Source organism: Apus apus, chromosome 12, assembly GCF_020740795.1.
Source record: "Apus apus isolate bApuApu2 chromosome 12, bApuApu2.pri.cur, whole genome shotgun sequence".
NCBI classification, from domain to species: domain Eukaryota; kingdom Metazoa; phylum Chordata; class Aves; order Apodiformes; family Apodidae; genus Apus; species Apus apus.
Window position 1 is genome coordinate 13,200,145 of NC_067293.1, and position 490,739 is coordinate 13,690,883.

Below are 490,739 nucleotides of genomic sequence, written 5' to 3' on the forward strand. Positions count from 1 at the left end.
TGAAGTTAGAGGCCCATGGGGGTGAGGAGGGAAGCCCATCATATTCCTCACACCTCATGATCCACTTAAGAAGTAAGATTTGCTTATAGAACAGCTATGTGTTTGAAGCTGCTCTATCTGGGAACATTTCTAGACATGAAAAAGACAAAGTGTAGTCTCAGACTGTGTAAGAATGTTTTTCAAGGCAGAAATAATAATAATTTATAATGCATACAGCTGTGTAAGCCTCAGCAGAATCAATTATGGAACACTTTTTGTGGATCACCTGAGAATAGCTTATCTCCCTGAAGCTTGCAGAGAAGAGATACAAGAAGTCTGGGAAATGTTTCCAAGTAAGGACATTTCCAATAGCAAATTATAAACCAATGATGTCAGCCAAAGACAGGAAATCAACATTCTGGCTCTTGTATCCTCCATGGCTCTGCCTCTTTCCTGTATGTGGGAGTGTATATGTATGTGGAGCCATATAAATAATTACAGGCCAACGTGTTTCATCTGGTGTAGAGGCTGCTTTACAGTGACTGGCTTCTTGGATGTGTAGGTTCTCAGCAAAAACTCTTGTGTGTTCTTAGAAAAGCTGAAGAACCTGTTCTTAATGGCATCCTATGGAATGATCCTGAGATCCAAGCTGTTCCATGTGCTGCAGTAGGGTAGAGGAAGTAGCACCATTTAAAAAATAACATTTTTGTTGAATTTACTATGTAGTATGTGGGCTTATTAATCTCTTTGTCAGGTGTTTCACATGACTTCTGTTGCAGCAGCCCAAGGATTTAGATTTTTGTCTTTATTATTATTGGCCTGGTTTCTGCTTTAACAAATTCACAGCTTGTGAGCTGTTGCTGAAAGATTCAAGCATGCAAAACAGTAAGGAAGCACTAAGCACAGGCATCATCTTAATTTGTGCTCTATCTTCACTACTAATAGTGTGTTATGTCTGACTACAGGAATGCCTAGAGCACCAGCTCCTGTAGAGCCCTGTTGTGGTGGGTGTCATGTGTGGGAGAGGGAATGCCTTCCAGGGTCTTGAGTGGGAATTAAATGAGATGGGGGCTGAGGGAAATCACCACAGTGGGGGAAAAAGAGGAAGAGACTTGGTCACATAGCAGATCAGTGGCAGAACATGGACTAGAATTAGGTCTCTGCTAGGGTATTTAGTCACATCTAAACTAATTTTTCATGGTGCCTTGAGGCAGACTAGGTGACTTCTTATAGTACTTTTTTTTGCCCCCTTTTATTATAGTCCATGGATGAATTAGCTGGTACCTGCTAATTACTGAATGCATACAAGGATGAGGCTGGCTCGGGCTCACCTCAGCTTGCCTGGGTTAGACCCAATGCTGACCATGACTCTTCTGTGTTTCCACTGACCAGTTAGATGCTGTGCCAATCTTGATTAACTAGATAATTTAAAAAACTGAATTAAATTAATTTCATCATTGAGACAAGTCCTCTGGCTATACAAGTTTGCAGGGGGAGGCACAGAAAACAGGCTTGGATCACAACTTGCATTTCTCTGTTGTTGAAATAATACCCATTAATTCATAACCTAAAATTACAAATATAAAGCTCTTAGTTATAGCCAAAGAAATTACACTACTGTGTTTTATAGAATGCCATGATAGGTAAGCCATGCTTTAGGTGGAAATGCTGAGTTCTTAATATGAAAGAGAGAGCCTCTTCTACAGATCCAACACGCTAGTAATGATAAATGGATCTTCCAATGGGTATTGATTTAAGAAAAATAAGATGGGTTAATAGAGGCATTCATCTTCACTGTCAGTTTAATAACAAGATAATTTTATTTGAAAGTTCAGTATAGTAAACTCGTCTTTTCCTTAATACATATTTGGGAAAAGTAGGCAATATTGTAGTACAGTAATTAGCCATATTTGCCTTTACTATGTGTGAATAAGATTAATATAGGAGTGTTCAACCTAATTGATCTATTATGTGATAGGGACTCACAACCAGACTGCAAATTACAGTTTAACCCCCCAAAGGGCTAGACTTGTTTAGAAAATGTGGAGTCTTTAAGAGATAAAATTAATAGAACTGGCGTTGACCTAAATATTCAGTGTTATTAATTGTATCCGTGGATTGTGCTGCTTTTATGTGCAACTAGGAAGGCAGTGTGTTTAGAAAGGAGCAGGTCTGTGGCAGCAGTGGGAAGGGTGGCTAACAGAAAACACGACAATTATTGCAAACCAGGTTTCCTGGTTAAAAAAAGTGATTGTCAAAGGCCTTTAAAATTGCTATTCCATGTGGTTGTGATTAAACAAATCATCTGTGCAGTGCGTTTGGAACATAATGGCTCTGTGGGAAAAAATGTAAATCAGGTTTTTGTATTAATGAAAACAGTTTAATATGGTTTTAATGACCCATTTTTCAGTCTTCACCAGAAAGTAATTACCAGTTAGATAGTTAGTGCTCTGGGCTTTGTTCTGGCTCTCAGAACTCCTTCAGCTGGTCACCCAGGGGAGTCCTGCCATGCTTCATGGGCAGCCATGGGCTAGTGACACAGCAGCAACGGGGGTCTTCTCTGCTACAGCTCCCTGCCCTCTACTTTATGGTGCGTGAGGGACAAGTGGGTCTGTGCCTCCAAGTTCCCAGTTTATTGCCAATAAGGTCAAGGGTAAACCCATAAGGACAGACAGCAGCTGCCCTTGAGAACAAAACTGGGGGGAGCTGACTGTGCATGATTAATAACTTACTTCTGGAAGGGACTGGCAGCTGCAAGAGTGGACACCTGGGTATGATGGCAGGATGGGGAGCAGTGCATAGACCTGACTGCAGGCAGCTTGGCTCCTGAGAGAGGGTGCAGCCCAAAGGTGTGCTAATAAGAGGGGCAGTCAGCAGGTTCAAATGGCCATGACTTGTTCATCTCCAGCAGAAATGAGAGGTCTTAGACCAGGACCAATGACCCATACATTTCTGTCCACCTGCCAACCCAGTAAACCCCTCTCTACCCTTGTGTACAAAAGCAAAGATCTGACTGTTAAATGATGGAAGTTTTAGCATGTTTTTAGTGCTTCTAAAGGGCTACTAGGCAGTGGTTATTTATGCAGAATGGGGGATTACTGAGTTAGATTCTGCTGAAATGTTGACCGATGATCATCTACAGTGGGCTCAGGGCAGGTAAGGCACCAGTGGGCACCTTTGAATCAAGCAAACACTTGTTAGATGCCCATGGTTTGCACCATACATGGAAACAGATATTTCATACTAGAGGGTTCTTCAATCTTGTGAAGCAAGGCTTAATGCAGTCCAATTCAAGACATGAATATGCAGGGTCAAAAGGGTACATCTTTAATGTTAGAAGTGCTTAACATTGGGACCCCTTGCTGAGGAATATGGTGAATTCTTTGTCACTGGAAATTTTAATGCATTTAGAAACCTGCGGATGTTCAGAATATGTACATTCAGTTGCTATTGGATTTGGAGCAAGAGGGGTTTGGAGGAGTCTTGTACGGCATAGAGTGGAGGCTGGGCTATCATGATGGTCTGTGTTCAGCACTCATCTTTCTGAGCCTTCTGATGGAGAGAAGGCAATGCTACATCATACTCATATGGACACAATATATGAATAATGAAGAGTAAGGTCCAGGTTAAATCTAGAAGCTGCAAAGTTTCTGATTTTTGGATGTTGGGCTTGCTGGACTAGGTTAGTGGATTTGTGTATACTTGCTGAAGCTTAAATGCATCTGAAATGTTTCTTGTTTGGGAGCAAAGGCAGGAATTTTGTAGGTACCATCTGTCACTCCCACTGAGAAATGGTAGGTTTGTCTGTTTAGTGTGTAGTACTGTACGTGAGGTAGTTCAGGCTGTTGAAGAGCTGAATGTGTGGGCTTATGCAAAGCTCTGTGTGACAGTAGCTGCTTTGCCTAGAGATTAGTGTGGTGAGACCTTGCAGAATGCGGTGGGGGAGCACCTGCAGAAGCTGTGCAAGTTGTTACTGGAGGTGGCTGGGCAGGAGGGATCAGATCTGCCCTTTTAGCTTGTAAGTCAGACATTAATACTGGGCCCTCTTAAACACTTGGGGGAAAGATACATTTTATCCTGATGTTCCTAGCACTTCCTTTGACTGGGAAACATCACAATATGTGTGTGAGACCAGTCAATATAGAGGGATGAGACTGTATTAAATGTTTCTGATACTAGTGAGAAATAAAGTAGATTGAAAGCAGCAAGTGAGAACAGAAGGAGATTTTAGAGGAAGGGGAGGATCCTTCAGACTTTATTTATCTGTTGTAAAGAAACATATGAAAGTAAACAGAAATCAATTTTCTAAAAACCCCTCTCAGGTCACCTGTAAGGGAAATAATGTGACACAGCTCAATGCCATGCACTGCAGACTTTGTCAAGAGCATAAAGAAACCTAACGCTTTATTTTTGTTTTTGATGTGGAAGTGGTTCACAAGGTATACCAGGGAGATGATTCTGTGCCTTACAGTTGTGACATGTTAGAGCCTCATAAGCTCAAAGATGACTGTCTTTATTGTGTTTTCCTTTTAATCTTCCAAAGTTTGAGCCCTTATGTTCTTATCATTTTCCATTTCCAATGTGAAATAAGGAGCATATTCTAAACAATGGTGCTCTTTTGATACATGCCATAATAAAGAAAACACTGACTTGGAGAGCAGCAGATCATAGCTGTCCACAAAGAAGTACAGAGAGGTGCTAATCCTTTTGGCATGGCACTGTGGCAGTTACTCCTGCTGCCTGATGGAAAGCCAACAATTATTTTTCTTTTCTAACATAACAAGGACAAAAGAGCTTCCCTTAGCAGCCCATCTCTGCCCTAATTTATGTTGCAGCTTTTTAGGGAAGGGAGCAAAAGTCATTTTAGGAGCTATTGAAGGATGTCTTCCTCTTTTATAGCTCCTGTATGTTTGGCAAGTGAAGTAGAATACATTTGTTGGGCGCATCAATGGCAGCAGTCTGCAAAGGGTTCAGGAAAGGCCTAATCAGCTCCTCAGTGGTGGCACAGCTGCTCTGAGATCCTGCCAAACAGGGAACATAGGAAGCACCTCAGGGACACAAGGGCCAAGTGTTCTGTGGATGGGACCACAGGGCTGTCCTCTGCATAAAGGGAGGTCACAGGGCTAGGTTAGGAAGCCAGAGCTCTGGGCTTTTGGGGCTGTGTTGGATTGTGCTTTGTGGTAGACTCTTCTGGAAACAACTCTGTTCTCTGCTGCTACAGTGACCTTGGGGGATAACACCATGGGGAGCTGGTTACAATGTTGCTGAGGAAGGTACTGGGAACTATCACTCTTGCTCCTACAAACAGGTAACTGTGGCTTCTGTGTGCTGTCTCACTGCTGGGAGATGTTGCACAAGCTGTCCTTGGAAGTGCTTGCCCCGAACAGGTTGGCTTTTGCTGTCCTGTTGAGCACTGAGTGGGATGGCAGCTCCCTGCTGAATGCTGTGCTGTGATGGGGGCCTGAAGATGTGTTAAGACATATGAAGCAGAAGCTATTAAAAAGTTTTGTGGGAAACTTTCTCATGGTTAGTAAGACCACATGGTCAGATCCAAGCTGACTGACCTTGACTGGACATCAGTACTGCCAGGTACTGGATGATTCCACAAGGAACAGAAAATTCACCGAAGTAGACGATCCACTTACTTTCTCCTGTGTATGACTCAGGGTGAAGCAAGGACATGCCTACAAATGGCCCTTGGTGGGCCATTCCCCTTGATAGGGTGAATGAAGATTGTGTCCAGGCAGGTTTTGTGTGTCTCCAGAAGAGACACCATAACCTCTCTGGGCAGCCTGGTCCAGTGCTCTGTCACCCTCAAAGTAAACAAGCTTTTCCTCACATTCAGATGGAACTTCCTGTGTTCCAGTTTATGCCTGTTGCCCCTTGTCCTGTCACTGGGCACCACTGAAGAGTCTGTCCCTATCCTCTTAACACCTGCCTTTTAGATGTTTATAAGCACTGATAGCACCCCCTCTCAGTTTGAACACTTAAAGGGTAAAGGAATCCTGTCAGTGCCCAACTACATTATATTGCTTAACACTGGACCTGGAATGCCTATTCTGATCAGGACAAAATAGTTAAGATCTGGCTCCAGTGTATTACAATTTGCTCTGCCTGTGTATTTTAACCATGAAATCATCTTGTCTCCTCCTGTTGTCCCCAAGGTATCCCTGGCCTTCCAGAAAGATTTTGTGACACTCTGTTACTATGTCTCATCTTAGAGATGCAAAGGCTCGGGTCAGGGGCTGTCTATTCCTATATGCGTGTAACAGTATTTAGTGCATAGTGGCTCCAATTTCTGATGGAAACCTTGTCAGGTTTTACTGCATCATGAGTAAAAAGTAATGAGATTGGCCAGAAATAAAAAAGCCCCTGGAATTTTGATTTTTCTACCAGACTGAACTGCATAAACTCCTATCCCTTGAAGACTCGTGTGGGTAGGAGTGTTTCCACAGCCAGTGGGGTGGCTGAGTAGGAAGGACATAGTGAGGACATTTGCAGAATAAAGCTTTAACTCTTCTGTGACCTGCCAGCTAATGCTGTATTTGGCACTTGAACAAACTGACCCCTGCTGTAACAAGTGCACTGTTTCAGTCACATTAAACCAAATGTGACACTGCTTTCTCAGGCTCAGTTCCTCCTGCTGACAGTGCTGTGCCCATGACCCCTTGATATGCCTATTGTTCACACTGCTGGGACTACTAGATTTTGTCAAAGGAACCTAAAATGAATGTGCAAAAGCCTGTGGATGTTTGGTGGTTATTGGTATTTGTGAGCTCCTAGTTTGAAAATCCCCCTCCTCTTTTTCAAGCCTTTCTCCTTCCAATCACAGTGATGCTTTCTTCTCAGGAGCCTGCATTTGTCCTTTTATTTGTCCTGTTAAATGCTGCTTTGTCACTCTCTGGCATCTATTGCCCTGTTACACTGTTTCTGTCTTGTCTCTGATGGCCAGATGGTTGGGATAAGCCCTGTATCTGGAAGATGCTTGGGCACACCAAAAAAATAGGATTCTTAATTTTTGGTTGGACAATACTTGATTTATCTTCTTGTCACTGCAATTTTATCTGGTTTTAATCTCTGCTTTCTTAAAAAATGTTGGGAGAGAGTCAGGTTGTCAGTTCGATCCCAGTGCTGTGACACTACAGGACTCTACAGATTCCTGAGCTGAGTGCCACATGGAGTGCCTCCTGGAGTCCTTTGCTGTGCCTCAGATGCTGAGCCATGCTTATGTAGCTCTGCAGTCTTGCCTGTGCCAGGTCTGCTTTTCCTTGACTGTGGTGTGGGAAAAGCGGGAAGAAGAGAGTTGCAGTGTCGGTGATTTGCAGAGCCTGGGGGAAAGGGTAAGCTCACAGGGGGTGTCTGTTCTTAATCTCAAGATTTTTTACAAATCAGCTTTCTGAAGTTGGAAGATGGTCTGGGGAGGTGGGGATCTCCTGCAGGCAAAGCCCTGTGTCTTCCCAAGGAGGCCTGCTTGGCTGCTGTCTTAGAGGAGCTCAGGGAGTTTCAGAGCAGCTGTGTGGGAGGAGAAGAGGGAATTGTGGTTGAGCTTCTGGGAATTAAAAATGGTTGAAATCTTGCCAGCCCAAAATGAGATCGCTTTAAAACTAGGGAGAAATTCAGGCACCCCTCTGGTCAGTGGCAGTTTTGTTCTGGACTTCAGCAACATCAAGATGTTGTCCCAGCTGTCAGGAGAAAGACTTGGAATTATGTCCACTGCAGTGTTTGCTACGGGAGCTCTATAGAACAGACACCTTTACAGAAAATAAATGTCATGTTTGCAGTGCCAGAGCACTCAAACTTACACGTTTGTGTTCAGACAATGGAAGAAAAACCTGTGGGGGTGTTTGTAGGGTTAAACTGCCTACACTCTGTTTTATAGTCAAAAAAGTGTGCTCCAGCATGGACCATTCCCTGACTTTAAATGTGGCTTTTCCTCTGGAGGGAAGAATCTGTTTCATCTCCCCAGGATCAGTGTGACCTGCTTGGTATGTCGGTGCAGTGAATGATATTATAAATACTTATCACCCATACAGGGAAATCAAATAACAATGAAAAAGAACCAACTAAAAAGGCATACATTAATTCTATTAGAATAACAAGCACTTGCAGAAATATCTGTCTAGGGTTGATATGTGAGCATGCACACATACACACAAAAGCAACTTGATTGATTTGCCTTTTTTTTCTGTAATGTATAATTTTTAATTGATACTTTGGTCAGGAGATGGTGCTGTAAATATGTCCAGTTTTCTTTTACACTTCTCTAAACATCCCTAGCTCTGAGAAGAGGAATGAATTACATGGTTGAGGAGCAGTCAAGCAGTTTTTGTACCTCAGATGTGGTCTCCTGGTGATTTGCTATAATCCAATTTTCCCCAGCAATGTGGGTTTGTCCTGTCTTTTGCCCTTGCACTTCCCCACATCCCCCCTTCCCAAAGGTGTGCTATTTTGGCCGAATCCAGGCAACTGTTATCAAGTCTCACCAAGCTATTGTACTGCTTGAAACAGTGCTAGAGCTTAGCTGCTTTTAGTGATGTGAATTTTTGCTGACCTTAGCAGTAGTATCTTACATCTTGCATGCTTGAGGTGGCTTGGATAAGAATCCAGCAGGGAAAGCTGTCTGTAGACATGTCTTCACAAAGCTTTTTGTCTCAAACCTGCGACCCAAATGCAGAATCTCATAGGATCTGGTGTGTCCACTAATTATTCCTGGGCGATTGCTAGAGATATAACAAAACATTAAGGGGCTGCTCTTAATTGTTTCTGATTTTTGCAGTCTTCACTTAATAGATATCTTTATGAATGTGCTTAACAGTAACAAAAAGTTATGTAGTTGATATGTCTGCAGAGAAAAATAGGCTCCAAATGAATCTGCAGCTAAATGGCAATGCATATGTGATGGTAGATAAAATATGTAAGGTAGTAGACCACTGCCAGGCCACATGGTATTTCTGCCTTGTAATGCAAATAAACAGATAATGGCTTTGAGGTAAAATGTTCTGTTTCTGTTTTTTTTTCTGGTTGCTAAAGCTGAGCACGGCCAGGCTCTGACTCTTGCTGTCTCACTATACAATGCTAACTGCATTGATTAAATTGGCTTAGTGTTATAGCTGGCAGCCCAATGACTGGGAAACCTCTCCTTGCTTGGCTGTCTGACCAACCTACAGCATGAAAGTGCTTCTTGTGTGGTATATGGACTGCACGGTGGCTGTGGAGTGTGATCCCTCTGAACACAAACTGATTCTTGTTGGCTTGGGACAACAAGCTGGTAGTGGTCTGCCCACTAACAGCAGTGCTAGAGCTCAAAGTTTGGTGGCATGTTTAAAAGCATTGCTGCCTGGGGTGCCTGCTGTAGAAGGGATCACTTTGCTTGACAGTTCTGGTGGTGCCTTTTTGCAAATAAGGAGTTAATGACTAGAGTGGAAAACACTTTAAATTCTTTTTGATAACTTAAAAAATGTTTTCGGTAGCAGCTGAGTTGTCAGAAAATATTTACATAAGTGCATCTGTGAACCTCGCTACAGTATCTTAAGATCTGCAGTGGCTTTGTCACTTCCTTACAAATAGCTGTGAGCGATCTATTATGTAAAAAGCTTCAGTTTAATTTACAGGAAGCCTTACATTTTTCTCCAAGTACTATGTTTAGTTTATTTTTTTTTTTTTAAATACTGTGGCTTTTTTTAATGCTTATTAGGCTGGCTGATCTGGGGAAGGAGGAGAGAAGTGAGCAATCCTTGTGTGAGTTGTCTCATAGCTGCCCTCAGCACTCCTGGCCCAACACCAAGGTGATGCTGGCAGTTGTTTAATTCAATGTTAAAACTTATGATGAGTTCTGATGTGATACTTGCCTGGGTGCAGTCCTGTGTAATGTGCTCCAGATGATCCTGCTTCAGTGGGAGAATTGGACTAGATGATCTCTAGAGGTCCCTTCCAACTCTGACAATTTTGTCATTGTGTGATTCTGTGATCAGCATCAGCAACACCCAGAATACCCTACTGTGTAGCTGGGTGAGAGCCTTTGGGGCTAGCAATAACTGCTCCAGGCTGTTCTGATGGAAAGAGCAACATTGTGGCAAATTCCTACTAACTTCAGTGCAACATTTGGAGGTTTATTTTGTCCAAACAGCTTTAGGTTTTGTGCAGTAATTTTTAAAAAACTAACATGCTGTATGTTTGTTCAAAGGCCTGATGTTCATGCCAGTTTAACGCTGTTTTCTAAAACTGCTGTTACAGCTTGAAGTCTGTGAGTTGTTTTGATTCTGAAACAAATGGCTAATGTTAATGTAAATTGGCTATTTACATTTAGCTAAGCTGACTTTTAATCTCTCCCCTCTTCTTTTAACTTGAAAGATAAAGCTGTCCCTTGGTTGAACTGCTCCGAAACAACAAAATTGTCTTAAACTTGCACCTCACATTGTTCTGAATGCAGGTTTTATATAGATCCAAACCTTTTGATATCTTTAATTGCGTTATGTAAATTTGACCTACCCAAGTTGCAAAACTTCCCTGAACAACTAGAGGCTTGTTGGCATATGTCCTTAATCAGCTGAAAACAATCAAGGACACTTCCTGAGGTTGCTTTGTTCTTCTCCACTGTAATGTGTATTGTGTGTGGTCACGTTCTCTAAGTGTGTGAAGACTTGCTCACACTGTGGGAATTTCTTCTCTATCTGCATTGCTGATTGTAACCAGCTATTCAGACATTTCTCCCTTAAGTGTGAAGCTGGAGACAATGATGATAATGGGACCAATTATTTTTTCCTCGTGTAGTGTCCCAGATCTGACTTTTCCTGAGAGAATACAATGTTTCTCTAATTTTATTTTTTTTCCCCAAACATTCAATGATAAATGACCATGGAAAAGATTGAGAAATGAATGATCTTTCTCTCAGACATAGTAATATTGAAAGAATTACATGTTGCTATCCAGATAACTGAAATGATACAGCAATGAAGGCAGACTTTGAGCTGGTGTACCATTCCTGAGAGAAAGGGAATGTATTGGCAGAAATTTATATTAAAATTCCCGTATACCTTCATTCAGTGAAGGATTAAGATCACTATATGGGGATGCTGATACTGGGTAGAAGTTTACTTAAGGAGAATGAGATTTTCAGAAATGCTCTCTAGTATTACTTGAAATTTCTCTTTTTTTTTTTTTGCTGGTCTTTAAAGCCATTTGACAAGAAAAAATTTTATTCTTTGAGGAGGAGAAAAAAAACCTATCTTAGTTTTATTTTTAATCTTAAAGGCCTGTCCCAAGTAACTCTGTAGAGTTAATTTTCTCGAGTAGTGTTTGAAAATACTTATTTTAGAGTTTCTTGCTGAAAAGCCAGAGAGCTGTCAGAACTGACCAAGTTGAAATGTCAGACATCAACAAGGAAATGTTCTTGCATAGCTTCAGTACTCCAGCCTAGTTTTACTCTTCCCAATTTGCTAAATACAATGTCTAGTACCATTATGTAGATGCCTAATAACCTACCTAATTTTTTTTCTCACTAAAGTTGGGGAAATGAATGTACTCTTCCAAAACAGGAGTCCATAGGAGTAAACAGATGTCAGTGATTTAAAACTTGGTGGTTGCAACTGGGCTAGGAGAATGGCTTAATGCCACCAGTGAAAAGAGAAGTCCACTTGTGCTCACTTTCAAAATGTTCAGTCTGATTTTAGTTTCTGGTGTTGATTTATTTGGCTCTTACTCCACTAGGTCCCAAAAGCTGCAGTGGGAGACACTTCCCAGTCTGCTCCAGAGGGATTAATAAATATAAGTTCCCTAGAGTTGAATCCAGAGTTTTCTCAAAAATGGTTAGTTTTTCGCTCTGATCACTATGACCTCTGGTTTAATGCAGTAGCAGTCGTGTCTACTGGGAGAAGCCTATTCCCTCCTCCTGAACTTCTGACCTTTTACGACTAGTTCTCTTAAAACATAGCCAAAACCAAACCTCTGATTGCATATTGAGAACAAATCAAACTTGATTGCTGTCTCATGAAGGTACGTTAAAGCCCATTGGATGGGAGTAGAATTCAGTCTGTAAGTATTTTCTTTTAAATTACTGGAAGAACTTGCTGCAATTCAGGCAACTCTTGGATTGTGAGAGAGGCTGTTTTCCAGCCTAGTAGAGCCATCCAGTTTGGCTAGACTGTATTGCTCTCCTCCCATCCTAAAATGTCTGAACTTCATTATGAATTTTCATTTTCTTTGTCCTGCACAAACTTCACGGCTCCCCAGGGTTCAGCTTCCTGTCTAGCCTTGCTGCTGTGCAAATGTCTTTTTTCACCTCAGCTTTTCTATTAGGCCCAGGGTTAACTTTTCTAAAGGTCACAGTTTCATAATGTACGTCTACATATCTTCAGCTGCTCTACATCAGTGAGTTTGCTCTCACATTTTTAGGTGTAGAAATTCTAATATAATTTTGTGCACCTCTAAAGAGCTTGTATCTGTCTTCGCTTTAGGTTTTATAGTATTTTTTGCCTCTAATTTCCCAAGAGAATAAAACATTTTCAGGATTCTTGAAATATTGATTTGGATATTAAATGGACAAATGTTTAGGTAGCTTAAGTGTGTGATTTCACAACTTATTTCATCCTGTGAAATCAAGGAGGAATTTGAAGCTGCTGGCTGGGATAGAGGTTTTTGTTTTAGGTACCTGTAGCTCCACAGGTACCCAACTTATATTGCCTTGATTTTTCAGAAAATTTTGAGCAACTCAGTTCTTACTGTCATGCTCCTGAGCAACATAATAGTTGCTCCTATTCTGTTTCCAATGGTTATATTTTTCCTAAGTTGTCAAGTATAATAGTGCTGCTGTGAGCACTTGCATGTAATGTTTTTTTAAAGTGCTTGTTTAAAATTAAGTGTCAGTATACTTTGAATCTGAGTATCTAAATTTGCTTTTAGTAGGCCAGCCCTTTGACTCATCCCTCTCTTTAGCAAAGCCTCCTTTTTTGGGCAGTCTCATCTCTTGGTGCACTAAGTCCTGTGTAGTCCCAGTTCTGTGTGCACAGAATTTGTGCTTGTATTTAGCAGCGAGATTGTTTTTGAGCTCTGCTGCCTTAAGCAATCTTTCAAACAGGAACACAGAAGCAGAAGCCTTTGTATTCCCTCATCCCTAAGTTTTTAATCTGTGATTTTATTTTTTTTTTGAGCCCTCTCCCCTCTTCTGAGTGCCACCAGCTAGGAGCTCTTGCAGTGTCTTATAACCATGTCCAATGTTCAGGAACAGCATAAATCTGTTAAAATTAATCTTTTGTGCTGGCCTACAAAATTAAATACAAAGGTGGGGCTAAAGTGTTCCACTTATGAACAGACTCTGTGTGTAGGAACTGTCTGTAAAGTGAGGTGATCTGTGATTTGTGGAGAAGGACCTTGGAGTCCTGGTAGAAAACAAGCTATCCATGGGATAACAATGTGCCCTTCTGGCCAAGAAGGCCAGCGGTATCTTGGGGTGCATTAAGAGGAGTGTCTCCAGCAGATCAAGGGAGGTTCTCTTCCCCCTCTACTTGGCCCTGGTGAGACCTGACTTGGAGTATTGTGTCCAGTTATGGGCTCCCCAGTTCAAGAAGGACAGGGATCTGCTTGAATCCAATGGAGGACTACAAAGATCACTGAGGGACTGGAACTCCTGCCTTATGAGGGAAAACTAAGAGACCTGGGGCTTTTCAGTCTAGAGAGGAGAAGACTGAGGGAGGATCTAATTAATGTCTATAAATACATGAGGGCTGGGCTTCAAGAAGGCAGGGACAAGCTCTTTTCACTTGTGCCCTGTGATAGGACAAGGGGCAATGAACTCAAACTTGAGCACAGGGAGTTCCACCTCAACATGAGGAAGAACTTCTTTACTGTGAGGGTTACAGAGCACTGGAACAGGCTCCCCAGAGTGAGTACAGATTATATCTTTGTGGTAAATGAACAATAGATAAGTATTTTGCTTTCTCATTAAATAAGTAGAAATAATCCTGGGTACCAATTTGAAGCTTAGATGTTGCTGCTTAAGTGATTTTGAGTGTGGTTTAAATAATGGCATAGAGACTTGAATCTGGGTTCAATTCTCAAATCTTCCATTTCATTGAGTAACTTGTTCAAGTTACTGAATCTTCTGGTGTCCCACTTCCCCTTTATAAAAAGGGGACAATACTGCTTTTATCTTGGGTTATGAGGCCTCTGGGGCATGAACTGCCTGTTACTTTGAGTGCGTGTAGTATTTAGCACAACGGGGTCCTCCTCTTGGAGATAATAACAACAACATGTGCACCATTCACATAACATGAGTTATCTTTCATCTTCCGAGGCACTGAAGTTCCCAGATTGCTATAGCATTTTCTTTTTTAGATGTGATATTTTTTTTGTCTTCTAAGAATGCAGACTTGCTTTTTGTGTGTCTATTCTCTTACCATGTGAGAGGAGTGAGCTGTGTGGAATAAAGATGGTGGTATAAGGTACATTTTTCTGAAGGGTTTCCTTGAGGAGGTTGTCAAGATGACCTACCAGTTTCAAAAAATCCATCCCAGTAAGACAGTACTTGTGATATACAGGGATAAATGTTTCTGCAGTTCATGCCTTATGATGTACCACATGCTGAAGAGCAAGGCAGAAAGACTATCTTGAGTGTTTCTGCACTCCAAGGTAAACTACTCAGGTTAGAAGTGTCTTGGTTGTTTTGTTGTTTGTTTTGGTTTTTTTTCCCAGTATTAGGGACAGCCTCAAAAAATGAAAGGCTTTACAACAGGAGGGAAGAAATAATTGTCAAAAATCAGTCAAACACATGGAAATGGTATCTACAGAGTAATGTGGCTGTGCAGAGGTGCAATGGGGGGAAGCACCTATTTACAAGAAAATGCCATTGTGTGGAATGTCAAGAAGAATTATTTTCTTAAAGCATTGAATGGCAAAAAGCTGTTCTATCTGTGCACAAGAAGTGGGAAGCTTCTTGTGGCATAGCTGACTTAAAAAAATTCTTAGTTTGTCAGTATCTCAAAGTAGGAAGCAGAACTGAGCTAGAAGGTTGATACCATTAAAGACTGGGAAATCCAGCTGATCCTTAGATGTACAACTTCTTTTCACACTCAAATAATGGACCATCATGCCTAAAGGGTACATCTGGGCAAAGGTCCCTTTCAGCAGGTCTGCTCCTTGTGCTGTAGAGACTTGTGCTTTGAAATTAAACTCAGAACTATGAAAACATTCATTTTTTTTGTTCTGCATCTCTACAGGATGATGTAAAATCATTAGCTCCCTGTTGAAGCTAAAAAGCTTCTCTGAGCCTAAGCAACTGAAGCTTTGTAAGCTCCATGTTTTGAACTATTTTAGCAACTTATTCCAATTAGTATTAACACAAGACACTTGAATTCTTTTGAGTCAGAGAGGTTGATCAAAAGTCATAGGATGACTTCAAATAAGGAAAATGCCAATTGTGTCAAGGAAAGATCTTTCATAGGGGATCAAATAGGGAATGTTTAATTACTGTGCTAGACCAGTTTTAAGTTGCTGCTACACAAATGCTTTGTTTCTAGCACTGTCCATTGCAAAATGCTTCTGAATCAGACAGGAGACCCCTCTGAAAAATGTCCCTATTTGAGAGTCTTCTGTGTTGTGAGTAATGACAGGCTAGTATGAACTTAGGAACATGAGACTTAACAGTTTTTTTCAGAAGACTCGATTACATATGGGTAGAAATACTTAACTGCTTGGTATGTACCGGAGATCCAGAAGTCACCATTCTGTAGAATGAGATAATGTTTTTGAATAAACTCCACAGAGGAATTTCTCAGATACAATGCACAAATGAGCAAATTTTTTTTAACTTCTCTGTTCTCAGAACTTTGGCTAAACTTATTATCTGTTCTTAACCTACCCTCTAATTTTGTACCCTGGCTGCTCACAGGCAAAGCTGCTGTACAGTTAACCTCTGGATCAGTGTGTACAAATGGAGATGCTGTGCATGCATCCTCGTTGAAAACGTAGCTGGCAGCTGTATGATTTCAGCCCATGATGAACAATGTGCCACTGTTGAGGTACAACTGCCCTAAGAGATTAGCCATTATGCAATATTACTGGAAATGGCTGCTGCAAATGCAGGCTATGGTAATGCACCATGGCAAAGCAGTGTGGTGTTTTCATGAAGAAAGACAGATTCCACCACTGTCCCAGGCCACAGTCAGCAAGCATTAGTGTCTTGCTGTTGGGTAGAGTCGTTCTAGCCAAGATACAAGATTTAGCAGATGCTTGGCAAAAGGTTCCATTCTTCTTGCCACAGACACATGTGGAGCTGTCAAGAGTCTAGTAAAGATTTTAAAAGTTTTATAAGTCATAGTTTATTGAGCTTGGGAAAGAAATTAATATGGCTTCATGATATTGGAAGCTACTTTTTTCTGAAATAATATATTTTAAATTTTTTTAAAGGCAAGCTCTGCTTTTGTAATAACTAGTAGAAGAAGTTAAGCAGATTATTTTTTTTAAACATTGCATGTCTTCCTCTTTGGAGTGTCCTCCTGTAATGTCATTTCAGGTTACACAACTATTTTCCCCTCAGTGATAAACTACCAGCCAGCTGAATCAGCACTTGGAAACATCTTAGATCTGGTTTAACACTGCTGTGGAGAAAGTTCTTTATCAAGTCTCATAATGGCTATGAAATGGTACAAATAAAGGAACACAATTTTATCAACCACTTATAGCCATCAAAATGTTTCGTAAACACGCAATGTTTCATAAGGAGTTACCACAGCCATAAGTGATGAGAAATTCTGGCATCAGGAATGACACTTCAGTGGTTGAATCCTCCTTCATTTGGGGTCTGCCTTTGTTACATTTCTGTTGTTTCCTCAGACAAGGAATGATTAATACAGAGATCTTAAAGATCTACTGTCCATCCTGTACATGTGAGTAGCTCTCATTAATGTTAATGGGAGTTGTCTGTGCTCAAAAAGTGAGGACTCCCTTGTGATGCCTTGAGAAGGAAGACTGTTATCTAAATAATGTGTAATTATTTGTGCCAATGGCATAATAGGTGATGTCTTTGTTAGGTCATAGTTGTTAAGACGATTGTCCAAATACCATTTTCCTGTAGAAAAATAACACAGAGAAAGTAAGATACTGTATTAATTTCTGCTTTGTTTTACTTAAACTCTGTGCTCCTTTTCTGTGTCCTAAAAAAAATTAGTGGCCCTGTAGTTTCCCTCCCCCAGCAAAGTATCTTTGACAATTAATGTTTATTAGAGTGAAGAGTGTATGTCCTCAACTATTCAGGGGGTGATTAATGACATTGGGAGCTGTATCTGAGCATAGACTTTAAAGGACATGATTATACTTTTTCTGACCTGAGCACTGTGAGCAAACACTAAAGTCAGTGGGGGCTGGAGAGTTTCAGGATCATGATTTTTACCTGTTTCACCTGATGCCAAGGCACTAAGAAGCACCTTCTTTTTAATCCACCATGTTAGTGGTTGGAGAAGCCAAAGCAAGAGGGGAGGGTCTCTTCTTTGTGTTGCTTGGCACAGTGGTGGTCTACACGTAGCCTATGGCATGGTAGGCTTTGTGAGAGAAGGAATGATAAATAATTCTGGGTAACATCTCTATACACTGGAAAAACAACCTTTGGACATTGCATCTTGTGAAAGTACCAACGGAGGGATGGAGAATCTTACACAGAAGAGGCAATTTGGTTTTATTGTACATAAAATTTTAGAAATGTCTGAAGCAAAGGCATGAACAGAAGTTCATCTTGGAACATCTGGTTTTCTGGGCTTTGAACCAAAATACATTTGTTTTATGAAGTGCATTCTCTGGAAGCCACTCTTGAAGCTGGGCATCTCACTGAAGTTTTGGTAGTTGCTGGTACTGATGGTAGCAAGGTTGGCTCTGGTTAAACATGAGGCTTGTGAGAGAAGGGACTCTAGCTCTTGAAGAAGTAACATGGTAACACACTGGTGATCAGAATTAGCTCCTGGTATAAAACTGAGGAAATGAGTGCTGTTCTGCATAGCTGAACATGCAGAGAAAGCCCTTAGCTCGTTGAACAGAAGAAGCTCAGCAGCTTGGCAGCTCTCAGAGCATTTGCTTACCTTATTGGGGCTGTATCAAAGACAGTCCTCAACGTTAATCCAAGTATTAGGATCACATCGAGTCAATCACTGAAGTTTGCCAGGGCAACTGTCAGTGAGTCCCTTTGTGTTGATGAGCAAGGCTCATGTGCCAGGTTTCTTTATCTGATGTGCAGCAGTGCTATGCATGGCCTGTGTAAGCACAGTATACCATGCAAAGCCTGGGCTGCAGACAGTTATGAATTTTTTCTTTTTAAATGCTTCTGGTTTGTAAACACTTTTTGCAAATATAAATCTTCATGACAACACTGAGCTCAGAGGGTGACACATGCATCATAGAGAAACTAAGGAGTGGAGATGGCATTAACTGATGGGGATCTCCAATTTGGAGAGTATGCATGACTGCAGAGTCATACCAAATCATACTCTTGGTATGCCCAGAGCAGAGCCCTCGCTGGTCTTGCTTGCCTTTCAGGGTACCTAGCACTTCTGCAGATCATGTGTCTCAGATGGGGTACATATTCTGGGAGCCTCAAAATATTCTTCGTTTCCACCTCTTTTGCTTCAGCTATCTTAAAATAAGGTAAACACCTGCTGGAGGAAGGGAACTGCCCTGACTAAAACTGCTGCTGCATGAGGAGTAGCTCCAATATTTTTTTAAAAAATACAACTAACAATGTTTTGTTAAAGGGCAACTTTGTGGGCAAAATGGTTCTTTTGCCTGGAGAAAGGGTTTGCTTGGCAGTGTAGGACTAGACTGCAGAGAGCTATATGTTTAAACAGTTTTGCATTAAAATTGTCACATAGCTAAAGATAATATTGATTGGTGTTCTGGACTATTCTGTTGCCTTCTTCTGGTTGTTGTAAAATGGGTGCTTATGCACCAGAACACTGAAAATCTCTGACATCTCAAAAGCTCTCAGCCTTGACTCTGTTACTTGCTCTGTACTTGAATGGAGTTGAATTAGTGAAGATTTAGTCTGCACAGCTAACAGCCACTCCAGAAAGGAACAACTCTTAATGTAGCCAGGTTAAACAGTGATGTTAAAAGTATCACAGGTGAAAGATTACTAATGAGAAACAAAGATTTTTGTTAAAGAATAAAATTGCCCCTTTTTGGCTATGACACTTCTGATTCTGCATTAAGCTTATCTTTGCTTATCTTTAACTCAGTGTGTGCTCTGACTGCTTAGGCTGCTGTGAGGCATGTTCCATTTAGCTGAAGCACAAGATGTGATCAGAGGATACAGCACACTCGGAGAGGAACTTCTAGGTTGCAGCGCAGTGGATTGACGATAGAACAGAAAGCACGTAGAGTGTGGAAGGGTTACAGATCCTCATCCTTGAGGATATAAGCAAAAATCTCAGTAAGAATTGTAGGGTGGAAACTTGCTCGGCAGTGCGGGTCCTGGCACCTGCACATTCAATCCTGATTCATTTCCGAGATGGGATGCTGAGTAAACCTATTATGGGAGATGGCAAATCCTATACTCTCTGCCAAAACAGGCAGGGCGAATGAAGCTGTCATGTTTTGTTTTTTCTTCCCCCGCCGCCGCGAAGCAGACAGGTATTCAGGAGAGCGGTCTTCCCTTTCCGCAGTGGTTTCATCTGGCTCGTGTTGTTAAACTTACAGCTGATGCCCCTTGGCCAATCATGCATTGCTGATCACCATTCAAGGTAAGAGACAAAAGAGAGAGCTTAGCAGTCAAGGGGATACTGATGAGAGGGGAAATTGCTTATTTGAAAAGCTTTTTAAGCCCTCTTCTCTTTCTTGACAACAACAGAGTTTATCGCTCTCCTTTTATCCTTCCATGTGGAGTCAGACACTGTCCTTTATGAAGAGTTCTTAAGAAGCCCTACTCTCCTCTTTGTTAATCTTTTTCTCTTCTGGTTTGTATGTGTCAAGGAGAGACGACTGGGGCATCTGCATGGGCCCTGTATTCGGCAGAGAAGTGAATGGTGGCCAGCACAGACCTTGTCCCTGGAAATGTCTGTGGGTTTTAAATTTTAATAAAATGGGAGATGAGGGAAAAGGAAGGAGAAGAAATACCAAAGAAAATACATCACTGTGTTTTGAAATATGTTGACTGCTTATAATACTGGCTTTCTCTTATTACATAAACCAGCCTGGACTCTTCAGTTTTACAGCTGCACAGTTAGCTGGAAAATCACAGCATTTCTTGGAAAGTAACTCAATTGTTCTCTCTCCACTTTTGGCTGCCTATTGGTGAAGTTTACTGCCTGCAGTTAACATTGCTTGCATGCCATTTGTCTGATACCAATGGCAAAGTTTAGGCTTAAGGTAATGCAGCTGCTTTCATACTTGTTCTCCCTTCCAAGGGTTACACAGGCTTTCAGTTCTTCTATACACAACTTATATTTGTTACCCTATACGCACCACAACCTCAATGTGAGGCCTTATCTGCAGTTTTTACCCCAAAGAGCTTGCAGTTGCGTAGACAGGTGGGCAGGGTGTAGGATAGGGATAAAATTGCTTCTATTATACAGATGGGGATTTGAGGCATAGGGAAACTTAACTGTAAGGAGCTGAAAAGGAACACTGGGGCCAGTTCTTTAGAAACAGGTCTTTGTGGAAGACTTGCAGCTGCATAATGTTATCTACTGGCTACTTTCTGCAGGGATGAAGTTTCAAAGTTTCAGATGGTGTCACTTCCACCTGACTGCTTTGTGACCAGCCCATCTTGATGTACAGCTGTTCTAATTTCTAGTCTTCTATGAGCATCCATGGGTTACCTATATAATTTTTTTTTTTTGCTATCATGGAATCAGATTGCAGAAGGTCTAGTTTAGGTTAACTGCCAATTCTTGGTTTTGAATACTTTTGTGTTCACTTCCCCACAGTGCCAGTAACTCTTATTCTGAAAAGCCATGACCCAGTAGAGTCATTGTACTTCATTTTTAAACACTTTTCTAAGTCAACCTAAAATGTTTCCAGGCAGCTCAGCTGTTATGTGCTGCTTCATCCCCCCTGCGTTACTCCACAGGGACATGAATTGGGAGATAGCTGTCCTTGTTCTTCATGTGTGGTGGGGCCCTGGGCCAGACCATCCCCCCTGGAGCACTAGAGATCAGTTGGTGGGTGTGTGATTACACAAAGTCTGGCCAAGGGCAAGAACAGGGCCTAGGTTTACCTACATTTTTTTGAATTACAGTATTGAGACTGATAGGAGAAATGCACTTCAGTCTATGCACCTTGCAATTTCCAAACACCACCTTTTTTAGTGATCTCCTATAGAAACTGCATTTCTCATTGGAAAATATTCTCTGTACTTCTGCACAGTCCCTACAGGGTTACAGAGGGTTGCCTCTCGAAGAAGTAAAGGTTCTTCCCCTTTTGAAAGGAGAATAGTAAATGTCATAATTGAAATCCTAGTATTGATATGTTAAGTACAAAAATGTCTTGGGTCAATAAGTGTGGGTTCAGAACTGTAACACTCCCAAACTGCTCCTTGCTGTGCACGGAAAGGATATGAAATGGCATTTTTATCAGTCAGTGAAAGCTTAGTTTAATTGGCTCCAGTCAAGTTTCTGTATTGTTCTGTGTAATCTGAATTAAACATTGGTTTGACTACATATGTGGCTTTATCTTCCTTGAAGACATAGGGTGCTCAGACAGTAGCATCAGCTTTGAAGTTAAGTTATTCATAGCTCAAGGACTGATTCTGACATTAACACTGTTTCCTTACACTTTTCCTTGAAAATGCATCCCACCACCCCATTCTTTCAGTTCCTGATTTAGTATTAATTCTAAATCTCCGCAATTTCATAGTAAAAAAGCTTCCCTTCCACTCTAAAAATACATGATTGGAAAAAATAAATAGAGGATTAACAGGGAATGTTACTTTGGACAGAATAACTTCTTGCTCATCAGATGCTTTAATGTTGTTGGGTTGTTTTGCCATTTCTGGCTGTGAACAGGTTCTGTCACCTCACCACAGAGCTGAGGCAGAAATGCACGCAGCAGATGTACTGAGGCTTAGCCAGACCGAAACAAGTATTTTCCTTGGACCTTGCAAACCCATTCTTATTAGTGACATACGGGCCTAATAGCTTAGAGTCACTCACTTATATAGCATTCGCTTTTAGGTGGCAGGTACAATTGAGTTAAGTGACATTTCCTCCTCTCCTTTTTTTTTGTTCTTAAAGGGACATGTGGGGGAGGAAGCATGACTTTATTCTGAACTTTCTTTTTTTCTTTAAGGAAATTTTTGTGTGAGAAAGACTTGATGTCAGTGCACAAAAAATGACTTAAGATTTGCATTCATTTGCCACAGGAATAAATGAACAAAGTTTGCAACTGAAAAGGCATTTTTACACCTTTTGTTGTTTAGGAACATAGAAATCCCATTATGCTTCATGCATAGCCCTAAGGAATGTGCAAACAAGTATTAGATCAATGGCATGTCTCTGCAGCTTCTTTTATCATGAGTATTTAAAACTGAATATTCAAACATTCATTCATATTTCAAACATCTGTCTCAAATAATGCATTTGTGTTGGAGTATGTTTTATTGCCAATAGATAGGTTAGCTGTAAAGCTTTTAAATGTTTTATAACTTGCAGATGCTTAGCTATGGTCTGTAACAGTGTTTGCAGGGGTTTTTTGATGCAACAGAGTGGAAAATCAGCAATAAGCTTTAAAAGGTAGCCAGGCCACAAGAAAAAACAAACCAAAAAGCTACCCATGTGAAAGAAGGTTTGTAAAGAGGTTGGTGTGGAATTCAGAGAACCCAGCTCACTTTTAGTAAATAATAGTGGAATCTGCATAAATGATGCACATTCTGTTAAACCATCTTTCTTCCCCAGGTAGCCCACACAAGGATCATGCTCCCACTTGGATTAATTGCCCTCCACAATTTGACAACAGCCTTATCAGTGCTAAGGTTGCTCAAGATGGATAACAAAAGTCTGATACTATATGAGCTCATCCTTCCCAACACATCATTTCTAGTTGGTCTGGGGGAAGAGTTTAGGGAGAGGCTTGGTGGCCCAGCAGTGCAGTGGTGTGAAGTTTGTCCTCTTGTGTGTATGCCCCCATCACTGCTGTGCCTGCCTTCAGCACCAGTGGCTGTGGACCTTGTATGGAGCTGTCTTTCCCATTTCAGCATATTGCTTTCTTTTGACCCTGCTTTAAAAGCCCTTTGGAAGGGACACAGAGGCCAAATGTGCTTTGCCCAGTCTTGTGCAGAACATATTTATAAATGTCACGTTAGAGGGAGGTAGGGAAAAGCAGTTGTTTCACGGTCCAAATGAATCAAATTCAACCTTTTTTATTTGTGTGTGTGTTTAAAAATCACATCTGAGTTTTGAGCTTTACCTGGACTGATAAAATCATGATCATGAAGAGCTCCTGCTGCAAATATGCTGCACTGCTGTAAGATGACTGTTGCTTTCATGGTGTTTCCCCAGTGCTTGAGCAGATGGGGTCACTGTGTGAACAATGCATCAGTGCTAAGGGCTCACTCTGAGGGCAGCATCCCCACGTTGAAGAGATGTTCAATGTTATAATTTAAAATACATTACTATTAGTGGTGAAAATATTTTCCAATTAAAGAAAAGCTTTTGTTTACTATTAAAACATACCTGGTTTGGGTGAGATTTTTTGTCTGGTGTGTAAACTGTAGCAGAGAAATACAGGAAGACTCAAGTCCTTTAAAGACTTTTTAATGTGTTTGTTATGAATTTGGACTTTTGGACATAAACTTTTGTGGACTTAGACTTTAAAAATAAATTAATATTCAAACAAACCAAATAAAAGCCAAAAATAATACATTCCTTTAAAAAAAGGAGCCTAATTTTTGTTGAGCACAGTATATCTGGAATTATTATATGGAATATATTATAGTTTATTTTGCAAAATTAACAATGTGTTTAACAAGGCTTTTCTTCTGGTATTTTTTGTCAGGACACTAATAACTGGTATTGCACCTCCTTATGTTGTCTGCATCTTTTTTGCAGTTTGGGAGCTCACTTCCATTTTTTTTTTTGTGGTTACAAGTACCTCAGCTTCTGAACATCTGGCCTTCCTTACTTTACTGAAGTAGGCTGGCAAAAACAGCCTTGCTTGTGGATTGCCTATGTGTGTAATTTCACTTAAATCAAAAGACAGTGTGGAATGGTCCAGCAGAGATCTTAAATTTAACCTGTTCTGAATCTGTTTAAGATAGGCTTGAACAAGACTTTCTTTAAACAAAACCATTGTTTAGCCTTTGCTTTTGTTGCCTGAACAAAGATTGCATGTTTTGTTAAACCTGTTAAAACCATGTGTATAACCAAGCCATGCTTGTGAAACCATGCATGGTCCTCATTGTCCTGTCCACTTGTATGACCAGTTGTTCCATCTAGCAGTAGATGCAGCCTAGGCTGGTGTATGGAAGTTTGTTGGTGGAGCTCTTGGTCAACAGAGCTGGATGGAAGCAAACCCTGTTAAGATCTTGGTATTGAATGAAACACCTAGATGAATTTAAAAAATCAATTGTTTTTTGTATGAAAGTGAAAAAATGTCAGTGTTGGAGTTGTCTGTGTAATACTGGTAATCACTAGTATTATTACTAGTGTAATAATAGTTATCAAGTCTCCAGTGTCCTGGCAAATTTTGAGTTTCCTGTAATGGAGATATAACAAATAGAAAAACATGCAACTGCACTCATGTGAAACGGCTGAGGAGGACTGAAACCTTCTGTGACTAACATATACATTTCTTGATGGAAGCAGCTCTGATTCCATTTCAGTCCTTGCAGTGAAGTGGTCTCAATGAATGCCCTGTCTCTTTGACCATGGCTGCTTCTCCCTGAGTTTTTCCAGTTCTTCCCTGTGACAGCCCCATCCCACACTTTCTATAGTTTTTACATCAGTACCAAGCTCTGCACTTGCTGCTTCTGTCCCTGTCCTCATTCACTTTCAGGGACTTCATGTCATGGTGGCTCTTACAGCCACTGCCTCCTTGCTTCTCTTACGAGTGCCATGTCTGAGTCCTCCTCATGCTCCTGTGTTCTAGTGCCAGCACTGGTCCCTCATCTGCAGTTATCAGCTTCCAATTCCTCCCGCTCAGTGTTTCTTTCTGGTTTGTTTGCTCCCAGATGCAGTTCTTGCTGCCCATATTTTCTGCAGCCTGCTCATGTGCTGGTAGCAGAAGCAGCAGGATCTTGGGAGTGGTGGTATTCTGAGCCTTGGTTTTTCTGCCTGCTGCTTTGGGGAAGCAGGGGGAAAGAAAATCCAGCTCAGCCCCTGTTGAGTCAGGCCAGAAAATGCTCTGCATATGGTGTTTTAAGAGAACTCTGCTGAGTGTCTCTTTCACAAAGATTTACAACCTGGCCAAATATGATTTTTTTTTTTTTTAGCAAAAGGCACAACAAAATCCCTGCCACCAGCAAAATCCCTGTCACCAGCAAAATCCCACCACTGAGGCATGAGACAGCTTTGCTGGGACGCTATCTCTGCCTTGACATGGTCAGCAAGAATTTGCTTATGGAACAGCATGTATTCCTCAAGCCACTTTCTTAAAAATACCTTAATATCTCTTTCAGAAATCATCAAAAGAGATTACAAAAAATTTAGTCCAAGAAAGGTACCTAGTCTGAAAGTTTCATTCTAGAGTTTTGCCAAACTATAATTAACTGAAAACAGGGCCTTGTAAAGTATGTAATTGCTAGCTTTTTCTTTAATAATAGTTAATGAAAACAGAAACTGTTACAATGTTTTTGGAAAGATACTCAACCTTCTGCTTCAGGTTTTAAGGGATTAGGAAGACACCCGTGGTGGGAGGCAGATTTTCACATCTGTCTAATTCAAGGCTTCTTGTATCTTTGAAACATCTGGTACAGGCTGTTGGCAGAACAAGAACATAAACTAATTTATATGTGCATGTGCTTTTTGTACTTTGTTAGCCTGGGCTGGTACTTTTTGGTGAATTTTTGGTAATCAGTAAATATTTTTAAAATAAATTGAAACTAATGCCTTGTTGCAGCCCAGAACACTTAAGTACATTCTTAACTTAAAGGTCTGTCCAAGTAACTGATTTTATTTTTTCCTGTGGCAGTTACTTGTATCAGATGCCAAACAGTATCTTTAAGATGACCTAAACCAAGAACAATTTGTCACAGCAAGAAGTTGCAAGTGAAAGAAAGTTGTTTTTTTTCTGAGACAAAAGGGTTTAATTTAGCTTTTGAACATATTTCATAAGCGTGAAAATTATAACAGAAGGAAACTTTAAGAAATGTATTATATTGATTCTGAGCTGTGGCGGCGGTGGTGGAAAAGCTAATAGTTAGATGAAGTTAATTGTACTAGCACTTGGATTTCTCTGAAAACCTCTCAGCTCTAATTTTGAATGCTCCATGACTTTAAGCAGTGACTATTACAGATGTACCTCTGCTGGATGGTGATAAACCCCAAACCCTTTTTTTTTTGTTATGCTGAAGTGGAACCCACCATCTTCTAAATGAAGAGTCTTGAAGGTGCCCCTTCTGTCTTACCCGATTAGAGACAGATGCTGGGCAGGGTCCAGTTATGCGGTTCAGTGCCAGAAATGCATGGAAAAAAAATACTGCTAATAGGAGTCACTGAAGCCAGTGTTGGAGCTGCCTCTTGAGATTCAGAATTGCTGTCCCTGAGGCCAGTGGAACCAAATGGCAGCTCTGTAGAAGTTGAGGAAAACAATCAGCTAAAGGCGGAGTTCTCACCTGAAGAGTATTGTTGCAGGGAGTAGTGAAAGCACCGTAAAGGCAGTACTGTGTGGTCTTGAAAACCTGGCCCTCGATGCAGACTGCATTCTAGTGAATGTAGTAGCCTTGTTGGTTCAGAGACTTTGAACACTGGTCCTCCTTTTCTCAAGTAGGGGGAAAACACCTGGGCAAGGCCTCAAACTTCTGAATATCTTTAAATATCTTCTCTGATAGGCACCATTACTATGACCAAATGTACAAATCAAATGTAACAAAGTTAATTAGCTACTCTTCCTTTGTGCAGAGAAGTGGTAAAGATAAATGTGAAAATACAATCTAAAGTCCATGAATTTGATAGCAAGATATATATATTTTAAAGATCTGCTCACAATAGTTTTCCTTCTTCAAGCTTTAGTCTCCTATCTGAAAGGCCAACCTCTATCTGGATGGGGAATCAAACTATTTGTTAATGAAAATGGATGAGCTGAAATTGAAAGCAATTGAGGAAAGGGATGGAACATCTAAAGGCTACATTGTCATTAGTTCTATTTTAGTTAAAATAATTGTACATGTTTAGTTTAAAATAGAGGGGAAAAAGTACTTTGAAATATAATTGCATTTAACAGTCTTGTAGCTTTGTACTTTGTGCTATAAATGCATTCCCAGCTGTTTTTCATCTCCTGTAATTTAAATAAGTAAACCTTTTGTTCTTAAACTCACTTAGTTCCTTCTAATTCTGTTGATGGACATCCATTTCTACTGCTTTATTTTATGTTAATATTTAACAATGGCATGCAGTTACCCCCCTGCTGGCCACAGCTCCACCTCCTTTGTTTCTGGAAGGCCTCTTTTGCCTTGGTCTTTAGTTTTATAGAAGAATCCAAACTTCCTGTCCCTGCATCTAACAGGAGTAAAGTTTCTGCATAAACTGACACAAAATCCCTCGGAAGGGTGCTAGCCCCCAAGTGGGGAAGGTGGTGCTGGGCTGTCAGTCTCTTTTGTTCCTTGTTCAGATGGAAGTATGAAGTGGTGATGCTTTGTGGGCTAGAGCAAAGCTGTGCCAAGGGAATGCAAATCCTCTAGGTGTGCCCAGGTAATTTAAAATGCTCATGCTGGCAGCTTTTCTGCATGAGTAAAGCTCTTTAATTAATGCGTTTTCTGCACTTTCTTTTCTTGACAAGTTGGTTTGGAATCAAAACCATGTGTAACAAGCTTGTCATGTGTCTTGGGGACAAATAAACCCTCTCCTGGAGGTGGTAAATAAGTCTGTGCATTTTGTATTTCTGACCAGAATGGTTGGTGGCAGGTATGGCAGACTGACTGACAGTGTTGGTTAGACTGCAGCACCCACTTACGGCTCAGACTTCACACAGGTGTCTAGAAAGTCAGGTGCATGACTTCAGGCAGGAGAACTGTCATCTGTTGTGTTTTTTCTGCTTCCCCTACTTTTACACAAGGAACTTGAGAGTAGCGTGAATGTAGAGGGCACTGTGTGTAGGCTCAGGCAGTACTTCTCCTGCTTCCCCCTTCCTGCACCCCTCCAGAGAAAGCTTGATTTTAATTTGCTCAGCCTTGAGGTTTGACAAGTGCAACATGGAGGAGACCTGACTCCAGGATCAACAAAGGCAGCACTGGGCATTTCAGCCACTGCCTTTGAAATAGGCCTTGACAATAATGGAGTTGGGAAGCCCCACTGTTCAGCCTTCTTTATAGTGTTAATATACTGTCCAGAAATAAGAGAAGCAAGAAATTGCTCAGATTTCATCTCTGAGATTTCATCTCGCGTCTAGAGTGCCGCAACAAATCGCATTGAAATGGGCCCCTTCGTGGATTCTGCACTGGGATGCTGAGCTGCCCTGGGCCCCTTCTTCCCCCACTTTGCTGAAGGTTATAATGCTTGAGTGAGTGCTTGAAGCTGGCTGGGGGCAAACACGTGCTTCTGAACTGTATAAGTGTGCTGTTGAAAGATGGACTCTGCTCTGAAACAAATTAGTTTATACTGTTTCAAGTTGGAGGCTGAGGCACGTAGCAGGCACCTGCTGGTACAGAGTGAGGTCAGAAGACATCATGTCTACTCTCTGTGGCACTTAACCTGGCTGTCCCTAGGACCCATCTGACTTTCCTTGAACATACAGGGGCAGTTCTTTCTGAAGGATCAATGTGAAAATGAGATGCAGGCTTGAGGGTGGCGGAGTCTGTGGCTGGCCACCTCTCCTAGCCCAGGGTTTGGGAGAAGAGGGCCCTGCCAGTGGCAACAATATTTGGTCTGCTGCTCGCAAGAAAATATTGCTTACTGTTAAACAAGTGCAAACTCTTCAACACCACTAACAAATAATGTTCTTTTTTAACGCTTTGTAATACTAGTGGTGTTTGGAGTTGTATGGCTCAAGGATGCATTGGGAAGAGTGCTTCAAGTGTAGGAGGGCAAACACAGGTATTGTGTATTGAGTTGTACTTTAATAGCTAGTAGGAATTTTAAAAGTATTTCACTTTTAGATAAAAACACCACAACAAGTAAAATTCTCAAAGGACCTCATCCATTTGAACTGGAACAAGGATTATCAGAAGCTGCAGATTTTCATGTTCATCCTTCTCAGATCTACACAGCAGAGAAATTCTGGCACCTGTATTAACTTAAAGGCTACTTGAACTAGTAATCTTCACTATCAATACCTTGAAGCAACTGGACTGCATTGCCATGTTGCAGTAGGCAGTGTATGGTCCTCAGCAATATCCTTATTATCTTTCATAACTAGCAAATCAAATTTTTGTCTTTAATCCTTTTGCATCCAGGGATATTTTGTGCTCAGAAGGTTGGGAAGCAGTGTTAGTAGATTGTCTTGCCTGTTGGAATTCCCCGGGCCAGTAGGAGAATTGCTGAGGGACGGGCTTCTGGCTCCAGGTCTCTCACTGGTTTTGCTGATTAAGTATCTGGAGTTCCAGTGTTACAGCATCCTTTCCTAAGGAGTGCAGCATGGTGAAGAGGGAACATGTGCTAGTGCATTCACATCTGGCATTAACATATAAAATTTGAGGCATATAAAGTTTCTTCCCGTACAACTAAATTAAAAACCTGTGGCATAAGGTAAACTGACAACTGCAAAACTTCTTGGGTGGGAAATTTTAAATGGTTACAAATGTCTCCTGAAAACCGCTTCTGGAAGAATGTTACTGAGCATGGCCATCTCCACGCATGTTGCCTAGCAGTGTCAGGGAGAAAGATCTTGTTGTGATTGGTATCATTTTTTGGAGGAAATGTCCTGTTCTGGTCACTAAGACAATGCTGCTGCACAGAATGGAGCAGAGTGCAGGCTGCAGACCTGGGCCATACCATGTAAATAAGCATACTGTGGCTCTCCTTGGAGGAGAGGACTGGACAGCCACAGTTCACTGCTGCTCTGCCAGGAAAAGTGGTGCATGCTGATAGCTATTGCCTTGCAGACACATTATCTGTGTTAGGCAATACGTTCCTCATTTGAATTTGTAGCTCATGCAATGTCTCAGCTTGGGTAATACACTAGACCCTCCTTTCTGGCAACCTTGTTTGTGACTTAATTTGATGTACTTATTAATATTTCTACTGGAACAGGGCCTGGTCTAAATAACATATGCTCTTTCTGCATGATGCTGAAGCAGGTCCACAGTATTGCTGCTGGTCATCTGAGCTGCTGTGCTGTCTGTCCTTAGATTGTTTGGGACAATGAGCTCTTATGTTTTTGGTCATATAGACTGTGGAGGAGCACGGAAAAAAGGCAAGAAGAAGCTTGGGTCTCAAGGTGCTACCTGCTAACAACATCCCTTCAAAGCAATAGGAGCTGGAGTGCACAGCACTTCTGCAACAGCAAGTCACCCACGACACAAGGTGTAAACACCTTGCTTGCTCCAGACTTGTGGGGGACACCAACCCTGTTTGCTAATGTAGAAAAACAAAAGTGTGTGCAGGATATTGTCAACTACAGATAATCTTGAAGTCAAGCTGAATGAGACCATTCTGGTCTCTTCAGCACTGATACTTCTCTACTCAGGGAGGGAAAAGTTTGGCTGGTATGTGTCCGGGCTTGATTTCCTGTTTAGACTGAAATTTGGTTGCAAATTAATTTGTGTTTAAAGGAAAATGCAACTTCTGTTATAATGACCATACTTGTTCCCTCTTGATGCTGGCCTCTATTGGCCCTTGTCCATGCTGTGTTACTATGCAAGTGTTACATCTGTTAATATCTTTGATTGCATTAGCAACCCTGCCATTTATAATACTTATGTTGCAAATACAGGCCTAAAAGAAGGCACTTGGGAAGATTATATTATTGCTGTAGAGAACCAAGTGATCAATAGCTCTTAGATTACTGTGTCAATAAACAGCAAGCTGAGATATGGAAAGGCACTGTTACTTTAGGGATGAGAGATTTTTAGAAAATTAATCAATAGTGAATACAGGCTGATTGGTTTCCAGTTCAAATAATTTCAAGAAACATGGAGCCCAGGGGAAGCCATGCCATTTATACTTTGAAATAAACAACACACACTTGCTTTCACTTATGTATTTGGGTCAGTACTCTTAAAAATGGAGAGGGAGTCACTGGGCAGGGTATTAGAATGGAAATGAGAAACCTGGGTTCTGCTTTGAGTGCTCCCAGACACCCTTTCTCCATATCTTCTCCATGTTCCCTTTGGTGCTACAGCCACTGCTCTAGCTCTACACACAAAACCTTCAGCACACAGGGACTGGCTGGTGTGAGTCCTGGTTGAAGCCCTTTTGTGGCTAACAGAAATGTAAGCAACAACAAACATTCAGGAAGGTGATTTTTGCATTCAAATGCTTGCCTTTTCAGTGCTGAACTGGCCATAGGCTAAATGATGATTAGTGTTGTCAGGTGCAGTAGTGTGCTGGTTGGTGGATTGGGACTGAGGCTGAGGTTGCCAGCATCATGGGTGGCCCAGATTAGAAAGGCATGGAGGGACCAATGTAGGTGCAGTGCAGTGCTCCACTTGACACATTTTATTCAGATCCAGTGTCCCTGGAGCTGTAGTCTTTGTGCATCTCTGAAGCCTAATCCTAACTGCCTTAACTTCCCTGAAGCTGCCCGGGAAGTATATACTGCCGTCTCTCCAGGAAGCTGCTGTGATGTCTTGCACATGCAGGTGTGTTTACATGGTGTGGCCTGGCTATGTTGGTGTGCCGGAGTCCTTGGAGCAAACAGTTTCCTGTGGTACTACTGCTCCTCCCTGCTGCCTGGCCCCATCCTGGCACGCATCACTGGAGACATGGGGTGAGACTGTCAGTGAGTGGAGGAGCATGCCTGTCCCTTGGGAGTGGGGACTATGCAAAGGGAGTTTTCTGGAGGCCTTCCAGCACTTCAGGGATTTTGCAGTCTCCACTCACAGGGGATGTTCCTGTGTGAGCTTGAGGCACCTCCAGTTACTCCTTATTCTAGTCTAGGACTTGTCTCCTACTCTGCACTGAATCCTCCCAAAAAAGTCTTTTGTGAGTGTGCTTCAAGGACAATTTGGTGACAATGTACTGTTACCTGCTACCTCTGGGACACTGTGCTCAGTGAACGAAAGCCCCTACTGGAGTTCTGGTTTTATATCTACAGCTCTATTAGAGCACTGCTTTTATCTTGGGATGGGCTGCCAAGATGAGAAGTCCTGGAAAGCTGCCACTGGAGATATAAAAGTTGTGCAGGACATTTCCTCGAACTGTAGCACAGTTAAGCAGCCAAGAGCTGACTCCAGTTCATGTATCAGTGGCTGAGGAAGGCCAGTGACATGCTACCTGAGAACAGTCGGAAAAACTTACTTGAAGTAAGAAGTGAGAAATATTTGAATGTTGTCTTCACACGTGGTTTTCTTCCCCCTTGTCCAAGCAGGAGAAGGAATCTGGTTGCTCTAATCTGACTTCTGTGTTTCCACTTAGGACAGGTGGTTTCATGATGGTGATAAGGTAAGGGATAGTACTCTGGTCTCCCCTGCTTGGGAGACCTGGATTTAAGTCCCTTTCCTGGCCTGGATCTGTGTGTGATGCACAGCTGTGTCACCTGGCCTGGCTGTACTCTGTATGCAAAGCAGAGCAAACAGTATTCCCTGCCTCAAAAGCATGAAGGATGGTTATTTTGAGGCATGGAGATAAGGGAAGCTGTATAAGCATCTAAGACAAATAGATTCGCTCCCACTCAATTCAGTGGCAGAACTTTTAATGGGAGCAAGATATGGGCCCCATCTGATAAAGAATTTCATCTGGATTGCATATGGGGGCAAGCATTAAAGGACCCATCTAAGGATCTCCCCTCTGGAGTGCATCTATAAAAGACCCTCTGTAGTTGTGTTCAAAGCTCACAGTAATGCTAGTCTCCTCAGGACAATTCACTTAGATCATTCAGAAACTCTTTCTTGTCTAAGCCCTGATGCTCTCCCTCAGTGGAAGAATGTGGTTGAAACTCCCATGCAGGGAAGACTGGAGATTTGTTTTTTGTTTGAACCCAAAACATTAACAAATTGGACACACGTGCTTTGAGACTAGAGCCCGCTCTTATTTAAGCCAAAGCAAAACTCTCCTTGATCCCAGCAGGATCAAGTCTTGAATGTTGCTAGTACCTTTTTAGAATATCTGCCTCTAAATGAACCAGACAGTGACAAACTCACTCTGGATTTATCTTCCTTGACTGATTTGTAGTCAACGAGGTTTGCAGATCCTCCCTCTTGGGACTTCACAGTCTAATTGCTGAATGAAAGACTGAGGGCAGGTATCACTATGCCTCCTCTTGCAGCACATTGTTTAGCATGTGAAAGTCAATGCCATGTGTCAGCATTTTTTTAGTATTTAAACATCTTTAATGCTCTTGTGAGACCATTGCTACAGCCAGTGTAGTGTGTCTATATAGTGCTCATGTATGTGGGATTTTCTTCCTCTTCACGTTAACGTACTGACAGGTGAGTATTATATGTGAAGGAAGCTATTCAGCTGAAACATATGCCTTGAATATGTTAAAATTCCTTGTAAGTCACTTGATCAATGTGCGGTACTTGTGCCTCCTCTGTAACTTTGCCCTAAATTTATATTCATCAACAGAGGTTGCTTGGTACTTAATGGGACACTCAGGCATTGAGTGAAGGGAAGGGACAATAAGCAAACAGGGTGAAGAATGAGGACAAATGTAGATGAACTTCCTCAAACAGGCACAAAATGCTCATTCCTGAATAAAAAATGTGAAAAGGTCAAGTGCCCCCAGAGGTTTCTATTGTGACAGGCACTTAACCCCTTCACTCCTGGTTATCTGCTTCAGCTGCTGGGCCACTTGGTGCACAAGTGCCATTAGCATCAGTGGAATGTGGGCCGGGGAGGATACGGCTCGGTGAGACCCATCTCCCTTCCAAGCAGTGGATACTGGGTTACCAGGAAATCATCCTCATGGACACTGACCCTGGCAGTAGCTGTGTCTAGAGAGAATTATTTTCTAACATGTAACATTTTCGTGGTCAATTTCTCCAGTAAATTAGACAGAAATGTGACTTCCCTCTGTCTTCAGACACAAAAGTTCTTGTCCTTCCTGCTCTAAGGGTGTAACTTAGCAAGTGCACAAGTGACCCAGTGCTCTCTGACAAAGATTGTTTCTATTTTGCTTAAACAAAAAGGAGATGCTACTCTTCTTTGCATTTGAACAGAAAGGATATGAGGGATGTGTCCACTTCCATGCTTTTTGGCAGACAGGCATTTTCCTTTAAGAATCTAATAGTAATCAGGCAACTGTCAGTGTTTAGTGATCTGCTCCATAAGATTTATTGCTTGTTGCCTGACTTTGGTTTACCTTTTCCTAGCTTGTGATGCTTCAGTGTATGCCCTTTAACACATCACCAAGGCATCTGAAGAGGGAAGATCAGCAGAGTATGTCAGTACAGCCACTCTGGGGGCATCAGGTTTGATATCTTCAGGAACATCAAAATGAGCAGCCAGGGGTGGAAGACAGTTGTCTTGCATGACCCCCTGAGTGCAGCCTGCTCCTGCCTGAAGTGCACCCCACAAAGGCAACTTTGGTGGCTGGGACTGACATGAAGAGAATGAGGGAGGACACTGTTCTTCCCTGACCCCAAATACTCTTTTAGCTTCTCTGTGTTACAATCTGTTCTGAAGAAACTTGGGCACACGGCTCAGAATCCTTGTGTTTGAGACAGTCCTTTTTGGGAATGACATCAGAAAATCTACTCATCTAATTCCTTGGGGACAGCTTATGTGGACTGTGCTGAGCAAAACAATGAGACAAACCCAGTGAGTGCTGCTGAGCATGATTCATAGCCAATATTTTTTACAACCTGCTTCTTGTTTTGTAACAGTATCTAATTGGTTTTAAAAAATACAAAACTGGGTCAATTTGCCATTGGGCCTTGTAAGACTCTTTAGCTAAATCTCTAGACTTTATCTGGAAGTTAATTTGAGCCAGACTGAGGAAAAATATGTATTAATATATATCCCCAGTCTCACATGAGAAACTTGTAGGCAACGATTTGGGAGTCAGAGCTATACTTGTATTCCTAAGACTAAATTCAAAGCCATCATCTAAAAGCAAGTTTGCACACGTGTATGTCCTGATCTTTAATTAGGCAAAACTCCCACTGACATCAATAGGAGTTTGACTTGAATAAGAACTGCAGGATCAGGTCCATAATTTGGTACGTGGGATTTGATTAAGCAGCTAAATTACTAGAACAGTTTCCCCATGAGTATAATTGCCTAATTAATTTTTAAAATAGCGAAGTTCGGCACTGAATGTGGTGTACCTCTTGCCACGTGAAATGTACACTTTTTAATCCAAGTTGATGAGTTATTTGCAAGAGCCTGTAGAGTTTATTTTACAGTAAAGAAGTAGTGTTTATTTAAAGTCCAAAAATAGCCACCATTGTGTTCAAATATCATGTTTCAGAGAGAGGTTCTTGTAATAGGCTTCACTTGTAGTCTAGTTTGGCTGTTAACATTTCAAATGTATTTCAAAGAGTAGTGCTTTAGTGTGCCCTAGTTCTCGAGTTCTGGCTACTGTGGTTCATTTTTCAGGTGGGAAAACACTCTAGAGGCTAGTGAAGAACTTATTTTCTAAAAGGATTTTGAAGCTTAGTACTTTGTAAAGTTTTTCTTTTTTGTCTTTTCGATGATCTTACTTCTTCTTTCTGGTGCTCCAACATGATGCCTGTGGTAATTATATATATTAAAATAAGCATATATTGTTTGTTTTTTGCTGGAATTTCAGTCTAATACTGCAGGCTGTAGATGATACATTTGCTGCAGAAAACTTGCTTTCATAACTGAAAGATGGTTCTTTTGTTTAGCTTGTTTCTTTTTAAATAGAGATCCTATGATCTAAAAGGGGCAGAGGAGATAATACATAGGTTTCCTAAGTGTAAAAAAGCTGCAGAAGGAATCACAATGCCAGAAAGTAGCTCTTCTGCCTAAATATATACATGTATGTTTGTATGTGTGTCTGTGTATATAGACATAAATAATTAGACCTGTAGTTGGCATAATGCATAATGCCTACTCATGCTGTTGACAGTTAGTTAATAATGCACATTCTCTCTTTCTTCCCAGCTGAATTCTTTAGGCATTACCATGGGAATTTTCCCTTTCTGGTGATTGTAACAGAGCTCTAGGACTAGCTGTTTTTGTGATGTGCTTCTTGACTGGCTGGAGTGGCCCTTATTCAGGAACTCCATCCAAGCATCTCCTGCAGAGAATGAAACCATCAGCTGTCCTCAAAGACGTGCTCCACACTGCAGCAGTGCACAACGGTGAGTCTTGCATCTTTGGTGTGTCTTTCAGGGTGATGTGATCTTGGATTTTAACATGTTCAAAGCATGGCCAGGGGTTTAAATTCCATATCACCTTATGAAATGAGACAGTCAAATGTACTCTTCAGAATTAGGTTTGAAGCTTTTAAAAAACGTTCTCCTTTTTAAGGCTCTAAGAACAGTCAATAGGTAAACATGATGTGACTCTGAAACTGCAGCCACAGTCTGAAATTGGCTGAGGTCTGCAGTCTTTTATCTTTTAAAAATTTAGCTTTTTTTCTGTTCTACCAATGTCAGAGCCCAGCCCACAAAATAAGCAGTCCCATACCCTTGAAGCACACCCTTTTATTTTGCATTCAGCTCATGTTTTGAAGATTTTCCGTGAGGATAATGGAAAGGAATAGAAAATTTCAGCTTTTGCTAAAAGGAAAATAAGCAGCTGTCTGTCTTGCAGCCTCTTGATTTCTGTGTTATGATTTCTTATCACTAGTGATTACTATTATGTAGAAGTGATGACTACTGGTTTGGGTTCCTCTGGGTTTTAAATAAAATCTGAAGAAGTCTTGGGTGTCCCTTCCCATTTCCCCTTTAACTAGTACTAAATTTCAATAAAATAGAGGACACTCCTCTATTATGAAAACATAAAAGAAGAGGGTGCAAAGTCTATTTGTTATAATGTAGGATGCAATTTGTATCCTGAACTTTTGGGAAGCATCAGACCCCTTCTCTCTGTGGCACTCTGACCTCCTCTAGCGGTGGCTGGGACACAGAACCTCACAGTTGCCTGGCAGGGGTGAGTCTTCGGTCTGGGGTGACATGGCTCTGCGTCTTGGACCTGGTGCTCTAGAGTGGCATCTCTGCTGTCAGGCATCTGCTGGTGTGGGAGGTTTCAAATGCCCTCAGATTCAGTTGAGTTTTCACTTTCTGCCTTGATTTTTACTTTGGATACTGCCAGGAGCTCCTTGTCAATGTGTGTCACTCAGAGGAGCCAGTGAGACGCTTTTTTAGTCTGGGTTTCTAAAATATGAAACCAGGAAATAACAAATACTAGGAGTTTTTACTTTCTGTCTCCTCCTTTTTCTTTTTTTTTTTTTAAATGCAAATGTGGAGAATGGAGCCAATTTCAATTTCTCCTCAAATTACAGTTGCCTTTCTGTAACTGCGGGTGCTTGAAAAATCAAAAATAATGTCACAAAGGGGAGATTTCTGCATATCTCTTTCCTCATTGCCTTGGCTTCTTTGACCCTGTTGGGAATGTGCCCTTTCATTGTATGCTGCTCTTGGGCCCGTGAGGGCAAACAAAGGCAAAGGAGCTCTGTGGTTTGATCAGGGACCAGCTCATTTAGCTGGACCAGCTGGACTCAGTGTGGCTGTGTCAAGATGTATCTCCAATATGCCAGGGTACTCCATTTGCCTTGAGCCAGGAGCACTGCTTGCCTTCAGTTTGAGTGTTGTGTGGAGGGTGCAGCTGGTGGTGGGGATTCCTTCCTCTCAGTGACTGAGGGTTGGGTACAGCGTTGCTTGTCTTAAGGGGAGAGAAAACTGAGCTAAAACTTTGGAGCTACTATAACAGGAGAGCAAGACATCGTTTCTCCTGTGGTCCCTTTCACTGAGCAGAAAGCAAAAAGATGTAGTCTAGTGGTCCTCGCCACAAGCTCTGGTGTGTCTTGTTTTCTCTGGTTTACACTTAAGGAAGTAGAGGTAGATTTAATCAAAATTGTGCAGAGCAGAAATAGCATGACTGGATCCAGGAGGATCTGCTTCCAAGTGCACTGGTGTCTTACTTTCAAGATTAATAATAAAGGACCAACTCTAATAGGGTGGCACACAGTATATTTCTCTGTTAAATCCCTAATACTCTTCCAGTTGCTGCCTTGGAGTAGTTTATTTGTCAAAGTTCTCCTCTCAAGCTGGTAGTCCCTTCTCCTGCCATCAGTGAAGGCATCGTTATTTTAACAGCATAAATGTCTCCTGAGGCTTAAGCAACTGTGGTTTGTTGTTTTCTTTTGTTTTTATTCCCTGAACTTTTTTGGCTGAGCCTAGGTGAAATGCTTGGTGTATTATATTTTTAAAAGGGTAGCTGAGGGATTTTACTACTGTTTCCTTCTACCTCAGGTGATTATTTATACTGCAGAAATGCTGGTAATAAGAAGGATGCAACAGATTTCAGCTATATATATGACTGTGGGGAGAACAGTTAATTATGTTGCATGAAAAAAGGGCCTCATTCTACTTTTGCTTCTTTAACATTACAACTAGGGAAAAGATTTAATACAAGAACAGAGGTGAGGTAAAGACCTTGAAAGACTCATGGTGTGTTTAAGGCCTGCCCTAAAAGTGATCTTGGTGAGCATGGTGGTGGTACTTGGATAAAGTGCTATGCTACCAGCTGAACTCATCCCAACCAGTTCAGCCAATGCAGGTGGGGGAGGCTGGTTGGGTTTATTATTTCTGTGATGCACAGCTTTAGTGGCCTTACAAAAATTAAAACCCAACCAACTGATTCCAACAAAACAAAAAACCCAAACCCCTTCCCCGTCAACCCCAAAACAGAGTGAAGGTCTGGAGCCAGAATACAGATAGTTGCATTTTTCAGAAAATTCATGGTGGGTTTGGGTGTGTGAGATTTGGTCACACTGTAAAATGATTTCATATCTTACAACTACACTCTTCTTTACTTTCATAATTTTTGATAGCTGAGAGCTGATACCTTTGAGCTGCTGCAGCCAGTATCAAGTAGGCCAAAACTGTCTGACTTAATCAGGTTTCCAAACTACCCCATCATCTTGTGTGGATGTCTGGGGACTCTGGCTTTGCTGTATTAGTCTCTGAGGAGAGCAAAAGGGAAGATTAATTCTCCTAGGAAAATATTCCTCTGCTTTGCATCTATACTAACTTCAGTAAATTCATATATATATATCCTTTTTCTTGGGAGAGTGAAGGGGGTGTTTAAACTGAAGACTTCTGGAGCATAGCAGTGTTGAACAGTTTCCTAAGCCCTAGGCAAAACTTAAGTATCAGTATATCTCAGTCTGCCTGGAATATTTTAGGAACTTCATTTTTATCTAAATGCAGTTTAAGACCCTAGAGGGAAATACAAATATTATCTTTCTCCTATGAAATAAACAGGAGAAAATCTGTATTGTTGCTGCATTCAAGTACTTTAACATCCTTTACCCCACTATTAAATACTAGTATTTTTTCAGTTTGATTAATTCCTGGAGTACAGAGAAATTTGCATTTAATTCTACTGTGATTGCCCTGTCTGTTCATGCTTGCAAACAGGCAATAGGACTCTCCTGAAATGAATGAATTTGTTTGAATGAGGATGCTTTTCTCAATTTGCTTTATCTTCATTGAAAAACTGTAGTGAGGAATCAGCATTGCTGTCTCCTGTGGGTGAATTGCTTACTTCCAGCCTCGTCAGACTGTTTAACTTCAGCTTCTGTTAGGCCTTTGCTAAACTGGGAAACTGTTATCACAGTTTGGTTCCCGTGTAGGTGTGTATGAATCTGTGCTTTGATAAGCTAATTAGTCAGAAGTCTCTCACTAAAATGCATCTCCCATCCTTTAATCAGCTGTGTGACTCAGCTCTCATCTGCTGCGAATTTAAAGGGGTGTTTTCTGTAAAGGGGTGTTTTCTGTTACTACCCCTCTGCCAGTTCCCTCTCCCTTGCTGTGCTCTGTGGTTTGCGTTTAATTATCTTTTTGGGTGGGACCGTCTGCATGTTTGTACATTACTGCAGACCTGGGAGGGCCTCTGGGTACTGCCTTAGTGCCTTAGTAAATATGCTTGATAATAAAGCCCAGAAGAGATGCTGCTTTAATAGTATTTAGGTGTACCAGTAAAGAAGTAGCAGGTCCTGTTAGTCTCTCCCCTTGCTTAGCCACCTGGGGGCATGGGAGATGCTTTAAAGACCCACTGTAGCAAAATCATCATGATATTTCCTTTATAAATACATTGATGGTTAGAATCTTTGGCCCTTCAATGTTATGTGTTTTTCCCTGAAAAATGCTGCTGCCTTCTTCTTGAAAGCTGCAAGAGATCCCCAAAGCTTGCCAGGCAGAAAAGCTTAGGGAGCTCTCAAAGGATGTTGCTTCTTTTCCCTCTAACCTGGTTCAGTCCCTACCTTTTCTCTGTTCTTTTCTTCCTTTACCAGCAAGGCACTGTGTGCAGTCTTCTGTGAACCTTTGTGGGCTAGATTTCTCCCAGGTGCCTTTTTTCCTCCTCAGTAGCTACAGAAGAGGCAGTGGATCTGAAGGCTAGATGTGTTTTATGATTTATGACATTTTAAAAAGTGCATTTCACAGCAGGATTGACAAAGACACAGACTGAAGTCCATCCAAGACCAGGGATGCCCAGGCAATAGGGGATGGACCTGCCCCATGTGACTATCACTCCCTTGGAGTCAGATGTGGAGTGACTGGGGACACCTCCGCCTGCTCAGTCCTTGCTTCCCTGCTCAAACTGTCTGCAGCAAGAGGTGTGTGTGGTGGGGTTGGTGTTAGTGCCAGGTGAGCACATGACTTGTTTCTGCTGAAAGCTGTTTTGAATGTAGCAGTGCATTTTACATCACTTATCTCTCCAGAAGCCATGGGAGGGCTTGTGTGTCACTGGGCTCCATAATCCAGCTGTTGATCTAAAGCCAGGCTTATTTTGACAACCCAACCTCCTCCTGTATAGGCTGCCTCCTGATGCCAGGGGTGTCAGCACAGTTTCCCAGTGTGAGGGAGCTGGGCTTTATTCTGCATTCCCTTAGCACTCGTGTGCTCTGTTAGACACTTCAAACGGGGCTCTTTCCCACGGTTCTCCCACGCTGGTCTCTGCCCCTTTCTTGGCTGTAGCCTCAGGGCTGCAGCTCTCCAGCCATCTATTTATATGACCCTCATTTGTCTTAGTCTCTTTGGCACTTATATGACTCCCATTGGCCCAGGACCTGAATGCCTCCCAATCTTCAATATATTTATCTTCACACATGCAGACACACACACATACCTGTGAGGTCAGGAAGCACCATTGCTCCTATTGTACAGATGGAGAACATTAAATGGTAATTGAACTGGGAGCAGGTGGTGATGGTGATGGAGGAAGGCTGCTTACACATAGTACAGAAAATGACATCACAAAAAACTGTTCATCAGACCACAGTGCAGTGATGGGATGCAGGTCTCCCCTCCCTTATCTGCTTGTTTTAGAAAGTGGGCTATGAGGTCCTAGTCATACCCTGTTCTGGTCTCTTCAATCTTGAATCCTCTATTAAAACACTTTTGTCTCTGTACTACAATTTTGTAGGTAAAAGCTTCTGTTGAATTGCCCAGTCAGGATGGAGATGGAGGTTGGAGTCCTCTTAGTCTGACAATAGAAGCAAAGTATCTTTTAACAGCAGGATCTTTCCCTCTTGCTCACTGGGTTTGCTGTTCTTGGAGGGGGTTTGACCCCCTGTTTTCACTGGCTCCAAGGTAGGGGTGGACCCAGCAGTCTAAAATGCAGCCATTGGCTCAGGATTTGCTTTGTTTTGCTAGAGCACTCTGAACAGACTGTCAGGGTAAGAATATTTGGCAGCTCATATACAGCAACACTACTCCTTGGAAGTAGCTTTCTGTTAGCATTTCCCAAAGATGGCAATGCTGCCAAGCACATCTCCGAGTGCTCTGTGAACTTGAACAATTAGCAGTGCCTTCAGTATAAGAGATGATGCTTGTTGCATTTCAGGAGCTAAATCAAAACATGTTGTAGGGCAGTGGTAATACTATCCTTTTGAAGTCAGTGGTGTCTTCATCTGTGCTTAAAGTTGAGGCAGTGCAAAGTGTCTTGTTGAGCATGAGCTGAAGCCATGTGCCTGGAGCCACTGTGTGTGAACTGTGAGGGGAGAAATCAGGTGGCTGGTTCCTGGGCCCATGCCTGGCCAGTAGACCACACTGCTTAATTAGTGTGGCAGCTGCTCTGTTAGCAATGCTTTCCTTAGGCACCTGCACTAATGTTCTAGATAGCAGCTAAGGAGAAAAAGAAGGAGGAAATTGCATCTATATTTAATTATTACTGCATTCATATTTTATTGCAGAGAGCCCTTAGGTGCAGGAAGATCTCAGTGAGAGAGATTGCTTTTGAGTGCTGGAGTCATTGTATGATGCTGAGGAGGTGAACTTTGATTTTAAAAACAAACCCAAATTCCTTCCAGGGTAACCTGGGAAAGCCCAGAAACCCTTTGCCACTCACCTCCTAGCTTCAGGCTGAAAAACAAGTGGCAAATTTGCTGATAATTCATATTTGATTAGCTTTAATATATTCTAATATTGTGAGAGATACTTGGTGGGCTGCAGACAAACATTGCACTGATTATTTTTTCCTTTTGATAAGCTGCCAGGCTTGGAGAGATTTCCTTTTAGAGTCTGTGAGCTTATTCCCCTCTTCTAGCTGCATGCTGTGCTCCTTCCCTTCTGACTGAACCCAGCAAGGGGACGCAGTGTGTCATTAAAATGGCTGTCACATTCCTGTCCTGCACGATTGGATTGCTGTGGCTGATGATGGGTCTGAGGCAGCCCATGAGGCTGGCAGGGTTGGCCTTGGCAGCTGGTAGAGCTGAGAGCGTGTGAGAGATGGCTGTTTGCTGGAGTGGCCTTGGCCACTTTTGAGGCCACCTCAAAGCCTCACTTTCTGGGCACCTGGGTGCAATGTTGCACTGAGGAAAACTGAGGAAGCTGGTCTGTGTTTTGAGGTTAGCCTGAGCGTGGTTGAGCAGGAGGTGCAGCAGCAAAGCCAGCATGTGCCCTTCTCGCTGGAGGCCCCAGTCCTGCATGTGGACCCGTCACTGCTGCTGTCTCCTGTTGCAGCAGCAAGGCAAAGGCAGAGCAGGCTCACTGATCTGTTGTCAGCGCTCACCCCTCTGTCCTCATTAAGAGCAGACTTGGGCCAGGAAGGAGACATTTTATAGTCCAGTCAGAGAAACGTAAAAAATAGCCTTTGAAAGGCTGTGTTGTAATAGCCCAAGCCTCTTAAAAAATTATGTACACACCCTTCATGCACCATTAAGCATCATTGTTTCATTTAGTTAGCATGTGGTATAGTTCTGCTTCTACTTTGCAAGACACATTACATCTCATTCTCCAAAATGTTGCTACAGTCTGTGGTTTTCATTATGAATTCAAATATGCAAACAGTTGTTATCCAAACAAAACTAAATATGATTCAATTTTTGAATCCTCCTCCTCCTTTCACCGATTTCCCAGTTTTTCCTTGGCAGTGTCCAAAATTCAGAGAAAGAAAGCTGAAGTCAGAAGTGTTTACAGAAAGGAGCATTTCTGCCTTCCAACAACTACAAAAGAAACATTTGTTGCCTCAGATAACTCCTAAGCAAACTGCTGTCAAAACAATTAGTGTTATTTTTCTATTATCCTTCTATTTGAGAGTAAATAGCCATTTCATGAATATGTTAATTACCTGGTAGGTGCAGAAGATAAGCCGGTGGTGTATCTCCACAAATGATGACAGAGTTTCTATTGAATACAAAAATTTCCAACAATGATTTTTTTATAAGTACTTGGGGCCAGGCCATCAACTGGGCTTACTCCATATAAAGATTTAACAAAAGTAACAGCATTGTGGAAATGAAGATTTTTGCCTCTTTTTTTCTTTTCCTTTTTTTTTTTTTTTAAAAGAAAAAACAGGCAGTTGAGCAGTCAGAACTGAGTCCCTGCAATAGCTGAACATCTAAGTTCTGTTGTTTCTGTATTAAGTTTTAAAGACTAACAGGTTCTGAAAAAAATAGTTATGGAAGTACTTCGGGGTAGTATGTTTGTGTACTATTCAATACATGGTGTTTTTAAATGTAAAGTAACACTGGCTTATTTCATTTAAATTGGACTGTCTGTGGTGCAGAAATCATTTGTGAATTTATCTGTCAGTAGGAATTGCAGGTTACTAGATAGATATGTTTGTTTATTTTTTAAATCATCCAAATATTTCTTTTAGTGAGTGTGCTTATTTAGGCTCTGGAGAAGCAGAAAAGTGCTGGTTTTCCTTTTGGAGATGTGTACATTTAGGAAAAAAATTCAATATTCTGCAAAGTTGAATGCACTATTGTGCTAGATAATTAAAATGTAAATTTAAGTATCTATGCCTGCTTTGTGATTTTTTTAATACTTTTAAGTTAGTTGTCTTTTAAAACATGTGGTCAGCTGTTGTATTCACATATGGTCAAATGATCAAAGTCTGAACTCCTCTCTAATTGTCCCCTGCTGCTTGTCTGCTCTGTCCATGATCAAGGCCTCAGCAGGTGATAAGAAAGGCATGAGAACAGGCTGGAAGGAGAATGAACTACTGAGGGGCCCAAGCTGAAAGAAATAAAGACTTCCAGTACATCACCCTGACAGTAAAGAACCAAGAAAAAGTGAAGTCTGGTTAGTTCTTATTTTTTTTTCTTTCTTGCCTTTTTTTCCCCTCTTGCTAACCAATCTGCATATATTTTCTTAAAGGCAAAATGCAAATGGGATAGTGTCTGTGTATTCTCAGCTCATATAAAAGACAGAACCAAACAGCCTACTGCAGACATGTTTATTTACTTGCTAGGAGGAGGAAGCTGCTAAGTCACACAGTTTATAGTATTTCACATGTTTGTGGAAATCATTGCAATTCTTTTCACTTCTGCTTGTCATTGTTTGCCTGGAGTTCACTTTGCCAGATGGTTCTTTATTGTCACTGGTGTCCACACCTCGCTCTTGCATCACTTCAAGACCAAATGGTGTGAAGAGCTTTAATACTTAGAGGATTTAGTAAAAGTAAATCCACACTTTGTGGAAGGTTCATTCTCAGCTATTCAAGCAGGTCTAGCACTGATTCAGAGAGGAGTTAGCTGACCCAAGGAATGAAGAAAGGGTGAAATAAATGGATTGTCTTTGCTATCCGTGTCTGTCCCTGCTCTCTTACAGTCAAAATGCCAATGGAAAATTAAGGATCAATATTAGATTTAGAATGAAGAGTTAACAGTTAAAGAAAGGAAGATGCATTGTCACATCCCCCCTCCCCAGTCAGTATAGGAAACAGTTGGCTGCATTTCTTAAGCTAAATTTCTTGGGCTTGCAATAATGTATTTGTATGCATCATGTTTCTGGAAACACGTGAGGATTAATTTTTTACATGGATTTGCATGCAAATAGAGTACTCCCTTTTGGCTTCTGTGGAGTCGTTTCTTGATGTTTGCAAACACTGTCACTCAGATGCAAGAAGTGCGATTGCCACACTTTACAGATGAGGAGGCAGTGGCTGAGAAAGAAGTGAGTAATCTGCAGGCTGTCACTCAAATACAGAGGGTTGTGGGGCAATTTTATTCTGTTGTTAGAAACAGGTTTGAGTGCCGATATCTCTAACTGTGCAGGTAGCTGAATACTGTTTGTGCAAATGACTACAGCAATAAGAGTGGACTGTGTGTGTGCCTGTGTGGACAGGGAGTGCTTTAGAAGAAGGCAGGTGTGAGAGGATTTAGAGGTTACTATAGAAGAATCCTTGTGGTGATCAGACTATTATATGGCTGCTGTAAAATAGGCAAACAGGTTAATGGGGTATATCCACAGAGAAAAGAGCACACAGCATAACTCTGCTGCAGTCCTTACAAGGAAGGAGATCTGTATTCAGTGTCAGAAGTTTTTTTCTGGGGACAGTATGGCCAGCTCCAAAGGATTGCCCTTGTGGACTGTGTGGGTTTTAGGTAGGACATCTCTCAGAGCAGGTTCATGGTAGAACAGGAGAGAGACCTCATAACTTTGATGCACAAAGAAGGTTGTGGAGAAAGAGGAATATGATCATGTCTCTGCACGGGGCAAAGGATGAGAGAAGCTTAAAACAAAGGGTTTGCAGCATTTTGACCGTGAAGATTTGTGGAAGGGAGGGCCCCAGTCCTGCCAGGAGCTCTGCTGGAGAGTGTCTGTCTCAGCAGTGACGCACAGAAGTAAAGTGCCCCATGGAAACCTTGGCGCTTTCCTTCCCTCCCTCCTGTATTCCCTTCTGGGGTGTGAGCTGGTTCCACTTGGTCATGCTCAAGTGACTTCCTGAGCTGAGGTCGGTGGAAGTGCATCGTTGAGGAGGTGAAGCATCCACCATAAGCTGCATTTAACATGAGAATCAGGGGAGCTGTTTGCTTCTGAGTGCAGTAAACAGAAAAGCTGCCAAGTGAGGGCAGTGAAGCAGGGTGTATAAATGAGCTTAAGAGGCAGCTGGAGGTTTTATGAGGGTGAGGAGGTAGAAGGATGTGGTGACAGAAGAGAGAGGAGGGGATAAACAGAGCAGGCAGGCTTGTTAGGCAGAGTGGTCTTTCTACTGCTAATTCTTCACAGGAAAGCTGTGGCACAGCAAATGCAGGAATGTGTACTCCTTGTGCTTCACTTGCAGGTTCATATTCATACAATGGGTGATGTTGGACTGTCAGCCTATCCAAGTTCCTCTTGCTTATCCCACCCATGCTCAATGCAAATGGAACCAGAAAGGATAATGCTGTGTTTCTTGCTATTTACTTTGCAGCACACAGTGACTGGAGAATAGGGTGTGGAAGGAGCCCAGACCTGACTGCTACAGCTTTTCCCACTCCACCTTGATGATTGCTGAGTAATTGCAGCTTCTGATCTGCAGTGCAAATGATAAAAGCTTTTATTTTTGAGGGGAATTGTTGTTTTCCTCTGCTGTTCTCCAGCATTCCTACCCCATACATTCAGCTCCTTGTCTAGATACCCCTGCCCAGTGAAGGGTGCATGATACTGTTCGGTCTATGAGCTGTTTTCTGAGATGAGGTGGGGTTTGTCAGCTGGAACAGTTGGTTCCTGCCTGTTTGGGCTTTTTTTCTCAACGTGGGTTCAACTCTAGCTGCTTCTGTCTTGTGCCTTTTGAGCACCATCTCAGCAGAGGTGGTATTGGCACTCAGTTCCCTTGCCTTTGTCCTGGTATCTAAGACAGTCTGTGTGGTAGGTGTGAGTTAACAGAGCTGAGTATCAGGAATTTCACCCTGGCCTTCTTAGGGTATCTCAAGCATCCCATGTACTACTAGACCTCTGTGGGTTGCTGCTGGCTGAAGGATGATGTATAAACCTTCTGTCACAATTTGCCATACCCTAGTGTCCTTTCTGTAAATATTTATTGTCCAGAACTTCTAGAAGTAAGAAAGATGATTTACCATGATGGGGGGCACACAATGGGAACAGAGGTAGCCAAATTTAATCATGTTCCAAACTTTATCTTCTGCCATTTGGTCCTCTTTTTCCTTGGGAATAAAACTGACAGTGTCCAAAGAAAGCTATTGAGAGTCTCCTTTTCTTTTGGGGCTTTCTAAGCTGGTGTGACCTGTCTACCTTCAACACAGGTGAGAGGTTTATTTTTCATAGAGAAAACATGGCCTTGGTTGTAGACACTAGAGAGGGCAGAAATGGCTTCTGATTCGCAACGGTAGTTGTTTTCTTTTTTCTTTTTTTTGTTTGTTTGTAGAACACACTGATTTGTTACATATGCAACAGTAACATACAGCAGTACATTGAAAATCCCAAAATTGTAGTGAGACGGTTGATAAGCAATGGATGGAAGTATTTCATAAGTAATACTGCATTAGCCTTGCAAACTTACATGGTTTGGTGCAGAGCTGCTGGTTACAGTAACAGTAAATAAGCTCACATACTCTTGTTTTTGTATTGGCTCAGGTAGGTTTACTGGCAAAAGCTAGTCTTTCTACCAGCCTATGGAAAGTTCCTGGGCAAAGAGCTCTCCACATCTGCTGCTGCTGGTAGTATCATGCTGTGTTCTTGGAAAATGTGTTTGGATGCTATTTTCTAGAATAAACAAGTGAAAGTGGTCAACAAATAAAATAGATTCCTCCCACTTCTCTCCTTTGCCCATGTGTTTAAGTGGCTGAGGAAAAAAACAGGTGGTTACGTCTCACTCCTGCAAATGGTGAAGAAAATTACAGAGCCAACAAAATCAATTTCCAGATTTAGTAGTCCACAAGCCTAAGAAATTCTGCACAGCACTCCTGGGTGTCCGCAGGGTCCAAGTAGGCTTTTAATCTCTGAAGCTCTGTACAGAGGAGGTGTGCTGAAAAGAAGGAATTTTTGGAGGAGTCACATGCTTCAGGAGGTTTGGGATCAACAGGAGATGTACAGTTTGTTTTCTCTTGTAGTGGTTTTGGGTGGGAGCTGGGAGGAGGAGAGGTGCCAGGCTCTCCTTCACACCTCCTGCTGCACTGTACCTCCTGTGATGTGGTGGCCTGTGATGCAGCCATCCTGCTGCCACCTCCCAGTCCCAGCACCCACTTGGAAGGCAGATGTTCCTGAGGCTGATTTTATGCTGCTTTATGGGTGACTGAAGAGGGCTGGTCCCTGCCTCACTTCCATAGCACCCTTGTGTAGGAAAAGGAGTTTGGTTTATTACTTTGCCAGTCTCCCAAGGACTGTAGTGAGAACTCTTGCAGTAATAGATGATTGAGGGAGCACTCTTGGGCTAAGCGGGACAGGTCCTCTGTGCTGTGGGACTTGTTCCTTGTAGGACCTGACCCTGTAGGATGTTCCTCCTGGCTGGACTTGGATGGGAAACAGCGGGAGCCCACCCTGACCGTGCATGGGACCTCCAACTGGCCAAAATAAAGGGGTGAAGAGAGTGGTCAGTGCTCTGGTGTGGATCATGAGGCAAAGGGAAGCAGGAGACTTGAGCAGGGGCTCCTTGGGAGCGTTTTGGCTGTCAGAGGGAGGAAGATGCTTTCTCTGTGCTGTAGGTCAAGTAGTAGGATGTTGAAGAGAGTAGCCCTAATGTGCATGAATGCTGCCTGACAAAAATGGCTTTCTCTTCTGCAAATCTATTTAAAAATAATTGCCCATGTGCTACCCTGAAACGTATCTAGCAATTAAGTGATAAGGTTAATACATTGCATGCATGGAGGCCAGGAAATTTGGAGACAGCATTGTCATAGCAACTGTAACTCTGCCCTCCTGGGCATAGGCATTCCTGTGAGGTCGGTCAGGGCACAGTTGTGGGGGTGGGAAATGCCTCCAGCATGGTAGCAGAGGGGTGGGAAAAGTAATAAAAATGTAAAAATAAACCCAACTCTTTCATCTCATTTAGTGGTGTCAGTGGAAGAGCAGTAAAAGGTGAAGCTTGTCTCCATTATGTGTGTTAGAGGGAGCGCTGCAGTGCTCGCTGTCAGGATGTGTCAGAGACCCTGTGCTTTTGGGAGGGCAGAGTTAACTTTGCTGATTTTAGCCTCAGTAGATTTCAGATGCCCTCAGCTCCCCAAGGGTGTTGTATTAAGTGAGGAAAGGGTGATTTCAACACCATAGTGGTATCCTTCTTTGGCTTCTACAGCTAAAATCCTAGTCCATAAAGGAGATGTCTGCTGCAAAGAATTATGCTTCTGAAAATGCTGCTCAGGTCTGCACCACTGAGGAGAACATACTTTCAAATATACTCAAAATAATATTGTACCACTAAGAGCAAGACTTTGGCTCCCAAAGGGTTCACCTGTTCTTCCACAAACTTTGAAGCTACCTGTTTTTTTTTCTGAGAATTACAGAATGTTTGCTCTGGTGTACATGCATGTTTGTGAGGGGGATGTGTTGGTGCAAAGTGTCTGCTTGTTCTTGGTGTTGGAGCTTTGCCTCCACCTCTGGGCATGTTTATCCTGTGACTAGAAGTGGTAGGGTGCCATCACTCCTTGTCATGAAGAGTTCCCCTTCCTCGTGTCTGTGGTAGTATTGCCTGTGACTCTACCACTTCCAGGTGGTGTTAGGGCAGATGGTTTTAGGCTAACAGAAACCCCAGTTGTGAATGATGTGGCTTCTCTTGCCTACAAAATATAAAAGGAAATCTGTGAGGAAATCAGAAATGATGGCTTGGCTTTCTCTGCTTTAACGAACTGAGCACTTAAACTTCAGTAGTTTTGCAGAGATGATGACTCTTGTTTCAGAATCCAGACCTCGCTCCTCAATTATCTGACTCTATTGTTTTGCCTTTGTGGAATGGTATGGTTTTCTCTTGCAATCTTCTCAGAATAGATCTGTGCTTAGGTATCACTGCAAAAAAACAGGTAATTTTTTAAAATGAAAAAATGTCAGCTGTTTGCTGGCAGATACTTCTCATCTGGAAAAGACTCTTGGCTCATATGCTGGTTATCCCTGCTGAGATAAAGCAAGCAACTGGAGCAAATGAAGCACTTGTGAAGTGTGCTACAGTTTTTCCCTGTAGTATGCAAACAAACTGCAAATCATCTGTGTTCCTGCAGGAAGTCCTTTATGAAAAGCAATGGGATGGAGAAGGAAATGGAGAGTCTGGACATTGGCAAGGTTATTTTTAGTGGAGGGCAACTCTGTGGAATGCTGTGGCTCTCAGAGGCATGAGATGAAAGACATAGAATGATAAAGTGGTACATCTCAGGGTATTTTATTTTATATTAAAATGTCATTTTTTTTGGTAGCAAATGCATACCAAATGTGAGAGACACTATTGTGTTACCAGACTTTAAAATTAAAACATGCACAGATATAATGAAATTGTTTTTATTGTACTGAGCCATCATCCTAATATCACTTTGGTTTATTTGAATAAATTACGTGTACTGGGCAATCGTGTAGTAGGAATTTGACACGAGAAAGTGAGCAAAGGTACATGATAATACCATGAAAGGCAATGTTTGTGGAGAAGATATTTTCTATATACCATTGTTCAGTGTTGAAACATGTTTCTTCAATTTACATTCCTTTTTTTTAAGGGTGCATAATAACTTAGTGTAGTGTTGGGAACTTGGGACAGATAGAACTTTAGCAGATTTATCTAACAGTATCACACAGTACTTTGTTGTTCAACACAAGCAGCTGCTATAGCAACTGCAAGATCACAAACTGTTACAATACCTCTGAGAAAACATGTCTTTTAAAAGCAACACAAATGTGTGCATTTGCATGTCAACTTTATTCCACAGTAGCCATGACTTTTGGGGATAAAAGATATTCCCAAGTGCACACTTCGGTCCCTGTAGGATCTTTGTGGTTTATTTAGATGATCATACTTTTTCACTTTGTCATAATTTTTTTCACTACTTTTTTTTTTCTGAGCTGAAGATATAGAATGGATTTTAAACTGCTTATTGTTATTTCTATATAGCATGTCAGTATCTAATGATCCTTATAAACTTGAGATCTTCCTGCCTTCGGTTAAACAGAGAGAGAAGCAATACCTGTCCCAAATAATTTAGGACTGAAAAAGATGGAAATGGAACTGCTGGCACAGAGAAACAAAATTATTTGTCCCAGCCACACAGTGGGTTGGTGGCAGAGCTGGCAGAGAGCCTGCTGAGAACAGGCATAGCTGTCCTGTCACATACATCACTGGGGCTGCTAACTGGCCATCAGGGAGACAGTGGTATGGGCTTGTTTCAGATGTCCAGTGTGTCACTTCCTGAGTGCAACTAAATATGCTACTTTGCTAGATCAGACAGAACTAAGAACAAAAAAATTGAGGGTCAGTGACAGTTCCCCTTCCCCCTCTGTTGTTAACAAATAATATATCCCAATTGGAGGTGAACTTACCCTCCTAACAGCCATGGGTGAGTTATGGTTGCTGCTTCACAGGTGGATGATCTGCTCCACTGAAAGACTTCACAGATTCCCATGAGACCTAAGATGAATCAATTGAGGGACAGGCATAGGTCTTATGATTAGGAAAATAGTGCTGTAAGTTTCTGCAAGCAAAATTTTCCATTATAGGTGACAAAACATGGAGTATTTTGCAGCTATGTCCTAGTCTTACAGACAAACCAGCATCAAAGACCAGCTGTACCAGTGGTAGCTCACTTCTGTATAGCACTTGACCAATTAGTTCCCTACATGGTTTAAAATTGTGACTCCAGATTTGTTGTATTCTGTTTGTTTTGAAAAGGTCGTGGTGATACGTTCCAAGTCATGTTCTGTATCAGTTGGGGAACTACCCTGTGTCTGTGAAAATAAGAGCAAATCAAGAGAGTTTCCCAGTTTTATTAATAACACATTCAGAGACTCTACAGACATTCATAGATCACTCTTAATGGGTGTGTTTTCTTAGAATTTTTTACTTGCTTTGTAAGACTGAGTCTTAGTCATGGTCTGGCATGTCAGGGAATGCATTGAAAAAAACCAAAATGGTCCTATCCTCAAACCATTTCCAAAGTAAGCCCAAAACAAGAAGTAACAAATAGTCAGATGGGGGTGTGCAAGGAGTGGGTGAAGACATGGGTCTGTGGATCTCTCTCAGGAAAACAGCTATTTGAGTGACGACAAGCTGTTTGTTTGCATGACAGGTTGGGAGACTTTGAAGGCTGGTTTGAAGGCAAACAATGAAGTCACTTTGTAGATGGTTGGGAGCTCTACCTAGCGGGGGGGCAGCTGGGGAAAGGAACACAAAAGGAATTTTGTTTGAAAACATAAGATATAGGCTACAGATATGCTGGGCAGTGTGAGCCAGTGTTAGATTCATCACATGATGTGTAAAACTGTTATCAACTGCTCCTCTGACTTATCAGACTTGTGATGAGGAGTTTATGGGTCTCTTCTAGAGGACTGCATTTTTAAATTGTCAGAAATGTGGTATAGCTGACTTTGGTTGGGTTTTCCAGCCTTTCTCCCTGGTAAACCCCTGCCATCTTACATGAATGGTCAGCTCCTTTCCTTCTCCAGAAAGAGAACTGTGATGCATGTTATGGAGAACTGCCATAACTTGCTGGGGATACATCAACCCTGTACTAGGGCCTACAACAAAACCAAGCAGCACTTGACAAGTTGGGATGAGCTGTGGAAAGACATGCAGAAAACCAGCCTTTTTCTCATTGGAGTTTAAGGCCTACGTGCTGTGCCTCTTTACAAGGGATTTGTACTTTTTTGCCAGCTTTAAGTGTTCAAAATTCATGAGTTTTACTTCAGAAAATTGACAAGTAGAGGTTTTTTGCTTTTTTTAAATTGTTGGATGTATTGTCGTGTTAATGAGCTCTTTAGGTCAGTATGTATTGCTTATTTCAAGGTTTTCTTTGCAACTGAGAAGAAGAAATTTATTTTTACGGTGCATGGTCTTTTTTTATACAGAACCTAGATTTGGGTGAGTCACATGATGGCAGGTTCTGAGGCTTCCTAAAAAGCACCAGATGTTGCTGCAGGGCTTGGGATGAAACTGCAAGAGTGTGCACAGCTGCTGATATAATGAGGCCTTTTTATAGAGCATCCTTTTTGGATTCCTTGGATATAAAGTGTGGTTGCATTATTATATTCCCCCTTGTATTTGGGCTGGGTGGGAGGCTGATTTCTAATAGGTTTTAATATGGTGCTTGATAACATGATTTTCTCTGAGCTTTCACATGTAATCTGCCCATATTATTGCAAGGTTTTTATTCCCCTTGTGGTTGCAGCAGATACAGCACAAAAATATCCAGGATAGGCTTAATATTTATGGTGGAAAACGGGCTGTTTGCAAACTAGTAACACACTATAATAATTACTTTGCTTTCCACTTGAAACACTAATCTGAAGCTCTGACTGCCACAAAATTCCTCTGTAAAGCCACATGGATCTTTAACTGCATTTATTGGATCTATTTAGATCCCTGTTTGGTTTCTAAAAGTGGGGATAAAGTCTGTGAACATCTCTAGCTATTTCCTCCCACACACTCCCTGGTGCGAGCTACTGTCTGCTTGGGTATCTATATACAGCAAAATCGTAGGTGTGACTTTCTGTGGTTTGACCAATTTCCATAATTTAAAGTTGCTAAGGGCTGCCTGCAATTTAATATGAAATGCTGTAAAGAAATGCTGAGCTAGCAGTGAATTTTCTAGAAAGATCTGCAAAAAAAGTATTGGACATTTGAACATTCAGGGGGTAAGTATATATTTTGAGGGCTTGAAGCCACGAGAGAAAAAACAATTTGTAAACTGGTACTGATCTTTGTCAGTGTTGTAGAAATACAAGTTAAATCATGAACACAAACTTTGTGGTAAAGTGAAAACTCCTAATGGACAAATTTTGAAGTGGTTTGGCATCTAATTGGGGACCTTCTAATTTTCTTGGTTTTGTTTCAGTTACTCTACAGAAATTATACCTTTATTTCTCAATGTTGGATAATGTTTTAACAGAGTTGAAAGGTTGTTTCAGTGGTTTTGAAGTGCACTCTTGATTTTTCAGGCTTTCAGAAAGATTTGTGGACAAAGAAGTGTAATTAACTTAATGTGTACAATCAAAGACAGCACGGTATAGGTATTTGGGTAGCAGAAGGCAGTGGTGGGGGCAGGGGCTTGGATCAGGTCTAAAGCAGATGGACAGTTCTTTTCCTCTGTGCGGCACTAGCAACTGAGTCACTGGGCATTAAATGCAGCATTTGTCAAAATGTCTTCAGGTAATAGGGAGGGTACAACCATCTTCCCTTCCTGTTCCACCCTGTCCACTGTAAGTCCAAACCTCCGTTTGACTCTTCTTTCTCATAGACTATCCCTGGTGTCGCTTTCAGAAAGCAAAAGCAACTGGAAGACCTCAGGTCCCACTCTGTCTCAAAGCATTTCCAAAGATTTTCTTGTCCTCTGATCTCAAAACACAATAGCAATGCAAACAGACTTTTCAGGCATACTTCTCAAATCAGCCCTTTTCTATGAGGTGGAGGAAATGCAAGTGAAACATAAGGAGTTGTCTTCTCCAGGAGCATTTAGGACATGCTGGTTACGTGGCTCTCTCCTGACCCTGACTTGCAGTTGGTGACTGGCTTGTCTTTGCTTACTGCTAATTCCTTTGAAAAATTTGAGTTGATTTTCTTTTGACTTTTTCTCTAATAGACAACCATTAAAATAGCCCTTTTATTGTTTTTTGGACTCTGCCACTTAGATGGAACTGGTGGAAAAGACATAACTTGGATTTCTGTTGGGAGAAAGGAGGTGCCAGCAAGGGAGCAAAAGGAGAATGCTCAAGAACAAAGCCATATCATCCTGTAAGCTCCTTTCTCCTTGGCTGAGGTTAAGCAAGTTGCTCACACAAATATTGCTATGCCAGGGATTTTCACCCCTCCCTCTGTATTTAGTATCTGCTAGCAGGAGAAACAGTTGACAGGATGGAGATTCTCATCTCCTGTGAGCCAGTACAAAGGAGCCATGGGGGTGGGGATGCTCTGGTATCAGTTACTGCTGGAGTCAACCTGGGAGGAAAGCAAACAGTGGGAATAAAGGTCACGGAGGAAAGCAAGGATACCATCTTAAAGAAATCCTCTGCTGCACAGGATTGCCATGTGCAGTGCTGCTGAGCATCTTGAAAAGCAAACCAATAGCATTAGGGTGGGAATTCCCACTGCATCCCCCTTCTCTAGCCCCCTCACCTCTGTCTCAAGATCAAAAAGGCAGCAGCACTGCAGCCTTCTGCCTGTGTGAGGGCAGAGCTGGCGGAAGGAAGTTGCTACATGGGAAAGCTGCTCTCTGAAGATGCTTGAAAAATAAACAATGGAACATCAGCACAGTGTGAGGCAGCTACCTGGCACTTCCAGAGTAGGAGGAAAAGATAAATCATTTGTGATTGGGACAGGCAAGAGCCTGCCTTCCTCTCTCTGTTGGATGGTGCAGTCTTCATTTCCATGTAGTTACCGTACACAGGGTGTTGTTTACAGGGAAGGCAGTTTGGTAGAGGTACGTGCTGCAGGCAATAGAGAGCTTGGGGGGATACACTTTGTCAGATTGCCAGAAGCCCTGGCACAAACCATCTTGCACTTTGCACTGGGGAGCAGGACATAATGGAATGTGCCAGCCATCTTCCCTTATCTTGAACAAATTTTGAAAGAGATTGGAAGAACTCAGTGTTTTTTCTGTCCCAAAATTCTTGGTGTTAACCTGATCTCTTGCTGAACCTGACAAAATCTTTTCCCCTGGTATGGTTTTAATGTAATAAGGTGGTACTTAAGGAGAAGGCCAAAGTGGTGAACCATTCTGAAAGATGCACACGTTGGGTACCTGTAAGGATATGCATGGGGCTGTTTTTTCCTCTTTCTCCATCTAGGTTTCCCATTTTGCTGCACGTCTGGTGTTGCTGACCCACCACATGGGAAGCCTTGAGTAATCCCACACAGCACTGAGCATGTTTGAGAAGTTTTGTATGACAAGATCGCTAAGTGCCCTGCCCTTTGCTCTGCCCCCTCTCGTGTTTGTCACATCTAATAATGGGCAGAAATGTGGTGTGTGCCACTGAGCATGGGGAATTTGTTTGTGTTCTGTGTTTGCCATAGCCTTTTAATTTGAAGAGGGAGCGTGGGAGCAGAGAATGGCTAAAAACACTTCTCTGGTACCACTATCTGGTACCACTAAGGATGTGAACTTCAGCTGAAGCTTTAGGCTTTAGAGTGGCAGTCATGTCTCAAGGGGCAGTCTGAAGTGCTGCAAAATGCTGTATCTATTTCAGTCCGTGGCAAAGGATGTATAAGATACACTGCTACCTGTGTTCCGTTGTCTGCAGTGGAGATGTGGGACACTGTTATTTCCAATGCAGATGTTGTAAGGGAACTGCTGTAGAAAGACCAGGATGGCTGTCTCCAGCCCTCATCCTGTGAGGGGTGCTCATACAGGTTTTGTGTTTTGTACTTGTGTTGCTGCCAGGTACAGGACTGTACTGCTGCAGTCAAAGGGGGCTTCTGTCTTTAATCTGAACATGGGTATGCCTGGAGCCTGTTCCTTGGAGAAAGTCCATCTAGTCAAATACTAATAAGGTGTAATGGCTTGTGAATTCCTGATGATTTTTCCCCTCTTACATATTTTACTGGTTGTCAAATGTGTGTATCCGAGAAAAGATCCAGCCCAAGAGCCTTCCTAGACTGTGATGCACTTTCTCTCTGTTTCTGGGTGTAGCAGGTTCACTTGTTACTGCAGTACCTCTCACCTTTTCTTCCTCCTTGCATGTTCAAAATGCGGTAAATAAATGCAGCACAGCAAATCTTCTGGGAATGTGAATTTTTGATTGCTCTTTCCTCAAGATGTGTGCAACAAAAATGAAAATTTCCCTTAAACTAATTCTGAAGTCAGAGGGAAGTTGATAAAAGTGTTGGTGGGGTTTTGAGGAGAAGGAGGGGAGAAATTAAGACCTACTTGAAAAGGATGGAAAAGGTATGGCAGGAGAATTTGTGGCCAGCTTCAAAATTAGTCATTTTCGGAGGATAAGAGCAAGATTAGCTTGAAAGATTCAACTGTCTTTACTGCCTAGCCCAAAGTAAAATGGGGCTGGTTTAGCTGGGATGTTGGCAGGAAAGGAAGACATATGTAAGAAATTATTTCTCATATGAGGTCTTCATTCACTCCTTAGTTGGTATAGATGGGGACAAGGTCTACTTTTGGATACTTTTGTCTACTTTTGGATACCTATGCGTATTCAGCAGTCAGCAGGAAAGTTTCACAAGGTGAATAAAGTCCCTGACAAATCAGAAAGGCATCTGTCTTGTTCTGTAGACTATGTAAGAAGTGTGGGATCTTAAATGAGATGTGGAAATTAGGTAGATTGTGCCAGTAGGAGAAAATTTTTGAGAGGCATCTGGTTCAGGATTGCACAATGTCTAGCGTGGGTGCTTTCTGGGACAATTCCCCATCCAAGGCTCAATTCCACTTACTTTGTCTCACCCCTTCCAGGAGCATATTACAGAGTTTTCTGAAATGATGGTAATCAGCTAAGAGTGGGATTCTGGAGTTTGAGTGCTTTGTCAGAGTGATATTGCAGCCAAGTGGGGAGCCCTGCTGACAAGATAATATCACTGCTGCTGGGACCTGGCTGGCATTTCCAGAGGAAGTTTTGTGTGGGTACTGGCTCTATGCACAGGAAGAAAATCCTCTGAGATGGCTGAAGGGAGGAGATATGCCAGGATTATTGCTGCTCTTGGGTAAAATCCGATGGTTGCCCATTATCCAGAATATTTTAATAATGTCTTTAGGGTATTTCCTCTGAGGCAGATTTTTTGATGACTGTTCTTATCTTTATTTATGTTTCCTAAGCAGTCTCAATATCTTTTTTGCTTCCAGTTGTGAAATCTAAATACAACGTTCTTTTATGTTATTATTATTTTGCCAATGACTTCTGATAGCAAGCAATTTGATTGCAAAAATACAGAAACAGGAAAACACCAGACAAAACCACCAAAAACATACAACAAAACCATTTTTTCTGTGCCTATGAATACATGATAATGTAGCAAGGACAGCATTTGCCAAATGGGTGGGAAAATTGATAGGAAAAGAAATGACATTTCATGGTCCAAGCTAGGTATTACAATTTTAGCTTTATACCTTTCATCATCAGAGCTGTTAGGCTTCACTTATTATGAGCTTCTGCAGTGGGATGGCCTTACCCATGAATAAACTGGTTTCATATCAAACTGAGATTCTCTCTTTTTTTTTTTCTTCCCCTCCCTCCCCTCCTGGATGATACAGGTATTTTTTCTTTCCTTCATAAAGTGGATCATTATTTTGGAATTTAAGGCCTTTCAATAAAGGAGGGGAGTGAAAGCTTAAAAGCCATGAAATGCTTCATAAACTTAAGTAAATCAATCTTGACACATGGGCATAAAGCATCAGTACCCTCTGCTAGGCCCTGGGAAGAGGTTTTGTTCTGAACTGGCAGTATTCTGCATGATGGACCAAATCCCCAAAGTCAGCTGCATCCTCTGAAATTAGGAGTTCTGCTGGCACCCACCTGCTGAGAGTCTGGCTTATTGAGCTCTTGTTCTAGCAGAGTAATGAAGACAAGGTGAGTAGACAGCAGCAACGCTGCACCAGTGCATTTAGATTGGAGGGGAAAAAAAAAGCTTTTAGCCCAAAATGTATCAAAATGCATTTTGCTCAGGTATTAGAAGATTTGAACAGCAGCTTTCTGCTGGAGGGGTAGTGTGCTGTGACTCAAAGGCAGCCTCTACAGAGCTGAGCCCTGTGTTATGCAGGTCAGTTGAAGGGCTGTCAAGTCTGCTGTCTGGTTTTGAGTTGTATGTTGTCCAATTCTTATAGTAATATTTGATAACACTCCTTGGATTTGATATTATCAACAAAATATCAGGCATTTCGTGCAAAATAACTTTGTGGCAAGATGATGTTAGCTTGACAAAATCTGTGAGAAGTTTTTTGAACTGTGCTCTTTCTGTTGGATGTCTCTGTATCCTGTGGATGCACATGGATTATATTCTATAAAATTATGCTAATGTTCAGTAGAATATGAATGAAATGAGGAAAGGAAAACTTTGAAGCAATGTGTTTTAAGCTCATCAAAAGCTTGAAGCCGGATAAAGTTCTAAATTTTCAAAAATAGGATAAACACTAGATATTCTATTCAAATATTTGAATTTCCCATGGCAGCTGGAAAATCTTGTTGACCAAAGAAAATGGCCTAATATGGCATTGATATTCTGGTAGAAAATAAAAAGTGAATCACCATTAGATCTAAATCGTTGATTGCACTGGTGATTGGGGTGCAAGAACTGGAAGGCCTTTCCCAGAGAGCTGTGTAAGAGATCTCAGTGCATCATGACATCTTTTTTATAGTGCACTTCACCTTTTTGAAAAGTAATTCTATTTCTAGAGAGAAAATATGGATTTTTGGTTTGCATTCTGTAACTTGTCTTCTCTTCCAAAGGAGAACTTGGCACTCTGAAATTGCTAACTGCAGCAGACATCCTACACATGTTTTTGAAAAGGTGATTGTTCTGTCACTGGGGCAGGTGTCTCTTCCTGTGAAGATTTCTGCTGCTGTTAAGGAGTGATGTCCTAAAGGGGTTTGTATTTTTAACAGCTGTGATTTATGTCCTGTGGGCTCTGTCTTTAAACCATGCCTCAAAGAGGGATATAACCTGACAGAGAAGCCCATAAAGTAATATATGCTTCTGATGTGACTGAATTTAAAATTGTGCATTAATTCTTGAGAACTGAGGTCAGCCTGTCTGTGCTGAGATCTGCACAATGGATCTCCATGCTGTGGCTTGTTTCATGCTGATGGGAGAAGCAGGAAGTAATATTTACCATATAAGGATACTTAGTGTTATTCATAACTAATTAATACTAATGCAGTGCATTTGAAAAACTATTCTTTTTATCCTTAAGTCTCAAAATACTTAATAGGACTTTTTCCAGATTATAGAAATAGTAATGGGAATGCTAATGAAAATTCAGGTTTTGTAGGAGTTATCAGACCCTGGTACAGATGCAAACCCTTGCTTGCAGCTTAGTGGAAAGCTGCTGTATTGCTTTGGAGATCTTGCTTTTGACCTGGAAATATACTTGCTCGGCTGGTCTAGAGACACCTTCTCCACTGGGTGGGGAACCATCTGGACTTTGCTCCCCTCCCCTGCTTCTGCAGGGAGTAATGCAGATTACACTGAGAACAGAGAGAAGGTAGCCTATCTTTGACTCTAGTTAGGAAATGGTGTTGGTTTAGAGAGAACTTCAGTCTGGGGTGCCTTTCAGTGCAAGCTGAAATCTTCATAAAAGTTCTTGCTAATGTTCTAACCCAAGTGCTTTGGGTTTGGCAGTGCAATGAGAACCCCTCATATTCCCTTCTCTCTTGAATTTAGAGGAGTTTTGTACACCTCCTGTCTAAGGTCTCATCATAAAAAAAGCAGAAGCCAGAAACATTCAGAAGAGTTAAAGATGATGATAAGTGTAGGAAAATGTTTTCTTTGGTTGGTGTTGGGCTTTAAATAAATATATAAGTCAATTACCTTCTCATGGACAAACACCAGGAGCAGAAAATGTTACTTTGTCCATTTCACACGTGGAGTGGGAATTCTCCTTGGGAAGTCAGTCTCTCCCCCATGGTGGATGAAGTAGAAATTAGGACTACAACAAGAGCAAATACACTTTTAATCTCAATACCTTTAAGCCCCTAAATAATCTTATGCATAAAACAATCAGTTTGAGAAAGAGATATTACTATTGTTGATATTGGTTACACCATTGTAATATTTCCTCTGCTCCTAACTGCTTCATTCAGTTAGTCATAATTTGCTGCTCTTCATTGTCTGAACAGGACATGAACCAACTTGTGTTGTGAAGTTAAGCTGTAGATGCCAAAAGCACAGTGCTGTGTACTTTTCAATGGCATTACACTGATTATAGTTATGATTCAGCAATTAGAATTTGGTTCATGATGAGCTTAAGAAAACTGTGATGTATCTCTGCTGTGTGAGACACAGGGAGGAATATAAGAAGGCTGGGTTTTTTTCATGGGGAACTATGGAGGCATGCTTTGATATCAGAATTGCTTTAAAATGAAATTGTAAGAAGTGTTTAAATGTCAAGTATCCTTTGTCTTGTTCATTCAAACACAGAATATTTATGAGGATACTGTTAATAAAGCATCTTTGCTTCTCTGGTGGAGACTGGACTTAGGCAGCGTTTAACAACGGAAAGGACGAAAAAAGTGAGAAAAGGATGTTTTCAATGAATTGCTTTGAATTTCTCTTGCATGCCCTTTTCTTTTAAGGGTTTGGTGAATTGCTGCAGCAATTTGCTAGGTATTAAAGGGAACAAATGAACAGGGACCTCTTTTTTTGGAAGACAAAGAAACAAACGTTTTAAGATTTTCAGATTGCTTTAAAAATAGCTTGATGAAGATGGACACTATAACAAATGAAATATTTAACTAGAGTGACCCTCACTGAGGTGATGTCAAGGGTAATAAGTAATACAATTGTTACATTGTATGTAATCACTCCTTTGTAAACTACTGGGGGACAATTATTTTAAGTAAATTGAAATGTCTAATAGGGACAATGTCGTTTTTCTTTTAGCTAAAAATGATATATCAAATACTTAATCTTTTAAACATTGCAGATGTTTAACATCAAGGATGGATAATTTCACTCTTTTGATATTATTCTTTCTAGCTAATATCTTTGCTCTGAAGCTTTCTTATGATACAAGTATTTACCAGTTTCAGCTCAAATGACAAAGAGTAGTTATCCACTTAAGTTGATTTTCCTACTGAAAAGATTAAAGAGATTTCATGTTTTGAATGGCACTCTTGAGACTTGCCTGAAGTGCTTGTGATTTGGAGTAGCTACAAAATGGTTACAAGAAATGGGATTCAAGAAAAAGCTTCTTGAGAATTACCCAGGAAGCAGCTTTGAGTCCTGAGTTGCTTCTGCAGCAGCAAATATTGCACCTCTTGTCCTGGGGTGGCAGCATGGTCTTCTACATGGCCCATGGGTTCCCTTGCCATCTTCAGTGATATGTCAGGAAAAGGTCAAACAGACATCACATGAGCCTTCAGTGCAGTCAGAGCTTGCTGTGAGAGTCACTGAGATAACGCAAGTGTTACCATCTCCCTCTGCTTCTCTTTTTGTAGGCTGTGCTATCTGCAGGCTCTTTAGATGGGATTTGCAGGAGCTGAGCATAAATGCCTCTTCTCTGAGAACTCTGGCCTTTTCTTTTATGAGTGGCCTCCGAAATCCTTCATCTTTAGTCCCCTTATCTGATGTTCCACTGGATTGTCGTGTTTCTGCTTTTAGAAAATTTTGTTCTTTTTATCAAACATGCACAAAAATATTTGAGAAAGTGCCATGCAGCGTCAAGGTGCTTCTAACTCATTGCCAGGGGTGCAACACAGAACTGTTTTAGATGTATCAAGGAAGATTCCCAGTTATTAGTTAATTTTCTCCTTAAATGATTGGAGTGGAATCCTCTTGTATTCTCTCAGAGCAATTTAAAAAATATTGTTCTCAATTATAAACAAAGTTTGAGAATAATTAATGAAGCTGTTGATATCCTTTTGAATTAAATTATTCAGAAGTAACATATTTAGCACATGTTCTGGAGGGAAACTGGTGTCATTGTTTTCAAGATACCTGAGGAAGTGACTAGCAGCCACTCCTGCCACCCAGCCCTGTAGGTCAGGCACTGACCCATGTTTTGCTGTTGGTCTAGTGCCCAGTGTCAATGACTGTGAAATTGTCTGAAAACTCTTACCATAAATCTCCTGAATATAACCACAGTGAGTTGGAAAGCAATGCTGTCTCACAGATGAATTTACCATGGACTAACTCAGCATACTGCCCTGACCCTTTTGGCAGCAGGGATCAGAACTTTGACCCTTGTAAAAGAAAGCAACATCACTGCCTGAGCTTGGAAAAAAAATAATAATAAAAAATCTTAGCAACAATATTTATAGCACTAGAGTTTCTTTTCTCAGAGCCCCATCACCAGCAGAGAGGTGCAGTACCAGTCTGCAGAGCAAGCTCTATTAGCACAGAAGTGTACCTTGATGTCATTCTGGGGACTCCATCTAAAGGAAGGCCAGTAGCTGTTACAGCTGCTAAATAGAAGATTTCCCTTATAGAATCATGGGGAATGTGTGGACCAGCAGCTATCCCTGAACTTTGTCTTTCTCTTGTTCATAGTTCAAGAGGACCTTTTGTACTTCCTGTCTTCAGGTTAGCAGGAAACATGTCCTGAAATCACTGCACATCAGTTGAAAAGCCTGCTCCCTGATGAGTACTGAGCTGACAGCTTCTGAGCTTCCAGTATCAGAAGCAAAGCTGGTGCTGAATGGCCAAACCTGGAGTGTGTCCTCTAGTGGTGTCTCCACTGCCTTTGAAAGCCCACACAGAAATCCAGTTAGGTCTGAGCTTAACATACCCAGATCCTCTGATATCTTAGTGTGACCCTGAGTCAGCAGGGCCCTTCTAAGCCCTGTCGGCCTGAGCCTTGCAATTCCTAACTAATCAGATTAATCGGAAAACATGAATCTTGTTCTTTCCTCCCAGGTAAAGACCCTTTTTCCTGAGAGAGATTATTTCCGAATACTCAATTATGAGCATGAGTTGAATAACTAAAAAACATTAATATTGTCATCAGACACAGAGATGGGACTATTAAGATGCAAACTGTTAGATAGTATACTTTGAAGGGCAGTATATGCTGCTAGGCTCTGAGTTTTTCCAAAGAAGCTGAGAACATATCAGATCTCAGCCTGGGTCCTTACTTGTCCAGATGGAAGTTTCGGCCCCATGTTCCCAAAGGTTTTGCAAGCTTTTCTTACAAGCATATTAAACCCTAGTGTTGCCATATTTCATATGGCAATAATTATGTCCTTTGCCTCTCTTCTGGGTAATGTTTAGCTTTATTATCATCATTATTACTTGCTACTGTTCTGCTGGGAGCACTAGTTTGCATTTAATTATGGATCACTTGCAAATAACCTCTATGGCCTTCATTCAGCAAACATTTCTAGCAGATGTGTAATTTTAAAACAAGTGAATGAGCCCATTTAAGTCCATGTAGCTCAGATCCTCAGTTATATTTCATGCCTAGCATCCACTGATTTCATGAACCCTAGATCTGAAAAATGCCTGCATGCAGGTTGGAACTGTGCATATTGTTCTGGCTCCACGGCTGACTTTGTAGGTGTGACCCTGAGACCCAAAATTGCCAAGCATTTCCTAGCTTAAGTCAGCACCTGAAATGAGAACTGAAGCTGCACCTGGCAATCCATTAGCATCATTTAGGAATCTAGAATTTTGTGATGTCTTAGAAGGAACAACTATGCTTTATGTCAGCTTAACACAAAGTAGGACCCCCTATCTTGCATGCTTTCTTTGGCTCAATATAAATTTTAATAAGAAGCATCTATACCAGAAGTAAACTTGGCTAAATTACATACCATGGAGCAGAATATGCCAGGCACATCCAGAATATAGTAATTTAATTGGCTGGTTGGAAATGCATAATAGAATGCAGGGTGGTTGAGTTATTAGTTAGCTGCCTATGTAATTACTTCTGTTTAATATTTAATTGTGTTGATCTTTGTCTTGTCTTTGTTCCACAGAGAAAATAGATCCCTATTTTGTCTATTCACAGGCATTGGGCTACTGGGTAGCAGGTTTTGCAGCTAATCTTTCTGATTGTTCAAATGTCACCATAAAATATTTAGCATCTTGATAACTCTAAAGCTATCACAACAGATTGGATGGTAACAATTAAAATTATGCTAACATCACTAAAACAGATATAACGGAGTGATGCTTGTTAAGCACTTAATGATCCCTTTCTCCAAGGAATTCCATTTCAATTTCTTTATGCTGCCTGATTGCTTTACTGCATCCTGCAGGTTTTTGTGCACTATCACTCTGCATAATACATATTCAAACCCTTCTCTGCAGCTCTCATCATGCCAATCAAGGATGCAAATGGAAGGAAGACTGTATGTGTGTGATCAGAATTTCTTGCTTGTTTGCAAGCCTGTAAGGATCTGATGTGTTAACAGTATAAAAGTAATCAGACCTTGTATCTAGCTTCCTGTAAACATCAGTATGGCCCTGATCCAGCTGCTACTGTGATCAATGGGAAGCATTTATTGACTTTAATGGGAGTTAAGCCTTGTCTGTGGTTTGGAAATTCAGCTGCAGATATGGGGGCTGATCCTTGGCTGGTGTAACCTGGCTTTGTGCTCCTGGCAATCAGACAGCAGTTCTGACTTTCTCTGCTGAGGATGTGGCAACCACCACACCACCCTGAACTCCTGCTTGAGTCCCACACACACTTCAGCAGTGCTTTCTACTCAGGGAGGAGCTCTGGGTTTTTCTTCATTCACCTATTTGCTTAGGAGCTTAAATTGGTCTGTGAACAGTGTTTAAAAGATATAGTTACCTTTGGAAAAAGCATTTCACTTGAAAGGGATTCTAATAATAATTTTGAACTTTGGTAGCTGGACATTTCATTGTTTATAAAAGAACAATATCTTTTCCTTCTGCTTTATTTTGGCTGCAAGGGAAAACCAAACCTAATTAGCAGAAATAAAATAAACTAGGTTGATAGAAAAAGCACTTATTACAGATTTGCAAACCTTTTCCCACAAATATAGATATAAAAAACTGTAAAGGTTTTATGAAGTGTCCTTGTATTTGGGTTTTGTTGGGATGAGTGGGTAGAGAAGACAGTAACTTCATATGGATGAAAAGCTTTTTGAACGTAATTTTGTGGATCATCTATATTATGACCCACTTAGAGCTGTGATATCCTTCCTATTTCTTAAGTACTACAATGAGTATAAAAGACTCTGTAAAATTCTTTGAGCTGAGATTTATTTTGGCTTCTTTGCTTTGAAAGGATATAGAAAATACATCCTTTGGGAAGTCCTCTGGCCAGCTGAGCTCTGCAAGGACAGGCTTGAAAGCATGCTGGGTTGATATTCTGGAGCAGCTCCAAGAATGCTTGGCCAGCGTGTGATGGCAACTGTACTTACCCAGAAAATCAGGAAAGCAAATTGTACCTACTTCTAAGCTGTGTGTGTTTATAGACTTATCCCACAACAGTGAAAATATCATAGTGCTGTTTCCTTCGACACAGTGATGCTGATTTATGCCAGCTGAAAATCTGTGTCTTCACCTCCTTATTTCCAATAAGGACAGTGGAAACAAGTTTTATGCAGCTATTTCAGTGGTAAATCTGTCCTGCATGTATGTGGGGAAGTACTTGGCTGTGTTGGGAAGCAGGATGCAATGACCTTGTCATCTCTCAGTGGAATGGGTAGTGGCAGTACTGTGGCTCAGCTCTCAGCGAGTGGGTCTCTTGCTCAGCCTGGGAATTAGCTGGGGCAAGTGCTTGGCCAGTGAGAGTCTGCCCACAGGGCATCTGTCCCAGCGTGCTCTGGAACCCCCAAATCTCTTCTGCACCCTGCTAGCTTTTTCCCCATTCTCAAGTGGCCTGTTTGCCTCTACATGAACAATTGATGAAGTTAGGGTGCATTTATGGGTCCTGCTGTGCTTTTGGCAGTTCTTGTTTAGAAATTCTCCTTTCAAAAGGTCTAAAAGTGCTTCAGAGATTGAAGATTCATGTGAAACTTCCCTTCTATCTGGCCACTGAATATTGCTATAAATAAATGTTCTGCTGCTCCAGTTTTCAGAAGGAAGGCTTGTTTGCCTGGTACTATCAGACTTAACTCTGCTTTTCAGACCTAAGTTGGGAAAAAAAAGAGGTTCTTCTGGGCTTTACAGGAAACTTTAATTTCTCTTTTCTGTAAAATCATGTATTTGGGGGCAAGTTTAGCCTGGAGAAAAGGAGACTGAGACCTTCTCAATCTCTACAACTACCTGAAGATTGTAGTGAGTTGGGGGTTGGTGTCTTCTCCCTAGTAAGCAACAGGACAAGAGGAAACAGCCACAAGTTGTGCCAGGGGAAGTGTAGATTAGATATTAGAAGAAACTTCTTCACTGAAAGGGTAGTTAAACACTGCCCAGAGGGGTGGTTGAGTCCCCATCCCTGAAGGGTGTTTAAGAGATGTGGTGGTGACTTTGGAACTGCACCTTTTATGCTTAAGGATTTAGGTTCATGCTAGTATTGGTTGAGTCTAAGCCAAACTCAGCCAAAACACAGAGGAGGATTGAAGAAGCCCAGAGAGCAGTCATCAAAGAGGGTATAGCCTGACAAGTTTGCAGTGCAAGGAAGGCGGTGGAGGTATGAGACTTTATTTCAGCTAAACCTCTTTGCATTCTGTTACTATGCTGGTGAGTAGAAGCAATTTAACTTTTCATGTAGAAATTTGATACAGGTGGAGGCTTCTCTGTGCCAGGGAAAATGTGAACAGAATTTAAATGATGATGTTGATTTTGAAGTCCTGAAGTGTGGAAGCCTAGAGAGCAACCCATTGCTCCTCATTTTCCACATTATTTTTTTTACCAGCCAGGTATTTTATTGGCTCCTGTCTAGCTCCTATAGGCAGGAGTTCAGTCTCTTTCCCATCAGCTCTTCATGTCTGTTGGTCTTTCATCTCCTTGTGCATCTCTGTTTAGTACCTCTCCATGACCCAGTCTGTTTGGTCTTACTCTGTCACTGTTAAAAGTTCAGGCCACAGAGACTTTGCCCTTGTTGTCTTCCTGTGCAATTAGCACAGGCTGCCAGACAGTCAGTGTAAATCCTGCTGCTGCTGAGGGCACTGGGAGCCTGGCCATTGGGTTCAGTGGGGTTAGGGCTTGGGCACATGAAAGCCTAGTGCAGCATAGCTTACAAGCAATTTAGAATATTAAATGGAATCATACTGATAATTATTATTAGCAAACATGTCATGTTTAAGTCCTTAGGAGTCTTTAAGAAGCTGTTTTTACACAACCATTCCTGGTGTGTTGAGATTAAATGTCCTGTCAAGCTGGACATGTGTACACTTCCAGGCATGAGCTGACCTCTCCAGTAGCTGTAATTAGAAGCAATTTTCAGATTTATATGAGTGTTGTTTTTTGGTGTGCACATGCACACAATCCACCCAGAGAAGAAAAAATACCCTGTTCTCCACAACTGTCTCTCCAGCTTGTCTTCAGAATACTCTGAGGTGTCTCTAAGAGCCATAAAGTAACTGTAAGCTTATAAATTCACTTTTTTTCAGTGAAGTGTGCTTTACTCATTCCAGCCTGTTGCTGTGGAGATAGGTACAATATAGGAACCTTGGCAGAATGACAGGCAATTAAAATACCAAGATGTTTAGCCATGTATGAGTATTTTCACACAGTGAGACCTCTAAGCTTAGCCTGCTACTGACATTGTTAGTTATTGAATCAATTGCATGAGATGAGGTTGACAGGTGTAATTATATATTTCTATGGTGATTATGTATGGCCTGTCATAGAGACCAACATGCCTGTAACTTTGTGCTCATTTAGTAATCATTTATTGAGTGAAGTATTGAAGTTGGCATGCCATTTACAAGGGAAGGAAATGTAAAACAAAACAGAAGTCCATTTTGAAATATAATTGATTCATTAAAGCATTGACCATTACTTGCTTTTAGTACACTGAGATATGTCTTTCCATATTTCCTACAGATCTCTCAGTTATTTGAGCATGTTCTTGCACCCTGACTTTAACAAAAGAGTAAAATTCATGCAATGAGTTGACAGGAACCTGGGTCAGGTCTATAGCTACCTTATACTGGGGGAAGTTATGGAGCTGGCTGGACCAGGCTGAATATATGAGGCCATTTTTAAACTATCTGGCTTACTTGCTACAGCAGCTTCTATTATGTCAATTTAAACAATAAACATACATATATACACTTCTGTACTCTCTTCTGCTTTCTAAAAGATGTTCTTAAAATGGTATAAGTGTTTTTTGGAATGCATTGAGGTGAGGCATGGGCTGTTGGTGAAATTCCTCTTTCACTTTTCCAGATGGAAATTTCTTCATAGTGACATCACCCCAAATTTTTGTGTTATTTCTCATATAATTCTCCCTGGCCTTTTGTGCCACCCTGGTGATATGAATGCAGTCTGTTTCTCACAATGGGAGGAACAGAGAAAAAGTAAAAATTAGTCTCATCTTATTAGGAGGTCCTTTCACTTGGCTGAAATCAAGCACCAATTTGACTCTTTTTCCTTAGCCATATCTCTCTGCAATACAGCTATTACCTTATTCATGGCAGTTCTGGTGTCTTAGATATCTAAGATGTGGTGGGTGGTTGTTTTTTTTTTTGGTGGCTTGTTATTTTTGTTTTTTTGTTTAAGTAAAGGAGGAGCTGTTTTCAGTGACTGGTTTAACAAGAAAAGCTTATTGTGTCTTTTGTAAAAAGCCAGGATCCATGTTTTCCCTGGTTACCCAGGACAAGCTGAAAAATGTAATAGGACTTGGTGGAAATAATAAAAAAAAAAGGTTACCCCATCATTTTACTGGATGTGAAAAGAACCTTTTCCCTATGGTTTATAATGAAATTTCCATTATGTCCATTATGTAGCAACATTATAATTTAATACTTTTTTTTACTGGAAACCCATCTTTCAGTAAGTGTGTGCAGTATTTCTTGGGGAAAATCAGAAAACTTTTAGGAAACACTTTGAATGTTTCAAAAATTTTTTACAAGTAATTTTATGAAGAACATTTTGTGTATTTTTTTAGCTCAAAGTTTATTTTAAGTAAAATTCCACACTTATATGCAAAAAAGAGAATTATTTTGTGCTCTTTTTTTTTCAAGTCACAGGGCAAGTCCTGAAGAGCTAGTCATCAATCTACAACAGTTAGAAAAATATCAAGCATTGCACATAAATCTGTTTTCATATCTGAAAATAAAAGGAAATTTAAGTTTTATTACTGGGAAGAAAAAAAGTGGGTTTGTGTAACTGAAGTTCTCACTTGATTTGAGTAGCATTTCTTGGTGGTTCTTCAGCCATCCATCTGATGAAAAGGACAGAGGGTCATGCTGGAAGGCAGCTTCCAGAAAGGGATTTTTTTTTTTTTTTTGATAGCTAAGCAGTTCCAAAGGCTTTAAATCCTATATGGAAGGAACAGAGATTGACTTGCCAGTCAGGGGTAAGCCAGGTGAGACATGGGGAAAAGGCTGAGGTTATTCTTGTGCTAATGGTCTGAAAGTTGGAAAGAACACTGTGTGAAAGAACACTGGCACTCTAAAAGAAAAAAAGTAATTTTCATTTTAAACTGAAAATCACTTGACCAACTGTAAAAAAAAAAGTCATCATAAATTCAGGAATTTATTTGTATAAAAGCCCACCACTATACCTTTCCTTTTCAGAGTTATGACTTGTGAGGGTGATTTTTGTCCTTTCTTTACTTTCTTTCTATTTGGTGGTGTTTTCCCTTGCTGCCATCTTGGCCAAGCTCACATCTTGGAATCTGGTCCAGTAGTAATACATTTGGGTTACTACCATATTTTGCCTCATTTTAAAGACCAGAATGCCAGCATTTTTTTATAATAACAGTAGCTATGGGAATAGCTGCTGCTTCAAGCCGAGTCTCACTTTTTAAATTCTCATTGTTGGTTACTGGTGAGGATTTAGCCAAAGGATGAATATTCAGAAAACCATCCCTTGGAATCGGGAGCTAAACTAGGTTGAAGCTCAAAAAAATTGGCTGCAAATCTAAACTTGGAAGTTTTCATCCCAAAGTTCAGAAAAATGTGTTTTCTGCAGCCTCATCTGCCTAGCACACGTTAGCAATAAATTCTACAACAGGAAGCACTTGGGTTAATATCTGGCTTTCTAATCATGTGCTTGGAAGGACAGCTTTTGTTGCTGTTCCAGAAAACTTCCCAAGCATGCTGTAAAGTGCATGAGGTTCCAAAAAAATATCCTGAATAAAGTGATGTCTGGTGAATTGCTTTTTATTTTATATAGCTAAGCTTGAATTTGAGGGCTGCTTTTTTCTGTCTTGCAACTGGAAGCATATTCAAGTAGCATATAAAAATCACAGTTATTTGATATTGGAAGAGCTCTCTGGAGATCATCTAGTCCAACCCTCATGGCTGTAAGGAGGGTAATTTAGAGCAGGTTGCTTAGGGCCATATTCAATTGAGGGTTTGAATTATCTCCAAGGCTAGGGAGGGTCCACAACTTTTCTAGGTATCCTATTCCAGTGTTCAATCACTTACAAAGGTGTCTTATGTTTAAATGAAATATCTTGTATTTCTACTTGTGCCCATTGCCTCTCTTCTTTTCACTGGACATCTCTCAGGAGAGTCTTCACTTCCCCCTCTGTTTATACATACGGATAAGATCCACACTTGAGCCTTTGCTTCTCCAGGTTGAACAATCCCAGCTCTCTCAGCTTCTTGTATGTCAGATGTTCCCTTAAGCACCTTCTGAGAAGCCCAGAGCTCCACCCAGCACTCCAAATGTGGCCTCACCAGTACTGATCAGAGGGGTAAGGATCACCTGCTTCTACCTGCTGGAAAAGTTCTTCCTTATCCAACTCAGGAGGCTGTGGGCCTCTTTGTCACAAAGGGTATGTTGCAGCTCATGTGCAACTTGATGTCCACCAGCATAATATGTGCTGTTCTTAGTACCTGTTCAGCAGTGGAACAGTCTTGTACATCAGTCCTTACCTTTCTATCAGAATTTCCCTTCTGGTTTGGAGCTTGGGAAAAGATGCTTCTAAAAAATCTCTCTTGGCTTGATAAATACCCTGTATGACCAGATCAATGGCACAAACTTCCCTTGATTTCAGAGTGGCTTTCTACTAGTCTTCATTCTTCTTTGCACACTTTGGGACCTCAGGTAAACACCACCCGTAACTTTGTCTGATTCAGTGATTTTTGTATTGATCTTGATTCCATTGCAGTGCTGCATAGATGACCTTGATCTGTCTTGAAGCTGATCTCCTTGTTAGGTGGACTTTGCTGCATTTATTTTTTCCTGCTATTTTTAAGTGACAGATGTTTGTTTTAATGTAATTAAAGGTATGTAGCACTTCTGCTGAGGCTCTGTAGAAGAAAAAAATACCCATTTGCTTTGTGATTGAGAGCTCTCCTGATACTCAGTTAAGACATTGCAGCTCTGTACAAGACTCCATCATGTCGAGGAGTCTTTCCTTGGAGTGTCAATAGGGAGGTCTGGTTGCATCAGTGGGATTCTACGAACAATTAGGAATTAAAAACCAGCTGATGGTGATGCTGGGTCAGAGCACAGCTCCAGTGGCTTAGTTCCCAGCCCATGTGCATTTGCAAATCTTAGAATGCTTTGTCTCCCCAGTTTCACTGTGTAGCACTCATGCACCAACTGATCTCAGCTGTACAGCAGAGGATTTCTGTGCTGCTCTTTTCCTTTCAGATCTTGCCACACTGCTAGAAGCTCTTCTAAACAATGGGGAAAAACAGGATTGCTCGGAGGAATTTGTGTTTCACAGACTGCAAGCAGCCTGTGTGTTTCTTCTCATTGTCTTATCCTCCTGGCCACACTGGCAGCCTGGTAGTTTGTTTTGGTTTTCTTAAGGCTTGTTGCCCCTGAAGCTGATGTTTCCCTTCCCAGTGTTGTTTCAACACTGCAATCACCAGGTGTCCTAATGTCCTTGCCTTCGGTTAGCTGATGTCACAAATGGCACAGTATATATTTTGGATCAGTATAAAGACAACAAAATGGTTGGTTTCTTGGACAACAATTGCAGGAGGAGACTTACAATGTATGGAAGCAATTGTCATGAGCTCTCCTTTGCATGGTTACTAGTTCTGTTTTTTTTTTTTTTTTCCCCTATCTTTGCCCTTCTCTGCCTCATCTTAACCCTCTTATGTTTTAATAATGTGATTTCTCTTTTCAGATTATGTTCTCACTAAACTCATCCCTCATTAAATTAAATAAATTTATACCAGGGCTGAATATAGTCTAATGTATGGTGCTACTCTTCACAGAAGATCTTCAGCAACAGTAATTTGCAAACCTGGTAGAAAAGATTATTTTGTAGTCAGTCTGTTTTTTGTCTTCTACCCACAGGATTGGCTTGCAAGAACCACTACTATTTCCCAGTTGGACATCAAGCTACCCTGTGGGTCTTTCATGCATTGTTTTAAAAGATTATGTTCAGCAGATAGGAATTGCAAACTTGGGATATTTTCTTCAAGAAAAAACAAGAACAGCTGATTCTTTCATCTTGCTTGTAAGTATGACATCAGTGAAAGAAAGGGACAGACTCAATAATCAGATTTAGCAAAGGCAGTGTGATGAGGAGTAGTGCAACAGCTGCTGTTTGGAATTGTCAAATCATAGCTGTGGCAAACTGAATTTAGGGTCAAGCCATGCTCAGTGATGGGTGACTGAATCCTCATCTTTAGGTTATGTTAGGGAGAAGGGAGTGGTAAAGACCTGAGGATGGGAGCAGGCACCACGGAGGTAAGGAAAGGGAAATGGGGTTGTGAACCCAGGTAGGCTCAGTGGTAGGTATTTTGAGTTCAGGTTGCACCAATAACCAAGTAGGACATCGTTTTCTATATCAATGTGGTGCTCATTTGTTCCCCCATTCCCCCCAGTTATGTTCCTATAGTGCTTACGAAAAAAAAATATCACTTGGAAGGAGAGAGCCTTTGTAAAAGTGGGGGACCTCCTGATGGGTTTCAGGAGATCCCTTTTGAGGCAGTCTATGCTTAAAAACTGCAAGCAAGCTGTTGACAGGTGGGAATCAGTAATCTATTGAACAGAGATGAGTGCAGCTCAGGGACTGATGATCACCAATGCCCAAAGGCAGATCTGAAGAGAAGAATTGAAATGGACATGGGGAGAAAGGCATCTAACAGAGCTTCTTGACAACACTTCTTGTCCTGCTTATTTATTTTGCTCCAGCAGTGTTCTTCCCTTGTGTTATGGCAAACCTCTTCTCATGAGCAGCTTGGGTGCCTCCTCCCAGATGGACTGCACACCTCATTACCAAAGAGGGGGTGATGTATTTTCCTAATCTGCAGCTTTAATGCCCCCTGGACAGTCCTAAACCAAATCAAGCTGTATACAGAGACAGGAAATAGAGCAAAAGCTTTCACAAGCCCATCAGAACTGCACATCCACTTACTGTCATTGTGATAGGGCCAGCTTGGAAGCAGCACTGAAGTGTAGTTGGGGTAGGCTATGAGGGTTGGGAGAATTTGCTTTTCCCATGTACACTCACTTTTTCTTCTAGTATAGAATTTATTTCTAACTTTAAAGCAATTTCTAGTTTTTTTTGTTCCAATCTTGACCACTCGGCTCCAACAGCTCCCATAAACTCCTGTTGCTCCTGTTCTAACATGATGTAGCCATAAACAGGATCTTTTTTTCTGTTAATATATCCTTTCTAATTGGTCTAAAGGCTAACCTTTGGAATGCCATTGCTCATTTGCACACTGAACTTGACGGTAGAAAGCAAGTTTGCTTATTTAATATTTGCTTTGATTTGGTGATTAGTCATTGCTTTTAATTATTTTTTACCATTTCCACATGAGTGATCAGGAAATGAATGCCTGTCTCACACTTCTAGCAAGTTAAAAAGGGCCTAACTATGGTATTTCCTTATTGACTTTTTACTTGCCCCTGTGCAGAATGTTTTAAGATGTTGCTTCTCTTGAGTCACCCACCTCACAGCTTGAGTAATGCCACAGCTTTTAAAAATGTTTCCCTTCTGACTGGCTGAGGTGATGGAGACAAGTCAAGTCATCCAGCATAAAAGGTTTACATGCACAAAATATGAATTGAAGGTGCAGGTCAAGTTACAAGCCAAACAAGAAAAATATTAGAACCAGTTTTGGAGACTGAGGAGATGAGTCCTGTGCTATGCATCTGCAATGATAAATAATACCATCCTGGCATCCTGTTTATACACTGATAGTAAATCCTCTTAAAAAAGTAATATATATACATATATATGAAAAAGGCCTTACTGTGCCCCTTTTCCTGCTGATGTTTTTCTTTCCTGTTTTAATTCCTTTCAAATCAGTAGTGATTGTAAATTGCTCTTTGCCACAGAAAGTGCTGCTTTCAAAGAGCAATTATTTGATTCTTGTAATCTTATTTATTAGCTTTATTCAATAAATGCCCAACTTACACTCTAAATGCCTTTCAAAAATACACTAATAAACAGACCTTGATTGCTCTTTGATTGAATTGCAGATAACCCACTGACAATATAAATATCATTAAATTAATCATCCTTCCTACAGAAGTGCTTCCAGCCCAGACACCAAGCTCCATAATGTGTCTGTCTTCTTCCAGACACTAGAGAAGATGGTGAGCTGGATGGTGTCCTTCTCTGTCCTTGTGCAATCTTGGGCTTGCTGGCTTCACTGCAATTATTTGACAAATATGAGAGTGTTGCGAAGGAGATTTATTTGTGCAAATAGTAAGATTTGCCAGAGTTGGACCAGAAATTACTAGGGCTGGTTTAATTTGTGGTGCCAAGCAGAAAATATTCTTTGAAGTCACAGGCATTTTGTCCTTAAGGACTAAGATTTGGGCTCTACAAAGCTGAATTGGAGTAATTGCTTTATACAACCTGGCTGATTCTGCAGCAACTAGATTTGCACCTCAGTTTTGGGGGGTTTGAGGAGAAGTTACTATCTAACTGAATGTAACTATGGTACTCCTGCCAGGGCTAGGAAAATGCCTGAGGGATAGTGAAGCTAGCTGTGGAGTGACACGGCTAGAGAGGGAGGATGCAGGAATTCCTCTGCATTGTACCAGAATGTTTTAAAAGGCTCCTGGGCAAGGCACAAGACAGTATTTTCTATTTGGCTGACACAATACCCACGGACTTCTCCAGAAAGTGACATCTTTTGACCCACACTGGAGGTCAAAGCGAATGTAACACAGGCAGACCACATTCCACAAAGGTGATAATTGCCGGTTTTCGCTGCATGGGGTAAGCTAATAGGAAAACAACTGCAGTGCTGTGTGGCTTTCTAAATCTTACAGCTCTTGAAAGATTACATCAGCTCTAAAGGAGAAGAAATTAAGTACCTTGCAAATGTTGCTGCAGGCAGATTGTCTCTTAACAGCCAAACTTGGATGATTTCTGGCGTTTATTGTATTCTTTAAGTCAGTGTATTAATAGCATGATGTTGCTTATAAAAACTGCTCCTAGTTAGATTGTCTTAGTCTAAGCGAGAATTTAAAGTAACTTAAAATCAAAGGCAATCCTTATTTAAAAGGCAAACAGCAGAAAGACGAGCTCTTAACATCACCCTGCTACATCCCAACTTGAAGTGGAAAGGAAGCTTACAAGCTGCAAGAGCTTGTGTCTGAGATCTGAGCAGACTGGTGCTGTAGCTGTGGTCCACTGATAATACCTGTGAATCTGTCTTTTGAACTGAGCCTTTTTGGGTGATGCATCAAACCCTGTGAAATCCTGTAAGTGACATAGTAGTATTCTTGCAATTTGTGCTCTTCAGCAAAGGTGGCCCCCAGGTAAGCCCAAACTTCTTAGTTTTAAGGCTGAAGTTTTAGCTGCATTTCTGACTTGCTGAAAACTGGAAGTGCTGCCTTCCTGCTTGTGATTTAAGGGCTGTTGACTTCGACTTCAGATGGTTTGGATGTGGTAGCAAAAGGGTAATACATTCTTACAGCCACCTTGTCTTGCTGCCAAGCTGGGATGTAATTGGACTAGTTTTGGAGTGGTTCAGATGTCAGCTGGGTGTGGGCTAAGTTCACTGCTACAGTTTAGTTCAAAGGCTTTCAGAGCTAGGCTTCTAGGCCTTATTTAGGTATTGAAGTCAGTGCTGTGATTTTTTTTTTTCCCCCAGTATACCATTCCTGCTGCATTCACAGTTGATTCAAAGTTCCAAGAACTGCTGAAAGATGTGTGACCTCTGAAGTCTTAATTCTGTGTACCCCATGTAGCAGAGCTGGAAGGATTTGCTCTAATGGTTAGGAAGAGTATTCCTCGGGGCCAAGATAGTGCTCCTCTTGGCTTCTTACTAGTTGAAAATTAGGAACTCTGGGCACTTCCATTTCTACTTTGTTTTATCTTCATTTGACTTGAAAACATTACTGTGGATGTGCTGCTCTTTTTAAAATTTGTTGTTATAATTTTTTTTCCCCTAAAGGAAATGAGAGCTTTTAATGTGCTCTCAGGTGGGTCTGATTTACACTAGAGTTTGCAAATTGAGACTGGCATGATTCTAATATACTGCAGTGCCTCTCCACAGGTGTAGCATGGGAAGATACAGTGCCTCTTTCTGCTTGAGGAAAGCAGTGAATGGCAGCAGAGGTGTTTGTGGTCTGCTAGCAGACCAAGAAAGGTTTGACCATTCTTATTCAGAAGAAGCCTTTACTATCATCATAATTACAGAATACTGTTTTTAGGGGAGAAATAAATGTCCAAAAGACTGATAAAATAGTCTAATAAAAAAACCAATAATTAATCTTATTTCTGTTTTATATCTGTCCGTTGAAAATTGTACTCACTAATTTTAGAAACAGAGAAATCAATATGCCAAGCAAGGTATAATCCAAGATGCACCAGACTCTGGGGCTCCTCCTGGTGGTTACACTCTCCAGCTCTTTGAAGCCTGGAACCGTATGCCGTGGCTTCTCCAGGATTAACAGAACTGGGATTTACTGTTACCAATCTGTAAACGCTGCAGTTGGCAAACCAACATCTAAAACTTCAGAGACTTCTATAAGTGTTCTGTAAATAGAAATGAAATATTTTTCTGAGTACTGGTTTTAACTGGTACAGTAAGAAGTGCTTCCAAAATCAGAAGACAGAATTTAACACACAACATAGGTTTTGGTTTTTTAATTTCTTTTTCTAAAAATACCTCAATAGTTGTAGGGAATGGCTGAAAGAATCCAGGTGAATGGAAACTATGCTCCATTTGGGATTACCTTCCTGTGATGAAACTGCCTCTTGTGCCACTCAGGTGACTGATGGCAGGCATCCTGGGGTAAGGAAAGAAAAGCTTCTGTCAGTGTAGCTAATGTCCTCTCTTCCCTCACCCATTCCTTATGTTAACCCAGGGGCTCAGATCCTCTGGTTTGGCCTTGTCCTAATCCTGACTTAACCAAAATGTTCTTGGTAACAGCAGCAGAGCAATCAGCAAGGTAAGAACTGTGTTATCTAGTAGCTCGGATGCCGTCCTTGATGCAGTTGGAGCAGTGAAAGCCGAGGTCTGTGACTTGTGTAAGGTGTTGGGCTGCTTTGATTTGATAATTTTTTTTTTTTTTTCCTCTCCTGAGGAGAGATAATTTCCTTGGAAATGCTGGAGTTTTCAGGATACTGAATTACAGCACTGTCTCTGTGTGATCAGCAGCCACAATAGCTTTGGGATCAAGTTCTGATGAAAAACAGATCCCGTTGCAACTGATCTACTACTGCAAATATGAATCATATCTCTTGCTACCAGTGGTTTTTCATACCCTTCCTGGCTCTTCACAGTATTATCTTGTTTGACAAATACCCTGATATTGTATAAAATGAGTGCTTTATGGAATTTGTGGTGCAGCTCTTAGGAAATAAAAAGCATATTTATGAAGTTTCCTTTTGCACATGAGAAATACGTGCCTAGATATGGACGGACGAGCATGTAACATTTGCACGTGTTTTAAATATGCACATGAAACTTGATTAAAAATTAATTATCTACACTGAGTGTGGTGCAGGGGTGTGTTTACACTGCTCAGTGTGGTGGAGTCTGTAAGGAAGGTGCTGCTACTGAGTCTGAAGTTACCTCTGGTCTCCTCATTGCTCTGGAAATATGTCTATATTGATTGCGGTCCTACCAGCATGCTGGTAGCAGCCAAGTGCTGCTTATTCTCTGCTTCTTTCCACCCATTTCTGGTCTCTGGATGAAGACTGGTGCTTTCGTTTGCTTCTCTGGTGTAATATGGGCAGATAATACAAATTTATGGATGAGGTTTGTGCATGGTCATGCACTAAGAAACCCAGTGATTTGTTTGTTTTGTTTTTTTTTTTTTTTCACGTTGAGGGGTGTTCTGGTGCTTCCCTAGCTGTGTTGCAACACAGTACCAGTATCTACAACCTTAACTGCAGACAGGATCACCCTAGGTCTGTCTGCTCCTGTACTACAAGTGCAAGTTGAAACATAGATAATTTTGTCAATCAAATGAGAAAACAGTTTGGAGAATTTAATCCAACTAATCCATTTATCTTATTGTATATTGTTTTTATGGCAAAGGTTTTTTTTGGTATGTATTATCATCCATGCTTGAAGAGCTTAAATGTAGTCTTTAACTTCAAGGTGTAGTGGATGCAAAATTTTAAATATGTGAGTAAGCTTGTCTGGTTTTCAGTGGTTTGTAATCAAACAGAAGTCTAGGAGATCTTTGGGGAATACTGTAGTTTATCCAGACTACACCTCGCTGAAAACAAAGGTTAAAATATCTGTGTTTTTCAACTTTGTTTATTTTATATTATTTATTTTTATTTATTCTCTGAATGCAGCTGACTTGACATATCTCAGTTACAAGAATCAATGTTTCTGGGAGATTGTTTCTGTTCTAAAAAGAGCAGTATTTTTAAATACCTCTGAGCCAAAGGTCTTACTTGACTTTGTGACCTGGGTGCAATTTAAAGTGAATTATGATATTCTGCAGCTTTTCAGATTTTGGCTCATAGTCTTTTAGATGCTTTCATTCCTGCACCTGTCATCCATTAGGAGACCTCCTTCTGTGATCTTTCGTCATTCAGAATATATGATGATTTTCTTAAACACTTCAGCTAATTGGGATTGACTCTTGCTTTAAAATATATGGCAGTATTTGTAAATACCAGACATTGGGCAAGCTTTAAATAAATACTTGCGATTTGACAGGAATTGCTGAAAAATGTAAAGCCACTATAAATTTAAATGGCTAACAGAAGGTTCCTCTTGTATACAGGACAGGCAAAGCACACTGTGCTCCTCACATAGGCTTGCTGGTACAAAGTGTTGAATGCTCTTCATTACAAGAGAGAGATCTGTTTCTGTCAGTCCTTTTCCTTCAACATGCTACCTGTCTTTACGCTTTAATGGCAAAGTCTACTGATTATAGTGTTCGACAGTTTAGTAAAAAGAGCACTATTTTAACTTAATATCAACAAATCCCTCCTAATGTGAGATCCCAGTTATTGTGTGTACTGCTCTACTTAGCAACATGAAGAGATGGAAATGGGTTTGTATCCTTTAAAATCATGAAATTTTGAGAACACGAGTCCCACAGATGTGTTTATGAATTGAAATAGCTGCTCTCTCCTTGTCTTGTCAGATGCCAAGCTCAGTACTTGTTGTTTGCACACTTTCTAATAATCTGTCTTGAACTTCCATCACAAGAGAGTGTGTTCAGAACCATGAATAGCTGGCTGAAAACCCAGAAATTCAAGACTTTTTGGTTAGAGAAGTGATACCTTGCACAGTGTGAACTCACCCACTGTTTAAAAAAACATCACAAAGTGGCCAGTCATAACATCTGCCATACCTAGGTAGAAAATCCTGAATCAAGCATTGACATGTATCCTTAAAACTTAGGTAGGCTTAGACCAGAGTTTAAATGGGCTGTATCGATTTGTAGGTGTGACCTTTTTCAAATACTACAGGACACCAGGATAGATAAGAATGTTGTAATTCCATAGTGGATTTTCCTTAAAGATTTTTATTGTTAGCTTTAGGAAAATAAATCTCACTTAAACTTTTTGAAAGTTCAGGCCAATCTAAAATAGAATTGTAAAGAGGATTATGTAGCTGCTAACAGTTACACTAGAAGTTATTCTCTCCACTAGACACAAATGTAGCATATATTTGGAAGGTGATTTTGGCCCAATAACTGTTACAGTCTTGCTAGTGAAAGAGTATTTAGGTACTCTTAAATGCTTGTGTTATCTGGCTACTGTATATACAAACTGATTATGCTGGCTAAAAAAGTCCTTCCTTGAATTTTCTTTCTGGTTAAATGTGCTGTTCCTCAGTCAGATACCCTTACAGCCCCCATGTGCATAGAGTTCCCTTTAAGAAGTCACAAAAAAATTTATCATTTCTGGATTTTCATGGGAAAAGACATTAACTTGGATTACTAATGAGGCCAACACATGAAAAACTTTAAGAATTGGTTAATTCAATAATAAAAGATTCACAAATTACTAACTTGGTTCTAGCTCAGATAAAAAAAAAAAAAAGAAGACAAAAAACATGGGGCAAAAATAATTTTATTGGAAAAAATAGCAGATACTGCAAAAGACCTGATTGGAAAAAATTGCTCAAGTGGTGATTTATTGAAGGTGAAGTGTATGGAATTAGGAAGTAAAGTTGGCAAAAGTGAAAAAGCTTTTAAAAACTGATGAGATCCCAAAGGTATTTGTTGCACTGTAGCTGATGACCAGAAGGTTTATCTCCTCTGATTCCAGATAAAGAAAAAGTTCTTCAGTGAAACACATGGTGCTTTCTACCAGCAAAGGAGTAAATCCATTTTGTGGGCTGACAGTAATGAAGTCTAGTGATGACCCTGTAACAGAAAAAGACTAAAAACCTTGAGGGATAAACAGCGATAAATGTTTTGAACAGATGTGTGTGTTCAATGTGTCTTACTGGGGGGCTGGCTCGGGCAGTCCCTTGGCAGTGTAGGTGGCTATATATGCCACAAACAAGGTGGTGTTCGGGGGAATGTACCATCCCAGACCAAAATCCAAACCATAACAGCATCCTGGAGGCTCCTCAGGACAATCCAGTCATTTCAGGCCTGCTCAGCAAAGTCTGAGGTTCCTATGAATACAGCTGGGATGGCTTGAGGGTTCTTCCTGTTTACAAGGTAGTAACCTTGGTCTTTGCTAAATAAACACTTCAGTGTTTCAGTTTATGTAGCCTGTGTTACAGTTGTTAACAAGAGGCACCCTTGAGCTATATAGTGGCTTTACACCAAGATTTCCCATGATCGATCTTTTACTGTTGTTTACAGAGCTACACAGAGAAGTGAGATGGCTCATTTGTAAGGAGCATGGATCTGAGCGCAGATATCCCTGTGCTACAACGGAGCCCTCAAACTACTTGTGCCTAAATAGCTGAAGGCATTTTGGTACCTGATTTTTTTAAGGAGCTAAATGCAGTCATGCTCTCTTCTGGTATTTCTGTGCTGCAGCTTTGCGTGGTGAGAGGGAATGTGAAGAGGGAAGAAGCATATTGCTGCTTGCAAGGGCTGCAAGAAGATAAGCTAAAAAATTAGAGGATATCTCGGCTTCAGTTGGCACACCTGAGGTATCTGCATAGCTAGATTTATTGTATTGTGAGCTCTGACAAATTTACTGGAAGACAGTGTAATTCAAAATGTAGCATGAAGTCATTTAAGAGGTGCCAGAGGCAAGAGTTGATGTAGTTCATTCTGGGTGCATCTCCTGTCTGGTTCTTGCTCAGGTCAGCACGTGATTCAAGCTTTGTATGAACTTGCAGCAAAGACCATGCCTATGTGCACGAAGCTTCAGAAAGCTGTGTGAGCTCAGAGAACCAAAATTTAAGTCTGTTTTCAAAATGTGGTAATTTATATTTATTTTGAGACCAACATTTGTGTTCTTACAGGAGTTGCTTGGCCTCCAGAAGACAAAAAGGGGAAAAGGTAGGAGGACTGGAATAGTACGTGGACATAGAAGAGCCAAACAGCTGCACGGAGCTGGTGTAGCCGTTTCTAAAGGCCGATTCTGCAGTCAGGGGAAATGGAGGTGCCAGATCTGTAACCTTTTATGTCATTAAGATGAACTGTAGTGAGTCAACTCACTTTTGTACCAGGGCAAACTGAGCAGCTCTGTCTTTGGCATCTGGCCACTTCTGGATAGGAAAGCTTTTAAGGCAGCAGCTGACAAATCATGCTAGTATTGCAGTGGGGTAGTAGGAAAGACTCTACTGGGTTTGAAGCTCAAGTGACTCATATCTGAAACACTACCTGCATAGCTGAAACCTCTCCTCAGAGCTGTGACATTGAGTCACTTCGAGCTTGGTACTGTGCAAGAAAAACAGCTGCTCTTCAGTCTGTTGATATTACTTTGGCATGTGTTTGGGACAGCTCTCAGCAAGTGTTGTACCTGGCTTTCTTTGCACTACTTTACTTGTCACTATCTGCTTCTTTCATGTCCTGTGTGCTGAAGAGTTTTAAAACAAGGCCTGAAAATGAGACATCATCCCCTTTTGCCTGGACATTACTTTTCTAGCAGGATGCTGGCCAAATACTTTTCATTCTGAAACATGCTGGGAGCTGCATGAGGTGATAGGCATTAGGGCTTGAGACACCAGGGAAATGGCAAGGCTTTGACTGTCTAGAAAATAATTAGCTTCCTTCTTCAGAGGAGCACAGTTACATCAGTAATTGTTGTGCTCTGAGTCTAAAGTGCTTCTCTTTCTCTCTCTCTGTCCCCTCTTGCCCTCCTTGCACACTTAAACTATTAGCAATTACTTTTTTTTTTTCTTTTAAAAAACAGGTTTTTTTGCCAAAAATTTTAAGAGCTGCAAACAGACTTACTGGCAGGTTTTCAGATCACTTATGGCAATCAAAAGCAGCTGATGCATGTTTTGAAATCTATTTTCAGGCTGCCAGAACTTAGGACTCAATTAATAAAACAAATGTGCCTATGAGCTGCAGCATAACCCTTTTGACCTTAATAAAGTCCTAAATCTTTAGTGAATCTCTTTCAAGATTTCAGATCTACACACAGCTAATATTTGCACATACTTGCATCATGGTTTATTGCCTTGCCACACTCCTAATACCCTTTGCTAAACTTATGACCCTCGCATGCACATGCCCTTTCCAGATGACTGGCAATTTGGAAAGCCTGGTCAGACAAAAGGTTACATTTCTGTGCCCTGTTACTTGATATAACTTCTGTCTGACTAATTGCCACTTAGGACAGAGCAAGCTGCTTCTACTCCTTGCACAGTGCAAACACTGGTGACATAGAAGGTTTTACCATCTCTGTGTTGCCCTGTGTGCAAGACCAGCTTCCTCCTCATTCAGGTGCTGTGCAGAAGAGAGCACATCATCCCCTCTCCAGTCTCTTGCAGGTTGGCAGAGTGGCAGGAGACATCTGTCACTCTCAATGTTGGTATGTGTGATCCCCAGCTTTTGAGGTTATTCCAGAGCAGGGTGACTCCAGTATTTCAAGGCACTGTGGGATTCCTTGCCAACTGTGTGATGTTGCTGTCTGAAACCCAGTCTCCAAACAGTTACTCTTGCTAGTGGAGAGTTGAGCATCTAACTCTGAAGTTAGACTGATGCTGGCTTGCATCTCTGTGTGGATACAGCCATCAGTTTTTTGTCTGCACTGAGGTGCACGTTGCAGACTTTCAGGAAGGGTTTATTGTCATTTTAAACAGGTATAGCAGTGATGCTGTTTGGAAAGACATCTCCAAGGTTTTGAGCCTTTAGTGTGTGTGTGTGTTTTGTTTTTTTTTTTTTCCTAAAAAGAGATAACAGGTTTAGAGGAAGGTACAGCTTTTGTGAGGGATCTTGCCAGTATCCTTTTCTCTTTAAGATCTCATTTTAGCTGTGAGTGTGAGGCAGAAGAAACTTTTCTTCCTTGGTTATTGCTCATTCCCCATGGCCAGAGACAGCGAGGAGTGAACTCAAGAACTGCTCAGTCTAAGGACTGACCAAGGGCAGAGATTGTTTGAGGGCAGCCAGGACAGCTTCCAAAAAGGACTTCTCTGGCATGCAGTCAGGGAAAGTCAATGAAGGGCAGATCCACTCCTCATCCTCCTTACCTAAGCATCTAAGGGTGTAACTGCTTCTGGGAGAGAAATGGAGGCATCCACACTGGCAAGCAATCCATGTGAAGACCCCACAGGGGATTTGTCTCTGGCTGTGCAGGGTTTTCTCACATCATTGTTTAATCCTAAATTGTAAAAACTGTGTAAGCAGCAGTGGTGGGCTCAGCACCCCAAAAGGCCAAGGGAATAGGCAGCAGTCTCAGAGTCTGTAAAAGCTTTATTGCTCTCTGAACAAAATGGGGCCAAGTGGAAAACTAGAAGTTTCTGAAACATTAAAGTTCTGTTTTGATAATTTTAATTTTACTGAAAGAGCAGTCTGACTTGGAGACAGGAAGAGAGGATTTAGGAGGCCAAACATGGAGACATACTCAATCTTTTAGCATGTTTCCTAGGGAAATGAGATGTGGTTATCCAGTACATATATAAAAATCAAATTATAATTCAGGTCAGACAGGACCTCATATGTGTGTACAAACCTCACTCTTCCTCTGTTCTCCTCAGTACATTTTAAATGAGAGACAACCAAATTCAGATGCATTTTGACAAGACTGGGGTGTTTCAAAGACATCAGGTTTCTGTATGTTTATGTAAAAGAGGTGACATTTTATTACTTTTTTTTTTACTTAAACAATAAAACATTCCAAAACCAAATAAAAAAACGCCAAATCAACAAACAACTTGAGCTGAAGTTAATTTCCACGCAAGTTTTGAACAAAATATTTCTGCCACGTCCCTGAGGGACCTCCCTGGGTATAAGGGACACTTAGGTGCCACCTCCCCCTGCAAGAGGCAGCTACCGTATGCAAATAGACGGGTGCCATGAGCAATGCTGCCCTCTCGTGCTGACATTAAAAGGAGCCCATCACAGTGCCAGGCCTGCAACGGTAACTGTTCCTGGCACTGCTTACTGTAGGGAATGGTGTCCGTGTGGATAAGCCCTGCCGATGGGATTGCAATCTCCATGTGAGGCAGCTAATTGCACTATTATTTTAAATAAAGGCAGAAGTGGCCGGAGCAGGATGCTGAATGCTCCTTGTAAGTTGTTAGAGTTCAGTCCATCTGCATATCAGATCATTCTTGCTTGAGGGGAATCTTAGCTGTAAAATAGGGACAATGTAATTTTCTTATCTCCATTAGTTCCTTAGCTGCTTTGGCTGTAAGTACTTGTGATCTCATCAGTAGATGTGCAGTACCAAACACAGTGCATGGCAGTTCTGACTGAAGACTCCTAATGATGTAGTAATTAAAATATAAATATTTGCAGCGCAACGAGTTGATTGTATTGTCTTAAGCAGTTAAAAACTTGGTAGCTTAAAAGAAGGACTGAAGTATAAAATGAGAGGGCTATTTTTCAGTTACAGTAAGTTCAGTGAATCCTGCCAGGTGTCTACTTCAAAACCTGAGCAACTCGCTGCATTATTTTTACAAGTTGTAGCTTCTAATGATCCTGAACTCTTCTTAAAAGCAGCCTTGCAATAATTTATGTCCACGGGGCTGATAATTCTAAAAGTAAAAATCTATTTTACAAACTAACCTACTACTTCAAGAATCCCCTGAACTCTCTCTCTCTATATATATATATTAAAAAAAGGGAAAAAGTAAAAACTCAAACTTGATCCATAAGCTGACAACAGTAAGGAAATTCAGACATGAGCAGGGAAGTGTTCCATATGTTCTCCAATACCTAGGCACAACTGGGTGCCTCTTTAATGATGAGCTGAATGCTCCCTGTTGTTCCCAGGTACTGCAGAACATATGGTGCGTTTTCCCCCTTAACCGTGAATTTCCTTGCTTTTGTCAGTAGGTGTCTTAACCCTATTGTATTTTAATATAGTGCTTGTGCCTCTGAGCATTGTCCAAATCTGATCTTAAGAAAATAGGAGGGTAGATACAGGTGTTGATTATCTCATAGTCTTCTTGAAAAGACTGTATTTTGATACATAATCTATATCTATATAGACACACTTTGTAATTGTTAATAAGGGATCTCTGAGAGTTTAAAAATCGTTTCACTGTGCTGCAAACTTAGCATGGATGATAAATGACCATTTAGTTGCCAATATAGCACAATATTTCAATTTCCTGCCTTCACAGAGGTATTCCAAAGGTTGAATGGAGTTCATACTCACAGTATGTGTCGTCTAGAACTCTATGATCTCTTGCTGGCAAACTTTAACCAAAACCTTTTCAATTAACTGAACGCATTCCTTGTGGAAGTCAGCCAGCCTAGTGCTGGACAAATAGAGTTTCAGCAGCATTTTGCAATAACCTCCCCCTGCTCCTGGCTTTGGGTAAATGTAGCCAGAGTGAGTTTATTAGTTGATGTGTAAACTTTGTGATTGATAAAAAGATTACTGTAACTTTGAACTAATTTTTTCTCTATGACGGTGATATCACTCCAGGGTAGTTTCCTTCAGTTCTGCTGGAATCCTGATTTACATGGTGTAGCCGTGAATATAGTTTAGCTTACAATCAGCAGAGCAGGGATCATGCTATCAAAAGCACAGGACACTGAAGTATTAACTTCAAACAGGGCTGATCAGAGTCTGAGGCTTGGTTCTGGTCATATTTGGTGATATGTTTTAGTAGCTATGCTGTTGATTGCTGGAACTATGGGCAGTAACTACTCTTGTGTAGCACATCTGTTGTTGACTGCTGTTGGAGACTAGTAACTAGGCTGGAGGGACCTTTTGTCTGGACTAGTGTAGCTGCTTTTGTGCTCAACATTTGAAGCAGTGGTAACCAGGCATATTTGTGAAACGCAGCTTGTCCTAGAGATGCAGGCAGAACTCCAAATTTTCTTCACGTAAGTCCTTATTAAATTCATTTGCATCAATATTAAAATGTCAGTGCAAACAGCTCCTTATTCAGACAGTGCCTCTGTCTGAATATTTATTAGTGGAAGAAGACATGAGGATATTAAATTGCAGGTACTGATGGAGGATGTGCCTCTGTTTCCCAAGTAAACTTCTCATTGCTCCTGTTGTCTTTTAGTGTTGTAACCGGGACGTACCATGGCTTATGGACTCAGTCAAATGGTTGATCTAACTGGAGCTGGACAGGCATTACCAGGTAGTCAGGTTTGCTGTCCTCAATACAAAGTTGTCTTTGTGCCTTTATCTGAAGGCATGTTGTCATTATCCATGAATATGCAGAGTTGTTTCCTGTCCTTGAGTCCACATGCATGTACACAGACAGAAACAGTTGTTCATGGAAGGCAACCATTTGGGGCATGAAACATGGCAACTCTTTAATCACATGTAGCAAAGCTGCAATCTCTTGTATAATTATCCCCCATCTCCACTGATTAACCACGTCCTGACTAACAGTTAGCTCAAATGGAATTTTCTCCAGCTGTGTAGCATCCAATTGCAAAACACTGGAGGGGGCTGTTTTGCAGCTCGTTTCCACTTTCCATATATGCCTGTTTCCTTCTGTCTTTCCTTGATACCACTGGATGCTTCTGGTTTATCCCTCCCAACCACAATCATTCTTCTACATCTGTGGGCTGAGAATGTTATCTCTGCTGGTTGCTACAGAACTCAAAATGCTTCTGTGTGTGCTGCCATCATCTTCCCAGACTGCAAACACCACAGGGTCCTCTCAGCTAGTGGCCACTGTATTCTACTGCCTTCTTTTTTTTTCTTTTAGGGCACATGCCTTTTGAAAGGCAGAAATCACCACAGAAATTAGCCTTAGGCTGCAGCTGGACACACCATGAGTCAGTCCTTTAGTGTGTGCAGAAATCAATGTGTGACACACACAAAAATGGCCCTTGTTTTGCCCATGGAATGATAATTTCCCTATTTTTATCTGGAGTCTGTATGAGACACTCTAATGAGCTATGGCCAACTCCAATTTTGTGACTGGGTCAGCAACTGTATTGCTTAAAAGAGCGCTACCTAGAACTGACTGGGGTTTTACTGCAGTAACATCATTCTTGGTTTTGTTTTAAAAATAACCTTCTTGTGTAGTTAAAAAATGGGAGAGATAAGATAAATATTTGTTCCTTGCTTTGCAACAGGGCAGCTGGCTCTCAAACCAGTGAGCTGTCTTTAAAGGAGTAACCCAGTAGATACTGTGCTCTCATTGAATAATGCAATGGATACTTACTTAAAAGACCACACAAATGACTAAAGCTCACACGAGTGTGTTCTGTGCTGCAGGTTGGATGCAGCTGGGGATTGGGTGCTTTGCTGGAGACCAACCAAAGTAAAGTGATGAAGGCTCTACTTCACCTAGCTCCTTTAGAAGCGGTGCATCATGCTGTTCATGGGCTGGAAGGGTTATGAGGCATTCCCAGGGACGTCAGGTCTCCTCATATTTTCAGAGGTCACCCTGGGCTGCATGAGGTGATCAAAAGGCTTTTGGTGCAGCATGTAAAAGATAGGAAAGAGTGTTTAAGTGCAGCAGTTTTGCCACTTGCCATATGGGCTCACAGTAAAATCATAACTTGCAATCCGAGCCCAGCTACACCATTGCAGGGAGCAGCTGCCTATTCCATGTGGCTCCAGGGATCTCTTGGGCTTTAATTTATTTATTTTTTCTACTTCTTGGTTTTATCCCTTCTATTTCTCCTAGATTGCGTCACCCCAGGCAACTTGTGTATATCCCCTGTGTCCTTCATGCTTATGAGAAATAACTTATTTACTCTGCACTCGCCTTATTCACTGTTTATTACACCCTGAAGTCTTCTGGGTATCCATTTTTCCAGTTATTCACTTTTTCTTTCCATAGCTATTTTTTGCTAAACCCCACCCTAGCCTAGCTCATTTTTCAGTCACCACAACTTTTGAAACATGTCTGTGTGATAGGGAGAACCTTCCATAGAGTTGTGTTCCTTCCCATTGTCCTCCCTCAAGGTTGGTTTTCACTTCTTTTTGAATGTTACCTGTTTGGCTTAAATAACTCCTTGAACCTTGCTGTTTTCCCATGCTAATTTTATTTTTCTTGCCTTCTGTGTTTCTTTGAAAAGCTGTGCATTCCTTCTGGGACTCTATTATGGTTGCTTAAGTAGCCTCCATGCTGAGTTGAAGGATTTTAATTTCCTTACTTCTGACTTCAGGGCCTTTTTGACTAGCTTCCTCTTCTTATTTTTTCTTTCCTTTTTTTTTCCTTTTTTTTTTTTTTTTAAATTCCCTTTCTAAAGCTTCATGTCACAGCTCTAGGTTTTGTTGAATTCCCTCCCACAAGGACACTGAACTTAATTACATGATGCCCCTTCATACTTAGAGTTTCAGCTATAGTTAGTTCTTCAACTCACTTTTTCATGTCATTTTCACTACTAAAGAAGTACCTTGTTGAGTGGTTGTTTTTTTTTAAGTAAGAAAGGTAACTTTCAACAGTTATCTTAGTTTACAATCCAAATGGGACATTTCTACCAAGAGCCTTATCGCTCAATGAATGTTGTCTACATCTAAGCTCTTCTCTAAAACTACACAACCTTGTCATGACCAGGGCTGTGGAAGGACAGCTGGTATTGCAGGTAGAATGTTTGGAGGTTTGGTAGAGAAGACCAAGGACTAGAATGACTATGGAGAAGACACTCTCTTCCCTAGTTCTGTATCTTAGCAGTACACACAGGATTGGTGCAGATCATTCTCATGGGTCTCTTCACTCCTGGAGATAGGACATCTCCTTTTGTTCTATGGGCTTCTTGGAGTTTAAAGCTGTTCCCATGATTTGAAGGAGAAAGTCTGATATTACGGTGATGCCTGCCTGGCACACAGTGTGAATGTGAGACTTATGTGACTAACTCCTCACTTTAAGTCCTATATAGCCAGTCCTGTTACCTTCTCTTCTGTGTGCCCCTGTGACAGATTGAGAGATGGGCAGAGACCCTAAGGGAATGGTTCTTGAATACTTAGCCTGCACATCTTTGAAATGTCAGAAAAATCTCCAGGCACATGACTTCAGGTATTGGTGACAAATTACTTGAAAGGCTGGTACATGGCTCATCCACTGCTGTCCTTCCAACCCATCTCACCAGTCTGTTTTACTGAGTCCCTAGACTATTGACCAGGCTTTTCTATTTTAGCTACCCTTCCCCCTGTGCCCTCAGCAAAGTGGCCTCTTTGTTCTTATTTGGGGTGTCCAATCCCTCCTGGAGTTCAGCTCAACGACAGTGTAAGGAAGAGCAATTGCTGGCATTTGTTTGACCCCCTCAGCATGAAGGAGTTGCAGATAGAGAACTTAGATGATTTTAGTGAACAGTCCTGAGAAAGGTTGGCCAGCCACCTCATTGCAATCCAATGACATCCCATCCTTGGTTTAGGTTGATTTGCAAAGCTCATTTTGTCCCTTCATTTGAATGGTCCAATTAATTTAATGGAATTTTGGTGCTTATTCAGGTTTGAAACTAGGCAGTTACCTCACACATCAGAGGAATGAAAGCCAGAAGCAGAAGTGTCATTGTGTAAGCCAACTCAAAGATCCTATCACAGGTACTTTGGAAGCAGTCTCAGGCTGTGAATTACTTCACTACAACAATTTTCTACAATTGATAATTAGCATGAAGGAAATTACTTTAGCATGTCTTTGTGACATTTTTAAGATTTGCCTTCTGGGTTGTGGACTGTGGTCAAAGTAACCAGATTGTAATTTCATCTTCATTTTGAAGAATCTCCTGCCAAAAAGATATTTTTTGTAGACTTGTAAGTGTAGAAAATATGAATTTAGGGGATAAGTGGTAGGAACAAAAATTTTTGTCTTGTATGCCAATTTTGCAGACCATACTTTTGGTAACACCTTACATTTGCAAGGTAATAATTGTAATAATTTGGTATGTGGAAGGGAAGAAAGCTTTAAAAAGTGTAAGATGAATGTGGCTTAAAATCATATTCTGACCCCATTTTCATGCCGCTTGGCTCCCAGAGTGTTCAGGATAGCAGCAAATATTTCCAGAATAGTTCAACACACTAAACATGACCTGCTTTTGGAAGGGGAAAAAAAATAAATGCACTTAGCAGAGGCAAACCTTTATTTAATTAGCCACAGTGTAAAGGTTTCTTGTATTCCTTTGCAGTTACACGGCCATGAGAGACTGTGGAGTACCTGAAGGGTAACTCCTACTGGGACTAATTCAGTCCAGACAGCTCCAAGTATGTTCATTAAGCTCTGGCTGGGTTTCACACAGGTGGGGAAGGTTAGAAGGCAACAGATAGAGAATGGTACTGATTGTGTTAAGCATAAAACACCATCTGTTTCACAAGCAAGAAGGGAACAAAATCAGCACGTCTTGAGGGATACTATCCCGCTGCTCGAAGTCAGCTCTCCTGTTTTATTTATTTTTTATTTTCTTGCTACATTTTCAAGCTGCAGTGTAAAACAGCTAGAATGTAGAAGCTGTAAGCTCATTAATCAGGGGGCTGCTGAAAAGATGCTGAAGTTTAAACTACCATGGGGACTTTCAGATCCATAATACGTCAGGAAAAGAGGGAATTTTAAATAAGTGTTATGGTTGGCATGAGAGAAGGAGAGAATAGAATGAAGTTTAATTCTAGAGGTTTTAAAATAGAGCAGTATAGGCTTAAAAATCACTTGATGTAACAGTAAAAATGCTCTTCTTTGACTACTTCTTTCTCTTCTCGTCTCTTTCTAGTGACCAATTAAAAAAATAATTTGTGTTTGGAATGGCACAGTAAATATGTCAACATATTAACTACTTCATTGTTGAATTAGAAAACTTTCTAGACAGTTGTTAATTAAGAAGAAACATAGAGAGGAGATGAAAGTGGTTGAATGCAGATATGTCTGAGCACTGCAGAGCCTTGTGGACACTGAGCTTCGACTGTGGCCATATGGGGAAAGAGGCAATTTTCCTTCTTTCTCTGCTTGTAGGAAATTCTGCATGGGAGAAGTTTTGTGGTGGAGCAGGGAGCCGCAGGGCTGCAAACTTTTGATGCCGTGGAACATCAAAATGCAAGACAAGACTTCTGCAGATCCTCAGGGTGATAGTGTGCTCACCCCTTCAGAAGTCACCAGCCCACATGAAGGGCTTCATTGTGAATCCAAAGACTGAACTTGTAAGTCCCTTTTAAAAAAAATTTTGGATCACTATATAGTATAATCCCTGAACTCTGCAATAGTGGGAGTCAAAGTGCAAGTAGTCAAATAAATTGTAAATCTGGACTGTTGCAGCTGTATCAAAAGTTTAGTGGTATTTGTTATTTTTGTTAAAACCTCAGGTCTTGAAATCTTACAGAACTGGTAGCCTCTCCTTTCTCTTTTTCTGCCTGTCTCCCCCTCTTTATTATTTTTATTTCAGTTTCTGTGGTTTTAATATAGTTTCATTACTTGAACAGGACTAGTTTCCTGACCCATTAGATTAATAATGGTTTTACTAGTTCTTTAGCTGTTAAATACTGACTTAGTCTTGACTTGTTCCAACAAATTGTTCACATCAGAAGCAGGATTTCCAGGATGTGAGCCAGAGCATTTACAGGACAGAGTAAGATGGGTGGGGACACATTTCCTGTGCCCAGCAGAGTGTTTGTGGAGGTGGAAGCAACTGACATCTAGGCTGGTATGTGTCCCTCTACTCAGGTAATGTGCAGCAGTAGAGAAAAATCCCTAAGCAAATGTTTATTGGTTGCTTCAGCTCTACTGCTCTGAGGAGAAACAGCATTGATACTCATTTCACAACCTTTAAAGAAGACTGTGCTCTTTACCTTTCAATGTTTGTCTTGCAAGATTAACAGTTTCAAAGGGTTTATTTTTTATATTTAGAAAGTATTTTTCTAGACAGTTGAGATTGCATCCAGTGCTGATGACACCCAGAGAAGCTTGTAATTGTGTCAGTCTACCTGGTGTGTGGTTTTTGGTTGGTTTTCTGTAGAACCAGAGATTTTGTTTTATTGCATTTATTTCTCATTTTATATTGTAATATTCAAATAAAAAAGTGCAGTGGAAAAGTCAAACACATGGCAGTGGCTGTTGCTTTTGGACACAGCGCTGTCTCCTCTTCAGATTTATTAATGTCAACTTCTATACTCTTAATCACCTCTTATTTTCCACCCCAGATGTGCCTATGTACTGGGTAGTAGAGGTGAATCTTGACACTTGAGTGTCTTCACCAAAGTGGCACGAAGCTTTGGTCATATTTGAGGTGTGGTTAGAAGTCATCTTTTACAGTGCTCCCAGATCTGCAGTCATCTTTACTGAGCCACTCACTGTTCAGCTGTGGGCTGAGAGGAGGTGGCCCCAGGCTGTTGACATAGACACTGTCACATAAGTGGGTAAACGTCAAGCAGACCCAGAAGCCTGGACTATGCCACAAGAAGTTGCAGTCAGCTTTGTGGCAGCTTTAGCTTGTAAAAATCCTATTGAATTGCCCAGGTGAGCAATCACCCTGTGACCTAACCCCAAGAGTTTATCGCATAAAATACGAGATACTAAGTTCTTTACCCACTGTAAGAATTTTAATCAAACATTAATTAGCAGCACTTAAAAGATATTCAGTAGCCTAAAATACCAAGTCCATCAGTGTTTAACATCCAGTCGTGGAACATATGTGTGTGTAATAGTATCAGTATTGAAAGCCCCTACTGTGACGAGCCTTAGCAAAGCATTTTTAGTCGACATACTTCTGGGATCACTAATGATTAATTAGTGCGTATCATAATGTAAAGCAAATGTCACCCCTGCTACCTGGGGCTGCTGTCATTTGAGAAGAGAAACTCTTTCCAGTTGGCTGGAAGATGCAAAGAGCATCGCAGCCTGCCATCTCGTGGGCAGAGCCCCGCAGCTCCCACAGGGAGAGGAGCGCGCCGGGCTGTGCAGCCGCTCTTGGCACCGCTCGGAAATGGCCATGCAAAATGATTTAAAAGGAGAAAAATCTGCCAGAACAAGTGTTTTGTTCTCCATCGCTCTCTAGAGAGCAGCTGCCTGAAAGGGAACGGCCTCAGAGAGTTGCTAATAACTAGATGGAGATTTCTGATGGTTGCAAGGCAAGAGTTGTATAAATAAAAAGTAAGGATTAGGTGCCTAGGAACCATGTTATTTCCTGATGATTTCTCCCATAATTAACTGTAGCCACGTAGCAGAGGTTTTGCCCTTTGTTGAGGGAAGTCCAAGAATTTTCTCTCCATGTATGAAAATCGCACTGTAGTACATTTGTGTTAATTCAGAGCATTATGTTTTATCCCACCTCCTTTTTTATTCCTCAAGAGCTACACATTTTCAATATGAACAACACTATTTCATAAATATTTGCTGCTCCTTTTTTAAAAGTAGCTCTCTGGGAAATAGTTACTAATTGACAGGAAACACTGCAGGTTTTGTCCTGCAAATGATCAAATATGAGATCTATAAAAAGAGATTCTTGTGTTTGCAGTTGGCCCCTTTTCATCAAACGAGGCTTCATGCAGGTCCAGGGAGCTGGCAGGGTGTATCTCATTGCAGGCTCAGCCTAAAAGTATTTGCTTGCTGATTTTTACTGGAAACATTCAGACATCCAGAAGGGGTGCCACAACTGAACTAATAAATTACTTTCTTATCCAACGCTATTCTAAGCAAAAAGCTAACTCGATGCACTCAACTAGTGCATCTGTCTTCAAAACTGCAACATTACATTTTATAATCCTACTGCCATGTGATTAAAAAAAAGGCAATACAACATTATAGTTGTGTGGATCCCTAAATACTGCAATCAGATATCAGTAATCTGGATAATTTGTGTGAAGATAATAGATTTGTAGTTTAACTTCAGTTTAAAAAGGGCAAGAACTATTTGGTTTACCACATTTTTTGGTGCGTGCAAGTTGAAAAGCATGCTTGACTTCCACTATAAATTGTAGCCATGCCTCATCACTCCGTATTTTTAGTTATGCTGACATCCTAGGCACAGTAGGATCTACACTTGACATTTTAAAGGAGCTTTTATAATTTATGTGGATGTTTGATACAACATATTTTTTCAATCTGTAATGTGGGCGAGTTACAATTTAAAAGTGAATTTGAACTTCCATTTAAAAGACATTCTAGGAGCAGCTAATTAAAAAATGTAAACTGTATAACATGCACATATTTTATAACTCTCTACCTAAACGATATAATGATAATTTATTATGTAAATTAAAAATATTTTGTAAGTAACAATAACTGTAGTGAGCAGATCCTAGTTAAGTGATAACTAATATCCAGCATGAGTTTGATTTGGTTTAGGTTTTTTGCTACTTACTTAACAGATTAAATAACTTCTTGTTTCATGTTGTTATTTTTTAGCAAATAAAATTATTGGAAATACTCTATTACATATCAAAAAATACTGTGGTTGCCTGGTAAATAGTGCTTACAGTGCCAGGTTTGTTACTGAGAAATCCATGGAAAATAACAAGGGCAGGGGATGCAAATTAGTGCAGCCAAATCATAACCAAACTCTTCTATGATGATCTTGACCATAAACAATGGAATTATAAGAAGTTGTAGGTAGACTGTTTTTGTGACCTGGGAAGATTTTATTGTCGTTTTTTGGTGGTCTTTGCTGACTTGTACCAAATGGTGTCTCTGCCTGAGTCTGTGGGGCAAAGGGCTAAGTCTTTTAGCTTCCTGAGGAACAATCTTCACAGCTGAGCAGCACCTGGGGAGACTTATTGCCCCATGGGGTGTGGCGGGGAGATGTGATGCTGCAGGGATGGCCCTGGGAGGCAAAACTCCCTTGCTGGGCACCCAGCAGGACTGACTGTCTCTGCACACACCCATGCCTGCAGCATGGAAACAGCATGAGAGCTGGAAAAAAGACTTTTCCACTTAGTTATCTATTTCAGTTTATTAACCTGTCCAATGTGAAAAGCAACTTACTGAAACATTGCTATTTTTTTCTGATTTTTTTTTTTTTTAAAATTCAAAATTCTATTTGTGTTCTGCTTTTACGTTCTTATTTTAGCAAGAACTTGGCAACCTAGAAACTGGAAAATCTAAAGAATTCATCTTTTTCCCCTGTATCTTTTAATCTCTTTATGGAAGGAGAATATGTGGCTTGTCTAGGGTGTTGTTCCACACAGTAGATTTCTTTTTCTCCTTAAAAAGGTCTATCTCTTGTATCACTCAGAAAGAATGCAAAGAAAAGCTTAGAGAAATTCATAACTGTTATGGACTTTACAGTTATTCTAACTCTACACTCTTGGCTCTGTCTGCTTTGTAATTTGAGGCAGAATGTTCACAATGAGACTCCTGGGTTCAGAAGTGCTTTTGAAATCACAGCACTAGGACATTAAACTGTTTCCTGATTCTTCTCTGGAATGACCTGGATAGTGCTGGGACATGCTTTTGTGTTACTTACATCAGGGATCTGGGGTCCCCAGTGGATCTCAGGGCATTGAAGTCTGTGGGAGCTGAGCTGTGATGTCCTGTCCAGGCACCCTGGGCCACTGGTGGGAGAGAGGCACAGGAGGTGGCAGAGGAAGCTGCTCTGACTGGGGATTGCTGGGCTGGTGATCCAGAGCCAGAACTGGGTCTAGTTACACACACATTTTGGTGGGAATATTAACTGTCAGAGTTACACATGTGCTCTAGTACTTTGCTGAGTTGTGGCCTAGAGGATACAAGTTTTGGAGAGAAAAAGATAAGTATCTGATAGTACAATCCCAGTTCAGCTCTAGGGATGGTGCACAGGAGGGCAGGGGTGGGACAGCATGGCAGTTTCTTCCTCTGGAGTCCACAGCATGTTTCCTCTTGCAGTGGCCTCATCTGCCTTGAGCCCATATATGTGGGCTGATGTGTGGAGATGCAGATCTGTGTGTTCTGCCTCTGTGTTTGCAACAGAATGTGATGTGTGTCCTGTGGGAATAAAACCTAAATATTGCTTATGTACACGGACACAGCCTGTGCAATGTATCTGTTCAGAGTTACCCAGCATAATCTTCTAATATTTAAGGTATAATTATATTCTTAATGAAATACATCAAGAGATTGCAGTGTTAACTTGTGTTATCTGGAGTGTTCTCCTTTTGTGCATTCAGTCAATCATCCTTGGACCTGCCATATTCTGCACACGAAACAATAGGGATTTCTCGAAAGGCCAGCCTTGCAGAGACTGTGTATGTTTAATAAAGTGCATTCACTGATTTTGTGAAGATACTACACAAGGGTGAATGCTGAGTTTCATGGACATATAGTGCTAAAATTGCCTTGCCTATTATAAAGATAAAAATATCTTTTTGTTCAAATGTTCTGCTTGCTTCTTTACAAATGAAAGAGTTAAATACTGAAAGGCAGGTGGATGCTGTAACTACTTTAGAAAAAGATGAATAGGGCTGATGGCTAAAGCTACAGGGAATCTATTGAAGGTCCAGATGCAGACATGGCTCTTACTCCACACACAGTTCAAAGTGGGGTGAAGCTGCCTGGGTAATTGGCTATGAAATAACTAACCTCTGGGAGAAAATTGCCCTTGTACTTAATTGCTTGTGTTCAGGGTAACATGTAGCCACCTGGCTGATTAGTGTCCTTACCTATATTTACACCACCCGAGTTTAAATGCAAGGACTATTGTTGGTCTGGCTGTGTGCATTCAGCGAGTGGCCCTAGTGGATTAAAGAAAGTATGACCACCAAGGTCAGGTTTTCTTTTCATTCTTCTTTTATCTCCTTCTGAATCCCCCACTTTTCACAGAAGAAGAACAAATTCAATCCTAAAGTAAATCCACTGGCTCTAACAGAACAGTATGAATTTGGTTCCAGTTGTTTAATTTGGTCATATTAAATACTGGAAGTGTTTAAGTAAAATCTATCAGCCTAATGTAAGTCAGAAAGCAAGGCAGGTGAATTAGTGGAAGGAAAGTGAACTGCTGAAACAGAGAGGAGGTTGTGGTGTTTTTGTCATGAAAAATCTTTGGGAACAGGTTGGATAAACACCTCTCAAAGATGACATTGAGCTTTCTTGAGGTGGAGAGATGGAGAGGAGGGTTTTCTGGAGTCCTCACTATATAGTAGCATTTATCTTCAACTTTTCAGCCACTTAAAATGTAACAACACTATGTAAAGGTGCTCGAAGACTGGAACAGGTCATGCAGAAGAGTTATGGAGCTTCTATCTTTGTAGATATTCAAAACCTGACTGGACACAGTCCTGGGAAACCTGCTTTAGCTGAACTTGAGTTGAGCAGAGAGGTTGGAATGGAGAATCCACAGAGGTTACTCCAACTGCTTCTTTCTGTGCTTCTGTAATTCTGTGTCAGAATATCAGCTAAATATTTGTCATTATCTTACAGTTTTACATTAATCTTTGTTTTCTCTGTTTGGCAAGTTGTTAATCAGCGTTGTTTCCTTCTTTGGTATTTAGCATTAATATTTTTAAGCTCAGATTCCAGGTGTTTGATTATTTTAGGTAATGATAATGCTTTGCCCGCAGTCAAACTGAAGTGGCTTTATGAAGCTCTTGCATCAGCCAGTGCTAAGATTGTTCCAGCACTGCTCTGCATGGCTCCTGTTTCAGTCTGGAGTGCATTAATCACTGCGGTTGCTTCAGAAGTGTATTAGTACAGCAGGGATTAGAAGCTGGTTTGGGGTTGGTTTTGCTACAGCTGATACACAACATGCATCAGCTCTCTGATCAGGAGTATGTTGCCAGAGAAATCTGGGTCTAGAATTCTGAGAGAAAGCATGGTGTAGGCATCAGCAGCCACTTTGTATAACTAATACCTACAGATTTTTGAAGCAAACAGAGATAACTGGCAAAGGCAAGAGATGCTGCCTTTCTCAGAAAAGAAATGCCTGTGTTTTCCAGAATTAGTCTTGGCTTTTGTCAGTTACCGTTAGATGTATCTAAGACTACACTTAGATTATTTTTTTTTTCTTTTTTTTCTTTTTTTTTTTTTTTAATATGGGCATGCTGTAGGTGTAGCTCAGGGTCTATAATTAATTATTACTGAGAAAGGATCCCAGAGCAGGACACATTTCAACCTATTCTAAATTCAGGGAAATAACATGAAGGCTTTCCAGTGGCCATAGAAATATGGGAACATTACTGCACCATCCCTGTAATTTCCATGCATCTTGACTCCTGGAGTCATGCTATTTGAGGATCACCAGAAAAAGTAAACAAGTTGCATGTGGAACTGTGTGATGCTATTTTGACCATTGGTATTTAGTAGTGCTTCTGGGGGAAGCTGGGCAGGGTTTTCTCTGAGACCTGGACCTCTCTTAAGCAGTTGTGCTAAGGACTTTCAGTGCCTATTGACTTCGGTGTTGGCTGACTAGCATCTCTTGAAGTCTGATCCTCTGCTGATAAGATGTTCAATTTGCAGGAAGAGGAAGAAGTTATGGCAGGAAGGTGTCAAAAGATAGTTTCTTCAGACACCACTTTCCCTGTCAATGCTTTGACAGCCGTATTTTTACTGTAGCCTTGTTAGTGTTTTCACGTCCTGTCTGTCATAAAAATGCTGATGTTTTCCTACTTTTAGAGCAGAAAAGCTGCAATTCACCATCTTTACTGAGATGTGATACCTTGGCAACTTTGAGTTCAGGAGACAACCTGAGCAGGAATGTTACATGAACCTGAACTGAGAGATTTCTGTGTGGCTATACGGTTGCTAACTGTGTGGAGTTCAAGGCAGTTCCATTGTTCTCAAGAGGTACCTGATTTATTGAGAAATAGCTGGATGTTACACATGTCAAACAGGTGGCCACATGGAAGAAGTGATGGAGTTGTTGATGGAAGCAAACCCAAGGGATAAAGGCTTTTTCTGGTTTGTTTAGCCAGCTTAGAGTCTGTCACTCTAATCTTGTCACCCAGGGTCTTTCAACTTTTGGCTCTCTACTTCTAGAGAGAAATTCATCCCACCTGCTACAGGTGAGTGTCCTGTTGTCTGTCTCCATTAAGTATGGAGAAAGCATGGTCAAATAGCTTAGCTCAGATATCTGTTTTAACAGCCCGGAACTCAGTGAGATTAACTCATCCTAAATAATTCATTTGCCCTACAAATTTCTTACTGGTAGGGGCATCTTCTTTTCTGTGTGATACAGAATATCTGATAGTCCTGGTTCAATTAATAGTTTCTAAACAGTCTGGCTTTATTTTTGGAGAGATCAGAAGGCTTAGATGAGTGTTTCTACCTTGTGGAATCTAAATCTCTTATGCTCTAAATCCTGTGAACAAACTTCAGTTTAAATTATGGTTCTTTTTAATACTTCTCTGTTTTCTTTCTATGTGAGTTATTTTAGTCCTTTGTTTACATAGCTGAGATAAAGAGAAATGTAGACTTTCTTTTATTGATATAGATCATGGTACATTTGAAGATACTGGGAAGCTACATGGAATGCTTATGACAAAAAAATGCAACAGGTCTGAAAGAACTGCACCAAGAGAGAAGGATTAACACCTCACAATTCTGAGTGATAAGGGCTTGACCAGGGTAATTTTCTTTACAAGTTTGTAAAAGGATATATATTCACAGAACTTGAACTTGAGAGAAGACACAGACATAAAAATATACATAAAAATGGTGTGACAGGAAAAGATTATGTTAACAACTATTTCCTGGTCTGTAAAATATGGGGAAAGTGCATAAATTCATGGGCTGGAATGAGAAATTGTCTCCCTTAACTCTATTGTGTTATAATGAGGACCTTCCACTTGTATTAAAAATGGAGTCTTTAGAACCTAGCAACAAAAAGGGTTCATTTGTATTAAAGGTTTGTTTAAGGATGGACGTTTTAAATCGTTTGACCAATTTGTAGAATATTTTAATATTCCTGGAGCTCAGTTTTCCCATTTCCTTCAGATAAGACATGCTGTTCTTTGTGAATTAAAAGAGGTATAGAAATGCAAATGTCACAGATTGAAAAATTGTTTTACAAAGAGACTGTCTCACTAAATTGATTTCAAGGCTATATAGGACATTGTTAGTATCCTTAGACAAAGGCAAATTGGAAGTTAAATAGAAAAAGGAGAGAGATTGAGGTAAAGAACTTAATATATAAGAATGGAAACAGCTAAAATGGTTTTATATGAAAATAAAATATCAGGTTGTTCAATTTAATTATGTCCTAGTCAGAGAACATATTTATGTAGTCTTAAATTGCAGAACTATATAAAGAGAGGGTTACTATACTCTAATGACAGCAAGATACTGCATGGGGGGTAACATATGCATGTGCTTTGGTATTATATGGAGATCGAACCTTTTCAAAAAAAGGTTTCAGAAATTGTGCTAGCAAAATGAGATCTTTAAGTGTGTTTATACTCAATTTTAAAGACTTGTTGATTACACCAATGGGGGAGAGATACTTCTTGATGTGTATCAAGTGTTTTTAACACTTTCTTCCTATGTTTAAATAGGAAGACATTGGAAGACCAGAAGAGGAAGTCTGTGTTATCTGAGGTAGAGTATTTAATTTGTCCTATGCCTCAGCATTTTATTATTAAATATTCTACAAGGGTAGTGGGTCAGAAGAAAATACATTGAAGCTGGGATATGGCCAAGACATAGCATTTACTGTATGAAAAGAAATTTAAACCTCATGGTACTGCAATGCTATTATTGTGAAATTCTCAGGGGTTTAGCTCAGTAAAGTACTAAATAAGCACTGAGATAATCACTAAAATGGCCTACAGAGTTTTGAAACTTTTTCCTGAGGGATGACTTCAGAATATCTTGACTTGGGAGCTGGTGCTATGATTGCTACAGAATTATTCCCCTTTGTGAGAGCTGGAAAGGAGTTTGTATCACAGATGGGTATCTGGCTCACAAGGATGGAAGAGATCCTTCCTCCATTGATGGCTGTGTAGGGAAGATCAGTAGAGGTTTCTGCTGGGCATTCTGCCTGCAACAAAGTGTCAGAGTCCCAGAAAGTTTAATGCCGTGGTACATTCCCTCTACAGCTGTTCCCTTGCATGTCAGCTATTGCTACCTCTGCTTCAGGCTCTTCTGGGTCGTCTTACCTTTTTCTGAGTGGTGACGGAAGATTGATTAAACTCTGCAAAGTAAGACTTTGCCTTGTTTCATTTTTTTAATTGAGTAAAAATACTACCTTGGCTGTACTAGTGAGATGAAAAGGGTCTTGTTAAGGAGGGCAAATGGGCAGGTTTTGCAGCCTGGTAAAGGGGTGTCATATTTGTCTTCAACGGATATGGTAGTTGGAGGTGGTGAGCACACATGCAGCTCCCCCCTTCTACTTGCTTTGTGCCAAAAACCTTATCTCTTAGCTCTGAAACTGTAAATTGCACGTTCCACACATTGAGTGGGATTTTTGTGGCTGAGAATTTGGGTGACTGATGCCTGCAGTGTGTGTAAACAGCAGCAATGTGCCACAGGAACTGTAAACAGTTTGGCTCCTTGGCAGGAGACAGGTAGAGCTTCACCAACCAGTCTCTTGGTTCAAAATTAGGAACGTTGTTTTGGAGTTTTCGATGCAATTCTGAGATCTGTTGGGTGGAAAGCTAAGATTTGCTTTGATATTTGCTGCTCCTAATTTTCTTCCAGTGAAATCACAATCTTCACCCACCTGGCTCAGCAGATGATAATACTACTTCATAAGCTTTTGTGAAATGAAAGGGGATATTTTTAATGTTCTATAAAGTTTGCTATTGTTCAGCCAGAGTTGGCTTATTCTTTTCAGTCCTAAATAAATGTGTTTTCTTCCTGCTGGCAAACACACAAATAAATGGAAGACCAGCAGTTTAGAGAAAGAAACTAAAGGGAGGACTTCAAATGTAGTCTCACTAATGAGTTAATCAGTGTGTTTGAATGCTAATAAGCACAAGTTGGTAACTGGATCATCTCCTTTCTGTAGTCCACTGGGAAGCTACATTTAGGAAATTATTCAAAATTTGTGTTTAACTCACTTTTCTTATGAATTAATGTGCACATTTAAATCTACCATGCAACAGTATCCATTTGCATCTGCTTTTTTCCTGCTTCCTTCCCCTATTAATGATTACTACTTTCTAATAAAAAGTAGAGGATGGAGAAAATAATACTAATCATGAGTTCTAGCACTGTTATGCAAAGATTGTCATTAGAGCCTGCAATCACATGTTCTTGTTTAAATAAATGCCTGTAATTCTTGCCTTTGCATCTGGAGTATCTGTTTTCCCTCTGTGACATCAGTAAAGTCTTTTCCGACTGACTCTTGTGTCTTTTGCAGAAGGATTGGCCTTCATTTCTGAGGAGGATCAGTGTTGCTGGGCTAACGCAAGAAAGGGGAACCCAGCTGCTGTCAGCTGTCAGGTATGTTCACTGCTTTTGGAAAGGTGAGGCTAGTCATTTCAATTGCTTGCATTTACAGGAATGGTAGAAAAATGTTTGATTGCTGTTTCTTCAAGTCTGCTGCCCAGGTTTGCTCAGGAGGCTGTGGAGAACTCAGCAGAGCTGTCACGGACAATGGCCTTGGAGAGCTGGAGGCTGCACATCTACATGGCTTTTTCCAGCCCTTGTGTTTCCTGCTATGAGACTCTGGGATGCTCTTGTCAGCTGCGTGGAAAAGGGTGAGTAGAATAAGAGACTGAGAAACAGCTCGTGCAGCACAGATAAGGAAGGTACCTCAGTGCAAGGAATGAAGCAGAGGGAAATGCTCAGTGCACAAACAGAATAGATTGACTTGCTGAGTGATCCTGCTTAAGTGTAGGGCAGCTGAACATGAAACCTCCTGACGTGTCTTCTGGCTTGTTTTGCAATAGAAAACAATTTGGCTTTTCCTATTAATTTTTGTAGTTACCATTAAAGGCAGTACCACAACTACCGTTATATCAGGACCAATTACACTAGTGCACTGCATCTATTTTTTTTTTTTTTCTTTCATGCTGTGGCATTTCCTTTCCCTTGAAAACACTCTTTCACTCAGTCTAGCAATTAACTGCTTGAACAGTATAATAAGGAAGCAATTAAGAGGTGACAGAGAAAAATTAACACTCCATTTCACATTAAAGGCCAAGTGAGTATCCTGGCCATTGTGAGTTAAATGTGTCTTTGAAAATCCGTAGTTTGGATGTATTTTCCTTTTGAATAAGAAGCCAGCTCCATGTTTTTTTGTCTAGAGTCCCAATCTGAAAATGGATGATAACTAATTGGGTGCTGTCTGCTTAAACAGGCTGTATTAATTGCAGTTTGTTCTCCTGTAAGTGTCAAGGAAAACAAAATCTTTGTAATGTGTAGGCACAATGTACACAGCCTTAATTTGAATATGCATGTACCAGAGCAAATAAAGCAAGCTACTGCATGCAATGTTGCCATGGCAGACAGTATTTGCATAATAAATAACAGCTATCATGAGACTTTCTTTATAAAGTTCTCTGCTGTGTTGTCAGCCATAAGAGCCTGAAATAAAGGAGCCAATATTGAGAAAGTAAGAGTGTGTTTTGCTTGCAAATGCAACACCCCGACCACAGTAGTTGCTGAGCATACTTGGTTCTGGTGTTGCTGTCAAAACATAGGTGGTTGCATTGCTTTGCACACACGAGCTTGTGAACTATGGACAGAATCGACCCTCAAAAGGTGTCTTGTGTGAGGCCAGATTTTCTGAGATGTGGAGGCTGCAGGTTTGGCATTAAGCCATCAGCGGGGCTTGCCACCTAGCATTGACCCAAGGCCCTCCTTTGCGACAACCTAACAGGTGGGACGCAGTGGAGAGGGTGCTGCTTTACATTTTATAAGCAGCCTAACACTCCAGCCTTTTGTGGAAGTTTTGATCAGGTTGTCAATATGACCAAGATGTACTGGCAGAGCTCTAGGACTGGGATGCCACAGTGAAATCATGTGCATGTTGCTACTAATTCCAGAGCAACCAGAGTTGGTCTCCAGAGTTGAGTGTCTGTGCTGTCTTGCAGAGCTCTGGCTTCAGAGCCTGTGGTTTCTGCTCTGTGTCTCCAACATGTGTGCCTCCTTCCAGGTCTCCTCTGCCAGAAAAGGAGATGAGGACAACCTGCAGCTATTTGCCTCAGTTCTGTGCCAGGGGAACTCTGTCCTCCTTTGGATCAAGGCCTTTTTGAGGCTCTTGATGCTGTTCTGAAGTCACTACCTGGAATAGAGACCCTTCAAGTAGAGCTGGTTAAATGTATATTTTTTTTAATGCCATCTTCAGCTGAAGGGTTTCAAACCCTGGAGCGTGGCAAAACTTTCATGATCAAATCATAAAGCTTTGTGAGGCTCCTTTGCTTTGGGGGTTCATTACAAGTTGTAAGGGCTGGTTCACTGGGGAGTCACTGCATATTGATGGTAAGCTTGGGTCTGATTTCAAGTGAAAGTGTTGTGGAGTTTGATATTGAAATCTGTGACTTTGATGCAATAACAGCTGAAAGGGAGAGATTTCAGCTAGTTTTTACTTGGAGCTTTTTTTGTTTTCCTTTTGTTGAAATGAAGAAGAAAAGCAGATGAAGGCAATCACTGCTTCCAAAATATTAGGGAGAACAAAAGGAAGGTCTGAGGCAATACTGGTCTGGAGTGTGGAGTGCCAGAGTCAGAGTTATTGCTGATAACTCCTTGAATTTTCTATAACTTACTGAAAAAATAAAACAATGCTGAACCTTATAAGAGGCTTTTCAGAGTGTGCCACCAGTTACTAATGTAAAGCAAAAGTTACTGTGTCCCTGATTTAGTTTGACTTCTGGCATCTGCATGGTTTTAAATTTTATAATATTAGTTTTATTTACTTACAGATGTAGTTTCTTTTAATTTTTATATTTATTATATTATGTTTAATAAACAATAAGGAATAAGCTGACTATCCATGGGTATGTTAGAAGCCAGCAATCATTTTCAGATTTTCTTTTGGTCTGAATATCAGAAATTATACCTTTATCTGGATGTATTTTTTAGCTAATGGATGAATCATGTGCTATCTATAGTAGGCAATATCTTCTCCCAAATAAAAAGAAAAAAAAATCTCTTTAAACAAGCAACCCTAGATTTCATATAACAGCACAGCATGTGTCAATTCACACTGTGTCATGTGACATGAAACTACTTAATGCAACCTGACTCGGAGTGACATTTGTGTTGCCCATATCATAGAATAAAAAAATAGCACTTACGTTCACAAGTGAGTAATTATCTTTTCCAGTTGATGGTATTTTACTGTTTTCAGGTCAAAATGAAAAACAGGTGAGGGTTAGGAGCTACCTTGAAAAGAAATATTATAGTAGGGAAGAGATTTGATAAGGCCCTAACCATGCTGGCAATAAGAGTAAAAGAAATGGTTCTGTTAATGAAAGGATAGCTCTGCCTTTAGATGTGATTTGAACTAAAGCAGGGGAAAATCCAGAGAGGAAATATCAGCTTTTGAACAACAGGCTTGTGAGCTAATTAAGGCCAAAGGACAATTTTAAGGAAGGAAAAGGAGACACTGTATTGTTGTCAAAGACTGAGTGTGCGTTTGTGTTCTCCGTTTAATCCCACACATCACACCACAGTAGATTGGTAATGTACAGACACCCCAAAGACATGGAGATCATTGAACAAAAGGGCCCAATGCTGGATGCTCTCCTTCCTATCTCACCATTGTGCCCATGTTGCTTGGTGAGAGGATAGTTCTCAGGTGTGTTCTTATGGTGAAGACATTAAAATTTGTGGTTTATTGGTAAAGATACTAGTTTGATCCACAGTTAAGAGCGGTGAGATGTATGAATGCTGGATAAGGAAGTAGCTCAGAAGTAGTGAGACACATCCAGAGCCTAAGGTACTTTCTCTGCTCACAAGACAATTCCCACTCCTAGAAGTTTTTCTAGGTAGACTGCATCTTCCTCATACCCACAGGAGATCCTTTGCAGTAGCATCTCCTGATGACATGCAGTTGTCCCCAGTTCATCATGTTCCCTTTGCTTATAAAGCATCTCTCCATTGTTAGTTCCTAAAAACATCTGTAAGGCAGATGTTTGCCAGCCTGCAGACCTCACCCATCAATCTCCATCTGCACGTGATGCTGTAGGACACTTTGCATGAGCCCTTTCCCGTAGCCCAGGAACTGCAAGTGGATGTTATCTTCCAAAAATGGCTGTGGAAACAGCTGGTAATTGGGAAGACAGATGGCAAAACTATCCTGCCATGGGCAGTTTCCCTGCAAGGATTTGTGTGGAGAGCAGTAAATGGCTCAACTTTGCACAACACTGGGTGACTTGTGCCAGCTGCCTGGGTGACAATGTTTCTTGGAGGAATCCTCCTCCTCTCAGAGCATCTTAAGCCCTGAAAGGCAAGAAATACACATTAGCACCGTGATCTGCAAGATCCTTTTGGCCATAACCTTTTAACCTTGTTGGTTTTTACAAAGTTGCACAGCTCAGGGCAAAACTGCACTTTCCCTAATGTGCTGGTACTCAGTGTGTTTCTTTGACTCCTAAGTACTGAGACATTGGAAATATTCATTGTAAATTTATTTCAGCTGTTTTCACAGATTTTTTTATGAAGCTACAAAAATAAGCTTGCAGTGAATATTTCTTGTTCTCCTGCCATGGCCCCATGCTGCCACTGCCATGGCAACCATGAAATCTCTTTCCTTATCAGGTCTTGTCTGTTCTGCTGCAGAGCCTCTGCCCAGAGATGCCACAGTCATGGCAGTGCCTCTCCAGTACCAGGGCCACTTCTTCCTATTTCCTAACTGTCCACTGTAGGACCCTCCCTACAGTAACTGGAGATGGGAGCATGTCTCCCCTCTTTTCTCCACCTCAGTTTAGTCTAGGAGTGTAGTTACATTTATGCTGTGTGAAATTAGTGGAAGGGAAGAATGACACAGTAGTTAAAGCCTCCCACTAGTTAGGTCTTCTCCCAGCAATGCTTGGGATGGTCTGGATGACACTTGGTGGACGTGTTTACATGTGTGATTGTTACACATTTTTTTCTCATTGAAAATGGACAGTTTCAATGACTTTTTAATCAAGTTTTTAATGTATTAAAAAATTTATATATATTTTATATCTTGGATATGTCTTCTTTACAAAGGGAGGGAAGGACACACCAAGTTTTAGAAATGAGCATAATATGATGCTTTTGTGAACCACCATGAAATATGGATTTATTAGTTTGTTGATCTCCCCTGGGGACCTGAGTGTAGTAACAGCAGGAATTGTGCTGACTTGGGTGGAAGTGAGAAACACGTTCAACTTGAAGGCAAATGGTTTTGCTTCACAATCCAGGGATACAGGCTGGATGAGCTCAGCTGTCACTCAGTTTGTTAATCCCTCAAATCTTTAGCGCTTGAGGATTAATTTCTCTAAATATTGTGCCAAATATAATAGTCTCTCTATCTCTCACACTATTACACGTGTATGAACTACAAGGAGCCTTTTGTCTCCCTAATAGGATTCAGCCTTAATTCTGAAGTCATAAATCAGGAGTTTAAAATATAGTAATTTAAACACCAATTTCCTCTACCCCTCAAAAAGAAAACATTTTCCACAGGTAGAAAGGTAACAGCTGAACAATTGTAAATTCCTAATCCTGGGCTCTGTTCCTGCCCTTTAGAGCAGTCCTACAGCAGAAACAGGCCAGGTAACAGTTGCCCTTGCTTACTTCTGCTTTATCCTGGTGCAGAAAATTTCCATGGTGATGAAGAATTAACAGTGAAGCAGTGCCCTTGCAATGCCATATCTTGATCTGGGGTGCTGGGAAATGGTGGTGTTGGAATGGAAGGGACACCTGGATGGGAGGCATCCAGGTGTAATTACAATGCTGAGTAACTGTGCATGTGTGAGAACAATTTCTGGGGAGACTCATAATTACATGACAGAGTGACCACTGGTCCAAGTAAGAGAATTCTGAATATTTTACCAAAATAGCAATGCTTCCAGATGAGATTTGATGTGTCCAGTTCTATTAGGGCTTTCTCTTCTCTTGGGGACAGCCTGTGGAGTTTTGTTGGAGCCTGGATCCCTTCTATTACACTTCCTCACTGTACTAGCTTCAGCCACACATGGTAGGTTGTAGAGGATCCTGATCTTAGGACTTGGGCTCACAGAGCTGCAGGATTGATTGTTGGTTGCTATATACTTTCCTGCTGTGGTCCTGCTGTCCTGGCTGGGAAGTCAGAAACCACTGGTGGGAGTGAATAACATTGTAATTTCTCACTTCAGAATTGTCTCACTTGGCATTAATGTCTTTATGAAGGAACTGTTGCTATTTTCTCTTCCTCTCCTGTATCCTTAAGAACACCTGCAGATAACAAACTGTAACCAGTTACACTATTATTTTAATGTAGGCTGTATTGATTAACTGGACTGAGCTCTGGGTAGGTCTGAGATATCTTGCTTTAAACCGTTCTTTTCTCTTGGCACCAAGAATCAGTGCATGGTGCATTGAAATGAACTCGAATTAGAGCAGACAGCAGGTGATGTGCTGAGTGACAAGCCACTGCTTGCTAGGAGGACAGCAAAATTTGCAGCACACTGGGAGAGGATGTAGGGGCATATGCCAGCAGCCTTCCACTGAAACTCCCTGCCAGAGACCTCCCTCTGAGCCCTTGGAAAAAATCCTCCTCATGCAGCTGTGCACCGAGCCTCAGCCCATGCTGAGTGCTCAAGCATGTGAGTCACTGTGTCCCACAGTCACAGCCCCCTGGGAAAAGCCCCTTGGCTCCCAGGTACTTTCTACCTGCAAGTAGGTTCATATGTCAACATAGTAAATTGGTTCCCCCGCTCCCCTTTTTTTTTTTTCTTTTTTATTTATTTATTTATTTTTTCCTACAGATAGTTTTCTGCTGGGCTGTTTTATTTCCCTTCTGATATTCCCCCTATCCATGTTTTTCTACAGCTCATTGATAATACACGGTAAGATGTTGGGCTAGGAGCTGGTCCCTGTGGGACTCTTGGAAAACCTTTGCTCATTGATAACATCCTGCTCTAGCTGTGGTTTCAAATGTGCATTTTTGTCACTTCAGTATCCTTTTGTGCTAACTTCTGCTAGGCTGCCTTAGTGTATTCTTAAATATAATTGTATTTTAATTGTTTTTCTAAACTAGAAAACTGTCCTATGATACCAAGTCAAATAGCTGATTAAATACTTTCTGTAAGAAAAAGCTAGTTCACCAAACTAAATGATGTTCACAAGAACAAGTAGATTTCAAATAACCTGATCAATCTAAAAATAAACTAGGAAAAAAATCTGAAATAGTAGCAATGTACAGGTTTCATTTTTCACTGCTAAAGGACTCCCTTTTTCTTTCTTTTTTTTTCTTTTTTTTTTGTTTGTTTTAATATTAGCTCATTTATACTTCCTAAGAAGTAAAACTTGAGATAAAACATGCTGCTTTCATGATTCAAAAAAAATTCAAGGTTAGTGAGTACTCTTCTCATTACAGAAAATTCTTCTTCCAGTTTTGGATGGCAAGCAATGTACAATTCTAAAAAAAGAATAAAATAACTGGGATATTGACAAATCACTACTTGGTCAGAAGTTTTTACATCCAGAATATTCACATTTTCATTATAGCAATCAAAGCTGCAATTTTACCTCAAACGGTAATTAATTAGCTTTGAAGGTGAAAAGTGATATAAAAATCTTTAAATTCAGAGTCAGATTAGATTTTCACACTTTTGCTTTTAGGTGAAAGTGAATACAGAAGTACAAGAATTCTGGATGCAAATGCTTTCACTGTTGTAGTTCCTGGCAATCCAAGAATAAATGGGTCTCTTTCTATAAAACTGATCTATTGAGATTTTGGAGTAAAAAGGTTATCTTTACTGGATATTAATTAGATCCTTGAAAAAAATGGGAAGCTAAATTTTTTGGTCTGTCAGCACTTCAGTAAAGAGAGAAAATCTGCTTTCTCTCTGTTAAACATGTAACAAGATCATGTAACTGGCAATGGAAGAAGTCAGGGAAAATTAGGAAGAAAGCAGGCTGGTTTTTAAGTGAGATTAATTAACCATTGAAAGAGCTTCCCAAGGGGCACGATACCTTTTCTACCACTGAAAGGCCTTTTCCAAGAAGACTCTGCAACAGTGCAAATTGTTAAAATAAATCCAGGAGTCACAGGGTGAAATGCTGTGTTATGCAGGAGTTCAGATTAGAGAGGATTATAATGTTCTCTTTTGGCATCAGCATCTCTGGGTTCAGGCTTCATGAAACAGGTAAGAGTCAGGTCTGCAAGGTGAAATGTGGCTGCTCTGGGAAGCAGAAGCTTTGAATGATGTGGGGTACAGATGTGCAGTGTACAGATGAGCAGCTCTGTGCAGGTGTGGAACACAATGGTCCATCGTGAGCAAAACACATCCAGGGAGGTTGCAGGACAGAGCAGGCTTTGCCCAGTGCTTTGCACTTGCCTAATTTTCCTTATCCCCTCCTGTCGCTCCCACATGTTTGAGCAACTGCTACTTGCAAACCTGCAGTTTGGACCTGTATTAACCTGAAGGCATTAGAGAAATTGGTTGGAAAGCTCAAAACATTCTTGGAGGTCAGGAAAAAGAGTTTTATGAATGGCAAAGAAAACAGGAGTCGATGAGACACAATGGCAGAGGAAAAACATTCTCTCAAAACCATCCTGTAACTGAAGAAATTCCCCAGAGGAAGGAGAATAAGATGCTTCCTACATGACAGTGAATGACAGCTTTTTCATGTACTGTGGCTTGACAGTTATGTTTTTACCCCTGAGAAGCAAGTGAGAAAGAAGAAACTAACTCTCTTTTCTGAACGTTAATGCTCTCTCACATCCCAGCTCTTCTCCATTTCAAATCCAGATCTACCTCTGCTTCCATTGAATTATTTTTGTTGAACAAGAATATTTTAATGAGTCAGAGACCAGTGAAAAGAGGCATGGGCCAACCTCCTGCTTCCTGCCATAAAGGCAAGCACTTCCAGCTCCCTCCATGTCACCCACAGCTACAGCCTTTGGATGATGGATCATCGACAGTGGGAAATGCAATTCCCAGTGACACCAGCAGCTTCAGCATGGAGACACAACCATGCACCATGCTGAAACCAAGAGGTGCCTGGTGCATTTGCTATTTCATAGGATTATGGACTATGGGGGTCCATGAGAGCTCCTGGACAGAGGACAAGGGATGATATAACCCAAGGCAGATCATAGGGTGCTTGGTGAGGAATGAAGTCCCAGATGCCCCATGGAGTCACTGCCCCTTCTCAGACTCCTGTGGCTAGCTCTGGTTTTCCAGTGGTGACCCTGCTTGAGGATCTCCTCCTGGTCTTCTCACCCAATGCAAGACAGATGAAGCTGCCCTGAGCAGAAGAACAGCACAGACTCTCCACTATCGTCACCCAGAGACATGAAACAGTGATGTGCTACAGCCACAACAGTTCCTTGTCCTTTTCTTTCATGCACAACGCACTGAAAATGGAGGAGAACTGAAGCATCTGATCCTGGAAACTTGGACTTGCTCTGCATGAACTTACAGATTTTCAGGTCTTTGTATTGTCTGCATCCAGTTCTGCCTGTCCTATTTTCTGTCACTGTCCCATTCTACTATCGGATTTATGCTAATATCTGCCAAAGTATTTAAATGTTTCCTTCTGATGTCTAAGGATGAAAAAAGTTTCTAAAAGGAGACCACATGGATTGCAGGATGCTGAGTACAATATGCAATTTTTTTTGAAAGCATATGAAGCCCCTTAGGCATCAGTTATGCGAAAGGCAAGGTTTGGTTGGTGAAATAGCTCATGTTGGTTTCTTGTGGGTTACGGCTTCTTAGCAGAGAAATCCCCAGGTGCACTGCCTCTTTCCCCTGACTGCCTAGTTTAACATCTTGTTTGCTTTTGTCTTGTCGTCTTTCTTTTTTTATCTGTGAGCCTTTCAGCCTTTCCTGGTGGTTTTGATGCCTGAGTCATGACTTACAGCTTGTGGAGTGCTGCAAGGGGGAGGCTGGTGTCAGTCCATCTCTTGTTTTTCTGATTTTGTTCTCCAAATTCAGCTTCATGGGGTAACAGATAAAAACTGCAAGCCTTCCCAGTGGGGTCTCTTGAAGGCCTCCATCTCTGTGTTTTTCCAGCTCCAGCCCCATAAATGTTTGCAGCTACCCTTGCAGCTGCATCCTGCTAGGCTCTCCCACACAGGTCAGTCTCATTTTGAGTTTTGATTGTTACAGTTGAAAGACAGAATTTCCCTTTCTTGCTTCAGAAGCATTCAAATGCTAATTAGATCCCTTAAATGTCTAGGAAGTTTACACATATATGGTTTATTAACTTATGCTCATTTCAAACCTTTCCTTTGATGTAGGTTGATGGAATTATTCTTTTAAAATCACTTTAAAAGGTGACTTCTCTTTCTTGCTGGATGGTGTTTCTCTGAAGCACGTTTGGGACTGTTTGCCTTTGGAAAAAATACCTGCTTTTCCATGGGCTGATGCTGAGCACTCTGGGACAGGTATGCAACAGATAAACTGTTGCTTTCTATTTGCAACTCACTTTTTTGAGCTCACAGTTTTACTTTTTGCTGAAAAAAATACTTATTTTGCCTGCCTTTCCAAAGCTGCCTGGCTAATAAGATGGAGCAGTCCAGGTTTGTAAAAATGCATCTGCCTGGAGCATATGGTCATGTGAGCCAGTATTTGCTTCCAGCTGTTTTCTTGTCATTAGCTTTTAATTTCAACAACTACCTGCTTGTGCCTCTCCTCTTTTTTCCCCACCTCAGGTATTTTGTGCTGTTATTGTGATTGTCAGTTCTGTTCTGCTTGAAAGGTTTCAGTGTATGTTGCCATGGTTACAGGTGCCAGAATTGGAAAGAAATGAAAGGGGTATCAAGGCACCGTTGTGACTCCGATGGAGGCTTAGCACTAAGATGTTAGCTATTACTTTTCTGGATTCCATGCTGTTTGATGACAGATCCATTTTAATAGAATATTTAAATGCTTGTGTGAATATAGATTGCACTAAAATGGAATTATGTGGAACAGGATTTAAAGTAAATTAATTTTTTTAACTGTTTTTTAATGAGTGCATTGCCTTTGGGACAGTCTGCAAGTGAACAGTGTCTAGAACATCCCCTACTGCATGAAGGTGTGGACATGTTTGATTATAACTACCACTGGAGAATGGATGCATATTGAGTACACTTCTTCATAAAAGTTCAGAGAAGAAAAAACTTTATCTTAAGATGTAGAAATCTGCTTCAGAATGGTTTCCTGTACCTGAATGAGGAAGGCACTTGGAAATTGGGTACTCACTGTCTCTGGTTTGTAGCCTGTGTTGTAGCAGCAATTGTTTCTAAAGGCTTGAGGGAAGCGGGTGATGGAGATGGTGTGTTTCTGAAACAACAGAATTCCTTCTTCCATTTCTCATTTTAAAGGTTTGAGACTTTATCTAAGGCCCAGTAAAGTCAGTGGTGAAATTCCTAACGACAACAGTGACATTTGAATTGAGTCTTAGGTCAGTTTTTTAGCAGCTTTTTTCCCCAGTAACATGATGTTAATCTGGTTTAAGTCCTTTTTTTTTTTTTTTTCTATCAGATTGTCTCAGCCGTTCCCTCTCAGTGTGCATCCGTGGTCAATGTATTTCATGTGTTGATTAATCAGGGGAATAGGCAAAGTGTGGAGGCACTGCTAAATGTTTAAAATGGGTGGTAATGTGTCACACTTGTCCCTGGGAAAGTTCCTGCTTTCCATTCCCAGAGAAGAGATGGATTTTCCTTCATTGGTGATGTCTGTCCCACTGAAGTAAGCTGAAAAGCTCCTGCCAATGTCAAAGTAAATTGTGTGTGTGAATATACACACATGTAATTATGTATACATAATTAATATCCTCATATTTTTGAAGTATTTTTAAAATTAAGCTGAGGCTTTCTCTTTTCTGAAATGGTATTTGGAAGCCAATAGAAAAAAGGCAAAGAGTATGGCATCATTATAGAGTTGGTTAGTGATTATAATTGGAGGGTAGTAGTAAAACAAGATTTTATTAAAGGCTGAGGTTTTTACAGTAACTCCATTTATCATCTGCAAAATTCAAGAAACTGGAACAAGTGAAGGCAGTGACTGTATTCATCTTGTCCCCTAATTTTAATGTTAATTTCTTATTTACCCTTCCTGTAGCGACATTACTCAATGACAGTATTCTACCTCTAGCCTTTGTGGAACAGCTTTGGTAACATTCTTGTGAATGTGGAACTTAGAAAATAAATCCTACACAAAAGGCAGAACTTGCGTATACCCTCATCAGAGGGTTGCATTTATTCTCCAAAGCTGTCACACTTCAGAGGTGGTTTGGAAACAGTACTGGATGTTAACTCCAGTGGGGTAGGTAGTAAGCATCTGTGATCTGGTACTTCAGCTGGACAGTGTGAGGTGCCTTTCACAAAATCACAGAATCTTAGGGGTTGGAAGGGACCTTGAAAGATCATCTAGTCCAACCCCCCAGATGCCTTTGGTGGCTTTTTGGTGACTTCGTCCCAGCTGAGCATAAGACAGGTAGATGTGACTGTCTGGAGAAGGAGGATTTAGGCTGTGGAGTGAATCAGTGAAAGGGAGGAAAGAAGCTTGGGGAATGAAAGATGAAATTAATGTAGATCCCCAAAGGGAACTGACATCTAAACCCTCCAAAATCACAGGGCCCTAAAAGAGTAAAGACAGAGTTTAACCACGTAAGACTGTTTCAGACCCATGGAAACTATGTCTACTAGCCAGAGCTTCTCACAGTCTGTAGGTACTGAGATTTTCACCAGTGCATTCAGGCACGTAAAGTTCAACTTACTAATTCTGGATGTGGTCACCTTTTGTACACCTTATGACATTTACGGAAGGGCCAGTGTCTGTGCTGTTTCCACTGCCTGCACCACTCCTGTGGAGTAGCTGGGGTAACTCCGTGCAGCATTGAAATATGCTTTGCAGCCCCCACCTCAGTGTCCTACTCATATTTGTGATTCTGGTCCACCAGCTGAATACTTGAAAGGCTGTGTCCCTTTGTTAAGCTGAGCCTAAATTTTAAACTCTGCTCACTGCAGAGACTTTGCTGGAGGAAGCTAGGGAAAGCAGTATCTGCTTTGTTTGAACACTTGCTTTTTATACGCACTCAGCAAACACCTGAAACTTCCACAAAACAGGGTATCCTATTTTCCTGTGATTTTGCAATTGCCTGTGGTTAGGTTGGGGGACATACGTGTGCACAGGATGAAAGGAGCTGCATCAAACCCAGTGTTTACAAGAACTCCGTAAACAAGACAGCACCTGCTTAGCTAGCTGCAGTGTTTCCGATTCATTGCGATGCCTAATTGTTGGCAAACTGTTGTGTTTCCCTTGACACTGAATATAATTTAAGGGAATAGGTAAGTGTAACACCCCTTCATCTGTTGATGAGTGAGCAGACCTGCCATTTTATGATTTACTTTAAAATTTTGGCTATGTTTTGTACCTGATGTAAACAAGCTCGTGGAAATCACTTGGCGGTATTCCCTCTCTGCCAAGTCGGGGAATATTGCTGCACGGGACAACAACGACCACTAGTGGCTGAAGGTATTTTTTCCAAAATTGCTAAAACTGGAAGGGAAAAGCAAGGGATTCAGTAAGTTAAGTCAAAGCAAAATTGGACGGATTTCGTGCTAAGACATAAAAGCATGGGGGTGTTTTTGTAAGGTGCATATATTCTGTTTACAGCTGTGATTTGTCTCCTTTTGCCAGGACTTCTTCAAGGTATCATCCCTGGAAGTATTTAAGTCCTATAGACATAGTACTTGTGGGTATGGTTTAGTTAAGGACTTGTCAGTTTTAGGTTGATGGTTGGACTCAATGATATTTAAGGTATTTTCCAACCAAGGTAATTCTGTGATTCTGTATTCTGCAGCTGGCTGCTGCCCTCTAGTCAGTGTTAATGAAGACTGCTCCAAGAACACTTCTCCCTCCAAATCACTTAGGTTTGCCTTTATTCTATTGATTTTCAGTTCTGCTCCTATATTCATGCAAGTTGCAAGCACAACACGAGGTCTTTGGCAGCAAACAGCAGAGTGGCTGCCAGCTGTTGCCCTGATGAGGAGAATCTGGGCCTTAACCCCCCCATTTAGGTACACTGCATTGGCCCTTGATCCTGCAGTTGTTGCTTCTCCTATTGGTTAGCAACTCTGTCACTTGTCTTCCATGCACTTTTTAATTGGTTAATTGCTTTATCCATATGCTAAACTAAACACCCACTAGAGCTCCAGTAATTAGCAATATCGCATCTATCCATCTTTAGATGTTATATTTAGGCATTTCCCAGTCTGCACATTTTCCTTGTAGGATACCACTGGTGTGTTGTGTAGGCCTTTTGTTAGCTCTTTAATGGGCTGTAGGCATCTTGCCTGCCAGTCTATTACCTTGCTGCTCATCATTCATGCTCACAGGCTCCCCATGACTTCACTTGTACAGCTACAATAATGATACCTCATTTTTTCCTGGCTAAGGAAATGCTGTGCAAGTCTGTGGTGTTCCATGGACAGATGATGCAGGCTGCAAAATGTTACAAAGAATGTGTCTCCCCAGACCAGGAGCTGTTTTACCCTCTGCCTGTTTTTCATTACTAATGATATTTGCAGTGAAACTGAGCCCATGGCAGCATGAAGTCAGCTCTGTTGAAGTGAAGGAGCATCTGGTCCCTTTTGGCTTTCCCTAAGTGACTTTAGGCAGCACAGGGAAATGGGAATCAGGTTGTATCCATCCCTACCTCAAAATGTCATTCCTGCTGCTCCTTCACCCACCCCTGCAAAAGTCATTGCTCTCTCTTGCAGTAGTTGTTGCAGCACCAAACGGCAGAGGAAGGTGGCACAGGAGGAAGAGGAATTTGAGACATGTTAATGAGTAAAGCTGCCCCAGTTCAGTTTGGGCACCGCTCCTCCTGTCCTGCCATTGATCCCAGTGTAAAACTTAGTCAAAACAGAATAAAGTGGCACCATGCAAGTGTAAAACACAAACGGCAGAATAAAATATAGCAGTGCACACAGAACCTGAGCCTTCTCTCTTTTTTTCCCCCCTCTGAGTTTTCATGCAAGTCTTTTGCGTTTCCTTCTCTTAATTCAAACACCAGTCTACTAACTGAGTTTTCCACTGGTCCAGCTGGTGTGCTGGGAGGCTTCAGCAAGGACAGGAAAGTCATTTGATCCATAGTGGAGCTAATTTCCCCTATCCATGCAAATGTGTGTAAGTCACATTATTGTTAATGGGCTGCAGGCAGGATTGGAGGGGGAATGTGCTCCCCAGCTCACTGTACCAGACAGTGTGTAGTTATTGTTCTGAATGGTCTCTGCAATGTGTAGTTGAAACCAAGCCAGGGGCATAGTGCCAAAAGAAAGGGGGAAATCCTTAAGGCAGACAGTTTGCCAGTAGCTTAGCAGCTGTCAGCTAGTTGTTTCAGGAAGATATAAATATTTAAGATTAATGATACCTGGCTCTAACTCTCTTTTTGTGTCTATAATACATGACAGTGTGTGTGTTGCTATACAATGCATGTGTTGTAAAGAGGTGTAATTATTTGTTTAAACAGCTCAACAGTGTGAGTGAAAAGATGATCAGCTGAACAGCAAATGCAAAAGCTTCATCCTGTGTTTACAAGCAAATGTATTTTTCCTGGTTGGCCATAATTAAAGGTAAGTGTGGTTCTCTGGTCAGGGTATCTGTTTAGGCTCTGGACCTCTGCACTGAATTCTTCTGGGCAGGAAGCCCCTTTGCAGGAAGTCCCAGATCTCCTTTTTTGCAGAAATGCTTACTCTTAGACCCAAAGAATGGCTGTGTTAATGCTTAACTAGGTACTTAATTTCTACTGAGAGGGAATTAAGGGAATTTATTCCTCCTTAAGGGCACTATTAGGGTACAGGGTAAAGAGTATTATCTACCAGCAGGGAATCATATCCATGACTAAGAGAAAACTTTGGGAGTTTCTCTTACCTTTCTTTGATTTACATTGAAATACGAATTTTAAACACCTTCCACTAGCTGGTCAGAAAACAGAAAAGTCACAAAGACCTGATGGAATTGTCTTTCCATCTTTATTTTTGGAGAACAGGGAGAATACAGGAGCAGTTTGCCCCAAAGCCTAATCTCCATCCTCTGATTTATGGGTTGATTGTTCTTGGACCTTTCTGGCTTACTGAAATGGGAAAAAGCTTTCTTTCTCCCTGTGGAAACTCTCCAAAATCTTGAAATGGACACTGATTTCTGTTCCTTTGTTGGATTATGGTCACATTCAAGCAGTCTCTGGGATGGATCTGATGGGGTTAACTGGCTCCCCGAGTGTCCCACCTATACTGGAAAAAAGTTGGTCATTGATTCTGGGCTCAAAAAAACCCACAAGTTTTCGGAACAGCTGATGTGGCCTTTATAGCTCCACAGCCTCAGGAGCTCCTTCTCTCATCCTCTTCTTCTACCTGCTGATTGGTGGAGAGAGTCCAGCTCCTGGAGCTGTGACTACAGCATCCCTCTGGGTGGTGCAGGCAAGTGTGAGAAAGCCATGCCCTTGTGCAGGCTGGCTGGTGGAAGTAGCCTCTGCTGAAGGACACACTTAGGTACATTAGATAAGTTATATTAACACATGGGGCACAAGCAAATACAACCTTAGTAGAGAGAATTCAGCTCAGGTTTATTCTTCTGCTAAAGGACCCAAAACCAGCTAGAGCTTTTTTAAAATTAACATCTTGTTATCACTTATTAGAAAACTTTTCTCTTGAAAGATTTGTTAGGAAAACATTTCACCCTTTCTGTTGTTTGCCCTCAATCACCTGGCAGCTTGGACATGCATGTATTTAGCCTTTGAATGAAGCAAGCTAGCTTGTTTCTGTACTGAAAACGGCCCTCACTTTCTGAATTAAAATGCTTTTACATCTCCTCTCCTACAGCACTGGTTTAATTGATTCCCAGTTGCTAGTCCTACTTAGAGGGATCTTTGGAGAGCCTGTGTTAATCTGCTCTTAGAAATTTGTAGACATTCATCTGAAAATCGGCCTAATTGCAGTGGTTCATTGCCCATCATTCCTGTGCCCATGTGTATTAAATCACTGTGTCAAATAAAATGTACTTGGGATTAATTAATGTGAAAGTTAGCCTTTTATCTGATTATCTACATTTTCCTCTGTAGGGACTATTCCTGGTGGTCTTTCCAATCACCCAGGCAAAAGCAGCTTGCAGGGATAGTGCTTACACCTTCAGGTAAGGGGATGTGTATCAGTGACACTTGTGTTTGCTTTGCCAGAGCATCTAAGCAAATAGATTTACTGGTTACTCATCACACCTGAGGCTGCAGGCAGGGCTGGGGTCCTTGTTACAGCAGTAAAATTTTTCTACTTCCTCCTTCCTCATGCTCTGGGCATGAACAAGACTGCAGGATTTATCACAGCTGAAGATAAGCAGTTTAAATAACACATTCACTGGAGTGCAGGTATTTCTGCCAAAGTGCCAAACCATTTCAGATGGTCTCTTCCAGGAAACCATGGTGTGCTTGTGGACATTTCATATATGGAAAGAAAATTTAACATTAATTAATCCATAATCAATTGAGTCTGAGTTGTGTGCTGGGATCTATTGATTTCACCAAGGAAAGACGCCTGCACCCTGGGGAAGCAGTGTGACCAGCCTTCTGACCATCACATCCAGAAGGAGGAAACTGGTTTTTTATTTGAAACACTTTTACAAGTGCAATTGTTGTGGTTTTTTTCCTGCTTCTGTTCTCATTTTCTGTCTGAAAGCTCAGCACAATTTTGGTCATTTCAGCTGTGAGTTAGTAGGTGGCAGTCTTGATCAAGTTTTGAAACATGCTGAAATTTCTCTTTTTTCTTCATAGGTAGGCCCTGTAAAATGGTGCACAACTTCTCCCACTAAAGATGGGCTACCTGTGTATGGAAGAAGCCATGGTCTCACTTCCCTGTAGTGATGTACCTGTACAGCACTGGCAGCAAACCTTGCGTGAGGATGTTTTCATTTGTGGGCTCATTTCCACCTGGAATGTGAGTTTTAACCATAGCTGTGTAAACTTGTGTAATTAAGCAAGGTGATCAGCTTGTTTCAGATGTTAATGCTCTTCTGCAGTAAGAAAGCCCGTGGTGCAGTTGGGATGGTGTAATTACCCTCACAGCCTGGCCTCACACCCACAGGGGCCATTGGCACCTGTGGGCACCTGTATTAGAGTTCTGCCTGGAGAGCTCATTAAGCGACTGTCCAGACTGAACAGGAAAGGGGGAATGTGGGGCTGGGGTAGAGCCCAGCTTTTCTGGGGTCTTGCCAGCTGTGCCACTGGCTTACAGCCAGAAAGGTGTGATTTTACTGCAGTTATTTCCAGAAGTAAAGTGTTACTTTTGTGAAATCAGTATCAGCCTTTGAGACACAACCTGCTCTGTGGCCTCAGCTTCAATGCTTTGTAGGATAATCCTGGGTTAGTCTGCAATGAAACTGTGGACTCAGCCCTTGGGCTGCTCTGAAAACTGAGCACACTGGTGTGAGAGCAACTCTCCCTTGGAAAGAGATTTTGTGGCAGTGAAAGACTCATCTGGGGGAGCAAAAATCCAGTCCTTGAATTAGAAAGAGGAAATGTTTAGCAAGGACTAAAATATTCATGTGGAGAGGTGTGAAACCTCCTGAAGTATTTTTGGAGTTGATGCTGCCTGGGGGTCTCCAGGGAGAGGAGATATTCACATACATATAGGTGTGCCTGGTCGCCAGGTGTCTGAAGCATACCCTGGCTTCTCCTGGGTAATTTAGAGATATATTTCCCTCAGAGAGGCAGAGCTAAAAAGCTGTGAGTACATGAATCAGCAGGAAGAGCAGATGTGTGGTCTGGCAGGGATGCCACAAGGTATAAAACCTGCACTGTTGCCCTTGGCCATGGAAGGGAGAAGGAGGAACAGTGCCTATGTCTGCCTGTGCCTCCGTGCAGGAGCCTTCAGACACTTGTAGAGCAATTTAGCTCTTTTCTTGCCCCCTTGGAGACACTCACCTGACTAAGTTCTCAAGTCTGGCCTGTCTGCTTTGACTTCCATCTCCAGAGAAAAGAAATGGGGGGGCTTACTGATATGGGTTGAAAGCCCTTCTGTGTTTCCTCTTGGATTTTTTTTCCCAGTCCGATTTTTCTTTATCTATAGACAGGTCACCTTTCAAAGTTGATGGCTTTATGTTTTTCATTGCAATAAGTCTCAAAATTTAGCCAAGAGAGATGACTTGCACACGAGTCTACAAAACAAAGACATTTTTTAAGTAATCATCTTCATTACAGATGAATGGAGTAGAAAGTGGTTGATGGATCATACATTTCTTTCTGAGAAACTTCATATAACTGGAATATCACTCCATTAAACTGGACTGAATGTTATAATAGTCATCTAGTGAATTGGAGAGAAGCACTATTTTCAGCCTAGCATTAATCTAAATGGACACTTCCCCCACATTTTCAATTATTTATTCCTTTGCTATCTTGCAAGTTCAAGATCACCATGGTTTTAAGAACAGCTCTAATCCACTGCATGCAGGAAAGGTTTAGTATGGAGAAATCAGTGGCATAACAGCAGCACAGCAGAGAAAGCCAGTCCTGCTCTGGAGGGAGGGTGAACCACAGAGCTGATTTGTTAAGTGTGTGGTTCACGTGGTGTGCTTGGGGGAAGGAGGCTGGAAGTCTGTGGAGACCTTATTTTCATTCCTCTTAGTTGAGTCTGTTGTTTGAAGCTCTATCAGAAAAATGGATTGAATTGTATCTCTCCACACTCAGGCAATTGCCACAGGGCTGCTAATAAATACTTCAAGCCATGAGTGATACCTGGCCTGGCCCTTCCTCCTTGTCCAGCGTGAGGATAGGACTCTTGACCTACTCCTAAATTTCCCTCTCTTCAACTGCAGCAGCTACTTTTTGGGTTTTGACCTTTACCATCTCCTAGGGAGTTTTATGCCATCCTCCGGCTGCTAGAAGAAATGTAGTGAGGAGGCCATAGGGTAAAATAATAGTGAGCAAATGAGCAAAAGAGAAAGGGTATGAATTCCTTTTTGTTGGAGAAACATACATTCAGTTGCCATATTGTTCGTGTGTAGTCTCACCTAGCATAGCACTGTGAAACTCTTCTCATTCTGTGAGGTTGCTGGAAGCCACTGGATCTTGGGAGGAGGCAGATTTCAGAAGTCTTCTGAGAAGGGGCCTTCTGCTTCTGGAAAATAAGCAAAAGATATGAGAGGAGTAAGGCCTCCTTTGTTAGTTTCTGCTTTACTGTCCTTGTTTTGGGAAAGAGTTATAAGAAAGGTTTCCACCAGAAGGATTTTAATTGGAGTAACTTTTGGCTCTTCTCAACCAGCAGCAGATTATTATTTATTTTTTTTTCCCCCTGTGTAGGATGACCGTTGGTAACTTTGAAAAGTGTTGAAAACTAATTTCGGGTGTTTCTTCTCCTAGCCTTGAGAATTTTATGACAGTGTGTGGTCCCCTTGGCAAAGCCAGGGGGTCATTGGTCTGGCACCAGTGAGCTACCAGCAACTTTCTCAGCAGCAGTGCACCTTGCCCCAGGGCACCAGTGGTCTGGTGTTACTGTTTCACTGAGTGTTGTGTCACAGACTTAAAATTATGTGACGTAGAGAGGAGCGGAAGGACCACTTATGGAATGAGAGCTTATTTTGGGGAGCAATGCAGGGGGAGAAACTGACTTCTTGGTGGAGGGACTGACAAACCACTCATACAGCCCTGGAATGTGATACTGGCTCTATGTAACCCTGGGAGTGTGAAGAGTCCCAGTTGCACACCAGCAGTTGTGCACAGCTTTGCAGTCAGTGCACAGTTTGTGCCATCTGAGATAAAACAGAATTTAGAGCTGTGATGCAAGAACTGGGTGGTAAAAGTTTTATGGACTTCTTGTGGGAGCCAGAATAATAGGGCAACTGTAAATCTTGAAGGCCATGCCTGTAGTCTTCTAAAGGCAGAACATATCTGTGATTTCAGTGAGGTGATTTCTTTAAACTCCAGTAACTGTGCCTACAGCATGAAAATCCTCCTGTGTCTGACTGACTCCTATATTCTGTCTGTGGTCTTGACGTGCTACACCCTGTACAGAGCCTGTGGATCCACAAGATGGCACTTGGTCCTCGTGTTACTCTGAATTTGCTTTTTCCTCTTCTTTGTTAGATGCTATAAATGGGGCTGTCTGGATGTCCGGGTGCTACACTTTTTGTTCTGGGTTAATCTTTGCCTTTTTTAACTTGCTGTTAATTTGGAAATATGCTACTGCCAAAATGCTCTGAAAGCAGCTAGCAGAATAGATTCAGCTGGGACCCACACCTAGTGTTAGTTATTTTTGGGAGAGCCCTTTGAAAAAACTTGCACCCAACATCTAAATATTTTAATGACATCTAATTGGATTTAGGAAAAAAAACACCTTCCAAGCATTTTTATGTTCTGCTTTAGTATTCAGTCTTATAAAATGTGTGTAATTACGACAATGTGTAAATCCAGAGTGACAGGGAATTATTGCAAGCTGCTGAAAGCTCCACCAGGAAAACCTCAGCAGAGAGTTGCTCCTGACTGCATTACAGAGAGCACCCTGTGGTGGCAAGGACTGTCCTTTGTGGTGTGAACCCTAAAACTGAATCCTAGCAGATAGAAGGAACTGATAAAAATCAATGGGAAAAAGTCATGCTAGTCAGAGCAATAAAGACACGGAAGCACACTCATCTGATACAGACATGGAAACAGAAATGCTACAGCAAAATGACACTGTGTAGAAGAGACAAGGGACTCTGAACCTATTTTAATTAGCTAATCTACATAAAACTACCTCTAAATTTTGGAGTTTCTTCTGTTTGATTCCCCCTCATGGCTGCTTGCTCTGCTTTGGAGAAACAGAGGCTGAAGGTACATGTTTGCAGCTGAAACTTCAAATCTGTTTTCTTCACATTCACAGGGAGTTAGGGGAAAAGCAGTTTATTTTCTTGGCAGTCCTAACCTCTCCCAAGCCAGCTGATAGCCCAACATCTGGCTCCTGGCCCCTAATGCAATATACTAGTGACATTTCCTTGCTGTTCAGTCCGACTCTTTGGCAGCTGCTGCATCTTGCTGACAGACAGATGTAACAGAGTCAATCCTTGCCTTGCTGTTGCTTTGGACTGTTCCAGATTTACACAGCAAGTTCATTCATTGGTAACTTCTCACTGCTCTGGTTGTCACACAGAAGTTTATTCTCTTATTCCTTGAATTCGTTTGGCTTTTGATGCAGTCCTTTGTCATTTCAGGATTTCTTTTTAGGAATTTTCAGTATGATGCTACTGGGAAAATGGACTGGAGGACTTCTGTGGGAAAAGAAATGGTGCTTAAACTTGGTAGATGTTTCTGGAGACATCTGTCTTCACTTTTCCAAATGTCTTAATCGATACTGGTACAGTTCTATTCCCCTTCCTGCCAGTCCTCCAGCAGGAGTATTAGAGTCTGCTCGTGTGTTTCCCCATCTGATTAATTTCTCAGTTGTTAATGACTCTGTTGGCTGTGGGAGATGGTGGTCCACCTCCTGCTCCAGGTAATGTCTGTGTCTGTTAGAGGCAATGAGATAGATCTAGATAGAAATTGAAGCTGTCCTATACAGTAGTGTTTTTATTGAAACTGTACATCTGAAAAATGTTTTGGAGTTGCCAAAATGTCTTGTGCTGTTTGTTATTTCAACTCAGACCAACAAACCTAAAAGCCAGTTCTGAATGAATTATGAATTTTTAACTTCTAACCCTTTCCTTTCACTTTATTTGGGAAATTCCATTCTATACCTTTAAAAAGCCCTTGTTTCATTTGAAATATCATGAGTTTTCTGAAAAAAAACCCCAAACAAACCCAGCACTTCACTTTTCCAGAACAGGCTTTTTCCTCCTTGTAAACTTCATTTGCCCTTCTCTGTATCAAATTTCTGAAAAAAAAAATTGTACTCCTGCCTGGAATTAGGGTGCTGTTTTGATCACAGCTCCAAAGTCCACTCATGCTCCTTGTTCTCCTCAAGATCAGCAAGAGCCAAGGCAGGATTTTGCCATTTTACACCCGTGAGGTGTCCTATGCAGACAGGCTTGTTTGTTTAGCAGAGCATTCACACTAAATGGTACCAACAATGTTAAGTAACAAACTTTGCTAATACATTTTGATGTATTTCAAAGACCAATTAAACCAAGAAGAGCACAAAGTAGTGTTGTATAAATATTTAATGTAAACTTATGGATTACATTGTTCTGGAGACTGCTATCTGAGGCACTTTGAAACCACATGTGGCTTGTGATATCTAGAGAGAGCCAATTTCAGCCAGAGATGAGTTCAGACTGCTCTAATAAACACCCCTCCAGGGAACACTTTGGAGTGGTAAAATTTTATGAGTAGCTAAAAAATCAGAGTTCTACAGTCAACAATAAGCATCATTGTATTTCCCCTCTGCCCTAATGAAAAGGACAGTATGTATTTTCAGTACCCTTCCCCAAAAATGAAGGAAAGAGAACACTGTGTTGAGACAAAAATGACAAATGAGGCAAAGTGTTCATGGGGAAAGGGAGCCTTCGTAGCTGGCATTGGTCTCCAGATGCTCTGAGCAATGGCTTTGGAAGGAAGCTCTTTGTACCAGATGCTCTTGGTGACGTGTGCCTGGGCTGGAGCAGCCGCTGCTCAGCTCCATGTTACACAAATGAATCAATCCCCATGTGCGCTGCAAGTACTGGAGGGAACAGCATGTTCTGCCCTTGGTTTTATGAGCGGGTGCTGCTGGCACAGCCATGGAGCCCCCACCTGCTGCTGAGTGCAGTAAGTGCCTGCTCCTCTTTGCTCTTCCTCCCTGACTCTCTGCTTATCTCTCCCCTGTTTGGCAATCGGATGCAATGTGAGCTCCAGGGGTAACCTCAGTGTCTGTGCAAGGTGAGAACCACAGAGGTGATCTGTGAGCAGGAATTTCCCACAAACTAAGGATAGGCTGGTGGAAGGCTACACCTGGCAGCATTTCGTGGGGGAAAGGAGAGGCTGAAGAAGCTATATACTTATTGAAATACAATTTGAGTAGCCCATCCACTTAACTAAAACCAGTGGTGGAGACTGTTTCTAGCACTCAGCACTTCATCAGAGCTTTTCACCCGGTGATGATGGACCCCTTGAGCTATGCCTGCTTTGCAGGTGGAGATGCGGAGGCAGAAACGGCGGTGGCACCATAGAAGCCAGGAGTACAGCTCTGCCTGCTGTCTCCTGTTGCATTCTCCTATATCAGCCAGGGAACACAGCCAAGAGCAGAAGGTTTCCTGTATGGAAGTCAGGGTTATGTCTAATGTGGCTCCCTAATTGAATCTGGATTTATGTAATCAGTCAGGAGCACTTGGGGATAACGTTTCTGCATCTAGTTAGTCCTCTGTCAATAAAAAAAGAACTCTTACCTACTTAGGGTTCCAGATCCCTCTCTCTGTCGGGATCCACCCTAAGCCAACCTATATCACAGGTCTCCAACATTCCAAGCAGGTTAGCCTCACCAGTTCATGACTGGCATGACTCAGCCTGCTGAATGCATGCCATGCACCTTGAACAAACCTTTTTTTAGGGGAAAAATTAAAAGTATCAGTTTACAGTTAAGAGTCTCAAGCAATTGTAACAATGGCAACTTAGAATCTCCATTTCCAGAAAGTTTTGCAAAGCTGCAGACATCTGTGTTTTGCACTGTACTGGGTTTTATTTTCAATCATTTTTCTCATTAAAAAAATGTGTGTATCTCATTATGTCTTCATATCTGAGCCAGCATTTAATTCTCTGATTGCATATGGTCGGTACAGCATGTGCCATTACACCCACCAAAATAATGAAATGACAGTTCCTTTTGCAAAGTAGAAGACTAGAAATAACTTTCTGCTGAGAGATGCTATTAATTTTTCTCTTTTTTTCCCCCCAGTCGAAGTGAATAGCTAAGTGGCCGTGATTCAGATACCAGAAAGTGTTTTCTAACTAGTCTGTGACTTATCATAGAAGGGCTGCACTGCAGCTTTGATATTTATGGTATATTATAACCATGTAAGAGTTATTTTAAAAGGTTAAAAGAAAGATCTGTGTGTTGTTTTATGTATCATTTATCGGCCTCTTATTCTTCCCTTTATGCCACAGAATTTTTTTTATCTTTCCTCTTGATATTACAAAATAATAGGCCTAATAACAGAGTTCATGTTGGGAAGATGTTCCCACACTTCCCTGTGCAGGCAGCTGGGATCTGAGTGGTCTGTGCCTGGCTGGTCCCTGCCACCAGCCCGGGCTCCGGAATGGAGGTGGCTGTGGTGCTGCAGAGCTCCATGAGCAGCAGTTGACTCTGTCAGCTCTTCCTCTGGAAATCATGGCTTTAGTAGAGCACCTGGATTTTTCCCAGTCTTTTTTCAAACTTTGTAACTGCTGTTCATCTTCTGTTAATTCTGTCCTATCCGTATTCTGCACCCTCCATCAACGTTCCCCCCCCCCACTATTTCTTTCACCTTAGGAAAGCTGCTCTTTTCCTCACCCAGAAAATGTTTCATGATTTGTGAAAAGGGCTTAAAATCAATAGGAGAGCAGTGAAAGGCACCAGCAGGGTTCTTCCCTGGCTGGACAAGAGAGTGTGAAACGAATACTTCTGGTGCAGCAGCATCAGCTATGAGGGCTGAAAGAGCTCCCAGTAGCCCAGGACAACAAATACCCATCTGTTAAACACATGTGCAGCAAGCTCCTGGTTATACCAGTGTGCTGCAGTCCCAGTTATCAAGGAGGTGGTTTGTGGGTGGCCAGTCTCCACTTAGGACTGAGGAGGATTATAAAAATAGAAATACAGTAATCATTTTTTGAAAATTTGAGTCTCTAATTTCTTTCTTTTACTTGTTAATTATATTTCCTGGCGTGCACTTGTAGGAGAAACCAGTCTGTTAGCTCTTGCATCAGCTGCCTTGTGCTCAAGTTCATGGAAGATAATACTGTTGCTCATCTTAAATATGACACAGCTCCTTTGGGGAAAAAGATGGTGCCTTGAGTTCCAGCACTACTGTTTTGTTCTGGGGCCTGGGGTGGGAAAATGGAGCACAGGGGCCCACTTCTCCATGTCCCTTTGTTCCCTGCTCTTACAGATCAAGCAGTGTATTCTGTCAAAACTGAAGTGACCTGTTTGGTTGCCTTTATCTCCCTGCTGCAGTCTAAGCATTGGATGTGGCTCCTCGAGATAATAAAGCAGCAGCTGTACATTCACCCCAGAGGTACCAGTTACAATTTAATAATATTTTTCCCTTATTGCATTTCCCCCCCTTTCTGTATGAACTCTGATGACACTCCTTTGAGCAGCTGTTTCCTCCCATCACCATTTTATCAGGTTCCCTGTTGCTTTAGAGCGATTAATTTGTGATATTGTGAGGATTATCGTGGGCCTTCCTGTAATCTGCCTTATTGCTCTGCAGTTTGGGCAGGCCTTGGACTATCTTTTCCAAGGAGAAGGCTCAGTTGCATAAAAATGACACATGCCAACCAGCCCGAAAGTCATGGCAAGCCTCATCTTGCCAGCTTTGTTTATCCTGATATACTTTGGTGAGGTGGATCTCAAAAAGTAAGACAACCTCAGGAAACGGGTGGGTGTTTGTTCAAAGGAAAGTAGAAGCCAAATGTACTTTTTAACAGGGTTCACCTTTCAGGGTGTCAGTTGTTGTGATCTATTTTCTAGAGTGTCCCTGCTCTTTGAAGCTACAATACTGTGTTTTCTTTCCCTGATGTCAACAATGTGCCTGGGAACATGGCCCCTAATCTGTCACTTACCACATTTGTTACAGTCTGCAGTGACACATCCTTTTCACTTTTTCTAGCAGGTATTTTTTAAATAAAAGAAAAGGCAGACTTCTTAGCAGCAGCTTGGTTATTCATCAATATTATTAGATTCTCCCTTCCCTCTCCTGAAGCTAGGAATAGAAACCTATAAAATTACTGTGGAGGATGTGCTCTTAAAACAAAGCACCAAGTAAGGAGGATGTGAAAAACATGAAACATGCACAGCTGAAATACAGAAAGAGATTTTATGTGCCAGTGTAGGGGGAATATTACATTCAATACCAGATGTATGAGCTGACAGGGTCCTGGCAGGGGAGAAGCGTGAGCAGCAGAGATGGTACACCATGGCCTTGCCTCACTGCCAATGTCAGGGCTCTCACCTGCATGAGGTTGGTCAGGTGGGAGGTCAGTAGGACGTAACAGGTGCTTTTGGGAAATATATTGGATTTTCTCCTTGCTTCCAAAGCTGAAGCATACACAAATCTAGAGAAAAAGCTTCCTTGGAAATCTTTTGTTGCACTGCAGGTGCACAGACACCTTGCAGCAACATGGCTCTGCTGCTGCTGGTTTGTCAAGAATGAGCCACAGAGTGGAGGCAGCCATAGAAATCACTGCCCTGGCACCAGCACCACACCCAGGCTGGAGGTGGCATGGAACACCCTTCCCACTTTGATCCTAGAGGGTATTTGCCTGCTGGCCCAGCCTGGGGAAAAGAGCTTTTCCCTGGGGAAGTGCTTTTAGTGTTTTTGACTAGTCCCTCACAGTCAGTTTCACCTTTGGCAACACAATTTCAATGGGTGACTTGAGGAAACAAAATTTGCAAGTGGAGGATGTACCCAAACTGCTGGGAGTTTGAGTGAGAGCAGATTGAAAAAAAAATATCACAACCAGTCATGGCAACAGGTAGCTTTCTAATAGGGCTTGTGACTCTGTCTCTTTGGGAAGTGCTTGTTAGCCTTGTCCTAGCTAAGCACAAGTCTGGGAAACTTCTAGTTGTGCAACACCTTGTCTCTCATTTAAAAAACAGTGAAATAAAAATGCAGCCCTCACTCCAAGCCCATCAAAAGACACACAGATGCAAGGAGATAGCAAGACAGTACAGTAGGTGTTAAAGCTCCTGTTATTCCACCTGTGCTGTAATTACAAACTGACAGATTTTAGACATGAAGGAGAAACTGGAAAAACTGCAAGAGGCAAGTGCCATATGCAGCAGAGGGCTGGTTACTACAGCCAGCACAGGGGGAGCAGCTTCCATCCTTCAGCTGTGGCTGCTTTGCTTTTTCACAGTCTATGACATGGTGCAAACACAGCTGCTGTCGTGTTTCTGCTGCAAACACATAGCTTGCAGATGTGGTACTGCCTAGAAAAGTCCTGGGTTTCCCAGGAAGTTATTGTGCTGGTTTTCTCCCACCTTTCTGGCATGGGTCAGTAAGGCCACAGGGTGCAGGAAAAGAAAACATGAAGCTTTTCTCTTTGTGGTTTTCACAAGTGCAAGGTTCACCTGTGTTTCAGTGTTGAACTAAAATTAAGGCTGACAGCTTTTCCCTATAAATTAAATTAATGAGATGTTTGAAGTACTGCTAAATTGTTTGTGTAGATCTTTACTGCTTGATATTGTTTCTGTGCTCCCTTCCCACGGGCACCCTCCACAGCCAGGCTCGCTCCCCTGCCCATGCTGGGATTAAAGGAGTGGTCATTACTGGGGCTGTGTGTGTCTGGAGAGAGGGGACCACACAGAAACAACCTGCTCCATGCAGAGCCATTCCTATGCAGAGGAAAAAAAAAAAAAGTTTACTTACTAATAAAAATAATTGAAAAATTCCTGCCTTTCTCATTCGGTTGGCTGCTTTTGCTGGTTCTAGCCTAAGGGCACTGTGCAGCAGCAGTGCTGCCTTATGCTGCTCCTGCTCTGGATAGTTCTCTCTACTTGGCCTATTTCTACAGACTTTTCACTTAGACCTTCTTAACTCATCCTCTTCCAGTCCCCTATCACTCACAGCTGTCTCCCTACAGCTGCTCTCATACTCTGCACCTGTTTTAGTTGTAAAAGACTTGCCAAGCAGCACTGCTAAGAACACCACCACTAAACAAGGTCCCTGAGTGCCACATCTACCTGTCTTTTAAATACCTTCAGAGATGATGACTGCACCACTGCCCTGGGCAGCCTGTTTCAATGCTTGTAAACCCTTTCAGTTAAGACATTTTTTCCTAATATTCAATCTAAACCTCCCCTAGCACATCCTGAGACCGTTTCCTCTCGTTCTACTGCTTGTCATCATTTTCCATCCTTTCCAGTGAAAATGGGCTGGATTAGCAGAGGCTCCTCGTCAATCACAGAATGCCAGATTGGAAGGGACCTCAAGGATCATCTGGTCTAACCTTTCTAGGTGATACTACAGGTTATAGGAGATGGCTCAGCACCCTGTCAAGCTGAGACTTAAAACTGTCCAATGTGGGAGAAGCCACTACTTCTATTGGGAGACTCACCTCACGGTGAAAAATTTACCTCTTGTACCCAGTTGGAATTTCTCCAGGAGCAACTTGTGCTTTCCTATGTGACTTGTCTTTTCCATGTGACTCCCTGTAAATACGAAGTCTTCATCTTCTTGGTAGGCACCCTATAAGTGCTGGAACATTGCAGTAAAGTGTCCCTGAAGCTTTCATTGCTTAAGGCTGAATAGGCCCACTTTTCTCAGCCTCTCCTCAAATGGCAGGTCCCCCAATCCTCTGATCATCCTCATGGCCCTTCTCTGGACCTGCTCTAGCCTGTCCACATCCTTTTTGTAGAGCAGGGACCAGAACTGAATGCAATACTCCAGGTGTGGCCTGACAAGCACCATGTAGAGCAGGATGATGACTTCTTTATCTCTGTTGGTGATGCCCTTGTTGATGCAGCTCAGCATGTTGGTTTTCTTTGCCCTGCAGCTCATTGTTCACTCATGTTGAGCCTATTATCCACCAACACCCCCAGGTCCCTTTCCACAGGGCTGCTCTTCAGCTAGGTGGATCCCAGTGTGAATTGACCTCCTGGGTTATGTGTTCCCACATGCAAGACCTTACACTTCTCCCCATTGAACTTCATAAGGTTAAGCTAATGAGCTCATTTAGGCTAAAATAAGATAAGGAATATATGTAGCCAGAAGTAGGAGCCTTTCCCCTGGTAGGGCAGCAGTAAGTGGGGTCTGTTTGCCTGCACCACCATCTGCAGGAGCTCAGTAGTCCCATCCAGTCTGGGGACAGCTTAGAGAGGTATCAGGACATTGAGGATTATGGGACACTTACCCGGAATAAGCCTGTTTCTTGAGGAGTTCTTGAGAGGGTTGGTGAGATGGGTAACAGGTATGGGTGGTATATCTTAAAGAAATGCAGTGCTGGGAGGAGAAAATCTACCCTGGGGAGCAAGCAGAGCAAGTTATTTAATTAAGAGAAACCTTGTAGAAGTCAAGCTTTTTAAGAGCAGCAATTTTGATTTGGTAAAGCTCCCTAAGCACTTTCTTTGCTGTGCCTTTGCGGAGAAAGACTGTTCTTCATTATAGCACAATTCCCTGCAGCAGAGGAGAGAGGCAGTTGTGACCTGGGAGCTGTGGTTGCCCAGCTGGGGAGAAGGAAGAGCACATTAGCTCTTTGTTGCTTGAAAATTAATCTGAGCAAATATCACAGTCAAAGGAGCTCTAAAACAGCTAAAAAAGCAAAAGGCAGGTAATCAGGCAATCTTATGTGTGCATCTTCAGATATTTTTAGCTGTGGTCTCAAGGAGCCAGGCACTTCAGTGCTGTTTGTGGCCAAGATCTGTGGTTTAGAGTAAAAACTGTGCTTGTTTTAAAGTATTTTAAATTTCTTTTTGTCTGCTCATCTTCCTTCGTGTTCACACTGCATCTCCATTGCAGTTCAGGATGGATGCAGAAAGTGTTGTTAAGAGTCTAGCCTCTTTTTCTATAAGCCTGGAGTGCAGACAGAGTGAGCATCAGTTTGAAAATGCCTGTGAATTAAACCTGATTACTAGATTCTATTCCAGTAAAGATAAAACTCCTCTAAGAGGAAAAAGCTATGACTGTTGCTTAAACAAATACAGAATCTCTTGGGCCACTGGTAGCATTGCCAAAGCTGTGCCAAACAGGAATAAAATACGACCAAATCTGGTCACTCGTTTGATGGAAGGGAGCAGCTTTATGGCAGAATGATTTAGCATCCAGGATTTTCCAGCTCCAAGGGGCTGTAATTGGACAATGTGGGGTTGTGTGTATTTAGAGGTCTCTCTGCCACTGACATTCCCATCAGACCAGTGTTTTCATAGGGAATCCAGATGCTTTTTTATACTGGGAGCATTTCATGTTCTTTGGGAAAACTTAGACCTCTTCTTCTTTTTCAAGTAATCAAATGAATAGTTTAGCCATTGAGTTGGTTTAAAAACAGCATCAGTTTTCCTCTCTCTGGTACCATATTCTGTTTAATAAATGCAAACACAATACAGGGAGCGTTGGAGGAAGCTGTTATGAGCTGATGCTAGAGGGCAATTAGAGATCAATCTAGGGCAAAATATCCCTGATGCAGGGAGCAACTAGTGCAGAAGACAAGCAAGTGTATCATACCAATGGCCTACAAACCTTGCAGTTTGCTCTTGGTTAGATTCAGAGTGGCTGAGAAGGGAGGATATGGATAAGATGACAGGGATAAGAGAGAGGCGAAGGCAGCATGTGTGGATGAAGCTTAAATACAGTGCAATGATTTGGATAACTGTGAGTTGTCTCTATCTGGGATGTCTAGTTTGAATAGCACTCCAGAATTACAGGCTGTCTGGCTGCTGTTTAATTATTGGCATAAGGATACTTCAGGTAGACTTTGGTAATCTCAGACTTTTGAGCTGATGCAGTGTTTCTCCAGGATTACCAATGATTTTTGTGTCCTTTCCTGTTTGCATTTTCATCTAAGATTTACAGCAAACAGCAATGAGAGATGCCAGGGGGCAACTTTTCAATTCTTAGCAAAATAAAAATATGTGCCAGGATTCATGCATATATTCATGTGGACACCTGTGTTATTGAAACACATTTCCTTTGCTGTTTGTGATGTATTTACTTGAGCCATTCTGAAATTCACGTAATGCATAATACTGAAAAATCTCCTGTGGAGCTTTGTAGGAAACAAGAAACTTTATTTTGTACTCGGAAGAGCTGCACTATATATTACTTACTCTTCCCTTCAAGTACTTCCAGAACGGAGCCTTATTCTTGGCTGCAACCAGTTCAGACCCTAGAGGCTCTCAACAGACTCTGACCAGAGCAAAGCCTTAGGGTTCAATACTTGTTTACAAACCATATGTCTGGGCAATTCATTTTTCTGCTTTTAGTGCTGAATTTAACTTAAAGTCCTGTCTGGTTACTTTATATGCTCTCTCATCTCCTAAACATTTGCACCTTTGGTTAACATATTTATTTTATAGATTAGATCTCCCCCCATTCTCTGGTATCTTAATTTTGTTGAGTGGAGGAGCTTGTGCTCCTCTCAGGCTCATGTTGCAAGGGGCTAGCTCTTCCAGGGAGGTATTAGTCCTCTAAGAATCTTCCCCCTGACTTAGAGGAGGTGATGCTTTACTGTTGTGAGGAGCTGACAGACTGTTAATATGGAGAAGCAGAGTGAGGAGGAACAGGACCTTTATTATGGTGTGAAGCTTAGTGGGAAGTGTGGTGAGGTCCTGATTCACTGCTCAGACACCCTCCTGTTCATCTCTCCATATTTAACATATGTCTGAAATGTAGCTCTAAGCACATGAGCAGAACTTATTGCTGGAACAAATCTTGTCAGCCTGAACATTTAAGATGAACAACAGGAACAGAGCCCTCCAAGCCAGAGCCAGGGAAGAATACCAGAGAAGATTAATAACCCATGTCTAGTTGTATCTATGCTATGTTATCACATTGGCGCCTGTGTCCTGCTGGTGCAGGACCCTGGCATGGGGGCTTTGCTCCAAGACCACGTTGCTATGAGGAGCTTGTGACACAGCCTGATTTCATGCCATTCAGAACTAAGGAAGATAATTGAGAGTTCCAATTCCATGAAATTGCAGAGCACCAGGCTCTTCCCATGGATGTGATTTAAGCCTATGAAAACTGGCCTTGTTTGCTACTAGGAGGCTGAGGCAATGGCACTCACTTGATGTCTTCCAGCCAAGCCTGGGTTCAAGGTCTCTTACCTGTGAAAAATCAATAAATCAAAATATTAGAAGATGCCATGCTGATAACTGATTCTTCCAAGAATATTTTCCCCAAAGCTTAAACTATTTCCAACAGCAAGGAGCTAGAATGAAGTCTAAGTGTATTTATGAAGTGAAATCATTAACAATGGATTAGCCAGTGGAATCCAATTTCCTGTTCCATCAGTGATGCTAACACAGACTGAAATTCCATTGATGTATTGGGCATCATTGTCATCCTCTTCACTGAGAGAAAAATCATATTTGCCATTCTCCACTGCCTGCACTTTGCAAGCAAAACTGCATCTTATATAAAGGATCAAGCCAGAATCTTAATGGAAAAAGTATTTACTAGAAAATAAATGTGCACATAAATATTTCACAGGCATCTCATATGTGCTTTGTGTTTCATCATATTTAATGTATGAAGGTAACTATTTTGCTTGTGTGGATTTTCTCGTCTTAAGCGATGTCTTAAGGAGCTTAAGGTAGAAAAATAAGTTTGTGTGAGTGTCTGTAGGGCTTTATAACATAATATATGGAAGTGGTAGAGAAAAACCTTCTCCTAGGAGTTTGTTTTCTTAAAGAACAGAACTGAAGAAACTAATTTACCACTTTGCAATTATTAAGTACTAAAATCCAGGTATTTGAAGCTTGTTTCTCTGCTTTTATGCTACACACTGTCAGCCTGGATGTGGCTTTCCCTCCCTCCTGAGATGGGTGGCCCAAGCTTCCACGCAGCTCATGGAGATGGGCTTCACAAGAAGTAGCAGAGAAGTGGTTGCAGTTTTGGGTAGCCAGTTTTACTCCAGTGGACTAAACCACCTCAAGCAGAGCAGAAACCAGGTCTAAGCTGAACAGCAGTGTCACCTGCAGGTGCTGCTGTCTTGCTACTCATTGCTCTCTTCTCCCAGCTCCTCAGGAAATACACTAGGCAGCAGATGATCTTGGAGGGAACCTTGAGGCTTCTCTCTCTGGGGAGAACTGACAGTTTGATTCTGCTCCTTGCTTTCTGAATGCTTTCCATCCTTCCACCCCCAGGATCATAATTTAGCATCTTAAGTAGCCTTTGGTAGAGCACTGTGCTGAACTGCAGCAGGGATGTCTGTGTGATGTGTATGGTGGTGACTGAGACAAGATGTTCACCTTGTGCATAGTAAAGTTGCATCTTTAGCCTTCTTAGTGCAGAATAAACCCAAGCTGCTGCTTGTTGAGCCCTGTGTGGGGCTGTTGGCAGCTCAGTGTGGAGCACTGTCATTGCCAGGTCACTGGCTTATAATACCATGCCTCAGGGTGTTATATAGGTCTGCAAACAGTGTGCTTATCTGCATATGCTGGTGGCTGAGTTTTCCCTCACTATATTGTTCTCTGCCAGAATAATATGATTTGGGAAAAGCTGATGCTGGTGACCAGGAACATCAGCTGCTTTGTACTTGGGGGTAGGGGTGGTGTTACTCCCTGTGTAGCCAGGCACTGTACCTCCCAAGCAGGGGCAGCAGGGCTCTTTTTGGTAGAAAAAGCCTTTCTCCAGACCACTATCTTAAACCAGAAAGTAAATACTAGATTCTGATCCCAGTGGTATAACAAGGCAGTGATGGATACAACGCAAAAAAACAACCCAATGCTGTATTTGGGGAAAAGTAATTTTAAAAATGTTATTTAAAAAAAATAAATACACAGAAATTTAAACTTTAAATACAAAACCAAAGTGGCTTTGCTGTAGGCTTTTAATGAAACCTGTGACAAATAAAAATCCCTAGACCAATCCACTTCCAACCCAGCTCAAGGTGGCCGTAAGGTAATTCAAACAGAATATAAGATGCATTTGGACTTGTCTTGAGTTTTAATAGATACAATCATTATATTTGCTCATCATTTAAACTCTAGAGAGAGGAAAAATATATATTTTTTAATGCCAGTGCTAAAATTCTCTGCTAGCTATAAACATTTCTCTTATGATAGTTGCAGTGTTACCTCCCACAGCCACCTCTCCCACTGACACAGAACCTGGGGAACCATGTGGCTGTGTTCTTGGTGCACCAGATCAGTTCAAACTGCACATGAAGGAGGCTTTGCTTTCATAAGCTACAGAGTTTGTCTCTGTCCCCCCCTCCAGGAGTGAGCCGACCTCACCAGAGGGCTGCAGAAGGTGGTGTTCAGAGGAAAGGTTCACTAGAGGAGGTCTGTTGCAGTCCTTAGTGCTTCTGCCTTTTAACAGAGTGACTAAATACAAACCAGTGCTCTACCTCAGGTGAAGCAGCCAACAGGGGCTTTAATCCCATGCCCTCACTTACTATGCAATGTAATCAGCATGTGATGCCAGGGAACTTCACTGCTTCCTCAGAAGAGCACTCAGGTTTTCTTTTGAAAAGGTCTTCACTGCACTGATAGTCAGGACTTAGTTTTAAGTTGAAATAGCTACTCAAATGCAGTGTCTACAGGGTTTGGGTCTTCCAGTGCCCCTGTGGTGCTGAAGGACACAAATGCAGCACTGCTGGGGAAGACATGAAACTGCTGTGCTAACAGCCTGGGCTGGGTTAACGTCTTCAGTGGTTGAGTCATCACATATATATTATATGAGATCACTGTTCTCTTCTCCAGTGTGATGCCACAGAGGCCAAAGCAGGCAGGAGGGCCATCCATCAAGCACTCCAGCCTACTGCTCTGGAAGCTTTCATGGACAACATCCTTCTGGGCTGGCCGGGGAGCTGCGGCTGGGCTGGGCTGCAGGTGGCGATGCTCGGCAGGGAATGTTTGGCTCCGTCCCTGGAAAGGAGGCTGGATGTGGAGCCTCGGTGCTCAGACCTGGGCTAGAAATGTGCAGTCTGGGTCCTCCCTACTCAGAGGGTTGTGGGATGGGGAGGTGAGCACCGTGGAGGGGACAGTGGTGTGGCATAGCTAAAATAAAAAGAATGAAAGAGAAAACTGAGGAAGAAGGAGCTAATGAAAGGGAAAGAGGTTGTCAGTGCGGGGGCAGGAATGTATGAGGAGGTTCCAGAGAACAGTGTGTTTTCCCATCCAGGAGGACTGAGGGCTGGCAAAGAGGGAGGGATCCTTCTGAGGTAGGTTGCATGGGCTGGCACCAGTCTGCAAAACCAAACTGTGCTGGGTTTGCTCAGAAGAACAGCTGTGAGCTTGGAGCAGCCTCTTTCCTGTGCTTAACGCCATGCTTTGGGCATTGGGTGTCCTGGATGTGATTCCTTTCCCCTTCTGAGGTTCTCCAAAGGGAGCATGGTGGCCCTAGGTGAAAATAAATTGTCTTGAAACATCCATCCTGTAACAGGTAAATAAAACTACTCCTTGTCATTAAGGTATTCAAATCAGAATGTACCATATGCAGCACTTCCCCATGGGATACAGCCAGAAGATGCATTGGCAGGTCCTGCAGCCCATGTTGGGCAAAACAAATGCTCACCAGCCCAACAACAACCACTCTTTGAAATGTGGGCCAGTTTTGCCTCTGCCTGTGTAACCAATGAGGCTCTGGGACGTGCCTGAGAGGAGACAGGAAATCTGCAGAGCAGGGATTTTAATTTATATCTCTGCATCGTATGATGTGGACTGTCCTGGAATAAGAGCAGTGAAGGAGAGTGATATGTAAATGAATGCTCCATTGAGGAGGCAGACTAGAAGTTGAATGTATGTGATTAGGCACCAAGTTTTAGAAGAGGGTCTGTGGCTGAAGGATGGGATGAAGGGGGCAGGTAATTGGATTTGTGTTTTTCAGTCACCTACAGAATGTCAGAAGGTCACAGGTAGGGGGAATTCTTTATGCTGAGAGTCTACTCTTAATGTCATGGTTGCATTTTGCACGTCAACATCAAATACTATGTGGAAAAATTATTCTGTTTGGAAAAGCATTCAAAAACTATCTTCAAAGAATAATGCATCAATACCATGTACATGCTCTACCATTTTTGAGGTTGCCTTTCATACTCACTAGACTTTAATGATCTGATAAGTGACTTTTTGTCTATCAAAAATTGCAGAGACTTCTAACTGTCGTAGCACCTTGCGCATCAGTAGCGTCTGGTTTTGTTAGTCCTATTGCACTACATTTTGCTTATGTGCTTTAAGCTTTTATTACACAAAAAGAGGACTTCTAGTTTTGCTGGGCAAACTCTATACAAATTCTGGAGGCTTTGTCCATTTACAAATCAAATGGACCAATTAAATTGGATTGGAACAATAAACATCCAAGGGATTGTAGGAGATAACATCTTCTGAAGCAGAGCCTTACTCTGGCTTAGCAGCACAGACACACTGTAACAAATCAGCTCTGTTTGCTAGAGTGCTCCTGGTGCTTGCTGTTCTGCATCCCTAAATGTCCTTGCTGTAAAGCATGTAACTTCCTGCAGGCCCACTAGTCTCAGACTTCAGTTGTTTTTAGAGGAGAAAGCAGATTTTTGACTGGGGCAGTTGCTTCTTTTTAAATCAGGAAACTGTCTTCAAAAGTAGATCTTTGATGTGAAATAATAAATGGAAATGAAGAGCAGGACAAACTGATCCTCTCCCCTGCTTCCCTGCAGCACCAAACTGAGTAAGGAGATGTTACCAGGCCTTTGCTTTTTCTCTTTGTATGCTCCTGCTCAGTACATAAAGTGTTTTGGCTGTATTGGAAGTACCCTACAGATTTGTGCTGGCATCTCCTCCCAGAATGTCACAGTGCCCCTGTGCTTGCACAAGAACCAGTTGTGTTTGAGGGCCATGAAAGCAAAAGCTGGGTTTCACAGGCTGGCTCCCAAAGAGGCAAAACCAACTCATCCTTGAGACTGCTGGAGAGCCCTCAGCAACCTGGGGACTCTGAAGTCTGGTTGGAGTGAGTAGAAATCCTGCCTCTCTGTTTTCTGGCATCTGCATTCAGGAAAAGGTCTTTTCTAGAGCTCTGACATTAAGCTTTTCTGTCATACAGTGCTTGCATACAGTAGATAGAGGATGCAAGTTATTGGTTTCCAGGGAATATTGTACATTGTGGTGGTGTTGTTGTTGTTGTTATTATTATTATTATTATTATTATTATTATTATTATTATTATTATTATTATTATTATTTTACAATCAGATGTCTCCATTACTCTGACAGCAGGGAGAGTGAGCAAGTCCCACAGTTCTTGGTGACAGCCAACTTTTCCCTCTCTCCTGCATACAGGGACAAGGGACACCAACAAAGTTTCTCCTTGTAGTATGGCTGGGTGCTGACTCTGCCTGTACAGCTATCCCTGCTGCTCCCAGCTGGTGGTGGCACTTCTGCAGGTAGTGAGGGAGACACCAAGGGAAAAGCTTTCCAGGTTTTCTGGTTGAGGTCACTGAACCTGTTCTTTGTACCACTCAGTCCTCTGCTACCTCTTCCTTATAGTTCAATGGGATATTTTGCAAGTTCTGATTTTAAAGTCAACCTTGTGTAAACCTGTTGCCCTGGGCTTCTGCCAGGAAAGTTTTAGTTATCCCAGTGGACCTTGTAGTGGTAGGAAATGAATGCAGCATTGGCATCTGAATCAGAGCTGAGAGGCAGCACATCTCCAGATAACATCCTCCTCTTCCCTAGTGAGACATGGTGCACAGAGGTACTGGTAGGTGGGAACAGCTGCAGCACTCACTCTGGGAAAAAATGAGTACAGTTTAAAATGGATTATGTGTTTGAGATAAACTACCTCCTGCAAGTATGTTGCCTCAGAAGGGTCTATATCTTGTATTTAAGAGGACTGACAAGGTGTTCAGACTTCTGCAAAATAGGGAGAGATTTAAACTTGTGAAAGAACTATAAGTTCTCATCTTTCTTGGAGGTCTGGGTTTCTCTAATCCGTGTCAATGTTTGCTTACATTTAATTAGAGACAGGCCCTGAGATGATTTAGTGGGCTGTGTGCATGCTGAATCCACAGCAGAGACAAGTTCAGTATTCAAGTGTAATTCTTGAGCACAACCAGCCCCCTTGCTCTAAAACACTGGTGTGCAGGATCTCCAGCAGGCTGGGCAGGTCATGGGAGGATGGAACTGGGCTCTGCTTGTACAGGCTCTTCTGTCTGCCTTTCAGGGTGGCAGAGGGGCTGGTCTTGCTTGTAATGCAGCTAGGGTGGTTAGTGCTTTGCACTCATAACTTTCTTTTGTCATTCTGGAAGTATCAGCTCCATCTCCTCTGCATTACAATAAGCATCAGAGTGGTCCAAAACCCTTCTCAGCATGTTCTGCACTGACTTTGAAAACACAATCCTTGAAAAATCTATTGGTTATGAGATCATGTTGGAAGGAATTGACAGGTTAACACCTGCTTTGGGAAAATGTGTTTGTTGTAAAGTCGTGTTTATCAATGAAACCAAGCTGGAATTGAACACTGGAATTACTGTAGTAAATATGCTGGTGAATTGATAGGGGATTAACTGACAGAGCTGTGGTAATATGGCATTTATATATTGTGGTTTCCTTAGATACACGTGTGTCAGTGTTTTGCAAACACTCAACACCACCTGAAATTTATTTCTGCTACTTCAGGAATAATAATTACACTTAAATGCATTCTGCACAAAAACACTCCTTAAGCGTTTGTTGAATCATGAAAACTAAACAGGTTTTCAAAGGTCATTGCAGCATTCTCAGCTCTAATCTGAAATGTTTCCCAAACTAGAGGTGGATGAAAAGGGAGGCAGAGAAAGCCCAAGGTCTGTCCATGTAATTTTGTGATATGATCCAGAGAGTGCAGTTCAGCCTGGGGCAAGAGACTGGGGTGTCTGCTTGCCCCACCAGCAGAGTGGCTGGTTGTACTCATGGTGGAAGCCATGAGTGGTACCATGGTGGGTAGACTGAGAGAATGGCTGGGGAGATGCAGCTTTGAAAGAATACTGAAAGAGGAAGGTTCAGGAGAGAGCAAATGAGATGAGCTAACAGATCCATTCACATCAAGCAGAGTGTCTGAAGGTGACAGACACATGGGATTGGAGGATGGTTCCCTTCAGCACATGAAGGTAACCCTAATAAGAAGTCTCAAAGAAAGGGACACTCAACACCAGCTCTTTGCTGATGGGAAGTTTTCCTTTTCCAGAGACACAATTCCTAAGTGAGGCAAATGGTTTGAAAGGGTCTGGCTCCACCCTTGGGATCAAAGCAAGACAGGGGTCTGCACCCATTCTGTGCTAGGAATGAGGGCCAGATCTCTGGAATGCTTCAGCCCTGCAGAGCACACCGAGTCCTGGCCTCAGCTCAGATCCGGTGCTGACTGTGGAGGCTGAGCCCTCACAGAAATCTGGCTCATCTTGTGTAGGAATAATTGAAACAGTCAGAATGATTATTCTTCCTCCCCAGTTCTTCTTCATATCAAATATGCATTTTCCCCCCTCTATGCTCTAATTAAAAACTAAAGGAGAGGGTGAGAGGAGGAGGAAACTAATAATGCCAATTACACATTTGGCTTACAAATAAGAAAAGAAAAAGCACACTTGAATGCATTTGTGGACAAGTAAGTAGGAAATGATTCACACTTAATAAACCCCGTTGCTGTTAATCTCCTTTAACCTGTGGGCTCTGTTACTTAGATTGAAAAGTCTCCTCACTCTCTGATGTGTTATTGCAAAGAATGACTTTAATTATTATTTTTTGCAGGGGCTATTGAACCTGCTACCCTTGAAGCACTGGAATGCTGTGCATACCAGTCAGCCTGGTCGCTGTCATGGTAAGAATATTTTCTCACTGTGATGTTCCTTCCCCTCACCCACAGCTGAGCTGGGAGGATGGGAGGTCCCGGGACACACACCAGTGTCGTGGAAGGGTTGGCTGCAGTTTCCCAGGTTTTGATGCAGGAGGGTTGCTGGGGTCACCAGCTCATTAAGATGATTGAGGACTGTTGCTGGAAGGGTTTCTGGAGGAACTCCCATAATCTGAAGGGCTGGAGATGGGTCTGTGCTGGATAGTTTAGGAAGGACCATGGAACTAAGCCACCAGCATTCCCACCACCTTGCTGGAGAGCTGTGAGTACAAGGGATGGATGTGTTAAAAACCCATGTTTTTCTTGCATGATGCACAGTCTTTCACAGCTTTCTCATCCCATGGAGCAATGCCCAGAAACTGATGTTAAGCTGTTGTATCAGGAAAGGAGCTGGGGGCTGCAAGGGACAGAATAGATATTGCTGAGAACCCCTCATGCTTAATGATTTTATTACCAGCATCATCATCTTCCAGTTTTGGTATGTGACATTAAATTCAGAGGCTGGGTGACTCAACCCATCTGTAACCAATGGCTCAGGAGGGCACGGATGTTGCTGGGAGCTGCAGGTGACCCACAAACCTCTTGTGATACTGCTGCAGGTGTGTGTGGCTGACTCGAGGTGAGCAAAGGTGTATTTGCAGGTAGAGGATGAGCAGCAGCACCAGAGGTGGCAGAGGATGTGTAAGAAAGGGAAAATGAAATTTTGGGGAAGATCTAGTGTTGGAACCAACAAACATCTAACACAGCAACAAGACGTCCCTTTGACTCCCAAAGTAATTCCAAAGAAAGCCTTGTGCTCCTGCACTGTCTGGATTACAGCTCTTTATTCCATGTAATCTGTAAATCTTTCCTTCTGGCCCAACTGGACCCAAGTTTTCAGAGCAAGCCAGCATCTCTGGCAGAAATGTCTCCAATCCGTCACATTTGCAGGAGGATCAAATCTTGATGTGATATCAAATCCTTCACAGGAAACTTTCCCATTGATTTAATGTGTTGGGTTTTTTACCTCCCATCAGGGGTTTTATCTTGTTAGTTCTGTGAGTCAAACCATGTGTCTGAAACCCCTTAATTTTCTTTATGAGAGGAAGTTGTTTTAAATTCAAAGCTGGGTAAAAAATAAAGCATGAATGTTATCTGGCTGAACTGTAAATCCTTTAAGATGTTCAAAGTGAAGTCTGTGCAGCTGCACCATGTTGTTCCCTGTTAATGTAATCAATACCCTCCTCTCTTGCAGTGTTGTTACAAGCATGTTACTCCTCTCTGGTTCTGGCCAGTGAATTTTGAAATATTGTTTGCATAAATTAGACTACTTCTCACAGTGTTTATTTGACAATGCTTTTAGTTATCCCCAAATCAATTTTCAAATGTAGCAGAGTTTTCTCTCTGTGATTGCTGTGGAAATGGCACCTGGAAAATCAAAGCTTTCAGAGATTGTTTACTGTCATCTTCCTTTTTGATGAGGCCCTAACATATCAAAAATCCACACTCACGAATATCCCTCTGTATTCATTTAAAATACCAAGAAGTCTTCATGGTAGAGGAGGAGTGCAAGCAGGAGCATCACACCCCAGCACTCACAGGAGCTTGGGATGAGGACCCAGATCATGCCAAAACTCGGGATGCTTGGCTGGAGCATCATCTGTCTGCTGGCACCACTGCTGGGACTGAGCAGAGAAGAAACATGTCCGGGCTTGATTGAAACCAGGTAGAGAAGGTCCTATAAGAGCACATTTTCTACAGGAAAAACCTTGAGCTGAAAGGATTCAGAGCTGGATTGCTAGTAGCCAGTTACTAACCCTCTAAAGGTTTTCTGTAGCTGGGGGCAGTGAATAATTTAGCAGTCTTTGCATCCAACCTTTTTTCCCCACATGTTGAAAAGTTCTCTCAGCCTTGGCTGGCAAGTGAAATGATGAGAGGAACCCAACCTGAGCACTAACACTTGTCATGACAAAGATGAACAGAAAGAAAAGAAAAAAAACAAAGCATGGAGAAGAAGCTCTCCTGGCAGAATATGTCATTTAAATGTGTTTCTCTCCTTCAATTCAAAATGCAAGAAGCCAGCAATTGCAAGAAGGCACTCAAAGTTCAAAGAGCTGTTCATTTAAAGGATCAATAGATCCAGGACTGTATTTAGTGTTGTACAAAACACTGGACCAGGCAATTATTTTTATTCATCACTGTGGTAAGTGAAGCATCCAAGTGTGACAGAAAGTTCTTGTATTTTCTTGTTTCTTGTGTAACTGAAATATTTCATCTTTAGAGGCAGTTATGTTAAAAATGAATATTTTGCTCTTGACAGGTATTGCAAATGGCTTGTTAATTCAGTGTTAGTTTCACAGGTTTTTTTGGCATTTTGCATTCACTCAGTCTCTAATTCACAGGCTATCAGTGCCAGAGGGACTCTTGCAGTAGCACCAGGACCCACTGAGCCACCTGGCTGGAGCATTAGAGAGGAAATGTGCTTACTGGCATCACAGGAAAAACTCGTGCTGACTTGAAAGAGCCAGTTCTAGAGTTAGATCCGTGTTATTTTATCAATCTAAAAGGCATAGGTTTAAATTTACTCAGGGTAACAAATCTGATCACCAACATATTACATAGCCCCAGCCACTTTGCTTCAAAACATTTCAATAGTTCTGTATTCACTGACAGCAACAGCCAGGTGTCATAATATCTCACATAAAACCCACAAGAAAAGCTCATGCACTTTTACTTTTTATCTAGGTAAAAGCAGAAGATGCTTGTGACTCTGCCAGTCCAAAGGAGAGCTGCAATAATGTGAATTTAAGACCTGAACTTGCAGTGGGTTTCCTACATCAAGGATTTGCAAGTACTGTCTCTTCCGGCTGAGATGAACGGAAGTTTGATCATGGGACTAATGCTGTCTTGCATATAGAGTGGCTTTGCAAGCAAGATGAGATGTCACCATGAGTTTGCAATGTTTTTCAGCCCCAGCAGGATGTGTTGGAGTCAACGAAATGGTAAGAGAGCTGTCAACCATCTTGTATGTGTGGTGTGTTATTGGTAGAGCAAGAGGAAATGGCCCCAGGTTGTGCCAGGAGAGATTTAGATTGGCTGTTAGGAAAAAATTATTTACTGACAGGGTTGTCAGGCACTGAAACAGGCTGCCCAGGGAAGTGATGGAGTCACCATCCCTTCAAGTATTTGAAAGATATGTAGATGTGATGCTCAGGGGCATGTTTTAGTGGTGGATCTGGCAGTGCTGGGTTAATGGTTGGGCTTGATAATTTTAGAGGTTTTTTCCAACCAGAGCAATTCTATGCTTCTAATTTATGTCCTGGGTAGCTTATGAAGAGCCTGAGGGCTCCCAAATTTACCCAGGGTCTTCATGGTCTCAGACACCTACAGAAACAGGCTTGGGAGTGGAAAATGTGTCAGAAGTGAAGACTATATCCTGAGAGAAGATCAGCTCAGCTTGTACATGGGAAGGGCACAAAGAGTCCCTTAAAAGTACAGGAGCCTAAATGAGTGTTTGCTGGAGGCTTCAAAGGAAAAGATTGTTCCTAAGAACCACGGCCTTCAGACCTGAGGACATGATGCTGTTTGGAGCTCTGAGGATTCAGCTCCTTTCAAGTGCTCTGGGCTTGTTGAAGAACATCTTGATTTTATCATCTGTGTAAGTCTTAGCTTGCAGGCTACAGAGCAATTGCACCAATTTGGGGGCAAAGGGAACTGATTACACCAATTCGGGAGCATTTACTTCCTTGCACGAAGTTGCAGCTCTTCATTACTCAGTATGATTTGAGCATGCTGTGAAAAAGACTTCAGTTCTTCAATTACCTGAGCTGTAATGGATTAAAGATAGAGGCTGGTCCCTTCAGTCCTGGGCTGTGGAAAGATGTAATTGTTAAAATTAGATGTTATGTATTGCTCTCATCCCTAACTGGCACTGTAGACACACCTGCTCAAGGACTCAGGAAGATGTTTGCTTCAACAATGTGTGTGTGTATATGTGTGTGTGTGTATATATATATATATTTGCCCATTTCATTATTTTAAAGTAATTCAAATTCCACTGAAAAAAATCTACAGAATGTTCTTTTGGAAGCTGCCAACTCTTAGACTCTTCCATGCACTTGCAGCTGGCAAAAACACCTTTCCAAGAGCTGTGTGTGCTCGGTTGATGTGTAGTGAGAGATGCCTCTGCAGGCTGCTTGTTGTCTCTTCCTGGTGACATTTCTGCCTTAAATCCTTGTTGTAGACTCGAGCTACAATGTCCCCTGGAGGGGGCCTTCAGAAGATCAGCAATAGGACTGACCTGGCCTGCAGAACATGGCAGGCAGCAGGAATATAAATTACTAAAATTCCTGGAGGAAAGCTCAGAATTTATATCAAGTATAATATATTACAAGTAAGATTTATAAAAGGATTACAGAAAGCAGTTAGTTAAAGCTACTGGCAGTAAACAGGGATTAAAGTATTTATCTAGCTGTAAAAATATGAATAATGGAGTTGTTCATTTAGTTATGGAAAGGAGCTGCACACTTTAAACTGACAACAAATAACACTCTTAACATCTCTAATATTTTCAGTGTCCATGTATCAAAATCATTCCATGCCTTTGGCTTCCAAGAACAGTCCTCTTGAATCTAATCAGTGCATAATACAGAATTTCCTCCAGCCACCGACACGCTCCCAAGGGGGTAGATCACCTGACAATGTTGTTAGTTGCCTTTCTGCCTCCCTCCCCTCTCCAAGGCTGGAGCATTTGGAGATCAGTTCCTTCCTTTCCTTCCCTCTGAGAGGGTACGTGATGCTGGTTATGAGGCAGCTGGCTGCTAATATTTCCTGCATTTTTGTATTGCTCTTCCAATTACTGCTTCTCATTTTGCTCTTTGTGATTAGTATTATTATACAGGAAGGTCACGTCTGTCTTTGGGAAGCAGTTGAGGTTTGGACCCTCTAAGACTCCAGCCTAACATTTGAGCCTTTTTGCATAAAATCATCCTTCTTTTTGACCAAGACCTCACTGTGGTTACCTCCTGCAATATTCCTTCAGTTTGGCTGCTTAGCCACTCAATCTCTACAACAGTCAGCAAATATAAAACTAACACTTCCTGCACCAATAATGTATTGGTGACCATGACAGGTATTAGAGGTTGCACTTTGTACTTTTTTCAATCACCTGCTTGCCAGGAATAACTTTAAACATGTTGAATATCTTCAGTGATGCTTTCAGGTGCAGTGGGGTGTTTTATAGAAAAACTACACTTACCCTGCTGTTTTGGGGCTGTAAATCTGTGCTGAAGTCAGCCTGGACTAATAAAACAGTCTGGTGAGGAATCATCAGTTTCATCTGGAGCATCTGTACAGTCCTCTGAAGTGCACAGCTCTGGGACCAGTTCCTTCCTGATGCAACCTCATAGATTTCAGTTGCCTTCGGGTCTCTCAAACATCCTGCTCCCAGCCTTACCTTAGAACCATAGAATTATTTAGGTTGGAAAAGACTTTCAAGACCATCAAGTCCAACCTTTAACCCTACTCTACCATGTTCACCCCTAAATTATATCCCCAAGCCTTCTGGGTGAGATAAAAATATTGTTCATTCCTTGCCTAGGGCTAAGGTAGGAAAGCTCAGTGGGGGCTGGTTTCTGCTCTTACTCTCAAGTCAGCTTATAATTTTAAAATATTCAGCAGAGAGGATTAAGAAGCACAGCTGGCCTTGCCTCTGTGTCTTGTTGGATTCCCATGGTAATTGGTCACGCTGCACATGGAGTGGCTCCCAACAGTTGGTTATTTTCTATGTTATCTTCTGTTGACAGTAATAAATTCATCCCTTGGTGGTACTCTGAGAAATTGGCATTAATAATGATTTTTGGGTGGCCAGTTCATTTCCCTCCTGGGTCAGACCACCCCAGTATTCTGTGAGCTTTGGTCTTCTCTCCCCCTGCAACAGATTAGTCCTGTTACACTGCATCAACACAAATTATTTAGTCAATTTGTGTTTAAACCCTATGTTTTACACATAGCTTAGGAGTTCTGGGTGAGCTGTGTTTGTGGTTTTTTGTATGCACGATGCTTCATCCCCTCTGGACCAGCCTTGGTGTTAAAGTTTGCTCTTCTCAAATGACATGTCCCCAAGTGGAGTTTGCTCTTCTCAAATGATGTGTCCCGAAGTGGAGTTTCAGGCTTTTTGAGCAAGGAGCCAGCACACAGCTGGGAGCTGCAGAGCTTGGTTGTCTCTGCCTTTGAAACTGCAAAGTGCTTTTAGTCCTCAGAGAAAGCATTGTGTGATTGTTTAAAGAATATGAGCAGTAGCAATCAGAGAAAGTAAATACGGGTTAAAATAAAGCTAAAATACAGAATATTGAGAAGGTATTCATCTCACTAGTTAAAAATGATGTCGCAGGACTCATGATGGAGGAATAGAAAAGGGATGTATGTGTGTAGCAAGGGATAGACAGGGAGTAGTTGCCAGAGGGTTACCCAAATGACAAAAAGGCATGAAATATTCTCGTAAAAAGACACTTTGGCTGTTAAAATGGGCAGCAGCTCTTTCCGTTGCAAAAGCCTTTCTGTTTCTGCCAAGTAGGTGGAAAAATAAGAGGGTGACACCTGGGATTTATTGTCCAGCTGTGTTGAAAGTAGCTGGTGTTCAAGGTATAGACAGGAGACAGAGCAGGAGTGGGTTACAAATCCATGAGAGCTCTCTCCCCTGGATTCTGCTGCTGAGATTTCCCAAGGTTTCCCATCTCCACAGTTACTTTTGATGGTTCATAACCTAGTGGCTTTTGGTCTTATTAAGGCAATATTACCACACATTTGTTAGTCATTACATTATCACTCATGTGTCCTCAGGACTTCCTCAGACCATTATCTAGAACTAGTTTTCCATCAGCATGGGGATGTATTAAACTTTGTACAAGATATTACCCTGGTTTCTCATGAGCAGCATGGGAGGGAATGTGCTGTTCAGCTGTCCTGACACAGATTAGTGATGGTATTTACCTGCTCAGAGACTTCCCTTCCTTTGCAAATAATCTTAACATATTATTTATTAACAGTGTTAACAAGAAGCACAGTCTGTACTTGTTTGCATGTTTTTTCAAGTGTTGAGCCTAAGTATAAAAATCACTGACTGGTTTGGGTTGGAAGAAACCTTAAAAATCATCTGGTTCCAATCCCTCTCCCATGAGCAGGGACACCTGACAGAACACCAGGGCCAATCCAACCTGGCCTTTGAACACTTCAGGTGTGGGGCAGCCACAACAATATGTGCAAAAATACAGCACAATAGTAGCTAGTGAAGGGCAAAGGGTCAGTCAGAAGTTCCTAAGCAACTTCTAGTAATCCACAATGTCTTACCATGTTTGCACTGAAGTTCTATTCTGTGCTCCTCCTCCAGGCTTCTTGGGAAATCTGGCAGCAGTTCATGAGCAGAAATTAACTTTGATTTGAAGTGATCTTTTTGGGGCTTGCTCCCTTATGAGCACTGGTTTAAGGTGGTCAAAATGATTGTTGAGAATTTTGCTGAACCTGAAAATCAGCTTTCCAGAAAAAGGCTTTCAGGCATAAGTGCAGTTCCTAGTTGGAGGCATGTTGTCCTGTGAGATTGCTCCTCCCTTCCTGTGAAATGCCTGGACTTGGCCTTTGCCTCAAGATACGGGCAGTGGAAAAATGCCTCTCCAGACTAATTCACAGAACCATATTCTTGCTTTCTTCCAACAGCAAAACAGAGACTGATCTGTTAAAAGTGTGTGCAAGATGTTGAAGTCATCAGTCTTCAGAAGTAAATGTGATCCCAGAACAAGTTTATGTCAAGCCCTGGGTCAGTGCCAACTTCAGTGCAGTCCTTGGGTGAATACCGCATGAACCACCACAGCACATGAATGTTTTATAACTTCAGGAAACTCACAGCCAGATGTCCTTGGTGTGTCCAACACCTTCAGTACTGGAAGGAAAATCAGCACTGCCAAGTGCCAAGTACTCTGGGTCTGATCCAGCAAAGGTGTCACTACAGGGACAACTAGAATCCTACTAGAAGTGAGCTGCTATGCTGTGGGTGTGGATTTAGCTGTTATATGGCCTGGAAGGAGCATGAATTTGGCAGGACTGAGCTCTCATCTGTTGGCTTGCACCCTAGTTTGCAGCAGCACCTTCTTCCCTGGGTTCTCCTTCCCAAATAATTGGTGCAATGGTGAGGGCTGCACGAGGAAAGCAGGTTAGGAATTATTGGGAGAGATCCAAAGCAGTGAATTAGACTGGCACGAAAAACAACATCTGTATTGTATTAAAGGGAGAGCTACCTGATCAGTTTATTCTGGTGACTTTTTTTTTTCATGGATCATGCAATGAGATGCTGGAAAATGAAGTGTTTTTCACAGCTATGGGAAAATGAAAGGGAAAGCACAGGAGGGAAAGATTGGTATGAATGAAGAAAAATAACAGCCATCTACACATCAAACCTTCATTCTAAGGAGCAGGACATGCCTGAAATAGGGAAAAGCTGTGTGTGAACTGCTGGTGGATCAGAGGTGCAAAGCCTGGAGCTTCCAACTTTCTGCTTTGCCTCATTATTTCAGAAGTCCCTAATACTTTGGTTCAGGTATTTGACAGGTTTCAGAGGAAGAAAGCGAGTAACTTCAAATTTCTGAGGTATGATACTTGGCCACTGTGGGGGTGAAGTCCCTTGCCTGCTTCTCACATCAGCCATGAGGAAGGGACATATGCTGCACCACCCAGCTTGACATCATCTACCATTACTTACCTCTGCATGCAAAATGAATGGCAGCTCTGCTGTTGTCCTCAATAGCAGCAGGTTTAAACTAGTACTAAGTGCTTTTAAAAATGCTACTCTTATTAGTAGTAAACAATCTGGAGTTGCTACTTAGGCTACAAAATGCCCTTGGAGCTTTAACACAGGGAATGTAGCATCTGTGCTGGCCAGGGATACCCCTGGTTGCTTAGTCTTGCACAGAGACACTAAGATTTCTGTGAGAGGCAGTTTGAACTAGTTAAAGGGTTTCAGTGTTTGCTCATAGTTTCTTTTGAGACTGGAAACCAGGGAATGTGGTTATATAAAATAGCAGTTCTTCAAAATGGAGTATGATGTTTTCTTTCTGGACTGCAAACTAAAAGTTTTAAACAAAATGACTGTGTTTTTTATTAGAGAAATGAAGTGAATTTTAAAAGTAATGTAATTTCTGAATATCTGGGGCTAAAGAGGGAACCTTGCAGTGCTTTTGGTTTGGTTTTAATGCAGGGCAAACACTTCAGTTCTGCAAAGTGCTGAGCAAAGCCACAGTACACGTCGCAGAGCATCAGATCAGTCCTACAGATTTCATGCTCAGCCACTTTTTTGGATCAGACTGCAGCACTCTCTGCTTATTCCGATGAGCTACTTTTCCATCAGGAGAGAAATGCTTGGGGTGCTATGGGGGCAGATCACCAAATGTCTATTTTTCCAGGAAAGTAGAGCAGAGCATCCTCCATACCATCCCATTTGATTCTTAAGGGGGTGTAATTCCCTCTAGTATAAACTGCAGTGTTGTAACTAATCTTGCTTCCGAAATCCCAGGCTAAGATCCAGTATTTGGTGGGGAGGAAATTAGGATGATTGAGTAGGAGGCAACTCCATCAGAGACAAGGGAGTTGCCTGGGAGAGGTATGGCTGTTAGTGAGCATGGACATCTCCTCCATAGGAAAAAAGGGGTCTCTCAATTCCAGCATGGATCAAGGGACAACCCCTCTCTGTGTCTCGGGACCTTCATGGTAGTTTTACAGAGCCTCACCAAGCAAGACACAGACCTTAGGGATGTCACCTGTTGCCATGCAAATCCATGAGTGACTCAGCAATGCAACATGAGCTTGCTCGGTAATTACAGATTGTTCTGTATTTCTGACTACTTTAAAATACATATATATTCTAATTACATTCACTTTGGTATTGATCCTGTGGTCTTTCAGAAGTCTGATTCATCCCTTGCTTCTCAAGAAGCAGAAAAGAAAATATTTGGAGTCTGATGTGTTCTGTGGTCCACCAGCCATGTCTGCTGGGCTTGTTTGCTGGCTGACAGCTGGTGTGGGACTCTTGATTGCATATTTTAGGGCTGTGATTTTACAGTATGTCAGGATCTTATGTCTATCTCCCTTCTCTGCAAACCACTTGTGAACAGTTGACCAAGCATAAGCTTTATGTTTTAAGAAAAAAAAATAATTATTTTTTAGCCATGAGATTCTGTTGCCAACTCTCCTGTCATTCTCCTGTCCTATTTATGGCTTCGACTTGAAAAGCTTAACAATTTTTGAAGGCTTTGCTTTTAAACTCTGCTCTTGTTTTTCCTTTGTGACTGCTTTGACAGACTGCTCTGATGTATATTTCAGTATAGGTTGATGTGAAGCTAATAAGGAGGCAGATGTTTATTTACAGAAATATGGGTTCCATTTGTAAAATTATTTCCTGGTGAGAAAAACATTGATTTCTATTGCCTTACATGATAGGATTTCTTTCCTTTTTATGTATTTATTTATTAATTTTACATCTGTATTTCTTTACAGCTTGGTCTTTAAACTGTATGTTGTTACAGACATATAAAACAGCCAGTGAAGTCTAACCCCACAACTTCAGAGATAACTATAAGACACAAAAAGATTTAACTATTTTTTAAGTCAATAAATGGATTTACACATAAAATAACTTTAGAAGAAACACCACCGATTTACAGATCTGACTAGGAAGTACAAAATAAATAACAATTAAGTTTATAAATTCTCAGGCCACACTTTGAGATATCTATTGACTGATTTACATGAAATAAGATGGTGAAGCTCTGTTAGTTTTACACAGCCTTATCTTCCATAGAAACCCCAACCCTTGTTGCAAATATCCTGCTTAGACTTGTTTTTACCACTTCATCTTTTGTTACTACCCTTGCCACTATGAAATAATTTTATAAACAGAAGCACAATTGCTCTGTAGCATATGGTCACACACTGATGCAGCCTATAAAAGCCTGCCTCTTCCAAATTAAACAGAGATCTCCCTGTATTTCAAAATGTGACTGAAGGGTCCAAGCACCCAGCTGTGAGAGATTGAACTGACCTTTTAGGAGATGGGATTAAATGCTCCCACATGGGCTGTGGGTGGGGGATACTCTTGCTGCAGATTGTGTGGCCTCAGGACCAGCTCTGGCACTGCTTACCTTTTCACAAGGGTAGGCAAATATTTCAAGCTGTAAAATTTGGCCAAGAAAAGGGTTACATACTAAAATGCCTGATAGCTAAATTGGCTTGTAGGGAGATGTACATGCCCCAGAATCTCTACAGTGCAGCCACTGGGGCCAGATCTCCTGCCTGTGGTGCTCTTATGCCCCAGCTGGTTAGGATGTTTCTGCTGATTGGCAATCAGGATCAGTCACAGGTTTTCCTAATTTGGGCTTGCAGGCCACGACATCGTCTATCCTCTGTGTGAGTCACCTGGTGGAATAAGTTGAGGAGAAGGTCTGCAGTGGAGTTGGGTCCTTTTAGCTGGTGTGCAGGACTAAGTGGTGCTGGTGGAGAAGAGCTCTGCAGTGCATTGGAGATGAGTAAGTACTCTGTGCTAGCTCCTGCTAGCTCTTTTTTCCTCTCCTGCTAAGTCTGTAGATCTGATAGACCCCAAAGTATATTTAAAGCTTCTTCCGGTGATTCATCAATGTTTTCCTAGTGCCCCATGGGTAGATGGAAGGACAAACCCCCTTGTTTCTACTTATCTTCAGCTGCTTTGCTGTATTGTGTCTCTAAACATTTACCTGATGTTTTCTGGGTTGTTTTTGCTTTGTGTTTTGCTTTTTTGTGAACAACCAGTGCAGCTGCTGCAGGGAGACCTCTTCTTTTTCAATATTAGGGACTGGCTAGGAATCTGGAGCTAGTCCCCACAGGATAGGGACTTAGCTGCACTGTGGGACAAGCCTGGTAGTCCTGCCCATGCCTAAACAGGCTGGGGCCTGAAGGGTTGGGTAGAGCTGGCTGAGTTCTGCATGCACCTTCAGGCTGATTTATCTGGGAAAAAAAAATTGTCTTGTTCTCCTCACTCTTTGCCAGGGAGATGTTTCCTCATCTTCCCTTTGCCAGCTCATGGCTGCTCCAGTGCTGGTGGGCTGAACAGGTTCAGTCCTGAGGTGGAGAAATCTGTCCTTATTTTGCTGGACACAGACTCGCATGGAGAGCCAGCTGTGTGTTTTCCTTGCTGTTTTTGTGGAGAAGTAAAATCTCATGAGGTTGTTTCCATTGTAGTTTCCTTCCCTTCATTTGAGTTGAGCATTTCTCTCCTCCCAGGACAGGTTTGCCAAGGTAGGCAGTTGGATCATACGAGACCTGACCACCTTGAAATCCCTAGGGCTGCCCTGGGTGTCAGAACAAAATGAGACCTATTATTTCAATCTTCCGCTTTCAGCAGCTGGGCAGTTTCCCAATAATCTTGGGATTCCTGTTGATAAAAGAAAAGGGAAAAATTAATAGCTTCAGTAGGAAATGGTCCTGGTCAGAGAACTGATTGGAGCAGATATTGGTGAAACCTGGCTGTGTTTGTGTTGGAGACTTGGAATGAAATCTGTAGTTCCATTTTTTAATCATGTCTCTAAATGAGAATTACACAGACCCTTGTCTGCAGGGAACTGGGTTTTAAGACTTCATCTTCTAGATTCATTTTTATCAGGCTAAGTTTCTATTCAGATTTTTTGAGAACAATCCATCTTCTTGCTTGAGAGAATGTTTCCCCCCTTTACTAAGGAAAAAACCCTCAACCATTCATCCTGAACTCTGTGTGACTTTGGTGGGAGAGAAGGATTTTCAAGATGAGTATTTTTAGCCAACCAGGACTGGAAATCTGCCTTGGAAATGTGTGTAAATTGGGATCCAGTGTAAACCATCTGCAGAGCAAGTGATGCAGCAGCCAGTGGGCTAAGCCCCACCTGCTCAGCTCTTGCATTTGCATTCCACTCACAGGAGCTCTGCAAAAGAGTCTATACACTGGAGGGAGGGCTGCAACTTGCCAAATCATCTTGGCAGCCAAATCTACACAGGCCATCCAAGAGGAGTAAACAAGAGCAGGATTTGGCCTTGTCTCTTTCAGTTAATCTCTCTTTTTAGAGGAGCCCCATGTTAGTCTGGTTGGCACACTGGTGTTCAAGAGCCCAGCTCTACTTTCTGAGGATGTTACTAGTCTGACTGCAGCCTATAATTACTGTATGTCATGCAGGGTTGGTGATAGATACAGCAGCACTAGAATCTAGGGGCTGCTGAAATCATGAGCCACTCGAGGGTATCTTAGCAGTAAAATGACACTTGGTGTGACTAAAGCTTGCAAACATCAGAGCAGGCTGAATGTAAAACCTGCCAGTTCTCCTGCAGAAGTAAATAGAAATATCAGTGTACTTATACAAAAGTATCTGTATGCTTGAAGGCTTAAATATCAATCCAGTTTGAGAATTAATTTATTTTTCACACAGTGGTTTGTTAGTTTATGTAGTTATCCATGCTCAGGGTATCTCTACACACAAAAGTCAGTGCATGTTGTGGTGGTTTGTGTTACGCAGTAAGAGCCTGTACTTAGGCCATCAAGGCCACTTGTTCTTTGCTTGTGAAGAGAAGCTTGGAGAAAGTTACTCTGTGTGGTGTTGACATGCTCTTCAGCTTATCAACTTGCCATATTTATTTTGTTTTTAACTTAATACAGTTTTTGGGCTGTTACTCTGTAAAGGGTGGATGATGCAGGGCACTGCCATGTGCTGTGGGGGATGCTGCTTTAGGTCTGTGCCCATCAGCCTCTTCCACATTTCCAGCTCAGCAACCATGTAGCTTTAGGCTGTTATTCTTTGATTAAACCCTGATTTGTCTGGAAAGGTGAGTCAGCTGTAATCAGCACATTAAATGAAAGACCTACCCAATTTGCTATTGAGAAATAATCACAAAGTCAATAAAGGCTTAATGCCACTTTTATAAATCCTGATGTTTTCAGCTCTAAAATCACTGTTCCCTGTCAACCACAAAAGTCTTTTTGTTTGCTGGTATATGAATGCAAACAACTCTGCAAGGAGCTGCAGGCAGATGCCAGGGTTCACTTGCTCTATGGTAGGACAGTACATATTTGGATAACATTTTGTTTTGTTGGCAAATGTAGGATTTTCATGTTTCTGAGGTGTTTTATGGGTACCACATTTAACAAGTGTTGTATCAGTCATAATGTCCTGAGAGATCTGGCCAGCTGGTAAGTGGAGTAAGTTACTGCCCATCAGGTTACCAAACTCTTCTGGCTTGTGTTTGGTGGTGTCCTGGTGTATTTGAAAGGAACATGGTTTCTGGAATAATTTTAATGTTTAGGAAGCTTTGGGGAAATGTCCTGCTGTGTGAAACCAAATTACTTCCTTACCATTGAAAGGTTTGTCCTCAAAGGAAGCTCATGGTGAGGTCAGGCACACCTCGGGGCAAGAAGAGCTGTTTATCAGCTGACTCTGTCTCTATTGACACAGGAAAACAAAAGGGAATTGCTGTGCTTTGTGTGTGCCTTTCTGTGTAGCCAGAGTCTGGATTTTGGCTGAGGTGGTCTGCTGAATGATTCGACAAAATGCAGAAAGTAAGAAGACCAGCAAGGTCATTTCACAAGCAAAGTTCTCTCAAGATTAATGCTATTTTAGACCTCCGTAGTTTCAGAGAAAAGACAGTAAATTAGCTTCTTAAAGAGAGAGGATTTGGTGTGTGCGTTTTGGTTTAAGTCTGCAGTGGGATAGTGGCAGTTCTGAAGTAGGGTAAAAAAAAGGCCAGTTCAGTGACCAGGGTGCTCTGGATCTGTGGTGGCAGTGCTTCATTAAGTCTGTATAGACTTTAAGTCTGTTAAATGCTTCATTAAGTCTATTTTGTAGACTTATTGAAGGCAAGGTTCATGCACTCAGAGTTCTGCATAAAAAGGGAAGAAATGCCTTAATGTGAGGTGAGCAACACCACAATGGGGGAGAACACCTCACTGTTATGTTTGAGGAACTTTTTTGGGGGCATCAGGAGTTAAGGAGATGGGAATGACAGCTAAAGGATTGATGTTTCTTGTGTGTACATATTAACTTGCACCAGTGTGTAGAAGCAGAATGAATTATTGTGTTTTGCCTTCAGCAATATTCTTCAAGCTAGGACAGTCCAGCACTTAAAGGACTTGTGGGATGATGGTTTCTTACAAAGACAGAGAGTGGCAAATTTTATACCAAGCATGTTGGAGATTTTCTTTTTGCTTGGCACAAGCAGGCTCAATTAGACTCAAAGTGATCCCAGGGTAATGATACAGGCAGAAGCAAACTAGGAAAATGGAGGAAAGTGCTTTTAACTGCAGTGGTCTAAAGTGTCAAAGATAAATAATACATAGACTGGCACTGCTTACTAGAGTCAACCGCTGGAGATTTTATCACTGAGAAATCGCGTGTGCCCTGTGAAGAGCTGGAGTCAGGTCATTTGTGCTGCTGAGAGCTGAAATGATGGGGAGTTCCTCTTCTCTCTGCAGCACCAGAGGGGCTGGGCTGCTCCTCTGATGCTAGCACATCCCTTCAGGCAGCCTTTTTTTTTTTTTTTTTTTTTCCCCCCAGGTTACTCTGTTAGCCCAGTTTTAGTAATTTATTTTCAAGGATTAATGGAGTCTGCTCCTGCAGCAGAGGATTCATGGAGCAAAGTGGTGGGGAGGGGATGGTTCCCTTTGCTAGGCTGAACTTTCTGTGCTGGAGAAATAAAACAACTTGAGAGGGAAGGCAGTGTTTTCCTCCAAAAGGTACTCTCTAGGTGGCATAACATGACTTTTCCCAGATTTGTTAATGGCAGGAACTGATGTAGAGGTGGGAATGACTGAAACTAAAGGAGACAGTGTTGTGGCACTTTTGGGGCCGAGGTGGTGCGTGGAGATATGCTGGCACTCTGGACCAAGAAGGAAGGAGCTGAGAGAAACGAATGTGATATAAGATCCTTGGATACAACCTGCAAGGATAAGGATGAAGGGAAATAGCTGAGAGATTGGAAAAAAAGAGGAGGGTGGAAGTGTATAAGAATGAGGAGGGAGGAGTGGGCTGTGCTTCCATTTGTGCCTCTGGAGCCTGGTGTTGATGCATCCAGGGTACTGTCCTGGGCACAGGTGTCTCCTCTTGTCACCTGGACCTGCTTTCCACAGCCTCAGCCTTGTCCCATTTGTGAAACTCATGGGATGAGCCCTTCTTGCTGTTCTCTGCTTCCTCAGGTTAGCAGCTCCAGTAGCTGGTAAGGGGCTACAGTAATTTTGACAGTCTTTTCCATTCAAACTGCTCCAGCAACTTTTGATGGGTTGCACAGGGACCCGTTGCCTGCAGCCTCGTCCACACTCATAACTGTGACAGCTTCATGCTTGCAAAAATTGACTTGCCTTGTTTTGCAACCTTTGATACAGGGTACAGCACTGTTTGATTCTAACAAAGCAGATAAGACACATCCTGCAAGCTGGTGGCAGTCTAATATTGATTTTTTAGTAATTATGGTTTCTGTCTTTGAACCAACTATCACTTTCTGTTGTGATAATTAGAGGACATTTGCGTTTTGTGGCATCAAGCCCTGATTTTCTGTGCACGATACACTGAGTTCCCACATCACATGGGAAACTATTGGGAAGTCTATAATTGCAGGGCTTTGGCAACCTTAAAATATTTCCATGGTTACTGAGGGGAAGGAACTTCCCATTGGTTGATGCAGTAATTATTTCAGTGACAAAGATGAACATGATTTTTAAAGTTGTTTATTAGTGCATTACTTGTTGTACCAACTGAATTTTGTAGCTCAGAGTACAATTGTCATTTTAGTTATTTATTGTTTTTTGAAGTTGATTAGTGAGAGACACTGAAACTTTGGCTAACAGCCCCAGTGGAATAACGTGCAAAACTTTGCTGATGCTTTTCTGTTATGCTCAACTGAATGAGGAAAGCCATGCTCTCATGGCTCTTTGATGTCTCTGTGTTTTGTGTCTGGATTTTGTAAAATCATAGAATGTGTGGAGTTGGAAGGGACCTTCAAAGGTCACCTAGTCTAGCCCCACCCTGCAATGCACAAGGACCTTTTTTATCTAGATCAGGTTGTTCAGATTCTCATAAAAATTACCGCTATGGCAAAAATTGTGTTTTTACTGATACAAAAAATCCCCAGAAAAGAAAATTCAGAGTTACAGCAAAACTGCACATTTGTGCCTTAGATGTCTTCATTTGGAAATGAATGTGCTGAGACCATACCTGGTCCAGCTGTGATCAACTGGTGATAGGATATTTCCATGAGGGGCACCTCACAGTCAACATGGGCAATGTCTGCAGAGAGGGTGAATACCAGGTGGGGTGTGTGCCTAGGAGCATGCTGAGACTTTCCTTCCAGAGCTTTTCCATGAACAAAAAGAGGGCAACGTTGACTGAATAAGTAGCTTATGCAACATTGCGCTGTTTCCCAGCAGTGAGGATGTGAGTAATTCTGGAGAGATGCCCCATCTGTAACACTTGCTCTGAGGCTGCTGGTGCAAGGGATGTGAAATGATGCAGGTATCAGAAGCCTGTTTTCCTTTTGTGCCTGTTTCTGACTTCTCTTATCTTCTTCAAAGAGTGCTTCTATAGCACAGAGGGTGGGTGTCTCTGTGCCAGGTGACTTCTTGGTGCATTTGCAACTTTGGCCTGACAATTACTAGAGTTAAAGATTTAGAGCTTAGTACTTTTGCCAGTTTTTTATCCCATTATAAGTCTCACCCAACTTGATGAACTAATCTTCAAATTTGTGTTATATGCTAGGTCTCAGCATGTTTGTGTTCTCCAGGGATGTTAAAGGAAGTATTAATGTCAGACTGGATTTGAACTGAAAGCATCATGCAGGAGCTGTTTTATGGGATAATATCCCAGTGTCGCGTTGGGGTTTTGTTGTTTTTTGTGCCTACCTCCACCTACTGAAGACCCACAGCCCCAAATTAGGACAGTGAGAAATTTTCTGGTTGAAAGAACTCAAATACAGCTACCTTCAGTATGTCTCTGTGCTAATGCCATGGGCATGTGAATAGAAGTAAGGCCTGAGGCATAAACCTGGAGTGATTCACTCTGTGGCAGCTGCAGACAAAGAGGCAGAAGATGTGTTGAAAGGTAGCCACTTGAAAGTGTGTCAGATTTAGCCAGGATTCAACCCAGGGGGCAAACTTACATTTTTGGAGGGGGGGCTGTATGCACAGATTGTTTTTTTTTAATTGGGACAGCTTGTGTTGCCAGGGTTTAACTCATTCACAGCTCCATGTCCTACTAAGGAGTGTATTGTTGTGGACTGAGAGGCCAAATGCTCCATTGCCTACTGAACCAGCCCTCCTTCTCCTTGCTTGGAGCTGTGCTGGTGCTAACAGCATCTCCACTTATGTACAGTAGTAAAACAAAGCCTGATGTGGACACAGAAATCTCCTTGTTGGTTCTGATCACCTTGGATGAACTGGTGGGGATCCTGTGTTTGGTACATGCAAAGTGTTTTTGCATTGCTTGCTAGCTGGCCAAGATAGGTTACCTTATGCCCTTGCTCTCTGCTAAGAAGATGCAGAGGATGGTCACTTCTGCTGTGGGATGGCTGACCCTGACAGGCTCCCACTGTTCATGGACATGCTCCCAGGCTGGTTCTCTTCTCTGTCCTCCCTGGGGAACTGTGAACCCAGACATCTCAACTGGGACATGTGGAGATGCCATGCTACTGCAACATGGGCAAGACTGGCTCAATGCAGTGCTTTCTTCTGACTGTTCAGAAAGGTGGAGAACCACTGTACTCAAAGGTACTTCTCTCACTAGTCCCTCTTCACGAGTCACAGCAAAACTCTTGCTCACCTGGAAGGGCCTGGACTGGGCATTAAATCCCCTTCCTTTTCCTCCCACCAGATGGTGGGGAGGAGTCCAGCCCATCTCCCCTCTTTCTTTCCTCTGGCCTGTGTGCTGGTGATGCATCTTGTTGCGATGCACCTTGGGATGACATGGAGCAGTGGCATACAAGATTAATGAAAATGTTCTGTTGTCCCTTCAAGTCTTTCTGGTGAGGTAATGTAATGCAGATTGATTTGCACCATTCCTCCCTCCTGTCCCTGTCTCCCAGAGGCTTTGACAGGATGACAGGCTTGCTTGTCTGCTTTATTTATTTAAAATGGATGGAGGAGGAAAGATGTTAAATATCCGAATTGGTAGTTATTTGAGAGCTCAGTTATCTCACAGGCCAAAAGAAGTCCCTTTTCTGATGTTTGGTTGTGTTTTGTTTTTTTAATAGTCTCTCTGTGTGTATAAGCATAGAAACATACACAATCACTTAAAATTCAATTACTTTTCTGTGGAACAGGTAATTGAGAGAAATTGCCCATTTTATATCTGTAATTTGGGAGTGGTAGGTCTGTGGCAGTGATCACTATAAGGAGTGGAGCCCAGTTCCCCATGGAGACCTGAATTTCATGCGCTCTGCCAGCTGCCAGACAGGTATGCACACAGCAGCTCTGATATTTAGGATAGAGGAAGGATTTTTTCCATGTGACTCTGTGGACCAGCTCTGCATTGTACCACCCTCCTGCTCTAGTATTACCAGTGCCCTCAGAGCTCTGCTTTTCTGCTGCCCCGTGGTGTCCCCAGTCTTGATGCTGCTTTCCTGGCAATGAATGTAGCTTCATTTTAGTTTGGTTGGTGCAGCCTTTCCCTGCTCCTCCCACCCTGCCCACAGGATGGGTGTGCTTATCCAAGTGTGGTTTTTTTTAAAGAGCCCAGTTTGACCCTTTTCCATAACTGCTGAAGTAGGGGGCAGCCCCTGGTGATTCCAGGAACGCAACTGCTTGCCTTGGCAGTCCATGACCATGTTGCTTTTCTGATTGTTTCAGTGTGCTTTTCCCAGCTTCAGAATCACCAGCAATGGACTGGAACAAGCTCTCTCCTTTCACAACAATCCTGAGGGGGCTTCTCCTGGCTGCCCCACAGCCTCCAGCAGTGAGAGGAGAAGCCCCTGGTCATGAAGGGTCCATGAGCAGCCCCTAGCTCCCACCACAGGGCCTGGTTATTAACCCCTTGCTCAGCCAAGTGGCTTGCTCAAGGCTTGGGGTTACAGGCATTGGCTGCCTGCAATCAAGTGTACCCTTGATTTTTGTTTTTGCTGGCAGCACTGATTTTTAACCCTTTGCCAGCAGCAGCCATCTCTGTCTGTAAATGCAACATTTGGGTTGTAACAGGCAACCACACTTGGGCTGCTTTGCTGGATACAAGCCACGCTCCCTGTTCTCATCTCAGCCTCTCCATCAGCAGGTCTGTTCCTTTCTGCTTTTTTAGAAAACAGTATTAAAAATTATTGGGAAAACTTCCCTTTTAATCACGCAGTTAATCACTGAGACAACTTTTATACTGGTCTGTATCTCTGTGGCACATGTGGCTAAGAGCTCTCACCTGCTACCTTCTATTTATTTGTCTTTAACTTTAGCACCAAATCCAGGTTTGCCTTGCAAACAGAAAACAGCCTGTCAAAAATCAGCCCAATCTCATCTCTGAGGGTGATGTTCTGCCAGTGCTTCCTTGTGAAAGTGAGTTAATCTGTTCTTCCCTTCCAGTCAAAAATCTTCCTCACTCTTGAGGTTTTTTAAGCTCCATTTAAAAAATAAATACATCTCAAAATTAAATAAAATTAAACTCAATAAACACATTCAGTGTTTATTTTAAGGACTTATTTTAGCAGCTACGTGGTAGCTACGATGTTAGACAACTCATTATAGCATGGTGGAGGGGTATGGACATATGTATGTACCAGACTTGCATACAAACAAATCTAGAAAAGAAATAGTGAGGCAAGAAATAGTACAGCAAATACAAGTGGGAGAACAGTGACTGTCAGGGGAGGGATTTCAGCCTCCATGGCACCACTGTGGTTAGTCACTCTTGTAGCTCCTGCAGCAGCTCTGAAGGGTGAAGAATCCCTGAACCCACCTAACAATGTGTGTGTGTGGGTAAACCTGCAGTATTGCAGAGGGGTAGAAGCCAAGAGAGGAACCTGGGAAACCTCAGAATAATTCAGAAAGCTGCTAGGAAGAGGTAACTTTTTTCTTCATTCTCAGGAATTTTGGCTTCAGTAGGGTGTGTGTTTGCATTTGTAGTGGGGAAATAGCTTTTTCAGTAATCATGTTACAAGTCACCTTCCCCTGATATAATTCTTCCAGAGGATGCAAGGGAAGAGCTTTGGGCTACAGCTAGAAACAGGAAACTTTTTCAAAGGTAGCTGGAGTCACTATTTTTCATTGCCTTTCAAATATTCCTGGAAGTAGTTTCAAGGGCAACTTGCCTGAACACGAATAAATCCATTCTAGAGCTAGTTTGGAAAGGTATTTTTTGACAAGCATTTTCCTTCAACCATGTTGCTGAAGTTTGGCTTCATGCACTCATGGAAAGCTATTGATCTGCACAGAAAAGGGACTTTCCTTAGCTGCTGTTTTGCAATAGTGAGGGCAAATCCTTATTTTTCCTTGGAGTGTAAGAACAAGCCGTGTTATGTACTGAGGTCACTTCTTATGTCTAGAGTTAATCTGCACATGTGGTTGCAATGTACAATGACAAGAGAAAATGCTACATGAAACCCAGTTGATAGAGGGGAGGTTTAAGTTGAATGTCAAGAAAAGGCTTTTCACCCAGAGGGCAGTTGAGCCCTGGAACAAACTCCCCAGGGAAGTGGTGACTGCACCAAGCCTGCCTGAGTTCAAGAAGTGTTGGAATGATTCTCTCAGGCATGTCATGTGATTGTTGGGATGCCCTACACAGAGACAGGAGTTGGACTTGATGATCCTGATTCGTCTCTTCCAACTCAGCATATTCTATGATCTTCTAGTAACTAAATTTTCCATTAGATGACCCTCAGGCTGGCAGTCTCTGAGTCAGAATGGAAAAAGTCTTACAGTTATGGTAATTTGTTTAGTATCTTTAAATAAATCTTCATTATAACTAAATTGCAGTTTTAAATAAAAATATTCTCTGGATCAGTGTGTCCCCCCCTCCAAAATAAAAAAAAAAAGGGGGGGGGAAAGACACTTGCAAAGGACTACCTGGATTTCTTTAAAGTATGAAGAGGATTAACCTGTCTATAAATCTGTGTATTTCCCTTCTTTCTTCTCCCCATTTTGCATCATCCATATCCTCATATGATTTTTCCCCAAGATCCAAAGCTTGTCCTGCCAGTGTTAACTTGGTGGCACCTCCATGTGGATGAGTCTCTGAGCTGCTGCTTAGGTAATCAGAGTCCAGCTTCTCACCAGCTTTCAGCTGCTGCAGGTGGGGAGCAGATGTTCATGCAGCCCGGATTTTGTGGTGCTGCACAAAATTTGTGTCTCAGGAAGATTTGTGGGGCAGGGAGAGAGGGAAGGAGCAGGAGGGTGTGCTTGAGAGGTGATGGTGCCTCCCATGTCCCTGGGAAGTGGAGCTGGAGCAGAGGGTACAGCCAAGCTGCTCAGAGCCCTCCTGGCTTTGCCACTGGTGCCTACATGTCTCTCTAGTAACACCACAGTCTGCACTATGAAATCTGCCTGTGGACCCCAGATCTCTGCCAGAGCAGGGAAACAGAGACTGGCCTGGTCTGGACTTGAAGCTCGTCCCCCTTGTGACCTGTCTCTGGCAAGGCCAGCACCAATGTTTGGGAAACAGCACCAGAGCAGAGCGGTTTTGGAGGGGTCCCTCCCCAGTTTCCTTCTCCTCAGCCACCAGGTCTTTTAGCTTAAGAACACCTGGAGTGGCCTTTGCCCACAGACCAGCATGTGGCAGTGCAGTGGAGATGTGCTTCCTGAACTCTCTCTGAGTTTATTTGTATTTTTGGATGTTACTGTATCCTGTAGCAAAAGGTTCCATTATTTAATTACAGGCTTTGTTGAATGTAATTTCCTTTTGTTGGATCTAAACCTGCTGCCAGGCTGGGCATCTCTTGAGGTAGCAGATGTTTCAGTAGTTGAAGGAATCCCCAAAATGCTTTTAGTGCTCTCTTTGTATTTGTGTTGGTGATTGGAATTTTGCAGAGCTGATAGATCCAGCTGAGGCTTTTCCCAGCAAGGACTGTGATGTCTTTTTGAGCAGCAGCCGCTGTCTGTGCACAGAAAGCGGGTTCCTGGATGCCACACGATGACATTTCCATGCAATTGCACGGGAACAGTGGCACTGGGGGAGCTGTTGCCATGGCAATGGGATAACAGTAGCAGATCACTGAGGAGGAGGTCCCTTCTGTGGCACCCCAAGGGTTCCCTTTGCCTCCTGAGGATGTAGGGGCTGCTCTTGAATGCAATCACAATAGCTGCTCCTATTGCAATATAAATAAAGCAAATTGACTCAAAAGCAGAGGCACTTGTGGAACACGACTGTGGATTGCACTTGGAGCAAAGTGTCAGCAAAGGAATGAGGAGCTGCCATGGATTTTGGGAAGTGAGACCTAAGTCTTGCATGGCTGTAACAGGACTGAGATATTTGGGTCCTGCAAGTGGCACAGCCATGGCTGTCACTGTGTCCTGCTCTCCCTGTGTAAGGTGCCAGAAACAGAACCCAGGTGTGACAGGGCTCTGTCACTTGCTGTGGTTTGAGGATGGTGGAGAACTTATGTAAGATGGTGTTACAGACATGTTAATTTTTTTTCCCCAACTTTCTCTAGACCTAAAAGTGCCCATCAGGTTTAACCCTTTAAACACTGCCTTCAGGAGAGGGTTTTCTGTAGAAACTAGTAGTTTTATCTAATTCCATGTACCATCAAGTTTGAGAAATCAGTATTGGAAGCAGGGAGAGCTGAAGCAGGGCTGGTTGCCTGGACCTATGACCAGAGCCTGGTGGGGTGGGTGTCCTTCCCTAGCCTGGCTCATGCAAGACACTTCAAAAATTGCTTGCTTGGAGCATCTGTGCCAGGCCAGCTTGAACATTCTGGTGTGCATGGAATGGGAACATAACTAAAGGCTGAAGCCAACACAGTCATTCAAGGACCTTGAAGCAAGAAAACACTGTATTTGCTGAGAGCTGAGCTGTAACTGTTACATTTAGGCGAGTACTTAAAGCAGTTACAGTGTTACTCTGTTCAGAGATGACACTTTGTTGTTATAAACTGGACTTTGCCAGTAACACCAGCACGTTGCGCAGTTCTGGGGACTGGCTTGATCTCAAAGAAAACGAATCCATTTCAAGAAGCAAAGTGTTGCTCTCATTGTATGATCCAAATTGTCACTTTTCCTTTTCTCAGTGTGAGAATCTGAGCCTGCCACTGTGTAATTTAAGTGACTAAGATGGTTTTATGTTGTCACTGTTGTCAGCAGTTCCAGTTTTCATCAAACAACTACTTTTTGGTGTGGGAAACTTAACATGCACATTGTCATGCTGGGTGCGAGCTTCCATCTTAAAATATAGCTTAATTTAGCAAAAGCTTACTCCAGCTCTCTCCAGGGTTGTTTTTGTACTGCTCCAGACCGACCAATACCAGGAAAGCAAAGGAGATGCACTCCCAAAGCCAGCCTGGAACTGGAAGGGAAAGACCAAGAGTCAGTTTTGCAGGACCCTGGAGAGATCACTCCAGGACTGCGACAGTCTCTTTTGCCTGACCTCTATTTCCAGTCTGGCTTGGAGGCAATCGCTTTGTCATGGTTCTTTATGAGGGTGGAAATTGCATCCTGTGCACGTGAAGAGGATTTTTGAGCCATAATGAAATCAGAGATATCCTCATGCTTTGCTCCCTTCTCATGCAACTGTGAGATTCTAGATCTGCAAATGGCAACTGTGGTGGTGCCTGAAGGAGAGGTCTCCCTGTCTTGTTTATGACTTTACTCCCAAGGAAGGCAGCACAAAACCAGCTGTTAGTGATGTTTCCCTGCTAGCTCCCTCCCTTGATGGAGGGATCTTATGCCATCATCTCAGCATCCTCCAGACAAGTGTCACAGTTGTAGGATTGCTTCTCTTTAACAAAAGAAGCCCTTTTGAGAGGGAGATGTGGGTCTTTGTCAGGGCCAGCAGGCATCATCCAGCTGGGGATGGTGCCTGTGACCCAAACAGGTCAGCTGGGGCAGCAGCATGGTCTCAAGGCTGGCAAGGGGGATGGTTCTCTGCAAAGCTGAGTCTGCCTGTGCTTCTCAGTTCCTGGCAGGGACACAGCAGTGTCCTCTCCTGCCTGCTGGGATGTGAGCTTGGCAGGGTCCCCATCTGGGAGAGACCCTGTAAAAGGTGGAAATCATGGCATGCTAAGACCTTCAGCAAAGCAGGTTCTCAGAGATGCAAAATGTGCCAGATGAGAACACTCCAGCATCCATGTGGTCAGAGCAGGTAGCCTGCTCCATCCCTGAGCTTTGGTGGTCCCACATCTCTGTTCTCAGTTGCTTTCCTTCTTCCCTGCTCTCCAGGCAAACCCAGGGGCAAGCTCACATTGCATGGTGTCACAGCAGTGCTTGCAAAAACAAGAATTCAGAAAGCTTTTTCTCTGCAGAAGCCCTGTTACTTTCTCTAGGCAAGCACCTCAAGACTGTGGTTAATGGAGTATTTCTGGGTGGGTGTATGTGAGAGCAAAGCTTGACCCAAAATTCTTAAGTCAGCCTTAAATGGGAATCCTGGAGGAGGAGGACAAATGGAGATAACACTTCAGCTGTGCTTTGGAAAATTTGCTTTTTCATAGAGGAAAGAATATTTTTCAGTTTCTTAACTGAATTTGTTGTTGCACAAAGTGGAATCTTGTTTGGAAAAGGGCATTCAGCAAGTGTGTGTGATTATACTGAGCTCAAAGGAGGTGACTCACTGGCATAAGAGATTTCCAAGAAGCAAATGAAGGATAGGGTAATGAGATGTTTTTTATACCAAGAAATAAACAAGTTACCCTTCTGCCTGAGGGTACTTTTAGAAAATCAGGCAAAACCTGAAGTCAGAAACATTTAAATTGTAAGTCCTGTCTTTGAGGTTTCCTTCAGGTTTCTGTGCTGTAGTTTCTGAGGAAAAGACCAGGCTCTGAGAATTAAATTATTCCAGCCACAGACATTTGAAGTCTGTGTGAAGTGAACCAAAATGCTTCCTCCATTCCTACTCCAGCAGCAGAGGTCCCTAAATATCTGACTCCTTGTGGGAAGGAGCCACTTAAGCAGATGAATTAAGAGAACTGGAAATAGTCATTGTCATACTGCACACCGGTGTGCTGGCGTGGAGAGAGCTGCTCATTAGACTGATATTTGGGAAGGGCTGAAGAAACTGGTCCACCTGTTCACTATAGTTTAAGCTTCTGGGAAGACTTAAAACCAAAAATAAATCACTTGAAATCACTGACTTTTCAAAGAAAGAAAAATTCATATTTGCAGATCTCTTTGCAACATGAAAATCTTTTGTAACAAACACGTAAATAGTGATTTCAACTTGTGCTTCCTTGCTAGGACTCAAACTAAAAATAGTTTATAAACTACAACAAATCGTGTTGATAGCAGAGACATAATTTTTAAAGCTTAGTATTTCTGGTTTGGAACAATCAGAACCTTGTGTTATAGAGGATAGTGTGAGTGTTGTGTTTTTTTGCATATGGAAATAACATTTAATTAAGATTTAAACAGATGGTTATCAGGAATGGCATTGTAGGCTTCAGCAAAGTAAAAACTAAAGGGCACAATAATATTTCCACTACAAAGTGGTTTGTTTTGATTTCTACCAATAAATATATTAATTTCACATGTCAGAGGAAAGCATTTTCACTGTACACTAGTCTACTAGTGTGTTTAGTGAAGTGTTGTGCACAAAACAGGGACTCAATTTGTAATCCCAGTGCAGGTACAAAGCTACCAGCTGAGCAAACGGCATTTGAAATCCAGTGATAACCACTGATAGTGAAAAAAAATCATTCCATAACTGGAAAATAGGTGTGAGTTCAGTGGGAAGGCAGAGCCCAGCCCCTCTACTTTGCCAAGGCACAGGCTGTCCCTGTGTGCCACAGCCAGCTGAGAGAGAGAGACATTGTTCAGCAGAGCAAGGAGGACATCCATGAGATAAGGAAAATGAGAGAGGCTGTGCCCTTATCTCCCTTTGCTCAGGGAAGCAAAGGAAACATGGTGATTTAACCCAAGAGCAGGGCTGCAAATGTGTAAACAAAAAGTGCTGAAGGGAGCAGCCCTTGTCCACAGCATGTGCTGCCCTCTCTAACCACTCCTTGCACTTACCTGCTTGTTGTAAACCTGGAGTAGGAGGAGAGTGAGCACAGCATGTTGTTGTAGATGGGGCTTATTTATTTTTCCTCTCTAACACAGCTGAGGAAGCACCGTCACAAAAGCCCCATCAAACTTTTCACATTCAAAAAGGAGAAAAGGCTGTGTCTAAATCAAATTGAAATGGAATTTCTGGAACTTTTTAGGGGAAAGCATTTGATAAGAAATCTTGCCTATCAAAAGGGAAAGGCTGTGCTGGCCCCACGGCTCACCTCCAGAAGGTGAGGGCAGCCCTGCTGAGATAAGTGCCCTATTTCTGGGCAAGGCTCAGCAGCAAGTCTGTTCTGCAGCCCTAAATGAAGATTCCCAGGAGGCAAAGGCCAAAGCAGATAAAGCAGTAGCTGCTGAGCTGTCACTCTCTTGGTCAATGTTCTTCCTGCCACCACACTCTTCATGCTCACATGTGAGCCAAGAATAAACTTGAGCTCAAAAGTCACTCTGCTCCAGCAAATGGACTGGGATCCATCTCTAACTTCAGCTGAAGTCTAGTTTTCTTGATAGTCTGCAGAAAGAAATCAGCTCTGATGGAGCCCACTTTTATTCCTGTTGTCTTCCAAATGAGCCTGAACAACTTAGCTGATCCCGAAGCCCTTGTGCTGCACCCTGGCCATGCTGGTGGGACTGGGGTTTGCTCCACTCCTGACTGGTCTTTGCAGAGTGGTAATCTTGGATCCTGGATGCTGTGCTGGGATATGAGGGACAGCACAACAGTGCCTGCACAAAGCTCATGCAGGCTCTTGGGCTATTTTTTGAGGATCCTGGCAGGGATTTCCTGATTATCCTGCAGTTCCTACTTGCTCCAGCTACACCACTTTTGCTGTTTTTCTAGTCTGAATATTTAGGAATTTGAAATACATAGGGGAAAAAGAAAGAGACATCTGCTGGGAGATAGGGTGGATGGGCAGTGTGTGATGGGTAACACTGACATTGCTCATGGCATGGGCTGCAGCCTATGCTGAGACTGGCAAAGCCCCAGAGGTGGAGTTGCTTGTCCCAAAGACACCACTGTCTAAAGATGCCCTGTGGGTAGGGGAGAACCCTGCAAATCAACAGCAGAGCTGGGAACGTGAGCCAGGTCTGCAGCTTTTCAGGGAAATACTCTGTGAAATACAACAATAGATGCAAATGTCACTTGAGAGATTCCCTTTAAAATGAGCATACTGCAAAAGACAGGATGGTTTCCCCGTGCAAGCCTTAAAGCCTTTAAACTTAAACGTGGGAAACATCACAGTTACTGGAAAGAAATTCTTCTTTGTCTGGGAATAGAAACTCCTGCCTGAAAGTGCTAATTTCCCAAAACATGCAAGCAATAGGCTTGGAAAGTGTAATTGGAAAATGCTTGCAGACTTAAAAGAAAATCCTTTCACCCACAAAGGCCCAAAAGCATAAGATGCTCCTGTCACCCTGTGGCTTGACATATTTAATAGTCTCATTGCTAAAAGTGATAACCAGACCATGTTGAATTTAATATGGGACCACAGAAGTCTGAAGGAATATTAACAGCATCTAATCCCACCTCACTTACTCTTGCTTAATTCTTCTTGGGGTAGCTGGCAGTGCTCCTTGGTTTTTGCTCTTCTTGGTTTTTGTTTGTTCCAGCAATGTTGTCACCTCTCCCTGTTTCTTCTGTCCCCCACACCTTCTCCTTTCATGATCCTCCTTCAGCTGATTTCTGATTTTCATTCCTTGTAGAAAAGGTAACTCTCAGGATTCCAGTTGTATCAGCATCTTCAAGGGAGTTGGCAGCAGGAGCAACCTGAACATGGCATGAAAGTTAACAGCTGATGAAAGCATAATTTAACATAGTATTAAGAGGACAGATTCTCAGCTGAGACAAATTGAGGAGAAAACGAAATTGCATTGATTTTTTGCCAGCTAAAGAGAGGAGCAGTGTAGATCTCTAGGTAAAAGTAGCTTATGTAGTTAAATTTTCACACTCTAACTTATCTGGAGACAGAGAATTAAACAAGACGACTAAGCATCTTCCAGAAATAGATGTATCCGTGGGAGTTGGATCAGGATTTTTAGCATAATTACTATCCTGCCTGGGGTGTCAGATTCATCAATAAAAGCAAAGCTTTTCTATTGTATTAGAGCATATAAAATGGAGCAGACCCCATGTTCTGCACTAGTTGGTTGAACAAGGTGTTTTGCAGAAATACTGAAATAGTGAAAAGTGTCCAGATGGGGGTGTGGAACATGTAGGGCAAGTCTGAATAAGGATGGTGTGATTTGGCCCCTTGTCTTTCCTTAGAGGGCACCAGAGAAATGATCACTTATGGTGCCTCAGCCCTCTTCTGACAGCAGCAGATTCCTAGGGTTGCTCAGTCCCAGATTAATCAAAACTCCATTTGGAAGAGGTAGTGCACTGGAGTAACACTCCAGAGTTGGGATTGGACTGACCGGGGATACAGCAGGATTGCATGTGCCATGAAACCCACATGGGATTAGTGGAAAAATGCAAGAAAAATCTTTTAGAAATGAGGGGCTGCAAAATAATGGAGAAGAATTGGTCCTCACTTCCTGTAAAAAACAGTTATATAGGCAAGAGGATAGGGGCTCAAATTGCACCAGAGAAGGTTTAGATTAGATATTAGAAAAAATTCCTTCACTGAAAGGGTAATTAAACACTGGAATAGGCACCCAGGGAGGTGGTTGAATCACCATTCCTGGAGGTGTTTAAGAGAAGTACAGATGTGGTGCTTAGGAATGTGGTTTAAATACTGGACTTGGTAGAGTGAGGTTAACGGTTGGTAGAGTTAGGCTATGGTTGGACTTTATCATCCTGAACATTTTTTCCAACCAGAACAATTGTTATCCTATACTTGTCATCTATCACTGTCTCATGGGAGAAATCCTTTTTCCCCCATCCCCCTATCTTATTTATTCTGCAATGACTCTTAAGGGCTGTGGAAAGGGATGAGATGGACTAATATTAAGTCAGAGTTTTTTGCATCTATGACACTGTGTGTGGGTGGGTGAGCTGCAGGGGAACGTGCTGCCGACCAGCTGGAGTCCCAGCAAACAGACCTCCCTGCACGGGCGTGAAGGCGTGTTACCAGAAAAATTGGCTGAGGTGCTTGAAGGAGATTTTTATAGCACATATAGATGCCTTAGTGGTTTTAAATAAGCTTAAGTTAAATAAGTTAATAAAATCCACTCTAGGTATGCATGACTCATTGGTAGTTTATTAATAAGCCCTGCTCTTGATTTTAAAGCAAGCTGTTTAATTCTGCACAGGATACTACCAGGATCACAGGGTGAGGGTGGTTCACTGCTGCATTAGTGGATCTTGCAGCTTGCTCAGGGTGCTGCTCTGAGTGTGTGGCAGCTTCCCAAGGAATACTGGGACTTCTAGTGTCATCTTGACTTTTAACAAGAGAAATGGCTGAAATTGTGGAAAACACGTTCCTGTGTCTCCTTGCAGAGAGAGCAGCTGGAAACCCAAGAATTAGAGCACAGGTTGTACTTGTCAAGCAATGCAAGATATAGGGAGCTTTTGGGAGTGTTAACTCACAGCATTTGGTTTTGTGTTGTACCAAAGTACTGGGGTTTCAGCTCAGTCAGATGTCCTGCTTAAAGGGAATGTACTCTTTCCCCCCTCCCATCCTGTCTCCAGCCAAAGGTCAGAAAAATACAGTAAATTCAGATTGCCCAATTCCCCAATAACTTCATATGTGAATGGGAGAAGAGGACATGCTGCCCTCCTTGCAAATAAGGTTGTTCCAGTTTCCCTATGTCATGCCAGCAGGCTGCAGTGTCTTTAGGCACAGTTTGGAAATGTAGAGTCATCTGGATTGGACATTTCCTGCAGCCTGGGGTTATTTTAAAATTGATTTGATGGAATTGCATTTCTTGCCCATGCCTTAAGATGGTGATCTGATTATCATCGTTAACGTTGTTAGTCTTGGCCCAGCACTTGATCCAGAACCCAGTGAAGTAACTTAAAAAGCTCTTCTTGATTTCAGTGGATGTTCTGTCAGAGCCAGAAACATGCTACCAAAACATCAGAGATGCTTCCTCATTTATTTATGAGCAATTTGAAAAGGTAATTAAAAGGGAAGCAACTTGTGACTGCCATTTGGTGGTGACCAGAGTCTCTGCAAGTAATGAAAAATATTTCAGAACTTTTCCTCTGGGAAAAAAAGGCCACCTAAATTCTCTCCACAGGTTCTCAATAATAGTTTGGCTGCCTTTCTACAGGTGATGTAAAGTGTGTGTTCGACAAGATTCTCTGTGCCATGTTTCCCTCACTGCTCTAATGTCCTTGGCATTCAACAAAAATCCAGACTGCTTATGTTCATCTGATTTTCCCAATCAAACTATCTTAAAGTGCATTTATTCCTCTTTGGTGAGTCATGCTATAATGATTTGATTTGTAGATCAGGTCTGGGTTCTGCAGGGTATTGTGCAAACATGAGGCAATTTCTTTCTCAAAAGCCTTGGAAGGCACTTTCTCTGTTTCATGATAACAAAAGCAATCATTACATTTTCAACTACTCCAGGTGGAAGCCGAATATTCCAATTGTATTTTAAGATAAAATTCACAACATTTTAACCGAAGGAAAAGAGGCATGAAAAATTGTCAGGTGAAATCTAAGATCTCAACTGGGTGAAAGAAGGTCTCCCACTGCTGAAGCCATGATCAGAGTAAAGATGACAGAAGCTGTAGCTGTCGTCTGTGGACAATTGTGAAAAGCAATCCAGGGCAGCCAATTAACGTCTAGATTACAATGAATGTAACACTTGTGTTTCCTTCTTGCCCCATGTTCTGTCTTCAGAGCTAAGAGAAAAGTTGCAGTTGTTGCTTTGGTGTAGTCCTTCAGTTCACATCACCTGTCCTTGAACAAGAGCAGTGATTTCAGTGTATTCATCATCAACGTTGATGTTTTTGTTTCTGAACCACAAGAGCACATTTCAAGTGTGATTCAAATGACTGGATTGGAAGCTGGAGGCAACAGAGGCAGCAGTGCTAAGCTGAAGCTAATGAGCTTTGCCACAGGACAGCCTTGTTAGGGTAGGCAGTGGTTCCTAGACAGGGAGGATCTGGTTAATTTGTGAGGGAGGGTGCTGGTAGTAACATGGGGGCTGCAGATCACTTGTATGTCATGTAGGAGGGAGACTGAAGAGTTAAGTCCAGGCTGACCTACTCTGGTGCCACTTTGCTGTCTAGCCAGATGCTGCCTGTGCTGCCAGGTGCCTGTGCTCTGCACTGCCCTTCATTCTGCACTGCCCTTCACTCTGCACACCCCCTACCCAGGCATGGTGGGCCTGGTGCCTCCTCAGTGATGCTGGTGTGCTCTGAACATCTTGTCACGTCTAAATAATTTGTGCAGGGTTAGAGAATCTCTGCCTTTCAGGTTACTGAAATTGGGAACAAAATCTCTGGCTGTAAAACCAACGCACCAAGAAGCTGCTGCTCCTTTGTTAATGATGTACAGACACACTGGTAGCTCTCAGTAAGCTGAGCTGCCAGCTGCATGTCTCATGATTTCAGGATGTTGTTTCCTTCTGGTGTAAGGTTAGAAATGTTTTTGTTGAGTGTGTTCCCTCTTAGTGCTGTGATCTTGGTGACAGACAGGTGAAGCAATATCAGCAGTGGAGACCTGCAGGCCAGGCAAGGATGAGCTGTTCTCACAGGGTGTTGCTTGTGCTTCTGGTGGGAAAGGTCTGCATGATGGTCAGAGCCAGATGTCTTGTGAGACAGAGGAATGAAAAACATTTGTCTTTGCAATGAGCTTGAATAGAAATGTCCCCACAGGTTTCCTTCTTTCATAGTGTTCAGCTGGCAAACTCTTTTCCCTTGGAAGACATAGCGAGCTTTTCTTTGCCTTACATGGATGAGGATGGGTGATGAGCACTTGGAACAATACCCATTTTCTCCTTTCTCTGGTGATTTGTTTTCAGTAAGCACCATTTGCTCGGGGCTGTATCAGACTAACAGCTGTGGTCCTCTCCTTCCTGCTCCCCAGGCGCTTCCTTCCAGGGGACAAATCCCAGCATTTGCTGCTTTAGGAGCTGTTCTGTTTTGGTTTGGTGGGTTTTTTGGTAGAGAGGGAAGGGACCCAGGAGTGGCTCTGGTAAGAAGCTGAGAAGCTCCCTCTGCTTCCAAAACCCAGCCAAAGAGCCACTAGAGAGACAACAGATGGGCCTCAGCAATTAACATAGGAAAGAACAGCTAGAACACCTGAGCAGAGAAGCACTTGGGAGGAGGAGAATGGTGCTGGAGATTGGTGAGGAAGAAGGGGAAGAAGGTGCCCAACCAGAAGTTTCCCTGCAACCCAAGACGAGATGGCAGCTGTCCACTGCACTCGTGGTGGAACATTCCCTGAAGGCACCAGGAGAGGTGAACTTGGCCAATGGACTTGGATTTTGTGGCCAGAGGATTTGCTGCCTGTGGACTCTGCACAGCTTTGGAAGAGCCTGGCGCCAGGGGAGGTGACTGTTTCCTGAGCAGCCTGTGACTCTGTGGGAAGCCCAGGCTGGAGCAGCTCTGGACCTCATGGGAAGGACTCATGAAGGAGAGGTTCATGGAGGACTCTCCCATGGGAGGGATCCTGTGGGGAAGCAGGGGAGGACTGTAAGGAATCCTTCCTCCTGAGGAGGAAGGAGCAGCAGGAACCACCAGCCAGTGAACTGACTCTAAACCCCATCCCCATCCCTCTGTGCCTATCTGGGGAAGGAGGGAGAGAAACTGGGAACAAAGTGATTTGGGCCTGGGAAGAAGGGGGGGGTGTGGGGTAACATATGCAAGTACTGCTCTGTGTGTGTCTGTGTCCTGTGTGGCTTGGATTAGTACGAAATTAAATTATTATTTTTCCCCAAGTTGAGTCTGTTTTGCCCAGGACCTTAATCGGTGAAGAACCCTCCTTGTCCTTTGGCTCAACCCATGAGCTTTGTCCTCCTCATCCCAGAGTGTGTGTGTGGGATCCATGACAGGAGCAGTGACCTTTTGCATTTGTTTTTAGTCACATTGTTCATTTTTCATTATAATAGAAACTCGTCCCATATTGTAACAGTCCCTGTTGGTTACTTTAATCCTAAATGTGGAAATTTCATTCAATTACTCATTCTCCCCCATTTTTGTTGTGATCACCAGCCATGCCAGTCGCAGAGACTCCTCAAAGAGAGAGGCTGAACTGTGCATCAGATATGACTGCCTTCTTTGTGTTTCTAAGGCAAAGCATAAATTCTAACAGGTCCACTAGTCATATCTATTGATTTGGTACTTAATCATATGAACACAATGAATATTCAGTGCCTGTATGATATAAAAAGAACAATCAGAATAAGCTATTATAGGTGCTGGAATCTCATTTAAAATCTAATTAGGTCTAGAAAAAAACCTAGTGAAGTCCTGTCTGAGGATGAAGAAATGGATGTGTCTACATAATGAGTGGAATGTCTTCCTTTTCACCCATCTCTTGGCATGTATTAAGAAACTAGCATTTTTTTTTTTCACTTCCCTCTTAGAAAACCATTACTCCATCTAGCTTGAACAGTAGCTGGTACCCCCAGATGACAGCTGGTCTCTCCCTGCTGTGTAGCTATGCACTGCTTCACACACAGCACAGTTCCCATCACATTGTTAGGGGTGTTCAGCACAACCCAAGCAGCAATTGATTTGTAGCTGTCCTTGTTCCTCTGACTGGCCTAAAGCCTTAGGATTGTGTTGTCCACAGTGCAAATGGCCCAGCATTCATGCTGACCACCAGCCCTGCTCTGCCCTAGGCTAGATCAGATGTTTACAGGTAGAAAAAGGATGACTTCTGGTACAAATGTACCACTCTGGAAAATCCAGATGCCCTCAACACCTTCCCAGAGTGGGGGTCTTCCAGCAGTTCCTTTATATTAAAATGAGTGGGAGATAGGAAAATCCTATCCTGTACTTGAAATCCACTTAGGGCACTAAGATGTCATGTAAGAAATCCTGGGGAGTAAAAATAAGGTCCTGCAGGTTTTATTTTAATATATATCTATTCAGACTCCCACATTAGGACAGAGCCTGCCTTGTGGTTTCTAAAAAGAGATGTATTGATGGTTGAAGTTCTGTCAGTGTTATACATATTCTTGCACGATTAAATAAAATCAGATCATAATTTGGTTCAGCATTTATATTTTGCAGGAAAACAGAGTATCATGAGTGTATTCTCATGCACAGATATTTGTACAAGCAAATACAACTGTTTTTCAGAACATGTATTGATTTCTTCAGGAGTAGGTGAAGAAGAGAACCAAGGAAAATAAACATCTTCCAGCTGTGTTCTGCAAATAAGACATGGCTTTCTGTCTTCAGGTTATATCTTTCAGTTAAAACTGTGCCAGCAAAGTGGATCTGTTGTTTAATGCCCGTTCTAGTTTCCCTTGTGCCTTTCTTGGTGAACCAAAATGTTAGCAGGAGTGGGTTCAGCCAGCTAGATGTTGTTATTCACACTCTTGCTGTCTTTCACTCCTTTGCTTTTTTTGCATCGGTGATGCAGGAGGGCACTCAGAGACCAAGGCACTTAAGGTTTTATGCAATGTCAGCCCATAGTCCTCTCACAGGAAATGTTTTTCCTACTTTTCATCACAAGAAGGAGAGTTCAGGCTTCAAACTCTGTTTTAGCTTGAAACTCCTTTTAACTTCACGTGTTTGTAACCAGCCATTCCTATTGCCAGTAATGGGGATTTTACTTCATTCAGGGTAGCAGGAAACTGCTTAAATTTAGCATTGTCAGGAGAATAATTAAGAGTTAAAAGCCTCTTTGGGTGCCATGAGGGTTGCACAGCTAAATACAAACCTGATATATTTGACTTAGCTTTCCTGCAGTGACATAATTTGTCTGTCTGTCTGCTCTCTGCCCTGTGCTCCCCAAGCAAGACAGCAACAAGGAGAGAGAGCAGGGCAGCACACACCAAGAAACCCAGCCCCCCCTGCCCAAACCAGGGGAAGGGGAGCATGAGTATGGTGCTGTTTGTTAACAACACCCTGGGCATGCTGAGAAACTGCAGCCATCTAAAAATACCTGCAAAGAGGATGCCAGGAGCATGGGTGGCTCATCCCAGGCTAAGGCTCTCACCAGAAACTCATAAGGTCCCCAGATTACCTTGCTTTAATTGACCTTATAGTTTTCCAGATTTTATCAACGTATCAGATGAGTGCTCTGGTTGTTGTGTGGGGTTTTGTTTGTTTGTTTGTTTGTTTGTTTCTTTATTAACAACATTGAGAAAAACTTCAGTTGCTTAAGGCCCTTTTGTAGAAGCTCATTACTTGAGCTGATGAAGGATTGATGTCCCTGGAGATTAGGCTGGGTCTAATCTGTGCTCAACTTCTCCTGCAGAGGCAGCCAGAAACTGGGAGCAGAGGTCACCCTGAGATGAGCCACTGGTCAGTGTGTCCATGTGGGAGCCTGTGATTTGCTTGGCATCAACAAATGCAGCTTTGACCAGATTCAGCCTTTTCTGATCAGGGAGGTGGGCAAGACAGGCTGCACTGGTCCTCCAGATTCTTGAGCTCTGAGCCAGAAGACCTCATAAAATCCATGCAAACCTATTTTCTGACTATAGTTAGCTTTGAATCCAGCACAAATGATGATAAAGGCGCATCATGCCCCTACACACTGCTGCAGGGCTCAGCAAAGTAGCAGTCAGAGCCTGGCAGAGGAGGATTTAAGGTCTGCAAAGCTTTTCAGAGGAAGCTTTGCCACCCTGTTTGTGGTGGAATGATTAGAAGACTGTGCTTGATTTGCACAAATTACACTGCTGTCTTTTAGTCATCCTTTATACAGTCCCTACACCCAGGTTTTTTTCCTCCTGTGTCTTTTCCAGCCCATAACACAAAATCTCATGCTCTTCAGGTGACAGTTCCAATCTTATTTGCTAAAGTTCAAATCATGTAAGTCTGCTCTTGAATGAAGCCCATGAATGGTACCACGGGTTAGCAAACCTGGAGGTCAGAGTTTGCCCAAGAAGCTGACTAACAGCTGCTTAAATAGACACTATGCTAGATGGTCCTGAAATACAGCCCTGGATACAGAAATGACATTTCATTCATGAATTCATTTTATTGTTGCTGAACATTTGTAGCTGGAATGATCTTTATGCTTTGAAAGCCTGTTCTGAGTCCACCTTAGACAGTTTTTAACGGCACAGAAGCCAAGGCAGCTGTTCCAGGAAAAGTGCCATTTAAAACCCTGTACTTGGATTGCAAAAGGCTCAGCCTGAAGCAGTGTTGCAATGACTTCAGAGCTGCCAACTGCCAGTATCCCCATCCCAAATGGCTGTCTAGAATTACCATCATTATTCCAAATGTAAGGACTTATGTTTACAGGTATATTGCTTCACATCTAAATAAAGAATTAAAATAAATTCAGGGAAGGTCATTCTGATATTCTGTCCAGATGCTACATTCATGTAGGGACTAGTCAGTAAGGACCCACTCCTTGCCAGGCTTTCTGAATGCTATATTAACATTGTTCATTGTGAATATTTAAGATTCAGGTGTGCGACCCAAGTTGTGCACACCTTCCCTCCTGTAGCTACTGGCTGTTTCCACCATTTTAGCCCTGAAAATTCAAGTTATTAAGACTTAGTTTATCCTGCATACCATGGCCAGCCAAGAGAAGTTTCATGACCTCTTTTTATCAGGGAGAAGTTGTGCTCAAGAACGTGTGGAAAGCTCAAAAGGCAAGAGATGACTTGATAAACTCCAGTCAGTTGGTGATGCAGGTGACCCTGTGAAGACAGGGATGGGTTAGGGGACCCCAAATAACAAGCAAGCCATCAGGGGTGATGCCAAGTCCCGACTGCATTGGGCTGCAAAGCAAGCATGCCATGTGCAGAACTGCCCAGTGTGTCAGTCACCCCATGAACCTACCATGAGGCCACAAATTGCAGGGCTATGTTCTACCTGGTGGGGGGGGGAGCTACACAAGGGGTTTCAGGAAAGATTGATTTAATTGCTAGTGAGGAGGTTTAATTGGTATGAGATTAATTCCTGAATTAGCATGTATTCCTCGTCATTTGAAGAGGATGAGAAAGGCCTGTATATATGTAGATCTGTATATATACTGATTATTTCCTTGCTTTTCTTCTCCCTGCTGTAATGCATGAACGCCTACAAAGGTGGCCATTTGCTAGATATGTCCCTAGACTTCCCAGGCTGCTATGTATGGATCCTAATTTTTGAGTCATATGTATTGCCTTCCACAACTATATTGTCCCCAGGATTTGATTTTTACTCTGTTCCATTTCATGTGAGATGAATGAGTTAGATCACAATCTCTGAAACATACTTTATTTGATGGTAACCCTTTATAAGGTGCTAAGAAATGCACCACAATCTCTCCCTGGCAAATCAAGGGGCAAAATGGAGGAGGAAGTTTTAGCTTTTAACTAGATTCTAAGAGGCTTCTAAGATTCTAAGGTTTTCTGAGATTTTCAAGTGATAGCCTCATTTGACCTCTATAAATGGAAGCTAGGCAAGAAAATACCATCTGTCTACTCTGAAACATACTTATTGATTTCAGCGGTCATCCTGTAATTGTTCTCACAAATCAGGTAATTGAGATCCTTACTGGAAGGTGCAGTTGCTCCCCCAGTGGCCAGCAGCTGACCAAGTCAGCTATTCCTTGTTAACCAAATGCAATTTTTAAAATGCTTTCAACCAAGTAACTAGAATTAATGAAGTTTCTCACAGCGCTTGATGCTCTTGTTCATCTCTTGACAGTGAGTTTTGTAGGTTTGAGCTGGTGTTGGCGTCATTGTCCTCTGCCAGAGAAGTGCTTTCCATCAAGCCCAGACAAGGGCTGCTCTGTAGAAAGAGCAGATCTCAAATACTGGAGGTGAAGATGCAATCGTGCCAGTGCTCTGCAGTCATGGGAGCATCAGGTCTCATGTCTAGGGCATGGCTGTGTTGTCTTCATGGCTGATGCAATGATTATTCATGAGGTCCTTGACACCAGGGTGTGCACAGGACTGGGCTGTCAGGACCATGCTTGAAATATGCTCCTTCCAGTTCAAGGCAGTGTTTGCAGAGATTTGTGGCTCCTGAGTGCAGCTCTATACCCAGAGCGTTTTCTTGCTTTACGAACTATGGAGCATCTCAGTGTTGCTGTGTGGGTGCTCCCAAGGCTGGGGGGAGGGTAGCACCTGCAGCCAGGAGGTGAGAGACAGGCACTGAGGGGGGGAGGCAAGGGGAGAGACATCACAGGAACTTTCTCTTCAAAGCCTGAGAGGAGGCAGCTCTGATTTGCAGCCATTTCAGAAGGGGTTGGCATCTCGCTGTTCCCTGGTTCGCATGTGAGCTTTCCTGCCTTCATTTTGCAGCTCTCACTGGTAGGAGAGGGCTCTCTGAAGTTCTTCTGAAGGTGCAAAAAAATTAGCACACTTTCTCCTCTGAACTCTCAAAATCCAACTAAAGGCTTTTAGCTCATTATCTCAAGCCTCTTCTCTCTAATTACTTTCCAGTTTCTTGATGTTGAGCAAAAATCAGTGGATAACTCCCTCTATTAAATATAATTATCTAATGTATGTTGAACTTGGGATATTATTCAGTTAATTTTGTCTTTAGTCTTCCATTTCCTGTTAGAGATTTGAAGCCTGCAAGTCTCTGTTCATTACTGCATCCTGTTGATATCTTTTTCATTTTTTTAAAGATAAGCAGGTGCTTAAATGAGCCTTTGAAAGAGGAGAATATAGAGTCTTCATTAAAGTGTGATTGTGGTTTGAGTGCACAAATATCACTGACTAAGGTGAACCCTGATTTTTTAATGGAAAATTCACCACTGATTTAGCAATATTTTCTTTTTTTTTTCAGAGGTGGCAAGGGGGATGGGGAGCATTTGCTTTAACAGAAGAGTCTTTCTCTTGATTAGATTTCAATATTGCCTTCTGCACTTCATCCTCCTGAGGGTGAGTTCTTGTTCAAGTTAAGATGCACTAATAGGAATGATTGTATCCCATACTTAGCTGCTTTAGATCTTTTTTTTGACTGTTCAGCTGATTATAAAGAAGCTGTTAATATGTGAGGCCATCCAGAGGAAGAGGCTAGGCTGTAGTTTTATGCTGCAGATTTCTTGTAGCTGTGCCTACTGAATGCCTTTGGTCATGGACTAGCAGCTTGTACAGCTATTGAAGCTGTAGAGGTTTTGCTGCTGTGTTTTGTCTTGCCAGTGGATGAGGACAAATCTTGCCTATGCTTTTTTAAGGTCCATAAAATAATGTTAAGGCCTTTCATTTTGCACAGAAGGGGTCACCATCACTGTACTCACGCTTGCTTTCATGGTATAGTGTTACTGGTGCAAACACACCCTGCCAGTGCACTGGATTTTATCACAGGGCTGTTAGAGAGCTTCATATTTTGTCCTAACTGGAGCTAACTGCAGCCCAGTGAGGTTCTTCTTCTTCTTCTTTCTTCTAAAAAGTATTTACTTGCAAATTAATTATTTAATTCCTTGGGATAATTGAGTAATATAGGTTGGAAGAGACATCTGACTGTGGCCTTTCTTCTAGTCTGAGCACAGCATGCTTGTTCTGTTTTGTTTTAAATTCTGGACAGAATGCTACATGTTCACGCTCTCAAACAAGCAAGGAAAACATTCAGTTAACTCAGCTGAGAAAGTAGGTCTGGATCTCACTGCTGGATTTCCTTCCCTTGTCCGTCTTCGATGCCTCTTGTTCCCTTTTTGTGAGCAATAACTTTTTTTTTGCAGAGCAGTCTGACAGCAGGGACACACTGAGTTTCTCTAGTTTGATGTTTCCATTGCAATATTAGGCTGAATGGTAGTTGGCAGCAAAATCCATCCCTGTACCTCCAGAGACTCATTAAAACTGGGTAACTCTGAAGTACAGCAAAATGCTTTTTGTTTGGGTTACATTGCCAATTTAACAGATGTGTGAAAGGTAAAATGATTAAGTAGTTTGTTGTAAGGAAATTCCTCTAACAAGGCACTTCCTAAAAACTTCTAATAGATGTTCACTTATTAGATCAACTTTGTTGACGTGACTTATACCGTGTACTGCATGTCTAAGAGAGAGTGCATAGATTTTTAGCAGCATCACACAGCTTCACACACACCATGCTCTAGTTGCAATTATTTGTGTATGTGTTTAAAACAGAGGCTTGGGAGTACAATTATTGCACCATTTCAGGACATGTACTGGTTGAAAAATGCAGCTGTTTCCATTGGATCTAGCTGGCATGCATGAGCTTTGCCTCTTCCAACTGCCCTTCTCTGAGAGTTTGTACAGACCTCAGCCTCTTGTCCCTCAAGCTGGGAGGCTCCAGCCTGAGCTTCTGGGGAGCAACAAGCACCCAGTGCAGAGCACAGCACTGCACCTGCATCACCCACTGAGCTTAAGCACTTGTTGGGGCAGTGGATTTAGCAATAGTGCATGAACAAGCCACTTCTTGGCCAGGCTTGGCCACAACTAGATATTTCAGTGGGTTTGAAGTCAACCAGAATACTTCAGATTTTCATTTTTTTCCCCTCTGTCTCTAATTACAAGCTTTCTGCTGTCAAATGATAGAGAGTAAGAGCTGTTCTGAATCCTCTGGCAAGCCTGCTTCAATCTGGACTCATAATTTTAGCTCTAATCATAAAGGACTATCTACTATGTTAGGTGTTTTGGGGTCTCTTTTGTGTGTTTTGTTTTGTGTGGAGGTGGCAGACTGAAACTGTGTGAGCCCTGACACTGGAAAGGAAATTATTCCCCTCTTGCAAGCTGCTTAGTCAAATGGAGGTGTCACGCAGGAGGTCAAGACAATCTCAGTAACACATTCAGCACCAAGATCTCCCCTCTGGCAAATCCACAGCTGCCACTGGGGATGCCCAAGGGATGTGCCAAAAGGCACATTAGATGCTGCTAATCAGAGTCTGGGCAGCCAGACCCCAAAGCCACTCCGGCTGCAGCAGCAGGGACCCTGCCAAGGCACCACAGAACATTTCTGCAGCACGGCAGGTCTTCCTCTTTCACTCTTACACACACAATTTGAACAGGAAAAAAATATTTAAATTGACAGGGCAAACAAATGGTGCTTTACTGGAGAAAAGCTGCTTTAAGCATACGATGGCTGACTGCCTGTTCCTCGCCGTGGCTGTTGGGGAGCTATAATTGGATGAACAGTTTGACACCCACAGAGAGTAGCTGGCAGTGCCACCAGGCAGTTTGAAGTGGGACAGGGCACTTCTGAGTCTGAATTTTCACTTGGCTGCCATCCCAACAGCCCTGTTAAGGATCACTGAATGATCTGGGATAGAAACGGGTTAATATCTGCTTAGGTTAAAGGTAGATGTATATATTGGACATATTTTGTACTTAGAATTAAAGAAGTTTCTTCCTGGATTAAGCCCAAAATCTACTATTTTGTATACAAATATTTTGTATTTACATGTTGGTGCCATAGTTGAGGTCTGACTGCTCTCAGGACCAGGTAACCAGTGAGGATTTTTTCACCCCTTTCATTGGCTCATGCCCTATCCTGGCAATCACAGGCAGGAGCAGTGCTGCCTGCCCAGCCCCTGCCAGTGCCATCACCACTGGCACCCAGCAACACAATCAAGGTGCTGTTTATTTCATTCTGCAGCCCACTGGGGCTTGAGCCATATGTCCTATAATTTGAGTTTTCTTCTTAATAAAGGGCAGTAAGGTTTTCACAGATATCTATTTTTTCCCACTTGAAAGTAACAATTTTAAGCCCAAGCTTGTTGCTAAATTCTATTTTTGACCCTGTGGCTTTGTTGTCTGTTTTTTTGTTTTTTTTAACTTGAGATCACTAAATTCAGGAATCAGAATTTTGTGGAGATGATGCTGATAATCTTGCTCTACAGCTTACCCACAAAATGTCTGTATGTGGTGTTTGTCCTCTCAGCATGCAATGCTGGTGACAGCAAACAGTCCTGCTAAAATCTGCCACTTTTACAGGGAGCTCTGCACAATGCAGGTGTGAGCAGGAGCCTGCAGTGAATCCCTCATGGGACTGTGTGGGTGGAGGATGATGAAGGACAGGGGTGCACAGCAGCTCAATTATTTTCTGTGTATTAATGACTATAATGAAGAGAACTGGCCCAAAATCTCCAGAGTCTTCGAGAGGGTGTCGGGTCTCTGAGGACCACCCATGGTGTGCAGCAGCTCCTGACACATCCCTCTGCTTTTGTGAAGGGTGGTTGAAAGAAACTGGAGCCAGCAGAGAAGCCAGAAAGTGAGGAGAGGTGGGAGTAGCTGGGTCCCCACCTCTTGTGCTGGCTGCACAGTGGGAAGAGGCACCTGTGCATCAGCCACCTTTCCAGATGGGTTCCGTGCTATGATACCTCTGGATTGGTCTTTGCAGCACTTTTCTAGCAGGCACAAATGAAGTTAATAGGCTTTAAGGATGAAACAGAGGCTGCCTAGAGAGCTCCTGGCTCTAATTTTCCACAGGCAATTTCCCCTCACTCCCCCTCAAATGTCACTCAGGAGGGTGCAAGAAGCTGTCTGGCTGCAAGACATCTTGGGGAGGTAGGGGTTGCAGTGCCATGGGAAGGCACCAGTGTGGCTGCAGCACGTGCAGATTGTCCCCTTTGATTCTGGGTCTGCTTTTTCTAGGTGGAAAGGCAAGTGGTGCTGTAGCTCTGGGATTTGTAACTTTGGAGGAAATGAGCTTTTAATAGGTTGTGTCCGGCTGATCGTCATTTAATATTGAATTTCCCATCAGGTATTACTGATTATTTGAAATGTGACCACTCTCTCTGACGAGCTATAGGTCATGCCCAGGCACAGAAGGGTCAGTACAGCCTTTGTTTAATTGCTGGATGAAAGCTATGCCAGCATAAAGATACTCTTTGGCACTGCAGAGGGTTGCCAGGGCCAAGATAAAATTTCTTTATCTATTGATACATTAGTTCTTGAAAGAAAATGAAGGAATGACTCTGCCAAGAACAGACCTGAACTCCTCTGGTCCTCTACCAGCAGTGGGATGAGGCAGGAGCACACCTCTGTCCTTGCCCTGTGGGCAAATGTTGGAAGGCCCATGCTTCTTCTCCAGCAACTAAAGGTTGTGAAGTTTGGGTTTCTCTCTCTCTCTCTCTCTCTCTCTCTGGACATTAGAGGGTTCAAGAGACTAATATAGACTGATTCTGAATCCTAAACCTGCTATTGGTTCCCTCTCTTGCTGTGTTTTGCTACTCTGTCCCAGGCACTGTTCAGCTAAGGGATGGCACTGTCCTAATTATGTACAAAAATACCAAAGCAAACAAAAGTGCAATCCCAAAGGTGGATTATGGATTGATTTTCCTTTGTTGAGGGAACAACGTTTTTTGTCCATGCATTTCAAGGCATACTATTGCTCATGAACAATTTAAAAGAGAAATATTTGATACTGTAGAGGGGTTGGTAATGACTTAATCAAAAGCAAAATACCCCTTTGCTCCAATTCAGTGTTCATATAGTTTAGTTCTTATTAGCATTGATTTCCCCCCAAGCCTTTAGCATCTTATTTATGAAAGGCAGCATAATGAATTTTAGCAATAAACAAGAATGTTGGAACAACAAAATAGACCATTCTTCTACTCACTATGTGTTGGTGTAAAACTCCTACTGCATTTTTAGAAGGGCTCTGCCTTGGCTGGTTTACATTTCATTCACATGGCAAACACATTGTGCCTCTATCTCCATCCACAGAAGTCAGAAATTGCCTGGTATGTGGAATAACCATGTCTACATGAGCAGACACAATTCCCACTCCAGCCAGTCCCAGCTGCTGAGCACAGTGTCCCTTCTGCCCTTCCCTTCCTCCCAACACCTAACAAAGAGCTGGGGCTCCTGGTGGATTCCAGACCTTGTGACAGAGGTTGGTGCAGAAGAAGAGACCCTGTGCCATACTGACAGTTCTTACAGCAGACGAGGGACACGCTGAGTTTCTAGTCTGATGATGTTTTTATTTAAGTCAGTTGGGAGTCTCTGACATTCTCAGTTGCAGCTTGTTTGCACGCTCTCTTTGCAATTGAAGTGCAGTTTGCAGGCAGTGCACCTACAGTCTGCCCTGGGACAAGCTAAAATCCCATTGCCAAAGGTATGAAGGTATGTGGCATTTGCAGTGCTAACAGAGTAGGAGCTGAAAAAAATGCCTGAACTTTCTTCAGACCTTTTAAACAACGTCTCAGTCAGCAGTCCTTCCCACAGATCTTCATTGATGTTCTAATTACAAACCAATACCAGCTTAGGCTGTCTAAAAATAAACTCCACATTTTCATTTAATTACTTGGACTGTCTGCCTCGTTGCCATGAAAATTATATAGAAGAAAATATTTATTTAAAGGGGTTTCTTCAGTACAATCTCTCAGGTATTTAAATATCCCCAAAATAAAGCAATAAATCAATATAAAAATGTGTTAAACTATAAAGGGCAATGGGAGAGTGAGTTTGGGGTGCGGGGAGCTGAATGCCCGTGGTTATTTCCTGAGCCCTGAAGCTCAGTGCCCTACCTCACTGGATATGCAGCCTGTTCACATCCCAGCCTTTCAGCACAGGTCTCACTTGTACCTGCTCAGATTTTCCTTGACAAAGCTCACATAAAACAAGGGAATGACTTTGAGATGCAATTTTCATGTTCAGGCCCCAGGCAGAGCCTGCTTCAGTTGTAGTGATCAGGCAGCAAACTTTCCTTGTTGGGTGGTTTGAAAAAGAAGTGGGACTGCAGACAGTGGGGTCTCTGCCAAATCTTTTGTCTGTGCAGCTCCAGGAAGGCTGAGGAGATGTCATGCTGCTGGGAGCTGCAGCACAGCCTCCATGTCCAGGAATTTCCCCCCCCCCCCCAAATCCCTTTGCTATGGCTACAGCTTGGCTTTTCTCAGTGAAGAATTAGCATGTGCAATCAGCAGCTCAGTCCTGCATTCTGGTTGGTCTGTTGTAATTTCTTTCTCTGCAGTGAGAGTCTGGCATGTAAATAATAACGTATGTTGAAGTCTCTGATAAGGCTGTGCTGGGTGCTGGGCACTGTGATGGCCTTGCCATTACACTGATGAGTTGCAGTTGCCACACAACACAGCATTGTGCACTTCAAGCATCTGGAAAGAAATGAAAACTGGGATGCTGAAAAATATGTGTGTCTATAAGTGTATATATATATATGTAATATTTTGAGTGTGTGTTAGGGAGCAGTGATTTGCAGTCACTTGAGACAATACTGCAAAAATGCTCTAGTGAATATTTATCTTTCCACCCCCTGCAAAAGAGTATTTGAGGTGTTCAGCCACCACGAATAAAACACACTTCTTAGGGTTGTTAGGCAGGGGGGGAAACGTGGATGGGGACATGGGAGCGACATCCCGGTCAATGGTTGTGTCACCTGGGAACCTTTGGTGGGTGAGGCTGCCCAGTAGGAGCACGGCCCCAGTGTGGCAGTCCAGCTGGTGCACTGGGCACCACACCAGCAGCTTTCTGGACACAGCAAATGCTGGGATCCATAGATGAAGGATAGTTTTTGGCTGCAGTATAGTAATGTAAACCAGGAATCCAATTCTTACGTTTATGACTAGTGGAGTTTCAGGACATAATTCACTAGGCAAAAAAAAAGGAGCTGTAGTTGAGACACAAACTCTTCACGGAATATTTTGCCCAGCTGAAATATGTTGTTGGCAAAACTGAAAAACCTCAGGTAATTTTTATTTCAGCTTTATGATGAACTATTTGTTATCCCAATAGTTCTATTTGATGGTTAAAGATCAATATACACCTTTATATAAATCAATATAGGTCATTAATGACCTAAGACTGTCTGACTAATGACTAAGACTGTCTATCTTTATTTAATGAAGGTCCAGTCCAACTCACCGAAATCCGACTGTTGGTGACAATGTCTTTGCAAGATGCTGTTGGTGAAGCACCAAGTCTTGCCTGTCGTTTGCCCTGAGGAGATGATTGACAGAGAACAGTGGTGCTGCAAACACCTGCAGCGTGTTGGGAGGGAGGACAACCACCCCACCGTGTCACTGTGCCACACGCCCTGTGCTGGAGCCATGTGAAGCCACCACTGCTGTTCTTCAGACACAGAAACCCTGTGTGGATTAAAGCTGTGCAAGGCACTTTGTGAGAAGTATGGACCTTCAGGTAATGTTACCCAAGTGTTTTGAGATCATGGAAATGGATAAAAATGGTGCCTTCAGGTTTTTTTATGTGAATAGCTGCTCTGCTTTGTCTTCTGAGCCTCTGAAAGTGACTCACTTACTATAATATTTATATTTTTTTTTTTCTGTAGAAGTTTATGGATAATGAACCTTTTTATGTAAGAGAAAGAAAAAACAGAAATTTTTCTGGGGCATATTCCAGTATCAGAATCTACTGCCTAAATTGCCAGATCATCCTGAGATTTACATTAGCAGGCACAGGGCTAGCTATCCCAAAGATATAATACTGTAACTCCATTGCTTTTGTGTTGTTCAATTAATCAGCAATCCTAATTAAGCCATCAGAGTGGAGGTTTTCATAAAGATCTGAGAGAAAAGCTTTGTAGCATCCTCCTGCAGGGTGGGGGGGTCCTGCAGCACCTCCCGGGCAGGCTGGTTGTGGGAGGAGGAGCGGGCTCACCCCTGGTTTCTAACGCAGGGGATGATTTTGGCTCCCTTGGCACATCTGGAGGTGGCTGGATGCTCCTTTCTCTGGGTGCTGAGGCTCTGACTCTTTTTCTGGTCTATTCCCTCCTGCTCCTCCCTGCACAGGGCAGCTGAAGCCCAGCCCCGAGGGGAGCAGCACCTGCGACATGTGCAGAGAAAACCCATTTCTCCCTGTCCCCACCAGCCCCCGCTTACCGACCGAGTCATTTTCCTCCCACTTGTTTTTCCTGGGAGCTGGGGGGGTGAGGCAGGGAGCCACCCCCGCCTTTCAAGGCTCTGGTGCCATTCCTGCCATCCGCCTGGTGCGGATGTGCTGGGAATGAGAATGGTGAAGCTTTGGAAATGAATTGCTTTGATCTCTGGCGGATTTCCCTGTGCTATTTTTAGACACAGTGAGGATAACCAAGGGATGTCGATTCTAATGCAGACAGGAAGGAATTTCAGATGCAGTTTTCCTCCTGGGGAAGAAGAGAAAAGCAGAAGGAGGGAAACCAGGCAATCTCCACCAGCATTTCTGAGTCTTCTGAAACAGCCAGAGATAGGTTGCTAAGCCCTTGAGGCTAGAGAAGGGTGTTCCCCAAATACAAAATTCACTGGATATCTGATAATTCTCCTTATGCTTCTCTTTGCTGCTTTTTGTATAACTCGCTGCTCTGCTACAGCCCAGTACCAGGACCTGTGATTAAATACAGCTTTGTAGAGTCCTGGATGTGTTTACAAGAGATTGCTAATAGTTACCCTTTGATTGAAAAATAATTGCAATCTCTTTCACTTTCCCTGCTTAAAGGACACACACTGAGGTCTCAGATTGCTCAGTTTTGATCGTGCCAGTTCCTGCTCTGCATTTCTCTTTCAAAAATAATATCCTACTTAAGCAAAACAGCAAGCAGATAAACAAACCAATCCCTTCTTCCACGGCAGCAGGAGTGTGTGTATGTGTCTAGGTTTGCTCACAGGCTGCTGAGAAGAGCAAGAACCTGTTCACAGGGGAAAAAGCTCTTCCAAAGGTTTTCTTTTTCCTTCTTCTCCCCTCTCCCGTTGCTGGGGAAACCACCATCCCTGGTGCTGGGAGCAGCTGACTCACCCAGCCCAGTCCTTCCTTCACCGCACACGTCGCGCCTCGAGCTACAGCACAGGAACAAAGGGAACACAGACTTCAGCACTTCAACATCAAATACATAAAATCTCCTTTCCCAGTGTCTCCAAGACACAGCTGGTGACAGCTGGATGTAAGCGGTCCCCAGAGGCTGTAGAAAAGGAATGGGAGAGGCTTTTAGTTGCTGCTCCAGGGAAGAAAGAGGCAGCGCTACCCGGAGCCATGTAGGTCCCAAGCCCTGCAGCAGCCAGCAGACCCAGGGGAGGGTGAATCCTCAGGGAAATCCCATAGCTACAGAGGATGCTGAAGCTGATAGGGAAAAGCCCTGTTCATTTCCATTGGAATGACACGCTTCCCACCTTTCCATAAATATTCACTGGAACACAAATGAGCCCTCTGCCCCTGCTCCCTCATTTCCCATGTTTGCATCTTCTGGGTGGAGCTCAGTTCTGCCCAGCTGTGACCTCTGGGGCTTGTCATGGGCATCTGTGTATTTTAAGCCAAATAAGCTTAAAAGTCAGGAACTTAAAAGTAAGAAAATTAGAATCTACTTGGGGTTTGTTTTATTCAGCTTTTCTCCTCTGTCTTGAGAGAGAGAATTTTAGCTGCTACATTGGTGCTTCTGGCTTTCATGTTTTCTTTTTATCCAGTGCCACAGATCTGGGGAGGGGGGGCAGATCCAGGCAATGCGATGAGGCTGCAGGAGAGCAGTGAGCACAGCAGGACCCACAGCAGGCAGAAATCAAACTTAGCAGGTTGTTGTTAGGCTGGTGTGTTTGGCTCCTGGTCTTGGCAAGCTTGGGAAAACTGAGCCACGTCTGGGAATTTCCTCTGTTCGGGTTGCTGGGCAGCCTGTGATGCACAGATGTTTCTAACATCTGGATCTGAGAGCAGAGCCCTGAAGTTACAGTGGTTGAAGATACTACCAGCTCCTGAGTTCCAGTTCTTTAAACACACCCTTTCCCCCTTACTCCTCCCTTATCCCTTCTTTTTCCCTTTCCAACACTGGAGTACAGAGCACATGTTTTTGGGTTAAGCTAACCTAACAGCTGGAGCAAAAAGATTAAACTTTGGGAAAATGAGCTGCAAACTCCATGTCTCTTTAGTTACCAGAGCACAGATGTGTGTGGACAGACAGCTCAGTTAAACATCCTTTTCCCCCTGCTCTGTGCTCCATGCCTAAACAATCTTTCCAGTTTGTGTGGTACCTGGGATGCCCTTACCCTCAGCATCACCAGGACAGTTTTTTCTATCTCTGGGTGGTTCTCCATCGGCTGTGGTTAGTCCCAATGCTCCTTCACAGTGACATATTCTCCTTTTGTTCCCTTCTCCTGCTTGAAGCTTGCTTTTTTCTGCAGGAGTCCCTCTGGGTTTGATGCTACCAGTAACACTGCCTTGCTTTCTTCTCCAGCCCAGAGAGCAGAGAGAGAACACAGGGCTGAGGGCTGAGCACTTCATGCTTTGTTCACCCCAGAAAGTGCTGGTGAGGTGCTTGGGGGTCAGACCCTCTTCATAGACAGACGAATATTCCCTTGTTCCTTTGCACACAGAGGAAGGAATATAATGAAATTAAGTTGTAATATCAGCCCAAAGCTTGGAGCTGTGCTTGGAAACACCCCTCAAATTCTCCCTGCTGCTTGTCCCAGCACCCCGTGCCTAACCTGTGCTCCTGCATTCCCAGGGCAGAGCCTCTGCTCAGCAGCCATTGTGGTCCTGCAGGGATGTTGGATTTTGTAGGTAGGATGCAGAAGGGGAGACCTGCTGGGGAGGACAGAAATCCACCCACGTCAGCAGAACAAAAAAATCTTGCTGCACAAGTTTAAATTTTACACCTGCAAGATTAAACTGGGATTTTGTACCTGCAAATTTAAGATTTGTATATCTTCACCAGCTCTTGCCCAATCCTGTTCAGATAGCTGAGGGGAGCACGAGACAGGCACATCATTCCTGCAGCTCCTGGCACTTCCAGCCACCTCCCCACCCTTAAAACCCCATCCTTTCCAACTCCTCACATCTCAGCCCTGCTGGGCTTTGGAAGGCAGATTTGGTTTTTTACCCTACTTTCTCTGCAAGGAGCATTAGCTGCCCTGAGCCATATGCAGGCTGCTGGTGTGGGAGCACAGCCTCTGCTTGCAGGGCCACCTTTTCCACAGCTCAGCATCCCCTGCAACACACCATGAAGGGACTGGGTACAACCAGAGGGACACCAGAAGTTGGGGCAGGAGAAGAATGTTTTTAGCTCTGAAAACTAAGCAGCATTTCAAGCCTAGTCATAAACTAATGCTGAGTTTTCACAACAGAAATTTGGATTCAGAGGGTGGATTGTCTCCTGAACCTAAAAACCTGTTTCCTGGTGAATTCTTAATTCTGCAAGTAGGTCATTCCTGCTCTCTCCCTTTGGGTATGATGGAGACTTGGCAGGTCTAAATAATAACTCTTATCTCTTTGCTCTTTGATGTTAGATGTCACTAAGTTGTTCCCTGCCATCCACTTCTCAGCTCCTGTAAAACTCTGTTGAACACACAGGTTGATTAATGATAAGACATTTCTAGGTTCCACCAATTTTTGTAGCACGTGGTCTTTCCCCCACACTCAGTGTCACCCATTGCCCTGGCCCGGCATGGGAGACAGGCTGGAAGGACCACGATGTCCTGTGAAGCTGCAAAGCATCCAAAGCTTGTCTTTGAGCTGCAGTTCAGGGTGCAATGCCCAAACTCAGCAGCCCTCTGCCTACAAAAGAGCCATGATCTGTAGGGCATGCCCAGGTGTCAGCAAGAGCTTCTCTACAGGGTGTGGAAGCCTCCTCCAGCTCCCCTGGTGCTGCTGGGCACAGAACCTGTGTTAACCTTGGTGCTGCCAGTCCCACCATATATTGCAACTATGATTTATTACACTTATATTTTACCTGTAGGTTATCTGCTGAGTCACAGAAGTTTCAACTTCTACAGGAAGCCTTTTCAAGACCTTCTCCTGATTATGAAGCAATTCCAGTGACATTTTAAATTATGGGTGAGTTTTACATCATTATTTTGATATGTGTTGTTATGACATGTAAAATTTTATCCTTGCCAGATGCAGCGAAATATGTCAGGTCTTTGTTTTGTGTTTCTCAGGGTAATTTGAACCACTGCACATTTAACAAATGCACTTTCAAAGGACCCAGTCCTGCATGCAGCTGATAAGCAGTACAGATAAGCTTCAGAAACTTGATTACCTTTCTATTAAATTATATAAACTAACAGATGAGCTTATGTGACAGTGTTCAAACTCCAAAGTTGAGTGTGCAAGAAGCAGGAAAAGTCTTATCCTGTTCCTTTCCTGGGTTTCCAGCAATGGCTCCTATAGGATGCAAAGCTGTTTTTTCTGGAGGGCTGTGGCTCAGGCACAGAGAGGCTGCCTGATGCAGAGCAGTGGGCAGTGATTCAAATACCTCTTTTCTTCCCTTCATTCAGTGTGTGGCCCCAGCCCTTGTTTACTGCACACTGCTCAGCCTTGCTGTGAAGACAAAATGCTGATTCTGTTTGTGGTGTTGTTTTTTTTCATGGCACTCATTACCCTGATTGTGTTTGTTTGTTTCACATGCAAACTATTAATTAATTTGTCTCTGTCCCAATAAGGCAGGGGAGGAGCATTGTCACTTTATAGAAAAGGGAGAGAGACACAGAAAGATTCAGTGAAGAATGTCAATGGTCAGTTGAGATGGTGAAGAGCTGGTATCTCTGAGCACCTACAATTTATTTGCTTGCTTTAGAGCTGCTGTGTCCTTAGGCAGGCAATGGGGCAGGATAGGCAGGGGCTGCCCAAAATGTTTCCCAGGGCATGGACAGGGAACAGCAACCAGGCAGAGGGGAAGGGAGGAGGATGGCAGGGTGCATACAATGACTTCAAGGCTAGGATTTGCCTGATGACAAGGAGGATTTTAAAGTAAGGGGCTGGAGGAAAACAGTGCTGTGACTTTGCTGGTGCTTTCTTGGCATCTGCTTGCTCTGTGTCTGTCAGGCACCAGTTCACAGGCTGCAGTTTGTGACTGTTATCACACCTACCACTAAAGAAGTCCTGCATGCTGTGTAGATATCCTGCAGTCTGATCAAAAGTGGGGAAAATCACCCCTCTCCTCCCTCTTGGACCACAGCATGTACCAGGAATGCACATGGGGACTTGTATCAGGCAGAAAAGCACAGGCAGCTCTGGGAACCCAGCTGCAGGGTCCATGTTGAGCTCACTGGCCTCCTTGGCTTTCTTTAGACCATGATTTTCCAGCTCTCAGGCCATAAATGAGGGACCTGAGAGTGACTGCAGAAACTTTCACTTGTCTGAGTTCCAGGAATATTTATATAATTTAATCAATGAGTTGCATTGATTTATCTGCAGTAAGCAACTCCTTGGGATCTGGAAAAATAGGTAAGGGTGTGCATAAGCACATCATAAATAAATGTAGCTTACAAATCAATTGCCAGATATTAGTGATTAATCTTCTCATAGTAAATAATGTGATGTCTGTCTGTTATGGATTTTTAAAAAAATCTGACCTAAGAGGCTTCAGCGTAATTCATTTCAGGAAGGCTGCCCTTTAAGGAAGATTGTGCACTTTTTAAAAGGTCATGGGGTTTAAATATCATGCTTACTTATGAAGCATGGATCCCTGAGTGGCTTGACAGCTGCCTTCATCAGAACAAATCAAAGTCCTGTTCAAACAAGTGTTCAGCCACTGCAGCTGAAGGCTGGGTTCTGGCAGGGAATTTCACACTCCTGTCCTCTTTGTCTCTGGTGCTGAATACATAAAGTAGGGTAAAGGTTACCCCAAAAGCCCACGTACACTAACACAGGGCAGGAGCTGCACAGACTTCTTCAGCAAGTTACTGGCTGGTTCGTTTTCTGACATGAGGTAGGAACAATATAAGGTGGTGTTTTACTACATCTCACACTAGTTTCCTGCAGGCAAAAGACAACTCTCTCTGACCAGAGTCAGGTGCTGTTCCAGGTACTCTCAGCCTCATAAATCCCCTCCTCAGGCCAGACTAGACTGTGGCCACTGAATCTATTGCCCAACTTCAGTGCTTCTGAGCTGTGCACGTTGAGCTGACCCAGTCTCATTCATCCCCGTGATGCACTATTACACAGTGAGGAGCAAATGCTTGTTCTGTATCTGTTCATCCAGTTTTCCAAAAAAGCACAAAATTCCTCATCTGCTCTCAGCAGGTGCAGTGCAGCAAGGCAGGTTCCAGACAGCTCTGTCATCTGCAGTTCAAGAGGCAGTTCCATTTTTTTTTAATAAGAAAAAGGGCTTTTAAAGTAATTTCTGTACAATTGTTTTTTGTACCTAAAATGTCTTTCTTTTGCTCTTATCTCATGCTCTCTTTTTCACACATTTTTAGGCATGCATCACTGTATTTTATAGCACTACATTCATTTTTAAGGAGAATGTAACATGTTTGCTGCTAACCTTTTAGTTGATTCTGCTGATAAATTCACATCTGAAGTCTGCTTGGACACAGATGAGGTATGAGGCAGAGCACTGTTACCCTCTGCAAATGTGAACTAACACAAACCATCTGATTACAAATTTGGCTTCCAAGTCAGTGAATTCCTTCTGGTTACAGAGCAACACTATGGTTTTAGCCCAGGGTTTGGTCAGTAAATAAAACTGGTTGAAGCCACTGCCGCTCAGCCACTCATCCCGGTTCCACGATGCAATATGCTTGGGCTTGATGAGCTCAGTCATTTTAATTGACCTTTCTGTAGCCACCCTGATTTTTCCCTCTTGGAGCCATTTTGCAGGAGGGTGAGGAGGTGCCTTCTCTGCTCTCTGGGCAGTCACAGCAAAGATCAGCTTCAGTGGTTCAGAACCAGATGGCTGGGAGTTCTATTGGCATTAAATGAAGACTTTTGGTACTAAGACAAATGCCTCGATCTGTAGGCAGCCCAACTTTCAGTAACTTCTTTGCCACTTTTGAGTCATCATTAATACCATCCCACTCAGCAGTTATTCCTAGGCACACTCTCTTTTCCCAGTACTTTTTTGCACATATACTTTTAATTTCCTTTAACCCTGCTGGCAATTAACCTTTTCCCCTTATCTTGTTTCATGTTGCCTGGGAGCCCCAGACAACTCTGTAATCTTTGTCAGCTGCTGAAACCTGTTTGCATTTCCATGGCTATTTTCAAAGACTTGAGATCTTTTAGCAGCTTTCTGTTATGTTTTGCAGCCTGTTTCCCTCCCTGTTGCTATGTCGGTCGAGGAACTGGAGTCCCTGCTTCCTCTTTCATGCCACTGCTGAGCGATTCTTCACCATTACACTTCACCCAGTCTGATCAAAGCCTTTCTCACTGCAAACTTTGATCAAGAAGTAAAAGCCTTCTGGCAAAGCATCAGTTCCTTCTTGCTCATGCTACAAGGCAGCTCAGCCAGCACCGAAGTGAAAGAGCCTGCATGCACAAGGTTAGCACGGTGTTAATCTCCTAAACCTTTTCCAGCTCACTGCCTTGGCAAGGTGGATTGCTGTGTGCTCTAAGCCTGCTGTGCACCACGAGAGCTTGCTGGTGTCAACCCCATTCTCACCAGTTTAGGCTGTTTGCCAGGGAGCTCTTGTATGATAAACATGAGCTGCTCTATCTATCTATCTATCTATCTATCTATCTATCTATCTATCTATCTATCTATCTATCTATCTATCTATCTATCCATCCATCCATCCATCCATCCATCCATCCTTCTTTATCTCTCTCCTTCAAACCTTTATTGTGTGTATGTGTAATATATTTCAGTGTAGTTGTGTGAAGACATTTTTTCTCCTTGGCAGAACATGAACTCCAAGTGGGCTGCTGTCTGTCTGATGTGGAGCATGACAGAAGAACTCTGGCTTTGTCTCTGTTGAAAATGGCAATGATTTGGAGCTGGCTCAGTAACCTCCTCCAGAGAGATGTGCTGGGGTCGACCTCTGCTGTGGGTGAGCAGCTGCCAGAGCTCTCCTGGAGCCAGGTGTGTAACAGGGCAGGTCTGGTCCCCTGCTCTGCAACGTGCATGTTGTGAGGCGCCATGCCAAGGAGGAGAACTGACCTCTAGTAGGGAAACCTAGATGAGCTGCTGGTTTTGCAGAATTGCAGAGATGCCATGGACCTGCCATGGGAGGCTGACACGTGCCTGGGATCCACATCCTACATCAATGGCAGTTGCTTTTGGCAGAAATAGTTTTCCTTTTCTTGAGTGTTGATTAAATTTGCAGGAAAGGATACAACAGGAGCATGTGTCAGTGACAAGGAAGGCCAGAGTGGTGATCTGTTCATGGTTGAGCCTCAAGGATCATCCAAACAGAAGAGGACACTGACTGGTAAGAGAAGCATCCCTATTCTGTATCAGTTTCTGATTTCCTTCACTTTCACTTTGTTTTGCTCAGCCTACCCTGATTGAGTTACCTTAAGTTCTGCTGATTGAAACTCCCTAGAAAGCCCTATTTTATTCTCTAATGCAAAACACTTGTATTATTTAATACAAAGTAATATTTTCATGATCTCTGTAGCAGGTGGGTTTGCAAATTTTGCCACTGCTTCCAAGGGCAATCCTTGTTCTTCTGAATGAAGAAAGTTAAAAGCCCATCCCTTTAAACAACAACAAGAGTTCTACTTTTGCTTAACAAGGAAAGAAGTTTGATTTTTAAAGATCACTCTATATTATTAACTCAATTATCAGAAGGAATGGTTGGATGAGCAGACAATTAAAATAAAGAGAATCTCAGAAGGAAAAGTTCATCAGTGCATTAGACAGACAATAGAGGAAATTAAAACTATTTCAAGTGCCATTTGAAGGAAACCATTTGGGAAGGAAATAGGATTAATTAAGTTTTGAACCGGTTAATTTTGTTATCTAAAAATATTTCACAGATTAACCACTGCAACCTACTTAAGCATGAGGTAATGTCTGAGGTCCTTCAGCACTAGGGTGAGTTGCTGGTCTAGATAAAGGTACTTCAAATCAGCATGGGACTGCAGACTCAGTGGGGTCTGTGGTGTGTTCTGCAGCTGAAATTAGGATCAGGCCTCGAGACATCCATGACAGAGCAGTCTGAACTGTGCCATGTTATTTTGCTGTACTGGTCAGAGTGGGAGCTGAGTCGTGCTACACTCAGTGAGTGACAGTGAAGCCACTGTCACCAGAAATACTCCTGAAGAGGAGTAATTTTCCTTCTGACAATTTAGCCCTGCTACCCAAGGGGACAAGCTCAGGAAAGGAGTGTGTCAGACATTGCTTGATGCTGAGAAAGACAAAAGCATTCATCCTGCCCCTCCAGTTGCTGAATTTAGGTGAGAAATGTCAAACTTGGGGAAAAAATTATGCCTACAGATCCTTGAAAGTAATTTTCCATATGTGGTGTTTAAGCATCTTAACTTCCAAATTGTTAATAATGATTTTTGAAGGGAACCCTATAAACTGTCTTCCAGTTCCTTATGTGATGGAATAATTTATTACTTCAATTTCTCTGATTGATGTAAAACATGCTTCAAATTTGGATTTTTCTTTAATATTTAAACTTCCCATGGGAGGAGCTGCAGAAGGGCAGGGTAACTGAGTGCCCCAAACTGACATGGCATGTTCCCAAAGCAGGGAAGCTCTGCTACAGGAGCAGATCTGCTATAAAAGCCATCATAGACCAGCAAACCCAGCTTGTTTCAAGAATCTGTTCTCCAAAAGACAAGGACTTCAGATGCTGGCCAACCTGCTAGGAAAGAACAGGACCCCACAGGTCTGCTCATTCATGCAAGGGAAGAGGGTTTCTTAAAAATTTGCCCTGTGAATTGGAATTCTAAGTTGTCCAGAACATCTTCCCCAGAAAAGAGATGAAAAAAGCTCCAAGTGGGTCTTATTCAGGGTAAATTGCATGGCAGGGCTTTTTTTCTATGAAATCAGTTTATTTTTGATTGGCTTTCTACTATTCTTTTATGTCATATTTGTAGAGCCAAAATCAGAAAAAAACATTGTGGTTTGTCTTGGTCTTACTCGGTGTAGAAAAACCAAGCTCCAATATTTAGAATAGCCCTTCCCTGAACTGGGAAAACACATCTTTGTATGTCCTCCATGCACCATGGAGTAAATTGAAGGATCTACTTGAGATGGTCTTGGCTTGACCACTCAAGTCACCCTGCTTTGGTTCAGGAAGGCACAAGAAAACAACAGTGTTAATACAGAAGGGTCAGTATCCCAAGGAAAGCTAAGCAAGGGTGCACTGGTGGTGGGGTGGAGAGCCTTTCAGCATCTGCAGTGATAAAAATCAGAGCCCAGACAAGAAGGCGTCTGTTTTAGAGAGAATTATTTATTAGAAGATAGGAGGTTGTTACATACAGATTCTGTCCTGCAAAAGTGTCCTGGTCACGGATATGTCGGAGAGACATTTAACCCCATTAGAGCTGGCTCTGGTCTCCACACAGAGATACTCAAGACACAGCAGAGCTTTGCCAGACCCAGCTCTCGTGCTGGGACAAGGCCTGGCATATCACAGCATCCCTGAGCTTGTTACACTGTCTTTATCCCACTGGAAAACCTGACCCATGGGCTGGAAACCAGCAGTAGGGACACCAGACAGTGCTGCAGAAGGGGCACTGTTCTTCCCTGGGATAACTTGGAGATATTTTTCCCCAAGTAGGGACTTGTCTTCCATCGTGCCAGTGATGAACATGGCTGAGCAAGTGGCTATGGAGATACAACCATGCTATGAGGTAGCATGAGGTAACAGACAAAAAAAAAAAAAAAAAAAAAAAAAAGGAAAAGAAAAAAAGATCTCTGTGATACAGAGAAGAGCTCTTCCCACCTTCCCTCACTCCAAAACCAGACCAAGCATGTGATGCCTGAGCCCCCTGCAGAGACCTCTGGGAAAGCAGCTCTGACAGGTGGATCACAAAAAAAGGTAGCACTTTTGCCTCATAGTAGTTGTGCTCCACCAGTATTCGTCCCACGTGGATAGCTGACCTGGTTTGGGTTGGCAGGTAGAATTTGTCAGCCTTTCACAAGGTCTCTGCACAGCTCCTGCAGTGGCTCAGGGCTTTGCCAAATGGAGCCCAGCTGCAGCAGAAAGCTTCTGTGCTGGTTTGGTACCTCCTGAGCCAACTCCAAGCCTGTGGCACTGCAGTGTGGGCAGCAGAGCTGGAGAGAGAAGACAAGAGCAGTAGCAGAGGAAAGGCATTGGCCACCACACCAGCAATAACAGAAGGGCTGGAGACTGAGCCTCCTGCACCTGGTTAGTGGCTCACAGCCAGCGTGGGGCTTGGCTTCATACCAGCTCCTGGGCTTTGTTCTTATTGCAGGTGTGCACCACTGTACCTGTGGCAGAGAAAGTGGGTTGACCAGTGACTGTATGTTTCTCTTGCTAAAACACCCATCAACACAGGCATTTTCCCAACATCTAGTAGATTTCTTAAAGGAAGGTATTATCCAGGAGTCAGCTGTTTAACCTTCTAATTTATGGGTGCTGAAGGATAAATAAATACTTTGGAGCCTGGTTCCTTAATCTGGTCCTCTGCTGAAGCCACATTCTTGTCCACCCAATGGACTTTGCTGTCTGCATCAGAATATCACCTACTCTTCACTGTCTTCAAAGGCACATTTAACTCTATTGTTCCTTATTGAATCCCAGGCTGTGGCTCCAGAGACTACACGGAAAATCCTGGCCCTAATTTCCTCACTTAGCTCATTCTGTACAATCAGGACTCTGGCAAGAGTATGATGAGTTTGATGTTTGGTGTTGGGAGAGTTAGGGCAACTGCTCCCCAAGACACACCATGTTTAGTTGATGGGAACGGATGCTCCAGACCTACTGAGTTACCAAGGCCTTTGGAGCAATTACTGCCACATCTTCAATTTTTAAGGATTTCTATGGCATTGATTGTGCTCCCCTCCCTCCCTTAGTCCTTTGAAAACGGGTGTGCTGAGGACCCCCAGGCCCCCTGGGGAGGGGGGTACTTGCAGAGAGTAAGCCCCTGCTCCAATATATGGGAGCTCAGCAAGTCAGAGCTCTGCCTACTATTAGCCACAAAATAATGAATCTGGGGCTTTGATCTGAAACACAATCTGTTTCCCTCCTCTCAACCAACCTTAAAAAAAACAACAGACAACTAGCAAACCACAGTGTCCCAGCTTCATCTGAAATCAAATTCCAGCTTGGTCAAGCGGGAGGCGCTCCAAGCAGACACCAGAATACTTAGTTTTAATTTCAGGAAAACTTTTCTAGGTAGCTTTTTGCCTCCTTTTCCTTCATTCCCTTCCAGAACTGTTTCTTCAGCCACCTATGATGAAAACTTTTTCCTCCTAGAACTTCTTGAAACACCTCGATGAGTGAAGCTCACCTGTCAGAGCTGCCTGGATGCTGTAGATGAGAAAAGTTCTTACTGATGTTTTAGAAAAGGCAGGAGAGAGGGATGTTTTCTCTCCAGAACATACCCACAAAGGGAGGAGGCATCACAGCCTACTTCTTCCAGACCAGGTAAAGCTGCACCTGCAGTGTCCCTGCAGGGAGGCACAGCAAACACTGAGCATCCTGCAGGTGCCAGCCTGGCACAAGCAGTGCCTGACTTACCAGATCTTTTTGGGACCCTGGGGCTCAGGAGAGGTGTGCTGGAAGGCTGGGCTCCATGGCTGCTCTAAGGGAAGTCTAACAGTGAGGGCAGACATCGAGAAGCTGGAAGCAGAGGAGACCATTCCCTGGGGCTCCAGCAGCACGCAGCAGAGGGGCCCTTGCCAAGACTTGGTGGCACTTAAGAGTCACTATGTTTTGAGTATCTCGGCTGGGCACGTCAGGCCAGTTCTAACAATATCCAAAAGAAAGAGCATGTTCTCAGTTGTACAGTGTACAGCATCACAGGGGAATAATCCATCACACCAAAAGATTTTGAACATTAATTACAGTGTCTTTCATCACTTATAATTTAACTGCCAACCCTTCCCCTTGAAATTAATCACGGATGTACATCATATAATCAAACCAGCTTTTTTAAAAAGTACATCTTAATATAAATAATTTATTCAGTGCATGGTTGTGTATACAACAAATAATAAACAACTCTTTTGTAGCAGGCAGAGAGCTGCCTGTACAGAACTATGTCAGTTTTGGAGCACAGAATCCAACGATGATTAATGCACAAAATCTTACACATCATGCAACTCTATGCCAATATTCCAACTTTCTCCCATGCAACAGACATGATGGCCTAAATGGAAACCTAACTACATTTTTTTTTAAACAATTGTTTCCAATAGCATGTATAAGTATATGTCGTTTAGGGGTAACCTGTCCTAACGCTTCCTCCTACACAATAGTCACGTGCCCGTTACAGTGAAAGAAGGACTTTTACAAATAAGACGTTTCTTATAAAAAAATTAAGTCACCTTAATTCCACAGTTTCTGTCTTTAGAAAAGAAGCCACAACAAGAGTTTAACATGACACACAAAATGGAATTAAGAGAAATCTACATTGGAGGGTAATTTTATCCCTTTCTGTTAATTTCCACTCGGGATAACAAAACAACTCAGTTCCTACAGACTGGGGTTAGCACAAGAACTTTACCAGAAACTACAAATCTATAAAAATTTATATTTCATTGTGTTTAAAACCAGAAGAACACCGTTTGCTTGAGCCTGAGACACCAACTCTCAGTTCCAACCCTGAATTTTCAATATATTTTTTTTAAAGACATAGCTTTAAAGACTCATTGGAGTTGAGAAATCAAAAAGTTGCACTATTCCAAATTAAAGGATACATTTTTTTATCAAGCCTTAGATATAAAACGGTAAGCCAAGGAAACAACAGAGTTTACATATTTGTTTTTTGTTTGCCCCTATAAAACATACAAGCATTAAAATTTCCGTTGAAGAGCAAAAGTGGTCTTTTTTCTGAGTTGGAAAGCAAATTCTTATCAGCAGTGAATGCTGTGAAATGTTTTTGCTTCATATTCCACAAAGCAGAGGAGAGAGAGAGAGAGAGAGAAAGAGAGAGAGAAAAAGAAAGAGAGAGAAAGAGCTGGACATTTCTTCTCCGAGATTTATTCAGCAGTTACGTTTGCTGGCTATCCAAGTGCCTTGTGATATGCACAAGCATATTCTACATTATTGGGGTACATCCTTTGACAACCAGGAGATCTAATGGCTGATAAACAAGTGACCTATGCAAGTTCGGTGGCTTGTCCTGGGCAATTGAATGTTTGGATGAAAGACTGCTAGTAAGAATTCAACTGCATCCAGAGGTAAGGTTCTGTTTAGAGAGCACTTGGCTGGCCTGAACCTGGCTACGTTGACTCGTTTTGGCTCATGGATTTACCCCCATTTAGCACTCCTGAGACACTTCTGCTCTTTGTTGGGGTCCCACTTCCAGATCTTGAGAATTCTGTGAGATCGTGGAGGGAAGGCTCTTTGTACATGGCCACTGCAAACAAAAGAGAGGCAGCACATCAGCACGTGGTATGAGCTACTCAGGCTGTTGGTGCAAAGTCTGGCTGCAAAACCTTGCGATTCATTCAGCAATATGAAATGTAAGGGGTGAATGAAAGAAATGTGGCAAGGAGACCTCCATTTCAAACCCTCCGTAAGAACCTCTGATCTCCTCTTCTAGGGAATGGCATTTTAGAGAAGGGAAAAACCACAGCTCTCTCCCAGTTAAATCACCCACCAGCCCCCTGCACTTAGAAAACTCTGCAAGATAAACCTAAGCTGATATAAATCAACATTTCCTTACTAGTGGTGCAATGGCACTGTTGACAACCATGACTTGAGCTGTTACTTGCACACTCAGCCTAAGCAGGTGAGTGCAAAACCAGATTTTTCAGTCTTTGCTTTGTTTTAAAAGCAACGATGAACCACCTCAACATCAGTTACTTAAAACCCACTCATAAATATGGACCAGCAAACTAGTCCAGCATGCACCCAGGGTTGTGCATCTTTGAGATGCATCCTCTGATTTCAAAGTGACATGGCCCTAAAAGGTTACTGATAAGAGTATAACCCAGAAGTAAAGGGCTTCATTCCTCTTAAAGAAAGAGCATATGGAAGCTCGTTCTTCTGGAGAAAAGGAGCACCTCCATATAGACTGAGATGACCCTCTTTGCATTGACCAAAGAGGGAGCTGAGTCTGACTACAAACCTGACTCAGATGCTTCAGTTAATGAGGATGACTCCAGGTCCTGGCTTTAAATAAACAGCAGTATACATTTGCCATGTGCATTACTACCTTTAATGTCACACACTGATGCCACATTAATTGAGCATCACTAAGCACCCCACATTAGAGCTTTTTCTTGGGCAAAACCAGACAAACATCCTGCGACACAGAGTGACAAGCTTTACAGCAAGTCACTGACGGCCTGTGAGCAGATGTGTGAGCCATTTCATGTACAGCCTCTGTTATCTATTAACAGAGACACTGTGGACTTTGGGCACAAATACATTAATATGTGTATTTGGTTAGATTAGAGAAATGCAGAGGTAACATAAAGAAACCTTTTTAAAAAAAGCAGCTCTGATTACATTAGGTGTGTTACAGAACTTCATACTCCCGTTAAAGAAGGAGCTGAACCTTTAAAATATCTATGCACAGCAATTAAACACCTCTGATGTAAGATCATGTGAATTCAGATAGATGAACTAACCCCAAGTAATTACCTTTTAATGGTTTTGGAAGAAAGTGTGCTGCAGGTTTATTTTTCTTCACGTGGTTTCCTTTCATGATTTCTCCTTCTTTGTTAAGACCCAAGTACCAGCCCCGCCCGGAGTGTTGCTGTCTGTAGATCATTGAAGAATATGTCACATAGTAGTTTTCAAATACTGATTCTTTAAACTTGCATTCAGGTGTAAAATGTTCCTGTAAGAAAGCAAGAGATCAATATGTGCAGTGCTGAACCTCACATCAGTTAAAGGAAAAGCATCCAATATTGTTTTCCCAATGGTTAAAAGACATATCCCTCACCATCCACCATCCAATTATGAAACACAGGCCCTAAAAGCATTAACAAACAAGTACTACAATTTGAACCCCATGAAATGATGCCGTGAGCAGCTCCAAGTAGCATAATGAAATCTTTTTTGAACGACGAGTAAAAAGTCTAAGTGAAGAGCTATTGATTGATGCAACTAATGGCCATTAGGTAGATGCAGCCCTGATGTCAGCCCCCCAGGACCAACTGCGGTCCGGCCCCACCAGTTAGAAGCAAGGCCACGTCACGCCTTTGTGCAGTATCTGCTGGCCTCAGCTGCTTCTGAGGAAAGCACAATCAAAATTCAAAGCCAGGATGCCAGGAGTAAATGGTCATCTCTTGCTAATCCACCAATATTAAGTTAGCTGGTAGCAGCTGCCCCTTTGGTCTGATCTCTTTCTCTGCCCAGCACATCACCCTCCGACAGCCCAGCAGAGACCCAGGCAGACATTGGCCTCTGCTCTGGGACTGATAAGAGCCAGACACAGATGAAAGCATATGGAATCAAACTTTAGTCCTCATCTTTAATTGCACTGCTGCTTTGGGGAGGTAGACTAAAGAGCAATAATCTGGGAGAGAGACTTTTCCTGCCCATGGTGTGACTGGCTTTCACTCTGCTATGGTCTTGACTCCATCAATACCTGTGGCACTATTGTCCAGATCAGAAAAAGGCTCCAGACATGAAACACAGGCCTTGGAGGAACCTAACACCAAAATGCCAGTCCTGACAGCACCATTCAGCTGCTTCTTAATGCCTCTGGCTGCTTGAGGGTTTTTTTAACACTAAAAGTGTTAAAAATTAGACATATTTAAATGTCTCAGGAGCTTTAGGTGTTCTTACCTAGTTTCTCAACACAATTCTTGTGTGAAAAAAAGATAGTACTTAAAAAAAACCACCATAGCGCGTTTTGTGCACCTCTTTTGCCATTTTGTCTTCTCATAGGAGAAAGAAAAAACCTCCAACTGGCGTTTGCTTCAACAAAGAGTATGAAGTAAGCAACTTTCTACTTTTTCCTTCAAGCTAATTGGCTGTTATTTAGTTAATTGACGATTGGTTTCAATTGCTGTCAAACGGGGACAGTCACTGCATTTTTGCAAGATTTCTAAAGAAAAGCTGCCTCTTGCTGTTCCCTGCCCAGCACTAGCCATATTAACAATGACTATTGCAAGTGCATCATCCAATTAAGCAGCAAAATGGAAAACTACAGTGCTCCCACTGGAAGATTATGGTTTATATACAGTAATTTGGAGCTGTTTTGGATACAAAAGGCCTGCTTGTACACAGCTGCAGAGGGTCAGACTGCAAACAGAGCCATAACATTTACTCTGGCTCTCTGAGGAGGCAAGTTAACTGCACTACGAGCCAACAGCTAGCAGAGTCCCTTGAAACAGAGGGAGCGAAACAGTGGGGAGACAGAAAGACAGACACTAGAAGACTTGTGAGGCTTGTGGTAACAAGCCATGGTGAAGCTCTGTGCTGCTGTCAGTTTGGAGCCTGATGGTGCACCCCAGCACAGCAGCCACGCCAGCACAGCAGCCACCCCAGGAGCATCTCGCCGTTCCACAAGAACTGCCATGGCGGGGATTTTTCTTGACCAACAGTGAGGCACAGAAACACCTCTCTATAACATGCTCACTTACCATGCTAAATTCCCTCCCAATTTTTCCAGCACTGAAGCAGACCACCTGAGTGGCTTGGCTCAGCACCCTGCTCTTTTGTCTTGACTGACATCTGCCTAACTCCTCTATGGCTGCAGCTTCAGAAAGGTGCTGCACAGTGGGAAAGGAGCCTCACCAAATAACAGTTGATCCTGCAGGAGCTGTTTGCAGAAGCTGAAGTGCTCTGCTTGCTCCTGAATACTAAGCAGCTGCTTACCTTCCACAAGTGTGTTTTGCCACCCATCACTTACCTTTAGTTTAATCCAGTGTGTGCCTTTCTGCTCATTAAAAAAAAGAGCTGAGGAGAACTGCAGAGGCAAGCTCTGAATGAGGAATATTAACAAATGTGCTCCTGATTTGGATGTATGACAATTAAATGTACTTTTCTGAGCTTGGCAAGTCCATGTGCCAACCCAACTGGGTATGGACAGGGCTACTAAAAGCACATCAGTTCAAACCAGAGTATAGACCAGCAAGTGCAAAATGGCCAATACGTTATCTGTGCTGGCAAATTCTCTGATACTTTACTGCAGAAGTGTAAGTTAACGTTGGGAGAGTGCCCCAACTAAAACTGAGCTTTGCCAGCTCATATAGCCTATCCTATTGACATTTTATAAATATAAATGTGTTGAATTCTAAGATGAGATTCTTCCTGTCTCTGAGCTGTTCTAGATATTTGTGTGAAATAGTATTTCCACCTCAGTTTACCCCAGAAGTCAGGGGTGATGGCACCCACATTAAATTGCATTCACCCAAGGCCCTCACACATACACCCGAACAATGAATGAATGAATGAATGAATGAATGAATGAATGAATGAATACAAGTTAAAGAAATACTGGATTCACTGCAGTTGTGACTCAGCCCTGCTTTAAGTAAGCAAGAAAATTAACTGTCAGGAGCTTCCTGGTTTTGAGCTAATCAGCTGAACCACTGAAATGCTCCTTCGTGACCAGAAACTACATTTAATATGTGAAAAGAAAATTAAAATAAAGAATAATTTGGTGTATGATAATACAGTAAAAAGTCCTCAAAGCATACACTTAAGTGGCTGTATTTCCAGGCAGCTGACTAGATTACATCTAAAATAATCCAGTCTCTCCCATACAAATAGTGTCTTACAGGTCTGCCAAGGCTGAAAGCTAAAATACTGTAAAAATGAAGCTGGAATTCTTCCTGCTCTGACTGTGTAAAAGCTGTGTTTTGAGCCAAGGACCATCCAAGTTATCAGCCATCACACCCACCTACACTGCAGGATAGAGTATTAATTATTCTGGCCTCCAAAAGATTGTGATGCATTTCCTGCATAAATAGGAAAATAATAATAAATATAAATAGAAAATAATCATAAATAGAAATAGGAAATCTGCTTTAAAGAAAGTAATTTAGTGTCTTCAAGTTTCTGTCATATTACAGAAGCCTCTCACCAGGATGGCTGTGAGCACAGGGCACATACAGAGGGCAAAGATGTTTGCTCTCTGCTATTTGTTGCAAATTGTCATTCGCGTCTTGCAGACCATCAACAGGGATACTGGATACTTTGCAGAGTAGTAACTCTAAGTCCTTTTGTCTGCTAAACATCTGTGTATCACCACAGATGGAAAGTCCTGCAGGAACCCTACAGCAGTTGGCCAGAACAATCAGAAATTTTTCTTCAGATGGATTTAGCACTAGGGGCATGAAGAAGTAACAAGAAAAGAAACATTAACTTTGAAAAGTATTTGGGAAAAGTATTTGGTACTTGGGAAACCTGGAAAATGTTCTTACACGTTGAGCCTATAATTATGTTCCATGTGATCAATTACTTTGTCTGCTTATGGGATTTATTCTTTATTTTCTCCATTTAATGAAAATTGGATTTTTTTCCCCTCCATATCCTGATGTCTTTCAGGACTATAATGTAGCCCAGGATTCCATTCTATAATAATGAATTTTTGAAGGAATCTCTTTAGGGCTCCAGAGTAGTGATTTTCTGCGCCACTGAGCCTGCCTTTTTTTATTAACAGAGATTGATTTTCTCCATCTTGGCATGTGAAGTTCCAGGGTGTATCCTCTGGATCATCACCCTGTAATGTGCAGTGATACCAGCAGCACAAGATGTGAATACTTCAACTCTACCGTTACTAGAAATAACAGCTTTCAAATCACCAGTGTGAGAAGACTCTCTGAAGAAACTGGTATTTCAGGAAGCCACCAAAGGCTCTTGGCTATAGGAATGGAAAATTACAATTACCTTGAAACGATATATTCTGGATCAGATACATTACAGTTCCCAGAGAGAGGTTCTAATCCCACAGTATTGTCCATTTTGCTTCAAATTTCCCTATTTTGAGGAATCCTAGTGGGAACAACTCACAATATATCAATATGTACAGGTCTTATAGGGCTATAATTAGGAAGAGAGACCCTGCAATCGTGACTGTGTACAACAGTCACCAGTCACAGCCAAAGATGCTCATCAAGAAGCTGGGGGGCTCTGAAAGCAGATGCTATCCCAGCACGGCTTCCTTTCAGCTACGCCTCCTCTAGGCGAGTTCTTGTAGAGACATCACAGGCAGCACAGAGCCCTCAGGAGGTGCTTTAAACCTGAACTAACTGCTGCTTGAACAAAAAGCTAGTGCTGAACAGGAATTTGTGGAAGGCTGTTATTCCTCTCGAGTTCACTACAGTCTGAAGGCACAGATACCAGCCATGTAACCATGCAAGGAAGAAAATTAAATTTAAAAAGTTATATAGAATAGATACACTAAATTCTTTCATCAGAAAACCTACTTCCTGGCAGGAGTGATAGGAAGGCACAAATTTCCTGGAAGGTTATCCCAAGCAACTCCAGAGCATGGAATTTCCCTGGGATAGTGCAATAAGCAGGAATGTATCAAGTGAAACACACACTGTCAGTAGTGTGTGAATTTAGGTAGGACAAAGCTTCCAGAAAAATTAAAGTGGAGCCCAAGGAGGCAGCTGGATATCCAGCATCTCCAGAGTAAGATTTCAGGTTGTCACTTGGTATTTGCTGAATCTACGAGAAAAGCATTGAAAAGATCCTGTAATCATTCCCTTGACGTGGTTCCTTTGCACAGCAAATCAAATGCACAAACTCAGGGAACAAACACAGACAGTGAACAGAAGCAGAAAACATACTAATTACAAATACAGAGATTTAAAGGTTTAAATTTTGCTCATTATTCTTTTTCTCACCGATCAGTGACTCAGATGTGAAACTTGTCCAAGTCCTCTTTGCCCAGATTTTTAACTGGCATTTAGGCACATCAATAAATACCTATTTAAAGCTCGGTGCGTCACCTCTCAGCGTTCTCTGCCTATGGAATGGATGTGCTGCCTGATGACCCCAGGGAAAAAACCTCAGTGGCTGTAAACACTGCTGAAATTTAATTGAGATAGGAACTATGCATGATCATATTATCGTTCCCTCATCTTTTGGTGATGCTTCACTTCTATAACTGTGTTGATTAACCAAAGCACTCCTTAAAGGGGGCAAGAGAACAAATGCATGATACATACAGAAAGAAGAAACATCTGATCACTGCAGAGGAAAGGAATCCTTGTAGAGGGAGCCTGTAATGTGGTGTAAAAGTTCTGCAAAATATCCAGGAGAACACCTCACAGATGACAAACGCAGCCCCCTTTCCTAATCTGCCCCACAAAGCTCTGAGACAGCATTTACTTGGTGTGAATAAGAAAGAGAGAAGATCCACTTTGTCCCCGAATGCTTCTCTTCTGCATCAGGGCTGAGCTGCATGGAACATCCCTGAAGGTCCTGGAAGCACCATACAGGAAAACCTCTGCAATTTCCTGAATTATCAAGTCCTCTGTTAATAAATATTAATACCTTCTACTGCTTTTACCAACCCTTTTTTAGTTTCTGTGGCTTTACGGCACCAGACTTGCCAGTCCTAATTCAAAATCAGTGAAATTCTAATATGATAGATGCAAGAAACTAGCCTTTAAACATAAACATTGTCTGTTTTGTGAAACCTGGGAGGGTTCATTAAGCAGCAAGTGTCCATGAAGTTGTTTGAGGGCTCTAAACCAGACTAACAGAGAAAATCTGTGTGATGCAACCCTACTATTACCTAGAAGCTGTTTTCAAAATAATGTTTCATGTTTATTGTTTCACACATACCAAAGACCTGTTACTGCTTCTAAATCTGTAAAAGGAAGCTTTTCTATTAATCTGCAATTAAGCCTCTTTGTGAGAAATCTTCTCTACTAGTGTAGGTACTGGTTTGGTCTTAAAAAAATAGATTAAAATAACTTTCTCAATGTCTAGACAAGGGTTTTTTTTTTTCATGGCAAAACCCCATGAGTCATGAACTTCACTCCCAGGTTTGGTCAAGGGCTGGTTAACACCTCTGTAGCCTCTGATAAAGGTAAACTCCAGCTGAGAAATGGGAGGAGTCTCCTGCACATTTTCCTTGTGCTTCCACATTATAATCTCTTATTCATCCCCAGATATGTGCCACTGATCATCTTTGGAGAGTGAACTTGCTGGACCTTGGATCTGATCAGCAACTTCTTCTCACGATCCCCCTCCAACGTGACTGAATTAAGCAGCAGAACTAAACCTCCCTGGCTGAGCAAAGCCCAAGAGCTGCCCTCCCAGCAGGTCAACTCTTGCAAGGCAAGAACTGCCCCAAAACAACCTGCATGGAAATTGCTGCAAAGTGGGATGGAAAAGATGTGCTGCCTGAAAGCATGCTGGGAAGGATTCCACCTGCTCAACCTGGACAAAAAAATCAAGTCATCTTCCATCACCAAAGGCAGCTGACATGGTCACTGTCTATGCCCCGTGCACAGGTAGCTGTGTGTAGTGTATAAATACCCAGAGCCCCACTGAGGCTGCTGGGTCACTGCAGCAGCCTTGGGAACATGCCAGCTAGCAAATCCTGCTCCCATTCAAAGCTGCAGGAGAATTCCCTTTCCTCTCAGTAGGCTCACAATTCTCCCCAGAGCAGCCAGTCCTCTTCATAATTTTCCTAAACTCATTATCCCCACTCCATGCGACAGTGGCTTCCACAGGTGAAACCAGCACTGTGGAAAACTTATTTTACGTGTGTCCATTGTTGGTTTTTATCTCAAGCAAAATTCTTGTCTTATTTGTTTTACAGCTTTCTTCTCTCAGCTTTTAACTTTGGAAAACAGCACATCACAGTACCCAGTGTGCCTCTCCTGCACCATTCATTACCACACATCTCTCTATCATGTCTCTGCTTATTCATCTCTTGTCTTAACTAAGCGGGCCTAATCTTTTTAAATCTCTCCTCATATGAAAGGTTCTCTGCGCCTCTAATAATTTTCATTACCCTTCACTGACTCCTTTCAATTTCTTTCTCTCTGTCATTTCCAGAACCGAAACTCAACATTTAAAACGAGGCTGAACCATTGAGTTGCATAACAGAGGTGAGATATTTTCAGTCATTTGTCTTATGACAAAGTAAAATGGTCTTTCCTGTTCAGCTTTAGCACTGTGCACTTGTACAAAAGTTCTCTATCTTTTAAGTTGTCCCTCTGACAAATATGGTCCAACTTTATGGTATTTCTGACCCTCTGATCAGTGTACCCAAGCTTAAAAATTACAGGAAGGCAGAAGGAAGCAAAAGGCAGATAGGACAGCTTTCTTCCCCAGAACTAGAGCAGAGAGCCCCAAAGATGCTAAGCAGCCTATTTTATAACACACCCATTATTAGACAGATAACCTGCCAGCCATTGCAATCAGAGTTCTAGCAGTTATAATTGACATCAAATCCTGGCATTGTCAAATCTCTTTGACACAGCTGTTGTGCAGAATGTCCTCAGTTTAAGTAAATGTGTCACACATGACTTAAAAAAAATATATATCTAAGTTGAAAAATTCCTTTTACAGGACAGGGGCCACGTTCTGCTTTCAGTTAGAGAGCCCTGCTTTCCACTGGTTTTAATGGCCAAGCCCTGAGCCCTTTGCCATTCACAGACCATGGCCAGTGGCATGAGATGCTGAAGGACTAAGAGGAACCTGAGACACCACAACTGCCTTCCTTGAAGTGATCCACCCGTGATTTGTTCCTCTGGATTGCTAACTGCCTGCCAGCTCTCCCTGTGGCACTGTATGTCACCATCTCAGTGGAACATGGGGACATGGAAGCCACACAAAGCTCTTCTACCAAGAAGCAAGAAGTTGCAGCAGGAACACACCAAGGAGAAGCTGTGACCTGTCAAGCAGATGAGTGTGGCATGAAGAGACATCCATTTGTCACACTCTGGCCACTGCAAGGGGGAGATGTCTATGAGCTGGCAAGAACAGCAGAGAAAGTAAACACGTCCCTGTCCAGTAGCCCTTTTACAGAATCACTCTTGTATTTGTCTACAGGATCACTGCCACTGGGGAACCTCCACTGGTGCTGCTGGGGCTGCAGAGCACAGGGCAGCAGCTGCAGGTCAATTTGCTCCTGGAACAAGGTGGCTGGCGTTGGTTAAAACATCACCTGGGAATGAGGGACAAGAAGGGCAGCAAAGCCTTTCTGCTGCCACACTGAGAGCCTTGGCCACATCATCCCAAAATGCTGCTTCCAGTTACCTGGACAGGAGGAGCTGCAGGAGACAGGTAAGCTGGGCTGGGGTTCAGCAGGCAACACCAGGCACACTGGGGCACCCCTGGCCTCAGCAGAGTGTAGGCAGCAATGCTGGAGCTCTGCATCACCAAAAGCTCCCCTGACCTCTCCATGGGCACAGCTCTCCCAGCACTGGAGCTCCCTGGACAGGCCCTGCAGAAGCAGCAGAGCTCATTAGAATGTGGGATTTACTGCTGTAGCCTAGATACAGGACATCAGCCCTGGGGTAAGGAGATGGAAGAGATCTCCTTCAGACTGTCACCCATGAATTCATGTAGATTTATCTTAAAGTGCTGAAAACCAATAATCTAATCAGTGTTTGCAGCAAGCTCTAAATCTGTCTGTTTAATTACAAGCAGGGACATGACCCTTTTAGCAGTGGGTGCTCCTAAAATTCTGTGGACAAAAAGGAAAGCACATAAAGTCTTCTCCTTTTTGGGGGAAGGGCAGCTGAAGGAACAACAGCCAGAACAAGTGCTACAGTCTTTCCTGTGGGAATAGGTGGTAATGGGGAATGCTGTTTCTGTGGTAACCTGCAACCTGGCTGAAAGCCTGCCTGTACAAGTGCTGTGAGCTACAATGGGGAAATCGATGTGGAAGCAATCTCCTTGTCCTTTGCTGCTCTGGGGAAGTGCCATCTGATGGTTCTGGTGGCAAACTCGTGGAGGCAGTGCTCTTCCACCCAAAGGCTGGGCAGGGAGCACTCCCAAGCACAGCCCCAGCCCAGATCAGCCCTGCCCAAACTGCCACCAGCCACCTCACTGACACTGCAGAGGAAAGACAGGGCCTGCCCCAGAGAAAGCTCTCAGAGACAGATGCTGCTGAATGAACTCTTTTCCTGCACACCGGAAAGTCTCTCTGCTCACTGACTGTGAGAAGCTGCAAGTGGAAGATAAATAACAGCATGAGCAGCAGGAGAAGAGTAATGCCACATTACATCAAACAGGTCCTTGCTTCACTGTCAGCTTAGAGTCTATTCCACATGAAAGGACAACCCTGCCATTTGGCCTGTAAGTTTTATTAATGTGGATGCATATTTATGGTGCAATGGATCAGCTGGTACTTCGGCGTTCAATGTTGTCCTTCTATGGTGTAGTTCTCAGCAGGGCATTTGTCCTGTCTGCTGCTCATGTGCAGTTAGCAGAGCTCCCAGGGGCTGCTCTGCTCCCCTCAGACCATCCCCCTGCACTGCCTGGGCTGGAATTGCTGCCACGGAGGTGCCACACCTATCCCAACACTACCAAACTGTAAACCTGTGTGAAATACTAAATGCAGCACAGTCTTTGGACTGGCATGATATATTAAAATAATATTAATACCAAACTAATGAGCCTATTAAGTAGGGTTTTATTCTGCAAAGCACTATGCTGCATGCTTAATTTTTAACATGCATAATGCCAGTGACATTATGCATATATGACTTGCTTTAAGAAACCAAGGCTATTTGATATTTGTCACTATTACTTCAGCACACTTTTTTACTATGAGGTGCAAATAAACAGAAGATGAAGCTTCATAATCATGGACTGTCACAGGTTCAAAGAGCTGGTTAGCTCCACCCTGACCAAAGCAACATCCCTCTATGACCAAATGGGAACGAGACCTTTTCAAGTGAGTTTGATTTACTGCAATCCAGTTATCCATGAATGCCATGGATGGACGTTTTCCAAACTTTGGCAGTTGGACAGTGCCAGGGTATTACTGGCAGCCAAACCCCGATTCTGGGTATTGAGCTGTGATGCTCTTTGGAATTCCTCTGCCCTCATGGCTGCCTAAGTTATGCTATTGAACACATGCTACTAAGGGGATCTCAGAGGGATGTTTGTATTAGATGGCAGACTAGTACACAGATTTGAGAGATTTCAGATGGCAAAAACTCTTAAAAGGAAGGTAATAAAGGGTTATACAAGGGAGCTGAGATGCAAGAGTGACCCTTTATTTTAAAGTTGATGCTGACTGGTAGAAAACATTTGTTTCTGCAGGTAAAAGCCCTACCTAAAAAGGGACATTTAAGCAGAGAACAGACTAAATTTCTCTGTAAATGACATGCATTTCTCATAGGCAACACTTTGAGGATGAAATGAATGGAAATTCAAGTTTCAAGGAGTTCCCCAGCACCTTGCACAACAAAAACTGCGGCAGAGCAGAACCCAACCTCCTCTGCAACAGATATGGGCAAAAGGAGCACAGACATGACCATGGGTTCCCTGAGGAAGTTGTGCACTAGCACTGAAAACACTGCGTTGCTCTAACAAGCAAGCTGACACCACCTAGCTTGAGGAATGGGAGGTTTCATGTCCCAGTCAGCACTGGAACCGCAGGGCACCCTCTGCAAAGGCCGAATGCATCCCTAGGAACAGCTCAGGCAGCTGAGGAGGGCAGCAACTGCTTCCCCCTCTCATCAGCCCCTAGGAAACCAGCCCAGGCAGAGCCTCAGGGATGCCTCACTGAAACATCAGATAGGCCCAAGAAGCTACCTCCAAAATACAGTTTCTTTAGGTTGTTACTTCTAAATAGGAGCCCTCATTGAACTACATAATGCAAAAAGAAACAAGTATTTCTAATGCCTCACATCGTGATCTGACTATACTGTTAGCACCTAGAGAACAGGCTGAATATTGTTTGTCCTCATAACAATCCCACAACAACTGTCCTAATGAAGTCAGGAACATATACTTTCTGTTTCAGTGATTTATTCTATGATTGGAAGTTTTCTCTAAAACAAAAGCACAGCCTAATAGGAACTCGTGTCCTTCCAAGAGACAGCCAGAGCACAGAGATAAGCTTATGAAGCTCTGTTTTCTGTCCCACATGATATGGACCTTGTGAGGGTCTGTCATTTGGCTACTTTACAACTCCCTGCTGCCCCTGGGCTGTGGAACAACAGATTACTCTGGAGCCAGACTTTGGAGATACATTGTGCTGCTATTGTCTAAGCAGCAGAGGAGAAACGGGTCCCTGGTAAAACACTTGCAAAGCTAATTTAAATTTGGAAGGCACCCAAATGTCTCTGGGAGGTGCAATTTAAACCCCAACCTAAGATAGCCTGAACTGCAATCACAGATTTCTGGGAATGGTGTGGAACAGTTGCTCCATGAGCCAAACACTGCAGATCTCAGTATTTTCATATTTTGACAGGAGAGCTGTTGCCATTCTCAGTTATCTCACAGAGAAAAAAGTAGCAAACCACTAAATTTAAACATGAGCACAACCACTCCCTGGCTTATACATCTGCACCAGCAAGTATCTCAGACTTCTTGAGGATCTCAGACTTCCAGAGGATTTGAGTCAAGGAACATTTAACATCTCTCAATATCAGTTTCTCTGACAGCGTTACCTTTTGAACCAACTGGGATTTCACAGAAAGGATTTATAAAGGTTCTCATTCAGAGAAATCTTTGTCCTGGAATCAAAGGAAAAGTTAAATGGTGAGTGCACCTTGATTTTAAAATCAAACCTTGTTATTTCTGCTACAGAAGCCCTTTTAAGCACAGTTAAAACAAAGAAATTCTGGTACTAGATTAACAGATACCTTGTGTGGCATTGTGAGGAGGAATCTGAGAGGTTAAGTCCAAGGCTGTTTGAAAACTCATCTTGTGTTTCTTCTTGAGAATCTAAACTGCCTTGGATCAGTTCTGCTCCTAAAATCTGGTTACCTGCTTCCAAGACAGCAAATATAGGCTGACTCCAGCCAGCCAGTGAGCTTAACCACCCTGCAACTGAATTCATGAATGTCCATCAGCCTGTCCATCAGCAAAGGTGGTCATCTTCCAATTTACCCACTGGTTGATCTTCCATTCCATTGTCCAGGATTACCCATTGTTAGTATAACCTAACACCCAGCAAAAAAGGCTGAAGGAAGAAGGAACAGCAGATGAAGGATTCAAGGGAAATGCTGATGAATCCTATCACCTGCCTTCTGAAGTCTGCACAAGGAATATAGGCTGGCAAGTTTGGAAATGCAATTTTCCTGCAGGCAAGCAAGACTCCTTGAATGTATTTAGGCTTTCAGGGTTTTGAGGCTAAGCCTGTGGAGACAAAATGGGGTAACTAAATGCCATTTAAATTCTATCACTGAAATAAAGCAAGGCTTCCAATGAAATGAATTGAATTTATCCATCTAAATATCCCTGAGGATGAGTCCAAATCTGGACCTGCGTGTGCAAGGCCAAGCTCTGATTCATCTCATCTACCTTCAGGCACTTACAAGAAAAACCAGTCAGGAGCTGGGTCACTCTGCGATGTTCCTCAGCAAACACAGTTGGGACAAATCACTCCCAGAGAGGACAGGGAAGGGTGGACCTCCTGTGTTTAACTCCTACACCACAGACCCAGCTCTGCTAAAGCCTCTGGTCCTTTCTGAGCACACCAGGCAGAGGTGCAATGTCCCAGGGCAGCACTGCTGTGCCCTGTTTCACCACAGTGGCTGGAAACAGTGTCCTGCAGGTGGGAAACCTGCAGAGAAACCACAGGGTGGGGGTGGGAGGGATGGAAAGGGGCAGAGGTAACACTCAGGTGGGAAGGGAGGGAGTGGAGAGAGAGGAGAGCCACTGAGAGCAAAGCAAACAGGGGAACAGGCTTTTCCTACCCAACCATAAATGGAGCTGCAGAGGTGCTGGCCCTGTTCCTCCTCCAGTGCTACTGGGGGTGAGGCTGGTCTGTGAGCTCTGCTGGAACCCTCGGCAGGACTGGTCCATCCCGGATGCTGCAGCTCAGCAGACACGCACAGATGGTCCCCAGATGGCCCCAAGTTACTGTGCCCCATCACAACCTGAGATGGGTTGAGTGAGCTTCAATACCAAGTTTGCAAAGAAGAGGATTTCAGCTCTGCTCTTGTCCAAGCCATAGAAAATCTGCCCCAGATCAGCCTTTGCATCAGCAGTCTGGCTGCTGGAATGGAAAGAAATTACTTTGGGTACATCCGAGATACAGTTTTTGCTTTACAATATTTACAGGGATTTCTTTGCCCTTCACTGGAACAGCCCCCAAACCTCCCAGTCTTATTTTGGCAAAGCTCCTGCTGAAATGAATCACGACTTTGCCTGAGTTAGTGATCCAGAACTGAGCTATAAATTATTAAAAGTCAATGATATGTAAGAATTTATGTCAATTTTCAAAACAGCTCAGCAAAGGTACAAAAATCCTTCTTTGAAACTAGTAGAAGATATGCGGCTGAACTCCCAATCTGCTTTGAAACCTAAGCCCTGGCTTTTTAGTGAAAGGCAGTGCTTTTTAAACCTCATATTTTAATCATCATACTGCTGAACAATGCAGAACTCTTCCCTTGTTTCTTTGCTTCAAATACCACCTGCACCATTACTGCCTTGCAGTGTAAGTGAGCCCCCTGCATCACAAGCTGACACTCTCCTCGAGGGGAAGCTGCAGGCTCAGTCCTTCTCTCCCTCTTCCAAAATAATCTATTGTCTGAACAGGCAAATGTACCTGCCCAGAGCAACCTGTCGATATCACTTCTTATTCTTACACGGCACCTTCAGGGGACTCAGACTGAACATCAAATATTGCCTTAGGCATCGTGTTTGCACCTGTAAAATTAGCCAGCAGCATCTGTAGCTCAATGGATCATTAACTTTTCCCAGGATTCAGGTTTCAGTCTGGGCCACCAGTGCAGCCAGGTTAGTTGGTGTTAGTTTGCTAAACTGGAAGCAGTGTACCCCAGAGCTCCGGGTGCCCCCAGCCTGGGAGAGACTGAGCCCAGGGGTATGTGACTTGCAGGACACCTTCAAGAGTGATACCCCAGGCCCTTGATCCCAGCCTCAGCCCTTGGCTACATCCACACATGCTCACAGGGACCTGCTAATTGTGGTTACTTAACTCAGAAATACCACATAAAAATTATCATCTTCTCAAGGATTCCTAGACTTCCACTACAGCAGGATGTTTTTATAATTGTTCCTAACTGGCTTTGCCTAGGATGTCTGAGTGCAGACTAATTGACTATACAGAGTAATTATTTTCTTTCTGTAGGATATAACAGACTGCCTGCTAGTCTCTTGTCTTTTTAAACTCAGATTGGTGAAATCCAGCTCTTTGCTTTAGTGCATCCCATCACTGGATGTTTGTTGTTGAAAGGCAGCTTCTGTCAGAGCTGAAAACACATCCACACAAGCAAGGAATACAAACTCTAAAATGATGTGGAAGAAAATGATTAATTTCTTCCCCTAGATTTTGCAAAGCCATTACCTGTTTTTGAATGACATTTCCAATTCTACACTGGGAACTGCTAAAGCATTTACATAAGAATGCAAAAATGCACACATTATCACTGCAGGAAGCACTTAAAATTTAAGATAATTATATAGTATGGAAACTATTTCAAAGGACTCAAACAAAATAACAACTAATTCTAGAGAGCCACCCTTTAAGATGATTATTACTCTCACTACCGCTGATCTCTCACTAAAAAAAAATCCTTCTCTTCACAACTATATGCACATTATAAATTCCTACTTTGTTCTTCCACCATCAAGCTCCTACAGCTGCTGCTGACAAATTTGCATTCTCTGAGAGCTTAACTAGACAGCCAAATTATTCCCACTGTGAATGGAGGTAGCACACACTGCTGCCACACTTGGATACAATCCTCCCTTCACCCTTGCCTTACACCAGGTCCTCTTTTGTGGGTTTCAACACCTCTGGTTTCAAAGTTGCTCGGGCTGAATCTAGGGAAGGAGCAGCAGGCAGGGGCATGTGGCAGGGGGGCAACAGCAAGTCCTGTGCTGGAGCAGAGGGCTGATGCCCACCCTGCAAACACCCAGAACTGCACCTAGATTCCTGTGAGGGATGTGGGATTTCTTTGCTGTTCAAGGAGCAGCAGAATAACGCCTCCCCCGCGGGAGTCGGCAGCACAGGTTATACACAAAACCTCCTCCTCAAAACTGTGTTTTGGGGGAGAAACCCTCCCTGCCACTCATCAGTGCTGCTGGGTGTGCAGCGAGACGAGCAGGCAGTAAACAGGGAGGCTTCTCCTTGTCAATGCAAACTAACGGAAAGCAAGGAAGATGTATTTGGTCAATGGGTTTCCAGACAAGAAATCACATTGAAACTGAGGAAAGCCAGCATGGGAAGGAAGCAGCACACTGGTGTGGCTGGAGACTTTCTGCCCCACCAGCTTCTCTCCATCTTTGGTTTGTACTCCCCACTGGCGCCCTTGTTCCCGTCCCCTGCCCCACTGCTGCCCTTGCCTTCTCTTATCTCTTCCCCAAGTGTCTCTGGGAGTACAAAAATAATAAAAACCCCTCTCAGTTCTTTTGCTCAAGGCAAACTCAGTTGGGAAAAAAATCTTATCTGCCAAACCCTAGTATGTTTTTACTGGATATCTGCAAGGAGAGATTTACAGAAGCTCATGCCAAAGTCAAACACTTAAACAGTAGCTTTTTTTTTTTTTTTTCTCTTTTTTTTCCCCCCACAGCAAGGGCAAAAGTACATACTGAGCCCACAGCAAAGGAGATTTTCTTGTCTCCAATACTATGGAGACATAAGAAAGTCCCAGTTCAAGGCTCTGGCTGAATATAAATGGACCAAAAAAAGTGTTTTCTGAGCCTAATTCTTAGAAATAATTGCAGCGATAGAGCTGAAACTTTGCCACAAACTTCAGCCTGAAATGGAAAACTGATAAATTTTCAATCTTAAATTCTGAAAAAGTACAGAGCAGCTGAAAATAGAATCCAGTAATGGGAAGTGCAGCCAACTCACTAATAGGTGTTGCTACCTGGGCTGCTGCTGGTCTTTCACACCACTGCCTCAAATGAACCAAAGCATCCGAGTTCTGAACAAACCAGAGATATTTGATTGGCAATGGGATTCCTGGGGAAATTTAATCAGTCTTGGACTAGAAAACATTTCAGGGAGTGCTGGCACGAATTCCCATCTATTAAATAACACTTTGCATGAGCAGAGTGCCACCAGCTTTTTCAAAATGCCTTGCAGCTCTATGTGAAGCTTTACCAGGTAACTGTGAGCAGGTCAGCATCGGGCAATGCACATCACCACAATTACCTAAATCACCCAGGACTAGGGTCAGCTTGGCTAGCCCAACTGTTGCACTGCAGAGACTGTTTCTGCTAGCAGGAAATGTGATAATGAAGCCTCTTACTCTTCACACATAGACAGGGTATATGAAGATTGTTCCCCTAAACACAGGGGGCACAAACACAGGAGGAGCCCGAAAGGCAGAGATTCCTCTGTGAGCAAACACCTTCCTTCCCTCCAGGCTGTCCCTGTGGCTCCAGTCCTAGTGTTTGTTCTAAGAGGCACAGGCAGGTACCAAGGTGGCCTCTGCTTTTGCCACACCTCATACATGAAGGAGCACAATTGCCTCCCACAATTTTCTCAGATGAGAGAAGACAGGATTTGCTGGCCTACAACACCACTTTTAAAAGCAAGCTTGCCAAACTTACTTTAAAATTAATCACAGAAGTCCAGCTTAAACCAACCAGCTGCCTACCCAACGTTCAGACTGCAAGGACCTGTCTAGACAGAGGTAATTATACAGAAAACAAGACTCCATATCTTAGCAGCAGAGCCCATCTTTCATGCATTGTTGTCACTGAAACCTTATCTATATTGAAAAAGAGAGGAGTGCCAAGTGATGGTCTAGATGTTGTCTTCTGGTGTGGACACAACCTCATCTGACTTTCCATATCAGATCACCACAACTGCCTAATTTGAGTTGGACACTTCGCAGCACGGCCCGGGACAAATCCCTTCTGAACAGCCTCCTTTCTTCCTCAGGGACACACTTTATGGAGCTGCACATACTAAAATGAGCAAAGCACTGTATCCAATTTCTTATTTTGTAAAACACGAGTGATTGCAACTGTGAGAAGCAATTACTGTTTGCACTCCATTGTGAAAATGGAGACTAGTAAACAATACCTGAGTGTAATCACATTTACACAGCTAAGTGTGCTTAGAAAAAAATAACCCTTTAAGAGACTGACCCTCCCTGCTCCCAGTAGCTGCAGTCAGTAGTGATACCAGCCAAGAATGCAAAGGGCTGAGTTATTTCTGCAGACAGAAAAATTATTTCTATTTTTTTAAATAAGTCAGGTGAATTATATAAAAAAAAAAAGCTTAAAGCCAAATGATGTATAATGGTTTGTCATCAGGTTTTTTATATGATACCTCTAAAATACAACTGTAAATGGTTCAGTGATTTACTAATAAATCTACTTTTACAGCACAGGCACACAGAGATGCAAGAAGAGGTTTACCCTCCTTCCCTTTTAATTCTCACTGCTAAAAAAAATTAAAATAATTTAGACTGAGTTGTTTTTATTTTCCCTTCATAATTTTTAATCTGTTAGTGGGATACCTTCTACCTCAGCACATAAATCTATTAGCCTTTCATAATCAGAGACCTTGGTAATATTGTTGTTGATTTATTCTCTTAGTTTTCTGGATGTGCTGTGCACATCCCAGCCATGCAAGAAGGACCTAGCTGCCCTAAGGAACTCCAGATCAAAGAATAAAGATGACAAAGATGAAAAATATTCATTAGAGGCAATAGGACAGAAGGGGTCTCAGAGACAGGGAGCAATGTAATGTTCAAAAACTTAAAAAGAAAAAAAGAGCTGAAGTTCATTTTCTTTTCAGCAGCAACTTCAGATGTTGGGGCAAACTCATGGAAATGCTGCAGTGATTTATGACCGTGCTTCTCATGGTTCATCACAAGGCTCCCTGTGCTCCCTCCTTGCTTTTGGAAACAGAACCTGTCTGCCAGCAGGAGCTCCCAGCACTCGGACGATATTCCCACATGAGTGATTTTACAAAGGAGGAAATGGAAACCAAGGTCTTACATGTTTTGCCCAAGGCTAAGAAGGAATTTATCTCCCAGCACAGATTAAAACCCCAGAACACTTCTTGCCCCACCACTGCTGTTAATACAGACTCTTCCTGTCTTCCCTGAATTCACCAAGCTCTCCTGCACATTGAGGCTGAGATCAGTTTGTATTCTCTTGGTTTCTTGGGTTTTAAACCCATAAAAAGTCCTGAAATAGCCCCAGTCCTTGTGGTCTCCTTACTATCTCCTGTTACATTGCTTTGCTTGTCTTTTGTCTTTAATCCTTTTCACACTCATGCAGGACTTAGCTAGGACCAGCAGAAGAGCATGCCACCCAGTCTCAGGCTGGTGCAAGGGGTAAGGCCACACCTCCCTTTTACAGAGTTGAAAGGTGCAGGAGGGTCTGGTCCCTCCAAATGAGGGTCCAAGCCTCCTGCCTGCAGAAAGGAACACCCTCCCCAGCAAAGAAGAGACCTCCCCTCTATTTACATTGACCTTTGTGTCACTGAAGTAGCTGCACTGTCCTCTGACTGCTTAGAACAGGTAGACACCAAGGAACACAAGGGCATCTTCAGACTGGTTCTTCTGCAGCTGTACTCTTCTGGAGCAAGAGTTTCCTGTACCAACACCCTGGTGAACTCTACCTGCCCTGCTCAGCTGCAGGGGCCAAGAGGGTGATGAAGCTTTGGGGGTATTTTCACCTGATAAAGACTGTTTCACCCTGAGGCTGGCAGCACACTGCTAACCTCCTGGTGATGGCAAACCACTGGCACCAGCACCTGGCTGGCATCCAAAGAAAGCTGGGCTACACCAGCAGCAAGGTGTTCGTATGCTTAAAGAAGCTCATTAGGCACTGAGCACTATAAAGCTTCTCCATTCCCTGCCACAACAGTCCATGGTGGTGTTTAAGGAGAAGTTGCTGGCAGAATCTGTTGGTGCTCATTATACACCAGTAAAATATGGTTAATGGGCATAAAGAACTGCACTCTGCACCAGTTACAGCACATGGCACAAGGAAGTCGAGAACTTTGTGTATTTACAAGGAACCAAACCCTGGGGTCATACAAATAATTCAAGATACTAGCTAAGAATCAGCTTTCTGAGAACATTTACACTAGTATAATCTGATGGGATGCAGAGTTCTGGAACATAAAAGCCAAAGGGGAACATAGCTCAGCTTTAATGAATAGCTTCTTTGTTTCTTCCTTGGTGTCTCTTCCATCTTGAGCAATATATCCCAAGTTGGAGCATCGCATCCAAGGCCCAGCACAGCTGCCAAGGAGTGAAATGCAGTTAAAATAAAGCCCTCAAAATGCACTGCACGTGGGAGACACCTTTGTCCATCACCTAAATGGAGAGCCTTTTCAGGGGGCTTCTAAAAAATAACCCCTGTTATTAAATTAATCACCTTATGTCAAATGGCAGAGTGACATGACAGAAAATTTACCTGTGTAATAACTCAACAAAAAAGGTATATACAGAGGAGGAGGAAATTTGGTTGTTGCAGACACAGCAATAACATCATGAAGCAAAATCCAATATTGGAAGAGAGAAAAGTTTTCCATCCCAATATTCCTCAATGACAAGTATGAAAGAGTATGCATAAGAACAAGGGGAAAAAGATGAAAGACAGTATCAGTAAACAATGCCTTGAGAAGTGAGCAAACAGGTAATTCATCCTTCAAAAGAAAGAACAGAGCATCTGGGGAACTTGCGGAGATACAGATCTCAGTGACACAGGCTTCGGGTCCTCCTCCTGCAGTTCTGCTAAAGGCTCTGCAAAGGTGACTCTAAGAGATCCCAGCCAAAGGGCTGCCTCTTCCCCCAGCAGAAACCTGTTGAGGTCTCCCCCATCTCCACCTGCCTAAAAGAATAAGGGGGAAATGGGGGCAAGCAGGGTATTGAGGTGAAGATGGTGATGACAAGGCAAGCCAGAAACAAAATGGCTGTAGCAGTGACATGTTTTCCAACAGCAATGACAGATTTTAATAAGCAAGCTATTCTTAAGTTTTGATTTGAGGTGTGTATAATTAGGTAACGTGGGTGTTGAGTGATAAAACCTGCAAGAAATACACAAATTAGAAGCACTGATTTCACAGAAGCGTGGCCTGTTCCACACTAAATGGTGTGACCTATTTTTATTGTATCTTTATATTTGGAAAATAAAAGGGAAAAAATTCTTTTTAATCTCTTTTTCAGCATCAGAAAGATATACTGGGGAAAAATGACACTGCTTTTTCCTCTTTCAAAACAAGAACCCCTATTTGTGATTTGATGTCTTTTATTCTTTCTTAACAGGCTTCCTCCTAGGAGTTACAGGTCAGATCTGCTTTGTCTTTTCCAGGTTTTCTGGTGATCGCTTTCACAAACTCAGCTACAAACTCGGCTAAATATTACCCTGTTCTAGATTTGAAAAAGAACAGGGGAAGCTAGAAAAGCTCTGTGACTGCTGCTCAGAAGCAAGAATTTACAATGAATGTCAAGAATATCCTTTTGAAGGGAACACGACTGCTGAAAAAATAAGAGGCTTTTTGATCCACTCTGAATTTTCAGGCATGACAAGATCTTTCCATGGGCTATGGATGGTGAAATGCCTAGGACAACTTCTTGTGCAGATTGTAAGAGTTCATACTCCTTACCATTGTCCCTAATGGGCTGGACATGGAATCAATAGAGCAGTTGTGCAATATTCATATTTCTATCTAGCTCAGTAATTTAATCAATTCCTTTTTAAATAAGCTAGATTATCTTTGTTAAATTCATCATGTGAAGTGCTTTGGTGTGCAAGACAGTGTCTTGTTCGAGGACCTTCAGAATCTTTCCTACAGGCTTCCACTGGTCACTAACTCCTGAATTACCTTTTTTAGAGCAAGTTAACCATCTTTCAATCATATGAATGTTATGCGATGACACATCTTTATCTATAGTGCTCACTATGAGCAAAAGCACAGAGTTATTATTTCCCAGCCTATCTGCTGAGGATGACCAAAGATAGTTGTTATTGAAAACACTATCAAATATAGATCTTGGAAAACACAATTTGTCCACATCTCTTGTCAAACACCCTGCACCAAAGTGCTGACCAGCCTTATCCAAGTTCTGCTCTGTCTAATATGTTGCACCTATTCTGCACGTGGCTTCTGCCTGCTGTGCCACCCCCAGCTGGGGCACACACAGAGCCTGAGCTACAGTAACTGCAAAACCCTTCACAGGCTTCTCTGAAGCCCAAGTGCTCCTCAAGCAGTCAATCATTTCTTTTTGCAATACCTCTATTAAATGATAAGGTATCACTAGAGCCAAACCAAACAAAACCACCAACACTACAAAATCTGTTCTTACTTCAAATCAACATCACAAAAGAATAAAAATCTTGGATATTTTCCCCAACACAATCAGAATTCTTCTCTTGATATTCTTAAAATGCTTCATTTAGACTATCATACAACATGAAAACTGAAATTGTAATGCTGAAATGTTTTTAGCCATATTACAATAATTTCATAATCTTCACTCAAGAATTGGACAAACCAAACCTTCCAGCTTTTCTGCTGAATCCAGAGTCACCTTTCTCTTAGGATTTCTCCCCTGGACCATATCTTCCTGAAGTCTTTGATTACCCTTATGGACTAACAGCCTTGTTTTATCAATGTCTTTATATTGCACCTTATCCAAAGGATCCTGGTTCCTCAAGTGTCTTCCTAAAGCTGTCATCCCTTTGGGTTCCTAATAGCAGTGATTAATAATAAGAAGAATATAAAACCAGCAGCACCAAGAGCTTAGTGGGAATGCTGTACTTTTAAATGCAAGTTGATTAGTCTCAGCTGTTCCTTCCTGCCTAAAAGGGAACTGTAATAATGCCTGATTCTGTCTGCTTTACTGCTTGGCCTTTTGTAGGGGAAAAAAAGCCCAAATCCCTTTTATTTTTATGACCAGGAAGGCAAAGTATCAGCCTTTTCAGTGACCCTAAAGCTAGGATGAACTCAATAACAGGCATCTTTACCAACAGTCTGCACAAAATTTTCCTTTTTGTTTCATTGCCTTTTTACTTACCATGCAGTTGCACCTGTGGAGAACCTCCCTCCTCCCTCTGCCCCTCTATTTTCAGCCTCAGGATTGCTTGTAGTGACCTTCTCCAACCCAAATAAACTGGCACCCTTCAGCCTGCCAGCTCCCAGGTGGGGATTGCTCCCAGTGCTGCTTCCTGGCTCTACCATCTTCCTCTGCATCCTCTCTGCTAGTGTGGGATGAACCCAAATTCTCAGCTTTCCACCCCAGGAGGAGCTTGAGGTGGGGTTGGAAAGCTGGTGGCAAAAGGAAGAGGTTTCCTTTCACTGACTGCAAGGGCTGTTGTTTTATTGCACTGGGGACAGCACCAGATTTTTAAATATTTCAAGAACTTTGCAAATAAAATATTATTGCAGGTCAGAAGAACTATATTGTGGGAAGAAAACCCTTTTAACCCAGTGTGCAGGCACTGGGCTCCAACCACTGCCATATTCAGCTAAGCTTGGTGACCTTCAAAGCTCTGCCTGCAAGATGCTGCACGCTGAGGGAATGATGCTGTCAGTGAAAGGCAGGAACAGTAGGAAATGGACTGCTAAGTGTCTCATTAAGTTCCATTAAAGGGTCTAACCACTATCCTTGGATTGACTGTCAGATGGAAAACATCTGCTTTATTTAATGATTTCTACTGATGCTATTCAGATCCCAGCAAGTTTGAAATGTTGCCCTTACGCACTTAGAGCACATTTCCCACTTAAGAGTGGAGCAGTTCTTTTTATAGCAAAGTGGGAGATTTGCAGTAACTACTGTAACCCAATTGTAAGCAAAGATCTCCAGAGCTTGATTAACTTTTTCATTGCAAAAATCAATCTTGGTAAGAAAAAGCAAAATCTTAACTCATACAGGGGTTTCCCAGATGAGCTCCATCCTGGATATGCCTTCTCTTGGTCCCACCACCAGAAGATGGCTCAGTGTAAAGAATTTGGGCCACTTCTCATTATTATCAGGGGGAAAAAGGACAGATTCACAGAATTAGTTACAAAGAAACTGACCTAGAAGAGCCAATGTATTGTCTGATATGCAGGAGGCTGTTTCCCACAGGAAAACACTCACAGGGAGGTTATAACTGAGTCCTTATCACTTCTCAACATAAAAGTAAAATGCTTTTACCAGCTAATGGTTCTGAAAAGTGCATGACTGGCAACTGTAACCACAACAACGTGTTCAGAAGCAGTGAGACAGAAAATGAAATGCACTATAAGCATATGTTGTTTTTAATAAAGAATGATTTAGTGTTAAGTGGACCAAACAGTCTCCAAGGTTGCTCTGTGACAGCAGAACATGGGGGGGACCCAGCACCCTGGGGATACTTCAGTGTGTCCTGTCCATCACCAACTGCAGCATCACCTCAGACTTCTTTCCCCTCTGCATCCTATCCCATGCTGCAAAGCAGAGCTGAGAGCTTCCTTTCCCTGACTTCCCTACATAAACTGTCCAGCTCTCCCAAGCCCAGCCCAAGGCCATCCCAAACTCAGTCCTTAATGTACTCTCTAGGTATTTAAATCAGTTGGTCAGAACTGAGATTTGGGAAGATAATTTTGTTCTAGCCTCACATTAACTGTTCAGTTACTAGGCTGTGAAATCAGCCGTGTGTTATCACCATTCAGAGGTCTGAATGCACCAAGCACAGATGTTCTGCAGATCAAGAGTGATTTATTCTGTAGGAAGGCTGAGATGAGATTGGAGGAGAAGCTCTACCATCCAGGTGGCTTTCTGAGTACAAGAACTGTGAAACACCATCAGCGTTTTAAAATCTTTCCTGTGAAATTCTGGCAAAGAGAAGGAAAGTTGGCCCTCACCTGCTGCTACCCTTGCTCCCTGGGAGCCAGAGTCCATGAGACAGGCTTCAAGAGCTCTTTGCCTTTTGTGAGGGTCATCCTTGCTTAGAGGCTGCAGCTGCAACAAGCAAATCACCCTTCTTTCTACAGCAAAACCTTGGTACAGCCTGCTCGTGGCACCCTTCCTGTGATACCACATCTAAGCACAGAGAGATTAAATCAGTGAGCAGCCCTAGTCACCCCCAGCTTGTGTGGTCAGGATAGAAGTCCTTCCTCCAGCTGCACTTCACTCCTCTGTCTCAAATAAGTAGGTAAGTGTCCTGGTTTGAACCAGGATGAAGCCAGCAAGGTTATTATTAGGTGAAACCATACACAGAAAGCAAAGTTTCATGTCAAAATCAGTTCTCATGGCAAGTGAGACCTCAAATAGACCCAAGTCAACACCACCACTCCAGGAACCATCAAGCCTCGAAGATGCTGCTTATTCTAGTTCAAGCAACAACAACCTCCTCACATTCTTCCCAGCAACAGAAATGCAATTTGTTCCTTTTTGGGAATGGTTATAAGACACATAAAGCTTGGGTAATGGGAATCCAGCTCCAGAGCAACAATTGCTATGGAGCAAATGGGCTGAATGAACAGCAGAACAGAGAGCAACAGACAAGAATGAGACAGAATTTACAGAGAAAAAATATGTTGCTTCATTTAAATAAGCAAATCACCATTATTAAATTATTGCCTTCTTTAGCCAGTGCTGAGCTGATTTAACCTCCACCAAAGCAGGCACTGCTAAGTACCAGGAATGGGCACAGGGCTGCAAGGAATGCTGGGCTCTCTGAGCACTCACAGCCAGCTGAGAAATGCTAATGCAAGGGGGTTTTGCTTAACCCCAGTACTTGGATCCCACTTTGACAAGTTGCAAAAGCAACTGTTGCTTTCACAAAATCAATTCTCTGATAACATGTTGCAGGCTTGACACGATTTCCTAAAGGGGAGATCAGGACAGAGCTTGGACAACTCACATCTCGGGCAATAGTGACTCAGAAAGTCCATCTCTGAGTACAAAAAGCACAGATTTACGTAAACTCAGCTGATATGGAAAAGTAATTCTAGTAGGAAGATGAAAAGTATTTTAAAGTCATAAAAACAATCAGACAGAGAAAAACAACAACAACAACGAAACAAACAAAACCCCCAAACACTTAAAAATTTGTATTGATTCTCCCTACACCTTTGTCTTCCTTGATTTTATGCTAGACTCCTACAGCTTAGCTGGTCAGACCACAGGTCAGGCAGTAGCACTTTGGGCTCTGAAACATTGTAGAAACAAGCTGTTGGATCCTTACCTGTGTGGTCACCCCAAGGACCAGAGGAATGTCACCTCCACTGGCAGCAGCACGGACCTGCAGAGGTTACCCTCCCTGGCAGCAGTGGTGCAGCACAGGTGGTGGTTAGGACACGTGACACACAGACAAGCCCTGGGACTTGCCCACTTTTGCCTGCTAAATGGTTTAAACTTTCCTGTGCAAAATTGCATTTCTGGCTGAAGGGGGAAATACACACCTGTAAAGGGAGAAAATGCTCTGGAGAAAATTTATTTTCTCTGAGGGAAATGATTGGATGTTTTAAAGCCTTGAAGAAAGAAGACAAGAAGCATGGCCCTATTTAATCCTCATTACTAATGTCTGCATTCACCTGCCTCACCTATGCATGACTTTGTATGTCAACTTTGGTACATCTACTTTCCCCACCACTAATTAATTCCCTCCCAACACTTCTTATTCCCTGAGTAATCTTCTATTTGAAAAAATAAATTAATACTTAATATACTTAATACTTAGCTATATTTATTTAAGAATAAACCAATCTCAGGTGTGATGGATGGCTGCCTGATCTGTAATATACTTGTTCTACTTAATATTTTGTATTATTCTGCTTGCTTTCTTTCCCTGTTTCTGCTGCTTTATTAATTCCTTCTCTATCTCCCCTCTCCGCTCAGTTTCCAACCTAATTTTTATCAGTGGATTTTTCCATGGCTCTTTTTTTTGGCCCCTTGAAGAAAATAACAAACCTGATATTGCCCAAGCCCCAGTCAGACTTTCAGGCTCTAAATGCTCCCATCCCTTTGCTCGCAAGCAGCACACACCTTCTGCACATTTTCACTTCTTTTTAACAAGCTGATTTTCGAATAACAAGGATGATGCTTAAATGATGCAGCTGCTTTTCCAGAGATGATCATGTTCCTAAGCTGTTCAGCCAAAGGCTTTGCAAAGGGAATTCAAGCACATCCTTTTACCTGGGAGAAATAGACTTTTACTTTCCAGAGGCAAACACACCCTGATGCTGATTTAAACAGAGCTCATGGAACTGTGTGCTCTGCTGTGAGTGGCTAAGGGTCATTAGGGCTTACACCACACAGGCTTCCAAGCTTTGGTAATTTTAAATTACCCAAAATACGTAGGATTTGAATTGAGTATGTTAATCTGCCACTCCCACTCCAAATTGAAGATTACTTTCTTTTTAATTAACGCCTATTTTGAGCAGGCTGTTTGGAAAAGAAAAGCCTGTCCTCCGGAGAAACAGGTTTTCAAACCACTCCTTTTGTTCCAAAATGAGAAATGTATTTTCTTGTTTTTATAGTCAGACACTTGCAGCTGGCTCCAGCAAGCTTTGAACCAGGCCTGCAACAATTCTGGGAACAGGAGGGAGGGGGCGATGGGAAGGAAATCTGCCCTCTTATCTGACAGAGAGAGGAACGTAATAAACTGTGAAAGGGGGGAAAAAGAAGCCATGTAATAAATAAAATATTGAGAAAAATGGATGTGAAAAAAGGGCGGCAGGAAGAAAGGAAAAGGGAAGTCAGCTGCAGCAAAATTTAACAACCTGTTTATAAAAAAAGATGCAATAAGAGGACAAGAAGGAGCCACTCAAGTTAGGGAAAGCAAGTGCTGTCTCTGGTACCAACCTGGCAGAGGAACAGCCTGAGCCTGGGAGGTGGTAACTCACTTTTTGCTCCCCCTTGCATGATGAAGACCACACCAGAAGGGGCTCTGGGGATAACCAATGGCCACGCCAGCTTCCTGCCCCACTGCTAAGGATGCAGGGTGATGCAGGACAGGATGTACTCACAAACACTCCTCATGTCCATGGAAGCTGGAAGGCAAATGCCAATAGGAGCCCTTGTGATCTGAAAACCTGCCTGGAGTCCCATGAAAGCCAGTGTCCTGTCCTTTGGGGAGGAGAGCCCAGATCACCTTTAATGGCACTAATACAGGATTTTAGCTTCCCTCCCTAGTCTAAATAAACCCTTAGAGAACTTCACACACTGTGTCTTCTTTAAACTGGCTTTAGGCTTTCTCCTAAGTTAATGAGAAACAATTTCTGAGCTACTCATCTAGAGAACTGCCCTTCTTCAAAGCCCTTTCCAGGTGCCATGTGCAAACAGTAGCAGATCCAGGTTCTCTCTTTAGATCTCACTTGTCTGCATCCGAGGGCTGCTCTCGGGAGCTGTTTCAAAGGCTGAAGTGTCAGCATCAGAAAGAAGAGAAGTGCGTGGGTGTGAAGTTACTAAATGCAAACCCATCACTCTCCTTTCATTTACAACCCTGAATATGGATGCATGCATGCAAAAATGTAGGGCTTCTGTGGAAGTTTTTACTGTTGGACCAGAAAATGTCAAAGAAAAGAGACTGAAAGATAAGATGAGGCTGTGCAGGTTAGAATTTTCTCTCAACTAATCTCTTCTTTTTCATCAACAATGATTTCTGTTAATAAAGCCTGCCCTACCTTGAATTACATTGTCTTTTATCATCTCAGGGAAGGGCACCCTTAGCAAACAGACACATTTGTGTTGCTGACTGGCCAAGACAGTAATGAACAGCAGATGGATTTTTTTAGTCTTTCCTCCAGATAAAAGCTGAACAGAGAGTGACTGATGCCCAACCTAGAATAGCACTAGCTTAAAAAGCACCTGAGGGTTGGAGTGGGGATTCTAGGGTGTCTGGGTGTTCAGAGTAAGGGAGGCTGCCTGGGCTCTGCCTCAGGGTCTGGTGGCTCCCTGGGGTTGGAAAGGATACCTGGCTTCACAGTGATGATGGGGAGAGCCATGTGTATGGACCTACTGAATTAATGCACACAGGGGGAGTCCTGTCCTACAGGGATGAGGACACACACATTTGGCTTGGACATTCAGTGCCTGTACCAGCCTTTCATAATGTAAAATCTCTGGGAACATTCATTGCTTCTCTTCAAGCAAATACATTCCTTATCCTAGCTTGCACTAGCCAAGAAGGATGGGAAGCCTTTGGAATTCAGCACCTTGTTCATCCCAGCTGCATTTCAGCAGGAACTCTGCTGCCTGGTGGTGGCATGGACATGTCCCTGCTCAGGGGATGCCTGCCCATCAGCTCAGCAGGACTTTTGTTAATGCCCCCAGGACAGCTCAGGTGCCAGGCACCACCACCACATTACCATGATGCTCTGTGACAGCTGAGGCTCACTTACATGCTTAGATCTACATGGTAAAGAGCAGTGGGGCAGAGGTAAAGCATCAAGGACTGAAGGTGGAATATATCATTTATAGACAGGCCCAACATTTAAATGGAACTTACTACTTTGATAGCTGCATTTACTTAACTTCCAGATGCTCTGCTGAGCAGCTAAACTTGCAGGCATTTTCCAAATGAGGCAGGTGTTGAACATACCAGCAAGGATGCTGGAGGGGGCAGATGAAGATACCAAATTCCAGCTGGAGGATTTTTAGAGCAGACAGGTGTCCCCCAGCACCCAACGACACTGCTAAAGAAATTGTCCTTGTGCACCCTGTTGAATTACATTAGTGCACCTGGATTGGCAAAGAAACACTTGCTACAACCAACAGAATAACAGTATCATCCACATCCCTCAAAGACAATATATACATGGGGTAAATGGTTCCATTTTTTATTCTGCAACTTATTGCATTACAAAAGGATTTTTTTGGATGAGATTTTCCTGTATAATGCAATAAGCCACATGTGGGAGATGAAAATTAATGAGAATGTCTTTTTCCCTTTACAAGGAACCATGATACTTTGATTGATCTGCTGGGATTAAAGGAGAAACAAAGCATTTAAAACATGCACACACACAAATACACACTTTTCCAGTTTCCAACCCTGGAAACACAAATGCTGCAGGTCAGTGCTGTCCTGTTGGCTCTCTGCTTGTAGGACCAGGGCCACAGTTAGGAAGATAAAGCACACGAATTGACGTAGAAATGCTTTTATAGTCAAAATCCTTGCCTGCCCTACAACAAATCTTTATGACTGGCATTTAGCCTTTGCAATAATGAATGTTATTAACACATTGCTAGAGTCTTTGATTACAGACATTGCCCTAACCCTCATTTTTTGTTATCTTTACCCATTACAAGCAGATAAGTGGAGCTCTGGCATGTCACACAGCCAAGGGAGTGACCAACTTCCAAATATATCAGCTTGCTGGATACAGATTGCTTATTAAATACTGGTGGGCAGTAGGTAACATAGCCAAGAACACCTGCACTCCTGGCCTCTGGACAAACTCAATATTTCAAGGAGACTCCTCTGATTCTGACCCTTCTTCCCATGAGAAACTGCAACACTGGCTGCACGATAGACACTGCTCATGATTATATCCTCAGTGGCATCTAATACACCAGAGGTAACCAAAAGCCCCAACAAATACAGAGCTGGGCCTTAAAAACTGACAGTTGCACAAGCAGACACTTGAATGGAGCCTCATTTCCCAGGGGAGGGTTAAGCAGTTAGATTCTCTAGCGTCTAGTACAGCATAAGTGTTGATGGTACCCAACCCGTGGGCATTCCTGCTTCCCCAGCAGCTTCCCCTGGGTTTCAGAGGAGTTGAGCTATGCTGAAACATTTCCTTCCTTATGGTCACGAGCAGGTCAGCTCTCTCCTCATTAACCATCTGTCTTATTGCAAGAAAATTGCAGGAATGTATTATCTCTGAAGACTGCTCTTTGCCTGCTGTGTGTTGTCAGAACCAGTCAGTGGATTTTAATGTTATTAGGAATAGAGTCAGATATACCATAGAATCATAGAATGCTTTGGGCTGGAAGGGACCTTAAAAGATCACCTAGTTCAACCCCTCAACAATAAGCAGGGACAACCCACAGAATCACAGAATCCTCATGGTTGGAAAGGACTTCTGAGATCACTGAGTCCAACCACAAAAAAACCCCAAAACAAACAAAACCCAAAACACACACAAAAAACTCCACCACAAAACCACACCCCAAAAAACCCAACTAGATCATGTTGCTCAGAGCCCCATCAAGCCTGACCTTGAATGTCTCCAGGGATGGGGCCTCTCTAGGCAACCATTCCAGTGATCCACCACCCTCATATTAAAGAACTTTTTCCTAATGTTCAGCCTAAGTCTCCCCTTTTCTAGCTTAAAAACATTACCCCTTGTCTTATTGTTACATGCCCTTGTGAACAGGTCTTTCCCCAGCACCAGATGATCAGGCAGGCACACAAATGCAGCATGTGCAGAGAAGGAAACAGGCAACGTTGTCCTGTACTTCAATCCATTTTGTAAAGAAATAAATTTAAATAAATTTTTCCCAAGCACCTAATTTGCATTTCAACAGTCTGATGTTATATTGCAGGAGCTATATTAACTTCCACAGAAAAAGAAATAGGAAATAGAGAAAATAAAAGATGAAGAGAGGATGTGAAAGTTTTTTAACTGGCTGTTAACTATGCTTAAATAAAACCACAACCTTTCAGCCACCAGGGTTTCTAAATAATCTACAACTTCCTCCTGTACCGATTTCTAAACACATGCATTCTTCAAGGCTCTACAAAACACACTTCATAGTACATCATCTGTTTTAACAGGACTCATCACAACTGAAATGTAATACCCTCTAGATAGTGTCTCAAAAGATTTTTCTTATTAAGCACCTCATAGGCAAATTGCCATATTGAAGGGAAGAAACATACATGAACAGGTGCAATTTACATCCTACTAGATATCTTTGGAGTCATATCATGAACCTCCCTGATAAAATAAAAACAATGATTTCTGAAATGGAAACATCCAGTGCTTGCTGCCAGTCAAATCTTCCTGAATTATTAGACAGAAATTGGAGGAGAGTAAGTTTAAGTACCAGAGAAGCTTTAATATCTAAACCAAGCAAGCACTATTTTAATAAGGCACAAAAATACCTGTAGGTTTTCAGCTGAATCCTCCTTGCACGGCCAGTGTGGAGCACTGGATGTGAGTCTCCAGTCCTCCCTCTTCCCTACATGCTTGACCAGTCTTTTCGACTGCACCAGATACACAGATCCTTACTTTGCTTTCACCCACTGTAATGCACACAGGCAGGGGGAAAAAACACTACAGAAAAGCCAAGATCTTTCTCCACCCCACAGTGATAACAGCTCCACTGGCCCTAAAGAGGTATTTTCTTTTTTTTCCAGGTTTAGATGACTGTATTTGGAACTGACTACATATTTGCACATCAAGGTGTTTCCTACATGGGACACCAAGACCCCACTAAGGACAAAAGGATGACAGTATCATCCAGGAAAAGGTCAGCTTGAAGAACAATAGAATTTTTGAGCGGTTGGTTCCCGAGCCTGTGCTTACAGAGATTCATAAGAAGAAAAGGAGATCAAGGGGTAGAGGAAGGGAGCTGGTGGAGAAGGGCACACTGCATCTCCTTCCAAAAACTTACAAACACAGCCCTGCAAATGAAAATACCAGCATGAAAACTTGACCTTGCTGGAGTTAGCAATGGCTTTGACACTGATGGGCCATAGAACGGCCAAGCACTGGTATTTCATCCTGCTGTGTACTGTGGTCTCAGTGATTCATGTTCAGAGATTTAAAAAAGCAGGAGACATGAAAGTATTGCTGCTGCTCTTATCCCTCCCCCAGGATACAACCAAACTGAACAGGAAGAGTTCTGCTGTTTTTAATGGTTTCTCTCTATCTGTCCTACAATACAGGTGTGGACTTTAGTGCATGAGAACAGAGTTGACCCATGGACATTTGGGTCTTGCTTTGGCTCAGCACAGAGAGGGCTCACTAGCTGCAGCATTTAGCTCCCAATATAATCGCAGATCTTTTCCCACTTCCTTTTTCAATAATACCTGAGTTGTTGAGATGTCAGGTTTTGATGCGAGCCAATTTCTGACCTGTCTGCACATTATGCACAATGGAAATCTCTATACAGCTATTTCATCAGTTTGGAGATGAGGCTGAAGATTCTGGTGTTTCCTTCACCAGGAGCCTCTGTAAGAAAAGGCCAAATCACCAGGACTCAGGGAGAACTTTTCACCACTACATGAGGCCATGCATTTTGGTTACACACCACTTCACCCTCCTCTGCAGCAATGGCTCTGTGGGGCCATAAAGAACATTAGAGCGGTTTCAAGCTGAAAGAGGGTAGATTTAGGTCAGATATTAGGAAGGAATTCTTCACTGTGAGGGTGGTGAGACACTAGAACAGGTTGTCCAGAGAAGCTGTGGATACCCCACCTCTGGAAGTGTTCAAGGCCAGGTTGAACGGGACTTGGAGCAACCTGGTCTAGTGGGAGGTTTCCCTGCCCATGCAGGGCAAGTTAGAACTAGATGATCTTTACGGTCCCTTCCAACCCAGACCAGTCTGTGATTCTATAATTGTATGAACAGGTATGAATCAGAGCATGGCTCAAACCTACAGCCTGCAGCTGCAGCCTGCCCAGCTTCAGCCCATGCAGCCACTCAAGCTCAGGGAGGAGACTCCGTGAGAGCTGCCAAACACTTCACAAGAGGCAGTTCACTCACACTTGAGAGCAGGTAGGTAACATCCAAATTGATGGTGGATATCAATCAACACTGAGAAATGAAATGAGCCCTTGTGAGCTGAACCACCACTCAGTGCAGTGCTCTTTGTGTTGTGCTTGCTGTAATATACAGAGTCAGACAATACCATCTACTGATAAAACACTTCTTAAGTGAGTGTGACTTGAATAGTGATACATGCTGATGTGACTTGCTAGGAGAGAAAGCAGGGTGTGCAAAATAAATGCTTGGAGAGATGGAAACCAGGACTGTTTGAAATGTTCCATTCCACACTCTCCCTTTGATGGTTCCAGTTTGCTATTTGCACATCCCAGTACAATCCTTCCTGCATCAGCAGCATGTTCTGATGTAGTGACCAAGGACACCGCTCAAATCAGGGGCCTTCCCAGAGCTGCTGATATTAGAAAAGGGCTCTAGTGACTGCTGAGAGTCTGACCATCACTATTTCAACTGCATTTATCACCTCACCATAAAAACAAACCATTGGTGGGACTTGGCAGGCAAGGTTATAGCCATGGAATGAGGTTGATAGATTCTGGATATGGACCTGAATGATCCCTGTAATGATAAATCACAAAAAACCTTTGGTTTTCAAAGCAGAAATAGAATTATTCACAGTTCATATCCCAATGAACAGATAGAGCCTTATGGTAAAACCACCTTTCTCCTATCTACTGACCAGGCATGGTAGCTTCTCATATGTAATGCACTGGAAGAAGCTTTCAAGGAGGAACTGGTATTAGTGGGTGACTGATGCCTGCATGCACACAGCTCTTCAAGCAGAATGCTCCCCTTCTAACTCACCATAACAAAGCATTATTTACACCCAGTCTTTCGGAGGTGATGCAATTAGCCTTAGGGGAATGAGTGCCTCCTAAATCTTATACACCAAAGTGAGCGACAGGCTAACATTCCTGCTCCCGCAGAAGGGGTTGAGGAAGGGTTGAATGAGTCAGTAAAAACAGATAAATCATGAATTGGAATTAACTTCATGCTATGAAGTTAAAACACAGAGAGCTAGCTTTGTAGTGATTTCTATTCGAAAAATGAAAAGAAAAAATATCAAGTGAGCTGTCTTAAATCCAGGTTGAGCCTGAGTCAGAAGTTTTACATTTGGAGAGACCAGGACTGGGAGAAAAGCCCTGACTTCTGGTACATCTCAAATTCTATTGTTTATTGGAAGCTTCCCTGCCTCCTATTCCAAATCTCAGCTGAAATTATATTCCAGGTTCCAGTATCTACCTACATACAGCACCAAAACCCTGCTTAAAGGTTTGGGTGTTGTCCATCTCTAGTTATGCTCTATATATGCATTTATATCTGTATCTTCTGTATAACATGTGTGTTCCTTATCATTATATTAAGAAATTAAATGGTTGTAGCATCAGGTTGGCAGTGATGCAAAAATATTTCAGAAGATATTTTTCAAGGAAATAAAATTTTTTCAGGCTTTCAAGACCTTAAAGATACAAGAGAATTGATTTGTGAACCCCACTTTTCAGGAAGAAGGAAGGAAAATATATTTATCCATTTTTGAAGTGATCAACACAGACTCACAAAACTCTCTACTTACAAGAGTGATCTGGGCTATTTACATATCCCTGGTATTTACTGGTGTCCTACAGAAATGGAAACTTCTATCTCCAGATTGAAGTGCCTTGTTTTCCTTTTAAGAACCACATGACCTGTAAAACTTTACAAGAGTCTCTACCAACACAGCTTTAAAAATGCCAAAACAGCAGTGAAAGGACCAAACTCTTCTCTTCATAATGTGAGTGACCTCGCAGCAGCTGACACAGTGATGTGGGTGTGTGGAAGGTACAACCTCAGCGGGTGCAAGGCACAGGAAACTTTCAATTCACTCAACATTTCTTTTGGAAAGAGTGGAGATATTCAGATGTTAAGTGTTTAAAAGACATGTGGATGTGGTGCTTAGGAATACAGTTTAGCATACCACTTGGCAGAGTTGGGTAAATGGTTGGACTTAATGATCTTAAAGGTCTTTTTTATTTGGTCTTACTGTAGCAAACAGTCTCTAGAGAGATCAGTCTAACGACAGCTTAATTTTATCCACATTTCCTGATTCAGCAAAAAAAGTACAGATTGGATAATTTCTATATCAAAGAGTAAAGGCCATAACTATCACAATTACCCACATTAACTCCAATTGTTTCATAAGAGAAGCAACTGCTATTTAGAAGACAGAGCCAGAGGGAAACAAAACAGCTTAACAGCACAAAGCCTGGTATTAAATTAGAGGGAAAAAAATCACTTGTCTTCTTTTCCTGTCATTCCTGTGATAATTAAATGAAGGGCTGCAAGTGCAGAGGGCTTGCTGTTGGGTAGCAAGTGAAGCTGCATCAGATGCTTCATAGTCAAACCAGGGTGACTGTGCTCATTTTCTCAGTTAACAGCACAAAAAGAGGTTGGTTTCTGTAGTATAGATATTCTCAAGCTACTTGCAGATCAAGACTGCCTCCTCCTCAGCTGGAATTTCAAGGTCTTCAGCATGAGGAAATTACTGTATGGCCTCTAGACCCAGCATTGACTGGGCTCTGCCATGCAGGTGGGGCAGAGACCTGCTTTTAGTGCCATCAAATCAATGCTGTTCAGGAAGATATATCCCCAGTGCAATGGCAACTGGCTGGTGAGCCAGGAATACCCTCATCTGCCACAGCTGCTGGACATAATTGTGTGAAGAAAAATATTATTTATAGTTTAATTGTAGGAGCTACAAGTTATTTATAAGGAATGCTTGCTATTCTGGTATTCTTTCTACAAGCGTCATATAAGGAAATAAAAACATTAGTGCAACACTTAAAGAGTACAGGTGTTTTTTGGCATCTCATTGATTAGAAATGCAAATTTGGAAAATAATTAACTAATGTGGTAGAAATCAACAATTTGCATAAAGCTCTTTCAGGGCTTTTCTATCACAGCTGCAATAGTTTCCCCAAGAAATAGCTTAAGGAAGTCTGTGCTGAACTCCATTGCCCATGGAACAAGCTCCCAGCCTCTCTGTCCACAATACACACTAAGCCTTTGTTTCACAGAGAGGCAGATAAAGCATAAATTAAAGTCAATACTTTCAAAAATAGGTGAATGATGTTTGCTCCAGTTTCATGGCACCCAATGGTGGTAACACAAACCGAGCCATCCTGGCTCATCCGTGACACCAGGGATACACTGCCTTTCTAGGGCTCAAGTCATGCCCATGACACCACAGCAACCCTCTGGGCATCCAGGACTGAAGTCTACTGCTCTCCCTATTCCTGGTGAGCACTCCAGGCCTTTTAGTCATTAAGCTTCACTGGCCTCCTGAATGCTCAGTTACTTTTTTTAATCACACAGAAAATCCACATTGCAAATCAAGGGCTGTCTTGTCCAGATCCTGAAAATCATATCCAGATAAATTAATTCTTCCCCTGGCAGGCAGGCAATGAAATGGGTTGCTTGTGTAAGGATTACTAACCTGAGAAAGGGTTTGCAACATCAAGCCCATTAAACTCCTGGTTCATCAGGTGAAGGGAACAGATCCGCACTTCGAACTGTGTCTATCCCACTTATTAGAATTTCTTTGGCTTTTTGTTCTGTTTCAGATCATCCACTTATTTACTCTGAGCTTAGTGTACCTTCTGTCAGTGTCAATATGGCTCAGCTGGCAGCAGATGCTTCTCTAGATCTGAGCACGCTGGTGTGAAATAACGAGAATTGAATGAAAATTGATGTGAACTTTTGCCTAAAACCTGAAGTGAAACCTTTGTATTTATGAAACTCTGCTTCTAAATTCTGTACCAGGTCCACAAGATATCCTCATTTTAAAAATACATTAGGTCTTTCAGTTTAGTTGGGAGCCATGAATACTGGAAGGATGAGTACCAGCCCACTCTTTTCAGCTTGCTAGACCCTTTTAGTTAAAACATTAGGTTCTGGAGCTGTAGTCTGAGGAAATATGCCCTCACACATCCTTCCAGATTTGCCCACTCCCAGTCAGCTCAAATTCAAAGCCCCGCCAACACTCTGGTTCCAGATGAACACTGCTATCTGGTAGTAGGATAGTTTAACATCTGAAAATACTCTGGAGATGAGGATGGAGGGTCTAAAATGAGTTCCTCATTAATGTGCATTCAAAGTCATCAGACTAAGGAAGGTGAAGAATGGTTTATAAAGCAGACAGCCTCTTGTGCTGTGCTTCTGAAATTAGCTCTCTGGTTTTTAGATACCTCCTGAGACTTTAAATAAACAGAACTGTACTTCACCAATTAACATGTCTGTTTTGCTTAGCTCCCCAGTGAATTTAATCTTAGAAGAACTGTACTGCTCAATATTCAGTGCTGTTTGGGTAAAATTACAAAAATGAAAAACAATGTGATAGTACCTGGAGCATCCACTGAACGTAAAATATGAAAGGTCTTAACTGATCAATTGTTTAAATCATTCAATCTGCTGGTAAAAGCTATTGGCATTATATCCAAAGACTCCCTAATCCATTCTAAATTCTAGATTCATTGGTTAATCCTCGATTGCTTAATGCAAGCAGTTCAGCATGGAAATACAAGTTTTCTCATACAATTTTTATTCAACGGACTTGTTTTCTTTCCCAGACCTTTTTAGCTTTTCCACCCAGGAATTCAGCAGGCCTACCTTCAAGAATTAGCTTGACTATGGCAAAGCTAGTTTCTGAAACCAAGGCTATAAGGATATACTCAAATCTGACAACTTTTTTGCTTCCTTTGTCACTGCCTAGCCTCTGCTATCACACCCCGTGTGTAACCTGCTTGCTAGGACTCATACAGGAGTCTCTGGTTTCAGCACTGAGAAGTCATGCCAAGAGCATGACATTCAGTCTCTCTGTGACTGAAGTAACAGTTTCCTTTGGAAACCTCCTCCCATTGGGCTGCAGTTCTCCAAAACGACCATAAAACTCAAAATCTTGGGGTTTATGACTCCTTTTTCTTGCCCCCCTTACTCCCCATCAGTTTTGCTAAGCAGACTTCAAAAGACACCTCTTGACTGACAACGCTACAAATGCAATTTGAACTTCCACAGTCAAGCTGGATTCTCAGCTTCAGCACCTCATCACTTGCAATAAAAGTTCTGCCAGGAAAAGGATGCTTTCAGTGGGCTTGTAAGGAAGCAAATGGGCAGAAAGCAGTAAACATTTCTGTTGAGGCTGCCAAGTAGGAACAGAACTGAATTCATTTCCCTTTAGCACTGCTGCAACTGCAGGGCTACCTGAAGATAAAAAAGACACAAAAATCTGTTTAATAAGGTCGCTCCAAATACCCCCACAGGACAGATTTGCTGATGATGCCAGCCTGGATTAATGGGTAGTCATTTTGGGGAACTGAACTGCCCTTTACTTATTTTGGCACAGAAGCTGACAAAATTTGTTTGTCCTGGCACTGCTGCACCAGCTGAAGCTCCGGGACCTGCCCTGCAGCAACAGGCACATGTAAGAACTGGAGCAGGAACACCCATCTGCAGGAGCAGGCACACTCCTGCTCCTCAGTCAGCTTCTCCTGCAGCCCTTCCTCGCCCACAGTCCCATACCCTTAACTGATTATTACTCTACACATCTTTAACCAGCGTTAACTAACACTTTTGGAGGTTTCTCAACACAGCACCAACAACCACCTGAAAACTAACCCTTAAAGAAAACATGAACGAGAGGCAGCAGCAGGGCTGACCAGCGAGGACACATCTTTCTCAAGCCACTGGCTTGTGGTTGGCTAACTGCAGGTGCCTTTGGGAGTATAAAAAGAGAAGGGAATTTTATCCTAATATTTTCTCAGCATGCTTCCTCACCCTCTGGTGAGCTGATTGAGGACATTTCTAAGAAAAACATGGCATAATTGTATTTTGCAGCATTTTTCTTTCAGGAATTTGCCTTACTGATACTCAAGCCCACAAAAATTAGTTCCCCAGCAGAACAACGTGCTGAGTGGAAAACACTTCCTGCAGATTTAATAAATGTGATGAATCCTTGTGTTTCAGTGTCATTCAGAGTTAAGTTTCTGTTCGGGTTCTGAATTTGTTTTCCAGTTCCAACCAACCTCAGTTGGTTCAGGGAGCCCTTGGAGGTTGTCTTTGATTGCTCCAGCATCCTTGTTTAGATGCTCCTCTCCACACAGGCCTTCCCAGCCAGCAGCAGGGTGAGCCATCTCTTTGGCAGGTTACAGAGGGAGTGTAACCAGGCAGAAGTGCTGCTGAGTCACTGTGACAAGAGCTGCTCATTAGCTCAACCCGCAGCATGAGAGGGAGGGGAAGCCCTTCTGGGCAGAAGAAGGGAAGGCAGACAGCTTTCTAGAAGGAAAGGTAAGTGCAGGAAAGAAGCTGAGGTTTCATGATAATATTTTCTCCTAGTTAAGCCACATTCCAAAAAAACAAGTTTGGAAAGTTATCTTGCTTCTGATCTTGACAATATTTCATACATCTCGGGGTGGGGGTGGGGGGTTGGGAAAGCAACAACTCAAAAATCCACATAAATACTAACGTACATGTTTTCCCAGCAAATTGCCTTACAGGGAGCAAGCACATGTATGTATCACCCTACAGCCACCTGCACTGTGCAGCACTCAAATTTAGGAGATAAAAGCAGCACGTTTCTCACTGGCTCTGCTTAATCAGAGCAACATCATCCCCTGTTCAGTGATCTGAACGTGCGATCCCACCTGAATGTGCTGAGAGCCTGGCAATGCTCTTCTCATGCTTTGTAACTCAGCTGTCTGCTCAAGTCCTTATCTGCTTACAACCCCAGCTTGCCAAACACACTTTGCAACGTGATGATGAAGAGCTGTGAGTAGCCTTGAAGTCCTGGAACTCAGTATTCCTTGTTTGCTGGCATAGGGAATGAAACACGACACTGGAAGTAAGCAGTGTGTGTGATCCAGGTGCCAAAGTGTCAGTCTTGGGACCAGCTTCACATTTTGCCATGGCTTTTTTTTTTTTTTTAAATCATGCTCTGTTTGTGACACTGTGACCCCAGAGAGCAGCACAATGGACTGAAAAACTGGGCTTTCTGAGCTACCATGGCACATCAGCCACATTTCCAAGCTTGCCGAGTCCCAAACTTCTCTGAGCAACAACTGAAGTCTGAGTTTCTAAAGACCTCTTGTCTTTTCACCCAAGGACTTTGGATTGTCTGGCAAATGACTAACAAAGAAAGTGGATGCACTTCTAGTCTTTTCTCTACTTCACATGTATATTACTTATGTCACAGGACATTGAAACTGTTCTTGCACAAACAGCAATTTCACTGCTGATTTTTAACAGCCACTCTATTAGGAAACCATCACACAGGTGTCTAAGCACAGGTCTGTCAGGAGCTGTGCAGTGCACAACCCTGAAGCACCACTTCCTCATGCTTGGGCTCCTCTTACAAAGCCTCATCTCAGAAGGGGCTGAATATCCTTAGCTCCCAGCACCTGCAGTGAGGGATAGATGCACAGTGGCACATCTGTGTGTTGCAAATGCCAGGTGGATGACTTATTTAAAAAAAGAAGCAGCATAGTTGCTCCAAGACTTTCAGCCTGCTGAGTTTCATAATAATTCTCCTACGTGAGGGTGATGCCCTCCTCACTTCTCTGCTGGAGACAGCAGGTAGCCTTTCTGCCAATATCTGGAATCACACTGATTCCAGCAGAGAAAATCACCTGAACAGTACAGCACCCATCGCTCAGCAGCAGAACATATCATTAAGACAGACCAGCACATATCTCACTGAGGAAGACCTGCTGCAGGAAAACACTTTGCTTCCCCAGGGATTCAACCCCCAGGAGCATCCACATCCCAGAGTGGGGCCACACAGTCCCAGAAAGCTCCGTGACAGGCTACTGCTCTCTTCAGCAAACAGGAGACAGGTCTGTGAGCATCAAGTTTTGCAGCTATACTACTAGCTCACAACTAACCCCTAATGCTCATGTTCAGATCCCCTGGTAATGAACTGAGCCTGTGAGCCTGAGGCAGGAAGTGCTCATCTGGGCAGTGTTATCAGGAGCCTGTGATGCTGCATGGACACCCACCAGGCTTCTCCTGTGCCAGGCACCAGCCAGCAGCCACCTCTGAGCAGCAACACTGCTGTGACACCAAACACAAACACAACTGTTTGCATCTGCTGAGCTTGGCTGCCAGCATCACTTAGAGCAGTGTCCATGGCTGAAGGTGTCAGAAAACATTTAGCAGTTCAGGCTGGTCCTACAATGCCTGGAAACCTCCTCAGAGCACGCTCCTGCCCCAGTGCTGCTCCCACACTTCACCTACCCCCTCCTGCCCCCGTTGCTGTGGGACAGCAGGAGCAGACAGGGCTGCTGGCAGGAGAGCTGCCCTCCTTACTGCGAGCAGGTTGCACTGCCATCCAGCACACAGCAGGGTGTTGCCATGAAAAGAAAAATGTGCTGCAGCTGTATCTAAGACCCTATCACTGAAGCGAATAAACTGTATTAAGGTGTAGTCTGCGCTTGAGCATTCATGGTAAAAAAAATGATTTATACTGACATGCAAATTTAACTAGATGAAGCTTTTGATTATTTCCCCTATCTCTTGGTTTGTGCTATTTCCCTGAGGTGGAAAAATGCTCTTTGCCAGTAATTCATTATGAATGCCCCAGCCATTCCCATTAGCTACAGCAGGTCTCCACTGCACAGCTCAGTATTAAAATATGCACAAACTTCTCTTCTCTCCAACTCACCAAAACCAATTCTTGAATCACTCTGAGAATTTAATCACATTTCACTTGTCCTGGCTATAATCAACGTGCACACTTTGTTCAATATTTACTTTCTGTGCAAATACCAAACTTCTATATGACAATTATTTTACATACAGAGGACAATATTAGCTGAATGCTCTCTTAGGGTGAACTATATATAAAATTTTGCATAGAGTTTATCAGAGGGCTCCTTAAACCCCTGCTAACTCTGTACTAAGTGCAGAGACAAGAAATGGCAAAATTAAGCCACATCAAGCAGCTCTATTAACTCAAACATATTTGACATCCTAGAACAGTTAACAAAGGAAGCACAAACAACTCTGCCATGCAGCGTAATTCCTAATACCCACCCTGCAAAAGGCTGAATGCCCTGAATTTCCAATAAATGATTTGGAATGCTGCAAGAGGGAGGGACAGGCTGGGTCCTATCACACATGGTCAGGGCAACAGGTGACTCTCAGACAAGGACTCTGTCCAACCTGGGAGAAGCTGTTAGCAGATTCCACATGACACAACTAAAACAAATGCTCTCGTAAATCACAGGAACCCAGAACACGACAAAATGGAAAACGAACACTCTTTACAAACTGAGTTGCATGGCTCCTGAGACTGGCCAGAAGGATGCAATTTAAGTTTACTCTTTCTGACAATGTAAACAGACTAAACAAGCACACAATTCAATCAGCTGAAATATTCTATAGGAGAAATATGTCTTCCACGGACAATCATTAAATGATTTAACAAATACTGACATGATGGAAAATGCACAGCTAGATAGATGTTCTCAGGATGTGGGTTTTGGTTGGGTTTTTTTGGATTGGCTGTATTTTGGTGTATGTTGCAGCCTACGGAGAACTTAAGCAGTACACCCAATCTACTCACCTACGTACATGCCCTCCCTTTAGTGAACTTCACTCAGCTGCTGCTCTGTATCTTTGTGAGCCTCCTCTGTCACATCACAATCACTTTCACGAGAAAGCAATAGCTGTAGGACTACATGTCCAACAAACAGAGCCTTAAAATAGTTTTCACTCTTTTGTTCAAGACAACAAAACAACACAATGAGTTCACAGGACAGGAAGCCTGAAACACTGAAGTGTAGCATATATGGTGGACAGCTGAAAGATGCAGTTGATCATAGAAAGAAAAATAAGATTAAATAAAAGCCATCCTAAAATATAACTGGGCACAATTCATTATGCAGTTGCACAAGTCAGCACTGCCATAACACTAAGTCATCTGCAGCAGCAAGACACTGGTGTAAGAAGGGATTAATCAAACCCTGTGTTTTGATTTTAAATGGATGCTCAAGCCTCACACAGCAGGAAGAGCTACAGCTTCCAAGTGCTCCTGACAACATCCCTCCAAATAAAATTGTGAAGGTCATTCGTCTTGGGAGACATAGTCACTCAACTCCCTTCAACTTTGTTAGGCAACTGGCTACAAAAAAAAACAACATTTCAAATGGGATGTCCTCCTATGACATGAGGATGCATTCTCCAGCTGGTGTGGAAGGGAGCAGAGTGAGCAGTGGCAGCACAGCGGCTGCGGGGAAGACCCAGGTCACTTCCCTTCACTGATAGTCAGCACTTCTATAACAGAGATAACTATATATATGTATTTTTAACCTAATATCTTTTTACTTTTTGTTTAGATTTTTTTTTCTTTGCTGAGTTGCTTCCTTGTCCCCAAGGAGCTTTTATCAATACATTAAAGGTCTTTTTTGCTCCAACCAACAGGCATTGCAAACTAGATGTAAACTCTGACAGCCAACTACAAATACCTGTTCTCTGCAGACTTATTGCATACCAGTGATCCCCTCATGGAGCAAATTCACCTCACTCTTGAGTACAGTCATTGAATCAGAAGCAAACCAGGTTACAGACAACCTTTGAGGTCAAATACTTGAACCTCCCTACTGGCAGACTGGGAGGGAGGAAGAGGAAAGGCCACAGCCAGAGCTCAACACACGAGTAAACTGGAGCCACAGGTATTCTCACCTGCCCACAGCTGTAAAAGGTTGGGGCTAAGGTGTATTTTCTACATATGCAGGACACTCAGAATCAACTAAGTCCATTCTGTTGATGCACAGCCCAAACTGAAAAAATGTACCACAAGGAACAAAACACAAGAATTCCCCACAGCCACTAAATGCAAAAGGAACTGTGATTTAATATTTCGATTTAGGGCAAGGTGCATGGAATAGGACCCCTAGTGTGTTAGCCCTGATGTGCTTTCCTGTGCGAGCGTGGGGAAGCACTGAGCTGAGCCTCTATTTATCCTCCCTAAGCCAGATGTCTTATTTACCTATTTACGAGTGGGGTAATTGCCACGGACTGAATGGCCTCTTTATCAGGCATGGCATTTTGGAAGTGTTTCAGGCTAAAAGGCACTATCAGGTGCAAGGCACAGACAGTAGCACGGGGTGAGGAACAGGCACGGCACAACTGTAAGGTGGTTTTCCAACCCTTTACCAAATGAACCTCTACCCTTTGGCACTGCACTCTGAAGGAAACAGTTCTGCAAAGACACGGGAACGACTGAGATGCCCAAGTCACAATAAAGCTGCAAGCAAGTGATCATGACATACACCACAGTGTTCTCTCTGCCTGTTAAGTTGCATCACCAGTGCTAATTTCATTTATCTCCAGAAATGGTGCAACTATTACAGTTATCTGTACATTTAAGTACATGTCTATTTTTCCCTATATTTTTGCTTCAGGAATTTGACAATGTTTTGTGGGGTTTTTGCTTCTGATAAATCCCATGTTGCCATCTGTCTGCTCCTGACAAATCTCATCAGCAACACATCCCTGCAAGGGCTTGAAAACCCTCAGGATGGATGTCATTTACTTGAGCTATCTGTTCCCCAGGTTCCCTGTTGGCATCCCTTGAACAGGTGAGTGTTCATCTGGTATAAATCAGCTGAGCTCTCTTGGGACTCATTTACATCAACCAAGAATCCAGCCTAAAACACAGACCTGATTTCTCATGTATCAGACTGTATCCTTTGCTGAAAGGATCATTATCAGAGGTGCTTAAACATGGTGCTGGAACTGCAATTCCAGCAAGCTTTTTGCATAGCAGGTGAAGCAGGGGTAGATGCTCCTCACCAGCCCATGTCCATTGACAGAGACATGAACTAGATTTTAGCCACCAAGACAGTTTCTTGCCATTATTGTGAAGGACAAAACAACCAAACCACAAGGCACCTGGTGATAAACCCAAGATTATTGAGAACTTGGGTGGAAACTTTCTTTGGAAAAGTAGATCAACATTAAATGGACACCTGTCTTTGTTAAGAGCATCTAAAATATGAATTTGGGACACAACAACATGACAAAAGTCTGTTTAAGGCCTTTCCAAGCCTATCAGGTTCAAAAAGAATAAAAGAATAAATATAAGAAAACATAGCTGCTTAATAAAGAAACAAAAATGACCATTGTAACTCAGGGTTATCACCAGTTAACTCTGCAATGGCATAAACTATTCCTTTCAGATACTAAGGGATTCAGTGAAGATGCTATTCATGGTAACATATGAGACCACATGAAGAACTACCCATAACCAATGCAAGTACCAAAAATCACAACCAAAGCAACTCTCTGAGCTCTGGCTAAGATGCATAGATACCTACCAAACTAAAAGCTGAACTTCATAAAAAATAAGGGGTTTATTCTGCCACTCCTCCGCATATTGAAGGATATTCTTAAGTGACACTTCATTCTCTCAGTGGTCCCTTTGACTTCAGGGTTGTGGCTGACAGTGAGAAGCTACCACTCTGTTGTAGGTGTACAGTGGCTGAATCTGTCCCCATCCCATTTCCTGCATCATCCAAGAACCTTTTGCACCTTTGCAAAAATACACCTAATTCTTCCAGAACGCATCTTGCAATGACAGAATGGACCTACTCAAACCAAGTGCGCTTCTTACATGTGACGATGGAATTTTGTTTTATGGACAAACCTCTCTATTCCACCTTAGAGATGTCACTCAAGAGATACAAGGCTTCTTGAGGCAGAATGGAGGCTGGAGAAGGCTGCAGGATGAAATGAGTGGGCAGCCAGAAAGGAGGGCAGCTGAGGATGTTATTATAAATGAAAATGCATGCACAGTGCAGTCATAGAACTATGGAATCATGGAATGGTTTGGGTTGGAAGGGACCTTAAATACTATCTAGTTCCAACCCACCTACATGGGCAGGGACACCTCCCACTAGATCAGGTTCCTCCAAACTATATCCAACCTGGCCTTAAACACTTCCAGGGATGAGGTATCCACAGCTTCCCTAGGCAGGCTGTTCCAGTGTCTCACCACCTTCATAGTGAATATTTTCTTCCTAATGTTTAACCTGAACCCACCCTCTTCCAGATTAAGGCCATTACCCTTTGTCTTACCACTACATGTCCTTAAAAAAAGTCCCTCCTCAGCTTTCCTATAAGCCCCCTTCAGGTACTGGAAGGTGCTCCAAGTACTCCCTGGAGCTTTCTCTTCTCCGGGCTGAACAACCCCAACTCTCTCAGCCTGTCTTTATAGGAGAGCCTAATTCTCAGCCAAATTCAAAGGTACATTTGCAGTGCAAATGTAAATGCCACTGTGCAGTCACAGGACTGTGACTACATGGGATGAAGGGGGCTCCGCGTGATCTGGCTGTGTGGCTACAGCCCTGCAAACAGATCTGTGGATTAACCACATTAAGCAAACAGCCAGAGCAAAAAGAAGAACGGAGTTCAATGCCATTCACTGAAATTTCACTTTGTCCCAAAGCACGGCCTGTTTTAATTTGCTTTTGCTCTAGCAGATACAGGAGGAAAAATATGCAAAGCTGCCCTACGTCCCAGCTGTCAGGATGGCAAAAGAAATGAGAGATTTGAATAAGTTTACTTAATTATTATCAGTATTACAGGCACCTTAAGGGACTCAGTCATAGAAGAGAATAATTTATAGTAGATAATAAATTACATTTTCCTCTACTTTTCTCCTTGAGAAAAATCTATTAAGACTTAATAATTAAAACTCCTGAAAAAAAGTTCAGCTAAATGTTTTTAATTGAAAAATGGTCTATTTTGTAAAAATGTCCATTTTCTTTTTTTCTTTTAATTAAAAAAAGACACTGTTTGCTCTCTTGAGAAATACCACTAAAAATTATTAACTGACATTCTTCATCAAACCTGCTAATAAAACATTTCTTTACTCACTCAGCAACTTGAACCCGTAAGATTTTGACACTTAATTCTATTTCCATTTGAAAATCCTGGCCAAACAAAAAGACCTTACTTTCTGTAATCCCTTTTAATAACAGGAATAGAGATTATACAGGAGCATACAGAACATGCTCAGGCATGTGTGTGATTCACAGAGTTGTCCCTTTTCCTCTGTGCCCTGCACTGATTAGCACAATCAGACCACAGCGACCAAGAGAGAACATCCTCTCTGGTTTGGGTTTTGACTGTTGGGTTTTTTCATTTATTTCATACTTTGGGATCATTAGTTTGCATCAAAGGCAGTTTGACTCCATACATCCATAAGTATTCATAATGAAAACAGAGTAATAACTTAAAACCAGACCCTGAATTTGCTATAAAACCTCACATCTATGGGTTATAAGCAGAGTCCTTGGAACAATAAATTATTCATTTAATAACAATTTCAGGCAGAACAAAATTAAAAATGTTTACTTACTGATGTATAGAGGTATCCTTCACTGTTCATTGCCAGATACAATTTTGTTTGAACACCCTGAATCGCCACCACTCGTAAACCCACAGGTATGAGGTTAAACAAAGCTAGGAGAGAAAGGAGATGCAGAGCAAAATTAATCCTTTGGAGTAATGCAGATTAGAGAGAGAATTAAGCCATAATTACCAGTAACAAACCAAAAAAATGCCCATTCATGCATATATTAATTTATGTGGGTGCTATAGAACAATACTGCTACTTCTATAGCCACTTCCACTGATAGCTCAGAAGTTATCTACAGAGGGAATCAATGTATCTCCCCCACTCTGAAGATCATGAACTGGAGGTATTGAGAACTAAAATTACTTACCTACCTCATGAGCAGAATCCAGGGTCTGCTAAGTAGAGTTGGACGTAATTAATTTGTTTTTTTGCTTGTTGTTTTTGTTTGTTTTTTTTTTCTGACAATAAGTGGGGAAAAAAAAAAATCCCAAACCAAACAAAGTGTTTTTCAAGAAAATCAAAACCGTTTTTTGCAAATTCAGATCAGATTCAGGAAACATTTTTGACCAAAAGGAGCAAGCTGAAATTCAGAAAAGTTAAAACCCTTCATTAACATCTCAAAACGTTTCCACTCAGAGGACTATTTTTTTCGCTTTTTGAGAGGAGAACGGGTTTGGAAAAAAGAGTTAAATAACTTCAAAATGAAATGACAGCATATTCTTTATATCAAATCTGTGCTTTCAAAACTGAGCTGCCTCAAATGTTCTGCTTGCATTTATGGTTGTACACATGCTAAGAGTGGCAGTATTTATAAGCAGAGAAACATCTCTTCAAAAAATGAAGATTTCAGTTTGTAAAGTGGCAAATTTTAAAAGAAAAAAAAACACAACAAAAACAAACAAACAAAAGCAAACCTCTGCCATAGTTTTGATTCATAGCAATGTTAAAATTGAACACAAGTAATAATGAGTTGAACACCGTACTCTGTGTTCAAAATGTACCATTGGAGTTCAGAAAATTTTCAAGAACTGTTATCGTAGCCCAAAGCATCTCCCTCAATCTGTTTGATAAACACAGAGATAGGATGAAATAAAGCCAAATAGGCTCTTATTTCCTATAGTTTATTACTTGGCTGGAAAACTGGCTTGCTTCAGGCTGAAGGTTGGTATTTATGGTCACTGTCTGAAGCCAATTTAAAACTGAATTATAACTTTGAAATATTTTTATTTTTTCAGAAGTATAAGCTGAGAGTTATGACCCATTATAATTTCCTTTTTCAGCTTGACAACCCCCAAATGGTCACATATAATTAAAAGAAAATTTGCAGCTTGCCAGCATTAACTACAGATCCTAAATTCGGGGTGTGGGTTCATCAAGAGTGTACAAAAAAGGAGAAGGCAAACATATGTTTGTCCTAGCTTAATAAAGGGATGGCCAGAAGTTAACACTGTGCATTGGGGTGGAGTGGCTAAAATCTGGTGAGAACAGGCTCTGTTGCAGCAGGACACTAGACCTTCAGCCCTGTGTGCTGTCCTGGGATAACCTGAGCATCTCAGCCCCACAGCCTGGTGAAAGAGGGTGCAGTTGTCTCAGAGGGCCCTGCTGAGGGACCTGCCTGGCACCCTATGGACTACGGGGGCTCTACACTGAGGTTGGTGCACCTCTGAGCAGAGTTCCTCCAATGGCCAAACAGAGCAGAGCAGGTGGAAACAGCCAGAATTAACAAATAAATGCAGGAGATAAGAAAATTGTATCTGTGTTTTTCTTTCCCTCTCGTACACCCAAATGTAGGTGCAGACACACACGCAGCCCCCCGCACGCTCAGCTGCAAGCACAGAACAACAGAAATGGCTTTCTTTCCTCTAAAACAAACTGCTCTAGTTCTGTGCGGTTTTGGCAAACAAAACTTGAATTTTCAGTAAGGGAAATGCTTATGGAAAAGGATTTTCTCCTTCATTCTATCAAATGCTTGAATTTATTTGTGGGAGAAAATATTCCCTGCCTGACTCAGTAAATATTCCCTTGGAGAGCCCTCTAAGCAGCATCTGATCTCAATGTAGGCAAGAGAGCACAATTTAAAGCTCAGTATCCAGGCAGAACCTGGAGGTATCTTTTGAAAGGCACTTTCTTAATGACAAACGTATGAGTGGGGCAAGCATTTGGGTATTTCAAGCACAAGGCTATGAGGGTGGGCTCCACTGTAAATAGTGCTACCAACCTGTCAGTAGATCAGCTGAGGACAGGGCAAAACCTGGGACAGTCAAGAAGTTATAGCTCACGGCCACAAGCCAGAGAGATAGGTTTTAGTGAGCAATTCCTGGCTCTGCTGCGCTTGGCAAAGACACAAAGCTGAGTGACTTCTACCAGGGGAGACCTGGAGCACCCACTGCCATGGGTGCTCAGCAGCTTGCCTCAGCAGCTGAACAAGTTTTGCTGCCATAAACACACATGCTCTATTTTGAAGCAAGATGAGGGCTGGGCACACTCAGAAACTGGTTTAGACACCCGTGAGATTAGCAGCTGCTGTAGCACAAACCATGGGAAACTGCAAAAGGGCTGTGGGGGAGGAACACTGGCTCTGCCTCTGCCGAGGGGCAGAGAGACCAGCTGTTGGGGGGGTACCCAGTTCATCTGTCCTACACCAGCACAGCCAGACACAGAGACAGGCTGCCCCAGCTGCCACCTCCAAGGCAAGGGAACACTGGCAATGCACCAAAAAGGGGACCATCCCTTTAGCAGCAGCTGTTGCTCCCACCATCCTTGCACAGGAGCAAGAAAAAGTCTGGCTTCTGTAACAGAGAGTGGTCTGTAACCAGCAAATGCTGATAGGCCCAACAGAGCCCCCTCATTTGCAACCCCCAGTGCCATGGACAATGGGTTTGAGAGGCTATCATATTTTTAGAGGCTGACTCTCATGGGCAGATATGGCAGAAAGGGTGAAAAAAAAATGCAGGAAAATAAATTGTTTGCTACTATAATCAGTTTGTGTTAGCATAAGACAATGCAAAGTGATTTGCATCCTGCTCTTTCCTTATTATATCTGCTCTGTCTAAAATAAGGACATAATATTCATTGTAACGAAAAACTGGGCAATACCTAAGGGAGAGATGATCTTTGCTGTGGCCCTTGTGCAGTACAAGCTGACAGAGAAGTAGAGCTGCAAAGTAAGAGGCAGCAGGCAACAGCCAGATTTCTGAACGTGTACATCGCTGGGAGGTCTGTGCCATCCTTGGCTGGATCACCTGGACCTTCACACACTTTCTGCAGGACAGTGTTTCCTGTATTTCTTGATTTTATCAGCCCTAAATCTTGTTGTCTTGCAAAAATAAAGGAATAAATTATGCCTTGATTTAAAATCTTGCCCTATTTAACACACTTTAATAAGGCAAGATCTGTTTTGCAGCCAGGAAATCCTTTCCACAAGGCACTTCCTCAAATTACATGGACTCTTGGCTAAAACAGAGGTCTGGTGAGTGCTACAGCTCCTCAGCTCCATATTTCACTTCTTAGAAAATCTCAGCTTTCTTTTAAACTCCCTGCAATTATGGACAAAACTTGCTTTATTGAACCCTGCATGCAGCAGTGGGGCGGCAGAGCTTGAAATGCTCCCAAGTCAGGAACCAAAGGGGATCTTCAGGCAAAACTCCCACCAAGCTCTATGTAGCAAATGATGGGGAAGGTAAACTCCTGGGCTGCTGTCAGGAGCAGGGGACAACCCTTGGGGGTGCAAAGGAGAGAAGAATGGACTAGAGAAGGGTTTTCCCCCCATTTCAGGGGAGCTACAACTCCTGTGGCTTCTTTGAAGTCATGAATACAGGCTAACTGGGAGAAGTCTCTGCAGATATTGGAAGAAAGGATGTCAGGGACCTGATCTGCTTAACAGTCATGCTAGCAAGGCTTTGTGGAAAGCTCCTTGTGTGGATTCTGATCCACAGCATGTATCAGCCTCTCTTCCCGGCTCCATTAAAATTTTGGCAATTTAAATAAATTCAGGAGTGCAGGACATTCAGGTCTATAAAGTTACCTTATGTAAAAGAGGAATATATACAAAACCATGTTTGTTTTAATGATAAAATCCTCCTCTCTTCTGACACTGCAGCCCAGCCGCAACCATTTCTGGAATAATTCCATTATATTTAGGTATTCAGCACTTTGAAAGGCTAGTATCCAGCAATAAGAAGTTTTTATGATTTGCTTTGTAATCCATCACATTACGGCAAATTTGAGGGAGCAGAGAAAACTAAAATATCTTAGAAACAGATTAATTTGTATCAATGTCAAAAAGACAGATTCCAATAAATGTTCTCTTTTTTAAAATCTCAGAATCCCTATTAGAGGAATTGCAAAGTATTCCAAAAAAATGATCACTTAAAAAAAAGATGGAATTTCAGATGCTTGCTCTGGTAACTTCAAAGTTCATAATAATATCATGCTTTGATGTAAAAAGTACGGTTTGGCTGTTTCTTTATATTTTTTAAGGATATTTAACAGAATTACCCTGAAATCCTTGATTATCTGTACTGATTTTTAAAATAATAAACATCAGATGATTCACTTGAAGCAAGAGCCATGTTTAAGGTCCATAAGGATTATTCTTAGAGTAGATTTTGTGGCTGCACTGGGGATAACTCAATGAAGGCAGCAGCCCCTCAGCACTGGTGTTTGTGCTGCCTTTTCCACGCGTGAGGACGGGACCAGGAGCCAGACCTCAGGTGTCCCTGCAGATCCTGCACTTCTGCTCTGCCTTGGGGCAACCACCATCAGTGGCTGCAGAGGAGACTCCTCCAGCAGCCTAACTGGTTCCGTCCCACCACTCAGAAGTTACTACAGGGATAGGAAAAGGATTCAAGAGGGTGCAGGAAACATGTGGGAGCAAGTGATCAGACAAATAAGATAGGATGCTTCCTGTTGCACCTAGTGCTTACTCTGCCATATTCAAATGCCCCGTAAAATGAAGCAATGTTTCACCTGCAAGTGATTGTCATATGAAAGGGTGGTACTTAAATCAGTGGTTTTTCATAATGAGAAAGGTCTGCCTGTTCGTTTTCTGGTTTGTTGTCTAAGTGGCCTGAAATACTTTCTCAAAGTCCTTGCTCCTCCTAACTCCTTTCAGAATAGAAATGTAGTTTAAGCTAAACAGTAGGACTGTGTGAAACACTTACATATTTTAATTACACACACCAAATCTACATCGTAGCCATATTTTCCTCTTTTCTATTAATTCTCAAAGCTGTAAAAAAACAACAAACCACAACACAAAAAGAACAAACCAAAAATATTCAAAGCTTTTTTCACAGAAATGCTGAGGGGAAACTGGTGAAAAGCTGAAGGTATATTTAAGTTTAGAAGGGGTAAATAATAATAATAATAATAATAATAGAAAAATGTGAACTTTTAAATGCTGATGATCTCTCATTGTGGGAAATAACACAGCTCTGTTTGAATGAGCCTCTGTTTAAGAGTGGAGATAGTGTTATTCTATTTCAGGCACTCTGAGTAGGCGAGCAAATATTCCATGTTGGAAAAAAAAAAAATCTAATAAAATCCAAAGGACAGCAATGAATTTCTCAAGATTACCATGGAGATAACATTTGCTTTGTTTGTCATATGTGTCATCATTACCTCCTCTAGTTCATTATTTCTATAAGTGATTTTTATTTGCATTTCTCTCAGACCCAGTAAGTCTGACAAGAGTTCTGTGCTGTGAGCAGTGTTAATGCCACTTCCACTCAGTCACCCCAGGACAACGATTTTGAATGGACCTATATGGGAAGAACGAGACACCACATTTCACAAACACACCATTTATTCTCATGTCACTTACTATAACTACTGTCCTCCTCTTTTGTTCCATCAATTGTTCCATCTGCTTGCAACTGTAAGTGGTATCCTTGCCTGCTGTATAGCTTTGTTACTATACCTTTAAGCTGAGGCTCTGTAAAAAAACAATAATGAGATTAATGTGGGAAATCCTGATGTGCCATTCCAAGTGAGCAGGATGCTAACAACAAATCTCCTGGTTTCTTCTCAAGGCTGAGATATGAAAAAGATCCAAAACATGAGCAGGGCAACCAGCTTTGCAACACTTCTCATTTAGGCTGAGATCAAATCTATGTCTCTGAAATCAATTATCAAAATGATTAAATACCAATCTCAATTATAATGTCAGTAGCATGGTAAAATCTGCTTCCAGTGAATACAAATTCCAACAGTGTCCTGCTTGGCCACAGGAGCTCAGCCCTATCTCATTTAAGATTAGAAATGAGCTGGCAAAGAATGCATTCTGCCTTTTAAAAAGGTGCGAGTTCTTAAATGGAGAGGAAAAAGAGGACTACTACGATAGTGCTAATAAGAGCTGTGGTGACAGTAAAGAGCCTAAATATATAGCAGCAAATGTTTAGCACAGGAACTGCTGCAGCTCTAATAAACAAACCCCCGTTCCTCCCTGCTCCAAGGAGCACGGAGCACCCAAAGTGATAACATATGGAAAATGGAGGGGGGAACCCTGAAATCCAGCAATGTGTGGAGCTGCAAAATAAATATTACCATATGGGTTGAGGTAATTACCTCATCAGCTAGAAGAAGAAGAAAGATCAGAACAATGTATAGCCTGAATTGAATTCATTTTTTTTATAACCAGCCTCAGATTCACAGTTAGAAAGCGAGAGATCTCAGACTGTTTCAGATCATTCAAGACCAAAACATAAACAGCAACAAGGTCTGCTGTCAAGTCTGACACTTAAGATATCTCAGTAATGCACCAGGAGTAATTTAAAAAAAGGTCTACTTCCACTGAATCCCAATGACATCTGCATTGTAGTCATTGCACACAATTAGGCTTGTCAGGAGGTGATGCATCTCTGCACCTCACTCCACAACAATTTACTTAATTCAGAGATAAACACACTGTGAAGATACAATGTGTCATTTCCAGCAGTCAGTGTTTGGGTAAGATTCTTTGTGTTTGTAATCAAAGACATGGGGGAGGTCTACTCCTGTACTTCATTTTAGTAGGAGTTGAAGGCAAAATCTTATGGTATACCAGTTCCCATCACCAGTCTTTAATAAGGGTACTGACAGATGCACAGTTCTTATCTACCAACTTTTCTCACAATAAAGTAATCCAACCCTCACTTTGGCTTTTTAGCCATAGTACATCCCAAAGCTGTTTGCAAATTGCGAGCCAGGCACCTCTTCTGTGGCCGCTGAGAAAGGCAGGCAGGTTAAGTGGCTATCAGCATCAATGTTTCAGCACAGCAAAGCGATAGCAACATTACCAAAGGGTTTTGCTCCTCCCACGTACAAAACACCCACCCAGATCAGGGACTGAGTCTTCATACCTCATCTTTTGCACCTCTGACACAGAGAACATCGTGTCTGCAGGGCAGCTGCATGTTCCTAGAAAGGAACGAGGTGCTGAAGCGAAACTCTGGAAGGGGCCAGTGAAAGCAAAAAGCCTTGTCTGCTATCAGCACACAAAGCACAGACATTCTGTGAAGCAGGAAGACAAGAAGAAGGTCTCTAGACTCCTAAGTTATTTAACACACAACTGCAGGAGGTGTATGCCTGGGAACTTCCCCTGCAAACATCTCCCCTGCAAACTTCTCCCCCACAAATAAATCACATGTGTTTGTATGTGTGTAACAAAGAGATTGACAACTGGATTACCAGTACACAGGTGCACACAGGTGTGCAAGAGAGGCAGAAAGCAATGGGGTGTTACCCAAATAAGCCAGATGAACATGAGTCGGGAAGGGGTACCATGTCAGATCATATGAGCCAGGAAGGGCAATACCTGCACGTTCATTTTACCAACCTTGAGGCACTGGTCTCCCTTTCCCCACACCTGATGCACATCCTAGTTTCCATTAAATCAAGCCAACCAACCCCCCAAAGACATAACCCTTGCCAACCTGGTCGCCTTCTTCGCCTTTTCTTGGAGCCAAAGAGTTTGACCCTGGAAAACACATTCAACTTGTTCTTGTCGCAGTTTCCCTTGCTCTTGCTGGGGCTGTTGACACACTTACAGGCATTGGACTTCTCCCGCTCCCTGGCTTGTCTCTTCTGGCGGATCAGGGAGCTGGCGATGGCTGCAGCCATGGCCGCCACGGCCCCGGCAGCACCGGCGGGTCAGGCACGGGGGGTCTGCTCGCCGGGCGCGGGCCCCGCAGCCAGCATGCTGCTGGGCCTGTCCCCAGCGCCGGGGACACTGCTGGGCGCCTCGGCCAACGCCACCCACCGCCACTCGGCTCGGGAGCCCAGGGGACACTGGTGGGACGCTCACACCGCAGCCCTGGATCGAGATTCAACAGTTTAGCTCAAGTGTTTCTGTCCGCTGAGATCTTCCCCTATTTCCTCCTTTTGATTTTTTCTTTTTTATTCCTTCCAACTTCTGGCAGGGGAAGTTTGCAGGCAGAGGTGAGCGTTTCTACGGAGACGGAGCCGATCACTTGCCAGACATCCCTCCGAGCTTCTCCAGATGCACTATTCACATGCAGACATCCACTTGGCGCAAGATCATCGCATCTCTCCTAGCCCAAATTTCTCCAGTTAACTTTTCTCCCCACCCGTCCCCTCCCCATTCAAATCCCAGCAAACACCTGTTAGACTCCAGCAGGGGCTGTCCCGTTGCGGGGGTTTTCTGGATCCTTTTCCCTCTTCTCCCTTAAGAAGAGATCCGAAGCAAACAGCGATGGAGACACTTGAAGGAGGTGCCGATGCCTGGCGCCTTGGCTGCGGGCTGCCGAACGCCTCTGGAAGCCTCCTCCCCTCCGCTCCTTACAGGTGCCGTTGCCAGCGCAGCTTCCCCTCCACGGACGCGTTCGGCTTTTGCATTGCAACGCTTGTCACCAGGCGGTAAACAGCCACAGCTCCCCTGACGCCCGGTCTCCGGCAGCTCCGCGCCCAGACTGCAGCAGCAGCAGCAGCAGCAGCCGCGCTCCTCCGGCAGCGGGTGCACACACCGCTCACACCGCCAGCTGCGCGCAGGGTACAGAAAGGAGGCGACGCAGCAAGTCCCTTATCGCCTCCCTCCCCTCCTCTTCTCCCTCCTCCTTCTCTCCCAAGCAGAGCAGCCAGCTGCCCGGTGGAGAGTTGTGCTGAGGCCCCCGGGGTGCAGGCAGCCAGCAGGCAGGGGCTCAGGGTGTACCAGCTCCTGCTGTCCACTCTTGCCGGCCCCACGGGCTGTGGGTCCCTGCTTTTGCCAGAGCCGCCTCCCGGGGAGGTGCAGACACCCAAACAAACGTGACTGCGATGAGCAAATAGCTGGCACCAGCTTTTCGGCAGCAGAGTGAGGACACCTGGCCAGTGGCAGGCAGGGGGACTCGGGGAAGCAGGCAGGGGGGCAGGAAGGGGAGCTCCAGCTGTAGCTCCCCCCTGCCTTTTCCTCTTCCTTAGAGGAAGGCCCCCTCTCTGCCTCACAGATTTATTGGAGGCTTCTGCCTCTTTTTATCTTTCCTCCACCCCCTACACCTGCTCTCAGCTCCAGTTTTCCTCCAGAGACTAGAAAGCCCGCAGAGCAATCTCCCTGTCACTGCCACGTTCTCCCCCTTCCCTTTGTCCCCACTGTGCCTCCATGTCTCCCGAGGCCAGGATCTCATGCCCACTGGGTTTATCCACCCCTGGCTAGGTGGGGGCCAGGCTGAGGGATACCAGGCAAGAAGCCATGATACTGGGAGCAGAGCCTGGTACCACACTGTGGTTAAAGCCCTGCAGAGCAGACATGAACCCTGCACACATCCATGCCCTAGGACATAAGCAGCGTAAGGACCTGGGGGTCCCTTTGGGACCCACTCCCTGCTCTTCAGCATGCTTTCAATAGCTATAGTCTAGAATAAATCCAATTCAGGCTAGAAACAATACATATTTGCAACCCTGAAGGCAAATAACTATTGGAAGAATTCATCCCCGGGGCTGAGGGATTTCGCAGCCACTGGCAGGTGCTGAGGCAGGGTGGGATGTCCAGTGGGCAGGAGGGGGAGGCTGTGGGCTGGTTCCTCACGGGAGCTGAGCTCAGTGGGGACTGTGATTGCAACAGGCTTCAGTTCTCCCAGCCCAAAAGCTGAGTCCTGTGTGTCCTAGGGCTGACCCAGGGCTCCCATGGGCTGATGCAGGTGGGTTGGTGGGACAGCATCAGATTTCTGATGCACTTTCAGATGCAGGCAGGCTTTGCAGGATACCTGCCCCTTCTCTTCTCCACACACTCTCGGCAAAGCCACACGGTCCTCCCCAAGGTTGTACCACCCATCCTAGGCAAGCACAGCAGAAACCACTGCACCCAAATCTTCACTTCAAAGAGCTCAATTCAAAAGCAGTTTGCTGCACCTCTGCTATCATTACAGTCCTTCCTTGGAACAGAAACAGCTCACAGCAGGTTCAAATCTGTTTCCTCCAACTGGGAACTCCTGCCCCAATAAAACATGCTGTATGGCAAGGCCTTAAGAACAGAAATGCCCATAATGCATAGCTTTAGGACCATGTCTGACTGAAAGCACAATGTGCTTACAGCACCACAGCCAGAGACCTTGACAGCTGTCACGGTGCATTGAATCTTGCAGCCCCACATACCCACCCACAGTAAGTGCAAGAAGCATATGCATACTTGTATAGGTTTATACGCACACTCACCTCTGTTTATGAGGCACTTTATGGCATCCACATATTCATATTAAATAAATACTCCTCATTTCTTATTTGAGTTAAATGGTAGGGTAAAAATAAATGCAATTCACAAGTTCCACCACTACCCTCATCTGCCAGTCCACATGAGACTTGTGAAATCCAACCCAAAAGAAAGCCAGTTAGATATTATTAGTAATAGCTCATCCCACTCAACTCACCAGTAATGTACTATGAATTTTACCATATTTCCACTTCTAATACAGTCACAAATGTTTTCCTGAGACTTGCCCATTACTTCATAAATATTCCCAGCTTGGAAAGTAGTGTTTGATCTTCAGATCAAAGTGAAGCTGCCTCATTGTGATTTGTCCAATAGGTCAGATGATGTTTCATTTTTATAATCACTAACTAGAACTCAGAATCTGGCTAACCTTGAAAATCCTGGGAAAAAGCAGTATATAAAAGCAGTATTTAGGATATCTTTTTGCCAGTATTCCAGCTTGTATGCTTCAAATCCATAAAGAAAATTCATTTGCACAAATGTTCCTTGACAGATAACCAAAGAGAGGAATAAAAATAGCATTTATGCATGATCAAATTTAAGTTTAAAAAAACCAGACCTCCAGGTTGTTTTTTTTTTTGTTTTTTTTTTGCATGATCCACCTCTCCATCTATTGGTACTCCTACAAACATATCTTCATTTACTATAAATGGCACATGAAAATTAAGATCTTGTTGGGAAAATGTCCTTGGGAACAGGACTAGTGCTGGGACTACTTCAGTGTTACAGATATAAAAATCTCAAGAAACATTTTTGTTTTCTTTGAACAGCAAGAGCTGTTCACTCCCCACCACGCTAAAAATGTAAACTAAATCACAGAATCATTCTGGTTGGAAAAGACCTTCAGGATCATTGAGTCCAACCATAATCTAACTCTAGCAACCATTAACCTAACTCTACCAAGTCCAGTGCTTAAATCATGTTTCCAAGCACCACATCTACACGTCTCTTAAACAGCTCCAAGGATGGTGATTCAACCATGACCCCGGGCAATCTATTTCAGTGTTAAATTACCCTCTTCGGTGAAGAATTTTTTGCTAATATCTAAACTAAATCTCCCCTGCTGCAACTTGAGGCCATTTCCTCTTGTTCTGTCACTTGTTACTTGGCAGAAAGGACCAATCCCTGCCTAGCTCCAACCTCCTTTCACATACTTGCAGAGCAATAAGGTCTCTCAGTCTCCTTTTCTTCAGGCTAAACAAGCCCAGCTCCTTTAGATGCTCCTCAAAGGCCTTGTGCTCTAGACCCTTCATGAGCTTCAATGCCCTTCTCTGGACTTGCTCCACCATCTCAATGTCTTTCTTGTAGTGGGGGGCCCAAAACTGAACACAGTGTTCAACGTGTAGCCTCAGCAGCACCAAGTACAGGAGCACAACCACTTTCCTACTCCTGCTGGCCACACTATTGCTGATACAAGCTAGGATGCTGTTGGCCTTCTTGGCCACCTTGGCACACTGCTGGCTTATATTCAGCCAGCTGTCAGTCAACACCCGTAAGTCCCTTTCCTCTGGGAAGATTTCCAGCCGCTCTTCCTCAAACAAAACTTATATTTTTTGCTCCATCCTCCTTGAACCATTTGTGCTGTGACAGGTCCCAGAACACTGGGGTTGTCCATAAGTTTGAATCTATCCTGAGCACAAAAGATTTACAGTCAGTCCTACAGAAACAAGCAGACACTGGGCAAAACAAACGCTGCACAAAAACTGAGGCCAGAAGAAAAATCACCAGCCAGCTCCAGACCTCAGTGTCATGAAACAAGCTGCAGGTTTTGGCAAGGCACAGCAGCTTTGCAGCTAGGTGCCAGCTGCAGCCTGGAGCAGAGAGACTCTTCTCCCTCCCCACTCATGGCTTGTGCTATTTTGTCACATGAAAGTCAACAGATGTGAGGGAGCGCAGAGCGGCGCGGCTGTGCAGCACTGCTGGCAGAGAGGGAAGAGGCGGAGGAGGGACAACACTTTCTGGCTGCTTGTTGAAGTGCACCAGTGACTGGCATGAGCCCAACGTCTCACTTGCCAATAGACCTGAGCTCCTCTGGGCCCTGTAGAATAAAAGAATCACAGACTGGCTTAGGTTGGAAGTGACCTTAAAGATCATCTAGCTCCAACCCCCCTGCATGGGCAGGGTCACCTCCTACTAAACCAGGTTGCTCCAAGCTCCATCCAACTTGCCCTTGAGCACTTCCAGGGATGAGGCATCCAAAAACCAGTGGACAGTGTCTCAACACCCTCACAGTAAAGAATTTCCTCCTAATGTCTAATCAAAATCTCCCCTCTTCTGGTTTTAAGCCATTACCCCTTGTCATCTCACTACTTGCTCTTGTAAAAAGTCCCTCCCCAGCTTTCTTGTAGAATTATGGAATCATCTAGGTTGGAAAAGACCTTTAAGATCATCAAGTCCAACCTTTAACCCTACTCTGCCATGTTCACCCCTAAACCATATCCCCAAGCACCACATCTATACGACTTTTAAACACACCCGGTGATGGTGACTCAGCCATCTCTCTGAACAGCCTGATCCAACGTCTGACAACCCTTTCAGAGAAAAAAAAATAAATTCCTGATGTCCAGCCTAAACCTCCCCTGGTGTAGCTTCAGGTCATTCCGCCTTGTCCTAACACTATTTACTTGTGAGAAGAGACCAGCACCCACCTCTCTACAACATCCTTTCAGGTAGTTGTAGAGAGTGGTAAGGTCTCCCTCACCCTCTTTTGATTTAGTCTAAATAGCCCCAGTTCCCTCAACTGCTCTTCTTAAGACTTGTTCTCTAAGCCTTTCACCAGCCCAGTTGCTCTTCTCTGCTCTTCTTTTCTTGTAGGTCCCATTCAGGTACTGGAATGCTGTTATGAGGTCTCCCTCAGCCTGTCTTCATATGAGACATACTCCAGCCCTCTGATCATCTTTGTGGGCCTCCTCTGGACTCACTCCATGAGCTCCATGTCCTTCTTATGTTGGGGGCTCCAGAACTGGACACAGTACTCCAGGTGTGCTCTTCCAAGAGCAGAGGGGGAGAATCACCTCCATTGACCTGCTGGCCATGCTGCTTTTGATACAGCCCAGAAGCATTAATGATTCTCATGGTACGTTGCCATAATTCAGCAGCTTCCTGTCAGCACCTTGGGACACAATACCCATCTGCAGACTAAACAGCAAGTTCAGTTATTTTCTCTTCCCCTATAAACAAAGGCCAAAAGTTTTATAGTAGATCCCATATAAACAGGTAGATACTGGGCAAAACAAACACTACATGAAAATCAAGACCAGAAGAAAAATCCCAAGCCAGCTCCAGACTTCACTCAGCCCATCATAAACCCCACAGCACCCCTCTACATTTACATGTCTGAAGCTGTTTTGGCATGACAAAAGAAATTTCAGCCTGGCACAGGACGTCAGGAGTCCCTTCAAGGCTCTTTCATTCTTGCTGAGGTAACATGCTATTGGTGTTACAGAACAAGCAGATTAAAAAAGCTTCAGGAGTCAAATCTATGGACTATTTCCCCTGTCTACACTCCCCAAAAGTATAGAATTATTTTCTGAAGAGTGCCACCAGAATTGCTTCTCTCTTTTCAGCCTGAGATAAACAAGACTTCATATCCAGTCGGGTATGACACAGCAGCACTGAAGCTCCCAGTGATTTTTTCCTAAGTAAACAGAATTACTATTCACCAGGAAACAGAGCTGTTCAGACCCAAGCCCTGCATCATTTAGCTTCTCCGTGAACCTTCCTGTGGAAATGACTCAGCCTTTCCTCTGCAGGCAGCTCCGCAGCTGGACACAGTGCTGCAGAATGGGAGTGTCTGGGTGCCAGTTCACTGCCCCTGAAAGCCAACTGTTACCCTAGATCTGAGCCAAACAGAGTCATCTAGAGGCTTATTTTTAAGAGCACAATGGAAAAAGGTATTAGTAGAAGAGCTGGGCCTTCAGGCAGCTCCAAACCAAGAGTTCAAATTTGACGATATTTTAGTCCACAGACCAACTGGGCTACCTTAAAATTAACCTTAATAGTAAACATCAGCTTCAATAACCAGTTGCATTGCTGTAAACAAAAGTGTTTTTATGCTGAAACTGTAAGGGCACTTGTAAATAGTGACATGTATGTTCCTGTGTGTGTCTGTGCCATGGTTGTTTGCAAAGTGCACTGTGGAGCCCTGCTCAGGAACAGGAAAGAAAACAAATTCCAGTGACACCGCAGTAGACATGTCACTTGGACCCACTTTATCTAAGAGCTCACTCATTGCTTGTGTGGAAGCATAGTCAATTCAGCAGTTCAGGGGATTAGCTGGCTGGTTGATTTTTGGCTTCTCAGAATGGAGAATCAAGAATCCCAACACACGAAGAGACGCTGGTACCATTGCTGCACAGGACTGGATATGCCACAATTGGCCCTCATCCAGCAAAGCAGAGAAACGTGTCTCTGTCTTCAACATCTGAGTCATCTCACTAAGACTACTAAGATATGTAAAAAATAATTCAGCACCTGATGCATTACAACAGGTTCTCATCTCCTAATCCTGTTCTCTTATCAGATCACCAGTTTTCTAGGACAAGGTTCACTGACTGACAAGAGTTTGGGCCACCTCTTCATGATCAACATGCCCTGCTAAATGCTCACAATGGCCATGAGGTCTCACATCAAGAACATCAGTTTTTTCTCAGATTCTCAGATAAAATACTAATGACAGAAATCCCAGTTCTGCCCTTTCCCAGCTGTGAATTCCGATTCCTTTAAAGCACTGGCTCACTCAGAAGTGGATTTGACCTGAATTGGTGGTGCAGGCATTTTTTGAAAAGGAGGGCATTGTTTGAAGGAAGAAAAATGGAAATATTTTTGCCTGGGTTAATCCATATTCAGTCATCCCAAAATGTCAGCCACAAAGGATCATCTATCTGGTGCATAAAAGATCAGTGCCAATCAGCTGGGAAAGGTCACAGAACAAACAGAAGAGATCAGCTCCCACAGCTCTGTGGGCTCCCAGATTGGGAACACACCATTCCAATGTCTCTGGGGACCCAACCTGAGGCAGGAACTTGCAGCAGTGACCAGCTGACTTCTCCTGCCCACCCCACATCAGGATGCACAGAAATATCTGTTCATTCACCTCTCAGCATGATGCCTTTCAGAAACATTGATGTAAATGACAGCATATCATCCCTGAAATATTTACATCTCCACGAGAAGTGTGGGCTATATGCCACTGTTGAACTTAACATAAGGCCACTTCACACAGGACAAAACACTGTAAATAGTCCTTTGCAGACCCAAAGCAAATTGCTCAGGGATTGTTATATTACTCAAATAGATATTTTCAAACCTTTTCACAGAACTGATGATTTACCCTTTGTCAACAACTTGACAAAAAGAGGCTCATTGGGTCTCCAGTGAGTTGGAGCCTCTGAGAGTTCTCCCCCTCCAATCTGCACCCAAGCATTTCTACCAGCTTCTCACAGCCATGGTCCTTGCTTTGTTCAGAAGCTATTTTCTGCCCCACTGCTTCACTTCACAGAAGTACAGAGCCTGATTTTCTGCAATCATGTGAGGGATGCCAAGCTTGCTGCTTTCCATTGCTCTGTTACCAATGTAAGACCCATCTGTTTTCTAATAATGAAACCAAATTACCCAGGCTGGGATCAGAAGAGCCTGGCAATAGTTTTCTGGGACTTTTACTGGACTGCTGAGATGATGGCATGAAGTGCGCGCAGACAACTAAGAACGTGAACAGAGTTGGTCATAAGTGAAAGGGACTTAGAGCAAAATGTGCCATGTCTTGGGTGGAGGCAAGGCTCTCCAGAGCTGCAGTCAGACCCTGCACTGGGTCGATGCTTCTCCACAGGTGCAAGTGGCACCTGGAACATGGTCATGGAACTGCAACTAGTTTACCTGAGCAAAAATGCTGCTCTCAGTTTCAGTAACCAGAAGGAAGGTATATCCTTGAGGATCAGGAAAAGGAACATGGGCCTGAACTTCTGCTTGCTGTCTTAGTTCACCACGTCATTAATTCATCAACATCATTCACCATGATATTAATAATGACATAACAAGACATACCTGACCTAAGTTTAGTGATGTAAAAGTTCAGCTTATCTAAGCTTATCTGACTACATAGCCGGGCTGTACAACCAAGAAAGAAGGCACCTCCAGATGGCAATTCATTCCCATCCAAGAAAGTACTGTTATTTTCACAGCTGCATGAAGGAGATCATTACCTCTGCCTTACTGATCTATTGTGGGGTGATTCAGACCATAGTCTACCTAAAGCATCAATATAATAAATAATACTTTCCACCATCAAACTAAGGAATCCCTTAATAAAGGTCCATGTAGCTCAGTATCTTGTTTCTGACAGTCCTCAGTAATACATGTGAATATAAACCCAACCCAAGTAGTTGCACAGTCACACTTCCCACGCACACATACCTTCCAGCAATTGGCCTCATGGCAACTCCAGGCTTAGCAGGAGCTGCTGCTGGCAAGAGCAGAGTAAAGGTGACATCTCTAAATCACACAGGGATTTTGAGGTGAAAAATACAACATACCATAAGTAAACAAGAGAGGAATTCATTAGCATAAGTTAGATGCACTTTTTTTTTACAAGCAACACTCACAGTAACATTGGTAGCAGAACAGGAATAAGAATCACAAGCAAGGATTTGCTGTATTGGATTTACATATGTCTGGAGACCAGAAAAATGGTGTATGCAAATTCTACATAAGCAAACCAGAAGATACTTGGATAAGTCAATTCAAAGAAGGCAACTAATAGCAGAACATCTGCTGCTGCTCCCAGTATTCACATTAGGCAGCTGCGTACATTTCTGGGGACTCAGACCTCATCAGAAAGCACAGAAAGGTTTTGTTGCTATGCAGAGAAACAATGTTCAGAAATCAGAGAAACAGATCTGAAGCTACCCAAGCTGAGCACTGTTACTGTTCACTTCAGTCCAGCTGAACTAAATAGGGACATATTTGCTTGCACAGAGACTGGGTAACTGTCCAACTTGTAGCTGCATTTCTAACTAAAACCACCATGAAAATAGCAAATGAAGCTGCAGGAGCAGATACTAATGTAATATTGTGATTTTAATTAAATTCCCAGAACATATGTATGGCCTTCGCTACTCCCCAGCCATACTGCTAAATCATGCTGAGCTAAACTCACAGGAGAGAGACACCATATTTAGCAGATGATGATACATCATCAGGATTTCTGTCCTCTCCCTTGAACCCTCTTCCTTTTGTTTAGTTAATTGTTCTAATTTTCCATCTCTTCCTGCCAGGATCTTCTTTCCTTGTTTCATTAAAATTAAAACACACTTCTAATGAACAGTAGCCACAAAACCCATCAGTATCTTGATGTTCTTATCCTTCAGTTGAGGTTGATTTAATCTTGTTTACAAACAAACAAACAAACAAAGTGTACCTTCATGTACAATACTACATTCCAAGGCCTGGGAGCTTTTGCTGGGAAAGAAAGATCAAACAGCAGAATTAGATCCTAAGGCACAGAAAGAATGCTGCTGGTTTATAAGACATTACCTTGGCTGAACTTTCAATGCTATCATTATTCAAGCATTTCCACTCAACCCATTCCATTTAACTATATTGAAAGAAGACTTCCCTGCATCATCTTCTATCCTATATGGGGCAGCTATGAGAGGTTAATGAGGTAAAAATACAAAATGGCACTACTATGTACAGCTGCACAGGTAAATCATGGAGCCACACAGAATTCATGAGCTTCTGCAGCATTCTGAGGCCTGCAGGGATTCCCAGGCACTTCCCCTCATATGATTGGAGCAAGAGATATGGCTCCCAGGGGTTGCTGGTAGCTCAGTTTCCTCGGGACTGTAACTAGAATTAGATGGCTGAAACCTCTGCAAATATGAGTTCTACACTTAAAACACAGGCATTTTTTTCTACCTTTCTTCTTCCTGACTTTCAAATATGAGCAAACCCAAGACAATTCAACAATGCTGAGATGCATAGACACCAGGGAATCAGAGTAAAGCTGTTAATACTGAGAGAGATTTCCACCTCCCTCAGCCCTTTCTTTTTTTTCCTCCCAGCTCCGTAATATATGAAATGTCTTACTCGGTGACTAGATCATTAAACCATTATTGCCATAAATTTTACCCTACTTAAAAAGTTCTGATGTAAAGTCTTTTCAGGAGGCTTTCAGCAAAATACGGTTTCCTGTACAGGAAGCACGCTGTAGAACATTCATTTGTGAACAGCTACAAACCAAACAAATGGGACAGATTTCCACTACCTTCAATCGAAAAAACCAAACGTATAAAATTACTGCTAAAACCAGAAACAAGAGGGACACCTAGAGTTAGTTCTTGTAACTGCCCCTGCAAGGTCATTCACTTTCTTTTCGTTTTGTCTCGGTCCCTGCTGGTATTTAATGACAACAAACACGGGTGGTGCCTCCGGCTGTTAACTAACAGAAACTTGAAAGCGCGGGGTCCCGGCAAGCAGGGAGAGCCGGTGTGATTATGCATGTCACGCCGTGTTTTAATATTTACCGGGAGCTCGGCGGAGCCTGCCTCGCTCCCGCAGGTCCCGCCGGGCGCGGGAGGCCCCGCGGCGGGGCAGGAGCCGCTGTCCGCGGTGCTGCGGGAGCCGCTGTCCGCGGTGCTGATCCGCGCCCGGGCCGCCCCTGCCGCCACCCCGCACACCTTCTAGCTCCGTCGAACGAGTCCCCGGCCCTTTACACCACGTTTACAACCAAACCTCAAGGTTCGCTGCTTTTGGATGCTGTGGCTCGGCAACCTGCCCCCCAAAAGCTGATTTCCAGACCCACTTCACCTTTACCGCCATCGTGCCATAAACACATCCTGCTTTTGCAAACGAGCATTTAGTAGGTAATAATCTGGAACTCATCTTCAGTGATTACCTTTTGTAAATGCATATTTAACATGTAGAAAACATTTGCAGACTGCTTACTTCACATTCTAGGCTTTACCATACTTAGATTTACTATAGTATTTTTTATGAGAAAAACAAACAAACATGGACGCCGCATGCAGGGTCATAAAAGCTGTTTACTAATCATACTGAGCTATTTCTAATAAAGGATGATATATGTCCTAGAGAGCTAATATCAAACTCTCACAATTAAAAATCTAACTCTGAATGCACTGCCTACCAGCTTGTTGTTTGATTTTGGGGCATCTTCCAAGAGTTCTTGGATTTATTTTTCCCTTCTAGCCATAGGGCGTTGGTTCGTACAGTAATCTGATTGTTTCACATACCAAAAGCAGAGAATGCACTTTTTCATTATTAGAGAAAAATAAATTACACCATCATAAGCCTTTAGCTAAAGCATTTGCGAAAGAATAGAGAAATGCTGATGATTTTCTATTTAAAATATTATGAACACCAAAACAAGATTGTCTTCAGTTACCGTTAGGCACAATACTCTCATGAAAGGCAATTAGAACAGAACTGGAATCATTGCTTGGGTTTTTTTTTCTTTGTTTAAAGCAACCTTTATACCTGACTAAAAGCTTGGTACAAAAAAACTAAATACATGGCACAGATGCTTAAAAGGCCTGTGCGACATTTGAAATACACACTCAAACAGGACAAATCTGCCAGTTCAGAAGCATATTTGGTATATTTACAGTTCTATCCTTTTTCTTCTTAAATAGTGTATTTTTAGAGTTATCAAAGAAAATCCATAAAGTCAAAGAACGATCACATTTTTAACATTAATAAATATTAAGCTTTAATTTCTTTACACAGTTTATCATCTCTATAGAAGTTCAGTATGCCAGGAAATACCTCCTAGGTTTTTTTTCCCCATAAAAATATTGCTTAAATACCTCTTACCTGAATAAGACTTTCTTAACCCCAAAGCCATGCTGCCTTACAAGCTGCTCCTACCCAGACAATTGCAGACTACATTTGGAGCAGACACACAGGGAATAGATCAGAGAAAGTTTAAGGCATATTTAAAGTATTCTCTAAGGTACTGGCCAGAAACATCAAGCCCATACTGGCGGTATAGAGAGATCATTAATGGGCATTAGTGACAGACCATTATGACTTTCAGAGATCATTAAAGATTCATAATGTAGCTGTATTGTTCTGGCAACATCTAACCATTTCTTGGACATAAATGTACATTTCTTCTACATGATTTACTTAAACTTATTATTTTGGAGTGTCAAATTTTATTTTCTGCCTTCTAGAATTACAAGCAATGCCTGTAACAGGACACTGTAGTACATTACACCAGCCACAGGAGCCTGGTGCTTGGTTTAGTTGATACCCTTTATTGCAAAGCATTTTGCAACAGGAATTGCTCAACAACATTCATGAGGTAGAATATGTACCATACCCTTGTCCCTTCTTCTTTAAATAAGCTGCATTATTGATGTCTAGTAAATGTTACAAGTACAAAAAGCACTTAGAAGAACTACATTTGCTAACAATTCTGAAAGAATTACCTTTTGAAATTTTTCATCTTTACTTCTAAATTTTGGAAAAGCTTTTTTTCTTGACATTTGAATTTAGTGAAAAATACAGAAGATATTCTAGCTGGGGGTCAACCAAACCTGTTAGTCTTAATGCAATTTTGACGAGTGAAGAAAACACTGAGATTAGAAGATATACAGTACTGCAGACTGTCATTCAAAAAGTGATTGCAGTTACGCTTCAAGAGTGTTAATCAAGGGCTGGATTTGTATTTTCTGTTGCTGAACTTGACTAAGACCTTATTTAACACATCCTTCTTCAGCACAGCAAGTTAAGCCCATGCTCACATATAATCTAAGTAATGAGATTTAGGCAATTCAGAAGCAGAGTCAGATTTCTAAGTCAAGTACTGTTTCTAAGCATGACTTGTTCCTTGTGGAGTTGTGATAGCAAGTAGTAGAAAAGAGCTATTAAAAATGCTCTGCCTCTTCACCAGGAGTCACCACTCCCTCCAAGACACATTTACAAGTCACATGTACATGAGCATGGTTTATTTTGCAGTGCAATGGACCCACAATGAGCATATACCAATTTGTACATTGAACTCCAGTTGAGGAGCAGTAACTTCTTAATTTCTCTAACACAATCACTTGCAAATGCATAACATGTGTTAAGACTCTTAAAGTCGTAGACAAGTAAAGATCTCCCAGATGCTGGGCTTTAGGTACTAAAATGAAACCTAGCAACCAAGGTCACTGAAGCATTTTACCATGTTTTAGCATCTATGTTTTGCTGAGTATTATGTTGTGACCTGAAAGCTGAACCCCATCAATGTACTCCTAATAAGCAATTTTCCCAAAAAATATTTCAGTGATTACTTACACACATGACTGCTTATGTACTTAGAATTCACAAGTATGCAGAAACAAATCATGCTGTGAATTGCACTATTAAAAACATCCTTAATGATTGCTGCCAGAAACAAACAGTACCACACCAAGAAAACTCCAGTGGGGCAGAAAAACGAAGTTGATTCCAAGACCTCTCTACTTGGAAATCGCACCATTTTCACCAGAAGTCAAAACCCCATGTGGAAGAAAATACTCAAGCCCATTTCTAACTGCCTGCTGAGTTCTATTGATTTCAAACAGCTGACCTTGAGTCAATAGGTTGGATGTCACCCATGTCAGTTCTTGACAGGCAGTTAAAAGCCAGCAGTGGCATTGCTTACTGCCTTGCAATTATCAACAAGGTTAATCTGCTTGTGTATGTTCTTTTTCCACAAGCACCAGTGCATCTAATTTCTTTTCCCAAATTTACATGGATTTGTAAGGACAACTCCCTAAAATTAAGATAGCTCTTAATGAAATTTCAGTATTTGGTACACTTCAGCTACCTCAAGAATGGTTTAAGTGATTCAGAATAATTTTTTGGTTTTACAATAAAATTAAAGTTGCATACTGAAATCATAACCTGTGTCCAGCCAATCTTCATTTCCCTCTAGTTGTTTGTTACATATTAACTTGCTTTATCAATCTCCACTTTGTTTTGGTCACTTTAAGTCAATTATCATAGAACCATTTTGTTTGAAAAGACCTTTAGGATCAGCAAAACCAACTGTTAACGCAGCACTGCTGGGTCCACCACTAAACCATGTCCCTCAGCACCACATCTACATGTCTTGTACATGCTTCCAGGAATGCTGATTCCACCAGTTCCCTGGGCAGCCTGTTCCAATGCTTGACAACCATTTCAGTGAAGAGCTTTCTCCTAAGAGCCAATCTAAAAATGTATGATGTGCCATCAGCACATGACTAGAGCCACCTGACATAAAGGAACACAGCTCCTCTGCATTTAGACCAGCTAAGACTTCACCTCTATTGGAGTATCAGTCACTTCTGTGGGCTGTCAGTTTAAAAAAGCAGCTTTATAGGGTAGTATAGAACATGCAGGAATAGGACTAAAAGTAGATTTTTGAATAAAACACCAATTTTATTTTATTTTTTCCTTATGCATCAATAAAAATCAAGCTGATGTTTGCTCTGAAGTACTCACTGGAGATTGCCACGTTATAAAAACTGCAGATGTCTGGTGAGTAAACAGCTAAAAGAAAGGAGAAAAGATGGCTTGGGGGAAGCATTTACAGCTTTAACCACCCAAAGAGGAAAACTCAAATTACCCCTCCAAAACAGAGAATACTGAGTCAAACCCAGTCCCTTTAAAGGCACAATTTGCTCAGTTTAGCCAGGGTACCATGTGCCACACCTACTCACTTTACAAGTGACCAGAACAGATGACTTCACAGGTCCCAGTAGGATTTGTGGCCCTTTGTTACCATGTTGGCTGGCACGGGGACACTGCAGCAAGAACTGCGTCAAGCACTCTCCTCCCAGAAAACACAGCCACACTACCAGCATGGTGCTCTACCTTCTCTGTGTGTTCTCCACAACTGAGCAGCTGTGTCTGGCTTGAATCTAAGCAACTCTAGAGGTTGAAATGAGAGCTCAAGCACATCCACGGAGGCTACTGTGGGCACAAGAGTAACGAGACACATTACTGCTCTACTGCAATAGCCCCTTGCCATGACTACAACATCCGATCGGATCCATAATCTTGCAAACTATTAGGCATTCCTAGTTCAATTAATCCTACTTTGTAGTTTTGAATTGATCTTGTTCAGAAAAAACCCAACAATCAGGCTTGACCTTACTTCCTGGCATCCAACAACAAAATCCCCAACTAGTTTGTCTGGCAGGAAAAGGCTGAGAGCAGAGGCTCCAGTTCTGCTGTTGCTGCTATGACCAATGCATCTCAAATGCAAAATGGAGAGGAGCAAGAGCAGCAGTGCTGTCTCAGCAGTCCCACAGCAGCCTCAACATCATGCAGCATTGAACAGCAGCTGTTCAACAACGAAAACCTTCCTGGAAAGTGCAGCTAATGACTAAATGAATGCTTTTGCTTTCTTGGAGAAGGGGGAATAATGAGCTGAGAGTGCTCTGAACTGCCACCCAACCAGACAAAACACCCATTTGAGGTTCTAGAGCCTGTTGCTCTGCACAGACTATTTTTGTATTAGTGACCACTGTGTTTTCAGAGTCATTCAGTTATTTTAATTTTAGCTCCCCAAAAAAGTGACTCAATTAATGCTATTTTATTAAAATGAATAACATTTGAATATTATTAAAAATACCATATATTTGTATATTTGCCTGAAAGTACCTGTGATTTCATTTATTTTTCTTTCCTGGTTTTTGGGGTTTTTTTGTTTGTTTGTTTGTTTTTACCTGGTTACACTCTCCTGTCATGCGATTCAAACTAAGGAAGAAACCCTTTAAAGAGTGTAACTATTTAACATCCCAATGTAGGGAATATCTCAATTTCTACTTACAAAAGGGAAGCTGTGTGAAGCCAGCACAGCACTAGCACTTTCTTTCCTTGGCTTCATCTGCCACCTGGTGGCCCAGTCCCAGGGAGCAGGAAGCAGCATTTTTATGGAAGGATCCTGCATATTCCAACAGACACCTGGAGTTAAATATGCTGACTGTAAGACTGCAAAATGCAATAAGCAGCACGGCAGTTGCAAAAATCTGTGCAGTTCATGCCCACACACAATCCAATATGCTTTAAAAGTGCTCTGCAATTAAACAAATTTTGAACATGACCAGTTTTAAATTCTTATTTTTCAGTGTATGAAACTAAATGGCTGCGAACTCCCAAATGTCAGAAGTTTTCCCAATAACATGTAACACTTATGGTAAGTTCCTGAGCACAATGGAAGCTCAACTGCAAAAGCAAGACTCACAGCTGGACATAGGATTGAAAACAGAAAAGTGTGAAAGCCACTTTCTTACCTGCCTGCAAACAACTTGCAATGTCCTGCTGCTGTGCCATGATAACAAAGCAGGAAAGACACGAGAAGTACTAGCTCTTTAAGCTATTTTATACTCTTTATAATACAATGTTAATCATATATTCTATTCAGAACATTTCAGTAAAGTTGCAAAACAAAGTATAATCAAAAGTAACTCCTATTTTCTCATTTTGAAATCAAGAACCCTTGTTTATGCTGTCCTTTGTGTTATACAAGGACAGGATGGCACCAAAGCTACCCTGCTTGGGTGATCTGGTATCTGTATCATGTCACTTTGCAGCTGGGGGTGCAAAAGTAAATATTTCCTACCAGGATTTGGCCCCTTGGAGAAAATCTGAAGGCACAGTCTACTTGGCACAGCATGGTGTTGTTCAGGGATATTCAGGTCTAGCAGCATTACGATTAATTAGCTGACAGAATGCTTTGTCCAGCATTCCCAAGATACCCAGGAGAGCACAGGTACTGTCCCCCTGACACACTCAAAGAGGTATCTTGAATCATTTCCATCTCTGATATGTGGGAAAAATGAGACAAATAACATTAGGTGATTGTCCCACACTCTCTGTGCAGCAGGAATGCTGTGGCAGCCCCGTGTGTCTGCAGAGGGTTTTGAAAGGAGTTGCAGCAGCTCCGAGTAAAGCCCCTGCTCCTTGCTTGGCTCTCATCATTCCCCAAGGAAAGACATGAGCAAAATGTGGGCAAATGCTGATGAACACAGAGCAAATATTAAAACCCAAAAAGAGCCACATGTATTCTTACAGGCACCTGTGTACTCACTTGAGCCTTGTGGGACAACATCCTTCTGCTACCTGGAGAGCAAATTTAAATTACACCAGCAAACTTCTAACTCAAACACAGTTTTTAATGACTTGCCAAACATGGAAAAGAAAATATAGCAAATGTCTAATCTAAGCCCTTCTGACAGCATGATCCTACTCATACCTGGTACTCCAGGTGTTGGAGACCAATTCTTACAGCTAAAAGGAGCATTTTCCCTATTCTCCATTACAGACCAAAAGTTAAGGCTAATCCTTCACTAGCTTGCCTGTTGAGGGGAATTAGCTGGATGCTGTGCATGCTTTTGTGAGATCTGGGAGCATAAAACCCATTACATTTCCCTGATGTGCATGTGTCAAACTCCCTAAAGTGCTTTTGAAAAAATCACACTGAAAATCCCACCAAAACAACTGTGAGGAAATACCAGGAAGATGTCAGGGATAAGGAGATCAGTGGAGACTCCAACCCCAGTCCTCATAAAATGAGGCTCCAGTAAGCCCAGATGAACTGAGTTTGGTGGTGACTATTCCCCTACTTCTGGAAATGCCAAGGATCCTGATCCAGGTCAGAGTCGAGTTTGAAGTATCCAAAGCCCTGGGCTGACCAAATGGCAGGCAGCCCAACCACAGCAGCTGCAGCGTGCAGTGATCACAGATGGGTCTGAAATGACTGTGACTCTTGCTAATGACCTGTTCCCACTCCTGGCTCTGCATTGCCCAGGCCCTTCACGCAGGCTCTGCAAACACAGCTTACATGGAAAGCTCTTCTCTCAGCAGCCTGCAAGCATTTACAGCCAAAATCAATACACACATCAGTGCTCATAATAGTAATTTCATTTATGGTAATTAAATAAATTAGCTCTAATAAAATAATTATTTTAATATTTACCAGAGGAAAAAAATGGGTTGAAAGCCATTTAATTTGACACAAATGCGGGGCTGGGCTTAATCCTTCAGATTTTATCATATCCTCTGATATTTTCTAGCAGTGTGAATCATTATTATTTTATTTTTCTGTGATAACATATGAAAATAAACTACTTCAAATATTGACCTAAGCCCTGGACAGACAAGGATAAGCAGATGTCCCCAAGTGTGAGTTGGATGCACTGTTAGGAAAGTTTGCCTATAGCTTCCTGCAAGTGTGTCAGTAGAAACAAAACACTTTGCAAGTGGATTCAGATCACGTTTATACTCTGGAATTACTGCTGTGAACACAAAAGTTGTGTTTGCACAGGTATAAATGAGATGGAAGTCTCTATCCTTGCCACCACTACCCAGACTCTGCATCACCAGCCATGTACATCAATGCCTTGAAGAATTTTGATCTAAAAATGAAACCTATTTTTTTCCCAAATTTCAATTCCACCGACAAGATGTCACAGGCTAACTCAAGTCAGGGCAGAAGATGTTGCACCAAGCATTACTAGAAAAGTCTAAGTGAGAAACACATATTAAATGGGCTCTTACATGCCACTATCATCCACCAGACCTTCATTCTCATTATTAAATACACTGTCCCAGCACTATAGTTATACACAGATGAGGAACTGATCACACAGGAAAAGGTTTGTTAATAAAAATGCTTGGCGTGTGTACCAGAAGTATAAGCATAAATCTTTATCAAACAAAACTCTCACTACTTATTCTGCAGACATAATTCTGACCTGCTTTCCTTGTTAGGGGAAAAAAGCACGATTCAAGCACTGAGAAAGCCCCCAAAACTGGATAAAACATTTACCACTAGAGGAAGCTGTTTCATAATTTTTTTCAGTACCATATCTGCACCTGGGAAGTTTCAGTGCAGTTTCCACAAAACCATCATTACCTTTTTTTCAGCTAGTCCTATCATGACTCCATCTGAAGTCAGCAAGTTTCTTAATAACTGTATTTGTACCTGATCTCGAGCCAAAAGAAAAAAAAATATATCCACAAAACTCACAGAGTTCATAACCTGTATAATTTCAGTCCATTTTAGTGTGATGGTACATTTCACTGCCTGTAGAGCTGCTAAAGAGAAGATGTTGGTGAACAAATCAGGGGCTTTCAGGGACTCTCTGACCTGTAAATATAATAATCTTCAGCAGAGAAACTTCAGCTGGGTGAATTACCAATGAAGCCCTACCACCAGCAAGTGCATCAGTTTTCTTCACTGTTTCCCATCTTTATTTATACACACACACATATATACATACACATTTAAAAATTCTGAGCACCTAGCTTCAGATTTATATCCTGGTTAGCCTCAAACTACAGGCCCCAAAACTAGGGATCCATTCCATTGGAGAACTGTGTTATTTTGCACTTTGTTCCAGATCTGAACAGAATAAAATTTTAAAACATCCTTATTTTCTATGAAACAGATTTGTCCTTTCCAGTCTGGTCTAAGTATAAACAGAAAGTAAGGGAAATGGGCCATGTAATTCTGTTGGACAAATCTTGTGCTCATATAGCATCTCTGGGCTGATGGTTCCAGAAATAGTTGCCCATTGTCCATCCACAGAACAAGCACATCCCAGAGCATATCAGAAAAGCTATGGGGGAAAGGCTTGTCCAGCAATCCCATTTTTTGATACAGGGTTGGTGAACCCTGCATTATCTTTAGAGGCTCCTTCTCACCTGTTCTGTAACTTCAGCAAGGGAGGCTCAGACTTTTTCTGACCATGATGCCCCATACTCAGGTAAGGCTCATGGTCAGAGAGGTCTTTGACACAGAGGGTGAGAACTGCAAGTTTTGACCCTGCTTCCAGAGCTCACCTTGAGCTTTCCTAGCTCCCAAGGGAGCTCTCACAGATGATGTTTCCAAGGCAGCAGCCCTCCTTTAGAAATTACCCACTTGTATCCTTTGTCACAAGCCAGGCTAGGAAGCACCTAATACACTGGGATGAATACTTGAGAGGTTGGAAATACTATTCCCCAGGGCTCGCATGATGTGGGTACCACAACTCACAGAACACACCTGGGGCTCCAAAGCAATGGCATGTCTCTCTCTGCAGCACTTGAGAGCCCCAGTTGGCTTCCAACTCATAAACTCCAAATCTGACTCTGCATCATTAAACATTCCCACCTCCATTTCCTTTGCAAAGAAGCAGCTGTATAGCAAAGTGATTTAATTTAATTACAAGTTTTTAATTAAGTAACTCTGTAAATAGGTGCTCAGCTGCAATGGTGAGAGCTCTAACCCTGCATCTCAGCATTAGGGGGAGTCCTGCTCCCATTTAGTTCTCTTTGCAGGGACAAGAAGGGAAAGTTGGAAGCGTAGCTTTAGGGAACAGCATCCCAGCATAAAAATCGGGTTCCTCTCCTCATGTCAAGCATTGGTATTTCTGCTCTAAGCAACCCTGCTCTGAGCTGCAGTGCTTGTAAGAAGATTCCCACAGATATTCAGGTTCAGTGACCTTGGAGATCCAAAAGGATACATCAGCCTCTTAAGCAGTTAGTTTTTCTATCATCAGGCTTGGAGAAATCCATCAGACATAGGCAGACAGGAGTCACCCATCTCTGGTTCTTGGGTATTATGGTAATGACTGACGAATACAGACACCCATAAAGAAATGGGCAGATGACTCCAGTGACATCATGTTCTCAAGTACTACAGCAACAGAGGCAAGGAAAATACACAGGCAGACAGGAGACAATCCAGTCATGCCTTATCTGCGCAGTCTGGCCTGAGTCATGTTACCCTTTTCACTGTAGGTATTCAGTGGTGCTCTTGGGCAGCTGCTGAAGGTGGGAGCAGATTCAACCAAGACAAGTGTTTGCCAGTGCCCTGCCTGCACAAACATCACTGGGCCACAAAGACTGCTGCACATTCAAGAATCTGGACCGGAGCCTGACGTCAGGGCTTGGATTGAACAGCCCAGGCTCACAGATCCTTGGAAATATTCCTTGGAGCCTTTGTTACCCCTCTGACCCTGAGTATTGTTCCTTTTATTTTGCCTTTACATACTCTGGAATTGGACTTATATTTGCAGTGCTCCATACCCACTAACAAGGTAATGGCAGCCAGTTAAGAACCTGGCCCCAAAATGTTACTTTGGACTCTACCATTGTACAAGCAGCTCTGCAATCAATAACTGGGCAAGAACAGCTTCTTACAACCATTTTCAAAACAGCAGCAGCAACAAAAAAATATCTCTGATATTTTATATATACTACAAACTCACTGACAGTAGAACTCTGTATTCCTCTGAAGAAGCAAGTCCCCAGGCTCCTGAGCTCCCAGCAGCTCAGCAGCTCATCTGTCTGAGCACCAACATGCTAACTGGAAACAGGACAAAGTTAAGCTGAGGAAGAATAAAAAAAGCAGGTAGTTTCATCTTCTGTTTGGAACATAGGGAAAATCCAGCTGGACTAAGAGAGGAACTGAAAGAGCAGGATTAAGATGCTGTCTATGCAGTACAGGAGCCTGTGCTTTCCTGTTCTCCAAGAACAGGCTGCTTATGAAAATACGAGCATCTGAGACAACATTTAGGGGATCTGATCACCAGCTCCTGTTTAAACACAGGAATGATCATCAATACCTAAAAGCTGTCATCACCCAGAAGCTTTTCAAAAAGCTGTGGCCCTGTGAAAAATGAAGTGCTTAAAGTCAGGCACCTAAATCTAAGTCTTTGTGCCTAACTCAGAGAAAGATGAGCCTCACACCACAGCAGCGTCAGAGCTCACCAGCACAAGGAGATGGTTTCAGCCCTCAAAAGCCGCAGAGCAAAACAAACCTGCTCTTGCAGTGACACACCATGCAGACAGCTTCCACCAGGACCTCTGCCAAGTTAAAAGACTCCTGAACTGAAATTCAGCCCCATCTTCAAATACTCAGAGCAGAAGATGAGAGATCATCTTAGGTATGGGACTTCCCAGGACTTAAAGGTGTGTGATTTTCTGAAACATTAAGTCTCATCTGCATTTCTCAGCCTGGGCACACAGACTCCCTTGGGTGTTAATCATGAATATCAGAACATTCAGTCAAATGCAGAAAGGAGATAAACTTCAGTGAAAATCTTCCATCCAGAAACTCTTAAGCACAGAGCAAACATTAATAAGAGCATAACAACAAGTACATATCATTCCTAATGTCAGGATCTCAGACAAACTGCAGATTGTGCTACAATAAATTTCCATCCAGCATATGAGGCTGTTTTGGGATGTCTCTCAGCCCACGCTCTCTTTTATTTACTTTAGAAAGAAAACAATATGCTACATATCCTGATATAAATATTTCAGAACTATACAGACTTTAGCATTTTCTTAATTTTAAAAGTGGTAACTCACAATAGCTTTATGGTCTTGAGTTGTGTCTCATTTTTATACTTATTTGTGTATTAAACCATCTCTTGATTTGGAATGCTTTTGGTCAGCAGCAAGGAATTTCAATAGGCTTGTTAATTTGTTGTCAGAGTTTCAACACTTTCATATAGAAATGGATTTACCCTTTGACAGTTATTATAAAAGAGGTGTTAATTCAGGTGATATTTTGAAGTTTTATGAGCAACTAGAGGAAAGCAGTGAATGGGATAAATGTTAACTGACCATCAACAGCAGTTAAATATCATCACTCATGCTCAGCCTATTTCTAAAGTAGTTTTTCTGCAACTTCTTATACTGTATTTTGTATTAACTACCCTTCTTGGAATAAGTGTTCCATCCTCTTCAGTTGGCATCTAACAGGGTATTCAATTGTGCTTTGGAGTCAGACTCTGGCTTCCAGCTTTCCCACAGTGACAATTCCTTTGCTGGGAACTGACATGGCTGGAACATGCCACCCCTGGTGTGGACATCAGGGCTTAATTTCTGTGAGAAACACTCAAACTGAGTAATGCTGCTGATCAGTCTCTTTGCACAACTCTAGACCCAGGCCAGGGGAAACCACCTCCTCTGAAGTTCACTCTTATGACCATTCAAGGAACCCTAACTAGTGCCACCATAGTTACTTAAGCAACTTTCTGTTGCTTAATAAATTAAACTTATTAAACCTTCTCTTCCATAAACTAGTATTCTAAGGAAAATTTAAGGGATATATTTGACTTCAAAGAATTGTTTCTGGTTTGGGCACTGGATAACTCTGAAAGGGGTGGGAACTGATTCTCCATTGCCAAGCAGCTTGAGTCAGGATAAGCACATCTGATAAGAAATGGAGAAGGAGGCTTGATAATCTGTCCTCATTCAGCACTCAGCCTGGTGCCTTCAAGACAGTGACAACATGAAATTTACTGGGGTATTTGCTGCCTTCTGATGTCTGAGAGTGCAGGATTTTCTTAAAAATGGGAACCATTCTGTTAACTCAAGCTTGAACTGCCCTAGGTAGAGGGCAGGGGATGGTGTGGTCTTACTCCTCTGTGCATGTTCTCTAAATGCTGATGGCACATCACTCTGACTGATGGGGGTATGCACTTCCTGCTATTTTTAGGCTCCTGCAAACCAAAAGATGGGATAAACAACACTACCTGAGCTGGATAAAACAAGGTAACACTAAACAGAAAGAACAGATTGCATGAGGAAATTGTGTGGGATGCTGATCTTTATCATCTATTTCCTTAATGGAAAGTACACGAGAGCATATTCTGTGCATCAACTCAGCTGTCACTCACCAAGGTGGCCACTTGACCATATAGCTGATGTCCAGTAACAGTAACTCCTTTTTTGGCAATCCAGCCAAAGGAGTCAATGAGAAATTTGAGTACCTATTTAAAGCACTGAGAATGGCCAAGTGCCACTGGAGACAGGCACAAATATTTCACCCCAGTGTGAGGAAGAAAAGTGGGTGGTATGGAGAAACCAGGTACTGATGATACTGCATCTGATATTCTTTTACCCAGGAATACCTAGATATATTTGACTCGACACTCAGTGCTGACAAGTTTTCCCAACTCTTTACGACTTCAAGCCAGAGAACTGATGAATATAAAGGGGAAAGGCAGATCACTATTTAGCTCTTGCTATGTCAAGTTTAACAGCCTTCTAATATATTAATGTCAAGAAAATACTTATTAACGACTTGCCTGCAGTTTAAGCAGCAGATTGTGCCTACGAGAAAGCCAGACGGTTTCGTTTAATTCCGCAGAGGAAGAGATATCCTGAAATAGAGGAGGAGGAGCTGGTTTGCTCCTGACGACTACCCAGGGCGGCCGGACGAGGCCGTGCGAGCTGCGCGGATCCCGATGCCTCACACTGCAGCGTCCGGCTGCCCCAGCCGGTGGGGACCGGGGCACCCAGGCCACCAGGACCCCTCTTCTGCACTCTGCTTCTTCACCTCTGGGGTGACTCTGGGCAGCACTGTACAAGAGTGATGCTGCTCCAAGAGTGCAAAATATCTGTTTTCCTGCCTCTGCTGCTGCTAAGGTGGTATTTTAACAACCAGGTTACAGATATTCAATATAATTTGGGAGACAGAATTAGAACAACATTCTTTTTCATGCTCCTCTCCATGTTTTGCTATGCTCTTCCCATCAATCTGTGAAGCATCCAGTGTTTGTTTTTATCTTTGGCTGCAATTAAACCTACAGGAAACATGTGGTAAGCATAACCTTCCCACGGGGAATATTACTCTCCAAGCCACTGACTAACAACTAGATAAAACACCTAAACGACACCAGCATCAATTTTTCACAAAGCAAGACTAAGATGAACATCCCATAGTACTAATGTTAATTACATTTGGTGGGGAAAAAAAAAGAAAAAAAAAACCCCAGAGAATGGAGTGAGGGATGCTAAGCTCTGTAATGCTTAAATAGCTCAATGCAATTAAAAGACTAACTCCTTAGTCATCACAGCACTTTTGCAGTTCTACCATAGGACATAAGCACTGGAGCCAGTGCCCTGTGACCTCAGAACAGATATTTGCTTTGCTCTACAGCTGACAGCACTTTGTCTGTGGGATGTTTGATATGTCATGGTTTGGGTTTTTTTTTTTAAATAAACCTGGCAAAACTGGACAATCAGACTAGTGTAACAATTAGTGGCATTTTCTAAAGCAATCATTTATCCCATCAGATAATATATGACTTAACAATTTGACCAAAAGAATTTTAATGAAAAAAGACAAAATCTGGGATATTCACAGGAGGCTAGAACATACCTGGCTATCCAACACCTCTTCGACTGAATGCCACTGAGCACATCTAAGCTGGGTTCAGCATGGATGTCATTCCTTCAGGAGCTGTGAGCAGTGGTTCCCAGGATCAGGCTGCCTCTTAGAGCACATCTCTGTGATCTCAGCCACCTCAAGACCAATAAAGCCTAAGCACAGACACAGCTCAGAACATGGAACCACCCCACACCCATAGCTACCTTGTCTGCAGTTTGTCAAACCTCAGGAAAACTCAGAAAGACCCAGTTGCTCCATGGGTTGGAGTCACCTCCAACCCGTTTCATAGGGATAGCTGTGACCTCATGACCTGTCCAATAAACAAATCTATAACCATTGCCCTTCTTCTGAATCATTCATACCCACCTTCAGTGAAACAACTGTGTAATTTTGGGTGGAATTTAGAGGCACTGCCTGCACAGATAACGTTCTCTTAACCTCGTGCCCTGCATGTCATTAGATGTTTTACTTGGATCCTCTGAATTATGTGTAATAGTTAGGGTCAGTTAAGAATTGGTTAACTGCATAAACCTGTCCTGCTAACCAGTCATTTTGAAACTGCTGCAGAAAGCCACAGAACTATCCTACAAGTCAAGGGCACATAGGAATATTGAATATTCCTTTATTATAAAAATGCAATTGGCTGTCATTCACCAGAGCAAGTGCAGAGGGAAATGATGCTTTCCCACCCACTAGGCACCATGCAGGGCAACCTGTTACCTATCACCTGCTTACTCAAATCTTCCTACTTCATCTCATCTGCTCTCCTTAAATAATACCTTGTTACTGTGCTGCACTGTAGAGTTTGGCTCATCTACCTGAATTGCTTGTTGAAATCTGCGCATATTCCTTAACTACCACAGTTTCATTATTTTTACATCTACCTTTGAAATTAGTGGATAATCAAAATCAATTCTAGCAAACAGCCCACATAATTATATTTTGGGAAAATATCCTGACTTTATCACCATTTTTATCCAAAAAAAGCCAACAGGGTCATTATAATTTTCAGGATTTTATGTTGGCTGCCATGCATCAGCATACAAACAATTCATTTACTAGATCAAATAGCTGAATACTAAACAAGCAGGACTTCTCAAGCCCCAGTCTTCCCTGTGTATACATCCACAAACTAAGAACAAAAAATAAAAAAGCAAAATAAAAAAAAGTCAACATCTTATTTAGGTTTTTACAGTCAGATGTTAAATTAAGCTGGTTGCACAGTAACTATAAAAATTAGCCCTCTATCTTTATAAAGTCCAGTTATGAATCTCACAGACACAAAAACTGAAAGAGAAACCTGTTGTTAGACTTAAAAAATTACCTACAAGTGTTCTCAGCATGGTTAGATTACAAAACAGTGACAGCTATGCTGAGAGCCAAATTATGGCTGAACCCAAGTGAGCAGAAAAAATCTGAAGCATGAGCAGTATCTTCCTCTTTCCTCTATTCTGTTTCCACACAATACCATGCACAGCTGAGCCCATTCAGCTTTCCCAGGTAATTGATTTTTTTCAGTTTGACATCAAATAAAGCACTGTCTTTCTCCTTAAAATTTCTGTTTTAATGTGTTTTTTCAATGTTTTCATACAATCTGCAGCACTTCTATATTTAATTTGGAATTAAAAAGCCAAAGAGCTGCTGCTTGAAAGAACTGCAACACTTTTTTTTTCTTTTAAACAGACTGAAGCTACTTATTGAACACTACTCATTCATCTCCAAACTGCAGCTCTGCCTGAAAAATGGTTTGTACCACTTTCTTCCTGATGTTGATCACCCAGGAGATTCCTTTTCTTCATTAGAATTTTAGGCATCTCAATAAAATTTAAGTTATAAAGCCAGTTTACAAGTACAGCCCATGATATCAAAGGAGACATTTCCTCCAGGGAGGGAAGAACCCCAGGCTTACATGGGTGCAAGTGCCCTTGTTTATCCAAGGGGATCCAGCCAAGAAGGGGCAAAGCCATCAACAAAATCCCAGTCTCCTGTACTGCTGTTACCACATTCCTGATTCCATGACATGCTTTCCCTGCTGCACTGCTGCTTTTCCAAAAGCTTGTGCTCTCAGCCTGTTGCTTCTGAATCGCCATGAGGAGTGGCCCATGACAAATTCCAATCCCCACCTTTTTTCAGGCTGCTAAAGTCACTCACCATAGTGCCAATGCCTACCACTGACAGAACAAGTCACCTCCAGCTTGGTACATTCAAAAGAAAAATAAATGCTCGCAGCTACCAAGCCTCCTCTGTTAAAAAATATGATCCATGTTGCACAAGAGGTGGACTAGAGAACTACAATGCTCACACTTCATCATTTCCAGTGTCATCTGCTCATTTTACTAAACAGCTGATTGCATGGAAGGGAAGCAGTGGAAGTTTTGCAAAATAAATACTCCTACATCTGTCAACAGCTTCTAGGCATTTGACTATAAAGAAGCAATTTCTTTTCAGATTGCACATTAAGGCTCAGAAGGGATGAAATGATCACCTTCATCATCACATCATGGAATGTTTGTAAGATGGTAACACCTAGAAGCTACAATCAGGTTCATAAACCAAGCCTGCAAAAGGATAGAGACAGATATATTCTGCTCTGAACAAATAATTAGCATTGTAAACAGACAAATCATTGTTTCTACCATCAATAACTTCACTTAAATTGTGGATGGAGACAAATAACTAGAGACAAAGCCCTGGATCTTTCTGCAGGGTTCTGGCTTTGCATGCTGGAGTCTTACCATCAAGGAATCCACTCCACTGGAAGAACTGCAGATCTACTCTCAGCAAAAGCAGGTAGTTTCATGCAGCCTTTCCCTGCTTTACATCTTGCCTCTTCTAAGCCTCTTTGGAGCACACAGAGTGGGAAAGCTGTGATGTGCCAGTTCACAAAATAATTTCAAACATGGACAGACTAGGAGAGTTTCATGGGAAAAAACAAAACAAAACCCAAACCCCACCTTTTTTTTGGCAAATTAACATATCTTCTAGTTCAATTTGGAGTGAAATTCAGTTCTTTGTCAAAGTAATTTTTTTATTTTACATTTCCAACACTTGGAAATAGTATTCAGTAGATAGATGTAAAGGAAAAGTTCTAATTTACAGATTTTTTTTTCAGCCCATATTTTCTTATGGGTTAGTATTTTACCAAAATCAGGAAGGACTCATTAAATGTTTCGGTTTAATCAAGCCTTCAAGCCGAGGCCTCAAAGATGACACAGTAAAAACAAATGAAAAGTTTTCTACCCTTAATATATGTCCATAGAAAGTGATGGGACTGAGGCAAGACTAACTGTCCAGCTACCTGTAGGTAAGAAAAGCTTGTAGACACGATAGCACAGAATGACCACACTGTCATTTCCACATGGTGGTAGCAGTGGGGACTAAGGGAGAAACTACCTGGCACAGAATTATGTATCTTATTTCTGCCATTGTCAACAAGACCTACCTACTTGTGAAATTTAAGCTGTTAAAAAAGCTGCTGGTACATTCTCACAGGCTATAAACAACTGACTCCTTTCAGAAATAAGGAGGGACTGCCATTTTCACCACGCAGGAAAAAATCAATAAAACATGAGAAGAGACACTGAGGAAACTTATGTTCCAGCTACTATAGCAACATCTTTTTAATCAATAGGGGAAATGGAAAGAGTATACAAAGCAATGGACAACACAGCTGCAATTACTACTTCATGTGAGGCCATGCTTCATTTGCATTGTGACATCCAATCAGTCAGAATTAAATTTTGTGCGCTACCCTATGTCCCCAGATCTCTCCTTCAGCTAATCTGTCACATCCTTTACAGAAGTGTTACAAATAAGATTTATCAAGATGACAAATGGAGCTTTCATTCCTACTGTGCACCGTGCTCCCTGTGCTCAGTGTACAATCAGCAGCTCAGCTGCTAAGCAACAAAATGAAACAGAGAAAGAAAAAGGCCCCCCTTGCCCCTCACCAAAAATGCCCATCCTTTGGCATACCAAGGGGGAACAACCAACATGAGATGCACCACAGATGGAATAATTTTTTCTGGATCCTCAGGGATGTGGGGGAAAAGTTACATTTATTTGCCATGTCTCTGATTAACAACAACCTTTGATTTGTTGTGTCCTACAGCAAGTTCCTATTTTCCAAAACATGTTCCGTTTTTTCCTTTTTTCCACTCATAAAATAACTGCTGCCTGGGGCAACACAACATCTGCTATTGCCCTCCCCAGCACACTGCTCTGACACCTCAGACTTTGCCAAGGTGTCACCCTGACGTTTGTGTTCTCTCAGTCAATAGATAACTCACGTAACGTGGAGCTCAGCAACTGCATTTCAGAGTAATCTACTTCTGAATGATTTTTAAACTACTATTACATTTTTTTCAGATTTTGTCTTCTCCAATCCTTGTCAGAATTTACTAGGCAGCACATACTACACGTTCTACTTAGTATTGATATTCTGCTTTGTACTATTACATTTTCACCCACCCAAGCACTGCAATTTAATTGCCAGCCCTGCCATATATAACAAAACCAAATGATGTTTTGCTCTTCAGCTAAAGAGGCTCTTACCACCATGGGAACTGGCAGGGGAAAGGCTTGAAGACTGCCATGGTTTGCATCTGCAAAGTCTAAAACTGTTCACAGTAAAAGACTTTGAGATAACAGATGTATAGCCAAAATAACTATAGCTCCAGTACAGTGTCCATGACAATAAAGTGAGAAACTTGTAGCTAAGTTTACAAACAAGTCATGGTAAGGGAAGAAGTTTCCATAAATTCATAGATCTGAGGTTCCTCACTGCACTTGGTCTTTGTTCCTAGAGAATAAGAAACAATGCAGTTCATTCATTCAGTTTCCACTGAGTTTAAATAAATTGGATGGCATCTTAGCACTTTAAATCTCCTCTACTTCAATATCATTTATACAAGAATCTTTGATGTATATTTACTACTATTTACTTGGCTCAGCTTTTCTTAATGTTGTATTACACAGCAGACAGGTTACAAAATTAACTCCCGTAGAGCAAAATAGATGGGTCTGTCTACAAATATTTTTATTGATGGGATAATTTAGTAGAACAACAGCTTTGAGACACACTTAAGAACCTGAATATTACCTAAAGAGCTATGTGAGTGCTATCTGCATTTTAAGTGATGGTTCTTAGCTGGCTCCTGACAACTGAAGTACAGATTCACCCCTTATTCCAAATGCTGAACAGCACAATCTCTCTGGGCTCTTCCCAGCTCTGATCTGCACAGCACCGAGTCTCCCAGTATTTGATATACTAATCTTTGCAAGACTCCTTTTAACCAATTTTGCCTGTGTTGCTATATGTGGAGGATCTCTATTACCCTACACCTGAGAACAGCTCTCCATACAGCCAAGCTGCCTGACTCTGCTATCACTAAGCAGCAGTGAGGCCACATTACTCAACGTGAGAGTGATCACAGATTCAGAGAATCACAGACTGGTTTGAATTGGAAGGACCTTAAAGATCATCTAGTTCCAACCCCCTGAATGGGCAGAGACACTTTCCACTAGCCCAGGTTGCTCCAAGCCCCATCCAACCTGCCCTTGAACACTTCCAGGAATGAGGCATCCACAGGCTACTCAGAGCTACACCATGATGAAGCCTTTGGCAGCTCTGCAGGCAGAGGCAGGGCTAGTAAACAGGAGAGGAATACGAAGTTCAGAGCAGAGGCCATAGCCCCCTGAAGACAGTGAGACATCACCATAACCACATTCAAAATGGTCTGGACTTGAATTTCCAAGCAAAACCTTATTTACCTACAGTGGGACAACGTGTGTAATACCTAACAACTGAGCATCAGGGAATTTTCTGTGAGGTCTATCACCACTAAGCATAAGTGCAAAATAAAGGATTACCACACCAGGCAGAAATGGAGGTCCACCTACTCCAGACACTAAAAAAGACAAGTATATGCACTCCACAGCAATACCTCCTATTCTCTGCCTTGCCAACTCTATTTGATGCTATGAGAGTGGTTTTAATCCTAAAACATCTGAATATGAATCCCTGCCAAAAGCTAGCTTCAATTGATCTACAACTAGGTATTTTGATCGCTGGCACTTCCATGGAGACACATGAATAACAGAAGCCCAAGTACACCACCTCCCAACTGTCCCCACATGAACTCCAGTTTCTAGAGGACCCAGTTAAAAATTATTATTTTTTTAAAACTCCATCTATTTATGGAAAAAACAGAAATTTGCATACAAGTTTAAAAAGCAATGCCCAGCCCCACACTGAACTGTCTAAAACAGCCTTGGTCAATATAATATCACAGCCAGAGTCTCAGGGAAATTCAGTCTACATCTCAGTCATCACCTTTAACCACAGGCCTATTCATTTGTCAATGGACAAAAATACAGCTACAGTAAATCTCATGTAGGCACCCAGATTAAACTCTCCCACACTTAAAATCTCCAAGCAGTGATTGCTTGCAAAGGCCAAAGCCAGTTTCAGCTGAGGGACTGTGAGGGAACATCTATGTTCAGAGCTAACTTCAGGCTCAAAGCCAACCTCCAGATCAGATTTGCACCAGCAACATTCCTGGCACCCTCTGCCTACATCTCTGGGAGATCTGGTCACATTGAGCATCCTGAGAGAGACAGAAGGTCCTGCCTGTGCAGTCTGAGTTGGTTGACATGGCTGGGCTTGAGCAGGATGGGGCCCAGCCACACAGCAGGTATTATATCTTTTCCTCTTCCTAACCATTATCTGGGTGATTTGAGCTAGAGTCAAATTAGCAATGACCATGGCAGGCAGAAAGAAACTGTGGGGCCCAACACACTCAATCATTTTTGGACATACTCTTCAGTTAATCTGAAGACCCCGCTTTGTTTTTCAACAAACGCTGGATCAAAACCCTCCTAGGACATCTGGTTTGACTTTGCTGCACGGTCTGCATCAGCAAGTAGCTAGAGAGTTTCCTTATTGAAATTTCTACAGATTAGAAGTGCCAGAAAGGTACCTTTGAGTCATGTTGATAAATCCTTGTTTAATAGCTGTCAAGGGAACATGACAGATTAGCCAGACAAGGGATCTGACCATCCAGCACTCACAGGCTTATTATGTACAATAATATGCAGAAGCAAGGAACGATGCCATCACAGTGCCAGGCAGCACCATGTCTGCTCATAACATATGCATATCAGCCTGCATAAGAAAAAATGGCATTATAAGCCTTTATGGTGTTACCGTAGGCAGAGTGAAAACTCTGGAGCCTGTTTTGGGTGCAGAAGTCAATAGCACAAAAACCCTGCGTTGCCTTTCCATTAAGAGTGGAAACACAGCCTGGATCCCAGAGAACAGGCATCATCAGACTAGCCCCAGACACCAGAGACACGTGTGATTACTTTGATTGCCAGCGTAACATCGCTGCTGCCACGAGGGGTTTAACTTCTTGTCTCAAATATCTAATGTACTCAAGCAGTTACATGAAGTAGATCAACTCAAAATACAAACTCTCTGGCCTTTAGACCAAACGTGTAACAGCAAACTCCCACTTTTTCCTATTGGACTGTTGCTGTCCTCTTGAATCTCAAAGGTTAGATTACTGGAACTCCACACCGGCTTTTACACAAGTATCTATGTCCAACATTTGAACAACGTTTCCTCCTGTGCTGTATCTGTCATGTAATGCTCATGGCCTTGCATACCAGATGACTGACTCCAGATTTAAATCTGCAGATAAAATCCTTACAAACAGTACACAAAATCCCAGTGGGAACATGCCACAAGTCTCTGATGTATAGCAAGTTTAATCTTCCTGAATAATTGTTTTCTTCCCCATCCCACAGTGCTGTGTTTTTCTCTATCTTAATTTATTTTAATAAAACATAGGATTGTTTGGAAACAGCATATATTATTGAGCTGTTTCAGTTTAGAAAACAGAATCATTAACATGATATAGCACAGAAGTGCATCTCTAGTTCATGTTATTTTCTGCTTTGTCAGTTTGACTCAGTCTGTTTTAAATTGCACTAGCTATTTTTAATGGCCTTTTTGCAATTCAAATCTGCATTCTGTAAGTATAACTGAAAAGATAACAGTTCATTTTCAGTCTTGCACTCAAATCTGTTGAAGGAGGCTTTAGTAACTGTTGAATGTTCTGTTATTTTAACTTTTTGATTGTGTTAATTTGAAAACAAAATTTTATTTTAAAAAATTAGACCTATGAAATGAAGTGAAAAAAAGGTGAGGCTTGATTTCCAGCCTTTTGCATGGGCCTGAAGGCAGGGCAGGCTCTAAGACAACCAGCAAGATGGATGTTTCATGACAGTTAAATCTGAGCTGGAGCTCAGCAAGCAGAAATATTTATCCCAAGCCTGTTTTGTCAAAGTAATAACAGCACCGTGGCTGGAATTCTGAAGTTAGACTCTGAAAACCTGCCCATGATGAGACCTCCTGGATTTTTCCAACTCCATCGTTTTTCTCTCTTGTCCACATCACACACTGAAGTACTTTACCTGTGTTTTGGAAAATCTGTTTTCACTTGCATCTTCTGAACACACCATAAAGTTGCATTAAAGTGGAAAGCACAGCACAGAACAAAATAATCTCCCTTCTTGCACACATTTCTGTTTCCTTAGCTGGAGCCTTGGATCAAGTCACGAATCACAGAGCATTTTGTGCTTATTTAAAGTGATAACTGTAAAACAAATTTGTAATGCATATAAATTTGCCTTGGGTGATAATAATTTTCCTGACTCTGCAAAACACAGTGTTAGAATAATTACTACATGTTTGGTGCTGCAGGGCCAGAGAAGAGCTGGTGTCAGGCAGCACTGCTGAACAGGCTCAGCAAACAGCAAGGGGAGCTGCCACAGACCGTGCAGCACACGGGGCACCAGCCCGACCCATACGGCACAGTCTGACACACCTTTCTCACCCATTACTCTCCCAGTGCAGTGATTACCTTCCATGGACTGTGGAAATCAGGCGTGCCTCTGTGTCACTGCAAAATCACTTTGCAGGTTAATCACTGCCCTTAAGGTTGCTGATGGATTTTTGTGGCAGACTCCAAAATTTTGATTTACGAGACTGTATGAATAATTAGAACTACTGAATCTTGTTAAGGACACACAGGCTGATGTCTCTGCGGTGGTGACACTGGACCAGACAGAAATAATTGGCAGAAATAACAAGATTGCAGTAAGCATGGGATGGTGTTTGGAAAGGATATTCATGCTAGCAACATAGGCAGGAAGACAGTCTTGCTCCAGTGGACTGGAGCATGGGTGCCAAGGGAAATAGGTGCTCCTGAGCTACTCTCAGTCTTATAATTCGAGCAATTAATCATGGAATCATAGAGTCACAGACTGGTTTGGGTTGGAAGGCACCTTAAAGACCATCTAGACCCAACCCACCTGCCATGGGCAAGGACACCTCCTACCAGGTTGCTCCAAGCCCCATCCAACCTGGCCTTGAACACTTCCAGGGATGCGGCATCCTCAGCTTCCCTGAGCAACCTGTGCCAGTGTCTCACCATCCTCATACCAAAACTCATTAAGTTCTAACTCCCTAAGTCCACAAGCTGCTCACACCACCTCTGTCCCCTGTGAGCACTGCTTAGCTGCAACTACAAATTTTAACATATGAGATCAAACCCATTACCATACAGTCTTCTATTAAAGTGTCTTCACAGTTGTATATCCAAGAGGTGAAAAGGCAGAACAAGGTTTAGTAATTATAGGACTATGTTAAGCTCATTCTGAGTTACTCTCATTTAGAAGGTCATGATGAAAAAATGTATAATTAAAAAAGTGCCCTAGTACTGCAGCAGGGCTCCTACACTTTCTAAAATCCCAGGGTACTGGTGGATGGAGAAAGCTTTTATGTCAAGACTCTCATTAGACATGCACAAGGCTTTATAAAAATAAAGTTTGCTTTTAAATTCTGAAGCCATAAAAATATAATTAGCAGAAAAAGAGGGTATAAGCAAACGCACTTGGGCATTCATGTGTTCAAACTGATGTGTGCATTGAGAGCCACATGAATCAAAGGCAGTGCCATGCCCAGCCTGAGCACTGTCAAGGACACAAGGCTTTCTGTCACAGCTCACTAGCACTTACACTGAACCATGGTGTTGCTGTAATGGGCCACGGAAGCAAGTCTGCCTGTAATTGTGCTTCTCTCAGCTAGAAGGGTCTGAGGCGAAACAGGTCCAGCCCCAACTTTAGGCACCATTAAGGTCACAGGCAGCAAGGAGCAAGCAGAGTTTGACCTTAAAATATATGTATGTTAACAGCAGAGGAAGACAACAGGAACAGTTGCTGGAACTATTGATTTTTAATTAATAATCATTCCTTAATTACTTGTCTTGCTAATTAATGGCTGTTAAGTTGGAATGCTGCAGCATCCTTCAAGGATAGTACATTGTTCCTATGGGACTTTTATCATGAATATGTTATCCTTAAAGATAAGCTGGACATCTTTAGAACACTTACTACACTTTGAAATGTAACCCCAAATTTTTTGCCCATGTATGTTGCAAGAAGATGCAGAGGATGATTACTGGGCCAATCACATTCACAGCTAGGAAGCCTCTAACACACTGCAACAAGGGCTATTCATCTGCTACCAGCAGCTTGAGAATGGAAACAAAATCATGTGTTTTAACTGCCTCTCATGTAAATTCATTCTTTGACAGAGAAAAAATATCTGTGAGTATCTACTCAGATTGTCAGGTTTTTGGGTGGGAATGAAACAGGTTTTGTTATATGAGACAACACTAAACCATGAATAGATATTACCATAATCCTATTACAGTAACAATAGATATCATCACCCCTTTTTGCTTTACTGTCTAGCTTAGAATATACTCAATCATAACTAAAAGCACACATTCTTCACTGATCTCAGCTGTGGAGCAGACTCTGCCACCTGTGCTAATCTTTTCAGAGTGGCTACACAGCGAGTAAGCATGAGATCTACATGACTTATTTCTACCACAAGTACATAAGGCTGCTCCCAGCCATCCCGAGCTGAGGCTGCAAACAGAACCAAATTATGTCAGGAAAGGAAGGAAATACTGGAAAAGTGGGGTATTTATGGCATTCTTTAGGTATGAAGTGAGCAACAATTTTAAGAAGCAGCATCTTTTAATCTGTTAAAAACTGCATTTTCCTACAAACCATGTGTGACTTCTTACCCATTATGGTTGCAACAGCACTAATATTATGCCAAGAACTTACTAGAAAAGCTAAAGTGGATAAAGTCATCACATTAATACATTCTAAAGCAAGAGGAAAAAACATAAAATACTAAAGATCAAAATGTGTGCTTAAGTAGGGAAGACAGAGATCCTTGCTTTCCAAAAGCAAGTTGGCCGTACCATAGACTGTATTTTCCACTCTTCTAAGCCTTTCAACCTTTTTCCTTCTGTCCTACTGCCCTAGGCTTCAGTCCAGTCTGACCTTGCTGAGAAGATGATTCATTCTCTTGATTCCAAAGAGGTAAGTTCTCAGGAGATCTCTGCTCCAAAGCGTGGGGTTCTCCCTTGGGCCCTCCAGGGATCTCTGTGGAGGTTTCCTTTGGCAGCCTCTCCAGTTTTGCTCTGAATTCCATTAACATACAAATGTCAAAGCACGCAACTCAAAATTTCCACCTGGCATTTGTGGAAAAAAATTTACATGTCTTTTGACAGCAGACGACAAAGTTACAAGTGGTCTTCTCCTCTCAAAACCAGGATTTTGGTTTTCTTTAGAGATTTCTGAACCGTAAGGACCCTTTCTGTCCATGTGAGTTGCCTTTCCCTCTGGAACTTGCACTTTGCCTTTCCACCGCCAGTGTCACAGCGCACTAGTGAGCAGTAACCACAGTGTTTAAATCCTCTGTTATTCCCCTTCAGCAGCAGCAGTTCGATATCCCATTTCCTCTCTTCAGCTTTGCTGCTGAATAGGCAATTTTTCTCCAGTAACTTCTCATTTTTTCCCTGAGTCAGCTTGCTGCAGCATCTATCTGAGCAGTCATTTACTATGGAGTTCTTTACCCCTAAGCTTATTATCTTCCATTTATCTGCACTGAGCTGTGCTGCCCTATTATAACTCAGGTACTCAAAATTAATCCTCCTCATGTACCAGATTAAATTGTTTCTTATTATCCACTTGATTCTCAGTTCAGTACCATTTGTAAAACTAAAACCTACTTTTCCATATTATTAATCAAGATATTTTTTTGGTGACAAAAAGCCATTGTGTCCCAACCTGAATAACCTAAAACTGTTCAAGCAATATTTCTCCTGCTAGCCAAATTTGAATGTTTCTCTATTTTTCTTTCCCTTCCTCCTCAAGTCCCACTCTGTAATCAGCCTTTTGAAATAAGTACTTAATGCATTCAACATATTTTTGTAACCTGTACTTCTCTCCTTATAACTAAAGGTCCTCAATAATCAATGCCTTACCTGATGAGATCAATCATAGCATGTGCAGCTCCCTATGAGCCCTAATAAAACAATTTCCTACAGCTTTGTTAGAATTTATTTAAAAGACAATTTCCTTACTTCCTCACTAGCTGTACCAGCCATCCTCCAGCCACCCTAGTTGTATTTTATGCCAATTTGTTTAACATTATTTTGTTGCAGATTGGGGATATGGGGTTTCAAGTTTGTGCAGCTTTCAAAAGAACCGTCAGTCACTTTACAATTTGCCAATGCCTGAATTCTATTTGATAACTTAGTCAATAATAACCTTTTAGTAACTAAGCATGTTTCTCTGCTTTGATTAACTGCTCATGGTTCACCATGCCATTAAATCTGAAACATATGTGGCCCCTTTCTCTAACCCTCCCCACCTTCTCATCCTACATAACCCTGATCTAAAAGCTATTTGGTTGCTTAGGAGATCTCTCCTGGAGCAAGAAGAGCAATGCAAAGGCCAAGTCCTCTTCCCATGCCAAAGATGCAGAGAGGAAAGTACCATGACAGCAGGCTTGGAGGAGATAAGAGATGCCTTTTGTGGGGAAACCTACAGAAGAATTCTAGGGCCATAATATTCTGAAGACATTCCTTGTACATACAGTGGTTTGTAATCAGAGGGACTGTGATTATGACCTTGGAGACAGGATAATTCTCCACTTTAAGATAGGTAGGGTCCAAGTTTATGAACCTGCTGGGGAAAGCCAACCATTAACTTTGCTCTCTGACTCCAGAACTTAAAGGAACATTTTCAGAGCATTATTTTTATACTCATGCTTCCCATTCCCTCAACTGTATTTATTCACTTCTAAATGGAGAAGAAGGGAGGAGAAATAAAAAAAAATTACACATACTTGATATGTCATTTAAGAGTGGCTTCTTCCCAGAAAAGAACAGCCTTGACTTATTCAGTCCCTCGGTTATGAAAAAGCACTTCAGCCTTGACTGAAGGACAAGTCTGTCTCTGGATACCTGGGCACAGGTGGACTCTCACTAACACAGCAGCCTGGAGCATTTCCTAGCACATGGCTCCTGCCAACACACATCTGAGGAAAGTGAATGGGTCTGAAATCCACTGACAATAATTTTTCAAATTTAGGCCTATCAACTTGCTGGAAATAATTCCCTACTGGGTCTCAAATGCTTTTAGAGTAAATTTCATTAAAATCCCATCCCAAACCTAGACTAGTACTCAGGGGAGCTCTCCAAGTGCACTGCCCAAAGGCCACAAACCTTCCCTGGAGGTGGAGAAACCAAAAGTGTCCCTGCTGTCCCTCCCTTCCCTGCATAATGCTGGGGCACACTCTGTCCTTGGAGAGCTGCTCTGCAGCTGTAGCAAACGCAGTTGAGGAACTTCCCTTCCACATAACTCCACACAAACGAATTTCCCATTAAAATGCCATGCCATTCTAGGAATACTTTAAAGAAAATTCTTATGTTTTTATCTAAATATACAAAAACTTAGTCTGTTTAGAATATACAGCTAAAATACAAATAATACAAAGGAAATTTTATGGTAAGTGAAGATGATTGCATCTTGAAGAGGAGATGACTTTCAAAGAGACATAATTGAGTCAAACAAAGGGCTGGGCTTAATACCACAGTCTGGAAGAGATTCTGTGACCTCCATTATTCAGATCATAGAATCCTAGAACAGTTTGGGTTGGAAGGGACTTGAAAAGTCACCTAGTTCCAACCCCTATCCATGGGCAGGAATACCTCCGAGACCAGGTTGCTCCAAGCCCCATCCAACTTGGCCTTAAACACTTCCAGGGATGGGGCAGCCACAATTTCCCTGGGCTGCCTGTTCCAGTGCCTCACCATGATGATCTAATGTCACTTCTGCCTCGAGTCGTGGCAGCCCATTTGCAACTCAGAAAAACCTAATTTTCTCAGGTTTGAAATCCAAGTGGAAAACTTACTACCAGATGTTGTGGGCAAGGTTAGCTCAACACTTCCTGCTGTAATGCTTCTCTATCCAGATTGCTGCTCAATTCATATACAATTCATGCACAGAAAGATCTTTTCTCCTCATTGAGTTCCTGCCTCCCATTGCCTAACAGGAGTCATGAACTTACAGCACTTACTAGAAATTTGAATCTATTCAGCACTTTTTACTCCTTGTCACACCACCTCTGCATTAATTGTCTTAATCAAGGGATTTCACCATGAAGAACAATTTGATATATTGTGTGGAATATCTAATCTGGTCTCTGCATTGACATTTTCCTTCATTCACTATGAGAAAGAAGAATATACTCCTGCCTTTCCCATTATTCAACACTAGTAAACTTAATTATAGTATAGAGGCTACAGAAAAAAAATCTCAAGACTGTCTTAAGCCATTTCATGTATTTGCTAATTATTAAGGAAACACACAATCCAATTACACCCAACTTTTATTTGCCTTTAGTGCAAAGGGAACTAAAAGGTGAGGAAACATTCTTAAAAGAATAACTTCAGGTCACTGCAAGACTCCTTCCAACCATCAAAATGTGTGAATGAGCCAGTACAAGTAAGAACCAAGTCTATTACTTTAATGAAATCACACCCTTAAGTGGAAATATAATGTCCTGGGACAATAGCAATTAATGTTGCAGGCTACCTTACCCAGGCAACAAACTTTGCATCTTTTAAAGCTGAAACTGTGCCAGAGCAAGTCAGCATGCACAACAGTCTCCTCTCTGTCAGGAGGATGTTTGCTAGCATTTCTGTTCATTAATCTTTTAACTTCTAGTTCACAATCTTGACAACCAAGGAGAAAATACAACCACTTTAAAACACAGGAATTACACTGACTTTTGGATTTTCCTGCACACTTTCATTTCCTATCCATTCTTTTGCTTATAGTTTGTATTTAGTAACTATGTTTTTCCTGGATGCCCTTCTTTCTGCCAAGCACTGTCAAAGTGAACACACTGTAGAGGTATGAGCAGATGAGACTTTAGAGAAGATCTTCACCTGTATATATAATTTGCAACATAACTTGAATTTACTGTTATGCATAAGGAGACCAAATATTTGACCATTCTTTACCTATGAGATGATTATTCTTTAGCCAAGAGATTTCACTGGTTTTCCTGATTTTAGTCTCCAGATGGAACACATTTTTTTTTTTGTTTTGAGAAAAAAATGTCCAGGGAAATACATTTTTAGTCCAAGGAAAGACATCTTTGTGTAAAGGGGAATAAAAAAGTAGACTTTTTGCATCAGCTATCAACATAACAAATGGCTTTAAAAATAACAGGTGGAGTCCTCCTATGCAAAAGGAGCATGAAAAGCAGACTGATCAAATCAGTGAATGTACTACATGTGTTACACTTCTCTTCCTTGCCCTGCAACCAAATGCAACAAGTGAACTGAGATCACAGGGCTACCCTGAGAGAACACAGCAAGGTCTGAACTGTCTGAGCTGTTATCTCACTGGATGAGATGAACAGGCAACTCATGGATTTTGATTCCTGAATATCTGAAATTTTCCAATATGCAAAGCCCTGATTCCTGCCCAAACTACACCTTTCTCTAATATTCTAATAGTTTTCTCCGTGTTGGAAAAACTTCTTATATGTGCTAGTTCAAGCAGTCTTGCTCAGGGAGGCAGGCACCCGGGAAGATACATTAATAAAGGAGTCTTCAGAGCAATCTTTAAGAGAGAGGGAAAAGTTTAGAACTGGTTTGCAAGAAGACTAGGATAATTTCCCAACTTGGCCTCCAGTCTCGTCATCACAGGAAATGGAGGATGGGATGGCTCAGAATGAGGAGCCTCTATAAGCCATGAAAGGACAAATCCATATAGGAAGACTCCAGTGAAGACTCCTGCAACTGCTCAGGAGGCTTTCAGATGGTTACAGAGGAACCTGCTCCCACAGTTTCTTACACATTAAATATGGGTGGTGGCTGTAGCCAGCCACCCTCCTAGCTACATGTCCCTTAAACTAGAAATATCCTCAGCAGACAGGAGCTCCAGATGTACAATTAATAAAAGTCACTGAGAGATGGTGCACATCCCAAAGTCATCTCATAGCAAGACAATACTTAGGAACATATATTTTAAAGCTAGCCGAGTTTCAGGTTGTCTCAAGTTCCTAACTATTTTTAGGTCTCTCAAGATGTCTGGAAAGCAGAGAAGGGAAACCATAAAACTCTATTCTTGAGAGAGAAAAGCAAGCAAGCAAGCAAACAAAACACTGTGAGAGAAAAAAAGTAGGAAGCATTTTCTTGGCTTAATTTAGACCCCAAATTGAAGCAATCAATCTATGCAAAGAAAAGTTGATCATGAAATGTGGCCCATCAATTATATGGCACATTTGCACAGTCACATCCCATTTTTAGTGAACCACATTTGTTTGTTTACAAAAAAAAACAGTTCTAAAACATTTCCCTCCTAAGTATTCAGGATTCATGTTGCAGACACTCCTAAAAGCTGCAGAAGACACAGCTCCAGATACTATCTCACCGTTTTATGCATGTGGATTTCTTCTTGTTCCTCCTGACTCCCCTCTCATTTGTTTTTTAATAGACTGCTGAGAAGATGGGCTATTAGAGGTAGCTGAAGCAGGTTAAGCCATTATCACTTCTTTTTTACAGGACCTTCATTGCAGCTAAGCTTAATGGAGTGGCAGAGGATTCCTAGAACATTTGGCAGCACTACATGTAAGATCAACCTTGAGTATTTAGTCTCTCAAGAAGTTAGAAGAAAGCATTAGGTTCTCAGCCAATACTCACTCCACTGCTGCAATCCCTCTGCTTCACAGCTTCAAGATCCATTGACTCCAAATGGCACAACGCCAACGTGCACAACTTATACTGCACAAGAAACAACAAGTCCTGTTATTACAACGATGGAGGAATCAGGCATCAACTCTCCCAAACTCCAATAATGTTGCCACTAGGTTTTTAAAGACCATAAATACACCCTAAACTATTTGCGAATTTGTTCAAACCACCAACTGCAAGAACCAATCTGTTTTGATCCTTCCCTGGAGTCCCATCCTAAATCAAAGTAGCACAACTGAACCTTTTAATTAAAGTTTCCCTTCTAACCAACCTACAGCAATAGAAGTCTCATGAGAAATCTGGTGCCTGAGTTGAGTTTTGCATTTATTTTTTTTTTCTTATAAACCTTGATTTATGAATTATAAAAAAAATACTCCTACATTTTTTTGGTCCTTAAAAGTAAGTGTTCATCACAACTCCAGGAGACCGAAAAACTGGCAATATTTTACTGGATGCTCCTTCCCCAAGTTCCTCCTGCCTCCTAGCCAGAATCCTCTCCCTAGAACTACACAGAGATGATGAACTTCTTAGAGCAACAATAGATTGAACTCAGACGGAAACAGAATGCCTCATGAAGCAAAGGTTATACAATAAGATTGCTAGAAATAAAACAGGGAATGAAGGTGGAGAGTTTGGCACTTGAATAAGAAACAGCTCCTGTAAGAGACAAGAGCTAAATATAGGACTCCTCTGCAACCTCAAGTCACTGGTGACTTTCAAAGGTATGTGATGAATCTTTGAGGATGTAGTACAGAACTCAGACAGTAAATTGACCTGAAGCCAACTACCGCTCTCACATCTATCCCAGGATAAACTAATTCCAATTTTACCCATAAATAAGTGTCTGGCCAAGGACTTACAGAGAAAAATGTCAGCAAACATCCATCTCAACATCATTTTGTTGAAAACAAGTTTAAAAGTTGGCAATAAAACTAAAAAAACCCCTCAACTCCAAAACACACCACTGAAAAAAAAACTTGGCAGTTGTTTGTTGTTGTTTTTATGATCATTCGAGACTTTAGTTTTTAAAAGGCACCTTTTCAATTCTGTTGAGGCAGTACAAGTTCTGCCATAGGAGAGATTACATCAAGTACAAATTGTTGTAGTGCTGCCCTGCAATTTTCCTCAGTCTCTCAAATGAGAAATTATGTACATGTGTTCATTTGCAGGTACAACTTAAAGAATCTGCCCAAAAATACACCTGATCAGATATAAATTGGCAGCATCCTACAGAAGCTGAAGTACTACATTAAATATACATAAGTCGAAGATATGGGCAATTATTCTTGTGGTTGGAATCCACTGTTGAGATTATGAAATAATTTCATGCATATGAGGGTCTGTACAGAACTGTGAACATGGAGTTAGAGAAGAAGCTGCTGAACTTTGTGCATCTGGCTGGTCAGATTTTCACAGGGTGAGGCAGAATGACCCAGGGAAAACAGACCATGTCGCTCTGGCAGTGTTGACATAATAAAGAGGATGTTACTCAAAACAAAGTTGCAGCTGAGTAACTAATTTGGTTTTGGTTGGTTGTTTGTTGAGATCTCTGTCCTCTCCAGGTCGTATCTCTCATTTGCATCCAGAAGGGGTACCAGCTCCTCTCCATGTCAGTTGCATTCTAACTCTGCTGGAGCTCAGGGACTCCTTTCTTTTTCAATTTTGGATCACACCCGCGGTCAACAAGTTCATCCAAAGGCTCACCTGTCCATACCACCAGCTTCTTAGCCACTCCCCTAGCAGGCTTTTCTTCCCTCTCATCAGACTCATCTCCAATTTCAACCTCTCCTCCTCAGTACCATGATGCCTTATGGTTCAAAAACTGCCCTCTCTTCCTTGCTGCTCTTTATGCCCACTGTCTTATCACTGTTTGCCACCCTACTCAACCCATCTTTCATCTTGATGATTAGGCCACAGTTATTTGCACATCACTTTCAAATTCAGAGGAATGGGGAATAGAAGTGTTTTTCAGCAAGCAAAAAGTACATTTCTCTTCAGAAGTGCCTTCAGCAGACAAGACCTATCAACTTGTCAGAGTTCTCAGGGGTCCAAGTGGTAGCAGCCAGCATAAGCTGAGCATCTGCTGCCTGAAGATGTTCTCCTGTATTCTGTATTTGAAAGAAAAATTATTTACACACAGAACAGAGATCTTTAGGAGAGCATGTACCTTAATGTTCCAAAAAACAAACAGTCAAGAGAAACTTCCATCCTTTAAAACAACCTGCTAGTTTGGTTAGAAGGTCATCCCTCTCAAAGAGGAGGAATCCATGTTAATTCAGGAACTTTCTGACTATCTGCTCAGTCTTCCTCAATGTTAACCAGCATGCCTTGAAGGCAATGGCTCAGCAACCTAGCACAAGTGATTTAAAAAAACTTCCTTGTCTGTTATCCAAAGGGGATATCAAGGGACAAAGGAATTTTTCAAGCAGAGCATCCATCTGAATTTTAGAGAATATACAACTTCCACTTGAGTAGCAATTGCATATCATAATGAGTATTTTCTTCATCACCAACAGGAAAGCTTGTTTTGACTCAGAGCTTCAGTCAACTTTGAAATAACCAGCACTGTATTTTTTTCCTATAACCAGAACCATATCATAGTGACTATACATTTCACTGCACATACTACTAAATGCACTACATGGAATTATTTTAAGTTTAAATAGTAATTTCCTAAAAATGCTCCTTCATATTAGTACAAAGACCAGCAAAATTTCTCACCATTTTTACATTTATCTAATTTAACACTCAAGTGATTTAGGAAACTGATTACTTGGATTTGGTAGCTCAAGTCCCGTTCAAATTTTTGCTTACTACTGTTTTTACAGTGTATTTAATCTAAACTTATCATTAAAAAGACCAGCCATATGAACTCTACTGGGTTAATGCTGATAGGATATTCCCTTCTACTGGTGAGCTATGTGACACACTAGTAAGATTTGAGAGACACCAGCAACATTTGATGTCAGCTTTGCCACTGGTCTGAAATGAGAAGATTATACTCACCATAGGTAAGAGCAACCAGAGAGCAAAACTCAGACAGCAACTACTGACTCAAATGGGCTGCAGTTGCAGAGGAACAGGAACAGAGAATGGGCTGGTTAAGCAAAGGTGCACAACTGAAAGAAACTCTACATTTTTAACAGCCCTCGCAGTGGTCATATTTGGCATCACCTGTTGCACGAATGAAAAACTGTATGACTGCTCAGATGTCCTGCAGATGGTCTTCATGACAGACTCCTTTTTCTCAGCTCCATCTGTCTTCACAACATTCAAGTCAAAGTTGGTAAAGCTTCCAAACCAATGATGTCAATGCAGGCAGGAGGCATGAGGAAAAACACCCCTATTCCTGAAGTCACCAGCCCACAGTTCACTAGCATCAGAGCCCTCCATGCCCTCAGAAGTCTCATGACATTTTATTAATGCATCTTCAAATGATGCTGAAGAACCAGCTTGCTAAATAAAGTTCTGCTAAGTCTTAACAACAAATGTTTTCACCTGTTACAGCAAACATTTTATTTTCAATCTCTAAGGTTGCAAGGCTCTAGGGCTCACTAAGCCTCTAACCATCTCAGGAAGGTTGCAAGGAACATAGCTGGGGAATGAAATGTGCTTCTTCCACAAGATCCAAGGAAAGAGACCCTGAGACAGAAAGGCTAAGCTATTATTTAGAACATACTTGTTAAGAAACACAGCGTAATTAAGAAGAAGCAGGGTTGGGCTACTTCATTTGCCTCCTGTATGGGGCTCCAGCAGAACAATCAAGATGCTCAGATATTTGTATAACATTACACTCAGTCAACATTCTGTACACAGATGTTTTCCTGACTTCTCTATGTCAAGGGCTCCACAAAATAAATGAAAATCTGGCTTAATGATGATGGCACAAAACTGAAGACTGGTCACCAGATTGTTATTTTGTTGTGAGAGCTAAATTTGGCCAGATAGCATAGAACAATGAGAACTAACACAGCTACACCAATAACCTTTCTAGAATGGTCTGTTGAGCAATGTGGAAATGTCAAGTGTGAAATTCAGCTGGTCCCTAAAGACCTCTTCTGCAGCAAGTTGTATATCTCAGGATGCAGGAATTATTTAGCACACTTGAGAACTCTGGCAGACAGCTTCAGATCAGGAGTATGCAAGATGCTTGAGAAGGGATTTCTCCTTGTTTCCAAAATGCACCATCATTTTCCTTACAGCAGGAGCTGAAGGAACATTATGTCACTTGAAGAGGATGCGCAGCCACGTGCTGGATACACCTCCACAGGTCAGAACCTTTGTAGGTTTATGTCCCTTATAATCTTTACAGTTTAACCAACCTCTTCTGTAATCTCAGTCTTTCAGGAATGAATAAACAAATAAATATATCTGTCTCAGTGTTTTCAAACACAAGGTAGACAGAAACAAACATGCACAATGGGATCAATATTCAGCAATCACCTGTTCAGTCTTCCTAAACACCACTGCTTGAAAGACGATGAGCAAATATTTTGCACTGTCCTACAAAAGCTGAGGGTTTTTTAAGCATATAAGTAAAAGCAAATAATTTGTACACAGCAGGAAAACTCTGTAGACAGATACCAGCGGGAAAAAAACTGAGTACAAAACAGTCTGAGCACTAACTTGTCTCAAACACCACTGAAAAAGCATTTAATAACTTTATATAAGCATTAGAGGAACACTGGCCTTTTGCAATCTTTGAACCTCTGTTTTGCTCCCTGAGATCTGGTAAAGCAGCTTCAGTTTCTTTGTCTCTACAGGTCAGGATGCTCAAAGGAGAAAAAAAAAAAATAGAGAGAAAAGTAGTGTTGGCAGAAGTTAACTGCTTGTGCATAAAAGGATACTGACCCACGTTACTGCACAGAGTGCTCACCACATACTTGAAATAAAATGTGCTGCTGTGCGAATTCTTCAGCATTGTTCTGGAAACATCCACAGCATGAGAGAAAAAACACTGAGCTGAGGGAGCACCTGAAAACCAGACTGAGTTCAAAGTAAGACTGCATTCTTCTTTTTTTCCAAATAATCCTAGAGGTAGGGATTCTGCTAGACTTTGCGCAGATGAAGAGCAGAAATCCCTGAGTTAGGTAAGGGCTGAGCTAACCATGGAACTGGAAATCACAGACATGCTGCAACATAATCCTGTGAGTTACTCAAGTTAATTATACCAAGACCATTGCATGGGACTGCACTGGGCCACACAGAGGTGGGACAGTAGCTGGGAGATCTCTACAGAACACTCTGCTGCACCATGCAGACATGCCTGAATGCTTTTGTAAGTGATTGCCTTGGAAAAAGGAAAAAGTTTCCAGTGATAGCTAAAAAGGTCAACAACCCCTTCTTGCCAGAGTTGTCCTGATCTAGAACAGCATGCAAAATTTGGCATGCTCTTAACCCAAAGGCCAATATTTAAATATTACAGACATCACACTGAAAAAGATTCGTGCAATAATTACGATGGGCCATGTAGTTGAATAAGATACAAAGAAGAACCTTCTTTATTAATAAAGAACTACATAATCTTATTTAAAGTAAGGACAGAATGAAGAGTGAAGTCTGATGCTTTCTCAGGAGAGCCATGGGATGAAAGAGTAGCAAGACAAAGGCCTTCCTCCATACAAGCTCTCAGAGTCCTTTAAAGATGAGATAAGAAAAGAATATCAGTGTGACTCATTTAGTCTAAATGTCCTACTTCAGATATGCTAAAGTGCCAGATACTGTCTCCATAATGAATATTTATTCTGAGATGAGAGATACATAGCAAAAGGCATAGATCAAGACTTGCCTTGAAGAGTGCAGAGGTAAGAACTCCCTTAAGGTTGCAGTGACCTGTTCAGCCGTGAGGCCAGCTCTAGCTCAACAATTAAAATACATTGTCTTGAAAGAAAAGTACTAAAACTGTTCCTAATGCCAATAGTTACTTCTCCAATGCTACAGAGTGCAAATTTGGAGAATTTGACAGAATTCACAACCACACCTTTGAATTTTTATGCCAGGAAAACCCAGTTCAACAAACCACTTAAATTCCACTTCGTTGCTTGTGGCCAGGTGAGATGGCAGCTAAAAGTACTGTAAGGACTCTTAGTGCCTCTCCTGGTGTATCTATTAGCTATGGACTTGGAACCACCAACCTGGTAATTCCGTGAGGACAGTCATCCAGAAAGACAGCCTGCATATGGTTGAAAATCAGCACCTAGAAGGCTGAATTGTGACAATTCTTGACAGAGGTCAGGAAACATCTGGATGCTAAAGAACGTGTCTAGCAGCCAAAAGAGCATAATCAAAAAGGGACTAGGGATTCAATGAAAGGTCCACACACAAAATCCTCCTTCTGTCAGAAAGGGGATGACTGGGCTACCTTTATTCCTCATATTTTATTTTCATTTCCTCCAGCTATATTATTGTAAAGATGCAAGTCTGACAGACTAAGGCATGCACAATCTTTCCGGGACTGAGAGGTGAGAAGGACCTACCAGCTCTAATCCCCACTTCAGGTCATGTTCAGCTGACAGCAAGAGCCCTAGACTTTTGCAAAAGTCTGTTTTTCTGGTAGGTAGGAACCACCTGGCAAGTGTGTTGTTTAAAAGGAATTAGCAAAGCAAATCAATACAATGCAGAATTCGTGGCTGTGTACAACACATTGATCTCCAAGCCTCTCAGGAGCTTAGTAAAGCCCTAAGGAAAGCTCTTGCTGGCACTGTGTCCTGTGAGGTGGCAAGTACGTGGGAATTCAGGAACAAAAGAGATTTGCAAGCTATTTGTAATGCTGCATTCAGTGACTTCTCTTCAAAACCTCAAATGCCTTCCTCAAGATACAATTTGTAATCATTGTAATACCTGCTGATAGAAATGCTTTATCAACAATTAGATGCCTCCTGCTCAGGACTTTAAACAGTGAACCACCACCTTGTTCTTTAAATCATGTCCAGCTACCTTAAAAAGAGATGTTTTTTATAAGGAAGCACAAGGCTGGATGTGTAAACACTCAGCACAGAGCCAAGTACTTGGTGAAAAGTAAATAAAATGCACAAAATGAAAGTAGTAGTAATATAACATATTAAGTACTAACATAACATTTTAAGGTAAAGCTGAAACACGAGCCTAATAACCTGTCATTGTTCATGCTTGACTTGCTAATGCTGGCTGCTCTTGTTCCCCTCTCTTCTCTCTCCCTCAACATGCCACCCCACCCTTCCTGCCACAGCCACAACTGGGCTCCCCAAGTGCTGAGCTGCTCACGGATTCACACGAGAGGAGAAGGTGTTTGGTGGTGAAGCACACCCCAAGCACGTGGTGGGAGGTGAGAGGGAGGGAGAGCAGCGGGCACTTCAGCTGGCACAGGCTGCTGCAGAGCCACTGCTGAAGAGAAAGGTCAAAAACTTACACTCTAAGTTTAAATCTATGGAAAAATGTTGAATTCCCAGCTCTGTAATATTTCTTCATAGATACAAGTGTCACATTCCAGAATCTTCCACAGATGATAGTTAAGTACCTAGTGCTCAGCTGACTCAGCTGGCAGTGTTACTAATGCTGCTGTGATGGCCAAATAGTCTTGAGAATCAAGTTCTTCACTTCCCTCTTTATAATGGGAAACACTAAAGTTCCCCACTGCACAGCAGTGCTGTGAGGACAAGCATGTTCAATCATGAATGGCTGTGGCAATAAGGACCATATACACTCCTAAAGAAGTATGAAAAGAAGCAACCAAATTAAACTATTAGGATGTTCTGACTTCATTTGCAGAAAAGCAAATACTGAGCAAATCTTGGATTTCAGTGGAATTATTCTGGATTTGCACTGCCTGAGCCTGAACCCATGCCAGGCCCAGACTGTGTGCAGGTAAGCTCATTAAATACATCCCAACCTCTCTGGTTCTGCTGGGAGCACTCATGTTTAAAGTTAATCGAGCACTTAAAGGCTTTGGAGGATCAGGGCAACAGGGCTCAGCCACTTCCAGGACTGAGCTGTTCTGCTTTATGTACAAAGCTTCTGAAGAAAATAGGAGTGCAGTCATCACCACTGCCTCCCAGTGATTTGAAACAGGTCATCATTTAATCACTCAAGTCAAAGTCAGTTTTTCTTTGGGGGGAAAAGACATATCAGTGGCAGCTTCAGACCTTTGGCTTTTGCGGTCTGTGTCACTCCTTATAGTTCAGATGTGGTCTCAGCTGCAGCAGCTCCATGAGTATCCAGGCAGATAGGGTTTAGTTTATTTCCATTTAGTATTGGACAAGACTTGGCCACTGCTCATTGCTTCTTCTTGCCAGTACCAGGTCTCAGGAGCGAGGCAGGATCAAAACTTCACGTTCCCCACAGGAGGGTCCAAGATGTGCAGACAAAAGCAGAGTAAAGAACAAGGTTTTATTAAGGGAAAGAATGATGATGAAAGCACTGATGGCTGCAGGGCCCAACACCAGGCAATGGCAAACTGCCTGTCCTCTCTCTGCTGGGATGAACTGCCCCAAGCCAGACAGCTTAGCTGCAACAAGAAAGGGTTAAATACTCCTGTTGGAAAAAGCCTTGGCAAATGGGATACAAAGTCTTCACTTCTCACCTCCACTGCAAGCAGAAGATATGATGAAAACATATCATGGAATATTAGGAAAAGTGATTAATTTAATACCAAGGGAGCATAACTCTAAGAAAGTTTCTTAAGAGGATGGTATAGTAGGAGCCCCTGTTACAATGAACCAATGAGTTTCTTTCAGACAGCTGTTGGTCCAGATTAAATGTGAGGTGGAATGCACCCACAGAGCAGATGCTGAACCTACTTGCTTGGTGTCTCACAGCCAACTGTGCTGGGTCATCTCAGACGTGACAGGCATAGGTGAATGTATCTGTGTTTCATAAGACTCATCTCTATTATTCCCCTCTGGAATACAAAGTCTTTTTCAGTTCTGAACAATACAAGATGTTTAAAAACCTCTCACAGCTCTCCATGATTTCAAATTCAGGTTCTCCTCCCCTTTCTTTTTTCACCTCTAAAATGCCAAAATGTTCATGCATTAACATAATTAAATGAGGGAGCTAAGGGTAACAGGAATGATTTGGTCTAGAAGAAAAGTGTATAATTAGAGTGCCAAGTCGCAGTACTATCAGTGGTGACAACGCTTGGAGCGCCAAAGGGACACCCAGTATGACAATATAACATAAAGGCTCTGAATCTCTGCTGGTGACAGAACTGCATGTGCACATGAAGTGGGTGGAAGAGCCAGCCTCCCACATGATATGCTTGAATGTCCTACCTCTTGCTCTCCCTCAGAACTGGCTCTGCCAGTCATTGCTAGGGATGAAGATAACAAACCACTGTCAAGGGCAACTGCAAAGCTGCTTGTTTCACATTTGCATCCTTAACATTTTCTATCTAATCAGATTTCCTGTTGGTTAAAGAAAGCTGACTTTCCTTATTACCAGCTGCTAGCCCAGATTTCCCTCTCCCCATCCTCAAAACATATTTTGCCATGCTTGTCTGCTTTTCTGTGTAAAAAGGTTATGTATGCCTGGAAGGAGACTAAATGTAACCATTAAAAAAAAAAAAAAGGCAAAAAACCCCACACGAAAACAGAACTGTGGGCAAGAGGCCAAAACTCTTGGTTATGTGACTGTGACAAACCAACGGGTGGTTTTAAAAAAATTTTCTCTCATTATATTGCCTCCTCTAGATGTAATAATACAACTAAAATTAGTTTTCCAGGAGCAGACTTTTTTATGTAACCATGTTTTATACAGACAGCAGCAACTTATGTTTAAACTATTTAAGAGAACAAACAGCTGCAAAATGTACTTCAGATGGCCCTTCTCCTGCTCACGGTGTATTCCTGGAGGGAGGCTACAAAAACACCCTGTATTTTGTTGCTGCTCGGATGTAGCTGTAAACAATGCACAATGCCCACAGGACCTGGCATCCAGGTGAGGATGTCAGGTCTGCTTGTTTTATTGCACTGAAGAGATCCACGACATTGGAAACTGTAGAATGACTTTGACAAACCAAAGTTGGAATGATGCAGAAAAAAGCAGCCCCTAATCTTTTCACTTTAGACTACATTTCCCACAGCACTAGTGAAGGCGGCAGCCTATCTGGACTGCGACCCAGACTGACAGACATCATGCTGCTGGCACTGGACCCAAACAGGAATTTCAAAATTTAGGGAAGATGGAACTGTTGTGATTTCCTATTGGTCTCCTCCTTTCTTCCATATCTACCAAAAGCCCCCAAACCTGTCCTTGCTACAGTTATTGGACCAAAGACCTTCTATGTGTCCTCCAGGTTGACACCAAATGAACTGGACCTGGACATATTCTGATAAAGTGTATTTGAGGCATATGGGTGCTGATCACATCACAAGCAGGCAGGTAGGGAGCCAGGAAAAGAAGAAATCAAGACAGGTTAGTTCGGGAAACGTGGATCTGATTTTCTCATTCCTTCTCTTGCTTTTAGAAATGGGCCTGAGATATGAGAAATTATGGGCCACCTGCTTCAGATGCCACTGTGAGGTGCTATTTAAGTCTTTCAGCAAATAGTAGAAGGTTCTCCAAAAGATCCTACAAAAAGCCATTAAAATCTTGTACCTGGTATCATTAGACTTGCCTAGGGGTTCAAATCCTGAAGCATTGAGATGCCCCAAGCATTAATTGTGTAGGAAAGTGGTTTAAAAGTGCAGAGAAGGAATCCATCACCTAAATGAAATATTTAGACAAAGGGTTGCCAAGTTAGAAACAAGCAGGACTTAATATGTGCTCTCATGTTGTTACTCAGCAGATTAAAAAAGGCACATTTTTATACTCTCTGCAGAGTCTTGCAGGTCTGCAAATTTCCATAAAACTTCCATTATAACATTTTACTTGGAGAGGATTTCTAGTAGCTCCTTAGTAGTCATACTTCCCAATACCTTCAAAAATGTGTAAGTTATGCCAGAGTAACAGGTTTAAATATCTATCTTAATTCATCCTCATAGCACAATTGAGCTGTTAACTGCTGTGTTCACACTAGAAGGTATTCAGGTAGGGTTTGTTTCAGCCACTCCATTAACTTCAACCAACTGTTTCAGTGTTTGCACTGAAAGCACAGGTCAGATCATTTCACACCCCAAATTTATCAAGCTCCATGCCAACAGACCACTGCAGATGACACACATCAGTCATTCAGTGAGTTTAACATCATTGCTGGGCAATTCACAGATTTTTAAGAAAAAAACAATGCAGCCCAGGCAATTTAAGCTGTAACAAGAGGCTGAAAGAACTTCTCAACATGTCTATCTCTCTCATGCTAGATGCAACATCTTTCACAGAAACAAGTACAGAAATCACACAATAAAAACTGATGTTCCTATGAGTTCCCATCAACTCAGACTGTCATGGAACAAGTCAACATGGCCATAGCTTCTTTTGCCCTGTCTAGGAATACAAAATTCCTGGAGGAGAGGAGGAGGAATAAAAAGGGAAAGGGGAAAAGACATTAATCCTTCTATACTGCAGTAAAAGATGAAAAGCTTTCCTCTTAGAACTAAACATTTTCAGTAAGAATGGTTAACAGTACCATATGCCATGGAGGAAGGAGCAACACAGCTGTTGTTGGTGTGAGAGAGTATGTAGATTTACGGAGAATCTAAGAGCAACTGTTGGCTTCCAGGTGACAATATGGCAGAATGGTCTTCACTTAGAGCCTGCACCTTGCAAGCTTCTCCCAGCAGATCCTGAGTTCCTCAACATTGAACCAAACCATGCCCACAGGAGACTCACGCTCTGGAGACAAAAGGGTCCAGCACAACTCTGCTTCCCTTGCTCCTCTTGAACACTGCAAGCCATTAAGAGTGTAACCTGTTGATTTATACACTGAACATGATCAGCCCTAGCTAAGAGCTAGTCCCCAGCAGGAATCCAGCTCCCAGTATAAGTTTCACTGAAACAGCCATCAGCTTCTGCTGGGGTTCCTCATGAGCACAAAGAAAAAGTGAAATAAAATGTGAGTAAATGATCCCAAGTTTAGGGCCCTTCTCTTTGTCTCACATGGAACCCTTAATTTCACCAAATATCACTTTCCAAGGATGCTGAGCACCTCAAGGATATTCCCAGAGGAGCTTGACATAAACAGTTCGGGGCTGATAACTTACTCATGAAAAATACAAAACTTGACAGATTATAGGAAATTCATTACATTTGCTAATCCAGAAGGGTGCAGTGAAATTCACATTTTCCTTGATGTTTCTTGAGTTCAGAATCACATAAAACACTACTTCTATCAAGTTGGCCCCAGATTTGAGAGGAGAATCAGACTTCATGTTTTCAACCCAATTTCAATATTGTTATATCATCACTGAAACAAAAAAAACCCCTCTCTCCACACCTTGTACAGTGTTTGTCTCAGACTTAATATTTCTGGTGAGATGAGAAAGAATTGCCATTTTACTAAAAGTTTTAGATTAAAGATACAAATCTCCCAGAAGTGATGCAAAGAACATTCATGCAAAATTTAGTGTATGTACCCCGATGAAGCAATTGACTGAAATATTTTGGGCTAATAGTGACAGTTCAGCAACTGATGCCCATCATTACAGAGAGAATAATACAAGTGATTTGTGAGAAACCTGCTCACTTTGCAGATTCAATTGTGACAGAATCCAGCCCTGAATATTTCATCTTAAAATACATCTACCAGCAGTAGCATTATTTGTCTTGGCAGATACTGGAGCTTATGTGAAAAGTAGAAGGCTTACCATGTGGCATATGAGGCAATAATGCAAAACACATTTTGAACAATAAGATATAAGAAAAACGTTATTTAAAATAACTTAATCTTATGTGCACTAGATGAGCAAGTTAAAGATATAGACACTTCATTAGGAACTTCATATTAGTACACACAGCATTAGAACAGACCATACCTTTGCTTTATCTGAAAAGGAAAACATTCTACTTATTTATTTTTTCTGCTCTGCATGCATTTCATTTTCCAAAATGCAACCAGGCGTGCATTACATACACAGTTCATCCTGCTTCACCCAAGTACAGCTGCCATGAGCATTCTCTAGCACTATGCAGAAGCCTTATGGAGTGGAAGGTGTTGGGGACAAGCCGAATCGGAGCCTAAGTGCCATATTTTCAGCAGAGTGCAGCTTCAGAAACGTTACCGGAAAGAATCAACTAGGATTTGATGCCGTTAAGTAGCAAGCAACTTTTGGCAGCCAAAAAAAGGGCAGTGTGTAATGATGAGAGCTGAAACAAACAAATTTTATTTAAGAAAAGCAGCATCATTTTGCTTCTTGTCTAGGACGATACTGTACATGGCTTATATATTAGTGTGTCCCGTGATAGCTGAATCAGACACTAACAGGCAAGCAAAGGGGGACATGGAGTGCATCGCGCTTCCTGCATCAGTTGCACTACACTGACACAGGCTGGAAAACACACAGCACACTCTAGGGACATACATGGAAAAATAAAAACCATAGAAACAAACAGAACATGGATCCATAGTGCCACAAACCTTCCGGCTCTGTGTTCTCTTTGAGGTGCACTTGCTTCAGTGGGCAGCAGAAGATTTCGTGACACTTAGCACGAAAAGGGGACTCTTTTTTCTTTAATTCCGCAGATTGGATGGAATCTTGCCGTAACATAATGTACTCCTGTGTGCCAGGGGGAGCGTCATCCATAACTGTGGTCACCACATAACAAAATGAACTCAAGTTAGAGCTTGAGGAAAGCAATCTAGAGAATTAAATCAACTACATAAAGTCAGGGTGGGGAGAAAGAAAGGAAGGGAAGAAACATTTATAGGAAAGAAAATAAAATGTAAAGTATCTTAGGCACGGTGGTAGAAGGGTGGGAAAAATATTTACTTTCATAAACAATGCTTCTCATAAACATCAACACTATATTGTTTCATGCAGCTTTAATAAAAACTAGAATAACACTCTGCTCCAAAGAACAACAACAACAAAGTTCTCTCCTATGTCTTTGCTTTACTCTCCTACAGCACCTATATCTATTCTGCATGCAGATTAAGGAAAAAAAAAACCCACAAACAAAGCATGCTTTCATTGCCTAGCCATAGGCAATCTCTAGGTTAACATCAGGGAGTAATCATTCCACATCTGCAGGTACTGCAACATCAGTGTATCTATTCCCCAAAGTAAAAAGAACATGCCTTTATCAAGATATGTGATCACACACAGTTCCTTAGAGCAAGGATGATAATCAAATGACTTTTGACTTGATCATCATTTTGAATGGATAGAAGAGTAGATGTAGAAAGCGAATGCACATTAATCCTTTTGATGGTTTTCTTGTAAATCAGCAAGTCATTTTTAAAAGTTGATTGTATAAATCAATACTGCCATTAATAATATAAATGATATGCAGTCTGAAATGTTTTCTGAATCGGGTCAGACTATTAACAGTAAAAAGATGAAATATATGGCAGAAAGCTCCAGCTACTTCCAACTATTACATTACCAGAAAGAATTTAAACACTATTTCACTATCTAAAAATATGAAGCCTCAATAGCAGAGATAGTGAGATTACTCAGTTTATAGCTTTAAGACACAGAAATCTCTAGAGAACAAAAATAAAACTCTCTTTCAAAAAGACAGTGTTGAAGTACTACTAGTTATTTACTATGTGAGGTGGAAATATAAAACCACAGCCAAAACCAAACTGAGATTCTCCACACTAATAGAAAACAAACAAACAAACCAACCAAACAAACACCCATTATAATAATGATTAAAGAAATAAGCAAAGATTGGGAAAGTAAAATTCCAACTATCAGGAAAGTAGTAATTGATAGGCTAGTCTAAAACTGCAGATACACTAGCACTAGGTAAGTTTATACAGGTCCAGAAGTGTTGGCTGTTAATTCAATTTAACTGTCTTCTAAACATCTGGTAATACATAACCATTTTTAAAACCTGTCAGACTCAAACATGGAACCCCTCAAACAAATATGATCCTCTTGCGTTTCATGTACTTGATTTCTTCTCTCCTACCAAGAATGCTACTAGTAAGAACCACATCTAGATGATAAGTGATTTAACTTATCAAATTCCTTCTTTTCACAGTGGACAGTCACCTTCTTTCCAGACCTCGTTAATCTGTAGGAGACACTTTGCACCTTGGCTGCTGTTGCTTTATTAGATGACACACAGCGTCAGTAACACACGCTAATAATCCATATAAAGTGTCATTAAAAGGGATGTGTGAGCTAATAGGAATATTAGCTAATAGCTAATAGTGTGAGCAAGTGGTTCAAAAAAAGAGCAGTGGGTCAATGGAGCACAAGGCCACAGAGCTGCTCCCTTAACAATATTGGGTTTACTTTGGCTTGTTTGGAGGGTACATATGTGTTCATGGAACATGCTGACAGCCCTCAGACTGAGGGACAACTTCTTGGAGTAATTACTAAAAGTCAACACCCTAGATGAGCCATACACCAACAAGACCCGATGGGTCACTACTCCAAAAAGACACCATGCAGAAGCTGTTGTTGCAGGCACCTGTGTAAAGCCACCAGTAACCTGTGAGCAGGGCCACTGACATCCACCGTGCAGAAGCCCTATGCCACATCCCTCTGACATACAGAGGGATAAAGGATAACTGCTGTGAAACACCAATGAGCAGCAGAGGAGTGAAATGCACAGCTACCTTTAGCTGGCAAGCTGGCTGATGCACAGCAGAGCCTGCTCCACCTGCCAAAAACTCAGCTTCAGGCAAAAGGCACATCCCTGGGCTGTCCCTCTGAGAGGCAAAGTCCTTCCTGAGAAGCCCTGTTTGACAGCAGGACCTTAGAGATTTACCCACAAAGCTCAATGCTGTGTGATGCTTGACTGCTACTTCAGCAAAAAAGAGCAAAAATCAGGTTAAACAGGGGACACTGAGGAGAAGGAGCTACTGGTGATTACCTAGAGGTATGGTGCAAGGACCTGTTCTCTTACCCACAAGAGCTGTTCGGCACTGGGCTACAATTTCCCAGGTTCTGTAAGCTCAGAGGGCTCATGCAGCATGTGCAAACCAACTGCATGGGCTGATAACATTTATCAAGTGTTTGGCAAATACTTGCTTGACATCATTAGCTAGGTACACCCCTATGTCAGGCAAGCTCACTAAGACAGGTGCAGAAGATAAAACTGGCCCTTTATGAGTCACCCACACACTCATGTCACCACCACACAGATTAATTTATAAGTGAATAAGCCACGAAGAGAACCACACCTCCAATACAAGAACAACCTGCTGAAGTCAACAAAAGGTCATCGGGTTACTAGAATCCAGGACAGCAGGTGTGGAATGAGCCTTGCTTTTGGGGACTATCAAAACTAACATCTGGAGCAGACCCTAGGAACCACAGATCTAATAAAGCCTTAATGCTGGAATGATGTATGGATAACTTAATTGTTGTCAGTGTTTTGAAGGGAAGAGTTAAAACCTTTTCTTAACATGATAAATGGCTGCAAGTCAGGCTGAGGATTTATTACAAAACTAGGAACACCTCCTGACTCCCATGCCTCCTTTTCCCTGCTACGATGACAACCAGACACTCTCATGGAGCCACTGAAATCACAGCTACAGGACCTCAATTATGGGTCCCAAGAACCAACCCACAGGAAAGTTTCAGTGACACAGAATCTAATGTAAAAACTTTAAAAACGTAATAACATCCCTTTTTGATAACTGAAAATAATCTCTGCACAACCCTGAAAGGATCATTAATAAATAACTATGAACAAGCACTTTGGAAAAGAAATATCACTAGTAATCAGCTATGATTTTGCTAATCAGATAAAAACTGCATTTATGAAAGAATTACACATACACCAGAGCAGGAAAGAAATGGTAAATGTTATCAAATTAACAAAAACCAAAGCAGTATTTACATACTGGGCTATGTGGAGCAGAGGACATCGTTTTCACTCAACTGTTCCCTCCCTTACAGACTCTGCTGGTTGCAGCAACTAGGTTATGCTTACACTCCTCTGCGTAATGCACAGATACACGAGCAAGCTTTAAATCAGCTAATTTAGGTAGTAACCACAGCTCCAAGCTCAACATGGGCTGCAGAAGACCCATGAGAAGCCTGGCACAGGCCCAGCCTCACTCCATCATATGGATGCTATTCTCAAGCTGGGTCAGAAGAAACCTTAATTGAGGCACATCTACATTCCCTTGGCCACCTTCCCAAAGGCAGATGTCTAGTCACCCTGCCAGCCCCTGTGGCTGCACTTCAGCAGCTGTTCACCCTAATGCACTCCCTATCCTCATGGGCAAAACACCTCAGTGGTCCACATTTCTTTCTTCCCTGAGTGAAACAGGGACAAGGTTTCATACATCGTGTGGACAGATCATTATGATACTAGTAAAGAACTTGTATATTCTCACTTGGAAGATGATAAATACTTAATTGCTTATTTTTTTTTAAAGTACATTATTTTCTCCCCCTCATAATCTGATGGAGATCAAAACCACAGCAACTGTGTACACATAAGAGGAATTTGCTTAGCAGTTGGCGTAAAATAGCTGCAGTAACTATTAGGTTTCCTACATCAAAACACTCCACTTGCTAAGTATCACCCTGTAGCATATTCCCAAGGTTTTAAAAAATAGTAATAATTACAATAATAAAAACTTCCTGCCAACAAGCCAGTAGGAAAAAAAAAAATCCTTCTCCCTATAAGCCCTTCTGAGAGAGGAAAGTGATCTTTAGGATGACTGCTGGCACCAGGATGTTTTTCAAGATAAATTCAAACATGTTTATTTTATATAAACACACCAGCTAAACACTCTGCTGGCTTGTGTCTGTCTTTTATGTCCAACTGCATTTCAGTCCCATCTAGAATTGCCAGAAACCATAACATCAAGCCTGTCCATAGGCCTTGGCTCGGGTTCCAACTGACTCATCATTGATATAATTCAGAGTTTAATAAAGCTGCAAGGAAGCATCCGTTTTTACCCCCTGGTTTTAAAAGGAGAAGCTTCAGCTCTGCTAGCTAAAGGCTGTAGCAACCATAAGGTAAATATATTCTAACATCCAGGCAAAAGAAATCTCTGTGTTCTGGTTAGACTGCTGTTCTTGTATGTATGACTCAATTTAACACAAAATTTGTATACTTCCATGGATCCATTCCCTCCTTGAGTGACCTTTCAGAACATGAATTTTCTTCGTCCTCCCTCAGTTCCCTTACTTTTCTTAGTCTGGTTAGTTTTACATGCTGTGAGCCCCAGGATGCTTCTACTTGCAGTAAACTAGTTTTTCTTGCATTTTGGAAGGACTAAAGTCACAGCTCTACACTAGATCTTCAAGCCATGAAGAGCATTAGAGTGCTTCTTAAATCATGCATCCACAAAGCAAAGAAAATCCCCTCTCCTTGGCACAATGGAGCTAGTTGTAAAAAAATCCCCTAATATGACCCTTTTCTTGAAAAAGAAGAGCAGCAGCACATGACTCAGAGCTGCTGCCTGTGTGGCTGTGCTGTGAAACAAAGCAGCAATGTTCCCCCAGCACCTTTGTCACACTCTGCCTCCTCCATCAACAAAAAGGAAAGAAAAGTAATGAGTGAAGTTACTCAGGTCCCTGAGGCTGTTTAGAGTTATGTAGGCAAAGTTGTTTTCCTTTTAGGGAAAACATTAGGATATGAATTTGCTTTCAGCTCCTTACAGGAACAAATTTCTCCAAAGTTACTCAAGTGATTGCCTGCAGGACAGGGAATGGGTATAAAAGTGGGGTATTTTTCTGTAAGCAGCTGATGAAAACCTCTGAGGTATACATGCAATAACAATTTCCTTTGCTTCTTTTCATTACTGTTTTCTCCCAAACTTATTCCTTGAAGTTGGAGGCATAATTTTTGTTAGTCACCTAAACAAATGAACTCAGGGCACAAAAATACCTACAAGCTAATTAAAAAATGTTTTTTAAAAGTCCTATTCTAGGGTAGCGATATGCTTACATCCTCTTAATGGCAACACATTATATATACATTTCCCTCTCCAGCTTTGCCAAGATCCCAATTAAGTGTTCTTGCCAAAACAGCCCCAGCACTTCTGTGTCACCCAGTACCATTACTTTCAGCTTGCATCTATGTTCTTGCACCTGTGAAGTCTGGTTGACACTGACTTGCAGTTTTCACAGTGAAGATGGATATCACAGGAAACACAGGCAGCCAAATTCTCTAATTTTTATTCACAACAAGCCACTTCTGGAGTCCCTTCTTTTGCCCCGCTCCCCTCTCCCCAGTACACCACCAAAACCAGGCACCACAGTAGAAACGCACAAGCTCCAACTTTAAAAAACAAACCAACAAAAATGCCATGTGGAAGAAGCAACCTTTACCTTGAGTTTATTTAGATATTTCAAATGTAGAACTCTGCTCAAAGGGAAAAGTTTTGTTACATCTGGAGACTGCTGCTGGACAGGGTCCCTGACAGATGACAGCCTGCCAGCAACACGGCAGCATGACTTGCTCAGTCTTGCTGGGAAGCAGGGCCTGGTCTTTTATTCTCAAACCAATGCTATAAATTTCCTCTATAGTGATTATTTCTCTGTGCTTATTTTTGAACTGATATTTAAAGGACAGATTTATGACATGCATGAAAAGAGCATAAATTCTGAGATTGGCAATAGCTGTCTCTACGAGCTCAGATACTGACAGTCTTGAGGAAGCAAATTCCTTGTTGATAGAAGGCTTTTACTTCTTTAACTAATGAGTTTTCAAACTGCTGATCTAAATTAGATTGTGCTGGTTATTAGGAGTTGAGACCTTTGCAATTCAACGTATACAGTGTAAGAGCTCTTTTCTGTGTCTGGTCAGAGAAACAGGATAAACTCCTATTTATGGCATAGATGTCACAGAAATATTTTAAAATTCACCACTGGTGTCTAAGTAATAATCTGTATGATAAAGCCAACAACCCAGCTTCTGCTGTGATTGTCATCTAAGTCAGAGATTCTCAAACACTTACCCAGCCCCTGAAGAAGGATCCCCATCCCTCACTGAATACCAGTTTTCTTTGTTGTATTGTTTTTTGTTACTCCAGCAGCAGCCACAGCCAACCACATTAGCCTGAATCTCATCCAAACAGCCCCAAACTGCTGCAGTCTCAGTAGAAGCTGCAGCACAAGCACCTCCCATAATTTCTGCTAAATCCTAATCCTACTTGGGGGGTTCATTCTTAGATGGAAATCACAGAATAATCACAGTTGGAAAAGACCTCTATGATCACCACATCCAACCATCAACATCCTCCCTGCCCCAAAATAAAAATTAGATTTAAAAAAAAAAAATAAAAATTGCCAACTACAGCATGTCCTGAAGTGTCTCATCTACACATTTTTTAAATACTTCCAGGCATGGTGACTCCACCATCTCCCTGGGCAGCCCTTTCCACCAAAAAAGTATGAACAAGCTCCACTTCAGTCTGTTCCAGTTCATCCACAGGACAATTTCTCCTCCTCAGAACAGTGCTCCTCCCTTCTTTAGATAGATCATCAGTAGCTGTGGCACAGTCCCCTCCTAAACACTCAATAAAATCCTTATTAGACAACCAGGAACAAAGCGAGACAAAATGATGCAGCTAAAACCTGCTTTAGGAGAAACATTTCATTCTGAATTAATTCTTAAGGTTTGCACAACTCTGCCTTCACCCTCATATCAGAGAATTTCACTGAAGATTTTAGATAATGTTTTTATTTTCTGATTTGAAACTACTTTCCATTTGGAACAATCTTCATTTTTAAAATAAACAACTATTGTCTTGCAATCAAAATTGAAAGCCTACGGCCCTTTTGGACATGCTTGTTTCATTATGTGTTGGAATTTCAAAACTTTCTGATCTGCTGAAAAATTCTGCAATGTGCTCTCTTTGGGTCAACCACACTGAATATTTTTTTCAGATCTTCCAAAAATATTTGCACAGAACAGTCCCCCTTGACCTAAAAGAGTAATTGGATTAACTGCTAGCATTAATAGGCTGTTATCCTCTAAAAAGACTAGCCAAGATAAAGCTATTTTTAGATCCTTGTGAATAATAGACAATGACAAAAAAAAGACAATGACATCCAACATCAAAAAATTTGTTGATAAATTCTGCTAAGAATGCTTCTCCTTTCCCTTGCAGAAAGGGCACTATCATTTCTGTACAGAGCCTTATTTCCTAGCTATTCCAGCCATCCATCTACTACCAAACAGCCTTGGACTCTCATCTGGCCACTATTCTGTGATGGAGCTGCCTGTAACCATGACCTCACTGTGCCCACATACACAGTGGGTTTGGGAGACCTGCAGTTTCCTCTCTGAGTGCTGCTTGGCAGTGCTGGCAGCCTCCTGCCTGCAGGCTGGGATCAAGAGAAAATCCACACTACAGCTCATCAAGGGCTAAGGAACCTCCACAATTGCCTCTCTATTGTGCAGACCCACTGCCTTTCCCTCCCCAGCCACCAGGATCTGTGGCTTTTCTATGCCAAGGTGTGTGCCTGCTCTTCTTTAACTCTGCAGCTCCGTTCACCACTTTGCCGTGCTTGCTGCTGAACAAATAAATCCCACTTCCCTGACTTCTCCGAGTGGCTTTCTGCTTTTCCCATCTGCTAAAATGAACCCAAGCTGGCTGCTTTCCAAACAGGTGGGTTGCTCCGTGCACCACAGCAGACAAGATAGTAATTTACAGTGCAGCATTCATTTTTCAGGAGTGTGTGTATCAAGAGCAACAGACACACAGAGCAGTGTACGGCAGAGCTGTAAGCATTATCAGGGACACTTCATGGAGAAGCAGGGCTTGGCTCAAGGGAGGACACCAAAATGGCAGGATCTGCCTGGCCAGCTTCAGAAGATAACTGCTCCAAGTTGCACAGCCACCAAAGGATGTTGCACCTTGAGATCAAGTTCTGGCTGTCACCTAATGTTGGTTGTGGATCAATCATTCCTCTTTCTGCTGCATACACAAGGAAGGAAATCTTGTGGATGCCAGGAGATGGAAGGCAGCTCCAGATGGAAATGAGCTTGCTCACACCCCTCACTCACCACTACATATGCCAAAACCCCTCTGACCAGCTCACTGCAGAGAGTATCTCAGTCACACAATGCACAACAGTGAACTTACTTTTCACTGCCTTGAGAAAGTCTGGAAGAAAAAAAAATCAAGGAATGTCACAGTGTCTAAGAAATCCTTGCAGTGTGGTGAAAATCAGGCAAGCAGAGGAGGACGTGGCATGAGAACTGCTTAAAAGGTCCAGGGATGAGTGGAAAGCCAACAGTTTTTGAGAGAGCCTTGGAGAGCTATAGTTCACTACTTACAAAGTATTAGAATGCTCTTGTGCAGCATAGCTTTAATGAGAATTTAATTATTAATCTAGCCCTATTTGGAGCTAGGAGAATAGTTTCAAATTACACAGGAAGTCAAGAGAAGTGGGAATGCCTGCAGGTTTCTTCTTCCTATTTATAGAGCATCAGCAGGGCTACAAAAGGAGACAAATTTCCCTCATGGTGGGGAGAAAAAAAACACAAAAACACAAAGAAAGAACTAAAAGAAATTAGGACTATTCTGAAGACCAGAGCAAGGAGCAGAAGCCTGCAAAAGGCAACAAAATCATCAAATAAAAGACTGAGTCCTTCCTGGAAATTTGAAAGAAGGATCAACCATACCTCTTGGCAACAGGAGATGAGCTGCAGTACAACAGTCTAAGATTCTGCTTCAGAGACTCTCTACTGCTGCAGCTCTTGGGCATTTCACTTGGAAGAAGGGGACAGGAACATAAGCACCATTCCTGAAAGGACAGGTGACACCTCCCAATGATTTGCCTCATTTACTGTGGATTAAGAAAAGGAAGGAGACAAGAAACGAAGAGTTTTAAAATTCAAACTCATTACAGAAAACCTGTTCTGAGAAATGGCCTCAGAGGAAATCTTTTAAAGCAAAGCACAGAAAACTAATCATCAGGAGCAAAAAACCTCAGCATGCCACAGAGTGGTGAGCAGTGTGTTCCCACAGTACTGGGAAGCAGCAGAGCCCTGAATGCTGCTCTGGTTGGCAGTGCTGTCCAAAGGGGTGAGTGACTCTGATCAGGGCTATGCACACAGATACTGGGTGGGCAGCAGAGAAATCATTTCAGAAAAGAAAAAAAAAACTAATTTAACCTGAAATTAAGCTTCCTCTTCATTTTAAGGGTGGGAGGTACTTTCAACAGGTAAAACACTAAACTTATACAAATTTGGTCTCTATGCATACAAATACTCATGTGCACAAATAATTTCATTTTTAAAACAAATGAAAGGCCTCAACATTTTCTCTTTTTCCTTTCTTGGACTAAAGCTTTAGTCAATTCACTTCCATCCACAAATGATTCCTGCAACTCCAAAAGTTTTTCCTTCAAGTTCCAGCACCCTGAAAATATTATTCAAGTGTAGTCTCAATAGAGTCATTCACACGACCAAGAGAAACCTCTGCCTACACTGCAATTTCTATTTACTAGTGTGTTACCCACTGCAGAAGCCACTGGAACAGCTTTCTCCAGTAAAAAATTCTCAAACACCCATGTTGCCAACACTGTGACTGAATAATGTACTTCAAATAATTTGACAATTAGCCAGTCTTTCCCCACCCCCCCCATCTGGCCTGTGAAGTGTTAAGTCACGTCCACTTGAACAACACACTGACTGAGCACCATGTGCAACAATCCCCACAAAACTGCATCCCCCCTCTGTTCTTCCTGATATAAAAGGACTACATTTCAGAAGTCTTTCACTTGACACAGGTTTAGCAATTTTACTTGAAAGTATTTTTTTTTCCCCTTTCTACACTCTTCTAAATCCCTTTGGACATTACAGAAATCCATACACAATTATGCTCTCACTGCCACCCCACAGCACAGCTACAATGCACTTGCTGCACATACACAGAGGGTTTTGCTTTTCACTCTTCATCAATTTAATCAGTACTGAGCCAAATTAGCAGAAGATTAAACTACTTGTTTTCCTGTTACTGTCCACCTTAATGATCTTGCCTGTAGAGTCCAGATACACATTCCGTACATTGAGATCATTCTCAACTACCCAACACCTTTGCTTTGTACAGTGTTGTGGTACCTCCACACAGTGAGCAGCACAGCCCACTTAACTTGAGATGTACAGGTGATCTCCATGCCTGGGCAGCTGCCACTCTCTGAGCCTTGCCCAGCTACCAGCCACTGCCAGCCACAGGAGACAGCTCTGCAGCAGGACCCTCTACGACACACACAAATGTGTACTTTTAAACACTCAGGCTGCACTATTTGGAATTAACTTTTTCAGATATCAAAAGGCAAAATGATCAAATAAGGCTGTTCCATTAAAGCAGAAATAACAGAAGAGTTTATTACCTTTTTACACTACATTGCATAATATGCTCACATTGGTGTTCAGCACTGTAAATGACATAAAAAATAACCCAAGGCAGCAAGCACAGCAGAACTCCAAGAAAAAAAATCATCACATTTCACCTTCCAATGCATGAAGTGAATACTGCAGTCCTCTAGCTTCTAACACTATATCAAAGTTAGCAAAGACAAATGTCTTTCTTAGAAAAAAGATACTGTTTCAATACTGAGCTATAAATTAGCTTCTAGAGTTCAGGATGTAGAAAGTGGGCTTTATTTTAGCAAAGGAATAAGCCACTTCTTCAAACTAAGTAAGGACACTGTGTACTGCAGATTGAAGTTGGGGATATGCCTCTGGGGACATCGCAATCACTTTTTGTGCTGCTTTGAAAACATCTATATTACAGACAAGTCACAATTTTGTGTCATTATTATATTCATACCTACTGGGCCTTTACATCACTCAAAATAAATTAAAACACTTATTCTGGAAGTTGATTTAAAAACTTTAAAATGTGGAAAGAACTTTCTATTGCTGTAAAAGTCTGGATCTTGTGATTACACAGCAGCTCCACTTCAATAGAGAAAAATCAAGACAAGCTTTAGAGCCATTTTCAGGAGCTATGTATTTGGCCCACATAACTGTCAAAACAATTGCTGGAGTGTGTAGGTCCTGCAAACACTCATTACTGAGCATTGTGCTGGTTTGGACAGTTCAATTTTGCAAACCGTTTGCTCAGCGATATTTGCTCAGCTCCTAATCCCCACTGGTAGCAGTCTGACATTGCTCCTTGCCCTGCATGCCACATAAGCACTTACAGTACTTTTAATATTAGCTATTGCAACTCCATTAGCATCTTAAGTGACTGCTGCAGAACACAAATTCTTAATGGGTTATCACAGAATTCATGTAAGAAATGAGGTCTTTGCAGGTTGAAAATAAATCAGTCCTTCCTTTTGCTTTTAAATCAACTAATCTGTAACTTCATATTATCAATGTACTCTGCTCCCAAACCAAAACCCTAAAGGAATTTTTTCAAAACTTCATCAGCATTTCAGCCTGCCTTTAACTATGCATTTCACATGAGATACACTATTGACATGGGTTCATGTGTTCTCTGTCACATGCACCAGCTTGCCACCACACTAAGGAGAAGGGGATAAATGCTGCAGGTAACAGATGTGCTACTCCACCCCCGAAGCCCCATCTGCAACAGGTCCTGCCTCTCACTGCCTTGGTCTTTTGGGATCAAACCCACATGAAGTTCTCTCTGGAAGGAAGACTGACTTTGAGCTGCTTCTCCTTGTCCTGAGCTGTCATACAGATGGGGGAGAGAGGCTGTCCTGGGTGCCTGTGGATATCCAGGCTGTTAAATGTAACTATCAGAGATGACTCACTGTCACTCTCACATACATTAAAAAGTTCTGTCCATGTTTTGTCTTGAATTATTGCTGTAATTGTTGTCCCTCACAGCTGAAGAGCTGACACTAGTGCTGACTAAACCACTGGAGAGCTCTTGCAGTCATGCTGGGTCAGGCTGCTCATCATGCTGGGGCTCAGACCTCGCCCTTACTCATCAGAAGTCATTCTCGCCCACCAGGTAAGACAACAAAAATGAGCTTCCCTTGGCCATATCTGACAGATCTGCACTGAAGTTTGTCTCCAGGAATGCTTTGCATATCATATATTAATAGTCTGACTAACAGCTTTAGCTTCACACCGTGTCTAGACAAAGTGTCCCGCTGTGGGCAGTTGCCTGGAAGGGCACTTGAAACAGCTGTGGATGAACAACACAGAAACCTAGTGAAGAGCTGACACACTGTATGGTCACTGCATCTCATTTATTTATTCTCAGAAAAGTGAAAATAATGGGAATCTGGCTCAAGTCTTAGGCAGAAAGAGGTCAAAGCCCCAATATTAATTCTTTTTAGTAATGTCGAGCATCCAACCTCCTTGAACAAAGGAAATAGCCAGAAGACAAAAAAATAATTACAAGTTCCACAAAAGCTTTTTAAAGGTAAAAATGTAAACAGGTACAGGCTGCATAAACAAGGAGTTCAACCGAGTGCTCTCCAGTGCTGAAATGCTCTCCACTGCTGAAGTGCTCTCCCAAGCCAAGGATACTCAGCAGTGTCCAGCTGCACCCCGGCTGCACTCTGGCAATGCAGCTTTTACCCAAGCAGTAACCAAAACTCCTTAGCACCATATACTCCATGTAGGAAAGGGCCTGTCAACACACAGCAGAGAAGCAAACAACTGTAAAGCTACAGTAAACTGATGCTGGAAACAAAGAACAAGTAGTGAAGTATTTACAGCCCACCAGAGACTCTCCACTATTTCTCAGCAACCACTGGAGTTTGCCTGCCCTTGCCACATTTCTTGTCGGGTGAGCACTGCATCTAGATATAAAATTACATCACTGCTTTCCTTCATTTACACAATCTATTTAAATTGCATGCATTTACCTCCCTTTCAGCACCTTTTATTATCCTCTAACATGCTGTGGCACAATTATAGCGTTAAATATTTACTTGACATTATCTTGGTTCTGGCAAATGAATTCTGATACTCCCAAGCAAGTCCCATGCAGGATTAAGTTATCCACTTGCAATGGATCACATTTATTTTACCACAGTAATTGTCTATGAATCAGGCCTGCAAAGTCTAAGAAGTTTTTCAATTATTATATTATGTCAGAAGAGATTTGCAGAAACCAGACTGATTTATGTGTTTCTACAAAAGTCAAATATTTTTTCCTCCATTAGGATTTTTCAGCTTCTACACTATTCAAACCCATATAAAGCCTGGCTATTACTCTGTTAGTACAGTCAATTTGAACGCACTTCTCAGTTTGTTCTCTTTCTCATTGTTAATGAACTATTTCATATTGCAAATTCTCATTTTTAAGGTATGTGTTGTTGTCACAATAGCCCTGTAAGTGAATCATTATAACTATTATGCATTCATAAATAACACATTACAAGACTTAAAATAAATGTTTTTTTCTACAGTTGTTGCAACCCAATTGGCCTACGTGTAATAGAAATTGTGCACCCATGAAATTAAACAGAACAAAAAAATTAATTTTCAAAGGCTTAGTTCTCTGGAAAAGTTATTGCTCCACTTCTTTTTGGTTAACATTATTTTCTTTTTGATCCTAAAATAGAAATTAAAATACTAAAATAAATAAAAATTACAGCCTCTGGGTGGAGTACAGAAGTAATGAACAGAAACCAAATTCCCCTGAAGGTCAGGCAATCACAGTAGTGGGAAGGAGAAAAGAAGGAGGGAAGAGAAAAGCAAACACATAAACATCTGCTAAGGAACCTGTGGCAGGATAATAGCATTCTCAGACAATTCTTCAGTAAAACTTTCCAGAGTCAACTTCTCCACTAATTTCTTCATGGGGTTTCACAGGCTGTTTCCTGGAGACCCGATTAGTGTTTCAGAGATCCAACAAGAAGCCCATAAGCCTGCCCTGGAGTTCCAGGAGACTAGAGCCACCAGTACACCTGGCAGCTCCTCCAGCCCTAGAGTCCACCCCAGCATCCTCTGCACTGTCTCAGCAAACCCAGTGTGGGAGAAGCAATACAACCTTCTTCTCCTCCCCAGAGCTCAGGTAGGAGGAAAGGAACCACAGGAAAGGATCATCCCTCTTCTGCACAGGACAAAGTCTTAAAGGTCTGCAGGGATCTGTGACTATAACCTCATGAGTTGGGAGAGGGGGCGAGAAGCTGGTAGGATGACATACACAATTTATCCTCACTGCAGGCACCAACACACCCCCACTGGAAGACAAAAAACCTAAAGGACCTCAAAAATAATGGCACACATCTTCATGATCAGAATTAAAAAGCAAGGTCCTGACCATCAAAGATCTCCACCTGTTTTTAGAACAGGGAGGGCAAAATATCAAGTGCGGTTCATCACTAATATAATCTCCGCATTCCTGCCTTCTAGAAAAGACAGCAAATACAATTATACTTTGATGTGATGTCACCAAGCCTTCTGCAATTAATTAATCTGTGCTCTCAGAGAAGCCCCTGATAACAGAGCTCTGCACAGACTCCTGGATACAGCTGAAGAGAGTGGACTGACATTTGCAAAGACTTCAGGAAGTGCCCATTGCTGTGCTCTTCTCTGTGCCTTTGCCCAGATTCCCATGGCCACAGACATCACACACATAATTGCTCACCTCGTTCTGCTAATCACCCCCCTCCCACTGAGAACACACACCTAGTTAGCAACAGTACCAAAATCCTACTTGCCAGTAAGCTTTGCTTTGGTTTTCACAGCCCAATAAGAAGCAAGAGGACTGTGATTTGATCTCAAAGCCCGTGTGTAAGTTACAGAGATCCATCTAACTGATTCCAACCAGAAGAAGGGCAGACACCTCTGGTGCAGAATGGCTGTGAGCTGGGTGCCCTAGAGTGCCTGGCTGACCAGCACCAAGAGTCTGCACAGCCCTCCCCTGCCAGGGATTCCATGAGGATGCTCCAGCATAAAGTCAAGATAAGCTTTTAAAAGTTTCTGTCACCAATTCTGCTCCAATCCAACTTGAAAGGGCTCAGGAGTACCCTTACTTTTCCCACACTGGCTCCACTCATACTTCTCCATCTCGGGTGTGCCGCTGCGGGAGCTGCCTTGCTGCAGGCAGACTCTGCTCCACACGCATTCCTGCAGCACTGCACAGACTTGATTTGTTTCCAGTGGTTTGCCATGAAGAAACTGAAGCAACACCAAAACAGGAGGTGGAAGTTGCCCAAGAACAATTTTGTCACTTTCTACAAAAGTAAAAATTCAAAAGGACACCTTCTTCCCTCAAGTTGAAATAATTAGATAAGTCCATGTTTTTTGGCTGACCAAACTTTATGTTTAGTGAAACACTTTGTAAAACGTCTCCCCGATTTCTCCTAAATGGCCTTGAAAACACTGGCAGTTCAGTCTGCTTAGTCAGTACTACACACAGAAAGCCATTAAAACCTGACCCTTAACAACTAATCTCTCCCAGCAACCCATGCCTATCCCACAGAGCAGTAAGATGACACATAAGAGTTCTTCCCAGCACTGACTGCAGCACGGACAACGCTTACATTTACTTCATACCTAAACCAGCGAGATTTTATTTTGGACTCACTCTTTATCACAGAGCTATTAAGTTCTGGTCAGATAAAGCTTTTTGCAGTCTACCCAAGGCTAAATCACCTCAATGCACACCTCCAGCTCACAGCATTTTGCTGTTGCTTCTGCTGGCATACGGGGAGTGTAGATGAAAATAAGCAAATACTGGGAAAAACTATTCCAGAAAAAACTGAATATTTATGGCTTTCTTGACATAAACCTGACTGGCAAGTGAATGCCTTAGATAGAGATAAAAGGAGTGACAAAATAATAACTTCTATTTATGCAGTCTACATGGAATGAATGCATCAACATTTGCAGGTGATTAAGGGCTAACCTAAGTACTTTGTTGTTCCTGTTGCAATTCTGAAGGGTCTGGACTTTATTTATTCTTTTTCTTCTTTTTTTCCTCCCCCCTCAGTTGCAACTAAATATAATTTTTGGCTTTGCAAAGGCCTGCTTCCATTTATAGAATCCAGATGACAGGCCAGGGACAATATTTTCCTAGCTGAGGCATCTGCCTCTTTGACAGAGGCAGAGATAATCACATTGGGTGAAACAGGCTCGGCATCTGTGACAAGCTTAAGATGTCAGAAATGGGAGCATCACATCTTGTCCCTCTGGATATTTTTTTTTTTTCTTGAGAAATTTAGCCACATCTCATGTGAAACACAGCCAGCTTGCAGTGCTGCTCTGCCGCCAGCAACAGAGAGGGGGAGGAGGGAGGAAGGAAGGCAGGGGATCGTTTCACTTCTGAAGCTACCACAGTTCCTATTTAATTGCTTGCTTATTTATTTAATTATGGAAGCAACATGACCTTCTGGTCAAGCTGCCAGCATGCTTTCCCTGAAACGATTCACTGCTCTGAAATTACTTCTGCTGGACAATATTCCTGCCCTCCCTGATCTCCACCAGGAGCAGCAAGAGCACGGAGCAGGCAGCCCTATCATCTTCTGCATCCCCATCAAGCAGCAGTGAGATGTCACAGCTGGCTGGAGCCACCGTGTCCCAAGGCAGCAGGGGCAGGAGGCCCAGGACAGAAAGGACTGGCAAGGGGACTGAGTCTGGAGAAGCATCTCCAGGTGGACTGAATCCTCAGATGTGACCAAATGCCTCCAGGGCACGTGAGCCATTTGATGCTGCAAAATGCCACCAACTTAACATTTCTGAAAGCAGTTTCCCCCTCACTCTCATAGCTAACTTCTTGCCAGATAATGTAAATGCTAACAAATCATGGAAGATTTCTGATAGATGTACCACCTTCAGTGGAATACACAGGAACAAGGAGGTTTTTTGAATTCAAGAATAACATTAAGCCATGAAACAGTGTGACTGTTACTATAAATATTTTAACAAATACTCACCAGGGAATTTTTTTTTCCAAAGAAGGACATTTTCTTAGAATTAATTTTTAAGCTACTGTTTTGTAATGACTTGTGTTATATCATGAAGAAGCTCCCTCAGCCTGTCCTATCAGGAGTGCAAGTAGTACTCTTTGCAAAGTTTGTAGCTAATGAGACCAAGAAAATGCTTTGTTTTCTAGCATTGTTTTCTCAGAAACTCAAATAGTTGCTGACTCAGAACAAATGAAAAAATGTCATAGAAAAATAATTCTACTGAAATTCTAAAAGCTTCTTTGAATCCAACACTTACATTCCCTTCACAGAAAAAGTATCAAATGCAAGACATGTCAATACATAAAAGATACAGAAGGTGATACTGCAAGACTTTCTGCAAGAGACACACATACTTGTCAGCAATATGAGCTCTGGTTACTCAAAGACAGCAGAGTAACCAGCTAACAGTCAAAAGTGCTTCTTTAAAACACTTCCATCAGGCAACCTGGGCTGGCAGACAAACACTGCTGCAGCCAGCAGCTGGCAATTATTTGACCAGCTATAGTCTATTTACTTTACTGCAGGTTGTATTTATGGTGGAAATGCTACCACAGCAGCTGAAATTCCACCAGAATTGACTGAAATCAAGCTAACAGCCCATCACCTCCTGCCTGGCTATGCCTTTTCCACTCAGTGGTGGTCATGCCCCTGCAGAAACCAGGCAGATCAAGGTGACAGCAGAGGGGAACAGCAAGATGGTGCTGAAAACCAGATTCTTTTTGCCAGCTCTACCTAAGTAACACAAAACCCCAGACTTCTCACCAGTCCTTCCCTGCTATAGTCCCACCTGTTACCTCTGAAGGAGTCCTTCCCCTACTCCTTTATTTCGGGACAAACATTTTTGACCTGTACAGTGGATCCTCTAACTTAAACTCTCACATTTGCCTTGTTCTGACACTTAAGCAGCAGCACTTGCAGGAAGAACAGGCTGCTGTACTGCTTACTACAGGGATTCTATAAACAGTATGTTTTCATCTACTCAGGTTTTCAGTGCAATATTTTAGAGGTTAATTTGAGCTTCTCACAGTACTAGTGGTCAATATCCACCAATTTAATTACAACTTTGTCAGTTCATTATAGCTAAAGGAAAAGTCTAAAATCTACCCTTCAAAGCTGACATCCAGCTACTATTACAGTCCTCCTCCTGCAGTCCAGGGGGATTTAAGTCCAAAGCTCAACAGTTATGAAGATGAAGATGTGAAATATGTTTGAAAAATGTGCCAATCATTTTTCACATGGTCTTTGTTGTTCAGCAAAGAATGACAGCAGAGCAATCTAGCAGAGGCCTTTGGGGCTTCTTGTCTGTGATATAACTTCTTAAGCTCTGCTCTGTTGTCTTCTACCTTGTCCATTTGACTTAGGCCAGCAAATACACTCACTGTAAAGCATGAATTATGCTCAGCATGCAATTGATGGGGGAACCTTGGCTGTGAAAAACTAAGGCACCAACAAAGCCAAGTACTAAAACATACGGATTTTTCCTGTAAAAGGTATACGCACAGATATAGTCATATCCATGTATATATTTTTTCATATCTATATATTCAATAAAATCAATTCAGAACCATGCAGTATGGATCAGCACACAGGAGAAAGCTGTATTTAGGATTATCTTGAATGACAACTAGGAAACACTTCAAGAAAAGCTGAAAAATAATAAAGGAAAGCACATCGGCAAAAGAAAAGGCAAAACAATCGGATACCAGAGGCAGACAAACTGCAAAGACAAACTCTCTAGGTTTATATACAGCACATGTAAGTGGCTCTGTGTTTGTATATATTACATGACAATACAGTGTCCACAAAGTCCTACTGAGATGCTACAGTCCCATGGAAACAATCCCTCTTTCTATACAGGGAGTTCTCTCTGAACTACAGTGTAGATTTTACCTCCCATTTCTTATCTCATTATCAGACTTAAAATATTTGGCCCCGCAAAGATAGAACAATTTTATTATTATTGAAGTACAAAAAAACCAAAAATGTTACCCGACAAAGGTAATCTTATATCCATCTTCTAGACAAATCTAAATGAAAACTAATTTTGATGTAGTTACAATTTTTTTCCTTTCAAATCATTCCAACACGCATCACTGGTTATTCTAACCATTACAGGTCACCTAATTTACATTAAGTGACATCTGAAAAGTCCTCACATCCATTAGACAGCCACATTCACAGATTACATCTGTGGTAGTGTATTTGTTAGGAAATTCTCTTGTCCTTCTTCTCAGCTGCGTTCAGGTTACACAGGGAGCATCTCCTCAGGGAATTGCTTTCAACTGGTCATCAAAGGAGGGCCCAACTCCATCCTCCCTGCACACATGTGCAAGCTGCCAGAAGGCAGGAGGTGTCAAGGGAAGGGTGGAACAAAACTACCACCCTGTAGGTGGCAAGTTCTTTCGACACTTTGTCTCTCCACTTGCCCTCCCAAAACTGCTATTCTCCCCAGCAACCCTATCAATAAACATCCCCCATATTACTCTGAGTTGGAGGAAATGGAAGAAGAGCAACCTTCTAAATCATGCTTGGGGGTTTTTGAGTTGCAAGGTAGTGCGGCAGGAAGAAAAAACCTGTTTTGCATAACCCAGTATGTATTTCATTAACCCAGTGGCTGGGGGGGATGTTTCCTTCCTACTGTGCTCAGATTTATTCCTTGTCATCTGTCAACAATTTCACAATTAAAACAGAAATCATGAAAATATGAATAAGCCACAACTAGCTTGCCCATTGCACAGCCAGGATTAGACTGGTAATCTCTTTCCTAAGTACATTTGCTCACTGTTACTTGTATAGTTTAACCACCCAGGTGAATGGCAAGTTTTAATAACTATCAGCATGTTTCAGCATGCAACACAACCCATGGTATAGCTGAGATGTCAAGATCTGTGCTGGAGACTCACTTCCTGGATGTCATAAAAACTCTGAAAAGCAATTACAGAAGCAAATAAATTATTATGGGAAAGAAGTGACAGCTCTGGGAATTGATGCAGATCCTGGTGTGAATCTAGGTTGTTAATGACAAGAAGTTATTGTTCAGTAGGTGATTGATAATGCATAAGAAATGAGTTTGGCCCTATTTTGAATATCCCCTTCACCAGCTACAGAAGGAATGAGCAACACAAGTTACCTTCACAGTTTTGGTGGCTGTTCGATCCTTCAGTCTTCTTCAGACAAATAACCAAACCCAGCTACCTCTGCCCTCACTCTGGCTCAGAAGTTCACCTACCAGCACATACCTTCTCAGCTGCTCTGATGCCAGATGCAGGGCTCCCTCTCCCACCCCTGAGGAGTGCTGCCACCATCTTCTCCAAGCATCCAGCCCCACTCCATGAGTGTACCCCTGAAAACACAGCTAGGGCAGCAAGCAAAACACAGCAAGCCTTGCAAGGATGTGGTCCTTCCTTAAATTGCTTTTCAGTTCTCACTTCTGAGTAAAATTTAAATTTGTAAACTTCTGCTGTTCTTGGCACTCCTGACATCTCTGCATTTTCTTTTTTTGTTTTCTTCTCCTTTCACTCTTGTCCTCTGCATCAGCAGGACACAGGACTTGTCAGAAAGGACACAAGTAAGAAAAACCACTTGACAGAAGATGAATTAAAATATTCAAAGCAAACTTTTTGTACAGAAAAGCTAACTTTCCAATGCAAATTCTCTCCTTTTTTCAAATACATCCTTTTTTTTTTTTCCTAACAGAAGTCTTTCCAAGAAAACAGACATTAGCCACAAAGCATTTGCTTAGATGAAAACCGTGGGTGTTCTAGAGCAGAACAAGAGACAGAGGGATGAAGAGTAAAAGAGGGGAAACATTTTTTTAACAGGTGTGTATCTATGGCAGCTCCCTGCAAAATCAATAGAAATCTTTCCATCTGATATAACAGGTCTGGCTTATGCTCCCAGAGTGCAAAATAACCCTTTGTCTTCCTGATCTGTTGTAATTCACCTGCCTGTAATTTGCTTCCACTCCAGGACTACTACTTCCCCCTCCCTCTCCTACATGGTATCAGATAAGACAGCTCATGTAAGGGCAGATATGGTGATAGTCTGTCAACATGTAAAGAGGTTGTTATAAAGACTTCAGTTACAGTGACCAGCTGTTCTCTCTGGCCCTACAAGAGATTCCTTCATATCGTAGCAACACTGCCAGATGTTGTATTGGGGGAAAAATATCTCTGCTAACAACATTCAAGGGTGGAAAGGATGGAATAACCCAGGAAGGCTCTTTGGGTTGGGATGTTCACAGTGGTCCTGGCATTAATGAGACGCTCACGTTGCAGTTTATATGCAAGATGAATCTTTCATACAACATACCAGCTAACAAACATGAGACCGAAGATCCTGAGATGAAAAGAGACATCAGCATGTCTCTCCTCTTCAAATATTAATGACATGATTGAATGTACAAAACTGACTTAACCAGAATACTCTTGGGATGTCACACTTATACCAGAGTCCAAACAGACAAGTATACTTCCAAGTAAAAATTTGTAAAAGTGCATATAGATACCTCAGTATGCACACATCCACACATACCTCAATGTCTGCGCTAGTCTTGTACATCTTTATGGTGCCTTTCCTTTGGTACTGTCATCTACTCTATCACATTCACATGCTCTGTTTCAAAACTTGAACAGTTTCTCTCAATTTCTATCTTTCTCTTCCAGGAGAAGTGGAAGAGAAATCTCAAATATAGTTTCAGCTAGCAATAATCCCAGTATCAATGGTGCTGCCCTGAATGTCAGTAGATAGAAATATGAATCTGTTTCTCCAGCTGCTATAGCTTTCCATAAGATTATGGAACTGCTGGTTCGAAGTTACACACTGTAAATTGCCTCCTCTTGCAAAAAAAGCAGCAGCATAAATTCCAAACAATTAAATTGTTATTACTTATCTGTCATTTTCAGCCCATATATCATGTCTAACAAATATTGATTTGCATGTAAGATTACAGGCTTTGCAGCTGTGTTTCCAACAAGGCTATTCAATAACAGCAGTGATAACCATGAACTGATGGGCAATTTTTCCAGTATACACAAATTAATCTCTGCTAATTTGAACCTAAGTGACTGAAGTTTCATGATTCCTTTTCACATGTGAAATTGCATGTGTTGATTTGCTTTTTGGTCACATTCTTCTTCTTTTTTCCACCCTACCTGTCCTTTGATTATTAAGCTCATGGTATCTCATGCTTTCATTTTACTTGTTTTACGTATTTGTTAGAAATGCAGAGTTCCCTTCTCCATCACTGCATGTATCTTTTTAGTTTTCATTCTCTTGCAAATTTTTTTCTCATCTGTTAGTCTTTTCTTTCAATACATTCTCCTGTGTGACCATCTGCAAATCCAAACCTGACATTCTATTTTGCAGAACAATTTCAGAATGATTTTCCAAAGCAGTCAGGCAGAACCTCACACGCCCTCACCCAAAGGACCTTCCCACCTTGCCTTGGAGGTTTCTCTCCACAGCCTTTATTAGAACCTCAGGTCTCACACGGACTGCGGTGCTAATGTACAAGCTACCACCATGTCAAACTGTATTTTTACACATTTTCCTCCTGGGTAAGACATGGTCCTAAAGGTTTTGTGTAAGTGAATTTGTGGCTCAGTATGAAATGGATCTGTTTGAACTCTGCAGCTGGAGTTTGGATTTCTGCTTTCCTCAGAGCTGGGCACTGCAACATCATCTCTTGCAGCACTGCCTTGGTTTCCCTACCAAAACTTGTAGACTGATGTAAGGAGACCCTGCCCTGGGGGTAAACTAAATTGCTTTTTAAAAAAAAAAAACAAAAAACAAACAACCCGCAAAACAACAAACATTGAATGAGGATTTTCTACTAATCTTCTCAGATTTGAGTCTTTGATATTTATTATGATCTAATTTCAAATTAGGTATATCACATGCCCTCCATGATGACATCTGATTCAGGACTATCAAAATGTCTGTTAATGGCTGTAAACATTTTGGTTTCATTTTGGTTTTGTAGTTTTTCTGTTTGGTTGGTTGATTTGGGGTTTTTTTGGGGTTTTTTGCTTCTTTTTTTGTTGTTGTTTGTTTGTTTTTGTTGTTTGGTTTGGTTTTGGGGGGGTTTTGGGGGGTTTTTTGGAGGGGGGAGAACTGAGGCCTTTAAACACTCCAATCAGATAGTCAGCAGTCAGATAATGACTTTTTTTCTAAAATCTATAGGTTGTTAAACAATTCTAATGCCTCAGGGTCAGTACGACTAAGAAAAACACCTTTTGCTCACTGTCATTCTCACTGTCTCCATTCAGCTTCACAAAGGGGGTTATCATGCAGCCTCTGATTAACCTTTAAAAGGTGTTCAGTTTGCACTGCATTCTCAGAGCTGCTACTGCCTTTTCTCATTTTTCACCATTTCTATTTCCTTATTGCAGGTTATTATATTTCTAGTATAACACAGTATTTTTAATAACAGCCAGTGAAAAGTCTATGCCATTAGAGATAATCAAGAGGAAACTATACCAGCTAAGCCAGAAATGAAAGAAATGATAAAGGAGAGTTCTCTGCATCAACTTTTCACACTGATACTGTGATCAAACTAGACTAAACTTTAAAAAAAAAAAAAAGTAAAAAAAAAATTATTAAGGTCTTCCAGAGTTGAATGATCACAGGTTTTTCCTTAACTGGGCAAAAGATTAGTCCTGTGCTAGCTGAGACTACAAAAAATAAGGCTGTTGTGATGGAAGGTGACCATCCCAACCTTGCTCCACAGCACACCAAGATAAAGACCAACCACATTAAAGCTTCTGCTTTGGTGAGTTGCCACGTCTGCAATAAACCCACATCTTTCTTCCCTTGAGGGCAGATTGCCTTCAGCCTGGCAGGCCCTTGCAGGCATCAGGCTCCTGACACCCAAAAGAGGTGCAGGATGCTGGACATGACCCAGGCAGGGCTGCGTTTGTTCAGGAGCTTGAGCTCACTGCCATAAATATTAAAAGAGAGACATTGTTCATTTGAAACAGCCACCTTCAATCACACTTAGAACTGGCATCCTCACAGCTGGGATTGTTATTTCAACATCTATCTGTTGCTACGTGGCTGTTTTATTAATAGAAAGGATCACACACAGTCTCAGGCAAATTTAAATTCAAATTCTGCTATTTCATGCCATTGTACAATATGGCAGGCTGTTGTTTGATTTGGTTTCAAGTAAAGCAGGCTAACAAACTTCCTTCCAAGCCATTAATTCAGAAAGGTAATAAGGCTAACACAACTGCACTGACTCATTAAAACAATTTGATGTAAGCTGCACTCATTAGAGCAGCTAACATCTAGATTCCTCTGACTGCAGCCTTGTTTTCAGACACCATCAGAGATGACCTGCTGTGCCAAATGCCTTTTCTGTCTCAGGAAAAACTTCATAGAAATAGCAAAATGCAAAACCTTGATTTGCTCAGACCTTAACATCCATTCAAACATATGACTATTATAACATTTTGAGTTTCATACAGAAAAGGGCTATTTCACTAGATACGGGAAATTCTACAAAAATACAGACCAGTAGTGTGAAGATAGTAATGCAGGACATAAATTTAAAGATAAAACTAATAAATCCCTCCCATATTTGGTGGAAAAGATGGTTTAAGAGTACAGGAAAGAAAATACAGAAAAGATAAATTGTAAGTGTGCCACAGTTGAAATAATAAGAACCTATGACCTTGGTGTGCAGCCCACAATATCTGTCAGTAGAAAAACCAAGTATGGAGAGAGGATTGTTGCCCAGAGTTAGGGAGAAAAATCCTTGTGCTTAATAAACAGGACACCAGGAGAAGGTACAAAGACAATCAAGGCAGCTTTTAGCCTTTAAACAGGGACCTTTACAGTCGTTCCAGTCATCAGGTTTGGAATAATTAAGCTCGGTCCTTGAACTAGATCAACCCATTTCACTAGCTGGAAGTGAAGCACAAAATCCATGAACAAGACTAATTCTGAGTTCTCTCTCAGGGAAATTAAAAAGCTTCACACAAAGAAGCTGGTATTCTCTTAGTATACTTGAAAAATACAAAAAAAGCAAAGTTATTTACCTAACAAAAGAGAAGGAGAAGTGCAGCAAACTTTTGACCATCTACTACACAGTGAAACCAACTGCCTAAGAATAAAATAGTCTATGCCTTTATATGCCGTTTCCTAAACAAACACCTGTCTGTTGAAACTCACCATTTGACAATGTAACTGCCCTGACAGCATGGCAGGGTCTCAATAGGCTGATGCCATGATTACATGCCTCCCTATAAATTAACTCAGAGTTCACATTTAGATGAAAAAGTTTGTTAAACAGACTTTTTAAATTTTAATTTCAAGCCACTATATCTCCTGAAACTAAGCCACCGCTGCTGGGAGGAGAGCCTGGCATGCACACAGAGGAATTTGAGACTGGAATCAAAACATTTCTGCATCAGAACACAGGCATGTCTCACTTGAACTAAAGAAAACTCACTTTAGCTAAAAAGGACAGCATATCCTATATCCTTCCTGTGGACCAGCCAATCTCTGTCTCTCACAGAAAGGCTGTACATGAGGCTCATCTTTAGTTTCTTCCACTACCCAAGATAGATCTTTCCATGTATTCAAAGAAAGTGATTGGGTTTCAAGGGACTGCTCAGAGGTAACTAAGGAGAATTTAATCCAATATCTTTACTTTTGAAAATACTAGATTTTTTTCTCAGTTCTTATTTAGAAGGTCTCCTGAGTAACCTGTTAAATAATTAAGATTTCTTTCTTTTTTTGATACCATAATGTGCATAGTTAACATGTTCCTTAGTAACTCCTATATTACAAAAGAGTAAAGTGATGCAGTTGGGCTTTAGTGTGTTTACATACTTTTAAATTTTCTGATTTCTTTTGGTATACACAGAGTTACCAAGCATTAAAATGTGGAAAGAAATAAAACAAGAGAAAGAAAGTGAAGATATACTATTGTACATTATTTTAATAAACCTTTGACCTTACTTCAGTGAAACAAATTAAGAAATCCCCCCAATCTCCACAGTAATTTGAAAATGAGCAAGCAGAATAAGAGTCAGGGTATTTTAGTGCTCCAGGCTTTGAATCTGACTGATGAGTTACCTGTCGCCATGTCCAAGGAGCTCCAAAGAACTACACATTTAACCATGTCCCCAGATGATAGATACAACCTGTTTGCTGTGCCCTTAGCTTTCTAGGAGCACTGCTGCAGGAATCAGCCTGATGGAGAGTATGAACATTTTCCATCACTGCTGCTTTTTTTGCCTTGTGCTTCTGTCCTATGTCATCTTCAAGAATGTGGAATAAACCTGTAACAGCAGCTCCCAAACATTTCAGCTCCCCACTGCATGTTCCTTACCTCTCCTCCATGCCATTGAATACTGAACTCTACCTTCAGAATTCAAAAGTAGAGGAACTTCGCTTCTTAAATTAAACAATTCAAAGGGACATCTGCCTCTTCCCATCTCTCTCCATTTTTAACACTCTTTATCTCAATACCATCCTCACTTGCCCTAGCATTTAGAAAATATCAGCATAATTAAGTATAAGGCTAAAATTCATGATGGTGATAAAGTTACACCAGTTAGGATGGGTTTTTTTACAAAAACAGGTTAGAGACAAGCCAACCAATCTCCAAACTACTGTACAGAAAAGCATTTGATCCTCAATTCTAAGAGGAATTTTTCCCACCTTTAGCATTCCTCAGGGTGAAGGAGACTCTTGGAAAGATGGAACAGAATGTTCAAAACACCAGCAGACCATGTGCGATGCTACCATGCCCTCAAAAGTCATCACCAGGTCACCATGCCTGGGCATTGGAAGCTAGGATCTATTTAAATACTGACATTGTAAAGAGTATGTATCTTTATTTTGTCCAAAGGGCACTTAAAACAACATGGTCCCATCATGTTTCTAGTTGTAGGAATGTACTCCAATCTATCTTACTTTTCAGTGAGACTGAAGAAATTAGTATTGCTCTGAATCACATTACAGATGGAGTGCCACTAGACACATAAGAGGTTAATTACAGTGTTACATTCATTAGAACAGTAAGGAAACACATTTTGTTTGAACCAAGGCTTCAACAGAGAAGTTCCAAAAGCGAAATAATAAAACTATTTGTGTGTGTATAAAAATGAAAAAAAGGTCTGTAATTATCAGATTTGTCATGGTCTCTGTATTAAGTTGTGGTTTCAAAGCAACAGAGCTGTTAAAGGACTTACAGAAAGAACATCTTCACGTTGCAACACACCACAGTAGGGTGTGAAACAGAAGGGCTGAAGTGACCTCCAGGCAAGGACTGGTGCTAGCACCTCACTTGTGATAGTCAGGCACTAAGGAAACAACTGGGCTCTCAGAAAGACATACAGGCAGAGCCCTGCAGGCACAAGCCAAAGGAAAACAGGACCATGGAGAACAAAGCAAACAGCCTGGCAGGACAGCTGAATTACCCTGGTCTGGTGGGTTTTAACCCAAGAAAAAGAAGAAAAGCACCACATCTCCTACCTTGGCCTATGGATTTCCGTTTTCTGTCCATTTAATCACTCCTGGGCAGACTGACTCCATGGGAAGAAAGAAAAAATTATCCCAGAGCAACTCGCAGTCCAAATTATATGTTCATCTCACTTCAATTAAAATAAATGCTCATGAAAGCATTCAAGCAGCAAGTGGAAAATTTTGGAGCTAGAAAACCCAAACCAACATGAGTAAGTTTAAGTCAGGCAGGTCCAATATGCTCTTCTGTCCTGCAAATGTCTGGACACCAGCGTGTGTGACAGGGTGCAGGACTGCACCCCACAACAGAGCATGTGAGCTCAGTGTGAGCTGCTGGGAGAGGAACCCCAGCAGGGGGTGATGGAGAATGCTCAGGCTGCCTCAGCTCCCCAGATAAATATGTGGATACAAACATACTTCTGGAAATTAGCATTTACATTTTGTTTTTTCAGTCTACTCTAGGCAACATATTTGTACATCACTGGACACAGACTTACTAATCATCTTTATTGTCCCTGGTAATCTTTAATGAGTTAATGTAAGGAGATTTCACTTCCTTCCACCTAGAAAAGAATTTATAAAAAATATCTGTACAGGAGTAAAAGCCTCATGAACGGAGGAGCCACATGTCCCTCATTAGTCCTAAAGGAGCCATCTGTTTCTTTACAGTCATGCACATCTCAGACAAAAAGTGCACACATAACATATGTCAATACTTCCACTTTCCTAATAGAAAATATTTGTCATGATTCCCTCCTACAGGAGCGCAGGAAGCTCCACCACCAGCTTGTAATACTGAAGGAACCCCTCCCACTAAAGCTCTTCAGGCAATGTATCCAGCTTCTTTCCCCTTCTTCCTCAGTCAGCTAAGCATAGTTTTTCATGCCTCTGTGAATCCTTTGCAAACATTTTCCAAAAGATCTATAACTGGGGATTGGCTTGCTGAATTCTACCATCAGCAGCAACTGCACTGCTGAGCTCCATATATATAGTTGTGTCTTACCATTTGCAAGTCAATTTAGGAAATGAAGCTGTTCATTGGCTGCAGCCTGCAATTTTTTTCCCTTCACCTACTTCCAAATTGTTCTGACAAAAGCAGACTGATGGAAATGCACCAGACATACCTACACACACGCCTCAGCATCAACTTTCAGACAGTTACAGACAATTAGTGCAAAAAGTCCCCCTTTCCCCCACCAGCAGAAGCAAGCAGAAGCACTGTGCTCTCCCTCCTTTGTTCTTCACTGCTCACATACAGCTGGGTCATACTTCAAGGTACCAGCCACATCAAGAGCACATGGGCTATGCTCTTGCTTGTACCACTTCACAAAAGTGGTAGATTAAGATGCATATTTATAAAGCCTGTCATCTGTGGTTGCTTATATCCCCTAAGTGGTCTTCTGGAGCAAAAACCAACTCTTCTGAGCCAGGTTTTGGAAAGGAGATGTGGGAGACATACAGCTGCTATTTCATGTTCCTCTCCTGCTGGAAGCATCACCACTGCACAGCTGCTTTTGTCTCCAGGCTTCCTGTACACCACAGCCTGTAGGTGCATCCCACCCCAACTTAGAAGGCTAACCCAACAAAATGTCTCCTACAGTTCCCAGAGGCTTTTCAGCTTTATGGTGTGTTCAACTAGCACCTAATAAAAAGAAGATGGGATCTGTAGGACAATTGAAATAATCAGCACTACTTCAATCCAACCAACCGCTGAAGTCCTGACATCTTGCTCTCCAAGCTACCCATGCTACCTGCCAAAGCAGCTCCTGCCAGAGGCAAAAACAGTGCAACATCTGTAAGAGTCAAAACTGCCCCAGTGATGCTGCCCGGGAATGTGAGTAAGATGACTGAGAAAAGCCATCAGGCACTAGTTCTCTCTTCTTCTAGCTCAGCCTTGCCAAACCAGCCTATCCCTAGACTATAAAACACAGAGCAATGACAAATGTTCTCAAAAATATCCTCCTGAAAAGATATAATATTCTTTTAAACAGAAACACCAAAAAAATTTTAAATTTTAAAAATCATAGTTGTCTGGTTCTTTAGCCTTTTTCTCTATAGGTGTGAATGCTTTTGATCTAAGCTATTTATCAGAAGTTAGGAGGAAACTTCTGAAACCGAAACACTGGCAGCTCTGCAGCTGTGTGAAGGGAATATTTCCTTCACCAATTGTGCTCTCCCATGCAGATCATAATTTCTGTGTGTAGACACACATTTCATTATTCATAATACTCTCTGACCCTGAGATGTTCTGTAAATTCTCCATGTCAGTTCAGTACAAAACATTGTCTTCTTCATGTCTATCTATATTCAGTTTCTGTGAAACCTTCTTGCATTATTATATGCAGGAGTGCCCATGCATGACAAACATTCCTTTGTTTTGATCCTCTATGGAATGCATAATGATTAAGGATGTTAAGATGAAAAAATAAAACAAAGAACTTTATCCTTAATTCAAATATTGAATAAGTTAATATAAATTTGTAAAGTTCTGTACAAAAATATATAAAGAAAAGAAAAGCACCAGTGTTTTTATGTAGTCTTTTAAATGGAAACCTGTAACACCTGATTCTCACTGGGGCTACCATCAAAAACCAGATTTGGGTTTCAGAGGCACCAAGTTAGGACATACCTCATGATTCCCACTCTCTCCCATTCCACAAATACATTCCAAAATTACTTTGTTTGTCAGCCACAGCTGACACCTTATTTAAAAAAATAACTGAGCTAAGCCCCTCCTGAAGAGGTGAGCAAGGTGTAATCTACATTTATTAAAATTTCAAGCTGTCCTTATGCAGTTTTCACACCATTCTGACTTCTACTAATTACAGTCTATTACAGAATAGGTAGACAAATATATCCATCCTGAATATCCCTTATCTACACAGGAAAATCTCTCTTCAAATCATTTATTAAAGTAAAATCAATTGTATACACATTTGAAAAAAGCAAATGAATGAGGCAAGTGTGACTAGGTGGAAATGTTCAACACAAGACAAAAAAAGGAACAAAGATTCAGCAAAGTATGTAATGGAAAATATTTTCCAGATTTTAAACACATCCACTCAGATGGAGATTATTTTTCTTTAGTTTCCTTTTCACTACTTGTTTGTAATGTAGGTAGCACTTTGTGCCAGCATAAAAGCCCATCAAAGCAAACTCTGTGTCTACTCAGAAGGGTGCAATGCTGTGCTCACTGCTGCTCTCCACTGCTCATTCTCTAGTAAAGTAGCTGCCTTCTTTGAAGCTTAATGAGAAAAGAGGGCTGCAGACTTGGTTACACCAACGTGTTCTCCTGTCTGCTGCATATTGCCTGTGATGGCTTCAGCTGGCATAGCCTCCTCTGCAGACCAGCTCCTGTACCTGTGAGAATTACCCCTGAGCTTTCAGGCACATATGTAAGCCATACCTACCTCTAAGTCACACCACCTAAAATCACAACACTGGAAGAGTCAGGTCAGTTTTCTCTCTCGCTCAGGAACAGATTGCCAATTGAAAAATTGAACCATTGGGAATGCTAAATCAAGACACAAAGGTTATTTGAATAAAGATTTTAAAAATGATATTATTAGGAATTACATGTGATATGGAACTAATTTTCAAGTTACCTTAGATTTCTGCAGGAAGAACAATGTATAAACCTAGAAGCAAGAGTGATTATAAAATAACAGCAGACTGACTTGTGTGACCCTTGGAGTTGGCTGCTGTCCTGCACCAGCCCTCCTCATAATTGGCCTGTTGCAGGAGATAATCAGCTCACTAAATTTCAAACTAATACCTAAGTCCTCAGACACCTAAAGAACAAAGCCAAGCACCATTCTCCTTGGCAGTGCCAGCTCAAAAGCCATTTACCTGAGTGGGCCAAGAAGACAGCAACAAACCTTTTATCTGCAGAGAGATGGCTCAGCACACGGTCAAGAAGAGTGAGGGGAAGTAACTTTTGGTAGAAAACTTGCAGCTGGTAAGACTCCTCAGGGGAGAGATGCTCAGTGGCATGGATGCAGGTGATAGTTCAATGGTGTGGCTGCTCTCAACCTCACCCGAAAGAGCCAGGAGCAGCCAGGAATGAAGCCCAGCAGCAGCACAGTCAGCATTCTTCCTGTGTGCACACAAGAAGCCTTCATCACCTACCAGTAAAGTTAAGGTTTTTCCTGGTGATTGATTCTGTTCCATTTTTATATACTCCCTGACAAAGCAGTTTTGATAGCCAGAAGCTATCCACATCTTGTGCTAATAAATGCTACATATTAATTTATTTATATTTATTAAACCTCTTCTAGCAACAGTAGAGGTTATTTTAAGACTTGGAAGTACAAAAGCAGTCAGTCATACAGGGGAGTGTCAGTAAACTGAGCTCAGCAAAGGAAACCAGCAATATGTCAGGAAAGCTCTTTCTCGATCCTTCCACTGCTTCTTGACTCACAAAGCCTGGCTGAGATGAAGCACAAGCACACACATGTGCAGGTGACTGTCACTTGCTCCTTACGCAAGTTTTGAAATGCTCTTTTAATGCTCTGTCTTTACAGTGGGAAGAAATCATCCAACAAGCATAGCTTTTTAATCATAAACCTGAAGTACCTACAACATAAAAGCCTTTCAGCTTAGACCTGCTAAATCATCCAGCCTGACTGCAGCTACTGTACAGGGAAGAGGGGATAATGAACATGTCTAACTATTTTATCCACTGCAGATTGTTCGCTATTATGTTACCTGGAGGACATAAGAAACAAGAAAACTGCAACTTGACAGAAAACGAATACAATTAAAACTTAAAACTCCAGGAGGACAGCTAGTAGATGCTTGTCTAGGAGACACATTTCAGGGCTATGCAGCTCAGCTCTTGGCTCTGTTTCAGTTTGAAGAAAATACTTAACTATGGGCATCCGCTTATTCGAAAGATGTCGAACCATCAATCAGTTTGATAGAACAAAATGTATTCTGAATGAAAAGTATATTCAGAATAACCAACATGCTGAAATTTATTTTTTAGTAAATAAGAAGCTATTTATAAATGTATCTTCCCTATTTGCACATCTAATCTGGTTTCAGCTCTTTCCCACCTTTGTTCTCAAGTGCTATTTCCAAGGAGAATAAAAAAAGTAAAAGATGCACAAGTTTTGGCAAGATAAAATCTTCTATGCAAAACTGACCTGATCCTGCAAAAAGTGGAATGTGAGCACAGCATGATATAATTGCATGGATTTGTTATTACACAGCCATTCTAACGACATCTGCTTCTTTCTTGGCCTCACTGACTTGCACAGTATAAAAAGCAGACCACATGAGATGCTGGTCATTCAGGAAGGGTATCAACTGATATATACAGAAAACAACCATCTTCATATCAATAGCAAAGTTGAAATATATCTAAAATGTCACTGAAAGAACAACTGAAAGTGGACATCATGAGGACTAATTTGGTACCAGAACACTCAGACTTTTTTTTTACTGTGATTTCCCACTTGGACTTTGCTTGCTGTTTCCTCACCTCATTTCCATGCATGAGTGCGTTACATTCAAGAACAAAGTTTGATTCCATCTCTCCTCCTACTGAAAGGCTCTTTCAAAGTCTCATGCTCAGAAATCCATTCAATATGAAGCAAACATGGAAAGTATCATAGAGTATCACTAGCAGAAGGGTTATAATTAGTTGCTCTTGAATTTGCTTCTTTACTTATAATTAAATTGATCCTTCAGCCAGGCAGATGATGGTCCTACCTAATCAATAAGTCTACGGCCCAAAAGCAACAGAATTAAGCCAAACAAAACAACAAAAGGGTCAAGAAAATTACATTAAGTAGGTACTATTATAATTAAAGACTGAAAGATACACAGGCAAAATTCTCCTTAGTGACCTATGTTGCTGAAGAAAGCACAGGGTGTACCTGTACTGTTATTTCTGAATTGCTGATACAAATGGTATGGCCAGTGACTTTCATAGATCTCCCCTGTGCAAATAAAACCCACAAAACCTAAACAGCAATGGCAGATCTCTAAAGGAAGAGAAATATTTCCAACACAGCTTGAAGGGAAATGTAATGCTGGAACATAAATAAATGAAATAATACATTAAGCTGCATGGCACATACTTGAGATAAAAAACAAAATCCCAAACTGATAATCACCAGCCATGATATCCAGGGGCCACACCATTCAGCATGGCCTGAATGCTGCAGAAGACAGATTGCTGGATCAGGTGGCCTGATAAAGTCCATCAGGACTTATCTGATATTTCACAACCCAGCTATATCTTACTCTACACAATATATAGGAAGATAGACCCAAGGAAGTTTCTTGCAGCAAAACTAGAGGGATGCTTCATTCTCAAACAGCACACTCTAGACCTGCCCACTCCTGTATGCACCATTATGAAACAGAAAAACATACTCCCCTATGCAACAAAACCCTTCTAATTGAGTCCCAATAGATACAATATGGAAATTACTATTACAGTAACTCCAGCTGCTGAGACAGAATGTGAACAGCAGCCATGGACTCCAAATCCCAATTTATCAGTGCTTTCCAAATTTCCCCAACAAGACTGATTAAAATATACTTAAGTCTCACTGCAGGACTAGCTTCCTAAAATATATATTTTTGTTTTCATCCATTTGTCATTATGATGCTGAGACTCACAATAAACCTCACAAGCATCTTTCTTAAAACATAACATGGAGATAGTCAAAGAGTCACAGAATGGTTTGGGTTGGAAGGGAACTTTAAAGGTCACCTGGTCCAACCTCCAATAGCCCTAAAGCTGTCTGAGCCTCTGACAAGAGGAAGGCGCAAGAGGAAAACAACATTTGCAGTAAGAATTCAAAGTAGTTACATTTGTTTAGAATGAATTTTCAACTTACATGGAAACATCAATCACAGCTGCCACCCTTAAATGTTGTTGTATCATCATTGTTGGTACACTGTTTACACAACAATTAAAACCAGAAGGTTTAATTTTTTCAAGTGTAGCACTGCTGCTATTTTGTTGTGGCTTTTTTCCTACCTCCAAAGGCAGCCATAAGAAGAACTCGATAATTTAACATTAGGTGTAAAAGCAAATCTCACAAATTGACTGATTTAAATGCTGTTAGGTACAACTTAAAAGAACAGGAAAGAAATTGTGGTCCAAGTTCCATCAGATTGAACTTGCACTTCAGCCTATTAGTTAATCCATGTCTTAATTCAAATTAAGGGCTCTCATTCCTGTAATTGCATTCCAGAAGCCCTAATGATTATCAAATATTCGTTCTGAACTGTTCTGTTAATATTAGGCTGAACCAAATCAATAAATTCAAACTTAGATTAACCAGCATCAAAAGATAGTGTGTATCTTTAAACTGTACCAGCATTGACCTTTGTGTTCAATATTTCTTTTATTTAAAGACATTTAAGAGTATAAGGTAATGAGAAGGGTTTTCACTGAGAAATGCAGAATATTGCTATACAATATGCAGTGAAAACCTGTCTAGATTTCACATGCTCCACTGAGAAAGTGCCAGAGATAATGAAGACCCGTTGCACAATCCCACCTGCTGCTGAAAGAGAGTCAATGTTGAAAGGGATCTATTTTTAGAGGGATGCTAAAGGTCAACTAGCCCAGACCTTTAGTTTTGCAACGTCATCCACATGTTAAGCTTTAAGATGCTTTTGAGCAAGGCATTTGCTATACAGTAGCAACTTTTTTTTCAAGACATTACATATTTGCAAGTTCACCTTCAGTAAACAGTGCCAAAAGTGGTTTCAGGAAAAAGAGCACAGCACACCCAGGTGAGTGTCAACGTGTGGAAGACAGATGTGCAGCTGAGCAGCCACAGGGCTGTAACTACTGGCAGAGAAAGGAAATGGTGTCCAGGTCTATGCAAGTCTTCTCTGCTTGTCCAGCTCCATCTCCTACAGCTGGGGTGTAAGCTGGTGTCCTGCCCCAATGTGCATGACAGAGGAATTATACCTAAGATACACATGCATTATTTAAACTCTGCAAGCAAAACTTTGTTCCCTGCTTTGAAGTCCCACTTCAGCACTTTGTCTAAGGTTTCACCCATGATATCTGAGTTGAAATTAAGCAACTCTTCATCTTCCCAAAACGAGACCTTCTGCAGGGCAGGAACAGCTGACAATCATAAGAGAAGAATCATCTTCCTCCTCTTCAGCAGGTCTCCCTTTTCACTCTGTAGGTGTGAACTCTCTGCAACTGCTGCAGACATCACCCTGGGGAGTTGGTGTTCAGTGAGGAGCAGCACTTCAGAGGAGGCTGACTAGGACTACTCACTATGAGAAAACTAGCTGGGCTGCTGTTCTGGATGTAGTTTGCTACATGGCATATAAAGGAAATAAAATAAATCTCAAGTATTTCTACTACTAATACTCAGGTCTTTGGCTGAACACAGAATGATCACAATCCTATCACAGTGAATGAGATGAACAATGGCACACAAGATCACTACTGATACACAGTTGTGAGCCCACAGAAAAAATAACTTACTGCAGCCTAAGTCAATGCACATTTGTAGCTTGTACACAAGTCGTGTGATAGAACGATGAGGATTGATTTCATGTTTTAATTTGCAAAATAAACTTGTACAACAAACTTGTAGATAATCAGAACATCATGAATTTTCACAGCTTTGTAGAAAGGAAGAAAGAATAGCAGAAGAAAATGAGAGAACACAAGAACAGAAGAGCAAACTTTGCAGACTGACACTGCCCATCTAGGAACCTTTCCAACTGGAGAGCTACCAACACTGCTGTGCTGGCACCAGACAGGGGAGAATCTAACTCATTCTCCTTCCTTTCAGAGCCCATACACCTAAAAGTAGCACTGAGGATGCTAGATGTGCTTTTGAATGGCAGGAGGAAGAAGGTGGTCTATGAAGTGGTCCCATGTACAGCAGGAAGACACGTAATGCAGGCAAGAGATCTAGAGTGCCTACTTCTTTCTCCCATGCCTTCAAAGAGTATGTGTCCAACAAAAAAATGCTCATTTTTACTGCTCTCAAACACTTTTCAAGCTATATAATGCAGAAAACAGGGACAATGAGCTACAGTGAATCTTAAATGCTTTTAGTGATAATGGGAAATAAAAAATAAAATAAAAAAAATTAAAAAGTGCCATGTTTTCCCTGTACTCTCTTCTTAGGAAGACAGAGAAAGGAAAGGGTAAAAAGAACGAAAGAAGATGTAGTTTGTTGGGCAGCATTTCTCACTTCACTGTTATTTTTAGTATTTGTCACTGTCAAGGACACATGAGTTTATACTGAAGGAAAGGTTTGGTTTTTTTCTCTCCCCTACATTTCCACAAGTTACAGTCACTGGCCACAGCTTTTCCCCCCATTATTCAGGATGGCCTTTCCCACTCTTTTAACACACTACATTGTGTTTCATGAGAAGCTGAGCAGCAATTTTCTCCACAGCTCAGATCACTGAGATAAGATGTGAAAATGTTCACTACCGTCAGGTTTATTTATAAAAGGCACTAGCTCTCTGCATCCTCAATACAGACACTGGCCTTCTTGTCTCCACTTTTATGACAGGTAGCAAATGAAGTAATGAAGTAGAAACAAACTAATAAAATGAAGACAAATCATTCATCTTGGGAAGGTCTGCATCAGACCAATTAAAATAATGTCTTAGACACTCTGCAATAACATATTGTACCTATGAGAAGAAGCTACTGGTATGAGCAAGCCCTGGAATTGCTGTTTTCTCCAATTATATCCATAGAGATTTCTAGCTCTAGCATAATAAAGTATTAAAAAATTCAAATATATTAAAAAATTAGTTTTTTTTTTCCCCAATAAGCTATTAAAGGTAATGATAGTAACAAATCTTTGCCTACAAACTGGTCCTGACACAGAAAGCTCACAGAAGTCAAGATGAACACCAGCTACAGAGAGGATTCCTGAGGGCAAGGAACATTTGTAGAGCTGAGTGCAGAGACAGGTCACAGAGCTTCAGTGCATGTTATAAGCCCATGGTCTTCCCTGTGTGAGGCAAGGACTTTTCCCAGGTGGGTAATAAAGCTGTGTCCTGCACCCCCATTAACACCAGAGGTATGAAAGTTCCTGCTCAGCTCTCTGCTACATTGCATTTGATGTCTTGGAGCCCAACAGCTCTCTCCTCCTCACTCAGCTCAGAGCTGCACCCATCTGTATCATGTCACCAGGGCTCAGGCCCGTGTGCTTATGTGCCAGCACCCACCATTATACTACAAATCATCAAATCACTTAAAGATGATGTAAATCCTCAGCACTCCTCAGTATAAACCCTCCATGTTGCTCCATCTTTTGTCACGTCCTCAGCAGCAGATTCCTCTAGAGTTAAATCACAAGCATGAAAATGCTCACTGCTGGAGTGATTTACGGAGCTGTGCTCCCAACAGCAGCCTCATCCCTCCTGCTGCAGCAGGCAGCACAGGAGGAGATGCCAGAGACCACAGCATGAAGACAGCTTTTGAAGAGGGAAACTAGGGATGCTGGCAAAAATCAGCAAGAGTTCATTTAGCCCTTCACTCAAAGTGCCTTACTAGTCCAATAAATGTCCTGGCTGCATTTCAGAACTGTGGCTGCTCCCCAGCTACAGGAATATGAGCACCTACTACCACAGATTTTGCTCTAGACAGTCAGTCCCATCTCAGAAGAGATGCTCCCTGGTCTGTATATTCTCCCATGTGCCTATATAAATCAATCAAAAGCTGGTTTAGAATTTTGCTTTCTCTCATCTAGAGTCCTAGACTAAAAATAGCACTCATTCCCTTCACATCTGTTGGTTTTCAAACAATTGTAACACTAGTATCTAATTATAGTATATCACTACTCATTACAATTACATGTCATTTACGGTTTAGATGGCCAGTGGAAACTCTTTTCATATTCCAAATAAATTCTCTATCGATACCACACACAGCTTTGTCTCAAGGATCTAGCAGAAAGATCGGAAAATAAAAAGTAGTGTTTGTTTTTTTTTCTTTTTTTCTCGCCATTTCTGACCACTTCAAAGGTTTACAACAAAATCTGGTGTCAAAAACGATGAATAAGAGTTGAACATTGGGGAGACGGCAAACTACAGAAAATCCACTGTGACAGAGTTAACTGAAGCATGATCACACAGGCTATCAGACAAATCTGGATCACTTGAATGGACTGGCACAGCTTAAAGGGGTTTTTCTTTCATGTATAATTAACCATTTGGCTGTCACATCACTGTATCCATGCACACTGGTTGCGAATGTTTACACTGAAATCTCTGTAGAAGACACAGAGACTGTGAGCTAGAAAAGGTGAGAAGGAAGGGAAGGTACAGACATGCATCAGTGAGATGCTTAGTTTAGCATCACGAAAGCAGCCAGAGCAGGAGGAGAATCATTCACCAGCAAAACAGCGACTGAGGCAGCAGCTCTGTGCCCTTCCCTGCCTGCCTTCACCCCAGCCTACAGAAACATTTCAGGGTGATGGAACATGGCGAGGTTTTGGCCTGTGCAGTCCAACTGATATGGGGTACAAGGATAAGCTTCTGCTAGCAACAGACTATCAGACAAAAGTCACTAATGCTCCCAAAAAGCATCAGATGACGCAGACAGAAGCCTGTGTAACTTGAGATAGATTTCCCAGGGTGTTCTCAAGTAGACAAAAAGCTTGTCATGCTCTTAGCAATGCTCAAAATGGAAACTGCATTAAGAAATACAACCATGAAGTACAGAACTCCAGTTTAAACAACAAACAAATGAATTTAAACACAGTCCAGCCTGCTTTAAAAAATAAACACACCAGAATAATTGAGGTCAGAAGAGGCTTCTGGAAGACATCAAACAAAAACCCCCACTCATGGAGGGCAGACAGATCAGGTTACACAAAGTTTATACATTGAGGTCTTCAGTTATTCCTCTTACAGAAAGCCATTTCACAGGAAGTAATGGCAAGCTCAGGGTGTGTACAATTTAGTTCTTTAAAATGCTGAAAATGTGGCTGTGAAGACTGAACCTTCTAATAAAGCAATAAAATGTCCAGTGCTTCACAAATGAAGCCTTTAGCAGTGCAACAACAGCATTTGTATCTCAGATAGCCCTTGAAGGGGGCATCTGTACAGATCTAGTTTCTCTGAACTTGAAGCCACAAGGGCATCTTCAGTACTACTTGCATACCTTGGATGTTACTACTTTTTCCTATTGAGAATATTCTTAAAAGTTGTATCTCACATGGTGTCATGTTGCTGTCATGTCCCTTCTTTCCTTAAGCTTTTCAAGGAAGAAGCCACAAGCTTGAGCTGGTAGCCAGAGGGAAGGATGTTTATGCTATTGTAAAAGCACGTGGAGGGCAAAAGTCTGAGCAGAAACTTCACACCTCAAACACAAGCCACAATGCCATAAGACGTCAGGCCTCCTTAGTCCCACTGCTGATCTGATACATGTTTCTACAGCCCTTTGCAGAAGAGTGCAACATCACTCCAAGAGTAACAACAACATGGGATCCTGCTCACTCGAGGACCTCTGCTTTATCTCCTGGCAGCTCTGAGGGATTACTAATTTTGCAACAGTTGCCAGCACCAATAGACCAACCAGTGCGTTTAATATTTTAGCTGTAATAAATACACTGAAAGAAAGGCTTTCTTCACTGACAACCTGCTTTATTTTTGCCAGCAGGCATGAATCAGAACAGAATCACAGTACCCTAGCCTGACTTCAAAGGATATGAACATTTAATTTTTTCCAGCTATTGCTTCACTGTCCATCCTACTGCAAATACAGCCCCAGGCTCCCAAAATCTCTTTTATCACTAATTTAACGTTCCATTTTTTTTTTTTTTAAGATGACAATACAAGGAGGATGAGATGCATTTCCAGCAAAGGGTGACCCAGCACTACCTTGTTTACTTTCCAGAGCATGCCCTGCCTGTGAACACACAGTGGGCTTCTTCATGGGCAGGAGGCTGAGCTTGGCCCAGCAGAGCTGGAGGACACGATACTGCTGGACTCCCAGCACTGTTTCTCCAAACAGAGCCTCGCTCCAAAGCTCAGTGTGCACCAGCAGATGGGAGGCAGAACATGATTTCCCTTTGCTCTGTGCCACAGCAGAGGACTAGAGACCAGATCTAGGATTTAAAGCAATGATGCAAGTGAGGCAATTAGTAAATGACTCAGCATCTGCAGACCAGCAGGCCCCCTATTAACCAGCTAAGTACATTATCTTGGCAGAGATCAGAGATTTTTTCCCTTAAGCTAATTGTCTCTGTATATGACTTCTGCAACTTGTCATATCCTAGTGGGAACTTGGGCTCCAACCCTGCAAAGCACCTAGTGCCCTTGCTCCACTGACATCCGTGGGAAGCAAGCATGCCCCAACCCTCTCAAGGAGGAAAAGAACATCCTCAGGCTCAGAAGTCTCAGGGAAAAGGGAAGGAGAAAGAAGACATTACTTTACAAAACCAATATCACTGCCTGTGTCCCCAAATAGCCTTGTATTCATTAGCCTCCTTTCAACAAGAAAAAAAAAAAAAGAAAAAGCTTGACTTGTGAATGGCCTGAGCAACAGGCTCCAATTAACATTGTCTCTCCTGTTGTCTCTAGGCTCAGTTCATCTTTACTCTGTGCTTGCTTCCTAACCAGCAGAGCACCAGCAAGATGCTTGTGCTTATCCAGCACAGGGACTCCACCAAGAAATACAGCCAACTTCATCTAAGGCTTAGGATAAGTAAATAGAAACCAATTAATACTCTCTTATCCTCCTACCCCATCATTATCTATTTAAGAGTTAGCATAAAAGGTCAGGTGTTTGCATTAAGATCTTCAGATTTTTATTCCGGTTTAAAATGTGTAAAATCTTGGCAACAGTGACTGAAAACTGCAAACTGTAGGGTTGGTTTGTTTTAAACAATCAACTCCACCTACTATCACCTTAAGCCTCAGAGGCAGATAACAGAAATATTGTATATTTTGAAATGTATTGTTTTGTTTTCTGTAGACCCCATCTAGGTCCCCTAATGCTGCTTTCAGCTGGTTTTGGGCTTGACTCTAATCCTTCACCACATGATGCCATTCCTCATCCCAAGGCTCCAGAGACCTGTTGTCCCTTGTCTGAAGCACATGTGAGGTTTCTTGTGTATAAATTCTGCTTGGCTGGGACCAGCTTCTGGACAACTGCATGATACTGAACACTAGATCTACAATGCTCCAGGGACCTGCCAGGTCAGGCTACAGAGCTACCAATGGGGATGTGGATGGTTTGATGTTTTCAAACATTTGCTGTTCACTAGTAAAAGACTCCAGTGAGGCTGAAGGAAACCATCTTCTGAAAATGAGCACTGATCATACAGCAATGTTAATTTCAAATCAGTTATCTGATCACTTCTGCTTTTCCATTTCCTCTATGGATAATTCCCCATTAAGATACTTAAAATTGCAACAAAACACAGTCCTGCAAACTTCTGCAGAACACAAATACTCAGTAGAAGGATAAAGCTGCATTTTGTTGATACTTATTTTACAAGCACTGCCCATGTCAGGGGTATTTTACAGATGCTGGAAATCCCCTATCCCATCATTTGCTTCTGGCATATGGTAAGAAGAGCTGTAAGGCAAATACAGCCCTCCTCCATCTCAACAGATGCACTTATCACACTTCCACACTTGCCTTTTGTATTTTATTAACATGGCAAGCTCCACACCTGTCCCAATTGCAAAGAGCAGGACAGGACCTCCCCTCAGGCAGAACAAACCATTTCCAAGGAAGCCTTGCCACACGCACAGACACTAAGTAGCAGGTAGAGCTGTAGCTGCCAGCTCTGTGGCAGTGGTTGATAAGGCAGATTTCTCAACAGTGACAAAGTGTGTCCTCACAGTGGGATGGGAACGTGGTGGTAAGAGGCTCTGCTATCTGATGGCCTTGAGCCAGCTGGGACGTGCCCATTATTGCTCTGTTGGAACAGGTCTCTGCAGCGCATGGGGCTGCCAGGTGGCTTACAGAGCAGGAAAATATTTTTCTGATGCAAGCAGAGAAGGACAAGATTAATATGCTTGCATTCAAATTTCATGTAGAGACTGAACACATCACAACTTGCCATTCACTAACACTACAATGGCTAACATTATAACAGTGTGCTTTCAAGGAGGGAACTTAATTACTACTTTTATTAAACACAGTCCAATGTTTGCTACTTTACCGCACCTTGACATTTCCAGAAGGTCACAGATGAGCACATATTTAATCTAAACTGTTCAGCAGCATCACCACTCTGCACAGTATTCACAATATTTAAACTTTGTCCTGATTTCCGAGATTCAAAAAGGTTTCAAGTAATTCACAAAACTGAGAGCAACTGATGCTCTGTGGCTGTGCTAGAAATTAAGTTACTGTAAATTGCAGCACAGTGTGGGTGCTGACTTCTGTCCAGTCAAGAGAAAATCTCACACAGTTTAGTAACAGCAAATCATATACATATTCAATTAAGAGTCTGTGAACAGCCTGCAATGGAAGTAAAGGCCATACACTTTTGTGTAGCATTAAAAACATGCTACGGATCACAAACACTTCTTGAACAAAGTTCAGGAGCTATCCTAGAAGTCAAAATTGAAGTTGGTATGATAGACATTGCAGGCTGTACAACATTCTGATAAAGAACCAACAACATTCCCCTCTCGCCCGTCAGAAGCTACCACCATTACGTTTTAATCCAAACACCACTGGTGATTTGTATTTACTAAAGATGAAAGCCAAAGACAAGCCCACTCTAAGCCTTTTTCAATTTATGCAAAAGCCAAATACAGCTTCAATCAGAATAGCACAGGCAAGCTCTGTCCATCAGCTGCCGATGCAGCTCAGCTTTGAACTACCTTCTGGGGTTTGTTTTCATGTTCTATTGATTTGTACTGGCATAAGTCTATGAGTTTAATATCTTGTTCTGATTGTCCAGTTTTAATATCTGTCACAGAAAAAATTACTAAAATTGGTACAGACAAAGCTTTAGATATGAAACAGCATGAAGATAATAAAACTCTGAAAATGCTTGATACTTTTTTTTTGCATTAAAATTCACAGACTTACAGAAAACTACAAAACAAACTACAACATAACAATAAGGTGATTTAAGAAATTAACAGATAAAGGCAGAAGCACACAGAGTGCCAGCAGCATCCAATCACAGATACAAGTATAAAGATAGCATCCCTCTTCTGTCCCTATTGAAGTCAGTTTGGCCATCACATTAAATCTAACCATCTAGATCAACTCATTCCAGTATCTACAGAGAACAACACAATCTTTTGAAGGCTTTTCTTTTGCGTCAGTGCTCAAACCTCAGCTAGGGCTCTCTTTTCTTGGATCAAAAACATTTACATCAATTTCAATTTTTTTTTCTCTCAAAAATAAACTCCTTCTTAACTTCACTAAATTAGCATATTATTCACTTTCTTTCAGCAATTCAGCCACCAATAATCAAAATAAGAAATGCAGGATCAAGTGATAAGTTATCTGTCCACCAACCAGGAGGGGATTTTCAATCACAGATGCACTTCAGTTTGGAAACCACCACACAAACAACATGCTTTCAGGATTTTTGTACTATAAATCTGAACTGACAATACATACTCTGCAAATATTTTCAAAGACAGTCCCTGCACACCGGGAGCTAATGCCTAAGAGGCCATAACAATCAGCCTAGTAAGAGTCTTCTATCCATGTTCAGTGAGAAAAGACCCCTTCACTCTATTGATGTGGAAGTGAAACATCGGACCCAGCAGAAAGTCCTCATTCAACATAAAAATTCAGTTCATACACTGTACTATTTGTACATTGAACATAAAAACATTTATTTGCAGGTTTTCAAATTTCCAGAGTGCAAGATAATGCTGACAAAGACAAAAAAATCCACTGTGCACTTCACTACTTCTAACACGTAACATTTCAAGATATGTTTTCCCTAATCTAAAGCTGGGCTCTCCCAGGCAGTAATATGCACAAAAATAACAGCTCCCAAGCCTGAACAAATTCTTTACTGAGTTATACAAGACTGCTTGTAGGCTTTGCTCTCAACTTCCTACATCCAACCTCAGGAAATTCCCACACCAGCTTAACAATAAATTGAGTTCTTTGTCACACTTAATGAAAGAACAGCCAGTGTTAATTCCTGCCTGCTTGGCCCACAGCCAACATAAAGCAAAGAGAAATTTGGGGGCATCAGCATTTAAGCATGATTTCACACAGTTGCCACCACTGTATATTTAAGCAGAAGTAGTTCAGAGGTTTATTAAGAAGGGATCACCTTGATTGGCTACAGAGAGTTTCACAGCTCCTGATTATCTCCAGAAAGCACAAGGAAGCATTTACAGGAATACCTGCCCCACTTGTGTTTTAGGAAAGTGAAAAAGAGAAAAACTCTCAGGCAGTCTCACCAAGGCATTATCTAACTTGCTTGTAGAGTGGCAGTATCAATCACTAAAAACCAAGTGCCAGGATTCTTGCAAGGCTCAAGAATATTGAAATGCTTTTCCATAAGCTGTAGGATCTAAAAGAGCACTGTCCATGGCAGCTCTGCTGGCCCATAAGGCTTGGGAGATCATAGAATCATAGAATGGTTTGAGTTGGAAGGGACCCTACAGATCATCTAGGTCCAACCACCATGCAGATGCCTGACCTACAGGCTTAAAACATTAAAAAATAAGATTGTTTCTATACCTACCATATGTTCTGATAGCATAAAGGCAATTTTTTTAAAGTGAAATAACAAAATAGGTTTGGAAAAACCCTGCAGTAGGAAGTAGCATTTTCAATAAATAAGCAGTAAAGTATGTGAACAACTCTAATCTGTTTTTCTGTTTGCAATATTACTCACTAGATGGTTCATCTCACAGCGCGGGCTTTGTAGTTTATCCTCCTCAAATGACTCCCAGATAAAATTAGTCAGGTGATTTGCAGGATATATTGATTAGAGAGGATTTAGCTAGGGCAACATAAAACACATCCAGCTTTATCTTCCAGTGAAAATGAAAGAGAAGAAAGCAAGCCTGCAAGCTATTATCACTGTATATGAATTAAGCTTTATTATTTAATTAATTAACTACATGGAAAATGCAAGATAAGAGCTAAAATAATGCATTTTCCCTCTTAAAAAAAAAAAGCAGCAAAAAAAAAGCAGACCTGAGAAAAAGGCAATACAAATAAAACAACTCTCCACTGTTTGTTTTTCTAAATGCGGGTAGCAGACTGAATTTCATCTGAACATTCCTAAAAACCCTGAAATTAGATGCTCAGTTTTCTCCTCCAATTCACAACTTCTTTTTTTTTTTTTTTTAACATAACAAGCATCCTCAGCTTCTATCAAATCCCAGGCAACATGAACTTCCCGAACATTTCCCACTGAACACTAGTTTCATCAAGATTGACTTTCAGTCATCACGCCATGCACAGTATTGACAAATCAGGGATTTTTATAACACAGGGGAACAGATATGGGCACCTACAACTCCCCAGCTGAGTGAGGGCTCTCCCATGGGCTCCAGCTTTGCATGAGATCTTCAGAAGAATGTCCTGGCAGTAGCTTGGCAGATAGTCTGTTTAATCTGTAGACTAATGTATTTCATGTTAGAGATTTGTGAGAATATATGTTCACTTTTATCTACTCTAAAAATCAAAATCCACCAATCTAAGCACACTGGGTAAAATGAATGGTTCTCTATAAAGGGGTCAAGCTTAAACCCTCATACACATGCCTATACAGTCCTTAATAGAATTCTCCATTATGCTTGCATGGAAAGAAAAATAACAACTTACTGCCTATGGTTTAATACCATATTCCTTACACTGACAAACACACTCCCTCAAGCTGTACCACTGATAGCAAGGGACTCATCGAAATACATGGTAGTTCACAGTTTGTGCCTAGAAGCATTTAAAAGTATAATTTTGTGTGAAATGACTGTTACTCAAGTTTCCTCCAGAAGTCCTTGAGCACCATTTGTGTTTCACTATCCCCCTCGCACACAAGACCTTTGTCTCTGAAAAGCTGCAGAATACAGACAGCTCCTGGCTGTGCTGCAGAAAAAGAGAAAGGAAAAAAGGGTGGTTCAGCCTGGCTGATTGAACAGCAGCAGTGTCAGCAGCCCCTGTTCCACCCGTGGTCAGCTGGAGCACTCATCTGCAGTCCAACATCCTGCCTACACTTCCTGTAGATTTGAACTTGCTGCATTTATTGCCCAGGATGGTGCCATGATTACACTGGGAAGCAAGAAGGGCACTTTTTAATCTACTTGACATGGTTTTATTTCCTTAAAGATTTAGCTGAGGCCAGAGTCACTCCACAGGTCAGCAGGTAGATACTTTCCAAGGAAGCAGGGGAAAGACATTTAAATACTCTCAGGCTGAAAAGCAAAATGAGTTCAAATCCACAATCTGAGGTTCATCAGCTCATCCATGAACTACTGGGACAAAGTGCTACATCCCAGACATGTTCTTCTTTTACAAATCATGCTTCTCTAGCAATTAAATCAGATCAAGTAGACAAAGGTGCTTCAAATGTTTTTTTATTTTTATTTTTTGAGTTTAAAGTATATTTCCTTGTCAGAGACACTGAGACACTGACAAATTTTCTTTTAGATTCAGAGCGTATCTATTTTGTTTTTATGTGCCACTTTAGATCAAGTGCAGAGCCAAAAAAGAAATGGAATTATGTATTCAGCTCCATGCTAAAGTTTCATTTAAAGTCAAATTGGAAAGTATTAACAGACAATGGTGGGGTAGAGCAGTAAAGCGGCAGATTAAAAGATTCAGGAATTCTGCTTACTGGGCACATTTCTATGCTTTGTTGATGTCTTCACATCCCTTCCTAAAATTCCCACCATAGGCAAAAATGTTCTTAAGAGAACAAACCAATTTCTTGATTGTTCTGATGCATTTCTGAGAAGACAAAGTTTTTACTGCATCTGAGGCACAAAAAAGGAATTGGAGACAGGCAGCACAGCCACCTCAAGCCCACTTTGTAATTAATTCTGTGACCCCGCTGCTTCAGCAGCAGGTATGGGAGGGGAAAAGCAAACCTGAAGTCACCTTGCAGAACACCTGTAAAAACATGAGATCTTATTTCCCTTGTGAATAGGAGATGGACTCACTGTTTTTTACACAATGCAAGCCTGTTGTCTTTCCTCCACTTGAATGTAATGATACCTCAAGGAGGAAAAAACCATAATCCTCAGGTTCAGTTTTACACAAAGGTCAGACTGTTGCCCAGGGAGATTAGTTAAGGTAACAAAATGCCTCCTTTCAAATTCAGCTAAAAAAACCAAAACGCATTTTTACTTTAACTTCTGACTCTGTTAACAAGCTAATGGAATTCCCATATTCTGGGACGTGACTGACTCTGTGGAAAGGCCCAAACTCTTAACACCTCTGCAAAAGTTCTCCTGATGTCAATGGGAATACTTGTGCAAGTTAAGCAAGCAAGATGTACGAACCAACAGAACGTCATCCTTCAGCAAAATGACCTAATTTCTGTTGTTTTATGTTTAAAGCAGGCATTCCATTGTTATACAAAAATAAATGTTCTACTCTTAAAAAAACATCCAAAACAACTCAGAAGAAAGCCCACACACATCCATTGATTTCACTATCAAGAGCACTAAAATGAAAATCTCATCTTAATCTGTGTCTTAATTGCCATTTGTTAAGGTTTTGTTAATTTAGGTCAGTCCATTGCTTGTAAAATTTAAAAAGCTCACTGCAGACTTCCTGCACATTCAGCAATTAAACTTCTATATTGCACCTGGTAGTTTCCCACCTTGCATTCATAAAACAGATCCGGTTTTATGGAAGCACAGCATGTGGTGTATAATTACTTCCAAGAAGTCAAGGAGAGCATTTAGTCTCTTTTACAGTCCAATAACTTTCAATACTAAAATCACTTTAAAGAAACAATTTAAATGAAATTAAAGAACCAATTTTAGCTTTCATGACCTGATTTTTTTTTAATTGCTGTGGTTGTTCACAAGCAAACTGTGTTCCTTTCATTGTGGCATCTCAGACTCCAAGCACTACCTGAATCATTTGCAGAGCATTTCATTTAACCTCACACCTGAGTGAACTGAAGCCATAATCCTACATTTATTGAAGGCAACAGGAAACTTACTTTTAATAGTACCTCAGGATGGAAAAAGTCTTTCCACCGCTGGTCACCTGGATTGTGCAGAGGCAGAGCACATGTCCACAAGGTCTGGAACGAAATATTTTGCCCGACAGTATTTAAGAAAAAGGGCACAAAAAGCACACCCATGAGAGAATTCACATCTTCTCGTACTGCTGCCAAGAACTGGAGTGTACATAATCGTACATGTTTCTAATTATGATGATTGGGAAGGCTTCCTTGGGAGCCTCACTGGCAGTGCTGCTCTCCAAGACTTCCTCCAGTCTGGGCAGAGCTGTCGGAGCTGTCAGTGCTCCTCGGAATGCTCTGACCTGTACTCGTAAGTTTCCTTCCACAGCTTTCCTACTCAACCTAGAAATCATGTTAGGCCTAAGAAAACCAAAGTATACAAGCTCCCAGCTCAGGCAAGATGTTACCTTCTCTAAAAGTAAATCTTCTTACACTGTAATTATTTCTAACCTTCTCTTTTCCCACATGTGCCAGGATACGCTCACACACACATACTCTTCAGGATGCCTCATTTCTTTTTCTTTGCCCCTAAGCCCTTTGACTCACTCACATGAGCATGCTTCTACCCTCTCATTGCCTGTCAAATAAAAAAAAATGACAAAGCTAAAGTCACTCACTCACGGAGGCTTCTCAATGTATTGCTGTCATTCTGTATGTCACGAATATTCAAGAGATGCATCAACTGCTCTGTGGAACCCTGTCACTCACCAGCTCTGCTGGTGTCCTGTTCCCCCTGTTTTTCTCCATTCTCCCCTCTTTTGTACATCAAAGTACCTTTATTCTTTTCTCCCTGTTAGCAGGGATACCAATTTACTGCACCCAGGTACAACATGCCAAAACCCATTCTGGGCTCTTTTACCAGTCCAGTAAAACAGTATCTTTCTTTACCTTTGACAAATTGGGAAAACACAAAAGTATAACACAGTAAACGGAGTTAGAACAGTTATCTTCTTACACTGCAACTCCTATTTGAATGAGTTTATCTTTAATCCTACAGAGATCTCTGCAGAACTGAACAAAATTTCAATAAATCAAAAATTGAATTAATGTGAAAAGATCAGAAGCAGACATATGACTGAAAATTATTCAGACAAATGCTGAGGTAAAGGCTCCAGTGGAACTTACTGTGGAAATAAGTTACCCAGCCTAACCCCAGTCTCACACACAGGCAAACTGCAGAGCTCTCACAGGCTCAGCAGAAACATGAAATGAAGACAAGCAACCCTAGAGATTATTCATCAGATTTTTTAACCAGTGGACAGGAGCTCAGTCACATGGCTTAATGAGTTACCAGGAGCCAACAGAACCACAACAGCAGTGCAGGAGTTTAGCTGCTGGTGCTGTGACTGCTCTTAGCACAGAACTAAAGGCATAAGCTCCATCACATCATGCTGTGTTTACTATGGGCTGAGAGTTCATTTATTGACAGCCAATGTGGACCAGTTGATATGACTCAAAGGTACATCCATGTCTGCTCTCAAGATAAAATATGAGCAGCACTGACATGGGGAGTTAGCTCTGGGTATTATCAGCATTCACTCACTTGAAATGTACTAACAGCTTTTTTGTTCTTGATATATTATGACGACTTCAATCCATACTATGAATTATTAAACTAATTCTGTTCCCAGTAATGTTAATGGCAAGACAAAACTCTCTCTACACTTAATATGGCCTTTTCAATGTCACTAACTTATTAGTGATTATCAAGTTCTGCTGTCACTACAAAAACATTTCCTATCATTCTACAAAATTATCTAGTATCTCAAAGAAGAAATAAACATGTACTACGAGAACAGACATCTTTCTTCTTAAGAATCTAAGGTGGAACACCACTCTGATGTCACTCCTTTCACTGCTTAATCTAATTTTAATCTGTGCAACATCACTTTCAGCAAAATGAAACTAAAAAAATAAAAACAAACAGAAAAACAAACCAAAAGCCTAGATCTTCTCTAAGAACAAATTTGGGACAGGTTCTCCTACTTGCCTTGATCAGTTTAACCCCTCCCAATTTTACAAACTTAATTTTGAAATAATTTACTTTTAGTCCTTGGCACATTCACAATTTAAGTGAAAAAATAAAATCCAGACAACTCAGTATCAGAGATCAAGGGAAGTAATCCTGTCACAGTAAGAAAACCCACAAAGTATCCAGGGATTTGATGAGCATGAGAAATCAATTGTGCATCAAGTCGATTGCTGTGGTTTATTATAAGCCCTTCTCTTCTGATTTATTGCCATCATTGCCACCAATTTGCATAGATAATAGAACAAGACACCCTCTTAAAGTCTTAATCAGGAATTTAAAAGTAATATGCTGTTACATCTCTTTCTGTTGAACAGAAAAGCACACAAATTAATGCTTAATGTCAGTTTTATTATAGGGATGTTACCATCTTGGAAAAAGGCACTTTAAACAGCTTCATGACATCACCTCTAATTTGTTACTATAATAGCTGCAAATCAAAACCAGTCAACAAATCATTCAACAGTAAACAGGTTGTAAACATGACTGCTACAAGAACAAAGGTGAATTGTATTTCTGAGAGCAGCACAATTTTTGTTTCAGCATGGCAAATACAGCTACAACTGCAATGTTCTTTCAATGCATTTCCAAACTTTGCCAATTTTTTGTTAGAAGCAAGATGATTTTTCATACTTTCAGTGTACTGAAGATGAGTGGGCAGTTTGTTGCTCAGTACAGTGATTTCTTTGACAGGTACTTATATCATTCACAAAACCACCATAAATATGCATAACTGTTTAAAAACAGTGGAGAAACAATGAAAGCCTCACCTCAAAGAGCCAGAGGAAAATATGTTACAAGAGCAATAGTTCAGACACAAAACATATGAGCAAAAGGAAGAATGGAGAGGGGAACTCAAGGAGATCAGCTTTGAACTGCTACATCTGAGCAGTAGGTTCAGCACAAAACTGTGAGCAGCCTCAGAAGAAAAACCTCTGAAAGGGAAGCTCAAATTGCACATGAACTTCAGGAAGTGTGTCAGGAGCCTGTGCTCACAAAGAACCTGGGAAAGAAGCAGAAAAAAATTATTCTCCATTTTGCATGGAGAACAAAAATGGGCAACATAAAATACCAGGCAGGATTGGCTATTAGGCAAGTCAACAAGACGGGGCTGGGTCAGGCTCTGGATCAAGCTGATGCTGTTCTAAGAAAGTCAGTATCATATGCCTTAATATTTATCTTAAGGGTAACAAGGGTTACCTTGAGGATAACACTCAAGCTATCCAATACACCATGTTTGAGATCCCCAGGTCACAGACTGCTGGACCCCAATTTACAGAGACTACAGAGATAACTGCATTTCTGATCCCCTCCAAGACAGGGAGCTTTCTCCTGCACAATTCCTGCTTGCAACAACAATTTTCTTCCACTTTCCCCCCTTATTGGTTGTTTCTATCACTTATCTTTCCTCACGTCATAGCAGCACCCAGACTTGGCCCTGTAACAAAGCAGTTTACTTATCTGCAGGATCAATGCAAAAAATGAGATATGACTGTTTCTGTATAAAGAAACCTAGAGCTGAGCTCCCAGGCCCAAACGCTGAAGCCTCAGAAGTAGTGTTTCCCCCAAAATTTCTCATATGTTGTGGTGGCTTTGGAAAAAAGAGCCATAGCTCTTTGACTAAGACCCAGCTCTTGGATTTCACCAAGCTTTCAGAGAACAGACAATGGCAACAGCCACCACCACAAGAATCTCACAGCCTTGCAGGGTGATGTGGGCTTAAAGCCATGGGACTGTAGCATTGAGCTGCCCCACAACCAAAGACCCAACCTTACAAGCACCCTTAGCAGAACAGTAGTTAGGAGGATTGTTTTTATGGTTAACTGGCACCAGACAGGACTTCTGAGACTAAATTTTTACTTGCTAAATAAGGAAGACATGATGTGGGCTATGTCATTAAGCAGCTTTACAGGTGCTGCTTCCTTTAACTCGACTAAAGTACTGAAGCATTAAAGTTTGATAAGAAGCATCCTCCCTCCAAAAGAGCCTATAATAGTTGAAAAATGAGAACAGCTACATGTCTCCATGTTAAAAATAGCTGCAATATTAAAAATTAAAATACTCCTACAAAGAACTGTCATTATTAACAGTTGTAATGCCAAGTTAAAAAATTATACCCAATCAGCAGAGAACAACATTTGGAAACTCATTTAAAAATGAATGAGACAAAGATTAGTTACTATAAAATATAGTATCATTTGTATGAAGCAGAAATTATCTGCCCAGGAAAAAGAAAAAATCACTTGCCATTATAGGCATTTAGCTAACACACTGGAGCTTTAAAAAAAGAGTGTGGCATGATTTTTTAAAATCAAATAAGCTTCAAGTCAATTCCCAAGACAAATATCTTTTCCCTAGAGAAATCTGAGATGCAGGTTTTGTTTGGTACAGTTATTGACAGAGGTTGTTATACTGTAACCCCCAAAACATTCCAAGAAATGGTAGATATATGCTGATTAAGGGATTAGCTTTCAACTAGAAAAGGCTCTTGCTTCTTGTATTTCCTATGAAAAAATATGTTAATATAGAAACTGGACAGTTATATTATCTGGATCATTTTGTTAAAAGAATTAACCATGCTGGTATACGGATACCCACTGAGTTTAGGCACTCTTTTTCCTTAATGGACACCCACTCATCTAACACTGCACATTTGTTGCAAAGCCCACGCTTTCCCAAAACCTTTTAAAAAAGTACATCACAAGGCAAGGGAGCACATGCATTTTTAAAAACAAAAATCCCACACTTAGATATATCATAACCACATTTGCTGGGCTCCTCCCAAGCTGAAACAGATAGCTACACACACAAGTGCCTACAACAGTGCTGATGGATTTTGTCTTCCTCCTTCCATCCCTTGGCAGTATAGGCCAGTGTACAGGAGACAGGTGACACCAGAAGGTGAATGTCACACACTGCCAGTGGTCTCTTCACTCCATCAGCTTTAGGAGGAGTTGAACTGGCAGGCCAGATGCCTCGTTCCAGCTCTTCCCCACATACTGCTCCTACAGTCTCACTACAGAAAATTGCCTTCACAATTTTAATAGAAAATCCCCTCTTGAAACTAAATTTACAGAGTGTAATCTAAATTTCACACTGCTTCAAATACCTTCAGAACAATGTGTGCCAGGTGTAGAAGGAGAAGAAGAACTAATAAATGAGACTGAAGATAAAAACTCCTAATTTTTCAGTGGAGAATGGTAGCACTTTATAAAGATAATCGTGCACATTCACCATAAAATGAGAACTTGAGGAGAATAGCGTAAGTCACAAAATATTTGGATTTGAAGTATTAAAAATGTATTGCAACTGAAGATGTATCAGCTGGAAAAATGGTGTTTTCTGTTTCCTTCATTGTAAGTTAACCTGTTTTTACATATAGAGCCACGCAATGCATGCAGTTACAAAAATGACTTTTTCAGGCTATTTCTACTGTAACAGTACTCATTTTTTTTGCAGCATCACAGAAAAAACATCAGACTGAAAGTAGAACCCAGTGATAAAAATATGTACAGGCATTTAACTAGTGTAAATGGCATATGTTCACAAATTGAAGGGAAAATAGATAGCTTGACCAGGTAGGTGGAGGGTGGGGGTAGCACAGCAAACAACACCTCCATTTTCTTTGTTGTCCTAGAGTGACCAAAATTACTTCAGAAAAGAGTTTTATTTACGTGCCTGAATATTTTTGTTACATCTTCAAGCTCAATAGCAAAGGTAGGTGAGTAGGTTGAAAGTGTTTTGGTTTTCTTTCAATCCTCTATACACCCAGCTAACACACGGGAGGTATCAGTCTAGTTTATGTTGTCCCTGCTCACACAAAATATAAGACTTTTTCCTGTCAAAAAAACGCCACAGGATTTAGCTTTTGGAATATCTGCCACATCTTCTCCTTCCTTAATAATAGCACAATCTTGAGATGCTTTGGGGTTTAATTTATTATGCCAGGAATATCTAAATGGTATCTCTTCAGTTACATGCTAGATAAAAATTGCCCACTACAGTTTCCTTTGCCTATCTTTAAGATGTCTTTATCTTCAGGATAGTATAGCTGGCAAAACCACATTTGCCCTGTGAGACTATATTATTACTTCATTCATTCTGACTTTTGAGTGAAGGCTGCCATGCAACTTCAACAGTATAATAAAAAATAAATAAATAAAAAGAGGAAAGTATTTCCAGGAGAATAAACTGCTCGTATTTGGAGCAAATCTAAGAATAATATTTATTGCTATTTATACATATGACGTCAGCTACAACTCTTCACACTCATTCAATTACACAAGCCAAACTTTGTACTACCTGTATCCTCAGAATCATTTTAAGGAAGAGGACATTTCCAGGAACCCAGTTCAGCTGTACCTTCCCGTTGCCACTAGCACAAAAGCACTCTGATTTTGCAAGTCCTAGGTTTGTTTGTCTAACAGGCTGTACCTTTTTGAAACCGATTTTGAGGGGAAAAAAACCAACAACCCACACCTCTTTTCAACAGGAAACCAGACTAAGCACCTGCCCAAGTTGCTTGCTGCCTCTGCTTGCAGACACATTCTTCCTGGCACTTCCAGGGCCATTGGTCTCCACGAGGAATAAGTTTGTGCTAATCTCTTATTGAAAGGCTTATGAAGTGCTGCTGGGTAACACCGTCAGATCATCATGGTCTTCTGAAATTGTCAAGGCATTTAAGACCCTAAAGTAGCTCAGATAAACATTAGTTCACTTCCAGCTATTGGAGTTTTGGGTATTGTTTTGTTTTTAAACAGTATTAGAAACAAGAAACCAGCATCACCTACCAAACAGTTAACCGGACCATTAGCGACTTAGGAAGTGCTAAGTATTGCTCACATTAGAGTTTGTGCAAAAACCATAATAAATCTAAAGACTCTCATGCTTCCCTGACCTGGTTTAAAACGGCTCAGTTGCAAGGGTTTGATAGAAATGTGGTGGAAGGAAGGAGGAGAGAGCTCCCAGGCAAAGGCATTTTTCAAGGAGTTCATGAATCTTGCAAGTGTAATTATATTTAATCTGGGTGCCAAGACCTCTCTCTCATTGCATGAAATCCTGATGCTGTGACATTAAAAAAGGAACACACGACTCCTCAATTCTCATTATAGCATCATAATTCACAAATATCAGTCTGAAAATAAATCTACTTACATGGGTCTTATAAACCTCAGCGGCAGAGTACCAAGAAATAGGGTACTCACAGACTCTCAAAGCCTATGGCAGCTCAAGACCTCCAGTTCTGGACTCTGACAAGCCAGGAAGGTAAGCAAATTCCAGCACAATGAAAGCCTGCTTACAGAGAAAGGTCTTGCCAACCAAAGGCAAGAGGAGACTGCAAGGATATCCACCAGTTGCCATGGGAACCAAAGCCAAGGGCACGCCAGAGATGATCCACATCAACATGCCACCATTACTGTCTTTGGGCAATATTAGGAGAGGAAAATGTGTAAGGGAGGAAATAATACTGAAATAATGTCTCAGTCCAGGACCTCCTTCATCATCTACTCCCTGCCCAGGAGCAGCAAATGCTGCTTAACTGACTGACCTGAAGAACAGACCTCAAGGTGAGGAAAAAAGGATTAAACTCCAGAGCACCACAAAAAGCCTGTAAAAAGCCAACTCAGAAAATGAGCTGCTACATACAACCACTCAGTTAACCACCAGTTATGACAGAGAACTAAAGTGAAATTGAAAAGGTTGATGAACTGGATTTAGTGGATGCTTAAGTTCTTGATTTTTGGGCAACCCACGCAGTTCAGCTGCCTTTAGGAGTCCAGAGACTGGCCAGTCTGCTCATAGGTCTAAAATCCTGCTGTGTTTGGGTCCCGGAAAGGAGCTGTTGCCCTTCAGTGCACCATGGCTCCCAGGCTCCTGGTCTTTATGGGCACCAATCCAGATGAGCCTGCATGCAGACAGACAGGCCACGGCTGGCTAAAATCTGCTGTAGGGTATTGCAGTCTGGCCAGAAGCACTTATTAAATAAAACTGCTGTAACAGCAAATACACATGTATTTAGATTTGGTTCCAAATTTCTCCTTTTGTTTGCCAGGCACATCTGCTGTTAATGGTGTACTAGCCACCAGGGGCTATCCAGCAACTCCACAGCGTGACTGCAAGGAGTATTTCATTCCAGGTTAGAGATTTCCAAGAAGTTAAAAACAATCCTATTGATTTCTTTACTGTAAAAATTTGTGTTGACAGATGAAAGGCAAATGTAACATAAGAACAAACATATTGGGGGCATGAAAAGCTTGCCAGCCTCACAATTTGGTCTCCTGACATGGTCAACAGTAGCTACGCAGGGAGTGGTTTAAGGACAAGGCAAATATACACAGACACTTCTGAGCTGTTCTCCCAGCATCCAAACAACCTCAGTCTCATGCCTTTGTAAAATAATTCTGAAGACAGGTTTCTGCCTCCACTATTTCAAGCATACGTAGCAAAGATACCTGGTTTTGTGTTAAAAGCAGGTCTGTCTAACAAATATCCTGCTTTTGGTTTAGATCACTCTCTTGGTGCTTATCTTCAACCAGGTGACACTAACATTGAGTTTAGGAGAAGACTTCAAAAGACAGGAAGTCTGCCTTGTCAGCCTACTGTTTAGTGTGGTTCACGTGCCTTCTATATCCTTCCTACAGAGTGTGCACATTATTAAGATTCTAAAGAAAAAATACCTTAGAATTGTTGACCAGGAATTACCAGTGGTCAGAAGACAGCAGGCAGCTTCCTCAGGTATGGTAGGCTGTCAAAAAGAGCCTGCCATTCAGCTGGAGTAGCTAGAATATCTTGAAAGAAATATTTCAATAAGCAAAGAAATTAATTTGTGCAATTTGGAAAGAGAAGCCATCGACAAATAGCAGCAATTTCCAAAATGACTGGCAGCAGATGCCATGTTTATAAAATTTCCCCACAAATGAGCATCTGTAATACAAAAAGGAAAATCAACAAAAAAGGCTTCTGGGAAAGGAAACTCTTAAAATACATCTTTCTAATCCAAGGCTTTTGTGATCATGTCTTGGATCAAAGGTTAGACTTTAATCTAGACATCTGGAGCTGGATTTATCCTGTTGGTAGACAAACTGGAAACAACTGTTCCCCATCACAAAATCAGAAGCAGACAGGCTCTTTCTATTGTTTTGCATAACAATACTGTGGAAATGAGCTTAAAGTGACATTTTCACTCAAGCTTTTCTTACAGAAGAATGCTAATGATTCCCATCCTGCTTCCCAATCACTCACAGCTTCTTAACTTCATTAAGAACTCAGGATTCAGCATAGACATAGAAATCCTACAGAATGAAAAGACAGGCAGCAGAAATAAATATATCAAAACCATTATGAAGCCTCTTCTTACTGCCAAATAATAACCATGTAGAGATGAGCCATCGCAACACCAGAAGAGACCACGTGGTGATGGCACTGGATTGTGACTCAAACCCTAGACTCAATTCCAAGTGTCAGCAAGACTCCTTGGGATGACCTTAGACAAGTCATCCCATTCCAGCTCTTAAAGCAGCACAAAATGTAAAGAGATAATATGCCTGACACCTCCCCTAGACAGCAAAAGGGTAGATTTGTGAATACAAGACACAAAGATCTAGTGAAAGGCACCACAAAGCACTTCAATAGACACCTCTCTGTAGTGAGAGCAGCAAAACTACATCATAAACCTGTAACTGATAAGTCTAACAAAGTTAAGAGTCTTTTGCCCTGCTTGATTTAAATCCCCTGAGGACAGTCTTCCAATTCATGGTTCAGGCTATGCTGGCACTGTTCCACCATTTAAAGCAATCTCATTTGTCCCATACAGAAGATTCTGGGTATCTCATCGTGACGCAGCTGAGCTAGTCTATTTTTAAGCCCAGCTATCTGCAGGCAGGATATTGGTATAAAACTGATTAAACGTAATTTCATATACAGAAAGACAAAGGATGGATCTGGCAAAGAAACAAGTCAGCACGATGAATATACATGTGCAACAGTAGAATAGACTATGCAGCAATGTCCCTTGAAAAACAGATTTAAAATTTGACCTTCAGTATGTCACAAAAGTAGTATACACATGCAAGCACAGTTTTATAGAAAGAAAATGTATCAAGTTCAACTAAGCTTCTATAAATAATGCAGAAGCAAAACACTAATTGGCCAATAGCAGAAATTTTGCATTTCACAACTCACTGCTCTTCCTGTATATTATCTAGAGGTTTATCCTAACTAATCCAAGAATGCAGAAATCTATCCAAGGAGTCAGTGCAAGGTTCCTAGAAAAAGTACTGGCTTTCTCTTTTATAACTTTTATAACCAAGAAAGAGAGACTAGACACTTTCACTGTCCAGCTATCCATCCCTCTATTACTTTACTTCTCCTATGATGTGTTTTGTAAATTTCAACCAAGTCTTACGAACATGCTTCAAAAATATTGTCTGTAAAAGTTCAAACCAAACCCAGGCAAAGCGATACAAAACAGGCTCTCAGTGATGAAAAGGCAGTTATAAATCACTCCTTCTCCATTCTCAAGAGGAGACATCCAGCAGTCACCACTTGTACTGCTTTGCTAACCTCCAAGCAGGGGACAAAGCTCTCTTTGCCAAAGAAGGGAGAGATGGGAGTGAAGGAGAACATGAATGAGCTGAGCACAGGAGTTTAAGAACAGAGGCTCCAAACCTGTCAAAACCCCTTCACTGCTACTTCTGTCCCCTACAGAACAACTGTCCTTTTAAGTACAGAGAAATTCTCATCAAAACTTCAGGTTCTGACCACGTTTCCTCTTTCTTAAAGGTTTTTGTTCCTCCCCCCATAAACAGAATACATGCTTGAAATTCTCTCATTCCCTCAATTTCACTTTTTTGTAATCATAGTTAACTCCAGCCTATTTTCAAAGGCTAGAAGAATTATTTATGCTGTTAGAAAATTATCTTTATCCATCAAGAGAAGAGACACAGAACATTTTTCTCTGAGGCCAGACACACAATTGAATTACTATGCATCAGTGAGTTACCACCTGCCACCTGGAGCAGTACCTGCCTAGGCACACACTCTGTCCTCACCACAAAGGTGAAGCAAAACACACTAGCTGCAACAGGCATGTTAATATGCTTGGATAAATCTTCATTAATGCTTCAGAGAGGGTATTTAACCTTGTGGCCACCACAGGCTGAGAACAGGCACCCAACCAGATACAGGGACTCATGGGACACACAGTCACCCCCTGCCCTGCAATGTCTCTACCTCAGGTCACATTGGGCAAACAACACTTTTTTTTTTTTTCTGTGCTGTGACTCCTGTCTTCATTCTTTAACAAGTGATCAACCAACAGTTGCTGAGCATGTTAGGTGGAGAAACATACAAAATGCCTGAAAGTTGTACCCAAACAGTTTATTCAATTAAGCTCATTCCCATTGTTCAGGTGCATTTTTTTTTCCTCAGGAGTTGATCACCAGCATCACGACTATAGCAACTACTTACACCTTACTTATATTTTAAAATCCATCCACTATTGGAAGTGTAATACCCCAAACAGGAGACTGCTCTACTTTACTACCTGCCAGAACAGCATACGTGGAAGAGGATGGGCAGCACAGATGGGCTGCATTAACCTGCCTGCTGCAAGAACCAGATGCCCATGTAGAAAGTCGTCTGCTAATTTCAGCAGCTGACTCTTGGCTAGTTCCACTGATAATAGCTGAGATGACAGTTCTGAAGTTGCCTCTGGGTCTATCACATGGTTATCCAGCTGATGAGCTAATCCAGGCTGTTCTAACCTTTGAGATACAACTTTTATTCAATTTGCCGTCTTCCAGGGGAAATGACGCATTCTTCTTCACTTACTGCACAAGTTATTGCATAAGTCCTTCAATAAAAATCTCCCAATGGATTCTTTATGGATACATAAAATGAAGTGTTTCTGCCTTCTCAGTATGGTTTCCTCTTGGATCTCACCAGATATTTTTAGGTAACAGCTCTCTGACTGGACCAATAATAATATCTTTAAGGTTTGAAGACAAATGTTATCTTTAAAGGAACAAAAGGCAAGCAACAAATCAGTACGAACTTCACTCAAAATCTCTAACACAGGTTTCTAAAAAAGTTGGCAGTTATAGTGGATCAGTGGAAAGGCTTTAGGAGCCTTATTGAAGTTATTTTGAGGATTCCTTTTACTAGCTTGATAAACTGTTTCCTAAAGTTCAGCTGAGAAGAATTTGTATCACAGCACTGCTTCTTTTTAAGTCCGCTTTCCACAGGGAGGACAAATCATAAAGAAAAGTCCTGGAGGGAGTCCATGGTAAAGTTCATGTTTACAAACAAGATTCTGCCTCAGGGTTTTGCTAGTTAAGAGTCCCAATAAGGTGCAAGTTTTGGACAGCATTCATAGATCTTCAAATCTTAATAAAAAATTATAAATGTTGAAGCAGACCCAACCACTCTGGTAATTTAAGCTGATTTTTTGCATAACATAGGTCATAAAAGAACAAATTATTCTCAACAGGATTGTTTTGGTGGACCAGGGCATGCTCTTGCATCTCCTGAGCATGACCCTTACAACCTCCTGCTTCACTCCCTGAGGCAGATTCAGCTCATGGGCCTGATCTTCCTGTTGCTCCAAGGAGAGCTTTGCTTAAAACCTGAATCTTCTATAGCACCCCTTTCAGAAAGAGAAATCTTCTCTTTAAAAATAGCTAATCATGAATCCACTGCCATTCCTTATTAATGCCTACCCAAATCAATAATGATAAATATGTTCATCTTATTTCTTGCATAAATTGCTCTAGTTACTGACATTAATTTAACGCTCTCTCAACCCCATTTGTTCAATAATACTGTTTCCTTTATAACATGCTGAGAGTCCACTACACTTTCCCACAACTTCTCTGGAGTAAGAGAAGTGATGAGATGTAGCCTGTTCTCTCTTATCCCAGATTGAAGAAAGACACAAATGAGGCATCAGTAACATGCACAGACATACCCCAGCATCTGACACCGTGACTTATGACTCAGCAGACAGGAGTATCTCTGGATAGACAGATGGCATCTAATACAGTACATTATTAACAGGGATTTAATGACCAGAATAAGTAATTACATGCCAGAAGCTTGCTTCAGTCAGGCTAAATAGCAGGAAACAAAGCAAATCATTCTGCTACTAATGTAAAGGGACAATGCTATTTACAACAATTTGTTAAGATTTTACCCTAGGCAAAGAAAAATTAAACTTCACAGAAAGAAACCAAGAGGCAGCAGGTGGGCTGGAGGGAGGGAAAGCAGAAAGCAGACAAGGCAGACCACATGTCCTTGAAGAAGGACGGCATGTACTGGGGAGGAGAGGCCAAGTGCCAAGACTGGCTGATGTCTTCTAAAGACACATCCAAAACTTCTAGTTTTCAAAATGTTCAGAGGTACTTCCTTTTCTGTATTGCCAGATAAATCAACATCTTGATTGCATGTTTTACATCCTTGTAGTGCTAGACAAAAAAGAGCTAATCCCAGCTACACAAAGAATCAAGGTAAAGCTGAGTGTCTCCAAATAAAGATGTAGAACTACAACACAGAAGAGTTAGCAACTTCATCAGAGCGTGCTGTCAAACCAAGTTTACTGCTAGAAGGTCTTGCCTCTGGATTCAATGTTTAGCTCAAATTATCATCTATTTTCAGACTGCTGTGTGCATGAGTTCCTTTTCCAGAAGATCAAACATCCTATCAGCTCTGAATAATACAAGCAACAACAACCAATCCGTGACCTGAACCTCCCAAAAAACAGTATTTCATGCTTGCCACAGCATGGCTCTATTGCCCAACTTCTGCTCAGCTTAAAACCCACTAAACTAGACCAGCAACCCCATACTTACTTCTGTCCAGCCTATCCAGCACAATAGACTACATGGAGCACTGGTCATTACAAATATACATGTCATTGCTTAGGGACAAATAGAAGTTAGATGTCTGAATGCATTATGGCAATTCTTTTGCATATATTCTCTATGTGTCAGTACTTCTGCTTTTATTTTCAATACAGATATAAATTTTAAATATTTTAAAGATGAAGTAAAAATGTTCTCACAATAAAATGAGAGAAAAAACATGGTCAGTTAAAAATATGAAAAAAAAAATCACAGAGCCGTGACAACCTTTAAAGAACAAGCAGTTTCACCTTTTGTGATTTTACCAAATGCTACACATAAAGATAATTTTTTTCACTGCACTAACAGTATCGAACTTTTCTATTTCAGTCATAAATGAGGTATGCTCTTTTCAACAGAAAAATACAAAAGATCAGGTGTTTCAAAGACTCAATGCCACCTATGAAAACTAATCTTATTTGGAGCTTCACCTTACACAGTGCTTCCTTTTATGATACACCTTTAGTCCTTCTGTCTGTCAACTGAAGTATTTAGTTTATCAGAGCATCAATCATATAAACAATGATGTACTGTCCATTCCACATATAATGTCCAGATGGGAACTCCTGGCACTCTCCAAACTACCCATAACTTCAATGTCTTTCTAAAGCCAGTTGAAAGAGGATATGACAAAGAAACAGGTGAAAGACAAGAAAAAGTGTATATCATCTGTTGTCAAGGAAAGATACTGTTTTCATTCCCACACTTCTATTTTTTGCATTGCTGAAACACGAAATGCTCTCTGAAAGGTTACTTAGGAAGTATGCAAAGGCTCTGTCATATCAGATGGCTCAAGCTGTTGGATGATTTACGATGATTGTGCTAATTATCTCTTACTAATCAGTGCAGTTTCATGTTCAAAGTGCTAAGCAATATGCAGGACTTGCTTCAGCACAACTGCAGGAGATTAATTAAAAAAAAAAGCCACAAAAAAAAAAAAAACAAAAAAAAAATCCCAGACAAATTTACCCTTTTTGAGGTTTCCACTTGTCCATCACTTGACACAATTCTGCACCCCAGGAAAGCTCAGGGGAATAGAACCTTCTCCAATGCATACAGGGGGACAAGGACAGGACCCGAAGAACAGTTTACCCACCAGCTTCATTCAGCTTATATAGCAAGAAGTACTTTGGGAGTTGACAAGCAGATCAAAGCTGGCTCAGTGGGGCCCGTGGATGGGCAGGGCAGGGGCAGAACAGGAGACTGACATCTGACAGCATTGCTGGGGCTGACACTGGTGGCCTCTGCAAGGGTTAAATGTGGTCCTGGGCCCTGGGTTTGGGGACATCAGGCGGAGAAGGCAAGTGTCCCATTAAACCAACTGTGCAGGGCCCAGAAATGGAGGGGAGGGGAGGCATCCAAACACCAGGGCTTTCAAAATCACAGCTCTGCAGGGCTACAAGGTGCTTTGTGAGAAACGGTTCTTGGGATTATTTCCCCTCGCTAAGGCTTAGCAAGGGAGCCTGTGCCATCCTTTTGAGGACAGATCAGGAATGCAAACCTGCCATATTCTTCTCTTCCCTTTCAAAATCAGATGATCAGCTGTGGCCTCAGTCCTGCCAAATTTTGCCAAATATAGCACAAAATTACACAGAACCATAGTAACTGCACTCCCACCATTGTTCTGATTTAAAGAGGAGTTTGATTGCATTAGGTAAATATTTGTCCTTATGTAATAGCTCCCTTCAACCTTCTGAAAAATTGCTGTCTTCTAGAATTTAACTGGAGAGGGTGCTTTATGTGTCACTGCTCTGCCCCAAAATCAAGTATACTCTGTTATACTGTGAGTATTAAACTGTAAGTAATGTTATTACAAACAATAATCACTATCCAAACAGTTATGTAGTTGCAATTGCAGTTTTTCTATTAAATCCAGAAGCTTTAAGCAAGTTCAGAGGAGGTAGTAAGAATTGTAAAACCATCTCTGATGAGCTAAATGGCAGTTATTTATTCACAGATTGTTACATTCCTATGGCCTTGAGATTTCCAGGAAGAAAGCAACAAAGAATTCACTCCACATGTAAATACTGGCTCATTCTTTGTTTTGATATAATTGTGAAGTTTCTGTTACTGCAAAGCTGTTCACACTGCTTTATCAACTACACGCATTGCAAAATACATGCTAACTGCAGTTTTTCCATTATAAAACTGGCTGGTGAAGTCACTGTTCTATTTCCAGCTCATCTCTGGCACTGTGCAGATGCTCACTGCTTAGTAAATAGAATTTTTTTTCCTTTTTTTGTTTTAGGGAAAAAAGAACATACCGAATAAAAAAGCTAGAGGCTTTTGATACCCTTTCTTCCAAGTCATTTTAAATAAGGTAATGAAATAAATGAATAACGAAGAGCAAACAGGCTTGTGTGATGACTCAACACACCAGGAGTCATGAGGAAAATGCCAAATTCTTGACTACATGTTCCATTATAATACATAGGAGCTTACACATAGAAAAGCCCTAACCTTTTTAAAAAGGTGTTATCAACAGCCTAGGCAGAATTAATAACATTCTTATCACTTAGGTAATTACATTCTTTCTAGCACTAATACGCAAAGGGAAGGAATTTAAGATCTTAACTTTGGGCTTGGAAAAGAAAGAATAAATTAAGCAAGCTCATTTGCCCTGTGTCTTTCCTTGACATCTCCAGCTAGAGTCTTCACTTCTTTGGTCAGTCTCCATGATGAAGAAAGTTTTAGCTCAACGCAAATAGACTGCCTCATTTTCCTGTGAATATTTGCACAAATAAATTATTTCATTTGCTTTGACTGTGTTCATATCTATGTTCTGTGAATCTGGAACGAAAGGTGACTGTCACAAATATTCACACAAACTAAAAAATCTAAAACAAGCTTGTTGACATTGAGTATTTCTATCAGAAACATCATTATTAAGAGTCCAGCTCAAACAATGACAAAACTTGCCAGCTACTCACTGTATCATAAACAAAAAGCATGGCTCTAACGATTCAACCTCGTATAGAAAAGTGCCTTTAAAAAATAGCTGCACACAATTTTCTGAATCTTACTTCAAAAAGGAGAAGTTTCAGCCCAAACCCCTGCCCACCTGGGAGTCAGGCAGTCTGTCCAGGTCTCAGTCAGCACTCTCAGTGCAACACACACATCTGACAGTTCCCACTTTTCAAGAGCTGAATGTAAGAGCACAGCAATGTCATCCCACGAAAGGGATGGTTCCTACCTTACCTAGCCTACAGTAGATACAGCATCCCAGTAAAACTGGTGCCCTGCTCAGCAACTCTGTTGCCCAAACATTGCTTTAGCAAAACTGCCCTTGGCCAGAATTTGGTGCAAGGATGAAAACATTGGAAATCACATGGGAGATTCATGCACAGATTTCACAGAGAGACTGTAAGAAAAAAATATTTTAAGAGGTACATCTGGAAGGTAAGAATAGACTCTTGCAGTGCCAAAAATACTTTTCAAAATAGCGCACACTTGTTCTACCCCTTTCTGCTGCCAACAGGAATCCATAGCATATAACTGGAGGCAGCAGGGACAGGTGTTTTCTCTAAAAGTAGAATTCATTCTTTTGGCCACCTATGCAACATGGTTAGCCAATCTGTTCAAATCCCACTGTGGTATCCTTCCAACAGCAACATTCAGTCACTGGCAAGCTTCACTGGAAGCTTTGCAGTTGCCTTTTGTATGATCAAATAAAAAGCTGCTTTCTGAGCCCATTTGCTGTTCCTTTCTCATTCTAAAACATGTACTATTTAAAATTATCTGGAAGAATTACAAATTACTCTAACCAGCTCTTACAGCATACAGTGACAGTAAGGATATTATAAATATATTTTCTTACAGCTGAGTAGTTCAAGCCCAACATTTAAGTGTTGGTATAAAAATATGCAAAACCAAATTGTATGACAGAGCTTGCTTTGTCAAAACACAAATGTCTCATGAAATACGCTGTCTAGCATCATAAGTAGTAGGTGATATTTTTCAGACAAATTTTCCAGTGACAAATACCTATTAAAATTAACAAAAAATATTAAAAAATCATACTTTAATAGACTTCTAATTTGAAATTGCAACAATTCTGAGGTTCAGCTAGATATGTTTAAAAACTAGCCCCATACTAACTAAATAAAGAAATAAATTCAGTTATGTAAAATCTTTACTTTAACCCTACATAACTCCTTAAAATTACTGTTCTTAGTTGGAAACTTCCCAAAAACTGCTCCTATTTGCCTTCTTTCCCTCCAGTTTTCCTCATCAGTCCACAAATCAAAATATCTATGATTTATTTGATTCAGAGCCTACACATATAAAATCTATCAATAGCTTTTTACAGTTTAATTCTTCCTAGTAGCTGTCAACATTTGGCAGCTGGTGTGAGGAGAAGGGGAGTAAAATTTACTGGAAAAGAAATTAGCCTCTCCCATTCATACATGACCATAAAAACACACAAGCAGCATTGCTGCATTGCAGATAGACCTAGGTAAGATGCAGAGGTAAAATGGTTACTGGTGCCTGCAAAGGTGGGATAAGAGAAAAGGAAGGGTGAAGGGAAACATGCCTGACTGTACTGAAGACACAAGGTGTCTCTTGGCAAGTACTGGGGAAAAACCTGAAGGACTGGGAGATGGTTACCACCATCTCCATCCTGTCAGGATGGAGACCCAGGTCTCCAGAAGAGGAGCTGCCAGCAGAGAATCTGCTGCAGGAGGGTGAAAGTGCCCTGCCACAGGGATGTTTTTCCACCTAGACTCTTGGGCACCAAGGCTGAAGCACATAGGGATGAAGAGTCACACGAAGCAACAGCTGCTCTGATGCAACATGCTCAGAAGGGGAAATCTGATCTGCAGGAGATGGTGCCCATTTCTCTCTCACACAAAATCTGGACTCCAAGCAAAAAGTATTTAGGCTGCATTTTATCAAATTATGGTCAGTTTTACCCCTTTAGGAACACTTCACAAATAATGAAAAGACCTGCAAGTTCAGATATTTGAACTCAAGTAGGCTATGAAGTATCTCATTTGTTTGAAAATGTAGAGGTTTTGATCATATCTTGCTTTATGAAAGCAAGATGCAAAACCTTGGATCTATTCAGTTACACCACAGTCACGCGCAATAACATCTTTTTATTAATAGAAGAGACATTAGGAGAGATACTCTTGCTGTGCATCAGCCTCAAAAGACTCAAGAAAAAAAAAGGGGGGGGGAAGAGCTCAAGCTGAGACATAGATGAGCTTCCCAATAACCCTTCCTGCAATCTATTTACATGGTTCCTGCAGAGACTCCCTGGATGGACAACTCCTTTATTTACATGATGTGTTATACTTAAGTTGCAACCATTTGCATCAGCAAATAAATATTTTTAAGCAGATAAAATCAGAAGAGACCAAACATCCTCAGGTGGATGATTCCAGACAAAAAGCACATTAGTTATAGATTTTGTACTGTATTAGCTGAAAGTGAGCAGCAGTTGGAGATGCTGTGTTTAAAGCTGGCCATGTTACTAATATCTCCCTGAAGTAAGTAATATTCAAATCCACCTATGACAAGATCAGTGGCAAAACCTGGAAAGACTGACTTCTGACTTAAGTTATACTCGCTGCAAATAGATACAAGTATTTGATAAAGGTGGTAGACTTTTTTTTTTAACATGGCTAATGAGTATGAAATTCGGGTGAGCTATGGGTCACATAATGTGCTAGTTGGAAGTTAGTAGTCTGCAAAGGTGCTGAGCATCCTTAATGCATTTTACATGGCAAAAATACTCAGCACTTTACTGGATCAGGCCCTAAAGACACTTAAGAATGACTGGTCACAAGAAGATGGTCTAAAACAGAACTGTCACCACATACAGAATAATTCCTCCTTTTTTATACTAAGCATTTCACCATGTACATTAACACCCACTGGGCTCAGATGCATCCTGTCCATAAGCAGCACCTTCACATATTTTGTCATGATAAGCAGAAACAGGAAGCAGATGATCACGTTTCTTGTTCCTTCCACTTTCTTTCAAAAGTAAGATGAAAAATGTGCAAGGTTTTACCTTGGCCAGATTCAGTGAGGTCCAAAATTGCCCAGCTGGTAGAAAGCCATCCTGTGACACCCCAAGGATGCCAAGGGTGACAATAGCACAGACCCAACCAACTGCTGTGTTCCACCTCTGAAAGTTTTATGGAGGTCATGACTGGAACCAGAGTACCATAATATCTAAGGTGATGCACTTGTTTAATTTTCTCCCCTCACCCCAGGACTTCAGGAACAAAATCCTGACTACAGGCAAAACAGCAGGCTCCAAAGGAACTCCTTCTATTTCATTACAACACTTTTCATGTTGGCAAGTCTATATTTTCCACAAGATATAACTCTACCTTGTCAGAAAGCTTCTAGCCAGCTCAAACCTTTAACACACTTTGCCTCTGAAGCAGCAAGTAAGTTGTATATTTCTCATTAGATGACAACCTGAATGCATGCATAGCTCATCTCTACTGGCTACTCAAACTCTTTCTCACTCATCTGACTTATCTATGTAAGAACTACAGAAGCAGGTTACACCCTAACCATGAGCTCATTTTGATGTTCAAATCCAGTTATAATGAATTATTAAACTGCTGAAATAAAATTAAATAAAAGTTATACAGCAATATTTCTTGCTGGCCCTGCAGGCTGAACTCTATCTTACATTATACAAACCCATAAAATATTTAAAGTGACCATGTCTACACATTTACACTTAATTCAGTTGAGAGGAATCCACTGCTAAATGAGATAAATCATGCTGGCTTTTGTGTCTACGTAGGATTGATATTCAATATAATTAAAATACTTCATCTTTTTCCTAAAAGAAATTACTAGGCTGCCTGCATTTAAATAACAGTTGTTTAACATTGTTGTTTCACAGCCACCCTATACATACTGCAACTAGAGGGGCAAGATCTCAAGCAAGCACTTGGACATGTAGAAGTGCATGTATCTCGCACAAAATTCCAAGCACCAAAGCTGTGCTAGAGCCCCAGCGTGCTGCTGGGGAAGGCGAGAGCATAGCATCCACCTTCAGAAGTAAAGCATTTTGAAATCTCTGTGTTGAAGTCCTGTGAGGAGCTCAATCCAGACAACATCCTCAGAGACATGGATAGCTTTGATTTCACTACAAACCACATCAAAAAGGCATAATCACTTGAAAGAATGGGAAGTTGACAGAAACATTTCAAAGATCTCTTTATATATATGACAACAAAGAGCAGGTGATCAGGTTTCTCTCTCCCAACGTCCTCCACTTTGTAGGGCAGTGCCTTCTCCATCAAACTAGGGATGAGATAAAAATATGGCCAATATGACAAGTGCAACACAGTTCCTCATCGTGACAGCAGGGCATTCACAATGATCACGAATCAACTGATGACCAGAACAGCTGTCAATTAAAGTAACTCCTGTTCTCTTTGTGATCTTAGTTTTACTCTCAAGCCCTCGGTCTTTGCAAGATGAAGCTGGGAGGCTGCATTTTGTGTACAACCAGCTAAGAAAGGCAAGCCAAGCTGCGTGTTATGAAAATTCAGAAAGTAATACCAGTTATATCAACTCCCACTAAGAATGCATGAGCACACACAGAAGACAGCTGTTCCATGAGATCATTTGAGAGACTGATTCAAATTATTATGGAAAAGGCTAGAGCTAAGATTTTTTTCACATCTTGCAATTATTTTTCCAGCCACTATTCCTTAGGTGTATACTGGTGGTATAAAATTTTTATTCCATAAAGTTTCAATTATTCTACCTTTTTGTAGAAAGGCTCTGCTCCCTCAAGAGACTCATAAAATCTCCTATATTGTACCAAAACACAAGGTACATTTTCTATTACTACAGAAATCAAAGCATCATTTTTATACTTTCTCATGTTATACTGTAATATGTATTCTAAATCCTGCAGGTTTCTACTGCCCTTCTCCTCTGGCACACTCAAAAGAACATCACCTAAGCTATCTGCATGGAAGTGTAAGAATCGCTAATAAATGAAGCAGATATTACTTAGAAGGCTCACTGTGCACACACACCCATCACTACCATGTACACTCAGCAGTCTTTTGTTTACTTAAAACCTCAGTGTCACCCTCAAGTTACAAATTGAGAGAGTAAGAGAGTTTCTCATTTCTTCCAACAGGACAAGATCTTTGGTCTCCAGTAAACCCTGCCAGAGTTGAAATTCATTTCTTTGGAACAATTTGTTAAGGAGCTCCGGCTGCCAGTCTCCTCCCAAAGAGCCTAAGGTGCCAAGCCCAGAGGACTGGAAATTCAGCCTATGCTGTTGTGTAACTCGGAAAGACGAGCTCCTGGGGCAGGCATGACACAAACCGTTTAGCCCATCACGGGTGAACATCAACACTTCAAGTGCCACCTGCAAAACACTTGATAGTCTGTGCAGAGAACGGTTTGCAGGTGTTACCTGGTCTCTGCATGAAACATGGCTTGGCAAGCGTGTGCAAGCTGACACCTCCAGATGGCTTCATAGCAGCCAAAAAAACCACAGAAGACAAAGCTCCACTCAGAAAGAAATAGCATCCAGCTCTTCTGCATGGGGAGGAAAGCATTCCTGGGTGATGTAGCTCCTGAATTGTAATGGGACACCAGCTTTGCAACTAGAAAACCAGCACAGCAGACCACAGAAAGCAACCTCAGTCCTTTTGGTTGCCCCCTCACCTGATAACTTCTTCCCCACTGAATTGCATTTCAGTGACCTCCAGATACTCCATGCAGGCAGCAGAAGGCTAACCTAGAGCTGCGCCAAGAGCTAGCAGACTCTGGGCTCTACATGAGCCAATTAAGCAGTCTCCTCAATGCCTCACTAACATTTTGTGTCCTCCCATGATGGGTTCAAACACTAGAGGCAGCAGGGGTGTCAGCAGCATCTTTACTAAGTTCTCTCATAATTTTTACATGGTTAAGTAAAGAGCAAGACATCAAAACCCATTGCCCTGCAGGTCAGGGAAGAGCTATGTGCTCTGGATTTTTCTGCACCTTTGTCCTCCCTTTTGGCTACCCTGTTGTTTTAAATAACCTCAGAGTTTTCTGCTATATTATGTTAAAGGAGATATTTTTCTTTCTGTCCAGATTCTTTCACATTTAGGAATTCTACCATCAGTCATATTGATTTTTCATGGACTAACTGGAGTGAGAAAACGAAAAATGTGTTATTCCTTACACATTGCTTTTCCAAATGGCTTCTTTGCCCAGGGTATGATGAGGTACACCCTGTGCTGCCCCTGTTGCTGACTGATACAAACACAATTTTGTATTTCATCCTTCGCTTGCCCAACAAGGGGCAGCTGCTGCATGCTGGGTCTGCTGAAAATGCAGGTGGCTACAGTGCTCCAGCATCTATTGTATTATGGGAACTCACAGCAGTAAAACATGCTGACCAGATAGCTTTTATATACACTGTGACCCCCCTGTACTTGGTATGGCATCATTAATGCATCAAACCCAACTTCTTTGTGCTGCCCCACGCTAGGGTCATTTTGGTAGATTATGACCATGAGAATTTGAGATTTATTCCCAGCAAAACTCCAAACAGGAGCACAATATTAAAATATTAAAAATACCTTGATCTACAGCGTGAAACTGTCTCAAAGACATGACACATTATAGACTGCGATTGTAAGAAAGTAGAAATCATTTCACAGTTCAGCATGACTCCAGCTGTTTAGCAAACAAGCAACACATGACACAAAGTGGTAACGGCTTCATAAGGGTAAGGGTGCAGCTGAAGGCAGATGTGCTGAAGAATGAGGAAAAATGTGTTTTGGATTCAGGAAAAAAGCAAGAATCAAGCTGCAGCAAGTGAAAGGGGCAGGAGATGGTGTGCTAGGAGGAAACGACTGGGATTGATCAGACCAAGAACACATAGCAAGGACAAAACCAAAGCCATGGGCAACTGGTTCCCCACTGCCCAGCCAGTTCAGCATGGAAACAGCAAATCTGAATAGCACTTTTTGCACCCTTGGTGAAGACCTCAGAGGCTACATACAAATGTAAGCAAATACAAAATGAGGTCTACTGAGAACACATTAACAAAAAATTAAAAATAAAAATATCCATGAAATGTGAGGGATTTGGTCTTGAATGATTCACAGAGAAAGGAAATACACAGCCCAGGCTGGACATGAAAAGAAATAGTGTGAAGAGCTTCATCTCCTGAAGATGCCATATCTTATTTTGTAGAGCAGGGATGGTTCAGCTGTGTGTTCATGGGTTGAGAGAAGGGTAGCAGAGAAGGCAAAACTTTTCAGCACAACTGCCTGTGGAGTTTGTCCTTTACTTTATTAAAACTGGAAGGTTATTTATAGAGTGTAGTTTAAATTCAAGCCCTGTCAAATACTATATTGCTCAGGAAGCACCAAAAAAACAGCAGCAAAACTGAAATGAATTAAAATCATCTTTTAAACCATCTGAAGCCTGGCATAACAGAAACGGACAGGATGAGCAATGATACCCTTTGGAATCAAAACAAGGAGAACAGAATTTTAATCCACAGCTTTAGAGTTTATCTTCCATCTTGAGTATTTTTAGGAAGAAGTTGACATATCTGACCATAAGGCACAGAAAACTCAGCCATGATGGAATTCGTAGCTTACAAAACAAAAATGGTGGTTTCTTACCACCATTTTGCATCATCAGACAAGTCACATCTGCCACTCATACTAGGACACTATTCAAGTTTATTTGTGAGTATACTCCCACCTTTGCTCTGTCCAAGGAGTTCTCGCATTGCAATTAAACTGTTTTTCCAGTCAGAAGAGAAGATGCAAGAAATGTAACAGTATGAAGAAGCAGAAGGAATAATTACTGAATTTGATATAATTTCTTAAAAAAATAAAACCACACATGATGACTTATTTCTGTGCATGTCTGTCCAGCAGACACAACGACAATGAACGCTCAGGCAACACACAGTAGCCTGGCCAGAAGCAGCTGATAATCCCACTAGCAACACATCTAATGCAGTGTGGTGCCTGGCAGCAGTACATTTCAAGTGTTTCATTCAGGGTGCTACATCAATAAAAATTCAAACCCAACCCTCAAGTTCAGTTAACCCAAATATAAGCAGAACAAGGAAACACAAGTGTTTCTTTAACATAGATTCTTTGGGCTGCTCCAGGTCACAACATGTCAGATACTCAAAAGGTAACATACCCATCAGGAATCAGAGCAGAAGGCATAACCAGAAAGACTAGTTCTAGAAATGGAAGAGAAATGTTCTCCACACCAAAATCTACACATCTTGACAAATAAAAGATTGAGGGGCTAGAGGGTGAAACACCCATGATTTTCCTGAAAAAAACCAAAATTCTAACTTTTCAACTAGCAACATTTCCTCAAATGTCACAGGGGAGGGAAAGTAATTAAATCTTCTGTGTTTCATCAGAATACTTTTTTACAGCCCTAAACCATTTTTTGTTGGATTAATTCACATTGTATCACATTGCTGTCTTACTGCTATCAATGTATTACTGGATGGCAACAAGTTCAAGTCACCATCATCCCTTGTTCCAGGCACTTGGGCTGTCACAGAGCACACACCTTTTCCTCTGACCAAATTATATAGATTCACCTGACTTTAAAGCATTACAGAAATGATGTAGGTTCCTTACAAATCCAAGCCCTCCTCTAGGCACAGCTTAATTTCCTGAACTGCAGAAAATAAACAAATATGACAGAATAGGAAGCTTTTTAATGTCAAACTGATTTGCAAGAATACTTCTGGTCATCCCATGTATTGAAACAGACCACTTCCATTTCAGAAGCGTTAAGATTTCTGTTGTTTGGTGTTTTTTTTTTAATTAAAAGAATTGCTAAAAATAAACATACATTTCAAAATAACCTCAGAACCTTTGTTTTCTACACAAAGAAATTTCCTACTACTTATAGTTGTGTCCTCAGCTTGCTTCTGAGTGATGGGAAGGCTTAGGTACGTCACCAACCCAAGGAACATGAGAAGCAGATGCTGTGTGACCTTTCTGAAGTAAGCATTGCTTGAGAGCTGCATCAACCTTGACATCAGGATCTAATCTTTTTCTTCCAAACCTTAGTTAGTTTAAGACGGAAAAAACCACAATGAACCCAAACCAGCTGAAATGCCAGAACTTTCCACCCGGTGGCAGTTCTAAATTCATTCAGCTCAGCTATTTTACCTGGCTTGTCAGTGCTCCTGGCTCCAAGCAGGTGATTGCTCTCTCACAGCATGGCAGATAAGTGACTTCTCAAACCAGCCCACAGCATTAGCACCAGAGCACTCTGGGCTTGTACCAGACAATCAGCTGTTGTGGAAAGCATGAGGAAGTAAATTCCAGGTAAGAGGTTAATCACAAGAGTTACTCTTATTTGTATACTCCCTAGAGTCCCTGGAAGCAGCTGTACGGAAAAGGCTTTTGACTGCCGGACCCCAAAGTTATTTTAGTTCATTGCAAACCTTACTATTGCATAATACTTTCCTGCAGAGCTCTACAGAGATGTCTTGAACATGTTTTCATCTCTGATGTGTCACCAGGAAAGGTAAATTCCAGCCCCACATATTCCAGCCCAAACAGGTGGAAAAAAATAATATATTTTATTGTTTTCTTAGTTTTATTTTGCTATCTGGTATGGCAGAATTCACAAAAAGGAACATAATTAAAAATTTACTCTTGAGAATCAAGTTTTCATCTTTTTTTCCCCCCCACAGATCCAGTGGAGGGAGAAAGAGAAAAAAAAAAAACAAAACAAAAACTCCCTGTCACATAAATAATGAAGAAGATGCTCAAAGACTGAAAATTTCACATGCAGCGTTTGAAGTTATTTTTTACTTCTTTTTATTTTGTTGCATGCTCTACCTGCTGGTTTTTGTTGTTATTTTTTTCTCCTTGGTAGCTTGACAAGTTCTTTTTTAAGAGGACTTTTAAAAGGCTGAGAAGCAGGCAATTCAAGAAGTTTTCACTGATCTTGTCCAAACAGAAGAAAGACCCTTTTCGTTGAGTATGCAAACTGCAATCCTTTGAACAAAAGGCACTTAACTTGCATGATGCCAAATCTTTTCTCAGCTGAGGGCTTACACAATGTAGGCTCCATCCACAATAGCACAAGTGTAACAAGGGAGGGAAAAAAAAAATTAAACCAATCTCTTTTGGCCAGGCTTAGCATCTAGAAATTATCTTTTTGCTATTTAGGCCTGAAGAAGTGTCATATTTTACTGTATTATTTTTCTGAGAGAGACAATGCCTGGGTCCATGCAAAGGAGGTTGCAGAGCAGTGTGTGCACGTAACATGGGCAGCTCTGCCAGCCAAGGAGGCAAACAAAGCTCCCAGCAGTCAGCATCGAGCTCATTTCCTCAGAGCTTGCTGCATTATCCACAAAATGGTTACAAAACAAAAGCAAATCTCCAGAAAACCATTCAACTGTAATCTCTGTAGACATTTCCAGCATCAGCCAGCCAAAAGGCAAGACACGCACCTTTCTCCTCAGCTTACCCTTACTCAGCTCTCCTTTCTACACATACTGTTCCCCAAACCACCAAATAGAGGAGCCCAGTTAACCCCTTACAAGATGCTGTGCTTTCCACAGCCTAACACAAATCAAACATTTGTAACACTTCAGGCAGGTAGTTCCCAAAGGCACTCACTGCCATCCTTCACACATTTTTAGGTACTGGAACACTAACCACTGTCTCTGTGTAAAGAAGGTACCAAGTAGACCACAGGTCTAGATGCTCTCCCAATCTTTTGGTTTGTGCTTCAGATTTGCACAGTCTGTGGAATACGTGGCTGGTGTGAAGTAATTAAACCAATCCTACACAAAAGTAAGGAGTCAACCTTGTAGAAAATGGCTCAATGAAAATGGACTGTGCTTCATGTGACTTATGAAAGCCATGAAAAGTCACACCGCTGCTCCTGGCATTCAAGCCTCCCTCCCATTAGTTCTACCTAGGCTTTATCTCCTGGGAAGAACTTGGAGAACCAGATGAATCAGTCTCCAAATCCCTTGGTGTTTTGTCTTTTAAATTAAACACAAATTAATCATGCTACAATAGCCAAGGCAACCTTCATCAGATAGCACTTCACAGGCCATACTACATCCAGAGGTACATAGCACTAACCATGCTCCAGGCACATCCACAGTCTCAAAACCAGAGAGACTGTGGCTTGCATCAGTGATTCTTAAGGTCAGATAAACACGTTTGTGAATCAGATTAAATACACAATGGTACGTATAAATGTGTTCCTTTTCCTTTGCTTTCTTCAGTCAAAAAACCACAAACCTAATTCACAAATGTGAACTCTCAGTGTATTGGCAGACTGCCTCTGCAGTCTCCCATTGTAAAGAGCACAGAAATTAGAGGTTTGAAAGCCATACTCTTTATGAAGCCAAATAGCTTCCTTTAAGTCCTAACAGTTTTGCAGAAAATTCCCCTGTGAAGATTCACAGGGGGATAATGTGTTAGATATGCGGTTCTGAGCTAATTGATGAGTACTTCATGTGGCCAGGCTGTAGAAATGTTTTCCTCATGATTAAATAGAATTAATGGAAGGCTTATTGTATGCATATGTTGAGTAACTTTAATCGAGAATCTGTTACAAGACAAGCAGGGAAGAACACGATAGACTAGAGTAACTTCCAGAAACATCTTGTATCACTAAAATTCAGGAGAAAAATGTAGGGAAGTGGGCATATGGGATAACAAACTCCCCAGCCTACACAACCATTCTGCTGAGGCAACGTTCCCATCACTTCAGCAGGAGCTTTCCCACTTCCAAATACAAAATGCTTGAGTCTTTCTCATACAGGAGTAACAATGTGTCATCTCCAAGGAAAAAAAAAATAATCACAATTAGCTAACTCACCTAAAAGCCTCCATGAAATAGCAGTTTCACAGGTTTCAAAACCAGAACGGAGGTAACATGGTGTTTGATGGTGTGGTACATGCCTACAAGTTTACAGATTATTGACATGAAGCTGCAATTCACACCACAGCCTCCCTCAAGCACTCCAGGCTCATGGTTTTTCAGACACGCTGCATAAATCCCAAGTAACGCTTCCTTGTAGCAGTCACAACTGTGAGCACAGCATCTTTTTTCAGACTCTGATTTACACTACAGCATCACTTTAAAATGCCTTCCACACTTTTGGGATATAGGAGAACAAGTTTGCTTTTTTTTTTTTTTTAAATATGAACTATAACAGTACCAAAGACATATTACACACAGATAAATACATAGCCCACCCCCTCAGCCCAAGGGACCGTAAGACTGGAAACACAAAGACTTGAAGCATGTATTCCACTACCAGTCAGTAGTAGTAGTAGTAGTAGTAGTGTAGTGATGCTTCATCACTACATTTTAACTAAGTCCCACAAGTAATAAGCACTAATGTAACAGAAACCAACACAGCCTCTGGCACCACCATTGTTCACTCTTTCCTTTATATGTTGGTGACATTTTTGTCATCGTGACGGAAGCTTTTGAGCTCAGTTTATCATTTGGATGGGTGAACAGCCACACAGGGAAGGTCTGACATACATTTGAAATGCAAAAGCAAACTCAATTTCAAATTGCAGGCCTACATCTTCTGCCTTTCCTTCTTTCTGAACATAACTCAGAAGTGCATTTCAGTTTCAACTTATTCCCATAGACACATCACTACCCATTGTGGCACACGTGCCCTCAGAGTGCAAAAGATCAACTCCTACCATAAAAGCTTGATCCTGTTTGCACTTCAACATACTTCCTAAAGCTTTGATAAGAACGTGCTGAACTCAGAACACATCAGGATTTGCTGATTCAAACTGACATGCATCACTGCAAACCAGAGAGCATTTTACTGAACCCTTTTCAGCTTTTCATATTGGTTCTGCACCTGAGCAAGTTCAGTCTCAGAGAGCACCAGCCCTTAGCTCTGCAGCCACTCACCTTGGAGACACGAGTCTTCCACAAGCGTAATCAACCCTGCCCGTGCTGGAGCAGTCCTTCCTGCTCCCAATCCAATGCAAAGGAAACAAGGTGCCCTTTGCTGGAAGGGCACACGACGTGTCACAGAGACACTGATTTATCACAGGTATCTGCTAATTAAACTAGCTGAGCTCTAGAATATGTCGAATAACAGGACCCATCAAATTCCTGTAAGGACCATGATGTAGACACCTACTTACCCAAAGACAACCAGAAAAGCAAAACGGCCAAAGGCAAAACATTTGTAATACACCAGCTGCTTCCCACACCATGAAGGCAATAACTTAATCACAGCATTAGAATAGTCCTGTTCCTAAGTGGAAAGCAACAGCATTCAGATTTGTGCAGATAATGAAGGAAAACTTCTAGGGTATAAGGCACGAAAAGAGCTATTTTGTTTTTTCTGACTCTCAGAGATGGGCAAATGCACCAGATCCCTCCTGAGAATTTGGCTGGAGATGAAGTGGGTTGGGAGGAGGAGAAACACAGCTACAACCTGTTTTATGTTTTTCCCCACAGTTTTTCTGGATACAAAGCAAACTATCCTGAATGCAAATTTATTCTTCAGTCAAGTGATGTTCTGACATAGTTATTAATGGACCTCCCTGTGTTCATGATGCCTGAATGATGCACAGAGAATTTGTGTTCGTCAAGTTTAAAATTTTACCTGCCTCTGACTGCAGCCTGGAGCATGTGAGCTCCAGAAGCTGTACCTGTGTGCCAGAGGCAGAGACTGCTAGCAGGAGCTTTGTGGTACTGCAGATCCTACACTGCTCTCCAGGTTTACAGAGCTGCCAATGGAACTCTGTATTGGTAAAACCCTATAGCCTTTTGCAAAGGGAACACATCCATCAGGAGACATTTCCAGATAGGAAGGAGGAAAGAAACCAGAAATATTTTCATAACCTGCCTAAGCAACTCAACTCTTAAACCCCACCGAAATATTATCACAACAGCCTTCACATGGTTCAAATGCTTTTTCACATACAGTTCAGTTGCTGGACCACTTCTTTTAACTGCAGGTTCTACACCATTTTAATCCAGAAAACTCAACAGTTAATTCATAGGACTAGAAGTTTAAGCATGTTGATCCAGCATTCTGTGTTGGCAAGAACAGAATTTAAAATTGTATCAATACCAAAAGTGAAACTTTCACATAAAGATGGAATGCATTCAATCCTTTGATTTTCAACAAAGTATCATGCTGCATTCACCAGGGATAAAAATAGCACAATTTAATTTCTCTTTCCTGATCCTAACACCTGAAGTCATAACTTGTTAATAATCATGGGAGTGGGTACCATGTACTACTGTGTATCTGAATTGTTGCTCAGAGCAAGATCCAACAGCAGAAATCATACTTGGCTACCTTGAAAGACCATGCTCCTCAGCTCAGTTCTGTCTGGTGGATACTTGCTGCAACACCTCCTGCTTTCCCACACAAACAACCCCTGCACCTGGCAGCTGCTTGCACCAAAATCCCCTTGGGTGATGGTAGTATGAACCCTGCACAGCAGTGCCTGGGCAGCAGCAAGGGACAGGCAGCTTGAGAGCTCCTTGGCAGAGCTGGAGGGCAGCCTTCCCTGCAGGAGGGAAAAGGCATGCTGGCAAACATGCTGCAGTGGAGATAAAGAGAATTAAATTCATCCTGGCAGTGGCAGAGTTGAAAGGTACAGGTACCTGACCACTGTGACAGAAACTGCTACTGGAAATACTCATACACTAACCAATGTTTTGGGAAGCACAGCAGGAGAAGAGGCAGCAAAAGCACAAGTTGCCATAACAGAACGCTCTGAAGGCAGATGTTTATTCAAGACTGCTTCTGCATACATAAAGGAGGCACAACAGAAAAGACTTTTATTTGGTTAACACACTAAAAAGTGGATGCTTTTGTTATTTGAGATTTTTCCTACCAGAATGGCTGGACTGGAGCTATTTATCATCTGGCATGCTACACTTTGTTTCCATAGAAGGATATTAAAAAGGGCAGGAAAGTTCAGCCAGTTTGTCTGTTAATACTCTTTATTGGCTCATTAACAATTAATTCTTTTTAACACCCTGCCCTTGATCCTAAATTCACAATGGCTCAACATAGATGAAAGATTTCACATCCCCATCTCTCCTCCCTCTTCTGCTTCCTGAGCCTTTGTAAAAAAACATCTTGCCACTGCTTAGCACACTGCTGTCTAAGGAAATCACCCAGGACAGAAAAACATCCTTGGCAGATTAAGTGGCACACACCATGCAACAAGCAAAGATCACAATCCAACCCAGTCCTGAAAAGCCACAAGTAGTAAAGGACCCACTCAATAATGATAATAGCTGCCAATGCTTAGCCACTGAGCCTACGACTTATTTATGCCTAGTGCTGCACTACTGCAGTACTGCAGCATTCAACTATTTTAGTTACTGAATTCTTCTCTTTGAAAGACCATGGATTTATTTCTTCAGTATATTATTAAAAGCAGAAAATATTACTGTTTCACAATCAGCAATCAAAGAAAAGTCTTAGAAAGGCCATGTAACAAGAACATTATTCATTTGAATCCTTCTTTTGCATTAAAGAAAGCTACAGCCCTGATCACAGTGGTCTTTACAAGTTCCACAGCAATTTAACAACAATGCATTTGTCAATACACTGTCCTTCATGCCATAATATGCATTAAAATATTCTGCCTACATCAAATTTCTTCCAAGATTTTAGTTAATCTCTTTCCTGAAGCCACAAAATAATTGGGTAAATAGGATAGAAGTTCTAGATCCTTTTCCTACCACAAGTACCAACACTACCTCTGGCTAATTCACTTACCCATTTTGCATCTCACTTCTGTTTACAGATGAGGAAGCAAAGAATTAACCACCTTCACAGTGCTCTTTGAGAATTCTGGAGGAAGGATGCCATTTCTGAGCAGTACTTTTACTAATCTGCTTGCATGCTGTTACTAGTTGTTGCAGTTCAAAACAAAGGTTACTGCATTTCAGCAATCCTGGAAGAAAAGCATTATATAAATATTGGTCTCACTATTAAATTTGTTAAGTAGGCCTACAGAAATCAAACCATAACATTAACTGGATGAACTAATAGCAGTGTATCATTAAATAATCATCATGTCACATGTAACACAGTGCTTACCACAGAGAAAGAAATGGAGCACCCGTAGTAAGCCTGTTTGAGCAATACCACCTGCAGACATACATATTCCTTGTTTGGCACATTTTTTGTTCACACTACAGAGCAAGAGTACGCCAGGGCTTCAGCAAACAAGGGTTTAGTAGTAATCAGAAGGTAGAAGAAAAATCAGCATAAAGACTGGTTGCTAATGGGTCAATACATTCTCACATAACTCATTTACTCAAACTAGCTGATATGACAGCTCTTTAAAAATACTTCATACAGGAGATATTAATGAAGATAACCTGCAACTGAAATCAGAGGTGCATACGCTTTAAAAAGTCTCCTGGATAATGGGGCACAAACCTCAGCCTGCTGGTCACCTGCACCACTGCAGCTTACACCTGCAGTGCTGTAAGCCTTTGTCCATTATGACATGAAGATCATGTCATGAGTGGCTGACAGAAATGGAGATAAACATCAGTACACTTGGAACTGAGAAACATGATCTCCCCAGAACACCAGTGCTAATAAGGATGTCTATCAGAAACTCAGGAAGGAGGTCAGGGACTCTACTGAAAAACGAAACTGGATTATCCTCCTTCCCATACTCTGCTAATAAGGATGTGGGCAGTGGCAGCCTGCATTGTCCTGCCAATATCGTAGGAGTTTCAAGAGAAACTGTAGTCACAGAGACTGTCCAGGTACTTCCAAGTCCAAAAATAATGTTTAAAAAGACCTCTGCAAAAAAGGGGCAGTAAAATGCAGTCTTTATGCAGGTGCAGGTACCTGTACCTTCAGTTAACAGCCACTTTATAAGGACCTTAACCATTTTGCTATTAGTTCTGTATTTTGAAACACAGATCTAAGCCTGCTATTAAGACTTCATTAAACAATATGCAATCTTAATCAAAGTTCATTTTAATCATTACCTATAATTACTCAATTTGAAACTTAAAATTTTACAGATAAGGCATTCATGGGAAAAATTATTACAATATGTTATTTTAACAGAGATGGTTAGATTTTAACATGTTTAGATTCAGTGAAGTTAATATATAGAAGAGAAAGGCCAGTATCAAATCAGTCACATTTAACATTTTATTTGTTAGCATAAATAACCTTATAACATCTTCAGTGCAGAAGCTTTAGTGAGTATGTATGTTTGAGAAGACTGTAGCTCTACCATTTATCCCCAACAAAGAGAATCATATGTAAACATGTACATCTCCTTGCAAGGCAATTAACCCAGAAGATTTATTCATCTGAATCATAGCAGCTTTTTAAACTAAAACAAACAAAAACCAAGAAAGATCCCAACCACATCAACAAAACAAAAACTCAAACAACTTTAGTTCCCTACGTAGACTAATATTTTTGGCCCAAGCACTCTGACACCACCACTCTACAGTTCACTCAAAGCTAAAAGCTTGGGTACCTCTTCCAGGAAGGTTACCCTTAAGTTCAAAGTTAATGCAGATCTTTGAGAGGATTTAACACTTGAGAAGCTGGTTGGTCTCTAGCCAGGTGCCTGAATGTCCTTAATTAGAACATAACCTCGTCAGCATTGCTAAAAATACATTTCTCCACAATGACATGCTGAGTAGTCTGAACACAGCCACTATACTTCAGTTTCCCACAGTCATTAACCAGAACCAAATCTGTGCAAGTAACAAAAAAGTTGCAAACATCTTTTTGTGTCTGTGTCCTGGTTTGAGCCAGGACAGAACTAATTTTCTTTGTGATTTTTCTTTTCGGTTAAGTCCCTGTCATCACACAGACGATCAACACTGTTGGAAATGCCTGTAGAGATTAATAGCCTCACAAAATTCATCACTAATTCTGCTATTGCATACCCCTCCTGCTATCATGTTGTGTTTCTCCTTGGAGAAACTGGAAACGCTGGAAAGCTTGGAATCTAACCAAAATGGCTGGATCTAACCTAACCTGAAGGCTGCTAGCAGGCACTGCAGCCTCTGTGCCCCTTGAATACCTGAAGGGCATGAAAAACCTGAAGGAGAGATCACCTGACAAGATCATCATGTGAGGTTTATTGCTGTGTGTTGATCACTCTGGGTGTTGTGAAATCCAGAAGTTTACAAGGGCTTTGGGGGTTCGTGGGGATCTGCTCCTCAGCAATGACATGCAACAAAGTCTTTTCTGTTCACATTCATCTTCTCATCAACCTTTCCCAAAGTTCTGCTTGCTCTGCTCCTGGTTACACACACTAGGGAAAGGGGAATAAAACAATACAAACAAGTCTTGCCTCTATGTTATTTTAAGCAAGTGCAGAGACCAATTGATTTCAGAGGATCTACTCACATACTGAGCGGGACATACGCTTAAATACTTCCCTGAAATAATGCCAGATACCAGCTCACCCGCACCAAGCCCTCTGCTCTCCTCCCATGCCCTTCCACACTCAATATCTCCTCCTGAAGTGCTCACAGCATGCCCTGATAGGGTGCTCCTGCAGCATGGGGACAACAGTATCTACATGGATTATGCTCAGAAACATTCTAAGATCTTGCTCCGAGTATGCACACAACATGAAGTGTGCCTGAGACTGATCTCATAGCTACAGCCTCTATGCATTTTCATGCTAGAAACAGAGATCAGGATCTCTTCTTGTGTTTGCCAAACATGGTGTTTCCTCCCTTAGCATCTTTTTCTCTGAAAGCAAACACCTGAATTTTAGTCTGGCACAAACATACATACTAAAATCCTTTTATTTACATCAACTCAAGAAACACTCTTGAAATTAACTCTCACTTGGCTGGAGCAGCACAAGCACACATAACATGCTGGATGGGACCCTGCCCTCACTCTGCAGGAATTCAGGAGTAATATAGCACTGAAATAATGTGGTCCAGGATTCACAATTATGCTACTGCATTTATACCAGATACACCCCCCATCCTCTCTCAAAAAAAAAACACAACACAAAAACAAGTCAGTAAAGTGTAATCTATGCAGGCCCTCTGAATTGAAACCTATGAGAAACATGCCTGCCTGCGTTGGGATTCATTATCTGCTTTCCTTATTTATTCTGAGGAGCTGAGGAGGCACTCAAGATAAATAGCTCGCAATCATCTGATATCTTCATGTGACCTCCTCTCTGCAATTTGCATTGGCTTCAAGTTTCCAGATGAAGACATTGGACAAAATAGTGCTAGGATTAATTTTAGCCTCCTCCTCAAGATGACTCGCTGATACCAGAACAAGGCTGCAATACTCGAAGGAGCAGAATATTTTCCTTGTCAACATAATCTGTTTCAGGCTTCTCTGGACTGAAATAAAAGTGTGCAAAAAACATTTCCAAGCAAAATAAGTGTTGTGAGCTTCAGGAGCAGGGAAAGAATTAAAATAGTAGAATTCCTCCTGGTGTGCGAATGAGGATACACAGCACAGACTTGCAGGGCAGCCTGCACAGTACAAATCTGAACACGATGGCATCACCTTTCATGGGACATTCACTACAGCTTGTCAGAAGATGGTATAAACACAGCTTTGGTGTGTTGGTAGAACAAATTTCTCTACTTTTTAACTTCCTAATATCTGCAGTAATAGACTAACTGTGGGAAGCTTTAGTGCCACAAGGAGCAAAGGCATTTTTGCATCCTTCAGACCAAAGCACTGCAATAAGCTGCCCTTAGAGAACCGCATATCAGTCAATTAATTTTAACATATACTCCGCAGGAGCTTCAAGACTGTATTATCTTGATTTTTCAGAGATGTTTGATGAAAACAGCTCTAGAGAAAGCAAAGAAGGCTTTCTGCATCTTCTTCATACACAAAGAGTCCAATTTTGCCCTCTCTCATACCTTATTAGAACATGTTCACTTTGAGCTACAGTCCTGCACCTTTCAAAAACAAGCTCATGTTTCAATAACTAACTTTCAGTTTCCTTGTCAGCCAAATAACTACCATGTGTGTTTGTCAAGAGATTTTTTTAATTTATTTATTTTTCTGCACAATTATCAGAGTAACACAAAAATCCACTATTCTGGTACCTTAAAGAAAAACTGAGGGAGTAAAAAGCACTGATTGCCAAGGTTTCTGAGACAAGAGATGAGCCAGGGCTGAGGACATTTTTGAGACCATCTGAACTGCACTGAGAAGGGAGTCTAAAAGCCAGTTTCTGGAACTGTCACAGAGCTGAGACTGAGGGGTTTGGTCTGTGCCAAAGTCATTGTCTCAGCTCACAAGGGAGCCAGTAGGCACTGTGGTAGAAGTGAGGCTGTTCACTCTTCACTGACATGGCAGCCTGACCTTCTCTCTGCTACAAATCAACTCACCAGGAAAACTCTTGTGACTTTTCCTGTCTGCCACAGTAATAGCAATTAACTTATTTATGTCTAATCAACACCCCTAAGAACAGCAGTGCTGTCCCCATTTCCACAGGCACATTGTCTTGCAAGTTCTGTGGGGGAAGAAACTGATTTTATACACTTTGGGTGGATTTCTAAATATTTGAGTGCCCAATAAGAGCTATTAACTCACAGCATGTGTGGAAAAATCAAGATGCATTTACTGTGCATATCACAAGACTTATTTACAAGCAAATAAACTCAGGGGTGTGCATATATTTCTGCCCAGAAAATCCCAGGAAAACATATAACACAACTAAGTAGTGCCTGAAAAAAATAACCCACACAATCATGTTCTACACAATTACACCATAAATGGATTAAAGTGGAAGCTAATGCAGATCATGGCTATATTTGTTACATGGATTTTCTCTTGCCATGGATAACTGCTTGACTTTACCAGGACAACACTGCTGGACTGTAAATTGACTTCAGGGGATTATTTTTTTAACTACTATGCCCAAATGAGACTTTACAACAGAGTCTACACTTTCAGCACTTACGAGAGAATGAAAATGGATGCAACTTGAGTAAAAAAGATATAGGAGCAGAAAAATAGCCCAGCTCAACACAAGTAGAAAAAAGCACTGTCTTAAAAACAACAATATGAACAAAGAGGAAAAAGTAGCTGATGAAATCAGCCTGATGAATTCTGGAGACTAGCATGTCAATGGCCTGGGAAGTCTTGGCATGACAACATCTGGCTTGGAGAGCTGTGGAAACAATATGGAAAACGAAGCAATGAAGGACAGAGAGAAAACAAGCCAGCCTCCTGGGCAGAGATGAACAAGACTGCTGGAGAGCATGAAAACCACCAGCACAAGGAGATGAAAGCACTGTCACAACCAAAATCAGCAGAAATCACTGACTTGAGCACGTGCTATCAGCAAAAGCAGACCAATAGCACTGCCCTAAAAGTGTCATGTTTGGTCTGACAAGGACCCTGAGGAGGGAGGGTGCTTTCTTGGAGGCAGCCTTGCTCACAAGCTCATGTCAGCTGGTGCTGTCCTCAAGCAGCCCCAAAGGTGCCGTGATGGTATCTCACACCCCTGCTGGTGCCAAAGCTGTGACATTCAATGTCATCTCTGCTTCGTCAGCCCAGGGGCACCTCGGCTGGGCGCCCAGCCCTGCGAGGGGGCAAGGGGCAGCCACTCAGGGGGTTACTCAGGCACAGCTGCAGTCACAGTGAGTCTCACCAGCAGCTTCTCTGCCTGGGAAGCTGTGTACTGTAAGGGATGGCTGTGACATTTTAGGCCAGACCAAATAAAAGACCTTGACTGTAATCCTAGACTTTTACAGTCAACAGCTCTTGTCTTCAGAAGCATGAGGATTTCATCCATGACATTCAGACAGCTCTGGCATCCCCAGCCCACCTCCCAGGAACAGACACCTCTGCAGCAGGAAAAGCACTGGTGGCTCTTTAGAAGAAATACCCAGAAGTCCGAACACTCCTGACCAAAAGGAGCATGTACCTACTTACAATCTGCCTTTTTCTCTTTTTTAAACACACCTATTTAAAACCTGAAGTTCTTTAGAAAGTATTTTAAGAATTAAAAACATAAATCCAGAAAGCAGCAAGATGATCTTAGGAAAGCTTCAATGAAATACAGTGTGTGTTGTTTTGTCCTTCTTGTGAAGTTAAGGATGTACTTTATTTATGGACTGAGAAAAAAAATAAAGCAGCCTTTGAGCAACTATAATCTATTCCAATACAAGTACTTGTGAACTCGTAAAAAGAAATAAGGTGAAATGCTGGAATCTCTTCATTTTTTAAACATGGCAAATTAAATTAAATGCAAATGACAAGTTGTTGAGGAGGAGGAACAGTGGTCTGATTGCTACAGGAATGCACTTCCACACGTGCTGCAGCAAATTAAAAATATTACACAGACACACATGTCTTTGCTTTGTCTCCCTCAAAAAGGATCCCACAATTTATGATAGGCTATTAAGAATTTTAGTTGCAAAATATTAAGAGATGAATACTGGCATATAGATAGCAACTGAATTGTTTGTTTCAGTACATTAAAGAATACAAATTAACATAGCTAACAAAAACTAAGTTAATACTCCTTCTTATTTTTACACCTTGTATTTGGAATAACTTACGAAGGTTAAAAGAATTTATGAAGTAAAATGAGGAAAATTATGCTGTAGGTCTCCCACAAAAGAAAAACTGTCAAGCTATTATTTCTCTAAGCAATTAATCACATCAAGAGAACGCCACATGAGCTTTTAAGAGTTTTCAGCACTACAGACTGAATACCAAATTCAATTAACTCTCTTGAGTTTCTGGTAGTAGGGTAGAAGGTATGATTTTGCACAGCACACTGTATTATTACACCTATCATTATGTCTTTTTTTTTTTTAATGAACAGACAAGTACACTCTCAGCTTTCATTACATTTACTTCCTACTACTCCTTTCAAAGTATTTAATCTCTCCTAAAGTTAGTTCTGCATGGAAGAACTTAAATTTTAAGAAACTGGCAAACTTATAAATCGTATCTTGCTTTACATACCCTCTTCATCAGAAGTTAAAAGTCTACTACTTAATTTCCAATTATTAGTGAAATCCAAAGGGAGCACAGAATAAGTGTGAAAACTAAACTGAGTAAAATCTAACCTAAGAGCTGCTGCCCAGTTTGTCTGAATTTTCTGTCAAATTTGTGCAAAAACTATAATTTACACTGCCTTTTAAAACACATTTTTTCAAAATGAAAACAACAAAACTGAAGCATTCCACTGATTTTTTTATTATTATCCTCAGCAATGCCACAATTCTGAAAAAATTCTATTGCCATAATCAAAAAACTAAGTCATGCAAAGCAGATAATTCACCTACGCAATTTTTTTTCTTGCATTTAGTTGTCCTATCTTTTAAAATAATTTGCAGGAAGGCATGTGCAGAATTCCACCATAAACAAATACTAGAGAGGAAAAAAGACAGATAAAAATATTGTCGTATTGACAGAATATATATACAGATGTCTCACAAACACATCTAGACTGCTTCAGTTACAATATAAAAACTTACTGACAACAGCCAATTCACTTCAACATTTACTTACTGGATGTTTGAAAACATCTTGTCATGAGCAATAGACAGACCAAAAATATATCAAACAAATTCAATTAATAACTTTGAATGCATAACATTTTTTTCCCCACAAGCAATTTATCTTCTCAGTGAATAAATAAAACTGACTTTTATCAAGCATTCAATTCCTTGTTTGGTTTGTATCTCATCTCTGAATAAAGGCACACAAAGAAGGGAGAGGAGTTTCATTATAAAACCAACCTGTTACTGGTGCCAACCCAGAAACATGTTTTCAAAGCCTCAAAGAATTTTAAACATTACTTATCAAACCTACAAACAAATGGTTATCAATTTTAATTGGACCACTCACAGCATCTCTCTGAAACCATTATTTCAGCTAGGTTTACCTGCTCCCAGATAAGTGAAAATAGGGTGTGTATGTTTATTATTGGGTAATTACATTAAGCCTAAAAAAATACCACCTGTGATCAAGCATTCTCTAATTAACAAGTTTACAGATACGGTATCATCAAAATTAACTGCACTCTAATCTCAATAAATGTGAATTTTGATCTTTTTAATAAGTAATCTATTGAACACATTTTTCTGTCCTGAGCAAACTACCTGTCATGAGCATGCTAAAAATTCAGAATTATTACTATATTGTAACATCACACACAGCAGGATGGAGCACAAATACTGTGGAGTGAGAGGCTGAACTTGGCCAGTTCACTTAACCTCATGTATAACAAGAAACCCCACACAATGACAACCCAGTCTCTAAACACAAGTTTAGAGAGTATCAGAATGTGACACAGCTGCTTCCCAGTCTCCCCTAGACAGCCAAAAAGACCACCAATATACCTATGAGCAAGCAGCAATGCAACCTCATTGGCTGTTGCAGAAATGCAGGCAAGGCACTGATGGGGACACAGCCTGGACCTGGGAGGTTCCCTTCTCCTCAGATGTAGTGGTCTTTCCTTCTTCATATATGCTTGGCATCTACAGGAATCTTGGCTGCACTACCAATAACGTTTTAAGATGTGCTCCAAAGCATGCTTTCCCACTTGTTTAGTTTGCATAGGCAGCACCCTTGTTTACTGACCAATGAACCTCCAAGGCATAGCCTACCCACCAGGGGACCAAGCTGTAACATCTCCTTCTCAAGCAGACATCTCTCATGCATCTCATGCAAGCAGTCAGGCTTGAAGCATACCCACTCCTCTACTTCTCCTGTCACCCGTGGACAAAGAGCTTCTGAAGTCTGGCAGTTTCTGAACTGTCTCTGCTGCTCATTACAAGCACAAGCTTCAGAACCACCCTGTCAGGCTCTACAATCTCCATTCTGCACTCATTGAAGATGACTTTTTTAAATCACAGCACAAACAGGACTTATGGGAACCCTATCTACAAAAGAAAGGGCTGAATCCAGAGAGGTCTCCAAGACACACAAATTTTAAAAACCAAATCATTATACTACCAAATTAGTAGATAAATAGACTTTTGCTGCCATTAGCCTTAGGATATGGAGCTTAGGAGCAAAGACCCATGTCCACAAATCTACCAGCCACAGCCACAAAGGAAAAAGCTTTCCTTGCTCTTCCCCCAGCTTTCTCAGCCAAAGCTGATGTAAGAACAAGACCCAGCCCTCCCCTTGTGACATTCCTGTGTAGCATTACTGCAGTCTCTAGACTTCCTAAAAGAAATACACTTATTCATTTAGTTGTCAATGACAAGTAACTGATTTCAAGTGCATTTCCCACAGCAATCCATACATTCTCTGGCTTTCTATTTTTAAGTGTGTGATAGCTCACAGCTCTATAAGGCTGCAGTATACATTATCCTGCAAAATTACCATGTCAACAAATAACTTTTCTTTACTTGTAAACAGTGCCTCTTTGTGAGCTGGCAGATGTCTGCCAAATTATGTTTTTACTCATCAAGATGTTCATTGGGAAAAATATCAGTAAGATACAACCCTCTTGTGCAGCAAGCGGCAACAAAAGACTTGATGGAAAATGAATACCCCAAAATACTCATATCTCAGCAATAAAAGACAGTTTTGAGAGCTTGTTTGCAAGCAAGAGATCTCAGGCCCTTGAGGAGAGAAGTTGTCTGATAAATTCTTTACAAAGGGGACACATAATTCAAAACCAATCAATAAGCAGGTGTCAAATTCTCAGAAAATTAGTCCAGAAGTACACACACGCAGTGTGTGGATACATGCTATTTTACTTCCACCCATCCTGAGGCTACAAAGCATTTGAATTCATACCTTTGTAGGTAAGTAGAGGTCAAACAGTGCCAAAATGCCAGGCTGAATCAAACCTGCAAACTTCCCAAGTAAAAGGAAGTCATACCATCTCTTCTGAAATGGAAACTTGACATTCTTGACAGCAGTGCAACACCCTAGTGATGGTCCTCTGACCCCACCGAGATGTACATGTGCATAACATGCTCCTGTTTTCAGATGCTTTGTTTTCCAAAAGGATTGCAGGGCCCTGCAAAGTAAACCAGAAAGCATTTCTTTCCCACAAACACTTGATCATGCAGTGTCCCTTGAAGGGAGGCCATTCAAAAAAGATGGTTTATCTGATTTGCAAGGAATCTCTGGTACAGACAAGACTTTAAAAACAAGAAAAATTTTAAAAAAGAACCTCAAAAAATAATATGAACTATCACAAACAGGTGTGGATTATACCCACAGAAACAAGGGTGGACATATGATGTGGCAGACCAGACCACATCTACATTCTGGTCTCAGCACCACAAAACAAGGGGACAGGAGGTGGATGCTTGACGTAAACAGCAGGAAAAGGGACAACGAGGCCATGTGGATGAAGGAAAAGCTATAGCTACTGCTGGCGGTGCCAGAAGGAGCACAAATAATTAAAACTGTATGACCTCTTTATTTTTAAGCGTATTCATTGCAAAGCAAGATTAATTGAAAGGATCCATTTTCATCATATGCAGGATCTGCTTACTGCTGCATTATCCCAGCTATGCCCAGCACATGCATTCAGCATATGGAAAAGAGAGTAAGTGCACATGAAAACTAACCAGACAAGACTGCAAATATTAACTGTGAACCAAGCAGAACCACGTATTTGGCAGCACAACTGAAAGGCCAGATCAGACAGGTGGCCATAGAGACCAGCCTAGAAAAAAAAAAAACAGTCTTACACTTAAAAATAAATCGGTCTCTTCGTGGATCTTCAATTCCTTTATGGACTCGACAGCAGCCGTGCAAATGTCATATAAACACAACAGAGAGAGGAATTCTGAAACAAGAAAGGTCCTGTTCCTTGCAGAAATACTCAAAACTAGAAACCCTTAAACAGAAGCTGAAAAAGTTTGTTCATGTCACAGAAATCTAGATCTTGCAACAAACCGTAAAATTTAATATCCTTCTAATAATATCCTTCTGTGAAACCTAGGTCTGGCAACAAACAGCCCCATCCAATATCCTTCTATTGAAACACCAAAAGAAATCCTCAGGTACCAAAGAGGACAAAGCAGCTTCCTGCACTGAACAATAGCTACCCTCAATTTGCATTTGAAATTCTCTAATCTAAGTATGATCTGAGTGTAACTCCCAGAGCAATAAAACCTCTTGTATTTTGGTATTATTTTCCAAGTGAACAGGCAAAAAGCACACACGCAGAGGAGAGGGATGCCACATTCAACCAAAAATTATTGAGCTGACTTGAAAACAAGGACAATTATGAGGCCACATCAATGGGAATAAAGTGCCTGATTCAATCATGCAGCTATCCAACAATGCCCTGGAAGGGAAAAAACACATTAGGTATTCAAAGGTAAATGGTAAATCATTTTACCTTTACCAGAAATGGGGACAGTCTATATAAAACTTCAGTACTTTATAAAGTTTATTTTATTTAGCCATATTAAATCCAAGTCAGTCTGTCTTCAGTTTCCACACACCACTTTGACTAAGTGGATTCCTCACAGAAAGGAGACAGTGGTCCTCCCTGGACAATTACAAGCAGGTGTTTTATTTTAGATGGGCATTTCTACAGCAAGCCTTCTTCACAAGTTGGTTTTTTTGTTGTTGTTGTGGGGTGATTTTTTTCTTGTTGTTGCTTTGTTTTTTTAAATTGTGAAGTGTGAGACCTAGAACTTCTTAGCAAGGATTACAGGCATCACAGGGCCTTGAGTGGATAACATACACATGCTATAATGCTGTCTTGAAACACAATGACAGATGAAACCTGCAAAACAGCAAATCTTTCAGTCAGTGATTTTGTCTCCCTGCTTGAGCTATAATCCTGCTAATTAAGGCTTGGGTAGCATTTTGCTAACATTTTGTGGATGTACAAGTATGATAGCTGTACACTCCTCAGAGCACATAGGACCTGATTAAAAAATCCACTGGACAAGGTGTGTTCATCTCATGTAGCAACTCAGAGGAGGCAGAATCCAATGAGCAGAGAGAGCATCAGAACTGCTTCCAGAGGGAAATCCTCCACTGACTTACACTGACAAACAAAAATAGGCATATTCAGGAATTACTGAGTTTTGTTCTGCTTCTACTATACAGCTTTACAGCCAATAGGCTTTGTGCAAAAGATCAAAGCATGAGCAGGCACCAAGAACCAATTGCAACTTCAAATTAGTTAGTGAACAGCCCTGCAGAAGAGCACAAAGAAGAAACATCACCTTGCTGGGCCCAGTATACAGGGCAATGCTCCAGCAGCTCCTGCCTGTGTGCAGTGCAGTCAGGCTGCCCACCCCCAGCCCACACCAGCCCGAGTGGCAGGAAGAGGGGACATGGTGGCTTCCCAGTGAGCCAGGCCCTTCCTTGCTCCCCCAGCCTGCTGCTCTGCAGCCTGTCACAGCAGCAATGGCCCCCAGCCAGTGGCAGCACAGACTGTGAGATTCTAAATCTTTGGTGCTGCTTGAGGAACTCATGTCAATGCTCCCTTCTAATGCTCTTCTCTTGCTCCAAGTTAAACTCTCTAGCAAGAAGCACAGTATTTTCACAAATTCATTTTTAGTGGTCATTGTTTTCATGTTCACCACAATTATTTCTTCACCACAGATGTGAAGAGACCTTGTAGGCATTTAATTGCTGAAATCACATCCACTTGATTTGAATGAGCCTCGTGTCATCTTCTGCACAAATGCTGGACTGGACTTTTCTACACCAGTAGAGTCTGCCCTAATCTCCAGCACAGCTCCTTGACATGTAAAGATAAAGACGACACTGAGGAGAAGTGACAGAACCTGGTTCTGGTTTATAACTATAAATGCTTGGGCCCAAAATGCATTGAAAGAACTTGTAATGAATGAACCCAAAATCCTGCTTTCACATAAGGTTTTTTGACACTGTTAGCAAAGAGTTGCACAAAGCAAACACTTTTGTTAAAAACCACGTGTGCATTCAGTTACATTTTTTAGTCACAACCTCTCATTCTTTTTGAAAACAAGATCTCTCCAAGTTGCCAATAGCCATTTCAAATACCTTCCTTTGCTGAATAAGCCTCCCAGTTTCTATATTCAGAGCACAACTGATGCAGAATTCTCTTAACACCCACTAAACTTGAATAATTTATACTCTTACAGTCTTGTACGGCAAGATACAAAGTGACTTAATCATGAGGTATTCATAGCATTCTCCTCCACAGAAGTATGAAACTCAGTGAAAAATACCATTCCAATAGAAGTCCTCAGGCAGTATTTTCACATAGCAGTCTGACTTGAGTTTTCATTAAAAATTCAGAGACATAGACAAACCAAATACTTTTGTTTTTGTATGACTGCTTGCCTGGGCAGTTGCAGAATTCATTATTAAGCACATTCCATTTTCAAATTAAGCTGAGAAAACAGGATAGGTCGCTTTAATATTAATATTGTGTCTGCATGCCGCCGATAGCATCTCATGAAACTTCTTAAGCACAATTCAAATTTATAATTGTCTTTCACTGCTTCAGTGTTCACAGTGAACAAACCTACATCATGGCTAAACTTCACTGCACAGACGCTGCTTTCTAAAAAGAAAAACGTGGCATGATTGCAGGATTCATGTTTCCTCACTTCATTTTTATCTTGCTTATATTTTTTCACAAACATATAAACCACACAAGTAAATTTGACCCTTATGTTCTGAGACATAAGAGTGCTGAGAATGCAGCAATTTCATAAGAAAACCACAGCAGTAACCCTGTCTTTGGGCATCCTGTTCAGTTTTGGTTTTTGACAGAGATTAACCAAGAGATGAGTAGGTGGTACTACTCAAACATTAGTGATTTTCTGTGGAGACTGGATGTCAAGTCGTCTTTGAGAAAAACTCCCTACAGAGATGTTTTGCTCCTTTAAATGTTTTACAGGTTTATGAAAATCAAAGGAGATTAAAAACATATATGTGATTGCTCATTACATAAGCAGTTCTTGAAAGCATGCTGAGTTTAATGATATCTCAGTGGAACAAAATGAAGCAAGTCACTAATCATAGTTACAAAAAAATTCCTATGTCAAAATGTTTTCTCATTAGTATTTTGAGGTTTTTCCAGTTAGAAGTGGCTTCATCTACCTTATAAACAAGTACATTTTATCAACTCATATTTAAAAAGGATATTGATATCAAAGTGTCCCAAAACAAACAAACAAAACAACCAACAAACACACCACAAGCCTGACTTACTGTCAAACACATCTGAGATAGTGCAGTTCAATGGATATGACATTGGAGTGAGAGCCAGAAGACAAGACATAAAAACTTGCATGCTGTGTCAGGGCAGAGTTTGACACTAGCCTATTTTGCAGCAGTAGCAGCAAGTGCCAGAGGAGCAATAGGAGCACTGAGGGTGCGAGCACCGACACTCTTCCAGGGCCCAACAACCAGCAGCTCCTCACATCCTCAGCAGCTGTTATCTTCACATTTAACAGCATTTAACACTTGGCCTCCTTTCTTCTCCTTCCCTACCCCTTTCCTCTCCTTTCTTCTGTCCCATCTATTTAAACCTACATTTTCAAGGCATACAATGCCTAGTTCAATGCAGCCTTGATTTCGGCTAAGGCCTCTAAAAGCTATGATCTCTGGTAAGGCACACTGGATCCATGCACAACACTAAGCTAGTAATTTCCTGGTAACTGGCAAGTACCTGGGGTTTGCCATCAAAGTCATCAGGCTGACCTAAACAGGGAAGTTAAGCTCTCTTTTTTATTAACTGCATGCAAGGCTATTTATATTTCAGTTCTCAGTTAATATCACCATTTTGTGGTTTCCTAAAGAGTGTTTTAGCATTTCCCTTTTGCTGTGACATCTGGCAGCACATCTTCAATATTTTCTTAGAGCAGATAGGGCTGTTGGTATTCAATTCAATATCTGGATTACAATCATGTTGATAAGGTCTTCAGTCTATGATCAGCTACCCTGAAACTATTCTCACAAAAAAAGAGGAACAGAATTTGGTTTCAAACACATAAGTACTTGCTGAGTAGAAATTTTAAGGATCAACACCTAAACTAATAAAGTCATTCACTTGACAATATCCCATGGAAAACAAGGCTTTTATAAATGGAAAAGCTTTTTAAAAATCAGCACTAATTGGCTGAACTCAGCTATACTACCCACCATTATTGAATAAAGTAAATTTCACTGCCTTATTTTTAGCATCTGCTGCACTCCAGAATAGTGTCTTTGACAAAAAACCATGTTCATCATCCAAAAGACCCTTCCCCTTCCATGTAGTTAAACCCACTAGCAACTAGATGTTACCCTACACTAAGTCAATACCTTACCACACAAGTAACACACCAAATTCAACACCAGAAGGCTAACAGAATCCTACTCTTCAAAAGCTACTAACAAGAAGGGTGCACTGTGGCACCTCCAGGCTTGGAGATCGAGAGGCTACAAGAGGAATGGATCAGCTCAACTTTTATAGAAACTGAAAAGAGTACAAAGCTAATGCTGGAAACCCCCCTGGGATTATTAACCACCTGTCCACAAGCAACATAACTTCTGCAGGATCCAGTTGCAGGCATGCCAACAATGGATTTACTAATTAAGTAGCAATGTATGCACAATAATTATAGCTATTGTATCATCAGACGTTCTCCCCTAATTATTTCTAGCCATGATTTTTACACTTAGAATGCAACAAAAATGGCAAACGACTTTCTTATAATTCTTGGCAATCTCCCCCCCAATGAATTTTCATAGTTCAGTGGAGAATGACCGTCAGTGCAGCCACAAGCTAGGGCTGAACACTGTTACACAAATGGGGCCTTGAAGGCCCTGAGCCAAAATTATTTATTCCATTTTATTAGGACGTGTTTATGCAAGAGTATGAATTTCACATATGTACATCCTGGCTGACTAGACTAGCAATGAGCTGCCATATGATATCCATTGTGACAAGATTACACTTACATTTAAACCGAAGCTTCTAATTGCCTTCCATGCATCCCGTTCTAGGAACAGAGACAGTCTAGACTTTCTAGGTTTCCTTGTATGTGCATTTCTGTAGTGGTGGAAAACACAGTTCAAACTTTCAAAACATCCAAAGATGAACTACACAAAAAAGAAACACATTCTGCTAAGGCAATATTCTTGAGGTCTTGAGAACCCAAAGCTACAAAAGAAAAATTCACAAGGTGGGATACACTGATCCCTATTACGACTAAAATGGTTATGACCTCTGAGCCTCCGATCATGCCTCACCAGCTTCAGCCTTCCTGAACTATGAGAGACAAAATGAAGACATTAAGCAAATCCATCTCAGCTGCTGTGGGCTCCCTTAGTGCTTGGTTGTGATCAGATCTCCCTCGCTGATGATCCCTCCAAATGCTACTGGCTCAGGCACATATTGAAATGCAGCTGACCTCTCTCTCTATGAGGCTTTCCAATTCCTTTCAGCCAAGGGATCAGAAAAAGTAAGGGGGAAAGTAACAGGAAAGAAAAACTAAGTCAGGATGAGATCCAAACACTACCAAAATCAATAGAAGCCTCTCTATTAACTTCAGTGGGTTTTTGATGTAGCAGAGAGAAGTCAGATAGACTGAATGGCAAGCAAATTGATTTGTTAGATGCTCAGATACCATGGTGAATGATGCCTTAGGCAGAGGCTAGAGATTACTGATCTCCACTCATTATGGTTTTCATATATTATGCATCACACACACACAGAACTTCCCTAAGTAGTAGTGAAAAGAGAAAACACCAGAATAAAGGCATTCTGTATTACCTCATAAGCACTTAAAAAAATAAACAAGTGAAAATACCACCCTTCATCTCCACTTTTGCCTCCAGTATTAGATTTTGCCATTGTTTTTAAAATAGCAATAGGCTGGTAAAAATATAGAACAGCTGAGACTTGTGCTTTGAAAACATTCACTAGCAACAATTACTTCTTGTCAAACTGCAAAATCATCATGAAATTGACTCTAATTTTGAATGCACACAGAAGGAAAATAAATCTGACCATTTTTCAATTTCTAATTCACTTATCTTAGCAAGCACATACTCCCATTGGGTATTTAAAATGATTTTTTTTCAGATATTAAGTAAAAGCAAGACTAAAATAAAAGAAAAATTCCTACAATTCTGAAAAGGAAATTTTCAAGTACAGCACAGTAATAATAGAAGAGAAAAAAATAAGCCAGTCATTCCAGATCTTGGTCAAGCAATTTAGCCAGAAGTGGCTGTACATCATTATTATTGCCAATTGTACTTCATCCCTATGGTTCGTTGTCTTATTTGTTGTTATTAATGTCACTGTACTCATGCTAACTCACTCCTAAATTTCTCTTACTCAGAATAAAAAGAAATGTCAAAAGTTCAAAAGCTGACAGACTTCGGCTTCAACTAAAAGGTATGCTTCTATGGCTAGGATTTTGCCACCGTTGTTTGCATGCTTTTCAGGACTGGGCTTATTGTGCTCAAGGCTAGGTATAGGTCCCATGCTGGTGGTATACCAAAAAGGAACAGCACTATTGTTAGATAATGTTGCCAATCAAGCCAATCAACTACTCTGTCTTATCACGGCCTACTGCTTTTTTAAGCAGATTTAGTAAGACAGATGGCTTTGCTTCCACTTCTGCTACTCCAAATGTTAATTCTTTTGCCTCTCCCAACACAAAGCCTGAACTGCCTATATCATCTTATAGAGTCTCTTCTCCACCTTAAAGACTAATCAGCAACTTAACAAAAACAATGCTTGCCTCACAAAAACTTTGTTCTTCTGAATCATTTATATGTCCCATTCATTGATGTTCATATCATTACAACACCCACAGCAGTGTCATATGTGAAGCACCTGATTCACTGGCTTTCATTTGCTTGTGAATCACTCCCCTCTTCAGGGGCTGCAGCACTACCACACTCCCAACACAAATTTTCACTTTGCAGTTGTAAGCAATGCTGTAGCTGCCTGCAATCTCCCCACAACACATGGGGAAACTGTCCCTCCAGCAGCAGCCCCTTCTCCAGCAGCTCAGCACTGGCTGCTGTTAGCTCCACCACACATCCCCAGCTCCGCAGCCTGTCCCACCAGCTTCTCTCTGTAGTTCCCTTAAGTCATTCCACAATCAGCAGATTCCTGAGCTTTCCCCTTGTCCCTGTTATTCCAAGTGTGCGTGCACATACAGATCTAGATAAAACAGTAAGAAGATTGCCCACTTTACACCATGTTTAAGTCCTACAGTTGTAGAAATGAAGAGTCAGGCAACGTTATGGTTCTAACAGCGTCAGCATGTCTTCCTTGCCCAGGGTAGATTTGGCACCATAAATCCATTTGTAACATAAAGAGCTGAACACTCACACAGAGCCAGGGCAGAAAAGACTAGATACTCATGTGCTGTTATAATATGAAGTGAGTGCAGGAATGGCAGGTTTTGTACTGCCTGACGTGTTTGAATTATATGGTCTTAGAGATGCAGCTGAAATAATTGTCTGAATTTAAATACTTCAATCATTTGGTTTTAGGGTGATTTGGGGGAGTGGGCTGGGAAGGGTAGGTTTGTGGAGTTGTTTTTGTTTGTTTCTGTGTTGGGTGCGTGTTTTGTTTTATAAGCATTTGGGGGGGGGGGGGGGTGTAATTTTTTTGTTTGGCTGGGTTTTTTAAGTCACTTTATAGTGGGTTCCAAGTACACAAAAAACCTCACAGAAATTTGGGAAGTCTAATAAGTGTAAACTATTCTGAAATGCAAAAGCTGCAATACTGTCCCCCAGGTGCTCCTCAAGATAGAATCAATCCAGTAAATTAACATTGTGGTTTCTTGCCATCTTTAAGTCATGTCAGCACTTCACACTGAGGCACAGCCTCTCCTATAAAACAATCTGCACTTGCTTGGTTATGCTTGTCCTATCGATAGCCCTTCTGAAAAGCAAATCATACCACTTATTTAGCTCATCAGCCCTCCACGGGCTGCAGGTTATATGGTCTGCTTTTTTTTCCCCCTTCCCTCTTTTTTTCTTTATAATTGCAATACTTTGGGCACAAGTAGCTCTTCCTACAGAGGAAATTAATTATGAAATAAATCTAATATTCAGATCAGATTTTATTAGAAGTGACTACTCATCCTATATATGATATTTCCAGATTACATCCCTAGCATGGCTCACTGAGTCATCATCTCAACATTCTCACTAAATCAAAAATTAAACAAAGCAAATCAGTCAATTAACGGGGCTGCTTCTTGCTCTGTGCACATACAATCCTTTCAAGTCCAGTCCTTAACTTAATTTGGAGCAGGGAGGGCTCAGTATCTAGGAAGAAGCAGTCAGCCTGCAGAGTTGGCTCCACAATTACAGCACAAGGTGTCCATCTTCGTGTTTGAAACCACTGCTACACAAAGGCAACCTGGGCCAGCCAAAGGTCAAGCCTGGAAGCCATTCATTCCCAGAGAGATTACTGAACAGTGCACAGTATAGCAATCACTACCAACAGCCAACATTCCATATTCTTCTTTAGACAGTCAAGACACTGAAGACATTTTCTCCTCTAAAACTCTTCCAAGTATGGAAGACTCATTGGGTATCTACTCATTTGTCCATCTGTTTGACAAACTGGCTACACTCACAGCCTTAACAGAAGGAAGATGCAAAATGCTTGGATTCTGAAGAAACACAGAATTGAGAAACTTACTGATAATATACATAGCATAGAGTTTTCAGCAGGAATACGTTTAAGCTGAAGAAAAGGGAAGATGGGTTAAGTACACAAGGAAATATTTTGCTCTTGAGAAATACTTAAGACTTCACTGTAATGTCTTTTGTTATTACACAGATGGACCTAACTCCAACAGAGGCAATGATTGATACAGCCTCTCTTCAGTTACAGAGGATTAGAGATTTGTTGTGTTTTTTAAAGTAAAAAATGGCTTCTAGAAGCTCCTTCTAGTAGAAAAGCTCAAAATCCTAATTCATCATCCAACATTAATGGTTTCAGTGGCCTCTGCCAGTGTGTGTAAAAGAGGGAAATAAACCCTAATACCGTAACAGAAAGACGCTCTCCCCCCAGTGTGATGGCCACTCTGGGTCAGACCACAAATGCATTCAAGTATCCAGAAAACAGCCATGCTTACATTTTTTTCTCAGTTGAGACAGAGGAGAAGCCTAAAAAGTAAAGGCAAAGGAAGTGGGCAAGTATTCCTGTTCCTCAATAGCAAAGGTTAGAGTGTTTCTCCCTCTTATACAAAAGTGTGTGTCCATTTGCTTTCCAGTTCAAAACATACTCTCCTTTAATTCCCCATTCTCTCCCCACATGCACATGCAACGAGAAAAAAATTCTGAACGAGAGATGAAACAAGCTGTACTCTCATCCAAGTCAGCACAGGAGCTTTGCAGTAGATTTAAGCAGGATTAGAGCATTTATCTATATTAACAACTCTTAATAGCACAGTTACAAGACAAATTGCTCTGTATACAGTAGAAGTGATGACTTTCTTTTGACTGGTCACTTAGCCCCCAACATCTCTTCCCTACAAGAATCTGCGGAGCCTGTGCACACCCTACCTCTACAATATTTTCTGATTTTCCTACAGTTTCTGGCTTGTCCAACTGAACTCTTTGTGCTGATTCAGGAGCACAATTGCATCAGGAAACTCACCAGCTCTCTGAATACTAGAGATTAGGTGGGATCCCCCTCTGTCTCAGTGATGGTGCTAGTTTGGGTCTTTCTCCTTCACAGTTTCCATAAATTTTATTGCAAGTGTTGTGTATGTTTTAGATTCCCCCTGACTTTCTTCAGTTCAAGCTTTACATGGGTGAAAATGACAGACCACGTGATTGCACAGAGCACTGTCCTTAAGAAACCAAACTAGAATGTCATATTTTCAGCAAATGGAGAGGTTGAATATAATTTGTTTTAACGACAAACTAAAAGCCTAAGGTCTTATACTTCACCTTGCATTTACTAAACATTGCTGCTATGATGAATGTTCAGCAGTGCACGCTAACAAGGGAACCATAATCTCAGCTATTGAGGCAGAATGCTACTTGGATATATTTCCATCATTTTCTTCTCTTTCATATCATTTAGATGAATCCAAATAATTTAAGTTTGCAGATATTTTTGCACCTCAGAAAATGACTGCAAATATCCATCACCAACCACAGATTCCTTTTTTGTTCCACTGATGAACATTTGCCAATAGGTTTGTCCCTGCTTGTTCTTTTATTGTGCCAAATAGGCTTCCTGGAAATCTTTTTTATGTCCCTATCCACCCACTTCAAAGACACAATAATTGCAAAGCCAGGTCTGCATAGCATCCTGTGCTTGAATGCTTTGCCACAAGGTACTGATCATATCAAAAGCATTTTCCCTGTTCACACATATTCCAGCACCTCATCTTAAAGTTCACTACCTACAGCTTTGTCAAAATAGCTTCAGAAGAACTGCCTGCTAAGCTTCATAATTATGCTAAGTACCAGAATCTAATAATCCATGGGCATATATGAAAACTGTCTGAACTATTAACCTTACATACTTCTCAATGCAAAGTAAAACAGATGTCTGTATGTACTACTCCTTAGAAGTTGTATTAGTTTTACATAATGATGCTACAACAAAGTCTCTTGGTTAGTCAGTGAAGCATTTAACCAGTTTTTTTAATGGTAGAGACCAAATCAAAAGGTCTTTCTCCCTTTCCATTTTAAACCATTAAAATCCCAAATAGGAGTATGACCCATTTGGCAGCTACAACACTGTTTACTTCAGATATTCCTACTTCTGCTGTAGAGGTGGTTCCTGTGCCAAACTGAGCTTTCACATAGGAGAGTAAGCTCTTCAGATACTCATTCTACTGTTTCTGACACCTGCGTGGTTCTTCAGCTCTGTGTGATAGCACTGGCCATGCTGGGTACCACTCAGCTATCTTATCACTGTGAGCTTTCACCTCTACAACTGTTCTACTGCAGCGATGTCATGAGGATGGAACTAATATCCACAGCCAGCTCCAACCATGCTCACCAGAAAACCTGCAAACCAGGCTGCTGCACAGGCAGAGAAGCTAAACCTGTACTGTCCTGCCCAAAGCCTGTGCTGTCCAGTAGAATCTGCTTGTGCAGGTACCACACAAAGGAATGTACATCAGATTGGAGCCAGTCACCAAAATCCAGCCTCAGTAGTCACCACCCACATGATATCATTCTCTAATCCCTGCCCATTTTAACATAAGAGGGGACCTCCAGCAAGCAGCTGGAGCAATGAGCAGCAGCAAGATAAGTAATAGCACCAGAACTCTAACAGGTTTACAAGTTTCCTTTTTATATAAGTGGGATTTTTTTTCTGAAATGCATTACTTTGACCATATATTACTAGCTATTACACTACTATCCCAATTGGCTTTCCTTCTCCCTCCTCCTCCCCCATCTCTTTGAAAGTCATCTTCTCTCTGACAAATATTTTTTTGAGTCTTCACCTGGATTTGCATATGAATATAATAATGTAATTAATAAATTTTTGTATATTACATTTAAGACATCTTCTGCAACTGATCACTTCTCACTTAGGGTACAAAAAACATCCACATGTAATCTAGGACACGTAGGGCATGCAGACTAGTTACTATATATAAAAGAGCTACCATTTAAATGTGTGCTATTTACATTTAAAATTCTGCTAATTTTTCCTAACATTCTACATTAAAACTGATTAAAATTATGTACTAATACTGCCTTGCAATTAAAGAGCAACATTTAGTGTTTATTCCAAAGCTAATGAGTATCCATAATTTACATTAACAGAGAAGCTATACTTTATAGTAAAGCATAATTTTCTGCACTAAAAACCTAGCAGAAATTCTATCCCACCATGTCAGGTACCTCCAAGTCTTGGATTTAAAAGCTAGTGTCACAAACGGAGTCAGCAACAGTCAGGTTGCAGGTCTCAGCACAAAAGTTTGGTGCAAATTCTGAGCAGAACAAGCTAGAACAGGGCAATACTGGGGGCTGCTGCTCCATTAACAGGTCAATTCTGTTCTCCTGAAGTCAGGTAAGTTACACAGGTCGCACAAACCCACCCAGACTTTCATTTTTTTGCTTTGTTTTCACTATGGAATAAAAACCCCTAATATTTTGAAGGATCCATTATGAAAGAGGTACTATTTTAATACCTCCACAAAGGAAAACCATAACAAAGTCATATGTGACTCCAGTTTTCTCTGCCTTGGACAGTTGCCTCACAGCCGCTGGCCACAGTCACATCTGTGCATGGATTAACACGAGGCTCAGATGCCAAATAAGACTGCTCAAGTGAACCATGAGTGGCTAAGAACAGCAGAAAACAGAATTTGTCTGATGAAAGCCCAAAACAGCAACACAGTTACAGAAGGTAGTCTGACATACCAGGCCGTTTGGAACACATTTTTAATTACAATCCTTCTTAATACTTTGTTTCAGAAGATACACACCTGTATTTCTAAAGCACTGTGATTTGTTTATTCTACAGATGTATTTAACATCTACAGAGTGGATAACATCCTTTACATTTGCTTCATTTACTAATTTAGCCAATCTTTAAAAACAGAGGCATGCAAACTGGAAAGCCAGACTAATTACCTTTGCAACAAAGACCACCAGTTGATTCCCACCAGGACTTGGTCTTATTAACCTCAGTTTTAAATTACAAAGTCACAGACGTACTCATAAATTGCTTGATGAAGATTCATTTGCCAATCTCACATAACAAAAGGAGTAATTAACATGCAGAAATTCAGGGCTGATGATTGAAGTTGTTATAATGCAAGACTACAGACAAATAGTGAGGCACCTGTGTATCTGCTACAACTCCAAAGTTCCAATTAAACAGTGTAATTGTAAGAAATTAAATAAAAAGCACTGAACTGCATCAGTCCCGGGCCTTTCTATGTACAGTCAAATAAATTAATGCCTACAAGTGCAGCACTGCTATAGCCATGGTGGTTTAAGGACCAACAGAAAGGACTAAGTTATTTACTTGACTCATTTATTAGGAAAGTTCGGACAAATTTTTGGTAGACAATCCCTTCATCAGATCTGACAAAGCAGAAGCAAACTCCAAACCAAATCCAGGTTAGAGACAATCACTCATAATAAATCTAAATATGTTATTCAATTAGGCAACTTAAGGGAAAGGATAGCTATCACCTGTGGAGAAAAGAAGGGCATTGAGGGGGGAGAGATGACAGGTTTGCAGCTGTAGAGCAAGGAGACAGGATGTGAGAAAAAGCATCAGCAGGGAGTGAGCTGAGAAAATAACATAATACAAATGTACACAGACACCAAGGGCACAGGCATTTCCAGCCACACTCTGGCTCCAGGAGCCAAGGCTTTCCATTAAGTCCAGGGAAAGAGGCTAGATTTGGTTAGCTTGAATGAGCTCTAGAGCTCTCCTGACTCCCAAGTACACTCACCCCCATGACAGCCTCTCAACAGGAGGTGTCAAGACAGACGGTGTGAAAATCCCCGAGAAATTCCAGAGGAACACCCTGGGATCAGCTAGGATGTGCAAATCTACCTGGAAAGCTGGTGCTGATGCGCAGCAGCCTGCCTGCAAAGCCAGCTTCAAATTAACTTCAGGGCACTGCTGCTATGGGACCCATGAAGCAATGAATAGCTGGAGACGTTCCTCCCCCAGGCACCACTTCCCTCTCCTTTCTTGTGCCAGATGCCTGCTTCAGTCTGTAAGAGCTACTTGTCCAAAAGCCTCTTTTTATTCTATTTTCTTGAGCATTCTAAGGACTAGAGACAGCACATGATATACAGGACAAGAATCCCATCAGTACTCTTATCAAGTGGTCTCACAGACACACAGAGACCCTGTTGAGCAGCAGGTTTGATCCACTGCTGAAACACCAGGTATTTCCACATAGGAGAATTTGCTTGAGTAAAAATTTTAAACTGCATCTCTCTACTTCAGCAGAACCAACAGTACCTGTGTAGCTTTGTTTTCCTGGCACCTTTAGGGGTATATCTGCACTGCACCACACATCACACTGCAGAATGCTGCAGGCAAGTGCCAGCTCCTCTCAAAATGGGAACCAAATATTCAAGCCGGAGGAAGAGCAAAGCCATGGGCCACAGCAGAGAGCTGATGGACACACAGCCTCCAGGCCCTGAGGCAGTGATCCTGCACAGAGCTGTGTTTAGCCATGCAGATGTGCCAGCCCATTCACAGCTGGAGCCACAAATGCAGAGCAACCTAGTTTGCATTGCAGATGCTCCCTCTCCCTTCTACAGAGGGTAAGTACTTCAGCATCCCATGGCTGGATAGCTCCTGTACATTTGCAGGCCTTTCCCAGCATGATCATCCTTTAAAATCCAAATCCACTGGTATAAAGCAATAAAAACCAGACATATTGATTTTGTAGTAGAACAAAGATACTTAAGCAAAGAAATTAAAGCCAAGGTGGGAGTAGGTCTCCTGTCAGAAACAACAGTTTATACACCTCCAGGTTCTTGGTCTTTGTCAATCTTCTGTCTCAGTGCTGTCATTTAACAATTCACAGGCACTTGATGAGGAGTTGTTCATCTCCAGACAATCTCCCTCTCCTCTGTTTTGCTTGCAGCCACTCAACAGTCAAAAGCAGTACAGACATGCAAGAAACCACCAATAACCAGGTCAACACAGAGCAACCAGGTATTTACAGAGCAACTCCATCACAGAGGCAATACTGAGGACTCATGGATTTAGCCTGAGCATATTTACCAGGAACAGAAAAATAAAGACTTGGACAAGTAGAACACACTAGATCACTAAAGTTCAAGGACAACAGAAAACTCCACAACCATTATACAAACTTCACAGGTAGACTGGTTTCCCAAAAAGGATATAATGAATATGTGATAGTCCTAGAAAAGGAGGTAAGTGCCCTTGTAAGGTATATTAAACTAACCTCTGCCCTCCAATTGAAAGCACTAAGATTTCATGCTAAAGTTCTTCAGCAACTAAGCTTTTCTAAACATATTCAGAGATGTTATTTTGGAAGATGCCCAGAAGTGTTTACAAGAGAGAAAGGCCAAAAAAAGTCCATGACAAGCAATGACTGTATAACCCTGACTCTGTATCTCCTGTCTGAAAGTCAGCAGATACATAGTTCTCTGATGTTTTGCTTTCAAGACTGCCTGCCTGCTCAGTGCTTCAGCTACAAATTTTGTTCAGCTAATCCTGATCCACTGAGAAGTTTTACCATATCTCACTATTTATCAGCAACACTGCTACGTGAAAACACAAACAAAAAATGAACAGTTGGAGTATGTACATAGATTTCTTTGCACCAACATAAGGAACAATGACAGCTTGACGATACATATGGTCATTGAAAAGTTTTCCCACTGAAGTGAGAAGCACCAGGTTGTGCAGACCTTATTACTAATGAGAAGAACTTAGCTAAGCAGCCTGGAAAATCTAGTCTTTTGGGGATCTACTTTCAGTGCAAGAGCACTGCGGTGGAGCCTGTTCACATGAGGCAAAGAAGATACACCTGAAATATCAAATATTAAATAGCTCCTATCCAGTTCAGGAAAGCTTTCACACATTGCATATATTACACTGAAAAAGGACTTAACAGTTTTGAAGACAACTCTCAGTATCTAGTGGCTCTGCAAGTGCAGGAATGGACTCCACCACCCTTTTTGGTCCAAACTAGAGCACAGAATGTTTGTTCACTGAGCACATGTAATGACTTGGAAAGTACTCTGAGCATAGAAACATGTGTGTACCCTGTTTAAAAAATAAGACAAAAGCACAGAATCCTCCAGAAGTACCAGTGTTATATTTTGGTATAAAATGAAAAGCTAGGAACTTGTAATTGGCTGACATCCTAATTTCTAATAAACCTATTCTGGTCAGCTCTTCATCTTTATGAAGAGAAAAAGGTTGAAAGATAAATCTGATCAGAAAGGTTTCATTTGCATCATACCTGTTGTTCTCTGGCAGAGGGCACAGTGTGCAATAATCTTTTGGGGCTTTCGATAAGTACAAGTACTCTTTAAAATGTCATTTTTGATAGGTTATGCAGAGTTTCATAGGGTTTTTTATTAGTGTTACTACTTCAGATCAGAGAGGACTAATAAATCCTCTCATCATACCCCCTGTAGACTGCTGTCTATTTACCCAGCTCTTTCTTGAAGCAGCCCATTAATTCAAATTAAGGAGGAACCACAGAAGATGAGGGATGAAATCTTTCTACAGCAAAAAAATGGATGGAACCAGCACCTGGGCATGACACTCCTTCCTCAGAGGCAGAGCCCTCCGCCAGACATACTGGCCACACCACCTTTGATGGGGCATGGCAGGACCAGCTCAAACCTGGACCAAACTGTGACCACAGAGAGAACTATTCACTGTCACCGATTGTCCTCCTTCCAAAGGTTACCAAACCCCTGGTCATTCAGAAGGTGAGTACAATTGCCCAGAATACTTGATACCCACAGTGATGCTCCGACAACATTTTGTGCAACACTGGGACAGATTTGTGAACTACTCTGAACATCCCATCCATATCCCAATTTCATTCTCACCCACATCTCCCATAAATGCCCAGTACCCTTAAGATGGGCCATTGCTGCCTGGAGTATGGCAGGAGAAGATTCATAAATATTGATGCAGAAAAAAGGAATAAACCTTTAGTGAAGGAGTGGGTCCTGTCTATTATGCCCCAGGAGCCTCAATCAAATGGAGTCAAATACAAAAATTTAAAAGCTGAAAGGACTCTCACTCACTCCACAATCTGCTCCTCCTGATGAGGCTGTGAGAGAACGTGCTCCTCATATGCCAGGAAAGCAAAAAGTCCCTCACCTCTAAAATCCAAAGTCTAGCAGAAGACAGCAGGATTTGTGTCTTTAGGTAATGTATTTTTGAAAGAAATGTGGTTTACTGGTGTAGAAGAGCCTTCAAATAAGGGACTGTATGGATCATAGCTGTTTCCATTTGATGGTATTTAAATAACACAAAAAACAATTATTGACAAATTATGGTTTTTAAATAGCTTTGGGTAAGGAAAAAATTATAATCACACTAATTTCATCTATTTGCAAGGAAAAGGCTCCCAGTAAGCACCTCCTTCATAAAGCAGAAAAAATACAGAAAAATTCTGCTGTATCCACTACAATTCAAGTTTTACCACAGAGGCCAACAACAGACAACAAGAGCTGGGCTCAGTAAGTCACTAACTTATTATCTCCCCTGGAGAATAATGCAACTTTCATGTGAAGAAAAGTTAAAGGTCTCGGCAAGAAATTGTTCAGAAATACAATTAGCAGATAATGTAACTGAACAAAAATGTCTTGTGGAAATGAAGGATATAAAACTTCAAATTAACCAGTGTCTGAACTGCCTTTGTTATTGATTACATCTCATACCAGCTTAAACCAGAACAGTTCAACAAGCCCAACCTAGAACTACAGGGACATTCAAGCCATCAAACATGGGGCAACCAAAGTTTCCAGCCAACTGGACCTTAAGGGGAGAAAGGCAAAGCTGCCTGCATATTTTTAATCCAACAGCTGCTATTCAAGATTATTATGTTCTATTGATATTCAAACAATTCTCACTGGTATTCAAGTTATCTACAATTTGTTATATCAGCCCAACCAAGAGAACAGCTGGGGTGCCAGGAAGTGGTATTGGAATGACTGAAGCCTTTACGGATCCTTAGAGGTGGGTATCTTTATACTCCACTATATAGATGTGTATGTGTAAGGAGTTTAGGCTCTTTAAGCTGAGTGCCTGAAGGTATACTCAGTGAAAATGCCTTCAGGCACCAAACCTGTACACATGCATAATTTATTTTTTGCATGAGTGAGTAGTTTCAATATCTCTGGTGTTTGCCAAAGAATCAAAGCATTACAAATTAAAGCAAACTGACTATTCTCATCCCACAACAAAACAGCACAAACATGTCATCTCTCATCTCTGTGGTGATGGGCACTGAATAATCCTCCATTGGTTCTAAAAGCAAGGACCAGCAGTCCAAGGAGAAAAGTATCACAGTTGCTCGAACTGGAACAAAAGTAAAAACTTGGCATTTAAATGCCTCCAATCTCATATGAAAAGCTACTACATACAGTAATCAATAGGTGTCATGTCCCCTCGAAGTGGCAATTTTCTGCACAACCAGACAGGAATATTGTTGCCCACTGGAAACCAAACATGACTGGTGCCTTCAGAGAAAGCCTCACTCCAAAACATTTACCTCTCCATGCTGAAAGTCCTTGAGGTTTTTAAAACCACAGATGGATTAATAAAATTGACCAAAGATGAAGAGGGACTTAAATAGCTTTTTTTTTTTTTTCTAAAACCAATGGCAAAAATCAAAGCGATTAAAATCATTATCTAAGTCAGTTTTAGTTGTTACCACCTCGGGCAAAATACTGCTAGAGCAGAGTTGCAGTTGATTTCCAATTTAGCTGTCAGTATGACAATGGAAGGGTCTGGAAGAGATGAAGGAAGGCATTAATAACAGAAGCAAAGGCAAGAAAGCTTGGTCCGCACCACGGGCACAGAATTTGCATCAGCTTCCCTTGCCTGTCTGACAGCTTGCCTGGCTCAGAGCAAGAATAAAACCAGGAGAGAAAGAGGACAACTGAAAGGGAAGCCAAAAAATAAAGTCATATAGACACACAATCAATAACGAATTTCTTTAAAATTAGTTTAAGCCAAACATTCTCAGGAGAAATGTTTTCAATGACCATGTGACAAAAGCACTTCACAGAGAGCACTACAGACATTTCATGGACAGCAAGTCCTCTCACCTAACCAAGCAGAGCCAGCACGCTGGGAACATTACCAGCAAATCAAATATCCCACTAGATTGGTAAGTGCCACTTCAAGCTGTGGGATGAGTCTACCAAGGACACCCTATGTATCTATACACCATCTGCATTATAGAATCACCTCAGCTGGCTTTGCCCAGTTCAATAAAATGTACTCAATGTGACAACAGCAATATTTGCAAGGGGCTGGAGGAGAGAAGGCAATAACTACATCAATACCAAGAAATTAATTTTGCCCAAGGCAGTCTGCTTATTTTACAAGATACCTTGCAACAAGAGTAGTGTGCCAGTCACGTCAACAGCACAGACACATCAGCCACAGGGCATTTAGCCAACCAGGCTGGACCAGCAAGTAATGTGGACAGGAAAAAATAAAACCAACACAAATATACAGCATGAGGCTGTTATGAAACCCTGACAAGAGCAGTCCAAATCTAAAAAACCCCCACACAACAACAACAACAACAAAATCCCCATAGGACAGAAGCTAAAAATAAGCTTTGGCAATACTATTTTTCATCAGCTCTTCTTCTGGGTCTGAAAGGGAGGAGCTTGCAGCAAGCAATACCTACCATCACTTTGGATTCAGGATTACAAACAGTTCAACTCATCAATTCCCAACAGTTCACTTGCAGCTTGAGCAAAACTTTAATTTTTCTGGGAAGCAAGAGTGAGAAACTTTTACAACTCTAAAAATATCATGGAGTGACAAACTGGAAGGCTGGGTCCTTCACAGAAGCTGATGCTCCTGGCTCTTCTCACACACGTGGGGTTGCTCTGGTGGTACAAGCAGCTGTTCCCCTGCCCAGTAGCAGACGTGCCCTGTGAGCTGTGTGTCAAGACACTGCAGGTAGGACCTATTAGCCATTCTGGGAACAAGGGAGGAACTTCTCTTTGCAGGAAAGACTGGCAAGTTGCCCACTCCATTTTTGCTGGACCCTTCAGTGCTTTAGGTTGATCAAAAGTAGGCATTTATGATTTATGAAGCCCTTACAAAAGGGCAGGAAGGATTTTGGTGTTTGTCATCCCATCTCAACTTGTGGATAGCACCCCATAGAGGCAGAGGAACTGAAAAAGGGACCAGTTTCTAGAGATAACCAAAACACAGGAAACAATTAGTGAACCATCTGAGCCTACTGAAAGAGGTGGACAAATTAAGTCTCTGCACTCTCACGTTCCCTTCACACGTACGTTTGACCTCCCTTCCAGATGAAGGGAAAAGGTTCCCACAGGACAGGCTGAAAAAATACTAACCTGAGTACATGCAAAGAGAAGCGTTCAATACCACAGGATCCAGTCAGAAGCCTGTCATTAAAGAAGGTGGAGACTTAGCTAGTACTGCACCACATCAGAAGAAAGCTCATGAACTTTCAGTCTTCTACTTTAGAATCTGCCTCACGCCTTTCTCATATGCCTGCATGTCCTGATCAATTAGCTTACGTCAAAGCCTTGTTACACACACAGAGTTTTAATTGATTTACTCAAGTCAGTGAGCAAGGAATAATTACATCTTGGAAAATAAAGCTGGGCAGACTAGGGCAGCCTGTTTCATTGCTATGAGACTTAAAAGTTCAAAACAAAAGCAGATCTGGTTTCATCCCACAGTTTGATTGTGAGCTTCAAACTGCCTGGTGCTCTGAGACACCATGTTAGCTGGGCCTAATCATCAGCCAGCCCACTGATTTTTCCTATCAGTGCAGTCAGGATATTAAGTCTACAAGCACAGCCATGTTCCATATAAAGATATTGTTTACCTGGCAATAAACTTACACTAATCAAAGTAGCAATAGCCTGAATTTATAAAGTGTGAGCTGTTCTCAGTACATGGTAAAACAGAAAGACATCCTATAGCATATTGTATATCTGAATACTTATTAGAAAATGCACATAAAATTAACATTTCCATACTTTATGGTGGTATTAGGGTCAAAAAATGATGCTGACACCTTTAAAGACTTTATTCCCACCATATGTATCAAGGTACTAACCTTCCTTCAAGACTTTTGAGTCAATCTTATCTTTGCAGGTAAAGATATAATGTAAATAAAGGAGAGATAAAGGTGGAGTAAAGGAAGGAGAGTGAATTTTGTGCCGCTGGTACTGTAATTCTCAAAACCAAATTTTGAAGCACAAACATAATACAGAACTAGAGAAGTGGCAGCTGCCTTCAAGGCCACTCAGCACATTGTAAAATTTCATGCCAGACTGTTCCAGTTGCAGCATCTTCTAGGTGATCTCTGAAGATACAACCTGAACACAAGATTCTGCTACCTTTTATTCACGAACAGGGTTTCTGCTGATTATCAAGATTGGATTTCAGGATCCAAATCTATTTATCTTTTATACTTCAGTGTCTATTAAAATCACCAGAACTATTGTAGCAATTTGTCCTGCACACACAAATCCCACATCACAGAATCAAGTCTCAGTACAAATTGTAAGATTTATTCTAGCTACCTTCAGGCTGATTTTAAAACACAACATTAATTCAACACACAGGTACTACTTCTGAAGAAAAAAAAGAAAAAAAGAAAAAAAAAAAAGAAGACTCAGCATTCAAAATACTCACCACAACAGCAGTCAGCACCATGAAATGGAAAGCGTATCACGCTCCCACCGAGGATATTACCCAGCAAGACTGATACAATGCAGCACAAGCTGTGTTTCAATCTAACTAGACAAGGCAGTACTGGTTCAAGTTCTGCTCCTGATAAGGTGTCACTCACACAAACACAGATAAGCTGACTCTCTCACTTGTAAAGTTATTCAAGCTCATGTCCCATGCACAGCGATAGTTTATTTTAAATGTTTAAAGCAGTAAGAAAAACAGTAATTAAGAGATCCTACCAAGGAGGCCAAAGCACTTTACGAAAAGACACAAAAGAATAGGGTGTTCCACACATAGTGTAATAATTTGCTGAGGAATTAACAGCAACATTTTCAACAACTTTATGAAAGAAGAGTAATGCATTATGTTCTCTTAAAGACAGAGGTACTACCATGACAAAAAGCTCATTCCTACACATCTGAATGAGAGGGGGGAAGAGTGTGCTATGTTTTGTTGATTTTTTTTTTCTTTTTATAATCCTTTTGTTATGCACTCATCCTTCTTCTCACACAGCCAATTTCTGCTTTTGAAATATGTTTAATGGAAGAATTTATGATAGTGGGAACATAAGATGACAGGACTATGTGACATTCACTGATATGCGGCAAAACCAGAGAGTTAAGAGTTTTTGGGTAAACAAAACGCAGAGTTGCCTGGCACCTTGCAGGACAGATGGTCAAGGGTTTTTTGCAGTGTTTTAGGCTGTCAGGGCTCTGTGCTTGCACTACAGCCCGGTATTACTGCTGAGAGTTTCAAAGACATGGCTGTTGGGGATTCTCTGGTTTCAATACTACTGCAGAAGTTAGCTCTGTTTATGCCACTGGGAAATACAAGTGTCTAAATTTTCTTTCAAACTCCTTTACCAGTGAAAGCAAAATTTGATCTCCAAATCCTAAATAATTAGATCCCATAAGTATTCAGGTAAGACTGGTAGAAGTGCACATGTTGAATAGAATGGAAATTCACGTGTGTCCTCACAGGACCTTCAACACACTTGTCTATGTACTCACCCTCTCTGTGACAGAGTTCCCCAGCTTTTAAAAAAATAAATGATATCAAACAGTAATTCCAGAATTCACTTTCACGGATCACAAGGCTCACTGACTCTAGTGCAGTATGTAGGTTTTCCTATGTCTCTACCTGGTGCAGGTCCAGTACAGACTTTTTTAACATGGTAAATGAAGAGGCAGACTCTAGGAAACTAAAGCATAGAAGGAAGATGATTTGAAAGCTTCACTTAAACAAATAGCTTCATTCTTGGGTGTTTGAACCAATACACACAGAACATAAATTTTAATAAGAAACACAAAGATACTCTCAGTTTAGTACACTGAAGAGGTGAAAAATCAGACTAGATGACAGAATTTGTTTAGATCCTCAAGCTCTGAGTGACCAGACCACTACTTGTGACATAGGTCTGGGGCTGCCTTTTTCTATTTTCTATACAAGTACTGAACTTTTATTATTATTATTATTATTTTTTATTTTATTTTATTTGTATGCACAGTTCTGTGTCTATTGATCATAAGTTCAGTCTCTCCTGCCACTTTACAATTTGGGTGCTTTTCTAACAATCTAAAAAACAACCATTTGGTGGAAAAGCTACTCAGACAATGACCTAAGTGATAAATTATGCCCATAATGTCCCTTCTTCCATTATTTTTTTGTCAGCTACTCCGTGCTCTCCAGAATGCTTTCAAAGTTCATTTTCTATCACTCAAAGTTTCACAGGATTTGCTTTCCCCTACAAGTCCATCACCCTTTTTCCCCTTTGCATTCTCATCTGAGCATCTCTCCCTCCTTCCACAATTTACAAAGCACTTTAAAGTTGTTACTCCCAACATCGCAGAAGTCACGCGATAGAAATTCTTCCCAAAGACACAATTATAGAAAAAAAACTTGAAAACTGCTTTCTGCACTGATAAAAATCAGTGAAAGAGGAAAAATGAGAAGAGAGGAAAGGAAGAGGAGAAGGAGGGGAAAGGAAGAGGAGAAGGAGAAGACAAAAAAAACCAACCCCCAAACAAACAAAACCCGCAAACCCTTCTTCCAGCCAAAGAAACACTTCCCAGTGGCCAAGTAACACAATCCTGTAATCTCAGCAGGACAGACGCCAATCCAACTTCAACATTAAAGTGGACTTATTGCTTTATCAGCCTCCTTCGTCAGAAAGAATCCTAACACTGGGGTAGCAGAGAGATGGGTCACACTTCATCCCAGAAATCTTTTCTCAGGTCCTGGAACTGGCATCACAGCCTTTCTGCTGCTGCAGCCTTCCCATTAGATGATGAAGAGACTCGCTATTTGATCCCTTTTGACTTATTTCACTTTTACTCCCTTTTATTCCACCAAGATAAATTAAAAAAGTAAAAAAAAAAACCCAAACCAAAAAACATGCTTTCTTCAGAAAGCAAACACAGGGCAGAGAGGGCAGAAAGGAGAAGATGAACAGCAAATCAAAGTCCTTCCAGTTCTCCTCACCCAGTCACTTGAAAACAGTTAGCTATTTTTGGCAGGCTCTGAACATTCAGTCACTGGTATGCAAGACGAGAAGCAAACGTAAAGTAGAGCACATGACAGACCTGCACTGATTGTACATCAGTATGGTTGCAGAGACCTTTCTCTTATTTACAGTTAGAAGAAACATTACTTCAACATCTGCAGCAGGGGTAGAAGGGGGGCAGAAGGGAATATCTGCTCTACATGGTGGTCTCAAGCAATTACAAATCATTATTCTCTCAGGAAATGCATGAGCCTGCAATTTCCACAAATATTACCACTCCCCCAAATACCACATCTTTATTTCACTAGAAAAGAGACTTTCACGGTTCAGGTATTCAAGCTCTGCACCCCATAAGAAGTGACAATGGCTTGCAGTGGCAATTGACTCCATCAGAGTCCCTTATTCTCTTGCAGCACTTGGAGGAACAAAGCATAAGTGACAGCAGTTTGGAGCACTGTGTATAATTACAACTTAAAAATTTAACGTTTTCAAGTCAGCACTGCAGGACAGCTTGGCCAGATTGAGATATAAGAGCAACATAAGAATTGTTTAAGTCTACTGAATATGAAAGATAGCTGTACAGAAATTCACAGCAGATGTAAAATCCAATGAAAAAATGTTTCTATGTAAGCAATTTGACAGCACATTGACAATGTGTGGAAATAAATCCAGCCTAAGCTACTGGAACTAGCATTGCAGCCAACACCAGTGAGCTGCAAAGAGATACGACAAAAAAGAAAAGGTACCTACCACCTTCTGAGGTTTTGATAACTCCTGAAAAAATGGCTGAAGAAACAAAATCAGGAGGAAGCTCTCTCTCCACTTGTGTGTCTGCTGGACAGGTAAGACAATATTTGAGGCCAGGCACAAGCACGAAGTGTTGCAGATCACTTGAACACAGTGCTCCCTTCTCCCAGCTGTCCTCCCTGTCCCTCTCCAGTTAAGCCTTCCTTTCTGGTTCTTTCATACTTTCTTTTCATGGTATCTTTCTCACTTCCCAAAAAAAATAATAAAAAAAAAAAAAAGAGGAAAAAGTCAGCACCAACAGAAGTGGCAGAACTCTGAGGATTCAATACACAAAATGAACAGAGCGTCAAACCAAACCAGGTCGGTGCTCATCGCCACCAGGCTCACCACTACAGGGGAAAACTGTTCATAACTCCCAAAATTCTGTAATTATATTAACTGTGTGAAGACAACCTGTGTGAACCTCCTGGAACTGGAGAGGTCACAGTCCTCACCTCTCTCTTCCGCCCGAGGAGCTGGTGTCCCCGCTGAAAGCGCTGGCGCAACACAAACGGCCGCCTTCCTCCAGGAGAAAGAGGGAATTTCGCCTTTAACTCCTTCCCCTCGGCCCATTGTAAGGAGCAGTGCGATGAGCAGGTCACCTTCCTCGTCAGGAGCTGAGCCTGAGCCCTCTCCTGTCCCCAGCCCCTCGCACCGTGCTGCCCAGGCACCTCCAGCAGACGCCTCTGTGAGGTGAGGCGGGAGCCGCCCTGCGCCGGTCCCAGCCGGTTCTGGCCGGTCCCGGCTGGTTCCAGCCCGTCGTGGCCGGTTCCCCACAGCCCCACTGCGGAACAGGTGGTGCTGATGGCACCTCAGGGAAAGCACGTCGAAGACAGGGAAAAACGCTGCCCGGCAGTGAGGAGTGAGGGTGAAACCTGTGAGAAACAGCCCCCGGGAGGCAGAGTCCTGGGGGAGCAGGCGGAGGACGCCGGGCCAGGGCAGGCGAATGTTTCCTGAGGGAATCACAGCTCATGGAGAGCCCTCAGTGGAGAAGGTGATCCTAAAGGACTGCAAGCTCACGGGAGGGACCCACACTGGGGCAGGTGAAAAGTGTGAGGAGCAAGGAGTGGCAGAGAAGAACTCCTGTGGACTGACCACAGCCCCCTTTCCCTACCCCTGCTGGGGTAGGGAAGAGGCACAGGCATTGGGATTGAAGGAGTGAAGTTGACCCTGGAGAAAAGGAAGGGGAGTGGGGAAAGTGTTTTAGTTTTTTGTCTTCCTTTCTCACCATCCAACTCTATTTTAATCAGCAGTAAAGTAGTTCTTCCCAAGTTGAGGTTGTTTTGACATTATGGTAATGAGTAAATGATCTCCCTGTCTTTGTCATCTTGACCCATGAGCTTTTCCATCTCATTTTCTACCCGTCTTGTTGAGAAGGGTGAACAATAGATGACCTGGATGGGTGTCTGGCAGGTGACAAAGGTCAACCCACCACACAAATATTTTCCCTCTTGGAACAGTAGGTTTTAAGGGGATGGTGGAGGAAGAAGACAAGAAAAATCATCACCTGGGTACTACCATAATTGTTGATGAAATCCCACATCTGTGTTGCCAGTTTCAGTTGTTGAAGCCTACATGAACAAGGAGACAGAAGCCCACCAAAGTGGTACAGCAATGCCACTGGTATCCCTGTGCTGGCATCCAAGAGTGATACACAGAGGTGAAACAGTCACTTTTCAAAAGCCAGCACATGCATGTGGACCACTCAGGTCAGATGAGAATTACATGAAGTGTAAATTTCATCTGATCTCACCAAGTCAAAAGAAAATTGTCATAAATCGGGTGGTAACTAAAAGCACACATAGCAAAAATACCATCTACTAGTTAAACAATTTGTTCTTAAAGCAACCAACAAAGCCTTATATCAATTATGTTAAGCCTCAGCTGAAAAGCATCTACAGACTGACTTGGGCCACAGCACAAAGTAATCTCTATAAATACACCTTCATTTCAGCTACAATCACAGCCACAGCATCAAAGGTAATGAAGTTCACTAGTTCAGACGTAGTCAATCTTGAACAGTGTACACATGATGCAACACAGACCAATGGCAGTTCAATTGCTATTTCAGGAATATCTTTTTCCCACTTTATTTCAGTCCCTCTGCTCCCTCCCACCTCAGAGTGATGCTCTAATTATTCAAACAACGTAAGCAGCATTCTATCCATGCCAGCCCTTTCCTCCTCTAGCACTGACCTTGCCTTATACATCACTCTCACAAAACTAATTAAGTGGAGAACAGTCTCACTTTACACTCTCTTCATGAAAAGAACTGGATTGTTACCTGCCTGAGGGTGCAATTCAAATTATTTTCGCATTCATTTATCTCAGCAAAACAATACAAATATTGAGCAAGAAACTAGACCAGACAATTCAAAGAAAGTCTTTATCCAAGTTACTACACAAAAAAAAATAAAAGCATGATTGTAAATAACATGCTCCTTTAGTTTTTTCACTTTTGATTGTAAATAACATGCTCCTTTAGTTTTTTCACTTTTGATTGTAAATAACATGCTCCTTTAGTTTTTTCACTTTTGATTGTAAATAACATGCTCCTTTAGTTTTTTCACTTTTGATTGTAAATAACATGCTCCTTTAGTTTTTTCACTTTTGATTATAAATAACATGCTCCTTTAGTTTTTTCACTTTTTTTTTTAACATGTGGCTTTGCACATAAGCTTGGCTAAGACATGGTTTGGGAAAAGTGGGGCATGTTTTTAGGCTAGCAGACATAGTTGAAAGAAACAAAAGAATTTGGGGCACACAGAAACTAAAGCCAGGCTTAAATAAAAGGGATCCAAAGTGGCTAAGAAAGCTTCAGTCCCACAAAACAGATCTGAAACTGCTGAATCCATAAAAGCATCCACAACCAAATCATACAAAACCCATGAACCTCTAATTTCCAGGCAATCAACAGCAGTTCCTCTCCAATACACGTTCATGCACAAAGATCTTGGTCTAAAAATATTTAGCTGTAGGTCATCTAGGATGGGAAGATTGTCCTCCCAGATTTACAGATGTTTAGTTTGTACACAGGATTGACTGCACGTCTAGATTCACAGGGGATTTTATCAAAGCATGGATTCACTGCTTGCAGGGAAGAGTCTGAGGAAAAGGATTTGTCTTTGCTCCCAAGGAAGTGGTTTGTATAACTCTGTAGCCATCTCTTTTCCTAAACACACTATAGTAATAACACACCGAGGAACAGAGGAGGAAAATTAACATTCATTTGACCCAAGACTACACTGCAGCACAGAATTCCCAAAGCATGGGGGTAACACCAGTGCCCTGCAGGAAATCACAGCAAATTGCACAGATATATTCAATGACAAGTCTCCAGCATATCCCAGACCAGGGATGCCAGAAGGCTGAGCCATACAAATTTTTATGCCTCTGCTATGGATGCTGGTACTCACCCCGTTGAATCCCCTTGCAATGCTCTGTGGGGCTACTCTACCCCAGGCTTCATCTGCCTTGGAGTTTTTCCTTTGAAGATGAGATCTGACATCTGCCAAGAAGCAACTATTATAAAAGTTTTCCCCTAGAACCAAAAAAGTTTACCATCTTTTACAACCTTTGGAATAACAGGAGCTCTTTGCCATGGACAGCAGCCATACGAGAACCAACAATATCACAAAACCCAACAGCTGGAGCTTGTCTCTGAAAATGCTGCTTTACTGGGGGTTCCTTCATCTAACACTGAAAACCATTACAGAGCATCAGCACAAACCTGCTGGCATCTTGATTTCAAAGGCCATTTCCATTTTTTAATTGCTTGTGTTTTACCAGCAGATGTCAGAGACCACTACCTTGGGATTTAGAGGGAATGATGTTTCTTTTATAAATGTATCTTCACAGAGTTACTGTAGTTTGTGGAACCAAAACCAGTCAGAGATAATGAGTCATAACAGGAGGTAGTTACTGTAAATATTCCAAGCATGGGCACATTAACAACCACCCACTAATCAGAGGCAATGCCACAGGCAGACACAGAGAACTCCCACTGGTGTCAATGGGAACTTTGAATGGATCAGGACCTCAGCCAAGATCTGAGTATCTATTGTAACCTGCAGCATTAATATCCAGGATGGGGTGGGGCATGCTTCAGATTCTGGCTGCCGCTTTCCAGCGGGTGATGCAGGCATCTATTCAATGTGGATCTGCAATCTTGAATTTCAAACAGGAGACAAAGACATTTGTGAAATGAACAAAATAAAACCACTGAGTTTAACTACTCATTATTTGGCATCATTAAACATTAATCGTATAAACACAAGCTCTGATGTGTAAGTCAATAGAACCAATTGACCACAATAAGACCCAATCCACTGCTGACAAACATCTGCATGAACAGGACTCAAGTTCATGTGCCAAACTGCCGCTATTGGTGAAGCTTCCTGGGACTTTTTGTCTGGGCTGCAAAAGAATCTGCACACAAACTTCTGACAAAAAGGCAAAGAAATGTCTTGTCTCACACCTGAGCTGGCCAAGCAGCAGATTAAGGTGCTAGCACCATGCTCCCTTCCCCCTTCTCACACAGTTCTGCACTTGCTGCTAATTTTGATTCAGTGGACTCAGACCAAGACGTGGTCAGCTTACATGTTGCCACTGCACTGCTCTTCTTCAGTCCCTGAAGAAAGTTACTTTCTCATGATTCAGTTCTATAGGAATAACTGTTGAGATCAGTGTCTTTATTTTTGTCAGCTTTTCTACAGACCTTTCAATCATAAGGTGCATTATACTATATTCCCATAAAGCCAGGAAAAGCAGTAATAGATACCTCAAAATTCTGAGTTCTATTTTTTCTACCAAGTACTTTCATTAAGTGCTTTGTTTTCTGCTGACACTAAATTAGAATAGTACCTATACTTCCAAAGTCCTCACCCTTACTGTCACTATTTCAATACACTCTTCTCAAATTAGAAGCTATCAGCTTCAAAAATACTCCTCCTGTTTTGCTTTCTGGAGAAGAAACTATACTCTGCATTTTCTCACTGCTTGTGTCTGAGGTTATCAGACTTCTGGGCAAAGCTATCAAAGTTTCTTGCAGTGAGAGCACAGTGACAGGAAAACTGTCCCTGCATCTGCCTTGATGGGGAAGGCAACAGCACATAATCCAGTTGGTAACAAAAACCACAAATCCTCGTATTGCATTCTCTGTGGTCAGTGGGAAAGTCAGAAGAGAGACGGGAACTCACCCTGTGCTTGGAAACCACCAACACAGCTGAGACAAGGCAGCTGTCTAAAACAAGCCACTTGCTACCACAAACAGCCCCCACTCTGGAGGAGCCTCACTTCCAACCTACCTCTGTGAGGCAGCTTGGAGGATATCTGGGCTCATGGTATCTTGCAGCTCTCTAACACACCATTCAAAAAGAAAATAATAAATGCCATTATTTTATACCTTCACAACTAATACAGTGTTTTGCAGAAAGTAAAGGTGAAAAATTCTAATGTGATTATGTAAATCCATAAGCTTTATTTAGATTGGGACTGTGAATTCTCAAACCATCCTCAGACAGTTTTAAAAACAGCCATATATCAAACAAAACAGTCACCACTGGGTTTTCTAGGCAGGATTTAAGAGTGAGGCAAATAAACTCTGAAGCGAGCAGTTACTTTTTATCTACAGAAAAGATGTTAAAAAAACAACCCCCCCAAAACAAACTCTTTATTTTAAAAAACAAACAAAAAAACCCAACCACTATTTCTTTAAAAATAGATTTTGATACTTCCATTACATCCGTACAACTTCGCTGACAGCACCACAGGCTTTACCAGAGAGGGTAATCTACCTGAAAATACCCATTGCCAGACGACTTGCCCTGAATTGTACCAATTCCTACCAAAACACATCACCTTTCAGATTTCTGTATAAATCAGGCTTTTCTACAAAGAGCTACCCCAAAACTAGTTGTAAAAAGTGCCATTTAACAACTTACATGAAGCAGCTCCTTACATTAGGGCTGAGTAAGTCCCTCCCAAGTTCTGTCAAGAACTACAGTAAAGTCTCCTTTCACCTACAACCCTGTGATACCTAAGAAAGCTTCAGGAGTGAGAAAAGCTGACACTGTTCTCACTAACAAATTACTCCACATATATTACGCAGTTATAGCCCCGGGACATCTGCATTTACAGCAGGTATTAAAATTACATTGCCTGTCTTTCAGAATGTGGGGTACATTAACATATCACCACAACCAGCTACTTGTGAACCCACTGTTCTTTGAAAAGGTGGTTAACTAACTCAAAAACATACAGGCTTCTGCCAGGACCAAAGTTATAACCAGTGCCACGGTACAGCTGAAGAAATATGCAGGAAATGGTATCCCATCTTTTCCAGACAAATTACTATTTCAGCATGTATTAAAAAAAAAAAAAACCACAACAAACAACAAAACCAAAACTTCCAACCCCCAAAGCAAACAAACAAACCCCAAAAACCCCCACAAAACAGTCTGTATTTACTATGGTTAGATCCAAACTAAATATTCCCATTAAGAGCAATATTATTCATAATCGCCAAAAAGAAAATTGAGGTGATTCAGAGGAAAACATATTTCCTGTTTCAGTCTGACAGAAGGAGGCCATAGAGCATATACATTTACCAGTAAATACTACTCCTTACCACTGTATCTGGACCCTTTTTAAAGCATATTTCACAGACTGTAGCCAACACTGACTTTTCTACAGCAGTACCAAACCACCTCATACATGTACCAGCTCCTCCTGCTGCATCTAAAACTGCCTCTTTACTTTGTGAGAACGGAGAAAGTTTTATACAAGCTCCAAGAAAGTACTAGTGTCTCATGGAAACAGAGAGTATGAGGATCAACTGTTTTTCTTGGGATTCTCAGAAAATACACCTTCTGGTACAATATCACCACAAGAATCAAAGCCTTGTGTGTTTAAGTCATTACTAACTCATTAACAGCAGATAAAAATGCCTTTGCCCCAGTGTTTTGAAACACACATGTTCCCAAACCTATACACAGGCAATTTCAAATGAGAAATTAATACATCATTAAGACCTGTAATCATAGCACAAAACAGAGTATGTAAATCTGATTTTAAAAACAAGCTCTCACACAAGTATGGCACAAGTGGGACAAATTCTTCGTGTGTAAGGTTATAACACAGTTCTAAATCATGCAACATAAATGCTCAGAAAGGCGGGAACCTTTTGTTCTGCATTGCTTAATAAATTATTAAAAGACCATCTTAGTGACAAAGGCCACCATAAAAAAAAAAGTTAAGTAAAATAATGTAAAGACAAGAGAAATTTCTTTAGAAAAAGTAAAGTTTTGCAATGCATCTGGGTGGTGAACTTTGTTGTTGTGAAAAGGAATTTTTTTTTTCAGAAATCAGACAAAAACACTCAGGCTTGGACCATAAGACATACCATGGTGAGAGCTGGGAAGACAGTGTCAGGGGAAAAAAAGAAAATAAAGAAAACCCAAAACAAACAGGGTCTCAAAAATCTAGCGTTAAACTTTCAAAATCAAGAAACCAAAAAGTTCTGAAAAAATAACAGAAAGAACGGATCATTTTGATTCGGCCTCTCAGGCTGCTAAGAAAGTAAACGGCATGAAAGTGCTCAATACGTTTTATAAAACTAGCAAATAAGAAATGTTTTCTTCCTCTTTCAGGGAGGCCAAGAGCTTATCCTGCACCTGGCATCCCACCAACACCAGCCTACCACACAGAAGGACGTTTGAGAAAATACACAGATTTATCTACAAATACACAGAAAAACTACTTATTAACAGCGAAGCTCAGTGCACGCACACCAGCTACTTATGGCTTGTACTCCCTACAAGCCCGGGCGTAGGAAACACCGCAGGGCGGGCTGAACAGGGGTGCGCAGCCCCCCAGGGCGGGGAGCGGAACCACCTGTGCATGCAGCGGGCACTCTGGCCCCCCCGGGCATGCACCCCCGGAGCGGGCAGCCTGCATGCACCCCGCCGCGGGGCTCCGTACCCCCCTCCAGGCATGCACCCCACTCCCCACCCGCCCCACCGGGACCGGGGTAGGGGCAGTCCCCGCCTTGCCCAGCCCCGGCTGGGGGGTCCGCATGCAGCCCCCCGCCCCTCGGCACCAGCATCTCCATGGCGATCGCTCCCCGCTCCGCACGCCTGCCCGCAGCACCGATCCCCCGCCCAGCCGGCGGCAGGGCCCCCGGCTCCCCACGGCGGAGGGGCACTTACTTTCGCCCGTGCCGCATTAAGCTCCCCCCGCCCCCTCCCCCGGTGCAGCGCCCCGCACACCGGGCACCGATTTCCCACCCGTGCCCGGGGTCCCCCGAGCTACGGACTTGCACGGGAGCGGGGGCCCCTTCCCAGCCCGCTAAGGTAAGGTCGGGAGGGAGAACGTGCTGTTTATCGGAGCGGCAGCGCCTGCCTTACCCTTGGAAGCATCTTTCTCTTCTTTGGGCTTGATCACCTTCCCGCTCATAGACCCCAGCTTGGGTGGGAAAATCCCCGTGAGAGTCGCGGATTCCGGCTGGACCCAAAGAAAATCTCAGGCGAGTGGGAGGGGGGGATATAACGTGCGTGCGTGTGGGGGATCCTCTACGCCGAAAAGGCAGAAATAACACCAAGAGCAGGGGAGGGGGGAAAAAAAGATCCGGAGCCGGCGAGCTGCCCGCTCCCCGGCGCGGTGCCTCGGAGCCCGGCGCGGTGCCTGCGGGAGCGGGGCGGGGAGCGGGGGGCTCCGGCAGCCGCAGCACCGAGCCCCTGCGCCGCTCGCCGTGCCGGAGACAAAAGCGATTTTCTCTGTGTCTGCCTGGCCCCGGCCCCCTCCTTCCTCCCGCCTCCCCAGCTCTGCCTCACCTCCCGAGGGCCAGGGAAGCGCAGCCGGTCCTGGAAATCTCACCGACCGGAGGGAGGGGGCACTATGAGCTCGGGAGGCGGGGGAGACTCTAGTTGTTTGCTTGTACGTGGGTTTGTTGTTTTGGGTTTTTTTTGTTTGTTTGTTTTGCTTTTTTCTTTTCGCATCCTCCTCTAATAACAATGGAGTGGAGCAGCAGAGCTGCAGCGGCGGATGGAAGGAGGAGGAGGACGCGAGTCCCCGGCACTGCAGAAGAGGCGGCAGGTTCACGCTCGCCGGCAGCAAGAAGAGCTGGAGCCAGAGCTGTCCCCTTCAAACTCCCCCCCCCCTCCCAGGGCCACGCATCTCTTTCCCCCTCACGCAGCCCGGGCTCCCGTGAAACGGTACTGAGGGGGGCAACGCGCACCCCCGCGGCCCTCCAGCCCCGGGACGATGACCCACCGCCAGGCTGGGGGTGGCACAGACCCCCTCTGCCCCCCCACCTCGGAAACCCACTCCCACATCCCACATCGGCGAGGCTCCGGCCCGGCGGCTGTGACCCCCGGCACCGCTCGGTGCCGATCTCGGCAGCCTGTTGCTGCCGTCGCGGGAGTGCGAGGAACCGGGGGAGATTTGGAGGGACCTGGAGGGAAAAGGGGGGACATAGGGCTCCCTCTAACCGGCTAACACGCAGCGCCTGAGCCGTCCCGCTCCCAGTCCCGCTGTTCTGCCCCGAGGTGTGGGACGGGGCTCATTCCCATCCCTGCCTCTCGGGACTCCCCCAAGTGCAGTCGAAGCTCCTGTCACCTCTGCAACAAAACTGCTGCCCCCCACAACCCACCCTCTGCGGGGGCAAAGCTTCCTAAGGCCGGGGCCGCTGTCGGAGGAAGGTGCGCGGCCACCCACCCTCTGCCCCCGGCGAGGAAGGGCAAGGAAAACCCGAGGCAGCCGGCACCCCTTGGAGCCTGCCTCTGCTCGGCAAAGCCTCAAATTAAGCTCTGGGAAGGACGGGCCGAGAAGTGCCTGGGGGAACCCCTCGGTGGGGGAGCCGGACTCCCCCAGGCCCCGCAAAGAGGCCCGTTCGGAGGCGGGGTAGGCGATGGACTTGTCCAACAAGATCAGCCAAGAAACAAGGCCGAGCATCTCCTCGGGGAAAAGCAACGTGCTCAGGCCACGGCCCTTGCCGTGGCTTCTGGACACTCCTCGGCTTAACCTGCCCCCAGGGCAGGAGAGGAGCAACGCACCCGCAAATGCAGCCCCGGCACCGCGGGTCTCCGGCCCGGCCTGGGGCAGCAGTCTCCGGGGCTGCTCGGCCTCTATTTTTAGCGGAGCCGAATTCCTCCCCCTTCACCCTCCCTTCCCTCCAGCCCAGCGCCGGGGACAGCTGAAGGCAGATCGGCTTACCTTGGCCTGCAAGGTCCCAGCTCTGCTCCTTCCCCAGGCAAAATGTGGCCGGGCTGCCAGGAGGCACGACGTGACCTGGGTAAACGAGGCAATGAGCCACAGCTGGCCATAGTCTGGATTAAAGTCTCGTTCCCACCTCACTCAGGTGGTTGTAGATCAGGTGTTATTAGGAAAATCAGGGCTCCTTAAGCTAAGACTGAAGAGCCAAAAACAAAGCTGCCACCTGGAAGACTTGCACTTACTAATTACTTATTTTCCTAAGAAATGCACAAAGCACAAACCAGAACCCCAAGTCCTCAAGTGGGATACCCCCCTGCAGACCTCTGTGCACCTGTCTGCACCATGAACAGCCACTGCTCTCTTTCTAGTACCAAGGGATTGTCCTGGCAGGGTCAGTTTTGCTTCACGAAGATTCAGTAAGCTCTCTGATGATAGTGGACTCAGGGTGTTCTTGATATGAGGTTGTTTTACTTGAACGTTTTCTGCAATTCTTTTTAGACACTGCAGAGACCTGCCAGGAGGATCAAAAATCCAGGCTTTCTCTTGGTTACTTCTCTCCAGTTGAACTTGGATTGCTGAAACCAGAGAGTTGGAAGTGAAGGAGAGGGGAAGGAGAGATTCTGCAGCTCAGCTGAGCCAGTGTTGTCGGCAGGAGCCAGTGGGCCCCAGCAAGCAGATTTCAGCTGTCCAGCACAGCTGACCCTGGTTTTCAAAGGCACTTGGAGTGGTTTTGATGAGTTACAGACAATTCCTGGTTCTGGCCCAGGGTCTTTCTAGCACCAGAAGCCACTGACAAATGCTGTGCTCGGTACCGATAGTGAACTTAACTTACATGAGCAATTCTCACTTTTGCCAGGAGATCTGTTAAATTTTACAGGAGCAGTTATTTATATGGACAAAATAAGGCCTCTACCCTCAAACTTAATGTCAGAAGGATGCAGCAACTCAGCACGTTGCAGAGGAACTGCATGTACTGGTGGGCAGAGAGAGCTTACCTACCCTGCTGTTCTGAAACAAGTTCATTTTCCCCCTTACTAGTTTGCAAGGCTTAGAAGCATCAATTAAAATAATAATAAAATGTGATGTTATGCTTGCAAAATAAAAGGGGATTTGTGTGAAGGTTTCTTGCAGCCTGGGTGCAGTTTGCACAGCCTTTACCTTTAAAGCTACCTTGATTGTTCAAGTATTCTAATACAGAGGGTGTTATCTAGGGCTGGGACACTGGTTTACATCTACATATTTCCTCATCAGTTGCTTACTCTGATGTGAGCATCTCTGGATTTGGGGTAAATCACCTAAGGTCTGGCTTTGCATTAAAATTTTATTAACTACCTCACAGATATTGAAACATGAATCTGAACTTTATTATCTCTGTACGTCACTTTCCCAACTTGAGTAGGGAAAATGTGTCACCTTGTTGCTTTACAGCTGTGGTGACAGAATGGATACACAACAAGCTGGATCCGCAGCCAGGATTGTGCAGAAACGTACCTGTATGTGGCTCTGACACAAAGCTTGTACCTCTCACTGACAGTATTCTCTGGGTTTCTGAATTAGAAACAATTGCTGCACTCTCAGATAAATCAGATACCCAGAGGAAGAAGTTTTAGTGATGAATACAAAGAAGCTTGATGTGCAAATGCTGTTTAGGTGTTCCCTATTCAACTGAGTGGCTAGGGAGGGTTTAAATTCAGGTCTGTATCAGGTGGAGGGAGCACGATTTAAAGTCAAGTATTGTATGCTCAAATTACACACCTTTTGTGCTCCTTCCAAGATTGTGGTGAAGTCACCTACACTGAGTGGCAATGAGCCAACAAGGCAGCATGTACATTTGAAGCATCATCTGAACCCTTTTATGGTTCCTGAACTCTCCTACCCAGAGGGACAAAGGCAACTGCCCCAAGCACAGCAAGATCTCACAAGCTCCAAGCGTGAAACATGAGGCTTTTGCAGCTGAAAGACAGATACAGCAGATCACATTTGGGCTCTCCAAATACTGTAGCTCAGGATTGGTCTCTGGAAACAGGCACAGCAGAGCTGCCATTCTGCATGGGGCTGGGCCTCTGCGGAGGGTATTTATTCCCCCAGAAACATATCCCAGAAGGTTCTGACTTGGCACAGGCTTGCATAAGTTTGGTATCATTTACAATCTGAAACTGTAAGCTCTAAATGCCTTTATACAACACAACTATTGCTGCTTAATGTTCAATAACGACAGTTTGTCCATGAAACACTTACTCAAGTCATGAACATGGTTCTCCTATTGTAAAATATCTGTAGAGACATATATTCCCTGAGGAATTCTAGAACCTGCATACATACAGTAGTGGCATTGCTCTCAGCATACTTTTCCCTTGCTTCTTTGGCTTATTCTCAAGTTGAATTTTCTCTTTTCTCTGGGCAGTGGTTTGTAAAGGGTCCAGATTCTGATATTTTATATAGTGGGGATTTTACATTATGCCCTTAAAACACTCCAGCAGGTTTAAATTATCTTTGTCATGATGGTTCCTGGTATATTCCTGGTGAAACCTGATGTAAAACTCTTCCTGCAGTCAGGTGGATCAAGATTAGGCCTTATATTTAAGATTTCAGACGTGATAAAGTCTCACTAATACAAGTACTTACTCATAATTCACTTTAGATTTTTATATTCATACTGGCATCTAGAGGTATCTATTGCATTATGATAAAATAAATAAATCATTAAGTGGCCATGTCTAAACTTTTGCTGCCTCTGTTTTGTGATGATGCCTCTAAAATCTGTCCAAATAAATCCATTGGACATCTCCTTATTGCCCGGCCTGCAAATGCTTTAATTGGAATGCTAAGACAAACTTCTTTACTACCACAAAAACCACAAAGATTTTCAGATGAGATTAATACTTAATATAGAGCCAAAGCACAGACTATTCTCTAGCAAGCATATCCTTCTTCTAAGGGATGTTTCATTTGGTCCCCATCTTGTTTTTTACCATTCCTGTGTAGTCTTAGGCACCACACAGAGGATCGTTTTTTGGCAGACAATTTGCTGTGCAGAATCTTCCTCTTTTTGATTGCCAAACCCCAACTGTTATATGCAAATAGAGTTCCAGCTAATGGATAGTATGGAGATTGCAGTTTAATTTCTCTCAATAATTCAGTCTGATAAACAGAGAAACCTTAAGCAGATGCTAGTGGTAAGGGGTAATGATCATACTCACATAGTGAATCTCTCGCCTATTTTCTATAAATCATTAAAATTAATTAATCAAGCATTCTTTGCTGCAACTCTGGCACTTTGGCTTGATCCTCTGGGCTGTGGCATGTGCTCAGCACCTGGGAACTGGAGCATCTCACGTTGCTCTGCAATGATCCCTCTGGCTGATCAAGCTTTGTGAACTGCAAAGCAAATCCTGATCACAGCTGCTGGATCAAGCACCACACTGATGTGAGGCCGTCAGCATTGGAGATAAAAATCTTCCAGATGATTGAAAGCCTAAAATAGATCAGTCTTGAAGGTCTTTTCTCTCTGCATTTCAGTACATTTGCTAAACTAGACTGATCACCGTTTACAAAGGGATGCATTTCTGTAACAGTATGGTATTAGTTTTGGTGTCTAAGTAAAAAGTAAATTCTCTTTACAGCTCTAGAAAAGGCTACAAAGTAGTGGTTTAATGTGCAAAGACTATCTCACATGCAATCTCAGAGCTTTGCTCCCAGCTAAGAAATCTTTTAAAGGCTCTCAGCCAACCTTGCTTTTAAGTCCTGGGTTTACTGAAACTGAAGCATCCTGAAATACACCATGAAGTTCTGAAATAAGCAAATGTTTGGCAAAATGTGTTTAGGGGATGCTAGTGGTTATACAAATACCATATGGCAAATGTATTTATAGGAAACACCGACAGTATTTAGCACAATCTACGAATTATTACTTGAGATCTTAATTTAGCATAAATGTTTACATTTTTCATTAAGCCTGGAAAATCTGAGTAGACCTACAAAATAAGTTTACTGTCCCAAAATCCTACCCAGATTAGCTCTAGTAGATGACTGCTTGGCAGCCTGCCTTTTTTTGAGGCAAGCTGGGTGAAATGCAACTGTTAAGAAAACTCATCTTGGTGCCAACAGCATCTGACACCAGAGCCTTTACGCATCCAGTAACCACTTACCACCAGCACACTAAAGCTGAATAACATTGAAAACATGAAGGACACAGGTTTGCAGCTGTGAGGTGGCAATGTCACAATGGGAGAATGCAATGAAGGGCTTGGGCCCCTGAGGGCTTTTTAGCACTTTTATGTGAAGCCAGCACTGGCAGCAGAGGCTGAAGCACTGTGTGGTTTAAGGCAGATCACAGAAGCGCTCCCTGCACTCTATCATTGAGAAGTAGCCTTGAGAAGCAGACAAAGTCAGCTTTGTCACCCTGAAATGATTCCTTATTTCTAATCTGTGCTTTCACAGGTAAATTAAAAGATGCAAGGTTTTGTTTGAAGTGTCTCTATGTTACTGCTGCCAGACAGAAGCCAGCGAGAACAGCCATAAACCAACTGAAAAGGCTGAGCAGTTGGAGCTGCGGCTGCACCCTTCACCTTCACCTCTTCCAGCCCTACTTAAGATGGCACAAACATGTGCACATGCACAAAGCACGTGAAGTTAGGACCTTACAAAAATGACAGGCAGTTTCTTTCCTCTCCAGGGGAGGCAGTGGGGAAAATGCTCAAAGTAAGTTGTTACTTGATAGCTTTTGTTAGACACCTGCAGACAGTATCCTAGCTGAAAGTAGGTGCCTTGATGTCAAAACAGCTTTTTGCCCAATGCCCCTTCTCCAAGGCAGTGAAAGGTTTCTGATAGAAACCATAAAGCTGAAAGACTGAGCCACGGGTCTTCTGCTACTCATGGCACAAGCCAAAGGGCAAAGGTGGTCCCACACCCCTCGTGATCATGATAACAAGAAGCACAAATCAAACCTATTACTTGCTACTTACTGTGTAAGGAGGAAAATGCACTTCTTCACAGAGCCCATCATGCTGCTCATTACAGCTTTCCCTTTACAAGTCCTTCTGCTACTTAGTCAAGTCTTAAAACTTGAAAGGTTTTGAAGTTGAGCTGAAACAGGAGCTTTGATGTTTGATTCCGCCAAGCTGCAGACTGGCAGTGGTGGCTGATCTCACTCCAGCCTTTGTGGAACTGAGAGAAAGTAGTATTTGAAGAAGCAGCTTGGGAAGTAAAAAGTGTACAATACCAAATCCAGAGCTGAAATCCAGAGGTAAACTCAAATGGACATGAAGTCCCAGTCAGATGGGAGACCTGACATTATAAACCTTAGGCCACCTCAGTAACAGGCAGGCAAGTATTGTGATGAACCTTACATGACTGACCTGAGCCTTCGCTGGAGTTGTGTCAGAGCTTCAGACACAGAAAGCTAATAGAGCAACAGCAGGAAAAAGAACATACAGCAATATTTGAATGGGAACTTGCCAAATTGAGCTGTAACATTCTTGCAGGCTTGCATGTGCAGTGATATCATAGGATAACATCTTTTAACATCTTTTTGTTCCTGACTTTTTCCTTAAGCATGGTAAAAATTAATCAGTGTTTGATTTTTACAAGCATGAGAGACAGAGAGAGGGATGTAATGATTAGTTTTTCAGACATAATTGTTGGGCTCAAAGAAATCTAAAAATAAAAAAGATATGCTTAAAGTTCAGAGTGGATCCTTAAAGAAAAAAAAAAAAAAGGAGACCTTAAATTAGTTGATGAATCTCGTCTTAAAAGGAAGTTCTAAGTGTTATAAAAAGCCTAGAGTGTGCAAGACATTTTCTGTTAATTTGAACCTGCTCTCATGCACCAAGCAGCACTAGAATTGTATAGCCAGAAAATAAGTTGCTTTCCTCTGTAATGGACCTATCACCCCTCTACAACTTTCTGTTCATTCCTTGCATCAAATTGTCTTCCCCTTTAAAGCTCTACAATGTTCATCCCAGATGCCTCAGTTCTCTTTAACTTGCAGCAATCAGAAGCTGTATCTGATGGAATTTTTCTAGCATTTCTTCCACTAAGACATGAGCTAGGTTCAGTGCTCACCCAGGTTCAGAAGATGAAGCTCACCTATGCTACGTTATGCACCATTTTTCCTGTTTCCTCTGGTCATGGCACTGTGGCCATGCCGTGCTGCTCTGAGGCTTCCCATTCATTTCCAAAGGAACTGAACTTGTGGCTACCTCCTAGACCTCTCACATGTTTGAATCAGATGGCAGCTGGTATTTCTCATGTGTCAACCAAGTTTTGATCTGAATAACATGCACAGTGCCATGGGTGAGCTCAAGCAAAGAGACAGACTTTTCCCTTTTGCTTTTATAGATTTGCTTGAGTCCTCCTGACCCATCAAAATCCCATAGCACAAGGTGGCTGCCTCTGACAGTGGGCTAGTAGCTTGATCTTTGAGGAGAAGCAAAGCTTTAGCTCTGAAAGTCAAACATTGCATGACCTGGAGACTTTTTACAAAGCAGACTTCAGGTAAGTTGGGGGATTTGGATTTGTTCGAGGCGGAGCATGTAGCTACAGCCTTTCTCCTTCAAACTGGCATCAAATGCAAGTCCCTGCCTCACCAACCCAGGAGGATTCTGCCTGCTCATCCTTTGTAGAAAACCACAAACACTTCAGGAGATGTTTCCTGTTCAAAGGACTGCATTTGAAGGTCATGGCTCTGAAAGGGAAAGAATTTTAAACTGGTTTGTATTTAAAATCTCATTCTAAATCTCCATATGAACTATATTGACATAACTGATTTCTTTAATATTTTTTTTTTTGTTCTGGCCTCATTTCAAAGCAGTAGCTAAACAGTGCATTCAGATCAGGAATGTTGTATGGAATGACCAGCATGCACGAACACTTGGCATTTTGGTTGAGGCAGGACTGCACCCAGGCTCTGTGCTGGTGACAGCTGCCAGTTGTAGCTACAACTTGACTGTTTCTTGTCCCACCATCCTGCTTTGGCCTTTCCCTGAGCCATTGCTACATACCCGCTTGGAGCACCATGAAGCAGTGGTGCTTTCAGGCTTAGTACCCAGTTCCTCATTTCTGTCCTCCAAAATTATCCCTATATATATATATACCCTTCCTACTTTCTGATGACACTATGACAGCAGCAGAAATATCATTTCTAGGCACAAGATTTGGCTTTCTGTGCCTCCAATTGGAATGCTCCCTCAGCACCTTTTAACAGCTATTGCTCTTTTCTCTCCCTTTTGTTTTTTTCCCTAGGTAATATGCCAGCAGGGATGGGGCTGAGATCCTTCTGGATCTGGAGCAGAGACAAATGCAGCTCTGTTTGTAAACACTCCAAGGCTAAAATTAGCAGGAGTCAGAAGAAGACTCGTTTACAAACTCCAGGCTCCCTGAGCCATCTTGGGGAACGTCACACACATATCGACACATCTGCTGCCGGTGGAAATAGCACCTGGCATTGCCTTCCCTCCATGGGCCCCCCCCAGGCAGTGGAGCCTCCAGTGCCCACCCCCAGCTGACATCTCAACATCCCAGAGACCCTCTCCTGGCTTCAAACTCAGGAGCCTAATGACACCACCACAAATGACGGAGAACCTTTTCAGATGGAGGAACTATCCAGGTCCTCCTTTAAACACCTTGTAGAAACTGGAAGAAAAGTCTCAGTCAGTTGGAATATTGTCCCACTTGAAGAGGAGGGTTTCAGGGACTGATTAAACATTGGAAGACCAGGAAAACCTTCAAAGTTTTTAAGCAGGTTTGTGCTGTGCAGTTTCAAGCTGGAGGGAAAACTAAGCTACATTGGGTACCGCAGACAATATTAACTAGGACAGGCAACCCCTACATATGTCTCTCCTTTCAGCAGTTGCAGGCATATAAAAACGACCTTGGCTGGGTCTGAGGGAAAGCAGGGCAACAGCAAAGCAGTGGTACACTCAAACAGTGTGTTCAATAACATCTATGCTTCTCAGAACAGGCTGCCAACCAAATGCCAAACAATCAGAATGTATCTTGTCAACAGTTAAACTTAAGTCTTTCTAGATCCTCAAACTGCAACTTTGCTCCTTTTGTTTTGCAAAGCACATGAGTACATACAACTACCCATCTAAAGCTTTAGTAAAAGGCATAGCAGAACTGTGGTGTCCTCTTTTTTTAGCCATCTACTGGCTTCACAAGGCTGAAGGACAGATACACACAAAACAAGTAGGTGGTCTAGTCTAAAAAGAAGCAAACAAAAAATAATGTTACAGCCAAACAACACAAACTTCTTTAGAAAACATCAGAGGCCACAACAATACTATTTGGAGTTTCATTCAGTGTTGGAGAACATGGTCACGTTTTTGAAAGTGAAGATTCATGCCCATGAACCTGAGATTATTGAAGCAATTTACAGAAAGTGGATTTTATTTAAGGGAGAAAAACGATTGAGCTGCAAAGTATAACTGCTCTCTGCTTTGTTTTACTGACTCAGCATGGCAAAAACTAACATCTTCATCTCCACCAAAGAAATGAGTGAAGAACTAAGTGAGAATTCAGTGAGAAGAGATTTCACCCAGTTCCCAGGATGGGAGATCTTATTGAGCTTACTCTGTACAACTAACACCATTGGTAGCACGGCTGGGATTTTGACCAAAAAAAAGGAAAATACTAAACCAGGCGTTTGTAACGAGCAATCAGAATATTCTGGACCCACAGCTTCATTAAATCCAGTTGCTTACCTACCCTACTGCCTGCCCAGTGCTTTGTTCTTCAAGTCATACCCTGAGTAGACGAGAGCTGCTCTGAGGGAAAGAGCTTCTCTTGGTCCTGCCTATAAGGGTTTGCCTAGAAAGCATTGACTCTGATGCTTATGACTGCTGAGCACCCCTCTCTAGAGCACTTTCTCTGCAGCAGACCCCTGTAACACCATTTACAAGGCCATCAGCAACAGGACCTCCAGCTCTCAGTTTAGAAATGATTTATTTTTTCTCCCACATTCTTGTCTAACCCCAGACATTAAAGGCTTGCTCTACTGTCAAACCATTGTAATCACGTGGTGTTCCCTCCACCGATGTGAAGCATGAAGGAGCAGAGAGTGCTCTGCTTCAACTTCCTGCTGCAGAAACCACAGTAGGAGAAAACATCCCCATGGTGTGATAGAGGCTGCACAGGCAGGCAGCTGGTGGCAGGAGCCATCCCTCTTGCAGAACCACTGCCAGCTGCAGAGGTGTGACTGGGACTGAACTGCCTCAGCTGCAGTCCTCAAGGGATGAAAAGCCCTGACTCACTTGACCCTCTCTGTAATGGGTACGGGGACACCTGTGTTGGCGACAAAGTGCTCTGCTGCCCCTCGGGCAGGCACATGTTGGACAGTGGGACATGGAGAGGTTGATGTGCCTGAGACCACCCCAGGCTAAGGTGGCCACAGACCAGCAGCCACCAGCCCACCGATCCTGTCAGACTTACACACAAACCCAGAGCTGCTATATTTGGAAAGCAGCAGCAACCCTTTGAAAAAAGCAGTAAGGGTCAAAGTACGTGACTCGAGGCACTTCTGAAAGAGCCATGTCCTTTCCATTTACAGTGTGGTGCTTGTCGACATTTCCATCTCTCTGCCCTTGGCAGAACACGCACACACACACCATGTCATGCCCACAAAAGACTTGGCTGTGATTTATATCCCCAAAATCCTTACCATATGCAAAATATCTCATCCATTTAAATAGGAGGATTATAGGAGTAGGAGGAAGCTTAGCACAAACAATAGCTGTGCTCAAACCCAGCATGCACGAGTGATTTGTGGGAAGTGCAAGACATATCAAAGATGGCAGGTGCTGCTCTTGCTTGTGAGCTATTTATACTCGTGGAGTCACTCTACAAACACTTCTTACTTTAGTACACTCGTAGGATTCTCTTTCAAAGGGAGAGGTGTGGAGTATGGCTGCATGGGCCAAGTCTGTCATTTTAAAGATAACTGAATTAAGCATTGCCTAAAAATCCCACTATAATATACAAATAAGAGTAGCCTGATATAACTAGCTTCAAAGTAGAGAATCATGACAGACTGGGAGATAGGTAACAGGCAAAAAAGGACATAAAAGGAGGGGAAGCAAATAGAATATTTTCCTCTTAGAAAGTACCAATCTTAGAGATCCAGGTTCTGATGGGATTTTGTGTTTGTTTTTTTTAACAAAGGAATAGTTGTCTCCCACAAGAGGTAACTATATTTGGTAAACAGGACTTGGCTGCTTACTTCTGGGGTTTGAGAGAATGATGAGAAAGCCTTCTCACCCAAAAGATGCTTGTGGGGAGTTTTGGCCCCAAAATGTGTCCCCATGGGCTTTGGCAGGTGTGGGGCTGAGCAAGGGGACAGGAACGCTCCTCAGGCACTGCTCCAACTATGGGGCCCAGCCCTGGGCTGTGCCCAGAGCAAACCTGCACAGGAACCTGCTCCCACACCTTCCCCCCAGAGCACTGCAGGGCCCAGGCACAGGATGAAGGCTTTTGGATTCCGCTGGAAACCACAGAGCAGGGACCACCCAGGGGCATCGCCAGCATTGGTCACAGCAAGCTTCAGTTGTTGTGAGGTGTTGTAAACCCCCAGATTAATCCCTTACACATTCTCCTTGGACCTGGGGAGGAGCAGAGATGTCACCACGATCTGAACCCTGCATGTACACTCCAGCATCTGCGCTGTGGAAACACCGGGAGCTGCAATTCCAATGCCCTTTCCGTGTTAACACCCCCAGTGCTGTCATCCTCACTTGTGTGTGTCTGGAAATAATTGTTAGAGAAACCACTATTTCTGGCTCCCAAATCCAGTTGTGAGTGCGTGTATGATGAAAAGGTTAGTGCCCATGTTATTTACATGTCAGCACGGTTCAGAGGCACTAACAAAGGCTAAAGCAAGCAAGTCAAGACGAATGTGGCATATTCTCTGTAGTCCTGATCTTAAGCCTTTTAGCCTGGCAGATCTCTATTAAAACCGACAAGAATTTCTGCACCAAAGCTGGGAAATTCACCAAAAATAATTCTCCTTGTGTTATCACAGACATGTAGTTTTCAATTACTCTGCTGACACAGTTCTTGTAGGCATGAATTGCATCATCACCAATTATTTTTCCTGAAGTACCAAGTATTGCTGTCACTATGTCATAACTAAGGCAATAATACAAGTCTCAGAAGGGACCTTGAAAAAAAAACAACAACAACCAACAAACCCCAAAACAAACCTGATTAGCAAGCATCTTTCTTAGAGCAACCTACCACAAGTCATTAATCATAAATGTTTCTAATTTCAGAAATGAGTTAACTGAACTTTAATGAGACAAACAGCTTTTAAAAGCTGCTACCACAAGACTGTGTGCATGAAACTGGAGAGTGTTGCAAAATGACTGATTTCATTACCAACCCCAGGAAGCACTCCTCCAGAAGCAGCTTGAGGAATCTATGAAATCTCCAAATTCCTTAAAAAAAAATTCTGCTTCTTTATGATAACTTGGTATCCCTGGACACCCACGGTACATTTGCACACAGAGCTGAGGTCACCACCATAGTACGACAGCCAATATTTTGATCATCAGTGAAGTGGATCCTGTGCCTCATCCCAAATGGTTTCAGCTGGCAGGACATGTCACCCCCACCGAGGAGTGCAGGGATGCAACCACCACCCCAGCAAGGAGGCTGTTGGGTGCTCAGGAGCTCTCCTTTACCTCCATCTCATGCACAATGCCGTTGTATTCCCACCTGTCCTTCCTCCAGCTTCTCCACCCATCAATAAGAAGTTGAAAGGGAGATGAAGGGACTGGAGGAGGGCATAGAGGGTTGGCAGTGGCCATGGCATATCCCCCAGATGCCTTGGGCTCCTGAGGTCTCCTTCAGACCAATGTTTCTGTGATTAATTGTATCAGGATATCAGCATGGACACCTGCATTTAAATCCAATCTTAACGGGAGAGAAACAGACAACTTCTGCCAGGGACCTGCTCCTTCTTGCTTGTATTGTTAGGGCAGAGTGCTTACACTGTTGGTGCAGGGAAACTCATAGACATTGATAACCAGAGGCACCAATCAAATCAAAACAAATACAAGCATTAGGAATGTGTGAGTTTCTGTGGGAAACAACGGGGAAGCCTGAAGCCATTGCACTTTTGGCCTAAGCAGAAAGTCACTCTGAATGGGATGAAAGGTTCCCTGAGAAGTATTCAGCTATAACCTTACTGCAAATGGAACACATGGTCCTGGAGCAATTCTCCTTTCCAAAGTATACCCCGCTGACCTTCCTGCAAACAGATGTTCATAGCCAAGCAACTTACTGTTGGTTTCTCATGACAAAACCTGAAATAAACAGATTGTTGTGTGAGGCACAGACTGGATGCTGCTAGTGACAGCATCATCCTGCTGAGGAGTGCCAGCATGCAGAGAGCTGCCAAAGCTCACATACAGCAACACACTTTGCAGGCATCTACCTCCCTCAAACAGCACGGAGAAGATACTGCCTGAGGTCCTCAGACTACCTCCATCTCCTGAGAAGGATTTTCAACCTGGTTACCCCAAAGCTGATGCAGGGATGCTCTGCTAACCTTCACCAGTCAGCTCCAGCAACATTTTCTATGCAACCACAGGTTACAGAATTGTCTTTATAGGGAAGAGTCAGGGGTCTGCAACGCATGAACTGGCTAGGAAGGAGGCTTGGTTTGTGCCTGAGGAGCCCCTTGCTTTTGGGCAGAGAGGTGAGGATGTGCCACATCCCATCTTACCCAACCAGCAGCAGATTTGTGCCCCTTGTCTGTTTCCCTGCTGGCCCCTGGCTCAGTGACAGAGCCAGGGGCACTGAGCAGAGCTTCACGTGGCCAGCCACGGACCATATCCCTCCTTTTGCAGCAGAGATCTCAGGCTCTACACCACTGATGGGTCCCTCAGGAGACAGCCCTTTCTCCAGAGGCAAGGAAGGGGGGATGAGGCCTCCCCGGGGCTGCAGAGCAGCTCTGCGGGCTGGTGCTTGCCTGCATGTCGCATTGCCACCTAGTGACTAGCGCCAGCACCCAGCTGATCTCCTGGGGCAATAGTTTTGCTCCCATGAGAGTAAAATCGGTCCCAGCCATAGCACAGACAGGCTCTGGCTCCCTGCTCGCCTGAAGCCAGTGGTCACTCCACTGCCTGACCTCCTCTTCCCCTTCCCTGCCCAGGCACCACAAAGCCCCAGGGTTTTAAATTATAACCTTGAGTGGTTAATGTACCAATTACTAATCACAGCGGTTACTATGAAAGCAAAAACCCAGACATGTCACTAATGTGCAAGGGAGGGACAGATGCTTTATTCTGCCAGCGAGCAGAATGGACTTCTGCACTTGCAAAGTGGATTCAAATCAGACATAAAAGTTACTTCATCCCACTAAATTTAAACAAATTTGACAATAAGCAGCTTAAGAATCTTTTTGCTATGTTAATCAGTACAACATATTGTCATATCTGTTTTTCCATTAAAAGATATTAAAGCAAATGGCTGAGGCCAATAATGTGAGTAAAAGGAATCGACTCAATTAAAAACTCCCTTCCTTGAGCAACGGGTTAGCTACACCTGAATTTCCTGACATCTAGTGCAGCAAGATAATGCTTCTCGAGACACAATTCAGTGTCTATTCCTGACATTGAAGCAATTTTATAAGAACAATTTCCATTAAGAACACCTAGAAGAGCTACTTCTTCCTGAAGAAGGGATGAACAGAGAGCTCTTCACTAATGACTTCTGATTCATTTCCTCAACACCTCCGGTAACAAAGCACTGTTCTGTTCACTTTCATGAGTGAAGCACCTACTCCTTCATCTTCTAAGCTGTCCCAGGTACATAGGGTTCACGTTTTTCCCTGTCCTGTCGTAGCCAGAACTTAAAAATGCCATTACACTATGTGGGTAGCTTTAGTACCCAGAAAAAACAGAAATATTTGCTCTTCAAACTCACTGTTTTAACTGTGCTGCTGTGAATTCAGAAAGGTCTGCAAGGACATCAAGCCACCACCCACCAGGAAGAAATGAAAGTTGGAAATTCCCAAAATGACACATGAACAAATACAATGAAGTGTTGTGCAACCCTGTGTTTTTTCCTGGAGCCATCCAGGAAACAAGAAAAAGCATTGCTGTACCAAGAAATAATTGTATGGCTTTTTCCACAACTCTTTGCTATCCAGCAGTACTGAAGTAGCTTCCTATGGTCAATGATGTTCTCAGCTGTATGAAGACCAGTTCCCACTTAAACAGGCAATGTACTTCTCACACTCCAGAAAGAGCCAAGACTTGCTTCATGAAGCCTGTGACCCATTATGCAGCACAACTGCGAGACCTGAGGGCCCTGCCTGTGGTGTCGTTATCTGTAGAGGAGAGGATGGTTCCTATTCCTTGATTCCTATTCCTCTCCCTCCCCCCGATTATCATTGTTTCCAAACACTGTCTGTACATTTTTACTTGGTTGTACGCTCACAAAAAATCATGTCAATTCTCCTGCTTCACTAGATATACGGAACCCAGCTTGTTACAGTATGTGGCCTCTGGTCAAACTCAGATGCATTCATAATTAATGTGCAATTTTTTAAACAGTTACTTTTTAAAGAACCCACTTTCCATACCTGCCCACACACCCTTATTTTATATGGTGTGGCTACTTAGCTTGGACTCACCTTAAGCAGCAAGGGAGAAAAGGGCTTCCTGACCTCACAGAAAAAGAAGATAAATTTTTAAACCATATGAAATGTGTCCTAGAAAATGACTGAACAATATTCACAATTGCAGGACTCGAATAGTACTGCTTATTAGCTGAATGTACCCTAGTAATGACACTTCAGAATATTACTTACAGCTAAATTGCAAGATCATTGTTTCTGCTGGCCAGTGCAGCTCAACCCTCATCACCAGCAGGGGTCCTGGATATCTGAGCCCCTCCAACCATCCACCCAGTGGCTTGTTCCTTGCAGAATCCCAGAACTTGGTGCTACGTAACTTTTGAATCCTCAGACTAACAATAAGCACCAAGGGTGTTTACAAGCAGTGTGCTGGACTTCAGGAGTGAAGCCCTTACCTTCTGCAATCTGTATTTCATGACTTACTGCCAAACACTGCCATAACCCAAAAGCGCTTCAACCCCACAGCTTGGGAAAACCAGGGTGAAACCCTCCTGCCTGCTGAGCCTTCACAGCCACACTGAATTACTGAGGGTAATTCTTCACATTGCATCACTTGGTTCAACCAGTATTTTGCTGGCTGCCCAGCCTCCATGGGAGTGTTTCTGGGCCTGTTCATCCCCGTGTTGTGACTTCTGGAAAGACATGCAGCTACATCTGAGATGTGAATGTAAAAGGTTCCATCCAACAGTTTTGGTATTTTACACATTCCCCTTTCGTCTCTTTCCTTCTGTCTCCTTTATCCTACACTGTTAACTAGAAAAAGCAGGGCTGAACCTGTGTAAGGTCTGAATTATATCAGGCTTTCAATTTAAAAAAGTATCATGTCACCTAATGCCATGCAAAAAGATGCTCTAGAAGCACAATGCAGATGGTCCTGAGATGCTGAACAGATCAGCAAAGCACTGTCTGTGTTCCCAGATGTCACAAGTGCTCAGGCCTAGAGGTCTGGCCCATCTCATCATCCTCCCCATGTTCTATTAATAATGCCCCTGTCACTATAGATTAAATACCAACATATCAACTCTCACAAAAGCTTCTTGTTCTATTCCCTTTGCCCCTTCCCATCTTTCTCCAGTAGCACATTAACCAGGTGCAAATGTTGACTCCTGTTTGCCAGGCAGCTGGGGGCCTGAGGATGTTGTCTGGGGACAGGGAGAGGTTCACGTATGTGGAGCACAAAAGTCCCTGGGCCCAGGGAAACACACAGCATTTGGCAGCTGCACTGCACTGAGTGCACTTTGTTAGCTGCTTTCCAAGGGTTGGCTTATATGAAATATTAATTATGATTCTGCAAGTTCCCAAACGTCCTTTCAACCACAAATCAAGCTGAGGAGAGAAGACCTGTTGCAGAATGATGCAGCAAAGCTGTCATTTAATAACAAAGGGAGCAAAGGTCTTATTCTGTCCTGTGCAGAACTGTGTTTCCTTTGAATAGCCCCATTTTGTTGGGCTGCAGAGAGAAAAACCCATCTTCTGTACAAATATGGTTGGTGAGTGTTTGTGGCAGGGAGCGCGCTCCTCCCGCTCAGCACGGGACACGCTGGGTCTGCCCAGCCCTCAGGGTGCAAACACCTCTCCAGTTTGAGATGCTGGTAGCATGACAGCCCCTGATTCCTGCTGGCAGCAGGAAAATTCCAATCATGCCCATGAAGGGAAGAACATCCCCACAGAGCAGAAAAGGGGATGGGGTAGGTGCTTCTGTGCCAGCTGAGGGAGAGGGGGGAAGGTGTCACCTGTGCTCTCTCCTTCATCTAACATGCTGGAGCTCAGCAGCCACAATTAGCACTAGATGGGGCTTTTTAATGAGCTAATTACCTGTCACACACACTGGATCTGACTTTCAGGTACCCTAATAGCAGAGATGAAAGGGGTTTTTTGTCCATCTGTGTCTAAGGAAGCTTTGCATCCATTAGCAATTATGATAATGGATCTATTTCTAGAGAATTAATTGCTCCTTTACCCAAGTCCTAGACAAGTTTGCTGTAAAAATTAATTACTTGACATATACCATACGCTTAACAGAAAAGTAATAAGCTAATTTTCAGAGAATCCACAGAGGGACCCTAATCTCCCAATTTCTCAGAAGAGTTTGCAAACACACAGTGAAAAGTCAGTTGTCTTCTCACAATTCCTTTCCCATGGTATTTAACAGCCCCAAAACACCTGACCTGGCCCTTGATGGCTCAGGACCCAGCAAGCAGCCTAGGAAGGCATGGGGATATTAAAATAAACCACATCTGCAAAATAACCCTCCCAAACAAAATACTCCTTCCTCCCCCAACCCCTGATGCTTTCCTGAGTGCCAGCAGGCACTATGTCTAAAAACAGCTGAGGGTAGCACCAACAGGCAGTGGAGAGCTAGAATGGCTGACACACGTTGCTCCCCTTCCTAGAGTCACATCTTCCTCCCAGGGAGAGCTTCCCCATTTACACCAGCAGGATGTACCAACAAGGAAGAAAGAGAGAGAGCTTTATTGTCAGAAGACCACTCGACACTAAAATCTTTCAACTTTAGGTCCCTTTCTAGTCCAGGAACTTGATGCTGCATCTCCCCACATCCCAGGTGAGTTCCGGTCCATTGCCAAGGTGGCTGATCCAATACAGCTTTTTTGTCCAAGGCAACTTGAGTTCTCACGGCTGTCTCTTCTGTGGGAATCTCTGCTTTCTGCTGAGCTAGCTCTTTCTACAAAACCTGGAGAAAGCCAGTATTTTGCAACCCCTGCTCTTTTCTCTAATTTTGTTGGAGCTGACCACAGAGTTCAACAGAGAAGAACCACAGGATCGCAACAAGGCTTTTTTCCTTAGGAAAGCAGACTGAAAACTCGCATAGTGTGTTTGCGAGTTATCTCCACTAATTATCTCTCCTGAAGAAGATACTGCCCATCAGGTAGCTCACATTAATTGATGCCATGTGCTCCTCTCATCTGCCCCAGAAGCAGAACAAAACAGTCTTACCTACATTAGCACAAAGACATTGGTTTTGACCAAGATCTGATTTCTTTTGACAAATGCCCACAATAAACAAAGCTTTCTGTGCATCCATGAACACAACAGAGTTAATCTACTTAAGCTCATAAAGTGATCAGCCCCACACTTGAAAGGAACAGGGACACTTGGCCATTCTTCTTGAGGTTTATGACAGCTATTTGCAGTCCCTGTTTCTTTCAGTAGCTTAAATATTAGGAGGTTTTTTCTAATAGCTCTCATGAAACTGTGTGGCACTTTGCAGCACAAAAAAACCCATTTAGCATGTGTGGAAGGATCATACTTAAATAACAGAGATGACCCAATGAGTAGCTGTGGTTGAGAGGAGATGAGCTTGCAGAGGGGAGGTATGCTGAGTGCTGAAGTGGGAGAGAATGGGTAGCACAGACAGCAGCCTCCTGGGGCAGCTGGCCCCAGCAGGCCTTCCTGGAGCTAGTGTGAGGCTTTGGATGTTTTATTCCTATTCATTTAAGGAGAATTGAGCATCCAAATACCAGCTTCTGAAATCTCAGTCTAGTTACTACACCAGTACAGAAATTGCTTTCAAAAGTCCTGCCCAAAATCTGGAAATTCTTCCAGCTTAGGGTAAAGTCTGGTCTGTTCCCATAGATATCAACAGGAATAGCTTCAAGCTAATGGTGAGCATGTCTGGGGGGAACAAACAGAAAGAAAACCAAACCACCAGACCAGGAAAACAGCACCCTCCTGACAGTAGAGAGTATGATTTTGAACACAAAACTCCTCCTTTTTGCTAGTAGATTTCACCAGCATGTTTCATGACTGCTCTGCTTGATATGGATGTTTTTAGCAAAAAGACCATCCTCTACAATCAGCATCCAATCTAAATGTTAATATAACTTCTCTTTAGGAAGTCAATTTACTTAAAAAGTACCAAACAGTCCTGGCTCAGCTATTTTCTTAACCTTCTCTGTGCCCTTGATTATGCACAGTTCATACAAGGAAGCAGCTTTTTTCTTTTGTCTTGGACATATGTTATACAACCTTGCAGAAGAAAGCTGGAAATGATCATCTATGGAGAGCATGGGGCTTCCATCTGGCACCGATTTAATTTGAGACTGACAAAAATATCTAACAGAACTACAGAGAAAATGCTGAGATCGCTAATGGTCCAAACGGTGTCTTCTCCAGGGGAAGGGGGAAAGAAAGGGAGTAAAGATAATAAAAATGAAGCCACCTGCAAAGAGACATTTCAAGCAGAAATGGGGTGATCTGTGTTTTTTCTGTGGTGCTGTCAATGTACTGACTCTTGCTGCAGGAAGCCACACAAATCTTTTCTTCAAGTTTTATTCACGGGAGGTGGAAAAATCACAACTGCCAAAGGGAGACGGGTCAGGATTAAAAGCAAGAAATATGTTGGTTTGGTCCCAGAAAAATCAGTAGCAAAGAACCCCATCAGAAACCTTCAGTTCTGCTTCGGCTTCTGCTAAATGCAAACTGAAATTTGCATCCATTTGATACCAAACTCCAAACCTTTTTGGGGTTTAATGGAAAAAAAGAATAGGGAAAGAGGTATCATGGGGAAATTACCACATAGTCCTAGTACCTGGAGAATACTTCAACTGGATCCTGAGTCTGGGACAATTTTAAATAAATAAATATGGACAGATACCTTTTAAACCTCCCAGATGGAAGTTTCATACCTCTGTGATTCAAGACAGAGATGGGATTTTGGAAGTTTCTACAACACTCTGCCTCTCACTCTCCTCCAGCCAGCTGCACTTTTATATGCTGAGTAATTGATGTAATGGACTAGATTTCTCACATAACAGAGAATAAAAATTGGCAAGGAATAACTTCTTGCAGTGAAAGCCAGTGTATAGGCTGTACTGTCAAAGTCTTACAGACTTCCAAACATCAGCCAGACTAGCAAGACCTTTTACTGTGACACAGGATATTTATTTCTAAGGAAACTCTTGAATTTATTTCATAGTGGGCCTTCGAAAGGAAAAATTATCTGCTTTTCCTGGGACTCCAAAGGGCCTCTTATAGCCTATTACATCCATTCTGCATCTGACTAGAGTGATGAGATGTTTTTGTGTCATTTAAAGGGGTTGTTATTAAATTAAGACCACAAACAACATTAGTAGATATTGCACAGGTTATGACAGGGAAATATGAGAGAAGACTCCAGACAAAAAAACAGAAGGCAAAACAAGCCTAGAGCATGACCTGGTGACAGCAAGGACTGTACGTCTCCTCAGTCACTGCTCCACTGGTGGAAAGATGAGGAGTATGTGATCCTTTCATCCCCTGACATGTCTGGCAGTCTCCACTGTACAATGCAGAGAAAGAGAGGAGATCTTCACCCTTTCTTGCTCTTTGCTGTTGAAATGCTCTATGGTCCCAGGGACAGGGACCTGTAAGTCATGGCTGACAGTTGCATTGGCCTTTTGTGGACTGTTTTTTCCCCCATCTACTTCTCAAGCAGGAGCCAAACCTGAGCACATCCCCAGTTACTTTGATGCAACCATCCTCCTCCTCCTCTCCTTGGGCCTTAGCTCTGTCTCTTACCTGCAGCATCTCCCCTGCTCACCTCCCAGAGGTGCTTGTCTTCTCATCTCTTTTGCATACCACATGTACCTCCTTTTCTACACTTCAGGGCCTTCTTGACAGGTGTGCCCAGGCTGAAATATGGCAGGTCAGTGCTGCCTAGGGTCCCTGCCCTGACCTGACTGGGGCATCACTGCCACGCTCCCACAGGACAGCCGGGCTGGACCAGCCAGCAGCCAGCTCTGCCCCTGCTCCTGCCCTGGCTTTGCCCACACAATCTGCACTCCACAGGTGTTTGAATTACTTTGGCCTTCTGCTCTCACAATCCATTTTGGGGGAAAACCCAAAAAACAAACTTCTGCCAAGTAGTTTTACTGTGGAGTGCTAAGAAATATTTTTTCTCTGAGCCACAATAAATTCAATGCAGGGGAAAATTTTCTCTCAAACTAATTTTTCATTTGACTCAGTTTGACAGGCCCTGCACCCCTACTTTTCAGGCAGCTAGAAGCTCCTGTTTGCAAACATGCCGGCATCATAGAAAAATGATGTAAACTATGCAGGGCATTCAAGGCAATGGAGGCTTGTGTGCCACAATAGTGGAAAAATTCTCTAGCCCAGCAGAACAGCACTGGAGAGGTGTCATTGTAACCACCACTCAGGTGGTGGGGAATGGGAAAAGCAGAAAAATGCAAGACACAAAGCAGTCCTTTTTGGCACTGGAGCACCCACAGCTTCACCACCCAGCACAGTTTCTGCTGCCTTCCTTTTGCCATACAGTTGTGGCAATAAAAGCAAGCAATTTTGATTTCAGGGTGTGCAGCTCCTGATTTTATAAAGCTATAGATTAGATTTAGATAGACTACGTGTTTATAGATCCAATATATCTCCTGATTGCTCCTCAAGGAGAACAAATGCCTTTGAGACCTCTGAATAAATACACTTTAGGACCAAAGTTATGAGGCTGCAAAGTGCACACTCTCACTGCATAGCATGTTACTGAGGTAAGACCTTAAAGGACAGAAACCCTCCAAACTGTGTGAAAACAAACTTCTTAATTGGTGAAAACCACAGTTGGGAAACATACCAGGCAGCTGCTCTTCAGCTGTCTGGACATCCTCCAGGTCTTGATATATCAGCTTTGAGCTGAGAATAAGTGGGATAAATTCCCACCAAGAGGGGAATGTTTTTGAGTTATAAGCACTTAAAAATAGGCATATGTAGTGAAATTGCCTCCTCAGCTGTAACTGGAGTGTCACTGGTATAACAGTATAACTCACTATGTCTGTCCAAAAGGTGGTGGGATCCTGTTGTGTCAGGGAAAGGTTCCTGTTGCTGTCCAGGCAGGGGGCATCATCAGTCCAGAGCCTCCTGCAAACCACCACTCACCAGGCTGTCACACAGGCTGAAAATCACACCCAGGAATGGGTCTTCCCTCTGCATGTCCCCCCTCCATCCATGACTCAGGAACAAGGACCCATTCCAGCTCCAGCCAAGGCAGCACCGCTTGCAGCACCGTTATTCATGATTCCACTAGGATAATACAGGATGATAATTTCTAAACATTACCCTTTCAGTGCACACAGAAAACTCAGTGTTAATCTCATAACATTTGCAAGGAAATCTTTTTTAATCGGTAATGAAAGCCAAATATTATCTAGCCTTTATTGACCTGTAATAACAGAACATCACTGCTACATTTCCCCCGTGCCTCTTGCATGGGTTCATTTGACTCCATCTGTGGTTGGTGTTTATTCTTAGCTCACAGAGCTCTGAGACTTTGTATTATTGATTTGCTGTGTTTCAGGTTGAATCACTTGGTGCCCTTCAACCTGAATGAATTAAGGCAGAAGGAGTTAACACCTTTACTTCCAAGACAAAAGCAGGATGGTGGTTTATATAATGCACACATCAATTTTCACTCAGCCAGTGTTCAGCACATTAACAGGAAAGTGCGAAATGCAGCAGCAATATTGATACTTGCAACAGCAAAAATATTCACAAACACAAGCCTGATCCCAGCAGAGGAAAAAGTGATGTATTCAGAAGAGAAGAGAGAAGAGGCACAGCAAGTATCCACTCAGCTTGGGGACCATCCTGTCCTCACTACTGGCTGCACGGGTGGTTTGTGGCCCTTTGTACAGATGTAGCCTCTGCAGCACCATACTGAAATCATGGCTTCCAAATCCTTTTTCCCCACTACTGATTTATTTCATGGAACTCTTACAGCCAGTCAACAAGTTAGACTATAAGCAACTAGGAGCAGGGGGTGTCTGCTGGCTATATGACTCCTAGTGCAAAAAAACAAGGAACATCAGCTGAGACTTATAGATAGAAAGCTAAAACCCAAGAAAAACAGAAGCCATTGCCAGCAGTGAGCAGTGTACCTGTGGAACACCTTGCCCTGCATATCTGTTTATGTTCAAAGCTTTCAAGGATTTAAGAAGTGGTTGGAGAAATCCATGGGGGAAACTCCATCAGGACCATTAAAAACAAAAGCCTCCATCTCAGGAAATCCTTAAGTCACAGGTAAACAGAACATGGGAGAAGAGCCAGGTATGTACCATTACACCTCTGTCTTATTCTTATACTCCTCCCCAGAATTGCTTTTGGTCACTGTTGGGGACAGGAGATAGAGCTGATGGTACCCTGGTCAGATATAGGACAGCTATTCTTCAGTCACATAAAAAACTTATGGTATCAGAGAAAACCTGAAAATTTTGTAGCCTGTAGTCAAACAAGTTGTAGGACAAGAAACATTTCAAACCTATCTGTGGGGCATTCTCATGTAAGAATACACCTTAAAAGGGAAATATGACTGAAAAAATGCACTATTGCACTTAAGTGTGGGACCCGGCGTTAAAGGAAACTTTGGAGCACAGAGAGGAGCTCATGCAGTATCACAGCTTCAGCAACAGGAATCTTGAAAACAGCTACTAAAAAAGCTCATCTACCATGAGTGCATTAACCCTTTTTTCCACACAGAAAGCCCCAGCAGAGTGTTCCAGCACCTGCTCAGTCCATAACCATGATCTCACCCACCGCCTGGTGCTCTGTGGCTTTTCACAGGTTCAGCTTAGAGCTTCTCCATTCAGTGCAGAGTGGATCAAGACATGGTGGGTGCAGACATGAATAACTAGCCTCTGCATTAATGCAGTTGCCTAGGTAAGTGGTTTTCAAATAGATTCATGCTAGGGCTGTGTGCCCAGCCACAGCAAATTCATAGTGACCGCAGGGTGACAGAAAAATAAAATATTAAAGTCTTTGTATTGTGATTGTACTTGGGAATTGCTCAGTTGGCTCTGAAAAGTAGCTATGGCTCTATAAATAGTAAGTACTTTATCATTGCTTGCCTACTTCAAACACACAGCTATATTTCAATCATGATTCAGAATAAATCAAATTCCATGTGAGGTATGGTAGAAATGCTGTATGTGCCAGAGGTGCACCCTAAGCTCATATAAATAAGCACAGCTCCACTGATGCCTGGGGAAAGGATGCCAGTTTATGCCAGATGACGATCTGTAGGGCAGAGTTTGTATCATTCTTTTAAGACCGAGATACAAGTAAGTAAACATTAAACATCAAATTATTCACTATGTTCTTCACTGTCCTCCTGAGATCTACTGAAAAAAGGCACTGTAAAAGTGCTTGTCCTGTTCCACATCATTCATTCGTAGAGAAATATTAGAAAGGTGTTGGCTAGAATTAATTACAATTTGCCATAAATCTCAGTGCTATGTAACAGTACATTTTGTTTAGGAGTATTACCTGGAAATTAGAAACCCAGTGAGCCATTGATTTTTGAAATGCCATAGATCCAAAACCTCTCCACAATAGGATGCAAATAAGCTCAAAATAGAGTTTACCAGAGGGGAAAAGGATCTATATCCTAGGCAATATTACAAAAGATTAATGAAACCCTCACTTGAAAACTCTAATGGTCAAAGAACTAGAAAATGTACCCATGAAAGGTATTATTAATTGGAGAACTACAGGGAAATATGTAACAGCACAAATCTATTTTCCTCCCTGCAGCTCCACAGCTCGCTGTGCACATCGTGTTCCTCTTCTAAACTGGCATTATAACTGGCTTTTTAATGCAGAGTTTCGCAGTGTCTTAGGTCAGAGGGCATCACTGAATCATCCAGCCTGGCTTTCCACCTAACACAGGTCTTTGCATTTCACCCATTTACCTCTGCATTCAACCCAGCAACTTGACGTAGGCAATATTTTTTTGTCTTGCTCTCAGACAAAAGTTCCTGGGCTCAGACAAAGCGCTGCTATCTTTTCTCCCAGGATTACACTTGGTATCTCTGAACAAGTGGAAACACTCTTGTGTAGCTTTCAAAGGACTGTGAGGTACCAAAAAGGCAGAAGCAAAGACTCATCCTGTATTCCTGAGCCTTGGTTTTCAATTACTCTCTGCTGGTGGCATCAAAGTGCCAAATCCCTCTTCTGACAGTGCAACAGGCACAGCCTGGCCGGGCAGCACATCAACACACCCAGGGAAGAGTTAAAGCAGCACCACATAAAAGCAGGCAGCAGGGCTAAAAATAGAATGCAGTTTAAAAAAAAAAAAAAAAAAAAGAAAAAAAAAAAAAAAGGAAAAAGAGAAAAACCTTCAACACATCTTAAATAAATCCATTTATTCCAGGGTTTCATAGAAACCATATAGCTGAAATTGCTACAGGATAATTCCTTATAAGCCTTATAAGAAATGTTGCTGTCCCAGAGCCCCAGTACAAATCCTGGCAAGAATATTGGAGATAACAGATTGGATGCCATGGAAACTGAGACAGACCTAATTTGAGCAGTAACCATTGCTGTTATTTATTTAATTCTGATAAGCCATCTAAACGTAGAATGACTAAAGGTCCCTCTGCACTAAAAATAGCAGGCTTGTAATATTTTGAATCACAAACTGCTTGTGTTTAACAATATTTTGGACATCTGACATTAACATTTTGCATGCACTTTTGAAACCTCAAAATTAACCCTATTCTGGTTTATACCGGAAGAAGAAAAGTGTCTTGCCCTTTCCTTCTTATATTAACATTATATATTGAGGATGCCTTCCATCAGCCCCAGCTTCACATGTCATATGAGTGGGAGCTTGGATGTCCCTGTTGCCCTTCTCATCCTCCCCCAGGCTTAAACCAAATGTTTGAAAGATAGCAGAACTGGGCCACAGGAACCAACCTCCTCTTCTTCACTTGATACCAAGGATCTTCTTGATTGTTTGATCTAAATGTCTCCATAATTAAAACACACCCAAGGCATGTCCTTTTTGAACTGGCTGACAGCTCCCATTTGGTTTTGCTCCCCTACTTCCCTTCCTGAGCTGCAGAAGCAAAAACCCACAGGTGTAAATTTGCAATTTCTGGGGCGCTGGGATTTTGCAATGCTGCTGAAATGCCTGGAAGCAGGGGTTGCTGTTGGGATGTCAGGTCCTGAAGGTCCAAATTGAATTTCCTTATGCCTCTGTTATGTATTTCACCCTTGTAATCTTCTCCTTTTCCACAGCAGGAATAACACCTTGATTTCTCTGCTGCTTTGGATGTTAAACTTAATGTGTAAATGCATCTATATTCCCTGGGAGGTTGTACACACCATGTATAACAAATAAAAAAACCTTAGGTGTGTTTTGCTTCTTAGAGATTCTCTGCTTCTTGCACTACCTCTGACCAGCTCAGCAGCAGCCCTGTCCCTGTCCTTGCACACCAGTTCAGCATTAGCTTGTGGTCTCTCATGATGCCAGAGCATCAGTCACCTGCTGTGTCTCATCTCACCTTCCCCATGGAAACTTCCCCATCCTCCTACACCTGCCTCAGTTATTCATTTCACCATCTTTTAAGCTGCAAATCCATGGAGTGGATGGTGAGGAGAAAGCAGCTGCTGACAGTGCTGTGCTGTCCAGAGAAACCCAAAGCATCAGCTGGGCTAAGGAAGATACAAGGCTGGATCCTCTTGCCAGTTAACACCCAACACCGTGTAGCAGTGTCAGCCTAAATCAGCTAAGGTCCTGGCCTTGGCACTTAATGGCAGTCTGGATTTTGGACAGAAAGGAGTGAAATGACCAATACTCTTTTTCACTTTGCCATTAATGAGCTCTGTAGCATCACCCAAGCCTTTCTTGCCTGCAGGGCAGAGCTGAAGGGCAAGTTGTCAGTCTTGTTTTCTTCAACAATTCAGAAGTGGGACTGCAAGAAAGATATTCTGGGTGAGAATCAAAATGAATAAGAGTCACTTTCAGGATCTGCCACAGTAGAGTCAGCATATATTTAACTTCCACTGCTCTCATTCACAAACAGGGAGCAACTCTGGGATATTTATAGCCTTCAAAATCTTTTTCATTTGATGGCAGCTCCAAAGGTCTGTACTGGGATGGGTGAGCAGTGATACACTATATTAGTTTACCATGGAAAAAACATTCAATCTATTATGGCACCGTAGGACTGGAATAATTTTGAAAAAGTACAGGTTGTGATTACAGCTTTTTACCATTTCACCATGTGCTGCAGGACTGTTGCCAGTTTAATGCTTTAATGGTTAGCAATTACATTCAGAAGTGAAGGGTTCATTCATCAGTTAGGGTTTAATCTCAAGCGTGATGTGGCTGCACAGTGAATATTCCACAACATGCTGCTCGTATTATCTGGGTAAAAGAACTCCTCTTGGGTGGGCTCAAGATGAAGAGTCGGATATGGCATTTTCCTACAAAAATCCATCTAACAACCAGGTTTTAGCTATAACAGAGAGAGAATCAGTTTCTAGTCCAGCTTTCCAAAAATAAAAAGTCATAGGGGGTAGAGGGCATGTGAGATCTCACATCCTGGCTAGCTCTTTTCTCATTAGAGTCTGCAAAAACGTTCCTCTTCTGAAGGGTATCTGATGGCTGCTTCTCAGAAAGGAAAACTCTCCTGGGTTATCCAACTAACAGCAAAGAAGTACTTTCTGAAAGAACTTTTGTTCAGATAGTTTCACAGCACAATAAAACACTGATTATCCAAATATAATAGGAGAATGTTGAGTTATTTCCAACAGATCTCACATAATAGATATCAGACTGCCTATATTTAGCCACCCAAATCTATACTTAAACTCCTACTAAAAATGGCCAGATGGAAATCAGCCATTGGAACTTGGTTGTTACAGCTCATACCCTTATGACTTTGTTGGTACCATTTCATTTTTCCTTTCATTTTCTAATCCTCCTCTGCTTTGCTACTAAGCTTCTCCTTCCCCACTGTCTTTCTCTGCCTTTTAATATGGACACGTGAAAACTGCGTTTGGCTCAGAAGGTGCTTGTGCAGCAGCACCTTTGAAAATTTGAACCACAACTTTGAACAATACCCAAAACTTCCAGTCACCCTAAAGATATTATGTGGTGCCACCACTGAATGCCCAGCCCCTTCCATCTTCTCTGGAGACCTCATCCACCACCCACCCATCCGTACTGATGCCCTACCCGAGAACTTGCTGATATTAGAGAATAACACAGAATCATAGAATCACAAGCTGGTTTGGGTTGGAAGGGACCTTAAAAATCACCTAGTCCCAAACCCCTGGCCATAAGCAGGGACGCCTTCCACTAGACTAGGTTGCTCAAAGCCCCATCCAACCTGGCCTTGGATATTGTGTCCCAATAATAATCACAGAATCATAGAACTATTCAGGTTGGAAAAGCCCCTTGGGATCACGGAGTCCAAACATCATCCCTACTCTACAAAGTTCTCCCCTAAACCATCTCCACCAACACCACATCCAAACGACCCTTCAGCACATCCAGGGATGGTGACTCAACCACCTCCCTGGGCAGCTTGTTCCAGTGTTTAACCACTCTCTCTGTGAAAAAAATGTTCCTAATGTCCAGTCTAAACCTACACTGTTGCAGCTTGAAGCCATTCCCTCTTGTTCTGTCTTGTTCTATCTAACATTGTGGCCTAAATTTAAATAGATCAATCTGTGACTCTGTAGGTTTCAAGGGACTTGTCTCTATACACTCTAGTGTTCATAAGAGGAGAATCTGTCCACCACCTGTATAACAACACACTGCTGTTCAACATCAAGTCCTTTTGCCACCCTTCACCGTTTCAAAGCTAAAGCAATTTTATTAGAGATATGGGAAGAAATTTTTAATTCTTGAGCTGTCCTTGACATTCAGCAGAAAGACACGAATGTACTGGAACAAGTGTAAATAAGGTTGACACATCAAGAGAATTACTCCTAAAATTGAAAAATGTAGTCATCTCCTGACAGCAACCTATTGTCTCCTCGCAGAGTCATAGCAAGGCCACCGTGAGCCTCACTTGAGTCAGCATTTCCATTATCAACTGCCATTTTAAAGGATTTATGCCTTGGCCATTAAGGGGAAAAAAGAAAAAAAAAAGTTAAAAAAAAAAGAGAGAGAAAAAGAAAAGTGTTCTTGGCTGAAATTTCTGTACAAGCTCCTTGAGCCTGATCACGCTTCTGCTCTTCACCTGGTGCTATCAGCTGTTCCTGCACAGCACGAGTATGAAACACTCCAGCACTGAATTACTGGCAATCCAATCACTTTGCACCACCAGGACCAACACCTGAAGGGGCAGGAGATCAGCAAATCCACCACCACAGAAACGCTGCCTCTGCTGAACGTGGTGATCAGAAGGCTGCCAGAGCTGAAGAGCCATTTGATCCAGATTCCAGAAATTAAACCTAGCAGATGCCTCCCCTCCTGTTCTGGGTAGCACTGCCACAGATTCCAGCATGTTATCACCTGGAATCACAACTGTTGTGTTTGCAGTCAGAGATTTTCCCTTAAAGACAGCTCTTATGGGGTTACCTTGTTGCAGGAGACAAGCAGGCTGACAGCTCCTTTGTGGGGCAGTAGTCACAAAGCTATTACTAGGTTTTAGAAACTGTTTGTAACAATTTACTCAGCTACACAGGATAGATCTTCTGCAGTGAAAAGATTATTCAGTGACTATCAGTTTAGCCATGGGAAGAGGCACTTTTGATAAAAAAAGGGAGAAAATGAGCAGTCATGTGCACATCAGCTGGCTCACTACCACCCTGCAGAAGCAGAGGGAGGTTTAGCTTAAGATTTATGTTAAGGTCCTCCACCTGGCACCAAGTCAGACCACAAACTCACTGAGCTACATCAACCAGGTGAATTGTGAGTGCCACCAAATAGCAGGTTAGAAGTTACACCGAGGGTTCACATTAATCATGGCTTTGCACTGCCAGCCTGGCTGCTGAAGGCAACTTCTAGTCAAAGAGATGGCTCATAGAGACTGTGAGCTAATTTGGCAAGTTAATTTTAAACTACTAATTCACAGCCTACAAGCTGGTTGTCTGTAGTACTAGCATGTCATAAATACGACTCAGAGTAGCTTAAATGAAACTGTCTTCACCAGTGCCAGTTCCTTCTGAACGGGGTATTTTCTCGATGTTACCAGAGTGTTACATCATGACCTACTTGTGACCAAGCCCGTCACACACACAGAAGCTAACCTGGGAAGGAGAGAGCATCTTTCCACAGCTTTTCCCTGCATATCTCCCTGCACTCATGGGGTAACCCATGTCCTGGAGATGGGGCTGCAGAGCCTTCCCAAGCAGGGGCCCCACCTGCCCTTCCTGCTCCTTTGGCCATCCCCACACTGGAGGTCTTTTGAGTCTTCCTACCTACAGGCTCCATGGGCACAGCTGAGGTCTCAGCACATCCTTTAATAAGAACAATTTTGTTTGGCATTGTTTACACAGAGCCTTAACACGCTTTGTGTCTTCTTTGTGCTATTTTTATCCCAAAGAAGGTTTAATCCCGTCTGTTCTCATGCAGTAGCCCTGAGTTACTAGTTTTGTTCACCTCTTTTTTAAGTTCTGTCCTGTCTCATGAAACTCCAGAACCATGTCCAACTTCCTGTGCCCAGTGCTTCTTTTCTTCCTGTGATGCATCACAGCTGTCACTTAGCTTCTAATGACATTCCAATGGAAGTGCCATGCTCTCTGGCTAATCAGTGCTAATAATATATTTGAAATGATTGACTAGTCTTCAGAAACTGTGTTTAGTTGTTTAGACATTAAAGAAATTGAAGGGAAACAAAGCTATAAGCTGTAAACCTCAGAATGTGTTTAGGTAAATCTGGCACATGTCATTGTGACCAGAAAACACCACACAACAACTATTTATGTAAAAAATTGAGCATGTCTCAATGAAAAGCACTATTCATCTTCTCTCTGGCTTTTCCTAGCTAGGACTAAGTATTGCCACTGGGATATTTTTAAGTTACACAGAAGAATGAATTTAAGTCTCAATGGGAGGCTTCAACATCGTGAAATACTTAAGCCCTTGTGTAACTTTAAAAGGACACAAATAGTCCCACTGAAGTCAATGGGATTTAATGCACAGACTTTAGAGCCAAGTTGAATCACTGCCTGAACAAATGTTGGTTTCATCTTACAGAATTGTGTGACCTGATACCCTACTTCAAGCCCTAGCCCAAGCTCTGCTGACTGCTTTCCATCTCATACAGCCAAAACACTAAACCCAAATCCTGTCTCACTGACAGCTTAACAGGACTCAATTTTTAAAAAGTCACAGTCTCCATACATCTTATCTTTTGTCTCCTCTATTAGAAGTAAAACTAGATATGGCTACTGGAAAAAGATATTTCAGGGAAAACTGTCTGCCAGTCCATTTACTTCATGCACTTGTCAATCATTAACACATCATCAGTATCATTACACAGTGGGTCCTGCTCTCTGTACCTGATGGCACTGTCCTACAGGCATTTTGTCACCAGCACATCCCTGCACAGCAGCAGGAGGCACAGCAAAGAATTAAAATGCAAACATGCTGCTGTAAGTACGTGAAACCCACAGGAACTATCAGGGTAGAAGATGCGGCCACAGGGATTTATATCTCCAGGGATGAACATGGTCCTCCTCTAACTGGGAGGGGTGTCACTGGTCATGCTGGGAGCCTGTACATCACCTCAGACAGTGCTAAGGAGAGGGAAAGTAAGGATCAGTCATGTTCCTGGTCACCACAACCCCCATGTGGGACCTCTCTCCACTCACTGTCCCTCCCTCTACCTCAGCCCCAGTGGACATCAGGCTCTGGGGTCAGGAGGGTGGCTGCAGCACATCCATGTCCCTCATGCAGCCCCCTCTGCCTCTGGCACCCTTACTGCCACCACGGGGATACAGAGCAGGAACATGGGGCAGATGCTTGTCCCACCTAGCCCCTGCAGGGTGGTCAGGCTGAGTCCAAAGGCTCATCATTCAAATCACAATCCAAGTCACAGCCTTACATGCTAGCAGGTTTGAGCCTGTGGGCTACAAACATCTATAAAGATGGGGAGGAAGGGATAAACTCTCTTTCCAGGCAGAGGAGAAAAGAGCTGATTTAAATGTTAAACTGTCCTTGTCTTTGAAAGGCTTGTAGGTGCCTATGATAGGATTTTTTCTGCTGGCAAATTATCTCTGTACCCTTCAAATCAGCAGCATCAGAGAGAGGTTTAACTGTGGACAAGAGAATCTTATATCTGTGTCAGAGAAGCTTCAGCCTTACCCCATATAGAAGGTTTTCTAAGCTTCTGTTACCAAAAAGGGAACAGGCAAGCTGAGCAAACCTGTTTGCTTGCCAATTTAAGGATTACAATTCAACTGAATGCTGTGGCTCTGTACACCAAAGCAACAAAAATACTGGCAAGGCTATGTCCAGGACTGATAGGGTTGCTAAAAAAGAACACAGTAAATAGGGCAATTGACTGCAAGCTAAAATAGTGCATGCTTTCTGGGCTAAAAATTCCTGAAATATATTTACTAATTCATTATTCAATGATGACGTGTGTAGTGCTGTGCACACTTAAACATGAGGCACTGCTGTAACTGCTTCTTGAAATTCTGATTTGCTAAAAATATTTAGTCCGTTTTCATGCTAATTAAGGAGCAGTCAAGAAGGGAAGCCATAGATCTTTGAGAGGGAAAACCAGAACTTCTCATTTAAATGAGACTTGGCCCTTTCACCCCTCCCTGTGGCCAAAATCTTACATGACCTTAAAAACACCCTCATATATTTTAGCCCTTTGAAGCAATCACAGCTACAGGACAGATCACAGCCAGCACAGGTCAAGAGCTGAGGTATCTCAACCTTGGTCCAGAATTAGAGGTAAGATATAAAAAATGCAATGGAACAGCTGTCAAAAGCAAATCAAGCTACTGGAAGCCTGCCAGGTTCCCATGCTAGGCTCTTTTGCTTCTTCAGTAGCAATAATTGTACATCTGGCAGCAAGAATTTGAGCACAGAAGCAGCTCTCCAGTCATTTCTCAATTGCAACTGTGACTGGAGGATGCCAGAACTGGCTGACCAGCTGGGAAACGACAATTTTTGCCAACAGGATCAAAAGACTAATCTTTCTGGACATTGTGATATCACTACTCCTGAGTTCCAGGGTTTGGGGGCTCAGTATTTTCAGCTTTCCATTGCATTTCTCCATCTCTTTGCCATCCCACCCACCTTCTTCCTCAGGCAACAAAGTCATCCACAAAGAGCCATCTGGGGGAGAAGAAGGGGCTGGCAGCTGCAACCCAAATCCCAAATTCTGTGATTACAGCAACTGGTTATGGATCCAATCCAATAATTAAAGTAGCATTTGTTTAGACAGTGCATTTCTTAGGGTTTTCAAGGCTGTTCCAGACAAATATCCCTCCTGGTCTGACAGAAGGAGATTGTCCATAGCACAGCAGCAAATCTAGCTGGAGGCTGCCAACAGTGTTACAACATGGGAACTGAAATCTAAAGGACCATGGCAGAAAGGAGGCAGAGTTCCCATTTCATTTTACCTATCAGGCTGGAAGCAGTTTTCAAAATTTGACCAGAAAATGTTGCTTAGAGAAACCAGTAAAGCTGGTAAAACAAAAGCGGATGAATGATGTCTGGGAAAGCTGCTGCTGTTTTAGAGAGAACATTGCCTTAAGAAACTCCATCTTTGCAGATATATATTCCAGCATTTCACAGTTCAAGTAAAAGTGCTAGAGCTATCCCAAGAGATTTTCCTGCAGTGAACTAATACAAAGAGACTCCAGAGAAGAGACAGGCAGTTGCATCTTCCTGGCTTCCTAGAGCAATTGGCGAAGATTATGACATGGATCTGTGTGACTCTTCCCATCTGCACAAGTTTTATAGCAAGTTCATCACTTCTTCCTGCTTTACTATTCTGTTTTCACTGGGAAGCACTGGCAACACTTTGGTGATACCTAGTCCTACACACATGCAAAGGCAGAAAGGAGTTCTTCCAGAAGGAGCCCTGACTCATCCTGGTGAGTCAGGCCATCATTCACCTAAGTCTGTCTGATAACTCTGAATCTCCAAATTTGGATGGAAGCACAGCTCTTTTCACTGGCAAGTGCCAGAAGTTAACCCCTACTCACTCATTAAAAACCACGATGACCTCCTAAAAACACTGTGAATCAGGAATTCTCTCTGCCTGTAGGAGCTGTAACTGATACTTTTCTTCACAGTGATCTGTAGTCAACCTTGAGCTCTAAAAGTGTATCTGTTTGCATAGGAACTCAAAAACTACTTCGTGTCTACAACTCATCATTTAAACTCTGACTCTTCTCTCAGATCTCCAAATAAATATAACGTGATCCACCAAAAAGCTGCATGACCCACCAAAACTGACCCCACTCTGAATTTGAGGGATTTCACTGCGCTTTGATTTTGCTGGTGCTGTTTTGCCAGCTGCCATTCCTAGCTGCAAATTACATTTGAGAGGATGCGCAAATACTTTAGGTGCACAATCAAAACTGTAGATGACAAATTACAAAGCAGGAGAGGAATAGCTGGCCATAAAGGATGGCTTCATTGCTGAATTAAGAAGTCTGAGGAAGTGACAGCCACCACCATGCAACGTGGACATTCGATTCAGTAAGTCAGCGAGTGCATTATTTCATTTTTATGGTATTTATCTTAGCCTACTCATTAGCTCCTGTCAAAACAAGAGTGTTCCTGCAATACAGGTTCTCTATCTTTAAAAAACAGCTGTGAAAAATGAAAGACTAAAGAGATGAAAGTTCTATTAGGGATAATGCAAAAATACTTGCTAATTATTGAGGCATGGAAACGTTGCACTGCAGTTTTGAAAGCAGAGGTCTGCGGGTGCCAAGCAGGGAATGACATCCAGTAAGAGGCAATGGGCATGTGGGGAAAGCACTGTGAGATGTATTAGTAAGTATTTTCCTGTTAGAGTGTGATCCTGATTTTTAAAGCAACCTGACTCGCCGAATTGTTTAGATGCTAGAGGAAAGGCCTGTGCTCCTCTTCCTGGTGCTCCCAGGACACCCTGCCTCTGCTGTGCTGCTGAGCCCAAGCAGGCAGGCTGGTGCTGAGCTGGTTGGCACTGTTTGCCCCAGCCTGCCTCCCCGTGCCCTTGAACCTTGGAGGGAATTATGCTTCTGCCTTGGATTCACCGAGAAGGTGAGGACACAACACTCCACTGCTCTTCTTTCTGGAACTGGCATTTTGTCTATGCTGTAATGAGTCTGTTGAACTGCAAATGCAGCTCATTACCTGAGATGTTAAGACATTAAAAGAAGTCTTCCATAAAGCCTTGCTTATGAGTCCAAGTCCAGTCCCACTGTAAAATGAAGCTTGAGCAGACAGCAGCAGCAGTTATAGCATAGCAGGTTCCCTGCCTTTTTCCACAGCAGCCTGGGTGGGCAGCCCTGGCACAGCTTTATACAGAATTGCAAATAGAATTTAGAGACTCACCTTTCCCAACATAGCAAAAATTCACATTTCCACGCCTTTACCTACAGCCTCAAACCTTTCCCCAGCCAGATCCATGGTAGTACATAGCTCCAAAAGTTGATGCTTCCCTTTCTCTGGAATAGGAAAAGGAGGAAAGAGGAGGAAAGCTGATGGAATGCAGGATGTACATGTAAAAATCTAAGAAAATTGAAGATTTTTGCCTAGATAAATTTTCCTGATATGAGTCTGTAGCAGCTGGCCCCTAAACCTCCCACTCATTCTTTGTTTTGGACAAGGACCAGTCCAACCAAGTCTGCTGTCTTGGAGGACTTCCCATGGGTTTTATTGATGGGCTTGAGACAAGCCTTGTATTTCCTTCTCCTATTTGTGGTAGCTGGTGGAGGTGAGGGTTTAGTTCGTGGCCATGGCTACATGGTTTTTACATTTAGAAGTACTGAGACAAGCAACTAGATTCAGAGGTGTTGAAATGAGATGCAGAGAATCCTCTGCCTTAAGAATTTGATGGAGCAAGGCATTATTCCCTTTCAAGTATGAGAAAAACAGATGGGTTTTGAAGTCTGCTCTTCTAATAGAGGAAAAGGTGCTGGGATCTGGCTGTTTTGAATCAGAGAGAATGAAACAGACAGTAAAAATGAATGTGAGTGAATGATTGGCCTGTCTCTCTCCTACATAAAAATACCATTAGCTCATTTCATGTGCCACATGTTATTTACTGACTAGGTCGCTGAGGAGCCTGTGTTCTCCACACCAAATGCTGCTGCTGAATGCACAAATGCTTTTTTCCAGAGGGCAGATTGAGGCAGGAGTGGCTCTCCCCAGCAGTAGCTCACACTGTTATTGAGGTCAGACCTCTATTTAACCTGCAATGGCAACAGACAAACAGCTTCCACCAGCACCTGAAACTCTTCCCCAACAGCCTCAGACCAAAACACAGCAGAGGGGTTTGCAGCTCTGATTCAAATCCTTGCTCTGCTCATGCAGGAGGGGTTATCCCACCAGCCCTGGGAGCTTTTGGTAGCCTAGTTATGAACTTGGGCAAACCTGCAAATATCAATAGTTTGCCCCTGCCAGATCTCAAATTGCCATCAGGAGTCATGAAAAGAGCCTAATAGTCATGCCAGACACACGATCACTTCTGAAGGTCCAAGAGCAAGACCAAGAACTGCTGCCTTCACCTGAGCCATTCCCAGCAGGCAGGCTGTGCTCTGAACAAAACCAGCACCCCTAGACGAGGTTTCTGGTTTACCCATTGCTCTGACAGGACAGCTGGGAGGAGCAGACAGAGATGAATCCTGCTCAGACCCTTTGCCTGAGCCCACTTGTGGTTTTATAAGGACGATTTTGAGAATAAAACCACACAAACAGCCTAGCTAATAACTGAGCTCTCTGAGAAGCCCAGGCTCTCTATGATACAACAAGTAGTGCCACAGGTAGGGAAAAAATATTATGTTGTGACCATCCCAGTAGACCTGAGTCTCAGCAAAATTCATAACTGTCCAGTTCTCCAGTGAATCCATGTTAACTCTCTGTGAGTTTTCCTATCTACCAAACAGGGACAGAATCACTCCCTTCTCTATCAAGAGGTCCCGGAGACCATCCCTCACCAAGGTACATACAGTAGTTGCCATTTTGTTAGGTGGGGCAGTGCTAGAAACCTCAAGCTGCACCTTTTGGAGCTGAAGATGTTCTCCCAGGTTGGGAGGGATGGAACTTTTCTGTCACAGGACAAGGGGAGATAAGTCACCTCCTCAGTGCATGGGGATAAGACTGTGCATAAAAGTCCACCCAGGATGGAGCCTGAAGACCTTCCTACAGTGTCACAGGAAAAAAAAAATGCCCTGAAAAAAACATAATTCTGCAGATAAGACAGGCATCTGGGACTCGGTTTGAATTTCAAAACTGACCAAGGCTGGCTGAGAAGCAATGCATTTAATTACTGGGAAACCAGGACAAGGCTGCTTCTGCCGCTGTCCAGCCTGCTTGTCTCCCCGCAGCTGCTGCCGGGGGGTGGGAGCAGCGCTCGGCGCTGGGTCCCCCCAGCCCCGCACCCCCGGCACGGACCCTCCGGACAGAGCCCGCACACACGGGAGGTGCCCAGAAATCTGGTGCTCCTGCTGCTCACCACCAGGCAAACCGTCTGACAGCTACCTGGGCAGGCGCAGTTTGGCAGGGAGGTTCCTGCCCCGCCACAGCGACGTCCCCATCGCAGCGAGCGCTGCTGCCCGGCTGCTCGTCCTGCCCCGGGGCTGGGGACCCGGGCAGCAGCTGCGGTGACCAACACACCAGCAGCAGCCCCCGGCAGCGCCGTTTCACCAGAAGCTTCACGTCCTCCTCCTGATTGCCCTCTCTGATTTTGCAGCCCCCTCGCCCAGACCGCTTGGCTCTGCAGAGCCGGGACTCAGCCAAGCTCCTCGTCGCAGGGCTTTGCCCGCTCGGAAACAGCTCCCGGTACCCCAGCAGCACGGGAGGAAGCGCAGCAGGCTCTCTCCTGGCTGCTCATTACGGAAAGGCAGCAGTCACCCGGGGGCAGAGCTGACCAGCTCGTTTAAAAGCACAGACAAAGAGGTGAGGCCTCATGTGAGGGGCAATGGAGGCTCAGCTCAGCTCAATACCGAACCCTGCCATTCAGAACCAGAGACCTCTTCCCACAGAAGGTAGTTTTTCCTACATGAGCACCCAGGAGGTGGGGAGAGATGCAGAAAGTAAAGCAAATCTCATTGTATAGGGGAATATACAATGTGAAAACCATGTCAAGCCTAGCTCTGAGATTCATAGAATCATAGACTGGCTTGGGTTAAAAGGGAGTTTCAAGATCATCTAGTTCCAGCCACTCACATGGGCAGGGACACTTTCCACCAGACCAGGATGCTCCAAGCCCCATCCAACCTGCCCTTGAACACTTCCTGGGATTGGGCATCAACATCTTCTCTGGGTAACCTGGACCAGTGTCTTGCAGTAAAGAATTTCTTCCTGACATCTAATCTCAACCTCTGCTCTTCCAATTTGAAACCATCTCCCCCTTGTCCTATCACTCCATGCCTTTGTGAAAAGCCCCTCTCCCCAGCTTTCCTGTAGCCCCTTCAGGTACTGGAAGGTGCTCTAAGGTCTCCCCAGAGCCTTTTCTTCAGGCTGAACAACCCCAACTCTCCCAGCCTGTCTCCAGAGCAGAGCTGCTTCTACCCTCTCATCATCTTTGTGGCCTCCTCTGGACTCACTCCATGTCCTTCTTATGTTGGAGATCCCAGAATAGGACACTGCTCAAGGTGGGGTCTCACAAGAGCAGAGCAGAGAGAAGAATCAACTCCCTTGACCTGCTGGTCACACGGTTTTTGATGCAGCCCAGGATACATTTGGCTTCCTGGGCTGCAAACACAGACTGCCAGTTCATGTTGGACTTTTCACAGAATTCACCCACATTAAGGCAGAATAGAGGCCAACCAGCAATCCTGCCTCAACCAAAGCAAGATAACTTGCAAAACTGGGCTCCCAACTCCAGTAGTACCAAGACATTCATTTATAGAAAGTTTTAGGCTTTTCAAAACATTTCTCAGTAAATAGGGCCTTGGGTTCTACTGCATGATTAGGGAACATAAGGAATAAAAATAGGTAGAGAGCCCTCAGGGAAAGAAAGAAAGAAAAGTGAACATTAAATCTGTTTGTGAAAATGCTTTTCCTATAAAATAATCTCTTTCAAGCACATTGGTTTGTTCAGCCAAATACAGCAACCTCAGGAGCAGACATTTTTTTGGAAAGATAATTAAACAAGAGGTCAAAACATGTCTGGGAAAGCAGGGATGGCAATCACTCAGCCTCCGTGCTTCAGAGTAGCTGAGAGACAAATTTATACAGCACCCTTCTGGGCAAGATCAGCCTTCCATTTTCCTATTCCAGGGGCTTAATTACTTCTAGACCAGCTAGGATCCAACCTACAATGAAACAGTTTTTTCTCCTTGTAGCTAAACTAAAAAGACAATCCAAATGTGTTCCCAAGCTGTAGGAAGCTGACACTCCAAAGCCTACCCAGGCCTTCAACTTCTCCCCGTTTTGACCCAGGCGGTCTTTAGGTGTAACAATTTAGCCTGAGAAACCAGGCTCAGCCACCTCGATGTCCATCAGTTTCCATCTGCAGTGAGGGAAGTCAGTTAGTTATAGTGACCTTCAATGACTTTTGGGGTGGAAAAGGATGGGTTCCTGTGCCCAGGCAGAGTAACAGAAGGGAGACAGACTAGACTGGAGAAGTGTGGAAGCCAAAAAATGGAGAGATGCCCCACGAGCTCAGGGGACAGCACTGTTTCTGGCCACCCTCTGCAAACTCGCAGCCACTTCTAGACATCAGCCACTTGTAAACTCAATGCTGACCTTGCTGTGAGCAACTGGTTGGTCTAGATGACTTGCTCAGGTCTATTTCCACAAATTCTCTCTCCCTATGATTACAAAGAGCCTATAAGGCATTTCAAAAATGTCCAAAGAGGAGGAAAACCACCAGCAGGAGGATGCTCAGCAGCAATTTACTGTTTGCTACCTGGAAAGTGGGAGATGACTCAGGACCCCCAAGCCGGGTCATTACTGAATGAACTTGGAGGGAGATGCATCCTCCAGTCCCATGGGAAGGAGCTGGCTGTCAACAGCACAGCACCCCCACTGGAGAAGGCACGAGGGGAGCTCCTGCCTATTGCTCCTGATGCAAGGAATGAAGAGTTGATGCTGGTTGAGGAGTAAAGAGGAAACAGGCAGATGGGATATAGAAACTAGGACAAGGGGATAAATCTGCAGTCACACTGCCTTCAGCACTTGTTAATTAGTCCTGCTACCCTGGGAGAACTAAATCACTGAAAAAAACAGTGGGTCCATTTGGGAGCCTATTTAGAGGCCTCCGGGCTGGGTTTTGTAGCTCTTCATGAAGGTGTAATAGTCCAACAGCTTTTTGTATTGCATAGAGAAATCTGCTTTGAATCACTCCCAGATATCAAGCCAGAGCTGAGCCTGCACATTTGTCTTATTCCCAAGAAACACTCAGCGTCCCCACCCCCCCACAAGAGTCACATCACAGCTTTGATCTCAAGGGGAACGAGCACAGCATAGATGTTTCCCCTGATGGTTAATAACGAAGGCTTGGGTGGGAGCTCTGGGAATCAGGCAGCTCTAGCTGCTAAATGGGCTGCCTCCAGTAGAGGCAGTAGACCGAGATGCTTGACGTCATCTTCCCCAAGGCACCTGCCGTTATTCCTGGATGCATGGCTTGCTTTGTGTTGCCAGTCAAGAAGATAAACCTGTGAACACCAGTCTTTGCAGAGCAGCAAAGTGAAGTGGTGTTATGCCAAGAAAGGCAGGCAGGATGATTCAGAGTTGCTTTCAAATTACAGGCTTCCTTCAAAGTGGCAGCCACCAGCAGTCACACAAGCTGCAAGACAAGTGCCTAGGGGAGACAACTCAGTTTCTTTACTAAATGAAGTGGAAGAGGCCCCTTACTCACTCTCACCCCCTCTAATTGCTACCCTTCCCAACAATTCTTAGGTCTGACTGTTGAATAAGAAATAGAGTTCCTATTTTAAAACCATCCTCAGTTCCTCACTCTGTGCAAAGACGATGGGGGAAAGAAGAAAAAAAATCTGATCTAAATCTTTGATCCCTCAAATTTCTGGAGATGCTCATCACCTTTCACAGAGACCCATGTGGTAGAATGGGTTTCTGTCTCCATGATGCTGCTGAAGCCACACAATTTTCCCCAGACTATTTGATTTCAGGTGCTCAGAAAGACAAGATCCAACTTCTGACACTGAATTCAGAGGGCACTTAGGACTCCTCCTCTGGCACAGGGTGAAAAAAACTGCTTTGAAACTCCAGCTTAAACTGCATAGCTAAGGCCACAGGTCTCCCAATACATCATTTTTTAATTTCACATTAATACTAAGTGCATCTAAAATTCTCCAGCAATGGTACTTGGCTGTGATCTCTGTTACTGTTCCAATGAACATTCAAGTGTAGTTCCTATGTGAAGATGCCTCTCCAGTTTCTAGGGCCTCATTAGAGCTTTATCTGCTGTATTGAAAAGTTTCCTCTTACAACCTGTTGCTGCAGACATGGAAAGTTAAGGTTTGGTTTGCCTTGGCTAGCATAAAACTGTTATTCTAATTGCTAAGCAAATTGCTCAAGTTTCCTACAACAAGACATGTTAATTAGTCCTTCTATTATTTTGCTAAATCTCAGTGGGGACACTGATTAACCCCAACCTCTCTTGAACTGCTGACCTAGGCAGACTCTTCATATAGCAATTATATTGGCACAGAGGCAATGTCCCTTTCCCCAGACTGTGCTCAAGAATTGCACTAAAATTTGGCCAGATATTAACTAATATTCTACATATTTTCCCACTGGCCATCCTTTGCCATCTCTCCCCATGGCACCATCCCAGCCTGTGAGTTGGAGTCTCATTGCCATTTTCAGTCAGCTGGTAAGTATCATGGAAATGAAGAAAAAGATGAGACCTGGAGAGCACCCACAGTACCAGCAGCTGGCAGTAATCATTTTGAGGATCATTAGTTAGGCAGTTTTAAATCCATTTAATATGCACAATATTCATTTTCACCTTCTCCAGTTCCTTAATATCAAGGGCTCTGTGGTACCAACCTTATCTGTTGTGCAGAAGTCTATATATATTCTGTTGTATCAGCCCAAGTGTTTTCATCAACCAGACTTGTAATCTCACTCAAAAAATACTACATCAAGTTCCTTCAACAAGATTGTTTCCCTTAACCCACAATGATAGGAACAAAGGAATATTTCCCTTCTGTAATTCACTATTCAGTCTAATTCTTTGACGTTCCTTTCAGACATCAACAGTCCATAAAATCTGTGATTCTCTGCATACATTCAAAATCCAGCTAGTTTAGTCACTGTTTTATTTGCATTTGCTTGAAGCATAAACACCAAAGTCTTAAAAGCACCTCTACACAGGGCAGGTAAAAAAAAAAAAAAGACAGAAAAATAAAACAACAAAAAATAACTCCTGCTCTCTGCATCTAAAATACAAGCCTAAATTAATTTTTATTTCAAAGCCCTGGTTGTTTTCTCCTATTAAATGTACCACAGAGGCTGCAGGAGAGAAGACTACAGAGATCTGCTCTGTGTGATGTGAAAGGAAGAAATGGCTGAAGCTCCTGACAGATTATTCACACATTTAAGCATCAGCAGAATAAGGATGCAAGGATGCATCAAATTTGCAGGGTGGTAAAAACAATGGAGAGAAACAACACTTGTGGCTCTGAACAGGCTTATTCTTAAGAAGTGCTTGTTTTAGTTTTAAGTTTTCTTTTTCTAGAAAGAATTCCCTGACAATGAGATACACTTAATGTTAATCATGCATGACAGATTCTGCAGAACATTTACATAGCTTGGGGGGTGTGTGAAGATGCTACAGAAAGACCCCCACTGGAATAAGTCTTTGATCAGGCTCTAATGCTGCTTCTGCTCGTAGAGGTGAATCAGCTACCAGCTCAGCTCACTGAGCTTTTATTTCTGCAGCTGAGGACCAAAGGCCTCAAACATATGCAATCAGCTCCACTAAAAGATCAGAAGTGAAGGACTGAGGGGCTCTGGGGCTAGCTGCAAAATCAAAGTGATACGTTCCCATTTTGCTTCTGTCTCATTTTGAAGATCATCTTCAGGGACTTGGACCACTTCTCCAATTGGAAGTGGATCTTTCCACCCAACAAAATCTTCCTTTAATGAGCTTAGGGCAGAAGCCTAGATATACCTTGCAGCTTGTGGTCTTAGATATAGTAGTGTCCCCTCCCACCCCAGTCCCAGGTTACCTGCTGTCTTATTCTTTAATAGATTATTATATTTTTTTAAAAGCTTTTTTTTTACCACTTCTTCCCCACCTGCCTCACGTTCTTGCTGCTACTGGGCAGTTCCCAAACTCTTCCCTTACTCTGAGGTGAGGAACTTGTGTCTAAATT

At 42.1% G+C, this 490,739-nt stretch overlaps 1 protein-coding gene and 1 long non-coding RNA gene across 8 annotated transcripts; one reads left to right on the forward strand and one right to left on the reverse strand.

Moving 5' to 3' along the window:
• Positions 1 to 205,586: 205,586 nt before the first annotated feature.
• FGF13 (fibroblast growth factor 13) lies at positions 205,587 to 446,296 on the reverse strand. 7 transcript variants are annotated; one of them, XM_051630231.1, is made up of 7 exons: positions 446,086 to 446,130; positions 329,347 to 329,510; positions 320,207 to 320,374; positions 261,514 to 261,624; positions 255,690 to 255,793; positions 208,240 to 208,438; positions 205,587 to 207,007 (listed from the first exon to the last, which is right to left on the reverse strand). In XM_051630231.1, exons 3-7 carry the CDS (start codon positions 320,370 to 320,372, stop codon positions 206,871 to 206,873), a joined length of 717 nt encoding a protein of 238 aa, XP_051486191.1. In that variant the 5' UTR covers positions 320,373 to 320,374; positions 329,347 to 329,510; positions 446,086 to 446,130; the 3' UTR covers positions 205,587 to 206,870. The 7 variants fall into 7 exon arrangements, with proteins under 7 accessions (XP_051486191.1, XP_051486188.1, XP_051486192.1 ...); XM_051630228.1 differs by lacking the exon at positions 329,347 to 329,510 and having other exon boundaries at positions 446,086 to 446,290; XM_051630232.1 differs by lacking the exons at positions 329,347 to 329,510; positions 446,086 to 446,130 and adding an exon at positions 445,779 to 445,857.
• A 320-nt stretch (positions 446,297 to 446,616) lies between these two features.
• LOC127389586 (uncharacterized) lies at positions 446,617 to 448,996 on the forward strand. Its single transcript, XR_007890666.1, has 2 exons — positions 446,617 to 446,892; positions 448,391 to 448,996. It is a non-coding gene; the product is annotated as an uncharacterized LOC127389586 (long non-coding RNA).
• The last annotated feature ends 41,743 nt before the right edge of the window (positions 448,997 to 490,739 follow it).

What these genes read in the sequence shown, in the direction of transcription:
- FGF13 (XM_051630228.1), bottom strand. Translation starts at nt 446,134, where the DNA reads ATGAGCGGGAAGGTGATCAAGCCCAAAGAAGAGAAAGATGCTTCCAAG. An exon ending in AGAGAAAGATGCTTCCAAGG is followed by an intron (nt 320,375 to 446,085) that starts GTAAGGCAGGCG and finishes TGGTGACCACAG; the next exon opens with TTATGGATGACGCTCCCCCT. An exon ending in TCTTCCAAAACCATTAAAAG is followed by an intron (nt 207,008 to 208,239) that starts GTAATTACTTGG and finishes TTTTGTTTGCAG; the next exon opens with TGGCCATGTACAAAGAGCCT.